The 566,381-nt window shown below is 46.3% G+C and overlaps 26 protein-coding genes, 5 long non-coding RNA genes and 3 pseudogenes across 53 annotated transcripts; 14 read left to right on the top strand and 20 right to left on the bottom strand.

The window, feature by feature from the left end:
* Window positions 1–1,737: 1,737 nt before the first annotated feature.
* NR2F6 (nuclear receptor subfamily 2 group F member 6) lies at window positions 1,738–30,107 on the top strand. Its single transcript, XM_083484053.1, has 4 exons — window positions 1,738–3,007; window positions 17,064–17,158; window positions 24,219–24,743; window positions 29,521–30,107. The coding sequence occupies exons 1-4, from the start codon at window positions 2,733–2,735 to the stop codon at window positions 29,793–29,795; spliced, it is 1,170 nt and encodes a 389-aa protein (XP_083340179.1). The 5' UTR covers window positions 1,738–2,732; the 3' UTR covers window positions 29,796–30,107.
* Window positions 30,108–31,433: 1,326 nt separating this feature from the next.
* Window positions 31,434–60,983, bottom strand: LOC310697349 (occludin-like). 5 transcript variants are annotated; one of them, XR_014521009.1, is made up of 10 exons: window positions 60,604–60,762; window positions 60,262–60,339; window positions 53,448–54,189; window positions 49,837–49,995; window positions 41,893–42,044; window positions 39,561–39,770; window positions 37,362–37,533; window positions 36,145–36,186; window positions 34,610–35,464; window positions 31,434–33,702 (listed from the first exon to the last, which is right to left on the bottom strand). XR_014521009.1 is itself a non-coding variant. In XM_083483935.1 (9 exons), exons 3-9 carry the CDS (start codon window positions 54,120–54,122, stop codon window positions 35,363–35,365), a joined length of 1,512 nt encoding a protein of 503 aa, XP_083340061.1. In that variant the 5' UTR covers window positions 54,123–54,189; window positions 56,259–56,319; window positions 60,262–60,421; the 3' UTR covers window positions 35,266–35,362. The 5 variants fall into 5 exon arrangements, 3 of the variants coding, with proteins under 3 accessions (XP_083340061.1, XP_083340060.1, XP_083340059.1); XR_014521010.1 differs by lacking the exon at window positions 60,604–60,762 and having other exon boundaries at window positions 34,459–35,464; window positions 60,262–60,421; XM_083483935.1 differs by lacking the exons at window positions 31,434–33,702; window positions 60,604–60,762 and adding an exon at window positions 56,259–56,319 and having other exon boundaries at window positions 35,266–35,464; window positions 60,262–60,421.
* A 2,597-nt stretch (window positions 60,984–63,580) lies between these two features.
* On the bottom strand, window positions 63,581–73,820 carry OCEL1 (occludin/ELL domain containing 1). 2 transcript variants are annotated; one of them, XM_083483896.1, is made up of 5 exons: window positions 72,583–73,820; window positions 70,962–71,200; window positions 67,836–68,007; window positions 67,297–67,364; window positions 63,581–64,281 (listed from the first exon to the last, which is right to left on the bottom strand). In XM_083483896.1, exons 1-5 carry the CDS (start codon window positions 73,696–73,698, stop codon window positions 64,227–64,229), a joined length of 1,650 nt encoding a protein of 549 aa, XP_083340022.1. In that variant the 5' UTR covers window positions 73,699–73,820; the 3' UTR covers window positions 63,581–64,226. The 2 variants fall into 2 exon arrangements, with proteins under 2 accessions (XP_083340022.1, XP_083340021.1); XM_083483895.1 differs by having other exon boundaries at window positions 63,586–64,281; window positions 67,314–67,364.
* Window positions 73,821–86,609: 12,789 nt separating this feature from the next.
* KCNN1 (potassium calcium-activated channel subfamily N member 1) lies at window positions 86,610–165,564 on the bottom strand. 3 transcript variants are annotated; one of them, XR_014521000.1, is made up of 10 exons: window positions 165,229–165,561; window positions 121,656–122,105; window positions 120,590–120,685; window positions 115,968–116,386; window positions 102,197–102,338; window positions 100,401–100,511; window positions 98,979–99,106; window positions 90,748–90,817; window positions 88,956–89,304; window positions 86,610–88,781 (listed from the first exon to the last, which is right to left on the bottom strand). XR_014521000.1 is itself a non-coding variant. In XM_083483921.1 (9 exons), exons 2-9 carry the CDS (start codon window positions 122,022–122,024, stop codon window positions 89,032–89,034), a joined length of 1,608 nt encoding a protein of 535 aa, XP_083340047.1. In that variant the 5' UTR covers window positions 122,025–122,105; window positions 165,229–165,564; the 3' UTR covers window positions 86,610–89,031. The 3 variants fall into 3 exon arrangements, 2 of the variants coding, with proteins under 2 accessions (XP_083340047.1, XP_083340048.1); XM_083483921.1 differs by having other exon boundaries at window positions 86,610–89,304; window positions 165,229–165,564; XM_083483922.1 differs by lacking the exon at window positions 165,229–165,561 and adding an exon at window positions 132,046–132,123 and having other exon boundaries at window positions 86,610–89,304.
* Window positions 165,565–176,886: 11,322 nt separating this feature from the next.
* On the bottom strand, window positions 176,887–195,810 carry CCDC124 (coiled-coil domain containing 124). The gene is made up of 5 exons (XM_083484208.1): window positions 195,703–195,810; window positions 193,481–193,657; window positions 183,220–183,403; window positions 182,237–182,351; window positions 176,887–178,881 (listed from the first exon to the last, which is right to left on the bottom strand). Exons 2-5 carry the CDS (start codon window positions 193,637–193,639, stop codon window positions 178,677–178,679), a joined length of 663 nt encoding a protein of 220 aa, XP_083340334.1. The 5' UTR covers window positions 193,640–193,657; window positions 195,703–195,810; the 3' UTR covers window positions 176,887–178,676.
* A 3,666-nt stretch (window positions 195,811–199,476) lies between these two features.
* LOC310697269 (vomeronasal type-2 receptor 26-like) lies at window positions 199,477–207,003 on the bottom strand. Its single transcript, XM_083483727.1, has 6 exons — window positions 206,625–207,003; window positions 204,872–205,163; window positions 203,772–204,575; window positions 202,845–203,072; window positions 201,395–201,521; window positions 199,477–201,122 (listed from the first exon to the last, which is right to left on the bottom strand). Exons 1-6 carry the CDS (start codon window positions 206,849–206,851, stop codon window positions 200,224–200,226), a joined length of 2,577 nt encoding a protein of 858 aa, XP_083339853.1. The 5' UTR covers window positions 206,852–207,003; the 3' UTR covers window positions 199,477–200,223.
* A 4,477-nt stretch (window positions 207,004–211,480) lies between these two features.
* On the bottom strand, window positions 211,481–217,038 carry LOC310697572 (vomeronasal type-2 receptor 26-like; the record flags this gene model as incomplete). The annotated part of the gene is made up of 6 exons (XM_083484301.1): window positions 211,481–212,379; window positions 212,652–212,778; window positions 213,870–214,097; window positions 214,807–215,616; window positions 215,913–216,204; window positions 216,815–217,038. The coding sequence occupies 6 exons, from the start codon at window positions 217,036–217,038 to the stop codon at window positions 211,481–211,483; spliced, it is 2,580 nt and encodes an 859-aa protein (XP_083340427.1).
* A 12,291-nt stretch (window positions 217,039–229,329) lies between these two features.
* On the bottom strand, window positions 229,330–394,026 carry LOC310697399 (uncharacterized protein). Of its 7 annotated transcripts, XM_083484020.1 has the most exons (15): window positions 393,765–394,026; window positions 365,683–366,026; window positions 290,234–290,438; window positions 289,460–289,552; window positions 289,234–289,308; window positions 288,779–288,877; window positions 288,164–288,238; window positions 287,707–287,805; window positions 287,092–287,166; window positions 232,539–232,634; window positions 232,313–232,387; window positions 231,856–231,951; window positions 231,241–231,315; window positions 230,747–230,878; window positions 229,330–229,624 (listed from the first exon to the last, which is right to left on the bottom strand). In XM_083484020.1, the coding sequence occupies exons 3-15, from the start codon at window positions 290,246–290,248 to the stop codon at window positions 229,397–229,399; spliced, it is 1,233 nt and encodes a 410-aa protein (XP_083340146.1). In that variant the 5' UTR covers window positions 290,249–290,438; window positions 365,683–366,026; window positions 393,765–394,026; the 3' UTR covers window positions 229,330–229,396. The 7 variants fall into 7 exon arrangements, with proteins under 7 accessions (XP_083340146.1, XP_083340147.1, XP_083340148.1 ...); XM_083484021.1 differs by lacking the exons at window positions 365,683–366,026; window positions 393,765–394,026 and having other exon boundaries at window positions 287,707–287,802; window positions 290,234–290,561; XM_083484022.1 differs by lacking the exons at window positions 365,683–366,026; window positions 393,765–394,026 and having other exon boundaries at window positions 288,779–288,874; window positions 290,234–290,561.
* LOC310697579 (vomeronasal type-2 receptor 26-like) lies at window positions 234,676–245,991 on the bottom strand. Its single transcript, XM_083484306.1, has 5 exons — window positions 244,880–245,991; window positions 243,281–243,508; window positions 242,084–242,210; window positions 240,277–241,478; window positions 234,676–234,990 (listed from the first exon to the last, which is right to left on the bottom strand). Exons 1-4 carry the CDS (start codon window positions 245,627–245,629, stop codon window positions 240,580–240,582), a joined length of 2,004 nt encoding a protein of 667 aa, XP_083340432.1. The 5' UTR covers window positions 245,630–245,991; the 3' UTR covers window positions 234,676–234,990; window positions 240,277–240,579.
* On the bottom strand, window positions 234,986–237,839 carry LOC310697449 (vomeronasal type-2 receptor 26-like; annotated as a pseudogene). The gene is made up of 2 exons (XR_014530138.1): window positions 235,581–237,839; window positions 234,986–235,300 (listed from the first exon to the last, which is right to left on the bottom strand). The product of XR_014530138.1 is annotated as a vomeronasal type-2 receptor 26-like (transcript).
* Window positions 243,587–280,981, top strand: LOC310697602. Its single transcript, XR_014521088.1, has 5 exons — window positions 243,587–243,601; window positions 244,390–244,450; window positions 258,151–258,331; window positions 275,105–275,226; window positions 280,401–280,981. It is a non-coding gene; the product is annotated as an uncharacterized lncRNA (long non-coding RNA).
* On the bottom strand, window positions 253,019–263,074 carry LOC310697576 (vomeronasal type-2 receptor 26-like; the record flags this gene model as incomplete). Of its 2 annotated transcripts, XM_083484303.1 has the most annotated exons (6): window positions 262,041–263,074; window positions 259,317–259,608; window positions 258,215–259,024; window positions 255,723–255,950; window positions 254,523–254,649; window positions 253,019–253,917 (listed from the first exon to the last, which is right to left on the bottom strand). In XM_083484303.1, the coding sequence occupies exons 1-6, from the start codon at window positions 262,292–262,294 to the stop codon at window positions 253,019–253,021; spliced, it is 2,610 nt and encodes an 869-aa protein (XP_083340429.1). In that variant the 5' UTR covers window positions 262,295–263,074. The 2 variants fall into 2 exon arrangements, 1 of the variants encoding a protein (XP_083340429.1); XR_014521050.1 differs by lacking the exons at window positions 253,019–253,917; window positions 254,523–254,649; window positions 255,723–255,950; window positions 258,215–259,024; window positions 259,317–259,608 and adding an exon at window positions 259,780–259,922 and having other exon boundaries at window positions 262,041–262,126.
* On the bottom strand, window positions 268,021–277,758 carry LOC310697570 (vomeronasal type-2 receptor 26-like). The gene is made up of 6 exons (XM_083484299.1): window positions 276,854–277,758; window positions 274,632–274,923; window positions 273,523–274,335; window positions 271,166–271,393; window positions 269,817–269,943; window positions 268,021–269,212 (listed from the first exon to the last, which is right to left on the bottom strand). The coding sequence occupies exons 1-6, from the start codon at window positions 277,654–277,656 to the stop codon at window positions 268,314–268,316; spliced, it is 3,162 nt and encodes a 1,053-aa protein (XP_083340425.1). The 5' UTR covers window positions 277,657–277,758; the 3' UTR covers window positions 268,021–268,313.
* On the top strand, window positions 269,845–273,421 carry LOC310697642. The gene is made up of 3 exons (XR_014521129.1): window positions 269,845–269,936; window positions 271,262–271,485; window positions 273,272–273,421. It is a non-coding gene; the product is annotated as an uncharacterized lncRNA (long non-coding RNA).
* On the top strand, window positions 288,478–290,084 carry LOC310697654. The gene is made up of 2 exons (XR_014521141.1): window positions 288,478–288,510; window positions 289,566–290,084. It is a non-coding gene; the product is annotated as an uncharacterized lncRNA (long non-coding RNA).
* LOC310697600 lies at window positions 291,318–303,916 on the top strand. Of its 3 annotated transcripts, none has more exons than XR_014521084.1 (3): window positions 291,318–291,638; window positions 299,774–299,954; window positions 301,368–303,916. It is a non-coding gene; the product is annotated as an uncharacterized lncRNA (long non-coding RNA). The 3 variants fall into 3 exon arrangements; XR_014521085.1 differs by lacking the exon at window positions 291,318–291,638 and adding an exon at window positions 294,721–295,409; XR_014521086.1 differs by lacking the exon at window positions 291,318–291,638 and having other exon boundaries at window positions 298,602–299,954; window positions 301,368–301,485; window positions 301,967–303,915.
* Window positions 312,721–320,190, bottom strand: LOC310697185 (vomeronasal type-2 receptor 26-like; the record flags this gene model as incomplete). The annotated part of the gene is made up of 5 exons (XM_083483507.1): window positions 312,721–314,534; window positions 315,140–315,266; window positions 316,335–316,562; window positions 318,822–319,631; window positions 319,924–320,190. The coding sequence occupies 5 exons, from the start codon at window positions 320,188–320,190 to the stop codon at window positions 313,636–313,638; spliced, it is 2,331 nt and encodes a 776-aa protein (XP_083339633.1). The 3' UTR covers window positions 312,721–313,635.
* On the bottom strand, window positions 328,071–333,616 carry LOC310697264 (vomeronasal type-2 receptor 26-like; the record flags this gene model as incomplete). Its single annotated transcript, XM_083483722.1, has 6 exons — window positions 328,071–328,969; window positions 329,242–329,368; window positions 330,452–330,679; window positions 331,381–332,190; window positions 332,491–332,782; window positions 333,393–333,616. The coding sequence occupies 6 exons, from the start codon at window positions 333,614–333,616 to the stop codon at window positions 328,071–328,073; spliced, it is 2,580 nt and encodes an 859-aa protein (XP_083339848.1).
* Window positions 340,685–352,800, bottom strand: LOC310697271 (vomeronasal type-2 receptor 26-like). Its single transcript, XM_083483729.1, has 6 exons — window positions 351,246–352,800; window positions 349,388–349,679; window positions 348,286–349,095; window positions 344,711–344,938; window positions 343,503–343,629; window positions 340,685–342,865 (listed from the first exon to the last, which is right to left on the bottom strand). The coding sequence occupies exons 1-6, from the start codon at window positions 351,470–351,472 to the stop codon at window positions 341,967–341,969; spliced, it is 2,583 nt and encodes an 860-aa protein (XP_083339855.1). The 5' UTR covers window positions 351,473–352,800; the 3' UTR covers window positions 340,685–341,966.
* On the bottom strand, window positions 357,993–392,287 carry LOC310697184 (uncharacterized protein; the record flags this gene model as incomplete). Its single annotated transcript, XM_083483506.1, has 11 exons — window positions 357,993–358,801; window positions 359,406–359,546; window positions 359,899–359,973; window positions 360,515–360,610; window positions 360,972–361,046; window positions 361,197–361,292; window positions 390,175–390,249; window positions 390,791–390,889; window positions 391,251–391,325; window positions 391,477–391,575; window positions 392,273–392,287. 11 exons carry the CDS (start codon window positions 392,285–392,287, stop codon window positions 358,574–358,576), a joined length of 1,074 nt encoding a protein of 357 aa, XP_083339632.1. The 3' UTR covers window positions 357,993–358,573.
* Window positions 366,650–383,576, bottom strand: LOC310697261 (vomeronasal type-2 receptor 26-like; annotated as a pseudogene). The gene is made up of 6 exons: window positions 383,242–383,576; window positions 375,367–375,658; window positions 372,519–373,328; window positions 370,138–370,365; window positions 368,154–368,280; window positions 366,650–367,548 (listed from the first exon to the last, which is right to left on the bottom strand). The product of its transcript is annotated as a vomeronasal type-2 receptor 26-like (transcript).
* Window positions 394,027–396,511: 2,485 nt separating the features above from the next.
* LOC310697574 (vomeronasal type-2 receptor 26-like) lies at window positions 396,512–403,854 on the bottom strand (annotated as a pseudogene). The gene is made up of 6 exons (XR_014530137.1): window positions 403,419–403,854; window positions 401,557–401,848; window positions 400,455–401,264; window positions 399,511–399,738; window positions 398,072–398,198; window positions 396,512–397,799 (listed from the first exon to the last, which is right to left on the bottom strand). The product of XR_014530137.1 is annotated as a vomeronasal type-2 receptor 26-like (transcript).
* A 17,512-nt stretch (window positions 403,855–421,366) lies between these two features.
* Window positions 421,367–430,328, top strand: LOC310697566 (vomeronasal type-2 receptor 26-like; the record flags this gene model as incomplete). Its single annotated transcript, XM_083484295.1, has 6 exons — window positions 421,367–422,231; window positions 425,138–425,429; window positions 425,725–426,534; window positions 427,440–427,667; window positions 429,032–429,158; window positions 429,430–430,328. Exons 1-6 carry the CDS (start codon window positions 422,005–422,007, stop codon window positions 430,326–430,328), a joined length of 2,583 nt encoding a protein of 860 aa, XP_083340421.1. The 5' UTR covers window positions 421,367–422,004.
* Window positions 430,329–431,034: 706 nt separating this feature from the next.
* Window positions 431,035–547,686, bottom strand: LOC310697183 (uncharacterized protein; the record flags this gene model as incomplete). The annotated part of the gene is made up of 5 exons (XM_083483505.1): window positions 546,607–547,686; window positions 538,471–538,908; window positions 491,209–491,457; window positions 431,599–431,678; window positions 431,035–431,177 (listed from the first exon to the last, which is right to left on the bottom strand). Exons 1-5 carry the CDS (start codon window positions 546,714–546,716, stop codon window positions 431,035–431,037), a joined length of 1,020 nt encoding a protein of 339 aa, XP_083339631.1. The 5' UTR covers window positions 546,717–547,686.
* LOC310697174 (vomeronasal type-2 receptor 26-like) lies at window positions 453,435–454,777 on the top strand (the record flags this gene model as incomplete). The annotated part of the gene is made up of 2 exons (XM_083483496.1): window positions 453,435–453,596; window positions 453,893–454,777. 2 exons carry the CDS (start codon window positions 453,435–453,437, stop codon window positions 454,775–454,777), a joined length of 1,047 nt encoding a protein of 348 aa, XP_083339622.1.
* LOC310697451 (vomeronasal type-2 receptor 26-like) lies at window positions 458,637–459,893 on the top strand. The gene has a single exon (XM_083484131.1). The coding sequence runs from the start codon at window positions 458,728–458,730 to the stop codon at window positions 459,655–459,657; it is 930 nt and encodes a 309-aa protein (XP_083340257.1). The 5' UTR covers window positions 458,637–458,727; the 3' UTR covers window positions 459,658–459,893.
* LOC310697571 (vomeronasal type-2 receptor 26-like) lies at window positions 468,105–476,875 on the top strand. Its single transcript, XM_083484300.1, has 6 exons — window positions 468,105–468,381; window positions 469,805–470,096; window positions 470,388–471,200; window positions 473,558–473,785; window positions 474,826–474,952; window positions 475,905–476,875. The coding sequence occupies exons 1-6, from the start codon at window positions 468,170–468,172 to the stop codon at window positions 476,801–476,803; spliced, it is 2,571 nt and encodes an 856-aa protein (XP_083340426.1). The 5' UTR covers window positions 468,105–468,169; the 3' UTR covers window positions 476,804–476,875.
* On the top strand, window positions 480,910–490,311 carry LOC310697573 (vomeronasal type-2 receptor 26-like). The gene is made up of 6 exons (XM_083484302.1): window positions 480,910–481,905; window positions 483,452–483,743; window positions 484,036–484,842; window positions 486,985–487,212; window positions 488,283–488,409; window positions 489,015–490,311. The coding sequence occupies exons 1-6, from the start codon at window positions 481,088–481,090 to the stop codon at window positions 489,911–489,913; spliced, it is 3,171 nt and encodes a 1,056-aa protein (XP_083340428.1). The 5' UTR covers window positions 480,910–481,087; the 3' UTR covers window positions 489,914–490,311.
* Window positions 492,327–545,905, top strand: LOC310697522 (uncharacterized protein). The gene is made up of 7 exons (XM_083484241.1): window positions 492,327–492,344; window positions 540,527–540,696; window positions 541,397–541,495; window positions 543,493–543,594; window positions 543,934–544,077; window positions 545,222–545,445; window positions 545,637–545,905. The coding sequence occupies exons 2-7, from the start codon at window positions 540,694–540,696 to the stop codon at window positions 545,641–545,643; spliced, it is 579 nt and encodes a 192-aa protein (XP_083340367.1). The 5' UTR covers window positions 492,327–492,344; window positions 540,527–540,693; the 3' UTR covers window positions 545,644–545,905.
* Window positions 493,435–532,337, bottom strand: LOC310697536 (uncharacterized protein). Of its 3 annotated transcripts, none has more exons than XM_083484257.1 (4): window positions 532,294–532,337; window positions 503,142–503,264; window positions 498,281–498,508; window positions 495,724–496,319 (listed from the first exon to the last, which is right to left on the bottom strand). In XM_083484257.1, exons 1-4 carry the CDS (start codon window positions 532,324–532,326, stop codon window positions 496,236–496,238), a joined length of 468 nt encoding a protein of 155 aa, XP_083340383.1. In that variant the 5' UTR covers window positions 532,327–532,337; the 3' UTR covers window positions 495,724–496,235. The 3 variants fall into 3 exon arrangements, 2 of the variants coding, with proteins under 2 accessions (XP_083340383.1, XP_083340382.1); XM_083484256.1 differs by lacking the exon at window positions 532,294–532,337 and adding an exon at window positions 504,675–504,753; XR_014521042.1 differs by lacking the exons at window positions 503,142–503,264; window positions 532,294–532,337 and adding an exon at window positions 501,090–501,322 and having other exon boundaries at window positions 493,435–496,319.
* LOC310697262 (vomeronasal type-2 receptor 26-like) lies at window positions 501,410–509,861 on the top strand (the record flags this gene model as incomplete). Its single annotated transcript, XM_083483720.1, has 6 exons — window positions 501,410–501,826; window positions 503,398–503,689; window positions 503,982–504,791; window positions 506,900–507,127; window positions 508,202–508,328; window positions 508,963–509,861. The coding sequence occupies exons 1-6, from the start codon at window positions 501,558–501,560 to the stop codon at window positions 509,859–509,861; spliced, it is 2,625 nt and encodes an 874-aa protein (XP_083339846.1). The 5' UTR covers window positions 501,410–501,557.
* On the top strand, window positions 513,634–522,371 carry LOC310697569 (vomeronasal type-2 receptor 26-like). The gene is made up of 6 exons (XM_083484298.1): window positions 513,634–514,470; window positions 515,839–516,130; window positions 516,423–517,235; window positions 519,414–519,641; window positions 520,681–520,807; window positions 521,398–522,371. Exons 1-6 carry the CDS (start codon window positions 514,259–514,261, stop codon window positions 522,294–522,296), a joined length of 2,571 nt encoding a protein of 856 aa, XP_083340424.1. The 5' UTR covers window positions 513,634–514,258; the 3' UTR covers window positions 522,297–522,371.
* LOC310697625 lies at window positions 516,599–519,417 on the bottom strand. Its single transcript, XR_014521111.1, has 3 exons — window positions 519,321–519,417; window positions 517,119–517,299; window positions 516,599–516,642 (listed from the first exon to the last, which is right to left on the bottom strand). It is a non-coding gene; the product is annotated as an uncharacterized lncRNA (long non-coding RNA).
* On the top strand, window positions 528,339–537,649 carry LOC310697259 (vomeronasal type-2 receptor 26-like; the record flags this gene model as incomplete). 2 transcript variants are annotated; one of them, XM_083483718.1, is made up of 6 exons in its annotated part: window positions 528,339–528,592; window positions 531,017–531,308; window positions 531,601–532,410; window positions 534,621–534,848; window positions 535,933–536,059; window positions 536,665–537,649. In XM_083483718.1, 6 exons carry the CDS (start codon window positions 528,339–528,341, stop codon window positions 537,561–537,563), a joined length of 2,610 nt encoding a protein of 869 aa, XP_083339844.1. In that variant the 3' UTR covers window positions 537,564–537,649. The 2 variants fall into 2 exon arrangements, 1 of the variants encoding a protein (XP_083339844.1); XR_014520984.1 differs by lacking the exons at window positions 531,017–531,308; window positions 531,601–532,410; window positions 534,621–534,848; window positions 535,933–536,059; window positions 536,665–537,649 and adding an exon at window positions 530,711–530,987 and having other exon boundaries at window positions 528,504–528,592.
* Window positions 547,687–566,381: the final 18,695 nt, after the last annotated feature.

The following is a 566,381-nucleotide window of genomic DNA, read 5'->3' as shown; positions in this document are numbered from 1 at the left end:
GCCGAGGGCCTTCTGGCGGTTCCCTCACTGCGAGAAGCAAAGCTACAGGGGACCAGGCAGAAGGCCTTCCTGTTAGTGGCTCCCGTCCTGTGGAACGCCCTCCGATCAGATGTCAAAGAGAAGAACAAGTACCAGACTTTTAGAAGACATCTGAAGGCAGCCCTGTTTAGGGAAGTTTTTAATATGTGATATTTTAATATATTTTTAATCTTTGTTGGAAGCAGCCCAGAGTGGCTGGGGAAACCCAGCCAGATTGGCGGGGTACAAATAATAAATTATTATTATTATTATTACCCTCCAATGCCCTCCTGACAGATGTCAATGAAATAAATAACTATCTGGCTTTTAGAAGACAGGGGATTTTTTAATGTTTGGTGTTTTGCTGTGCTCAACATGTTTAATTTGTTGGAAGCCGCCCTGAGAGGCTGGGGTACCCCAGTCAGGTGGGAAGAATATGCATATAAACATAATAACCATCCATGCTGGACTATGTTCTTAAGGCCACCTTCGGCAAATGAGACCCAAGGCAGGCCTCTCAAACAACGCTCTTAATCTCAGGGCTGTGGGTTTGAGCCCCACGTTGTGCAAAAAGAGGGTTGGACTAGATGACCCCCGAGGTCCCTTCCAACGCTATGATTCTTTGATTCTAGGTAGGCACAAAAAATGTGCATGCTTGTTCTACGCTAAAAAAACCATTAAACCTGTGTTTGAAAACATCTGTGGTTGCGGTCTCATTTGTTCTTGCAGGAGTTTTAGAGGCATACAGGGCTGTCTGTGGTCTGCCCATATTGCAGTGTGTGCCAGGTAATGTGTGAACAGGGGACAAGTCGTGGCCCAGAGCTGGAGCATCAACCGGATGTGTGCAAAAGGTCCTTGGTTCAGTCTCTGGCTTCCCCAGCAAAGACTTGCAGCCTGAAACATCAGAGGGCCTTGCTTTCTTGCTGAGGCTCAGCGGCACAGCCCCTGCTTTGTCTGGTGCTGGGTTCAAGTCTTCCCATCCCCAGGTGAGACTGGGGAGCTATTACCTATTAAACAAAACAAGAAACAAAAATATAGAGAGACGGCTTGCACTTTGGTTACACTTTCTTCCAGGAAATCACCAGCGACTATGGGATCATTATTTCCCGTTTCAGATGGGTGTGTGTCTGTGTCTCTGTGTCCAAAGGTCTTTTTACTAGATTCTCCAGTCTCAGCACTTTCTGCTGAATCACCCAAGCAAGGAAACAACCGGTTGACCCTTAAAAGCAACACAGAAGGGTGAGGGGGAGTCAAGAACAGAGCTAGGTTTTTTTGGCCCTCCATTTCAGGAGTGATTTTCCTTTGGGTGCGCAGGTTTAATTTTTTACAATTCTAGAATTGGCACACTTTTCAGACAATCCGCTTCAGCCTGACACCGCGCAGCCGGCCACAGCAGGCAGTCCTGACCTCCAGCAACATTTTTTAATGGGATCTTTAGATAAATGATAAATTGTATTAATGCAGCAGCGCAGTCACTCCAACTCTGTCGAAGGCAGCTCCCTGCCCATCCGTCCTGGCAGGGCTGTTGTTGTGAGGCTGGGAACCGGGAGAGCCAAAAGCCCCCGGCGCGCCCCGCCCGCTGGTTGGCGACACTGCCCTCTGCGCGCGCTCAGAGACCCTCTGGCGCGCCTCGGGGCTGGGCAGGAAGCGGCGGGCGAGAGGGAGGCGCCCTCGGCAGGCGGGCCGGCCGGCGGAAGGGGAGGGCCGGCGAGGGAGGAGCGAGCCAGCAGCCAGGCACGGAGCGAGCGAGCGAGCGAGCGCCGCCGCCGCGCCAGCCGCTCCAAGTCCTTCCTCGCCGGGGCCTGAACTTTGCGCGCCGCCGCGATGCGCTAAGGCATTTTTGCGCACGGCGGGCGCCCCCTTGGCAGCCTCCCCGGCCACAGATCGGCGCCCCCCGGCTCTTCGCAGGAGACCAGCCCCCCACCTGGAGCCCCCGAGAAGCCCCCGCACCGCTTCGCGACGCGCCCGCCCGCCATGGCCGCCGGGGAGCCCCGGAGCGCCCCCAACCCTCTCCGGAGCGCGCCAGGCAGGGCCCCCCAACCCTCTCCGCACGGGCGACCCTCCTGAAATCCCGCCCCGGAAAAAACTTGCCTGGCTTTTTTCTCCCCCCCCCCTTTTCCTCTTTCCTCCCCTCCCCTGGTTTGGGGGAGTTTCTTTCCAGGATCCCCTTTTTAACAAAACCTTTCCAAAACTTGGATACCCCCAACCCCTCGCCAACACTTTCCCCCCTCGATCTGCAAACCAACTTTGGGGAGGGTGTCTTTTTTCAGGGTCCCAGTTTTCCCTCTCCTAAGACTCCCCCCAAACGCCATCCCCTTCTTGCCCCCCCCCCCCGATTTTAAGGAATATTATTTACCAGCCCGAAGTGACCTGGATTTAACTTTTTTATCTTTTTACGCTTTCCACCTTGAGCCCCCTAACGTGGGCGCCAGGCTGGTGACCGCTGGCTCCCTCCTCCCACGAAATTACCCCCCCTGAAATTCCGCTGGGGGGGGGAGCCAAGGCTTAATAACAACAATAATCATAATACTGTTGGTGATCTATTAAGGAGACATTTTTGTGCCTGACTTCGCCGCCGCCGCTGCCGTCTGGAAGGAGAGAGCGCCCCCAACCCGCGGCTGGCGGCCGGAGCCGTGCTTGGCCCCCACCCCGACCCCTCCGGCCCCCCACCACGGACACCCCCGCCGCACCCCTCTCCCCCCCTCCGGGGCGCTATGGCCATGGTGACCGGGGAATGGGGCGACCCTAACGGAGGCGAGGCCAACGGCTTGGAGAAGGGCTACCCCCGGCACTCGGAGGACGACTCGGCCTCCCCCCAGGGGGGCACCAGCGACCAGGAGCCCCTCGACGACGACAAGCCGGGCATCCAGGTGGACTGCGTGGTGTGCGGGGACAAATCCAGCGGGAAGCACTACGGCGTCTTCACCTGCGAGGGCTGCAAGAGTTTCTTCAAGCGCAGCATCCGCAGGAACCTCAGCTACACTTGCAGGTGGGCCTGGAATTTTAATTTTAAAAAATTAAATCTTTGGGGGGCGGGGGGGGGAGGGGGTACACCTGGGCATCACCTCCAGGCATCTCTTTATTTAACATCACGTTTCTCTCTGGATCCCCCCTAAACCCCCCTTTCTGTCCGGCCTGGCCTTTCCAGAGAAGTCAAGAAGTAGGGGTGCTTTTCCACGCAATGAGACTGGGAGAAGGGGTGCTGCTGCACCCATGGGTGAGAGAGGGTGGTTGCCTGTTTGTGAGATGGGGCGGGGTGCTCTCTCCGTTAGAGGGGGTGCTGTGCCCATGGGTGAGAAGGGGTGCCCTTTCTGCTTGTGAAAAGGGGTGCTCTCTCCATGGGTGAGGAGGGGTGCTGTGCCTTCCCGTTTGTGAGAAGGGCATCCTCTGTCCATTTGCGGGGAGAGGGTGCTGTGTCTGTGAGAAGGGGCGCTGGCTGACCCCCTGTTCCGCCTCTGGGGAGTCGGGGCCTTCTCTACTCTCTGGCCTTCCAGCCTTGGAGTTGCCTCAAAATCCAGGCCGCCTTCGGGGTCTGTTCCTCTGCCTGCTCCTCCTCGGATTGGGGCTTCTTGCTTTGAGACGGAGTCAGGGACATCTTTCGATTCCCATTGTTGGTGTTGCTGGAGCTGGGTGCCAGGAAACGTGCCCCCCATCTCCTGTTCCCAGTGCAGGGCTAGGCACCCCCCTCACTGCCAACACCCCCCCCAAATTATTTCGGATTTCCTTTCCCAAATCCGCCTCTGTATCCTATTTCATTTCCTTCGCTTGTATCCACCCCTTCCTTCGAGGAGCTTGAGGCGGTGGGCACGATTCTCTCCCTCCCTATGCAATCCTCACAACCACCCTACAAGGTTGGGAGATGGGCGCATGGTGGAATTTGAACCTTGGTTTCCAAGGCCCTCGCCTAGCCCGACACTCAAGGCTCTGGTGAACCTGTGTAGTCAGTCTGGTGAAAATCGGCCTTCCGCCTTGAGAACGCAGCTTGGCTTGCTGACTCGAGATGTCTGGAGTTGTGAGTGTGACTTGCCGTCTGGTTTTGCGGTGCCCTGAGATGTTTTGCTGTTGCAGGCGAGCTGGCCGGGGGGTGCCCCGCTCAAGTGCCACCCCTGCCTCCTTGCCACCCCTAAATACATCATTGTTTTTGGTGGCTGTGGCCTTCGCCGGAGCATATAAACGCTTAAGCAGGTGTGTGGTTCGGAGCTGAGGCTCTGTCATACTTTGGGTGTCCCCTTTTGAGAGGAGAGGTGGCGAAAAGAACATTTTAACAATGCACGGCACTTGTATGTATGCAGGAGACCAAATACAGCTCCTTCTGATGTTATGTGTCCATCATATCATAGAATCGTACAGTTGGGACCCCGGGGTCATCTAGTCCAACCCCCTGTGGTCATTCCTGTGCTTGATGTTTCTGCAGGCGGGTTGGGTTTTATGCAGCGGTCTTGCATTTTAAGGGTCATAGAATTGCAGAATTTTAGAGTTGGAAGAGACCCTGAGGTTTATATAGTATTACGTCCTGTTTATTCTTATTTTTAAAAAATTGATTTTCCATGTGCTCTCACCCAGTGTTCGAAACTCAAATATATAAGCAAGGGGCCAAATGACTCCTTCAGCCAAGGTTGCCATTGCCAAAACACAATGCCAGGTTGCGCCTTTTGGGAAAGACGGCTCTAAAGTCTTTATTTTCCAAATGATGGACTGACTGTGATGGATTCTCAGTTCAACATCTGGCTAGTTCAGAGGACAACCTTGGGCCAGGTTAAGAACTTTGAGAACTTAAAAGAAGGAAAGTCACTTGATCCAGGGACAGTCCACACATCTATTGGCCTATTCCGACCTCTTTTTCTTAATGGTGACACAGACCATTCGTAATGTAAGGATATTATTCACAACTGTGGGGGAAGCAAAGACAAGCGACAACAATTCACTATAACGCTGTTCACTGCTGCTGCCCAGGCTGCACAGAAAAAGCCTTTTGGTTCCTGAAATTCATTCCGATTGTGCAGATAAAATATAACTGGTGGAATTTTACAGGATGGAGCCTTAGTGTGTGAAAACAGTCCAGATCCAAGGATCCCCGGATGGAGGAGCGGTCAGGTGCCATCCTGGCTCCCAGGCATCTTCACTTGGTTAAAAGTAGGCAAAAGTCAGGTGCAAATTGCGCCTGGCTAATTTCGAATACTGGCTGGGGTGTGTCGAATCCCTTGCTTTGCTTGAAGAGAGAGAGATCTTTGCGTGTGTGTGTAGAAATCAGAAACCTTTTTAAAATATATATTTTATTAGTTTTTTTAACGTATCATTTCAAACAATCATATAACCTAACTTCTTATCTTATACAATGTTTTAGACTTCTGTCAACACCTCTGATGATTTTCCGTTCTTTTATCACTTATCCTGCATTTCTTAATTTCTCTGTTACGCTTAATTATCTTAACTCATAATTTTCCTCATGGTCTTCCTTGCAATATTTCAAAAAGTCCCCCTTACAAAACTTCTAGCGTAATCTGTTCATTACAGTTGCGTTTCAAATAGTTCGTATATTTACTCCAGTCTTCTGAGAATCTCTGGTCCCGCAGGTTTCGAATCCTTCCTGTTAGTTTATCCAGTTCTGCATAGTCCATAGAAATCAGCAACTTTTTCCTGGCTTGAGTGTTGTCTCCTCAACAAAGGTGAGAGCCCCTTCTGTTGCCCCCCCCCCCCCACTTTTTGCTGGGGTGTCAGTGAAACCGGCTAGCTGCAGATTCCCTCAGTCCTCCTTAAGAGATTCAGCTTTGAAATGGGCCTGGGAATGAGAGCCGGCAGTGGGGATAGTGGTTAGAGCGTTGGACCAATACTTAACCCGGGAAACCAGGGTTCAAATCTTGCTGCCCAGCCTGTGAAACTCACTGGGTGACCTCGGGACAGTCGCTCCCAAGGACTCCCCTTCCTAGCAGAGGTTGGTTAGGGATTCTTTACCTGCCATTCCTGCGTTGCAGGGGGTTGGACTAGATGACCCTTAGGGGTCTCGTCCCACTCTCCAATCCTAGGATTCTGCAAGGATGCTAATGGTCTGTCTTGCAGGACTGCTGTTGCAAAGATTTCCAACAAACCCCTGTGTTTCAAAAGAGAACGTCAACAATGTTTAGGCAACACGATGACATACGTAATAGACAATCTTTATAGAATTCCTTCAGCATGGTGGGAAAATATAGAACCCATCTTATTTCAAATGAATATATGTGAATGAAAAGATCAATACTGTGGAGCCGTGCTGACGAAGATCTACGAAACAGCAGTCAATATCCGGAATCTCTGTTCCGTGTTGGACATTATATTTGCTGAATACACAAAGCTTCACAGCTTATCTTTCATCGTACAAAGTTTGGTACCTCGCTTCATTTAAAGATTTTCAGAGACTAAGATTTCATTTTGAACTTGTTATTGTTTGAAGGGTCTTCTATAAAGATTGTCTATTACGTATGCATATGGTCATCGTTGTTGCCTAAACGTCGACGTTGCAAAGATTTCAGCAGTCCTTGGAGTTTTGAGGAAGTCTTCGGAATCATAAACAGGATTTGCTCTTTTCTCAGCTCTGCTTTCCAGGAATCCTTGGAATGAGATTTATTGCAAGAGCTCTGGGACGGATCCTGAACTGGCGGCGGGTGCGTGTGTGTGTGTGTGAGGGTGCCTCGTCATCCCCTTTGTGACATCCGTGAGGTAGTCAAGCTGGGACTTGTGTGAATCTCCCATGTTGGGGCCTGTGGCGCTGTTGCGATAACCTTGGATTTTTGCTCCGTTCCAAACAAGCGCTCAAGTTACAAGCCCTCAAGGCTGTTGAGAGTTGGCCGCCTCCACCGCACTCAGTGCTCTGCCCTTCCCCGTGAGTGGGAAAAAGCAGACGATCCGTTGCCAAATCCTTGCCAAATTTGCTGCAGCCCTCAGGGAAGAGGGGTTGGGTGTGAAATATTGGCTGCCTCCTTTAACACCTGGCCAGTTTTCTCACCGGGAGTCGGGTTTTTAATCCTGCGGCTTGGGGCTTTGGCGTCTATGTATAAATCCTCCTTTGGGGGTTGGTGGCGTGAACTTGCTGTGATCCGGAGTCGTGCCTAGCAGGTGATTCGAATCCAGGACCAGAGATTGACAGGTGCTTTCCCTTAGATTGTGGCAGCCCATGTGCCCTCGCGATCTGAACCCTGGAGGTTCCTTCACTTCTAGGATTCTGTGATTCGGATCTAACATTTCTCTAGCAGTTGCAAATAGGCGGCAGCGTTAGAAACTCAGATATATAATAAAATAAGGGACATGGGTGGCGCTGTGGGTTAAACCACAGAGCCTAGGACTTGCCGATCAGAAGGTCGGCGGTTCGAATCCCCACGACGCGGTGAGCTCCCGTTGCTCGGTCCCAGCTCCTGCCAACCTAGCAGTTCGAAAGCACTTCAGAGTGCAAGTAGATAAATAGGTACCGTTCCGGCGGGAAGGTAAACGGCTTTTCCGTGCGCTGCTCTGCTTCGCCAGAAGCGGCTTAGTCCTGCTGGCCACATGACCCGGAAGCTGTACACCGGCTCCCTCGGCCAATAAAGCAAGATGAGCGCCGCAACCCCAGAGTCGGTCACGACTGGACCTAATGGTCAGGGGTCCCTTTACCTTTACCTTTAGGGGCCAAATGGCCCCTTAAACCAAGGTTGCCGGTGCCAAAACAGAAAGCCTAGTCACCCTAAAGTCTTTATTTTCCAAATGATGGATTGACTGTGATGGATTCTCAGTTAAAACGTCTGGCTAATTCAGAAGACAACCTTGAGCCAGGTTAAGAACCTTGAGAACTTAAAGAAGAAAAGTTCCTTGATCCAGTCCACAAATATTGGCTTATTCCAGCCTCTTTTTATCAACAGTGACATGGACCATTCCTAACGTAGGAATATTCTTCCCAACTCTGAGCAGGGCAGTGGGGGAACTGAAGACAAGCAACAACCAGTCACTAGAACGCTCTTCACTGCTCCTTCGCAGGCTGCACAGAAAAAGCGTTTTGGTTCCTGAAATTCATTCTGATTGTGTCAATCAAATATGGCAGGATGGGGGCTTAGTGTGTGAAAACGGTCCAGATCCCAGGATCCCCAGATGGGGGAGACGTCAGGCGTCATCCCGGCAGCCAGGGATTTTCACATAGCTGTCAAGCATCCCTTATTTGGCGGGACAGTCCCTTATCCCAGCGCCACGTCCCGCTGCTGTCCCTTATTGATGATGTCCCTTAAATAAGCTACTGAAGGTAATGGGGCCCTTTCTATGTCCAGCTGTCCTTTGTCAACAACAAATTTCGTTGTAAATAATTTCGTTGTCCCCGAGAGGGGGCAATGACAATAAAGATATTATTATTATTATTATTATTATTATTATTATTATTATTATTATTATTAAATTGTTGCTGTTTTTTTGTGTTGAATATATGCTATATGGTAATTTATGGACCTCATAGGTATCTAAAGCCATTTGCATGCAACAAAATATGTATTTTATCAAAGTAATTGCTGATCCCTTATTTTGGCTGCTGGTCCCTTATTTTCAAATCTGTAAGTTGACAGCTATGGATCTTCACTTGGTTGCAGGTGGCTGATAGCCAGGTGCAAAATGCGCCTGGCAAATTTTGAACACTGCTGCCATCTGGGTTTGAGTCATAAAGAGTCATAGAACTGTAGAGTTGGAAGGGACCCAACTCCCTGCAACGCAAGGTTCTTGCATTAACCCACAAAGCCCAAAGTAACTCTGGCCCAAAGTACCTTCAGGACCACCTTATTTCTTCCGGCCCACTTTTACTGGCATATGAGCCTTGTGCCCTGTGTAACTCACTGCCACTGGAGGCTGGGAAGGAATTGTAGCTGCCTTTTTTGTTTTTTTACATCTCCTAAAAGCTGCTTTAGTCAGATGGGCCTCCTCACTGTGGATTTTCTTTCTTACCAACCTGCATTTATTTATTTATGGGGGGGGGACTTACTTAACCAAATGTATACAGTCGTACCTTGGAATTCGAACAGCTGAGTTCTCGAACGTTTTCGTTCCCGCACATCACAAACCCGGAAGTGAGTTCTGCGGCTTCCGATTGGTTGCAGGAGCTTCCTGAAGCCAATGAGAAGCTCTGCTTTTGGTTTTCGAATGTTTTGGAAGTTGAACGGATTTCCGGAACGGATTCCGTAACAAAACCTCTTATTGATTTCGGGGGGGGAGGGGGGAACTATAAGCAAAAACAGTTAAAAGTTAGTATTTTTAAAAATCCAAAAGACAGTTGAAAAATGACCATATATATATAATTAATGTTGTTGTTGTTGAAATTTGTATACCACCCTATACCTGCAAGTCTCAGGGCAGTTCACAGGATGAAGTAACAATTTAAAAACATGAAAAGCATAGTCAAAACAAAAACAAATCAAAAAGAAACCCGATAACTCACGAAAAGGTTAAGATTAGCGACAAAAAGCAGTTTCAAACAGGTATTTTAAAAAACATTCAGGAGGTATTTAAAAATCGACAGTGTATTTACTTAAAGAACAAAATATCAACAAAAAGCAGTTAAAACCGATATTTTGTATTTGATCAGACGATAAGTACAATTGACCCTGTATTTATTTAGCAAAATTCTAAGCCCTTCGCTGATGTTTTTATTGATCTGATTGCGGTTTTATTTGCTGTGTTCTGCATATACCGCACCACAGCCAATCACCATCATCACCATCGTCTCATTTTTTGTTTTTTTAAGCGCCAGGACTTTCCATTGTGATGCCCGTAACCCAGGCTTAAGGTTGCAATTTGGTGATTAGCTTATACACCTGAGTTTCTAACACTGCCTGGGAGAATTCCCTCCAGGCCTGACCTTCTGCACTCAAAGCATATGTCCCAGCCCTGTGGTTCCCTGCCTTTCTTTCGGGCCAAACCACCACCTCACCTCCATAAACGTATCCCCGGTGTCCTCCGTTACAAAAAGCAGTTGTTCCGCTCAGAAAGATAACAGTGCGAAGAAATTGCCGAGCGGCAGCAATTAATTGCGCGCTTATTCCAAATCCAATTAAAACCCCTTCGTTCAATTAATGCAGCAAGACGCAGGGACTCGCACCCGGTCCCCGGCCGCGAGGCCCTTTGTGTGACATTAGGAGGACTTGCGACGGCCTCTCTCTGTGCCTCACGCTCTTTGTGGCCGGAGTAATTGAACCCGTAATTTATTTATTTCCCTTGTATAAAACGGGGTGTGTTTGTGTGTCTCCGTTGTCTCCACAAGGGAGCTTTTCATGCCTTTTTCTTTCGACAGTTGGACAGCGCCCAAAGCCGGCCAAATTTGCCTATTTAACACATGCTCCACTTTGGTGGCAAATTAACTGGCCCCCTAATGACATAATTAGCGGGACCATCGCCGCCCCATCAGAGCTCATTCACACGGATATTGGTATCCATCCGTACTCAGAAGCTGATTTCTCTAATTTGCAGATTTCTCTTACAGTGGTACCTCGGGTTACAGACGCTTCAGGTTACATACGCTTCAGGTTACAAACTCTGCTAACCCAGAAATAGTACCTTGGGTTAAGAACTTTGCTTCAGGATGAGAACAGAAATCATGCTCCGCGGTGCAGCGGCAGTGGGAGGCCCCATTAGCTAAAGTGGTGCTTCGGGTTAAGAACAGTTTCAGGTTAAGAACGGACCTCCGGAACGAATTAAGTACTTAACCCAAGGTACCACTGTATTTGCTGAATGTCGGGAGATTCAGGGCAGATTTTCCCTCTTTTAATTAAAAAAGCACACCCTCCTCTTCATTTGGCACGTGGTTAAACTGTGGAACTCTCTCCCACTGGAGGCAACCGAGATGGCTTTCTCATGAAAGAGGAGGAGGAAGGGAGGGTTATCGACTCGCCATGATGGCTACCCAGACCCTCAGCTCAATGGCTTCAAATGACAAGAAAGGAAAGCTTGATAGTGAAACGGACAACTTTGGAAGGTGGCGGATGCTCCTTACTTGCAGTTTTTAAAGAAGAGTTTGGGTGGCTGTGCTTGTCAGGGATTCTTGAGCATTGCTTGGGGGCGGGGTTGGACTAGATGAGCTTTGGGGGTCCCTTCCAGCTCCACGTTTCCGGGAAAGAAAAGGGGAAAGTGCAGAAGGAACTGTTGCTTACGGCGCATCTGTGTTGCCAAACTCGAAAATCCTCAGATTGTACGGATCTTTTGCCTTTTGCAGGTTTGATGAGCATGGCCCGATGTCTGCAAAGGGTCCATGGGGCTGGGGACTTTTATGCCTTCACCTTTGCTCTGTCCCTTCCATCGCATGGACTTTGGACCCGGCTGTTTACACCCCCCCCCCACTTTTTTCAGAGTTTATGCATATAAAATATATTTCTGTTTCTGGCATTTATAGGCATCGAGGGCTCTTGTTTTGCCCCCTCTGCAAACCCGGAGTTTGCAGAGGTTTTTTGCTTTTAAGCAAATAAGTAAAAAACACAGACATGTCTTGTGAGGGAAAAGGGAGGGCAAAAGACGATGGAGGTGTTGCTGCTGACCTTTAAAGCCCTAAATGGCCTCGGTCTTGTATACCTGAAGGAGCGTCTCCACCCCCATCGTTCAGCCCAGACACGGAGGTCCAGCTTTGAGGGCTTTCTGGCAGTTCCCTCCCTGCGAGAAGTGAGGTTACAGGGAACTAGGCAGAGGGCCTTCTCAGTGGTGGCGCCCGCCCTGTCGAACGTCCTCCCATCAGATGTCGAGGAAATAAACAACTATCTGACTTTTAGAAGACATCTGAAGGCAGCCCTGTTTAGGGAAGCTTTTGATGTTTGATTTTTTTATTGTGCTTTTAATTGTGTTGGGACTATCCTCCAGCAGGGCCCAGGGCCTTCTCAGTGATGGCTCCGACCTGGTGGAATGCTCTGTCCCATGAGGCCAGGGCCCTGCAGAATTTAACTTCCTTCCGCAGGACCTGTAAGACAGAGCTATTCCGCCTGGCTTTCAACTTGAACTTAGCCTGATCTTTTATTCCCCTTCCTTTCCTCCACCTCCCCTTTTTATGAAGACTGCCTGCTCTGGGATCCCACAGCTAATTCTCCCCTGGTCTTCTCGCTGGCCCAAATAGGACTAATTTAGCCAGCTAGCCCTGATGATCATCTAATGTTTATTGGATGGATTTTCTCCCTAAATGGATTTTTGAATTCTGAATTTACCGTTATTCACGTTTTATACTGCATTTTATGCTGTTTTTTGTTGTATCAATTAAGTGTTTTAAATTTGTTGTTAGCCACCCTGAGCCTGGTTTTCCAAACCGGGAAGGACGGGGTATAAATAAAAATTTATTATTACAGAATTATTATTATTGGCATTCAGAAAGTCCCACATTCACTTTCTGATGTCCCCAGGTACAGCTGGGGAAGACCCTGGCTGAAACCCTGGAGAGCATCTCCTGCCACTCAGTGCAGAATCACAGAGCTGGAAGACACTATAGAATAGTAGAGTTGGAAGGGGCCCCTGAGGGTCATCCAGACCAACCCCCTGCAATGCAGAAATCTCTGCTAAAGCATCCTTGGCAGATGGCCACCCAACCTCTGCTTAAAAATCTCCAAGGAAGGAGGATCTACAGCACCCCGAGGGAGACTGTTCCCCAGCTGAACAGCTCTCAGTGTCAGGAAGTTGTTGGCCACCCTCCTCTGCCCACGTTCATGTGTACCAGTTTTAAATGAGAGGCACAAATACAAGATGGGTGACACCTGGCTTGAGAGCAGTACATGTGAAAAGGATCTAGGAGTCTTGGTTGACCACAAACCTGACATGAGCCAACAGTGTGACGCGGCAGCTAAAAAAGCCAATGCAATTCTGGGCTGCATCAATAGGAGTATAGCATCTAGATCAAGGGAAGTAATAGTGCCACTGTATTCTGCTCTGGTCAGACCTCACCTGGAGTACTGTGTCCAGTTCTGGGCACCACAGTTCAAGAAGGACACTGACAAACTGGAACGTGTCCAGAGGAGGGCAACCAAAATGGTCAAAGGCCTGGAAACGATGCCTTATGAGGAACGGCTAAGGGAGCTGGGCATGTTTAGCCTGGAGAAGAGGAGGTTAAGGGGTGATATGATAGCCATGTTCAAATATATAAAAGGATGTCACATAGAGGAGGGAGAAAGGTTGTTTTCTGCTGCTCCAGAGAAGCGGACACGGAGCAATGGATCCAGACTACAAGAAAGAAGATTCCACCTAAACCTTAGGAAGAACTTCCTGACAGTAAGAGCTGTTTGACAGTGGAATTTGCTGCCAAGGAGTGTGGTGGAGTCTCCTCCTTTGGAGGTCTTTAAGCGGAGGCTTGACAACCATATGTCAGGAGTGCTCTGATGGTGTTTCCTGCTTGGCAGGGGGTTGGACTCGATGGCCCTTGTGGTCTCTTCCAAGTCTAGGATTCTATGATTCTATGATTCTATGAAATCATGAGGACTAGATCCCTGCTTCATTTCTAAATGAAAGGATCATAGCTTAAGGGCTCAGACCCCAATGGCATGTCCCCAATGCTGGGCCCAGGGTCCTGAAACCTTCCCTGCAAAGCCTTTGCTGTGCTCATTTTGCAGAATCACAGAATTGCACAGCTGGGTGGGAGCATCTTGCCCAACCGCTGTAATGTGTGGCTCCTCCACAAAAGGTCCAGAGAGCGGCAACATGATCACAGGGCCTTTTCTGCAGTGGCTCCCCATCTGTGGAATGCTCTCCCCAGGGAGGTTTGCCTGGCACCTTCATTATATATACCATGGGTAGGCAACCTAAGGCCCGGGGGCCGGATACGGCCCAATCGCCTTCTTAAATCCGGCCTGCGGACGGTCCGGGAATCAGTGTGTTTTTACATGAGTGAGATGTGTCCTTTTATTTAAAACGCATCTCTGGGTTATTTGTGGGGTGTAGGAATTCGTTCATTATTTTTTTCAAAATACAGTGGTACCTCTGATTGCGAACGGGATCCGTTCTGGAGCCCCATTCGCAACCTGAGAGGAACACAACCCGCACCTGCGCGTCTACACAGGTGCGGGTCGCGATTTGTCACTTCTGCACATGTGTGTGACGTCATTTTGCGTGTCTGTGCATGCGCAAGCGGCGAAACCTGGAAGTAACCCTTTCTGGTACTTCCAGGTCGCCGCGGGACGCAACCTGAAAAGACATAACTTGAACCGAACGTAACAAGAGGTATGACTGTATATTCCGGCCCACCACATGGTCTGAGGGACGGGGGACCGGCCCGCGGCTGAAAAAGGTTGCTGACCCCTGCCTTGTAGAGTCGCTGCCAGTCAGTGCAGGCAGTCTTGAGCTTCAATGGACCAGCGTTGTGATGCGGCATAAAACGTCTTTCCGGAGATACTGAGGCGAGGCAGTTCCACCTGCCTGCCTGCTTTATCCCTCCTGCCCTGGCAAACCTCTCCTCAGAGCCCCTTGTCCGGGGAGGAGGGAATTTTTGGGATTCCTGACTCCTTTGCCGGCTCATGCGCATTGACCTGAGGGGCCCCAAAGAGAGAAATGGTCTGTGTGCATTTGGAGAAGCCAGAGGGTTTCAGTTCTTTGCTAGTGCAGAAGGCAAGTGTCCAAATGGGATGGGAATTGGAAGAGGTTCATCACAACCTATGCGGAGTCCAGAATTCTCTTCTCCCCGTGGTTAGAAACTCGGATATATAAGCCAGTCGCCAAATGGCACCTTAAACCCAGGTTATAGTTGCCACAATACAGTGGTGCCCCGCAAGACGAATGCCTCGCAAGAAGGAAAACCCGCTAGACGAAAGAGTTTTCCATTTTTGAGCTGCTTCGCAAGACGATTTTCCCTATGGGCTTGCTTCGCAAGACGAAAACGTCTTGCAAGTGTTCCGATTTTTTCCGCTTCTCCCCCCCTTCTAAGCCGCTAAGCTGCTAATAGACTTTTAGCTGCTAATCCGCTAAGCCTTTAATAGCCGCTAAACCGCTAATAGCGCTAAGCCGCTAATAGGGTTGCTTCGCAAGACGAAAAAAACGCTAGACGAAGAGGCTCGCGGAACGGATTAATTTCGTCTTGCGAGGCACCACTGTAGATAGTGGGGGGATGACGACGATGATTTCTATACCACTTTATATTTTAAAGAAAGAAAAACCCTCAAAGTCGTTTACAACACATTAAAATATCCAATCAACATAGACACCGAGAGACAACAGGACTGCTCAAGGTGCCCCTGCTATAAAATTGGAGAAATCGAGAGATATATAGCCACACCGGCAGCATATCTCTTCTTTCTCGTATCCAAAAATGTAAGAAGGGCTTTTACACTTGCCAGAAGCTCGGCTCTGCCCTCGCCGGATCCTTTTAAAAAGTCCCCTATGCTCAGAGACTTTGCGCCTGTTCATTGGGGGAGATGGGAAGCCCAGAGCACTTGCTCTTTAGACGTCCCTTTCAGGAAGAGGCACGGAGTGAGACCACTGACCCCCTGCTGGTGAGGCTCGCTGACCTCCCGGAAAAGCAAAAATTGACCTTTTCCTGTTAGGCAAAGATCATAAGACGACCCGGATGGTCGCCAGATTCTGTGTACAGATCTGTAGGCGCAGACCATCCCCCGACCCAAAGTAGTTCGTTAAGAAAATCCCCAAACTCGGTTACATGGGTGATTCTGGGTCATCTCTCTGCGGTAGCTTATCTTAAAGTTTTAAGTGTCTATACGCTTATCGCATTTATAAATTTTAAATTTATTGTTGTACATTGTTTTAAATGTTTGCTTTCCTTCTGGGATTGTACCCCCAAGTGTGTTTTATAAGCTGGTCTCCGACCGTAATAAATTTTCTATCTATCTATATCCTGTCAAACAATCCAGAATAAAACAAATTCAAGCTTCCAGGGAAATATTTCTGATTCTTCTCTAAGTGACATTTTGGTTCCCATTTACTTACTTACTTACTTACTTACTTACTTACCTAAAAGGTAAGGTAAAGGGACCCCTGACCATTAGGTCCAGTCGTGGCCGATTCCGGGGTTGCGATGCTCATCATGCTTTATTGGCCAAGGGAACCAGCGTACAGCTTCTGGGTCATGTGGCCAGCATGATTAAGCTGCTTCTGGCGAACCAGAGCAGCGCATGGAAACGCCGTTTACCTTCCCACCGGAGCAGTACCTATTTATCTACTTGCACTTTGACGTGCTTTTGAACTGCTAGGTTGGCAGGAGCTGGGACTGAGCAATGGGAGCTCACCCCGTCGCAGGAATTTGAACCTTCGACCTTCTGATCAGCAAGCCCTAGGCTCTGTAGTTTAACCCACAGCGCCACCCGCGTCCCTTACTTACTTACCTACCTACCTGCTTAATATATAGAGCTTCCCCCTAGCAGACGTGCTCTAGGAAGGCAGGGTGGTGTAGTGGTGAGAATGGCAGATTAGGACCCGGGAGACCAGGATTCCAGAGTTCAAATCCCCGCTCAGTCATGGAGCTCACTGCGTGTCCTTGGAGTCAGTCCCAGCCTCTTAGCCTACCTCTCAGAATCGTTGTAGGCATTAAGTTGGAGGGGTGTGTGTGAACCGTGTAGTCCTTGGAGAAAAAGGTGGGAGACATATGCAATAAATCAGCTCTTGTGCTTATCTGCTTAAGAAAGCGGGAGGGGGCAGCCAGGTGGAGATGTCAGTTGCCAGCCTGGGCACCCAGAAATCCCCATGTGGTTGCGAAACGCGCCTGGCACCTGCCTAATTTCTAACACTGTTCCAAGGTAGGAATAGGAGAGATTCCCCAAGTCCGAAACCCCTGGAGAACCACTTCCACTCAGTTTATTTTTCCGTGGCTATTTGGCTAACATTGCTAATGTCATTTTACAGATTATAAATGCTGCATTGATGTGTCAATCATATAACACAACTTTTGCTTGAATTGTAGTGCTTAGCTTGTTTTTTGTGGCTGCCGCTTTGTGGACGGTTGCAAAATGCGCCTGGGGAATTTCTGGCACTGGGTGACTTACGAGAGGTTCATCTTTTTCTTTTCTTTTTTAACAATATGTGCATTTCCTCAAAGAGACGGGACGGCCGTGTGTGTAAATGGGAGGAAGGAAGCAGCTTATCTCACGATTTTTGTTTTAACCTAGGTCGAACCGCGACTGCCAGATCGACCAACACCACCGCAATCAATGCCAGTATTGCCGTCTGAAAAAGTGTTTCCGCGTCGGGATGAGGAAAGAAGGTACTCTCCAGTACTGGGGTGTGTGTATGTGTGTATGTGATATTTGGAGAGATACAAACTCCAAAGAGGACGACACATATGTCTGTTAACCGAGGTCCCTTGCAGGACCTCGAAAGCTGCTGAATTTATTTCGTGCTACATCACACAACTCATGTCATCAGGTATATCACTTATTTGGGGGTTTATTTTCATCCTCTTGTTTCTGCAGCCCATCTTTCCTCCCCTCCTCTCCATTCCCCCCCAATATCTTTATTGAAACGTAACATATATACCATAATAAACAAAATTCCCTATGATTCCCTCACATAAAACATAATACAGTGGTACCTCGGGTTAAGTACTTAATTCGTTCCAGAGGTCCGTACTTAACCTGAAACTGTTCTTAACTTGAAGCACCACTTTAGCTAATGGGGCCTCCTGCTGCCGCCGCCGCGCCGCCGGAGCACGGTTTCTGTTCTCATCCTGAAGCAAAGTTCTTAACCTGAAGCACTATTTCTGAGTTAGCGGAGTCTGTAACCTGAAGCGTATTTAACCCGAGGTACCACTGTACCTAGATTAAAACAGCTACTTAATTATACACTTAATTATAAAACCCACCACCCACCCGCTACTTCCCTCCACAGCAATCCGACTTCTTTATATTTCTTTCTACCTTTCCCCCTTGCATTCTTTAATAAATTATTTTTGTTACGTTCTGATTTTTCCTTCTTTCGTTACTGGTTTTGTTATTGCTTACATTTTTTTATTCTAGGCCTATTAGCGTGTCATTTTTAGAACAATATTTTGACATACAATCTTCGAAATACTTCCACGCCATTCTTGACTTTTGATTTGATTGATATCTTATAATTGAAGTTAATTTTGCCAATTCTATATACTCAATTTACAAATCCACTCTTCCTTTGTTGGTTTGTCCTGAGATTTCCATTTAGTGGCAATTGCTACCCTGGCAGCTGTTGTTGCATATAAAAAGATTTTTATTTTTTTCATATGTGGTATGCCTTTGCCCACCAATCCTAACAGATAAGCTTGGGATTTTTTATCCTCTCCTCTCCATTTTTATCCTTACATCGACCCTGTGAGGTAGGTTAGGCTGAGAGGCAGCTGCTGGTCCCCAAGGAGAAAACAAGAGAAAAGGAAAAGGAGGAAAAAACGAAAAAAGTTGTTGTTGTTTAGTTGTTTAGTCGTGTCCGACTCTTCGTGACCCCCTGGACCAGAGCACGCCAGGCACTCCTGTCTTCCACTGCCTCCCGCAGTTTGGTCAAACTCATGCTGGTAGCTTCGAGAACACTGTCCCACCATCTCGTCCTCCGTCCTCCCCTTCTCCTTGTGCCCTCCATCTTTCCCAACATCAGGGTCTTTTCCAGGGAGTCTTCTCTTCTCCTGAGGTGGCCAAAGTACTGGAGCCTCAGCTTCAGGATCTGTCCTTCCAGTGGGCACTCAGGGCTGATTTCCTTCAGAATGGAGAGGTTGGATCTTCTTGCAGTCCATGGGACTCTCAAGAGTCTCCTCCAGCACCAGAATTCAAAAGCATCCATTCTTCGGCGATCAGCCTTCTTGATGGTCCAGTAGAGTAAAAGGACTCCTGGCTCTCTGCAGCTACATGTGATGTTCATTCTTTAAGTTTCAACCATTCTGTCTTCTATAATGTATTTTTAAATTTTTGTTCCGCTGAGCGTCTGGCGCAGCTGGCACCCAGTACCCGCTGGATGGCAGAAGGGGACTCAACTGGCAGGACCCAACTTTGCAGATGGTCTGACCTTTGGTGAAATCTGCCAGCCACCCACAGACCCGACCTGAAAGAGAGTTGTGTCAGGGAATCAATGCTTAGGAGCTGCCGTACGCCAGCAATGCAAAGGGGTGAAAGGTCCGACACTGGCGGATAACCCTGGATCAAAGTGCCTGGTGCCAGCTGGAATGCAGCAGAATCAGGGTTCAAAATAAGCCAGGAGCCAAACACATTTTGCACCTGACCATCAGCCATTTAGGGACGCAGGTGGCGCTGTGGGTTAAACCACAGAGCCTAGGACTTGCCGATCGGAAGGTCGGCTGTTCGAATCCCCACGACGGGGTGAGCTCCCATTGCTCGGTCCCTGCTCCTGCCAACCTAGCACTTCGAAAGCACGTCAAAGTGCACGTAGATAAATAGGTACCACTCTGGCGGAAAGGTAAACGGTGTTTCCGTGCGCTGCTCTGGTTCCCCAGAAGCGGCATAGTCATCCTGGCCACATGACCCGGAAGCTGTACGCCGGCTCCCTCGGCCAGTAAAGCGAGATGAGCACCGCAACCCCAGAGTCAGCCACGACTGGACCTAATGTTCAGGGGTCCCTTTACCTTTCATCCACTTGCGACTGAGTGAAGATGCCTGGGAGCCAGGTTGCACAATCAAAATGAATTTCAGGAACCAAAACGTTTTTTTCTGTGCAGCAGGAGCAGGCGCACTGAACAGCGTCACAGTGAATTGTTGTTGCTTGTCTTCGCTTCCCCCACTGCCCTGCTCAGAGTTGTGAAGGATATTCCTACCTTATGAATGGTCAGTGTCACCATTAAGAAAAAGAAGTCAGAATAAGCATATATATATATATATATATATATGTTTTCGTAGATTTTCACGGGTACAGGAATGCAGGTTTTGGTGTCCTCGGGTGTCTTCCCGTGTAAAAGTTGGGGTGTCTAGGCGAAACGTCGCCTAGACACCCCAACTTTTACACGGGAAGACACCCGAGGACACCAAAACCTGCATATATATATATATATATATATATATATATATATATATATATATGGATTGTCCCTGGATCAAGTGACTTTCCTTTTTTAAGCTCTCAAAATTCTCAACCTGGCTCAAGATTGTCCTCTGAACAAGCCAGATGTTTAACTGAGAATCCATCACAGTCAGTCCATCATTTGGAAAATGAGACTTGTCCCAAAATGCCAACTAGAAATTCCGTTTTGGCGCCTGTAGCCTCAGTTTAAGAAGCCATTTGGCTTACATATCTGAGTTTCTTTTTTAAAAAACATGATACATTTTACTTTTTACTTTTTTTTTCAAAATAAATTTTTATTAATTTTTCAACACATCATTTTCAACAGTAATTAAACATACGTTAATTTCTTACACCATTTTTTTGACTTCCATCAATCACATCTGAAAATTTTCTAGTCTATTCACTTAATATACATTTCTTACTTCCACTATTAGATTTAAATCTCTTAACCAATATCTCTATTCTTTCTCTACTTTGCAATATTTCATATATTTCTCCTTACAAAACTTCTTGAATTCCTACTAGCGTAATTTGTTGATTACAGATGCTCTTCAAATAGTTCGTATATTTCTTTCAAACTTCTGTAAATCTCTGTTCCCGCAGGTTTCGAACCCTTCCTGTCATTTTGTCCAATTCTGCACAGTCCATTAATTTTGCCTGCCATTCTTCTTTCGTCGTAATTTCTTCTTGTTTCCATTTCTGGGCTAACAATACTCTTGCCGCTGTTGTTGCGTATAAAAACAATTTAACATCTTGCCTATTAATATCTTCACCACTTTTTATTTTATTTTTCAAATATATATTTCCACAAATTTCACATATATTGGCGACTGAAACCTTGGTTTTAGGAGCCATTTGGCGCTTAGCTCATCTATCTTGAGTTTCTAAAACTGCCTGCTTCCTAGAAAGCCACATCAGTCTGTTTAAGGTAAAGAGTAAAGGGACCCCTGACCATTAGGTCCAGTGGTGGCCGACTCTGGGGTTGCGGCGCTCATCTCTCTTTACTGGCCGAGGGAGCCGGCGTACAGCTTCCGGATCATGTGGCCAGCAGGACTAAGCCGCTTCTGGAGAACCAGAGCAGCGCACGGAAACGCCGTTTACCTTCCTGCCGGAGTGGTACCTATTTATCTACTTGCACGTTGACGTGCTTTCGAACTGCTAGGTTGGCAGGAGCAGGGACCGAGCAACGGGAGCTCACCCTGTCGTGGGGATTCGAACCGCCGACCTTCTGATCAGCAAGCCCAGAGCAAAGGGGAAGCTGAGGTCTAGCAGCGTGAGATGGCTGGGGAGGCAGGTTAACGTGGGACCTGGTGCGGAGTCAAAAGGCCCTGGCTTTGGCGGAGTGAGCTGCTTGCCTTCAAGGCTGCCGGAGGGCCCAGCGGGTCGCTGCCAAACCGGTAAAACAGGTGGTGTTTGTTTGGAGAGCGCAGGATTTTACAGGCGGGTGAGGAAAGGAGCCTGCAGGCTGGCAGGTCATATGACTCAGTAGCAGTAAAGGTCACAGCTGGAGAGCCAAATACCATCTTGAGAGAGAGCAAGCACCAAATTATTCCTTTGTTTGGATTTTTGGCCCCATTTCCACAGGTCATAGAATCATAGAATCCTAGAGTTGGAAGAGACCACAAGGGCCATCGAGTCCAACCCCCTGCCAAGCAGGAAGCACCATCAGAGCACTCCTGACATATGGTTGTCAAGCCTCTGCTTAAAGACCTCCAAAGTAGGAGACTCCACCACACTCCTGGGCAGCAAATTCCACTGTCAAACAGCTCTTACTGTCAGGAAGCTCTTCCTAATGTTGAGGTGGAATCTTCTTTCTTGTAGTTTGGATCCATTGCTCCGTGTCCGCTTCTCTGGAGCAGCAGAAAACAACCTTTCTCCCTCCTCTATGTGACATCCTTTTATATATTTGAACATGGCTATCATATCACCCCTTAACCTCCTCTTCTCCAGGCTAAACATGCCCAGCTCCCTTAGCCGTTCCTCTGGACACGTTCCAGTTTGTCAGTGTCCTTCTTGAACTGTGGTGCCCAGAACTGGACACAGTACTCCAGGTGAGGTCTGACCAGAGCAGAATACAGTGGCACTATTACTTCCCTTGATCTGGATGCTATACTCCTATTGATGCAGCCCAGAATTGCATTGGCTTTTTTAGCTGCCACGTCACACTGTTGGCTCAACAGTGATTGTGCCCCTCACTCACCACCCCCTCGGGTTTCTAAGGTCTCCAGGGGGCTCCTCCCTTCATTGGGAACGGGATAGAGTCATAGAATTGCAGCGTTGGAGGGGCCCCCCACAGGTCATCCAGTCCAACCCCCCTGCGATGCAGTTGTAGCTGCCTTTGCTGGATCAGACCCCAGAAAGTTCCCTGTGGCCCAGAGGATCATGCTGAGCCAAAGATTCTGGCATTTGCAGGGGGGTGGGCAGGAGGACCTCAGGGGATCCCTTCCAACTTCACAACACTGTGATTCTGTGGTTCCTGGGAAGGGTAGCTACTGCTGCAGAAGACCCTGAAACGAGAAGTAATCGACTAGAAAGTTAAATTGAATAACAAAAATCAAAAGGTTTAAGGAAAAAGTTAACCTGGAATTAAACAAAGACTTAACGAGATGCCGGCTACAAAACTCATTTCACTGAACTAAGCAGGAAATAAAGAAATTATAAACCTTAAATGATTTTAAATGATTTTAAACAAACTCAAGAGCAAGGCTGAAATGCTTCCCAGAGTTTTGTAGCCGGCATCTCGTTAAGTCTTTGTTTAATTCTAGGATAATATTTTCCTTAAACGTTTTGATTTTTGTTATTTAATTTAACTCTATGCTCGATTACTTGTCATTTCAGGGATTTTAACGGCATTTCATTTGTTTTGTGTAATTTCTTGGTTTTGTGACTGTCCTTTTTCCACTGACGGCTGCAGAAGACAGCTTGTCAACATCCTCTTTAATTTGTGGCACCCAGAATTGGACACAGTATTCTGGTGTGGCCTGACCAAGGCAGAAAAGATTGGGACTATTTCCCCCCTTAATCTGGACACTAGGCTTCTGCTGATGCAGCCTAGAATAGCATTCGCTTTTTTTGCTGCTTCATCACCCTGTTGGCTCATGTTCAGTTTGTGGCCCACCAAGACCACTAGATCAGCCTTTCTCAACCTGTGGGTCCCCAGATGTTGTTGGACTACAACTCCCATCACCCCTAGCTAGCAAGGCCAGAGCTCAGGGATGATGGGAGCTGTAGTACAACAACACCTGGGGACCCTCAGCTTGAGAACCGCTGCCCTAGATCCTTTTCACAGGTATTGCTAGTAAGCCAGGTGTCCCCCAATCCTATACAGTGGTACCTCGGGTTACATACGCTTCAGGTTACAGAGTGGTGGTGGGTTAGTGGAGTCTGTAACCTGAAGCTTATGTAACCTGAGGTACCACTGTAGTTGTTTATCTCTTTGACATCTGATGGGAGGGCGTTATACAGGAAGGGCGCCACTACCGAGAAGGCCCTCTGCTTGGTTCCCTGTAACTTGGCTTCTTGCATCGAGGGAACCGCCAGAAGGCCCTCGGAGCTGGACCTCAGTGTCTGGGTAGAACGATGGGGGTGGAGACGCTCCTTCAGGTATACTGGACCGAGGCCGTTTAGGGCTTTAAAGGTCAGCACCAACACTTTGAATTGTGCTCGGAAATGTACTGGGAGCCAATGTGGTCTCGGCGGTCGCCCCCAGTCACCAGTCTAGCTGCCACATTCTGGATTAATTGCAGTTTCCGGGTCACCTTCAAAGGTAGCCCCACGTAGAGCGCATTGCAGTAGTCCAAGCAGGAGATAACTAGAGCATGCACCACTCTGGTGAGACAGTCCGGGGGCAGGGAGGGTCTCATCCTGCGTACCAGATGGAGCTGGTAAACAGCCGCCCTGGACACAGAACTGATCTGCGCCTCCATGGACAGCTGTGAGTCCAGAATGACTCCCAGGCTGCGCACCTGGTCCTTCAGGGGCACAGTTACCCCATTCAGGACCAGGGAGTCCTCCACACCTGCCCGCCTCCTGTCCCCCAGAAACAGTACTTCTGTTTTGTCAGGATTCAACCTCAATCTGTTAGCTGCCATCCATCCTCCAACCACCTCCAGACACTCTCACAGGACCTTCACCACCTTCACTGGTTCTGATTTAAAAGAGAGGTAGATTAGCTGTAGTTTCCGGGTCACCTTCCAAGGTAGCCCCACGTAGAGCGCATTGCAGTAGGCGGGAGATAACCAGAGCATGCACCACTCTGGCTTTAACCAGCTCTCTCTGCTTGCTTCCCTCAGCCGTCCAGAGGGGCCGAATCCCTCCCACCCACTCCAGCGCCAGCCCCAACGCCCTGCCCAGCGGCGAGTACTACAACGGCCAGCCCGTCTCGGAGCTGATTTCGCAGCTCCTCCGCGCCGAGCCCTACCCCACCGCGCGCTTCAGCTCCCAGTACGCCCAGCAAGGCAGCGTGATGGGCATCGATAACATCTGCGAGTTGGCGGCGCGACTCCTCTTCAGCACGGTGGAGTGGGCGCGAAACATCCCCTTCTTCCCCGACCTGCCCGTCTCGGACCAGGTGGCGCTGCTGAGGCTCAGCTGGAGCGAGCTCTTCGTCCTCAACGCCGCTCAGTCTGCTCTGCCGCTGCACATGGCGCCGCTGCTGGCTGCCGCCGGATTCCACGCGGCTCCCATGTCGGCCGACCGCGTGGTCTCCTTCATGGACCAGATCCGCATCTTCCAGGACCAGGTGGAGAAGCTCAACCGGCTGCAGGTGGACCTGGCGGAGTACAGCTGCCTCAAAGCCATCGCCCTCTTCACCCCAGGTGAGCACACCGGCCGGAGCCATTCCCGGCTGTATTGAGGCGGCTCGAGCGAGTGAGCCAAGCCGCGTGTTTGGCTGTTGCAGAATTGCTCCCTGAATTTGGAGGTTTTTCTCTCTCTGGATGAAAATGCTTTGTTGAAGTAAATCAAAATGGCATAAAATCACAGAATTACTAAGAAGCAGAGCAGTAACAACAACAACAGTTTTATTGTATAGCATTATTATTATATAATAATTATCATCATCTAACTATTTTCACAATTGTGCAATTAGTTATAAGTATTAGGTAATTATAATATAATATAATATAATATAATATAATATAATAGTTGTTTAAGATATTATTTGATTATTTCTTTACAACATTTAAATGAACTTTTCAATTTTTGGAAATTCTTTTAAACCTCAAAACAAATCTCTCATATCCTTTGACTTCCATTCCGTGGAGTTCTTTCCTTTCCTCATTAAGCTGCTATATGACTTACATTTTACCCATTAGATACATTAATTCTAAAGGATTAACCTACCAATTCTCTCATCTGCTGCTATACTTCAAATCCTACATACGTTTTCATATAACCATGATATTTTTGGTTCTCAAACAGCTTAGTCCCTGAACAAATTGGCTCCCAAACGCCGCAAACCCGGAAGTGAGTGTTCTGGTTTGCGGCGTTTTACAGAAGCCGAACGTCCGATGTGGCGTCTTGCTTGTAGTGCAGCCAATCGGAAGCCACGCCTTGGTTTTCAAACGGTTTTGGGAGTCTAACGGATTCCTGGAACCGGTTAAGTTTGAAAACCAAGGTACCACTATATTCCACAAAATATTTCCAAAGACTCCTTATTTCCAAAAAGGACCAGAGGAGGTGGTCTAATTATAATTATAATTATAATTATTTATACCCCACCCATCTGGCTGTGTTGCCCCAGCCACTCTGGGCAGCTCCCAGCACATCTGGAAAAAACAACAACAACAAAATTTATTATTTATACCCTGCCCATCTGGCTGGGTTTCCCCAGCCACTCTGGGCGGCTTCCAACAGGATATTAAAATACAATAACCTATTAAACATTAAAAATGGGACGCGGGTGGCGCTGTGGGTTAAACCACAGAGCCTAGGGCTTGCCGATCAGAAGGATGGCGGTTCAAATCCCCGCGACGGGGTGAGCTCCCGTTGCTCAGTCCCTGCTCCTGCCAACCTAGCAGTTCAAAAGCATGTCAAAGCGCAAGTAGATAAATAGGTACTGTTCTGGCGGGAAGGTAAACGGCGTTTCCGTGCGCTGCTCTGGTTCGCCAGAAGCGGCTTAGTCATGCTGGCCACATGACTGGCTGTACGCCGTCTCCCTTGGCCAATAAAGTGAGATGAGCGAGATGAGCGCCACAACCCCAGAGTCGGCCATGACTGGACCTAATGGTCAGGGGTCCCTTTACCTTTACCTTTTATTAAACATTAAAAGCTTCCCTAAACAGGGCTGCCTTCAGATGTCTTATAAAAGTTTTGTCACTCTTTGATCTCCTTGATGGGAGAGCATTCCACAGGGGAGGTGCCACTGAAGGAGAAAATAAAACAATGAGACCACGAATGAACTATTAGTAATAAATTATTATTACTGTTATTGGATATAAATTATACGACTTTCTGTAGACCTCCGAAGGCAGCCCTGCATCACGAAGCTTTTAATGTGTGACCATAGAATCATAAGAGTTGGAAGGGACCCCGACGGTCATCTAGCCCAACCCGCCCGCAGTGCAGGAATCTTGCGCCCAACGTGGGTCTCGAACCCACAACCCTGAGAATAACAATCTCAGCGACCGGTGTTTTGAGGTGTTCTTGATTGGAAGGCACCCAGAGCGACTGGGGTCATGGTCAGTTTGCTCCCTGCAGCTCTGCTTTTGCAAAGCTTTTTGCTTCGCCGGCTCCCTGGCTTTGGCAAAATCCCGGTGCTTAGATGACTGTTGCGGAAGCTGCAAGGACGCTGAGGAGCAACGGGACCCTCTGCCGGCCACAGAGCTTGTGATTCATGCTTGCTCTTTGCCATTTCTTGTCTGTGAGTGGCGCGCATAGAGGCAGTGCCACCTTGTGGCAAGGCAGTGTGCAAGTCTGCATGCCCAGTGGCAGTCTATTTGGGTTCCTAAGGGTAATTGTGGTGTTGTTGTTGAGTCATTTAGTCGTGTCCGACTCTTCGTGACCCCCTGGACTAGAGCACGCCAGGCCCTCCTGTCTTCCACTGCCTCCCGCAGTTTGGTCAAACTCATGCTGGCAGCTTCGAGAACACTGTCCCACCATCTCGTCCTCTGTCGTCCCCTTCTCCTTGTGCCCTCCATCTTTCCCAACATCAGGGTCTTTTCCAGGGAATCTTCTAATGAGGTGGCCAAAGTCTTGGAGTCTCAGCTTCAGGATCTGTCCTTCCAGTGAGCACTCAGGGCTGATTTCCTTCAGAATGGAGAGGTTTGATCGTCTTGCAGTCCATGGGACTCTCAAGAGTCTCCTCCTGCACCAGAATTCAAAAGCATCCATTCTTCGGCAATCAGCCTTCTTTATGGTCCAGCTCTCACTTCCATACATCACTACTGGGGAAACCATAGCTTGAACTATATGGACCTTTGTTGGCAAGGTGATGTCTCTGCTTTTAAAGATGCTGTTCTGCTTTTTAAGATGCTGTGGGTAATTGCATACTGTGCAAAAAGGATTCCAGATTAAATGGGCTGCTCTCTTCAGCTTGATCCGGCAGCCAGCCTCTTCTGGTATCTTTGTGGAACCTCCACGTCCAGAGGCAGTTTATCTCGGTTCCTAGTTTCTCAGGGGTATTTAGCCACTGTGAGGACAGGATCATAGAATTGTTGTGTTGGAAGGGACCCGAGGGTCATCTATCTCAACCCCCGGCAACGTAGGGCTTGAACCCGCCACCATGAGAGAGTCTCTACTGTCGGCACTTATCAGTAGTAGAGACGTGTCTCTATCCCCCCCTCACACTTTGACTTAAAAAAAAATAATAATCATTTTTTCTATTCAAAGAACAACCACAAACAACACATACAACAAAAACCTTCCTGCACTAATAACACAATTTAACAATTCAGATTTGAATACTGATATACCTATGACTACACCTTTTTAACAATATTTCTCCACTTCTCAACCCCCTACTTCCCACCACTGTCCACCTTATCGCTTAAATATTCCTTCCAGATTTCTTCATATTTATCCATTCGTAATTTGCGTCGACATGCAGTTCGTTCGTATGTAGCTAGTCCGTATCATCAACCAATGTGCTCAATGGAATCTTTTTGTGGCTCTTCCAATTCATCAAAACAAGTTTTTTTGCTTCAAATATGGCACGGTACATCCATTATTATTTTTTGACCCCTTGTAATCTCCCACATTTCCGGAATATAATTTAGAATTAAATTCAGTTCGCCTACATAACAATCTCTTCTTATTACTCTTGCTATAAATGTCCTCACCTTGCACCAAATGACCTTATCATCCGGCAATTCATCATCATATGTACCAAGTTCGCACTTTTACTCCCACATTTCCAGCAGTCGTCTGCACTTGTTATTTTCCTCTGGTATAGTTTTTGCTGGAGATCAGTGGACTCTGAATATTATTTTCTGCAGAATAAGTCTCAGTCTTAAATCCACAGAGGCTATTTCTGTTGATATTATACTTGACTCCCATATATCGTTTGTTATCTGTGCCCCTAACTCTTCACTCCATTTTTGTCTATCATATTCTAAATCAGATTTCTTCCTGTTGGTCACACTTTGGCTTGATCCAGCAGCCAGGCCTGTTCTTGTGGAGCCTCCAGGTCTACAGGCAGTCTATCTGCGTTCCTCGGTTCTCAGGGTTATTTGGGGACAGGATAGGGCTCTCTCAAACACTAAGGAGGATGGATGGCGGCTAACAGATTGAGGTTGAATCCTGACAAGACAGAAGTACTGTTTTTGGGGGACAGGGGGCGGGCAGCTGTGGGGGACTCCCTGGTCCTGAAAGTGGTAACTGTGCCCCTGAAGGACCAGGTGCGCAGCCTGGGAGTCATTTTGGACTCACAGCTGTCCATGGAGCCGCAGGTCAATTCTGTGTCCAGGGCGGCTGTCTACCAACTCCATCTGGTACGCAGGATGAGACCCTACCTGCCCGCAGACTGTCAGGCCAGAGTGGTGCATGCTCTAGTTATCTCTTGCTTGGACTACTGCAACGCGCTCTACATGGGGCTACCTTTGAAGGTGACCTGGAAACTACAACTAATCCAGAATGCAGCAGCTAGACTGGTGACTGGGAGTGGCCGCCAAGACCACATAACACCGGTCTTGAAAGACCTACATTGGCTCCCAGTACGTTTCCGAGCACAATTCAAAGTGTTGGTGCTGACCTTTGAAGCCCAAAACGGCCTCAGCCCAGTATACCTGAAGGAGCGTCTCCACCTCCATCGTTCTGCCTGGACACAGAGGTCCAGCGCCGAGGGCCTTCTGGCGGTTCCCTCATTGTGAGAAGCAAAGCTACAGGGAACCAGGCAGAGGGTCTTCTTGGTAGTGGCGCCCGCCCTGTGGAATGCCCTCCCACCAGATATCAAAGAGATAAACAACTACCTGACATTCAGAAGACATCTCAAGGCAGCCCTGTTCAGGGAAGTTTTTAATGTGTGACATTTTAGTGTGTTTTTGGTCTCTGTGGAAGCCGCCCAGAGTGGCTGGGGAAACCCAGCCAGAGGGGCGGGGTACAAATAATAAATTATTATTATTATTATTATTATTATAACCGTCTCCTCTGTTTCAGACGCCTGCGGCCTCTCGGACCCGGCGCACGTGGAGAGCCTGCAGGAGAAGGCGCAGGTGGCGCTGACGGAGTACGTCCGCTCGCAGTACCCCTCGCAGCCCCAGCGCTTCGGCAGACTCTTGCTGCGCCTCCCTGCGCTGCGGGCCGTCCCCGCCTCCCTCATCTCGCAGCTCTTCTTCATGAGACTGGTGGGCAAGACCCCCATTGAGACCCTCATCAGGGACATGCTCCTCTCGGGAAGCACCTTCAACTGGCCCTACGGGACGGGGCAGTGAGGAGACGACGAGCGCATGGAGTTGCCGGGACCTGCCTTCCCGCCCCACATCTGCCCTGCCCGTTCCCGCGGCCGCCGCACCGACAGCCTGGATGTCAGCCGGCACCACCCGATTCCCCCGGATCGAGGCGGCGAACTCTGTGCAATTTTTTTTCCGTTTCGGGGGGTGGGGTGGGGGGCCACCCTCCCTGCTGTGACTGCCTCTACCCCCCACCACCCCAGTGCCAAGAGAGGGGCAGGGCGGGCGTCCGTTGGGAAGGTCTCCTTTTCCGTTCCATTGTGGGCGCGGGAAATGTAGCATCTTTGGTTCTGTTTTCCTGGTTTCGTTTTGTTTATCCACTCCGGCTTCGAGCAGACGGACAGTTCCCCCGGAGGCCTTGCTGGGGGGCTTATGCCCCCCAACTTCCTTGATACTTGGGCCTCAAGAGAGGGGGGAGCCTGACCTCTCTCCCAACCTCCCCTCTCACCCCCATTTCTCTCGATCTGCCTTCTGCCGCATGATGCCCCTCCCTAGATGGTGTGGGACACCCCACCCCCCAGCCAGTGTGGCCAAGGGGTCTGGGGTGACGGGGAGCCCCAAAGCAGCCGTGAACCGTGACCGAGGTGGATTGGGTCCCCAGTGCAGATTTGCAAGCCTTTTTGCTTGGAAGTAAGCCAGATTTCCGCTTACTTCAAAGCGGGGAGGTATTTTGAGAGAGAAAACTCTTTTTTGCAATGGGGTGAGGTGTGGGGGCGCGTTAGTTTGGGGTGCACCGAACGTGCAAACTTCCCAGACGTCTGGGTGCAACCCTGCGTGGAACAAAGGCAAATAGGAGAATTTCCTTTCCCGCAAGCAGAGAGCGCCCCTAGGCGCGTGCAGAAAGCCCCCAGGTCCAGCCCCTGGCATGTTCACCTTAATGACCTTTGGGGGGGCAGAAGACCCAGGCAGTTGCTCCCCCAGGTTACGTGGACTCAGTAAAATTTCCCGTGCTCCTATTTGGATCGGCCTGCAATTCAGACACCTGAGGACCAGAGTATTGATTCACTGCCAGTAACACCAGGCCTAGAATCTTGCATTACTGTCCGGGTACTGCCAGCCTTCCAGGGTGGGGGCACAGCTCAGTGATGGAGCACCCCCTCTGCACCCTGAATTTTACATTAGGGGCAAAGACCAAAACTCAGAAAGACCCAGGGGTCTCAAATGGGGTGTGTGCTGTGAGCCGCCTCTTCTCAGGGGCTCCCGGTCAGAGCGTAAAACACCAGGCTGGATAAACAAGCTGCTTGGACAACATTTGGACAACAAACCTGGAGGTTCTCGTCCACCACAAACACGAGACACATTTTGACATGCTCAGCACCGCTGCCCCCTTACTTGTGATGGAAACTGCCTGCCCCACTTCTTCCGTCCGCAGTGGGGGAAATCCGCCTCGGCTGGGGGGTGCTCCCTCCATGTTTGTTGAAGATGCTATGCAAAAATAGTTTTGAGCTGCATGCAATTTGAAATATACTGACGACTTTGAAAAAACAGCGATCTCCCTCTTTTCGCAACGGGATTCCGGCTTCCTTTGCTGGTCGGATCAGTTTCGACTGAGACACTAAAAAACGAAAACACCCCCCCCCCCGCTGCTATTTTTCTCATGGATCATTCTTTTTCCTCCAGCCTGCAGACCTGCTCTAAGGATCTCCGCTTGGCTTGTGTGTCCTCTCAGTGTCGCCCGTATGAATTGCCCTCAAACCCATTTTCCGGATGGGGAAAACTGAGGCCAGAGGACTATTTCCCCCCTGCATTCTACAAGTCCATGGGAGTGATGTGCCTCTAACTCAGGTCTCCCAGATCCAAAGTACCGGTTGTAATCTATGCAATCTATCCCCAAATTCTGCATCAAGGAAATTCAGATTCTGCGCTTGGAATAAAATTATGTTGTTTTTTTAAAAAAAAAATGGTGAAAATCAGATGTGCTTTTTTTAATCTCAGTTGTATGATGTGAGGTTCCTGAAGAACGTCCCGGGTCAGGAAGGACACAGGTGAGGTGTAAAGAAATTTGCTTTTTTTCATAGAATTGTAGGGTTGGCAGGGAACCAAAGGGCAATCTAGTCCAACCCCAGAATTGCAGCTGACCCGAGCAGAGCTAGGCCCGTCCAGGCTGGGTGTATTGAATCTGCCACCTGACCCACACTGGCCAATCCCGTGCCCCCGAGCATCAGAGGTAGACTGCGCTTCAAACTGGAGGCTCCATTGAACTACCATGGCTTAGAGCTGCTGCTATATAGCTCCTCTTAGTCTTCAAGCCCTGTTTGAAAGCAAAGTTCATAAGAGGAAGTTTTGCCAGGGGCTCCATGCAGAAATTGCCTGGTCCGAACTCCGAAGAGGGTGGGCAGAGAACCGCTGCCTGCCTGTGTTCAGTTGTGAGTCAGCCCTTAGCCCAGAACCATGAGGTCTATAAACTTAATGGTCTCTTTTGAGAAAAAGGCCAGAGCATGGGCTCTGGGTAGCAGAAAGTTTCCAGGTCCCCCCCTCCCCCAGTTCCTTTAATCCCAGGTTTATTCTCTGTCTGAAACGGGCAGTAAGTGGACCCAATTTAAAACTAAAAACTATGCACTTTGAGGTCTCTCTGATTTCCGTGGGAGTTTGGGTACCGCTCTTAATTAAAAGCCATAGAGAGAGAAATGTCCCCCCAAAGTTTCGATTCAGTGGGGCCATGTCCGGCATCTGTGGCTAGTGGTCCCGAGTTCAAGGTCTCTTGGACACAAATCCTACTCATTAATTCTTCTTCCCCCTCCCCGTTCGTGGAAGTCGGATTTGGGTGTCCGGATGGATGGAGAGGGTGACTTGTGCCAACCAAAATGTCGAAAAGAGGGGAAGGAACGGCTGGCGGGTTTGATTCTGTTGCAGACGCCTCCTTTTCTGATTTGATGCACAGCCAATGAAACAATAAATATTGTTTTTCTTAGGAAAAAAAAAAAGAAGGCACTGGTTGGCTTGTGTTTATTGGAGCGGAAAGGGGTGGGGAGAAGTGGTGTCATTGTTTTAAGACGATGCAGCACAGGTAAAGTCCTTCCTGCGGCACAAAGTTAAACTGTGGAAGGTCCTGCCACAGGAAGCAGGCTAGAAGGCTTTAAAAGAGGACTGGACAAATTCACAGAGGAGAAAGCTATTTGGAGACAGTGAATCTTCTGAACAACCAGCGCTCCCATGTACTAAGTTTAATCCAGAGAAAGCCGACATCTTTCGGGAATCCTCTGTCATCGCAGGGTGAGGGGTTGGTCTGGATGACCCCCAGGGGGCCCTTTCAGCTCTGCAATTTTATCTCAAATGGCTACAAAACACACCTGGATCTCCACAGCCAGCATTCCCCACTTTTATTAAAGGAACTATTAAAAACTCACACATACACACAACTGGTTACCCCCCTCCCCAGCCCCTCTGAAACCCCCAGCTGCCCCACACTCAAATCGATATACCCCCCAAACATGCATAAATGGGGTCGTATATTTACAATACTGAATGAGTCAGTAAATGGGCCGCTGGACGGTTTGTTTTGAACCTACATCAATGGGAGTGAATATTCGGGAGTCTGCCGCCTGATAGCTGGGGGGTGTCTCTCTGTTTTGGGATCGTACGCCCCCCCCCCCCATTCACACTTTGACTTCTCCGTATTTTTACTCTTGTGTGTGCCAATTAATTCCCCCGGGGTCTGAGAGTTTTTCTCGCCGTTCGCTGCCCTGCCTTGCCAAAACCTGATCTTCCCCTGCGGAGTTGAAACTTGGCTAAGCAAAGCCCCTCTCTGGATTTCCTGTGCATGTGAAATCGCGACGCCACTCGGCGTTTTCGGACATGCGTCAAGAACGTCCCGTTCCCCCCAAAAAGTTTTATCAGCAGGTATATTGGTGTGCGGAAGGGACGCGGGCAGAGTTGTCCACAACTGGACCTAATGGTCAGGGGTCCCTTTACCTTTTACACTGACTGGCAGAAGCAAGGGTCTTACTCCAGGCCTGCTGGGAAACGTTTTGCATGAAAAGCATGTGTTCCGACTTGGAGCCACAACCCTTTCCCATCGCCCACGTATTCAGAGTAGACCCACTGAAATCAATGGTCCTACGTCGGCCATGCCCATCCCTTTCACAAAGGAGGCAGAGCTGGACGCAACCCTGAACCTGTGCTCTTTAAAAAGCACTGTACAAAATTACTGCGCAGAACGCAGCCCAGGAGTGAAGATGGAGGCTCACCGATCTCCCATGCCTGGCTTATCAATTGATAAGAGCATGGGTTCATGGGTTCGAGCCCTATGTTGGGCATTGCTGCGGGTTGGACTAGATGACCCTAGGGGTCCCTTCCTGCTCAACATTAGCTGAATCTTGAATCAGCTCCCACCCACCCCAAACGATAGGATTTCATGCCATTGTGTGCGTTGCACTTCCCTGAGGGGCAAAGGAGTTAAACAGCAGCCAAGAATAATTCTTAAACTTTTCGCCAGTGTTTCTGCCGCGTTTTCATCTAATTTGTTCTCCCTTCCCAAGTGAAGCCGGTGTGCTGATAAACCCATCACCCGTCTTTCTTAGGAAATTCCCAAACATCTTGGCAGTTTCATCATTATCTCCGCACACCAATATAAAGGTAAAGGGACCCCTGACCATTAGATCCAGTCGCGGACAACTCTGGGGTTGCGGCGCTCATCTCGCTTTACTGGCCGAGGGAGCCGGCGTACAGCTTCCGGGTCATGTGGCCAGAATGACTAAGCCGCTTCTGGCGAACCAGAGCAGCACATGGAGATGCCGTTTACCTTCCCGCCGGAGTGGTACCTATTTATCTACTTGCATTTTGACGTGCTTTCGAACGGCTAGGTTGGCAGGAGAAGGGACCGAGCGATGGGAGCTCACTCTGTCGCAGGGATTCAAACCACCAACCTTCTGATCGGCAAGTCCCAGGCTCCGCGGTTTAACCCACAGGGCTGCCCACGTCCCTTGCCAGTCAGTGTAGGCTACACTAAACTAGATGGGATGTAGTAGCTTGGCTCATGATAAGGTAGCTCCCACAAGAAACTCGCTTGCTTTTATAGGAAGGGCTACCTCTTATGTTACAGAGCACCCACTTCGTATGCAGAGGGTCCGGGTTCAATTCCTGGCATACCCAGGCACCTGCCTAAACGCCTGGAGAGCTGCTGCCAGTCAGAATAGGCAATACTAAACTAGATGTACTCCCATGGCCTGACTTGGGGTGGGGGTGGGAAGGCAGTGCCCAATGTTCCTTGGGCTTAGCTGGGTACATCCCATGATTTTTTAAAAATCTCTTTGGCACCCAAAATAAGAAAGTGCTCTATCTAAATGAAGATTTGTAAGTTCTGTCTCTTCTATTTCCTGGCTTTTTTCTCCATGCATGTCCAGAGTTCCAGGGTCCCAAGAAAACAGAGTTGTTTTTTTAAAAAATGGTTTTGCAAAATTGGCACGGGAATGGATAAAAGAGGTCATCTTGACATATGTAGAGCTCGGAAGAAAGCATCCCTGCTTGTCTTGTTTCGGGGGTCAAATTCTGCAGAAAACGGGAGCATTGATCTGCCCCCCGCAGCTGCCTGCTTCGTCCCCCTGTCCAGGTTACGCCCGACTCTTGTCGTAGTCGCTGACCATCCGCTTGATGTGGAAGAGCTTGTTCCGCAGAGACTTGCTGTCCATTTTCTTGCTCTGGTAGTCGGGGGTCTGCGGCGTGAATTAGCGAGGAAAACGCGTTAGGAAACAAAACACAATTCGCAGTGTTCTCGCTCGGGGCGCAGATTAAAATATATTTCTCAACCCAGCTTTTCACAGAATGGTAGAGTTGGAAGAGACCTTCCTAGTGTCATAGTGTTGTAGAGTTGGAAGGGACCCCAAGGGTCATCTAGTCCAACCCCCTGAGATGCAGGAATCTCAGCTAAAGATAAAACCAAATTCCAGGAGGCCACCAACTTGGGTGGATTCAGTTTCACAGGAGTATTTGGCCACTGTGGGTGTTGGCCTATTGTGGGTGCTGAATCCAGCAGCCTTCTGACGTTCTAACGGAACCTCCAGGTCCCGGTGCAGTCTACCTGGATTCCTAGGTTCTTTGGGGTATTTGGCCACCGTGAGGACAAAAACAAAGGCTGTGTCTTTCCCCCACATCCCAGTGCTCCTTTAGTGCACAAGGGGCCTGTGGGTATTTAGGGGCCACACACATATCTGCATTTGGCCCTAAGAAGCGTAGATCAGGAGTGGTGAAGCCACTGTCCTCCTGGTATTGCTGGCCTCCACCTCCACCACTCTGCCATCGTCGCTGACCATTGGGCATGCTGGCCGCTCCAACATGCAGAGGCTACAGCTCTTTCCCCGACCCCTTTTGGGAGGCAGGAAAACGTGTCACTTACGCGCTTCAGGTCCTTCAGCCGGTTGTATTCTTCAGCCACCCCCTGCGGGAGAAAGATGTCAAAGTCAGGAGAGTCCTGTATGTGGAACCTCCCTGTTCATGAGCAGTCTATCTCAGGGCATCCCTCGTAATGCACTCTCGGTCCCTCTCTGTTTTCACCCTCCTAAGTTCAGCTCTCCACATTTCCACGTCAGTCTGCAATCATTATTATTCTAAAGCAGGCACAGGCAAACGCGGCCCTCCAGATGTTTTGGGACTACAATTCCCATCATCCCTGACCACTGGTCCTGTTAGCTAGGGATGATGGGAGTTGTAGTCCCAAAATATCGAGTTTGCCTATGCCTGTTCTAAAAGAAGCCCTGGTGGGAAGGTGTCGGGTTCCAGTATCCCTGGTAGAACACGAGACTTAATCTCAGAGTTGTGGGTTCAAGCCCCGCGTTGGGCATTAAGATTCCTGCATTGCAGGGGGTTAGACTGGATGACCCTTGGGGTCCCTTTTAGCTCTACGATTCCTCCCACTCCACACATTTCTGCAAAGCAATTGCACCCAACAGACCCTGTTTCGCAAGGCAACCTGCCCCTGTAGAATCCACCTTTGCCGTTTTCACGAATATACAAATTTATTCCTTGTCTGCATTTACCATATTTTTTGCTCTATAAGACTCCCTTTTTCCCTCCTAAAAAGTAAGGGGGAATGTCTGTGCGTCTTATGGAGCGAATGCAGGCTGCGCAGCTATCCCAGAAGCCAGAACAACAAGAGGGATTGCTGCTTTCACTGTGCAGCGATCCCTCTTGCTGTTCTGGCTTCTGAGATTGAGAATATTTTTTTTCTTGTTTTCCTCCTCCAAAAACGAGGTGCGTCTTGTGGTCTGGTGCGTCTTATGGAGCGAGAAATACGGTATATCCCTACCTTTTCTGTCTCCGCAGAACTGAGTGCTTGCCCATATTACCTTTCCTGACAGTAAGAGCTGTTCGGCAGTGGGATTTGCTGCCAAGGAGTGTGGTGGAGTCTCCTTCTTTGGAGGTCTTTAAGCAGAGGCTTGACAACCATATGTCAGGAGTGCTCTGATGGGGTTTCCTGCTTGGCAGGGGGTTGGACTCGATGGCCCTTGTGGTCTCTTCCAACTCTAGGATTCTATGATTCTATGATTCTTCCTTATTTCTACCCACAATCCTTTGCTCCGGGTGCTTGGGGGGACGGGTGACGGGACAACCTACCTGGTACTGCAGGCTATCTTCGGGCAGATGGTCCAGCTGTTTGCTCAGCTGGTTGATCTGGTCATTGATGGCGTCCATCTCAGCGCACAGCACCTTGTACCGCTTGAGGTCGGCGTCAAACTCTTGCTTGTAGTCCTGGCGGACGCCGTCCGACGTGATTGGCGGATACAGGCTATGGGGAACAGAAGAGAAACCCACATTTTGTGGTGGGGTTGGTGAGGAATGCCTTGCTTTGAAAACGTACACATGGCTCTATTGTGGTGTGGCGACCCTTTGGGAAGAGCAAAGTGTTTGCCAGCACAGAGGAAAACTTTAATTTAGTGCAGGGGTCAGCAAACGTTTTCAGCAGGGGGCCGGTCCACTGTCCCTCAGACCTTGTGAGGGGCCGGACTATATTCTGAAGGGGGGGGGGGGAAGGAACGAATTCCTATGCCCCGCAAATAACCCAGAGATGCATTTTAAATAAAAGCACACATTCTACTCATGTAAGAACACACTGATTCCGGGACCATCGGCGGGCCGGATTGAGAAGGCAATTGGGCCGGATCCAGCCCCCTTAGTTTGCCTACCCATGATTCAGTGCCTTCCTTCCCTTGATGGGGGCACACCATTACTAATTTTATTATTTGCCCCAGACACTCTGGGCAGCGTCCAACACATATAAAAACATCAAGAATCCAGCTTTATAAACTTCTCTAGAAGGCCTCAGGCTCAATCCCCAGTGGTAGGGCTGGCAGCTGCTTCCAGTTAGCATAGACAATATTGAGCTGGTTGGACCTGTACTCTAACAGCTTCCTATGATCATTTGAAGAGCAGAAAGTCCTCAGCACATCATGGCTAGTACCTGTAACATCACCAACCCAAACTTTTCTCACCCACCTTGATCTCCAGAGCAATTTTGTCACTGGTGGAAAAGGGGGCGAAGGTGTGCAATGAACAACCGTTCATATAACCGGTGAGGGTAATAATAATAATAATAATAATAATAATAATAATAATAATAATAATAATACCCCGCCCATCTGGCTGGGTTTCCCCAGCCACTCCGGGCGGCTTACAGCATAACCTAAAAACATAATAAAAACAGCAAACATAAAAAACCTCCTGATACAGGGCTGCCTTCAGAAGTCTTCTAAAGGTTGTGTGGTCACTCATCTCCTTGACATCTGACAGGAGGGCATTCCTCAGGGCGGGCGCCACCACCGAGAAGGCCCTCTGTCTGGTTCCCTGTAGCTTCACTTCTGCCAGTGTAGGAACCACCAGAAGGTGCTCAAAGACAGACCCGAGGTAGAGATGCTCCTTCAGGTATACAGGGCCGAAACTGTTTAGGGCAGGGGTTGGCAAACTACGGTCCGGGGGCCGGATGCGGCCCCCCAGGCTTGCAAATCCAGCCCGCGGGCCCTGCTGCCTGCTCAGTCAGTCCCCACGCCCTGCCGATGCCTCACCGTGCAGGGACTGACTTTCGTGACGCTGGCATGGCATCTGGGCGGGCAGTGATGCTGCTGCAGCTTTTGATTGGCTGCATGAAGTTCCTGCAGCCAATTTGAAGCTGCGACGTTTGGATTTGCACTCAGGGGAAGCGCCGGTGCGGTGCAGAGCGGAGGCGGTGCGTGGAGCATCCAAAGTGGAGGGGATGATCGTTGCAAAAAGATTTGTGTGGCGCTTGCACGGAGCTGGCGATTACGCAGAGACTTTGCCACAATATTGTTGTGACCACTGCATGGTGCACCCTTACCCAGGAGTTGTTGCGCTCTGGTGGGATGTGATGTCAACTTAACTTTTACGCAGAGGGCAGGCCCGTTGGAATGAACAGACCCGGGTTAGGCCTGGTCACTCATGTCAACGGGTCTACCCTTGAGTAAAAAAATAGGGGAGCAACTTTCGCGTAAATACGCATTTTAAAAAAGCTACAGTCCGGCCCCCAACAGTGTTTGAGGGACAGTGAACCGGCTCCCTGTGTAAAAAGTTTGAGGACCCCTGGATTAGGGCTTCAAAAGTCAGCACCAACACTTTGAATTGTGCCTGCAAATGTACTGGGCGGAAACATCACTTGCAGTCAACAATGACTTGGAACGGAAGTCTAGAGGCAGGTGAATTTTGGCGTCGTGCTGGGTGCTGCTGGAATTCGGAAGCCCCAAACCCACCCCTGGGTGCCACACCCTTTCAGAACCGCTGAAGCAAATAGATATTGCAGCTCACCTCTTCCAGTCGTCCTGGTCCCGCTCGTCTCCGGACTCCACGGCCGTGGTGTAGTCGGTCTCGTACTGCGATTCCTCGAGTTCGGGGTTCCTCCTCCGCCTCCGCCCTTTGCGGCCGGAGGGCTTGCTGGCGCTCTCCCGGGCGTTCCCTTCCAGCGTGCTGGAGCTGAAAGTCCAGGCGGGGTTGGCGGTCTGCGTGTAGGAAGGCGGGCTGGAGAGGAGACCCCGAAGTTACACATGAGAAAAGCTGGAGTCAGCTGGGAAACGGCAGCTGCCCTCTGGGGACTCATAGGGCAGGAGGAAGGGAGCTCGACAGCAGGGGGCGCCAGCGCTTATGACAGGCTTGTTAGCAATTTCACTCCTTCGAGGCTGTATTTTGTGATTAGTAGAAATCACACGGTCTTTCTGAGAGGAAGCGTGAGAACTGGATATTGTCCTATCTGTATGTATTATGTGATGTACTTTCACTTTTGCCTGTTCTCTCTTGGAGCTGGATGAGAGAGCACCATGATTCCGTTTCTGTGTAATACAGTGGTACCTCGGGTACAGACGCTTCAGGTTACAGACTCCGCTAACCCAGAAATAGTACCTTGGATTAAGAACTTTGCTTCAGGATGAGGACAGAAATCGCGCGGCAGCGGCGCAGTGGCAGCGGGAGGCCCCATTAGCTAAAGTGGTGCTTCAGGTTAAGAACAGTTTCAGGTTAAGAACGGACCTCCAGAACGAATTAAGTTCTTACCCCGAGGTACCACTGTATAGTGTAAATAAAGAGTAGTTTAGAAACGGTGACTGCCCTTTCGGGACTCATCCTTTGGGGACGTGGGTGGCGCTGTGAGTTAAACCACAGAACCTAGGGCTTGCCGATCAGGAAGTCGGCGGTTCGAATCCCTGCGACGGGGTGAGCTCCCGTTGCTCGGTCCCAGCTCCTGCCAACCTAGCAGTTCGAAAGCACGTCAAAGTGCAAGTAGATAAATAGGTACCGCTCCGGCGGGAAGGTAAATGGCGTTTCCGTGCGCTGCTCTGGTTCGCCAGAAGCGGCTTAGTCATGCTGGCCACATGACCCAGAAGCTGTATGCCGGCTCCCTCGGCCAGTAAAGCGAGATGAGCACCGCAACCCCAGAGTCGGCCACGACTGGACCTAATGCTCAGGGGTCCCTTTACCTTTAGGGCAGAAGGAAGGGAGCTCAACAGCAGAGGGCGCCAGAGCTTACGACAGGCTGAGCCAATTTAATTCTGCTCTCTTTCCCATCCCATACCCTCCAAGTGTCCCAGTTTTCCAGGCACAGTAGCGGAATTACAGAAGCTGTTCTTGTTTGTGATTTTATCTAGGAATGTCCCGGTTTTCCTTTCTCATCCCCTCCCCATCTCGGAAAGTGGGGGAGAAATCAGATTGTCCCCTCCTGTCCTTTTTGGAAACAGGAGTCTTTGGTGTGTGTTCAGGTGCAGAAACAGAGTCCTATTTATAATGATAATGAAATCCCTGTACCAAATGAAGTAAATGTTGAAGCTGGCATACGAAATCCTTACTATGATTTTGAAGGAACACTGTAACAAATCCACCGGACACATTTCATTGCAATGCTTCCGCAGCCAGCCAATTATTAGGAAACATGTGGAGTGTTGATCCCTTTATTGTAAATGGAGCCTCATGCTGCCTACTCGGAAGTAAGTCCCACTGTATTCAATAGAGCTTACTCCCAGGTAACTGGGTAAAGACTGTGCTGCAATCCAAAGTATTTTTACTCAGAACTAAGTCCCACTGAGTTCAAAAGGATTTACTCTCAGTTCATTCTCACAATTTCCTTTTGTTCTTGATATCGTAGAATCGTACAGCCAGAAGGGACCACGAGGGTCATCTATCCCAACCCCCTGCAATGCGGGATTATTTTGCCCAACGAGAGGCTCAAACCCTGAGATTAAGAGTCTCGTGCTCTACCCACTGAACCACCCAGCTAATAACAATAACAAATCCTACAAGCGTTTTTTAAGCGCAGAGTTAAAGGGCAAGCGGGACCTGAACCCAAGACCTGAACACACTTCCTTCCTGTGCCTGCGATTCAGAAGTGTCGCTGCTGCCAGATGAGGCAGCGGAGCCATCCTGGCTAGTGGCTCTCAATAGCCCCCTCCTCCCCCATGACTTTGTCCAATCCTCTTTTACAGCCATCAAGATCGGTGGCCGGTTGCTGCCTCCTGTGGCAGAGAGTTCCACAGTTTAACGATACATGTTCAACCCCCTTATTCCGCCGCAAATCTAGCATGATGCAAGAGGGAGAGAAACAACCTCTTTTTTTCTCAATTTCACCACTCAAAACAACTCCGTTTTCCTTGCTCACCTGCTCTGGCTTTCACCTGGGTAATAGCCATTTCCAGAGACCTTGTAGTTGTAGGGGCTGGCTGGGGCATGGGTGGGGCTCATTGGCTTTTCGGAGTAGTTCAGGGTTGCTGTCTCATCATGGGTGCTGGCGCCGTCGGTGACATTCTTCACCTGCGAAAGGAACGAAAGGCGTCGTTTTGGTGCCGGCTGAAACCTTTCCCCTGGATCGGGGCCCTTCTGGGACATGGTGTTGCCTCTCAGGTAAGAGTGGGCGAATAATTCCAAATTTTCACCTTCCCCTGCCACATCCTGGTTAGAGCGTTGGACGAAGGAGCTGGCAAACCATGGTTTGAATCCTTACTCTGCCATGAAGCCCCCCGGGTGACCTGGCGGTTGTTTGTGGGGATCAAATAAGGAAGGGGGAAGCCATGATATAAATGCAACAAATAAATAAAATAAAATTACCGCCACTGCTTCTGGTTTGTTTTTTAATAAAAAGTTGTCACCAGAATTTGGGTGCAGAGTTCTCTGTATCCAGACACTTGTTTGTTTTTCCTTTTTGCAAAGCAAGTTCCCTAATACAATGCATTTTTTTAAAAAAAATTGTTTAAAAATGCATTCTTTGACACACTTCCGCTCAGTGTATGCATTTCCGTACAGATTACTTGGCTGTGGAACCGCATGACAAAATCTGGAGAGGTGTAGATTTGCCTGTTCTCAACGACCCTGCAAGGTGGGTTAAAGGTGACAGGGACTAGTTTGCATGGTCCAACTCTGTCAGGGATTCTTTAGCTGCAGTGCCCGCAGTGCAGGGGGTGGGAATGGATGACCCTTGAGGGTCCCTTTTTTCTTCCTGCTTTTTAGCTGCTTCTTCCATGTGAAATAAAAAATTTAAGGTTATATATATACACTGTATTTTTCGCCCTATAGGACGCACTTTTTCCCCTCCAAAAATGAAGGGGAAATGTGTGTGCGTCCTATGGGGCGAATGCAGGCTTTCGCTGAATTCTGGAGAGCGAGAGGGGTTGGTGCACACCAACCCCTCTCGCTCTCCAGGCTTCAGGAAGCTATCCGCAAGCCGTGGGAGAGCTGCGCGACTTCGCGCAGCTCTCCCACGGCTTTTGGAGTGTTGCCTGCACCCGGAAGCCTGGGGGCGCGCTGAGCTCAGCGCCCCCAGGCTTCGGGCTTCGTGCAGCTCTCCCACGGCTTGTGGAGAGCTGCCTGTTCTGGGGGCTGGGGTCAGGGGAAGCTCGGGCTTCCCCCACCCCAGCCCCGTGCCTGGGGGGGGGATATTTCCCCCCCTTTATTTCCCCCCCCAAAAAAACTAGGTGCGTCCTATGGGCCGGTGCACCCTATGGGCAGAAAAATACAGTATATTAAATGTTCATAAATGTACCAACCAAGCGCATACATAGATGTGTGGACCACAGGTCTGGATCAGCACAGGAGGACCGCCCTGAAACCATTTTGACTCCCAAGCTGAGCAAATGTTTCTCTGCAAGGAGGGAGGAGGTGAAAAAACCTTCCTGGTTACAGGAATTGGGTAATCCCCATCTCAAAGGAATGGCCAGACTACCAGGAAAGGCAATCAGATAAGGCATTATCAGATAACCTGGCAGACAGGAAAAACAACAACACACTCAAATTTCTGTTGTAGACCGCCTTTTCTGTGATGTAGGGCGGGCAATTTAAAATGTCTATATAAGGGCGGGCACACCTGGGTTCTGGGTCCTCCTCCTTTCCTGCGTGTGAAGGGGGCACCCTGCTGCAACAGCTTTAATAAAGACAAAGTTTACAAGCTGCTTTGCTTCTCAATATTCTCTGGTTGGCCTCTGTTATTTTCTCCAACCGATGGAGAACCCACAAAGGACTCTATAAGGGCTCTTGTGTCCCCCATAAGGGAATACAGTGGACGTTCACAACCTGCAGCGTTCGTAACCCACATCTGCGCGTCTGCACACTCGTGGGTTGCGATTTGGTGCTTCTGCGCATGTGCAAAGTGCAATTTAGCGCTTCTGCGCATGTGCGACCGCCAAAAGCCGGAAGTAACCCGTCCCGGTACGTCCGGGTTTTGGCGGTCCGTAACCTGGAAAAAGGGACGCGGGTGGCGCTGTGGGTAAAACCTCAGCGCCTAGGACTTGCCGATCGCATGGTCGGCAGTTCGAATCCCCGCGGTGGGGTGAGCTCCCGTCGTTCAGTCCCAGCTCCTGCCCACCTAGCAGTTCGAAAGCACCCTTAAGTGCAAGTAGATAAATAGGGACCGCTTACTAGCGGGAAGGTAAACGGCGTTCCGTGTGCTGTCCTGGTGCCGGTTCGCCAGAGCAGCTTCGTCACGCTGGCCACATAACCCGGAAGTGTCTGCGGACAGCGCTGGCTCCCGGCCTCTAGAGTGAGATGAGCGCACAACCCTAGAGTCTGTCAAGACTGGCCCGTACGGGCAGGGGTACCTTTACCTTTACCTAACCTGAAAAAACGCAACCTGAAAAGGCTGTAGCCCGAGGTATGACTGTACTGTAAGGGCAGATTTTTGTTTATTACACATGCTCGGGTCTTTGCTGGAAAACCTGCAGGCTGGATCACACCCGTGGCATTTCCTCATGAGGAACGGCCTGGGCTGGGGGGAGGCATGGGAGCATTTCACGTCTAGTGCTGGACTTCCCTGACCAGGCAGAGATCTGCATCTGGGGGGCAGACTATTTGCTCAGCAATGACTTCAACTGGGGGCAGAGGGTGCAGCTGCTTCTCCCCCCCCCCACGCCTTTCCTCCTTTCCTTCCGGGCTTTTTTACAGAGCCACGACCACCTGGGGCTCCAGAGACTTCAAAGGATCTCCTGCCAGTCTAAGGAAGCCGTCTGTCAAAGCAAAATCATGTTGCAGAGAAGACCCAGCGGAACCGACAGACATTATTCAGGCCCCACCTGCCCTATTGCATTTATAGAAGCATTGTGCCACTTTAAACATGGCTCCCCCCTCCCCGCAAACAATCTTGGGAACTGTAGTTTCCTTAAAGGGTGCTAGAAGACTCCTCTCTTCTGCCTCCCAGAGCTACAGTTCCCAGAACGGTTCAACCACTGCTTTTTTTCTAAAAAAAAATGTTTAGGGGTTACTGTCATTTCGACTCAAGAGCACCACCATTTTATAGTTCAGATTGGGAAAATAATAATAATAATAATAATAATAATAATAATAATAATAATAATAATAATAATAATTTATTATTTGTACCCCGCCCATCTGGGAAGCTTTTAATGTTTAATAGGATATTGCATTTTAGTGTTTTTTTGGAAGCCGCCCAGCGTGGCTGGGGAAACCCAGCCAGATGGGCGGGGTATAAATAAATTATTATTATTATTATTATTATTATTATTATTATTATTATTATTATTATTATTTAAATACAGTGAATGGACAAAAGTACAAAGGTTCACAAAAAGTTTAGGGGTATGCGTAGCCCTGTGTCTCCCCCCCCCAAAAAAGCACTGGGTTCAACCATCAATCCCTCTCCTTAGGGAGCTCTGGGAATCGGGTGAAGAGGCCGGATAGCTCAGTCGGTCAGAGCGTGGTGCTGGTAATGCCAAGGCTGCAGGTTCGCTCCCCGTATGGGACAGCTGCATATTCCTGCCTTGCAGCGGGCTGGACTAGATGACCCTGAGGGTCCCCTTCCAGCTCCACAGTTCTGGGATACTATGAGAATTCAAGCCAGAGGTACATTTTCAAAGGCCGCAGGTCACCAGATCTTCCAGCAAAGAGCGTGAAAACGAACGATGTGTGGAGTTTGTTCTGCCTGTCTGGCCTTGAGTTCTGAAACATCTTTGACACATGCAACCCCTTTCCCTGTACGCTGCACCCTGCTGGCCTGTGGTGTGCAGACCGTGTCCCTGACTCCTTGCTTATCTCTGCCCCTGTTGTACAAGGAGTCACGGGATGTCCCGGTGTGTGCCTTATCTGTTCCGTGTCCCCGTGGGCATCCTTGAACCACAAGGGGGCCCCTTTGGCAGGGAGGAAAGGGTTAACTGGCTCCTTGCCTGCCGGACTCTGGGACTGAGCCCCTTCCCCAGAAAATGAGGCGGGACTCCCCCTGTCCCGCTCTCCTCCAGGAATGTTGCAAGCTCTGTCTAGCAGATCTGGAATGAAATATCTCAACAACAGTTGCTTTCGATTTCTTTCTTTTGACCCCCAAGTGCGCAGCAGAAGCTGTCAAAATCTGCAGTCATTTGAAAACTAGGAATAAAAATTTTAAAAATCAACATCAGGGAGTACCTTTCATGCCGTTAATGAGTCTATTTTGCAAAATTGCAAAGAATGCACCTTTTGCATTTTTTAAAAATCTAAACTAAAGCAGGTTTTCTTGGATTTGCTGAAAAATCTGTTCAGCACTTCCTTCTCAAATTCATCCTTTGCCCCCCCCCCCATGCACACTCAGTAAGGATAGCCCATTGAGGTCTTTACTCTCCGCAAGGTACTGAGTGACCGCTCTACAGTACAAGCAGTGCATGGCTGAGGCAAGTATTCTGATTATTTTTGCTGGGAAACTGCAGTCAAACATAGCTATACACAAGCACTAGTTAGTGCACGAAGGGGTTAAGACCACAGAGGTAGAGTCCTAGACTCAGCTTCCTCTCCAATGAGGGAGGAAGTGAAGCCTTCTCTTCCTGTTTCCCCTCTCTCACCGAACTGACCAAGGCAGACGTGCCTAAGCGAGCTCCAAGCTTTGAGCATCCGTTTGAAGCTCTCCTTCTGTATTTTCTCTCCAGGAATATTCTGCCTGTGTTCTCCTTGCTGCTGCTTAGATGAATGCGTGAATCTGACGTTTTGTAAGTAAAGTGCTTTAAACTTACTTAACCGTTGTGGTCTTTTCATTGCAAGAGAAAGAGGGGAGCTCTGTTTGCATATATCCAAACAAGATATGAAAAGGGCTTAGTATTCCCATGCTATACAGCTTTTGTGAGTTTAAACGCTGCTCCTGCTGGTGAGTAAATTAAGTAAATTATGAATCCAGGCACCCAACCAATCCTTTTGTCATTTCAGTGGCCATTTCAGCCTCCTGTGGGAGGGAGTTCCGCAGTCTAATTATGCACCGCAAGGTTTATTATTGAGCTGTGAACAGTGGGGACAAGGAGGCTTTCCCACCCCTCCATCATGAGGGCCACATTCCCTTGAGGAAATCTTTCTGGGGGCCACTCAGCAACTCACTGCCTGGAATTATTTCTGTTCTAAGAATTTTAAGGTCTTAGATATGTAATAAATGTTCATAAATGTACCAAGCAAACACGTACATAAATATATAAACCACATGTCTGAAATCCCACGGAAAAAAGTCCTGAACAAATTGACCTCAAATTGACTCTCTGCAAGGTCAAAGTGGGAAACCTCCCCATTGTCTCTTTCGTCACAAATCCTGTCTTAAGGGCACATTTAAGATATGAATAGGGTGTGAGCCTGTGACCTGGCCCAGGAAATAAGTATTCATCATTACAAAAGACTGGCCAGACTCCCCAGGCAATCCAATCAAGTAAGCATTAACAGGTAACCTGCCAGACAACGCACTCAGATTTCTGCTGTAGACCGCCCTTTCTGTGATGTAGGTATGATGTTTCTGGGGGTGGTCTTGAACTCCAGGGCAGGCAATTTAAAATGTCTATATAAGGGCAGACACACCTTGGTTCTGGGTTCCTCCTCCTTTCCGGAGGGGAGCACCCTGTTGCAACAGATCAATAAAGATCAGGCTTACTAGCTGCTTTGCTTCTCAATATTCTCTGGTTGGCCTCTGTTCTTTTCTCCGACCGATGGAGAACCTACAAAGGACTCTGTAAGGGCTCTTGTGTCCCCCATAAGGGAATAAGGGCAGATTTCCGTTTATTACATTTCCAAAGAAGATCCCTGGGGGAGAGCAAATCTGTGGCTCACTGCATGTGAAGCGGGGGCTGTACCATTCGCTATGGTACAGGCCTCTCTGCTTTGGTTTGGCTGATCTACACGCTCTGATCCTGACTCGGCACTCTTGGGGCTCAGAAGTTTGAGGTCCGTCTCGTCCAGCAATTTGCTGCAAGGTTCTCAGCAAGTGTAAGTGTGTGTGTGTGTGTGTGTGTGTGTCTTCCGCCTCCCCACCCCTTCTGAAATGGGGCAAAAGTTTCTCAGACTTGCTCTCCGCTTTGGGGAGAGGTGTTTGGCAGGCGTGAATTCTCAGAGCATGAAATTGTGCGTAAAATGGGCACCGGGAGCCTGGTTAATCATTGACGCAACCGAAACCAGAGGGTATCGCGAGCAAATAGCGCAGAGCGAGAGTCTCTTTCAGACACACAGATTTCCCTCCCTGTTGAACGCCGCAGGCCGAAATCCCACCAGGTGACGCCTTTGCAAAACAATTTAACAAGAGGTAGTGACAATTTAGGGACGCGGGTGGCGCTGTGGGTTAAACCACAGAGCCTAGGACTTGTGGATCAGAAGGTTGGCGGATTGAATCCCCTCGACGGGGTGAGCTCCCGTTGCTCGGTCCCTGCTCCTGCCAACCTAGCAGTTCGAAAGCACGTCAAAGTGCAAGTAGATAAATAGGTACCGCTCCGGCGGGAAGGTAAACGGCCTTTCCATGCGCTGCTCTGGTTCGCCAGAAGCGGCTTAGTCCTGCTGGCCACATGACCTGGAAGCTGTATATCAGCTCTGTCGGCCAATAAAGCGAGATGAGCGCCGCAACCCCAGAGTCGTCCACGACTGGACCTGATGGTCAGGGGTCCCTTTACCTTTACTAGTGACAATTTAACAAGACACCAGCGACTTGCATGGTTTTCTTAAAAGGATTGGTTTTCAAAGAGGGAGTCTTGGGGGTTAAACATGGGACCTTGTGCACGATCGACTGTGGAGCTGTAACCCTACGTTAAAACAACGTAAGTTTCTAGTCCTCATGGGAAATTTAATAGGATCAGTTGCCAATTCAGCCACTGGATTTATCTGGCTCAGCCTTGCTGATAAAAGCTGTCGAATGAGCTTTCCAGAGGTCACATGCCACTGCTGGGCGGGGAGAGAAGGGGAAATGGGCGGAGCAATGAAGCTGGGCTGGGGAGGGGTGTGGCCTGAGGAGAGGGGGTGTGGCCTGAGGAGAGGGGGTGTGGCTGGAGGGGGTTTCTGAGGGCCAGATGGAGAGGCCAGGAGGGCCACATTTTAAAGAGCAAAAGAGCCGCCCTCCTAAGAATGCTGCTGTGGCGGAATGGGTCAGTGCGTCTTGCTGCTGACCAGAAGGTTGGTGGTTTGAGCCCACCCAGGAACGGCTGTGGGTAGGATTCCTGCCTTGCAGAGGGTTGGACTAGATGACCCTTGTGGGTCCCTTCCAAATATTATTGTAACTTGCTCTATGTGAGGCTGCCCTTGAAGCTGACCCAGAAACTCCAGCGGGTGCAGAATGCTGCAGCGAGACTCCTTCTGGGGTCCTCGCTGCGGGATCACATTCACCCGGTGCTATACCAGCTGCACTGGCTCCCGGTGGAGTACAGGATCAGGTTTAAGGTCCTGGTTTTAACCTTCAAAGCCCTATAGGACCCTCGTACCTATGGGACCGCCTCTCCTGGTATGTCCCATGGAGGACCTTATGGTCTTCAAACAAAAACATCTTGGAGGTCCCGGGCCACAGGGAGGTTAGGCTGGCCTCAACCAGAGTCAGGGCTTTTTCGGCTGTGGCCCCGATCTGGTGGAACGCTCTGTCCCAAGAGACTAGGGCCCTGCGGGACTTGACATCTTTCTGCAGGGCCTGCAAGACGGAGCTGTGCCACCAGGCCTATGGCCAAGGCACAGTCTGACCCCCTCCTTTGGTAATCCTCACAGAACTCTGGCCCAATGGTTGCCATTAATTTGATTTTGAATTGATTTTAGAATGAATTGATTTTAGAATTCTGTATTACTTTTATTCGTAGCCGCTCTTAGCCCGTGGGGTCGTGGAAGAGCTCCTCCACCCCAAACACAGCCCCACACTCACCCATTCCTCCACGTTGGGTCCTTCCTGGAACACCAAGGGCTTGTCCCAGTAGACGTTGGGTTTCCCATACTGCCACATCTTCTGACGCGTCTTGTGGGCAAAGAAGCAGATGACACACAGGAGGAACACGAGGAGGAAGCCACAGACGATGGCGATTGCCTGGTGTGTGTTTTTTTGTGGGGTGGGGAAAAAAAGTGTGTATAGCATCAAACACCAAGGTTCTCAGGCCTGGGAGATATAACAGCACATTGGTCTCTGAGCATGTGCAGAGCGCATTTCGCTCCCCCACCCCATATTTGGGATGCACATAGATTTGGAGACGCGACTATTCTTTTGCTTGCTAAAATGTACACCCCACTTGATTGTGAAAAAACAAAGCAAATCTTAAAGCAGCACCCAAAAAAGTTGCAATTAAAACATTAATAATAATAATAATAATGACCTAAGACTTTCAGGAAGTTGAGATGACAATAAACTAAAAACAGATTAGAACTCACATCAACTTCTCTGAATATATGGGCAGGCTTTTCCAAGCAAGAATGTTTTCAGGCGCCAAAAAGAGCACAGCGAAGACTGAAATCTATCGGCAAGGAGTTTCAAAGTTTGGCTGCTGCTGTACTTAGTGGCCGAATGCTTACAATTGTGAAACAGGTGTTTTATATGGCACCAATTATAGGGTCGGTTCTGCAGAATGAAGTGGCCAAGGGGGCAAATATGGGGCAAGGTGACCTCGCAGGTAAACAAAACGAGGTCATGACTCATAGAAATGTGAGAAGCTCTGATTGGACCAGAGAGTCGCTGGTACCCACTGCGATTGGGAGGATGGAAGGTAAAGGAGCCCAACACTAGGTGGCGCCAATGAAAGGCGGAGCCAGAGCCTGTGAAGGGCGGGGCCAAATGACACTCATTTTCTCCCACTCACTCCCAAGTCCTCCCAGGCTGAAGAGGAGGGAGCTGATTGGCTGAGAGCAGATTCTTGGGACACAGCCCATTCGCCCTAATGGTTCAGCTCCATCTGGACTGTGCGAAACTACTGGGCGACTCACGAGTCCCCCATGGACATTCGCCCTGCACTGGGTGCGGATCACACCCAGGCGCTCTTATCTTATCTGCTGGGCAGTTTCTGGGTGTGCCCAGTTTAATGGACCGATTGTTTTGCTGCCCAGCCCTGAAACCGACCTCTCCGATTTGTCCTTTTGCTTTGAAACAAAATAGGTTCCTGGTGTTTGCTTTTCAACCAGCCTGCCGTTTTCCTGGGGCCAGCACCTCTGAGCAATACAGAAAAGCAACAGAGCAGAGGCAACTGGGGCAGAAGCTATCATAGAATCCTAGAGTTGGAAGAGACCCCAAGGGCCATCGAGTCCAACCCCCTGCCAAGCAGGAAACACCATCAGAGCACTCCTGACATATGGTTGTCAAGCCTCTGCTTAAAGACCTCCAAAGGAGGAGACGCCACCACACTCCTTGGCAGAAAATTCCACTGTCAAACAGCTCTTACTGTCAGGAAGTTCTTCCTAATGTTTAGGTGGAATCTTCTTTCTTGTAGTTTGGATCCATTGCTCCGTGTCCGCTTCTCTGGAGCAGCAGAAAACAACCTTTCTCCCTCCTCTATGTGACATCCTTTTATATATTGGAACATGGCTATCATATCACCCCTTAACCTCCTCTTCTCCAGGCTAAATATGCCCAGCTCCCTTAGCCGTTCCTCATAAGGCATCGTTTCCAGGCCTCTGACCATTTTGGTTGCCCTCCTCTGGACACGTTCCAGTTTGTCAGTGTCCTCCTTGAATTGTGGTGCCCAGAACTGGTCACAGTACTACTCCAGGTGAGGTCTGACCAGAGCAGAATACAGTGGCACTATTACTTCCCTTGAGCTAGATGCTATACTCCTATTGATGCAGCCCAGAATTGCATTGGCTTTTTTAGCTGCCGCGTCACACTGTTGGCTCATGTCAGGTTTGTGGTCAAACAAGGCCTCCCCACATACCCAACTCCCCGCCTCCCAATCTTTCTTCCCTGGGAATCTTCCTCCAGTCAGAAAAATGGGCTTCTGAAATCCTACAGGTGCCATCCAAACAGTCATGAGGTCTAGCAACTTGCCAAGACGAGCACCAAAAGACTGAGGAGAATTAATGGAGGAGGAACCAGCAGCCCCAAGGGATGCTGTTGGATTCCAACTCCCAGGAGCCCCAGCCAGCTGTCCCCAGGGGTCAGGCATGATGGAAGAAGTCCAGGCATATCTGGAGGGCATCAGGGTCGGGGAAGTTTGCTTAGAGCAGGGATGGAGGCTCTCTGGACTAACAACTCCCAGAAACCCCTGGGTCCAGCATGGCTGGTAATCCTGGCCGAGGTCATCCTCCAGGGGCCCCTCTCTGTTGCTCACGCCAGCTCATTCTGCTGGGAATTATAATTACTATTATTAGCTAATTTTATTGGTTGCTGCTTCTGCCGTGGTGACTCACAGAACGACTTACGAAACAACAACAACATACACACCTTAAAATCGGGGGTGGGCGGAGTACATCAAAACAGCCCACCCACTCTAAAGGGCCATGTAGATAGCTAAAAGCCCAAGGCCAGTGTGAAATGGAAGGATTTTGTTAGGTGTTTGAAGATATCTAGCATTGTGTCAGGGCTGTTTGGATGAGGGGTGGGAGGCACCAGCTAGGGAACCCCCAGGGGAAGGAGGCTAGGGGATTTGTGGTGGTACAACGACGAGTGGTCAGAGGCGGGTTAAACCACAAAGCCTAGGACTTGCCGATCAGAAGGTTGGCGGTTCGAATCTCTGCAGTGGGGTGAGCTCCCGTTGCTCGGTCCCAGCTCCTGCCCACCTAGCAGTTCGAAAGCACGAAGTGCAAGTAGATAAATAGGTACCACTCCAGCGGGAAGGTAAACGGTGTTTCCGTGCGCTGCTCTGGTTCGCCAGAAGCGGCTTAGTCCTGCTGGCCACATGACCCGGAAGCTGGACGCCGGCTCCCTCGGCCAATAAAGCGAGATGAGCGCCGCAATCCCAGAGTCGGCCATGACTGGACCTAATGGTCAGGGGTCCCTTTACCTTTACAGGGGTAGGAGGTGTCAGAAGCTGAAAGGGTAACAGGGTTTCGTGAGCAGGGAGAGTTGGTAGCAGAGAGAAGTCCAGAATCAGAGGCAGGTTGGAGAGGACAGAGGCCAAGTGTCAGAGATGAGACAAGCTGTCAAAGAAGCCAGGGGTCTCCCCCTCCTGCTGTAACCAGCTCCCTTCCCCTCCCCTCTCCCAGAACCATAAGAGGCATGAAAAGAGCAGAGGAGAGATAAGCAAGGTGAAGAAGTCTCAGATTGCTTCGGAAAGACCCAGGAGAGGAGGAGGAGAAGACTTAGACAGTGGTGGCAAGGCGGGGACCTTCAGTTCTTGCAGCTGACCTACTGGGAAGTGCTGCTGTGATCACTAGGCCTGCGCCATTTTGGTTTCTTTGAATGAAAGAGTTGACTTCACTGTTTTTTTAATTGCTGGCCTGACTCTGGCTGCTGATGGGATGGCGCCAGGCAAGCCACTCCGGGGAGTGTCCCGCAAGTGGGGAACCTCCACAGGAAAGGCCCTGTTTCCGCGTTGCCGCCCTCAGAACCTCCCTTACCTCCTGAGGGTCCACCATGCAGTAGTGGTAGAGGTATTGGTTGGCGTAGACCCCCGTGGTGTAGACCGAGTTGCACATGGCCAGCATGGGGTTGACGTAGTAGTTGCTGGACATCTGCGCCCGCGGGTTGACCCCCACGACGTAGACGATGGAGGCGATCAGCATGATGAATGCCATGATGGCGCACAACACCAGAACCACCAGGTAGAACCTCCGGGAGCGAGAGCCGCTGGACTTGGTGAGGCTGGTGATGGCGAGAGCCAGCAGGGCGATGAAGCAGAGGATCGACATGGCGAGCATGAAGCCGTTGGCCGAGCGTGGGTTGGCCATGCCTCCGTAGTACCCCATGCCCATCCCGCCGTAGGTGCTCCCGCCGTAGACTCCCATGCCTCCGCCATAGTAGCTGCCCATCGAGCCCCCGTAGCCATAGCCGTAGCCGTACTCCCAGGACAGGGTGGAGGCCACGCAGGCAAAGATGGCGACACAGAGGAGGACCCCCACGCCCTCCAGGATCCTCACGACCCCGGGGGGAGAGTTCCACTTGTAGAAGTGCTGTGGGACGTCCTCGATGTAGTAGGAGCCTGGCGGAGGGGAGTGGATGTCGTAGCCGTAGTCCTCGCCGGGGGGCCCGTAACCGGTGGGAGGGCTGTTGTAGGGCTTCTTGGTGCTATACATGCTTTGGGGGGGGGGCTGGCGGCCAGAGCGTCACACACCCCCTGGGAAGGACCTTCAAAGAGGAGACCTGGAGAAGAACACAAAGGGATATGTTGACCATCTCTGAGAGCTTTTCATTTGGGCAAGTGAAAGTGGTTACCAAGGCATACAGTTATACCTCGGGTTACAGATGCTTCAGGTTGCGTTTTTTCGGGTTACAGACAGCCGAAACCCAGGGACGGGTTACTTCCAGGTTTTGGCGGTTGCACATGCACAGAAGCGATAAATTGCGCTTTGCACAGGCACAGAGGCACCGAATTGCAACCCGCGCGTGCGCAAACATGCAGCTGTGGGTTGTGAATGTGCATCCCACACGAATCACATTCGCAGCCCGAGCGTCCACTGTATTTGAATACACAACATAATAATAATAATAATAATAATAATAATAATAATAATAATAATAATAATGGCAATCGATTACAAAAGTGTATTTGAATACACAGCCTAATATTAACAATAGATTTTTCCCCAGCAGGAACTCGCTGGAACTCAGGTGGGTGCCATTGCCATTATAAGAGAACAAGGGAGGCATTCATGGTGAGTTCCAACACCTCTAGAAAATAGTAGTAGTAGTAGTAGTAATAGTAGTAGTAGTAGTAATAATAATAATAGTAGTAGTAGTAATAGTAGTAGTAATAGTAGTAGTAGTAGTAATAATAATAATAATAGTAGTAGTAATAGTAGTAGTAGTAGTAGTAGTAATAGTAGTAGTAGTAGTAATAGTAGTAGTAGTAGTAATAATAGTAGTAGTAATAGTAGTAGTAATAGTAGTAGTAGTAGTAATAATAATAATAGTAGTAATAATAATAATAGTAGTAGTAGTAGTAATAGTAGTAGTAGTAGTAGTAGTAGTAATAATAATAATAATAATAATAATAATAATAATAGTAATAGTAGTAGTAGTAATAGTAGTAGTAGTAGTAGTAATAGTAGTAGTAGTAGTAATAGTATGCCACCCATCTGCCTGGGTTGCCTCAACCACTCTAGGAGGCTCCCATGAAATATATATATTTTAAAAGGTGGTGGATTGATTATTGATTATTTCTTCCCTGGTGCAGTGGGGTCAGCAAGGTGGGCGGTTTGAGCCCAGCCAAGTCAGGATTCCTGCACTGAAGCGGGTTGAGCGAAATGATCCTCTGGATCCCTCACAACTCTACAATCCTATGTTTCTATTAAGAAAAAAATCGTGAACCGATGTGGAAACGTGGGTAGCTTTCATGAGGGAGAAACGCCCTTATGGAAATTAATCCGCGTTTTAGCATATGGATCTAGATTCAGGTAGGTAGCCGTGTTGGTCTGACACTGTCGAAATAAAATAAAATAAAAAATTGTCCAGTAGCACCTTAGAGACCAACTACCGTATTTTTCACTCTATAACACGCACCCGACCATAACACGCATGTCGTTTTTAGAGGAGGAAAATCCGTAGGCATGCCACCCGTAGGCATTCCCTCCATAACATGCACAGACATTTCCCCTTACTTTTTAGGAGGAAAAAAGTGAGTGTTATGGTGCAAAAAATACGGTAAGTTTGTTCTGGGTATAAGCTTCTGTGTGCATGCATTGGAAGAATTGTGCATGCAAACGAAAGCTTATACCAGAACAAACTTAGTTGGTCTATAAGGTGCTACTGGACAATTTTTTATTTTAGCACATGCAATTTTGCTTGGGGAACACGTTTTCTTTTTGCAAAGCAGTTGCCTGCTACTCTAATTCATCTTTCAGTTTCACTGATATATTGTGTGTGTACATATATATACATACGATGGATTTTTGTACACCTCGCTTTGCTGCAAATTTGGAGAGGGGCAACTTCTCAACGACGGTGGAGTTGCTGTTCGTATATTGTTTCAAAAACAAGGCGAGTTGCTGGCCCTTTGAATGAGAACTGAATCGAGTCCCTCCTCCCACCCCCAAATTGCTGCTTGGAGATGCCAGCGATTGGACTCGGGAACTTTTTCTCCCCGAGACCCTTCAGACACTGGCCATTGCCTCCCCCCACCCCCACAACAGACTAAGACCTGGGAAACCAGGGTTCAAATCCTCCCACTTGGCTATAAAACTCACTGCAGCGCCTCTCACAGCCTAACCTACCTCACAGAGTTGTTGTGGAGATGAAACGAGGAGAGGGAGAAATCCACGTCCAGCCCAACTTCTTGGGGAGAGAGGAAAAGGGGGGAATACAAATGCCGCAAAGATTTGAACGGAAATCCCGACCACTGAGCCTGATGGTTGCAAGAAGGGGGTCGATTTCCCCCCTGCGGCAGCTCAGAGTTCCCCAGCCTCACAAAAGAGTTGTTTGCAGTCTCTCTTACCCCTGCCAGCCGTCCTGCCAGTGACCTCAGCCCCAGAGCGCCAGTTGGGCCGCCCCCTCGGGGTTCCTTTCCTTCCTCTCTCTCCGGCACCTGGATCTCAAGGCCGTTTCTTGCGAAGACAAAGCCGGACACCGGAGCCCGGCTCTCGCCTTTCGCCTGCTAAATAAATGATCCCCTTGCTCTTGTTTGCGTCCCCTGCTGTCGTCCGCCCAGCGCATGCCAGGACAGGAGCCGTCTCTGAATGGGACGAGGCTTCCTCCCTAGGGACTAGCGGCCGGCGACACCTCCCAGCATTCAGAAGTTCCTTCCTTCCTCTCTCTCTCTCTCTCTCTCTCTCTCTCTCTCTCTCTCTCGCTCTTCCAACCCTCCATCAGTGGAAGGAGGCACAACGTTGGCCTTCCACCGAATCCTCGAATTCGGGCCCCAGACAATTCGTCTTGCAGGGCCTGGTTTTCGTCAAGCGAGGCTGTGCAATTAAAGGCCATTCGCAAAATTGTAGCCATCAACCTCGGTCACCTTGAGCCAATGGCAACCTCTCCGCCTCACCTATCTTGCAGGGTTGTCGCAAAGGAAAATATAATAACGTACGAGGGAAGGGATCGTGTGCAACGCCTCCCACAGATAAACAGAACTGAAATAAAATTTTAGCGGTAAGCTGAGTCCTGGTCAAGGAAAAAAGGCGGGAAATAATAATAATAATAATAATAATGGCAGAAATTGTGAGAATGATCAGGAGCATACCAGAGAAAGAATGCAGAGATCCTGATGGTGAGGAGTGCGTGTGTCTCACTTTGCCTGCCCGAAATGTTAGAGGGTATGTGAATTTGTCTACTCCTCTTATAATGCCGCCCAGGCCATCACTGCCTCCACAGTTTAACATGCTCTGCATGCACTTTCTTTCACCTGCCTTGATTCTTCCAACATTGGATGCCCACCAGCTCTGGTCTTATGAGAGAGGGAGAAAAACTCTCCCCTATTTGCTTTCTCCAGGCCACACACAATTTTGCATACTTCTATCATGTCCCCCGGGGACGCGGGTGGCGCTGTGGGTTAAACCACAGGGCCTAGGGCTTGCCGATCAGAAGGTCGGTGGTTCGAATCCCCGCAACGGGGTGAGCTCCCGTTGCTCGGTCCCTGCTCCTGCCAACCTAGCAGTTCAAAAGCACGTCAAAGTGCAAGTAGATACATAGGTACCACTTCAGCGGGAAGGTAAACAGCATTTCCATGCGCTGCTCTGGTTCGCCAGAAGCGGCTTAGTCATGCTGGCCACTTGACCCGGAAGCTGTACGCCGGCTCTCTTGGCCAATAAAGCAAGATGAGCATCGCAACCCCAGAGTCGGCCACGACTGGACCTAATGGTCAGGGGTCCCTTTACCTTTACCACGTTCCCACTCACCTTTCGTCTAAAACATAAACACTGCCAACTTTCTTCACAGGGGAGTCTCTCCACTGCTGCCTAAGAACAAGCCTCACTGAATTAAATATGATTTATGAGTAGACATGGTTAGTGCTTAGGATAGCTCTGTCGCTTTCAGCTCTCCCAGTTCCAAAGGCCACATTTCTCTCCCAGCCTTGAGGCTTCTAATTTACTGGCGTTCAGAATTTTTTCAGTTTGAGAGAGAGAGAGAGAGAGCGCAGAACATTTCCTCCACGAATGCAAACTGGCGATAAGGAATGTTTCTTTTCAGACCTTGCAAGCTGGGTTCTCCCCGGCCGCCTGGCTGAGACCCGAGGTTCCAAAAGGCAACAATCATTACGCAGAGAAGGGAGCGATTTGCCAAACAATGGGTGCATTTTTGGGAGCTTGAGATACGCTCCCTGAGCTAGTTTGAAAGCTGCATTGCTTGCAGTTGCAAGGAATTTTCCTTGTGTATGTGCATGCATGAGGTTTTTTAATTTAATTGTTTTTAAAAGATGCCTCCCGTTCTGCTTTGCGGCCCTTGGATTTCTGAGCCGCATGAGAGCTTTGTGGTTCAGAGTCAAGTTTGGCAAAAGGAAACGAGAAAAGGATAATCAAACTCCCCAGTTTAAAAAGTCGCTCAGAGCGAAGAAGGGGCGAAATCGGATTTTGGGTGGCTGCAACTCAGAGCATGGCTGCTCTGTTTAGGGATTGTATAAAGCACTTTCCCTGATCACTTTCAAGCTGGAGTCTCTCCCACTGATCTAGGGTCCTTCGCCCTAAAGAAAAATCAAGATTCTAGGGCTCTTTGCCCTCCTACACTGACTGGCAGCAGCTTTCCAGCATTTCAGACTCAGATTGTGATATAAGTCATTGTGAAAACTCAACAGCATTTTTTTAAAGCACGAATTGTTCCCAATTCAGTGGTACCTCGGGTTAAGTACTTAATTCGTTCTGGAGGTCTGTTCTTGACCTGAAACTCTTCTTAACCTGAAGCACCACTTTAGCTAATGGGGCCTCCTGCTGCTGCCGCGCCGCCGGAGCACGATTTCTGTCCTCATCCTGAAGCAAAGTTCTTAACCCGAGGTATTATTTCTGGGTTAGTGGAGTCTGTAACCTGAAGCGTATGTAACCCAACGTACCACTGTATACACATTTTGGATGCAATTTCTGCCCCATAGACACATTTGTGCAAAGCAATTCCCTTAATGGAATGAATTCTAATGCTTAAAAAAAAAAAAGTTCTTTGGTGCATTTTGCCCTCATATACACATTTTTTATATGCATTACTCAGCTGGAGAAGGAAAACTCTGGTCCTCAACCTCTGCTGCAAAGGATTAAACCCCCACAAATCCAGAGTGGAGTCCCTAAAGTGTTTAGATGGCGCCTTGTACGCAACTCCTTCCAGCAACTCCTGCAGCCAAACTGGAGCCAAGCGTCTGGCTCGGCTTTCCTTTGGACCCCATCTTTTCACCTGGGGCAGCGCAGGACCTCCAGACACAGAGCCCAGACTTGCCCCCCAGGGACATCACTTGAGTGGTTTGAATTCACCCCCGGAGGCGCACTCCATTGTCTCTCAGATGCCACCAACAACTCAGCTGGAGAACTGCATTGCAAAATTCGGAGGTGTGAATTCTTTTGCAAGGCAATTAACCCATATTACCGTAATTGCCTTCGCACTCGGACAAAATATAACATTCTCTTCATTACTTTCAGTGGGTCACAGGAACATGGGCCTTGGGCCCACTGACCTTAGTATTCCCTGCACTGACTGGCAGCAGCTCTCGAGGGTTTCAGACAGAAACTCTCCTCCAGCCCTATCTGGGGATTTGAACTCAGGACCATGCGAAACAGGTGTTTACTTCCCTCGGATGCTCCCCAAATTGTAGCAAGATGAGAGGAGGAGGAAGCACATTGCTCTGACCACTAGGGATGGGCGAGGAATCTGAGTTTGCATTTAAAGAGGAACCTACTGAATTTTCGCTTTTTTAAAAAAAATGCTTGAACCGAATCATAGCTGCCCTTCAAAATTAAAAACCAAGTTTTGCAATGCCATTGTCTACGGGTGCTCTACCACTAAAAAATAAAGCAAGGTCCTAGACCTCATTGTTCTAAACAAAGGGCTGGTTTGAACAGGAACCTAGGAGGTTTCCTTCTACAGAGACAGACCCTCGGTCCATCTAACCCAGCCTTGTCCACACTGACTAAGCCACACCCTTATTCGAAAGTGTCTACTCTGAGTAGGGCTTAATGGCACGCACCCCTCTGTGCACCAGGACCTGCAACGTTTTTGCTGCAAAAAGCAAACCCTCCCTTTCTGGATCATTTCATCAAGGGTGAGGAGGGCAGGACCCACAACACAAGTTATTTCTCTCTTTCTTACCTTGATTTTCGTCCCTCCTGGATCCCTGGACGGCTGCTATTCCCTTGCCTCCGGGGAGCTCATGATTGCAAAGGTTACCTTAATCACCACAACTTCCTGTTACCTTTGGAGCAGTGAGTCATGTGACCCTCTCCCCCCCCCACCAGAAGGTGTTGGCTGCAGAGGTGCCCCCACCCTGCCCGCTCCCTGAAGCACACACCTTTCTATTTATTTTCTGCCCCTTCCTTCCCTCCACCGAAAAGGAACAGATTAATCATTGCCAGCTCTGTGCAGTTGTTAAATCTGTTCCCGTGTGTGTACAACAACACCCCCCCCTTCTCCCTCCCCAGAAACACTCCTTGCCTGCTTCCTCAAGCTCCGAGCCAACTTTTCAGACTCCAAGTCGTGCTTGGTACAAGACTGGACGCAGGAAGGCCTGCTGCCAAAGGGATTTAAATCTCCACGGCCTCTCCAGACTGTTTTCCAGGGCCCGGTGCCAATTCCAGACCTCGCTGGGTTCTGCTTCAACCGCTTAAGGTGACCCTGGCGACCCGATTCCACCTTTCTGTCTCTGCGAATCGGTCATGGCAAAAAATGTGAGCCGAAGGTCTGCCAAACCACTGCCCAGTTATCGTTATTCTTCTTCCTTTCCCCCCAGAAAGGTGTTATCGAATAATGTGACTGGATTCCAGGCTTCTTAGTTCCCTGAATGCTTGTTCCTTGCAAGCCTTCAGCACCATGACAGGCCGGTGGGGTCCCAGAAACCTGCGTCAACTGGAACAATTTGTACGCTTAACATTTAAGTGCCCAAAAATTGCAGCCTAGGATTCGGGAGACTCCCCAGGCGCAAGAAGCGCTCTCGGGATCGGATCGGATTTGTTTTCTTTCATGGCACATAGCTTGTTCGTTTTTTGCTTTTTGTTTTAAACGGTTTACCAAAAGGGATAAAACAAGGAAACTATCACAATAGTTTAAAATGAACAAGAATGATTTCATGGCGTTTGAAAAGTTTAAATGACCCTTTGCTTGGATCAGCGGGAAACGGGCACTTTTACTGTTGATACACACAACTGCATAAGTAAGAACTCGATAGTTTAGTTTAGCAGCAATGTAGAGCATGAGATCTTGGGGTCGTGGGTTCGAGCCCCACGGTGGATGAAAGATTCCTGCCTTGCGGGGGCTGGCTAAATGACCCTTAGACCACCCTTCCAACTCTACAATTCTATAATTCTATAACATCAGGCAAGTACCATCCCTATATTACTTTTGGCACCTGCTGAAGATGTTTTTTGTATAGACAAGCCTTCCCAGATATTTAGAAAGTTTGTCAGAGTTTTAATTTGTTATCTTGTTGTGATTATAATTAAGATTTTTTTTGGGGGGGTTGGTATTTTTTGGTAAGCCACTTTGAGGTTTCCCCAACCCCCAAGCAAGTGGTATATAATGCAGGAATACGTAAAACAATATGTTGTTTGTTGTTTAGTCGCTTAGTCGTGTCCAACTCTTCGTGACCCCCTGGACCAGAGCACGCCAGGCACTCCTGTCTTCCACTGCCTCCCGCAGTTGGGTCAAACTCATGCTGGTAGCTTCGAGAACCCTGTCCCACCATCTCGTCCTCTGTCGTCCCCTTCTCCTTGCGCCCTCCATCTTTCCCAACATCAGGGTCTTTTCCAGGGAGTCTTCTCTTCTCATGAGGTGGCCAAAGTCTTGGAGCCTCAGCTTCAACTAAACAACAAAAGGCAAGCCAAGGCCCAGGGGCCGGATGCGGCCCAATCACCTTCTCAATCTGGCCCACGGACGGTCCAGGAATTTTACATGAGTAGAATGTGTCCTTTTATTTAAAATGCATCTCTGGGTTATTTGTGGGGCAGAGGAATTCGTTCAGTTTCCCCAAAAAATATATTCTGCCCCCCCCACATGGTCTGGGGGATGGGGGACTGGCCCCCTGCTGAAAAAGTTTGCTGACCCCTGCATTAAAGCATAATGAAATATTAATAATAATAATAATAATAATAATAATAATAATAATACGTTCAGAGGTCTAAACTGCAGCGGATTTCCCCCTTCCAATAACGGCGGCTTCACAGCCAACATGGGAACAGGGCTCCACCGACTGAGGCCCCTTGCTCAGGAAGGCCTTTGCCAAGATCATTCCCACCCCGTAAGCTCTGTGACTTCAAGGCTGGAATGTACCTTCTCTGCGGGGCACCAGCTTTGAAGACGGAGAGAGAAATTTGGCAGGGGAGGCATTGACCCTGCCAGGGCTCTCTGCCAAGCAAGATGGCGGTCGTCTGTTTCCCAAAGGCTGAAAAGGTAGCTTTTGGCTTTCAGCTTTTAGCCCTCCCCACGATTCCTGAGGCAGCCTCTCACCTGAGCGTAACAAATGCCAGCCAAACTTTCCCTTCAAAATGAAGCCCCCACAAATAAAGATTCTAGCTATGAAAGCCATTTTCAGATATCTCAAGGGCTGCCACGTGGAAGAGGGAGCCAGCTTTTCTCCTGCCCCGGAGGGTAGGACTCGAACCCGTGGCTTCAATTTACAAGAATGGAGATTCCCACTAAACATCACGAAGAACCTTTTGACAGTAAGAGCTGTTTGACAAAGGACCCGACTCCCTCAGGAATGGACTCTCTTGTGGAGTCTCCAGTAGCAGTTTAGTCATGCTAGTCCCATGAACTGCAAGAAGATGAAACCTCTCCATTCTGAAGGAAATCAGCCCTGAGTGCTCACTGGAAGGACAGATCCTGAAGCTGAGGCTCCAAGACACTGGCCACCTCAAGAGATGAGTAGACTCCCTGGAAAAGACCCTGATGTTGGGAAAGATGGAGGGCACAAGGAGAAGGGGACGACAGAGGACGAGATGGTTTGGATAGTGTTCTTGAAGCTACCAGCATGAGTTTGACCAAACTGCGGGAGGCAGTGGAAGACAGAAGTGCCTGGCATGCTCTGGTCCAGGGGGCTACGAAGAGTCGGACACGACTAAACGACTAAACAACAACAACAAAGTCATATGACCCAGAAAGCTTTCTGTGGACAAACACCGGCTCCCTTTGCCTGAAAAGCGAGATGAGCACCTCACCCCATAGTCACCTTTGACTGGACTTAACCATTCAGGGGTCATGTACCTTTTGCCTTAACTTCCTTGAAGGTTTTTAAGCAGAGGTTGGATGGCATTATCTGTCATGGATGCTTTAGCAGAGATCCTTGCATTGGGGTTGGACTGGATGACCTTTGGGGTCCCTTCCAACTCTCCGATTCTATGATCCCCAGAAATAATAATAATAATAATAATAATAATAATAATAATAATAATAATAATAATAATAATAATTTTATTTATACCCCACCCTTCCCGGTTCAAAAACCTGGCTCAGGGCGGCTAACAACAAATTTAAAACACTTAATTGTAAAAGCAGCATAAAATACAGTATAAAAACATGAATAACAATAAAATTCAAAGTACAGAAATCAATTTAGGGGAAATCCATCTAATAAGCATTAGATAATCCCCAGGACTAGCCGGCTGAATTGGTCCTATTTGGGCAAGCGAGGAGTCCAGGGGAGAATTAGCTGTGGGGTCTCAGAGCGGGTGATCTTCATAAAAGGGGAGGGGGAGGGAAGAGAAGGGAAATAAAAGATCAGGCTGAATTCAAATTAAAGGCCAAATTAAATTGCCACCCTATTTGGAAAACCTCAGAGCAGGTGTTATTTTTCAGCAAAAACTTAGGAACGCTAACCAGTTCAGCCCGTGTTCCTCCTTGTGGAGTTTCGTGGGGTGTCCAGGGATTTTGCAAGAGACCAAGGAGAAGATCTGGACCACCCCTGTAAAAAAACCACAAAACCACACCCAAGGGATGCTGCCGTTTCCTTGCAGAAGAAACTGCAAGTCAGAGATGCCAGCTAGTAGCTTCACACACTCTTTAGAAGTACACAGAGCCCTGGCTGGTCTTCTGGTCGTAGGCTTGGATCTGGGCCTTGATGTGGGTCAGCTTCCTCTTGAGGTATTCGCAGCGCTCCTGCTTCTCCAGGAAAGCCGGGTCCTGAAATTTGCAGGGTGGGCAGAGAGATGGGGGAAACGGAAACACGTCAAATTCATTTGCAGTGTGAACCAAATACCCACCCAGTTTTCCAGGGACAGCGCCGGAGTTACGAAAGCGATCCCGGCTCCTGATTCGATTCCAGAGTGTCAGGTTTAAGGTGCTGGTTTTGACCTTCAAAGCCCTTTGTGGCTTAGGGCCCTCGTATTTACGGGACCGCTTCTCCTGGTCTGCCCCGCAGAGGACCTTAACGTCCATGAATAACCGTAGTTTAGAGGCCCCGGGCCCTAAGGAAGTCAGACTATCCTCCACCAGGGCCTTCTCAGTGATGGCTCCCACCTGGTGGAATGCTCTGTCCCAGGAGACCAGGGCCCTGCAGGATTTAACCTCCTTCCGTCGGGCCTGTAAGACAGAGCTATTCCACCTGGCCTTTAATTTAAATTCAGCCTGATCTTTTATTCCCCTTCCTTCCCTCCCCCTCCCCTTTTTATGAAGATTACCCGCTCTGGGATCCCACAGCTAATTCTCCCCTGGTCTCCTCGCTGGCCCAAGTACGACTAATTTAGCCAGCTAGCCCTGGTGATCATCTAATGTTTATTGGATGGATTTCCCCCCTAAATGGATTTTTGAATTTTGAATTTATTGTTATTCGCGTTTTATACTGTATTTTATGCTGTTTTTTGTAGCATCAATTGAGTGTTTTAAATTTGTTGTTAGTCGCCCTGAGTCCAGTTTTCTGAACTGGGAAGGGCAGAGTATAAATAAATAAAAAAATTATTATTATTTCTCCCACCAGTGCCAAGCTTGGGGAGGAGGATGAGAAAGCTGCGGCTGCGAGGGAGCACCCCCTTGTTTCTCTCTCCATGGCTGCTGCTGCCAGCCTCTTCCCTCGGACAGCTCGGACTCATGCTCCCCCCCCCAAATAATCCTGGGAACTATAGTAGGTCAGAGTCCTCTCACAGAGCTACAATTCCCAGCGTTACCTGGGAAAGTGGGATTGACTGTTAAACCACTATGGGAATCGTAGCTCTGGGAGGAGAAGTTGTCAGGAGCTTGTCCTACACTCGAGTAGGACCCTGGCAGAGACACATGCCCGACTGGCATGTTCCCTCCCTCCTGGTATTTCGTTCGGGAGCTTCAAAAGCTTTCTTCTGCCCGAACATCACAGCGACCGATGCCAACAGACACCGGCACACTTAAGAGATCCGCAGAGTTTGCGCATCATGCGTGACAGACCTCAGCAGCTTAGCATTTTGGCTAATCTACTTTATTTACACGGAGCACTGCCACATGGCTCCCTCTCTCTCTAGCATCAGACAGCAAAGAGAAAAAGAACAAAGGACAATCGTCCCACTTCATGGAACACAGTAACACAAACATCCTGTCTCCGTCACTTCCCACTCAGTGGAGTCAAAACATACACCGTTGTGTGAAAGACAACAACCCCATGACTGCAATCACGGAGCAGGAATTCTAACAGAAATGAGGGTCTCCTAGCAAATCTCAGCATCCTTAACAACTTGCAGTTCCCACCAGGGGTGCTGACAGGGAGGAATGTACACATGTATGGGCCCCGTTCCAGCAGGGACCCCAAACTGATAGCTCAGTCAGTAGAGCATGAGTCTCTCAAACTCAGTGTTGTGGGTTCAAGCCCCACATTGGGCAAAAGATTCCTGCATTCCAGGGGGTTGGACTGGATGACCCTTGTGGTCCCTTCCAATTCTATGGTTACAGTGGAGCCTCGCAAGACGAAAAGAATTCGTTCTGTGATTCTCTTCGTCTAGCGGTTTTTTCGTCTTGCGAAGCAAGCCCATTGACGGATTAGCGGATTAGCGCTATTAGCGGCTATTAGCGGCTTTTAGCAGCTTTTAGCGGCTTATCTGCTGATCGGATCAGCTGATAAGCGTCTTAGCAGCTTAGAAAAAGGGGGGGGGAGGAAAAAAAAACAGCAGGAACTCGCAAGACATTGTCGTCTTGCGAAGCAAGCCCATAGGAAATTCGTTTTGCGAAGCACCTCCAAAACGGAAAACTCTTTCGTCTAGCGAGTTTTCCGTCTTGCGAGGCATTCGTCTTGCGGGGCACCACTGTATTATCTTTCAATCAAATACCTGAAGGGCTGTCCCATGGAAGATGGAACAAGCTTGCTTTCTCTTGCCCTGGAGGGTAGGACCTGAACCGATGGGTTCAAGTTACAAGAAAGGAGATTCTGAAAAAGAATCTGGAAGAACTTTCTGGTGGTATGAGCTGTTCGACAATGGGATGGTTTCCTTCGGAAGGTGGCAGACTCCTTGGAGGTTTTTAAGCAGAGGTTGGATGGTCATCTGCTCTGGATGTTTTAGCTGAGATTCCTGCATAGCAGGGGGCTGGACTGGATGACCCTTCCAACTCTACAATTTTAAAGGTAAAGTAAAGGGACCCCTGACCATTAGGTCCAGTCGTGACCGACTCTGGAGTTGCGCCACTCTTCTCGTTTTATTGGCTGAGGGAGCCAGCGTACAGCTTCCGGGTCATGTGGCCAGCATGACTAAGCCGCTTCTGGCGAACCAGAGCAGCGCACAGAAATGCCGTTTACCTTCCCACCGGAGAGATACCTATTTATCTACTTGCACTTTGACATGCTTTCGAACTGCTAGGTTGGCAGGAGCAGGGACCGAACAACGGGAGCTCACCCTGTCACGGGGATTCGAACTGCCAACCTTCTGTTCGGCAAGTCCTAGGCTCTGTGGTTTAATCCACAGCGCCACCCGTGTCCCTTAACTCTACAATTTTATGACTATATTAATTAGACATTCCTAAAGAAAGTTATAAAACAAAAGGTGGAGAAAACACCAATGCTTTGGTATTTGGCAGGCAGCACCATTGGCATACGGTGTTCTGGGCTCAGGAAATCCTGTTGCCACAACTGGTTCTCAGGATACTTTGAGGGAAGCCTTTGCTGTTTAAAGTGGTGTGAGGCGGCTTTAAATAGGAGTTAGGGATCCATTTGCAGCCTTAGGGAAATCTTGAAACGACACTCACTTCTGACTTTTATTTACCTCCTTCTTGCTTTGGTAATCTCTCCAAACAGTGGAAACCCGGCTTTCCTCCTGCAGAGGAAAGAGAAGCATTTAAAACCCCTCACTGAAACAAGCCAGCAAAGGAATCTCTCAGAACCATTGCTCCAAGCTAAGGATGGACGGATCTCTCAGTTTTGGTTTTTCTTCCCCTCCACAAACTTAAATTCAGCTCTCCACATTTGCAACAACAAGCTGAATATATATATATATTTAAACTTCATGAAAGTTCGCCATCATTTAAGTGCGAAGTTTGCATGCAATTTCCCCTCCTATGCACATTCCCACCAATACAATGCATTTGCAGGATGTTATCTTCATTAATAAATTCATTCTCATGGACGCTTTGCTCCAGTAGATACACTTCTCATTATTTGCCTGGAGAACTGCATTGCAAAATTCAGAAAGGGGTTGTTGTTCGACGTATTTTGCAAACTTAATGCCTGGTTAAGGTTTGTTGTTTACATATATATTAAAAATGAATCACTGTGTATTAAGAACTACCTTCTTGCTCTGATAGTGGCGAGGAAGTTTGGAGAGCATCGCCTCCAGTTCCTTGAATTTCCCCAGCGCTGTGCGGACTTCATTGTACAGCTCCTTGTATTCTGCATACTGGTCATTGAAGACGGCCTTGTATTTTTCACGCTCATCCCTGCTTCCGATGGCTGGGTACTTCCTACGCCGTGCAGAAAAAAGTCAAGACGGAGAAAAGAAGTGGGGAGGAGAATCAAAGCCAGACTCAGAGTAGACCCACTGAAATGAATGAACGCAACTCACTTGGGCCTGTTAACTTCAACGTATTGTGTCCAACTCAGTCAGAGGAGACCCAGTGAAATGAATGAGCACAATTCTCTTTGGCCTGGTTAAAGAGGAACGTTTTTGCCAGGTGCCTAAAATACAGTGGTGCCTCGCAAGATGAAAAGAATCCGTTCTGTGATTCTCTTAGTCTAGCGGTTTTTTCGTCTTGCGAAGCAAGCCCATTGACAGATTAGAGGATTAGCGCTATTAGCGGCTTTTAGCGGCTTATCTGCTGATTGGATCAGCTGATAAGCGGCTTAGCGGCTTAGAAAAAAGGGGGGAAAGGGGAAAAAAACCAGCAGGAACTCGCAAGACATTGTCATCTTGCGAAGCAAGCCCATAGGAAATTCGTTTAGCGAAGCACCTCCAAAACGGAAAACTCTTTTGTCTAGCGAGTTTTTCGTCTTGCGAGGCATTTGTCTTGCGGGGCACCACTGTATATATAATGAAGGCACCAGGTAAACCTCCCTGGGGAGAGCATTCCACAAGCGGGGAGCCACTGCAGAAAAGGCCCTGTTATCATGTTGCCACCCTCTAGACCTCCGGCCTGGTAGAACGCTCTGCCTCATGAGACCAGGGCCCTGCAGGATCTGATTTCTTTCCGCAGGGCCTGTAAGACAGAGTTGTTCCGCCTGGCCTTTGGCTTGGAGCCAATTTGATTCCCTCCCCCTCTTTCTTTTTCCTTTCTCCTCCTGTGATGAGGCTGCATTTTAATATTCTAATGTTGTATTTTAATCTTGTTTTTAAGTTGTACTCATTCAACTTGTTTTTATTATTGGTTGTTAGCTGCCCTGAGCACGGCCTTGGCTGGGGAGGGCGGGGTATAAATAAAATTTTTTTATTATTATTATTATTATTATTGTCAGGGGTTCAGAGACAGAGGCACAGGTGAGGGAGGAGACGGAGAGCGACGGGGAAGAATCCCAGGACAGTGAGGAAGAGGATGACAATGACTTGAGATCTTCCATGAGTCTCTCAAGTGAATCGGAGGATTCTCAGGAGGGGGCGCCCCTAGTCAGGACAAGGGGGGTCACAGGGGGGACCTGCCAGGAGCAGGGAAGCAGCAGGGAAACCCCGAGCGGGAGTGGGAGATCGGGGCCGGCTTCCCAGCAGGAACGAAGGGAAGAGAGGGGAGTTCCCAGTGTGACACACGGAGCGGAGCAGGAAAGAGACAGGGGAAGGAGATCGGGGCAGGACGTCCTGCCGGAAGAGGCGGAGAGTAGTACAGGGAGTAGTGTAAGTGTCAAGAGGAAGGTCAGGGGTAGCGAACGCGCGCCAAGTTCAAATGTGGAGGCGCGCGGAAATGGAGAAAGCCCGGAGGAGGAGCCTGGCCCCAAAGCACGAAGGAGGGGGGAACAGGCATCTGAGGAATCCGCTTCAGGAGAGAGCAGGAGGGAAGGAACCCAGGGGGGCAGAAAGACCCTGCGGAAAAGGAAAGACAGGAAGAGGTGGTCTAGCACAAGCCTCTTAAGCTGGTGTAGAGGCGGGACCGACTCAGAGGGGACTTCAAATGTCTGACGTTAGAGACGCGGGGCTGCGCGCCTCGGTTGTGGAACCAATAATGAACTGCAATAAACATCCTTGTATATAAGAAGAGCTTGGCGTTGGTCTTTTGTGAGCTGAGACCTGAGGCAGCCTCTGACAGTTATTATTATTATTATTATTATTATTATTATTATTATTATTATTATTATTGCAGCTGTTCTCAACCTGTGGGTCCCCAGATGTTGTTGGACTACAACTCCCATCATCCCTGAGCTCTGGCCTTGCTAGCTAGGGGTGATGGGAGTTGTAGTTCAACAACATCTGGGGACCCACAGGTTGAGAAAGGCGGCTCTAGACCTTTTGTGGGACCCAAAAGAAGGGTGTTGGAGGATCTCAGGGTCCGGGTACGTTCATATGAAGAGAGGCGATCCTTGCGGGATTGCAGTCCTGAGCTGTTTAAGGCTTTATAGCTCAAAAGCAGCACTTTGATTTGGATCTGGAAGTTCATTGGCAGCCAGTGCAGTCAGACCAGGATCAAACTGTCTTGGCCAGGTGAGCATCCTGGCCACCAAATTTTGCACCAGCTGAATAATAATAATAATAATAATAATAATAATAATAATAATAATAATAATAATAATTTATACCCCGCCCATCTGGCGGAGTTTCCCCAGCCACTCTGGGCGGCTCCCAATCGAGTGTTAAAAACAATACAGCATTAAATATTAAAAACTTCCCTGAACAGGGCTGCCTTCAGATGTCTTTTAAAGATAGGATAGCTGCTTATTTCCTTCACATCTGAAGGGAGGGCATTCCACAGGGAGGGCGCCACTACCGAGAAGGCCCTCTGTCTGGTTCCCTGTAACCTCACTTCTCGCAATGAGGGAACCGCCAGAAGGCCCTCGGTGCTGGACCTCGGCGTCCGGGCAGAACGATGGGGGTGGAGACGCTCCTTCAGGTATACAGGACCAAGGCCATTTAGGGCTTTAAAGGTCAGCACGAACACTTTGAATTGTGCTCGGAAACGTACTGGGAGCCAATGTAGGTCTGTCAAGACCGGTGTTATGTGGTCCCGGCGGCCGCTCCCAGTCACCAGTCTAGCTGCCGCATTCTGGATTAATTGCAGTTTCCGGGTCACCTTCAAAGGTAGCTTCACGTAGAACGAATTGCAGTAGTCCAAGCTGAGGCTTCTGAACCGTCTTCAGAGACAGCCCTATGTATAAAGCATTGCAGTAATCTAACCTAGAGGTTCCCGGAACATAGACAACAGAAGTTAAGATATCCCTGTCTTAAATAGGGGTGCAGAAAAACCTCCTGAGCATTCCTGGACCATTGCTGCTTACTTACGACACATAATCCGGGACGATGTGAGGTTTTGGGTGGTGGCCTGTTGGAATGGCAAAGTTTAACACCTCTGGGTCCCCGCCCTTCTCTGAGAACTCAACGCGTCTTGCAACTTTCTCCTTGGGAGTAACTTCATCCTGGTCTATGACTTGCTGAGGCGCACCTCGTAAGAGGATGGGCTTTCGCTGAGACGAAGGGAAGGAGACAAGGCAAGAGGGAGGCTCGTAGTTCATTTGTCCAACCTTCAAGGGGGAAAGAGAGTGTTGTGGACATCATTATTGTTGAGGGACTCAACATGTCATGAGCGCAAGAAACTGCCTTTTATTAAATCCCGTGATTGGTCCAAGTATCCCAGCAGTCCCCAACCTGATGCCCTCCGGGTGTTGCAGGATTACAGCTCCCACCAGCCCTAGCCAATGAATGAGAAAAATAATCTAGAAGAGGCTGGGTACGCCCTTCCTTTTCTTTGATGGGGTTCCCACTTCATGCTAGCAGTTTGAACGGCAGCAAGGTGGTTTGCATTTCTAATTTTAAAACAAACAAACAAACAAACAAACAAACAAACAAACAAACAAGGCCCAAAGTTTGCATTCCAGCTTGCCGAAGATATTTTGTGAAAGCTCAGCAGGCTGTAAGTCAGACTCACAGTAGACCCATTGCAATCAATGGACTTAAGTCTACTTTTGAGTTTGACTTGGCCAAAGACAACACACTGGGTGGAATTCAACATCACACTATGGCAAAACATTTCACCTGCACGAGCGTTTCAGCTGGTCAGGGGCAACGATTCCTCTCTCCTTCTCCAGGGTGCTGTACTGGGGGGGGGGTTCTTGTTTGTCCCATTAGCCAATTTTCAGTGGGGGAAGCTTGGGGAGGAGGGGGGAAAGTCCCACTGTTCAAGTGTCCTTGCACAGAGATTCTGCTGATGGGGCTTGTTCAGTGAATCCTGCCCATTGTGTTTTGCAATACACACACACACACATAGCTGGAGCATAGATCCATAGAAATGTAGAGTTGGAAGGCAACCCAAAGGGCATCTAGTCCAACCCCTTGCAATTCAGGATCAACACAAACAGAGCAGCTAACTCCTAGGAGCTGAGGTCCCTTTGCCCCCCCCATAAAATATCTGAGGGGCAGGTCCTCCCAAATTTGATGGGCATTGCCATTCAAATGATGTGGGTGTGCCGTGTCATGCGACGCATTATGTGGGGTGGGACTTACCTGCCCCCCAATATTTTATTCAACACAGCTGCCTTTTTTTGACTCTCTCGTGGGTCATAACTCTTGACCATAGGTAGGCAAACTAAGGCCCGGGGGCCGGATCCGGCCCAATTGCCTTCCCAATCCGGCCCACAGATGGTCCAGGAATCAGCGTGTTTTTACATGAGTAGAATGTGTGCTTTTATTTAAAATGCATCTCTGGGTTATTTGTGGGGCATAGGAATTCATTCCTTTTTCTTCTTCTTCAAAATATAGTCCGGCCCCCCACAAGGTCTGAGGGACAGTGGACCGGCCCCCTGCTGAAAAAGTTTGCTGACCCTTGCTCTTGACTGTTCTGGAGGCCATGACTATAGGGGAGGTCATAAGGAGCCAACATTGCCTTCTCCCAATGGTGGGGTCTTACCAGAGCTCTTGAGTTCTTCTGGACAGCTTGATGTCTCCACATCCTGAGACAGATGAGGGAGCTGACCAGATAGAGCAGCATGGTGAGGAAGAGGAAGGCGATGGCGGCCACTTGCCCCCCTTCGACTCGGCACAAGGCAACAACGAGCGGATTGTTGGCAAATACGGAGTAGCAGAGTCCTCCACGGTTGACGTCGTTGAGGTAGGCGATTGCAGCAGCCATGTATAGGAGGGACATGATGAGGTTGAGGCCAAACTCTGCCAAAGGCCACCAGTGGGAATCAAGAAGGATTGTCCTGTAGTACATGGTGACCCCGAGGCCTAGCAAGATCACAGTCACCAACCACACCAGGCTGACCACCACCAGCACGAATGGGGTCATCGGGCCGTAGTAATTGTATCCATACCCTCCACCCAAGACGCCATTGTAGGGCAGAGAGTTGCCACCATAAAGCGCGGACCACTGGTAGTCCTTCTGGATGTAAGCGGCTGTGCAGGCAAAGACCATCCCTCCTAAGATTAGCTCCAGACCTGCCATCAGCCTCAGGAGGCCAGGCCACGACTTCATGTAGGAATATTTGTGGTCGTAGGTCTCCAACTTCTCCTTGTAGCTGGGTGGACCACTCGACAAGGCACCCTGGCTCTCAGCAGTCAGCGTCTTCCCAGGCTCCAAAGGGGTGGCGGGAGCTGAGAGGGGTTCCTTAAAATCGCCATCGTTCCCATTGTCAGTGGAGCTCCCCTCACCATCGAAGGTGGTTCTTTGAGGGTGCTCGGAAAACTGGGTGTGTTTGAAGTCTTCTGGAGCATAGGTCAAGAGAGAAGTCTCAGTCCAGGGCTGTCTCTGCCAGCGGTGGAAGAAGTTCTTCCAAGATGGAGGAATGAAGCGTCTAATGGGCTTCATGGAAGAGGACTCTTGGTCCTGAGGTGTGCCAGTGAAGGCTGGTTTGGCTGATGGAGATGAGCAGAAGCCATCTGAAGACCTAGAACCCAATGACTTCCCAGAATTCTCTGACCAGGTTCCCATTGGATGAAGCTGCCTGGAGGTGTTTAGACGTTCCTCCCCTCCATCCATCTCAGGAGGCCTCTTCTCTCTCACTGATGTCTCCTCAGAGCTCATGTCCACAAATGGCTGGCAGAGAAACTCTTATCTGCAGCCTCCTATGGGCACCTCTTGAGTGGATGATTGAGGGGCGTCCCCCATTCTCCTCTGTGCCGTTTTGCCAAGTCTGGTGGTTGAAACTGAAGGTGGAAGAGAATCAAGTGTCTTTTTTTAAAAACGGGGTCCTTTTTTTAAAAAATAGAGAAAATCGACAGCAGTTTAGTTTTTACAGTAATGAAATGTGGTGACAGGAGAGGTCTACAGCACTTTAGGAAGGGACTATACCACATCAATGAGACCTTTCATGCCCCTCCCACCTTAAGACTCTAACCCAACAGCGCAGAAACTAATCTGTACAAGAAGTGATGTCACCTTCAAGAAACATTTTGAACAGGTTATTTCCTTCAATGTAACTTAAGAGCTTAACATGGCGGGAACAACCGAAAATGGTTTGAGGTGGTACAGTCCCGCCCTGAAATGTTCCACACACACCCTTTTTTTCAACTTCCCTTGACCCTGGCTTTTGATGCATAGTTTTCGGACGAACCTCATTCCTGTAGTTCTGAGTTGTTTCAAACTGTCTTTTAACATTGTGTTTTGATTGTTATAACCCACCCTGGGACTTTGGGGTGAAGGGTGGATAAAATAATAATACAGTGGTACCTCTGGATACACACGTCTGCGCGTGCACGGGTCGCGATTCACCACTTCTGCGCATGACATCATTTTGACCATCTGCGCATGCGTGAGCGGCAAAACCTGGAAGTAACACGTTCTGTTACTTCCAGGTCGCCATGGAGCGCAACCCGAAAACACTCAACCTGAAGCAACTTCAACCTGAGGTATGACTGTAATAAATAATAATAATAATAATGGCTATTTTTCTAGAAAAAGAGGAGCTGGAACTCACCACGAACCCTTATAATGGCAATGGTGCCCACCAGAAAGGTGCTGGAACAGAATTCCAGTGAATTCTGGTTGGAAAAAAGCCAGAAGAAGAAGAAGTCTCTCCAGTGGTGAGACTGTTAGCCAACAAGGGTCCTTCTTGTCCATCTCAGGCACTCTCATCACCCGAATCCTGCCTCCACAAGCAGTCATCTGATGCCTGGAAAGATCACCTACTGAATCTCCCAAACCCTTGCATTATTTTCTGCCACCCCATCTTTTCATCTCCCTTGTGCTTGCTTCCCAACGAACCCCACACACCCAAGGCGTTGGCCCTTGCCCACAATCTGGATGGAAGTTCTCGATCGTCACACATCTCTCGCCCTCCCCAGAAATGCTTTTCACGGTACCTTCAACAGCCACGAAGTCCGCAGCGTAGGCTGCCTTCCAGAGAGGGGAATCTGGCTCGGCTGGGTTCAAAGCCTCTGTCGAAGGAAGCAGGTCATTTCCTCCTGCAGGTCACAGCGTGGTCTCCAAAAGACGTCGGGATCTTGGTCGGCCTCTGTTGGGAGGTTGGAAATGACCACGGGCAGGCGGGGGAATTGATCTGCGGTGTACAGAAGGCTCTAGGCTCCGAACCCAGCACGTTATCAGCCCCTGGCACAGTTAAATATTAACTGTGGAGCGGGCAGGAGGAGGGAAATGTCACACGCAGATCGCATTATTAGTAAGGCTAGATACCCAGTCAGCCGGCTGTCTTGCGACAGACGTGTAATAGCTCAAGCTACAGGGCCGCCTGGAATAATGGCTGCTGATATCTATCAGGCGGGATATACTGTATTTTTCTGTGTATAAGACTAGGTTTCTTCCCTAAAGAATAATGTTGAAAATTTTGTTGTTGTTTAGTCATGTCTGATTTTTCGTGACCCCATGGACCAGAGCACGCCAGGCCCTCCTGTCTTCCACTGCCTCCCGCAGTTGGGTCAAACTCATGCTGGTAGCTTCTAGAACACTGTTCAACCATCTCGTGCTTTGTCATCCCCTTCTCCTTGTGCCCTCCATCTTTCCCAGCATCAGGGTCTTTTCCAGGGAGTCTTCTCTTCTCATGAGGTGGCCAAAGTCTTGGAGCCTCAGCTTCAGGATCTGTCCTTCCAGTGAGCACTCAGGGCTGATTTCCTTCAGAATGGAGAGGTTTGATCTTCTTGCAGTCCATGGGACTCTCAAGAGTCTCCTCCAGCACCAGAATTCAAAAGCATCCATTCTTTGGCGATCAGCCTTCTTGATGGTCCAGCTCTCACTTCCATACATCACTACTGGGAAAATCATAGCTTTAACTATACGGACCTTTGTTGGCAACGTGATGTCTCTGCTTTTTAAGATGCTGTCCAGGTTTGTCATTGCTTTTCTCCCAAGAAGCAGACGTCTTTTAATTTCGTGACTGCTGTCACCATGTGCCGTGATCATGGAGCCCAAGAAAGTAAAATCTCTCACTGCCTCCATTTCTTCCCCTTCTGTTTGCCAGGAGGTGATGGGACCAGTGGCCATGATCTTCGTTTTTTTGATGTTGAGCTTCAGACCATATTTTGCGCTCTCCTCACACACAGGGCCTTCTTCCCCCATTTTCTTAAATATGAATCCCTAAAAATAGGGGGTGTCTTATACATGGGGGCGTCTTACAGACGGAAAAATATGGTACAAAGAATAAATAAGGGACTCTCCTAGATTTTCACATGGAAAATGCAGGAATCTTTTGCCCAACCTGGGGCTTGAACCCATAGCCCTGAGATTAAGAGTCTCACCCTCTACTGACTGAGCTGTCCCAGCTACAAGGTAGGAAGAGGCAAGCCAGGCAAGTGAAGGGCCTCCCTCACCTGCACCACTTTTCTCCCAGAATCAGAAGGGGACTGAAAAGGGCAGAGCAGAGGGAGTTGCCATGCAGGCACAGTTCCCAGTGTGCAGCCTGTGGGAGGGGGTACATAAATTGTGGAGGAAGAGTGGTCCCTGGTTGCTGCAACTGCTCCCCAGAATATGGACCTGGGAACAGCTGCCTAAACACTAGATTGGTGTGCTGTAGAAGCGACTGTATATATATATATATTTGGTAATAAATTCTTAGAATAATAGAATCCTAGAGTTGGAAGAGACCCCAAGGGCCATCGAGTCCAACCCCCTGCCAAGCAGGAAACACCATCAGAGCACTCCTGACATATGGTTGTCAAGCCTCTGCTTAAAGACCTCCAAAGTAGGAGACTCCACCACACTCCTTGGCAGCAAATTCCACTGTTGAACAGCTCTTACTGTCAGGAAGTTCTTCCTAATGTTTAGGTGGAATCTTCTTTCTTGTAGTTTGGATCCATTGCTCCGTGTACGCTTTTCTGGAGCAGCAGAAAACAACCTTTCTCCCTCCTCTATGTGACCTCCTTTTATATATTTGAACATGGCTATCATATCACCCCTTAACCTCCTCTTCTCCAGGCTAAACATGCCCAGCTCCCTTAGCCGTTCCTCATAAGGCATCGTTTCCAGGCCTTTGACCATTTTGGTTGCCCTCCTCTGGACACGTTCCAGTTTGTCAGTGTCCTTCTTGAACTGTGGTGCCCAGAACTGGACACAGTACTCCAGGTGAGGTCTGACCACAGCAGAATACAGTGGCACTATTACTTCCCTTGATCTAGATGCTATACTCCTATTGATGCAGCCCAGAATTGCATTGGCTTTTTTAGCTGCCGCGTCTTAACTATCTGCCGTGTGCATTCCATTGGCTGGGAAGTTCCCTTGAATTCTGACGATGGGAAGGCTTTTTTCAGAATACAGTGGACGCTCGGGTTGTGAACGTGATCCGTGCGGGATGCACATTCGCAACCCGCAGCGGCACGTCTGCGCACGCATGGGTTGCGATTCGGCGCTTCTGCACATGGGCAAAGTGCGATTTAGCGCTTCTGTGCATGTGTGACCGCTGAAACCCGGAAGTAACCCTTTCCGGTACTTCTGGGTTTCGGCAGGTGCGTAACCTGAAAAAACGCAACCTGAAGCAGCAGGTATGACGGCATTTAAAGAAATATAGTCTGGTGAATTCGCGAGCAAGTCCTGAACTATCAGCAACAGAAGGAATTAGAGATTATTGTGTGGTGGTTATGATATAAGAGACGGAAAACTGGGTGCAGCAAGGGAGAACAGGAGGGGAAGTCGAAAAAACAAAAGGAAAATTTATTATGTTTTGGAGTGTATGTGCGATTTTTTGTGTGAAATTTCATAAAATATAAATAACGAAATGAATTCTGATGATGCTTCTTGCTTGTGAAGATGCAGGATCCAGGCGTGTTGAGAGTAGAACCCAGTTCACTGTACAAAAGTGACATTCACCTGTGATGCCCCACCCACTTTTCCTCAGGCCCCACCCACCTCTGGAATGTGCCCCGCCCCCAGGCTTCCCATGTGACTCCCCTCTCACACTTCCCCCACTGGTCAGAGTTAAAGGACACATCCCGGCAAGGCGGGTGCAAGAGGCCAGGCAAAAAGGCTCTAAGGGCCACATTCTGACCCCCAACCCTTGCCTGAGGTCTAGAACAGTGTTTCCCAAATTGGGCGATACCACCCTGTGGTTGTGTGTGTGTGCTGGAACGATCCAGAGGGCCAGTAGTCTCCTCGGGTGCAATTTGTGGGTGTTGAATAGGAATAATGGGGCGGTGGAAGCATAAAGAAGAGAAGAGAATTTTGAAAAACCATTCGTACATTTTGCATCTGTTGGTGCAACGAAGAGTTGAAGCTGCAGTAATTGTTTTCCAAAATAAGCTGATAGCTGCACAGCAGGTGCATAATCCTTCTCTTTAGGGTTATTTTTAAGGTTATTCATAACGTTCATTTTAAAATGATCCTTTGCTATCCTAATTTTTGCGTGTAATGTGAATGTTATCAGGGTTGATTTTTAATTTCAAGCTTCTTTTTTTAAAAATAATTTTTATTGATTTTCCAATAAAAAACATCCAATTAATATATCCAATCATAATACAGTCATACCTCTGGTTGAATGTGCTTCAGGTTGAGCGCTTTCGGGTTGCTCTCCGCGGAGACCCAGAAGTAACGGAACATGTTACTTCTGGGTTTCGCCGCTCGCGCATGCGCAGACGCTAAAAATGACAAAACACGCATGCGCGGAAGCGCCAAAACGTGACCCGCACATGCGCAGGTGCGCTGTTGCGTCTTATGTTCCATTCAGGATGTGAACGGGGCTCCGGAACGGATCCCGTTTGCATCCCGAGGTACCACTGTACTCCAATTAAAATAAAAAACTAAAATAAAAAAGACCAAATTATAGTCCAAATTATAATTATTAATTTTTCAGGGCTCCCCGCAAAAAGCATATCTCCACATTTCAGTCCTGCCTCTCCTCATAATTTCAAGCTTCAAGGTCTTCCTTTACTATGTTTCAGGACGTAGGTAGAAATATAGATGCGTAAAAGAATGCAAATTTGTTGCCCCATCTTTCTGCTTTATCTCGTAAAGAAGGTAGATTTCGGCTGGGGGGGGGGCGCTGAGTAATATATTTTTTTCTGAAAAGGGGGCAGTTGGCCAAATAACTTTGGGAATCTCTCGTCTAGAGGAAAAGGCTGTTCTGATATGGTTAGACCACAAGATGGCGGAAAAGAGAAAGGCTGCTGACTTCTCAAGCCTTACCAACATACCAGCCTCAGTGAAGACCTGCAGACCTGGAGGATTAAATTCTACAGCATCCTTTCCCTGGTCTGCCCTCTCTGTGAGTTTGGAGGAATTCCCACTATTACCACAATAGGCCACAAGGGTGGGGAGAATGTCTGGAGAGACCTCTAAGGTCCCATTCATCAAAACGGCCACTACAGCGGTACCTCAGGTTACATACGCTTCAGCTTACAGACTCCGCTAACCCAGAAATAGTGCTTCAGGTTAAGAACTTTGCTTCAGGATGAGAACAGAAATCGTGCTTTGGCAGCGTGGCGGCAGCAGGAGGCCCCATTAGCTAAAGTGATGCTTCAGGTTAAGAACAGTTTCAGGTTAAGAACGGACCTCCGGAACGAATTAAGTACTTAACCTGAGGTACCACTGTAATTTGGCTTAACCATGTCTGGAAGTAGAGCAAAGTCATACACATTACCATCTGTGTAGCAGCCTGCATCAGGCTGGTGCCCTCCAGGTGTGGCTGGGTTTAAGAATGGCAGAGTCTGGAATAATAGATTCATAGAAGTTGGAAGGACCTCAAGGATCATCTGATCATAGTATTATAGAATTTTATAGAGTCGGAAGGGACCACGAGGGTCACAAAACTGAGAAGATCTATAATTGAGAAGATCCATTGGGGCTCACCAAATTTTGGGCTAGCATAGGGTGCTATAGGGACGTGGGTGGCGCTGTGGGTTAAAAAGGTTGGCGGTTCAAATCCCCGCAACGGGGGTGAGTTCCCGTTGCTCGGTCCCAGCTTGTGCCAACCTAGCAGTTCGAAAGCACGTCAAAGTGCAAGTAGAGAAATAGGTACCCCTCCGGTGGGAAGGTAAACGGCGTTTCCGTGCGCTGCTCTGGTTCACCAGAAGCGGCTTAGTCCTGCTGGCCACATGACCCGGAAGCTGTACGCTGGCTCCCTCGGCCAATAAAGCGAGATGAGCGCCGCAACCCCAGAGTCGGCCATGACTGGACGTAATGGTCAGGGGTCCCTTTACCTTTACCTAGGGTGCTATATTTTGAAAAATTGGCGAAGTCCACCCTTGCTCTGAGTTTTGTTGAAACTCACCTTAACTAAAAGCGAGACCGGGGAATGCTCTGTGAGCAAGCAAGAGAAATGAATGGAAAGTTTGCAGCCTAAATAAATGACCAACCCTTTTATCCATTTATCTTTCAAACGTTTTATTTAATTGTCTGCCTAATACAAAAGTCTCCATATCCCCACAGCTGAGCCCTTAAAAAGGCGCCCCCCAAAATTGCATACATGAAATATAAAAGACAGAAACAACCCCACCCCCAACACACACACACAATGACAATGACGATGAAAGTGCTTCATCACACATATTCTCTTGTTCTAATCATTACAATGGTCCTGGCTGGTGCTATCACTCCCATATTATGCTCAGGGGAAACAGAGGCTGAGAGAGTGCAGCTTGCCAGTGTGGCTCCTTTCCAGGTGGTGTAGATCATGGCTCGCATCAGGCGCCAGGGATGATGGGAATTGTAGTTCAACACCTCTGGAAGGGGTAGCAGATCAGACAGCCACCCCAAGCCCCATTGACCTGAATGTTCTCCCCACCAAATTCAGCAGGACACGCTTCTTAAGTCGGCGTGGCTAAGATTCAATTGTGAGGCTTTTCTGATCTCTGGCTCATCTACGGATGCTCCCTTGACATTTGCCTCAGATTTTGGAGTCCCAGATGATCTGGCCTCGTTTCCAAAGTGGAACAGGCCTGGAACGTCCCTCCTTTGCTATTTCCAGAGTTTCTGCGTGTGCTTTGCTTGCAACCACGTCTGGTTCTTTCTTGCCCGGTTCATCCCTCCCTTCTCCATGCACACTGACCGTGAAACACTACAATAAAGCAATCCTGATGCAATTGTGTGCTGCTCCTTTTTGGGGGGGAGGGGTGATTCTCCTCTTACTGACACGCAGGTGCAGTCTGAACACACTAGAAAACCGCTGCACCGAAAACTATCTCAGTGCAACGGCACTCGCGCCTCCTCTGCAATGTCTCAGTGGAAGGGGTGGAAATAAACTGGGGGTGAGCTTAAAGACGCACTGGTCCCAGTTCTGATTTGCTGCATTTCCAAATTGCGGAGGAGCTGAATGCATAACAGAGCAAACTCTCAAGAACAGCAAAGGGACAAAACAGGGGCCATTCAGGCAACTGATTCCTTTTTTTGCCACCCAGCTTTCAAAACAACTCTTTTGCAACACCGTTTGAAGGAAAGAATAAAAACGTGAAGGAAAATCTCCTTGATGTATCTAAGAATAGCCCTATGAACTAAACCACAGTGTTAAATGCTAAACTCTGTAAAAGTCTGGATGGGGTGTCATTTCATATGGTTTATTATTTTGTGGTTTTATGTTGTGGTTTTATGTTGTAACTGCACTGAGACCTGTAGGTATAGGGCAGTATACAAATTTAATAATAATAATAACAACAACAATAATAATCAGTGCTTTTTTTCTTAAAAAATGTTTAGGGGTACTCTCATTTTCCTACTCATATTGAAATACTGCCCCTCAAGGAGGCCAAACGCAGATTCACAAAATGTTTAGGGGTATGCCTACCCCTACGTACTCCCCCAGAAAAAAAGCACTGAGAAGGAGGAGGAGGAGGAGGAGGAGGAGGAGGAGGAGGAGGAGGAGGAGAAGAAGAAGAAGAAGAAGAAGAAGAAGAAGAAGAAGAAGAAGAAGAAGAAGAAGTTGTTGTTGTTGTTGTTGGTAGCCCTTAATACCAAAACAGCTTTCCACGGTCTCTCTTTCTCTCTCTCTCCATAGCTGTCAACTTTTCCCTTTTCTTGCGAGGAATCCTATTCGGAATAAGGGAATTTCCCTTTAACAAAGGGAAACGTTGACAGCTATGCTCTCTCACATGCAAGCAAGCAAGCAGGCAGGCAGGCAGGCAAGCATACAGGTCAAAACAGAGCTCTTCTTCTAAGGATCATATCCAAATTGTTCCCAGTTCTTTTTAGAGGACCCTGGCCAATTATGACTATTTTGGGGGGGGAACATCAGTTTATCCGCAGAGCTGGCGAACTCCGAGATTCCAAACAAGTGCAGGGATTGCCAATATGGCGTCTTCCCAAAATGGTTCGGCTACAACTCCCATCAGATGGCTTTAAAAGAGGATTAGACAGAGGAGGCAGATACATCACCCTGCCAACCAAGGTCCGTATAGTTAAAGCCATGGTTTTCCCAGTAGTGATGTAGGGAAGTGAGAGCTGGACCATAAAGAAGGCTGATCGCCAAAGAATGGGTGCTTTTGAATTCTGGTGCTGGAGGAGACTCTGGAGAGTCCCATGGACTGCAAGAAGATCAAACCTATCCATTCTGAAGGAAATCAGCCCTGAGTGCTCACTGGAAGGACAGATCGTGAAGCTGAGGCTCCAAGACTTTGGCCACCTCATGAGAAGAGAAGACTCCCTGGAAAAGACCCTGATGTTGGGAAAGATGGAGGGCACAAGGAGAAGGGGACGACGGAGGACGAGATGGTGGGACAGTGTTCTTGAAGCTACAAACATGAGTCTGACCAAACTGCGGGAGGCAGTGGAAGACAGGAGTACCTGGCGTGCTCTGGTCCAGGGGGTCACGAAGAGTCGGACACGACTAAACAACAACAGACAGAGGAGGGGGAGGAGAGGCCCAAAGAAGGTTCCTGGCTATGATGGCTGTGCTCTGCAATGCTTCTGAAGACCAGTCCCTCTGCACCTCACGAGAAGAGAGTTGCTCCTGTGCTCGGATCGTGCTTGAGGGTTTCCTACAGGCCTCTGACTGGCCACTCTGAGAAGAGAAGAGAAGAGGATGCTCGATGTATAACCTGCTGTTGAAATGGAATACTCAGGATGAAACGGTGAAATCTGCTGTGATTAAATGGGCGCAAGATGTTGGACATAACATAATGATGGCTGACTGGGAACAGTTATGGACCACAGGTATGAAGTTTACGGCATGTAATGCCTTAAGAGAGAATATTATGAAAATGATATACAGGTGGTACATGACCCCAGTCAAGCTTGCAAAAATCTACCATTTGCCCGATAATAAATGTTGGAAATGTAAGGAAACTGAAGGTACATTCTTTCACCTATGGTGGACGTGCCCAAGGATTAAGGCTTTCTGGGAGATGATTTATAATGAATTAAAAAAGGTATTTAAATATACCTTCTTGAAGAAACCAGAGGCCTTTCTTCTGGGCATAGTCGGCCAATCGGTGTTAAAGAAGGACAGAACTTTCTTTATGTATGCTACAACGGCAGCAATAATACTTATTGCAAAGTACTGGAAGACACAAGATCTACCCACTCTGGAAGAATGGCAGATGAAACTGATGGATTATATGGAATTGGCGGAAATGACTGGCAGAATCCGGGACCAGGGAGAAGAGTCGGTGGAAGAAGATTGGAAGAAATTTAAAGACTATTTACAGAAATATTGTAAAATTAATGAATGTTAGAATGATGCTGGATTGAAGTTAAGGGGTTTCTAGCTGTAATGGTATAAAAGAATATGAAAAAAATTGGATTCTTAACAGGTAAATTTAGGTTACAATATATCAAGATTAAAGATCAGGATAAAATAAGGAGGGAAAGGAATTGCTGAACTAATAAATTGAACTGGAATACAAAAAGGGGAGGTATGAGAAGGTCTGGGAAACAAGTAAATGAGAGATAAGTGATGAAAAGATTGAATTGTTTTTAACTATTTTTATTTTGTATTTTTTCTTTTCTCTTTTTCATTTTGTAACATTGTAAAAACCTTAATAAATATTTATTTAAAAAAAAAGAGAGAGAAGAGGATGCTTGACTAGTTTAAAGTGGTGGTTTCCTAGAAACCTGAGGCTTTTCTGTTAGGTACAATTGGACCACAGCTTCCGAAAGAATTGTTTAATTTGTTTATGTATGCCACCGCAGTGGCAAGAATAGTTCATGCACAAATTTGGAAAGAACAGGAGGCGCAACGGAAGAAGAATAGCTTATGAAGACGGGATATGCTGAGATGGTTAGACGAACTGTGAGAATTAAAGAACAGAACGAAGAAAACATTTATTGAAGAACGGCAATGTTTTGTGGAATATTTGAAAAAAACATCATGGTTGTGTTAAAGCGTATGCTTGATGGTTGGGTGGGAAGTCGACGGAGATGAGATATGTATTCTGACGGTTGTGTAAAAGAATTTGTAAAATTTGAAAAGTTAATTTAAAAAATGTGTTTTTTTAAATAGATGGGCCCTGATCCAAAAGGCTCTTCTCATGTTCTTACGGACTGCACTACTCTGGACAAAAGTTGTGCACCTTCAGCCTTGACGAAAAGCTGTGGTTCATTCAGGGCTTCTCAATGGTGTTCTTGTGCAATAGGCGCCTCGGAAACTGGCTTATTCAGAGATGCCTTTGTTGCATCCAGCTCAAGCACAGTCTGCACTGTCTGAGTGGCTACGGTTTCAGACAAGAGCGTCTCTCAGCCCTAGTGGCGTTCAAGCTCCTTGCACGGAGGGCAGCAGGTGGGCTTTGCTGTGCCTCTGCGGCAGTTGCTCCTAATGGATGTCATCTGCCTATTGCCGCATTCTCCCTCTCGTTTCATTATTAGCCTGGCGCAGGGCCTTCTTGGTAGTGGCGCCCTCCCTGTGGAACGCCCTCCCTTCAGATGCCAAGGAGATAAAAGAGCTACACAACTTTGAGAAGACGTCTGAAGGCATCTCTGTATCGGGAGGTTTCTAATGCTTGATGTTTTTAGATTGTGCTGCAAGCCGGCCAGAGTGGCGGGGGAAACCCAGCCAGATGGGCGGGGTATAATAATAATAATAATAATAATAATAATAATAATAATAATAATAACCATCACAGGTTATATTAATGGTTGTTCATTGCACACCTTTGCCCTCTTTTCCACCAGTGGCTAAATTGCTCTGGAGATCAATGGTGGGTGAGAGAAGGTGGGTTGGTGATGTTACAGGTACTAGCCATGATGTGCTGAGCTCTGCCCGCTCTTCAAATGAACACAGGAAGCTGTTAGAGCACAGGTCCAACTAGCTCAATATTGTCTCTCCCACCCCTACCACTGGGTATTGAGCCTGAGACCTTCTGCCATGCCAAGTGGGTGATTTGCCACTGAGCTACGAACCTTTCCCTGATGGGAGAAGCCTATAAGGCTGAATCGTTCTTTTCCAGCACTCGCACTGGGGCAGAAAATGGTCCATGTGGTTTAGGTTGGCAAAAGCTCTTTCCAAGGATACTTAAAAACATGGAAATCTCCAGTCTTCCTTTCCAAGTGGGTCACTGTGTCAGCCCATGACAAAGAATAACAGGGGCTGCTGCAACTATGATGTCTAGAATAAAAGGCGAGAGGGTGTGTGTATGGGAGCCCTGAACCTTGGTGTCACAAGGGGCACAACTGAAATTTGAGACCCCAAGTCTGCCACTACTCCCTGTTTGTAAGTAGTCTACCACTGATGCTGGAATGAGTTGAGGACAACAGGAAGGGAGGGCTGCTGCCTGCATTTCCCCTGAGGCCACTTTGGAAGACAGGATTCTAGAAGCCAAGCCTGATGAGGAACGGTTGAAGGAGCTTGGGTATGTTTACCCTGGAAAAGAGAGGCGATATGAGAGCCATCTTCAAATATCTTCAAGGCTGTCACATGGAAGAGGGAACAAGCTTGATTCTCCTGCTCTAGAGGGTAGGGCTCGAACCCATGGCTTCAAGAAACAAAGAAAAGAGATTCTGACTAAACATCTGGAAGAACTTTCTGACAGTAAGAGCTGTTTGACAGTGGACTGGACTCCCTTGTGGACTTTCCTTATTTGAAGGTTTTTAATCAGAGGTTGGATGGCCATCTGTCATGGATGCTTTGTCTGAGATCCCTGCATTGCAGGGGGTTGGTGTAGATGACCCTGCGGGGTCCCTTCCAACTCCACCATTCTGTGATTCTATGATTCCAGAGCAAATGGTCCTTTGGTTTGATTCTGCAGGACTCGACTTTCCAAAAAGGAAAGAGCAGGAAAAGTCTTGCAGTGGTTGCCAGCTGTGACAGCTGAGTGGAGCCTCTTCATCCAGAGAGGGTCTACCTTGAGATAAAAGGTTTATCACTTTTGTGAACCTCCCCAGATCCCACTGGTGGGACGTGAAAAGACTGATATGGGTGTGCCTTGCCCCACACCAGAAAGTCTTGTCGTATGTTCTCCAGGTAGCTCAGCAGCAGACTCTTAATCTCAGGGTTGTGGGTTTGAGACCCATGTTGGGCCGGTTTCCTGCGTTGCAGGGGGTTGGAATAGATGACCCTCGTGGTCCCTTCCAACTCTACATTTTCCCTATGATTCTATGTTCTTAAAGCTATCCTTAAAAACCAAACCCAATTTGAAATCAAGAGAACCTTTAATAGAAAAACAAAACAAAACAAAACTTCGATCATCCTCCGTGCTTTCCTAATTCTTATAAAATAGGTTGGGTTGCAATCCTCCCCCCCCCACCAAATTTCAGCCTCTCCCCACCCTCCGCGCAAAACACACACACACACTTACGATCGATCGATCGATTCAAGAGCTAGAAAGAAGCACAGTGTTTTAAGAGATCAAACTGGAAGTCTTCGAAACGAAAGCAGGAGGAATGTGTTTGTGTGCGTATGAGAGGAAACAGGGCGGTTAGATTACAAAAGAGGAGGAGAACCCATGTTTGGAAGACCCCAGAAACATTTTGTGCGTCCACAAAGGCAGAAGGACACCAGAGCCCCACACCCACCGCTTTCTGCCCAATTGGAGACAGGAGACATGACTTCCCCCAGTTCAGATGGGCTGATTTCCAATGTAACATCGCTTCAATTGCCCATGTGCAAAGCGCTGCTGTCACCCCCCCTTTAGACTACATTTGGAATTGCATCAGCAAAATCTCCCTTTGGTGTGTTGGTGCCACGGATTTTATAGGATCTTACAGGAGACAGTGAGCTTGCTTGTGGTGAGTAAGGAGAGGCCTGTAGTCTTATTATTTGATTTTACAGGTTTTTCAAACCCAGAAGCCATTCACTCTATTGTTGGGGGAAAGTGGAATGTTCTGTCTCTTTCCGACATTAGATTCCCCCCCCCCTTTTCAGTGTCTATCACCTTACTTTTTTTAAAAAAAAAGTAATAATAAAAGAACCCTTTAAAAGCTGTTAACAAACCTGCTATTGTGCGGATGTGGGGATCAGATTAGGAATTGTGTGCCACTATTGATGTTACAGGCACTAGCCAATAGGTGCCTGGTGGGACATCTCAGTGGCGTAGTGGCAGTTGCCAGTGCCCGGGTCACACTGAGCAGCCTGCCTGCCCACGCAGTGGGGAGCCTAGCCAGCTGACACAGCCCATGGCAGGCACAGAGGAGTGCTGGGCCAGGCCACACTGCCTGCATGGGGGTGCCTCGTTTGTGCCCCCTCAAAAATTGTGCGCCTGGGGCAAATGCACCCCTGGCACCCCCATGCTGCACCCGTGGGTTGGCTCCAACTATCTAGACCTCTTGAAGCGAATGGGCTTGCTCATTAATTTCAGTGAGTTTAATCTGAGCTGGATTAACATTAGATACAGCCCACAATATTTATTTCTTTATAACAGGGGGTGGAGAACCTCTGGTCCAGGGGATGGATGTGGCCCTCCAAGCCTCTCCATTTGGCCCCTGGAACTCTCCCCTCATTGACCCTCGTTCTGCACCTTGCTTGAGTGTTTTTGTCTGCCAAGGATGCATCCTTTAATTTTGATTATGCCCCTTGCATGTCTGGAATACAGGTGTAGTGTGCGTAGAAACCAGCAAATTGCATAAAAGTAAACTTTGCATCAATTGCTCCATCCACTCACCCCTCCCCCGGCCTCACCCAACAGTGGCATGTGGCCCCCGGAAGCCCTACCAGCAGCAAATGGGGCCCTCGGACGAGGTCTTTGCTCCTGCTTTAAAACAGGTCTTATTCTTTCTTCCAGGAAACAGAACGGGATTTGGAAGGAGAGCAAAAAAAAGCACACATGTGCCACTGGTCCCAGCTGCCTCAGACCCCCTTGCACTTATGTATGGCTCCAAAACATGTTAAATCCATATATAGTTTTATGAGAAATGGGCATTTGCCTGCATTTCTCTCCAGTTTGGGAAGAGAAAAGGCAAACGAGCGAGTGGAGTGGGAGACTGTCGCCTAAGAGGTCCCCATTTGGAATCACAGGACGATAGAACCGTACTGTTGGAAGGGAATCAAAGGCCCATCTAGTCTCACCCCTTGCCAGGCTGAATGTTGAGACCGTGGAACAAGATGGCTCCCGTGGAGGGCATGGCTAAGGACCAAACGGCTGACGTTGGAAGGGAGAGAAGTGATTCTTTTTTTTCAAAAAGGGATTGTTGTGAATTTGAGCAATTACTACATGGGATTCCCCTCACACCCAGTGCTATTTTTCAAGAGAAAGAGATGCCAGCACTCACCAGGAACGCCTCCCTTGTTCTCTTAGAATGGCAATGGCGTCCGCCTGAGAGGTGCCGGAACTGAGTTCCAGCGAATTCCGGCTGAGGAAGAAAAAGCCCTGCTCCCACCCTCTCCTCATACAAACAAACAAAAGAAACATCCCCAGCTTTGCATAATGTTACATTGGAACCGGGTTCGGAATCCGTTTTCTGTGCCCGACAAGTCTTCCGCGGCACGGGCCCATCTCAGCGGACTTGGGGAGGTCTGTGTACAGGGCTTTCCAGAAAAAAGCTCAGAGGGGAATCGGCCACACAATGGCCATATATGAGTCCATGGGTGCCCCCGGTGCGCGAGCCCACCCCCCCGAATCACCCGCTGTCCGAGGATGTGTGAGGGGCAGTTGAGGGAGACTTCCGCCGGCGGGTGGGAGTCCAGCAGGAGCGTTCGGAGCTGTTGGAGGTGCCGCAGGTGCGGGGCAAGGCCCGCTGCTGCTGGCGTATGGCTTGGCTGACGAGGCTGGGGAGCGCATGCAGAGTCAGGCCCAACATGTCGATCTTCCCCTCCAGGGCGCTGATGCGCTTCTCGAGGTCCTCGTTGCGCTCCTGCAGCTCTGACACCATGTCGTACATGACGTTCTGCGTCTGGCGAGAAGGGAGAGGAAAGGGGGAAAGGGTTGGTGGTCGCTGCACCGGAAGAGAGCAGGATGGCTCCAAAACCTCCTCCTTACCTGCTTGTTTATAGTAATAATTTATTATTATTTATACCCTACCCATCTGACTGGGTTGCTCTAGCCACTTATTTCTCTGACATCCTGGGAGACCAGGGGGGAGGGGAGCTGGTCTCAGCAGGAGGGGGAGACCGCCAGGACTCTTCGTCCACCTGAATCATCTCTGCCTCTTGGCTTCCCTCCTCTCCAGCCTCCGCTTCTTCTTCTGATTCTGGCCCTCTCTCTGCCACACTCTCCCCGCTCACTAAGCCCTGTTACCTCTCCTGCCCCCTGGCTATGAGCCTTCTTATCCTGAGGGTTTCCTAGGGTGTTCCAAAGCTGGTGCCTCTCATCCAGCCCGTCCCCTTCCTTCCTTCCTTCCTTCCTTCCTTCCTTCCTTCCTTCCTTCCTTCCTTCCTTCCTTCCTTCCTCTGTCCTTCCTCTGTCCACTTTGGGAACCACTGATCCAGCTCAATATTTCCACTGACAGGTAACAGCTCTCCAGGGTTTCAAGCAGGGGGACATTCCCAGACCCTTCCAATATCAGGGATTAAACCTGGGACCTTTTCCCTGTAGAACAGATGCTGCAACTTCCCCTTATAAATAAAGCAAGAGCCTAGTCTTCATGGTTCTGAATAAAGGGCTGGCTCCCTTTGATAAGATAGGGACATGGGTGGCGCTGTGGGTTAAACCACAGAGCCTAGGACTTGCTGAACAGAAGGTTGGCGGTTCAAATCCCCACAGTGGGCTGAGCTCCCGTTGCTCAGTCCCTGCTCCTGCCAACCTAGCAGTTCGAAAGCACGAAGTGCAAGTAGATAAATAGGTACCACTCCAGCAGGAAGGTAAATGGCGTTTCCGTGCTCTGCTCTGGTTTGCCAGAAGCGGCTTAATCCTGCTGGCCACATGACCCGGAAGCTGTACGCCAGCTCCCTCGTACAGTAAAGCGAGATGAGCGACACAACCCCAGAGTTGGCCACGACTGGACCTAATGGTCAGGGGTCCCTTTACCTTTTTACCTTTGATAAGAATTGCATTGAGCATGGGTCAGCAACCTAAGGCCCATGGGCCACAAGCAGCCCACGGGGGTCTTTTAACTGGCCCCCGAGTCGCCCCCAAATCTAGCCACCCACTTGGCGAGTCCCTGCGCGCTGCACTAAACTGGTGCAGCGTGACACAGGGACTCGCTTCTGCAGAGCTGGAAATCGCGTCTGTGCATGTGCAGATGCCAAAAATTGTGTCTGCGCAGAGGCAGATGCTGGAAATCACGGAGTAAACCTTGCCAACCGCTGGCATTGAGCCTCTACCCCAACCCAAGGTGATTACTTCAAGCAGAGACCCAAACATTGCTTGATGTTTCCGTCACCCAGGCGTGGTTCACCTTTGACAAATCCACGAGGGTGTTTGCCTGGTCGTTGAGCTTCCTCTGTTCCATTTTCACGCTCCTCAACCTGGAAAGCAAAAACGATAGCGGGAATTAAAGATGTGGGGAGGCAGGCAGGAGGTTGGGGTTGCACGAAGCAGCGGTCTGCAGGTGGAACAGACAGGAGATGAGAGAAAGAGATCCCACCATCACCGTAGACAGACATGCACACAATTCCAGATCCCGCCTTGCTGGATCCAAACACACGCACACCCAGGGCATGCAGGCAGCCAATGACACGAGGCCATTGGCTTGGGTGGAGACAGCTTAGAGAAGAGCCCTCTCTCAGCATGGAGTGACCCTCCACCTCTAGGTTTTGGGGGGACTGGAGAAGACCTTCCTGTCTCAGCTGAGCCTCGGAGGTCAGCAACTCAGCTTTTGAGAAACCCTGTTGGGTTTTCACCCCACTAGAAAATTTTGAGGCCCCTTACCACTTTTAGGGATTTGGTGCTGCTTTTAAATACAGTGGTGCCCCGCAAGATGAATGCCTCGCAAGATGGAAAACTCGCTAGACAAATAGGTTTTCCGTTTTGGAGGTGCTTCGCAAAACGAATTTCCTATGGGCTTGCTTTGCAAGACGAAAATGTCTTGCGAGTTCCTGCTGGTTTTTTCCCCTTTCCCCCCCCTTTTCCCAAGCCGCTAAGCCGCTTATCAGCTGATCCGCTAAGCCGCTTATCAGCTGATCCGCTAAGCCGCTAAGCCGCTTATCAGCTGATCTGCTAAGCCCGCTAAGCCGCTAAGCCGCTAATGGGCTTGCTTCGCAAGACGAAAAAACCGCAAGACGAAGAGACTCGCGGAACGGATTCTTTTCGTCTTGCGAGGCACCACTGTATTAGTCTGATTCACCCTGAGAGCTGTCTTCTTGGCTCGCATATTGGTTTTGGGGCACGGATCAGGTCATATTTGCATGAAAATGCAAACTGGATGGATGTCTCTTCTAAAGCATCTGGAAGGCATCAGGGCAGGGAAGGTGTGGCAACCAGATCTCCTCCCTGCTTGTCTCCCAGAACCAGTAGAGGCATGAAAAGGGTGGAGAAGAGGTTGGCTGATGACAGGAGCAGTCTCTGATTGCTTGGAGGGAAAGCCCTGGAGAGGAGGGGGTGGGGACTTTCAGTTTCAGCAACTGAATTTTATGGAGGAAGACCACTGGAAATGAGATGCTCTCCTCATCAGGCCTGGAACTCAGCCATGTCTGTGGAGATGGTGTTTTTGCTAATAAAGAGTTCACTCCACCTTTGAACCTTGTGATCACTGACCGGCACACTCCTGTGGCAGTCCGAAGGATGGATTCAATGGACCTTTCCCAGCCTGGCTTATCAGGAAATTGGGAAAGCAAGGGTGGGGCGGGAGAGAGAATCATCTCACATTCCCTGAGTTACTTGAAGATGCTCACGCTACTGCTTACAGCCCTTAAATGACTCGGGTCCCAAATATCTGAGACACTGAGGACTCTCATGTGTTAAGAACATAAGAAGAGACCAACCAGATGCCCATTATGGGAGACTCTCAACCAGGACTCGAACACAGAACCAACTCGCCCTTCCCTTGGGTTTCTAGCAACAGGCATTACTGTCTAGGCATCACATAGCCATTGTTGCTAGTGGAAAACACAGCACAGGTGGCCCTCTTGCCTGCGGAAGTCTTTTTTTTGGCAGGGTGGCAGTTTGGGGAGAAAGATTGCCTTCTCTGCGGCAGCCCCTGCACTGCGTATCTCCCTCCCCACAGAGATCTACAAGGCGCCTTCATTGCGCAGCTTTTGTCACACGCGGAAAATGTGCTGCATTATCCTGACACCCCAGTTGCGGTTTTGATTCCGTTTTTTTTAATGTTGAGTTTACATGGTTGTGGCCTGCGGAAGAGAGCGCTATAATAATACCAATAGCAATAGCTAGAGGTGAAGGACCCCTGGGGGGGCTAAGTCCATTCAAATTCGACTATGGGGTTTGATGCTTATCTTCGCTTTCAGGCCGAGGGAAGCGGTGTCTGGCCACAGACAGCTTTTCCAGGTCATGTGGCAAGCAGGGTTAAACCGCTTCCGGCGCAACGGGACACCGTGACAAGTGCCAGGGCGCATGGAAATGCCATTTACCTTCCGAATAATAATAATTCAGATGGGATCTGCCAGGCTGATGGGCAGAGCAATGGTGACATTGAGGGAGCAGTTTAATAATAATAACAATCATAATAATTTTATTATTTATACCCTGCCAAGCTGGCTGAGTTCCCCCAGCCGCTCTGGGCTGCTTACAGCACTTATGGAAACATAGTAAAACGTCAAACATTAAAAACTTCCCGATACAGGCAGGAGGGTCCATGTGGGTGCTGTGAGATGGAGACATAATGGCGCCCCCACTTATGGATGGGTCCAGAAAGCCCTCGCGTTGCTTGGACTCTAAATCAGAGCAACGTCGCGAGGCACAGGCAAGATGGAAACAGCTTGTGCTGAGAGATGGGAGGGAAGAAAAACACGGCATTTGCAAGTTGGCAGTGGACTGGCATGCTACGAACCCCCAAATTTCTGACTCTCACTCTCTCTCTCTCTTTTCTCTCTCTCTCTCTCTCGCTGTCCACATTTCGAAACGGAGAGAAATTTGGGTTAGCCGAGGGCTGGCCGGGGTGAAGCGCGGTTGGGATGTGCACCTCTGCGTGCGTAACTCGGGCATGCGTGTGTGTCTGAATGGGGTCGGCGTTTGTGGCCTCCCGGAGGGGTGGAGACAAAGACGGGCAAACCATGCAGTCAAACAAAAGTTCTGGCGGAACAGTAACTTACTTCTGGGCTCTGCAAGGGCGGGGCGGGGTGGAGGAGGGGGGAGGGAACAGAGACAAAACAACAGCACAGGTTTAAATAAACATGAGAGATAGGAAGGGGGGGTCACACCGCCAGACAGACACCACCTTCTCTGCTCCCCAGAACCCATAGATCCCCACCCCGGAGTGGTCAAATTGTGGGTCGAAGGTATGAGGATAGCCGAAAACCCAGCACACACTAACCGGCGGGGGGGGGGGGGCACTGCCAGCGACTCCCTCTTATGCGCAGGAACATAGGAATTTATCTTATACAGAGCCAGACTCGCTTCCCCACTCCATCTAGTTCAATACTGCCTGCACTGACTGGCAGCAGCGGCCCTCCAGAGATTTCCATCTCTTCCATGGCGATGCCATGTAGACCCTCCAAGTGTCCCTATTTTCTTTTTCTTTTTAAAAAATGCTTTTTATTAAGTTTTCATTTCAAATACACCAACAAAATACACAAATATTTCAAATCTTTTTACATCTGCCTTACTTTACGCTCCATAGATCAGTTGACTTCCCTTCCGCAGGTTTTCTTATTCCAATCACTAATCCACAGTTCCTTAATAATAACTAAACCATGACATAAGATTTATTTCAGTCCTGCTAACGTCTTCAAATTTCTACAGTTCTCACTTATATAGACCATAAATTTACTCCATTCTTTTTGGTACTTTGTTTCCTCCTGACTACGAATCCTATGGGTCAGTTTTGCTTATTCCGCATATTCGACCAACTTTGTCTGCCACTCCTTCACAGCTGGTATCTCCTGTGTTTTCCATTTTTGAGCTATCAAAACTCTGGCAGCTGTCGTAGCACACATATATAATCTTTGGCAGTGGCGTAGCGTGGGGGGTGCAGGGGGGGCCGGCCGCACCGGGCGCAACATCTGGGGGGGGGCGCGCTCACACTCGCAGCTCTCTGCCCCTACCTAGATTCACGGGTTAGGGGGCGCAAATTACTTGCCTTGCCCCGGGTGCCGACAACCCACGCTACGCCACTGATCTTTGGTCCATCCTCTTAATATCCTCTCCTATCAAACCTAACAATAGTTCTTCAGGCTTTTTTGGGAATGTATATTTAAGCATCCAAGTGTCCCTATTTTCCAGGGACAGTCCTGGGTTTACAGAAGCCGTCCCGGTTTCTGATCTGATCCTGGAATGTTCCACTTTTCCTTAGGACATCCTTGTTTTCATCGGGGAAACGTTGGAAGGCATGCGATCGAACTTGCATCCTACTGTATGGAAGACTGCTGAACTGGGGGACCAAGTAAGATTCTGGTCCTTTGTTCACAAGGGAAGTTGCCTTCCACTGAGCTAAACCACCAATCCGTCTAGGTCAGTATCACCAGCACTGGCTGGCCAAGCTGGGAAAAGCGTCGGACTCTTAAGAGCGCCACCGATTCCGGTTCTGTCAGTTTGGTTACACCTCTCTCTCTCTCTCCCTCAGCCACCCACCCTTGCCCCGACATTACTTGGTATGTACAGAAGTTCTCACCCTGGACCAGCAGGGGGATACTGTAGATAGTTATGCAAATAAGGGATCGAAAGTGATGTTCTGTGATTGGATAGTATTAGAAAGTTGTTACAGTAACATTGTATTGGGACTCTATATAAGCAGGCTGACTGAACCCTTCAGTTCAGTTCTGTCCTGGCCTGTGAATAAACAAGAGCTGTTTGAAGAATCGCTGTGTCGTCTGATATGTTCACCCACAACTTAACATTACTGATAACACACTGCATGTAAACGAAAGCCAGGAACCCACAATTTTGTTGCCTCAAGGTTATTTTGACGGCACAACTCTGCAAGTTCACACACTCTGGTTCGCTGGCAAACCATCTCATCGTAGATCGCCTTCGACGCAAGGGGAAGCGAGGGAACCTCGACGTGGAATTGTGCGTGCCACCACACCAACACATCTCCCTCTCCTCCCCATGTTGCATCGATGCACACAAGCAGATGGTTAACACGGATGTGGGAGGGGGATTTGAAAAACACAAATGGTTTGAAACACATGAAAGTCTGTGTGGCGAAGGCGGCAGCTGTCCTTGACCGAATATCCGGCAAAGGTGCTGTCTGGGTTGTGTTGTGTTAGGAAATCTAGATATGGGGCATGTTGTTTTTTATCAGACCCACTGACCATGATGCAGAGGGAGCTTGCAATTTCTTGCATGTATCTATATCCTTGTCTAATGTCACACAACCAGTGGCAATATTGCCTTACCCCAGATACAGCTACTTTCCCAAACCAAGTCTCCTATGTATATTTTGCTCTGAGAGCCTATGTTTGGTCAGAATTGAGTAGATACTTCCAAAGTTAACACTAAACACCAGGCCCTCCAAGTCCCCCTATTTTCCAGGGACAGTCCCAGATTTACAGAAGCCGCCCTGGTTTCTGATTTGATCCCGGAAGCCCCGCTTTCCCTTAAAGGTAAAGGTACCCCTGCCCGTACGGGCCAGTCGTGTCCGACTCTAGAGTTGTGTGCCCATCTCACTTAAGAGGCCGGGGGCCAGCGCTGTCCGGAGACACTTCCGGGTCACGTGGCCAGCGTGACGAAGCTGCTCTGGCGAGCCAGCAGCAGCGCAGCACACGGAAACGCCGTTTACCTTCTCGCTATAAAGCGGTACCTATTTATTTACTTGCACTTAGGGGTGCTTTCAAACTGCTAGGTGGGCAGGAGCTGGGACCGAAAGATGGGAGCTCACCCCGCTGCGGGGATTCGAACCGCTGACCATACGATCAGCAAGTCCTAGGCGCTGAGGTTTTACCCACAGCACCACCCGCGTCCCTTAGGATGTCCCTATTTTCACGGGAGAAATATTGGAGCGTATGAAATGCATTACTTCTGGTAAATGAGCCACCATATTCACTAGAGGGCTGTGAAAATTTGTGTCCTGGACTTTTTAGACTCGTCTTCCCATGTATCTGAAACCAAAGGGACACATTGCTTACCAGGTGTGATTTTTTTAAAAAAACTCTCCCACCCCACTATTAGTGGTTCGTGCAAACCGCTGTTCTGCTTTTTGTATGGTAGAGGTAGGAAGCCCTGGGGGTGCATTTGTGGAAGCAAGTGGGTGAGGTCCCCCCAAAAAAAAGTTTGGGAACCGTTGCTCTACATTGTTATATTTGGATGTGAAACACAGAGCAGTTAAATACAACATTCCTAGAGTGAACATAAAAGGGGATGTATGGACCAGCCAGTTAGAGCTTCCTGTTTCCTCCTGGGCTGGGACAGACTTCCTCTGCATGTGACCAGAGGTGGGCGTAACCTCACCGGTGCAGGTAACAAAACAGCGCAGGGGAGGCAGCCATCTCTCTCTCTGACTCCATTCCTTGAAGAAGCAACATCTTTTTAGCCTGAGATGCTGTCTTGGCATCTTGGCTTGCAGCCAAGAGAGGACAAAGGAAGTATCTCCTTATGGGATAGATTCCAAGTGTATATATTTTGTAACTTAAGTCTGCCTTCTGGGATCCATCTGTGAACAGAATGTGTGTGAGTAAACTCTTTTATACTTTTGTACAAGACTGTGTCGTGTCTGTTTTATGAGGGAATAAAGGGGAATTAGGAGGAAACTTATTTTAGAGGCTTATACAAGCCTGGCAAAGATGTTATCCGCTGTACAAATTTAAAAAGGGAAATGTTACTCTGCTAAATTATAGAACTTGTTAACATAAGTTGGGAAGGATATAATTAAACAATATATCCTCTCCTGCGGGAGGCAGTGGAAGACAGAAGTGCCTGGCGTGCTCTGGTCCATGGGGTCACAAAGAGTCGGACACGACTAAACGACTGAACAAATCAATCCTCTCCTGCCTCCCTCAACATTCCCACAGAATGAACCTAACCTTTCCCATGACAGTTATGGTTTCTTGAGTCTTCTCCAAGGGAGCGATGGCAATACCTAGATGTGGACAAGGCCAGTATGTGGCTCCAAATCAAAGTGGCGCAGACTGTGGGATGTAACATCACAGAAAGAAGTCAAATACAACAGTTCCTGTTTGCCCTGAGTGGACACACAGGGGGATGTTGCTCCAGCCAGGAGGACTTCCTGGAGCATCCTCCCCCTGCGTGTGACCAGGTAGATGGGCGTGACCCTAGGAGACCCCATAAAAGGGCTGGTCACGCAGCTATCTTCCTTCTCTTGCTTCTCTTGATGATGTTCTCTTGATGTCTATTTGTTTTCCGCTGGCTCTCAGCCAGCAGCACATATGGGATAAACTCTCTTCTGCAGCTAAAAGCTAAAGCCTGCCTTCAGGATCATACTGTGAACTGAATGTAAGTAAACTTCTTATCATTACTTTTGAAAGAAGACTGTTGTGGTCCTTATTGTTTTAAGAGGGAATAAAGGGGAATTTACCAGGATCAAACCCAATCTGGACAAGCCAGATAGGACTGCTTAAGTAAAGAGATCCAAACGAATCTACCAACTAGCTTCTTGCAATATACTGGGGGAAATGGACTCTGACTCACTAGCGTGGGTGATGAAGGATAATATTTAATCAATATATCCTCTCCAACTATCCACAACATTCCCACACAGACCTCCGATATGTGGGATGTGAAACACAAGAGCAGTCAAGTACAACGTTCCTAGAGTGAACATGTTTACACCTGGGGAGGGATGTTTGTCCAGCCAGCAGGTCAACTTCCTGTTTCCTTCTGGGCTGGGACAGACTTCCTCTGCATGGGACTAGAGGTGGGTGTGGCCTCACCTGTGCAGGTAATGACAAAAGCACAGGGCAGGGCAGCCATCTCTCTCTCTATGACTACATGCATCGAAGAAGCAACGTCTGCTTAGCCAAAGATGCTCTCTTGGCCAAGAGAGGAGAAAAGGACTGTCTCTTTATGGGATAGTTTCCAGGTGTATGTTACTTTTCTAAGCTAAGTCTGTCTTCTGGGATCCGCTTGTGAACAGAATGTGAGTAAATTCTTTTTATACTTTTATAGATGACTGTGCCGTGTCTTATCTTTTATGAGGGAATAAGGGGAAAATACCAGAACAGTTATTATAGAGGCTTTAGGGAGCCTGAGCGAACGCATCCACTGCGAGTTTAAAAAGGGGAATGTTACTCTGCTAAATTGTGAACTTGTTTACACAAGTTGGAAAGGCTATAATCGGACAATATATCCTCTCCTGCATCCCTGAACATTCCCACACGATACGGGTAGGTTTCGTATAACAACCTAATGCCACCCCCAGCTAGCGGCAGATTTTTGCAGCGATTGAACGGTGCATCGTATTTAGTGGGGCGGATTCTCCTCCTTTCAGGCAGGGACCCCCAAGTCAGGGAGAGACCTGGACAACAGAACAGGGGGATGGAGGGTGGGTGGGTGGGAGCAGGAAGCAGCAGGCACTGGGAGGGGGGGGGTTGAAGCAGGTAAACATGTTTGACTTACTGATGGATGGCTTGGAGGAACTTACGCTGGTGTTTCCGTACTTTGGCATGGTCAATCTTCCTCACCAGCTTGGTGTGCTTATAGATCAGCCACGTTTCCCTGAGTACGTTGGCGGCAGAATTCTTCACCTGGGGGGTTGGGGAGGGGAAGGGGAAAGGGGGAAAGAAAAGGAGATGGGCATCAGACAGGCAGGAGAAGTCTGAGGAGGTAAGCGGTGCTCTTCCAAAAAAAATAGGCCTCTCTGGAGTTTGTGACGGCACAGTCTCTTACCAATCCTACCTTGCTCCCATTGCGATCGCTCTCAATTATCACCAACCAATCCAAGTTTGACCCCATGGAGGATTGTTTGTGAAGATGCTATGTTGCACCCATGTCTTAAGAAAGCTAACTACACTGGTACCTTGGGTTAAGTACTTAATTCGTTCCGGAGGTCCGTTCTTAACCTGAAGCTGTTCTTAACCTGAAGCACCACTTTAGCTAATGGGGCCTCCTGCTGCTGCTGCGCCGCCGGAGCACGATTTCTGTTCTCATCCTGAAGCAAAGTTCTTAACCTGAAGCACTATTTCTGGGTTAGCAGAGTCTGTAACCTGAAGCGTATGTAACCTGAAGCGTATGTAACCCAAGGTACCACTGCATTCTGAGTTAATTAAGAACTCGGTCTTTTAGTGTGTCAGCATCTGACACTTCTGATATCCCAGTACCCTTATTGGCGTCTGCTAAAGAGATTTTTGCCATCCAGATATTTAGAAAGGTGGTGCGAGTTTTAATCTATTTTTAGTTTATTTTAAACTTTAAATCGTTGCTATTAATTTTGAGTATATGTGAACCCGGTATATGTGAACCCGGTCTTTGGGTGGGTGTTTGATTTTCGTTGTTGTGTATACTGTGTATATACGGACAATGACAATAAATTTATCTAATCTAATCTAAATCTAATCTAATCTAATTTTCCTTATCGGATCATTTTATTGTGATACACACACACACCTCTCACACTGCTTTGAGGGTTTTTTTTAAAAAAAATTAAGGGGTGCATGCCTATTATGAAATAAATAAATATTACTGTTTTCACAGAGTCAAGTCTTGATTCTCTGAACGGCCGCTGCAAGAAATTGCCTTTTATAAAATTGCGTTTTATAAAACGGCGGTAGACGAGGTTGTTTCTTGAATTATCCTCTAAGTAAAGATCTTCTCTGTAGAGGCCCATTGAAATTCATGGTCCTCGCGTTCTCATGCCCACTGAATTCAATGGGTCTACTCTGAGTATGACCAGCGTTGGAGATGACCCATGGAAAATGGATTGGCTCAAGTTATTCATCTCCATGACCCACAATGGGTTTACTCTTGAGCAGGACAAGGGTTGACTACCACCCACACTCTGTCTATGTTGAGGATCGGGGCCAAGGGTGTTGCACCTCTTACCCGCTTTGATAGCTGTGTATCCATCATGAAGTTGTGGACATGCTTTTCCGCTTTGGTCAGTTCAAGCTTCCGGGCGACAACAGCAACCACGAGAGCTGTGCAGCCCGCTCCCTGCAGGACAAGGAAGAGGGTGGGTTAGAATAGGGAAAGCCAAACCAGTTGGATGCCTGCCTGCTAAAGGAGAAGGGAGAAGTGAGATATTGCTAATATCTGTCCTTGTGAGCTGTGAATTGTGTTATATTACTGGTGGCTTGTACGAGTCCACTGTTTTATTTGTTTTGTTGTGTTGTGTTGTGCTTTATGATGGGCGTAAAGCCGAATAAACATTTTCATTTCATATCCAAGGACACTGCAGTGTGCGCCATATTTTCATTTAAGTTAGTAACATGCCACTCAATTACCAAAATCTCTAAGGGGTGGACTTATATATATTTAAAATATTTTTTTTATTAGTTTTTCAACATATCATTTCCAACAGTAATTAAACATACTTTCATATCTTATATCATATTTTTTTACTTCCATCAATCACATCTGAAAATTTTCCAGTCTATTCACTAAATACACATTTCTTACTTCCACAATTACATTTAATTCGTAACGAATATCTCTATTCTTCCTCTACTTTGCAATGCTTCATACATTTCTCCTTACAAAGCTTCTTGTAGTCCTACTAGCATAATTTGTTGATTACAGTTGCTCTTCAAATAATTCGTACATTTCTTCCAATCTTCTGTAAATCTTAAACAGTGGTACCTCGGGTTAAGTACTTAATTCGTTCCGGAGGTCCGTTCCTTACCTGAAACTGTTCTTAACCTGAAGCACCACTTTAGCTAATGGGGCCTCCTGCTACCGCCGCGCTGCCGGAGCACAATTTCTTTCTCATCCTGAAGCAAAGTTCTTATTCTGAAGCACTATTTCTGGGTTAGCGGAGTGTGTAACCTGAAGTGTATGTAACTTGAAGCGTATGTAACCCGAGGTACCACTGTATTTTAAGGTTGTTTAAATGAATAGTCTAAATTGTAAAACAGAAAAATTTTGAAAAAATTATATAAACAAAAACAAAACAATCCAATTTACAAGTATGCCCTGTGACGTTTTAGAACGGTACAGTGGTACCTTGGGTTAAGAACTTAATTCATTCCGGAGGTCCATTCTTAACCTGAAACTGTTCTTAACCTGAGGTACCACTTTAGCTAATGGGGCCTCCTGCTGCGGCCGTGCAATTTCTGTTCTCATCCTGAAGCAAAGTTCTTAACCCAAGGTACTATTTCTGGCTTAGCGGAGCCTGTAACCTGAAGCGCCTGTAACCTGAAGCGTCTGTAACCTGAAGCATCTGTAACCCGAGGTACCACTGTATATCTAATGACAGGTCAGTGTCAATCCAGCCTCAGTTTGCAAGTGCTTGAGGAAAAACCCTGGAGAGGACTTAGATGGTTGTGGGAAAGTGGGGACCTTCATTACTTGCAACTGTCTCATTGGGGCAAGACCTACTGGGAATAGTTCCTTGGGTCACCAAGCCTGCACTGTTTTGAATAAAGAGTTAACTTCACAGACACCATGTTGCTGTTGTTTTAAATCGCTGACCTACACCTGAAATTAAAGCAAGGCAGTCTCTGAAAGGCAATCTGAAAGGCATGGCATGAAAGGAAAGAGGTATAGGGAGGGAAGAGGAAAAAAGAAGACTTATAAGCTGAAAGGCAGAACACACAGGGGAGGAAGAGCAGGGAAATGGAAGAACCAAAGGGTAATCTGTGCATCAGCAGGAAAGATACAGGCGGCAAGTGGTACCTTACCATAATCCCAGTGAGCAGGCAGACTCCTTTCCCGCAGTAAGTGTGTGGGACCATGTCCCCATAGCCGATGGAGAGGAAGGTGATGGAGATCAACCACATGGCCCCCAGGAAATTGCTGGTCACGTCTTGCTTGTCATGGTATCTGGGCCGAAAGAGAGTAAAAGGAGAGGGGGGGAAAGTCTCCATCAAAACTTTCTTGGCTTTTTCCCTTCCGCCCTTCGCCTGCCCCACACATAACCGGAGTGGGTGAGGGTGGGGCTACAGTAGGACACCCCCCCCCCACGTGCCCAATCTCTGCCCACTGCAGGCTGCCACAGAGAATGGAAGAGTTTTGCACTCGACTGGGTGTATTTCAGTTGTAAACTGTCGCCTTAAATGTGGATCCAAAACGGATGAGAACTTGTTGATTTTGGTTTCTCATTTTAAATTCAGTTCTCCTCATCTGCCCAGCGATATATGTATATCCTCGTGAAAGCTGGGGAGCATTTCTGGTGCAAATTTCTCCCAATACACAATATTTCTGGTGCAAATTTCTCCCAATATACAAATGTTTGCATGGGGTTTAACTAACAGACGCATTTTCTTGCAAAGCAACGTTTTGCAATATGATAGGGCATCAGGTTATTTTCACCAGTGCATGCACCGCAAAGCACACACTGCCCTAATTTTTCCCCCCACACAATATTTCTCGGACAACTGCATTGCAAAATTCAGATAAGGGCAATTCCTGCCCTCCCCGTTTGAAGGATAGCTGTTATTTCACATTGCATATTTGCTCCAGGGCTGTGAATGCAGCGTTGATCTTAGCCAACAGTGGTTTGGAAATTCAGTTTTGCAAACCCGGGGAATCCCTTTCCTGCCCATATTTTGCATTGGTTCTAAATATGGCTTCTCATTCTATCCCTGTGGCAGCCTTGGAACATTAGCAACACCATTCAAAGTGTCCATTCCTGCATTCTCAAAGCTGTGGTTGCAAGATTGCTCTCTGGGTTTCCAAGCAGAGAACTCCATCGGATGAACACCCACTAACTTTTTTTTTTTTTTGCAGCTCAAAGACTGAAGGGTTTTGTTTGTTTCATAAAAAAAAACAAGTCAAGATTCCTCTTTGGGCGCAACACTGCTTTCCCCCCAATCAGTATGTTTGATTCTTTTACTTCCATTCTCTTTGAAGCTGGGTCCTATGCAAGTTTACTCCAAAGAAAGTCCTACTGTTCCTCCTCTTCCTCCTCCAAATACTGTTTCCCTAAGCCTTTTCAATCTGTGTCATCATACGCAAGGGAATACAGTGGTACCTCGGGTTAAGTACTTAATTCGTTCCAGAGGTTCGTTCTTAACCTGAAACTGTTCTTAACCTGAAGCACCACTTTAGCTAATGGGGCCTCCTGCTGCCGCTGCGCCGCTGGAACATGATTTCTGTTCTCATCCTGAAGCAAAGTTCTTAACCCAAGGTACTATCTCTGGGTTAGCGGAGTCTGTAACCTGAAGCGTATGTAACCTGAAGAGTATGTAACCCGAGGTACCACTGTATTCCATAAGAAGGGTCTCAGCTAGGAATAATAATAATAGTAATAATAATAATAATAATAATAATAATAATAATAATAATAATAATAATGCTGTATTGTTTTTAACACTCAATTGGAAGCTGCCCAAAGTGGCTGGGGAAACTCAGCCAGATGGGCGGGGTATAATTAATATATTATTATTATTATTATTATTATTATTATTATTATTATTATTATTATTATTACCTGTTGGATCAGGCCAGTGGACCAGCAGTATCCTGTTCTCACAGTGGCCAACCAGATTGCCCGATGAGAAGTCTGCAAGCAGGATCCTAGCACCAGATCTGTCTCCCTCCCTGCAGTCTCTGGCATTCAGAAGCACTGCTGCCTGCAGAGCATAGCGCTCCTGGCTAGTAGCCCTCGACAGCCCCCCCCCCATGAATCTGTTCAATCCTCTTTTAAAGCCATCCAAGTCTGATGGCCGTCACTGCCTCCTGTGGCAGAGAGTTCCACAGGTTAACTGCACTGCGTGAGCAAGTTCTCCATCGTTCCTGTCCTGGATGTCCACAGAGCCTAGGACTTGCTGATCAGAAGGTCAGCGGTTCGAATCCCCGCGACGGAGTGAGCTCCCGTTGCTCAGTCCCTGCTCCTGCCAACCTAGCAGTTGGAAAGCATGTCAAAGTGCAAGTAAATAGGTACCGCTCCGGCGGGAAGGTAAACGGCGTTTCCGTGCGCTGCTCTGGTTCGCCAGAAGCGGCTTAGTCCTGCTGGCCACATGACCCGGAAGCTGTACGCCGGCTCCCTTGGCCAGTAAAGCGAGATGAGTGCCGCAACCCCAGAGTCGGTCACGACTGGACCTAACGGTCAGGGGTCCCTTTACCTTTACCTTTAAGCCAATTCCACTCACATGCTGTAATCAATACAGTTGTGGCCTTTTTTAGCCCATTAACCTAATATACTGCGTCCTGGTGTCTTTCTTGTGGGTCCTCGACTCACAACAGTGGAATCAGAGTGATGGAAGGAACCACGAGGGTCAACAGCCGGCAATGCAGGAATCTTTTTGCCCAATGTGGGGTTCGAACTCATGACCTGATATAAAGAGTCTCATGCTTTACCAACTGAGCTATCCTTTGTCGATGGATGGCATGAACGCTTGTCACTTTGAAGAGGCTTTGACATGGCTGCAGCTAGGATTTTAGGAGCCCGGGAATGGAAAACCTAGAAAAATCTGCATTTGGCTGTGCGGTATATAAGAACATATGGGATTTAGCTACCGGGGGGTGGGGAGAGGGGGGAGGAATACATGAAAACTGTGTGTTTCTTTTGGAAGATCCAGAATGCTTTTAGGTCAAGCTGGAAGGCGTGAAAAGGAGGGCAAACAAGAAGATGATGGGTCTGGAAACCAAACCTTATGAGGAACGGTTGAAGGAGCCGGGGATGTTTAGCTGGAAAAGAGGAGACTGAGAGGAGATAGGAGGTAAAGGTAAAGGTAAAGGGTAAAGGGACCCCTGACCAATAGGTCCAGTTGTGACTGACTCTGGGGTTGGGGCGCTCATCTCACTTTATTGGCCGAGGGAGCCGACGTACAGCTTCCGGGTCGTGTGGCCAGCAGGACTAAGCCGCTTCTGGCGAACCAGAGCAGCGCACGGAAACGCCGTTTACCTTCCCACCGGAACGGTACCTATTTATCTACTTGCACTTTGAGATGCTTTTGAACTGCTAGGTTGGCAGGAGCAGGGACCGAGCAACGGGAGCTCACCTCGTCGCGGGGATTTGAACCGCCAACCTTTTGATCGGCAAGCCCTAGGTTCTGTGGTTTAACCCACAGCGCCACCCAGGTCCCTAGGGATAGGATACCCATCTTTAAATATCTGAAGGGCTGTCACATGGATGATGGAGCAAGCTTGTTTTCTCCTGCTCCAGAGGGTAGGACTCGAACCCGTGGCTTCAGGTTACAAGAAAGGAGATTCTGACTAAACAGCAGGAAGAACTTTCCAGCAGTTTAGGAGATTTTAAAGTAGAGGTTGGAAGGCCATCTGTCATGGATGCTTTGGCTGAGATTCCTGCATTGCAGGGGGTTGGACTGGATGACCCTCGGGGTTCCCTTCCGGCTTTACAATTTTAAGATTCTGTGATGTAACACTTCTGGGTTGTTAAGAAAGGCCGCTTTGTTTTGATTCAACCAGCGGCTGTTGAGTGCCAATCCCGAGCATACAGACCTACAAGCCAGAAAGGAAAAAACGGAAAAGCCCCCTGTGAATATTTGTAGGGTCCTGGGGGAACAGGGAAATGTCAACAACGCTTTGCAGAAGAAAGGAAGAAAGAAAGAAAGAAAGAAAAGGGCTTTGCAATTTAACGCCCGACTCCAACGCACACAGCAAATTAGCGCTAATGTGAGATGAGTGGAGTGATACCCGCAGAGGGATTCATTCTGCCGAGCTGAGCGTCACTCCTCTCCGGAGACTGGAGGAAAGCGAAGGAGCGTTTAAAGCTGCGCAGATTAGTTCTGAAGAAGCGCTATGGGGGGGGGGGATGGGGGGAAGTGTGACTTAATTGCTCGTGGTGCTAATTAGGATTGCTATTGATTCGCTGGAAGGTGTCAGCGCCATCAGGGCAGGAGCCCAGGGCGCCTCTCACCAGAGTGGGCAAGGAATGCCTTGCAATGTTGCAAAAATGGGGTTGGTATATTCAGAAGAAAGGGGAATAATGCATCTGTCCTGACCAGACAGAAGGACTGTTTTGGGGGACAGGGGACGGGCAGGTGTGGGGGACTCCCTGGTCTTGAGTGGGGTAATTGTGTCCCTGAAGGATCAGGTGTGCAGCCTAGGAGCCATTTTGGACTCACAGCTGTCCATGGAGGCACAGGTAAGTTCTGTGTCCAGGGCGGCTGTTTACCAGCTCCATCTGAGACCCTCCCTGCCTGCTCCCTGTCTCCCCAGAGTGGTCCATGTTCTGGTCTTAGCTGTCAACTTTCAGATTTGAAAATACGGGATCAGCAGCCTCAAAAATAAGGGATCAGCAGCCTCACCTGTCCCGGGGACAGTCTACGGGATATCTAACAATCTGGGATAGCAGCAGGAAGTGGCGCTGGAATAAGGGAATTTCCTGCAAAAAAGGGAAGGTTGACAGCTATGGTTCTGGTTATCTCCCTCTTGGACTACTGCCATGCGCTCTAAGTGGGGCTGCCTTTGAAGGTGACTCAGAAACAACAACTAATCCAGAATGCGGCAGCTAGACTGGTGGCCGCTGGGACAATATAACACTCGTCCTAAAGGATCTTCACTGGCTCCCAGGACGTTTCCGAGCACAATTCAAAGTGTTGGTGCTGACCTTGAAAGCCCTGAACAGCCTTGGCCCTGTAAATCTGAAGGAGCGTCTCCACCCCCATCATTCTGCCCGGACACTGAGGTCCAGCTCCAAGGGCCTTCTGGTGGTTTCCTCACTGTGAGAAGTGAAGCTACAGGGAACCAGGCAGAGGGCCTTCTCGGTGGTGGCGCCCACCCTGTGGAATGTCCTCCCATCAGATGTTGAGGAAATAAACAACTATCTGACTTTTAGAAGACATCAGAAGGCAGCCCTCTACTGGGAAGTTTAAAATGTTTGAACTGCCTTGGCCCCATATGACTGAAGGAGTGTCTCCTCCCCCATTTTTGATGGTTATCTTAGCTGGCTCTCAGTCTTGTCTTTTCCAGGCTAAACATACCCAGCTCCTTCAACTGTTCCTCATAAGGCTTCATTTCCGGACCCCTGATCATCTTGGTTGCCCTCCTCTGCACACCTTCCTGCTCGTACACACACTGATTTTTTTGAGGGAGGAAGCCATGAATGTTTAAATTGGTGCTTTAAAAGGATAGGACAAATGTGGCCTAAATTAGAAAGGTCTATTAAGTTCAATGAGTGTGACGAGTCTTTAATACAAGGGAGAATGGCTGGATCAAACCACCTTGCAATCCAATAGATAACTTCTGATATCCTTGGGGAGGGGGGACGACAAAACTGGGCTTGCATGCCAGACCTGCTTGTGCCAGCAATTACTATTTAGAGATAGACTGTTCCTGATCAAGGAGGTTCTATTAAGACACCATGGCTACCAGCAGTTGATTCCTCCTCTTCAATAGTCTACCAATTTCCACTAAAATAAAGCCCACAACTGTGCTCTCTGAGTTTTGCCTTGTTATATTGTACGGTTTTCCCGAAGAGATCAATTCAGCTTGGCAAAATTTTATCCGATCACTTGTGTCTGTAATCAATGCACGAATTGCAGTGCCCCCTTGCAAATACCTATCTGCCTTCTGCCCGCCCTGCTTCTATAGCTGACTAAAACAGTGGCCACCACCACATCTTGTGGCACTGAGTTCCGCAGGTGAACTGTGTGGCCTGAGTAAAGAAAGTTCACGGTTTTCAGCAAAACCCTTCAGTGCGAATCGCTGCAGGCAAAAAAGGAAGGGAGAAGGAAAGGAAAAGAGAGAGAATAACCTCCTCCCCGACCTTGGAAAAGAACCGGCATGGAGCGTGGTGGATTTCGGAAGATGCACTGGAAGTTAGCGAAGAAGAGGGTGATTTGGAGTGGCATGCAGGGGGTAAGACTGGGATAGAGGAATGCAGAAATTTGCCCCCCAGGAGGGGAAAAAACTAAAGGAACAGAAAGACCCAGACAAGCCTGACTACGCCAAGCAATGTTAAGAGGAGGAATTTAGGATTGCTGCTTTCTTTCTTTCTATTCACCCTGCAAAGCTCAAGCTAGTGGACCCCCCGACCTTCTCCATCCCCCATAGGTGTATCCAGCCCTCCTTGCCCAGGGAAGGGTAGCGGCGGTTGTGAACCGTTGAACATTTCGCTCGGAACATCGGAAAAGGATGCGAGGGGTGGCGGGGGAATCTGCAGAGTCGGAAGCGGGGGCCACCCCAGAGTCATCTAGTCCAACCCCACAACTGCAATGCAGGATGCGCATTGTGGGAAATCTGACTGCTTCCCAGGAAAGGACTTTCAGTGGCGCTATGTTGCTTTCGCTGGATCAGCTTTGCTAGCTTGCAAAGATTCGGTTTTATATTGTTCTCAGTTCTGTTATAGTTTAATTGCTTTATTCCCCCAAACTGCTATCTCTGATAGATCTTTAGTTTCCTGAATTTTCTCTGCCTTGGTTTTAATTTTGAGTCCCGGTCCCAGGGGAAAATGTGGGCCATAAATAACGATGGTGATGCTTTAGCTGCGATCCCTGCCTTGCAGGGGGTTGGACTAGATGACCCTTGGAGTCCCCCTTCCAATTCTATGATTCGATGATGATGATAAACAGGGGTGGCATGATGTAATTCCTGCATTGCAGGGGGTTGGACTAGATGACCTTTGGAGTCCCCTTCCAATTCTATGATTCGATGATGATGATGATAAACAGGGGTGGCAAGATTTAGCTGCCTGGCAGTTCTGTCGCTCCCCTCCAACCCCCCTCCCCCCCAAAAAATCTGTGATTCCTGAATGGCAGGGGTTGGACTAGATGACCCTAAGGGTCCCTGCAGTTCTATGATCCTGTGAAAAGTGGGCATCACTGGGCCAGGAAGGGATGGAAGTCTCCTCTGGCTCTCCTCTGGCAGTGGGAGTGCATGTGCGCTTGAATCACGCAGCCTTCTCGGTTCCCTTCACGGCTGAGTGTGGCCTGACTCACTGCTTCCTCACACAGAGAAAACCAGGCAGCCGTGAAAAAAATCCATGGCGCGCTGGCTGAGCTCCTGGTGCTCACGAAAGGGCTTCCGGGGTGCTTCTCCATCTTGGCATCTAAGGGGGGGGTTCTTCCTCAACCACCAGCCACCCGTCCTGCAGCGCCAAGAAGAGAATGAGGGTGCAGGAGACAGGGCCACCCCCCCTCCTCGCTCCCCTCTCAAGGTTGAATGCCTGCCTGGCAGCCGTGATAAATTTCCAGGAAATGACGCCGCCGCCTCGAGACAGTTTAAAGGCTGAGGATTTATGGGGGCACCAGCTTTTGTGGATGAAAGGCCACTTTGTCGGATGTGGGGTGGGTTTGGAGGAGGTGGGCAGGAAGGGGGAACTGGGTTTTAGCCCATGTTTGCCATGCTCAGAGTAGGCCCATTGACATTGAGGGACGTGGCTACTCTTTCCCTGCGGCAGTTTCCAGAATCTGGTATTCAGGAGCTCAGACACTGGACACAGAACATTGCCAACATGGCAAGGGTTCAGCAATAGCCATCTCCTGCTCTGTGGTATTTTTTCTAATCCTCTTTTCATAGACTCGTAGAGTTGGAAAGGATGGTGGAATCTCAGCAAAAGCATCCGTCACAGATGGCCACCCCACCTCTGCCTATAAACCGTCAAAGTCAACCACCTTCCAAGGGGAATCTTTCCACTGTTGTACAGCTCTTGCAGCCAGAAAGTTATCCCTGATGTTTAGTTGGAATGTCTTTTCTTGTAACACGAATCCGTTGTTTCGGTCCTACACTCCAGAGCAGGGGAAAACAAGCTTGTGGTGCAGTGTGGTGTAGTGGTTAAGAGCGGTAGTCACGTAATCTGGGTAACCGGGTTCGCGTCTCCGCTCCTCCACATGCAGCTGCTGGGTGACCTTGGGCCAGTCACACTTCTGTGAAGTCTCTCAGCCCCACTCACCTCATAGAGTGTTTGTTGTGGGGGAGGAAGGGAAAGGAGAATGTTAGCCGCTTTGAGACTCCTTAAAGGGAGTGAAAGGCGGGATATCAAATCCAAACTCTTCTTCTTCTTCTTCTTCCATGTGACAGCCCTGAAGATATTTGAAGGTGGCCATCATATCTCCTCTCAGTCTTCTCTTTATTGGGCTACATACATTGTGTATAATTCCCTCAAACATTCCTCATAAGGCTTGGTCTCCAGACCCTTGATCATCTTGGTTGCCCTCCTCTGCACACCAACATCCTTCTTAAATTGTTTCACCCAGAATTGCACACAGGATTCTAGGTTGTGGGATGTGAAACACAAGAGCAGTCAAGTATAATATTCCTAGAGTGAACATGTTTACACCTGGGGAGGAATGTTTGTCCAGCCAGCAGGTCAACTTCCTGTTTCCTTCTGGGCTGGGACAGACTTCCTCTGCATGGGACTAGAGGTGGGTGTGGCCTCACCTGTGCAGGTAACGACAAAAGCACAGGGCAGGGCAGCCATCTCTCTCTCTTTGACTACATGCATCGAAGAAGCAACTAAAGATGCTCTCTTGGCCAAGAGAGGACAAAGGGACTGTCTCCTTAGGAGATAGTTTCCAGGTGTATGTTACTTTTCTAAGCTAAGTCTGCCTTCTGGGATCCGACTGTGAACAGAATGTGAGTAAACTCTTTTTATACTTTTATAGAAGACTGTGTCGTGTCTTATCTTTTATGAGGGAATAAGGGAAAAATACCAGAACAGTTATTATAGAGGCTTTAGTGAGCCTGAGCAAACGCATCCGCTGCGAGTTTAAACAGGGGAATGTTACTCTGCTAAATTGTGAACTTGTTAACACAAGTTGGAAAGGCTATAATCAAACAATATAACCTCTCCTGCATCCCTGAACATTCCCACACAGGCGTGGTCTGACCAAGGCAGAATAGAGCAGTACTGTTTCTTCTCTTGATCTGGACGCTTGACTTCTCGTTATACAACCTAGAATAGCATTCACTTTTTTTGCTGCTGTATCACACTGTTCACTCATATTCAGCTTGTGGCCCGCTAAGACCCCAGTTCCTTTTCACAGGTACAGCCAGGAATCCCCCATCCTGTATTTGTGCATCTGGTTCTTCCAGATGGATAATACCTAAGAAATATATCAATTCTTGGTTTCTATACCCATCCCTACAGCCAGCCAGGCAAGAACACCCAAGGGAGGGAGCAAAGCAGTGGTGAGTGATTGGAGTGGTCTGAGGAGAGGAGGATGTGGCCTAGAGATTGTCCTGAGGGTCAGACAGAGAGGCATTTGTCCCCAGGGCTAAGGTTCACTGCCTTTGCAGTAAGGTTTCCTAAGCTGATGGACATCTATCATTATCTAGTATTATGAAAGGTTTCACCATGATGCAATTTTGAAGGGAGAGGATCTGGGACAGATTGCACACATCACAAATGAGGAAGATGGGGACGAAACACTTTAAGTAAATTGCATGTGTGTGCCATGCAAAATTTAGACGCGAAGGACGACAAGGGCAAGATCTTGCATGCATGCGTTGTTTCCTCTTGACAAACTTGACATGAGCCAACAGTGTGACGCGGCAGCTAAAAAAGCCAATGCAATTCTGGGCTGCATCAATAGGAGTATAGCATCTAGATCAAGGGAAGTAGTAGTGCCACTGTATTCTGCTCTGGTCAGACCTCACCTGGAGTACTGTGTCCAGTTCTGGGCACCACAGTTCAAGAAGGACACTGACAAACTGGAACGTGTCCAGAGGAGGGCAACCAAAATGGTCAAAGGCCTGGAAACGATGCCTTATGAGGAACGGCTAAGGGAGCTGGGCATGTTTAGCCTGGAGAAGAGGAGGTTAAGGGGTGATATGATAGCCATGTTCAAATATATAAAAGGATGTCACATAGAGGAGGGAGAAAGGTTGTTTTCTGCTGCTCCAGAGAAGCGGACACGGAGCAATGGATCCAAACTACAAGAACGAAGATTCCACCTAAACCTTAGGAAGAACTTCCTGACAGTAAGAGCTGTTTGACAGTGGAATTTGCTGCCAAGGAGTGTGGTGGAGTCTCCTACTTTGGAGGTCTTTAAGCAGAGGCTTGACAACCATATGTCAGGAGTGCTCTGATGGTGTTTCCTGCTTGGCAGGGGGTTGGACTCGATGGCCCTTGTGGTCTCTTCCAACTCTATGATTCTATGATTCTATGAAAGAAGGGCCAATCATCTAGGAATGCAAACATCTTAAGATGGGAGGGGTTGAATGGGGAGAATTTTGGAAGATATTAAGCTTTTGGGAGGAGTAAATTCTCTGGACGGGAAGGTTGAGGTGGTGAAGTGAAAATAGGAAGGAAGGAAGGAAGGAAGGAAGGAAGGAAGGAAGGAAGGAAGGAAGGAAGGATAGAAGGATAGACAGACATATGGATGAATGGATATATGGACAAAGCTTCCTTCCAAAAGCTAGATTAGCTTTGGGATTCTGTTCAAAGTTTGCAACCACCACCAGCACCCGGGGTTTCTTCTACCCCAGACACCCCCCCCCCCCACAGACGACACCCCAAACTGCCAATCCCGCAAGCTGCAGCTAATCTTAAATTCTGAGCAAGTCTTGGCCTCCGTGCAAAGGGTTGCGTCAACCCGGCTGCTAGCCAATCGGAACTCACAGTTTGTCCCTACGAGAAGCACAGCGGTTTGGAGAGGAGGAAAAACAACAACAACAACAACAGCACGTTATTGAGCAGTTTCCAGGCCGGAGGAAAAACAGGGCAAAAGGTCCAGAAAGCAAACGACACACACGAATGGCACAGAGACGAACGCGGTGGGGGGGAGCCTGCCGGAAAGTGTGGGGCACCCTCCTAGGCCCGACACAGCCGAGGGAAAAGCCCAGATCTGGCGCAAAGAGGGAGGGGTGAATTTTTCCCTCGATTTCTCCCAAGTCTTAAGCTCAGTTCTCCAGGCATTTGACGCCCGAGATTTGTGCTTTCAGGACCTCATTCCTGTGACCATAATCAGATTTAACTGTTTTTAATCAGATGTCAAACAGATAAACAATATATGACTTTTGGAAGACACCTGAAGACAGCCCTGCACAGGGAAGAGTTTAATGTTGTGTTTCCAATATTTTGTTGGAGCTGCCAAGAGTGGCTTGAGAAACCCAGGCAGATGGGTGGCATAATAATAATAATAATAATTAATAATAATATTTCTGAATTTTAAATGGCTAGAACCTGCCCTGGAACTTGCTGGTGAAGGGCAGGAAATAAATAAATACTATTAATATACTATTAGTAATAATAGTTTAGTTTTTATCTTGTTTTTAATGCCCTCATACCAATTTGCCAGTAAAGGGAACCCTGACCATTAGGTCCAGCCATGACAGAATCTGGGGTTGTGGCGCTCATCTCGCTTTACTGGCCAAGGGAGCCGGCCTACAGCTTCCAGGTCATGTGGCCAGCATGACTAAGCCGCTTCTGGCGATCCAGAGCAGCGCATGGAAACGCCGTTTACCTTTCCGCCGGAGTGGTACCTATTTATCTACTTGCATTTTGATGTGCTTTCAAACTGCTAGATTGGCAGGAGCAGGGACCGAGCAACAGGAGATCACCATGTCCCTGTCACGGGGATTCGAACCACCAACCTTCTGATCGGCAAGTCCTAGGCTCTGTGGTTTAACCCACAGCGCCACCTGCGTCCCTAATTTGCCAGTTCTCTAGTATAAGGAGAAATTTGCACTAGAATTTGCCAGTAAAGGTAAAGGTACCCCTGCCCGTATGGGCCAGTCGTGTCCGACTCTAGGGTTGTGCGCCCATCTCACTTAAGAGGCCGGGAGCCAGCACTGTCCAGAGACACTTCCGGGTCACGTGGCCAGCGTGATGAAGCTGCTCTGGCGAGCCAGAACCAGCGCAGCACACGGAAACGCCGTTTACCTTCCCGCTATAAAGCGGTACCTATTTATTTACTTGCACTTAGGGGTGCTTCCGAACTGCTAGGTGGGCAGGAGCTGGGACTGAAAGACGGGAGCTCACCCCGCCGCGGGGATTCGAACCGCCGACCATACGATCGGCAAGTCCTAGGCACTGAGGTTTTACCCACAGCGCCACCCACGTCCCTTCTAGAATTTGCCAGTACTCTAGTGCAAATTTGTCCTTATACACATTTCCTTAAATGCAATTTTTGCCTGATCCAGAAACCTTTTTGAGAAGACTTTCCTGCAATATTAACGCATCTTATTTATTATTTTCACTAACTTTTTCTTTTTCCCCTTTTGCATGCATTACTTGGCTGGAGAGCTTCACGGCAAAATTGCGATAAGTGCAAATTTTGAAGGCTGGTTCTGTGCTCATGTTTGCGTACTGTTTCTGAAAGGATGAATTAGATATAGGCTTGCATTAAAAGCCTAACAGCACCAAAATTCCTCCTCTGACCCGCTGTTACTGTATGCATTTGAAAATAGGCTGAATATATTGAAATGTGCCAAATTCACCTCGGCTTCCATCCGACAGTGTTGCCTGCTATTTTTGAGCAGCATCACAAATTTTAATCTATGGGACGAACTTTGTGGGGGGTTTGGGGGGCCTTTCCTGTAGTTGTATTGCTTTAAACTGTTTTTAATATTGCATTTTAATATTCCTGTTGTGTATGAATTGTTATAACCTGCCCTGGGACCTTAGGGAGAAGGCTGCTAATAAATTGATATATGATGAGATAATAAAAAATGTTAGATTTTACCAAAACAACAACTCTGAAGCTTTTTTTCTGGAAATTATAGGGACAGAATTTCACCCCCAAAAAGATGGTTGAGTTGTTTAGGTATGTAACTACAGCAGCTAGGATTCTTTATGCACAGAAATGGAAAGATGAAGAAGTTCCCACCGAAGAAAAATGGATAAGAAAAGTGACTGTGCTGAATCAGAAAAGCCAACAGCTAAAATAAGAGAACTTAATGACAATTGCCTTATGGAATTATAGAAGCATTTTCCAGGCTATTCAAAGAAATATTATAATTCAATGAATTCGCAAGCAAGATTTGAACTATGAGCAACAGAAATAATTAGCCATAATTGTATTATGGTTAGGATATAAAAGATGCAGTAATGAGATAGAATGAAAACCCCCTACAGAAAATGGAATGCAATGTTGATAAAACAAAAGGAAAAATAAATTTGCATTGGAACTTTATGTGAAATTTGTGGGCATTTAATATTATACATACACTACGTCTACTCCTACTACTAATGATAGCGGTATTATTATTATATTTTGCTTGTGGTAATGCAGGTCTTTGAGTGAATTAATGCAGCCACACTGCATCTTTGTACTTCCAGGCTATAATGCTTTGTGGTTTGCAATTTTTAGTCTTCGTTATTCCACACGGCCTTTTTTCTTTTTTGTTATGCTTGCACTTGGATTTTTGGGTTAACAAATCAGTAAAAAGCAAAAGGAAGGGGGGGGGAATGATGGGATATCTCCATCCTGGAGAAAGCGGAGAGACTCGAACTCAGCACCAAGCAAACCCAACGAGCTCAACGGGTGCAGGAACCTGGTTTTCCCCTCGGCTGCAACAGGGGGCACCAAAGACCCCCTCGGCAAGTGCCATCCTTTCCCCTGCTATGCCTTCCTCGGCAGGAGTAGAAGAACTGGGACTTACCTCTCACACACGCGGACTGTCCAGGCGGCGATAATCCAGGAGGAGATGCTGAAGACCAGAAGGACCGTCCCAGGGCAGATGGTCATGAGGGTCTTCATGACGAAGCGGGTGTTGAAGTTGATCTTGTTGAGGGCCCCGATGCTCCGCGAAGAGGCGTCGGTGAAGAGTTTGCTGTGGAGAAGCATGACCCGCCCAATCAGGTAGAGGCGTAGGAACATCGGGATGGAGAGGATGATGTCCACGTCGGTGTTGGCCTCCGAGGTGGCGTACGTGAACGCCAGGCGGGTCGTCCACGTGAAAAAGTACTGGCCCGGGATGGGATGGATGGCGCAGACCAGGAGCTCCAAGGTGATGAAGAAGATGCGCTCGTAGGTCATGGCGATGCGCCAGTCGTCCGCTCCGTTGTCCACCATGAACAGCTGCAAAAAGGGAGGGATGGCGTTCAGGCCAGGTTTGTGGGTACAGAAACTTCACACCTGCCATGGTCCAAAACAAAGAAGGTGGGCACTTACTTGGCAAGGGCCCTTCGCAGCCAAAGGAATGCGCATGGCACAAAGCCAATTCTAGATCTTACTTAATGGTGGCTCTTGAGTCTTTTATACATTTTATGTGTTTAATAGGTATTGATTTGCAACGCTTTGTGGATGATTGCTTCCCCCTCTTACGATTCTATTGTCTAACAAAGGAAAAGGGTAAAGGACCCCTGGACGGTTAAGTCCAGTCAAAGGCGATTATGGGGTTGCAGTGCTCAACTCGCTTTCAGGCCGAGGGAGCTGGCGTTGGTCCACAGATAGCTTTCCGGGTCATGAAGCCAACATGACTAAACTGCTTCTGGCGCAATGAGACACCGTGATGGAAACCAAAGTGCACAGAAACGCTATTTACCTTCCCACCACAGTGGTACCTATTTATCTACTTGCACTGGCGTGCTTTTGAACTGCTAGGTTGGCAGGAGCTGGGACAGAGCAACGGGAGCTCACCCCTTCACGGGGATTCGAACTGCTGACTTTATGATCAGCAAGGCCAAGGGGCTCAGTGGTTTAGACCACACCGTCACCTGCGTCTAAATTGTCTAAATTATGCCAATAAAGGCTGAATTAAGAAGAAGAAGAAGAAGAAGAAGAAGAAGAAGAAGAAGAAGAAGACCAACAACAACAACAGATGGTTGATAGATATTAAATAGATATCCCCCTCCGCCAAGAGTGACACTTACAATTTTGTGATTTGGATTGAGGGGCATTGGCATCCCTCAAACTTTTCCCAAATATTAATAACTGCAAGACACCATGCTCTTCTTTCTATGCAGTTGAGACGCTCACATTCATCACAATCTCATTGATTTGTTTGTTAAGGGCGCAATCCTTCCTCCACTCACCTGGGAGTGAAACCCATTGAATTCCGAGGGATGTACACCTGAGCAGGTGTGGAAAGGATGGAGCCATAAATCAGAGTGGGACTGGGAAGGAATGGATGATCAGCTCACTTAAAAAAACCCTTTAACAGGTCTGGTCGTGCAAATTTTGGACACGCAGAAGCATGAAACTCAAGGGATTTTAAGAACGCAAACAGAAACCGAGATGGAATAATGTTGTTTCGTGTGTGTGGTTTTCAAGGTCTGCCTGGCACCTCAGAACGTTGAGTTTCGTCGAGTGCAGAGTTGTGTTCTCTCCATCCATCAGTGAAGGGCAGAGCAAGGTCAAAGACCCTCTCAGCCTTTGACCCAGGATCTGTTCGTTCCAGGGTCCACCTGCATCCCCTTGAAAATGTCCTCCTCTTCCGCCTCACCTCTGCAGGGCTGAGGGTCAGTTCCTCCGTCCTCTGACGCAGCCCATAAAAACATTTTAATGGGAAAACTCTCCCCGCTGTTCAGCGGTGGGTGCTAGATGCCTGTGAGGTGTCACAAGCGGGCGCCTCGCCATTCAGCGACGGCATTGGCGCCAGCTGTGGCTGCTTGACTGAGTAATGGCTCCAGGCTGCAGCAGCCCCGAAGTCAGACCTGCCCCATCTGTTCCTCATTCAGAGGAAACAGCAACAGCACCCAAAGCAAAACCCTACCAAATTGCTCCCACCTATGGACAAGAAAATCTGTCTATGTTACACCTTCTTGGTTTCTCCCATTCCAGACCCTCCCAGCGTCCCTATTTTCCAAGGACAGTCCCAGATTTTCAGAAGCCATCCCGATTTTGGACTTGATACTGGAATGTTCCAGTTTTCCTTAAAGGTAAAGGGACCCCTGACCATTAGGTCTAGTCATGGCCGACTCTGGGGTTGCGGCGCTCATCTCGCTTTACTGGCTGAGGGAGCTGGCATACAGCTTCTGGGTCATGTGGCCAGTATGACTAAGCTGCTTCCGGTGAACCAGAGAAACGCATGCAAATGCCGTTTACCTTCCCGCCGGAGCGGTACCTATTTATCTACTTGCACTTTGTGCTTTCAAACTGCTGGGTTGGCAGGAGCAGGGACCGAGCAACGGGATCTCACCCCGTCACAGGGATTCGAACCGCTGACTTTCTGATCAGCAAGTCCTAGGCTCAGTGGTTTAACACAGAGCGCCACCCGCATCCCTTAGTTTTCCTTAAGACGTCCCTATTTTCATCAGAGAAATTTGGGAGGGTATACCGTTTTGCTCTCTCTGTTTTAGCATCATTGAAAACCACAGCCACCTTTCTCCTAATACAGTCACTTTGCTTAGTATATTGTTTCGTAGAACTACAGAGCTGGAGGGGTCCCCAGAGGGTCATCTAGCTCAACCCCCTGCGATGAAGGAAGATTGTTGTTGCTGCTGCAAATGACTTTCGCAGACAGCTTTCCTCCATCACGTTACTAGAGTTCTACAGCGTTATCCAAGGAGGAGCTGAATGCTGGACAGTTCAGGGTAGGCGAAAGAAAATGCTTCTTCACACAGACACAGGGCATAGTTAAACTGTGGAACTGCAGGAGACAGTGAGGGCTGCGAACCTGGATTATTTTAAAAGAGGATTAGACAAATTCACAGAGGGGAAGACTACCAATGGCAAGTAGCCATGATGTTTGCTGTGTTGCTGTCTCCATGACCTTGGGTGAAAGACCCAGAGGGTTGGACTAGATGACCGCTGTGGTCCCTTCCAATTCTGTGATTTAAGAACCCTGGGTGATACATATTCAGTGCTAACCCTACTCATGGTAGACCCGTTGAAATGTCTAACTCCAGTTTCGCTTCCCAAGAGAGGCATGCATACAAAACCCTAAATTTCTTCTCGGTAGTGGCGCCTTCCCTGTGGAACGCCCTCCCACCAGATGTCAAAGAGAACAACAACTACCAGGCTTTTAGAAGACATCTGAAGGCAGCCCTGTTCAGGGAAGCTTTTAATGTTTGATGTATTATAGTATTTTAATATTCTTTTGGAAGCCGCCCAGAGTGGCTGGGGAAGCCCAGCCAGATGGGCGGGGTATAAATAATAAATTATTATTACTATTATTAGTATAAATGTCTCAGGCCCCTTCCTGACAGATCAGCAGAGAGGGCCCTCTTGGAAATTCCTCTACCCTCAGAGGCTTGAGGGGTGGCAGCCCAGGAGAGGGCCTTCTTTGTGGCGGCCCCAAGGTGTGGGACTCCCCCCCCCCAGGTGTGTCTGGTATCTAAATTGCACAGCTTCCAGAGAATCTTGAAGACACACCTCTTTAACCCTGGCTTTCGACATTTGAGGCTCAATCAGCAGAGCATGGGACTCCTGATCTCAGGGTTGTGGGTTCGAGTCCCAGGTTGGGCAAAAGATTCCTGCCTTTCACAGGGTTGCCCTTGTGGTCCTTTCCAACTCTACAGTTTGTGATTCTATGTTTTTAGGACCCACCTTATTCCTGGGATTGCAAGTCGTTTCAAACCATTTTTAACATCGTTTTTCAATTTCTCTTGGACTACAGAGAGGAGGGCAGGTAATAAATAATAATAATAATAATAATAATAATAATAATAATAATAATAATAATAATAATTTTATACCCTGCCGTCCCCGGCCAGAGCCAGGCTCAGGGTGGCTAACACCAATAAAATCGGAGTAAAAGCATAACAGGGGAAAGAAAAAGAAAATAATAATAAAATACAGTTTAAAATGCAGCCTCATTTCAAAAGTAGCTGATAAATCAAGACCATAAGGGGAGGGAAAACATAAGGGTCAGACTGAGTCCAAACCAAAGGCCTGGTGGAACAGCTCTGTCTTGCAGGCCCTGCGGAAAGATGTCAAGTCCCGCAGGGCCCTGGTCTCTTGGGACAGAGCGTTCCACCAAGTCGGGGCCAGTACTGAAAAGGCCCTGGCCCTAGTTGAGACCAATCTAACCACTTTGCGACCTGGGACCTCCAAAATGTCGTCATTTGTGGTCCCGTGGATACGTGGGTCCTAGGCCGCATAGGGCTTCAAAGGTCAAAACCAGCAACTTAAACCTGACCCTGTACTCCACCGGGAGCCAGTGCAGTTGGTAAAGCGCTAGATGGATGTGATCCCATGGTGAGGACCCCATAAGGAGCCTCGCCGCGGCATTCTGCACCCGCTGGAGTTTCTGGGTCAACTTCAAGGGCAGCCCTGCGTTAACAATAATAAGATATGTTCAGCTTTCGTACAAAACCTGCTCGGCGGTTGGATTCTCACCTGGATCTCTCTCGCGTGGTACATGATGATGAGCCCCAGCAGGATCATCGTGGACAGGCTGATGAGGCATTTGAGGGCGAATGAATATGAAGACTCCTAGAGGGACGAACGGAGACGAGACATGGTGCGTTGTTAAACTGAGGAACTCACCGAGACAGGATGTGGGGATAGACACCAACTTGGATGGCTTTAGAAGAGGATTGGGGGGGGGGGTCTACAAGGGAGAAGGCTATCAACAGCAGCTGTGTCCCACCCCCTGCATTGGAATAATACCAGTTGCTGGGAATCACATGTGAAAAGAGTTGTGCTAATTTTGGGGCTTCCCACCTAGGCCAGGTGAGCCATTTTGAATTCTGATTCTGCCTTCTGTGGCATTAGCTCCCCCCTGCCCCAATTGGTGCCGTCTGCAAACTGGATGAGCAACCCCCCCATCAAATTTTAATTAAAACTTTTAATTGTGTATATTAATTCATATTAAATATACAGTGGTACTTCAGGTTAAGTACTTAATTCGTTCCAGAGGTCCGCACTTAACCTGAAACTGTTCTTAACCTGAAGCACCACTTTAGCTAATGGGGCCTCCTCCTGCTGCTGCTGCTGCGCCGCTGGAGCACGATTTCTGTTCTCATCCTGAAGCAAAGTTCTTAACCTGAAGCACTATTTCTCGGTTAGCGGAGTCTGTAACCTGAAGCGTATGTAACCTGAAGCGTATGTAACCTGAGGTACCACTGTACTGCAAACACTTTAATTCACGATGTGAAATTTTAATTCAGTGGCATGGACCACGGGTTCTGTGTCGGAAGTTCACCTGCAGACCACACAGTATGAAAAGTTGGACTAGAATTCCAGCTTGTCCATATCTACATTAAAGTGGGGTGCCCAGAACCCATGATGTGTCTCTTTCTCCTTTGACAACTGGTATGCCTATCATTAGGATCTACCTTGTTTCTTTAAGTCGTTTTGAATTGCTTTATTGTTGCAGCCTGCCCTGGGATGTTAGCGTTAAGGGCAGGTTGTAAGCTGTAACAATAATAATTAACAATAATAGGAATCTGGAGCCCCTTACCTTGGTGTAGACCCCCCACGACAGCTCCGTCTCCGTCACCATGACCACGATCCCAAACATCCCAAAGATCAGGGCGTAGTCACTCAGCCGCTTCCTCTTCTCGAACAGCGCCCTCCGGTGGCCCAGCCGGTAGCCGATGTTCTGGTTCTTCTTGTGGCTGCGTGGCCTCTCCTCGGCCTCGGGGTCGTCATCCAGGTGGGGGTCCGACCCCTTGCTGCGCTCAGACTTGGAGACCACCACCTCCAGGCCGGAGTCGTGGAAGGTCTGCAGGGGCTGGGTCTCGGCGTCTAGGTCGTGGAGGTTGTGGCGGGAGGAACTCAGGCTGCTGAGGGGCCGGATGACGCCGCCGTTGTATTTGCAGCTGTTCATGGCTATCTCGGCGAAAGGGCTGGGCTCGCTGACCGTGCTCCTGGACCCAGCATGGCTCAGAATTTGGGAATCAGCATTCACCTGGAGAGAGGAGGTCCCAGCAGTGAATCCCACCGTGCAAGTTGGAGTCAATTCTTTACTGGCAAAAACACAATCTGCACAGGGGTGTCAGGCCTAAGGAGCACAGCAACCCGTCTCTGGTAGGTCTTAGCCCCATGAAGCAGTTGATCAGAGTGAAGGTCCCTGTCTACCCACAGCTGCCTAAGCCTCCTCTTCTCCAGGGCTTTCCCCAAGCAATCCGGGACTATGCCTGCATGTAGCCAACCTCTCCTCTGCTCTTTTCTTGCCTCTCCTGGTTCTGGGAGACAATGGGTGAGGGGAGCTGGTTCATAGCTGTCAACTTACAGATTTGAAAATAAGGGACCAGCAGCCTCGAAAATAAGGGATCAGCAGCCAAAATAAGGGATTTTCCAAGCACAGGTATGTTCAACTTCTGAGCCCCTCCAAGCCAAAGGCAGAAAGCCCAGCCAGCAGCCAAACGAAGCCTCAAGCGGTGGTTCCCACAGCGCAGCAACCCGGCAAAGGGGATGCAGCAAGGAAAACCACTGTCACCTTTCCGCTGGGAAGCGCTGAGCAAAGGCGAGTCCCCAGGCAATGCGGCCGATTTGATCGGCACAAGGCATGCAAGCTCCACCCCCCAGTTGTTCTTAAGACTCCTTATTGGGTGAGCAATGCAGCCAAGCAACACAGTTGGAGCCTCCCTCCTCCCTGGCCGGCAGGGAGGGAGGGAGAGGAGCTGCTTCCTTTGAAACCCAGGAAATTTAAGGGACATCCATCAATAAGGGACAGCAGCGGGACACGGCTCTGGGATAAGGGACTTTCCCGCCAAATAAGGGACGGTTGACAGCTATGAGCTGGTTGCAGCAGGAGAAATCCATGACTCTTCCCCAGCCAGATCCATCTCTGCCTCTTGGCCTGCCTCCTCTCCTCCTTCAGGTTCTGCCTCTGATTCTGCACTGCTTTCTGCCACAGATTCTCCCTGCTCACTAAGCCCTGTTACCTCTCCAGCTTCTGACACCTGCTCCCCCCAGGCTTCTCCCTCTGGCCACTCACTGTTGTGCCACCACCACTCCCTGGGCTCTGAGCCTTCTTTCCTTGGTGTTCCCCCAGTTGGTTCCCCCTGCCATTCTTCTGCCTCCAACCAATTACTGGTTCCTATTAACCTTATGATACCTGGAGACCTGATCATATACAGGTGAAACTCGAAAAATTAGAATATCGTGGGAAAGTTCATTGATTTCAGTAATTCAACTTCAAAGGTGAAACTCATATATGAGATCGACTCATACATGCAAAGCGAGATGTGCTTCTACTTCTCAGAGGTCCAGTCTTGCTCGCTTTGCAATTCTTGTTTTGCTGATTTCCTTGAATGTTCTAATTTTCTGAGATTGTTAATTTGGGGTTTTCACCAGCTGTACGCCATGATCATCGCAATGATAACAAATCAAGGCTTGACATATCTCGCTTTGCATGTCACGAGTCTATCTCATATATTAGTTTCACCTTTTAAGTCGAATTATGGAAATCAAGGAACTTTCCCACGATATTCTAATTTTTCGAGTTTCTCCTGTATAGGAGAGTTTTCCCCAAGCAATTGGAGCCTGTGCCTGACTGCAGACCATAGCCATTGCTCCATCATGAATTTGCCCAATGCTCTTTTAAAGCCATCTAAGTCGGCGGCTGTCACTGCTTCCTTTCCCCCCAATTCCATTTTATTAAGTTTCAACATTTTTAACACAGTCAGTCAAAACACAGTTTTGCCTCTTCTCTTATTTTTGTCACCTTCCTGTTTTCCACAGAGTTCTCTCCTTCTGTTGCTTCTATCTATCAAATCAGACCCACAATATTATACTCTAATCACTTCGGCTGCTTGTAGCTAAAATCCTGCTTGCGAGTTCATCATACTACAAAATTTCTTTAAGTGGTCCAAAAAGCAGGCCCCCGTTCTTCCATAAAACACTCACCCTGGCCAGAACCCCTCTGACATGATTTTATATCTCCTCGCAGACACAGATAAGTATGTGACCTGGCATGTAGCACTCTTTGCAACTGCCGCTAGGAAAATGAGAGCACATTATATAGCCAAGGTAGCCACCAACTGTAAAGGAAATGAATTTATTTGACCCTATCTGCATCAAGCTGTATTCTATCTTTATCACCAAACTCCGAATATAATTGCACACTGTATCAATTAACATTATTTTTTAATATATCAGTGGCCATGTGATAATTTTAGCTTGTAAATTTTATTGTTTAATGTCTTAACTTGTATATTAAGGTACTTTTATAGCTCTGTTTAGAGTAGGTAATGTCTTGATAATATAAACCTTTTAAGTTTTTTGTATTAATCCAGTGTATTTTCTTTTAATTGTTGAATGATTCTGTGTGCAGTGCTGCAGCCTTTGGCTATGTGCAATAAAACTGACTGGCTGACTGGCTGACACTCATCATTAGATTCTCTTAATTTTGTTGTTGATTTTGCCAGTTCTGCAGGTTCCTGTGGCAGGGAGTTCCACATCTCAGCTCTGTGCTCCGTGAAGAAGGTCTTCTTTTTATCTGCCCCAAATTTTCCAATGCTCGCCCTCATTGAATGCCTTCGAGTTCTAGAGTTATGACAGAGGAAGCAAAGACAGTCCTCTAAAATATTCTGCCTTCCATGCGTGTTTTCCTCTATCCGGAGCGAGCGATGTAGCTGGTTCAGTCAACGCACTGGACCAATGGACTGAGTCAGCGTACTACCTTCTTGTGCTCGCTTTGGACAGGCACCCAATTTACCCATCCGCGGACGCCTTTACCCAACCCCTTCCCCCAGTCGTGAGCGTTTAGCGGCTCTGGGAGGGTCCCGTGTGCCAATCAGACATCGCACCCGCTCTGCCAGGCTACAATTGTACCTGCCGAGTCCTGCTTTTGTGATGGCCCTCCTCTCCCCTGAGATGGCGGCTTTGTTCCCCTGCCAAGAGGTTCCTTGCAGCCTCGGCGCAATGTTCCCGGTGTGGCTAATTACACCCTGCGGGGCTCAAAAGCTTTGGCACCAATATTTTCCCGTCCCGACGCCCTCCGAGATGTTCCCGGGAGTGGCAGGCTAATTGCAAGGCAAGGTGACTCAGTGGCTCCCAAGGAAGGGAAGAGAGGGAAGGACTAAGTGTGTGATCTGAGAGGTGGAGACGGCTTGTTTTGCTCCTGCTCTGGAGGGTAGGACTCGAACCATTGGCTTCAAGTTGCAAGAATGCAGATTCCAGCTAAACACTGGGAAGAACATTCTGACAGTACGAGTTGTTCAACCGTGGAACAGGACTCCCTTGAGAGGTTGTGGACTCCCCTTCCTTGGAGGTTTTTAAGCAGAGGTTGGGTGGCATTATAGCTTGAGTTGAGATTTCTGCATTGCAGGGGCCTTGATCCTTACCCTTCCAACTCTACAGTTCTATGACACCGGGAATTAGTAGCCTCAGGAGAAGAGACTGGGGCCTTGCGAGAAACGGCCAGCTCATTCCAGAGTTACGACTAGAGGTGGAAGGATCAGAATGGAAGAACACCATTATTACTTATTCCATATATATATAGATTTCTCCCCTGCCTGCTTTGCAAAGTGTTGCTGCTGTGTAGCGTTCTGGTCGCCTCGCCTCCAAAAGGAGATGGCAGCGTCGAAAAGGGTTCCGGAAAGGACGACCCAAATGATTGAGAGGATGGTGGAGTTTAGATGGTACATGATAGAGGGTTACAAAATCATACATCACATGGGGAAAGCAGATAGAGAGGTTCTCTCTCTCTCTCTCTCTCTCTCTCTCTCTCTCTCGTGTAACACTAGAACTCATGGTGGCTTCCAACATATATAAAAACATAATAAAACCTTTAAAAGTTTCCCTGTACAGGGCTGCCTTTGTATGTCTTCTAAAGGTTATATAGTTATCTCCTTGACATCTGGTGGGAGGGTGTTCCACAGGGCGGGCGCCACCACCGAGAAGGCCCTCTGCCTGGTTCCTTGTAACCTCACTCCTCACAGTGAGGGAACCACCAGAAGACCCTCGGAGCTGGAACTCAGTGCTGGAAGATGCGGGTGGAGACGCTCGTTCGGGTATACAGTGGTACCTCGGGTTAAGTACTTAATTCATTCTGGAGGTCTGTTCTTAACCTGAAACTATTCTTAGCCTGAGGTACCACTTTAGCTAATGGGGCCTCCTGCTGCCGCCGGGCCGCCGGAGCACAATTTCTGTTCTCATCCTAAAGCAAAGTTCTTAACCCGAGGTACTATTTCTGGATTAGCGGAGTCTGTAACCTGAAGCGTCTGTAATCTGAAGCGTATGTAACCCGAGGTACCACTGTACAGGGCAGAGGCTGTTTATAGGGCTTTAAAGGTCAGCACCAACACTTTGAATTGTGCTCAGAAACCTCCTGGGAGCCAAAGTAGGTCTTTCAGGGCCAGTGTTATATGGTCCCGGTGGCTGCTCCCAGTCACCAGTCTAGGTGCCGCATTCTGGATTAGCTGCAGTTTCTGAGTCACCTTCAAAGGTAGTCCCATGTAGAGAGCATGGCAGTAGTCCAAGCGGGAGATAACCAGAGCATGCACCACTCTGGTGAGACAGGGAGCAGGCAGGGAGAGTCACTACCGGCGTTCCAGATGGAGCAGGATCCTCGTAGAGCAAGATAATGGTAGGGACATTGCCTACCACGCTTGCAAGGTTCCTGTTTGAGCATCTGGTTGGCTACTATATGAACAGGTGGGCCACTGGCCTGATCCAGCAGTCTCTTCCTATGTCCTATATCCTCGCTCTACGTGGGGCTGCCCTTGAGACTGACCCAGAAACTCCAGCAGGTGCAGAATGCCGCGGTGAGACTCCTTATGGGGTCCTTGCTGCAGGATCACATTCACCCAGTGCTATACCAGCTGCACTGGCTCCTGGTGGAGTACAGGATCAGGTTTAAGGTGCTGGTTTTAACCTTCAAAGCCCTATGCAGCCTAGGACCCTTGTACCTACGGGGCCGCCTCTCCTGGTATGTCCCACAGAGGAACTTACGGTCTTCAAACAAAAACATCCTGAAGGTCCCAGGCCACAGAGGGGTCAGGCTGGCCTCAACCAGAGCCAGGGCTTTTTCGGCTGTGGCTCCAAGCTGGTGGAACGCTCTGTCACAAGAGACTAGGGCTCTGCGGGACTTGACATCTTTCCGCAGGGCCTGCAAGACAGAGCTGTTCCACCAGGCCTTTGGCCAGGGCACAGCCTGGCAATCTTCACAGAACTCTAGCCCAATGGTTGCCATCAATTTGATTTGAATTAATTTTATAATGAAATGGTTTTAGAATGTTGTATTATTTCATTGTTGTTAGCTGCCCTGAGCCTGGCTTTGGCTGGGGAAGGATATAAATAAAATTTATTATTATTATTATTATTATTATTATTATTATTAAGGTATGTGATCTGTCAGAAAACCCCCCACCACTTTTAACAATTTCTTTTAAATGGGGTGGGGTGGAATTGCTGAGTTATAAAGCCAATGAGCTTTCAAGGAAAACCCAGGTGATTGGCCCTCATCCCTGTGCGTATAAATGAATGTGCCGGGTACAGTATTTGGATAGGGCTCCGGGGCAGCTGTGCCACCCCCCCCCCTTGAGGCATCTTTCAGGGGCTGGTTTGGAAGTTGTTTCAAGGTGAGACAGGCCACTGTTCCATCTACTTCAGCATTGTCTACACTGACCGGCAGACATTGAATGTGGCTTATTCTGCACGCAAGGCAAATGCTTTTGCTGCTGAGTTATGGCCTTTCTTCAAAGAAAGACGCTAGTCCTCAATGTTTGGGGGGTGGGGCAGACCTATATTTTGGGGCCCCTGAAGCTCAAACTGTCATCAGGGCCCCTTCTCAACTGGCAATGAAATCTGGGCAACCACTGAAACCATCTTCTTCAAGGGGGGTTCTCCACAGCAGATCACCAGAGCTTTACAACATCTAAGCTACTAACGCCAAACTTTTGGGATATTGAAATATATACAGCAAAAAAAAATAAAAATCAATACATTTGACTCAAACCAACGCAGCTCTAATTGGGCCTATGAGCCCCCCCCCAAATTAAGTGATGTGGGGTCCTTTTACCTTGCGGGGGGCAAGCCCCATGTTGGGCGAAAGACTCCTGCAGTGCAAAGGGTTGAGCTAGATGGCCCTTGTAGTCCCTTCCCAACTCTACAGTTGGTCCCTTACCTTTCCCACCCCAACCTGGCCACAGTGATCCATGTGACGGTCACCTCCAGGCTTGACTACTGTAATTCGCTCTACGCGGGGCTGCCCTTGAAGCTGTCCCAGAAACTCCAGAATGCTGCAGCGAGGCTCCTCATGGGGTCCCTACCATGGGAGCATATTCACCCAGTGCTTTTCCAGCTGCACTGGCTCCCGGTGGAGTATTGGGTCAGGTTTAAGGTGCTGGTTTTGACCTTTAAAGCCCTGTGTGGCTTAGGGCCCTCGTATTTACGGGACTGCCTCTCCTGGTTTGCCCCGCAGAGGACCTTAAGGTCCATGAATAATCATAGTTTAGAGGTCCCAGGCCCTAAGGAAGTCAGATTATCCTCCACCAGGGCCAGGGCCTTTTCAGTGATGGCTCTGACGTGGTGGAATGCTCTGTCCCATGAGACCAGGGCCCTCCAGGATTTAACTTCCTTCCGCAGGGCCTGTAAGACAGAGCTGTTCTGCCTGGCTTTCAATTTAAACTTAGCCCAATCTTTTATTCCCCTTCCTTCCTCCCCGCCCCCCCTTTTATGAAGATTACCTGCTCTGAGACCCCACAGCTAATTGCCCCCTGGTCTCCTCGCTGGCCCAAATAGGACTAATTTAGCCAGCTAGACCTGGGGATTATCTAATGTTTATTGAATGGATTTCCCCCCTAAATTGTTTTTTGAATTCTGAATTTATTGTTATTCACGTTTTATACTGTATTTTATGCTGTTTTTTTGTTGCATCAATTAAGTGTTTTAAATTTGTTGTTAGCCGCCATGAGCCCTTTTTTTCCAGAAAACCGGAACTGGGAAGGGCGGGGTATAAAAAATTATTATTATTATTATTATTATTATTATTATTATTATTATTATTACTATGAACCTATGGCCTTGAGCTCCCCAGAAATACTGCAGAACTTTCATTCTTCCTAGACTTAATTCTTTCCATAATTTCTAGACTAATTCCTTCCTTAATTCTCAGTTTGTAGGTGCCAAGCTAAATCTGTCTGGTTCAGCGATGTTTCTGAAACCTTCCTATTTATCAATGGATGTTGTTGCTGTTAAAACAGAAGATCATAGAATCGTGGAGTTGGAAGGCATCCCTGAGGGTCATCTAGTTCAACCCCCTGCAATGCAGGAATTTCCCCCCCCCCCCCAAGGTGGGCTTGAACCCACAACCCTGAGAATAATAGTCTCATGCTCCGCCGACAGAGCTGTCTTAAATGTCAGGCAAAATTGAAATTAAAAGACATAAGACAAACCTGCTGGGTCAGGTCAATAGCCCATGTGGCCCAATATCCTGTTCTCACAGTGGCCAACAAGTTGGCGCCCCCCCCCCATGGGAAACCCAAAAAGCAGGACCTGAACCCAAGACCTGCTCTTTCTCCCCTCCTGTGGCTTCCAGCAACTGCTGTTCAGAAGCATTACTGCCTCTGGACTTTGGAGACAGAGCGTAGCCATTGTGGCTGACAGCTATCAAAAGCCTTCTCCTCTTCTACAAATTTGTCCAATCGTCTTTTAAAACCATCCAGGTTGGTGGCTGTCCTTGCCCCCTGCAGCAGTGAGTTCCATAGTTGAACTGTGTTATATCAACTGCTTATATCGAGTCCTTGCTCTCCTTTAAGGGGAAAACAATTTTCAAATGAATAAATAAATGGGGGGGGGGAGGCGGTGTCGGGAGAAGACTCCTTCTACAGGGCAGGTCTGTCGGGTCAAAGTGCAAATGCAGAGAGAGAGAGAGAGAGAGAGAGAGAGAGAGAGAGAGAGAGCACTCTAAAGGCAAATCGGTGATCTTGACGATGAAACCCAGAAGTAGTTTCTGGAAGAACCTACAAGGATATCAACTTGCATAAAAAATTTTGGGGGGGGTGTACAGGTAAGCCCCACCTTGCCTAACTGATCACAATACACAGCTCATGTAGCCAGGATTTATGTTAGGGGGCAGGACTTATTTGGAGGGGGGGCAGAACCTCAGTTAAGTATTTTTAATTATTTGCTTGATTTAGGGGGCAGCTGCCCCCTTCCCCCCCTTGGCTACGCCCATGGGAACACGCACATCATTTGAATGGAAATGGCCGTCCATTTGGAGGGCCGTGACCCCTCAAATATTTTACTGGAGGGGGCGTTGACCTTGGCCCCTAGGAGTTGGTTCCTACCAGAGACAGAGAGTCGCCTGTCTCCTTTCCTCACATAGATACTGGGGGGCTGCAATAGAAGACTCCCCTGCTCCCCACCTCCCAGGAAGAGAGAATGAACCTGCTCTGAAATGCTCTCCTCGGCCTCACCCCCTTCTTCCGTATCAATGAAATCATCTACGGATCCCTGGCAGGCAAAGTTCGGGTCTGAATGGGATGGATCACGTGCGCGCGCACAGAGTGCCTGGGGGTCGTTTTCCCCACCCCACAAATTGCGGGTTTCTCAAATCGGTGGGTCATTGGCCTGGTTCCTCCTGAGCGGCTTAAATAACAGGACCCCTGCCGCAACACTCCTTTCCAAGGAACGAAGCCTTGCTGTGGCAGACTTTTTAAAATAATACTAAAGCAACGACACCCTACTACAAATGCTGACAGGGTTTCTAGAGTGGAAAGGACTCTGCAGTTACTAAATAACTGGGAAGGAGGTGGATGGTGGTATAAACCCCAAATATGCCGCCGCCCCCCTCTCTCTCCGCACACGCAGAATTTGGACATCAGTGAGATTGCAGCGAAAGGAATCGCTGAGGTGAGATCCTCCTTTGCTCAGCCCCCTCCTCAAATTCTGCAGCAGTCTCCACACAGGTGCCAGAGACACCGAGATGGTGTTGTATGTTGTGTTGTGTGTGTGTGTTTTAAAAAACACAAATAGTATCCCCCCCCTTTAAAAACACAAATAGGCTGACCTCCCACAGATGAAGGGATAATTTTTTGTGTGTTTGGGGGTTGGATGGTGCCTTGATTTATTTTATTTCTCTCATGGCTATCGATCCACTTTTCTAGGATGCTACAAAACCGCACGAGGACGGAGGGAGTCCGTCCCCCATCCCCACCCCACAGATATGTGTAGGTGCACAGAAAATGGATAAAGGCAATTTAAAAAGGGGGAAAAAACGCATCAGAGGAAGCAATGAAACCGAACTCGCCAGCTGCAAAGGAATGATTCATTAATATATGGACAATGTATATATATATACGGACAATTGCAAATAATTGCTTAGGGGCCAGTGAGGTCGGGTCTTGAAGTTGGGATTCTGGCTGAATAGGGCACACCAACTGCAAAGGGAGAATTAAACAGGGTCTGTACCTGTGCATATATCGAAGGTGAGCGTCAGATGAGGCAGAGCGATTAAACAGAATAAATACGCATGGAGAGAGAGAGAGAGACAGAGCGAGACGGAGAGACAGAGAAAGATCATGCATATTAATTGCTTAGGAGCAAATGGGATTGGGTCTTGAAGTTGGGCACCAGGTTACAGAGAACACACAGGCTGCAAGGGGAAAATTGAACATCATAAACATGCATTCGAAAAGAGAGAGAGAGAGAATGTCTAGGGGCAAATGAGTCTTGGAGCTTGGCTACGGTCTTATGGGGGCCGGCAGGGGTGCTCAGCTACTTATAACGATGGGGACTTACTTACGGGGGGGCTGCCCATCCCTCCTCACAGCCTGCAGCCGTGACCCCTGGATGCGTGGCTAAGAACGTAGACACCCCCCCTCCCCAAATCTGCCACCTTCTTCGATACCACCAACACCAAAGGAGGGGTTTATTGTTCGGGGGAGGGCTGATTTTACCTTCTGCGAGCCGAGGGTTCCTGGCGGCTGCTTCCCGGAGCGGCTGTGGCCAAGGCTGCCTCCGGGAGCCAACTTTCCCTGCAGAGGCGAGCGCCCAGGCAGAGCCCGCTCCTCGCCCGTCGGCGGGCACCAGCGGCACCCGGGCGCGCTCCGGCGCTGCCCTGCGTTCCCCGGCGCTGCGGACGAGCACGGCTGGCGGGGGGGAGGCGGCGGCGGCGGCGGCAGGAGCCGGGGGGCTGCCCAGTGCCCGGGCCCCGATCCGGGCCAAGCGCCGCCCTCCTGGTGGGGGCAGGGGGAGTGCCAGCCGGAGGGCAGGCGGCCGGGGTCCCGGGCCCTCTGGAGCAAGGGGTAGAGCGAGAGGAAGACCAGCTGGCTGGGCGAGGGCCGCCCGGGGGCCAGGAGACGCGGGTCGGGGGCCGCGCCGGGCCGGAGGGCGCCCGGGGAGCTGTCCGGGTGCTGAAACGAGGGAGCAGCAGCCCGGACCGCAGAGCGGCCGCCGCCTCTGCCGCTAGCGCGCTGCTGCGGTGGCGGCGGCGGGTGGTGCTGAAGGACAGCTCCCGGCGCCTGCCAAGGCATCTCCCGGGCGCCGAGTCAAGCCCCTCTCGCCCGCCTGGCGCGCCACCGGCGGCTCCCCTCGCCCGGCTCTCCGGCGGAATCCGGGAAAGGGACCCTCTCCTCCCATTGGTGGGCTCCCTCCCCCAGCCCCTCCCCAGCCTTGGCCGCGCAGACCACCCGCCTCCCCTCCGCTGCGCCGCCCCTTCGACTCCTCGCCCTCCCTCCCTCCCCCTCCTCTTTCCGTCTCTCTCTTTCTAGGTAATCCGGGGTAATTACTCTTGGCGCAGGACGGCGGCTGTCTCCCCCACCCCTTCCGCTCAATCTGCCCTCGTCCCTTTCTGCACCGCCAATGGGGAGGTTTTAGGCCCCAAGGGGGCAGAGCGCCTTATCCCCCAGGGTCGTCAGGACTGGGGTTTCGCTCTGTTTTTAAAGGGAGGTTTCCCGACTCGCTGGTACAGGCAGTGGCGTAGCAGAAAGGTTCCAGGTTCAAGAATAGGAATCCTAGAATTGTAGACTTGGGAGGGACCTCGAGGGTCATCCAGACCAACCCTCTGCAGTGCAGGAATCTCAGCTCAAGCATCCAGGACAGATAAGGCCATCCAATCTCTTCTCAAAAACCTGCAAGGAAGGAGAGTCCGCTATCTTTCGAGAGAGTCCGTTCCACTGTGGGAAAGCTCTCCCTGTCAGAAAGTCCTGCCTGATGTTTAGTTAGATGTTTCTTGCAATGAGTTCCAGTCCTACCAACCCGAGCAGGAGAAAATAAGCTGGCTCCATCTTCCATGTGGCAGCCCTTGAGATATTTGAAGGTGGTTATCTCCTCTCAGTCTCCTCTTTTCCAGGCTAAACATACTCAGCTCCTTCAACCGTTCCTCATCAGGCTTGGTTTCCAGACCCTTGATCATATTGGTCGCCCTCCTCTGCGCACCTTCCAGCTTGTCAACATCCTTCTTAAATTGTGGTGCCCAGAACTGGACGCAGTATTTGAGGTGCTCGATTTGAGGCAATCTCAAAGCAATATTGTGTTCAAACTCAACCAAGGGGGAATTGGTGGTTCCGGCTGAGGCTGAATCCACACTACAAAGAAGAAGGTTCTCTTGGGCCTCATGAAATAATCATAAAAGAAGAAGGAGAAGAACTGAATGTACTATATTTCAAAAGCAGGTTACACTTGCTCCATGTATGGAAAATGAAAGAGTCTGGGTTCACAAACACACAAGCCTAGTTCTTTCTTCGTGGAACCTGTGGCTGGGGACTTGCTGTATTTTCCTGGATGTGACTGAGTACACCTCCACACCACACACACTCTATCTATCTATCTATCTATCTATCTATCTATCTATCCCTGCATTTAGAAATGCAGCGTGTCAAGGGAAAAAAGTTTCCAGTTGGCTTTTTCTGGCTGAGGAATATGTATTTAGATACAGGAGTGTTCAAATTCTCTACCCGCATGCAGACAGACCTAGCATGCCGGGGGAAAGAGGTCTTGCCTCCCTGACATGCTATCTTTCTACATTGCAAGGGTTATACGTATACAAGTATACAAGTATACAGACTCCCTGGCAGGTGTCAAGCAGGTGGGTTATAGTCCAGCTTTCCAAAGAATGTAGGAACGAAAAAAGAACTCTTGGTGAGGGATTTCGCTGTTGTTGTTTAGTCGTTTAGTCATATCCGACTCTTCGTGACCCCCTGGACCAGAGCACGCCAGGCACTCCTGTCTTTCACTGCCTCCTGCAGTTTGGTCAAACTCATGCTGGTAGCTTCGAGAACACTGTCCCACCATCTCGTCCTCTGTCATCCCCTTCTCCTTGCGCCCTCCATCTTTCCCAACATCAGGGTCTTTTCCAGGGAGTCTTCTCTTCTCATGAGGTGGCCAAAGTCTTGGAGCCTCAGCTTCAGGATTTGTCCTTCCAGTGAGCACTCAGGGCTGATTTCCTTCAGAATGGAGAGGTTGGATCTTCTTGCAGTCCATGGGACTCTCAAGAGTCTCCTCCAGCACCATAATTCAAAAGCATCCATTCTTTGGCGATCAGCCTTCTTTATGGTCCAGCTCTCACTTCCATACATCACTACTGGGAAAACCATACCTTTTACTATACGGACCTTTGTTGGCAAGGTGATGTCTCTGCTTTTTAAGATGCTGTCTAGGTTTGTCATCGCTTTTCTCCCAAGAAGCAGGCGTCTTTTAATTTCATGGCTGCTGTCACCATCTGCAGTGATCATGGAGCCCAAGAAAGTAAAATCTCTCACTGCCTCCATTTCTTCCCCTTCTATTTGCCAGGAGGTGATGGGACCAGTGGCCATGATCTTCGTTTTTTTGATGTTGACCTTCAGACCATATTTAGGAATTTCACTACTGCACACCAAAGCCAACATATCTTGGGGCGGGGGCATTAATGTGTGAAAACAAAGCAAAGAGAGTGTTGTGTCAGAAGAAGGGAACATATTCCTGCTTCTCTGGATAGATTTTTGTGGGGTTTGGTGGTGCTGATGGAAAACAAACGTGGCATTCTGTATCCGATGCTATCCATTAAACAGCAGAACATCAGAAGAGCTTGGCTGCAGGATCAGGCCCTTGGCCCGTCTAGTCCACAGTGACCAGCCAGATCCCTCTCCGGTGGGAAAACAGCCAGCAGCACCAGAAACAAACACAGGAAACGCTGCCACCGAGGAAGGGATCAGTTAATTAAACTAATGGGATACAGGACTGTTAATCCTAGGCTTGTTTTGAGTTTTCAGGAAGCAAACTCTCTGTGGGCTCTTCAACCTGCCGATTTGTTGAGAAATGTTTACCTCAAATACATTACATTCATAGGTGTAGCCAGGATTAATTTTACAGTGGGGGGGCAGGCATAATGTTGGGGGGGCAATACCAAGTTATCTGTGATGCAATTGGTCAGTTAGTTAAGTATTTCTAATAATAATAATAATAATAATAATAATAATAATAATAATAATTTATTTATACCCCACCCATCTGGCTGGGCTTCCCCAGCCACTCTGGGCGGCTTCCAACAAAATATTAAAATACAGTAATGCATCAAACATTAAAAGCTTTCCTAAACAGGGCTGCCTTCAGATGTCTTCTAAAAGTCTGGTAGTTGTTGTTCTCTTTGACATCTGGTGGGAGGGTGTTCCACAGGGTGGGTGCCACCACCAAGAAGGCCCTCTGCCTGGTTCCCTGTAACTTGGCTTCTCGCAGTGAGGGAACCACCAGAAGGCCCTCGGCGCTGGACCTCAGTGTCTGGGCAGAATGATGGGGGTGGAGACACTCCTTCAAATATACTGGGCCAAGGCTGTTTATTTATTTGCTTTGGGGGGGCACCTCCTCCCCCTGCCTCCCTGGCTATGCCTTCCATGGTTACATTGAGGGGTGGACCCCAAATACAAAAAATTCAGGTGGAATTTGAGGGGATATATTTTTCTGGCTCTGGAGTTCCTTTTGTGTACAGGGAGGCAGGGGGAAAGGATGTTGGAAATGGCTTAAGATTAGGGAGCCTGATGCACTGTCAGGAAGGTGACAACATGGAGAAAAAGGATGTCAGCGGCGGATAGCCACAAAGGCTACACTCTGACTCCACAATCAGAGGCAGGAAATGCACGAGGAAGAAGAAGAATGAACAGTCACAGCTGTGCTAAGCTGACACACATTTGGGGGACCCCAGCCTCAACTGAAACCTAGTGGACAATATGTTGTTGTTGTTTAGTCGTTTAGTGATGTCTGCCTCTTCGTGACCCCCTGGACCAGAGCACGCCAAGCACTCCTGTTTTCCACTGCCTCCTGCAGTTTGGTCAAACTCATGCTGGTAGCTTCGAGAACACTGTCCCACCATCTCGTCCTCTGTCGTCCCCTTCTCCTTGTGCCCTCCATCTTTCCCAGCATCAGGGTCTTTTCCAGGGAGTCTACTCTTCTCATGAGGTGGCCAAAGTCTTGGAGCCTCAGCTTCAGGATCTGTCCTTCCAGTGAGCACTCAGGGCTGATTTCCTTCAGAATGGATACGTTTGATCTTCTTGCAGTCCATGGGACTCTCAAGAGTCTCCTCCAGCACCAGAATTCAAAAGCATCAATGCTTTGGCGATCAGCCTTCTTTATGGTCCAGCTCTCACTTCCATACATCACTACTGGGAAAACCATAGCTTGAACTATACAGACCTTTGTTGGCAAGGAGATGTCTCTGCTTTTGTCTGTGGACAATATAGGAATCTATATTTACACACATATATATGGGGTTGTATGGGGTGTTAGGGGAGGTGCAGTACCACCGCTAGGGGACATGTTGTGCTCCTCCTGGGGTCGTTTCTCCACCTTGGGTCCCCCAACTGCACTCAGCTCCCACCTGTGGCTCCTGGAAGCTGCCAACAGGCAACAGTGGCCACGATCCTGGAAACGGTTTTGACTGGCCAGTTAAAGTAGGTGAGGGGCGCCGATAGGTCTGAACCCCTTGGTGAGTTAGGGGCTTCCCTGTGTGTGAAGACGGGCTCTGGTGGACAGAGAAGACGAGACCTAGAGTGGGCCCAGTGGTCAAGAAGGCGGTTTCTGCCCTTGCTGTAGAGGGAAGCGAGGGGCAGGTGGGGCTCATCCATTTGGGAAGGGAGCCCATCTAGGACAGGGGTCAGCAACCCAAGGCCCAGGGGCCGGATCCGGCCCAATCGCCTTCTCAATCCGGCCCATGGATCGTCCAGGAATCAGTCTGTTTTTACATGAGTAGAATGTGTGCTTTTATTTAAAATGCATCTCTGGGTTATTTGTGGGGCATAGGAATTTGTTCATTTCCCCCCTAAAAATATAGCCCGGCCCCCCACAAGGGCTGAGGGACAGTGGACCGGCCCCCTGCTGAAAAAGTTTGCTGGCCTCTGGTCTAGGAGAAGGAAAACTCTGATCCTAAACCTCCACTGCCTTGTGGGATCTCTGCAGGGAGGCAATGGCTCAGGAGTAGACCCTCCACAAATCTGGAGTTCCTAAGATGATTGGATGGTGCCTTGTACGCCTCCTTCTGGCAACTCCTGCAGCCAAGTTGGTGCCAAACGTCTTGCTCTGCTTTCCTTTGGGCCATATCAGCCAGGCCAAGAATATAAATAAAATAAATATTTTTTTTATTTATATCCTGCCCTTCCCGGTTCCAAAACCGGGCTCAGGGCGGCTAACAACAAATTTGAAACACTTAATTGTAAAAGCAGCACAAAATACAGTATAAAAACATGAATAACAATAAAATTCAAAGTTCAGAAATCAATTTAGGGGAAATCCATCTAATAAGCATAAGATAATCCCCAGGACTAGCTGGCTGAATTGGTCCTACTTGGGCCAGCGAGGAGCCCAGGGGAGAATTAGCTGTGGGGTCTCAGAGCGGGTGATCTTCATAAAAGGGGAGGGGGAGGGAAGAGAAGGGAAATAAAAGATCAGGCCCAATAAAAGAAGGGGGTCTTGTCATCTGGGCAACCCAAGACCTCCTTGCACACTACCCGGGCTTGCGCAGCCAGAGGCGCACTCCTCCATCTCTCAAGACAGACAGATGCCACCTAAATATTGCATGCTCATGACTGGCAGGCCAGCTGGAATGGCATTTGTGGACTGTGCAAATCTCCTTTCGGATCTGTCTAGCCACTGGTGTTCTGAAGACAACTCAGCCTTCTTGAGGATATGACAGAAGGCTGCTCATGACACGGTCTGCCCAATTCTGAATCTGGAAACTGAGGTTTGCCACCCTTAGGCCAGTGCTCTGCCAATATGTGTGGGTTTCTCATTCTTCTTCTTCTCCCATGCAAAAAGAAACAATGCACTTTGTAGGGCATGGAAAGTCTGTGGCCTAGAGATAAGAAACCTTAAAGTCCGTCCAGCAAGTGCAAAGTCAGAACGCTTTATTAGGATCGAAGCACCTGGAAATGCAGGGTGGATTTTTTGACAAGGAGAGGGGAAGTACCCGGAAAAATTGTGCACACAACAAAACACCCTTCTTTGTGGGCAATAAAACAAGGAAGGAAACCGCCCATTCTCCCTTGTGGGTTTGACAAGAATATCTGGCTGACCTCATGGGTCACACCAGGTTCCTGGACTAGAGGGATGTTGACAAGCTGGGAGGTGCGCAGAGGAGGGCAACCAAGCTGAACCAGGGTCTAGATCCCTTATGGAGTTCAGATCCCTTATGGAGATGACAAAGTCCACCTCACTAGGCCAAGCCTTGTGAAGAACGGTTGAAGGAGCTGGGTATGTTTAGCCTGGAAAAGAGGAGACAGAGAGGACATAGGAGAGCCACCTTCAAATATCTCAAGGGCTGCCACATGAAAGAGGGAGCAGGTTTGTTTCCTCCTGCTCTGGAGGGCAGGACTCGAACCCATGGCTTCAAGTTACAAGAAATGAGATTCCGACTAAACATCAGGAAGAACCTTCCAACAGTAAGAGCCATTTGACTGTGGAATGGTCAACCTTGGGAGGTTGTGGGCTCTCCTTCTTGGGAGGTTTTGAAGCAGAGGTTGGGTGGGATGCTTGAGCTGAGATCCCTGCATTGCAGGGGGTTGGACTAGATGACCCCTGGGGTCCCTTCCAACTTTACAATTCTATGATGTAACACTCTGCTACTGCTTCTGGGTTTCCTTTCGGGGCATCTGTGACAACAGGATGCTGGGCTGGATGAGTCCCCTATGGCCTGATCCTGTAGCCAAGCTCTGACAGTCTTGTAGGGAGCCTCCAGCTGCAGAGGCAGTCTACCTGGACTCCTGCATTGCTGTTGTTTGTTGCGCTTCAGTCCTGTGAGAACAGGACTCTGGAGCTAGCTGGGCTGCTGGGCTGATCCAGCCAAGCTTTCCTTATAAGCTCTTACTAAAAACAACCAAGCAAACGCAAAGACCGCTGGTTAACAACAACAAAAACATTCACAAGCAGCAGCAGTTTCAAAAGCTGTTTTTTTGTTTGTTTCAATAATGTGTTCGATTGCCAGCAGAATGCAAATAAAGAGGGAGCTGGACTCTCGAAGCAGTGAGTTCCACAGGCTGGGTGCCAAATAAGAGAAAGCCCTCTCTCGCTCATTGCCACCAACCGTACAGTTGACCAGAACTCAGGCCAACACCTAAGACCAACTTGGGGTGAGCTATCCCTGAAGGTCTCCACAAAACACGTACCTCTGGGGGTTTGCCCCAATATCCGAAGCCCATCCTTTGATATTCAGCAAGGTACGGTTTCGGTACCGGGGCAGCTGACATGAGACAGAATTGGGGAGCTGGCGCAGTGTGACAGATGGCAGGTTTCTGGGTTCTGCCTTTCCCCGAAAATAAATCAGCAAACTGGCAACAAACTGCCACTGCAGAGAGAAAAAGTTCAGATCCCTTATGGAGATGACAAAGTCCACCTCACTAGGCCAACATTCAGGTTTTCCGCCTGCAGTCGACACATTCCCCCAGGAAGCCAACAAGACCTTCGTATCTCTTCCCCCTTGCCATTCCTTCCCTAGGTGTTCTCAGATAGACTCCCATGGCAGCGGCAGAAAAACTCCAGAGTTCTTTAAACCTATGCACTGCATGTGTGAGGAAATCTTTTCCCTTCGCTCCCCTTCGCTGGCTGATCCCTGAGTGGCTTTCAGCGTTTCAGGAGAAACAGGAAAAGAAGAAGAAGGGGGGGAAAACCACTTTCTCCAACCACTGCTTCATTTAATACACCTCGGTCAAGTTCCTCCTAACTTGCCTTTTCCCTTTCTTTCTGCAAACAACAAATCCCTCATCTCCTCACAGGGAGTTTGTTTCCAACGCCTTTGAGCATTTTCGCCTGCCCTTTCCTGAACCGATTCTGTGGCTCTGCAATATCAGATCAGGACTGCAAGAACACAGCATTATGAGCGCAGTGAGACCACAGATTTATATAAATGCTTTGCAATATTGGCTGTTCGGTTGTTCGGCCGCTTTCCTAGCAAACCGTAACGTGGAACTGGCTTCTCCCGCACCCCCCATCTTTAAATTGGGAAATCTGCCCCCCATCCATTTTTATGATTTGCTAAACGCCCATAAAAAGCATTGATAATGTTACATCAGGTTGAAAGCAGCATAAGGTTGAACATTAGCACTAAAGGTAAGGTTCCAAAACCATTGCCAAAAAAGAAAAGAAAAAATCAAACCCATTTCCCCAGAAACCTGTTAGGTTTATTTATCTGCATTATTGTGTAATAGGTTTACTTAATCATTGTTCCTATAGACCGGATCCCATCCCCCACCCCCACCCCCAAAAAACCCATTAGCAAACAGTTATACTCTGCACACACCTCCCAATTGTTACTTGTCTGGGATAGCTCAGTTGGTAAAGCATGAGACTTAATCCCGGGGTCTTAATCTCAGGGTTGTGGGTCTGGGCCCCACGTTGGACAAAATATTCCTGAAATACGGGGGGTTGGACTAGGTGAGCCCTGAAGTCCCTTCCAACTCTGAGTCTAGCCAGGCTTTTGGCTAACCAAGTACCGTATTTTTCGCTCTATAGGACGCACTTTTCCCCCTCCAAAAATTAAGGGGAAATGTTTGTGCGTCCTATAGAGCGAATGCAGGCTCCTTGGCTTCAGCGAAAGCAACGCGAAGCCTCCAGAGCGCAGAGGGAGCGAGCGCTCCCTCCGCGCTCCGGAGGCTTTGCGTTGCTTTCGCTGAAGCCTGGAGAGCGAGAGGGGTCGGTGCGCACCGACCCCTCTCGTTCTCCAGGCTTCAGGGATAGCTGCCTGAAGCCTTCGGAGCGCAACACGAGTCTTGCTCTCCCGGCTTAAGCGAAAGGAACCTGAAGCCTGCGGAGTGCAGTGGGAACTTGCGCTGCACTCCGAAGGCTTCAGGGATAGCCGCTTGAAGCCTTCGGAGTGCAGCGCGAGTTCCCGCTGGGCTCCGCATGCTTCAGGTTCCTTTTGCTGAAGCCAGCAGAGCAAGACTCTCCTGGCTTCAGCAGAGAGGGAGAGCTGCACAGCGCCCCTTCAGAGAAACGAGAGGAGAAATGGAAGGGGCTCTGTCTCTCCTGCCAATTCGCTGAAGGGGCGCTGAGCAGAGAGGAGGAGAATTTTTTTTCTTGTTCTCCCCCTCTAAAACAAGGTGCGTCCTATAGAGCGAAAAATACGGTAAGTTAAACAACAGATCAACAAAGCCAGAGACAGACCCAAAAGAGGACTATATGGAACTTGCCGAACTGACTGGGAGACTCCGAGACCAGAGAGAAGAGACGGTGGAAGAAGATTGGAAGAAGTTTAAAGAATATTTGAAAAAATATGTTAATATTTAAATCTTAGAATAGCTTTGGAAGTGGATACAGGCTGTAGGGTTAGAAGTGGAAGATAGGGTATTTTAAAATAGTATTATTTATTAGTGATAAAATGTGAAGATTTTTATGGTAAAAGTAAAGGTAAAGGGACCCCTGACCATGGTAAAAATAAGTGTGATTTTAAAAAAATGGTTAAAAATTATGGTATATGAAACTGCTAAAGATGAGGTAAAATGAAAATCAGATGTGGGGACTTGGGGAAACTCGCCTAACGATGTTTAGAAAAAAATAAGGAAAAGTCAAGAATACATTTGTATTGTTTGTTTTTCTGTTTGTACTGTTTATTTGTGTTATAAAATGAATAACAATTTTTGAAAGGAAAAAAAAAGACAGACCCAAAAGAGAAAATAACAGAACACCACTAGTAATCACATACAGCTCCCAAGTTAAAACAGTTCAACACATCATCAGAGATCTATAACCTCTCCTAGACAACAACAGTTCTCTTGGGTGCCTACAGACAGCCACCCAATCTTAAACAACTCCTCACCCACAATAATACAGCAAGCAGACTTAACATAGACACTGGTACCAGAGCCTGCAATAAACCCAGATGCCAACTTTGCTGCCACATACACCCAGACAACACCATCACTGGACCCAGCAACATCAAACATACCATCTCAGGCCTATTTAATTGCTCATCTTCCAACATTGTGTATGCCATCATATGCCAGCAGTGCCCTTCAGCTCTCTATATTAGACAAACAGGCCAAACCCTACGCCAAAGGATAAATGGACATAAATCTGACATCAGGAATCACAAGACAGAGAAGCTTCAATCTCCCAGGATCTCAAAGCAGCTGTCTTATTACAAAAGAATTTCAGAAATAGACTCGAAAGAGAAGTTGCTGAATTACAACTTATTGCTAAACTGAAAACTATGGAGAGGCCTGGTCTCAACAGAGATATTGGATTCTTGTCTCATTACATATGCTAAAGCTATTTTTGGTCATCTGCATACTATCCCTTGCTTTTTCCTGTGGGACTAATGGATCACTGCCTTTCCGTGGTGAAGGGGCTTGAATAACTCAGAGAAGCTATGAGCCATGCCGTGCAGGGCCACCCAAGATGCACAGGTCATAGTGGAGAGTTTTGACCAAACGTGATCCACCTGGAGCAGGAACCAGCAAGCCACTCCAGTATCCCTGCCAAGAAAACTCCATGGGAATTCTGGTGCTGGAGGAGACTCTTGAGAGTCCCATGGACTGCAAGAAGATCAAACGTATCCATTCTCAAGGAAATCAGCCCTGAGTGCTCATTGGAAGGACAGATCCTGAAGCTGAGGCTCCAAGACTTTGGCCACCTCATGAGAAGAGAAGACTCCCTGGAAAAGACCTTGATGTTGGGAAAGATTGAGGGCACAAGGAGAAGGGGACGACAGAGGACGAGATGGTGGGACAGTGTTCTCGAAGCTACCAGCATGAGTTTGACCAAACTGCGGGAGGCAGTGGAAGACAGGAGTGCCTGGCGTGCTCTGGTCCAGGGGGTCACGAAGAGTCGGACATGACCAAACGACTAAACAACAACAACAACAGTCGTCAACAGGTTTACCACATCAATTGATTCAATTACCCATCTCCTACTACCCTTCTGAGAAAAACCCCACCCCACCCTCCCACTATATATAAGGGTCTGGTGACCTCTGTTTCAGAGCACCTGAAGAAGTGTGCATGCACACAAAAGCTTATACCCGGAACAAACTTAGTTGGTCTCTAATTTTTTCAAGTAATCTTTGCAGCAGTTATAAGGCTGGCTGTTATTTCTCAATCATTTTCCGGGATAACACCCTTCAGAAAAACGAGTAGGAAATAGTTTAGGGTTCCACAAGGGTATGTGATATCTTAGCACATCAGAAATAGTAGCCTAGAGAGATTTCCAAAATATTTGTACCTGCGAGCAGTTCCAGTGATTCTCAGCACCCTGAACGAACTACACGTCCCAAGATTCTTTGGAGGAAGCCATCACTAGGATACTTATTCAGATGCAGAGTGCAGATGAGGCCTCAGTTTTTCCCCTTGAAGAGCAGGAGTATGGGCACAAACCTATAATGGGTTGGCCCCTCCTGTCGATGGTTCTGGCACCCCCTGGCTTCTAAGAATGCCTTGGCCAGTAGCTCAGCTGGTTAGAGCGCGGTGCCGATAACGCCAAGGCTGCGGGTTTGATCCAGCTGCATATTCCTCCGTTCCAGCTCTATAACTCTATGGTTCTTGCCCTGAAAGGGCACAAGCCAACCTGGAGCAAAATTACATGATTCTAGGATTCTGCATCCACAAACCGAGAGAGCCAGGTGGTCATCTGTGCCCCCGCCCCACCTTGCTTTCTCGTTTCCTCTCTGCTGTGATGCTTAATTACTTTTCCTTAATTTATTGTTACGGCGGCACAGGCTTGAATATTTCATGGGGTCGCTTCCCTGCTCTCCCGGCTGCTGCACCGCTGGATAAATTACTCTTATTAGCCTGATTAATCTGCTGGTCCCTGGGGAACGAAAAGGGTTAAGGCCGCCAAAGGAACTCGGGTTCCTTTCTGTTCCACTCGGTTCGTAGGAACAAAGGAGAGCCTGCAAGTTCAGGCCAATGGTCTGTCTAGTCCAGCATCCTGTTCTCTCAGTGGCCAACTAGATGCCCATTAATGGAAACCCACGAGCAGGATTCGAACACAAGAGCAGCTCTCCCCTCCTGTGGTTTCCAGCAACTGGGATTCACTGACTGTGATGGCAGAACAGAGCCACCTGGGCTAGTAGCCATCGATAGCCCTCTCCTCCCCCACAAATAGGCCAATCCCCTTCCAACGCCATCAAGATCAGTGGCCGTCGCTGCCTCCTGTGGCAGTGAGTTCCACAGTTTAACAATGCACTGCATGAAGAAGGACTTCCTTTTACCTGGTGGCAGGCCTACATTTGGGGAGACCCCTTTGCAACAAGCAACAAGGTCTGGGTAACCACCGTTTTCTTCTTAATGGGGTTGTTCCATGACAGACTGCCACTTTATACAGTGGTACCTCGGGTTACATTCGCTTCAGGGTACATTCGCTTCAGGTTACAGACTCCACTAACCCAGAAATAGTACCTCGGGTTAAGAACTTTGCTTCAGGATGAGAACAGAAATCGTGCTCTGGCAGCGTGGCGGCAGCAGGAGGCCCCATTAGCTAAAGTGGTGCTTCAGGTTAAGAACAGTTTCAGGTTAAGAATAGACCTCCAGAACGAATTAAGTACTTAACCCAAGGTACCACTGTAATAATAATGATAATAATAATTTACATTATTTCAGATTTTGATTTAAATTGTTGCACTGGCTTATCTCCCATGTCAAAGTCAGTGGTGTTAATGAAAAAATTCTTACGCCTTATATTTTCCGAGTTATGGGGTGGGTGGGTGGATGAAAATCAGGGAGAACCAGGGATGCACTTTTTAAAGCAAAATTTTTAAGCAATGTGGACTAAGGTAGATTAGGAGCCCTGAAGCTTAAGTTCCGTTCTTTTCATAGCAGATCCGCCCCTGGTTTTACCTGTCCTGAATCTTCCAACATTCAGCGTCACTGCATGCCCATCAATTCTGGTCCTATGTGAGATGGATGGGAGGGAAACACTTTTCCTGTCTGCTTTCTCCTTGCCTTGGGAGTTGGAAGATGACCCAGCAGGCTGGGTGACTGGGGACTGGGAGTGGCCACCGGGACCATATAACACCGGTTCTGAGAGATCTGCATTGGCTCCCAGTACATTTCTGATCACAATTCAAAGTGTTGGTGCTGACCTTTAAAGTCCTAAATGGCCTCGGTCCAGTATACCTGAAGGAGCGTCTCTACCCCCATCGTTCTACCCGGACACAGAGGTCCAGCTCCGAGGGCCTTCTGGCGGTTCCCTCATTACGAGAAGTGAGGTTACAGGGAACCAGACAGAGGGCCTTCTTGGTGGTGGCACCCACCCTGTGGAACACCCTTCCTTCAGATGTGAAGGAAATAAGCAGCTATCCTATCTTTAAAAGACATCTGAAGGCAGCCCTGTTCAGGGAAGTTTTTAATATTTAACACTGTACTGTTTTTAACACTTGATTGGGAGCCCCCAGAGTGGCTGGGGTGGGCGGGGTATAAATATATTTAAAAAATATATTATTATTATTATTATTTCTCACGTTCTTACGGCCTTCTCACAACTCTCAGCAAACTATAAGTCCCAGGATTGTGGTGGGGTAGGGGAGCGATTCCTGCTTCAAGGAACGCCATAGCACTTGAAATGGAAGTTGTGGGTGCGGTCGAAGTTTAAGCCTCATAGAATTGCAGGTGTTGCTCAATTTGCTGGGCAAAAGATTCCTGCATGGCGGGGGGTCGGACTAGATGATCCTTGGGTGTATCTCCCAAACTCTATGATTCTATGGCTTTATATACCAAGAGCATGGAAAAGGGGTCAGCGAGGCCTTTCTGGTGGGGCTGCTTTGGCCCATGGCCCTCACACACTCCGGAAACCAGGTCACCCCAACCTCGGCCGGTTCCCTGTCTGCTCTGTTGTTGTTGTTTAGTCGCTTAGTCATGTCCACCTCTTCATGACCCCCTGGACCAGAGCACGCCAGGCCCTCCTGTCTTCCACTGCCTCCTGCAGTTTGGTCAGATTCATGTTTGTAGCTTTGAGAACACTGTCCCACCATCTCATCCTCTGTCGTCCCCTTCTCCTTGTGCCCTCCATCTTTCCCAACATCAGGGTCTTTTCCAGGGAGTCTTCTCTTCTCATGAGGTGGCCAAAGTATTGGAGTCTCAGCTTCAGGCTCTGTCCTTCCAGTGAGCACTCAGGGCTGATTTCCTTAAAAATGGATAGGTTTGATCTTCTTGCAGTCCATGGGACTCTCAAGAGTCTCCTCCAGCACCAGAATTCAAAAGCATCCATTCCTCGGCGATCAGCCTTCTTTATGGTCCAGCTCTCACTTCCATACATCACTACTGGGAAAACCATAGCCCTCTCTGCTCTGTGGCTAGGTAAATATTTCATTCATCAGCACTTAAGGAGTCGTTCCCCCTAATAGGTTATATTGATGCCAACACAAAAGGAGGTGCCTTAAATCTTTTGCTCTCTCTGGGAACGCCAATAAATGTTTCTGTCTCTCTGAGAGAATTTATGCCTGCTCCCTGGGCAATGGAAGGTGATTAAGGGGAGAGGGGACAGGTGTCCTGGAGACTCAGAGCCTGAATTTCATCGGAGGAAAACAGGGGCCTCCTTGCAACACCCACTCCTGAGGGTGTATGTAACCTGAAGTGTATGTAACCTGAGGTACCACTGTATAATAATGATAATAGTAACAACAACAGTTTTATTTATACCCTGCCCATCTGACTGGGTTTGCCCAGCTACTCTGGGTGGCTTCCAACATACATAAAAACACAATCAAACATGAAACAGGGCTGTCTTCAGATATCTTCTAAAGGTTGTCTAGTTACGTATCTCCTTGGCTCAGAGGTCAGATAACTCCAGACCCTCCCACATTTCTCCGAGGAAAACATGGACTTCCTAAGGAAAAGCAGGACGTTCCAGGATCAAATCAGAAACTGGGACGGCTTCTGAGAATCTGGGACTGTTCCTGGAAAATAGGGACACTTGCAGAGTTTGCCAGGGGTTGGCAGGTCAGGAACATCCCAGACGCTCAGATTACAGGACCCAAACAGGAGCATTTAAAATTCTGAATTTTTAAACGCTTGCAACCCTCCCTGAGACCTGCTCTCAAAGGGCATGTAAAAGATTTAACAATGGGGGGGGGGAGAGGATAAAATGCTAAAATACGTTTTTTAAAATGCAATTTGGAAATGCATGTAATATTGGGCATAAAATAAGGGTGGGTTGGGGAAGCAGTGGGGCAGGGAGTCAGCTGCTAAATTTGTATTAAATTTGAATTAATTTGCTGTCAGTGTGGTAAATTTTTTGAAAAAGCAATAAAAATATAATTGGCCAAAACAACAACAACCAAGAAGAACAAGAAACAAAACAGTTTAATAATAATTGGACTTTCCCCGACTGACACCACCTGCCCCCAGGAGGAAATACTTGTTTTTCAAGACACACACACACATCGCAATCTGCCGTGCGCTGCAACACTTTGGGACAGCCTTCCCTCCACAACCCTCCTTCCCAGGGTATGCATAGAAAGGTCAAATGTTCTTTAAATAGGAACTCAGAACAGGATGAGCTTTGCCAGAGTGTGGCTGACTAAGAAGGAATTAATTCCACATGGGGTCCTCGATTCTCCCTTCCGGGAATGGCCAGGCCAGAAAGAGAAAAGACACCACGCAAGACGCAATGGCAAGCCACAGTCTGCCTGGCCTGGCCTTGTGCTCAAAGGAGGTGGTAGAGTCCTGAACCAGGAGGCAGGACTCTACCACTTTTTTAATGTTTAATTTCTCATCTTGAAGCACTGCACTGTTTTGTCTTCACAACAGCCCTGTGATGTCGGCGGGCTCAAGGTCACACCTTGAGGGCAGAGTGGGGGGATTCGAACCCTGGTCACTCCCAGGTACTAGATTGACACACTAACCACTACACCACGACTGGACCTTAAGTCCAGAATAAGCGGCAGAAGCCGAAGCAGGAGAGGAGGGAAGCCAAGAGGCAGAGATGAGTCCAGCTGGTGAAGAGTCATGGATGTTTCCTCCGTCTGCTGTGACAAAACTCCCTTCCCAACCTGTCCGCCAGAACCAGGAGAGGCATGAAAAGGGCGGAGGAGAGGTTGGCTGCAGGCAGGCATAGTCTCTGATTGATTGGGAAAGGCCTGGGAAAGGTGGAGACAGGCAGTTGTCATGGATTGGCTGGATGCAGAAGAGCAGTGGGAGGCACCAGCTGGGGAACCCCCAAGGGAACCCCCAAAGGAAGAAGGCTCGGAGCCAGGGGGCTGGTGGTGGGACGACAATGAGTGGAAGAAGACTGGGAGTGTCGAAAGCTGAAGAGGCAACAGGGTTTAGGGAGCAAGGAGAGTCTGTGGTAGAGAGCGGTCCAGATTCAGAGGTGGGGAGTGTGGGATGTAAACACAGGAGCAGTCAATGACAACATTCCTAGAGTGTACATGTTAGAACATGGGGAGGGATGTCTGTCCAGCAAGCAGGTAAACTTCCTGGGGACGGACTTCCTCCGCATGTGACCAGAGGTGGGTGTGGCCTCACCTGTGCAGGTAATGACAAAAGCACAGGGCAGGCAGCCATCTCTCTCTCTCTGCCATTTTCTTTCGATGAGGAAGCATCAAAAGATGCTCTCTTGGCTCTCAGCCAAGAGAGGAGATAAGGTCTATCTTACAACAAGATAGATTCTAAAGTGTATGTAACCTTTTTAAGCCTTCCTGCCTTCTGGTATCATGTTGTGAACAGATCGTGAGTAAACTCTTTTATACTTTTATAAAGACTGTGTTGTGTCTAGTATTTTAAGAGGGAACAAAGGGGAAATTAGCAGAGTAATTATTATAGAGGTTCTAGCGAACCTGTGCACACGTTACCGTTGCGAACTTAAAGGGGAATGTCTATAAACTCTGCTGATATTTTGGGAACTTGTTAGCACAAGTTGGATAAGGATATAGTTAGTCAATATATCCTCTCCTGCACCCCAGAACATTCCCACAGGGAGGGCAAGAGACAGAGATGAGGTAGGCTGCTGAAGAAGCCAGGGGGTCTCCCCCTCCTGCTGTGACCAGCTCCCCTCCCTGATGGCCTCCCAGAACCAGAAGAGGTGTGAAGAGGTGTGAGGAGCAAAGGCAGATGTGAGGCAAAGTCTCAGATTGCTTAGGAAGGAGGAAAATTAAGGAGCTGTGGGAAAGTAGGGACCTCCAGTCCTCATTGGGGCAAGATCTACCACAGGGGTAGGCAACCTAAGGCCCAGGGGCCGGACCCAGCCCAATTGCCTTCTAAATCCGGCCCTCGGACAGTCCAGGAATCAGCGTGTTTTTACATGAGTAGAATGTGTCCTTTTATTTCAAATGCATCTCTGGGTTATTTGGGGGGCAAAGGAATTCGTTCATTCCCCCCCCCTTCAAAATATAGTCTGTGGACTATATGGAACTTGCCGAACTGACCAGGAGACTCCGAGACCAGAGAGAAGAGACGGTGGAAGAAGACTGGAAGAAGTTTAAGGAATATTTGAAAAAAATATGTTAATATTTAAATCTTACAATAGCTTTGGAAGTGGATATAGGCTGTAGGGTTAGAAGTAGAAGATAGGGTATTTTAAAGTAGTATTATTTGTAAGTGATAAAATGTGAAGTTGTTTTAAGTGTGATTTAAAAAAAAGAGATGGTTAGAAATTATGATATATGTAAACTGCTAAGGATGAAGTAAAATGAAAATCAGATAGGTGGGGCTTGGGGAAGCCCACCTAACAATGTTTAGAAAAATAAGAATATGTCAAGAATTTGTTCGTATTGTTTGTCTTTTCTGTTCATGTTTATTTATTTGTGTTATAAAATGAATAAAAATTTTTCATAAAAAACCATATAACACCGAGACCATATAACACCGGTCTTGAAAGACCTACATTTGCTCCCAGCACGTTTCCAAGCACAATTCAAAGTGTTGATGCTGACCTTTAAAGCCCTAAATGGCCTCGGTCCAGTATATCTGAAGGAACGTCTCCACCCCCATCGTTCTGCCCGGACACTGAGGTCCAGCTCCGAGGGCCTTCTGGCGGTTCCCTCACTGCGAGAAGCCAAGTTACAGGGAACCAGGCAGAGGGCCTTCTCGGTGGTGGCACCTGCCCTGTGGAACACCCTCCCACCAGATGTTAGAGAGAACAACTACCAGACTTTTAGAAGACATCTGAAGGCAGCCCTGTTTAGGGAAGCTTTTAATGTTTGATGTATTACGGTATTTTAATATTTTTTTGGAAGCCACCCAGAGTGGCTGGGGAAGCCCAGCCAGATGGGTGGGGTATAAATAATAAATTATTATTATTATTATTATTATTATTATTATTATTATTATTATTAACAAAATATAGTCCGGCCCACCACATGGTCTGAGGGATGGTGGACCGGCCCATAGCTGAAAAAGTTTGCTGACCCCTGATCTAAGGTAAAGGTAAAGGGACCCCTGACCATTAGGTCCAGTTGTGGCCGACTCTGGGGTTGCGGCGCTCATCTCGCTTTATTGGCCGAGGGAGCCGATATACAACTTCTGGGTCATGTGGCCAGCATGGTCATTCTGGTGAACGAGAGCAGCGCACAGAAACGCCATTTACCTTCCCGCCAGAGTGGTACCTATTTATCTACTTGCACTTTGACGTGCTTTCGAACTGCTAGGTTGGCAGGAGCAGGGACCGAGCAATGGGAGCTCACCCCATCACAGGGATTCGAACCGCCGACCTTCTGATCGGCCACCCCCCTGCCCCTGTAGCTATGGCTCTGCAAAAAGGCACATCTTCAGCTGGTGCCAGCAAATTATTATTATTATTATTATTATTATTATTATTATTATTATTATTAGGTTGCACCAGCCACTCTGGGCAGCTTCCAACAAATTAAAACACAGTAAGACATAATGAAAAACATTAACAGTTTTTATCTCTATAGTTCCTTATGATGGGAGGGTGTCCCACAGGGTAGGCGCCACTACCAAAAAGGCCCCCACAGCGAGGGAACTGGCAGAAGGCCCTGGGAGCTGGACCTCAGGGTCTGGGCTGAACAATGGGGGTGGAGACGCTCCTTCAGGTCTACTGGGCCGAGGCCATTTAGGGCAGGCTTCCTCAACCTCGGCCCTCCAGATATTTCTGGCCTACAACTCCCATGATCCCTAGCTAGCAGGACCAGTGGTGAGGGATGCTGGGAATTGTAGTCTCAAAACACCTTGAGGGCCAAGATTGAGGAAGCCTGATTTAGGGCTTTAAATGTCAACACCAACACTTTGAATTGTGCTTGGAAACGTACTGGGAGCCAATGCAGGTCTTTCAGGACTGGTGTTATATGGTCCCAGCGGGAGCTCATCCGAAGGTCGCGGGGATTTGAACCGCCGACCTTCGGATCGGCAAACCCTAGGCTCTGTGGTTTAACCCACAGCGCCACCCGCATCCCGACCCCTGATCTACCAGGAAGAATTGCTGTGCTCACTAGGCCTGGCCTCTGGAGCTGTTTTATTTCTTGGAATAAAGAGAGTTAACTGACACTGTGTGAGTTACTGTGGACGTGCTCTGACACTGAACCTGATTGTTTCGTGGAGCAGCATACCTTGAAATAGGCAGGGGGAGGGAATGGGACAGGTGACAGGCTGGTCATTTTTCGGCCTTCCTGTTGGAGCAGCTGATTGGCTGCGTCCCAAAACAGGATGCTGGGCTCAAGGGCTGGGGGAGCTGATCCCAGAGAGCTCTGCCAACGCCCTGGTAAAAATAGTTCGCCGAGGTTCCACCATCCAAAGTCACCTGCTTGACACCCTCAAGCTTCTCTCCTGTTGAGCCTGCCAGACGTATGACTCCAGGCTGTGTTTATAGAATCATAGAGATGGATGGGACCCCGCAGGGTCATCTAGTCCAGCCCCCTCAAATGCAGGAATCGAGGCCAAAGAATCCCTGGCAGATGGCCTTTTAAAAAAACAGAGGTTGGAAGGGACCCCAAGGGTCATCCATTAACTCCCACCAACACGGGAAAAACATGTCTTTATAATGAACCCAGAACTGTTGGGGTTAAGTTCACCGCATGTACTGTGCTAAAGGAAAATATAATGAAAATGATGTATAGGTGGTGTTTGACCCCTGTTAAACTAGCTAAGATTTGTCATAACTGTGATAACTTATGTTGGAAATGTAAAGAAAAAGAGGGAGCTTTTTATCACATGTGGTGGACCTGCCCCAAGGTGAAAGACTTCTGGGGAAAGATTTATAATGAATTGAAAAAAAATGTTGAAATATACATTTATAAAGAAGCCAGAAGACTTTCTTCTTGGAATAATTGGTCGGGAATTGTCCAAGAAAGATGCTAAATTATTTTTGTATGCCACAACTGCTGCTCGAATTTTACTAGCTAAAAAGTGGAAAACGCAAGAATTACCAACTGTGGAAGAATGGCAGATGAAGATGATGGATTTTTTTGGAGCTAGCCGACCAGAAGAGTCCACGACCAGAAGGAGGAGGAGTATCAGGAAGAATGGACTAAATTTAATGATTATTTAGTTAAAGTTGTTAAGTTAAATTAATTGGAAACAGCTTGCAGGTATTGGATTGGCTTAGGATTTTATATAAGTTAAGTGTTGAATTAATATGTTTAATTTCAAACTGAAAAGATATAAGGATGTTAAACGATTAAGTTAAGTTTATAAGAACTCTGATTTGGAAAACCGTTAAAAGGATACACATTGAAATTCAACCAAGGGGAAGCGAGGAAGTCGCTTAACAATGTTAATAAGTATAACTTTAATAAGGTTATGATTTATGTTTGTTTGTTTATAATTTTGTGAAAATTAATAAAATCTTTGGGGGGTGATATATATAATGAACCCAGAACTGTTGGGAGTTGTAGCGCAAAACCTCTAGCTGGCGCCCAGTTTGGAAGCCTCCTTTGGGGTGAATTTTTATTCCATGTCTTCATAAATGCATTCTTCTATACCGCAAAGAATCTTAGGGCTGGTTCACAAAATACGTTTTTAGCTGCATGAGTTATCATGATCATTCTTGAGTGTGTATTTATGAAGACAAACAATGTATAAAAGCAATCACTGTTACAGCCTTATTGTATAGCTGTTGGGGGGGCGGGGCGGAAATCACATTAGGTTAAATGCTGCTGATTGTATGATTGGTTATTTTTACACATTATTTGTCCCTATGAACAGGGTGGTGGTGACAGCCTAGAGCACTCACATGGAAAAAAAGAAATCTGGTGTGAACCAGCCCATTGTAATAAAGGTCTTCATAGATACATCAGCAATACTTGGTTTCCAGGCATTTTTGTTGTTGTTTGTTGTTGTTTAGTCATTCAGTCGTGTCTGACTCTTCGTGACCCCCTGGACCAGAGCACGCCAGGCACTCCTGTCTTCCACTGCCTCCCGCAGTTTGGTCAAACTCATGCTGGTCGCTTTGAGAACACTGTCCCACCATCTCGTCCTCTGTCGTCCCCTTCTCCTTGTGCCCTCCATCTTTCCCATCATCAGGGTCTTTTCCAGAGAGTCTTCTCTTCTCATGAGGTGGCCAAAGTCTTGGAGCCTCAGCTTCAGGATCTGTTCTTCCAGTGAGCACTCAGGGCTGATTTCCTTCAGAATGGATAATCGGTTTGATCTTCTTGCAGTCCATGGGACTCTCAAGAGTCTCCTCCGGCACCAGAATTCAAAAGCATCCATTCTTCGGCGATCAGCCTTCTTTATGGTCCAGCTCTCACTTCCATACATCACTACTGGGGAAACCATAGCTTTAACTATACGGACCTTTGTTGGCAAGGTGATGTCTCTGCTTTTTAAGATGCTGTCCAGGTTTTTCATTGCTTTTCTCCCAAGAAGCAGGCGTCTTTTAATTTCGTGGCTGCTCTCACCATCTGCAGTGATCATGGAGCCCAAGAAAGTAAAATCTCTCACTGCCTCCGTTTCTTCCCCTTCTATTTGTCAGGAGGTGATGGGACCAGTGGCCATGATCTTAGTTTTTTTGATCTTGAGCTTCAGACCATATTTTGCACTCTCCTCTTTCACCTTCATTAAAAGGTTCTTTAATTCCTCCTCACTTTCTGCCATCAAGGTTGTGTCAGCTGCATATCTGAGGTTGTTGATATATCTTCTGGCAATCTTAATTCTGGCTTGGGATTCATCCAGTCTAGTCTTTCGCATGATGAATTCTGCATGTAAGTTAAATAAGCAGACCAGTCCAGGCATACTTATGCTGAAGTTTGCACTTGTGACTGACCAAAGCCCTGGGTTGTGAATGTCCTTTAAAAACAAAACACGACTACAATGTTTCTAAGAAATTAATGTTTTCACAAGGAAATTTATTTTGCCCAACTCATATTTTAAACGAATACACTCTCAAGCCTCAATTTCTCTTTCTTATAACTAACTCTGTTGTTATGTGGGAGTCTGGCCTTCCTGTTCATTTTAACCAGATTTACATGCTGCCTGATTGCGACTAAAGCTTAAAGCAATTTGCAAGAAATGCTCAAAATTAGTAACAAAAAACCTGTAATTAAAACAATTAGAATCAGCTAAGGATAGCAAGACAGGTTGAGTTGGGGAGTTTGCGTTACAAGTTATCACGGATCGTGGCCAGCTACATTTTACGCAGAGTAAGCCCACTGAAATTAATGGATGTAAGCGAGTCAAGAATGTTAAAAAAACCCTCAACAGGTTAAGAGCAGACAGAGACTGAAGGAAATGAAACTGCACAAAAGTTGGAAAGAAGAATGAAAGATTTAAATTACTGTAACCTCAATTTCTGTTATTTGATATAATTTTGTTTTGTCTATTTACAGGAGTTCGTAAAGGGACAGCCGAAGGACGAGGAATTTGCTTTAAAAAAAAAAAGATTTAAATTTTAAGACTGTCAATAAACCTGTAAAGGAAGCAGCATGTAAAGGGATAAATCGGAATACATCCAAGAGAGTGAGAAACCAGTTTGGAACTAATTGTACTAAATTAATTTTAATTTGGTTTTGACGTGTTATAAATTTGAAAATGAATTAAAAAATTATTGGCGGGGGGAAAGGTGCCCAAGTTTGTTGCTTTCCTCTTCCCTCCCTGTCCATTTTCCTTGCGTGTTGCATCAGTTTTAGATTGTACGCCTGTGCGGGCAGGGACTGCCTTGTTCTAACTGATTGCATGTGAGCCGTTCTGGGAGTCTTTCTTGATGAAAGAAGCAGGGGGTAAAAATGCTCCAAATAAAGAATAATAGCCTTTGTGGGTTTAGCACAACCGCGTCTGGCACCACCAGATAAACCCACAAGCAAAGGTCACCTTTCTCGGGGGGGGGGGAGGCGGAGATTGCTGCCCGGCCCCCCCACCCCAATGCCAGGAGTGGGTCCCGGCTGGGAGTTCCCGTCCCCGTCAGCTTTCCAGAGCCTCTGCCAAATCCTGCGTGGCTCTGATCTAAACCATCTGCCAGCCATTCATTCCCAAAACAAAGGAGCGTGCTATTAATAAACCCCTCTGAGGAACATATTGTTGGGCACCAACCCTAGGAAAACACACCCAGCCGGCGTTAAGTTTTTCTTTTCTATTATTATTATTATTATTATGTTTTTAAAAACCCTGTATGCTTTCAATATAGCAGGGCAGCAAGTACAGGTGAAACTCGAAAAATAAGAATATCGTGGAAATGTTCCTTGATTTCCATAATTCGACTTGAAAGGTGAAACTTATATATGAGATCAACCCGTGACATGCAAAGCGAGATATGTCAAGCCTTGATTTGTTATCATTGCGATGATCATGGTGTACAGCTGACGAAAACCCCAAATTAACAATCTCAGAAAATTAGAACATTCAAGGAAATCAGCAAAACAAGGATTGCAAATCGAGCAAGATTGGACCTCTGAGAAGTAGACAGTGGCCTAGCGTGGGGGGTGCCAGGGGTGCCGGCCGCACCGGGCGCAACATTTGGGGGGACGCGTTTGGCCGGCCCTCCTGGAGGAAGCAGGAACCCCACTGTCCTCGGACCTCCTCCGAAGCCTGGCGGTGGGGCGGAGAGACCTTCTCCCCGCGCCAGCCTTCGGATGGCTGTCCTGAAGACTTGTGGTAGGAGCAGTGGCGTAGCGTGGGGGGTGCAGGGGGGCCTGCTGCACCTGGTGCAACATCTGGGGGGGGCGCGGAAGAGACTCGAGTGCTAAAATCCACGGGTTAGGGGGCGCAAATTACTTGCCTTGCCCCGGGTTAGGGGGCGCAAATTACTTGCCTTGCCCCGGGTGCTGAGAACCCACGCTACGCCACTGGAAGTAGAAGCACATCTCACTTTGCATGTCATGAGTCGATCTCATATATTAGTTTCACCTTTGAAGTTGAATTACTGAAATCAATGAACTTTCCCACAATATTCTAATTTTTCGAGTTTCACCTGTAGCTGTTTTTCAATTCAGCGCCAGGTTTGAATCTCCTTCTTCAAGCATTTGCTGGATTTGGGGTTTTTTGGGGTGTTTTTTTCTCAAGCTGGCCATGGAACGGAAGCTCCGATGCATGTACAAAGTGCTTTCTGTCTCCTATGACCATAGGCTGCTGCTCCATACTGAGTGACAACTGTTTTGGCCATCAGGATAGTTTACAGTTCATAGAAAGACAGAAGTCTAGAATTGGAAGAGACCCCAACAGTCATCTGGTTCAACTCCCTGCAATCCAGTCCCCCCCCCAATGTGGCGCTCGAACCCGTGTCCCCGAGATTACGAGTCGCATGCTCTTCCAAGTTCACGTCCCCAAAGGCCCTTGAATCCTTTCAAGCCAGCCTCCCAGGAACTCCCACCTTATAACTGAGTCAGACTAATGGGTCTATCGAGCCCAATAGTGCCAATTCTGACTAACAGCATCTCTCCAGGGTTGCAGCAGGCAAGGGGTATTCACAGTTTTACCTGGAGGGCATTGAACCTGAGGCCTTCTGCATGCAAGAGCTACAGCTCTTCCCTTAGAAAGCAACATTCTAGTCCTCATGGTTAAACAGGAAGCTGCCTCAGGGTGTGTCACTGTTGGTCTGCCCAGATCGGCACTGTTTACATCAACTGTGGTTGGAAGCCTAAGCTGGATAGCTCAGGCCATGGATCGTGAGGCTCTTAAACTCAAGGTTGTGGGTTCCAGCCCCACATTGTGTCAAAACATACCTGCATTGCAGGGGGTTGAACTAGATGGCCTCATGGTCCCTTTCGAGTCTACGATTCTCTGCAGGTTTTTAGGCAAGGGAGTCCTTTCTAGTCCCAGGCTGGAGATGATGCCCAACCGATGTGCATAGCAGGTGCTCCGTCACTGAGCTATTGACCTTCCCCTAAAAAGCTAGAGTAAGTTTCTAGTCCTCCTCGTTCCAAATACTGTATTTTTTGCTCTATAAGACTCCCTTTTTCCCTCCTAAAAAGTAAGGGGAAATGTGTGTGCGTCTTATGGAGCGAATGCAGGCTGCGCAGCTATCCCAGAAGCCAGAACAGCAAGAGGGATTGCTGCTTTCACTGTGCAGTGATCTTCTGGCTTCTGGGATTCAGAATATTTTTTTTCTTGTTTTCCTCCAAAAACTAGGTGCGTCTTGTGGTCTGGTGCGTCTTATAGAGAGAAAAATACGGTATATATGGGAATGCAGGAAATGGGCCTATGCCACAGCCAGACTTCCTGGCCCTCCTAGCTCAGGAGCATCCGCACTTTTAGACTCAGAGGCCACTCCCAGCACAAACTGGAGGCACTGGGAACCAAACCCTCGGCTTTCTGCATGCAAAGTGAGCGTGCTGAGCTGCAGCCCAGAAGCTTCCCTGCAAATTTGGACCTTGGCAACTTCACGTTTCGCTGCTAAAAGACCCCAGCCGTGTCCTGAGCGAAGAGACCACAAAAGCAGGTGGCCGCGAGCCCCCAGGGCTTTACCCTCCAAATCTGCTGTTTGCAAGAGGCGCGTTGCCACCCACAAGCCTTGAATTCCTACTCCCCCCACAGAAGAATCCTGCTCAACTCAGGACTATCACGTTTCTCTCGACTTGCTCAATTGCTGCATGCATTTGGGTATAGGGTTCCCGTGCCCTTTGGTGAGGCCGGACGACAAAGACGTTTCTCCAAAATAAATAAATGTGACCCGATTAGTATGTGTTTGTGTGAAATGGAAGGGGGGGCAGGGAGGTGGTGGAGGAAAGCCACAAAATTCCTCCTTGCCAAACCTGCAAGCGCTGGCACGCTTCGGAAATGCGGTGGTGGGAGTCTGGGTCCCCGCAGAGAGTAGAGGGCTGGCAGGTGACGCTCCCTCTCTCCTTAGATGGAGAGGGAGAGAGGGATTTGTTCTTGACTTGCCAATCATGATTTGATTAAGCAAGATAAGATAAAACTTTATTTGCATTAGTCAATGGCCATAGCAGCAGTAAAACATTACAGTATATGCAGAAAAGGAAATTTGGTATAAGAGCACAGTTTAAAGTCCTGAATCAGCCGTCTGTCCGTGGCCCTTATTCTGATTGCCCCTGCTATGAACCTAGCAACCTTTGCTGTTAACTGGAACGTGTCCAGAGGAGGGCAACCAAAATGGTCAAAGGCATGGAAACGATGCCTTATGAGGAACGGCTAAGGGAGCTGGGCATGTTTAGCCTGGAGAAGAGGAGGTTAAGGGGTGATATGATAGCCATGTTCAAATATATAAAACGATGTCACATAGAGGAGGGAGAAAGGTTGTTTTCTGCTGCTCCAGAGAAGCAGACATGGAGCAATGGATCCAAACTACAAGAAAGAAGATTCCACCTAAACATTAGGAAGAACTTCCTGACAGTAAGAGCTGTTTGACAGTGGAATTTGCTGCCAAGGAGTGTGGTGGAGTCTCCTCCTTTGGAGGTCTTTAAGCAGAGGCTTGACAACCATATGTCAGGAGTGCTCTGATGGTGTTTCCTGCTTGGCAGGGGGTTGGACTCGATGGCCCTTGTGGTCTCTTCCAACTCTATGATTCTATGAACTGCTCATTTTGACCTGACAGAAGAAAGGACATTGTGGCAGTGGCTAAGCGCCCTGGGATGGTTAGTACGAGTGGGGTGAGGATCTCGTTCCTCAGGTCTTTGTAGAGAGTACAGGACTGGAGGACGTGTGCCGCTGTTTCAGTGCTACCATCTCCACAGGGGCAAAGACGTTTCTCAGGTGGGATCTTTGGGAATCAACCCTCTGGAGAGTGAGAACGTGTGCCAAAATGCCATCTTTTGGCAGTGACATCACCAGGATCAGGGCCAGTGGCAGGGGGCAACAACCCCTCCAGAGAACACTGATTTGCCCAACGTTGTACCTCTGGCTCTCAAGCTTGCAGAAGGCCACAGAACTGCAGATGTCAAGATGGTTGCTAAAATTATCGGACTTAGCTGAGATGGCAAGGCTGGCATGTTTAATCAGAGTAATAATTTTATTATTTGTACCCCGCCCATCTGCCTGGTTTGCCTCAGCCACTCTGGGCCGCTTCCAACATATATAAAAACATCATAACATATCACACCTTTAAAAGCTTTGCTATGCCGTAAAATCACTGTCAAATGTTTACTAAAGATTGGGAACTCCTTATAGACTTCTTGCGTGGAAAGGAAAAGGAACTTACGGTGCCTGGGCTTGCGGACTGAAGAAAATATTGGTTTATAGAAAGTAGAATTGTTGGAGTGGATGGTTTGAATACTTTTCTATACATAGCAGACAGACAACGAATCAGAAGTTCATTATCTTTTTATTTTCTCTTTCTTCTTCTTTCCCCCTTCCCTGTTCCTCTTTTGGTTTGATCAGTGTTTTAAGTTGGATTTCTTTAAAAATGGATATTTGTTACAAGCCTTTGTATGTTTTCTTTCAAACTTTAGTAAAATTGATTGGTGGGAAAATGTAGATGGACTCCCAAGTCTAACTTCCATAGAATCATGGATTTGTAGAGTTGGAAGGGACCCCGAGGGTCATTTAGACCAACCCCCTGCAATGCAGAAATCTTTCACCCTGCGTGGGATTCGAACCAATGACCTTGAGAACAGGAAAGGTGGAAAGAAGAAACAGCTCCAGCAAAAGAGGATTGGCAATTAAAATTGATGGAATATGCAGGAATAGCGAAACTTACCAGAAGAATAAGAAATCAAGAAGAGAGACTTTTTTTACGACTGAGTGGAGAAAATATATTGACTATTTGAAGATATAACTGTAAACAACTTAAAAAGTTAGCAGGGTTGACATAAACTGGCGCAGCTAGAGATAAATAAAAAAGAATAATAATGAGATATTAGTATTTGGATATAAATTTGATATGCAGTGGAGGAAATATATAAAATATGTAATGGCAGAAAGGAGGGGGGGAAGCTGAAATAAATGTAGATTGTTTTCATATACATTTGCTTTTCTTTGTTAAAATGTACGTAAAATGAGAGAATGAGAAAGACAATTTTTAAAAAAGAGAGAATAAAAATCTCATGCTCTACCGAGCCAGCTATCCATTGTTTCCAAGAGTGTTGAGATGACCCTGGGTAGAAACTAAATGCTGGAGTATATAGCATCTCCCTAATTTTCACTCCCTACCCAATTTTCACCCCTACTCATACCCCGTGCTTGAACCCACAGCCCTGAGATTAAGGGTTTTGAGCTCTACCGACTGAGCTATGAGTATTATGCCCCTTGCCTGTAGCCCTAGAAATCCACAGCTACCTGCCAGGGTAAACAACAGATAGACCCACAATCTGACTCGGGATAGGGAAACGCTCCTGTTTAAACAAGCCCTGTTTAGGAATAATGAGGACTGGAACTTTATCTTCAGGGAGACATCACCTTGCCAACAAAGGTCTGTATAGTTAAAGCTATGGTTTTCCCAGTAGTGATGTATGGAAGTGAGAACTGGACCATAAAGAAGGCTGATCACCGAAGAATTGGTGCTTTTGAATTCAGGTGCTGGAGGAGACTCTTGAGAGTCCCATGGACTGCCAGAAGATCAAGCCTCTCCATTCTGAAGGAAATCAGCCCTGAGTGCTCACGGGAAGGACAGATCCTGAAGCTGAGGCTCCAAGACTTTGGCCACCTCATGAGAAGAGAAGACTCACTGGAAAAGACCCTGATGTTGGGAAAGATGGAGGGCAGAAGGAGAAGGGGACGACAGAGGATGAGATGGTGGGACAGTGTTCTCGAAGCTACCAGCATGAGTTTGACCAAACTGCGGGAGGCAGTGGAAGACAGGAGTGCCTGGCGTGCTCTGGTTCAGGGGGTCACGAAGAGGCACACACGACTAAGCGACTAAACAACAACAACAACTCAACAACAGAGCTGCTGCGATCTATGAACTGCCCTACAGATGAAGGGCAGCATACAAATTTAACAATCAATAATGATTCTCGTGTATAGCTGTCAACTTTTCCCTTTTCTTGCAAGGAATCCTATTCGGAATAAGGGAATTTCCCTTAAAAAAAGGGAAACGTTGACGTATGTTATGATGGTGTATGCAGAACACCCCAGCTTCCATCTCCTTAGGTAGGTCTGGCTGGGTGGGTTTGTCCATGTATCAAAAAATGGTCTGATTCAGCCTAAATCTATTCCTATTTTCCTATGTTTCACGGGGACTACAGAGAAACTTAGCCATCCCCGATGCATTCAGATACCAGTCCATCCCTTTAAATGGCGTATCACCAGAATACTTTAGCATTGCCGATGTATATATATATTGTCAAAATAGATGGTCTTATATATGATCTTGGCAGCTCACATAGTAATTGCAATTCAATGGAAGACAGCCCCAAATCTTACATTGACGGCTTGGGAATTTGCACTACTCTGAATTTTGCAACACCGTTCTCCAGCCAGGTAATGTGTTCAGAAAAGATCCTTTTGTCTACACAGAGAAATTCCCACTAAAAGGCTGGTGAATTTTCACGGGGACTTTTTAAATAATAATAGTGAGTTCCGAAGTGATGTGAAAATGAGGAGAAGCAAGACTGGGGGGGAAATGAGAAACTGAGAGAGAAACTGATATCAACGTTCTCTTTAAAAACAATCATTTTGGAGTGACCCCCCCCCCCTTAATCCTATCAGTTTAGGGGGCTGCAAAACTCACACTGATGTCTGACAGCTTTTGGGAGAGAGCGATAAAATGCTTTTGATGGTTCTGAAGACGTCATGGAAGACGATTTCCATTTGCCTTTGCAGGGTATGTATGTGACATGGAAATAATAATAATTTATAATGATTTCATTGTTTATACCCTGCCCAAATGTGACCACCCAAACTCCTGCCGCTAAGGGTGGCTGGTGCAACACCTATCTTGCACAACCCACTCTTGTGTTTTGGGGAAGTGTTTAGATAGAAATTTATAAGAAGCAAGAGCCGCTCACTCGACCTTGGGCTCTCTGCAGAGAGCTCTTTCTGCCTGTGTGAGTCAGGGTGGGGCTACCCAGGAGGCCGAAGAATGGTTGCCCGCGATGCCATGGGGCAGCCTTGCACCCCCAGGGTGCCAATGACATCAAGAAGCAGCCTTGCCTCTCCGCAGAGCAGTCTTCCAACTTAAATATCTGTTGTTGCTTCCTTTTTAAAAATAATAATCAGGTGCTGTATTGACTGAACAAGAGAGGGCTTGGATAATCTTACACATGGTGCCGTGAAAAAGAGACAGAGAACTCCTCAGATGTATTGGGGGACAAGTAATTATTAGATGAAGAAAATCAAGGCTTGGTACAGCGGTGACTGGATACCCCAACAGAGCTAAAATGGTCCAACTTCTGAATCTAAGCTCCTAACCCTTTAACCTTACAGAGCAAGAAGGAAGATCTTGCAATAGTTAAGGCATTTCTAATGCATGTGAACTTATCCTGGTAAGGCAAAGCGTGTCCAAGGACAGACGCATGCTAACAGAACGAGGCCTCGAAGGTCCACTGCAGAGTTGGAAGGGACCCTGAGGGTCATCTAGTCCAACCCGCTACAGTGCAGGAATTTGCAGCTGTCCCATGCAGGGATCGAACCTGCAACCTTGGCGTTGTGAGCACCACACTCTAACTGATTGAACTCTGTCCAGGGCAGAGCCAAAGCAGATCGACAGCTGCGTAAAATTCAGCTTGGGGAGGTGGGGGAGAGGCAGGCAGACCGCAGGCAGCAGGGCCAGCCCCCCACAACTGCCTTTAAAAGGGGGTGTGACCTGGCAGACGTTCCTGAACCAAAGGAGGCCTGGGGAGTGGCCCAATGGCAAAAGGCGCAGCCGTCCAGCCCCCTCCAGTTCTAACTCCCCCAGCAATTTTTCCTCCTTCGCACTACATCCTGACCTGTCTCTCCTCACCCTACTTCACAAGCCCCCAAAGCAGCTTCTCACATTCATATCAGCAATTTGGTGCAGAGACAGAGATGGCCTGGAGATCTGAGGTGCCTGTGTTTAATGAACATATGGGTTTTAGATAGGCAAGGAGAGGGGGGTTGGGGTGGGCTTTGGGCCAGAGGTGACAATATTTCCCCAGGTATTTGCCCAAGCCTTCCAGGGAACCACCTGCCTGAGTGGCAGGACACCTTCTCTGCATGCAGAAGGCCATAGGTTTGCTCTCCAGTGGCACCTCTCCTGCCAGGAAAGAGCTTTTCCCCCGTGAAACCTTGGAGAGCTGCTGCCGGTCAGTGCCAGCCACATGGAGCTAGGCCAATGCGTCTGACTTGGGCCAAGCCTGCATCTTACATTCATTGGGACCTTCCAATTCCAAGGCCACTGAGCCATGGGCCCTTCCTCCAAAACCAATATGGCAGGAAGACAGGAAGCTGCAAAAATCTTGGGTCTGTCTCAGTTATTGTCCTCACTGGCTGGCCGGGTTTCAGATGCGGGTTTTCTCCAGCGCTGCCACTGGGGACTGAACCTGAGGCCTTCTTCAAGCAAAGCAGGGGCTCTACCCACTGAGCCACAGCCCCATTTCCTCCTTAAACGTACCGTTATATTCAGATCGATGAGGACTAGCCCCTCTGATTTGTGATTTGGATACGCACACCACACCATATCTCCTGTGGCAGATTGCATGCACAAGCCCTGGGGGTCTTCAAACAGCAACCCCTCCTTAAATCAGCCTTGCATTCAAATTCATGAGGACTAGCGCCTTCCCCCCCTTGTGCAAGGGAAATGAACTGCAGCTCAGTGGCAGAGCACACGCGATGCACACAGAAGGCTCATAGAATCACAGAATGGTGGAGTTGGAAGGGAACCCCAAGGGTCCTCTAGTCCAGCCCCCTGCAGTGCAGGAATCTCGACTGAAGCCTCAGTGACAGATGGCCAGCCAACCTCTGCTTAGAAACCTCCAAGGAAGGAGAGCCCGCAGCATCCTGAGGGAGGGAGACCTTTGCGCCCCCAGGGTTCAAGGAGATGAGTAACTATATAACCCCAGATGTCAAGGAGACAAGAAGATATCTGAAGTCAGCGCTGTATAGGAAAGCTTCTTAAGGTTTAATGTTTATTATTATTAGTAGTAGAAGAAGTAGTAGTAGCAGTATTCAGCCCTGGAGATCTCCGAAAAGGGCGAGGTGTCCATCCCCTCCTTAAACCGCCTTATCTTGGGACCCCATGAGGACTACAACCTTAGGAAACGGACCCTCGAGCCACGACACTTTTGCGCGCAGGAGACCCAGTCCTGGACATCTTCAAGCAAAGACGCACACACACCACCACCTGAAACGCGCCGCCTGAGCTGGAGGAAGCCGCGGCAGACCTCCCCGGTTTGCTAAGCCGGAACTATTGGACTTTTCGGAGACGTCCAGGCGGCCACACCGAGGCTCCCCCATCCCTGCAGGGAGGGCGCAACTGCCACCGGGGGGGAGAGAGAGATAGAGGCGCGCACTTACCCGGAGGAGGAGAAGGAAAGGCTAGCTGCTCCATCTCTCTTCGTCCTTTTTGGAAGGAGAGACTAAGGCGCACCTGCCTCAGCGCCTGGTTCCTGGATAACTGCACCTCTCTCCTCCTCCCTCTGGGTCCAAAAAGAGCCCTTCTATAAATACACAGACTATATAGCTCCTGGGAGGGTGGATTGGGGTGGGGGGTGTCCGCCTGACACCGCCCTGGCTGGCGCTCCCTTTGCGCTCCCTTCGCCAGCGAAGGACAAAAGCTGCCAGCCCGCCTCTCTCTCTTAATTGGAGCAGCTCAGCTCCCTGGCAGAGGGGGATCCCTAGATGATGGAAGAGGAAGGGAATCCGCTCCTGGAAGACGGGGAGAGGCGCGGGGCGGGGGGAGAGAACCGGGCGGAGCTGCTGGTGCGGCTGCCCCCCCCCCAACACTCTCCAGTCACCTTCCCAAACAGAGGCACCCAAAGCTGGGTGGTTTTTACGTTTTGATTTCGGGGAAGGACACCGCGGGCGCCTTCGCTCGCCAACCCAAAAAACCCCCAAAGCGATAACAACTCTTTGCAATATGTTTGGGGTTTCTTTGTTTGCTGTCTGCCCCCAATATTTGAGGGGGGCAGACCCAGTGCCGCCCTGTGCAACGCCCCCCCCCCGTCGGATGTCAAAGTGATGAGTAACTATACAACCTTTAGAAGACATCTGAAAGCAGCCCTGTCTAGGGAATCCTTTTTAATGTGTAATGTTATTATGTTTTATGTTGGAAGCCGCCCAGAGTGGCTGGGGCAACAGATGAGGGGGGGGGTTACAAATAATAAAATTACTACTACTATCAAATAGGCAGAGTATTGGTTTATTAAAATTGTTGGTTGGTAAAAATCAAAAAATGTATTAGGAGTTGATTTGCGAGCCCCCACCCCGCCCCGAGATTTCTGTCCCCCCCCCCCTTCTCAACCCTGTCTTCTATATCTTAAACCTAAACAAAGCTGCTGTAATCTTTACTCCCTTTATGTTGCTCACAGTTCGAATCCTGCTTGCGGGTTCATGGTATAACAACACTTCTTTGAATTATCCGGAAAGGGTTTCCAGTCTCCCACAAAGCCTTGGTTCTCTTACGTTAGCTGTTAACAGTGCCAGTTCTGCAAAACCCACCACCTTGCTTATCCATTCTTCTTTAGCGGGCGTTTCTGCTTCTTTCCATATTTTTGTGCGTAGAGAATCCTAGCTGCAGATATAACATACATAAACAACCATCTTTTGGGGGACTTCATTTTTGGAAGAACATTCTCTTCCTATCAGTGTTGCATGAAACCCTGTGGAGGCCCCTGGGCAGGCGAAGTCTAGGGAGGGGGGCATCGTAAATTATCTCCAAATGCGTTTTTTATTCTACCAACCAAAAATTCTAATAAGTACATTTTATGACATATTATTGTTTTGATGCGTTTTCGCAGGGCCCCGAAAAGGCACGGGGCCAATAGGCCGGCGCCTACTCTGCCTATCTGATAACCTCGCCTTGTTTCTTATATTCTTAATTTTCTCCCTGCGGCCTGGCACGGTGGGTTGGTTCGAGCCGACGGCTGTGCCAGGACGAGCTCACACGGCCTATCACGTTACAGCCACTTCCAAGCGCCGTGTGACAAAGGACGGTTTCTCAAATTTAAGCCCTGGTGAATGGCTTTTTGGGGGACGCCCTTTGATGCCCCCCTCTCCCTGCCCTTGCAAGCCACTGACCGCTTTGGAGAGAAAAACAGGAGCCCCCCTCGCCACGGCGCGCCGTGCCAACGTGGCACCAGTCCTTTTCCGATGCCCCGCAGTGCCAAGGTCTCCAAAGGTCGGAAAACATATCACAGGGCGTTTGATGGCAAGGCGACGAGACGCGTTTGTGTATGTGTGTGTGTGTGCGTGTCTGTTGAAAGGAGGAACATCCGTTCTGCTCGGCGGGGATAAAATGTTCCAGATTCAAAAAAAGGGCAACCCTGTCAACAGACGGAAGTCCCTGGGAAGAAAAGAATGACATCGCCACCCTCTAGCTTCTGGGAAGTGCGAGGTGGGTGAGGGAGAGAGGAGGCAAATCGTAGGTGCTTGCAATATAACCAGGGGGTTTTTTGGGGGTGGGGTGGGGGGTGGAGAACAGGCAGTTGGGGAACGGTGCAAGGGGACCTGCACAAATTCCTGCCCATGTCCAAAAATCATAAACACAAGAATATCCTTCCATCCTTCTTTTTTGGTTGGGGAAACGGCATCACAAGATCCGGAGAAGCGTGAATTTCAAAGGACAGGTGCATGAATCATCGTCTTGCTTATTATTGGGGCAGAAACACGCCAAAACGCGAATGGCGCCGAAACAGGGGCGCCAACTTAAATAAAATATAGAGGAGGGCAGGTAAGCCCCATCCTGCACAATCGATCACATGTACATCATTGGAATGGTAATGCCCATCAACTTTGGGGGCGCCTGGCCCCCTCAGATATTTCATTGGGGGAGCTGAAAGGACCTCGGCCCCTGGTGAGTGCCTGGATCCTATGCAGCCGAAGACGCGTCCACAACCCTGTGATGGGAATAAGTGTCACTAGAGATAGGAAGGGCAAGGAAAGAAACCTAGGAAAAATTAGGGGGGAGAGGAGCAAAGATGCAAAACCACCCCTAAGGTATCTATCTTGCGCTTTGCACGCTTCTCGTTCGCTGGAAATGTTGGATTCCGCAGAAGAGGCTGTCTGGGGAGGTGTTGGCAGGTCTGCCTGCGTGAGGCATAGATCTACGAGCGCTCCCCCCCCCCTTTCTCCAAACCAAACCTTGCCTCTTTCCTTTCCTTCTGCGATTCGTCTTGGGTGTTGAGAACAAAGCCAACCTTCGGCACTGCGGTTCTGTCCCTTCACACGCGCGCGCGCACCCCCCCCCAATAATTGCCTCGCTTAGCACAGAAGCCATTGGGAAACCCCTGAAGTGGAACGGAAACAGCTGCCGGGGGTTGGGGGGGGGGGACGAATAGGAGGAGGAGAGAGAAAGGCAGATTTTTCAAGGCCAGCTTTCCCCCGAGCTGGTGACCTCCGGATATCTGGGGCTATAACTCCCACAGCTCTTGCGGGTGGGGTGGGGGGGCGCTCCAACCAACCAAAAACCAATTCGTGGAGGAAAGGACTATAGATCGCTACTAGCCATCCTAACTGTGCAATTCTGCTTCAGTTTGCTTTGACACATGAGATCATAGCATTGTGGAGTCGGGAGGGAACACAAGGATCATCAAGTCCAACCCCCCTGCAATGCGGGAAATCTTTTGCCCTACGAGGGACTCGAACCCGCGACCCTGAGATTAAGAGTCTCATGCTCCAGCCAACTGAGCTATCCCAGCTGTTGCTTTGAACCCAACTTGCTGGAAACCCCAGGGAAAGTGCTGGCCACCAACGTCAGTGGCTTTTGATGGTGTTGGTGGTGTTGTTGTTAAAATATTAAACTATATTTTCACATTTAGGTTTCCCCCATTTCCATTTTTGACCACCACTACTATGCCTAGGACTTGCCAATCAGAAGGTCGGCGGTTCGAATCCCGGCGATGGGGTGAGCTCCCATTGCTCAGTCCCTGCTCCTGCCAACCTAGCAGTTCGAAAGCACGTCAAAGTGCAAGTAGATAAATAGGTACGGCTCCGGCGGGAAGGTAAACGGCGTTTCCGTGCACTGCTCTGGTTCGCCAGAAGCGGCTTAGTCCTGCTGGCCACATGATCTGGAAGCTGTATGCCAGCTCCCTCGGCCAGTAAAGCGAGATGAGCGCCACAACCTCAGAGTCGGCCACGACTGGACCTAATGGTCAGGGGTCCCTTTACCTTTACTATGCATTATCAAAACATCCCCTACATATTTGAAATTAAAAGGGTGGGGGTTCTGGTCTTTAAAAACTGAACAGGCATTTTAAGACAACACATTGTGGGCAAAATACTCTGGACGACTGAAACTTTAAAAGGAACTATTTAAAATTCGATTGGACAAAGTCCAATTACCCCAAAGAGGGATGTGGACATAGGTGTAGCCAGGAATTATGGGGGGGGGGCACCTGTCATCAGATTGGGAATGAAATGTCTAACAACAGTTGTTTTCCATTGTTTTATTTTGATCCCAAGCGCTCAGAAAAATCTGTCCAGATATTCAGTCATTTGAAAACTAGGAAGCTAAATGGAAAATTAACATCAGGAAGTACCTTTCATGTGGTTAACGATTTGCAAAATCACAAAGAACACTCCTTTTTTTAATCTTACTCTTTTTTTTAAATGTAAACTAAAGTAAGTTTTTCTTGGATTTGCTGAAGACCTTTGTCAGCAGTTCCTTCTCAAATCCCCCCCCCCTTTTGCAGCTTTCCTGTGCAAACACAGTAAGCAGAGGCCATCGGTCATGGATGTTTTAGCTGAGATTGCTTCATTGCAGGGGGTTGGACTAGATGACCCTTGGGTTCCCTTCCAACTCTGCGGATCTTTGATTCTATGAGATGCCCCCCTGCCATCGTCGACCTTAGCCAGGTCTTTATGCAAGGTATTGAATGACTGCTCTACGGGTCAAGTTAGACCCACGGCTGCAGCAACTTAAATTCTGATGTTCTGCACAGAAGGGCTCGCACATGTCAACGAAGGATGAAATTATATGCTACATGCAGAAGCGTAAAAAAAGAAGCAGGCACTCATTTTTTCCCCCTAGGGAAATGCTAGCCAGAGAGGAAGACTGTGTATCTCAACGATCATTCCAGTTTCAAATATTCAGATTATATCTACTTTTAGTTCTTCGATTCCCCCTCCCCCTACGGCCCTAGGGATCCATCACACTTGAGCTCTAGGGGGTGCGGTCCTCTGCCTGCCACGACTTTTCTCCCCCCCCCCAAAAATAAGCCACCCTGTTCTAAAAAACCCAGAACCCCTTTTCCTGATAATTTTGCCCATCTGCTGAGCCTCCTGCCAAACATTTTTCCAGGGGTGTCCCCGGGAACGCCGGCGTGAACCCTCCCGTCCCCCCCAAGGCGGGAGAAAAAGAGAGGTGTAGAAAGATGGCCTCTCTCCTGCTCTCTTGTGCCTTCCTTCCTTCTTTTCCTTCTCCTGCCCACCCCTTCCTCAGTTTGGCTCTCCCTCTCGCCTGCGTCTCAGGGACGCCTGAGCTCAGCCCAGCCAGCGAACGCCCCCGCAGCAAACGGTTCGGGGGAAGCCCGGCTAAGCGGAGGATTCCTCGTAGGCAGAGAGCCTCGTGACTCGAATCCCTAACACGGATTCCCCCCCCCCTTCTCCCTCCCTCTCCCTTTGCTCTTTTCTCCCTCCCCTCTGTCTCTATCTCTCTCTCTCTCTTCCCACCCCTCTCTCCTCCCGGCCCACGCTTCATCTCCTGCGCCCCTCCTCGCTCCAGGGGCTCTGCAGAGAGATGCCCCGTCGCCATGGCAACCAGGCAGGCCTGGACCACGTCCCCCCGCCCTCCCCTCCTTGGATGGTTGCAAAAATAATACATATATATATCTAAAAAGGGGCCGCATCAGCAACAAACAGCAGCCCAGATGCAGCGAATCTATAATTCATTGGCGAAGCCTCCTGGCTTTTCCTCCCCTCGCTTTGGCGCAGAGGGAGGAGGGAATCCCCTGCTCCAAAAATAACCTGCATTAGCTCGGGGGAGGGGGGGAAACCCCTCCCTCTGCACACATATGCATTTATATATAGCCGCAGATGCACAGATAAAAAGGAGAGGGCACGTTTTTTGCATGCGAAGCCGTGCGTCTGGTAGCGCGCCGTGCGCCCACCCAGAGAAAGGCGCACCCAGGCTGGTGGTGGTGGTGGGGGGGTGTCAACAGGGTTTCCCCGCCCCCGCCAGCGCCTGGCCGCCCCCGCACAGCTCCCCGCACGGTTGACTGCATCAGGGGGAGGGAAGGGATGGAGGGAGGGAGCGCCGCAGGGCGTCTGGAGGAAGCGCAGGTGGAGAGGAGCTGCGCTATGAATAGCCCGGCGCACGTGCGGGGACTCCGTAATGGGGTCTCCCCCTAGCCAAAGGGCACGGAGGCGGCTCGGGAGGCAGGATCCAGCCGCGGAAGAGCCGCTGCGCTGGAGAAAGAAAAGGCAGGGGGAAGGAGGAGGCAGCCCAGGAAGATCTACTACTAAACAGATGAAGCGGCTGGAGTCCACGCAGCTTTAAAAAACGGGTCTAGTAGACGCAGTCTGAGTGTCAGGCAGGGACAGGGCGGGAGGCAAGGGGAGCTGCCCCCCCATCAAGTAAACAAGTAAAAATACAAAAAGTGGAAACAATCATAATATTTGAAATTGAAATGCTCGCTGAGATAACAGTCTCCCTCCCTAGCGAGTATTTGCATGTAGCAAATCATTTCATCCCTCATCAAAATGTGTGAGCCATTCTCTGCAGAACATCAGAATTTAGGATGCTACAGCAGAGAGTCTAACTAGCCATCTCTCTTGCTCTGTCAGGCACCACTTAATAAATAATAATAATTTTATTCTTTGTACCCACCCATCTGACTGGGTCTCCCCAGCCCCTCTGGGCAGCTTCCAACAGATATAAAAACATAATAAAACACCAACATTTTTGCAGCCAGGTGAGGTGAGCAAAATGAATATAGTAGGGGCAGGCATGCGTACAAATGCAGACGTTCATGGGGGGGGGGTTGCTCTGCAAAGAAAAGTGAAATTGAAATACCCTCAAACAATGTGTACGTTAAGGAGAAATTTGCGCTAAGAGGCTGGCGAATTTCCTTGGCGACTTACGGAAATAAAAACCGGAGGCAGATGTGAAGAGTAGAACTCAAGATGCAAAAATTAAGAAAAATAGATGGATCCGCCCCTCCCTGGTAGCCAAGCCCACCCTAAACAAAAGATACCCACCCATCCTTTTGTCCTTCTCAGCTCTCTTACAAGGATCCTAAATATAAATTCCTCTGCGGTCTTCCAACGCCAGATTTTGACTATGACGCCTCACATGGCGGCAAACGGTTTGCCGCGGGGCAGCGTGATATTCAAGGAAGGAAGGAGTGTATGCATGTGTTTATTCTGGGTGAGTCAGGACAGCGTTACTCATAATCTGGATTTTTAGCACTCTGCAGGATTTCAGATGCAATAATCTGACATCAGATGATTATTATCAAGTCGGCTCTAATTAACCCGTCCAACAGGGAAAATACAGATGGAAGCTAATGCTGATTTCAGCATGCATTTAAGCTTTAGGAGGTAAGGAGAGCCCAGTGGATCAGGCCCAAGGAGGTCCATCTCGCTGGGAATCCTGTTTTCGCAGCAGCCAACTAGAAGCCTGTGGGATATTTGCAATGCAGCCAAACCAACAACCCATGTTTGATTGCACAGCTCACAAAGTTTTCCTGCAAATTTGCTAGCGAAAACTTTGAGGGACATGCCCCATGTGACAGGGGTCGCCTTGATTCATCTCATCACCAAACCAGAAATGCGAGAACCGTCTCCATATGGGCCTGTGTTCCATTGCTCAGACACCACCCTAAGCTAGACTTAAGAGGGAATGGTCTCAATGGGGTGGTTGTGGGCTCACCCTTGGAGGCTTTTAAGCAGAGGTTGGATGGACACAAGATCTACCCACCTTGGAAGAATGGCAGATGAAGGTGATAGACTATATGGGATTGGCAGAAATGACCGGCAGAATCCGAGACCAGGGGAAAGAGACGGCGGAAGAAGATTGGAAGAAATTTAAGAACTATCTTAAGAAACATTGTAAAATTAATGAGTGTTAAAATGATGTGGCTTTAGAAAGTAAGTGGATTACAGCTGTAAAGATTAAGTCAAAAGAAAAGAAAGGTTAACAATTAGATAAAATTAAGGGTGAGGATTTGCTGAACTAAGTATTTGAAATTGGAATGCAGAAAGGGGAGGTATGAGGAGGTCGGTGAAGTAAGATTTAAGAAAGTAAGGATTTGAAATTATACTTGTTTTTTCTTGTTTGTGTTTGTTTGTATTGTTGTGTTTGACTACATAATTTGTGAAACTTTAATAAATATCTTTTTTAAAAAAAATTAAGCAGAGGTTGGATGGCTGTCTGTCATGGATGCTTCAGCTGAGATCCCTGCATTGCAGGGGGCTGGCTTAGAGCAGGGCTAGGCAACCTAAGGCCCGGGGGCCGGATGCGGCCCAATCGCCTTCTCAATTCGGACCACGTACGGTCCAGGAATCAGTGTACTTTGACATGAGTAGAATGTGTGCTTTTATTTAAAATGCATCTCTGGGTTATTTGTGGGGCATAGGAATCCGTTCATTATTTTTTCAAAATATAGTCCGGCCCCCCACATGGTCTGAGGGACGGTGGACTGGCCCATGGCTGAAAAAGGTTGCTGACCCCTGGACTAGAGGATCCTGGGGGGGGGGGGATGTTTCCCTTCCAACTCTACAATTCTACGATTCTGTCTTTGCAACCGAATTACTATTTTAAGGCTACCTGAACAAAGCTGCTGTGATTTGTTATTCTGCAACAGAATATGCTGTTTTCGCCTTTTACAAGACTCTTTGTGTGGTTATTATTTTAAAGGGGGGGGGGAGGGAAGGGGAGAAATACCAGGAAAATCTATAGTCTGCCTTAAAGCATCCCAGGTTACTTAAAGTAAAAGGCTAAAACCAGACTATCTAAGCTTCCCTTTTAAGCTGCAAAGGGATGCACTCTGCTGGACTCACAAACTCCCTCTCCCAATTCTATTTTTTAAGTTTCAATATTTTATTAAGTTCCAACAGTTTCGTCTCTTATTTCTGTCGACTTCCTACCCAAGACTGCGGGATGAAGTTCCATAGTTTCAAAACAGCCAGTATGCAAAAATTGCAGGGGGTCAGACTAGATGAATCTCGGGGTCCCTTTCCAACTCTACAGCCTATGAAAAGCATTGCTGCCTCGGCGGCTAGTAGCCTGGGATAGCCCTCTCTACAAATTTGTCTAATCCTCTTTTAAAGCTATCTTGGGTTTTGCATAATTCCAGAAACATTTTGTTTTTCTGTTTTAATGGAGGCAGAGCTCTGTAATCTTGGCAGGACTCGGGTCCTCAGAAGGTCTGAAGGTCTGGATGGAGCTATGCACTGGCTTTCAAACCCCCCTTTCTAATTTATTTATTTTTAACCAGGAAATTAAAAGGAGAACTGAACCAGTGTCCTTCGGGCGACCTTGGAGGGGTTGGCGCTTCTGCGGCACGGCGGACCGTTATCGCTCGTGCATCAGCCTCTGCTCTGGTTATCTCGGTCCCCGCAGAGGTGGGGAGAGATGCTAAGGCATGCCATATCTGCTGAGAGGAAGCAGGAACATCGGGGCAGGAAGGGAGAGATAACAGAAGACGCTCAGGCTGGATGATGGCCAGGAAAAGAAGATCGATGCCAGAGACAAATGGGAAAAACAATTGATGGCCACCTGCTGGGGGTTCTTTAGCTGTGATTCCTGCATTGCAGGGGGTTGGACTAGATGGCCATTGGGGGTCCCTTGCGACTCCTCAATTACATGATTCTATGTGCTCAATGCCGCCCCAGGCAGCCTATCCTGTTCAGTTCCCTTGGCTCCCTCCTCCTGGTGGGTTGTCTTCAGGGCTAGCCTTATTTTGTTGTTGTTGTTGGCATCTGCCAGTCTCGAGAGGCAACGGAGTGCACCTCTGGTAAAGGTAAAGGGACCCCTGACCGTTAGGTCCAGTCGTGGCCGACTCTGGGGTTGTGGTGCTCATCTCGCTTTATTGGCTGAGGGAGTCGGCGTACAGCTCATGTGGTCATGTGGCCAGCAGGACTAAGCCGCTTCTGGCGAACCAGAGCAGCGCACGGAAACGCCGTTTACCTTCCCGCCAGAGTGGTACCTATTTATCTACTTGCACTTCGTGCTTTCGAACTGCTAGGTTGGCAGGAGCAGGGACCGAGCAACGGGAGCTCATTCCGCCGCGGGGATACGAACCGCTGACCTTCTGATCGGCAAGTCCTAGGCTCTGTGGTTTAACCCACAGCACCACGCGCGTCCCTACACCTCTGGAGGTGAAGGCAAACTGCTGTGTTAGCAGCACCAACGTGACCTCTCCGGGGAGCAAGCCTGGGCAGCGTGCACGGAGGTCCTGGGCTGCCCGGACGACGAGACCTGCCTCTTGGGCTCACTGATGTGGTCCAAAGGAAAGCAGAGCAAGACGTTTGGCACCAGCTTGGCTGCAGCTGTTGCTGGAAGGAGGTGTATAAGGCACCATCCAACCGCTTTAGGGACTCTGCTCCATTTTTGCAGAGAGTCTACTCCTGAGCCTTTTCTTTTCTCAAAGATATCCCGGCCGCAAGACAGTGGAGGTTTAGGGTCAGAGTTTTCCTTTTCCTAGACTGGCTCCCTTCCCAGGAGGGCGCGCCCCACCTGCCCCCTCTACAAGAAGGGCAGAAACTGCCTTCTTGACCGCTGGAACCCACTCTTGATCTTGTCCACTCAGTCGGTGGGAGCCTGTCTTTGCATGCAGGGAAAGCAGCAGTTTTAACCCAGCCCTCCGCTGCTTTCGATGAAACCTAGGAATGGGTGAATATGGCTTTTTGAAGTGGTCTTGGCGCACCTGAGAGTTACGGGGCTTCCTCCAGATAGGGAGACCCAGCTCCCCCTAACTATTAGGAGCGTGATACATTTGGCTTCTAAAGGGTTAACTGTCCCCTTTCCAAGGCTTGCTGTTTTCCTGCTTTCTGTAAATGCTGCAATTACAGCTCCAGACCCCACCTAATTAGGAGGCCTGTTTCCCCCCAGGAAAGGCTCAGCAGAGCTAATGATAATTAGAAAGAGGCGTCTGGGGGATGTCTCTAGATGGGATCCTCTGGCTAAGCCTTTTGCTGCAGGGCTGAGAACCCCAGTTCATCCGTGGTGGGAGAGAGAGGCGTTGGTCAAGGTGGGCTTTTGTGTCCATTTACAGGCTGGAGAGCCTTTCAAAAGAACACAGAGTCATTTTGGACTCATCGCTGTCCATGGAGGCGCAGGTCAATTCTGCGCCCAGGGCTGCAGTCTACCAGCTGCATCTGAGACCCTACCAGCCTACATGCCCTGGCTATCTCCCACTTGGACTACTGCAATGAGTTCTCTGTGGGGCTGCCTTTGAAGGTGACTCAGAAACCACAGCTAATCCAGAATGCGGCAGCTAGGCGGGTGACTAGGAGTGGCTGCGGGGACCATATAATACTGGTCCCGAAAGACCGACGTTGGTTCCCAGTACATTTCTGAGCACAATTCAAGGTGTTGGTGCTGACCTTTAAAGCCCTAAACAGCCTTGGTCCAGTATATCTGAAGGAGCGTCTCCACCCCCATCGTTCAGCCCGGACACTGAGGTCCAGCTCCGAGGGCCTTCTGGTGGTTCCCTCCCTGCGAGAAGCCAAGTTACAGGGAACCAGGCAGAGGGCCTTCTCGGTGGTGGCTCCCACCCTGTGGAATGCCCTCCCACCAGATGTCAAAGAGAAGAAGAACTACCAGACTTTTAGAAGACATATTGAAGGCAGCCCTGTTTAGGGAAAGTGTTAATGTTTGATGCAGTTCCTTTGGCAGTTCCCTCACTGAGAGAAGTGAGGTTACAGGGAACCAGGCAGAGGGCCTTCTTGGTGGTGGTGCTCTCCCATCAGAATGTCAAGGAAATAAACAACTACATGACTTTTAAAAGACGTTAAAGAGATATCCAATTACACCACCTTTTGAAGAAGAAGCAGCAACAGAGGAAAATCAGATGATGGCACAGTTCAAACACTTTATTCCGTTTGGGAAGTTGGGTTTACAAATTTGGGGCAATATGTATATATATTTTTTTGTTTTTGTTTTTAATGCTGAAACTTTTCTCTGCAGAGAAGAGCGGCAACACTGGGGTATGTCCGGCGAATTGGGGTGGGGTGGGGCTCATAATTGTCCTTGGGGGCCAGATGGGATCACATCGAGCAAAAAGGGAAGGCCCTGGTGCTAAAAACTGGGGAGAGAGGAAGATGATACCCAGTTTGCGTACACACACACACATACAGAAAGATGGGTGTCCCCCGCTGCTCTGACACCCCCATCTGAAACTCAGCAAGCATTCCTGGATTTGGCAGAGGAAAGAGGGAAAAGGAACACGCTGTTTTTTGAGCGATCAGTTTGTGCCTTGGCAAGGCAAGAGCTCTGCCGCCACTGACCTGTGGCACAACAAGAACGAGGGAGGCTGTCCCCAATCATGCAAAGGCCTCCTCAACAACAGGAAGACGTCACCAAGTTGCACCTTGTTCCAAATTCCCCTGAGCAAGGAAAAACCTCATGCCAGAAGTGGAGCAGTGGTAAGGGGAGGCGAGATGAGGGGTGCATGCTCCCTGCAGATTTTAAAAGACCCCCCCAAAGAAACCCTCTGTTGTTAAGAGAGTCAAGAGAGGGGCGCCGATCGCACGGCAAGAATGCTCCCTCCTCCTCCTTACTCCCCCAGCCCCGAGTGCAATGCCAGCCCTCCTGACCCAAGAAGCTTATGGCTGCCAGATGAATCGGAGATGGAGGGACGTTTGCGGCCTTCCAGACACGACTGGACCCCCAGCAGCCAGCAGGGTCAATGGTCAGGGACAACAGTGGCAAAAGATGGAGGGCAGCAGTATCTGGAGGGATAGAGGCACTGAATAAACAAGCAGAGCAGGAACTAAGCGAGGGCGGCAAGTCCTGGCAAGGGGCAGCCTCGGCCTCCTCCTTACAGAGGGGGGCACCCTACGTTGGGCCGCGAGTAGAGGCTTGCAGGATTGGGGAGGGGGTGCGCGGCTGTTGCTGAACGGATCCTCTGCACCAAACCACCCTCCACAAACAGAGTAAAAGGCCAGTTTGGAAAACTGGAAGGCTAAGGAAGAACTCCTCTCCCTAAGGTGGCTAGCATGGCAAAGTGATCTGCCCCCGCTTTTTCTCGCTTCTGCAATGCTGGGGGTGGTATTTCTTTGTTGTTTCCCCTGCAAGGGCTTTCACGCCTGCCCCACTATCCAATCTTGGAAGACTTAATGACCTCTAAAGAAGAACTAGCTCCCGTCTTGAGATGCGACGTGGCAGAGCAAAGTGTTGCGCTTTGGGGGTTAGGAGGAGAAGGGGGTGGCACAGATTTTTGCTACGCCTGAGTCTCCCCCAGCCCCCCAATCCAAAGCACAAAGAGGCAGGTGAAGACAGCACCGTCCCAGAGAGAGGAAGAAGGTTAGGTACCCGGGGCAATCCCATCTGGCCCGGCAGGAAAGGTTTCGGAGCCAATTTGAGCCTGCTTGCGCAGGAGATCAGGAAACCCAAATTTAAGGGGCGTGTCTGGGGAGGGGGGAGGTTTTCGAGTCCAACGGGGGAGGTCAACGAAAGCAAGGGGGAATATTTAGTTGCACCTTAATTTTAATCCGTAGAGCGGAGCGTGGAGGGGACCACCGTGGCCTTGGCTGTTCTTGAAAGGCGGTTCAGTGTTGGGGGGCGGGAAAAGGAGGTGGTCTCTCTCTCTCTTTCTCCCTGCACCGCTTCCCACGCCCACACATGGGGGGCTTCACCAGTCTCATTTCTGGCTGTTGTAAGCCGTGTGCCGCTGGTTCATGGGGTTCTCGGGCGACTTCATCCACTCTTTCTTGAGGAGCTGCTTCAGCTGCGAGAGGCGCATGTTGGGATTCTCCTGCTTCAGCCGCGGCAGCTGGACCTCCTCAAAAGCCGTGAAGGCGGCCTTCATCCGGCGCTCGGGGTGGCGGTCCAGGTCGTCAGCAACGCTGGAGGTGGGGGGGAGAAATGAGAATCACAGATATGGCAGAACTGCAGAGCTGGAACCAAGGATTATCTAGTTACAAGCTTAGTGGATCAGGGGAATGCTGCATAGAATCATAGAGTTGGAAGAGACCCCAAGGGCCATCGAGTCCAACCCCCTGCCAAGCAGGAAACACCATCAGAGCACTCCTGACATATGGTTGTCAAGCCTCTGCTTAAAGACCTCCAAAGTAGGAGACTCCACCACACTCCTTGGCAGCAAATTCCACTGTCGAGCAGCTCTTACTGTCAGGAAGTTCTTCCTAATGTTTAGGTGGAATCTTCTTTCTTGTAGTTTGGATCCATTGCTCCGTGTCTGCTTCTCTGGAGCAGCAGAAAACAACCTTTCTCCCTCCTCTATGTGACATCCTTTTAGATATTTGAACATGGCTATCATATCACCCCTTAACCTCCTCTTCTCCAGGCTAAACATGCCCAGCTCCCTTAGCCGTTCCTCATAAGGCATCGTTTCCAGGCCTTTGACCATTTTGGTTGCCCTCCTCTGGACACGTTCCAGTTTGTCAGTGTCCTTCTTGAACTGTGGTGCCCAGAACTGGACACAGTACTCCAGGTGAGGTCTGACCAGAGCAGAATACAGTGGCACTATTACTTCCCTTGATCTAGATGCTATACTCCTATTGATGCAGCCCAGAATTGCATTGGCTTTTTTAGCTGCCGCGTCACACTAGTATACCGTATTTTCCGCTCTATAGGATGCACTTTTTCCCCTCCAAAAATTAAGGGGAAATGTGTACGCGTCCTATAGAGCGAATGCAAGCTGCGCGGCTAAGCCCAAAGCCAGAACAGGGAGACGGAGCGCTACAAAACCTATCCGGGAAGCCTCAAGCTTTTGGAGTGCAGCGGGAACTCGCACTGCGCTCCAAAGGCTTTGGGTCAGCGAAATGAACCCGAAGCCTTTGGAGCACAGCACAAGGTCCCGCTGCGCTCCAAAGGCTTTAGGGATCTTTGAGGCTGGTTGGGGGGGGGGAAAGCAGCGCTTCCCCCCACCGCCAGCCCCACAAGCTCAGGGGACAGAGGGAAGGCAGTGTGTCGCCTTTGCGCTGCTCCCCGACCTCTTTGAGGCTTTTCCCCGAGGAGGGAGAAAGGAATGACTGGCCATGTCAGCCCCTTCTCCCTCCTGGTTGAAAAGCCCACAGGAGCCGTGCGCTCCTTAAAGGGTGAGCGGCTCCTGTGGGCTTTTGCGGGAGATGGGGGAATTCCCCCACCTCCTGCAAAAGCAGGGAGAAGGTCTGGGAGAAGCGCACAGGCCTGTCCGCTGCTCCCAGAGCTGGGGCGGGGGGATCATATTTCCCCCCTTGATTTCCCCCTCTGAAAACTAGGTGTGCCCTATGGAGCGAAAAATATGGTAATTTGATTTCAACAAGACTTTTGACAAAGTCCCCTATGATATTCTTCGAGGAAGCTGGTGAGTTGAATGAAGGAACTGTTAGTGGGTTGATGGACCGAACCTAAAGGTAAAGGGACCCCTGACCATTAGGTCCAGTCGCAGACAACTCTGGGGTTGCAGCGCTCATCTCGCTTTACTGGCCGAAGGAGCCAGCATACAGCTTCCAGGTCATGTGGCCAGCAGGACTAAGCCGCTTCTGCCGAACCAGAGCAGCGCACAGAAACGCCGTTTACCTTCCCGCCAGAATGGTACCTATTGATCTACTTGCACTTTGACGTGCTTTCGAACTGCTAGGTTGGCAGTTCTCATTAATGAGAGTACTCATTAACGGTTCCCCATCATTCTGGGGAAAAGTGACCAGTTGGGTGCCGCGGGGATTTGTCCTGGGCCCGTTGTTGTTCAACGTCTTTATAAACAACCTGGATGAAAGAATTGAGGTGATGCTCATCCAATTTGCAGGTGGCACCAAACTGGGAGGGGGAGCTAATGCCGCAGAAAACAGAACCGGGATTTGAAATGACCTTAACAGTTCTATGATTCTATGATTTCAATACAGGAAAGGAGATTCCGAATAAAAATCAGGAAGAACTTTCTGACATTAAGAGCTGTTTGACTGTGGAATGGACTCCCTTGGGCGGTTGTGGACTCTCCTTCACTGAAGGGAAGGGATTTAAGCAGAGGTTGGGCGCTCATCTGTCAGGGATTCCTGCATTCGTAGAACAGTAGCATTGGAAGGGGTGCCATGGGTCATCTAGCAGTCCAACCCCCTGCAATTCAGGAATCTTAACTAAAGCATCCATGACAGCTGGTCATCTAAGCTGTGTTTAAAAACCTCCAAGGAAGGGGAATTCACAACAGCCCAGGGGAGTCAATTCCACAGTCAAACTCCTTTTACCCCCAGGAAGTTCTCCCCAATGATTTGCCAGAAACTTCTTTTTTGTCATTTGAATGCATCACTTCAGACCCTACTCTCCAGATCAGCAGGTAACAAACTTGCTCAGTCTTCCATAGGGCAGCCCTTTCGATATTAGAAGACGGCTGTCATATCACCTCTCAGCCTTCTCTTTCTCTGAATAAATTTAGCGACTTTTCCCCAGCTGGGTTCATCTCTGCCTCCCTCTTCTCCTGCTTCAGTTTCCAGCTCTCCTCCGCCCTTTTCGTGCCTCTTGTGCTTCTGGGAGACCAGCGGAGAGGGGAGCTTGTTGCAACAGGAGGGGGAGACTCCCTGGCATCTTCACCAGCCTGACCCATCTCTGCCTCCTGCCTCCCTCCTCTCCTGCTTCAGTTTCCACCTCTGATTCCGGACTTCCCTTGGGGGTTCCCCCAGCAGGTTCCTCCCACCACCTTTCTGCATCCAGTCAGTCCATGACAGCTGCCTAGGTCTCCTACCCTCATGGGTTTTCCCCAAGCAATCGGAGACTGCGCCTGTGCAAAACCAACCTCTCCTCCGCCCTTTTCATGCCTCTCCTGGTTTTGGGAGACTAGCAGGGAGGGGAGCTGGTTGCAACAGGAGGGGGAGACATCCATGACTCTTCACCAGCCGGACTCATCTCTGCCTCTTGGCCTCCCTCCTCTCCTGCTTCAGCTCCTGCCTCTGATTCTGGACTGCTCTCTGCCACAGACTCTCCCTGCTCACTAAGCCCTGTTGCCTCTTCAGCTTCCGCCATCTCCTCCTCCCAGTCTCGTCCCTCTTCTCCCCCTGACCACTCATGGTTGCCCCACCACCCCTCTCTGGACTCTGAGCCTTCCTCCCTTGGGGGGTTCGCTTCATGAAATCTGGCCCTTTGAAAAAAGTTTGGGCACCCCTGCTTTGGAGCATCTGACTGGCCCCTGTGAGGGCAGGATGCTGGACTAGACAGGCCTCGCTTTGTCCTCAGGACGCCTCCTAGGCTCTTAGCTCTCACGTGGATTACCTGAGCACCGCAATGGCATCCTCGATGGTCCGTGCCTCTACAGCGCCTTCCTCCAGGACCCTGCGGTTGATGTTCTCTTCCAAGGGCATCTCAAGGTGACTCTTCAGCTTCTCTCCTGGCAGAGAAGGGGGCAAATGGAACAACAGGTTAGCTGGAGGTCAACTTTTTTTAAAAAAAATGCAGCAGTACATTGCAGGGGACTGGACTGGACCATCCTCAGGGTCCATTCCAACTCCATCATTCTAACACACTGCATTCTGCGAGGCACTCTCTGCTCTGGATGTGGCTGTGGTCTAAACCAGTGTTCCCCAACCTTGGGCCTCCAGCTGTTTTTGGACTACAATTCCCATCATCCTTGACCACTGGTCTTGCTAGCGAGGGATGATGGGACTTGTAGTCCAAAAACAGCTGGAGGCCCAAGGTTGGGGGAACACTGGTCTAAACCACTGAGCCTCTTGGGCTTGCTCATCAGAAGGTTGGCAGTTTGAATCCCCATGACGGGGTGAGCTCCCGTTGCTCTGTCCCAGCTCCTGCCAACCTAGCAGTTCAAAAGCACACCAGTGAAAACAGATAAATAGGTACTGCTGTGGCGGGAAGGTAAACAGCATTTCTGTGTGCTTTGGCTTCCGTCAGTGTCCTCTTGCACCAGAAGCAGTTTAACCCTGCTGGCCACATGACCCGGAAAGCTGTCTGTGGACCAACGCCGGCTCCCTCGGCCTGAAAGCGAGATGAGCGCCACAACCCCATAGTCGCCTTTGACTGGACTTAACCGTCCAGTGGTCCTTTACCTTTTTTTACCTGGACTCCCAGCACCCGCTAGTTCAGGCATAAGCAAACTCCGGCCCTCTAGATGTTTGGGACTACAATTCCCATCATCCCTAGCTAACAGGACCAGTGGTCAGGGATGCTGGGAACTGTAGTCCCAAACATCTGGAGGGACGGAGTTTGCCTATGCCTGCGCTAGCCCATCATCTCCCACTCACCGGGTTCCCCGTTCTCCTTCTGCTGCTCTTTCCGGAGCACCTCGTCGATCTGCGCCCGGGTGACTTTGCCCGGGGGCAGCGGCTTGGGCGTCTTCCCCTTCAGCTTGGCATCTTCTTCTTCCAGGAGGCGCTGCAGCTCCTTCTTGCGCTCCACCTGCTCCAGGCGCCGTTTCTCGCGCTCTTCCTAAAGCAACCGGAGGGCGGGAGGGAGAGAGAGAAAACAGTCCAGTCCTCAGTCTAGAGCCAGTGTGGTGTAGTGGTTAAGAGCGGTGGACTCGTAATCTGGTGAACCGGGTTCGCTTCCCCACTCCTCCACCTGCAGCTGCTGGGTGACCTTGGGCCAGTCACACTTCTCTGAAGTCTCTAAGTCTCACTCACCTCACAGAGTGTTTGTTGTGGGGGAGGAAGGGAAAAGGAGATTGTTAGCCGCTTTGAGACTCCTTCGGGTAGTGATAAAGCGGAATATCAAATCCAAACTCTTCTTCTTCTTCATGATTCTGAATGAAGGATGGAGTTGAATAGGAGCACTGTGTTCTGCCTCATACGGAGTCAGAAACACTTGAGCTCAACATTGTCTACACTGGTTGGCAGCAATGGTTTCCGACTCAGGGGTCTTTCCCACCCCTAATCTGGTGATGCCTTTGGGGACTGAGACTGGGACAATTAGAATGCAAAGTCCAGTGTGAGAAACTCTGAAAAATAACTTAACCTTAAGCCTAGGTTACTGTCGTCGCCACAATGGAATGTCTAGGAGCCTTTTTTTTTGGCAACTGATTTTATTTTATTATTATTCATTTCATTTCTATACTACTTTCTATTTGAAAGAGAGAGAAAACCCTCAAAGCAGGTTTTCAACACATTAAAACTTCCAATAAAACAATCCAGAATAAAACAAATTCAGGAAAGTGTTTCAGATCCTTTGGCAGGTGACATTTTGCTTTCCCCGTATTTATTTACCTACTTAATTTATAGAGCTGCCCCATAGCAGAAGAGCTCTAGGAAGGCAGGGTGGTGTAGGGGTTAGAGTGTCAGACCTGGGGGATGAGGGTTCAAATCCCCACTCAGTCCTGGAGCTCACTGGGCGACCCTGGAGTCAGTTCCAGCCTCTTAGCCCACCTCACAGGGTCGTTGTCGGGATTAACGGAGGAATGGGGTGAACCATGTACTCCTTGGAGAAAAAGGTGAGAGATAAGAAAGCTGGAGGGGCCAGCCAGGTGGTGATGCCAGTTGCACGCCTGGCGCCCAGAGATCTCCATGTGGCTGTAACTGAACCAGCGCCAGTCGCAAAATGCGCCTGTGCCTGGGGAATTTTGAGCACTGCCACTGAGCTATGGCCCTCCCTCTGTGCATGGACTACAAGTCCCATAACTCCCAGCCAGCCTGGCTGCATGATACCAGGGAGGATGGTATCTGTAAGCCCAAAACATCTGAAGTTTGGGGGAAGTTGGCCTGCAATACAAGCCTTCCTAAATAATCAAAGACAGCAATCCATTCAACGATTCGTCAAGAAGCGCAGCTAAGCCCAAGATCAACGGCGCAGAAAGCCCAACATGCCCGTTAACACCTCCCAACTGGCCAAGGTGGTACAGAAAGCAATTTGCGCTTTGGATCTTTGGTCAATAGCAATCAACAAATCTAAAAGCCCAGGAGATGCGTTAAGACCAGGAGTCAATAAGACCAGAGTCTCTTTCGAAATGGAAAAGCCGCGGCCCCCGTACACATTGCCCAGATGAGCCATCAGATCATTTAACATTTGAAGATTCAGAAGCAGATGAAAGAAAGGTCTTCCCCTCTGTGGCGGAGAGTTGAACTGAGGAACTCTCCGCCACAGGAGGCAGTGATGGCCATGACTTTGAGAACAGCAGAAGCAGCCAGGAAGAGAGGAGTGGAGTTCAGGGATATATTAAAAAAAAAAAGCTGTGTGCCCTTGTTTTATATTATTATTATTAATATTATTATTTGTATTATTATGCTCTACACCTGCAGGTCTCTGGGAGGTTCACAATATAAAATCACATAGTTATAATATAATAATAACAAGAATTTATTATTTATACCCGAACCCAATTGGCTGGGTTTCCCCAGCCACTCTGGGCAGCTTCCAACCAAATATTAAAATACAGTAATGCATCAAACATTAAAAGCTTCCCCAAAGGGGGCTGCCTTCAGATGTCTTCTGAAAGTTTGGTAGTTCTTTTTCTCTTTGACATCTGGTGGGAGGGTGTTTCACAGGCAGGGCGCCACCACCGAGAAGGCCCTCTGCCTGGTTCCCTGCAACTTGGCTTCTCGCAGTGAGGGAACAGCCAGAAGGCCCTCGGAGCTGGACCTCAGTGTCCGGGTAGAACGATGGGGGTGGAGACGCTCCTTCAGATATACAAATAATCATATCTATATCTATCTATGTTATAATACAAACAATTTGAGCGCTTTACATGGTTTTTTTGTACTTTGCAGTATTTGTAGTTTTGTATGTTTCATTTTATGCACTGTGATTTGCCATTTTTTTTAATTGATCATAGTTTAGCAATTCTTTATTGTAACTGCTAGGTGCAAATTGTTTAAGCGTTATTTATTAATACGTATTTAATTTTACTGCTTACTATTATACTCTAATGGATGATGGAATGATGCATAACTTGATATACAGCAAGTTGTGTGGGTTTTTGAAGTTATGTTTTTATTAATATTTTTTTTATATTAGATCTATGGTCTGCCTGAAACCGTGGAAAGCTGCTGGCAGACAGTGTGGGCAATACTGGGCTAGACAGACGCCAATGGATCTGGCTCAAGGTGTGGCAGCTGGCCTTATAGGTTCGCATCCCATTAAAGATTTGAGAATGTCTCAAAACGGCATCGTGCTCAAACTTAATGGCGGAGGAGAAATTGGCTGTTCTGGCCGAGGCTGAATCCTCACCAGAAAGAGGAAGGTGCTCTTGCATAATAAATAATAATAATAATAATAATAATGTAATGGGTATGAGTTACTCGTGCGTAAACTGGTGCCTTTCTCGGTTAATTTGCCTTGTAAAACTTTCTGACTGCACAGATCCTTCTCATCGTGGCTGCCTCAGTCACTGGCAGAATCCGCCAGTGGGCGTTTCTTGAACCTCTTCCAACATAAAAGTTGTTTGACACCCAGTCTCCTCCTCCTCTCACTGCGCGGGAGTCTTCTGCGCAGGGAAGGCGTGGGTAGCGGAGGACCTGGGCTCTCCTCACTGATGTCCAGTGAAGAGTCCTGGAGCCCTCTCTCCAATTCCCCCGTCTGCCCCCCTTTATCCCTGGTGTTGCGCTGATTGGCTTCCCCCTCTACTGAGCTGTTTCTCCCCCTGCTGCTGGGTCCTTCGCCAGCATCATCTGGGAGCCTTCCCTTCACCTCTCGCTCCGATGTCAGTTCCCTGACAAATAATAATTTTTTTATTTATATCCCGCCCTCCCCAGCCGAAGCCGGGCTCAGAGCGGCTAACATCAAATGTATAACACATTAACAAAAAATCAGACAATCAATTAAAATACATCCTCAAATCAAATCAGGATCAGAATAAAATCCAATTGGATGGCAACCCGCAGATTAGGGTTGGGGACCTTAAATGCTCACCAGGCTCAACTGTTTGTGCTGAACTTATATGGGCCTGTGAGAAAAATTGGGAGGCCACTTTCATGCAAGTTCTTATGAAAGGGGAGAGGGAGTCAGGCTGCGCCCTGACCAAAGGCCTGGCAGAACAGCTCCGTCTTGCAGGCCCTGCAGAAAGATGTCAAGTCCCACAGGGCCCTAGTCTCTTGTGACAGAGCGTTCCACCAGATCGGGGCCACAGCCGAAAAAGCCCTGGCTCTAGGCTGAAATGACTGGCAGAATCCGAGATTTGGGAGAAGAAACAATGGAAGAGGACTGGAAAAAATTTAAGGACTACTTACAAAAACAATATAAGTTGTATGAATGTTAAGAACTTGCACGACTCAAAAAAAAACTTCAGCTCCAGCAAATAGATTTTGTGAAACAGAAAATTAAGCCATAAGTAAGAAAAGGTCGAAATTTAAAGCAATATTATGTTTAAATTTAAGGTATGAGTAACTGATAAAAACTACTTTAAATTTAGAAGTATAACATTTGAAAAGTACAAAATAAGGTATGAAACAAGGTAATAATTTGCTGATATTTTTATTATAAATAATGCAGGGTAAAGGAGATGTGAGGAAGTCCAGTTAGTTATATAAAAAAATGTTTTGAATGGCTGGGTTTTTTTTCTTTAATTTTTTCTTTTTCCTTTTTTATTTCTTCTTTTCTATATTGATTGTTGGTGTACTTGTTCTGGTTTTCTTGTTTGTTATTTCTTTGGTGAAGGGATTTTGTATGTACATTTCTTACTGTGTATTTAAAAATTTAATAAAATATTAAAAAAAAAAAAAAGCCCTGGCTTTAGTTGAGGCCAGCCTAACCTCTCTGTGGTCTGGGACCTTCAGGATGTTTTTGTTTGAAGACCGTAAGGTTCTCTGTGGGGCATACCAGGAGAGGCGGTCCCGTAGGCACGAGGGTCCTAGGCCGCATAGGGCTTTAAAGGTTAAAACCAGCACCTTAAACCTGACCCTGTACTCCACAGGGAGCCAGTGCAGCTGGTATAGCACCGGGTGAATGTTGTCCCGCAGCAAGGACCCCAGAAGGAGTCTCGCCGCAGCATTCTGCACCCGCTGGAGTTTCTGGGTCAGTCTCAAGGGCAGCCCCACGTAGAGCGAGTTACAATAATCCAGCCTGGAGGTGACTGTCGCGTGGATCACAGTGGCTAGGAAGCAGAGAGAGCGAGATCATGGAATTATAGAGCTCAAAGGGACCCCCCAAACCCATCTAGTCCAACCTCCTGCCACACAGAAGATGGAAGTGTTGGGGGCAGGGAGGGAGAGAGAGGATGGAAACAGACAGAGAACACTCTGCATCCCTGGAGCCAGCGGGTTCGTGTCACCATGGAAGCGTGATCAAATTAACCAGCTGGTCTGATCCAAAGGATGCGTCCCGCCCCAGGGGACAGGTCGATGTCACAGAGATGCAGGGCTGAAACCGGAACCTCGCCGAGACGGGAGCAACGCCGCCCTTGGTCTGGCGCAGTTTCAAGGCTCCCGAATTACGGAGGTGCCTTTAATTAAGCTCTCCGGTCCTCCCCCTTGGGACCTTCCGTGTGCAAAGCAAGCGTCCTTGCCACCCCTTTCTCCCCTCGCCACCCCACAAAAGGGAAACGAGACACTATAGGATTCATCCAAAGCGACAGAAGAGAGGGACAAAACTGCTCTGTGATTCCAAAAGCTCTCAAACCAGCTAGAGAGATCTATCCATTGCTGCCGCCTCCTGGGCAGAAGGGAGAAGTGCCCCTTCGCCGAATGGAGCGTGAAAGGTGTTGTCTGCCTGCTCTAGAAGACGCCAGCGTCTACCCAAGTAACACAGACCATTGGGTCACCTGGCTCACCTATTGGCTAGCACTGGTTGGCAGCAGCAGTTGCGGAGGGGGGGGGTCTTCCCCAGCCCTTCCAGGAGCCACTGCAGAATGAACCTGGGGGCACATGCAGGTTCTCTGCTCTTGAGCTCCGTCCCATCCCCAAAAGATAAAACAAGATTCTATCTAGTCCTCGTGGTTATAATAATAATAATAATTTATAATGGGGACCTGCCTAAGCTAGATGGCTTTCAGGCAAAATTTCTACGATCTCTGCTGCAGGTACCCAACTGTGTCCACAACTCCATACTTCTGTTAAAGGTAAAGGGACCCCTGACCATTAGGTCCAGTCGTGGACGACTCTGGGGTTGCGGCGCTCATCTCGCTTTACTGGCCGAGGGAGCCGGCGTACAGCTTCTGGGTCATGTGGCCAGCATGACTAAGCCGCTTCTGGCGAACCAGAGCAGCGCACGGAAACGCCGTTTACCTTCCCGCCAGAACAGTACCTATTTATCTACTTGCACTTTGATGTGCTTTCGAACTGCTAGGTTGGCAGGAGCAGGGACTGAACAAAAGGAGCTCACCCCGTCGCGGGGATTCAAACCACCGACCTTCTGATCGGCAAGTCCTAGGCTCTGTGGTTTAACCCACAGCGCCACCCGCGTCCCTTATACTTCTATTAGAAGCTGGTGAATACCCAATTTTAACTAAAGCATGGTTGGCTGCCCTAAAACATTGGCTCAGGATTTCAGTGTTTGATCTAGGGAAGGGTTTGTACCAACACCTGACCAATGAGGAGGCAGAAAACCATGGCTAGAAAAGCCACCTCTATTGGTCTGTCACCCCCCCCCAACTTTATTCCCTTGGTTATGAAGGCGCCCTAAAGACGTTAAAGCAAAGATTATGGGTTCATACACACAGTGACTTGCGATCTCAATTACACACAGTCTGTAGTCCGCTGGCAGTAGGAGTATAATATGGGCATGTCTTTAAATTAACACCCTACATTAAAAACCTGATAATACCAAATTATCGAAGGTTATTCTTCAAAGCCAGACTAAATGCATTTCCTTCTGCAGTGTTGGATGGCAGGTTGAGAGGAATTCCCTATCAGGACAGACTTTGCTTGTCAAGATATCGGTTCTATAAAACATATTTTGCTGCACTGTGCGAAATATGAGCAAGCCAGGGCTGAACTGATACTACCCTTGCTGGTACCGTTCCCAGGAAAATCAGAGGCTCGCTATGTCAGGTTCCTACTGGAAGACCGGACAAATGCTAGAACATAGGCAGTGGTGAAGTTTTTATCGGTGGTTGCAAGAACCAATGATCCCTATCTTTAAGTCTGAACAAAATGCTTGTTTAACCTGGAGGTAGGCTGTCTGAATTGTGCATTGCTTTGTAACGATTTGTTGGGTCTCTGGGCCGTAATAAAGATTGATTGATTGATTGAATAATTTATACCCAACCCATCAGTCTGCATTTCCCCAGGCACTCTGGGGAACAGATCACACTCCCAACAGATCACAATAAAACATCAAAAACTTCTCTATGCAGGGCTGCCTTCAAGTGACTTCTAAAAGTCAGATAGTTGTTTATTTCCTTGACATCTGAAGTGAAGGTGCTCCACAGGGCGGGCGCCACCACCGAGAAGGCCCGCTGCCTGGTTCCCTGTAACCTCACTTCTCGCAGGGAAGGAACCACCAGAAGGCCCTCGGCACTGGACCTCAGTGTTCGGGCAGAACGATGGGGGTGGAGACACTCCTTCAGGTATACAGGGCCGAGGCCGTTTAGGGCTTTAAAGGTCAGCACCAACACTTTGAATTGTGCTTGGAAATGTACTGGGAGTCAATGTAGGTCTTTCAGGACCGGTGTTCTATAGTCCCGGCAGCCACTCCCAGTCACCAGTCTAGCTGCTGCATTCTGGATTAGTTGTAGTTTCCGGGTCACCTTCAAAGGTATAAACAAAGGGCCTGGATTAAATTGGGATCGTAGCAAGTTGCTGGACACCAATGCAGGCTATCCGTGCATCTAGGCCTGTGTTGGTTACACTGGCTGGCAGCAGCTCTCCAGGGTGTTTTGCAGGGGCAACCCAGCCAGATGTTCAGGGTATAAGTATATTATTATTGTTATTATTATTATTATTATTATTATTATTATTAGTGGTGGTGGTGGTATTAAGGGACATGGGTGGCGCTGTAGGTTAAACCACAGAGCCTAGGACTTGCTGATCAGAAGGTCGGTGGTTCGAACTCCCGTTGCTCGGTCCCTGCTCCTGCCAACCTAGCAGTTCGAAAGCACGTCAAAGTGTAAGTAGATAAATAGGTACCGCTCTGGTGGTAAGGTAAATGGCGTTTCCGTGCGCTGCTCTGGTTCACCAGAAGTGGCTTAGTCATGCTGGCCACATGCCCCGGAAGCTGTATGCCGGCTCCCTCGGCCAGTAAAGTGAGATGAGCGCCGCAACCCAAGAGTCGGCCATGACTGGACCTAATGGTCAGGGGTCTCTTTACCTTTACCTTTTTAGTTGTGGTATTATTATACCTGGGGATTGCAGCAGGGACCTTTCACACACCCAAAGGAGGCACTCTACCTGTGAGCTACAGGCCTTGGCTGGGGTGTTAGGGGAGAGATAGTACTTATGGCAGGGGACATGTTCTGCTCCTCCTGGGGTTGTTTTCCCACCTGCATTCAGCATTCACCTGTGGCTCCTGGAAGCTGTCAGCAGGCGACAGCGGCCACAATCCCAGAATGGCTTCGACTGGCCGGCTGAACCAGGTAAGGGGAGCCGATGGATCTCAGACCCTCGGCGAGTTAGGGGCTTCCCCTGCATGCGAAGACAGGCTCTGGTGGACGGAATGGACGAGATCAAGAGTGGGCCCCGTGGTCAAGAAGGCGGTTTCTGCCCGTGCTGTAGAGGGACGTGAGGGGCCAATGGGGCTGGGATCCTATCTAGAAGGAAAACTATCACCCCAAATCTCTGCTGCGTTGTGGGATATATTTAGGAGGAGAAAAGGCTCAGGAGAAAACTCTACACAAATCCACAGTGGAGACACTAAGGCGGTTGGGTAGCGCCTTGTACGCCTCCTTCTGGCAACTCCTGCAGCCAAGCTGGTGCCAAATGTCTTGCTTTCCGTTCCTTTGGACCCCATCAGTGAGGCTGAGAGGGCGTCTTAATGTCTGGGCAGCCCAGGACACACCCACGGCCCAGGCTTTGTCGCCCCAGGAAGGCCATATCAGTGCTGCTAGCCCGGCAAAAACAACACAGGAGGCAGCAGTCACAGGCTTCAGGTGAAGAAAGGGTGACACACCCCAGATCGGATCCTGCCCTTCCAGATTCCAGAGAAGTGATTAAGCCCTGAAACGCTCAGAAGGAGGAAGTCAGCCCGGTCAGAAGAGTCACAAAACCACATTACTTGTCTCATGTTGCGCAATCCAGAGAGTGTTTGATCTCCTTAGGAATGCCAGAAGATGCCCACCGACTCCAAGGTTGCCCATGATGGAGTGGGGATTCGAACTCTGATCTCGAACTCTGGGGCAGCTTAAAAAATTTGTTGGTAAATAAATAAGGGGAAGGCAAAATGCCACTTAAAGGAGGATCTAAAAGATTCTTGAAGCTTGGATTTGTTTTAGTCTGGATTTGTTGTTTGAATGCGTTGTCAACTGCTTTGAGGCACCCCCCCCCCCCATTTAAAGTGGCGCATGCTCTGGTTATCTCGGACTACTGCAATGCGCTCTATGTGGGGCTACCTTTGAAGGTGGCCTGGGAACTGCAATTAATCCAGAATGTGGCAGCTAGACTGGTGACTGGGAGCAGCAGCCGAGACCACATAACACCGGTCTTGAAAGACCTACATTGGCTCTCAGTACATTTCCAAGCACAATTCAAAGTGTTGGTGTTGACCTTGAAAGCCCTAAATGGCCTCAAAGGCCCGGTATACCTGAAGGAGCATCTCCACCCCCATCGTTCAGCCCGGACACTGAGGTCCAGCTCCGAGGGCCTTCTGGTGGTTCCCTCAATGCGAGAAGCCAAGTTACAGGGAACCAGGCAGAGGGCCTTCTCGGTGGTGGCTCCCACCCTGTGGAACGCCCTCCCACCAGATGTCAAAGAGAAGAACTACCAGACTTTTAGAAGACATATTGAAGGCAGCCCTGTTTAGGGAAAGTTTTAATGTTTGATGCATTACTGTATTTTAATTTTTGTTGGAAGCTGCCCAGAGTGGCTGGGGAAGCCCAGCCAGAAGGGGAGGGTAGAAATAATAAATAATAATAATAATAATAATAATAATAATAATAATAATAATAATAATTATAGAAATGAAGCGAATAATAAAAAAAAGTTTTAAAAAAGTAAAAAAAGAAGAACTTGTGGGTTCTTATGACATATTTTGTGTTTTCATTTTGCGGTTTCCTGCTGCAGCCGCTCTGAGAACAGCAGGTATAGGGCGGCATACAAATTTAACAAACAATAACAAAACAATAAGGAACATTTTCATTCCTATGCCGCTTTGTATTTTAAAGAAAAACAATAACCCTGAAGCAGTTGACAACACTTGAAAACATCAAATCAAACCATTTGGAACGAAACGAATTCAAGCTTCCGGCCGAGAATATTTCAGAGCCTTCTCTCAGTGGCGTTTGGCTTTGCCCGTATTTATTTCCCGACTTAATTTATACAGCTAATTTAATAAAAAACGAATCAAAAAGGCGCCTAGACATTCTGCTGTGGCGACCGCAAGCTCGGTTTAAGGTGCATATACGCTCTGCTCCTCTTCCCTTTGCAACCTGGCAGAGAGTTTTTGGGGGACCCCCGTCCCCCCACTTCCGGCCAGCCCCTCCCCGCTCACCTTCCTCTGCTCCTTCCTCATGACGTGTTTGTCCTCGTCTTTCCAGAAGGCATCTTCCAGCTCTTTCTGCTTCTTGGCATCAGCGGCTGCCTTGGCTTCCGCCTTCCTCGCCCGGGCGGCTGCCGACTTGGTGTTCTCCCCTTGGAACTTTTTGGGCATCCCTCAGGGTCCTCTGGCCTGGCGGGGGGGGGAGGAGGGGGCAAAAGAGGGGTTTGCAAACGTGATTTTTGTTTTATTTGCAATTTTGCACTCAGAGTGACCGTAAAAGCAAAGCCACGGAGATGTTAGGTAAGGTAAAGGGACCCCTGACCATTAGGTCCAGTTGCGGCCGACTCTGGGGTTGCGGCGCTCATCTCGCTTTATTGGCCGAGGGAGCCGGCATACAGCTTCCGGGTCATGTGGCCAGCAGGACTAAGCCGCTTCTGGCGAACCAGAGCAGCGCACGGAAATGCCGTTTACCTTCCCGCCGGAGTGGTACCTATTTATCTACTTGCACTTTTGGCATGCTTTCGAACTGCTAGGTTGGCAGGAGCAGGGACCGAGCAACGGGAGCTCCCCCCGTCGCGGGGATTCTGCAATGCAGAAATCTCAGCTCATGCCTCCATGACAGGTGACCATCTAACCTCTGCTTAAAAACCTCTGAGGAAGGTGTAACTATAGTTACAGGCTGCATACACACCCCATATTTGAGGCACTTGATCCCACACACCCCGCCTCCCCTCCCTGAATCATTTGAAAACAGCTGGAGGTCTTTGGGAAGTGGAACCACTTAATGGTCTTCTCTGCTTGTGGCAGCCATTGTAACCATGAAATCAGAGGGTTGGGTCCCCCCAGGGTCATCCAGTCCAACCCCCCTGCAATTCAGGAATCTCAGCTCATGCCTCCATGACAGCTGGCCATCTAACCTCTGCTTAAAAACCTCCGGGGAAGGTGATGTGCTGTGTGGCTTTAAATGTTATTTTTACAGACACGCCATGGGCCACCAGTGATCTCCAGACCACAATTTTGGGACCTTTGATCTAAAGTACACGACTTTGCTCCAAGGATCCCTTGCATTTTAACCTGTATTTTAAATTGTTTTTTCCCCCTATTATGTTTTTACTGTAATTTTACTGGTGTTAGCCGCCCTGAGCCTGGCTCTGGCCGGGGAGGGCGGGGTATAAATAAAATTTATTATTATTACTATATATAAAATATATACCACACTTCATCCAAAGATCTCAGGGCAGTTCGCAGTATAAAATGCAAGATAAAACACAAGTAAATAGTTAAACTCAAACAATTTTATGGAGTGTCTGTACACAGCTACAGTTTGTGTGTAATAATGCTAAAAAATCTTGCAACACTGCTATATATACAGTTCAGGGGCGTGCAAACTACGATCCGAGAGGACGTGCATGCAAACATGGTAAAGCAACTTATTTCCAAAGACTAGACAACGGAAAGTGACCACCAGGCGATTGAAAATAAAACTTAAAAACTACCTAAAATACAATTAGGGGATTAAAAACAAAATTAAGGTGATGTAGGTAGACTGCTAGAATTAAATAAAAAATGTGGAAAATTTTCTTTAAGAAGGGAAATATTTTGTGGGTTATTTAAAAATATATATCATGGTCATGTTAAAACGTATGCAGGACTTGAAGCAAAGCAAAAGATGAGAAATAGTAGTTTAATAAGTTTGAATTAATGTATATAATGGGTAAAATGTAAGTAATACAGCAGCTTTATACAGTAAGGAAAGAACACCATGGAAAGGGTGGCTGGGAGAAGAGAGATTTGTTCTGAGTGTTGCCTAAAAGAATTTGCAAAATCTGATAATTTAGTAACAAAAAAAATATCAAAATTTAAGAGCTGTATGCAAAAGTATGCCAAACGCACAAGAGCACTTTCACAATTAATAACAATAATAATAATAATAATGTGATTTGAGGATACAGAAGTAGCAGCTGGCACGAAGTAAACAAAGGGCTTGATTTATTTATTTTTAAAGGGCACATTCAATGGGAGATTAATAAGAAAAGCTAATAAAATGCATTGCAAGGCTGGAGATATTTCTATTCTTCTCTCTCCTCCGTCTCCTTTCTCTCTTTCCACCCCATGGCTTTGGGGGGGTCTCCCCCTTCCCCTCCCCCCTGAAGGCCGCCCCTTGCCCCATAATAAGACGGGGAGGGGGGTCTCGCAATCCCCTGCCATCCTGCCCCACCCAGCCCTCCCCTTACCTGCCGCCTCCACCTCCGGCCGTCGCAGCCTTTGTCCGTCACGCCCCCGCCTCCCTTTTCGAAAGCCACCCCTCCATGGGGCGCGGAAAAGGAGGGGGATAGTCTCGCCGCCGCCGCCGCCATTTTTGTTGAGGGCGGTTTCCATGTTTGTTGAGGGCAAAGCCAGCATTTTCCCCCTCCCCTCCATTCCCCAATTTTTTGTTCCCCTGCCTTTTCTTCGCTTCCTCACGGCAGACCGGAGGGCCAGAGATGTGTGGGGAAGGAAAAGAAAGAAACGCCCCCCCTCCCCAGTTCTTCAGCGGCATTTTGCATTCATGTTGCCCAATACAAAGATGGCGTCGGCCACGACGCGGAAGTGCCCGGGAGCAAAAGGGAGCAGTGTGCCCACTACGAAGATGGCCGCCGGCTCCTCACGTGAAAGCGTGACGTGCTCCAAGATGGCGCCTGCGCTCACACTCTATTGGCTTTTCTTATCTCTATGGGTGAATCCAAGATGGCTGCGGGACCTCGCCCGATGCAAACATGGCGGCAACCGCCTTCACGCTGCCCTTTGCCATGATGGCCGACCCGTCGCCTTGGAAACGGCTGTCTTAGGGCCTAAGAAGCTTTGTGTACGTTTTTATGTTGTGTTCAATGTAATGTTTTTCTTTTGTGTTTTTGTCTGTGTGTTATAAGAGGAAACTAATAAACTTTTTTTGGGGGGGGGAAGCTTTGTGTAAGGGCAGCGCCCGCCACAAAGATGGCGGATTCGGCTTCAAAAGCCACATTGGTTTATTATGATTTCCAAAAGTCTCGTTTTTTGTTTGTTTTTTAATGGCAAACCCGAGACCACAGGAAAAAGAAAACAAAAAAGGCGACAGGGCGAAAGCAAGGAAGGTTTGGGGCTCAGGAATGGAAAGCAGCCCCCAGCATTGGCAATACTAACAGACTTGTTGCAGCTGGACCCAAATGGGTCTTACTTCTGAGTAGTCACGCACAGGGATTGCATTGCAAGGCTGCAACCTTCAATGCACTTTGGGTTGCAATTTTAGGACAGCTTATGAAGTTTAGCTAATTGGTCCCCCCTTAAAAAAAAAATAAAAAAATCCCCAACCCAATCATCTAAATTTATGAAGGGGTGGGAAAAGGTCTGAAAGACCAGTTTTAATTTCAGGTGCTTTTTCCTCCATCACATCCCTGCAAACTTCAGCACGTTTGCGAGAATAATAAAACAACGAACAAAGTTCAAATCTCAAATTATCCTGATTTGCAAACTGAAACCACATACACATCTCCATTCGCCACAATCCATAATAATAATAATAATAATAATAATAATAATAATAATAATGGTGATGGTGATTGTTGTTGTTGTTTTATTTGTACCCCTCCCATCTGATTGAGTTACTTTGGGCGGCTTCCAACATATATAAAAACATATATAAAAACATAATTAAAAAGCTTCCCTATCCATATTTACTGAAACCGGCAGTTACCCGGGTTAGTGGATCGTGCTCCATTACAGATCCACCAAATAAATAAGTGACGCAGTAGGTTTCTGCCTCCCACCAAATCCGCCTCCTCATTCTGGCTAATAATAACAGTTTTAATAATAATTTTCTTATTTCTATGCCGCTTGTCTGCCTGGGTTGGCCCAGCGGGATGTCCAGTCTTGCTCATGTATTTGAATTGCTGACCAGTTAGCAGCTTCCCACAATTCCTTGCCAGCAGCCATTTTCTGCCCTCCTGTGCCAGCCCAAGACATTTTGGCGCCTGAGGCACACCACAAAATATGTGCGGAAAGATCTACAGTGGTGCCTCGCAAGACGAAATTAATCCGTTCCGCGAGTCTCTTCGTCTTGCGGTTTTTTCGTCTTGCAAAGCATGGCTATTCGCGGCTTAGCGGCTTTAAGAAAAAGGAAACAAACTCGCAAGAACTCGCAAGACGTTTCGTCTTGCGAAGCAAGCCCATAGGGAAATTCGTCTTGCGGAACGACTCAAAAAACGGAAAACTCTTTCGTCTAGCGAGTTTTTCGTCTTGCGAGGCATTCGTCTTGCGGGGCACCACTGTACATCAGGAACAAGGCAGCAGGGGATAGAGATCTTCTGTTGCCCCTATGGATCCTGCCGCCCGAAGCAGTCGCCTTGCCTTGCCTCATGAGAGGGCCGGCACTGAGCCATGCAGTAGGAACAAAGCCTAAAGCTGCAATGTTTCATCCTTCTTCCTGGCTATTCCTTTTCAAGAGAGGAATTAGCCCAAGTGCCTAGAACGGTGTGCCGATAACACCAAGGTTGTGGGTTCGATCCCCATATGGGACAGATGCATTGCAAGGGGTTGGGCTGGATGACCCTCGAGGTCCCTTCCAATTCTATGACTGCCCTCCTATTGATGCACAATGGTGGGCTGGGTCTAAAAAAATTGGTTGTCAGGAGTTAAAAGGGGCCCAGCCACAACTACGAGGCTACCATTTAATTTTTATAAGAAATAAATAGAAAATTTCAAAAAACACCTAAGTGGGAAAAGGTACAATTAAAATTTGTGTGAAACGAATGTATTTTTTTAAAGTAATCACAATGTACATATATTGTACATCTGACCCCCTTCTTTCTATGGGACCCTGTATATAAGTGACCACCTTGGCTCTTATTACCTATGGGACCAGCATGGGTGGCCGGGCCTGGTGAACTTTTAATTCCTTACCCGTACGGTTATGATTCGTGGGTTCCCACTTAATTTTATTTTGATTTTAAATGTGATTTGAATTGTATTTTAAACTAACCATTTGATTTTGTGTTTTTAATGTATTATATATTTGCTATTAGCCGCCCTAAGCTCGGTCTCGGCCGCGGAGGGCGAGGTACAAATAAATTATTATTATTATTATTATTATTATTATTATTATTATTATATTAAATACAGGTGGTTATAAATTATTTTTTAAAATTAATATTAAATAAATGGTGTACATTTTTAAATAGTTTGCTAGTAAATGAATATTTTACACATTAACAGGTAGTTCAAAACCATATTCCATGCAGTCGACTGCATTAAGAGCAATTGTTTGAATTCACTAGATGACTGGGCAAATAGATCATATTTTCTAATGCTTAAGGGGGCCGACTGGCCATTGGGCAAGCTGACACCCTGGCCAGTCCGCCACTGGTGATGCAGCAATAAAACTGCTCACACGTTTGCAAAGCTAAGCAGGGTCTGGTGTGATTTCAAATTGGATGGGGGACCACATGCTGAGGTTCCTGCATTGCAGGGGGTTGGACTAGATGACCCTCAGGGTCCCTTCCATCTCTAGGATTCTATGACTCTGCCCTGTTATAACCGAGTCCCCCACCCGCCTTATGAAACTATGCCTGGTCCTCAGGCACCGCTTTGGGTAGGCCGCCATTGGAGTCCAGCCTCCATTTTGGATTTAGGAGCTCAGCTTCTCACAAGCCCTAGACCAGAACCTGAACTAAATCTAAATCCCTGAGCTCAGCAGACAAACGGAGAGCACGGCAAACATGTTTCTCCTCCCGCTGAGATTCACTCAACGTTTACAGGAATATAATTATTTACTTCTCCAGCTTTCGAAGCCACAGCAATTACAGTAATGTTCCCTAGAGGTGTCTTTCAATTTGCCATGCTAAAAACAAGGAAATGTATTGCAAGCTGTAACTCAGCTCAATTCCCTTGTTCTTATGCATCAGGGCAAAAGTCTCTTGACCCTTAAGATTGCACTATAGGGATGCTTTGGGACTAGAGATTTCTGCTCCTGTTTTTCTGTTTCACCTTGTGTTTTTGACTTGTGTTTTTGACTTGTTTTATATGTGTTGCACTTGAGAATAATCAGGGTAAACATTTTATGAGGCACCTACACATCCATCCATCTATCTATCTATCTATCTATCTATCTATCTATCATCATCATCATCATCTATCCTTGGGAGTAAGTCCCATTGAATTCAATAAGACAAATAATTCAGTAAGCTTCCAGCTAAATACCAAACCTTCAGCAGTCACAATCCTAAATCACATCAAATACAACGGCATGTCAGGCATTGCACTTTGGGGAATCTAAGATGGTGACTGCCTACAAACCTTGCCTCATAATTTTAAGCAACCACGTTAACTACCAGGGCAGGATAACATGCCTTACAAGTGTCCCTATTTTCCAGGGACCGTCCCAGATTTAAAGAAGCCATCCTGGTTTCTGATTTAATCCCAGAACGTCCCGGATTGTCCTCGTTTCCCCTTTCCTCCCCCTCCACGTCTCAGAGAACATGGTGGAGAAATCTGACCTCCTGCTCTTATCCTTTGCATTGTCTCCCTCCCTCCCTCCCTTATGTAGATGCAAAAACAGAGTCCTGGTTATTCTGAAAATAAAATACCGGCATAAAGACCAACACATTTGATCAGGTATCCCATGGGATACTGGCTGAAAATCAAGCCCAGAGGTTTTGTGGATGTTGCTGCTACTTTAAATTCATTTTCAGCCTTCATGCTGTATGCAAAATGGCTGGTAAAGACTTCTCTAAAGACCAGAAATCTTAAGATTTTGTTGTCAGGTGCTCCTTTGTGTTCAGATCAGGCCTCAGCACAATAATGTAGCACTTGGGAAGGAAGATGCAGCCCAGAAGCCCAGCACTGGAGGCCAACATTGAGAAGATCTGCACGGCCACCATGTACTTGCCCTTGGTGCTCAGGTAGGTGGGCACAAAAGACACCCAAACACTGCAGAAGACCAGCATGCTGAAGGTGATCAGCTTGGCTTCGTTGAAGGAACCAGGCAGCTTCCTAGCTAGGAAAGCCACCGTGAAGCAGGTGGCAGCCAAGAAGCCCATGTAGCCGAGGGCAACGTAAAACACGGCCACAGACCCTTCATTGCATTGCAGGACGATCTCTTCCACCTGGGAGCGCATGTCGGACTCTGGGAATGGGGGAGAAGAGCCCAGCCAGATGGTGCAGATGAGAACTTGCCCCCCAGAACAGGAGATGACAATGGAGTTGGCCAGACTCTTGCCCAGCCATCTCCTCACCCTGTTCCCGGGCTTAGTGGCCAGGAAGGCCAGCACCACCGTGATGGTCTTTGCCAAGACAGAAGAAACAGCAACTGAGAAGATGATGCTGAAGGCCGTTTGTCGGAGAAGGCAGGTCTCTTTCCTTGGGCGCCCGATGAAGAGGAAGGAGGACAGAAAGGAAAGCAGGAGGGAGACGAGGAGGATGTAGGAAAGGTCCCGGTTGTTGGCTTTGACTATTGGAGTTTCCTTGTATTTAATGAAGATTCCCAACACAATGCCTGCTGTTAAGGACAAGAAGAGGGCAACGGAAGCTAACACCTTTCCTAAATATTCTTCATAAGTCAGGAAAATGGTAATCTTGGAGACACATTGATCTCTGTCTTTGTTTGAATGGTGATCTTCTGGGCATTTGGTGCAATGTTTTGCATCTGGGGAAGGGAATAAGAGTGGCTGCAGCATCACTTACATCCCTAATGATCTGTGCTCTATTATGTTTTGAAGAAATCCTAGAGATTTCTTCCTTATGATCATTCCTTTCAACTCTCTTCCAGGATGTAATGAAGGTGATTAATCCTAAAGGAGTTGAGGAAGGAGCCACATTCCACAATGTCTGCAGAATTCTCACAAAAAGTGTGTGAGACTGAATTTCTGCCCTGTGTTTACTCTCTCCAGGAATTCCTTCCCCCTTGGAGTCACCCACCTTCCTGGGCGGAGAAGGTCCCTTCCGCACACTGAGCGCAAGCATAGCAGCAAATGGGTTTTCCTTCTAGAACCACCTTGGCATATCCAGGTCGACATCTTTCTGTACACCTGGAACGAGGCACGGTCTAACCAGAAAGACAAGAAGGTGCAACAAAGAGGAACTGTTAGGAATATTTGTGGGTATGTAATTCAGTCATAGGGACGCGGGTGGCGCTGTGGGTTAAACCACAGAGCCTAGGGCTTGCCGATCAGAAGGTCGGCGGTTCGAATCCCCGTGACGGGCTGAGCTGCCATTGCTCAGTCCCTGCTCCTGCCTACCTAGCAGTTCGAAAGCACGTCAAAGTGCAAGTAGATAAGTAGGTATCTCTCCAGCGGGAAGGTAAGCGTGGTTTCCATGCACTGCTCTGGTTCACCAGAAGCGGCTTAGTCATGCTGGCCACATGACCCAGAAGCTGTATGCCGTCTCCCTCGGCCAGTAAAGCGAGATGAGCACCGCAACCCCAGAGTCGGCCCCGACTGGACCTAATGGTTAGGGGTCCCGTTACCTTTACCTTAATTCACACATAGAGTGAATTCAAATGGATCTCTTGACTCAGCCTTTGACCCCTCATCAGGGTCCTTTCAACCCCCCACTGACCATTGGGGCAACCAGAATATCTTGTTCTTCATAATTAGTTCAGGACAACTGATGTTTGCACCACAGAACTCTCTTTCCTCTTCTCCATTTACCTGCTTCCCTGCTTAATAAATCTTCAAAGAAAATGGCAATGGAGTCTGAAATGTGATTTCCCCAAAGTTCAGGATTCGAATAATCTCTCAATCACTAATTAAGACAAATTTAATATGACTTTTCCAAGTATTGGTTTCCCTCACTCTGTTCTTGAGGCATGCAAGGCTTCATCTTGTTGCTGATGAATTTCCTAGTTATTTCTAGTTCATATGCCATTCTTTAAAATTAACCTTATATTACAATAGGGTTGTTGTTTTTTTTAACTTCTCATCCTTCACCAACAGCTTCTGTTGTGCACTTCTCAATTCCTGCACGTACAATAGTTTAACATTTGCAACATCTACAAGTGAACTGAGTACACAAATCCACAATAAATCAGTGATTATCATTTCTAAAATAAATTCCTTTCCATCCTTCTGCATGTATGAAAGCCCAATAGTTCACTTTTACTAGGGGCCTTCCCTTTTCTTCTTATCTACGTAGTATTTCTGTTGAAGATTCTGGTGTCTTCTCTGAGGACCTCTGGGCTCTATCCTTTCTTTGAGCACCCCAAATTCCCCTCCTATCTCAGCTGCTGTGGAAAGAAGAAGTGGTGGTTGCAGCTGTTATTGACGGTCAAGACACCATTGGGCAAACTGATATGGTCATTTTTCAGTGGTTGTTTAAGGAAAAACATGATAAGCGTCTCCTAGCCTTCTCCCTCTGTGATTCCCCCTACCTTGTTGAATTTCCTGGGCCACTCAATGGCTTCTGGGTTAATGGTGAACTTTATGCCAGCAGACGTCTCTCTTCTTATATTCCCAATTTTCACAAGGTCTCGAGACTTATTGGCAGACATCACCCAGTTCATAATATCGAAGTCTGCTGGCAGCTCCCAGTTCTCATCCAAGCACAGTCTGCCTCTGGAAGTATTCAGACACCGGATTTCTCTTAAGAAAGAGTGAACCTGGAATGACAGAAGAAAGCACCAGCACTGAGAACCCAGGAAGCCAAGATGGATATCTCAGTCCTACTCACTTCAGCCTCTTCTGATTTGGGTCCTGCGTGTATCTCATGTAGACTGGAATTCCTATTCAGCCATTTCTCTTACTACAGACCCTGCAAGTGCCCCAATTTTCCAGGGATGTCCCTCAATTAGAGACAGTTTTTCATGTGATCCCAGAATTGCCCACTTTGCCTTAGAATGTCGCTATTTTCATTGGAGAAATGTTGGCAGATGTGGAGTTATCCAACCCACAGGGCGTCCAATCCTATATCAGGAATTTTTAGTTTTTTAATATTTTAGTATGAATTTCTTTATGTTGGGAGCTGCCCAGAGTGCTGAGGCAACTGAAGAAGATGTGTGGGGTATAAACAGTGCTATTTTTCTAGAACTCACCATGAACACCTCCCTCTGAGAATGGCAATGGCACCCACCTGAGAGGTGCCAAAACTGAGTTCTGAGGAGTTCCTCCCTGAAAAAGCCCTGGGTATAAACTGTAAGATTATCATTATGGAATGGGCTGTCTCTATTTTCATCATAGAAATGTTGGGGGGTCTACTACTATTACTAATACTAATAGTAACTATGATATTTTACAGGTCTATCCCCAGTCAAGATCAGCATCTGTGTGGACTGCAGTTTGCAAAACGGGGAAGGAAATACCTGCCACGGCTGTAGCCTTTGGGGTCCCCATTGCTCTCTTTCCTCCACCATCAGCCTCCTCTGGGATCTAGATGAAAGCGAAGCATGCAAGGCCTGAGCCACAGCTTGAACATTGATGTAAGTGCCATAGCTGTCTAGAGACAGCATTCTCTCACGATCCTCTTGGGGTAATGGCGGCAGTTTCTCCTCCTCTCTGCATCTTATCCTGCCTTTCACGGACAACAGGTGCTTTGAATATGAACACTGAAATGCTTGATTCAAAAACTCTGGAAGAAGTCTGAACCGAGTTTTATATATGCTGTGCTCTATTCCAGTCTGAATTGCAAAGGACAGACAACCATGGAGGTGCTGGAATAGACTTGGAGGGAAGTAAAAGCCAATTCTGATTTCTAGCAAAGCTGTTGTGATCCAGACTTTTGCCCCTATTTTCTTCTCATAGATATTGTTTATTACCATGAGTATTATGATATCCAGTTCATTGGTTACATAGGTAACAAATACCCCAACTTGTCTCCATAGGGAAAAAGGTTCCCCAGGCCTGATAAATTGTTCTATATCATTTTCTGGTACAATTTTTGATAAAGCAATGCAGATCCCTTTGCTGTGCATCAGAGGTTTCACAGCGCTCAGAAATCTTTCTCCACTGTCATTGTCTGGAGTGCAGAGGCCAATCCACGTCCATCCAAAATGCAGGAGCAATTCAACAATCCCCTGGTACTGACTTTCCTCTTTGGGAGTCATCCGGTAGACAAAAGGGAACAGGGTTTTACCTTCGAGAACCTGGGCAGTGATGCCATGACTGATCTAGCAAGGAAAGCAAAAGTTCAGCAATTTCATTTAATTTCAGCATGACAGATATTTACTTATCTGAAATGACTGATATCTATTGAGATTTGTGCTGGCTGAGACTGATGGGAGTTTTAGTCGGAAACATCTGGAGGTGTCAAGTTGGTGAAGGCTCAGTTTTGAAAAAGGGATGTAGGATCCATAGCTCAGGATTTTCCCATTTTTAAAAATATCCCCACTTGACCCCTCCAAAGAGAAAATAGAATTTTATGCAGTTGAAATTCTCTTTCCCTCCATGCTCTCCCACTACTTACCTGAGGGATTTTGTAGATTTCTGACAAGGCTGAAATCACTCTAGAGATGACAGTGTTGCCTCTTTCAAGAACAGCCAACAGGTGATTCTGTTCTTCACAGTGATAATTGGGAATATTGCATCCACTGCCTGCAAGCAGCTCTAGCATTGCGTCCGAAGTCATCTTTGCATCTAAATAGTTCTCATAGAGGTTGTAGCCCAGAGTAATGTTGGGTAAGAGACTGAGATCCTGGTTGATCTCTTGGATGGTGAACAGGAAAGACAGTGTTTGATAGCTGGTCCTAGTTGCTTCCCTGCAATAAATGACTTCTTTAAAAAGAGTGAAACTGATATCCATACGAGTGGGGAGGGGGATATTATATCCACAAAGATTAGTATTCATTCATTCATTCTTTTGCATTAATATAAAACGTTTTCCTGTCTAGCATAGAACAAAAAATTTGAAATCTCTGCTTTGATGCAAACAGCACACAGAGCTGTTCAACAGTGGAACAGACTCCCTCCAAAGGTGACCATGTGTCATGGATGCTTCAGGTGAGATTCCTCCAGGTCCCTTCCATCTCTACAACTCCGTGATTCTATTCTACTGTGGTTCTATGAGTAAGCAATGAAGGTGCCCCTCAAAATGTGTGCTATACTGGGAAGTTGCTGCAAAGCCTGCTTTTGCTGCATTGGTCTTTGGCTTCTTCCAAGGGGCTAGACTATAGGTAGATAAGAGACAATTTTATTGAAGGAGGGGAAGCACCAAATACCTCAGTCCCCTTTTAGTTACAATTGAGATCTAGTGGCTTTCAGGTTTGAGTGCGTGGTAAAACCTATAATTTTGCACATGTTTTTCATCAGTGACTCCACCAATGAGGACACACCCTGATCTGTGTTATTCCATATAATCATTTTATTTGAAGCGTATCATTCCTGCTCTTCACCCATAGAAATACAAGCATTTTCAAGAGTTTCTTAAAACACTTCTAATTTTTTTTAAAAAAGTGACAGAAAGGGAAAAGTGCTGGGATTGGAGGAGGAAACCTTTAATGTAGCTCAGACAGATTTCCCCATGGTGGGCTGTAGGCCTCCTGTTCCATCGTGTTAATAGAACTGTGATAAGGTTGGGATAGGAAACAGGTACCTATGGATTCCAAGTGAAGAAACATCAAACATTTCACTGCTTAGAAATGAGGCCAGTTGTTTGTGTGTGAGAAAAAGGAATAATTCCTTTTCACTTTTTAGAGACCTGACTCCATGAAAAGGAAGTCTCCTGATTCATATTATTTATCATTTCAATTAAAGCACATCTTTCCTGCTCTTCAGCCCCCAAACGTCACCCAGAGGATCTTAAAATTCCATTTGTAAAACTGTAACATGGAATAATATTGAATGAAACCTTTGAGCCTTGGAAATTGCCTGAGTTTCATGGCATCCTGCAGGTGGGGAAATTCAGTGCATCCTTTTAACCCCTGACCAGATTCATTGGCATCCTTGCATTCTACTAAAAGCAACACAGAATCAAAGGTAGGAAAGTGTTTTCCTAAGGAATTTCCAGAGGACATGGAAATAGGAGATGGTTGTGTAGAATCTTTTACTAGGACCCCCCCCCCCCAGCTCCCATCACCCCCAACCAGCAAGCTCAATGGTTAAGGGCAGGGTAGTACAGCAACATCAGCCCTTGGCTCCCCAGCCCTGAGAAAAGGGCTCTTTCCTTGATAAATAGGAACCACTAGAAGGACTGGAGAACCATGAAACTGTGAAGTACATACACTTTAGTGCTGGCGAAGGGTGTCTGAGAAAAGTTGTATGGAGTTTCTTCATATAAACGTTTTGGAGAGATGATCCCACTGATGAGAAAGTGTCCAGGCCGGTAGTAATTGCGAGCATCCGTTTGATCCCTGACCAGATTCAAGGGGCATTTCGCCTTGTGGTTCCCGCAGACTCCAAAGGGCATCATGAGCAGCAAAAGCTGCAAGAGAAGGAGCAGGGATCTCATTCTGGCTCTGCCTCCTCCTCCTCCTCTTACCTGCCAAAGACACAAAGCAGAAGAACCCAAAGACTCTTGCAAGACCAGACTGCCTGGCCTTTCCCAATCTGGGTGGTTTTCAACTCTACCTTCGGAGCTAGGAAGCACAAGGCAGGCACACCCCTCTTACGCCAGTTCTGCAGCTTGTCTCAGTCTGTCTCCAACACAGGAAATATTATCTGCACCAACTTTTTCTTTCCCAGACACAGCGCAATTAATATTGTCATGCTACTTTCTGAGGCTGATGTAATCTCCAGAAATATCTCCTGAGCTTTCTGAAGATCAGATGACTATAATTTTGATTATTCCAAGTGGAATAAGTTTCACCACAATAACTTTCTGAAGTCTTGAATGGCTCAAGTAGCAAGTGCAGAGCTGGAGAAAAACATGTTGGACAGAAGTCAAGGGGTGTTTGGGAGTTGGAAGTTTGGCCTGAACTTTGTTCAAGACCACCAAAGAAGGAGCTGGATCCGACCATGGACGCTCCTTCTTTGGAGGTTTTTAAGCAGAGTTTGGATGGCCATCTGTTGGGATTCTTCAGCTGAGATTCGTGCATTGGAGAGGGTTGGACTAGTGGACCTTGGGGTCCCTTTCCAAGTCTCCCATTCTATGATTCATTGGAGGTTTTTAAGAAGAGGTGGGAGAGTCAGGGATGGACAGCAGCCAGATGAAGGAGTCCCAGCCTTGTATCCCAGGCATCCTAAGCCCTTTTAAAATGTGGGGGTTGGGGGGGGGCATTATTGGCTTTTTTAAAATTTTGATTATATATGTTGTGGTTTTATATTTTGAACCGCCTTGAGACCTCCAGGGGTAGGGCGATATATAGATTCAGTACATCAATAAATAAAGGAATAAATATGAATAAATAAAAATCAATCAATGGAGAATGCTGAGAAATGCCATCCTCAGGACTGTCAACGGGATACATGGTGGTGGGATCTTGTTTCTTGGAGGCTGCTAGAGACAGAGACTGGTGGAACCTGCGATGGGGAGGGATTTCTCAAGCCCACCCTCTGGCCGCTTTGGGTGGGTCTGGGCTGCTTGATTCCTGCCGCTCTCTTCTGGTTCTCCCCCTAAAGGGAAGTAGCGCCTTGGGGGCTTCGAAGCAACTACAAGTGAATTTCCACCCCATCTTTGAAAGGCTTCTCCAACAGAGGGAAGCTCTCTGGATTTGGTGGAGGGGAGAAATGTTGCTCTGAACTTTCGACTCTCCCTTCCCCTTCGACATGTTCTGCGGAAGGTGAGCTTCTGTTTCACATGGAGCCAACTTGCTCCTCGTCTTTGAGCAGAAACTTCTCTACTCAGAAACAAATTGTCTGTGCACAAGCCAGGCTAGCATTCTAGCAGCTTTATTATTCTTTATCAATTTATTTATTCTTATTTATTTATTCACTTATTTAATCTGATTCATAACATCCAGCAGCACTTGATTAGGCCAATAACCCCTAAAGCACTTTATTTTAAGATAAGCAGGACATTCAGAAAAAAGTTTACAAAGTTACTTCAGAACATTAAAAAAGTGAAAATAACAAAACGGACTGAAATTGTATCAGCTTCCTAAGAATCTGGGTGGATGCTATATTTATTAAATTTATTTAAAAAAAAATATTATTAAGTCTCCATAGATATTCCAAAACACTTAATTTTATAATGAATGATTTTAGAGTGTTGCTTGTGCTGTACTTTTGTACTGTTTTATTGTTGTTAGCTACCCTGAGCCCGGCTTCGTCTGGGGAGGGCGGGATATAAATAAAATTTATCTTTATTATTATTATTGTCTACCTACCAGAGTTTTTAAAAAAACAACTAAATACAGAATGCTTCTTGACTCCCCACCCCTCTTGATGTTTGTTTTATTACTCCTTTTTATCACCTGTTTTAAAAAACATGTTTATATTATCTAAGCCCCGAAGTCGTATATCAGTAATCCTCTGCTTATATTTCAAATCCTGCCTTTGACTTCATGTCTGGATGTTAGTGTGACAGATAATATAACAATGGTCTCCATTCTTCCTTGAACAATTCTTCCTTATGTCCTCTTAGTTTAGCAGGGAATTTCTCCCTTTCCGCATCTTCCACCAGCTTCATCAGCCATTCCTCCTTGGTGGGGAATTCTCCTTCTTTCCACTTCCGTGTGTATAAAGTCCTGGCTGTTGTGGTTGCATTCAGAAAACCTAACGAACCACCGGCCAGTTTCTCATCTCCCTTTCGTGTGTAATTGTTATGTACTGAGTTGAATAGGATCCAAAATGCAGCAGTCTGAATGGTCCTAGAACAATAGGATTCAGAATGCAGCACTATGATTGGTCTCCAGGAGCCACCCAATCCAGCTCCAGATGGAAGTGAATCCCCAACCTGATTGGCCCACAGGAGAATCCCGGAATTAGCCAATCACGTGCAGCCCATTGTGTAAATAATGTATATAAAGCAGATACTTTGGGGGGACTTTCATTCCTCCTCACCACTATGAGCTGAATAAAGAGCACGAAATCCATTTTCGACTCTGAGTATATTTCAGTAATGTTCTGGAGTAAGCGGCCACAGACCAGATCCAGGCGCTTTGGAAAGAAACTGATTTTCTGGATCCGTTTCAAGTGGGGTTTAGGCCATGGGACAAAGAAGCAGCCCAGCAGGCTGGGAAGTGCTGGGACTGCGCGGTCCTTTGGGCCGAGTCCTGTTCTCCAGGCCGGACTGCTGACTGCGGAGTCACTCTGGCATGGGACTGGGCAGCCATTTTCTCTCTGCCTTCTCTGTCAGGTTTCAGTCAGAGTCAGTCTGCCTCAGTTGTGAGCAGTGTGTAATCTCAGTCAAACTGTTGGGAACCATGTTGTTTAGGAAGAAGGTTATTTTAACTCAGTAAAGTCCATTAAAAACTCTGCATTAGCTGCGCGTCAGTTTAGGCCTGACGTCGTTTCCAGACGGTGTTAGTTGGGGAATGTTTTTCAGCTCCGGGAGCCTTGAATGTGGGGTTTACAGGGCTCAATCCTATCCACAGGGCACTGGCTCCCGGTGGAGTACAGGATAATAATAATAATAATAATAATAATAATAATAATAATAATAATAATAATTTATACCCCGCCCATCTGGCTGCGCTTCCCCAGCCACTCTGGGCAGCTTCCAAAAAAATATTAAAATACTGTAATACATCAAACATTAAAAGCTTCCCTAAACAGGGCTGCCTTCAGATGTCTTCTAAAAATCTGGTAGTTGAATAATAATAATATGTAGGATAAGGTTAGGATGCTGGCTTAACCTTTAAAGCCCTATAGGGCCTAGGTCCCTCGTATCTACGGGGCCGCCTCTCCTGGTATGTCCCATGGAGGACCTTATGGTCTTCAAACAAAAACATCTTGGAGGTCCCGGGCCACAGGGAGGTTAGGCTGGCCTCAACCAGAGCCAGGGCTTTTTCGGCTGTGGCTCCGATCTGGTGGAACGCTCTGTCCCAAGAGACCAGGGCCCTGCGGGACTTGACATCTTTCCGCAGGGCCTGCAAGATGGAGCTGCTCAGCCAGGCCACAGTCGGACCCCCTCCTTTGGTCATCCCCGCAGACCTGTAGCCCAATGGTTGCCATTAATTTGATTTTGAATTGATTTTAGAATGAATTGATTTTAGAATTCTGTGTTACTTTTATTGTTAGCCACTCTAAGCCCGGCTTCGGCTGGGGAGGGTAGGATATAAATAAAATTTTCTTTTTCTCCTTCTTCTTCTTCTTCTTCTTCTTCTTCTTCTTCTTCTTCTTCTCCCCCACATTGTTTAACATCTACATGAAACCACTGGGTGCGGTTATCCGGAGGTTTGGAGTATGTTATCAGAATTATGCTGACAACACTACGCTCTATTTCTCCTTCACATCTGCAGGGGAGGCAGTGGAAGTGCTGGACTTCCTTGGTCTTGCCTTGGTAATGGATTTCGAGTGGGGTTTAGGCCTGGTTTTGGCACAGAAACTGCTTTGGTCATCCAGTATGGTGACCTCTGTTGAGAGAGAGAAGCATGTCCCTGATAATTCTTCTCGACTTCTCACCGGCTTTCGGTACCATTGACCATGGTATCCTTCTGGAGTGACTCTCCAAGCGAGGGGTGGGTGGCAGCGCTTTGCGGTGGTTCCAGTCCTACTTGGATGGTCATTTCCAGACAGTGTTACTTGGGGAATGTTTTTCAGCTCCGGGAGCCTTGAATGTGGGGTTCCACAGGGCTGAATCCTATCCCCACATTGTTTAACATCTACATAAAACCGCTTTTCAGTCAAGGCTTGGCTAAGGTCAGCTGCTACTCTTTGGAACAGGGAGCAGAGCTTAAGCCATACAGAAATTAAACCAACAGACTACGGGAGATAACTTAAATTAATTTCTCAGTTTATTGATATACAAAACTTAGGAGAACGAAATGACATGAAGTGTACTTGTAAATGACACAGCATACAAAAGATTTCCACCCATCTTACTGTTCATGTCAATAGGACTACACAAAACCTGGGCTAAGAAGGAACATAATCTCTTTCAGACGTGGAGAAGGAAGAACATGGATGAGTAGCTGTGTTTCCTTTATGTACTTCTGGACATAGGGAACATGGACTATTTTAAGAATCATATGTCCCTTTAATTTCTGGTTGTCAGGTGCTCCTTTGTGTTCAGATCAGGCCTCAGCACAATAATGTAGCACTTGGGAAGGAAGATGCAGCCCAGAAGCCCAGCACTGGAGGCCAACATAGAGAAGATCTGCACGGCCACCATGTACTTGCCCTTGGTGCTCAGGTAGGTGGGAACAAAAGAGACCCAAACACTGCAGAAGACCAGCATGCTGAAGGTGATCAGCTTGGCTTCGTTGAAGGAGCCGGGCAACTTCCTGGCTAGGAAAGCCACCGTGAAGCAGGTGGCAGCCAAGAAGCCCAGGTAGCCGAGGGCAACGTAGAACATGGCCACAGACCCTTCGTTGCATTGCAGGAGGATCTCTTCCACCTGGGAGCGCATGTCAGACTCTGGGAATGGGGGAGAAGAGCCCAGCCAGATGGTGCAGATGAGAACTTGCCCCCCAGAAGAGGAGATGACAATGGAGTTGGCCAGACTCTTGCCCAGCCATCTCCTCACCCTGTTCCCGGGCTTTGTGGCCAGGAAGGCCAGCACCACCGTGATGGTCTTTGCCAAGACAGAAGAAACAGCAACTGAGAAGATGATGCTGAAGGCCGTTTGTCGGAGAAGGCAGGTCTCTTTCCTTGGGCGCCCGATGAAGAGGAAGGAGGACCAAAAGGAAAGCAGGAGGGAGACGAGCAGGATGTAGGAGAGGTCCCGGTTGTTGGCTTTGACTATGGGAGTTTCCTTGTATTTAATGAAGATTCCCAACACAATGCCTGCTGTTAAGGACAAGCAGAGGGCAACGGAAGCTAAAACCATTCCTAAATATTCTCCATAAGCCAGGAATATGATAATCTTGGGGACACATTGATCTCTGTCCTTGTTTGAATGGTGATCTTCTGGGCATTTGGTGCAATGTTCTGCATCTGGGGAAGAGAATAAGAGTGGCTGCAGCATCACTTACATCCCTAATGATCTGTGCTCTATTATGTTTTGAAGAAATCCTAGAGATTTCTTCCTTATGATCATTCCTTTCAACTCTCTTCCAGGATGTAATGAAGGTGATTAATCCTAAAGGAGTTGAGGAAGGAGCCACATTCCACAATGTCTGCAGAATTCTCACAAAAAGTGTGTGAGACTGAATTTCTGCCCTGTGTTTACTCTCTCCAGAAATACCTTCCCCCTTGGAGTCACCCACCTTCCTGGGCGGAGAAGGTCCCTTCCGCACACCGAGCGCAAGCATAGCAGCAAATGGGCTTTCCTTCTAGAACCACCTTGGCATATCCAGGTCGACATCTTTCTGTACACCTGGAACGAGGCACGGCCTAACCAGGAAGACAAGAAGGTTCAAGAAAGAGGAACAGTTAGGAATATTTGTGGGTATGTAATTCACTCATAGGGACGCGAGTGGCGCTTTGGGTTAAACCACAGAGCCTAGGACTTGCCGATCAGAAGGTCGGCGGTTCGAATCCCCATGACGGGCTGAACTGCCATTGCTCAGTCCCTGCTCCTGCCAACCTAGCAGTTCGAAAGCAAGTCAAAGTGCAAGTAGATACATAGGTACCGTTCCAGCGGGAAGGTAAACGGCATTTCCGTGCTTTGTTCTGGTTCGCCAGAAGCGGCTTAGTCCTGCTGCCCACATGACCCAGAAGCTGTACGCAGGTTCCTTCAGCCAATAAAGCGAGATGAGCACCGCAACCCCAGAGTCGGCCACGACTGGACCTAATGGTCAGGGGTCCCATTACCTTTACCTTAATTTACACAGAGAGTGAATTCAAACAGATCTCTGGACTGCAGCCTTTGACCCCTCATCAGGGTCCTTTCAACCCCCCACTGACCATTGGGGCGACCAGAATATCTTGTTCTTCATAATTAGTTCAGGACAACTGAGGTTTGCACCACAGAACTCTGTTTCCTCTCCTCCATTTACCTGCTTCCCTTCTTTAAAAAACTTCAAAGCAAATGACAATGGGTCTGACATGTGATTTCCCCAAATTTCAGGATTCTGATAATCTCTCAACCGCTAATTAAGACACATTTAATGTTACTTTTCCAAATAAATTGCTTTCCATCCTTCTGCATGTATGAAAACCCAATTGTTCACTTTTACTAGGTGTTTTCCCTTGTCTTCTACGTAGTCCATTCGGTTAAACATTCTGTCCAGAATTCTTAAATTCTCAGTCTGGTTCGGAAATAGATAGTGTCTTTTCTAAGGACCTCTGGGCTATAGCCTTTCTCTGAGCACCCCAAATTCCCCTCCTATCTCAGCTGCTGTGGAAAGAAGGAGAGGAGGTTGCAGCTGTTATTGGACGGTCAAGACATCATTGATCAACCTGATATAGTCATTTTGCAGCAGTTGTTCAAGGAAAAATATATTCAGGATCTCCTAGCCTCCCCTCTCTGTGATTCCCCTTACCTTGTTGAATTTCTTGGGCCACTCAATAGCTTCTGGGTTAATGGTGAACTTTATGCCAGCAGACGTCTCTCTCCTTATATTCCCAATTTTCACAAGGGCACGAGACTTATTGGGAGACATCACCCAGTTCATAATATTAAAGTCTCCTGGCAGCTCCCAGTTCTCATCCAAGCACAGCCTGCCCCTGGAAGTATTCAGACACCGGATTTCTCTTAAGAAAGGGTGAAGCTGGAATGACAGGGGAAAGCACCAGCACTGAGAAACCTTGAAGCCAAGATGGGTATCTCAGTCCTACTCACTTCAACCTCTTATGATTTGGGGCCTGCGTGTATCTCATGTAGACTGGAATTCCTATTCAGCCATTTCTCTTACTACAGACCCTGCAAGTGCCCCAATTTTCCAGGGATGTCCCTGAATTAGAGACAGTTTTTCATGTGATCCCGAAATTCCCCACTTTTACTTAGAATGTCTGTATATTCATTGGAGAAATGTTGGCGGATGTGGAGTTTTTCAGCCCACAAGCCGTCCAATCCTATATCAGGAATTTTTAAATGTTCAATATTTTAGTATGAATTTCATTATGTTGGGAGATGCCCAGAGTGCTGAGGCAACCGAAGAAGATGTATAAACAGTGCTATTTTTCTAGAAAAGAAGGTGCCGGAACTCACCATGAACACCTCCTTCTTACAATGGCAATGGCACCCACCTGAGAGGGGCCAAAACTGAGTTCCAGCGAGTTCCCACCTGAAAAAAAGCCCTGGCTATAAACAGAAAGATTATCATTATGGAACGGGATGTTTCTATTTTCATCAGAGAAATGTTGGGCGGTATGCTACTATTACTAATACTAATACTAACTATGATATTTTACAGGTCTATCCCCAGTCAAGATCAGCATCTGTGTGGACTGCAGGTTGCAAAAGGGGGAAGGAAATACCTGCCACGGCTGTAGCCTTTGGGGTCCCCATTGCTCTCCTTCCTCCACCATCAGCCTCCTCTGGGATCTCGATGAAAGCGAAGCATGCAAGGCCTGAGCCACAGCCTGAACATTGATGTAAGTGCCATAGCTGTCATCAGACAGGACTCTCTCACGCTCCCCTTGGAGCAATGGCTGCAGTTTCTCCTCCTCTCTGCATCTTATCCTGCCTTTCACGGACAACAGGTGCTTTGAATATGAACACTGAAATGCTTGATTCAAATAATCCTCAAGATTGGTCTGCAATTTATATTTGTCACCTTTGCTGCTCCTTATTCCAGTCTGAATTGCAAAGGACAGAGAACCATGGAGGTGCTGGAAGTAATTTGAAGGGAGGGAAAAGCCAATTCTGTTTTCTAGCAAAGCTGTTGTGATCCAGACTTTCGCCCCTATTTCCTTCTCATAGATATTGTTTATTACCATGAGTATTGAGATACCCAGTGCATTGGTTATATAGGAAACAAATACCCCAACTTGTCTCCATAGGAAAAAAGGTTCCCCAGGCCTGATAAACTGATTTATATCCTTTTCTGGTACGCGTTTAGATAAAGCAATGCAGATCCCTTTGCTGAGCATCAGAGGTTTCACAGCTCTCACAAATCTTTCTCCACCTTCATTGTCTGGAGTGCAGAGGCCAATCCACGTCCATCCAAAATACAGGAGCAATTCAACAATCCCCTGGTACTGACTTTCCTCTTTGGGACTCATCCGGTAGACAAAAGGGAACAGGGTTTTACCTTCGAGAATCTGGGCAGTGAAGCTATAACTGATCTAGCAAGGAAAGCAAAAGATCAGCAATTTATTTTACTTTCAGCATAACAAATATTTAATTATCTGAAATGTCTGATATCTATCTAAATCTCTACTGGCTGAGGCTGATGGGAGTTTTAGTCTGAAACATCTGGAGGTGACAAGTTGGTGAAGGCTCAGTTTTGAAAAAGGGATGTAGGATCCATAGCTCAGGATTTTCCCATTTTTAAAAATATCCCTGCTTGACCTATCCAAAGAGAAAGTAGCATTTTACGCAGTTGAAATTCTCTGTCCCTCCATGCTCTCCCACTACTTACCTGTGGGGTTTTGTAGATGCCTGACAAGGCTGAAATCACTCTTGAGATGACAGTATTGCCTCTTTCAAGAACAGCCAGCAGGTGATTCTGTTCTCCACAGTGATAATTGGGAATATTGCATCCACTGCCTGCAAGCAGCTCTAGCATGGCGTCCGAAGTCATCCTTGCATCGAAATGGTTCTCATAGATGTTGTAGCCCAGGGTGATGTTGGGGAAGAGACTGAGATCGTGGTTGACCTCTTCGATGGTGAAAAGGAAAGACAGCATGTACCAGTAGGACCTATTTGCCTCCCTGCAATAAATGAATCATTTAAAAACAGTGAAACGTATGTTCATATGAATGTGGCGGGGATACGAACCACCGACCTTCTGATCAGCAAGTCCTAGGCTGTGTGGTTTAACCCACAGCGCCACCCGCGTCCCTCAAGAGTTACTTAATGCACTTCTAATTTTTTTAAATCAGCCACTAAACGTCACGCAGAGGGTCTTAAAAATCCATTTGTAAAACTAAGATTCCTTAACGACAGTTGCTAAATTGTACAAATGAAATAATATTGAATAAAGCCTTTGAGCCTTGGCATCCTGCAGGTGAGGAAATTCATTGCATCCTTTTGATCCCTTACCAGATTCATTGGCATCCTTGCATTCTACTGAAAGCAACACAGAATCAAAGGTAGGAGAGTGTTTCGCTAAGGAAGACCCAGAGAACTTTGAAATAGGAGAGGTTTGTGTGGAATCTTTTACTGGACCCCCCCAGCGCCCATCACCCCCAGTCAGCAAGACCAATGGTCAGGTCTTGCAACATCAGCCCTTGGCTCCCCATCCGTGAGAAAGGAGCTATTTCCTTGATAAATAAGAACCACTAGAAGGACTGGAGAACCATGAAACTGTGAAGTACATACTTTTCAATCCTGGCGAAGGGTGTCTGAGAAAAGACGTATGGAGTTTCCTTAAAGTATTTTGGAGATATGATCCCACTGATGAGAAAGTGTCCAGGCCGGTAGTAATTGCGAGCATCCGTTTGATCCCTGACCAGATTCAAGGGGCATTTCGCCTTGTGGTTCCCGCAGACTCCAAAGGGCATCATGAGCAGCAGAAGCAGCAACAGACGGAGCAGGGATCTCATTCTGGCTCTGCCTCCTCCCACCAAGAAGACAACGCAGAAGAACCCAAAGACTTTTGCAAAATCAGACTGAGTGGGCTTTCCCAATCCGGGTGGTTTTCAACTCTACCTTCAGAGCTAGGAAGCGCAAGGCAGGCACACCCTCTTTTGCCAGCTCTGCATCTTGACTCAGTCTGTCTCCAACACAGGAAAAATTCTCTGCACCAACTTTTTCTTTCCCAGACACAGCGCAATTAATATTGTCATGTTGCTTTCCAAGGCTCATGCAATCTCCAGAAATATCTCCTGAGCTTTCAGAAGATGAGATGACTATAATTTTGATTATTCCAAGTGGAATAAGATTCATGACACTAACTTTCCGAAGTCTTGAATGGCTCTGGCAGCAGGTGCAGAGCTGGAGAAAAACATGATGGAGAAAAGTCAAAAGGTGTTTTGGGGAATTGGAAGTTTGGCCTGAACTTTGCTCCCAAGCACCAAAGAAGAGGCCTGCATCTGGATCCGACCATCGACTCTCCTTCCTTGGAGGTTTTTAAGCAGAGTTTGGATGGCTATCTGTTAGGGATGCTTTAGAGAGCCAGTGTGGTGTAGTGGTTAAGAGCGGTGGACTCGTAATCTGGGGAACCGGGTTCGCTTCCCCACTCCTCCACCTGCAGCTGCTGGGTGACCTTGGGCCAGTCACACTTCTCTGAAGTCTCTAAGTCTCACTCACCTCACAGAGTGTTTGTTGTGGGGAAGGAAGGAAAAGGAGATTGTGAGCCGCTTTGAGACTCCTTAGGGTAGTGATAAAGCGGGATATCAAATCCAAACTCTTCTCCTTCTTCTAGTTGGCCACTTTGGGTGGATTTGATTCCTGCCAACACCTTTTGGTTCTCCCCCTGAAGGGAAGTAGCATGTTGGTGGTTTTGAAGCCACTTCAAGTGAATTTCCACCACTTCTTTGAAAGGCTTCTCCAACAGAGGGAAGCTCTCTGGGGTTGGTGGAGGGGAGAAATGTTGCTCTGAGCCTTAGGCTCTCCCTTCCCCTTTGACATTTTCTGCAGAAGGAGAGCTTCTGTTTCACATGGCGCCAACTTGCTCCTCATCTTTGAGCAGAAACCTCTCTACTCATAAACAAATTGTGTGCGCAGAAGCCAGGCTAGCATTCTAGCAGCTTTGTTATTCTTTATCAAGTATTTATTAATATGTATTTATCTATTTATTTGACCTATTTCCTAAAATCCATGCACCACTTAATTAGGGAAATAAGTGTTGCTAATCTCCCTTTGCTGAGCAAGGTTTTGGAGCATGTGGCCGCACACCAGATGGTGGTGGTGGTTCCAGTCCTACTTGGATGGTCATTCCTAGACGGTGTTACTTGGAGAATGCTTTTCAGCGCTGGGAACCTTGAATGTGGGGTTCCGCAGGGCTCAATCCTATGTTCCACATTGTTGAACATCTACATGAAATCGCTGGGTGGGGTTATCTGGAGGTTTCAAGTATGTTGTCAGAATGATGCTGATGACACTCAGCTCTATTTCTCCTTCACATCTGCAGGGGAGGCAGTGGAAGTGCTGGACCAGTGTCTTGCCTCGGCAATGGACTGGATGAGAGCCAACCAACTGAAGCTCAATCCAGATAGGACTGGGGCACTGTTAGTGGGTGGTTCCCTAGACCAGATGGGTGGGAGGTCGCCTGCTCTTGATAGGGTTACGCTTCCTCTGAAGGAGCAGGCTCATAGCTTGGGGGTACTCCTGGACCCTTTGCTGTCACTTGAGGCTCAGGACGCTTCAGTGGCGGGGAGTGCCTTCCATCAGCTTTGGCTGGTGGCCCAGCTACGCCCCTATCTGGACAGGGATAGCCTAACAACTGTTGTCTATGCTCTGGTAATCCCAAGGTTAGATTACTGCAATGCGTTATACGTAGGGCTGCCTCTGAAGACAGTTCGGAAACTTCAGCTAGTGCAAAATACACTGATCCTAGTCCGACAGCACTGCTACCAATTCATTTCTGGGCCCCATTCAAAGTCCTGGTATTGACCTAGAAAGCCTTAAATGGCTCAGGACCGCAATACCTCAAGGACCGCCTCTTTCCATATGATCCTACCCGGACCCTGAGATCATCTTCTGAGGCCCTTCTTCGTGTGCCTCCTCCTCAAGAGGTCAGGAGGGTGGCAACACAAGAACGGGGCCTTCTCTGCAGTGGCTCCCCGTCTGTGGAATGCTCTCCCCAGGGAAGTTCACCTAGCGCCTTCATTATACACCTTTGGACATCAGGCAAAAACGTTCCTTTTTGGTTGATTTGATTGACATCCTTTGCCCTTTTAAAATGTGGTTCTTTTTGGGGGTGTTATTGGGTTGTTGTTTTTATTTTGATTATATATCTTCTGGTTTTGTATATTAATTTTGTTCTGTGACCCGCACTGAGACCTCCGTGTATGGGGCAGTATATAGATTCAACAAACAAACAAACAAACAAACAAGTCAGCTTTCTCAGGACCTTTATTTATTATATATATATATATATATATATGCAGGTTTTGGTGTCCTCGGGTGTCTTCCCGTGTAAAAGTTGGGGTGTCTAGGCGACGTTTCGACGAGGTCTCACTCGTCATCTTCAGGCTGGTGCTTTCGGCTTCTTGTTACTGGAACAGAGCGGGATCTCAGTGTTTGAGTTCCTATAAATACTGTAGAGGGGTGTGGTGTATTGCCTCAAAAGTTCTGGGCAGAGGGGAAGTTCCCAGGCTAGTGTTCTTTTCTTCTTTTGTTCCTTAATTACTTGAGGGATATCTTGAGTGATTTCTTGAGTGATATTCTGAGTACCACTTAGGTGGGTCATTAGGTGTGGATTAGTTGCTAAAGCCTTCGTGTCTTGACCTCTTGAATTTGTGAAGAGTTTTTCTGGGAAGATGGCTGTACTGCACTTAGTTGTGCTTTGGCTTGGCTTCGTGTATAGGGGCGAGCTGTGGTTTTGTGCCCTGTGCCAGCCAGATCTGTGTAGGGATTGCAGGGGGGTGCAGCATCCGGAGTTGCCACTATGGTTTGGTTACTGGATGGTGTCTGTAATTTATCTGTGGAGAGGGTCTGGGTTTGGGTCTGGTGTGGTTGATTGGTGGTGGCGTTCTGTGTGCCTCTGGATCTGGTGTCGGTTTTTGTGGGGAGGGCTAATTTCCAGATGTCTGGCAGGCGGGACGTGTCGTCACGCTTGTTCATGTTGTGAGGGTGTTTCTCTATCTCGATGGCTTCCATGATTATTCTCTTGTGGTGATGTTCCATGTTAAAGAGCAATTTGGAATCTGCAAAATTAATTTCGTGTCCTGTTTCTTTCATGTGTTGGAAAAGAGAGGAAGATTTTTCTTCTTTTTTGACGGCATTCTTGTGTTCTGCGATACGTGCATTTATTCGTCTGTTTGTTTGTCCAATGTACGTGGCTGGGCAGACTTTGCAGGGTATTTCATAGACCCCTTGGTTTTCCAACTGGATTTTATCTTTGGGGTTTCTGAGGATATTGGCTATTTTTTGGTTGGTGCAAAAGGCTGTTTTGATATTGTGTTTATGGAGGATTTTGCTAATTTTATCTGTAGTGCCCTTGATATAAGGAAGGAGGGCCATGCCATTGTTTTCTTCCGTGTCTTGGTTTTTGGGGGGTGTTTCTTTTTGGATTAGCTTCTTAACCCTGTTTTGCTGGTATCCATTGGCGATTAACACATTTGAGAGATTCTGTAACTCAGTTGTCAAGTGGTCTTTGTCAGCCAGGCGTTTGGTTCTGGAGATGAGGGTCTTGGCTACGGAGTTTATTTGTGCAGGGTGGTGGTGTGATTGAGCATGTAAGTAGCGGTTGGTGTGTGTTTTTTTCCGGTAGATAGTGTGTCCTAGGGAGCCATCAGGTTTTTTGTAGATTAGGACGTCAAGGAAGGGAAGCTGGTTGTTGGCTTCTATTTCCATAGTGAATTGTATTTTGGGGTGTAGGCTGTTGAGATGTGTGAGGAAGCTATCTAGTTTTTCTTTCCCGTGTGGCCAAATTACAAAGGTGTCGTCAACATATCTGAGCCAAAGTTTGGGTTTGTGTTCTGACTTGTCTAAAGCATTGGTTTCAAAGTGTTCCATGTACAGATTTGCGATGACCGGTGAGAGGGGTGATCCCATAGGTGCTCATTCTATCTGTTTGTATCTTTGTCCATTGTGGATGAAGTACGTGTTGGTTAGGCAGTGGTTGGTCAGGTCCAGGATGTATTCGGGGGGATTGTATTTGTTTTGAATGGCTGTCAAGGCTTCATTAATGGGCACTTGTGTGAAGAGAGATACAACATCGAAGCTCACAAGTAGGTCATCGGGATGTAGGTTTTGCTTCTTTATTGTTTCTATGAACTGGAAGGAGTTTGTAACGTGTGAAGAGATGGATTCTGCATAGGGCTGAAGTTGCTTAGCGAGAAATTTAGCGAGATTTTGTAGAGGTGAGCCTATGGAGCTGACTATTGGTCTGAGTGGTGTTCCTTCTTTGTGTATCTTGGGGAGGCCGTAGAGTTTGGGGCATCTGGATGATTTTTCTCTGGGGATGATTCTTAGCTGGATTTCTTCACTGATAGGAGAGGCTTTTATTTTGGATTTGGTGGTTTTTTCCAGATAGGTGGTGGGATCTGTTTTTATAGGTTGGTAGGTAGGGTCTTGGAGTAGATTTGATAGTTTTGCTTGGTAGTCCGATGTGTTCATCACAACAGTGGCATTACCTTTGTCTGCTGGGAGAATGATTATGTTGTTGTCTTTCCTCAGGTTGGTGAGTGCTTTCTGTTCTTCTTTGTGTAAATTGCTTCTGGGTGGTTTGCTGGAGCAGAGGATGTTGGTGACTTCAAGTCTGATTTTATTGGCTTCATCTGGGTTGATTTTGGTTAGGCTAGCTTCGACTCCGCATATGATGTTTTCCGTGGGGATGCGTCTCGGGGTAACTGCAAAGTTGAAACCTTTGGAGAGTACTTTGGTTTCAGTTGAGGTGAGGATCCTGTCTGATATGTTATGTACTGTTTGTTTCATGGGTTGTTGTGGAGGGTGGCTGGGCTTCTGGCGTCTCTCTAGTTTGTGGAGTTTGTTGGTGTGTGTGTCTGTCTTATGTGAGGTCTCAGTTTCAGCTCTCCAGACGGCTAGTTGTTTGCATTTGTCCCAGAGTGCAGGGTGGATTTTGTTACAGAGTTTGAGGTGAAGAGTGAGCAGATCTTTGTTGGTTTGGTTTAGTAGGTATCTTTTCTTATGTAGTTCGTTTCTGATTAGGGATAGTTCAGTTCGTTTCAGGATCCTTTCGGTAGCTGGGGTTTTAGAGTGGAATTTAAGTTGGAAGCATGTGGGAATTAAGTTGTTGTCTCGGCAGTTGCGTAGGAACAAGAGATCACATAAGATGGTGGCTCTTCGGATTTCTAGTTTCTCGTAGGTTCTTGTCAGCTGGAAGGTTTCCTCCCCGTAGAGGTGAGATATTTGTTTTCGTAGATTTTCACGGGTACAGGAATGCAGGTTTTGGTGTCCTCGGGTGTCTTCAATCCCTACACAGATCTGGCTGGCACAGGGCACAAAACCACAGCTCGCCCCTATACACGAAGCCAAGCCAAAGCACAACTAAGTGCAGTACAGCCATCTTCCCAGAAAAACTCTTCACAAATTCAAGAGGTCAAGACACGAAGGCTTTAGCAACTAATCCACACCTAATGACCCACCTAAGTGGTACTCAGAATATCACTCAAGAAATCACTCAAGATATCCCTCAAGTAATTAAGGAACAAAAGAAGAAAAGAACACTAGCCTGGGAACTTCCCCTCTGCCCAGAACTTTTGAGGCAATACACCACACCCCTCTACAGTATTTATAGGAACTCAAACACTGAGATCCCGCTCTGTTCCAGTAACAAGAAGCCGAAAGCACCAGCCTGAAGATGACGAGTGAGACCTCGTCGAAACGTCGCCTAGACACCCCAACTTTTACACGGGAAGACACCCGAGGACACCAAAACCTGCATTCCTGTACCCGTGAAAATCTACGAAAACATATATATATATATATATATATATATATATATATATATATATATGATATTTATTAAAGGTTTAGAAATTAAAAAAACAAACAAACAAGAAATTTAACAGGACATACATTACAATACATAAAAAGAAAAACACAGAAAAACAATACAACAGTACAACAAAAAGAAACAATAACACTAAAACACAGATCCACTATTCCCTATCTTTAACTTTCATTTACTTGTTTCATCGGCCTCCTCACACCTCCCTTCTTTGTATTCTAGTTCAATTAATTGTTTCAGCAAATTCTTTCCATCTTACTCAATTTTTGTTCTATAATTTACCTTAACCCAATCTGACCTTATATTTTATACTTTGGCCCATTAACAATCCATTTTTACTTAATTCTTTATAACATTTCTGCTAAAACCATGTAACTTCATTCCAGCATCCTTCTAACATTCATTAATTTTGCTATATTTTTGTAAATATATTTTAAATTTTTTCCAATCTTCTTCCACCGACTCTTCTCCCTGCTCTCGGATTCTGCCAGTCATTTCCGCCAGTTCCATGTAGTCCATCACCTTCATCTGCCATTCTTCCAGGGTGGGTAGATCTTGTGTCTTCCAGTGCTTTGCAATAAGTATTCTTGCTGCTGTTGTGGCGTACATAAAAAAAGTTCTATCCTTCTTTGGCACCATTTGGCCGACCATGCCCAGGAGAAAGGCCTTTGGTTTCTTCAGAAAGGTATATTTAAATACCTTTTTCATTTCATTATAGATCATCTCCCAGAATGCCTTAATCTTTGGGCATGTCCACCATAGGTGAAAGAATGTATCTTCAGTTTCATTACATTTCCAACATTTATTATCGGGCAAATGTTAAATTTTTGCAAGCTTGACTGGTGTTATGTACCACCTGTAAATCACTTTCATTAAATTCTCTTTTAAGGCATTACATGCCGTAAACTTCATACCAGTGGTCCATAACTGTTCCCAGTCAGCCATCATAATATTATGTCCAACATCTTGTGCCAATTTAATCATAGCAGATTTCACCGTTTCATCTTGAGTATTCCATTTCAACAGCAAGTTATACATTCTTGACAAATTCTTAACTTTAGGGTCTAACAATTCTGTTTCCAATTTTGATTTTTCTACCTGGAAGCCTAATTTTTTGTCCAAATTATATGCCTCCATTATTTGATAGTAATGGAGCCAATCTCGTACTCTGTTTTTTAATTTTTCAAAGCTCTGCAATTTTAACCTGTCACCCTCTTGTTCCAAAATTTCCCAATACTTCGGCCACACAGTCTATGCAGAGCTCCGCAATACAACGATCTTAATGGCAGCCCGTTCCCAGGTTCCGAGCAATGGAAATTTAGCTTCTCCCTCTCTTTTTGCAGGCAAATATTGTCCAATAACTCCCCCCCCTCTTCCCCTGCTTCCAAGGGGGGGTTCGCTATTTTTAGTGCTGGAGATTTAAACGTTTAAGGTAAACTTTCCAAGGCTTTAGCTTAAGCCTGTTTGCTTCCAATTATTACAGAGGAGGAAGGCGGACTTCCTGTTTTAAGCCTCCCCCCGTTCGTTGCCCAATTCAACTTTTAAAACTCCAATTCTTCACTTTACTCATGGGTAGTTACTTTTAAATCCAATTGTCCACAGGAAAAAGTCAGTGCTCTCTGGCAACGGCCGTGCGGCTTCACTCTGTGAAAGTAGCAATCAGTTTGAAGCACTGCGCCGCTCACCCCACTTCGCTCCGGAACCCCAAAATGGGTTTCCCCGCGAGTAGGGGAGGCGCTCTTGGTGCCCGCCGAATCCCACGTTCCCAGGCTTCCTCCGCCTGGGATTTTTAAGGGGTCCCACGCCTTCGCGGCGGCGGCAAGACCCGATTCTCACGAAGCGGGTTCCTCTCGGTCAGAGGAACTCCGCCATTGCCGATGGCGCTAACCCGGAAGTCCCTATTTATTAAATTTATATAGCACCTTTCATTGGAACACTACAGGTTGAATTGCTATAAGACTGAGAGTCTAGTAAGCTTTCCACTTGTATGGAGTGATGAAAGTTTAAGTAGGATGTTATCTTGGCTAATTAATATAAATGCTTTATCAGTGACTCATAAAGCATTTACCGTATTTTTTGCCCTATAGGGCGCACCGGCCCATAGGGTGCACTTATTTTTTTTGGGGGGGGGAGCCCCAAAGAGCAAAGAAGCCATGACAGCGAGCGGGATGGATCCCGCTAGCTGTCCTGGCTTCATTTTTAGCCTTGGGGCTGGGGGTCCAGGAGCGAAGGCGAGGTTGCGCAACCTCGCCATTGCTCTCAGAGCTTGCGGGGCTGGGGGCGGGGGAAGCCCGAGCTTCCCCCGACCCCAGCCCACAGAAGAGGCTGCTATCCACAAGCCTTCGGAGCCCGGCGGGAACTCCCTCTGGGCTCTCCAGGCTTGCAGATAGCTTCCTGAAGCCTGGAGAGCAAGAGGGGTCGGTGCGCACCGACCCCTCTCGCTGTCCAGGCTTCAGCGAAAGCCTGCATTCGCCCCATAGGACACACACACATTTCCCCTTCATTTTTGGAGGGGAAAAAGTGCATCCTATAGGGCGAAAAATACGGTTTATCAATGGAGAATGTAGGAGAGGTCCCAGTTGTTGGCTTTTAACTATGGGAGTTTTCTTGTATTTAATGAAGATTCCCAACACGATACCTGCTGTTAAGGACAAGACGAGGGCAATGGAAGTTAAAATGATTCCCAAATGTTCTTCACAACCCAAGAAGGTGGTAATCTTGGGGACACATTGGTCCCTGTCCTTGTTTGGGCATTTGGTGCAATGTTCTGCATCTGGAGATGAGTTTCTTCAGCATCTCTTACATCCAGAACCAGCTGTGTACAACTACATTCTGAAAATCTATGCTGCTGTGGGGGAGGTCATGAGATGATGATGTCAAACAGAGAAAGAGGGGCAAAAATAGTTTGTTCATTACGTTTTAAAGTTGTTTATGTGGTGTGCAGGTGTTCTCTCACTTTTGGTCACCAGAGCAACCTTGTGATTTAGGGCATAGCTGAGGGGCTCTACGCTGTCGTCTTTATTGCATAATTGCTGCTGAATGCTGAAGAGACGCCTCTTTACCTTGACCCCTGACACTTTGCTTCTTATCATTTTTATCGTTTTCTTTCATCGACATACCAACTTTCCTCCGTTGAGCTTCAGCTGATGACCATGCTTCTCCCTTTCTCTTTCCCTCTTCATAACAATATTGGGAGGCGTGCTCCGGATGCCCCTCTTTGCACCAGAGAAATGTTGGAGTTTATGCTGTTATCCGACCCCCGAGATGCCTGAAGGCAGCCCTGTATAGGGAAGTTTTCTACATGTCTAATGCTTTCTTCTGCTTCTGTCTATGTTGGAAGCCACCCAGAGTGGTGGGTGAGGTATAAATAATAAAGTTATTATTATGGAATAGGACGTCCCTATTTTCATCGGGGAAATGTTGGAGGGTATGTGTGGATGATTATTTACATCTCAGTCTTGGGGAAGGGTGTCTGTGTAAAGACATATAGAACTTGCTTGTGCAAATGTTTTGGAGATACAATCCCACTAATAAGAAGATCTCCAGACTGGTACTGATTGTAATTTTGTACATCAGATTCATCCCTGATCAGATTCAAGGGGCATTTTGCCTTCCGGTTCCCACAGAGCCCACAGGGCATCTTTAGCAGCCGAAATAGCCAGAGAAGCAGCAAAGGTTTCATTCTGGCTCCAGCTCCTCCTCCCCTGTGGCTCCTCTGATGCCAAGAGCCAGCCAAGCAGAATAATCGAAAGACTCATGCAAGACGAAAGCTGCAGTGGCTGTCCCAATCTGGGCAAGGTTCAGAGGTGTTAAGCACCATGTAGACATATCCCTGCTCCCCTCAGCCTTTCACCTGCACCAAATCTTGGAGAAATCGGTCGCTTTCTGGCACAGGAAATATTCTCTGCACCAATGTCCTTTTGCAGCCACTGTGCAATTAACAACATCACACTGTTGTTGCGCCTGGTGATCAGGCAATCTCCAGAAATATCTCTTGAGTTTCTGGAAGAGGAAATCACTATGATTTTGATAATTGGAAGTGGAAGAAGTCTCACCTTGATAACTTCCGGGAGCCTTGAGTGGCTCAAACAGCAAATGTGGAGTTAAATCCGGGGTGGTCCCTGGAAAACAGGGGTACTTGGAGGGTCTGTACATCACATTTGAGGTTTCACTTACCATTCACTCAGCTTGGAGAGGGAAGTGCACAATATTTCCTACGAAATATGACTGTGCGAAATCAGCCAGGATGACCCCAGATTAGCTTCAGAAAGATCAAAGGACTTGATCAGGTATCCCCTGGGATACAGACTGCAATAAAGAAATACATGCTGAACATGAAGCCCCAGGGGCTTGTGCCCATTGCTGCTGCTTTAAATCCATTTTCAGCATTTGAGATATAGCAAAATGAAGATCTATGGAGCTAGAATCCCAAGACAACTACGCGTGTTGCCTTGGCAAAAGAGGCCTGGCAAAACAGGACACCTATTTAGACTGCTAAAGCCAGGGAAATCCCCAGAGCTGAGGGACCAAATGTGTCGCTGTCATATCCCAAATGGCCCAAGAATGCTGCGTTCAGGACTAAGGTTATTTCTAAATAACGCCCAATGAATGATATGGAAGTTGGGTCTATTAAGATAGTAAAATAGCAGGAATACACAGATCTTTTTGCCCAGTAAGAATATAATCAATCAATCTTTACTGACATGCAGGGAGGACGGGAATATGTAAATTGACACATACAACTGGCAGGAGGTTTGCAGGAGGAGATGCTTTGAGATAAAACTTGACAGGCCTAGTAAGGTTAGAAAGTACCACTCAAGTCTTTTGCCCATGTAGTTTCATGGCTTTTCTCAGATCTTCTGCTACTTTCTCCAAACTCTCATGCCCACAGCTCTGATCTTGCCTAGAGGTTTCCCCCAGGCATCTGCTTGGCCTCTGGGCTTAATGGCACATGGGCCTGATCCAACAGGCTTGCTGGCCGTAGCCCTGTTCCGAGTCCCGTGACAACAGAGTGCAAAGCTCAGAGGAACGTTAGGCCAAGCAAACAGGAGACAAGTCTCCAAGAACTCTTGCATGAAACCGCCTACGAAGCCAAGCCCATTCCGAGGGTTGGGCAGACAGCATCCCGCGTAGTCAGACAAGCCAGAGGTCAGGGAATGCAAATGCTTGCAAAGCCAAGGATCCAGGCAGAGAGCAGGAAGGGCCAAGTTAGGCCTGGGAACCACAGGCATCCGATTGCTGAGGAGAGCTCTGTTTAAGAAGGCTGCAGCCAGTTGGTTCTCACCAGACCTTCTCCTCTGAGTCCATGAAAGCTGAGCAGCTGCAGGGGGAGTCACTCTGTCTCCTCCTCCTAGTCTTACCATTTAGCCCATTAACATTCCACAAAATGATTTTAAGATCCATGCAGATTCAATGGTTAGCGTCTTTATTTCAAACAAACAAACAAAATTTATATAATGCTTTGCATCTTCCCTTTATGCGTTCCCTCCCACTTATTTTTCCCCACCCCTTTTTATTTTCTGCCTTTCCTTTCAAAGTCTTCCCTTAATACCTCCCCCCTTCCCTTATATCCTTCCTTTATAGGCTTATCACCTAAGACAACAATTCAACAATATAATACAGAATTATACATAAAAAGGAAATAGAACAATGCAGGACCATTAGCAAGCTCTGGAGGGAGGAAACTCAGTTTCCTTCTTATTGTAATTTCTTTGACCCCCAGAAGGTCTCGCTGTCTCTTTTCTCAGTTCTTTCTTTAGCTGTCCCTTCTTGCTCGCTTGCTTTCCTCCTTTCCTCCCTCCTCCTTTGGGCGTGGGCAGCGTGAGCTAGCAGTTTTTCTACGCCATATTGCCCTTTCTTTTCAAGCCACCTTCCAGGATCGTTCCCCTCTCAGTCCTGTCTTCTCTTTCTCCTCCACCACCGCAGACGCTGTCGTTCTCTCGCACTTCTCCTTCGCCATCCACCCTTTGCCCGCTGTCTTCTCCATTCTGCTCCGCAATCTCAAAAGGTGTCGGGCTCTAGGACTGGGGCTGGCCGTGTGGGACGCCGGCGTAGGGCCACGAGAGTTTGGGTTTCTCGCCCCGCTTGCCTCCGCGCTCTGATCTTTTATTCCTCCTCTCCAGTTTGGACCACAAGGATTAAGACCTGTGCAAGGACAACAAAAAGGAAATGTCCCTTAGGACTCTGGCGCCTCCAGGTGCTACTTCCCCTGCCACCACTGGCGGAGGAAGGTGGGGTGTGTGGGGGGGTATCGCCCCGAGTGTCATCCCAGGGGGGTGGCAAAATCCCCCTGGGCGGATCAGTGCAAGCCTCCCAACTCCTCCTCATCTTGGTTCAGGGTGGACACAGCTGCGATGCTGCCGCATCCAGCGCCTGAGCCACGTGCAGAGTGGCCTCCTTTCCCCCTGCACCCCACTGCTGCCTCTTGTATTGGGTTGCTCTGGTGGCACTGGTGGTGCTGGCGGCAGCGCTCTTCTGAAGATCTTGCGAATCCGGGAGATGATGGAACCCAAGCAAGTGGGGGTCTTCGGAGGCCTCTCTTCCTCACAGTCCTGTGAGAAAAGTAAACAATTCACCTCCAGACTCTGGGAAAATGCCGCAATCATTAATCAATCAAACAAACAAACAATTGATTGATTAAATCCGTACGCCGTCCTTCATCTGAAGCTGTCAGGGCGGCTTACAGCATAAAAATACAAAATAAAAACACAACATATGTATTAAAAAGAAAACCGAACTCATAAGCCAACCTCCCAATCCACAAGCATGTTGAAAAGGCCATGCGTTGTCCAATTAGCCCAAGGCTGGTTCTAGAGCAGAACTTTCCATGTTGGTGACACACTTTGGAGACATGCCTCATTTCGCAACACAGGGATTCAGTTCAACTAGCCGTTTTCCAGCCCTGGGAGGAGCACACAGTTTGGGAAGCTCTGTTCTAGAGAAACGTCTTTGCTTGGCACCCAAAGATACATAATGAAGGTGCCAGATGAGCCTCCCTGGAGAGAGCATTCCACAAGTGGGGAGCCACCACAGAAAAGGCCCCTTCTTGTGTTGCTGCCCTCCAGACCGTTTGTGAAGGAGAAGGGCCTGTGTGGTGGCAGGCTGTCATAATCCCTCCTTTTCTTTTTTGGGGCAAGGCGTTATATGAAAGGGTTGTAGTCAGGAGGGAACACTCCTCTCCCAAGTTCTCATGTGGTCAGCCTTGGAGAGATCTGAACGAGACACAAAACCAAGAACAAGAGGGTGGGGGGAAGGTATCGGAGGCAGGAAACCCCCAGAGAGAACCGGCTTTGCGAAGTGCCAACATGGTTCTATTATCGCCAAACCCACTTTGCAATTAATAACTTCATTTGGCAGGAGGCACCTGGAAACGCATTCAAAAGAGATATCTTACAAAACAAACACCAAACCAAAAGCAACCCAGGAGAATTATCTCCACCCCCATCGTTCTGAGATCCAGCGCTGAGGGCCTTCTGGCGGTTCCCCACTGCGATAAGTGAAGTTACAGGGAACCAGGCAGAGGGCCTTCTCGGTAGTGGCACCCGCCCAGTGGAATGCCCTCCCGCCAGATGTCAAAGAAATAAACAACTATCTGACTTTTAGAAGACATGTGAAGACAGCCCTGTTCAGGGAAGCTTTTCATATGTCATGAATGAATGTATGTTTCGTCTGACCTCGATTACGCTTTCCTCCAGGTGTTCTCCAGGTGGGGGGCACGGCAAATCAAGGGCCTCCCCGTCCTCCTCTGGGGGGCTCTCTGGTACTTCCTGTGGTTCTTCCTTCTTGATAGCCACTTCAGAGGCTGCCTGCCAGCAGAGACAGGACCCCAGAGGTGGTGGCATTGGTGGTGGGGAGAGGGGGGAAAGAGAGCAGCCCAGAATGAGACAGGAACCCACATTGAGTCGCTAGCCAGGGAAGCCCTACAGCCCTCGTGCCATGGGGGGCTGGTCCATCAGGACAAGTAGGGCAGCAAGCATACCCTTAGCAGCCCCCTGCCTGCCTGCCTGCCTGCCTGCCCCCTTGCTCACGACCAGTCCAGAAGGTGGCCTGACCGGCCAGCCGGCTTCCTCCTCCTCCTCCTCCTCCTCCTCCTCCTCCTCCTCCTCCTCCCCAGCCTCAGGGTTCTCCAGCTCAGCAGGGCTTCCCTCCTGCTCTGTCTGCTACGTACCTCATTGAGGGAGTCCCAAAGGGAATCCAGGGAGGACAGGGAGGAAACACTAGAAAATGGTGACATACTTGGAACCTGCAAGGAAAAGATGCAAAAAACGAGCAATTAAAAAACGCAACCAAACGTTAAAACTCAAGGCACCCATAACTGAAACAACAGTCTCATCCTACGATTGATATGACCCCCCCCCCATCTGCCTATCACCGCTTAGGCCACGGCCACCTACCCAGTTGGGACTGAGGAGATCCAGCCGTCTTGCGGTCTCCTCCTCGCCTTTTCCTTCATCGTCCTTTTCATGGAAATTGTCATCCTCGCTGGCTGACTGCTGGCAGAGACAAGACCCCAGAGGTTGTGGTGGGGATTAAGGAGAAAGAGAGCAGCCCAAAATGAGACAGGCAGGAACCCAGAAGGCAGACTCTCCTGCCCACGTTGAGTCGCTAGCCAGGGAAGCCCTACAGCCCTGGCGCCATGGGGGCTGGTCCATCAGGACGAGTGGGGCAGCAAGCAGAGCACATTCACTCTCAAGGCACCCATAACTGAAACAACAGTCTCATCCTACGATTGATATGCCCCCCTCCCCTTCTGCCAATCACCACTTAGGCCACGGCCACCTACCCAGTCAGGGCTGAGGAGATCCAGCCGTCTTGCGGTCTCCTCCTTGCCTTTTCCTTCGTCCTCCTTGACATTGAGAATGTCCTCCTCGGTGGCTGACTGCTAGCAGAGACAGGACCCCAGAGTTGACGGTGGGGAGAGAGGAGAAAGAGAGCATCCCAAAATGAGAGAGGAACCCAGAAGGGAAACTCTCTTGCCTACATTGAGTCGCTAGCCAGGGAAGCCCTACAGCCCTGGCGCCATGGGGGGCTGGTCCATCAGGAGGAGTGGGGCAGCAAGCATGGTCTGCCCTTAGCAGCCCCCTGCCTGTTTGCCCCCTTGCTCTCAACCGTCCAGAAGGTGGCCTGGCCGGTCAGCCAGCCAGCATCCTCCTCTTCCTCCTCTTCCTCCTCCTCCCCAGCCTCAGGGTTGCCCATGTGCAGCTCAGCAGGGCTTCCCTCCTGCTCTGTCTGCTACGTACCTCATTGAGGGAGTCCCAAAGGGAATCCAGGGAGGACAGGGAGGAAACACTAGAAAATGGTGACATACTTGGAACCTGCAAGGAAAAGATGCAAAAAACGAGCAATTAAAAAACGCAGCCAAACGTTAAAACTCAAGGCACCCATAACTGAAACAACAGTCTCATCCTACGATTGATATGCCCCCCTCCCCTTCTGCCAATCACCACTTAGGCCACGGCCACCTACCCAGTCAGGGCTGAGGAGATCCAGCCGTCTTGCGGTCTCCTCCTTGCCTTTTCCTTCGTCCTCCTTGACATTGAGAATGTCCTCCTCGGTGGCTGACTGCTAGCAGAGACAGGACCCCAGAGTTGACAGTGGGGAGAGAGGAGAAAGAGAGCAGCCCAGAATGAGACAGGCAGGAACCCAGAAGGCAAACTCTCCTGCCCACGTTGAGTCGCTAGCCAGGGAAGCCCTACAGCCCTGGCGCCATGGGGGGCTGGCCCATCAGGACAAGTGGGGCAGCAAGCACAGCACATTCACTCTCAAGGCACCCATAATTAAAACAACAGAACAGCGGCATAGCCAGCCGCTCGGGTGCCCGGTTCAACACGGGGGTCCTGTGGGCGGGGGGCGCTGCCTTGAGCCTATCCTCTGCCTCCCCCCCCCCAGCTGTAGGGCGGCTGAGGGAGAGGCAGGGGGCAGACACAAGCCCCACGCTGCCGTTTCAGGCAGCACCCAGCCTGCAGGGGCCCAAGCCACCAAGTCACCCCCAGGAGAGATGCGTGGATCAGGCACTCTGCAGCCCCCCCCCCCCCGGTAAGTGCCAGCCCCCGCGGTGCGGCGCCCAGTGCCAGCCGCGTTTTTTGACTCAACTAAAAGGTTTGGTGAGCCCAATTTTTATTTTAAACACGGCTTTATGTCCTTTTGCCACCCCCCTCAGTGATGACACCTGGGGCGGACCCCAACCCCCCACCCTCCTTTCTCTGCAACTGCAACAGAAGAAAAGGACTCAAAACTCCCTTAGCAGTTTCCTGCTGGTCCCCTCACCATTTCCCCAGACATCAGTCTTCAGACTTTGCTTTTTCGGTGCCTAATAACAGTTTTTTCTGATTCACTTGCAGAGAAACCACCAAAAGGCTGTTGGACTCAACTGTAAAGTGAGGCTGGGATTCTGAGCCGATGTCACAGCCAGGTTCCGATCAGTCCATTTCCTCCAAGGGGGGGGGGAACCTGTTTCCCCTGAGGGTGACCGCTGAACACACCACCCAAGGGAAAAAGAAGGAGAAAAGCAGAGAAACCTTTTAATTCTTTAGCAAGAAAGAATGAGTGCCAGGAGTTTTCTTTTCCCTGCACTCCTCCATTGCCACACCTTTTCATTACTATTATTATGCTAGATTTAATGAACACTCATATCAGAGTGCTCTGTAAATTGGTGGCCATAGTCTTTATATACTAACCTTTTATGCTCTTCCACATCTGTTTAATGCTCCCAAACCCTTCTTTTAGCGTCTTTTAGACTTTTATATATACTTTGTGTTAAATACTTTTTCGCTTTCCGAAACGTTTTACAGACTGAAAATGATTGTACCCCACTCTACTGATGCTGGTCTACTACTGTAATAAAGATTTGATTGATTGATTGAAATGAAGTATCCTATAGAAATGCAATGACTGGACACTAATGTAATGTATTCCCCTCCCCCCAAATTCATACTTGTCAGAGCTGCTTCCAGGTCCCAGCTCACAGAGGATCACGCTAGCCAGATCAAGCTCCGTCTGAGTCTCCGCCTCCTGTACACCAACTTAATACCCTAGCCTTACTCCACCTCTTCCGTCTTTCCTTCCTCCTCTGGGTCCCTCTGCCCCCCGCGGTCTCTTCCTTTCTGGACTCTTCTGACGCTGACCCCCCGGACTCTTCTCCCTCCTTGCGGCGGGCTTTAGGACCTGGCTCCCTATCCGGGCTGCTTACTGTGCCGCCTTCCTGTGCATTTGAACTTGGCGCGCGCGCCCAGCCTTCAACCTTCCTCTTGACCGTTTCCTCGCTCCCCGATGGAGGTGTGGCCAATCCTGACTCATGCCCTCCTGCTTGCGGCGAGCCGCCTGATCCCGATACCTGGGACCCCTCCCCCCTACTGCGCTCTGGTGGGGAAGCTGGTCCCGATTTCCAACTGCTGCTCTCTGAGTCCCCTCTGGTCCCTTCTTCCTGGGGTGTCCCCCTAGGCGCCCCCCTTGCTCTGACCACTGGCGCCCCTTTCTGTGAATCTTCCAATTCACTGGAAAGACTCAGAGATCTCGGGCCGCTGTCATCGCTCATATTTCCTTCGGATTCCTCCCCCTCGCTCTCTGTTTCCTCCCTTTCCTGTGCCTCTGCTCCTGAACCCCTGTCAATTACTATTATTATGCTAGATTTAATGAACACTCATATCAGAGTGCTCTGTAAATTGGTGGCCATAGTCTTTATATACTAACCTTTTATGCTCTTCCACATCTGTTTAATGCTCCCAAACCCTTCTTTTAGCGTCTTTTAGACTTTTATATATACTTTGTGTTAAATACTTTTTCGCTTTCCGAAACGTTTTACAGACTGAAAATGATTGTACCCCACTCTACTGATGCTGGTCTACTACTGTAATAAAGATTTGATTGATTGATTGATTGATTGAAATGAAGTATCCTATAGAAATGCAATGACTGGACACTAATGTAATGTATTCCCCTCCCCCCAAATTCATACTTTATTACTTATTAATATTAGTAAGAATAATGAAATAAGTCAAGCCAGAGGCTGCTCCCAGCTTAAATTTATATAGCACCCTTCATTGGAATGCTACAAGTTGAATCGTAATAAGAATGAGAGTTTCCACCAATTTGAAGTGATGAAAGTTTAAGTAGGATGCAATCTTGACTAATTAATATAAATGCTTTGTCAGTGGCTGATCTGTCAATTATTTTTATTTGCCCTTTTGATCTTGGCTTTGCTCTATAATGGGGACCTGAATGGGAGGAACCTGAGTTGGAGGAGGAGGACCTGAATGGGAGGAACCTGAGTTGGAGGAGGAGGACCTGAATGGGAGGAACCTGAGTTGGAGGAGGAGGACCTGAATGGGAGGAACCTGTGTTGGAGGAGGAGGACCTGAATGGGAGGAACCTGAGTTGGAGGAGGAGAACCTGAATGGGAGGAACCTGAGTTGGAGGAGGAGGACCTGAATGGGAGGAACCTGAGTTGGAGGAGGAGGACCTGAATGGGAGGAACCTGAGTTGGACGAGGAGGACCTGAATGGGAGGAACCTGAGTTGGAGGAGGAGGCCTCTCCCTATTCCTTCCTGACTGAGCATAAGATGCCTCCTCTGAAAAGGTTTGGCAGGCAGGGAATACAACTTATCTGGCATCGTCTCATTGCTTTCCTCCAATGCTAAACTTGTTGCTTGCTCACTCGTAATCTGGTGATCCACTCAACATCAGTGCACAACATGTCACATCCAGGCCAGTGTAATAAAACCCATTGCACTCCAGTCAAGGCTTGGCTAAGGTCAGTTGCTACTTTTTGGAACAGAGAGCAGAGGTTACACAATACAGAAATTAAACCAACAGACTACGGAAGATGTCTTAAATGAATTTCTCAGTTTATTGATATACAAAGCTTAGGAGAACGAAATGACGTGAAGTGTACTTATGAATGATACAGCATACATGTAGAAAATGGAGAAAATTCAATAAATAGAAATGACATAACTAGAAACTATTGTTGAATATCAGAATTGATATGGTTAATAGGTAGTTAGGACAAAGGAAGCACACTCAAAGACCTAACTTGTGAGATAAATATAACTTCTCAAAGCAAAAAATGATTAAATGATAAAACTTTACAAACTAAGGGCAGTAGACCAGGACTCATTGTAGTCCTTGGTAAAGCAAGGTAGCAAAACATTTCCTCCCATCTTACGGTTCATGTCAACAGGACTACACAAAACCTGGGCTAAGAATGAACACAATCTCTTTCACAGATGAAGAATGAGCAACATGGATGAGCAAGTGTGTTTCCTTTAGGCACTTCTGGGCATCGGGAACATGGAATATTTTAAGAATCAACCGTTCCCTTAATTTCTGGTTGTCAGGTGCTCCTTTGTGTTCAGATCAGGCCTCAGCACAATAATGTAGCACTTGGGAAGGAAGATGCAGCCCAGAAGCCCAGCACTGGAGGCCAACATAGAGAAGATCTGCACGGCCACCATGTACTTGCCCTTGGTGCTCAGGTAGGTGGGCACAAAAGACACCCAAACACTGCAGAAGACCAGCATGCTGAAGGTGATCAGCTTGGCTTCGTTGAAGGAGCCAGGCAGCTTCCTGGCTAGGAAAGCCACCGTGAAGCAGGTGGCAGCCAAGAAGCCCAGGTAGCCGAGGGCAATGTAGAACATGGCCACAGACCCTTCGTTGCATTGCAGGATGATCTCTTCCACCTGGGAGTGCATGTCGGGCTCTGGGAATGGGGGAGAAGAGCCCAGCCAGATGGTGCAGATGAGAACTTGCCCCCCCGGAACAGGAGATGACAATGGAGTTGGCCAGACTCTTGCCCAGCCATCTCCTCACCCTGTTCCTGGGCTTTGTGGCCAGGAAGGCCAGCACCACCGTGATGGTCTTTGCCAAGACAGAAGAAACAGCAACTGAGAAGATGATGCTGAAGGCCGTTTGTCGGAGAAGGCAGGTCTCTTTCCTTGGGCGCCCGATGAAGAGGAAGGAGGACAGAAAGGAAAGCAGGAGGGAGACGAGTAGGATGTAGGAGAGGTCCCGGTTGTTGGCTTTGACTATGGGAGTTTCCTTGTATTTAATGAAGATTCCCAACACAATGCCTACTGTTAAGGACAAGAAGAGGGCAATGGAAGCTAAAACCATTCCCAAATGTTCTCCATAAGTCAGGAAAATGGTAATCTTGGGGACACATTGATCTCTGTCCTTGTTTGAATGGTGATCTTCTGAGCATTTGGTGCAATGTTCTGCATCTGGGGAAGAGAAAAAGAGTGGCTGCAGCATCACTTACATCCCTAATGATCTGTGCTCTGTTAAGTTTTGAAAAACTATGTGGTGGACATCAGGAAATAAGACTGTTAAAAGCAGTATGGAGAGGCAAAAAACCTGTTTGTTTCTAAAAAAAAAGTTTACTCTGCTATTATTTCAAGAAGGTAGAGGTAGTGAAGAAGGTTTTTCTCATTGTATTTCTCAACTGGATTGTTTGGATCGTGCCTTATCCTGAAGAAACTCCTCTTTGTCTGGACCTTTGAAAATGCAAACAGTTTTCTGTTGTTTCCATACAATGTTAAAAATTTGCTAGTTTTCATAATCTGTCCATTATTTCTGATAAATGTCAACATTATTTCCTTTTTGGTGTGACTTGGTATAAAAAATCAAAAAGGAATGTTTGTGGGAATTCCTCTCATAGCTGCCCACTTTGAACCCCAGAGATTTCTTCCTTATGGCCATTCCTAACAACTCACTGCCTGGTTGTAATAAAGGTGATTAATACTAAGGAAGTTGAGGAAGGATTCCCATTCCCCTATGTCTGCAGAATTCTCACAAAAAGTGTGTGAGACTGAATTTCTGCCCTGTGTTTACTCTCTCCAGGAATTTCTTCCCCCTTGGAATCACCCACCTTCCCGAGTGGAGAAGGTCCCTTCTGCACACTGAGCACAAGCATAGCAGCAAATGGGCTTTCCTTCTAGGACCACCTTGGCATATCCAGGTCGACATCTTTCTGTACACCTGGAACGAGGTACGGCCTAACCAGAAAGACAAGAAGGTGCAACAAAGAGGAACAGTTAGGAGTATTTGTGTGCGCAGAAGCCAGGCTAGCATTCTAGCAGCTTTGTTATTCTTTATCAAGTATTTATTAATATGTATTTATCTATTTATTTGTCCTATTTCCTAAAATCCATGCACCACTTGATTAGGGAAATAACTGTTGCTAATCTCCCTTTGCTGAGCATGTGGCCGCACACCAGATGGTGGTGGTGGTTCCAGTCCTACTTGGATGGTCATTCCCAGACGGTGTTACTTTTCAGCGCTGGGAACCTTGAATGTGGGGTTCCGCAGGGCTCAGTCCTGTCCCCCACATTGTTTAACATCTACATGAAATCGCTGGGTGGGGTTATCTGTAGGTTTGGAATACGTTGTCAGAATTATGCTGATGACACTCAGCTCTATTTCTCCTTCACATCTGCAGGTGAGGCAGTGGAAGTGCTGGACCAGTGTCTTGCCCCGGCAATGGACTGGATGAGAGCCAACCAACTGAAGCTCAATCCAGATAAGACTGGGGCACTGTTAGTGGGTGGTTCCCTAGACCAGATGGGTGGGAGATCGCCTGCTCTTGATGGGGTTACGCTTCCCCTGAAGGAGCAGGCTCATAGCTTGGGGGTACTCCTGGGCCCTTGACTGTCGCTCGAGGCTCAGGAGGCCTCAGTGGCCTGGAGTGCCTTCCATCAGCTTCGGCTGGTGGCCCAGCTATGCCCCTATATAGGTAAAGGTAAAGGGACCCCTGACCATTAGGTCCAGTCGTGACCGACTCTGGGGTTGCGGCACTCGTCTCGCTTTATTGGCCGAGGGAGCCGGCGTTTGTCCGCAGACAGCTTCCGGGTCATGTGGCCAGCATGACTAAGCCGCTTCTGGCGAACCAGAGCAGCGCACGGAAACGCCATCTACCTTCCCGCCGTAGCGGTACCTCTTTATCTACCTGCACTTTGTGCTTTCGAACTGCTAGGTTGGTAGGAGCAGGGACCGAGCAACGGGAGCTCACCCCGTCGCAGGGATTCGAACCGCCGACCTTCTGATTGGCAAGTCCTAAGGCTCTGTGGTTTAACCTAGGAAACAAAGAATACAAACGAATACAAACAAAACAAAAAATACAAACATTTCTACTGACTACACAAAGAAAGAAACAGGAAAAAAGAAAAGAAAAAGAAAAGAAAACAGAACAGAACATATTACACCTATCCTGGTCCGACTGCACTGCCTATCAATTCATTTCTGGCCCCGATTCAAAGTGCTGTTTTTGACCTATAAAGCCTTAAATGGCTCAGGACCACAATACCTCAAGGACCGCTTCTTTCCATACGAACCTACCTGGACCATAAAATCAGCTTCTTAGGCTCTATATCCTTTGCTGCCTCCCTGAGAGGTCCTGAGGGTGGGGACACAAAAATGGACCTTCTCTGCAGTGGCTCCCCGTCTGTGGAATGCTCTCCCCAGTGAAGTTCACCTGGCACCTTCATTATGCACAGTTAGGTGCCAAGCAAAAACGTTCCTTTTTAACCAGGCCTTTGGTTGATTTGAAGGACATCTTATGCCCTTTTAAAATGTGAGTTTTTTTGGGTGGGTGTGTTATTGGGTTGTTGTCTTAGACCTCCAGGTATACAGATATAGGGATATTGACCAATATATTTTAGGTCTTTAGACCTCCGGGTATATAGATTCAACAAACAAATAAACAGTCAGCTCTCTCAGGACCTTTATTTATTAAATTTATATAGCACCTTTTATTAGAATGCTGCAGGTTGAATTGCTGTAAGACTGAGAGTTTGGTAAGCTTTCCACTAGTTTTGAGTCATGAAAGCTGAAGCAGGATGCGATCTTGGCTAATTAATATAAATGCTTTATCAGTGGCTGTTCTGTGAATTATTTTTAGTTGCCCATCTGATCTTGGTTTTGCTCTATAAATGGGGGCCTGAATGGTTCAAACCTGAGTTGGAGGAGAAGGCCTCTTCCTTTTCCTTCCTGACTGAGCATAAGGTTTGGCAGGCAGGGAATACAACTATTTGGCATCGCCTCATTGCTTCCCTCCAATGCTGAACTCGTTGCTGGCTCACTCTTCATCTGGTGATCCCCTCAACATCAGTGCACAACGTGTCAGATCCAGGCCAAATCAATAGAATTCGTTTTACTCCAGTCAAGGCTATGCTAAAGGTCAGCGGCTACTCTTTGGAACAGGGAGCAGAACTTACACAATACAGAAATTAAATCAACAGACTATGGAAGATAACTTAAATTAATTTCTCAGTTTATTGATATACAAAACTTGGGAGACCGAAATGAGATGAAGTGCACTTGTAAATGACACAGCATACAAAAGATTTCTACCCATCTTACTGTTCATGTCAACAGGACTTCCTAAAATCTAGGCTAAGAATGAACACAATCTCTTTCAGAGATGGAGAATAAGCAACATAGATGAGTAGCTGTATTTCCTTTAGGCACTTCTGGACATCGGGAACATGGAATATTTTAAGAATCAGATGTCCCCTTAATTTCTGGTTGTCAGGTGCTCCTTTGTGTTCAGATCAGGCCTCAGCACAATAATGTAGCACTTGGGAAGGAAGATGCAGCCCAGAAGCCCAGCACTGGAGGCCAACATAGAGAAGATCTGCACGGCCACCATGTGCTTGCCCTTGGTGCTCAGGTAGGTGGGCACAAAAGACACCCAAACACTGCAGAAGACCAGCATGCTGAAGGTGATCAGCTTGGCTTCGTTGAAGGAGCCGGGCAGCTTCCTGGCTAGGAAAGCCACAGTGAAGCAGGTGGCAGCCAAGAAGCCCAGGTAGCCGAGGGCAACGTAGAACATGGCCACAGACCCTTCGTTGCATTGCAGGATGATCTCTTCCACCTGGGAGTGCATGTCGGGCTCTGGGAATGGGGGAGAAGAGCCCAGCCAGATGGTGCAGATGAGAACTTGCCCCCCAGAACAGGAGATGACAATGGAGTTGGCCAGACTCTTGCCCAGCCATCTCCTCACCCTGTTCCCGGGCTTTGTGGCAAGGAAGGCCAGCACCACCGTGATGGTCTTTGCCAAGACAGAAGAAACAGCAACTGAGAAGATGATGCTGAAGGTCGTTTGTCGGAGAAGGCAGGTCTCTTTCCTTGGGCGCCCGATGAAGAGGAAGGAGGACAAAAAGGAAAGCAGGAGGGAGGCGAGCAGGATGTAGGAGAGGTCCCGGTTGTTGGCTTTGACAATGGGAGTTTCCTTGTATTTAATGAAGATTCCTAACACAATGCCTGCTGTTAAGGACAAGAAGAGGGCAATGGAAGCTAACACCATTCCCAAATATTCTTCATAAGCCAGGAAGATGATAATCTTGGGGACACATTGATCTCTGTCCTTGTTTGAATGGTGATCTTCTGAGCATTTGGTGCAATGTTCTGCATCTGGGGAAGAGAAAAAGAGTGGCTGCAGCATCACTTACATCCCTAATGATCTGTGCTCTATTTACATTGTGATCTAGGATCAACTGAGAGGCAGTGACCACTCCACTTCTGTTAACTGCATTGTTTGGATCCTGCCTATTCCTCTTTGTCTGAACCTTTAAAATGCAGACATTGCTTCCATTCATTGTTCATAGCAGTGAGATCAGAACGGTCCATAGATTATATTGTAATAATTTTCACATGAAGTATTTATTTTTATTGTGCTTTTGCTGTTAGTAATTTGCTGCTTTTCATCGTCTATCCATTATTTTTGATAAGTGTCAACATTATTTCCTTTTTGTGTGGCTTGGTCTACAAAATCAAAAAGGATTGCTTTGCGGGCATTCCTCTCACAGCTGCCCAGTTTGCACCCCAGATATTTCTTCCTTATGGTCATTCCTATCAACTCACTTCCTGGATGTAATAAAGGTGATTAATACTAAGGAAGTCAAGGAAGGATTCCCATTCCCCTATGTCTGCAGAATTCTCACAAAAAGTGTGTGAGACTGAATTTCTGTCCTGTGTTTACTCTCTCCAGGAATTTCTTCCCCCTTGGAATCACCCACCTTCCCGAGTGGAGAAGGTCCCTTCTGCACACTGAGCACAAGCATAGCAGCAAATGGGCTTTTCTTCCAGAACCACCTTGGCATATCCAGGTCGACATCTTTCTGTACACCTGGAACGAGGTACGGCCTAACCAGAAAGACAAGAAGGTGCAACCAAGAGGAACAGTTAGGAGTATTTGTGTGTATGTAATTCACTCAACGCGATCTCTATAGCATGGTGGTGATCCCTGACAACTGGTCTTGCCAGCTCAGGATGATGGGAGCTGTAGTCCAAAGACAGCTGGGGACCCAAGTTTGGGAAACCCTGATCTACCCCAAGATTTGCAGTTGTGGCCCCCAATGAATCATTCAGGAAATCATCACAGCTCTACATCAATCACATAGAGGTTGGGGAGGGGTCTGTCTGGCAGGGAATCCTGAGAGATCCCAGTTGCCGTTTCCAGCAGCCAAGATCCCCAGTTGCCTGCCATCTCCCATTCCCTTAATGCGGTCAGTTCTCTTTAGCTGCAGAACATGATCTCTGGAATGCAGCCTTGACCCCTCATCAGGGTCCTTTCAACCCCCCGCTGACCATTGGGGTGACCAGAATATCTTGTGCTTTATATTTAGTTCAGTACAGCTGAGGTTTGAGCCACAGAACTCTGTTTCCTCTTCTCCATTTACCTGTTTCCCTTCTTAATAAAACTTCAAAGCAAATTACAATGGGTCTGACATGTGATTCCCCCAAATTTCAGGATTCAAATAATCTCTCACACGGTTCATTCTTGTCTTTGTGTGTGTCAGAGAGAGAGAAAGAAAGCGCTTTGCTGTTCAATGCCCAACTGAAAGGAGAGTTGGGGTTTTTTTGGGTTTTTTGCCAAATTGCTTTAATTGATTTTCCAAATTTTACCACATCAACCACAAATTAAGACAAATTTAATAGAAGTGAGATTACTCACAAATTAAAAAATATATACAATAAATCAGTAATTATCATTTGTAAAATAAATTAGTTTTCATCCTTCTGCATGTATGAAAGGTCCATATCCTTTATTTGAGCATCCCAAATTCCCCTACTATCTCAGCTGCTGTAGAAAGAAGGCGTGCTGGTTCCAGCTGTTACTGGACAGTCAACCTGACATGGTCATTTTGCAGTGGTTGTTCAAGGAAGAGCACAATCAGGATATCCTAGCCCCCTCCCCCAATTATTCCCCCTACCTTGTTGAATTTCTTGGGCCACTCAATGGCTTCTGGGTTAATGGTGAACTTTATGCCAGCAGACGTCTCTCTCCTTATATTCCCAATTTTCACAAGGGCACGAGACTTATTGGGAGCCATCACCCAGTTCATAATATCAAAGTCCGCTGGTAGCTCCCAGTTCTCATTCAAGCACAGCCTGCCTCTGGAAGTATTCAGACATCGGATGTCTCTTAAGAAAGGGTGAAGCTGGAATGACAGGGGAAAACATCAGCACTGAGAAACTGGGAAGCTACAACAGGCAATTAATCAAGCCAAAATGGGAAAAACACCTATGGCCAGGTGGGCTATCAGCAAAGTACTATAAGAAATTACAAGATTATTTGGCACAACCACTAAAAGATTTAAGATACTTACATTACGATGATTCTGAAAAAAGATACAGATCTATTATCAGTCAAAAATTATAGGCTGATTTCTCTGTTAAATAATGACTATAAGCTGTTTGCAGACCTATTGGCAAACAACATGAAAGTGCTATTAATGGATTTACCGGTAATTCATCAGGACCAGGCTGATTTTTTAGCAGGCCGCCAGATGAAGGATAATATAAGGAATATAATTGATATAATAGAATATCTGGAGGTTAGAAATGATAAGCAAGCAGTGTTGATTGTTATAGACGCAAAGAAGGCCTTTGACCATGTTTCATGGACTTCTACGAAGAAGACTATAGAGATGATGAAATTCAGAGAGTCATTACAGTGGTACCTCAGGTTAAGAACTTAATTCGTTCTGGAGGTCCGTTCTTAACCTGACACTGTTCTTAACCTGAGGTACTATTTTAGCTAATGTGGCCTTCCGCTGCCGCCGCGCGATTTCTGTTCTCATCCTGAAGCAAAGTTCTTAACCCGAGGTACTATTTCTGGGTTGCCAGAGTCTGTAACCTGAAGCGTCTGTAACCTGAAGTATCTGTAACCCGAGGTACCACTGTACTTAGAGGAATTGACTCAATTTATTGTGACTAACAGGCTATGATGATACTAAATAATGTAATAACAGAAAAATTCAAAATAATGAAAGGGACAAGAGAGGGATATCCCCAGTCACCATTATTATTTTAGTTTTAGAGACCCTGGTCAGAAGTAGAAGATCAGATGAAGAAATAAAAGGGATAACAGTAGGTTAAAGGTAAAGGTAAATGGACCCCTGACCATTAGGTCCAGTCGTGGCCGACTCTGGGGTTGTGGCACTCATCTCGCTTTGCTTTTTCTATTCTCATTTTGTATTTTTATTCTTCAAACCACCCTGTGATCTTCAGATGATAGTTGATATATAAACAGAATAATACTAATATTATCACTACAGACCCTCCAAAGGTCAAAATGGCACCCAGTTGAGAGGTGCTGGAGCTGAGTTCCAGCGGGTTCCCCCTGAAGAAAGCCCTGGGTATAAATAGCAAAAGAATCGTTATGGGATGGGACATCCCTATTTTCATTGGAGACATGTTGGAAGGTAAGCTACTATTAGTAATAGTAACTATGATAGTTTACAGGTTTATCCACAGTCAAGATCAGCATCTGTGTGGACTGCAGTTTGCAAAAAGGGGGAAGGAAATACCTGCCACGGCTGTAGCCTTTGGGGTCCCCATTGCTCTCCTTCCTCCACCATCAGCCTCCTCTGGGATCTCGATGAAAGCGAAGCATGCAAGGCCTGAGCCATAGCTTGAACATTGATGTAAGTGCTATAGCTATCTAGAGACAGGATTGTCTCACATACCCTTTGGGACACCATCTCCATTTCCTCCTCCTCTTTGCATCTTATCCTGCCTTTCACGGACAACAGATGCTTTGAATATGAACACTGATAAGCTTCATCCAAAAAATCTCCAAGAAGATTGGACTGCGATTTATATTTCTCACCTTTGCTGCTCCTTATTCCAGTCTGAATTTCAAAGGACAGAGAACCATGGAGGTGCTGGAATATATTTGGAGGGAAGTAAAAGCCAATTCTGATTTCTAGCAAAGCTGTTGTGATCCAGACTTTCGCCCCTATTTCCTTCTCATAAATATTGTTTATTGCCATGAGTATTATGATAACATGTGCATTGGTTATATAGGAAACAAATACCCCAACTTGTCTCCATAGGAAAAATGGTTCCCCAGGTGTTATAAATTCATCAAAATAACTTTCTGGTACTCTTTTTGATAAAGCAATGCAGATCCCTTTGCTGAGCATCAGAGGTTTCACAGCGCTCACAAATCTTTCTCCACCTTCATTGTCTGTAGTGAAGAGGCCAATCCACGTCCATCCAAAATGCAGGAGCAATTCAACAATCCCCTGGTACTGACTTTCCTCTTTGGGACTCATCCAGTAGACAAAAGGGAACAGGGTTTTACCTTCGGGAACCTGGGCAGTGAAGCCATGACTGATCTAGCAAGGAAAGCAAAAGATCAGCAATTTATTTTACTTTCAGCATAACAGATATTTAATTATCTGAAATGACTGACATCTAAATCTCTGCTGGCTGAGGCTGATGGGAGTTTTAGTCTGAAACATCTGGAGGTGACAAGTTGGTGAAGGCTCAGTTTTGAAAAAGGGATGTAGGATCCATAGCTCAGGATTTTCCCATTTTTTAAAATATCCCTACTTGACCCCTCCAAAGAGAAAATAGGATCTTATGCAGTTGAAATCCTCTGTCCCTCCATGCTCTCCCACTACTTACCTGTGGGATTTTGTAGATGCCTGACAAGACTGAAATCACTTTTGAGATAACAGTATTGCCTCTTTCAAGTACAGCCAGCAGGGGATTCTGTTCTCCACAGTGATAATTGGGAATATTGCATCCATTGCCTGCAAGCAGCTCTAGCATGGCGTCCGAAGTCATCCCTGCATCAAAATAGTTCTCATAGATGTTGTAGCCCAGAGTAATGTTGGGTTAGAGTCTGAGATCCTGGTTGATCTCTTGGATGGTGAGCAGAAAAGACAGCATGTACCAGGAGAACCTAGTTGACTCCCTGCAATAAATGAATCCTTTAAAAAGAGTGAAACTGATATTCATATTAATGGGAGGAAGGAAACATTATATGATCCACAAATATTAGTATTTTATTTATTTATTTATTTATTTATTTATTTATTTATTCATTCATTCATTCATTCATTCATCCACCCACCCACCCACCCACCCACCCATCCATCCTTTGTATTACTATCAAACCTTTTCCTGTCTAGCATAGAACAAAAATTTGGAGACCGCTGCTCCATGACAGGAGCTTTGATGCAAACAGCACACAGAGCTGTTCAACAGTGGAACAGACTTCCTCCGAAGGTGACCATGTGTCATGGATGCTTCAGGTGAGATTCCTCCAGGTCCCCTCCATCTCTACAACTCTATGGTTCTTTTCTACTGTGGTTCTATGAGTAGGAAATGAAGGCGGCCCTCAAAATTTGAGATTTACTGGGAAGCTGCTCCATAGGCTGCTTTTGCTGCAGTGGTCTTTGGCGCCTTCCAAGGGGCTAGACTCCAGGTAGATAAGAGACAATTTTATTGAAAGAGGGGAAGCACCAAATACCTCAGTCCCCTTTTAGTTACAAATGAGGCCTGTTGGCTTTCAGGTTTGAGTGTGTGGTAAAATTTATAATTTTGCCCATATTTTGGATCACTGACTCCACCAATGAGGACACCCCCTGGTCTGTATTATTTTACATAATCATTTTATTTGAAGCATATCATTCCTGTTCTTCACCCATAAAAATCCAACCATTTTCAGGAGTTTCTTAAGACGCTTCTATTTTTTTAAAAATAATGACAGAAAGGGGAAAGTGCTGGGATTGGAGGAGGAAACCTTTAATGTAGCTGAGACAGATTTCTCCATGATGGGCTGTAGGTCTCCCGTTGCATTGTGTAAAGAGAACTGTGATAAGGTTGTTCACAAATGATCCCAATAGAATAAACATAAAATAATCTTAGCAGCTTGGGAATTGCTTGAGTTTCATGCCACCCTCTGGCTTAGGAAGAAACCTCAAACACCTCAATACTTTGAAATGAGGCCAGTTGTGTGTGGTCAAAAAAGGATTAATTACTTTTCACATTTTAGAGATCTAAGTCCACTTACAAGGAACTCCCCTGACATATTATTTTATTTCTCCTTTCAATTAAATCACATCTTTCCTGCTCTTCAGCTACCAAAGGTCCCCAAGAGGCTCTTAAAATTCTATTTGCAAAACTGTAGCATTCCTTAATGACAGTTTATGAATTGTCCAAATGGAATAATATTGAATGAAACCTTTGATCCTTGGAAATTGCCTGAGTTTCATGGCATCCTGCAGGTGGGGAAATTCAGTGCATCCTTTTGAACCCTGACCAGATTCACTGGCATTCACTGCTGAGATTGGAGGAAGAAACCTTTAATGTAGCCCATAGTGGGCTGTAGGTCTCCTGTGGTCTTGTGTCAAGAGAACTGTATTAAGGTTGTTCACAAATGATCCAAATAGAATAAACATAAAATAATTTTGGCATCTTGGAAATTACCTATGGCTTCCAAGTGAAGAAATATCAAACATCTCACTATTTAGAAATTAGGCCAGTTGTGTATGTGAAAAAAGGAATAATTCCTTTTCGCATTTTAGAGACCTGACTCCACGAACAAAGTCTCCTGATTGATATTATTTCATTCATCATTTCAATTAAAGTACATCATTTCTGCTCTTCAGCCACCAAACGTCACCCAGAGGATCTTAAAATTCCATTTGTAAAACTGTAACATTCCTTAACGACAGTTTCTGAATTGTCAAAATGGAATAATATTGAATAAAACCTTTGAGCCTTGGATATTGCCTGAGTTTCATGGCATCCTGCAGGTGGGAAAATTCAGTGCATCCTTTTGAACCCTGACCAGATTCACTGGCATCCTTGCATTCTATTAAAAGCAACACAGACGCATAGGAACAGGATGGTTTTACTTAGGAAGACAGAGGGAAGAAGGAAATAAGAGAGGTTTTTTACTGGACCCCCCCCCAGCTCCCATCACCCCCAGCCAGCAAGACCAATGGTCAGGGCAGGGCAGTCCTGCAACATCAGCCCTTGGCTCCCCAGCCCTGAGATAGGGGCTCTTTCCTATTTCAACCATTACAAGGACTGGAGGACCGTGAAACCCATCCGCATTTGATTTTACATACACTTCATTCCTGGCGAAGGGTGTCTGAGTAAAGTTGTATGGAGTTGTCTCAATAAGGCGTATTGGAGAGATGATCCCACTGATGAGGAAGTGTCCCGGCCGGTAGTAATTGCGAGCATCCGTTTCATCCCTGACTAGATTCAAGGGGCATTTCGCCTTGTGGTTCCCACAGACTCCAAAGGGCATCATGAGCAGCAGAAGCAGGGATCTCATTCTGGCTCTGCCTCCTCCTCCTCCTCTTACCTGCCAAGGAGGCATAGCAGAAGAACCCAAAGACTCTTGCAAGGCCAGACTGCCTGGGCTTTCCCAATCTGGGTGGTTTTCAACTCTACCTTCGGAGCTAGGAAGCGCAAGGCAGGCACACCCCTCTTTCGCCAGCTCTGCATCTTGACTCAGTCTGTCTCCAACACAGGAAATATTCTCTGCACCAACTTTTTCTTTCCCAGTCACAGTTCAGTTAATATGGCCATGCTGTTGTTGCTTTCCGAGGCTCATGCAATTTCCAGAAATATCTCCTGAGCTTTCAGAAGATGAGATCACTATAATTTCGACTATTCTAAGTGGAATAAGTTTCAGCACAATAACTTTCTGGAGTCTTGAATGGCTCAAGCGGCAGGTGCAGAACTGGAGAGAAACATGTTGGACAGAAGTCAAGGGGTGTGCTTGGAAGTTGGAAGTTTGGCCTGAACTTTGCTCACAAGCACCAAAGAAGGAGCTGGATCCAACCATGGACTCTCCTTCCTTGGAGGTTTTGAAGCAGAGGTTGGATGGCCATCTGTTGGGATTCTTCAGCTGAGATTCCTGCATTGCAGGGGGCTGGACTAGAGGACCTTGGGGTCCCTTTCCAAGTCTCCCATTCTATGATTCATTGGAGGTTTTTAAGAAGAGGTGGGAGAGTCAGGGATGGACAACAGCCAGATGAAGGAGTCCCAGCCTTGTATCCCAGGCATCCTAAGCCCTTTTAAAATGTGGGGGTTTGGGGGGGCATTATTGGCTTGTTGTTTTTATTTTGATTATATATGTTGTGGTTTTATATTTTGAACCGCCTTGAGACCTCCAGGGGTAGGGCGATATATAGATTCAGTACATCAATAAATAAAGGAATAAATATGAATAAATAAAAATCAATCAAGGGAGAATGCTGAGAAATGCCATCCTCAGTACTGTCAACGGGATACATGGTGGTGGGATCTTGTTTCTTGGAGGCTGCTAGAGACAGAGACTGGTGGAGCCTGCGATGGGGAGGGATTTCTCAAGCCCACCCTCCGGCCGCTTTGGGTGGGTCTGGGCTGCTTGATTCCTGCCGCTCTCTTCTGGTTCTCCCCCTAAAGGGAAGTAGCGCCTTGGGGGCTTCGAAGCAACTACAAGTGAATTTCCACCCCATCTTTGAAAGGCTTCTCCAACAGAGGGAAGCTCTCTGGATTTGGTGGAGGGGAGAAATGTTGCTCTGAACTTTCGACTCTCCCTTCCCCTTCGACATGTTCTGCGGAAGGTGAGTTTCTGTTGCACATGGAGCCAACTTGCTCCTCGTCTTTGAGCAGAAACTTCTCTACTCATAAACAAATTGTCTGTGCACAAGCCAGGCTAGTATTCTAGCAGCTTTATTATTCTTTATCAATTTATTTATTCTTATTTATTTATCCACTTCTTTAATCTGATTCATAACATCCAGCAGCACTTGACTAGGCCAATAACCCCTAAAGCACTTTATTTTAAGATAAGCAGGACATTCAGAAAAAAGTTTACAAAGTTACTTCAGAACATTAAAAAAGTGAAAATAACAAAACGGACTGAAATTGTATCAGCTTCCTAAGAATCTGGGTGGATGCTATATTTATTAAATTTATTTTTTTAAAAAAAATATATTATTAAGTTTCCATAGATATTCCAAAACACTTAATTTTATAATGAATGATTTTAGAGTGTTGTTTGTGCTGTACTTTTGTACTGTTTATTGTTGTTAGCCACCCTGAGCCCGGCTTCGGCTGGGGAGGGCGGGATCTAAATAAAATTTATTATTATTATTATTATTATTATTATTATTATTATTATTATTATTATCTACCTACCAGAGTTTTTTAAAAAACAACTAAATACAGAATGCTTCTCGACTCCCCACCCCTCTTGATGTTTGTTTTATTACTCCTTTTTATCACCTGTTTTAAAAAACATGTTTATATTATCTAAGCCCCGAAGTCGTATATCAGTAATCCTCTGCTTATATTTCAAATCCTGCCTTTGACTTCATGTCTGGATGTTACTATGACAGATAATATAACAATGGTCTCCATTCTTCCTTGAACAATTCTTCCTTATGTCCTCTTAGTTTAGCAGGGAATTTCTCCCTTTCCGCATCTTCCACCAGCTTCATCAGCCATTCCTCCTTGGTGGGGAATTCTCCTTCTTTCCACTTCCGTCTGTATAAAGTCCTGGCTCTTGTGGTTGCATTCAGAAAACCTAACGAACCACCGGCCAGATTCTCATCTCCCTTTCCTGAGGAATGTTCTGGAGTAAGCGGCCGCAGACCAGATCCAGGCGCTTTGGAAAGAAACTGGTTTTCTGGCTCCGTTTCAAGTGGGGTTTCGGCCATGGGACAAAGAAGCAGCCCAGCAGGCTGGGAAGTGCTGGGACTGCGCCGTCCTTTGGGCCGAGTCCTGTTCTCCAGGCCGGACTGCTGACTGCGGAGTCACTCTGGCCTGGGACTGGGCCGCCATCTTGTCTCTGCCTTCTCTGTCAGGTTTCAGTCAGAGTCCGTCTGCCTCAGTTGTGAGCAGTGTGGAATCTCCGTCAAACTGTTGGGAACCATGTTGTTTAGGAAGAAGTTCATTTTAACTCAGTAAAGTCAATTAAAAACTCTGCATTAGTAGTTTACGCTGCGCGTCAGTTTAGGTCTGACGTCGTTTCCAGACGGTATTAGTTGGGGAACGCTTTTCAGCTCCGGGAGCCTTGAATGTGGGGTTTACAGGGCTCAATCCTATCCACAGGGCACTGGCTCCCGGTGGAGTACAGGATAATAATAGTAGTAGTAGTAATAATAATAATAATAATAATTTATACCCCGCCCATCTGGCTGGGCTTCCCCAGCCACTCTGGGCAGCTTCCAAAAAAATCTTAAAATACTGTAATACATCAAACATTAAAAGCTTCCCTAAACAGGGCTGCCTTCAGATGTCTTCTAAAAATCTGGTAGTTGAATAATAATAATATGTAGGATAAGGTTAAGATGCTGGTTTAACCTTTAAAGCCCTATAGGGCCCAGGTCCCTCGTATCTATGGGGCCGCCTCTCCTGGTATGTCCCATGGAGGACCTTATGGTCTTCAAACAAAAACATCTTGGAGGTCCCGGGCCACAGGGAGGTTAGGCTGGCCTCAACCAGAGCCAGGGCTTTTTCGGCTGTGGCCCCGATCTGGTGGAACGCTCTGTCCCAAGAGACCAGGGCCCTGCGGGACTTGACATCTTTCCGCAGGGCCTGCAAGACGGAGCTGTTCAGCCAGGGCACAGTCGGACCCCCTCCTTTGGTCATCCCCGCAGAACTGTAGCCCAATGGTTGCCATTAATTTGATTTTGAATTGATTTTAGAATGAATTGATTTTAGAATTCTGTGTTACTTTTATTGTTAGCCACTCTTAGCCCGGCTTCGGCTGGGGAGGGTGGGATATAAATAAAATTTTCTTTTTCTCCTTCTTCTTCTTCTTCTTCTTCTTCTTCTTCTTCTTCTTCTTCTCCCCCACATTGTTTAACATCTACATGAAACCACTGGGTGCGGTTATCCGGAGGTTTGGAGTATGTTATCAGAATTATGCTGACAACACTACGCTCTATTTCTCCTTCACATCTGCAGGGGAGGCAGTGGAAGTGCTGGACTTCCTTGGTCTTGCCTTGGTAATGGATTTCAAGTGGGGTTTAGGCCTGGTTTTGGCACAGAAACTGCTTTGGTCGTCCAGTATGGTGACCTCTGTTGAGAGAGAGAAACATATCCCTGTTAATTCTACTCAACGTCTCACCGGCTTTCGGTACCATTGACCATGGTATCCTTCTGGTGTGACTCTCCGAGTGAGGGGTGGGTGGCAGCGCTTTGCGGTGGTTCCAGTCCTACTTGGATGGTCATTTCCAGACAGTGTTACTTGGGGAATGTTTTTCAGCTCTGGGAGCCTTGAATGTGGGGTTCCACAGGGCTGAATCCTATCCCCACATTGTTTAACATCTACATAAAACCGCTTTTCAGTCACGGCTTGGCTAAGGTCAGCTGCTACTCTTTGGAACAGGGAGCAGAGCTTAAGCCATACAGAAATTAAACTAACAGACTTAGGGAGATAACTTAAATTAATTTCTCAGTTTATTGATATACAAAACTTAGGAGAACGAAATGACATGAAGTATACTTGTAAATGACACAGCATACAAAAGATTTCCACCCATCTTACTGTTCATGTCAACAGGACTACACAAAACCTGGGCTACGAATGAACACAATCTCTTTCAGACGTGGAGAAGGAAGAACATGGATGAGCAGGTGTGTTTCCTTTATGTACTTCTGGACATAGGGAACATGGACTATTTTAAGAATCATATGTCCCCTTAATTTCTAGTTGTCAGGTGCTCCTTTGTGTTCAGATCAGGCCTCAGCACAATAATGTAGCACTTGGGAAGGAAGATGCAGCCCAGAAGCCCAGCGCTGGAGGCCAACATAGAGAAGATCTGCACGGCCACCATGTACTTGCCCTTGGTGCTCAGGTAGGTGGGCACAAAAGACACCCAAACACTGCAGAAGACCAGCATGCTGAAGGTGATCAGCTTGGCTTCGTTGAAGGAGCCAGGCAGCTTCCTGGCTAGGAAAGCCACCGTGAAGCAGGTGGCAGCCAAGTAGCCCAGGTAGCCGAGGGCAACGTAAAACATGGCCACAGACCCTTCGTTGCATTGCAGGATGATCTCTTCCACCTGGGAGCGCATGTCAGACTCTGGGAATGGGGGAGAAGAGCCCAGCCAGATGGTGCAGATGAGAACTTGCCCCCCAGAACAGGAGATGACAATGGAGTTGGCCAGACTCTTGCCCAGCCATCTCCTCACCCTGTTCCCGGGCTTTGTGGCCAGGAAGGCCAGCACCACCGTGATGGTCTTTGCCAAGACAGAAGAAACAGCAACTGAGAAGATGATGCTGAAGGCCGTTTGTCGGAGAAGGCAGGTCTCTTTCCTTGGGCGCCCGATGAAGAGGAAGGAGGACAGAAAGGAAAGCAGGAGGGAGACGAGGAGGATGTAGGAGAGGTCCCGGTTGTTGGCTTTGACTATGGGAGTTTCCTTGTATTTAATGAAGATTCCCAACACAATGCCTGCTGTTAAGGACAAGAAGAGGGCAACGGAAGCTAAAACAATTCCCAAATATTCTTCATAAGTCAGGAAAATGGTAATCTTGGGGACACATTGATCTCTGTCCTTGTTTGAATGGTGATCTTCTGGGCATTTGGTGCAATGTTCTGCATCTGGGGAAGAGAAAAAGAATGGCTGTAGCATCACTTACATCCCTAATGATCTGTGCTCGATTAACATTGTGATCTAGGATCAACTGAGAGGCAGTGACCACTCCACTTCTGTTAACTGCATTGTTTGGATCCTGCCTATTCCTCTTTGCCTGAACCTTTAAAATGCAGACATTGCTTCCATGCAATGTTCATAGCAGTGAGATCAGAACGGTCCATAGATTATATTGTAATAATTTTGACATGAAGTATTTATTTTTATTGTGCTTTTGCTGATAGCAATTTGCTGCTTTTCATCGTCTATCCATTATTTTTGATAAGTGTCAACATTATTTCCTTTTTGTGTGGCTTGGTCTAAAAAATCAAAAAGGAATGCTTTGCGGACATTCCTCTCACAGCTGCCCAGTTTGCACCCCAGATATTTCTTCCTTATGGTCATTCCTATCAACTCACTTCCTGGATGTAATAAAGGTGATTAATACTAAGGAAGTCAAGGAAGGATTCCCATTCCCCTATGTCTGCAGAATTCTCACAAAAAGTGTGTGAGACTGAATTTCTGTCCTGTGTTTACTCTCTCCAGGAATTTCTTCCCCCTTGGAATCACCCACCTTCCCGAGTGGAGAAGGTCCCTTCTGCACACTGAGCACAAGCATAGCAGCAAATGGGCTTTTCTTCTAGAACCACCTTGGCATATCCAGGTCGACATCTTTCTGTACACCTGGAACGAGGCACGGCCTAACCAGAAAGACAAGAAGGTGCAACCAAGAGGAACAGTTAGGAGTATTTGTGTGTATGTAATTCACTCAACGCGATCTCTATAGCATGGTGGTGATCCCTGACAACTGGTCTTGCCAGCTCAGGATGATGGGAGCTGTAGTCCAAAGACAGCTGGGGACCCAAGTTTGGGGAACCCTGATCTACCCCAAGATTTGCAGTTGTGGCCCCCAATGAATCATTCAGGAAATCATCACAGCTCTACATCAATCACATAGAGGTTGGGGAGGGGTCTGTCTGGCAGGGAATCCTGAGAGATCCCAGTTGCCGTTTCCAGCAGCCAAGATCCCCAGTTGCCTGCCATCTCCCCATTCCTTTAATGCGGTCAGTTCTCTTTAGCTGCAGAACATGATCTCTGGAATGCAGCCTAGACCCCTCATCAGGGTCCTTTCAACCCCCCGCTGACCATTGGGGTGACCGGAATATCTTGTGCTTTATATTTCGTTCAGTACAGCTGAGGTTTGAGCCACAGAACTCTGTTTCCTCTTCTCCATTTACCTGTTTCCCTTCTTAAAAGAACTTCTAAGCAAATGACAATGGGTCTGACATGTGATTCCCCCAAATTTCAGGATTCGAATAATCTCTCACACGGTTCATTCTCGTCTTTGTGTGTGTCAGAGAGAGAGAGAGAGAGAAAGAGCTTTGCTGTTCAATGACCAACTGAAAGGAGAGTTGGGTTTTGGGTTTTTTTTGCCAAATTGCCTTAATTCATTTTCCAAATTTCACCACATCAACCACAAATTAAGACAAATTTAATACCAGTGAGCTTACTCACAAATTTTAAAAAATATACAATAAATCAGTAATTATCATTTGTAAAATAAATTACTTTTCATCCTTCTGCATGTATGAAAGGTCAGTATCCTTTATTTGAGCATCCCAAATTCCCCCTCCTATCTCAGCTGCTGTACAAAGAAGGCGTGCTGGTTCCAGCTGTTACTGGACCGTCACCCTGACATGGTCATTCTGCAGTGGTTGTCAAGGAACAGCACAATCAGGATCTCCTAGCCCCCTCCCCCAATTATCCCCCATACCTTATTGAATTTCTTGTTCCACTCAATGGCTTCTGGGTTAATGGTGAACTTTATGCCAGCAGATGCTCCTCTCCTTATATTCCCAATTTTCACAAGGGCACGAGACTTATTGGGATAGATCGCCCAGTTCATAATATCGAAGTCCGCTGGCAGCTCCCAGTTCTCACCCAAGCACAGTCTGCCCCTGGAAGTATTCAGACACCGGATTTCTCTCAAGAAAGGGTGAAGCTGGAATGGCAGGGGAAAGCGCCAGCATTAAGAAACCGGGAAGCTACAACAGGCAATTAATCAAGCCAAAATGGGGAAAACACCAGGGCCAGGGGGGCTATCAGCAAAGTACTATAAGAAATTACAAGATTATTTGGCACAACCACGAAAAGATTTAAGATACTTAGATTACGCTGATTCTGAAAAAAGATACAGATCTATTATCAGTCAAAAATGATAGGCTGATTTCTCTATTAAATAATGACTATAAACTGTTTGCAGACCTATTGGCAAACGACATGAAAGTGCTATTAATGGATTTAATTCATCAGGACCAGGCTGGTTTTTTGCCAGGCCGCCAGATGAAGGAGAATATAAGGAATATAATTGATATAATAGAATATCTGGAGGTTAGAAATGATAAGCAAGCAGTGTTGATTTTTATAGACGCAGAGAAGGCCTTTGACCATTTTTTCATGGACTTCTACGAAGAAGACTATAGAGATGATGAAATTCAGAGAGTCATGACAGTGGTACCTCAGGTTAAGAACTTAAATTGTTCTGGAGGTCCATTCTTAACTTGACACTGTTCTTAACCTGAGGTACCACTTTAGCTAATAGGGCTTTACGCTGCCGCTGCGCGATTTCTGTTCTCATCCTGAAGCAAAGTTCTTAACCCCAGGTACTATTTCTGGGTTGCCAGAGTCTGTAACCTGAAGCATCTGTAACCCGAGGTACCACTGTACTTAGAGGAATTGACTCAATTTATTCTGACTAACAGGCTATGATGATAGTAAACAACATAATAACAGAAAAATTCAAAATAATGAAAGGGACAAGACAGGGATATCCTCAGTCACCATTATTATTTTAGTTTTAGAGACCCTGGCCAGAAGTAGAAGATCAGATGAAGAAATAAAAGGGAAAACATAGGTTAAAGGTAAAGGTAAAGGGACCCCTGACCATTAGGTCCAGTCGCGGCCAACTCTGGGGTTGTGGCATTCATCTCGCTTTATTGGCCGAGGGAGCCGGCGTACAGCTTCCGGGTCATGTGGCCAGAAGGACTAAGCCGCTTCTGGCGAACCTGAGCAGCACATGGAAACGCCGTTTACGTTCCCACCGGAGTGGTACCTATTTATTTACTTGCACTTTGACGCGCTTTCGAACTGCTAGGTTGGCAGGAGCAGGGACCGAGCAATGGGAGCTGACTCCGTCACGGGGATTTGAACCGCCAACCTTCTGATCTGCAAGTCCTAGGCTGTGTGGTTTAACCCACAGCGCCACCCACGTCCCAACATTAGGTTACAAAGCATATAAACTCAAGGCATTTGCAGATGACCATGTGGTAACTGTAGAAGACCCCATGGCTAGCCAACCAAGGTCTTGAACAGATTCTCAAGTTTGGAGAAGTAGCAGGTTTTAAACTAAATAAAGGTAGAACGAAGGTATTGGTGTAAAATGTGACAGAGCAATATAAAAAAGACAAAAAACGGAACTGATGATTGAGAAGAAAGTTTAATATTTAGGAGTATGGATAACAGCTACGAACATAAATATTTTTAAGAATAACTATACAGGAGCTTGGAAAGAAATGAAAAAAAACTTAAATTTTATATATATATATATATATATATATATATATATATATATATATATATATATTTGCTTTCGTAGATTTTCACGGGTACAGGAATGCAGGTTTTGGTGTCTTCAAATAGAGATATCTGGAGGGTGGCAGCACGACAACAGGACTTTTCTGTGGTGGCTCCTCGCTTGGGGGATGTTCTCCCAGAGAGGCTCCCTAGACACCTTTGTGACAAATCTTTAGGTGCCAGGCGAGAAAGTTATTCTGTAACCAGGATTTGGGTGGATTAAACCATCTCTGGGCTTTTTAATGTGCTTTTGGTTTGCTTGTTTTCTTTCTTTCGTTTGCTTTTTCTATTCTCATTTTGTATTTTTATTCTGCAAACCACCCTGTGATCTTCAGAACAAAGTTGATATATAAACAAAATAATACTAATATTATCACTACAGTCCCTCCAAAAGTCCAAATGGCACCCAGTTGAGAGGTGCTGGAGCTGAGTTCCAGCGAGTTCCCCCTGAAGAAAGCCCTGGGTATAAATAGCAAAATGATCGTTATGGGATGGGACATCCCTATTTTCATCGGAGACATGTTGGAAGGTAAGCTACTATTAGTAATAGTAACTATGATATTTTACAGGTCTATCCCCAGTCAAGATCAGCATCTGTGTGGACTGCAGTTTGCAAAAGGGGGAAGGAAATACCTGCCACGGCTGTAGCCTTTGGGGTCCCCATTGCTCTCCTTCCTCCACCATCAGCCTCCTCTGGGATCTCGATGAAAGCGAAGCATGCAAGGCCTGAGCCACAGCTTGAACATTGATGTAAGTGCCATAGCTGTCATAAGACAGGACTATCTCATGCTCCCCTTGGAGCAATGGCTGCAGTTTCTCCTCCTCTCTGCATCTTATCCTGCCTTTCACGGACAGCAGATGCTTTGAATATGAACACTGAAATGCTTGATTGAAATAATCCCCAAAATTGGTCTGCAATCTATATTTGCCCCCTTTGCTGCTCCTTATTCCAGTCTCAATTGCAAAGAACAGAGAACCATGGAGGTGCTGGAATAGATTTGGAGGGATGTAAAAGCCAATTCTGTTTTCTAGCAAAGCTGTTGTGATCCAGACTTTCGCCCCTATTTCCTTCTTATAAATATTGTTTATTGCCATGAGTATTATGATAACATGTGCATTGGTTATATAGGAAACAAATACCCCAACTTGTCTCCATAGGAAAAATGGTTCCCCAGGCCTGATAAATTGATCCATATCACTTTCTGGTACTCTTTTTGATAAAGCAATGCAGATCCCTTTGCTGAGCATCAGAGGTTTCACAGCGCTCACAAATCTTTCTCCACTGTCATTGTCTGGAGTGAAGAGGCCAATCCACGTCCATCCAAAATACAGGAGCAATTCAACAATCCCCTGGTACTGACTTTCCTCTTTGGGACTCATCCGGTAGACAAAAGGGAACAGGGTTTTACCTTCGAGAAACTGGGCAGTGAAGCCATGACTGATCTAGCAAGGAAAGCAAAAGATCAGCAATTTACTTGACTTTCAGCATAACAGATATTTAATTATCTGAAATGACCGATATCTAAATCTCTGCTGGCTGAGGCTGATGGGAGTTTTAGTCTGAAACATCTGGAGGTGACAAGTTGGTGAAGGCTCAGTTTTGAAAAAGGGATGTAGGATCCATAGCTCAGGATTTTCCCATTTTTTAAAATATCCCCACTTGACCCCTCCAAAGAGAAAATAGAATCTTATGCAGTTGAAATCCACTGTGCTTCCATGTTCTCCCACTACTTACCTGTGGGATTTTGTAGATGCCTGACAAGGCTGAAATCACTTTTGAGATGACAGTACTGCCTCTTTCAAGAACAGCCAGCAGGTGATTCTGTTCTCCACAGTGATAATTGGGAATATTGCATCCACTGCCTGCAAGCAGCTCTAGCATGGCGTCTGAAGTCATCTTTGCATCTAAATAGTTCTCATAGATGTTGTAGCCCAGGGTGATGTTGGGTAAGAGACTGAGATCCTGGTTGATCTCTTGGATGGTGAAGAGGAAAGACAACATGTACCAGAAGAACCTAGTTAACTCCCTGCAATAAAATAATCCTTTAAAAAGAGTGAAACTGATATTCATATTAATGGGAGGAAGGAAACATTATATGATCCACAGATATTAGTATATTATTCATTCATTCATTCATTCATTCATTCATTCATTCATTTATCCACAAAAATTTGGAGACCGCTGCTCCATGACAGGAGCTATGATTCAAACAGCACACAGAGCTGTTTAACAGTGGAACAGACTCCCTCCGAAGGTGACCATGTGTCATGGATGCTTCAGGTGAGATTCCTCCAGGTCCCTTCCATCTCTACAACTCTGTGATTCTTTTCTACTGTGGTTCTATGAGTAGGAAATGAAGGCGGCCCTCAAAATTTGAGATATACGGGGAAGCTGCTCCATAGGCTGCTTTTGCTGCAGTGGTCTTTGGTGCCTTCCAAGGGGCAAGACTACAGGTAGATAAGAGACAATTTTATTGAAACAGGGGAAGCACCAAATACCTCAGTCCCCTTTTAGTTACAAATGAGGCCTGGTGGCTTTCAGGTTTGAGTGTGTGGTAAAATTTATAATTTTGCCCATATTTTGGATCACTGACTCCACCAATGAGGACACCCCCTGGTCTGTATTATTTTACATAATCATTTTATTTGCAGCATACCACTCCTGTTCTTCGCCCATAAAAATCCAGCCATTTTCAGGAGTTTCTTAAAACGCTTCCTACGTCGGCTCCTAATGCTCCCCCTGTGCGTAAGCAACGCAGCCATGCGACTAGAATTGAAGATCGCATCCTTAGAAACTTGCCTGTGGAAGCAAGTCTTCAATTATTGGTTATCATTGTGGCATAGATTACCAGACCATTACCTTGTCCAATGCTTATGGCGAGATGAATTCTCCAGCCTTTGGACTAGTAGAATTTATGCCAAACTCCTGAGCTATGGAATCTCTCCCTTAGATTCCCTAAAACTAGATCAAATCACTGCTCAAAGACTGATCCGCCAAAGACTGGATGACATCGATTTACAGCGAAATTATATGCTGGGGGGAGGTGTTTGTTCGCCCCAGAACATTGGTATCACTTTAACTTCCATCATACCTCTCCTCCCTTTCGACTGTTGCCCATAGACTGGCCTTCACCAAAGCGAGGTTTAACGTTTTTCCCTCCAATGTCCTGAGACATAGATTCTCAAAGGGCCAAGCCTCCGCCATGTGCGAATGTGATAAGGAGACGCCGGAGTCGCTTCAGCACATTATGTTCACTTGCCCCTTATTCAAGGTGCCACGGGCAAATTTGTTGGGATCAATCATACAGAAACTAGAGGGTACCCCACCAAAATTCCACCTTGCCCAAATCTTGCAGGATAAGGATACCCATACGACCCTGAAAGTGGCTAGGTTCCTGGTCGCTGTCCTTACCCAAAAGCGTTGCCAAGGAGCACCACAAGCTAATTAAGGCGTAGTATGCCATTCCATCTTATAGTATTTTAATGTTATAGTAGTGTTTTAGCGGCTGTTTTTTCCCACGTGCACAAGCTGTTATTTATGTCTTGTTTTTATCTGTATGGGCCTACGGCCGTTATAAATTATTATTATATTAAAACGCTTCTAATTTTTTTTAAAAAAATGACAGAAAGGGGAAAGTGCTGGGACTGGAGGAGAAAACCTTTAATGTAGCTGAGACAGATTTCTCCATGATGGGCTGTAGGTCTCCCATTGCATTGTGTAAAGAGAACTGTGACAAGGTTGTTCACAAATGATCCCAATAGAATAAACATAAAATAATCTTAGCAGTTTGGAAATTGCTTGAGTTTCATGCCACCCTCTGGCTTAGGAAGAAACGTCAAACACCTCAATACTTTGAAATGAGGCCAGTTGTGTGTGGTCAAAAAAGGAATGATTCCTTTTCACATTTTAGAGATCTAAGTCCACTTACAAGGAATTCCCCTGACATATTATTTTATTTATCCTTTCAATTAAATCACATCTTTCCTGCTCTTCAGCTACCAAAGGTCCCCAAGAGGCTCTTAAAATTCCATTTGCAAAATTGTAGCATTCCTTAATGACAGTTTATGAATTGTCCAAATGGAATAATATTGAATGAAACATTTTAGCCGTGGAAATTGCCTGAGTTTCATGGCATCCTGCAGGTGGGGAAATTCAGTGCATCCTTTTGAACCCTGACCAGATTCACTGGCATCCTTGCATTCTATTAAAAGCAACACAGACGCATAGGAACAGGATTGTTTTACTTAGAAAGACAGAGGGAAGAAGGATATAAGAGAGGTTTTTTACTGGACCCCCCCAGTTCCCATCACCCCCAGCCAGCAAGAGCAATGATCAGGGCAGGGCAGTCTTGCAACATCAGCCCTTGGCTCCCCAGCCCTGAAATAGGGGCTCTTTCCTATTGCAACCATTACAAGGACTGGAGGACCGTGAAACCCATCCGCATATGATTTTACATACACTTCATTCCTGGCGAAGGGTGTCTGAGTAAAGCTGTATGGAGTCGTCTCAAGAAGGCGTATTGGAGAGATGATCCCACTGATGAGGAAGTGTCCCGGCCGGTAGTAATTGCGAGCATCCGTTTCATCCCTGACTAGATTCAAGGGGCATTTCGCCTTGTGGTTCCCGCAGACTCCAAAGGGCATCATGAGCAGCAGAAGCAGGAATCTCATTCTGGCTCTGCCTCCTCCTCCTCTTACCTGCCAAGGAGGCATAGCAGAAGAACCCAAAGACTCTTGCAAGACCAAACTGCCTGGGCTTTCCCAATCTGGGTGGTTTTCAACTCTACCTTCGGAACTAGGAAGCACAAGGCAGGCACACCCCTCTTTCGCCAGCTCTGCATCTTGACTCAGTCTGTCTCCAACACAGGAAAAATTCTCTGCACCAACTTTTTCTTTCCCAGTTACAGTTCAGTTAATATTGCCATGCTGTTGTTGCTTCCCGAGGCTCATGCAATTTCCAGAAATATCTCCTGAGCTTTTAGAAGATGAGATCACTATAATTTCGACTATTCTAAGTGGAATAAGTTTCAGCACAATAACTTTCTGGAGTCTTGAATGGCTCAAGCGGCAGGTGCAGAACTGGAGAAAAACATGTTGGACAGAAGTCAAGGGGTGTGCTTGGAAGTTGGAAGTTTGGCCTGAACTTTGCTCACAAGCACCAAAGAAGGAGCTGGATCCAACCATGGACTCTCCTTCCTTGGAGGTTCTTAAGCAGAGTTTGGATGGCCATCTGTTGGGATTCTTTAGCTGAGATTCCTGCATTGCAGAGGGTTAGACTAGAGGACCTTGGGGTCCCTTTCCAAGTCTCCCATTCTATGATTCATTGGAGGCTTTTAAGAAGAGGTGGGAGAGTCAGGGATGGACAACAGCCAGATGAAGGAGTCCCAGCCTTGTATCCCAGGCATCCTAAGCCCTTTCAAAAGGTGGGAGTTGGGGGGGCATTATTGGCTTGTTGTTTTTATTTTGATTATATATGTTGTGGTTTTATATTTTGTTTTTTTATATAAATTTTTTTATTGGTTTTACAATTTTTTTAAGACAATACAAACATATAAAAAGACATGCAAACACGTATAGTTTCATAACCTTTTTTCCTAAAACCTTGTTTCTCAGACTCCCCCATACCTCCCCTTTCTGCATCCCGATGTCCAAAAATTTTAGCAACTTCTAATTGTTTCTCTCAAGCCTCTGTCCTCTCAATCTTTCCTTCAGTCTAATCTTATATCACTGTAACCCTTTCTTTCTCAAAACCTCGACATTCTAACATTCATCAAGTTTGTAATAGTCCTTAAGATAGATTTTAAACTTCTTCCATTCTTCTTCCGCCGTCTCTTTTCCCTGGTCACGGATTCTGCCAGTCATCTCGGCCAATGTCATGCAGTCCATCACTTTCATCTGCCATTCTTCCAGAGTGGGTAGATCTTGTGTCTTCCAATACTTTGCGATAAGTATTCTTGCTGCTGTGGTAGCATACATAAAGAAAGTTCTATCTTTCTTTGACACCAATTGGCTGACAATGCCCAAGAGAAAGGCCTCTGGTTTCTTAGGGAAAGTACATTAAAGTACCTTTTTCATTTCATTATATATCGTTTCCCAGAAAGCCTTAATCTTCGGGCACGTCCACCAAAGGTGGTAGAAAGTACCTTCAGTTTCTTTACATTTCCAACACTTATTATCAGGCAAATGATAGATTTTTGCTAGCTTGACTGGGGTCATGTACCACCTATAGATCATTTTCATAATGTTTTCCTTTAAGGCATTACATGCCGTAAATTTAATACCGGTGTTCCACAACCATTCCCAGTCAGCGAACATAATGTTATGACCAATGTCTTGTGCCCGCTTAATCATAGCTGATTTAACAGTTTCATCTTGTGTATTCCATTTCAGCAGCAAATTATACATTCTTGACAAATTCTTAGTATTGGGTTCTAACAGTTCAGTCTCTAATTTTGATTTTTCCACCTGGAAGCCAATTATCCTGTCCTGTTTGTAAACCTCCATTATTTGGTAATATTGAAGCCAGTCTTGTACTTTAGGTTTCAATTTCTCATGACTTTGTAATTTCAATTTATCTCCATCCTGTTCCAAAATTTCCCAATACTTTGGCCATCCGACCTCCATATTGAGTTTCTTCAGTGCCTTAGCCTCCAAGGGTGACAACCATCTAGGGGTTTTGTTTTCCAACAAGTCTTTATATCTTATCCAAACATTAAACAACGCTTTTCTGACAATGTGATTTTTAAAGGCCCTATGCACTTTGATTTTATCATACCATAGATATGCATGCCAACCAAATGTATTATTAAAACCTTCTAAATCCAAGATATCTGTGTTCTCGAGGAGCATCCACTCTTTCAGCCAGCAAAACGCTGCTGCTTCATAGTAAAGTTTTAAGTCCGGCAGGGCAAATCCCCCTCTTTCTTTAGCATCTGTAAGTACTTTAAATTTTATTCTGGGCTTTTTGCCCTGCCAAACAAATCTCGCAATGTCTTTCTGCCACCTCTGGCAGAAAGAGGTGTGGTTTTATATTTTGAACCGCCTTGAGACCTCAAGGGGTAGGGCGATATATAGATTCAGTACATCAATAAATAAAGGATGGGCAATAGCCAGATGAAGGAGTCCCAGCCTTGTATCCCAGGCATCCTAAGCCCTTTTAAAATGTGGGGTTGTTTTTATTTTGATTATATAAGTTGTGGTTTTATATTTTGAACCGCCTTGAGACCTCCAGGGGTAGGGCGATATATAGGTTCAGTACATCAATAAATAAAGGAATAAATATGAATAAATAAAAATCAATCAAGGGAGAATGCTGAGAAATGCCATCCTCAGTGCTGTCAACGGGACACATGGCGGTGGGATCTTGTTTCTTGGCGGCTGCTAGAGACAGAGACTGGTGGAGCCTGCGATGGGGAGGGATTTCTCAAGCCCACCCTCCGGCCGCTTTGGGTGGGTCTGGGCTGCTTGATTCCTGCCGCTCTCTTCTGGTTCTCCCCCTGAAGGGAAGTAGCGCCTTGGTGGCTTCGAAGCAACTTCAAGTGAATTTCCACCCCATCTTTGAAAGGCTTCTCCAACAGAGGGAAGCTCTCTGGATTTGGTGGAGGGGAGAAATGTTGCTCTGAACTTTCGACTCTCCCTTCCCCTTCGACATGTTCTGCGGAAGGGGAGCTTCTGTTGCACATGGAGCCAACTTGCTCCTCGTCTTTGAGCAGAAACTTCTCTACTCATAAACAAATTGTCTGTGCACAAGCCAGGCTACTATTCTAGCAGCTTTATTATTCTTTATCAATTTATTTATTCTTATTTATTTATCCACTTCTTTAATCTGATTCATAACATCCAGCAGCACTTGACTAGGCCAATAACCCCTAAAGCACTTTATTTTAAGATAAGCAGGACATTCAGAAAAAAGTTTACAAAGTTACTTCAGAACATTAAAAAAGTGAAAATAACAAAACGGACTGAAATTGTATCAGCTTCCTAAGAATCTGGGTGGATGCTATATTTATTAAATTTATTTTTTTTAAAAAAATATATTATTAAGTTTCCATAGATATTCCAAAACACTTAATTTTATAATGAATGATTTTAGAGTGTTGTTTGTGCTGTACTTTTGTACTGTTTATTGTTGTTAGCCACCCTGAGCCCGGCTTCGGCTGGGGAGGGCGGGATATAAATAAAATTTATTATTATTATTATTATTGCCTACCTACCAGAGTTTTTTAAAAAACAACTAAATACAGAATGCTTCTTGACTCCCCATCCCTCTTGATGTTTGTTTTATTACTCCTTTTTATCACCTGTTTTAAAAAACATGTTTATATTATCTAAGCCCCGAAGTCGTATATCAGTAATCCTCTGGTTATATTTCAAATCCTGCCTTTGACTTCATGTCTGGATGTTAGTATGACAGATAATATAACAGTGGTCTCCATTCTTCCTTGAACAATTCTTCCTTATGTCCTCTTAGTTTAGCAGGGAATTTCTCCCTTTCCGCATCTTCCACCAGCTTCATCAGCCATTCCTCCTTGGTGGGGAATTCTCCTTCTTTCCACTTCCGTGTCTATAAAGTCCTGGCTCTTGTGGTTGCATTCAGAAAACCTAACGAACCACCGGCCAGTTTCTCATCTCCCTTTCCTGAGGAATGTTCTGGAGCGAGCGGCCGCAGACCAGATCCAGGCGCTTTGGAAAGAAACTGATTTTCTGGATCCGTTTCCAGTGGGGTTTAGGCCATGGGACAAAGAAGCAGCCCAGCAGGCTGGGAAGTGCTGGGACTGCGCCGTCCTTTGGGCCGAGTCCTGTTCTCCAGGCCGGACTGCTGACTGCGGAGTCACTCTGGCATGGGACTGGGCAGCCATTCTGTCTCTGCCTTCTCTGTCAGGTTTCAGTCAGAGTCAGTCTGCCTCAGTTGTGAGCAGTGTGTCATCTCCGTCAAACTGTTTGGAACCATGTTGTTTAGGAAGAAGTTTATTTTAACTCAGTAAAGTCAATTAAAAACTCTGCATTAGTAGTTTACGCTGCGCGTCAGTTTAGGTCTGACGTCGTTTCCAGACGGTGTTAGTTGGGGAACGCTTTTCAGCTCCGGGAGCCTTGAATGTGGGGTTTACAGGGCTCGATCCTATCCACAGGGCACTGGCTCCCGGTGGAGTACAGGATAATAATAATAATAATAATAATAATAATAATAATAATAATAATAATTTATACCCCGCAAATCTGGCTGGGCTTCCCCAGCCACTCTGGGCAGCTTCCAAAAAAATATTAAAATACTGTAATACATCAAACATTAAAAGCTTCCCTAAACAGGGCTGCCTTCAGATGTCTTCTAAAAATCTGGTAGTTGAATAATAATAATATGTAGGATAAGGTTAGGATGCTGGCTTAACCTTTAAAGCCCTATAGGGCCTAGGTCCCTCGTATCTACGGGGCCCCCTCTCCTGGTATGTCCCATGGAGGACCTTATGGTCTTCAAACAAAAACATCTTGGAGGTCCCGGGCCACAGGGAGGTTAGGCTGGCCTCAACCAGAGCCAGGGCTTTTTCGGCTGTGGCCCCGATCTGGTGGAACGCTCTGTCCCAAGAGACCAGGGCCCTGCGGGACTTGACATCTTTCCGCAGGGCCTGCAAGACGGAGCTGTTCAGCCAGCGCACAGTCGGACCCCCTCCTTTGGTCATCCCCGCAGACCTGTAGCCCAATGGTTGCCATTAATTTGATTTTGAATTGATTTTAGAATGAATTGATTTTAGAATTCTGTGTTACTTTTATTGTTAGCCACTCTTAGCCCGGCTTCGGCTGGGGAGGGTGGGATATAAATAAAATTTTCTTTTTCTCCTTCTTCTTCTTCTTCTTCTTCTTCTTCTTCTTCTTCTTCTTCTCCCCCCCCCCACATTGTTTAACATCTACATGAAGCCACTGGGTGCGGTTATCCGGAGGTTTGGAGTATGTTATCAGAATTATGCTGACAACACTACGCTCTATTTCTCCTTCACATCTGCAGGGGAGGCAGTGGAAGTGCTGGACTTCCTTGGTCTTGCCTTGGTAATGGATTTCAAGTGGGGTTTAGGCCTGGTTTTGGCACAGAAACTGCTTTGGTCGTCCAGTATGGTGACCTCTGTTGAGAGAGAGAAACATGTCCCTGTTAATTCTTCTCGACTTCTCACCGGCTTTCGGTACCATTGACCATGGTATCCTTCTGGAGTGACTCTCCGAGCGAGGGGTGGGTGGCAGCGCTTTGCGGTGGTTCCAGTCCTACTTGGATGGTCATTTCCAGACAGTGTTACTTGGGGAATGTTTTTCAGCTCCGGGAGCCTTGAATGTGGGGTTCCACAGGGCTGAATCCTATCCCCACATTGTTTAACATCTACATAAAACCGCTTTTCAGTCAACGCTTGGCTAAGGTCAGCTGCTAATCTTTGGAACAGGGAGCAGAGCTTACACGATACAGAAATTAAACCAACAGACTACAGAAGATAACTTAAATTAATTTCTCAGTTTATTGATATACAAAACTTAGGAGAACGAAATGACATGAAGTGCACTTGTAAATGACACAACATACAAAAGATTCCCACCCATCTTACTGTTCATGTGAACAGGACTTCTTAAACCCGGGCTAAGAATGAACACATTCTCTTTCAGAGATGGAGAATAAACAGCATGGATGAGTAGCTGTGTTTCTTTTAGGCACTTCTGGACATCATGAACATGGGCTATTTTAAGAATCAGATGCCCCTTAATTCCTTGTTGTCAGGCGCTCCTTTGTGTTCAGATCAGGCCTCAGCACAATAACGTAACACTTGGGAAGGAAGATGCAGCCCAGAAGCCCAGCACTGGAGGCCAACATAGAGAAGATCTGCACGGCCACCATGTACTTGCCCTTGGTGCTCAGGTAGGTGGGCACAAAGGAGACCCAAACACTGCAGAAGACCAGCATGCTGAAGGTGATCAGCTTGGCTTCGTTGAAGGAGCCGGGTAACTTCCTGGCTAGGAAAGCCACCGTGAAGCAGGTGGCAGCCAAGAAGCCCATGTAGCCGAGGGCAACGTAAAACATGGCCACAGACCCTTCGTTGCATTGCAGGATGATCTCTTCCACCTGGGAGTGCATGTCAGGCTCTGGGAATGGGGGAGAAGAGCCCAGCCAGATGGTGCAGATGAGAACTTGCCCCCCAGAAGAGGAGATGACAATGGAGTTGGCCAGACTCTTGCCCAGCCATCTCCTCACCCTGTTCCCGGGCTTTGTGGCCAGGAAGGCCAGCACCACCGTGATGGTCTTTGCCAAGACAGAAGAAACAGCAACTGAGAAGATGATGCTGAAGGCCGTTTGTCGGAGAAGGCAGGTCTCTTTCCTTGGGCGCCCGATGAAGAGGAAGGAGGACAGAAAGGAAAGCAGGAGGGAGACGAGCAGGATGTAGGAGAGGTCCCGGTTGTTGGCTTTGACAATGGGAGTTTCCTTGTATTTAATGAAGATTCCCAACACAATGCCTGCTGTTAAGGACAAGAAGAGGGCAACGGAAGCTAAAACCATTCCCAAATATTCTCCATAAGCCAGGAAGATGATAATCTTGGGGACACATTGATCTCTGTCCTTGTTTGAATGGTGATCTTCTGAGCATTTGGTGCAATGTTCTGCATCTGGGGAAGAGAATAAGAGTGGCTGTAGCATCACTTACATCCCTAATAATCTGTGCTCTATTAACATTGTGATCTAGGATCAACTGAGAGGCAGTGACCACTCCACTTCTGTTAACTGCATGGTTTGGATCCTGCCTATTCCTCTTTGTCTGAACATTTAAAATGCAGACATTGCTTCCATTCATTGTTCATAGCAGTGAGATCAAAACGGTTCATAGATTATATTGTAATAATTTTCACATGAAGTATTTATTTTTATTGTGCTTTTGCTGTTAGTAATTTGCTGCTTTTCATCGTCTATCCATTATTTTTGATAAGTGTCAACATTATTTCCTTTTTGTGTGGCTTGGTCTACAAAATCAAAAAGGATTGCTTTGCGGGCATTCCTCTCACAGCTGCCCAGTTTGCACCCCAGATATTTCTTCCTTATGGTCATTCCTATCAACTCACTTCCTGGATGTAATAAAGGTGATTAATACTAAGGAAGTCAAGGAAGGATTCCCATTCCCCTATGTCTGCAGAATTCTCACAAAAAGTGTGTGAGACTGAATTTCTGTCCTGTGTTTACTCTCTCCAGGAATTTCTTCCCCTTGGAATCACCCACCTTCCCGAGTGGAGAAGGTCCCTTCTGCACACTGAGCACAAGCATAGCAGCAAATGGGCTTTCCTTCTAGGACCACCTTGGCATATCCAGGTCGACATCTTTCTGTACACCTGGAACGAGGTACGGCCTAACCAGAAAGACAAGAAGGTGCAACAAAGAGGAACAGTTAGTATTTGTGTGTATGTAATTCACTCAACGCGATCTCTATAGCATGGTGGTGATCCCTGACAACTGGTCTTGCCAGCTCAGGATGATGGGAGCTGTTGTCCAAAGACAGCTGGGGACCCAAGTTTGGGAAACCCTGATCTACCCCAAGATTTGCAGTTGTGGCCCCCAATGAATCATTCAGGAAATCATCACAGCTCTACATCAATCACATAGAGGTTGGGGAGGGGTCTGTCTGGCAGGGAATCCTGAGAGATCCCAGTTGCCGTTTCCAGCAGCCAAGATCCCCAGTTGCCTGCCATCTCCCCATTCCCTTAATGCGGTCAGTTCTCTTTAGCTGCAGAACATGATCTCTGGAATGCAGCCTTGACCCCTCATCAGGGTCCTTTCAACCCCCAGCTGACCATTGGGGTGACCAGAATATCTTGTGCTTTAAATTGAGTTCAGTACAGCTGAGGTTTGAGCCACAGAACTCTGTTTCCTCTTCTCCATTTACCTGTTTCCCTTCTTAAAAGAACTTCAAAGCAAATGACAATGGGTCTGACATGTGATTCCCCCAAATTTCAGAATTCGAATAATCTCTCACACGGTTCATTTTTGTTTTTGTGTGTGTCAGAGAGAGAGAGAGAAAGTGCTTTGCTGTTCAATGCCCAACTGAAAGGAGAGTTGGGTTTTGGGGTTGTTGTTTTTTGCCAAATTGCTTTAATTGATTTTCCAAATTTTACCACATCAACCACAAATTAAGACAAATTTAATACAAGTGAGCTTACTCACAAATTAAAAAATATACGATAAATCAGTAATTATCATTTGTAAAATAAATTACTTTTCATCCTTCTGCATGTATGAAAGGTCAATATCCTTTATTTGAGCACCCCAAATTCCCCTCCTATCTCAGCCAGTGGTGTAGCGTGGGTGCAGGGGGCGGCGGCCGCACCGGGTGCAACATCTGGGGGTTAGGGTTAGGGGGCGCAACTCCACGGGTTAGGGGGCGCAAATTACTTGCCTTGCCCCAGGTGCTGACAACCCACACTACGCCACTGATCTCAGCTGCTGTAGAAAGAAGGAGTGGTGGTTCCAGCTGTTACTGGACAGTCAGCCTGACATGGTCATTTTGCAGTGGTTGTTCAAGGAACAGCACAATCAGGATCTCCTAGCCCCCCTCCCCCAATTATTCCCCCTACCTTGTTGAATTTCTTGTTCCACTCAATGGCTTCTGGGTTAATGGTGAACTTTATGCCAGCAGACGTCTCTCTCCTTATATTCCCAATTTTCACAAGGTCACGAGACTTATTGGGATAGATCGCCCAGTTCATAATATTGAAGTCCGCTGGCACCTCCCAGTTCTCATCCAAGCACAGTCTGCCCCTGGAAGTATTCAGACACCGGATTTCTCTCAAGAAAGGGTGAAGCTGGAATGGCAGGGGAAAGCACCAGCATTAAGAAACTGGGAAGCTACAACAGGCAATTAATCAAGCCAAAATGGGAAAAACACCAGGGCCAGGTGGGCTATCAGCAAAGTACTATAAGAAATTAAAAGATTATTTGGCACAACCACTAAAAGATTTAAGATACTTACATTACGCTGATTCTGAAAAAAGATCTATTATCAGTCAAAAATTATAGGCTGATTTCTCTATTAAATAATGACTATAAACTGTTTGCAGACCTATTGGCAAACAACATGAAAGTGCTATTAATGGATTTAATTCATCAGGACCAGGCCGCCAAATGAAGGATAATATAGGGAATATAATTGATATAATAGAATATCTGGAGGTTAGGAATGATAAACAAGCAGTGTGGATTTTTATAGACGCAGAGAAGGCCTTTGACCATGTTTCATGGACTTCTACGGAGAAGACTATAGAAATGATGAATTTCAGAGAGTCATTACAGTGGTACCTCAGGTTAAGAACATAATTCGTTCTGGAGGTCCGTTCTTAACCTGACGCTGTTCTTAACCTGAGATACCACTTTAGCTAATGGGGCCTTCCGCTGCCACCGCACGATTACTGTTCTCATCCTGAAGCAAAGTTCTTAACCCCAGGTACTATTTCTGGGTTGCCAGAGTCTGTAACCTGAAGCATCTGTAACCCGAGTTACCACTGTACTTAGAGGAATTGACTCAATTTATTCTGACTAACAGGCTATGATGATAGTAAACAACATAATAACAGAAAAATTCAAAATTATTAAAGGGACAAGACAGGGATATCCTCAGTCACCATTATTATTTTAGTTTTAGAGACCCTGGTCAGAAGTAGAAGATCAGATGAAGAAATAAAAAGGATAACATAGGTTAAAGGTAAAGGTAAAGGGACCCCTGACCATTAGGTCCAGTTGCGGCCAACTCTGGGGTTGCGGCGCTCATCTCGCTTTATTGGCCGAGGGAGCCGGCGTACAGCTTCCGGGTCATGTGGCCAGCATGACTAAGCCACTTCTGGCGAACCAGAGCAGCACATGGAAATGCCGTTTACCTTCCCGCCGGAGCGGTACCTATTTATCTACTTGTACTTTGACGTGCTTTCGAACTGCTAGGTTGGCAGGAGCAGGGACCGAGCAATGGGAGTTCACCCCGTCGCGGGGATTTGAACCGCCGACCTTTGGTCGGCAAGTCCTAGGCTCTCTGGTTTAACCCACAGCGCCACCCGCGTCCCAACAGTAGGTTACAAAGCATATAAACGCAAGGCCTTTGCAGATGACTATGTGGTAACTGTAGAAGACCCCATGGCTAGCCAACCAAGGGTCTTGAACAGATTCTCAAGTTGGAGAAGTAGCAGGTTTTAAACTAAATAAAGGTAGAACGAAAGTATTGGTGGAAAATGTGACAGAACTGATGATTGAGAAGAAAGTTTAATATTTAGGAGTATGGATAACAGCTACAAACATAAATATTTTAAAGAATAACTATACAGGAGCTTGGAAAGAAATGAAAAAAAAAACTTAAATAAAAAATATATATAAAAAATAGAGATATCTGGAGGGTGTCAGCACGACAACAGGACTTTTCTGTGGTGGCTCCTCGCTTGGGGGATGTTCTCCCAGAGAGGCTCCCTGGACACCTTTGTGACAAATCTTTAGGTGCCAGGCGAGAAAGTTATTCTGTAACCAGGATTTGGGTGGATTAAACCATCTCTGGGCATTTTAATGTGCTTTTGGTTTGCTTGTTTTCTTTCTTTCGTTTGCTTTTTCTATTCTCATTTTGTATTTTTATTCTGCAAACCACCCTCTGATCTTCAGATGAAAGTTGATATATAAACAGAATAATACTAATATTATCACTACAGACCCTCCAAAGGTCAAAATGGCACCCAGTTGAGAGGTGCTGGAGCTGAGTTCCAGCGGGTTCCCCCTGAAGAAAGCCCTGGGTATAAATAGCAAAATGATCGTTATGGGATGGGACATCCCTATTTTCATCGGAGACATGTTGGAAGGTAAGCTACTATTACTAATACTAACTATGATATTTTACATGTCTATCCCCAGTCAAGATCAGCATCTGTGTGGACTGCAGTTTGCAAAAGGGGGAAGGAAATACCTGCCACGGCTGTAGCCTTTGGGGTCCCCATTGCTCTCCTTCCTCCACCATCAGCCTTCTCTGGGATCTCGCTGAAAGCGAAGCATGCAAGGCCTGAGCCACAGCCTGAACATTGATGTAAGTGCCATAGCTGTCATCAGACAGGACTATCTCATGCTCCCCTTGGGGCAATGGCTCCAGTTTCTCCTCCTCTCTGCATCTTATCCTGCCTTTCACGGACAACAGATGCTTTGAATATGAACACTGATAAGCTTCATCCAAAAAATCTCCAAGAGGATAGGACTGCGATTTATATTTCTCACCTTTGCTGCTCCTTATTCCAATCTGAATCTCAAAGGACAGAGAACCATGGAGGTGCTGGAATATATTTGGAGGGAAGGAAACGCCAATTCTGATTTCTAGCAAAGCTGTTGTGATCCAGACTTTCGCGCCTATTTCCTTCTCATAGATATTGTTTATTACCATGAGTATTATGATAACATGTGCATTGGTTATATAGGAAACAAATACCCCAACTTGTCTCCATAGGAAAAATGGTTCCCCAGGTGTTATAAATTCATCAAAAAAACTTTCTGGTACTCTTTTTGATAAAGCAATGCAGATCCCTTTGCTGAGCAGCAGAGGTTTCACAGCGCTCAGAAATCTTTCTCCACTGTCATTGTCTGGAGTGCAGAGGCCAATCCACGTCCATCCAAAATACAGGAGCAATTCAACAATCCCCTGGTACTGACTTTCCTCTTTGGGACTCATCCGGTAGACAAAAGGGAACAGGGTTTTACCTTCGAGAACCTGGGCAGTGAAGCCATGACTGATCTAGCAAGGAAAGCAAAAGACCAGCAATTTACTTTAATTTCAGCATAACAGATATTTAATTATCTGTAATGACTGATATCTAAATCTCTGCTGGCTGACGCTGATGGGAGTTTTAGTCTGAAACATCTGGAGGTGACAAGATGGTGAAGGCTCAGTTTTGAAAAAGGGATGTAGGATCCATAGCTCAGGATTTTCCCATTTTTAAAAATATCCCTACTTGACCCCTCCAAAGAGAAAATAGAATCTTATGGAGTTGAAATCCTCTGTGCTTCCATGCTCTCCCACTAGATAGTTACCTGTGGGATTTTGTAGATGCCTGACAAGGCTGAAATCACTTTTGAGATGACAGTATTGCCTCTTTCAAGAACAGCCAGCAGGTGATTCTGTTCTCCACAGTGATAATTGGGAATATTGCATCCACTGCCTGCAAGCAGCTCTAGCATGGCGTCCGAAGTCATCTTTGCATCTAAATAGTTCTCATAGATGTTGTAGCCCAGAGTAATGTTGGGTAAGAGACTGAGATCCTGGTTGATCTCTTGGATGGTGAGCAGAAAAGACAGCATGTACCAGCAGAACCTAGTTGACTCCCTGCAATAAATGAATCCTTTAAATAGAGTGAAACTGATATTCATATTAATGGGAGGAAGGAAACATTATACGATCCACTAATATTAGTATATTATTTATTCATTCATTCATTCATCCATCCACCCACCCACCCACCCACCCACCCATCCTTTGTATTACTATCAAACCTTTTCCTGTCTAGCATAGAACAAAATTTGGAGACCGTTGCTCCATGACAGGAGCTTTGATGCAAACAGCACACAGAGCTGTTCAACAGTGGAACAGACTCCCTCCGAAGGTGACCATGTGTCATGGATGCTTCAGGTGAGATTCCTCCAGGTCCCTTCCATCTCTACAACTCTATGATTCTTTTCCTGTTGGCTTTCAGATTTGAGTGTGTGGTAAAATTTATAATTTTGCTCATATTTTGGATCACTGACTCCACCAATGAGGACACCCCTTGGTCTGTATTATTTTACATAATCATTTTATTTGAAGCATATCATTCCTGTTCTTCACCAATAAAAATCCAACCATTTTCAGGAGTTTCTTAAGACGCTTCTAATTGTTTTTTAAAAAATGACAGAAAGGGGAAAGTGCTGGGATTGGAGGAGAAAACCTTTAATGTAGCTGAGACAGATTTCCCCATGATGGGCTGTAGGTCTCCCGTTGCATTGTGTAAAGAGAACTGTGATAAGGTTGTTCACAAATGATCCCAATAGAATAAACATAAAATAATCTTAGCAGTTTGGGAATTGCTTCAGTTTCATGCCACCCTCTGGCTTAGAAAGAAACCTCAAATACCTCAATACTTTGAAATGAGGCCAGTTGTGTGTGGTCAAAAAAGGATTAATTACTTTTCACATTTTAGAGATCTAAGTCCACTTACAAGGAACTCCCCTGACATATTATTTTATTTATCCTTTCAATTAAAGCACATCTTTCCTGCTCTTCAGCTACCAAAGGTCCCCAAGAGGCTCTTAAAATTCCATTTGCAAAACTGTAACATTCCTTAATGACAGTTTATGAATTGTCCAAATGGAATAATATTGAATGAAACCTTTGAGCCTTGGAAATTGCCTGAGTTTCATGACATCCTGCAGGTGGGGAAATTCAGTGCATCCTTTTGAACCCTGACCAGATTCACTGGCATTCACTGCTGAGATTGGAGGAAGAAACCTTTAATGTAGCCCATAGTGGGCTGTAGGTCTCCTGTGGTCTTGTGTCAAGAGAACTGTATTAAGGTTGTTCACAAATGATCCAAATAGAATAAACATAAAATAATTTTGGCATCTTGGAAATTACCTATGGCTTCCAAGTGAAGAAATATCAAACATCTCACTATTTAGAAATTAGGCCAGTTGTGTATGTGAAAAAAGGAATAATTCCTTTTCGCATTTTAGAGACCTGACTCCACGAACAAAGTCTCCTGATTGATATTATTTCATTCATCATTTCAATTAAAGTACATCATTTCTGCTCTTCAGCCACCAAACGTCACCCAGAGGATCTTAAAATTCCATGTGCAAAACTGTAGCATTCCTTAATGACAGTTTATGAATTGTCCAAATGGAATAATATTGACTAAAACCTTTGAGCCTTGGAAATTGCCTGAGTTTCATGGCATCCTGCAGGTGGGGGAATTCAGTGCATCCTTTTGTACCCTTACCAGATTTCTTGCATTCTTCTAAAAGCAACACAGAGGAATAGGCACAGGATTGTTTTACTTAGGAAGACAGAGGGAATAAGGAAATTGGAGAGGTTTGTGTGGAATCTTCTCCTGGACCCCCCAGCTCCCATCAGCCCAGGCCAGCAAGACCAATGGTCAGGGCAGGGCAGTCCTGCAACATCAGCCCTTGACTCCCCAGCCCTGAGATAGGGGCTCTTTCCTATTTCAACCATTACAAGGACTGGAGGACCATGAAACCCATCTGCATATGATTTTACATACACTTCATTCCGGGCGAAGGGTGTCTGAGTAAAGTTGTATGGAGTTGTCTCAATAAGGCGTATTGGAGAGATGATCCCGCTGATGAGAAAGTGTCCAGGCCGGTAGTAATTGCGAGCATCCGTTTCATCCCTGACCAGATTCAAGGGGCATTTCGCCTTGTGGTTCCCGCAGACTCCAAAGGGCATCATGAGCAGCAGAAGCAGGGATCTCATTCTGGCTCTGCCTCCTCCTCCTCTTACCTGCCAAGGAGGCATAGCAGAAGAACCCAAAGACTCCTGCAAGGCCAGACTGTCTGGGCTTTCCCAATCTGGGTGGTTTTCAGCTCTACCTTCGGAGCTAGGAAGCGCAAGGCAGGCACACCCCTCTTTCGCCAGCTCTGCATCTTGACTCAGTCTGTCTCCAACACAGGAAAAATTCTCTGCACCAACTTTATCTTTCCCAGTCACAGCGCAATTAATATTGCCATGCTGTTGTTGCTTTCTGAGGCTCATGCAATCTCCAGAAACATCTCCTGAGCTTTCAGAAGATGAGATCACTATAATTTTGACTATTCTAAGTGGAATAAGTTTCAGCACAATAACTTTCTGGAGTCTTGAATGGCTCAAGCGGCAGGTGCAGAACTGGAGAAAAACATGTTGGACAGAAGTCAAAGGGTGTGCTTGGAAGTTGGAAGTTTGGCCTGAACTTTGCTCACAAGCACCAAAGAAGGAGCTGGATCCAACCATGGACTCTCCTTCCTTGGAGGTTTTGAAGCAGAGTTTGGATGGCCACCTGTTGGGGTTCTTTAGCTGAGATTCCTGCATTGCAGAGGGTTGGACTAGATGACCTTGGGGTCCCTTTCCAAGCCTCCCATTCTATGATTCATTGGAGGCTTTTAAGAAGAGGTGGGAGAGTCAGGGATGGACAACAGCCAGATGAAGGAGTCCCAGCCTTGTATCCCAGGCATCCTAAGCCCTTTTAAAATGTGGGGGTTGAGGGGGCATTATTGGCTTCTTGTTTTTATTTTGATTATATATGTAGTGGTTTTATATTTTGAACCGCCTTGAGACCTCCAGGGGTAGGGTGATACAGTGGTGTCTCGCAAGTCGAAATTAATTCGTTCCACAATTTTTTTCGTCTAGCGAATTTTTCGTCTTGCGAAGCACGAAATCCCATAGGAATGCATTGAAATTCAATTAATGCGTTCCTATGGTCAAAAAAAGTCCAAACAAAGCCAAATTTGGTACAACAAGAGTTTATTAAGTGCTCTTTAAAGTCACACATACTGTAAAGAGCATTTCAAAAATTGAAGGAACAATAAATTAAGTTTCTAAACATGACAGAAAAACATTTAAAAATCAACAAAGTGTACAGTACACAGAAATTCAAACCCAGATTTTTTTTTAAAAAAAACAGCAGAGTGGCCCAATGGTCTCAGAAAATCATAAAAATTCAGGAAAAAACCACACAAGCTTCCTGATTCTTGCAAACCCCTCCCCAACACCAAGTCCTTGAATTCCAAACACCGCAACCCAAAATCCAAAAAACCCTCAAAAAGTTTTAAAAGTTTAACTTACCAAATGGCTGCAAAAGAAGTTTTGGAAAAGCTTCAAAAATCACCAAAGTCTTCAAAAACCTCAAAAAAGGCTACCACACCGCATGCTATGAGTTGCTCCTCAAAGTCAAGTCGCAACTGCACCTCTTCAAGCAATGCACCCTGGGTATTAACGGTTTTTCGTCTTGCGAAGCAAGCCCATAGGGAAATCGGTCTTGCGAAGCACCTCAAAAAACGAAAAACCCTTTCGTCTAGCGAATTTTTCGTCTTGCGAGGCATTCGTCTTGCGGGGCACCACTGTATTTAGATTCAGTACATCAATAAATAAAGGAATAAATATGAATAAATAAAAATCAATCAATGGAGAATGCTGAGAAATGCCATCCTCAGTACTGTCAACGGGATACAAAAATAAAAAAACTTATTTTTTCCCCGGCCGGTTTGGCTCCTTTAACACTCTTAGACACCTTTCATTCTACCTGGAAAGCTTCCCTGTTTGAAAAGATAAGAAGCTTGGGATTCTCCCCGCAGATCTTGATAGCGGCAGGATATGAGAGAGCCAGAAGTCAAGTGCTCCAACGCATTAGGGACATAGAGCTGCAATGTCATATGGGCAAAATGGATAAACATGCCACAATTAGAGACTTTGGGAGAGGGTTCTCACCCGCAAATTATCTGGCTGATCTACAAATATCTAAGTACAGACACTCCTTTACCCTGGCCAGATTTAACGTTCTGCCCTCTGCCCTGCTGCTAGGCAGATATGAGGGCAAACCATATGAGTCACGTGTTTGCCCATGTGGCTCATCGGAAGTGGAAACAAGTCTGCATGTATTGCTGCACTGTAGTTACTACGAGGATCTACGCCTGACCTTTATTGCCCCAGTTCTACAAAAGCTTAAAAATGTACCAGAACCCCAACGTATGAGAGCCTTGGTAGAAGATAAGGTTCCTGAAATTACGATCAATGTTGCTAAATTCTGTGTAGCCGCTATTAGGCGCAGGAAACAAGAGCTTTCCAATGTCAATATGCAGGCGAAGGCAAATACTTAATTTTATTTATGCTGTCTAATTTCAAATTGCTGTTATGGCCTAATCTGTATTGAAATTGTCCTTTGTTTTTTCCGGTGTTATGCTTCGCTGACTAGCTGTACGAGTTAACCTGGTCTGTGACCGTTTAATAAAATTTGAATTTGAATTTGAATTGCTGAACGGGATACATGGTGGTGGGATTTTGGTTCTTGGCGGCTGCTAGAGACAGAGACTGGTGGAGCCTGCGATGGGGAGCGATTTCTCAAGCCCACCCTCTGGCCGCTTTGGGTGGGTCTGGGCTGCTTGATTCCTGCCGCTCCCTTCTGGTTCTCCCCCTGAAGGGAAGTAGCGCCTTGGGGGCTTTGAAGCAACTTTAAGTGAATTTCCACCCCATCTTTGAAAGGCTTCTCCAACAGAGGGAAGCTCTCTGGATTTGGTTGAGGGGAGAAATGTTGCTCTGGACTTTTGACTCTCCCTTCCCCTTCGACATGTTCTGCGGAAGGAGAACTTCTGTTGCACATGGAGCCAACTTGCTCCTCGTCTTTGAGCAGAAACTTCTTTACTCATAAACAAATTGTGTGCGCAGAAGCCAGGCTAGCATTCTAGCAGCTTTGTTATTCTTTATCAAGTATTTATTAATATGTATTTATCTATTTATTTGACCTATTTCCTAAAATCCATGCACCATTTAATTAGGGAAATAACTGTTGCTAATCTCCCTTTGCTGAGCAAGGTTTTGGAGCATGTGGCCGCACACCAGATGGTGGTGGTGGTTCCCGTCCTACTTGGATGGTCATTCCCAGACGGTGTTACTTTTCAGCGCTGGGAACCTTGAATGTGGGGTTCCGCAGGGCTCAATCCTATGTTCCACATTGTTTAACATCTACATGAAATTGCTGGGTGGGGTTATCTGGAGGTTTCAAGTATGTTGTCAGAATTATGCTGATGACACTCAGCTCTATTTCTCCTTCACATCTGCAGGGGAGGCAGTGGAAGTGCTGGACCAGTGTCTTGTCTCGGCAATGGACTGGATGAGAGCCAACCAACTGAAGCTCAATCCAGATAAGACTGGGGCACTGTTGGTGGGTGGTTCCCTAGACCAGATGGGTGGGAGGTCACCTGCTCTTGATGGGGTTACGCTTCCTCTGAAGGAGCAGGCTCATAGCTTGGGGGTACACCTAGATCCTTTGCTGTCGCTCGAGGCTCAGGACGCTTCAGTGGCGGGGAGTGCCTTCCATCAGCTTTGGCTGGTGGCCCAGTTACACCCCTATCTGGACAGGGATAGCCTAACTACTGTTGTCCATGCTCTGATCATCTCAAGGCTAGATTACTGCAATGCGTTATACGTAGGGCTGCCTCTGAAGACAGTTCGGAAACTTCAGCTAGTGCACAATACACTGATCCTGGTCCGACTGCACTGGCTACCAATTCATTTCTGGGCCCCATTCAAAGTGCTGGCTTTGACCTAGAAAGCCTTAAATGGCTCAGGACCGCAGTACCTCAAGGACCGCCTCTTTCCATATGATCCTACCCGGACCCTGAGATCATCTTCTGAGGTCCTTCTTCAGGTGCCTCCTCCTCAAGAGGTCAGGAGGATGGCAACATAAGAACGGGGCCTTCTCTGCAGTGGCTCCCCGTCTGTGGAATGCTCTCCCCAGGGAAGTTCACCTAGCGTATTCATTATACGCCTTTGGACATCAGGCAAAAAACGTTCCTTTTTGGTTGATTTGATTGACATCCTTTGCACTTTTAAAATGTGGTTCTTTTGGGGGGTGTTATTGGGTTGTTTTTATTTTGATTATATATCTTCTGGTTTTGTATATTAATTTTGTTCTGTGACCCGCCCTGAGACCTCCGCGTATGGGGCAGTATATAGATTCAACAAACAAACAAACAGACAAACAAACAAGTCAGCTTTCTCAGGACCTTTATTTATTAAATTTATATAGCACCTTTCATTGGAACGCTACAGGTTGAATTGCTATAAGACTGAGAGTCTAGTAAGCTTTCAACTTGTATGGAGTGATGAAAGTTTAGGTAGGATGTAATCTTGGGTAATTAATGTAAATGCTTTATCAGTGACTCATAAAGCATTTATATCAATGGAGGATGTAGGAGAGGTCCCGGTTGTTGGCTTTAACTATGGGAGTTTCCTTGTATTTAATGAAGATTCCCAACATGATGCCTCCTATTAAGGACAAGAAGAGGGCAATGGAAGCTAAAATGATTCCCAAATGTTCTTCATAACCCCAGAAGGTGGTAATCTTGGGGACACATTGGTCCCTGTCCTTGTTTGGGCATTTGGTGCAATGTTCTGCATCTGGAGATGAGTTTCTTCAGCATCTCTTACATCCAGAACCAGCTGTGTACAACTACATTCTGAAAATCTATGCTGCTGTGGGGGAGGTCATGAGATGATAATGTCAAACAGGGAAAGAGGGGCAAAAATAGTTTGTTCATTACTTTTTAAAGTTGTTTATGTGGTGTGCAGGTGTTCTCTCACTTTTGGTCACCAGAGCAACCTTGTGATTTAGGGCATAGCTGAGGGGCTCTACGCTGTCATCTTTATTGTATAATTGCTGCTGAATGCTGAAGAGACGCCTCTTTACCTTGACCCCTGACACTTTGTTTCTTATCATTTTTATCGTTTATTTCTTTCATCGACATACCAACTTTCCTCCGTTGAGCTTCAGCTGATGACCATGCTTCTCCCTTTCTCTTTCCCTCTTCATAACAATATTGTGAGGCGTGCTCCGGATGCCCCTCTTTGCACCAGAGAAATGTTGGAGTTTATGCTGTTATCCGACCCCCAAGATGCCTGAAGGCAGCCCTGTATAGGGAAGTTTTCTTAATGTCTAATGCTTTCTTCTGCTTTTGTCTATGTTAGAAGCCACCCAGAGTGGTGGGTGAATAGATAAAGTTATTATAAATAATAAAGTTATTATTATGGAATAGGACGTCCCTATTTTCATCGGGGAAATGTTGGAGGGTATGTGTGGATGATTATTTACATCTCAGTCTTGGGGAAGGGTGTCTGTGTAAAGACACATAGAACTTGCTTGTGCAAATGTTTTGGAGATACAATCCCACTAATGAGAAGATCACCAGGCTGGTTGTAATTTTGTACATCAGATTCATCCCTGATCAGATTCAAGGGGCATTTTGCCTTCCGGTTCCCACAGAGCCCATGGGGCATCTTTAGCAGCTGAAATAGCCAGAGAAGCAGCAAAGGTTTCATTCTGGCTCCACCTCCTCCTCCCCTGTGGCTCCTCTGATGCCCTGAGCCAGCCAAGCAGAATAATTGAAAGACTCATGCAAGACGAAAGCTGCAGTGGCTTTCCCAATCTGGGCAATGTTCAGAGGTGTTAAGCACCATGTAGACGTATCCCTGCTCCCCTCAGCCTTTCACCTGCACCAAATCTTGGAGAAATCTGTCACTTTCTGGCACAGGAAATATTCTCTGCACCAATGTTCTTTTGCAGCCACTGTGCAATTAACAACATCACACTGTTGTTGCGCCTGGTGATTAGGCAATCTCCAGAAATATCTCTTGAGTTTCTGGAAGAGGAAATCACTATGATTTCGATAATTGGAAGTGGAAGAAGTCTCACCTTGATAACTTCCGGGAGCCTTGAGTGGCTCAAACAGCAAATGTGGAGTTAAATCCGGGGTGGTCCCTGGAAAACAGGGGTACTTGGAGGGTCTGTACATCACATTTGAGGTTTCACTTACCATTCACTCAGCTTGGAGAGGGAAGTGCACAATATTTCCTAGGAAATATGACTGTGCAAAATCAGCCAGGATGACCCCAGATTAGCTTCAGAAAGATCAAAGGACTTGATCAGGTATCCCCTGGGATACAGGCTGCGAGAAAGAAATACACGCTGAACATGAAGCCCCAGGGGCTTGTGCCCATTGCTGCTGCTTTAAATCCATTTTCAGCATTTGAGATATATGCAAAATGAAGATCTGTGGAGCTAGAATCCCAAGACAACTACGCATGTTGCCTTGGCAAAAGAGGCCTGGCAAAACAGGACACCTATTTAGACTGCTAAAGCCAGGGAAATCCCCAGAGCTGAGGGACCAAATGTGTCGCTGTCATATCCCAAATGGCCCAAGAATGCTGCGTTCAGGACTAAGGTTATTTCTAAATAACGCCCATTGAATGATATGGAAGTTGGGTCTATTAAGATAGTAAAATAGCAGGAATACACAGATCTTTTTGCCCAGTAAGAATATAATCAATCAATCTTTACTGGCATGCAGGGAGGACAGGAAAATGTAAATTGACACATACAACTGGCAGGAGGTTTGCAGGAGGAGATGCTTTGAGATAAACCTTGACAGGCCTAGTAAGGTTAGAAAGTACCCCGCAAGTCTTTTGCCCATGTAGTTTCATGGCTTTTCTCAGATCTTCTGCTACTTTCTCCAAACTCTCATGCCCACAGCTCTGATCTTGCCTAGAGGTTTCCCCCAGGCATCTGCTTGGCCTCTGGGCTTAATGGCACATGGGCCTGATCCAACAGGCTTGCTGGCCGTAGCCCTGTTCCGAATCCCGTGACAACAGAGTGCAAAGCTCAGAGGAACGTTAGGCCAAGCAAACAGGAGACAAGTCTCCAAAAACTCTTGCATGAAACCGCCTACGAAGCCAAGCCCGTTCCGAGGGTTGGGCAGACAGCATCCCGCGTAGTCAGACAAGCCAGAGGTCAGGGAATGCAAATGCTTGCAAAGCCAAGGGTCCAGGTGGAGAGCAGGAAGGGCCAAGTTAGGCCTGGGAACCACAGGCATCCGATTGCTGAGGAGAGCTCTGTTTAAGAAGGCTGCAGCCAGTTGGTTCTCACCAGACCTTCTCCTCTGAGTCCATGAAAGCTGAGCAGCTGCAGGGGGAGTCACTCTGTCTCCTCCTCCTAGTCTTACAATTTAGCCCGTTAACATTCCACAAAATGATTTTAAGATCCATGCAGATTCAATGGTCAGCTTCTTTATTTCAAACAAACAAAAAAAATTTATATAATGCTTTGCATCTTCCCTTTATGCGTTCCCTCCCACTTATTTTTCCCCACCCCTTTTTATTTTCTGCCTTTCCTTTCAAAGTCTTCCCTTAATACCTCCCCCCTTCCCTTATATCCTTCCTTTATAGGCTTATCACCTAAGACAACAATTCAACAATATAATACAGAATTATACATAAAAAGGAAATAGAACAATGCAGTACTATTAGCAAGCTGTGGGGGGAGGAAACTCAGTTTCCTTCTTATTGTAATTTCTTTGACCCCCAGAAGGTCTCGCTGTCTCTTTTCTCAGTTCTTTCTTTAGCTGTCCCTTCTTGCTCGCTTGCGTTCCTCCTTTCCTTCCTCCTCCTTTGGGCGTGGGCAGCGTGAGCTAGCAGTTTTTCTACGCCATATTGCCCTTTCTTTTCAAGCCACCTTCCAGGATCTTTCCCCTCTCAGTCCTGTCTTCTCTTTCTCCTCCACCACCGCAGACGCTGTCGTTCTCTCGCACTTCTCCTTCGCCGTCCACCCTTTGCCCGCTGTCTTCTCAAAAGGTGTCGGGCTCTAGAACTGGGGCTGGCCGTGTGGGACGCCGGCGTAGGGCCACGAGAGTTTGGGTTTCTCGCCCCGCTTGCCTCCGCGCTCTGATCTTTTATTCCTCCTCTCCAGTTTGGACCACAAGGATTAAGACCTGTGCAAGGACAACAAAAAGGAAATGTCCCTTAGGACTCTGGCGCCTCCAGGTGCTACTTCCCCTGCCACCAAGGTGGGGGGGGTATCGCCCCGAGTGTCATCCCAGGGGGGGGTGGCAAAATCCCCCTGGGCGGATCGGTGCAAGCCTCCCAACTCCTCCTCATCTGGGTTCAGGGTGGACACAGCTGCGATGCTGCCGCATCCAGCGCCTGAGCCGCGTGCAGAGTGGCCTCCTTTCCCCCTGCACCCCACTGCTGCCTCTTGTATTGGGTTGCTCTGGTGGCACTGGTGGTGCTGGCGGCAGCGCTCTTCTGAAGATCTTGCGAATCCGGGAGATGATGGAACCCAGGCAAGTGGGGGTCTTCGGGGGCCTCTCTTCCTCGCTGTCCTGTGAGAAAAGTAAACAATTCACCTCCAGATTCTGGGAAAATGCCGCAATCATTAATCAATCAATCAAACAAACAAACAAACAATTGATTGATTAAATCCGTACGCCGTCCTTCATCTGAAGCTGTCAGGGCGGCTTACAGCATAAAAATACAAAATAAAAACACAGCATATGCATTAAAAACAAAAACGAACTCATAAGCCAACCTCCCAATCCACAAGCATGTTGAAAAGGCCATGCGTTGTCCAATTAGCCCAAGGCTGGTTCTAGAGCAGAACTTTCCACGTTGGTGACACACTTTGGAGACATGCCTCATTTCGCAAGACAGGGATTCAGTTCAACTAGCCCTTTTCCAGCCCTGGGAGGAGCACACAGTTTGGGAAGCTCTGTTCTAGAGAAACGTCTTTGCTTGGCACCCAAAGATACATAATGAAGGTGCCAGATGAGCCTCCCTGGAGAGAGCATTCCGCAAGTGGGGAGCCACCACAGAAAAGGCCCCTTCTTGTGTTGCTGCCCTCCAGACCGTTTGTGAAGGAGAAGGGCCTGTGTGGTGGCAGGCTGTCATAATCCCTCCTTTTCTTTTTTGGGGCAAGGCGTTATATGAAAGGGTTGTAGTCAGGAGGGAACACTCCTCTCCCAAAGTTCTCATGTGGTCAGCCTTGGAGATATCTGAACAAGACACAAAGCCAAGAACAAGCGGGTGGGGGGAAGGTATAGGAGGCAGGAAAACCCCAGAGAGAACCGGCTTTGCAAAGTGCCAACATGGTTTTATTATCGCCAAACCCACTTTGCAATTAATAACTTCATTTGGCAGGAGGCACCTGGAAACGCATTCAAAAGAGATATCTTACAAAACAAACACCAAACCAAAAGCAACCCAGGAGAATTATCTCCACCCCCATCGTTCTGAGATCCAGCGCTGAGAGCCTTCTGGCGGTTCCCCACTGCGATAAGTGAAGTTACAGGGAACCAGGCAGAGGGCCTTCTCGGTAGTGGCACCCGCCCAGTGGAACGCCCTCCCGCCAGATGTCAAAGAAATAAACAACTATCTGACTTTTAGAAGACATGTGAAGACAGCCCTGTTCAGGGAAGCTTTTCATATGTCATGAATGAATGTATGTTTCGTCTGACCTCGATTACGCTTTCCTCCAGGTGTTCTCCAGGTGGGGGGCACGGCAAATAAAGGGCCTCCTTGTCCTCCCCGTCCTCCTCTGGGGGGCTCTCTGGTACTTCCTGTTGTTCTTCCTTCTTGATAGCCACTTCAGAGGCTGCCTGCCAGCAGAGACAGGACCCCAGAGGTGGTGGCATTGGTGGTGGGGAGAGGGGAGAAAGAGAGCAGCCCAGAATGAGACAGGAACCCACATTGAGTCGCTAGCCAGGGAAGCCCTACAGCCCTGGCGCCATGGGGGGCTGGTCCATCAGGACAAGTAGGGCAGCAAGCATACCCTTAGCAGCCCCCTGCCTGCCTGCCGGCCTGCCCCCTTGCTCACGACCAGTCCAGAAGGTGGCCTGACCGACCAGCCGGCTTCCTCCTCCTCCTCCCCAGCCTCAGGGTTCTCCAGCTCAGCAGGGCTTCCCTCCTGCTCTGTCTGCTACGTACCTCATTGAGGGAGTCCCAAAGGGAATCCAGGGAGGACAGGGAGGAAACACTCGAAAATGGTGACATACTTGGAACCTGCAAGGAAAAGATGCAAAAGAGGAGCAATTAAAAAACGCAACCAAACGTTAAAACTCAAGGCACCCATAACTGAAACAACAGTTCCATTCTGCGGTTGATATGCTTCCCTCGCCTTCTGCCAATCACCACTTAGGCCACGGCCACCTACCCAGTTGGGACTGAGGAGATCCAGCCGTCTTGCGGTCTCCTCCTCGCCTTTTCCTTCATCATCCTTTTCATGGAAATTGTCATCCTCGCTGGCTGACTGCTGGCAGAGACAAGACCCCAGAGTTGACGGTGGGGAGAAAGGAGAAAGAGAGCAGCCCAAAATGAGACAGGCAGGAACCCAGAAGGCAGACTCTCCTGCCCACATTGAGTCGCTAGCCAGGGAAGCCCTACAGCCCTGGCGCCATGGGGGCTGGCCCATCAGGACGAGTGGGGCAGCAAGCACAGCACATTCACTCTCAAGGCACCCATAACTGAAACAACAGTCTCATCCTACGATTGATATGCCCCCCTCCCCTTCTGCCAATCACCACTTAGGCCACGGCCACCTACCCAGTCAGGGCTGAGGAGATCCAGCCGTCTTGCGGTCTCCTCCTTGCCTTTTCCTTCGTCCTCCTTGACATTGAGAATGTCCTCCTCGGTGGCTGACTGCTAGCAGAGACAGGACCCCAGAGTTGACGGTGGGGAGAGAGGAGAAAGAGAGCAGCCCAAAATGAGAGAGGAACCCAGAAGGGAAACTCTCTTGCCTACATTGAGTCGCTAGCCAGGGAAGCCCTACAGCCCTGGCGCCATGGGGGGCTGGTCCATCAGGAGGAGTGGGGCAGCAAGCATGGTCTGCCCTTAGCAGCCCCCTGCCTGTTTGCCCCCTTGCTCTCAACCGTCCAGAAGGTGGCCTGGCCGGTCAGCCAGCCAGCATCTTCCTCTTCCTCCTCTTCCTCCTCCTCCCCAGCCTCAGGGTTGCCCATGTGCAGCTCAGCAGGGCTTCCCTCCTGCTCTGTCTGCTACGTACCTCATTGAGGGAGTCCCAAAGGGAATCCAGGGAGGACAGGGAGGAAACACTCGAAAATGGTGACATACTTGGAACCTGCAAGGAAAAGATGCAAGAAACGAGCAATTAAAAAACGCAACCAAACATTAAAACTCAAGGCACCCATAACTGAAACAACAGTCTCATCCCACGATTGATATGCCCCCCTCGCCTTCTGCCAATCACCACTTAGGCCACGGCCACCTACCCAGTCAGGGCTGAGGAGATCCAGCCGTCTTGCGGTCTCCTCCTCGCCTTTTCCTTCATCATCCTTTTCATGGAAATTGTCATCCTCGCTGGCTGACTGCTGGCAGAGACAAGACCCCAGAGTTGACGGTGGGGAGAAAGGAGAAAGAGAGCAGCCCAAAATGAGACAGGCAGGAACCCAGAAGGCAGACTCTCCTGCCCATGTTGAGTCGCTAGCCAGGGAAGCCCTACAGCCCTGGCGCCATGGGGGCTGGCCCATCAGGACGAGTGGGGCAGCAAGCACAGCACATTCACTCTCAAGGCACCCATAACTGAAACAACAGTCTCATCCTACGATTGATATGCCCCCCTCCCCTTCTGCCAATCACCACTTAGGCCACGGCCACCTACCCAGTCAGGGCTGAGGAGATCCAGCCGTCTTGCGGTCTCCTCCTTGCCTTTTCCTTCGTCCTCCTTGACATTGAGAATGTCCTCCTCAATGGCTGACTGCTAGCAGAGACAGGACCCCAGAGTTGACGGTGGGGAGAGAGGAGAAAGAGAGCAGCCCAGAATGAGACAGGCAGGAACCCAGAAGGCAAACTCTCCTGCCCACATTGAGTCGCTAGCCAGGGAAGCCCTACAGCCCTGGTGCCATGGGGGGCTGGTCCATCAGGAGGAGTGGGGCAGCAAGCATGGTCTGCCCTTAGCAGCCCCCTGCCTGTTTGCCCCCTTGCTCACAACTGTCCAGAAGGTGGCCTGGCCGGTCAGCCAGCCAGCATCCTCCTCTTCCTCCTCTTCCTCCTCCTCCCCAGCCTCAGGGTTCTCCAGCTCAGCAGGGCTTCCCTCCTGCTCTGTCTGCTACGTACCTCATTGAGGGAGTCCCAAAGGGAATCCAGGGAGGACAGGGAGGAAACACTAGAAAATGGTGACATACTTGGAACCTGCAAGGAAAAGATGCAAAAAACGAGCAATTAAAAAACGCAACCAAACGTTAAAACTCAAGGCACCCGTAACTGAAACAACAGTCTCATCCTACGATTGATATGCCCCCCTCCCCTTCTGCCAATCACCACTTAGGCCACGGCCACCTACCCAGTCAGGGCTGAGGAGATCCAGCCGTCTTGCGGTCTCATCCTTGCCTTTTCCTTCGTCCTCCTTGAGAATGTCCTCCTCAATGGCTGACTGCTAGCAGAGACAGGACCCCAGAGTTGACGGTGGGGAGAGAGGAGAAAGAGAGCAGCCCAAAATGAGAGAGGAACCCAGAAGGCAAACTCTCCTGCCCACGTTGAGTCGCTAGCCAGGGAAGCCCTACAGCCCTGGCGCCATGGGGGGCTGGTCCATCAGGACAAGTGGGGCAGCAAGCACAGCACATTCACTCTCAAGGCACCCATAATTCAAACAACAGAACAGCGGCATAGCCAGCTGCTCGGGTGCCCGGTTCAACGCGGGGGTCCTGTGGGCTTTCTGGAGCCTATCCTCTGCCTCCCCCCCCAGCTGTAGGGCGGCTGAGGGAGAGGCAGGGGGCAGACGCAAGCCCCACGCTTCTGTTTCAGGCAGCACCCAGCCTGCAGGGGCCCAAGCCACCAAGTCACCCCCAGGAGAGATGCGTGGATCAGGCACTCTGCAGCCCCCCCCGGTAAGTGCCAGCCCCCGCGGTGCGGCGCCCAGTGCCAGCCGCGTTTTTTGACTCAACTAAAAGGTTTGGTGAGCCCAATTTTTATTTTTATTTTAAACACGGCTTTATGTCCTTTTGCCACCCCCCTCAGTGATGACACCTGGGGCGGACCCCCACCCTCCTTTCTCTGCAACTGCAACAGAAGAAAAGGACTCAAAACTCCCTTAGCAGTTTCCTGCTGGTCCCCTCACCATTTCCCCAGACATCAGTCTTCAGACTTTGCTTTTTCGGTGCCTAATAACAGTTTTTTCTGATTCACTTGCAGAGAAACCACCAAAAGGCTGTTGGCCTCAACTGTCAAGTGAGGTTGGGATTCTGAGCCGATCTCACAGCCAGGATCCGATCAGTCCATTTCCTCCAAGGGGGGGGGGAACCTGTTTCCCCTGAGGGCGACTGCTGAACACACCACCCAAGGGAAAAAGAAGGAGAAAAGCAGAGAAATCTTTTAATTCTGTAGCAAGAAAGAATGAGTGCCAGGAGTTTTCTTTTCCCTGCACTCCTCCATTGCCACACCTTTTCATTACTGTCAGAGCTGCTTCCAGGTCCCAGCTCACAGAGGACCACGCTAGCCGGCAGTAATGTACAAAAGTCTTTATTGAGTTACAGTTTCCATTTCCAAGCCGCAGCGCGCAGCTCTACGTCTTAGAAGCTAGACCGGCGAAGCTCCGTCTGAGTCTCCGCCTCCTGTACACCAACTTAATACTCTAGCCTTACTCCACCTCTTCCGTCTTTCCTTCCTCCTCTGGGTCCCTCTGCCCCCCGCGGTCTCTTCCTTCCTGGACTCTTCTGACGCTGACCCCCCAGACTCTTCTCCCTCCTTGCGGCGGGCTTTAGGACCTGGCTCCCTATCCGGGATGCTTACTGTGCCGCCTTCCTGTGCATTTGAACTTGGCGCGCGCGCCCAGCCTTCAACCTTCCTCTTGACCGTTTCCTCGCTCCCCGATGGAGGTGTGGCCAATCCTGACTCATGCCCTCCCGCTTGCGGCGAGCCGCCTGATCCCGATACCTGGGACCCCTCCTCCCTACTGCGCTCTGGCGGGGAAGCTGGTCCCGATTTCCAACTGCTGCTCTCTGAGTCCCCTCTGGTCCCTTCTTCCTGGGGTGTCCCCCTAGGCGCCCCCCTTGCTCTGACCACTGGCGCCCCTTTCTGTGAATCTTCCGATTCACTGGAAAGACTCAGAGATCTCGGGCCGCTGTCATCACTCATATTTCCTTCGGATTCCTCCCCCTCGCTCTCTGTTTCCTCCCTTTCCTGTGCCTCTGCTCCTGAACCCCTGTCAATTACTATTATTATGCTAGATTTAATGAACACTCATATCAGAGTGCTCTGTAAATTGGTGGCCATAGTCTTTATATACTAACCTTTTATGCTCTTCCACATCTGTTTAATGCTCCCAAACCCTTCTTTTAGCGTCTTTTAGACTTTTATATATACTTTGTGTTAAATACTTTTTCGCTTTCCGAAACGTTTTACAGACTGAAAATGATTGTACCCCACTCTACTGATGCTGGTCTACTACTGTAATAAAGATTTGATTGATTGATTGATTGATTGAAATGAAGTATCCTATAGAAATGCAATGACTGGACACTAATGTAATGTATTCCCCTCCCCCCAAATTCATACTTTATTACTTATTAATATTAGTAAGAATAATGAAATAAGTCAAGCCAGAGGCTGCTCCCAGCTTAAATTTATATAGCACCCTTCATTGGAATGCTACAAGTTGAATCGTAATAAGAATGAGAGTTTCCACCAATTTGAAGTGATGAAAGTTTAAGTAGGATGCAATCTTGACTAATTAATATAAATGCTTTGTCAGTGGCTGATCTGTCAATTATTTTTACTTGCCCTTTTGATCTTGGCTTTGCTCTATAATGGGGACCTGAATGGGAGGAACCTGAGTTGGAGGAGGAGGACCTGAATGGGAGGAACCTGAGTTGGAGGAGGAGGACCTGAATGGGAGGAACCTGAGTTGGAGGAGGAGAACCTGAATGGGAGGAACCTGAGTTGGAGGAGGAGGACCTGAATGGGAGGAACCTGAGTTGCACAAGGAGAACCTGAATGGGAGGAACCTGAGTTGGAGGAGGAGGACCTGAATGGGAGGAACCTGAGTTGGAGGAGGAGGACCTGAATGGGAGGAACCTGAGTTGGAGGAGGAGGACCTGAATGGGAGGAACCTGAGTTGGAGGAGGAGGACCTGAATGGGAGGAACCTGAGTTGGAGGAGGAGGACCTGAATGGGAGGAACCTGAGTAGGAGGAGGAGGACCTGAATGGGAGGAACCTGAGTTGGAGGAGGAGGACCTGAATGGGAGGAACCTGAGTTGGAGGAGGAGGACCTGAATGGGAGGAACCTGAGTTGGAGGAGGAGGACCTGAATGGGAGGAACCTGAGTTGGAGGAGGAGGACCTGAATGGGAGGAACCTGAGTAGGAGGAGGAGGATCTGAATGGGAGGAACCTGAGTTGGAGGAGGAGGATCTGAATGGGAGGAACCTGAGTTGGAGGAGGAGGACCTGAATGGGAGGAACCTGAGTTGGAGGAGGAGGACCTGAATGGGAGGAACCTGAGTTGGAGGAGGAGGATCTGAATGGGAGGAACCTGAGTTGGAGGAGGAGGACCTGAATGGGAGGAACCTGAGTTGGAGGAGGAGGACCTGAATGGGAGGAACCTGAGTTGGAGGAGGAGGACCTGAATGGGAGGAACCTGAGTTGGAGGAGGAGGACCTGAATGGGAGGAACCTGAGTAGGAGGAGGAGGACCTGAATGGGAGGAACCTGAGTAGGAGGAGGAGGCCTCTCCGTATTCCTTCCTGACTGAGCATAAGATGCCTCCTCTGAAAAGGTTTGGCAGGCAGGGAATACAACAATTTGCCATCGTCTCATTGCTTCCCTCCAATGCTGAACTTGTTGCTTGCTCACTCGTAATCTGGTGATCCACTCAATATCAGTGCACAACATGTCAGATCCAGGCCAGTGTAATAAAACCCACTGGTCTCCAGTCAAGGCTTGGCTAAGGTCAGTTGCTACTTTTTGGAACAGAGAGCAGAGCTTACACAATACAGAAATTAAACCAACAGACTACGGAAGATGTCTTAAATGAATTTCTCAGTTTATTGATATACAAAGCTTAGGAGAACGAAATGACATGAAGTGTACTTATGAATGATACAGCATACATGTAGAAAATGGAGAAAATTCAATAAATAGAAATGACATAACTAGAAACTATTGTTGAATATCAGAATTGATATGGTTAATAGGTAGTTAGGACAAAGGAATCACACTCAAAGACCTAACTCCTCTCTCCCTCCAGCCTATCTTGTTGGGAGATAAATATAACTTCTCAAAGCAAAAAATGATTAAATGATAAAACTTTACAAACTAAGGGCAGTAGATCAGGACTCATTGTAGTCATTGGCAAAGCAAGGTAGCAAAACATTTCCTCCCATCTTCCTGTTCATGTGAAGAGGACTACACAAAACCAGTGCTACGAATGAACACAATCTCTTTCAGAGGTGGAGAATGAGCAACATGGATGAGTAGCTGTGTTTCCTTTAGGCACTTCTGGACATCAGGAACATGGACTATTTTAAGAATCAGATGCCCCCTTAATTTCTGGTTGTCAGGTGCTCCTTTGTGTTCAGATCAGGCCTCAGCACAATAATGTAGCACTTGGGAAGGAAGATGCAGCCCAGAAGCCCAGCACTGGAGGCCAACATAGAGAAGATCTGCACGGCCACCATGTACTTGCCCTTGGTGCTCAGGTAGGTGGGCACAAAAGACACCCAAACACTGCAGAAGACCAGCATGCTGAAGGTGATCAGCTTGGCTTCGTTGAAGGAGCCGGGCAGCTTCCTGGCTAGGAAAGCCACCGTGAAGCAGGTGGCAGCCAAGAAGCCCAGGTAGCCGAGGGCATAGTTCTGCGCCACAGAACTCTGTTTCCTCTTCTCCGTTTACCTGATTCCCTGCTTAATAAATCTTCAAAGAAGATGGCAATGGAGTCTGAAATGTGATTTCCCTAGTTATTTCTAGTTTACATGCCATTTCTTAACGTCGGGTTACAGAGATTCAGATGACCTTAAAGAGTGAGTTTATCAATCAGGTACCAATCAGAACAAAGTGAATGGTCAGTCTCAACTGCGAAAAGAAGAATGGTTGGTGTAAACCCGAAACGAAGTTAATAATTGCATTTCAATGGGTCTGCTTTAGGTTTCATTGCAATCAAGGTGCTGAGATAATAATAATAATAATAATAATAATAATAATAATAATAATAATAATAATAATAATAATGGTTTTCCCGGCCACTCTGGGCGGCTCCCAACAGAATATTAAAGGCACTATAAAAATCACAGGCACAACATGCATTTAAAGCATTTTTGGAGCTCTAAATTGCTGGTAAAACAACTGGCGGGTGGCCAGCGCCATTTTGGCCTCTGTTGTCCAGGGCGCAGGAGCCGCGGGACGTCGGGAAAAGGGGGAAGCCGTTCTCGGTGCCTCCAAGGGAAGGAGGAAAAGGACGAGGTCTCTTCGCGACTTCCTGGGTTATGGGGGTTGATGAGTATAATAATTGGTTGTTATTAGTTTATTAGCAGGCCAGGAGGAAGGTTGCGCAGGGCAGCCTGGGAAGGGCGAGGGAAAGGCTGTGAGGAAAAGCCTTCTATTGCTCTGCCCCTCCATCAAGTTTAAATGGAAGAATAAGAGAAAAATAAAATGATAAGAAACAGGATCTTTGTTTGTGAGAAGAAGGGGCAGCAAAGCATGCTGGGAAGAAGGACGTGACGGAAATGAAATGAAACCCAATAAAGGCTAATTTATCAATAAAGCTAATAAGTGAAACGTAACAGAAGACATCTTGGGGCTTATTTATTTAGTTATACATTGGAAAAACCAGTAAATTTCAATTATAGGAAACAGGACCCTTGTTTGTGAGAAGAAGGGGCAGCAAAGCATGCTGGGAAGAAGGACGTGAGGGAAATGAAACCTAATAAAGGGTAATTTATCCATAGAGCTAATAAGTGAAACTGAACAAAAGACACCTTGAGATTGATTTATTTGGTTATACACTGGAAAAACCAGTAAATTTCAAATTTATTGATGCTGGGAATCGACCATTGGCCTGACAGAGCTGGCAATGCATGCTGGGAAGTCTGCCCCCCCTCCCAGTGTGGACCAGGCTGGCAGAGGCTGGCGGGAGTCGCAGGGCCTTTTGAAGGTGGCCCCTTCCCCTCCAAGGGGATCTCAAAGCCTGGCTCCATGGCCCTCCTGCCTCTGCCTCCGCCAGGGACACCAGCGCCTGCAGCCCGTCCAGCTGCACTCTGCACGCCCTCAGAGGCCGGAGAGGCTGGCAGGGGCAGGGCCCCCAGGTGGGCCCAGGAGAGAGAGGGGCCCCTGGGGGATCTGCACTCTGCACACCCTCAGAGGCTTCGTAGTCTAAGCTCAGGTGGCTGCCTGAACCAGCATCTCTCTGGAGGGGTTTCTTCTCATTGGTCAACATCCTTCTTAAATTGTGGTGCCCGGAATCGGACACAGTATTCCAGGTGGGGTCTGACCAAGGCAGAATAGAGCTCAGTCTTGTAAGCCACTGGTATTAGTAGCAATAAAAGTAATAATAATCACAACAAGATTAGACTTAGTTAGCAAATATTTATGCTGCTTAACTGTGTGTGCATTGCAATCACTTATTCAATGTTGTGCGTAGTAAATTTAAGTGCATTCTTAATATTACGATCAATGTGCAATAATTTTAAAATGCATAATTTCTTTAAATATAAACACAGGAATAAATGAAGCTCTAAATTCATCGGATGATGACCTGTGCCACAAACTGGGAACCAGGCAGAGGGGCTTCTCGGTAGTGGCGCCTGCCCTGTGGAACGCCCTCCCCACCTCCTTTCACAATGACTCACCCAGATTAGCGTAGGCGGCCTGCCACTCCCGTGAGCGCCGGAGTTCCCTCTCCCCTCTCTTCCCGCCTGCCTCGCCCGCCCCTAACCCTATTCCTAACGCTGGTCAATGCAATAAAATTCATTGGATCCCAGTCACGGCTTGGCTAAGGTCAGTTGCTACTCTTTGGAACAGGGAGCAGAGCTTGCACAATACAGAAATTAAACCAACAGACTACGGAAGATGTCTTAAATGAATTTCTCAGTTTATTGATATACAAAGCTTAGGAGAACGAAATGATGTGAAGTGAGCTTATGAATGATAGCGCATAAATGCGGGAAATGGAGCATAGAAAATTGAATACATAGAACTGGCATAACCAAACAGTATTGAGGAATATTAGAATTGATATGGTTAATAGGTAGTCATGACAAAGCAAACAGACTCAAAAACCTAACTCTTCTCTCCCTCCAGCCTATCTTGTTGTGAGATAAATATAAGTTCCCAAAACACAAAATTTTAAAAAGATAATAGTATACAAACAAAGGGCAGTAGACCAGGACTTATTTTAATCATGGGCAAAGCAAGGTAGCAAAACATTTCCTCCCATCTTCCTGTTCGTGTGAACAGGACTACACAAAACCAGGGCTATGAATGAACACAATCTCTTTCAGAGGTGGAGAATAAGTAACATGGATGAGCAAGTGTGTTTCCTTTAGGCACTTCTGGACATCGGGAACATGGCCTATTTTAAGAATCAGATGTCCCCTTAATTCCTTGTTGTCAGGTGCTCCTTTGTGTTCAGATCAGGCCTCAGCACAATAATGTAGCACTTGGGAAGGAAGATGCAGCCCAGAAGCCCAGCACTGGAGGCCAACATAGAGAAGATCTGCACGGCCACCATGTACTTGCCCTTGGTGCTCAGGTAGGTGGGCACAAAAGACACCCAAACACTGCAGAAGACCAGCATGCTGAAGGTGATCAGCTTGGCTTCGTTGAAGGAGCCGGGCAACTTCCTGGCTAGGAAAGCCACCGTGAAGCAGGTGGCAGCCAAGAAGCCCAGGTAGCTGAGGGCAACGTAAAACATGGCCACAGACCCTTCGTTGCATTGCAGGAGGATCTCTTCCACCTGGGAGCGCATGTCAGACTCTGGGAATGGGGGAGAAGAGCCCAGCCAGATGGTGCAGATGAGAACTTGCCCCCCAGAAGAGGAGATGACAATGGAGTTGGCCAGACTCTTGCCCAGCCATCTCCTCACCCTGTTCCCGGGCTTTGTGGCCAGGAAGGCCAGCACCACCGTGATGGTCTTTGCCAAGACAGAAGAAACAGCAACTGAGAAGATGATGCTGAAGGCCGTTTGTCGGAGAAGGCAGGTCTCTTTCCTTGGGCGCCCGATGAAGAGGAAGGAGGACAGAAAGGAAAGCAGGAGGGAGACGAGCAGGATGTAGGAGAGGTCCCGGTTGTTGGCTTTGACTATGGGAGTTTCCTTGTATTTAATGAAGATTCCCAACACAATGCCTGCTGTTAAGGACAAGAAGAGGGCAACGGAAGCTAAAACCATTCCCAAATATTCTCCATAACTCAGGAAGGTGGTAATCTTGGGGACACATTGATCTCTGTCCTTGTTTGAATGGTGATCTTCTGAGCATTTGGTGCAATGTTCTGCATCTGGGGAAGAGAAAAAGAATGGCTGCAGCATCACTTACATCCCTAACGATCTGTGCTCTATTACGATTTGAAGAAATCCTAGAGATTTCTTCCTTATGATCATTCCTTTCAACTCTCTTCCGGGATGTAATGAAGGTGATTAATCCTAAAGAAATTGAGGAAGGAGCCACATTCCACAATGTCTGCAGAATTCTCACAAAAAGTGTGAGACTGGGTTTCTGCCCTGTGTTTACTCTCTCCAGAAATACCTTCTCCCTTGGAGTCACCCACCTTCCTGGGCGGAGAAGGTCCCTTCCACACACCGAGCGCAAGCGTAGCAGCAAACGGGCTTTCCTTCTAGAACCACCTTGGCATATCCAGGTCGACATCTTTCTGTACACCTGGAACAAGGCACGGCCTAACCAGAAAGACAAGAAGGTGCAACAAAGAGGAACAGTTAGGAATATTTGTGGGTATGTAATTCACTCATAGGGATGCGGGTGGCGCTGTGGGTTAAACCACAGAGCCTAGGGCTTGCCGATCAGAAGGTCGGCGGTTCGAATCTCCGCGACGGGGTGGACTCCTGTTGCTCGGTCCCTCCACCTGCCAACCTAGCAGTTCAAAAGCACATCAAAGTGTAAGTAGATAATTAGGTATCTCTCCAGCGGGATGGTAAACGGCATTTCAGTGCGCTGCTCTGGTTCACCAGAAGCGGCTTAGTCATGCTGGGCACATGGCCCAGAAGCTGTACACCATCTCCCTCGGCCAGTAAAGTGAGATGAGCACCGCAACCCCAGAGTTGGCCCTGACTGGACCTAATGGTTAGGGGTCCCGTTACCTTTACCTTAATTCACACATAGTGTGAATTCAAAAGGATATCTGGACTGCAGCCTTTGACCCCTCATCAGGGTCCTTTCATCCCCACACTGACCATTGGGGCGACCAGAATATCTTGTTCTTCATAATTAGTTCAGGACAACTGAGGTTTGCACCACAATAGTTCACTTTTATTAGGGGCCTTCCCTTTTCTTCTTATCTACTTAGTATTTCTGTTGAAGATTCTGTCCAGAATTTTAAAATTCTCAGTCTGGCTCGGAAATAGATGGTGTCTTCTCTGAGGACCTCTGGGCTCTATCCTTTCTTTGAGCACCCCAAATCCCCCTCCTATCTCAGCTGCTGTGGAAAGAAGAAGTGGTGGTTGCAGCTGTTATTGACGGTCAAGACACCATTGGGCAAACTGATATGGTCATTTTTCAGCGTTGTTTAAGGAAAAACATGATAAGGATCTCCTCGCCTTCTCCCTCTGTGATTCCCCCTACCTTGTTGAATTTCTTGTTCCACTCAATGGCTTCTGGGTTAATGGTGAACTTTATGCCAGCAGACGTCTCTCTCCTTATATTCCCAATTTTCTCAAGGCCAGGAGACTTATTGGCAGACATCACCCAGTTCACAATAGCGAAGTCCGCTGGTCGCTCCCAGTTCTCATCCAAGCACAGCCTGCCTCTGGAAGTATTCAGACACCGGATTTCTCTTAAGAAAGGGTGAAGCTGGAATGACAGGGGAAAGCACCACCACTGAGAAACCTGGAAGCCAAGATGGATATCTCAGTCCTACTCACTTCAACCTCTTCTGATTTGGGGCCTGCGTGTATCTCATGTAGACTGGAATTCCTATTCAGCCATTTCTCTTACTACAGACCCTGCAAGTGCCCCAATTTTCCAGGGATGTCCCTGAATCAGAGACAGTTTTTCATGTGATCCCAGAATTTCCCACTTTTCCTTAGAATGTCGCTATTTTCATTGGAGAAATGTTGGCGGATGTGGAGTTATCCAACCCACAGGCCGTCCAATCCTATATCAGGAATTTTTAGTTTTTTTATATTTTAGTATGAATTTCTTTATGTTGGGAGCTGCCCAGAGTGCTGAGGCAACCCAAGAAGATGTGTGGGGTATAAACAGTGCTATTTTTCTAGAAAGGAAGGTGCCAGAACTCACCAAGAACACCTCCCTCTGAGAATGGCAATGGCACCCACCTGAGAGGGGCCAAAACTGAGTTCCAGTGAGTTCCCCCCTGAAAAAGCCCTGGGTATAAACTGTAAGATTATCATTATGGAGTGGGCCGTCTCTATTTTCATCAGAGAAATGTTGGGTGGTATGCTACTATTACTAATACTAATAGTAACTATGATATTTTACAGGTCTATCCCCAGTCAAGATCAGCATCTGTGTGGACTGCAGGTTGCAAAAAGGGGAAGGAAATACCTGCCACGGCTGTAGCCTTTGGGGTCCCCATTGCTCTCCTTCCTCCACCATCAGCCTCCTCTGGGATCTCGAGGAAAGCGAAGCATGCAAGGCCTGAGCCACAGCTTGAACAGTGATGTAAGTGCTATAGCTGTCTCGAATCAGGACCCTCTCATGATCCCCTTGGAGCAATGGCTGCAGTTTCTCCTTCTCTCTGCATCTTATCCTGCCTTTCACGGATAACTGATGCTTTGAATATGAACACAGAAATGCTACATCCAAATAATCCAGAATATTGGTCTGCCATTTATATTTGCCACCTTTGCTGCTCCTTATTCCAGTCTGAATTGCAAAGGACAGAGAACCATGGAGGTGCTGGAATATATTTGGAGGGAGGGAAAAGCCAATTGTGATGTCCAGCAAAGCTGCTGTGATCCAGACTTTCGCCCCTATTTCCTTCTCATAAATATTGTTTATTGACATGAGTATTATGATACCCACTTCACTGGATATATAGGAAACAAATACCCCAATTTGTCTCCATAGGGAAAAAGGTTCCCCAGGCCTGATAAATTGATCCATATCACTTTCTGGTACTATTTTTGATAAAGCAATGCAGATCCCTTTGCTGAACATCAGAGGTTTCACAGCGCTCACAAATCTTTCTCCACCTTCATTGTCTGGAGTGAAGAGGCCAATCCACGTCCATCCAAAATGCAGGAGCAATTCAACAATCCCCTGATACTGACTTTCCTCTTTGGGACTCATCCGGTAGAGAAAAGGGAACAGGGTTTTACCTTCGAGAACCTGGGCAGTGAAGCCATAACTGATCTAGGAAGGAAAGCAAAAGATCAGCAATTTATTTTACTTTCAGCATAACAGATATTTAATTATCTGAAATGACTGACATCTAAATCTCTGCTGGCTGAGGCTGATGGGAGTTTTAGTCTGAAACATCTGGAGGTGACAAGTTGGTGAAGGCTCAGTTTTGAAAAAGGGATGTAGGATCCATAGCTCAGGATTTTCCCATTTTTAAAAATATCCCCACTTGACCTCTCCAGAAAGAAAGTAGAATCTTATGCAGTTGAAATCCTCTGTCCCTCCATGTTCTCCCACTACTTACCTGAGGGATTTTGTAGATGCCTGACAAGGCTGAAATCACTTTTGAGATGACAGTCTTGCCTCTTTCAAGAACAGCCAGCAGGTGATTGTGTTCTCCACAGTGATAATTGGGAATATTGCATCCACTGCCTGCAAGCAGCTCTAGCATGGCGTCCGAAGTTATTATTGCATCGAAATGGTTCTCATAGATGTTGTAGCCCAGTGTAATGTTGGGTAAGAGCCTGAGATCCTGGTTGATCTCTTGGATGGTGAACAGGAAAGACAACATGTACGAGGTGAACCTAGTTGACACTCTGCAATAAATGAATTATTTAAAAAGAGTGAAACATATTCATATTAATGGGAAGGAGGAAACATTATATGATCCACAAAGATTAGTATTTATTTATCTTATTGCTTTAATATCAAACCTTTTCCTGTCCAACATAGAACAAATATTTGGAAATTTCTGCTCCATGACCGGAGCTTTGATGCAAACAGCACACAGAGCTGTTCAGCAGTGGAACAGACTCCCTCGGAAGGTGACCATGTGTCATGGATGCTTCAGGTGAGATTCCTCTGGGTTCCTTCCATCTCTGCAATCTATGATTCTATTCTACTGTGTTCTATGAGTAAGAAATGAAGGCGCCCCTCAAAATGTGTGATATACTGGGAAGCTGTTCCACAGGTTGCTTTTGCTGCAGTGGTCTTTGGCGCCTTCCAAGGGGCTAGACTATAGGTAGATAAGAGACCATTTGACTGAACGAGGAGAAGCACCAAATACCTCAGTCCCCTTTTAGTTACAAATGAGGCCTGGTGGCTTTCAGGTTTGAGTGTGTGGTAAAATCTATAATTTTGCCCATGTTTGGATCAGTGACTCCACCAATGAGGACACACTTGAGGTCTGTATTAAAAAAGCCCAAAGATGGCGTCGTCGTTAGTGGTAGCGTCGACTTGAGCTCCGCACCAGTTGATGCTGTTTTTATTATTTTTATCAGTTTTTTATTAGCTTTTATCAGCCTCAGTATTTTATCTTTGTCATTTGGCAGCTATTATATTTACAAAGCTTGAGTCAAGGGCTTGAGTTAAAAGTCTTAGAGTCACTACTTATCAGCAGGAGTGGAGTTTAGACGCCCTATCGTGGGAAGACGCCGAGCTTCCTGATTTACAGCAGAAATTAGTAGCTGCTCTATCTCTGGGGAAATGCCTAGGAAAAAGAAACGACCGGCCTCATCTCCACAAGTGAGCCCACAGCAGAAGAGCAAGCAGAGTAAAATGGACAATTTTGTAAGAGCACAGAACTCAGAACCTACTACATCAAATAGAACTCATTCCCAGGTCGGTGGGGATGCTTTAATGGGTGGAGATCACCCAGGGGAGAATGCTGAGATGAGCGCTCATGAACTACCATCTGAGGGGGCACCGCTCTATGCAGAAATACTTGCGGACCACTCCCTGCTGACTGCAAGAACAGTGGAGGAAATTAACATCAAATTAGAAAAGGCAACGTCTCTCCTGACGGAGTTGGTGCTCCTGGCAGCCAAAATTAGCTCACTCAGTACTAAAGAGACCGACCACAGCGTTGCCCTCCCTCTAGACCATCGCGTACAGGGGTGTAACCGGTCTGGACTTGATAACCGAGAGACTACAAATACTAAAACCAACAAAAGCGAAAGTAGGGACCTGATCCTACAAAGTACTCAAGTAGCTCTCGATATATATCCTTTTAATGGTATGCTGCCTTACTGGAAATCAATCGACAGTGTGAAGAGAAACTTTAAGCTTTTACTAAATATCCATTGCAACACTCTGATCGCGATAAACTTGCTTTGCACGGACCCTCAGCACACTAGACTCATGCTGACATTTTCTGACTCAGCTACCCCTAAAATGCTACTGAAATATAGGGCCCTTTTACAGGACTATAATATTGATTTGAGGCGTGTTTTTAAAGACACAGAACGAAAACAACTACTGCCAAACTTGTCGTATAGCCGGACCGACCCCAAGCAATCAACGCCCTCTCTGCCGAAGGGCTTTCGCCATAGGGCCATGATTCATTCGGAAGGGCTGTCAAAGATGAATATGTGCGGTGAACCCAGCTGTAACACTCCCTTGGAGAGGAAAACGTCAGAGCAAAAAGGCCAAACCCACAAAGAACGACAGCCCAATCTAGATAATTCAAAGATAGGACACTCCATTACGCCTTTGGCAGATCCGGAATTTCACCACTCTTTACCCCAGCTGGAATCTGATCAGCCAATGCCAAGTGACACCCCTCCCAAGGGAAATGGGACACATAGAAAGCCAGAGACAGATTTAATTGTCTTTGACGAAGACCTCCCAATGGCCCCAGCAATTCAGATAAGACCGTCGATGCCAGGAAATCGGGAAAATGCTGCAACTCAACCCCAAGAACAACAACACCATGCATATCCTAAGAACGGTTGCATCATTACCGAACCAGTGAGAGAGCTGATAACAATTTCCCCACCACAATGAAGCCAAGCCAGTTATGAAACGTGCAGCCTTAACATTATCTCATGGAACATAGCGGGTTGGGCTAACAAACTAGGGGACGAGCCATTTCGTGAATATATAACGGGTTTTGACATAATAGTGCTGCAGGAAACTTGGGCAACTGACAACATAGTTCTCGACGGTTACGACGCCTATGAAATCAAGGCCTCTAAACCGCTCGGAAGGGGACGACCGAGGGGGGGCCTAGTAACTCTGGTTTCCACTCAGTTGGCGTCACAGGTTACTGAGTGCTCAGTTTTCGAGCAGCTGGCACTGGGGATCACTTTGCATCCGGAATCCAATAGTATCATTCTTGTTTCAGCTTATATCCCACCATATACAGTGCAAAAACAGATAGAGAGCACGTGGCGTAAATTCCATAGTTTCCTTTATTCCCTACAAATTAGGTACCCTGGATCGCCATTTTACCTAATGGGAGATATGAATGCCAGAATAGGCTCAAATGATGTTACAGTGGTATATGGTTACCAAAGCTCTGCCCACTCCAGCCCTGATGGCCAGCACTTATATTTCCTCAGCCCAGCCCCCTTGCTCCTCCTTTGGCTGCCTCTGTCCAATCAGCCTGGCTGAAATTCCTATTGGCTGTTTGCTAGAACCAATCATAAATGATACACCCACTTCCTATTACCTTTTATGGGAGACAAAGAGCTATATTTCCTTCTATCCATAAATGGCAGACAAGTAGCCATATATCTTACATTTGCCCCGACAAGGCACCTTAATTACCAGATCATCTTTGCCCTATTGCCCTATTGCCCTATTCACTCCAAAACAGATGGCTAAAACAGATGGCTCATGGTTTTAAATTTTATCTTAAACAGAGATCTTGGGTTCACCTTCTCACACACCATCAATGAAATAAGAATCTAACATAAGAATCTAACATTTCTTACTTTCTAAATCCTTTGCATAATTACATTTAAGCCAATATATTTCATACATTAACATATATAGCTTTTTAGAAGGAAAGGAACTTAGTAAAAACAGTTTCCAAAAGCAACCCCTTAAATTTACACCCCCCTTTCAAGCCAGCTGCTGTTCCTATTAACTCTTGCCCTTTAACCTTATGAAAATATGGCTCAAGTCTAATGGGAGGCACCTAGTATTTTCTGTTAAACAATAAATCTCACTATTTACCAACTCTTAATTGTGTTTTTGCAGCTTGATTGTATTCTGTAATTTGTATGGTCAGTATGACCTTTTGCTCCCAGCCTGTAATTTCCTTTTACAACTTTAAGGTACTGCTATAGATCAGAGGGGCCCTGTTTAGGAAGATAGACATCTGCCAAAGTACTTAGCCAGCTGGTTTCTGCCTGGCATGAAAGATACAAACATTTACAAATATATTTTTAAGCTCATTTTAAAATACAGGTCTTGATCAGATGCCTCAATAATGCACACAGTGACTTGCGATCTCGATCACACACAGTCTGTAGCCCGCTGGCAGTAGGAGTACAATATGGGTATGTCTTTAAGTTAACATCTTACATCAAAAACCTGACAGTACCAAACTACCGAAGGCTTTTTACCAAAGCCAGACTAAATGTCTTTCCCTCTGCGGTGTTGGATGGCAGGTTGAGAGGAGTTCCCTACCAGGACAGACTTTGCTTGTGTGCTCAAGACATCGATTCCATAAAGCATATTTTGTTGCATTGTGCAAAATATGAGCAGGCCAGGGCTGAACTGATACTACCCTTGCTGGTACCTTTCCCAGGAAAATCAGAGGATCACTATGTCAGGTTCCTACTGGAAGACCGGACAAATGCTAGAACGTTAGCAATGGCAAAGTTTTTATCGGAGGTTGCAAGAATGAATAAGCCCTATATTCTGAACGAAATGCTTCTTTAACCTGGAGGTAGGCTGTATGAATTGTGTATTGATTTGTAATGATTTGTTGGGTCTCTGGACCGTAATAAAGATTGATTGATCGGTCAAGGGTTTGAAAATGGTATAAGTGCAATTTACTCAGAACAAAAGGCTAAATTAATAGTCAACAATGTGGTGACTGAGGAATTTAAGATAGAGAAAGGGATACGACAAGGTTGCCCTATTTCCCCATTACTTTTTATTTCTGTCCTGGAGGTTTTGTTAAACATGATAAGAAGGGACCATTTGATTAAAGGCATAACGGTCGGAGCCAAACAATACAAATTGAAAACTTTCGCAGATGATCTAGTATTGACATTACAGGAGCCAGAATCTAGTGTTAAAAGAGTATTAGAACTGATCCAGGAGTTTGGTCATGTGGCAGGATTTAAGCTGAATAAGTCAAAAACCAAAGTTCTTGAGAAAAACTTAACAATGACTACTGAAAGAGAGAGGTTTCAGAATGAGACAGGTTTAACAGTGGTCCAGAAGGTGAAATATTTGGGGATTAATATGACAGCTAAAAATGGGAACTTATTTAAGGACAACTATGAAAAATGTTGGTCAGACGTTAAAAAGGATCAAGAAATATGGTCAAATTTGAAGCTTTCCTTGTTGGGCCGAATTGCTGTTATCAAGATGAATGTATTGCCAAGAATGTTGTTTTTGTTCCAATCGTTACAAATTTTGGACAAAATGGACTGTTTCAAGAAATGGCAGAGAGACATTTCTAAATTTGTCTGGCAGGGCAAGAAACCCAGAATAAAATTTAAAATATTAACCGATGCAAAAGAAAGAGGGGGTTTTGCCCTGCCAGACCTTAAACTCTATTATGAATCAGCAGCTTTCTGCTGGTTGAAGGACTGGCTGCTTCTTGAGAACACAGACATTTTGGATTTAGAAGGTTTCAATAATGTTTTTGGGTGGCATGCATACTTATGGTATGACAAGGTTAAAGCACATAAGGCATTTAAGAACCATATTGTCTGGAAAGCACTGTTTAATGTCTGGACACGATACAAAGACTTACTTGAAAACAAAACCCCAAGGTGGTTGTCACCAATGAAGGCAAAAGCTCAAAAAAAACTCAATATGGAGGCCAAGTGGCCAAAATATTGGGAGATTTTAGAGCAAGAAGGAGACAAATTGAAATTGCAGAGTTTTGAGAAATTAAAAGATAGAGTGCGAGATTGGCTTCATTATTTTCAAATAAGAGAGGTATACAATTTAGACAAAAAAATCGATTTCCAGGTGGAAAAATCAAAGTTGGAAACAGAATTGTTAGATCCCAATACTAAGATACTTTCAAGAATGTATAACTTGCTGTTAAAATGGAATACTCAGGATGAAACAGTCAAATCTGCTATGATTAAATGGGCACAGGACGTTGGTCATAACATTATGTTTCCTGACTGGGAACAGTTGTGGACCACAGGTATGAAATTTATGGCATGTAATGCCCTTAGAGAGAATATTATGAAAATGATTTATAGGTGGTACATGACACCAGTCAAGCTTGCAAAAATCTACCATTTGCCCGATAATAAATGTTGGAAGTGTAAAGAAACTGAGGGTACATTCTTTCACCTTTGGTGGACGTGCCCAAGGATTAAGGCTTTCTGGGAGATGATTTATAATGAAATGAAAAGGGTATTTAAATATACCTTCCTGAAGAAACCAGAGGCCTTTCTCCTGGGCATTGTCGGCCAATTGGTGTTAAAGAAGGATAGAATTTTCTTTATGTATGCAACAGCAGCAGCAAGATTACTCATCGCGAAATATTGGAAGACACAGGAGCTACCCACACTGGAAGAATGGCAGATGAAGGTCATGGACTACATGGAACTGGCAGAGATGACTGGCAGAATCCGTGACCAGGGAGAAGAGTCGGTGGAGGAAGATTGGAAGAAGTTTAAGGATTACCTGCAGAAGCACTATAAAATTAAGGAATGTTGAAATGACGTTTGATTGAAAATAAGTGGTACTGGTAAAGAGATGCTTAAGAAAATGTAAATAGGGATTGATAATTGGAAATGGTTATTTATAATAATAGGTTAATATATGGGGTAAGGATGAATGTTAGAGGGTAAGGATTTGCTGAATTTAATATTTGAACTGGAATACAAAATGGGAGGTGTGAGGAGGTCAAGAAACTAGTGAAGAAAATATAAGATTTGAAAATATTAATCTATTTATAGTTTTGATTTTTGGCTTTTTTCTCTGCTCTTATTCTTTATTCTTTCTTTTTTCTTCTTTATTCTATCAACTGTTTTTCTACTGTGTATCTTTTATTTGTATTGTTTTTGTAGTTTAAATGTTGGAATATGTTTTTATTGTTTGTGAAACATTAATAAATATCATTTTTAAAAAATGATTGATATTTTATATAATCATTTTATTTGAAGCATATCATTCCTGTTCTTCGCCCATAAAAATTGCCCCATTTTCAGGAGTTTCTTAAAACACTTCTAATTTTTTTTTAGTAAGCAGTGACAGAAAGGAAAAAGTGCTGAGATTGGAGGAGGAAACCTTTAATGTAGCCCATAGTGGGCTGTAGGTCTCCTGTTGGTCTTGTGTCAAGAGAACTGTGCTAAGGTTGTTCACAAATGATCCAAATAGAATAAAGATAATTTTGGCATCTTGGAAATTGCTTGAGTTTCATGCCTCCCTCTGGGATAGGAAACAGGTACCTATGGATTCCAAGTGAAGAAATATCAAACATCTCACTATTTAGAAATGAGGCCAGTTGCGTATGTGAAAAAAGAAATAATTCCTTTTCACATTTTAGAGACCTGACTCCGCGAACAAGGAAGTCTCCTGATTCATATTATTTTATTCATCATTTCAATTAAAGTACATCTTTCCTGCTCTTCAGCCAGCAAACGTCACCCAGAGGATCTTAAATTCCATTTGTAAAACTGTAACATTCCTTAACGACAGTTTCTGAATTGTCCAAATGGAAAAATATTGAATGAAACCTTTGAGCCTTGGAAATTGCCTGAGTTTCATGGCATCCTGCAGGTGGGAAAATTCAGTGCATCCTTTTGAACCCTGACCAGATTCACTAACATTCTTGCATTCTTCTAAAAGCAACACAGAATCAAAGGTAGGAAAGTGTTTTCCTAAGGAAGACACAGAGAACATGGAAATAGGAGAGGGTTGGGTGGAATCTTTTAGTAGACCCCCCCAGCTCCCATCACCCCCAGCCAGCAAGCCCAATGGTTAAGGGCAGGGTAGTACAGCAACATCAGCCCTTGGCTCCCCAGCCCTGAGAAAGGGGCTATTTCCTTGATAAATAGGAACCACTAGAAGGACTGGAGAACCATGAAACTGTGAAGTACATACACTTTAGTGCTGGCGAAGGGTGTCTGAGAAAAGACGTATGGAGTTGTATAAAAGCGTTTTGGTGAGATGATCCCACTGATGAGAAAGTGTCCAGGCCGGTAGTAATTGCGAGCATCCGTTTCATCCCTGACCAGATTCAAGGGGCATTTCGCCTTGTGGTTCCCGCAGACTCCAAAGGGCATCATGAGCAGCAGAAGCAGCAACAGAAGGAGCAGGGATCTCATTCTGGCTCTGCCTCCTCCTCCTCTTACCTGCCAAGGAGGCATAGCAGAAGAACCCAAAGACTCTTGCAAGGCCAGACTGCCTGGCCTTTCCCAATCTGGGTGGTTTTCAACTCTACCTTCGGAGCTAGGAAGCACAAGGCAGGCACACCCCTCTTACGCCAGTTCTACAGCTTGTCTCAGTCTGTCTCCAACACAGGAAATATTATCTGCACCAACTTTTTCTTTCCCAGACACAGCGCAATTAATATTGTCATGCTACTTTCTGAGGCTGATGTAATCTCCAGAAATATCTCCTGAGCTTTCTGAAGATCAGATGACTATAATTTTGATTATTCCAAGTGGAATAAGTTTCACCACAATAACTTTCTGAAGTCTTGAATGGCTCAAGTAGCAAGTGCAGAGCTGGAGAAAAACATGTTGGACAGAAGTCAAGGGGTGTTTGGGAGTTGGAAGTTTGGCCTGAACTTTGTTCAAGACCACCAAAGAAGGAGCTGGATCCGACCATGGACGCTCCTTCTTTGGAGGTTTTTAAGCAGAGTTTGGATGGCCATCTGTTGGGATTCTTCAGCTGAGATTCCTGCATTGGAGAGGGTTGGACTAGTGGACCTTGGGGTCCCTTTCCAAGTCTCCCATTCTATGATTCATTGGAGGTTTTTAAGAAGAGGTCGGACATTCAGGGATGGACAACAGCCAGATGAAGGAGTCCCAGCCTTGTATCCCAGGCATCCTAAGCCCTTTTAAAATGTGGGGGTTGGGGGGGCATTATTGGCTTTTTTAAAATTTTGATTATATATGTTGTGGTTTTATATTTTGAACCGCCTTGAGACCTCCAGGGGTAGAGCGATATATAGATTCAGTACATCAATACATAAAGGAATAAATATGAATAAATAAAAATCAATCAATGGAGAATGCTGAGAAATGCCATCCTCAGTACTGTCAACGGGATACATGGTGGTGGGATCTTGTTTCTTGGCGGCTGCTAGAGACAGAGACTGGTGGAGCCTGCGATGGGGAGGGATTTCTCAAGCCCACCCTCTGGCCGCTTTGGGTGGGTCTGGGCTGCTTGATTCCTGCCGCTCTCTTCTGGTTCTCCCCCTGAAGGGAAGTAGCGCCTTGGTGCCTTCGAAGCCACTTCAAGTGAATTTCCACCCCATCTTTGAAAGGCTTCTCCAACAGAGGGAAGCTCTCTGGATTTGGTGGAGGGGAGAAATGTTGCTCTGAACTTTTGACTCTCCCTTCCCCTTCGACATGTTCTGCGGAAGGAGAGCTTCTCTTGCACATGGAGCCAACTTGCTCCTCGTCTTTGAGCAGAAACTTCTCTACTCATAAACAAATTGTCTGTGCACAAGCCAGGCTAGTATTCTAGCAGCTTTGTTATTCTTTATCAATTTATTTATTCTTATTTATTTATTCACTTATTTAATCTGATTCATAAAATCCAGCAGCACTTGATTAGGCCAACAAGCCCTAAAGCACTTTATTTTAAGATAAGCAGGACATTCAGAAAAAAGTTTACAAAGTTACTTCAGAACATTAAAAAAGGGAAAATAACAAAATGGACTGAAATTGTATCAGCTTCCTAAGAATTTGGGTGGATGCTATATTTATTAAATTTATTTTTTTTAAAAAAAAATTATTAAGTCTCCATAGATATTCCAAAACACTTAATTTTATAATGAATGATTTTAGAGTGTTGTTTGTGCTGTACTTTTGTACTGTTTTATTGTTGTTAGCCGCCCTGAGCCCGGCTTCGGCTGGGGAGGGCGGGATCTAAATAAAATTTATTATTATTATTATTATTATTATTATTATTATTATTATTATTATTATTATCTACCTACCAGAGTTTTTTAAAAAACAACTAAATACAGAATGCTTCTCGACTCCCCACCCCTCTTGATGTTTGTTTTATTACTCCTTTTTATCACCTGTTTTAAAAAACATGTTTATATTATCTAAGCCCCGAAGTCGTATATCAGTAATCCTCTGCTTATATTTCAAATCCTGCCTTTGACTTCATGTCTGGATGTTAGTATGACAGATAATATAACAATGGTCTCCATTCTTCCTTGAACAATTCTTCCTTATGTCCTCTTAGTTTAGCAGGGAATTTCTCCCTTTCCGCATCTTCCACCAGCTTCATGAGCCATTCCTCGTTGGTGGGGAATTCTCCTTCTTTCCACTTCCGTGTGTATAAAGTCCTAGCTGTTGTGATTGCATTCAGAAAACCTAACTACCGTATTTTGCGCCCCATAGGACGCTCCGGCCCATAGGACGCACCTAGTTTTTTGGGGGGGAAATAAAAAAAAAAAATTCCCCCCCATGTGCGGGGCTGGAAGAACCAGGTCGGGGAACAGTGGGAAGGCACGCTCTGCCTCCCCGCTGTCCCCCGAGCTTGTGGGGCTGGCGATGGGGAGAAGTGCACCAGTCCCGGGACGGCAGGCAGCTCTGCGCCGCCATCCCGAGCGGGGCAGGACTTAGCGCCCCGCTCGGGATGGCGGCGCAGATCTGCCTCCCTGACATCTTGATCTCCCTGACATCTTGCGCAGAGCTTTCCCTTCATTTTTGGAGGGGAAAAAGTGCGTCCTATAGGGCGAAAAATACGGTAACTGCAGGCCAGTTTCTCATCTCCCTTTCCTGAGGAATGTTCTGGAGCGAGCGGCCGCAGACCAGATCCAGGCGCTTTGGAAAGAAACTGATTTTCTGGATCCGTTTCAAGTGGGGTTTCGGCCATGGGACAAAGAAGCAGCCCAGCAGGCTGGGAAGTGCTGGGACTGCGCCGTCCTTTGGGCCGAGTCCTGTTCTCCAGGCCGGACTGCTGACTGCGGAGTCACTCTGGCCTGGGACTGGGCAGCCATTTTCTCTCTGCCTTCTCTGTAAGGTTTCAGTCAGAGTCAGTCTGCCTCAGTTGTGAGCAGTGTGTCATCTCCGTCAAACTGTTGGGAACCATGTTGTTTAGGAAGAAGTTTATTTTAACTCAGTAAAGTCAATTAAAAACTCTGCATTAGTAGTTTACGCTGCGCGTCAGTTTAGGTCTGACGTCGTTTCCAGACGGTGTTAGTTGGGGAATGCTTTTCAGCTCCGGGAGCCTTGAATGTGGGGTTTACAGGGCTCGATCCTATCCACAGGGCACTGGCTCCCGGTGGAGTACAGGATAATAGTAGTAGTAGTAATAATAATAATAATTTATACCCCGCAAATCTGGCTGGGCTTCCCCAGCCACTCTGGGCAGCTTCCAAAAAAATATTAAAATACTGTAATATATCAAACATTAAAAGCTTCCCTAAACAGGGCTGCCTTCAGGTGTCTTCTAAAAATCTGGTAGTTGAATAATAATAATATGTAGGATAAGGTTAAGATGCTGGCTTAACCTTTAAAGCCCTATAGGGCCTAGGTCCCTCGTATCTACGGGGCCGCCTCTCCTGGTATGTCCCATGGAGGACCTTATGGTCTTCAAACAAAAACATCTTGGAGGTCCTGGGCCACAGGGAGGTTAGGCTGGCCTCAACCAGAGCCAGGGCTTTTTCGGCTGTGGCCCCGATCTGGTGGAACGCTCTGTCCCAAGAGACCAGGGCCCTGCGGGACTTGACATCTTTCCGCAGGGCCTGCAAGATGGAGCTGTTCAGCCAGGCCACAGTCGGACCCCCTCCTTTGGTCATCCCCGCAGACCTGTAGCCCAATGGTTGCCATTAATTTGATTTTGAATTGATTTTAGAATGAATTGATTTTAGAATTCTGTGTTACTTTTATTGTTAGCCACTCTTAGCCCGGCTTCGGCTGGGGAGGGTGGGATATAAATAAAATTTTCTTTTTCTCCTTCTCCTTCTTCTTCTTCTTCTTCTTCTTCTTCTTCTTCTTCTTCTTCTTCTTCTTCTTCTTCTCCCCCCCCCCCACATTGTTTAACATCTACATGAAGCCACTGGGTGCGGTTATCCGGAGGTTTGGAGTATGTTATCAGAATTATGCTGACAACACTCCGCTCTATTTCTCCTTCACATCTGCAGGGGAGGCAGTGGAAGTGCTGGACTTCCTTGGTCTTGTCTTGGTAATGGATTTCAAGTGGGGTTTAGGCCTGGTTTTGGCACAGAAACTGCTTTGGTCGTCCAGTATGGTGACCTCTGTTGAGAGAGAGAAGCATGTCCCTGTTAATTCTTCTCGACTTCTCACCGGCTTTCGGTACCATTGACCATGGTATCCTTCTGGAGTGACTCTCCGAGCGAGGGGTGGGTGGCAGCGCTTTGCGGTGGTTCCAGTCCTACTTGGATGGTCATTTCCAGACAGTGTTACTTGGGGAATGTTTTTCAGCTCCGGGAGCCTTGAATGTGGGGTTCCACAGGGCTGAATCCTATCCCCACATTGTTTAACATCTACATAAAACCGCTTTTCAGTCAAGGCTTGGCTAAGGTCAGCTGCTAATCTTTGGAACAGGGAGCAGAGCTTACACGATACAGAAATTAAACCAACAGACTACAGAAGATAACTTAAATTAATTTCTCAGTTTATTGATATACAAAACTTAGGAGAACGAAATGACATGAAGTGCACTTGTAAATGACACAACATACAAAAGATTCCCACCCATCTTACTGTTCATGTGAACAGGACTTCTTAAACCCGGGCTAAGAATGAACACATTCTCTTTCAGAGATGGAGAATAAACAGCATGGATGAGTAGCTGTGTTTCTTTTAGGCACTTCTGGACATCATGAACATGGGCTATTTTAAGAATCAGATGCCCCTTAATTCCTTGTTGTCAGGCGCTCCTTTGTGTTCAGATCAGGCCTCAGCACAATAACGTAACACTTGGGAAGGAAGATGCAGCCCAGAAGCCCAGCACTGGAGGCCAACATAGAGAAGATCTGCACGGCCACCATGTACTTGCCCTTGGTGCTCAGGTAGGTGGGCACAAAAGACACCCAAACACTGCAGAAGACCAGCATGCTGAAGGTGATCAGCTTGGCTTCATTGAAGGAGCCAGGCAGCTTCCTGGCTAGGAAAGCCACCGTGAAGCAGGTGGCAGCCAAGTAGCCCAGGTAGCCGAGGGCAACGTAAAACATGGCCACAGACCCTTCGTTGCATTGCAGGAGGATCTCTTCCACCTGGGAGTGCATGTCAGGCTCTGGGAATGGGGGAGAAGAGCCCAGCCAGATGGTGCAGATGAGAACTTGCCCCCCAGAACAGGAGATGACAATGGAGTTGGCCAGACTCTTGCCCAGCCATCTCCTCACCCTGTTCCCGGGCTTTGTGGCCAGGAAGGCCAGCACCACCGTGATGGTCTTTGCCAAGACAGAAGAAACAGCAACTGAGAAGATGATGCTGAAGGCCGTTTGTCGGAGAAGGCAGGTCTCTTTCCTTGGGCGCCCGATGAAGAGGAAGGAGGACAGAAAGGAAAGCAGGAGGGAGACGAGCAGGATGTAGGAGAGGTCCCGGTTGTTGGCTTTGACTATGGGCGTTTCCTTGTATTTAATGAAGATTCCCAACACAATGCCTGCTGTTAAGGACAAGAAGAGGGCAACGGAAGCTAAAACAATTCCCAAATATTCTCCATAAGTCAGGAAAATGGTAATCTTGGGGACACATTGATCTCTGTCCTTGTTTGAATGGTGATCTTCTGGGCATTTGGTGCAATGTTCTGCATCTGGGGAAGAGAATAAGAGTGGCTGTAGCATCACTTACATCCCTAATGATCTGTGCTCTATTAACATGGTGATCTAGGATCAACTGAGAGGCAGTGACCACTCCACTTCTGTTAACTGCATGGTTTGGATCCTGCCTATTCCTCTTTGTCTGAACCTTTAAAATGCAGACATTGCTTCCATTCATTGTTCATAGCAGTGAGATCAAAACGGTCCATAGATTATATTGTAATAATTTTCACATGAAGTATTTATTTTTATTGTGCTTTTGCTGTTAGTAATTTGCTGCTTTTCATCATCTATCCATTATTTTTGATAAGTGTCAACATTATTTCCTTTTTGTGTGGCTTGGTCTACAAAATCAAAAAGGATTGCTTTGTGGACATTCCTCTCACAGCTGCCCAGTTTGCACCCCAGATATTTCTTCCTTATGGTCATTCCTATCAACTCACTTCCTGGATGTAATAAAGGTGATTAATACTAAGGAAGTTGAGGAAGGATTCCCATTCCCCTATGTCTGCAGAATTCTCACAAAAAGTGTGTGAGACTGAATTTCTGCCCTGTGTTTACTCTCTCCAGGAATTTCTTCCCCCTTGGAATCACCCACCTTCCCGAGTGGAGAAGGTCCCTTCTGCACACTGAGCACAAGCATAGCAGCAAATGGGCTTTCCTTCGAGAACCACCTTGGCATATCCAGGTCGACATCTTTCTGTACACCTGGAACGAGGTACGGCCTAACCAGAAAGACAAGAAGGTGCCACAAAGAGGAACAGTTAGGAGTATTTGTGTGTATGTAATTCACTCAACGCGATCTCTATAGCATGGTGGTGATCCCTGACAACTGGTCTTGCCAGCTCAGGATGATGGGAGCTGTAGTCCAAAGACAGCTGGGGACCCAAGTTTGGGAAACCCTGATCTACCCCAAGATTTGCAGTTGTGGCCCCCAATGAATCATTCAGGAAATCATCACAGCTCTACATCAATCACATAGAGGTTGGGGAGGGGTCTGTCTGGCAGGGAATCCTGAGAGATCCCAGTTGCCGTTTCCAGCAGCCAAGATCCCCAGTTGCCTGCCATCTCCCCATTCCCTTAATGCGGTCAGTTCTCTTTAGCTGCAGAACATGATCTCTGGAATGCAGCCTTGACCCCTCATCAGGGTCCATTCAACCCCCAGCTGACCATTGGGGTGACCAGAATATCTTGTGCTTTAAATTGAGTTCAGTACAGCTGAGGTTTGAGCCACAGAACTCTGTTTCCTCTTCTCCATTTACCTGTTTCCCTTCTTAAAAGAACTTCTAAGCAAATGACAATGGGTCTGACATGTGATTCCCCCAAATTTCAGGATTCGAATTATCTCTCACACGGTTCATTCTCGTCTTTGTGTGTGTCAGAGAGAGAGAGAGAAAGCGCTTTGCTGTTCAATGCCCAACTGAAAGGAGAGTTGGGTTTTGGGTTTTTTTTGCCAAATTGCCTTAATTCATTTTCCAAATTTCACCACATCAACCACAAATTGAGACAAATTTAATACAAGTAAGCTTACTCACAAACTTAAAAAAATATACAATAAATCTGTAATTATCATATATAAAATAAAATACTTTTCATCCTTCTGCATGTATGAAAGGTCAATATCCTTTATTTGAGCATCCCAAATTCCCCTCCTATCTCAGCTGCTGTAGAAAGAAGGTGTGCTGGTTCCAGCTGTTCCTGGACAGTCACCCAGACATGGTCATTCTGCAGTGGTTGTCAAGGAACAGCACAATCAGGATCTCCTAGCCCCCTCCCCCAATTATCCCCCCTACCTTATCGAATTTCTTGTTCCACTCAATGGCTTCTGGGTTAATGGTGAACTTTATGCCAGCAGATGCTCCTCTCCTTATATTCCCAATTTTCACAAGGGCACGAGACTTATTGGGATAGATCGCCCAGTTCATAATATCGAAGTCCGCTGGCAGCTCCCAGTTCTCATCCAAGCACAGTCTGCCCCTGGAAGTATTCAGACACCGGATTTCTCTCAAGAAAGGGTGAAGCTGGAATGGCAGGGGAAAGCGCCAGCATTAAGAAACTGGGAAGCTACAACAGGCAATTAATCAAGCCAAAATGGGGAAAAAACCAGGGCCAGGGGGGCTATCAGCAAAGTACTATAAGAAATTACAAGATTATTTGGCACAACCACTAAAAGATTTAAGATACTTAGATTACGCTGATTCTGAAAAAAGATACAGATCTACTATCAGTCAAAAATGATAGGCTGATTTCTCTATTAAATAATGACTATAAACTGTTTGCAGACCTATTGGCAAACGACATGAAAGTGCTATTAATGGATTTAATTCATCAGGACCAGGCTGGTTTTTTGCCAGGCCGCCAGATGAAGGAGAATATAAGGAATATAATTGATAGAATATCTGGAGGTTAGAAATGATAAGCAAGCAGTGCTAATTTTTATAGATGCAGAGAAGGCCTTTGACCATTTTTTCATGGACTTCTACGAAGAAGACTATAGAGATGATGAAATTCAGAGAGTCATTACAGTGGTACCTCAGGTTAAGAACTTAAATTGTTCTGGAGGTCCATTCTTAACCTGATACTGTTCTTAACCTGAGGTACCACTTTAGCTAGTGGGGCCTTACGCTGCCGCTGCGCGATTTCTGTTCTCATCCTGAAGCAAAGTTCTTAACCCGAGGTACTATTTCTGGGTTGCCGGAGTCTGTAACCTGAAGCGTCTGTAACCCGAGGTACCACTGTACTTAGAGGAATTGACTCAATTTATTCTGACTAACAGGCTATGATGATAGTAAACAACGTAATAACAGAAAAATTCAAAATAATGAAAGGGACAAGACAGGGATATCCTCAGTCACCATTATTATTTTAGTTTTAGAGACCCTGGCCAGAAGTAGAAGATCAAATGAAGAAATAAAAGGGAAAAGATAGGTTAAAGGTAAAGGTAAAGGGACCCCTGACCATTAGGTCCAGTCGCGGCCAACTCTGGGGTTGTGGCATTCATCTCGCTTTATTGGCCGAGGGAGCCGGCGTACAGCTTCCGGGTCATGTGGCCAGCAGGACTAAGCCGCTTCTGGCGAACCTGAGCAGCACATGGAAACGCCGTTTACGTTCCCACCGGAGTGGTACCTATTTATTTACTTGCACTTTGACGCGCTTTCGAATTGCTAGGTTGGCAGGAGCAGGGACCGAGCAATGGGAGCTGACTCCGTCACGGGGATTTGAACCGCCAACCTTCTGATCTGCAAGTCCTAGGCTGTGTGGTTTAACCCACAGCGCCACCCACGTCCCAACATTAGGTTACAAAGCATATAAACTCAAGGCATTTGCAGATGACCATGTGGTAACTGTAGAAGACCCCATGGCTAGCCAACCAAGGTCTTGAACAGATTCTCAAGTTTGGAGAAGTAGCAGGTTTTAAACTAAATAAAGGTAGAACGAAGGTATTGGTGTAAAATGTGACAGAGCAATATAAAAAAGACAAAAAACGGAACTGATGATTGAGAAGAAAGTTTAATGGATAACAGCTACGAACATAACGAAGGTATTGGTGTAAAATGTGACAGAGCAATATAAAAAAGACAAAAAACGGAACTGATGATTGAGAAGAAAGTATGGATAACAGCTACGAACATAAATATTTTTAAGAATAACTATACAGGAGCTTGGAAAGAAATGAAAAAAAACTTAAATTATATATATATATATATAAATAGAGATATCTGGAGGGTGGCAGCACGACAACAGGACTTTTCTGTGGTGGCTCCTCGCTTGGGGGATGTTCTCCCAGAGAGGCTCCCTGGACACCTTTGTGACAAATCTTTAGGTGCCAGGCGAGAAAGTTATTCTGTAACCAGGATTTGGGTGGATTAAACCATCTCTGGGCTTTTTAATGTGCTTTTGGTTTGCTTGTTTTCTTTCTTTCGTTTGCTTTTTCTATTCTCATTTTGTATTTTTATTCTGCAAACCACCCTCTGATCTTCAGATGAAAGTTGATATATAAACAGAATAATACTAATATTATCACTACAGTCCCTCCAAAAGTCCAAATGGCACCCAGTTGAGAGGTGCTGGAGCTGAGTTCCAGCGAGTTCCCCCTGAAGAAAGCCCTGGGTATAAATAGCAAAAGGATCGTTATGGGATGGGACATCCCTATTTTTATCGGAGACATGTTGGAAGGTAAGCTACTATTACTAATACTAACTATGATATTTTACATGTCTATCCCCAGTCAAGATCAGCATCTGTGTGGACTGCAGTTTGCAAAAGGGGGAAGGAAATACCTGCCACGGCTGTAGCCTTTGGGGTCCCCATTGCTCTCCTTCCTCCACCATCAGCCTCCTCTGGGATCTCGATGAAAGCGAAGCATGCAAGGCCTGAGCCACAGCCTGAACATTGATGTAAGTGCCATAGCTGTCATAAGACAGGACTATCTCATGCCCCTCTTGGGGCAATGGCTGCAGTTTCTCCTCCTCTCTGCATCTTATCCTGCCTTTCACGGACAACAGATGCTTTGAATATGAACACTGAAATGCTTGATTGAAATAATCCTCAAAATTGGTCTGCAATCTATATTTGCCCCCTTTGCTGCTCCTTATTCCAGTCTCAATTGCAAAGAACAGAGAACCATGGAGGTGCTGGAATAGATTTGGAGGGATGTAAAAGCCAATTCTGTTTTCTAGCAAAGCTGTTGTGATCCAGACTTTCGCCCCTATTTCCTTCTTATAAATATTGTTTATTGCCATGAGTATTATGATAACATGTGCATTGGTTATATAGGAAACAAATACCCCAACTTGTCTCCATAGGAAAAATGGTTCCCCAGGCCTGATAAATTGATCCATATCACTTTCTGGTACTCTTTTTGATAAAGCAATGCAGATCCCTTTGCTGAGCATCAGAGGTTTCACAGCGCTCACAAATCTTTCTCCACTGTCATTGTCTGGAGTGAAGAGGCCAATCCACGTCCATCCAAAATACAGGAGCAATTCAACAATCCCCTGGTACTGACTTTCCTCTTTGGGACTCATCTGGTAGACAAAAGGGAACAGGGTTTTACCTTCGAGAAACTGGGCAGTGAAGCCATGACTGATCTAGCAAGGAAAGCAAAAGATCAGCAATTTATTTTACTTTCAGCATAACAGATATTTAATTATCTGAAATGACTGACATCTAAATCTCTGCTGGCTGAGGCTGATGGGAGTTTTAGTCTGAAACATCTGGAGGTGACAAGTTGGTGAAGGCTCAGTTTTGAAAAAGGGATGTAGGATCCATAGCTCAGGATTTTCCCATTTTTTAAAATATCCCCACTTGACCCCTCCAAAGAGAAAATAGAATCTTATGCAGTTGAAATCCTCTGTCCCTCCATGCTCTCCCACTACTTACCTGTGGGATTTTGTAGATGCCTGACAAGGCTGAAATCACTTTTGAGATGACAGTCTTGCCTCTTTCAAGAACAGCCAGCAGGGGATTCTGTTCTCCACAGTGATAATTGGGAATATTGCATCCACTGCCTGCAAGCAGCTCTAGCATGGCGTCTGAAGTCATCTTTGCATCTAAATAGTTTTCATAGATGTTGTAGCCCACGGTGAGGTTGGGTAAGAGACTGAGATCCTGGTTGATCTCTTGGATGGTGAAGAGGAAAGACAACATGTACCAGAAGAACCTAGTTAACTCCCTGCAATAAAATAATCCTTTAAAAAGAGTGAAACTGATATTCATATTAATGGGAGGAAGGAAACATTATATGATCCACAGATATTAGTATATTATTCATTCATTCATTCATTCATTCATTCATTCATTTATCCACAAAAATTTGGAGACCGCTGCTCCATGACAGGAGCTATGATGCAAACAGCACACAGAGCTGTTTAACAGTGGAACAGACTCCCTCCGAAGGTGACCATGTGTCATGGATGCTTCAGGTGAGATTCCTCCAGGTCCCTTCCATCTCTACAACTCTGTGATTCTTTTCTATTGTGGTTCTATGAGTAGGAAATGAAGGCGCCCCTCAAAATTTGAGATATACTGGGAAGCTGCTCCATAGGCTGCTTTTGCTGCAGTGGTCTTTGGTGCTTTCCAAGGGGCAAGACTACAGGTAGATAAGAGACAATTTTATTGAAACAGGGGAAGCACCAAATACCTCAGTCCCCTTTTAGTTACAAATGAGGCCTGGTGGCTTTCAGGTTTGAGTGTGTGGTAAAATTTATAATTTTGCCCATATTTTGGATCACTGATTCCACCAATGAGGACACCCCCTGGTCTGTATTATTTTACATAATCATTTTATTTGCAGCATACCACTCCTGTTCTTCGCCCATAAAAATCCAGCCATTTTCAGGAGTTTCTTAAAACGCTTCCTACGTTGGCTCCTAATGCTCCCCCTGTGTGTAAGCAACGCAACCATGCGACTAGAATTGAAGATCGCATCCTTAGAAACTTGCCTGTGGAAGCAAGTCTTCAATTATTGGTTATCATTGTGGCATAGATTACCAGACCATTACCTTGTCCAATGCTTATGGCGAGATGAATTCTCCAGCCTTTGGACTAGTAGAATTTATGCCAAACTCCTGAGCTATGGAATCTCTCCCTTAGATTCCCTAAAACTAGATCAAATCACTGCTCAAAGACTGATCCGCCAAAGACTGGATGACATCGATTTACAGCGAAATTATATGCTGGGGGGAGGTGTTTGTTCGCCCCAGAACATTGGTATCACTTTAACTTACTGCGTTCCATCATACCTCTCCTCCCTTTCGACTGTTGCCCATAGACTGGCCTTCACCAAAGCGAGGTTCAACGTTTTCCCCTCCAATGTCCTGAGACATAGATTCTCAAAGGGCCAAGCCTCCGCCATGTGCGAATATGATAAAGAGACGCCGGAGTCGCTTCAGCACATTATGTTCACTTGCCCCTTATTCAAGGTGCCACGGGCAAATTTGTTGGGATCAATCATACAGAAACTAGAGGGTACCCCACCAAAATTCCACCTTGCCCAAATCTTGCAGGATAAGGATACCCATACGACCCTGAAAGTGGCTAGGTTCCTGGTCGCTGTCCTTACCCAAAAGCGTTGCCAAGGAGCACCACAAGCTAATTAAGGCGTAGTATGCCATTCCATCTTATAGTATTTTAATGTTATAGTAGTGTTTTAGCGGCTGTTTTTTCCCACGTGCACAAGCTGTTATTTATGTCTTGTTTTTATCTGTATGGGCCTACGGGGAAAGTGCTGGGACTGGAGGAGAAAACCTTTAATGTAGCTGAGACAGATTTCTCCATGATGGGCTGTAGGTCTCCCATTGCATTGTGTAAAGAGAACTGTGACAAGGTTGTTCACAAATGATCCCAATAGAATAAACATAAAATAATCTTAGCAGTTTGGAAATTGCTTGAGTTTCATGCCACCCTCTGGCTTAGGAAGAAACGTCAAACACCTCAATACTTTGAAATGAGGCCAGTTGTGTGTGGTCAAAAAAGGATTAATTACTTTTCACATTTTTGAGATCTAAGTCCACTTACAAGGAATTCCCCTGACATATTATTTTATTTATCCTTTCAATTAAATCACATCTTTCCTGCTCTTCAGCTACCAAAGGTCCCCAAGAGGCTCTTAAAATTCCATTTGCAAAATTGTAGCATTCCTTAATGACAGTTTATGAATTGTCCAAATGGAATAATATTGAATGAAACATTTTAGCCGTGGAAATTGCCTGAGTTTCATGGCATCCTGCAGGTGGGGAAATTCAGTGCATCCTTTTGAACCCTGACCAGATTCACTGGCATCCTTGCATTCTATTAAAAGCAACACAGACGCATAGGAACAGGATTGTTTTACTTAGAAAGACAGAGGGAAGAAGGATATAAGAGAGGTTTTTTACTGGACCCCCCCAGCCAGCAAGACCAATGGTCAGGGCAGGGCAGTCTTGCAACATCAGCCCTTGCCTCCCCAGCCCTGAAATAGGGGCTCTTTCCTATTTCAACCATTACAAGGACTGGAGGACCGTGAAACCCATCCGCATATGATTTTACATACACTTCATTCCTGGCGAAGGGTGTCTGAGTAAAGCTGTATGGAGTCGTCTCAAGAAGGTGTATTGGAGAGATGATCCCACTGATGAGGAAGTGTCCAGGCCGGTAGTAATTGCGAGCATCCGTTTCATCCCTGACTAGATTCAAGGGGCATTTCGCCTTGTGGTTCCCGCAGACTCCAAAGGGCATCATGAGCAGCAGAAGCAGGAATCTCATTCTGGCTCTGCCTCCTCCTCCTCTTACCTGCCAAGGAGGCATAGCAGAAGAACCCAAAGACTCTTGCAAGACCAAACTGCCTGGGCTTTCCCAATCTGGGTGGTTTTCAACTCTACCTTCGGAACTAGGAAGCACAAGGCAGGCACACCCCTCTTTCGCCAGCTCTGCATCTTGACTCAGTCTGTCTCCAACACAGGAAAAATTCTCTGCACCAACTTTTTCTTTCCCAGTTACAGTTCAGTTAATATTGCCATGCTGTTGTTGCTTCCCGAGGCTCATGCAATTTCCAGAAATATCTCCTGAGCTTTTAGAAGATGAGATCACTATAATTTCGACTATTCTAAGTGGAATAAGTTTCAGCACAATAACTTTCTGGAGTCTTGAATGGCTCAAGCGGCAGGTGCAGAACTGGAGAAAAACATGTTGGACAGAAGTCAAGGGGTGTGCTTGGAAGTTGGAAGTTTGGCCTGAACTTTGCTCACAAGCACCAAAGAAGGAGCTGGATCCAACCATGGACTCTCCTTCCTTGGAGGTTCTTAAGCAGAGTTTGGATGGCCATCTGTTGGGATTCTTTAGCTGAGATTCCTGCATTGCAGAGGGTTAGACTAGAGGACCTTGGTGTCCCTTTCCAAGTCTCCCATTCTATGATTCATTGGAGGTTTTTAAGAAGAGGTGGGAGAGTCAGGGATGGACAACAGCCAGATGAAGGAGTCCCAGCCTTGTATCCCAGGCATCCTAAGCCCTTTCAAAATGTGGGGGTTGGGGGGCATTATTGGCTTGTTGTTTTTATTTTGATTATATATGTTGTGGTTTTATATTTATATATATTTTATATATTGTTTTTTTATATAAAATTTTTTATTGGTTTTACAATTTTTTTAAGACAATACAAACATATAAAAAGACATACAAACACGTATAGTTTCATAACCTTTTTTCCTAAAACCTTGTTTCTCAGACTCCCCCATACCTCCCCTTTCTGCATCCCGATGTCCAAAAATTTTAGCAACTTCTAATTGTTTCTCTCAAGCCTCTGTCCTCTCAATCTTTCCTTCAGTCTAATCTTATATCACTGTAACCCTTTCTTTCTCAAAACCTCGACATTCTAACATTCATCAAGTTTGTAATAGTCCTTAAGATAGATTTTAAACTTCTTCCATTCTTCTTCCGCCGTCTCTTTCCCCTGGTCACGGATTCTGCCAGTCATCTCGGCCAATGTCATGCAGTCCATCACTTTCATCTGCCATTCTTCCAGAGTGGGTAGTAGTATCTTATCCAAACATTAAACAACGCTTTTTCTGACAATGTGATTTTTAAAGGCCCTATGCACTTTGATTTTATCATACCATAGATATGCATGCCAACCAAATGTATTATTAAAACCTTCTAAATCCAAGATATCTGTGTTCTCGAGGAGCATCCACTCTTTCAGCCAGCAAAATGCTGCTGCTTCATAGTAAAGTTTTAAGTCCGGCAGGGCAAATCCCCCTCTTTCTTTAGCATCTGTAAGTACTTTAAATTTTATTCTGGGCTTTTTGCCCTGCCAAACAAATCTCGCAATGTCTTTCTGCCACCTCTGGCAGAAAGAGGTGTGGTTTTATATTTTGAACCGCCTTGAGACCTCAAGGGGTAGGGCGATATATAGATTCAGTACATCAATAAATAAAGGATGGGCAATAGCCAGATGAAGGAGTCCCAGCCTTGTATCCCAGGCATCCTAAGCCCTTTTAAAATGTGGGGTTGTTTTTATTTTGATTATATATGTTGTGGTTTTATATTTTGAACCGCCTTGATACCTCCAGGGGTAGGGCGATATATAGGTTCAGTACATCAATAAATAAAGGAATAAATATGAATAAATAAAAATCAATCAATGGAGAATGCTGAGAAATGCCATCCTCAGTACTGTCAACGGGATACCTGGTGGTGGGATCTTGTTTCTTGGCGGCTGCTAGAGACTGAGACTGGTGGAGCCTGCGATGGGGAGGGATTTCTCAAGCCCACCCTCTGGCCGCTTTGGGTGGGTCTGGGCTGCTTGATTCCTGCCGCTCTCTTCTGGTTCTCCCCCTGAAGGGAAGTAGCGCCTTGGTGGCTTCGAAGCAACTTCAAGTGAATTTCCACCCCATCTTTGAAAGGCTTCTCCAACAGAGGGAAGCTCTCTGGATTTGGTGGAGGGGAGAAATGTTGCTCTGAACTTTCGACTCTCCCTTCCCCTTCGACATGTTCTGCGGAAGGTGAGCTTCTGTTGCACATGGAGCCAACTTGCTCCTCGTCTTTGAGCAGAAACTTCTCTACTCATAAACAAATTGTCTGTGCACAAGCCAGGCTAGTATTCTAGCAGCTTTATTATTCTTTATCAATTTATTTATTCTTATTTATTTATCCACTTCTTTAATCTGATTCATAACATCCAGCAGCACTTGACTAGGCCAATAACCCCTAAAGCACTTTATTTTAAGATAAGCAGGACATTCAGAAAAAAGTTTACAAAGTTACTTCAGAACATTAAAAAAGTGAAAATAACAAAACGGACTGAAATTGTATCAGCTTCCTAAGAATCTGGGTGGATGCTATATTTATTAAATTTATTTTTTTAAAAAAAATATATTATTAAGTTTCCATAGATATTCCAAAACACTTAATTTTATAATGAATGATTTTAGAGTGTTGTTTGTGCTGTACTTTTGTACTGTTTATTGTTGTTAGCCACCCTGAGCCCGGCTTCGGCTGGGGAGGGCGGGATATAAATAAAATTTATTATTATTATTATTATTGCCTACCTACCAGAGTTTTTTAAAAAACAACTAAATACATTATGCTTCTTGACTCCCCACCCCTCTTGATGTTTGTTTTATTACTCCTTTTTATCACCTGTTTTAAAAAACATGTTTATATTATCTAAGCCCCGAAGTCGTATATCAGTAATCCTCTGCTTATATTTCAAATCCTGCCTTTGACTTCATGTCTGGATGTTAGTGTGACAGATAATATAACAATGGTCTCCATTCTTCCTTGAACAATTCTTCCTTATGTCCTCTTAGTTTAGCAGGGAATTTCTCCCTTTCCGCATCTTCCACCAGCTTCATCAGCCATTCCTCCTTGGTGGGGAATTCTCCTTCTTTCCACTTCCGTGTCTATAAAGTCCTGGCTCTTGTGGTTGCATTCAGAAAACCTAACGAACCACCGGCCAGTTTCTCATCTCCCTTTCCTGAGGAATGTTCTGGAGCGAGCGGCCGCAGACCAGATCCAGGCGCTTTGGAAAGAAACTGGTTTTCTGGATCCGTTTCCAGTGGGGTTTAGGCCATGGGACAAAGAAGCAGACAAGCAGGCTGGGAAGTGCTGGGACTGCGCCGTCCTTTGGGCCGAGTCCTGTTCTCCAGGCCGGACTGCTGACTGCGGAGTCACTCTGGCCTGGGACTGGGCCGCCATCTTGTCTCTGCCTTCTCTGTCAGGTTTCAGTCAGAGTCAGTCTGCCTCAGTTGTGAGCAGTGTGGAATCTCCGTCAAACTCTTTGGAACCATGTTGTTTAGGAAGAAGTTTATTTTAACTCAGTAAAGTCAATTAAAAACTCTGCATTAGTAGTTTACGCTGCGCGTCAGTTTAGGTCTGACGTCGTTTCCAGACGGTGTTAGTTGGGGAACGCTTTTCAGCTCCGGGAGCCTTGAATGTGGGGTTTACAGGGCTCGATCCTTTCCACAGGGCACTGGCTCCCGGTGGAGTACAGGATAATAATAGTAGTAGTAGTAGTAATAATAATAATTTATACCCCGCAAATCTGGCTGGGCTTCCCCAGCCACTCTGGGCAGCTTCCAAAAAAATATTAAAATACTGTAATACATCAAACATTAAAAGCTTCCCTAAACAGGGCTGCCTTCAGATGTCTTCTAAAAATCTGGTAGTTGAATAATAATAATATGTAGGATAAGGTTAGGATGCTGGCTTAACCTTTAAAGCCCTATAGGGCCTAGGTCCCTCGTATCTACGGGGCCGCCTCTCCTGGTATGTCCCATGGAGGACCTTATGGTCTTTAAACAAAAACATCTTGGAGGTCCCGGGCCACAGGGAGGTTAGGCTGGCCTCAACCAGAGCCAGGGCTTTTTCGGCTGTGGCCCCGATCTGGTGGAACGCTCTGTCCCAAGAAACTAGGGCCCTGCGGGACTTGACATCTTTCCGCAGGGCCTGCAAGACGGAGCTGTTCAGCCAGGGCACAGTCGGACCCCCTCCTTTGGTCATCCCCGCAGAACTGTAGCCCAATGGTTGCCATTAATTTGATTTTGAATTGATTTTAGAATGAATTGATTTTAGAATGCTGTGTTACTTTTATTGTTAGCCGCTCTTAGCCCGGCTTCGGCTGGGGAGGGCGGGATATAAATAAAATCATCTTCTTCTTCTTCTTCTTCTTCTTCTTCTTCTTCTTCTTCTTCTTCTTCTCCCCCACATTGTTTAACATCTACATGAAACCACTGGGTGCGATTATCCGGAGGTTTGGAGTATGTTATCAGAATTATGCCGACAACACTCCGCTCTATTTCTCCTTCACATCTGCAGGGGAGGCAGTGGAAGTGCTGGACTTCCTTGGTCTTGTCTTGGTAATGGATTTCAAGTGGGGTTTAGGCCTGGTTTTGGCACAGAAACTGCTTTGGTCGTCCAGTATGGTGACCTCTGTTGAGAGAGAGAAACATGTCCCTGATAATTCTTCTCGACTTCTCACAGGCTTTCAGTACCATTGACCATGGTATCCTTCTGGAGTGACTCTCCGAGTGAGGGGTGGGTGGCAGCGCTTTGCGGTGGTTCCAGTCCTTCTTGGATGGTCATTTCCAGACAGTGTTACTTGGGGAATGTTTTTCAGCTCCGGGAGCCTTGAATGTGGGGTTCCACAGGGCTGAATCCTATCCCCACATTGTTTAACATCTACATAAAACCGCTTTTCAGTCAAGGCTTGGCTAAGGTCAGCTGCTACTCTTTGGAACAGGGAGCAGAGCTTAAGCCATACAGAAATTAAACCAACAGACTACGGGAGATAACTTAAATTAATTTCTCAGTTTATTGATATACAAAACTTAGGAGAACGAAATGACATGAAGTGTACTTGTAAATGACACAGCATACAAAAGATTTCCACCCATCTTACTGTTCATGTCAACAGGACTACACAAAACCTGGGCTAAGAAGGAACATAATCTCTTTCAGACGTGGAGAAGGAAGAACATGGATGAGTAGCTGTGTTTCCTTTATGTACTTCTGGACATAGGGAACATGGACTATTTTAAGAATCATATGTCCCTTTAATTTCTGGTTGTCAGGTGCTCCTTTGTGTTCAGATCAGGCCTCAGCACAATAATGTAGCACTTGGGAAGGAAGATGCAGCCCAGAAGCCCAGCACTGGAGGCCAACATAGAGAAGATCTGCACGGCCACCATGTACTTGCCCTTGGTGCTCAGGTAGGTGGGAACAAAAGAGACCCAAACACTGCAGAAGACCAGCATGCTGAAGGTGATCAGCTTGGCTTCATTGAAGGAGCCGGGCAACTTCCTGGCTAGGAAAGCCACCGTGAAGCAGGTGGCAGCCAAGAAGCCCAGGTAGCCGAGGGCAACGTAGAACATGGCCACAGACCCTTCGTTGCATTGCAGGAGGATCTCTTCCACCTGGGAGCGCATGTCAGACTCTGGGAATGGGGGAGAAGAGCCCAGCCAGATGGTGCAGATGAGAACTTGCCCCCCAGAAGAGGAGATGACAATGGAGTTGGCCAGACTCTTGCCCAGCCATCTCCTCACCCTGTTCCCGGGCTTTGTGGCCAGGAAGGCCAGCACCACCGTGATGGTCTTTGCCAAGACAGAAGAAACAGCAACTGAGAAGATGATGCTGAAGGCCGTTTGTCGGAGAAGGCAGGTCTCTTTCCTTGGGCGCCCGATGAAGAGGAAGGAGGACCAAAAGGAAAGCAGGAGGGAGACGAGCAGGATGTAGGAGAGGTCCCGGTTGTTGGCTTTGACTATGGGAGTTTCCTTGTATTTAATGAAGATTCCCAACACAATGCCTGCTGTTAAGGTCAAGAAGAGGGAAATGGAAGCTAAAACCATTCCTAAATATTCTCCGTAAGCCAGGAATATGATAATCTTGGGGACACATTGATCTCTGTCCTTGTTTGAATGGTGATCTTCTGGGCATTTGGTGCAATGTTCTGCATCTGGGGAAGAGAATAAAAGTGGCTGCAGCATCACTTACATCCCTAATGATCTGTGCTCTATTATGTTTTGAAGAAATCCTAGAGATTTCTTCCTTATGATCATTCCTTTCAACTCTCTTCCAGGATGTAATGAAGGTGATTAATCCTAAAGGAGTTGAGGAAGGATCCACATTCCACAATGTCTGCAGAATTCTCACAAAAAGTGTGTGAGACTGAATTTCTGCCCTGTGTTTACTCTCTCCAGGAATTCCTTCCCCCTTGGAGTCACCCACCTTCCTGGGCGGAGAAGGTCCCTTCCGCACACCGAACACAAGCATAGCAGCAAATGGGCTTTCCTTCTAGAACCACCTTGGCATATCCAGGTCGACATCTTTCTGTACACCTGGAACGAGGCACGGCCTAACCAGGAAGACAAGAAGGTTCAAGAAAGAGGAACAGTTAGGAATATTTGTGGGTATGTAATTCACTCATAGGGACGCGAGTGGCACTTTGGGTTAAACCACAGAGCCTAGGATCAGAAGGTCGGCGGTTCGAATCCCCATGACGGGCTGAACTGCCATTGCTCAGTCGCTGCTCCTGCCAATCTAGCAGTTCGAAAGCAAGTCAAAGTGCAAGTAGATACATAGGTACCGTTCCAGCGGGAAGGTAAACGGCATTTCCGTGCTTTGTTCTGGTTCGCCAGAAGCGGCTTAGTCCTGCTGCCCACATGACCCAGAAGCTGTACGCAGGTTCCTTCAGCCAATAAAGCGAGATGAGCACCGCAACCCCAGAGTCGGCCACGACTGGACCTAATGGTCAGGGGTCCCATTACCTTTACCTTAATTTACACATAGAGTGAATTCAAACAGATCTCTGGACTGCAGCCTTTGACCCCTCATCAGGGTCCTTTCAACCCCCCACTGACCATTGGGGCGACCAGAATATCTTGTTCTTCATAATTAGTTCAGGACAACTGAGGTTTGCACCACAGAACTCTGTTTCCTCTCCTCCATTTACCTGCTTCCCTTCTTTAAAAAACTTCAAAGCAAATGACAATGGGTCTGACATGTGATTTCCCCAAATTTCAGGATTCTGATAATCTCTCAACCGCTAATTAAGACACATTTAATGTTACTTTTCCAAATAAATTGCTTTCCATCCTTCTGCATGTATGAAAACCCAATTGTTCACTTTTATTAGGTGTTTTCCCTTGTCTTCTACGTAGTCCATTCGTTTAAACATTCTGTCCAGAATTCTTAAATTCTCAGTCTGGTTCGGAAATAGATAGTGTCTTTTCTAAGGACCTCTGGGCTATAGCCTTTCTCTGAGCACCCCAAATTCCCCTCCTATCTCAGCTGCTGTGGAAAGAAGGAGAGGAGGTTGCAGCTGTTATTGGACGGTCAAGACATCATTGATCAACCTGATATAGTCATTTTGCAGCAGTTGTTCAAGGAAGAATATATTCAGGATCTCCTAGCCTCCCCTCTCTGTGATTCCCCTTACCTTGTTGAATTTCTTGGGCCACTCAATAGCTTCTGGGTTAATGGTGAACTTTATGCCAGCAGACGTCTCTCTCCTTATATTCCCAATTTTCACAAGGGCACGAGACTTATTGGGAGACATCACCCAGTTCATAATATTAAAGTCTCCTGGCAGCTCCCAGTTCTCATCCAAGCACAGCCTGCCCCTGGAAGTATTCAGACACCGGATTTCTCTTAAGAAAGGGTGAAGCTGGAATGACAGGGGAAAGCACCAGCACTGAGAAACCTTGAAGCCAAGATGGATATCTCAGTCCTACTCACTTCAACCTCTTATGATTTGGGGCCTGCGTGTATCTCATGTAGACTGGAATTCCTATTCAGCCATTTCTCTTACTACAGACCCTGCAAGTGCCCCAATTTTCCAGGGATGTCCCTGAATTAGAGACAGTTTTTCATGTGATCCCGAAATTCCCCACTTTTACTTAGAATGTCCGTATATTCATTGGAGAAATGTTGGCGGATGTGGAGTTTTTCAGCCCACAAGCCGTCCAATCCTATATCAGGAATTTTTAAATGTTCAATATTTTAATATGAATTTCTTTATGTTGGGAGGTGCCCAGAGTGCTGAGGCAACCGAAGAAGATGTATAAACAGTGCTATTTTTCTAGAAAAGAAGGTGCCGGAATTCACCATGAACACCTCCTTCTTACAATGGCAATGGCACCCACCTGAGAGGTGCCAGAATTGAGTTCCTGCGGGTTCCCCCTGAAGAAAGCCCTGGGTATAAATAGCAAAATCATCGTTATGGGATGGGACATCCCTATTTTCATCGGAGACATGTTGGAAGGTAAGCTACTATTACTAATACTAACTATGATATTTTACAGGTCTATCCCCAGTCAAGATCAGCATCTGTGTGGACTGCAGGTTGCAAAAGGGGGAAGGAAATACCTGCCACGGCTGTAGCCTTTGGGGTCCCCATTGCTCTCCTTCCTCCACCATCAGCCTCCTCTGGGATCTCGATGAAAGCGAAGCATGCAAGGCCTGAGCCACAGCTTGAACATGGATGTAAGTGCCATAGCTGTCATAAGACAGGACTCTCTCACGCTCCCCTTGGAGCAATGGCTGCAGTTTCTCCTCCTCTCTGCATCTTATCCTGCCTTTCACGGACAACAGGTGCTTTGAATATGAACACTGAAATGCTTGATTCAAATAATCCCCAAGATTGGTCTGCAATTTATATTTGTCACCTTTGCTGCTCCTTATTCCAGTCTGAATTGCAAAGGACAGAGAACCATGGAGGTGCTGGAAGTAATTTGAAGGGAGGGAAAAGCCAATTCTGTTTTCTAGCAAAGCTGTTGTGATCCAGACTTTCGCCCCTATTTCCTTCTCATAGATATTGTTTATTACCATGAGTATTGAGATACCCAGTGCATTGGTTATATAGGAAACAAATACCCCAACTTGTCTCCATAGGAAAAAAGGTTCCCCAGGCCTGATAAACTGATTTATATCCTTTTCTGGTACGCGTTTAGATAAAGCAATGCAGATCCCTTTGCTGAGCATCAGAGGTTTCACAGCTCTCACAAATCTTTCTCCACCTTCATTGTCTGGAGTGCAGAGGCCAATCCACGTCCATCCAAAATACAGGAGCAATTCAACAATCCCCTGGTACTGACTTTCCTCTTTGGCACTCATCCGGTAGACAAAAGGGAACAGGGTTTTACCTTCGAGAATCTGGGCAGTGAAGCCATAACTGATCTAGCAAGGAAAGCAAAAGATCAGCAATTTATTTTACTTTCAGCATAACAAATATTTAATTATCTGAAATGACTGATATCTATCTAAATCACTGCTGGCTGAGGCTGATGGGAGTTTTAGTCTGAAACATCTGGAGGTGACAAGTTGGTGAAGGCTCAGTTTTGAAAAAGGGATGTTGGATCCATAGCTCAGGATTTTCCCATTTTTTAAAATATCCCTGCTTGACCTATCCAAAGAGAAAGTAGCATTTTACGCAGTTGAAATTCTCTGTCCCTCCATGCTTTCCCACTAGTTAGTTACCTGTGGGATTTTGTAGATGCATGACAAGGCTGAAATCACTCTTGAGATGACAGTATTGCCTCTTTCAAGAACAGCCAGCAGGGGATTCTGTTCTCCACAGTGATAATTGGGAATATTGCATCCACTGCCTGCAAGCAGCTCTAGCATGGCATCCGAAGTCATCCTTGCATCGAAATGGTTCTCATAGATGTTGTAGCCCAGGGTGATGTTGGGGAAGAGACTGAGATCCTGGTTGATCTCTTCGATGGTGAAAAGGAAAGACAGCATGTACCAGTAGGACCTATTTGCCTCCCTGCAATAAATGAATCATTTAAAAACAGTGAAACGTATGTTCATATGAATGTGGCGGGGATACGAACCACCGACCTTCTGATCAGCAAGTCCTAGGCTGTGTGGTTTAACCCACAGCGCCACCCGCGTCCCTCAAGAGTTACTTAATGCACTTCTAATTTTTTTAAATCAGCCACTAAACGTCACGCAGAGGGTCTTAAAAATCCATTTGTAAAACTAAGATTCCTTAACGACAGTTGCTAAATTGTACAAATGAAATAATATTGAATAAAGCCTTTGAGCCTTGGCATCCTGCAGGTGAGGAAATTCATTGCATCCTTTTGATCCCTTACCAGATTCATTGGCATCCTTGCATTCTACTGAAAGCAACACAGAATCAAAGGTAGGAGAGTGTTTCACTAAGGAAGACCCAGAGAACATTGAAATAGGAGAGGTTTGTGTGGAATCTTTTACTGGACCCCCCCAGCGCCCATCACCCCCAGTCAGCAAGACCAATGGTCAGGTCCTGCAACATCAGCCCTTGGCTCCCCATCCGTGAGAAAGGAGCTATTTCCTTGATAAATAAGAACCACTAGAAGGACTGGAGAACCATGAAACTGTGAAGTACATACTTTTCAATCCTGGCGAAGGGTGTCTGAGAAAAGACGTATGGAGTTTCCTTAAAGTATTTTGGAGATATGATCCCACTGATGAGAAAGTGTCCAGGCCGGTAGTAATTGCGAGCATCCGTTTGATCCCTGACCAGATTCAAGGGGCATTTCGCCTTGTGGTTCCCGCAGACTCCAAAGGGCATCATGAGCAGCAGAAGCAGCAACAGACGGAGCAGGGATCTCATTCTGGCTCTGTCTCCTCCCACCAAGAAGACAACGCAGAAGAACCCAAAGACTTTTGCAAAATCAGACTGAGTGGGCTTTCCCAATCTGGGTGGTTTTCAACTCTACCTTCGGAGCTAGGAAGCACAAGGCAGGCACACCCTCTTTTGCCAGCTCTGCATCTTGACTCAGTCTGTCTCCAACACAGGAAAAATTCTCTGCACCAACTTTTTCTTTCCCAGTCACAGTTCAATTAATATTGTCATGTTGCTTTCCAAGGCTCATGCAATCTCCAGAAATATCTCCTGAGCTTTCAGAAGATGAGATGACTATAATTTTGATTATTCCAAGTGGAATAAGATTCATGACACTAACTTTCCGAAGTCTTGAATGGCTCTGGCAGCAGGTGCAGAGCTGGAGAAAAACATGATGGAGAAAAGTCAAAAGGTGTTTTGGGGAATTGGAAGTTTGGCCTGAACTTTGCTCCCAAGGACCAAAGAAGAGCCCTGCATCTGGATCCGACCATCGACTCTCCTTCCTTGGAGGTTTTTAAGCAGAGTTTGGATGGCTAGCTGTTAGGGATGCTTTAGAGAGCCAGTGTGGTGTAGTGGTTAAGAGCGGTGGACTCGTAACTTGGTGAACCGGGTTCGCTTCCCTGCTCCTCCACCTGCAGCTGCTGGGTGACCTTGGGCCAGTCACACTTCTCTGAAGTCTCTAAGTCTCACTCACCTCACAGAGTGTTTGTTGTGGGGAAGGAAGGAAAAGGAGATTGTGAGCCGCTTTGAGACTCCTTAGGGTAGTGATAAAGCGGGATATGAAATCCAAACTCTTCTCCTTCTTCTAGTTGGCCACTTTGGGTGGATTTGATTCCTGCCAACACCTTTTGGTTCTCCCCCTGAAGGGAAGTAGCATGTTGGTGGTTTTGAAGCCACTTCAAGTGAATTTCCACCCCATCTTTGAAAGGCTTCTCCAACAGAGGGAAGCTCTCTGGGGTTGGTGGAGGGGAGAAAGGTTGCTCTGAGCCTTAGGCTCTCCCTTCCCCTTTGACATGTTCTGCGGAAGGAGAGCTTCTGTTGCACATGGAACCAACTTGCTCCCCGTCTTTGAGCAGAAACTTCTCTACTCATAAACAAATTGTGTGCGCAGAAGCCAGGCTAGCATTCTAGCAGCTTTGTTATTCTTTATCAAGTATTTATTAATATGTATTTATCTATTTATTTGACCTATTTCCTAAAATCCATGCACCACTTGATTAGGGAAATAACTGTTGCTAATCTCCCTTTTCTGAGCAAGGTTTTGGAGCATGTGGCCGCACACCAGATGGTGGTGGTGGTTCCAGTCCTACTTGGATGGTCATTCCCAGACGGTGTTACTTGGGGAATGCTTTTCAGCGCTGGGAACCTTGAATGTGGGGTTCCGCAGGGCTCAATCCTATGTTCCACATTGTTGAACATCTACATGAAATTGCTGGGTGGGGTTATCTGGAGGTTTCAAGTATGTTGTCAGAATGATGCTGATGACCCTCAGCTCTATTTCTCCTTCACATCTGCAGGGGAGGCAGTGGAAGTGCTGGACCAGTGTCTTGTCTCGGCAATGGACTGGATGATAGCCAACCAACTGAAGCTCAATCCAGATAAGACTGGGGCACTGTTAGTGGGTGGTTCCCTAGACCAGATGGGTGGGAGGTCGCCTGCTCTTGATGGGGTTACGCTTCCTCTGAAGGAGCAGGCTCATAGCTTGGGGGTACTCCTGGACCCTTTGCTGTCACTCGAGGCTCAGGACGCCTCAGTGGCGGGGAGTGCCTTCCATCAGCTTTGGCTGGTGGCCCAGCTACGCCCCTATCTGGACAGGGATAGCCTAACTACTGTTGTCAATGCTCTGGTAATCCCAAGGTTAGATTACTGCAATGTGTTATACGTAGGGCTGCCTCTGAAGACAGTTCGGAAACTTCAGCTAGTGCACAATACACTGATCCTGGTCCGACTGCACTGCTACCAATTCATTTCTGGGCCCCATTCAAAGTGCTGGTTTTGACCTAGAAAGCCTTAAATGGCTCAGGACCGCAATACCTCAAGGACCGCCTCTTTCCATATGATCCTACCCGGACCCTGAGATCATCTTCTGAGGCCCTTCTTCAGGTGCCTCCTCCTCAAGAGGTCAGGAGGGTGACAACACAAGAACGGGGCCTTCTCTGCAGTGGCTCCCCGTCTGTGGAATGCTCTCCCCAGGGAAGTTCACCTAGCGCCTTCATTATACGCCTTTGGACATTAGGCAAAAACGTTCCTTTTTGGTTGATTTGATTGACATCCTTTGCCCTTTTAAAATGTGCTTCTTTTTGGGGGTGTTATTGGGTTGTTGTTTTTATTTTGATTATATATCTTCTGTTTTTATATATTAATTTTGTTCTGTGACCCGCCCTGAGACCTCCACGTATGGGGCAGTATATAGATTCAACAAACAAACAAACAAACAAACAAACAAACAAACAAATAAGTCAGCTTTCTCAGGACCTTTATTTATTAAATTTATATAGCACCTTTCATTGGAACGCTACAGGTTGAATTGCTATAAGACTGAGAGTCTAGTAAACTTTCCACTTGTATGGAGTGATGAAAGTTTAAGTAGGATGTAATCTTGGGTAATTAATGTAAATGCTTTATCAGTGACTCATAAAGCATTTACCGTATTTTCCGCCCTATAGAGCGCACCGGCTCATAGGGCGCACTTATTTTTTTGGGGGGGGGAGCCCCAAAGAGCCGCAAAGAAGCCATGACAGCGAGCGGGATGGATCCCGCTAGCTGTCCTGGCTTCATTTTTAGCCTTGGGGCTGGGGGTCCGGAAGCGAAGGCGAGGTTGCGCAACCTCACCATTGTTCTCAGAGCTTGCGGGGCTGGGGGGCGGGGGAAGCCCGAGCTTCCGCCGACCCCAGCCCCCAGAACAAGCTGCTATCCACAAGCCTTGGGAGCCTGGCGGGAACTCCTGCTGGGCTCTCCAGGCTTGCGCATATCTGCCCCAAGCCCGGGGTGAGCCCCGCTGCGCTCCCCGGGTTTCGGGCTGCAGGGTGCTGTCTGCAAGCCATGGGAGCCCGGCGGAAACTCCCGCCGGGCTCCTGAGGCTTGCGGATAGCTTCCTGAAGCCTGGAGAGCGAGAGGGGTCGGTGTGCACCGACCCCGCTCGCTCTCCAGGATTCAGCAAAAGCCTGCATTCGCCCCATAGGACGCACACACATTTCCCCCATCAATTTTGGAGGGAAAAAAGTGTGTCCTATAGGGCGAAAAATACGGTATATCAATGGAGAATGTAGGAGAGGTCCCGGTTGTTGGCTTTAACTATGGGAGTTTCCTTGTATTTAATGAAGATTCCCAACATGATGCCTCCTATTAAGGACAAGAAGAGGGCAATGGAAGCTAAAACCATTCCCAAATGTTCTTCATAACCCCAGAAGGTGGTAATCTTGGGGACACATTGGTCCCTGTCCTTGTTTGGGCATTTGGTGCAATGTTCTGCATCTGGAGATGAGTTTCTTCAGCATCTCTTACATCCAGAACCAGCTGTGTACAACTACATTCTGAAAATCTATGCTGCTGTGGGGGAGGTCATGAGATGATAATGTCAAACAGGGAAAGAGGGGCAAAAATAGTTTGATCATTACTTTTTAAAGTTGTTTATGTGGTGTGCAGGTTTTCTCTCACTTTTGGTCACCAGAGCAACCTTGTGATTTAGGGCATAGCTGAGGGGCTCTACGCTGTCGTCTTTATTGCATAATTGCTGCTGAATGCAGAAGAGACGCCTCTTTACCTTGACCCCTGACACTTTGTTTCTTATCATTTTATCGTTTATTTCTTTCATCGACATACCAACTTTCCTCCGTTGAGCTTCAGCTGATGACCATGCTTCTCCCTTTCTCTTTCCCTCTTCATAACAATATTGTGAGGCGTGCTCCGGATGCCCCTCTTTGCACCAGAGAAATGTTGGAGTTTATGCTGTTATCCGACCCCCGAGATGCCTGAAGGCAGCCCTGTATAGGGAGGTTTTCTTCATGTCTAATGCTTTCTTCTGCTTTTATCTATGTTGGAAGCCACCCAGAGTGGCTGGGGCAACCCAGTCAGATATTATGGAATAGGACGTCCCTATTTTCATCGGGGAAATGTTGGAGGGTATGTGTGGATGATTATTTACATCTCAGTCTTGGGGAAGGGTGTCTGTGTAAAGACATATAGAACTTGCTTGTGTAAATGTTTTGGAGATACGATCCCACTAATGAGAAGATCGCCAGGCTGGTTGTAATTTTGTACATCAGATTCATCCCTGATCAGATTCAAGGGGCATTTTGCCTTCCGGTTCCCACAGAGCCCATGGGGCATCTTTAGCAGCCGAAATAGCCAGAGAAGCAGCAAAGGTTTCATTCTGGCTCCACCTCCTCCTCCCCTGTGGCTCCTCTGATGCCCTGAGCCAGCCAAGCAGAATAATTGAAAGATTCATGCAAGACGAAAGCTGCAGTGGCTTTCCCAATCTGGGCAAGGTTCAGAGGTGTTAAGCACCATGTGGACATATCCCTGCTCCCCTCAGCCTTTCACCTGCACCAAATCTTGGAGAAATCTGTCGCTTTCTGGCACAGGAAATATTCTCTGCACCAACGTTCTTTTGCAGCCACTGTGCAATTAACAACATCACACTGTTGTTGCACCTGGTGATTAGGCAATCTCCAGAAATATCTCTTGAGTTTCTGGAAGAGGAAATCACTATGATTTCGATAATTGGAAGTGGAAGAAGTCTCACCTTGATAACTTCCAGGAGCCTTGAGTGGCTCAAACAGCAAATGTGGAGTTAAATCCCGGACAGTCCCTGGAAAACGGGGGTACTTGGAGGGTCTGTACATCACATTTGAGGTTTCACTGACCATTCACTCAGTTTGGAGAGGGAAGTGCACAATATTTCCTAGGAAATATGACTGTGCAAAATCAGCCAGGATGACCCCAGATTAGCTTCAGAAAGATCAAAGGACTTGATCAGGTATCCCCTGGGATACAGACTGCAATAAAGAAATACACGCGGAACATGAAGCCCCAGGGGCTTGTGCCCATTGCTGCTGCTTTAAATCCATTTTCAGCATTTGAGATATATGCAAAATGAAGATCTGTGGAGCTAGAATCCCAAGACAACTACGCGTGTTGCCTTGGCAAAAGAGGCCTGGCAAAACAGGACACCTATTTAGACTGCTAAAGCCAGGGAAATCCCCAGAGCTGAGGGAGCAAATGTGTCGCTGTCATATCCCAAATGGCCCAAGAATGCTGCGTTCAGGACTCAGGTAATTTCTAAATAATGCCCAATGAATGATATGGAAGTTGGGTCTATTAAGATAGTAAAATAGCAGTAATACACAGATCTTTTTGCCCAGTAAGAATATAATCAATCAATCTTTACTGGCATGCAGGGAGGACAGGAAAATGTAAATTGACACATACAATTGGCAGGAGGTTTGCAGGAGGAGATGCTTTGAGATAAAACTTGACAGGCCTAGTAAGGTTAGAAAGTACCCCGCAAGTCTTTTGCCCATGTAGTTTCATGGCTTTTCTCGGATATTCTGCTACTTTCTCCAAACTCTCATGCCCACAGCTCTGATCTTGCCTAGAGGTTTCCCCCAGGCATCTGCTGGGCCTCTGGGCTTCATGGCACATGGGCCGGATCCAACAGGCTTGCTGGCCGTAGCCCTGTTCCGAGTCCCGTGACAACAGAGTGCAAAGCTCGGTGGAAGGTTAGGCCAAGCAAACAGGAGACAAGTCTCCAAGAACTCTTGCATGAATCCGCCTACGAAGCCAAGCCCGTTCCGACGGTTGGGCAGACAGCATCCCACGTAGTCAGACAAGCCAGAGGTCAGGGAATGCAAATGACTCTGTCTTCTCCTAGTTTTACAATTTAGCCCGTTAACATTCCACGAAATAATTTTAAGATCCATGCAGATTCAGTGGTCAGCTTCTTTATTTCAAACAATAATCAAAAATTATATACCGTATTTTTCGCTCAATAAGATGCATCGGAGCATAAGACGCACCTAGTTTTTGGAGGAGGAAAACAAGAAAAAATATATTCTGAATCTCAGAAGCCAGAACAACAAGAGGGATCGCTGTGCAGCGAAAGCAGCAATCCCTCTTGCTGTTCTGGCTTCTGGGATAGCTGCGCAGCCGGCATTCGCTCCATAAGACGCACACACATTTCCCCTTACTTTTTAGGAGGGAAAAAGTGAGTCTTATAGAGCAAAAAATACGGTAATGCTTTGTATCTTCCCTTTACGCATTCCCTCCCACTTATTTCTTCCCACCCCATTTTATATTCTGCCTTTCCTTTCAAAGTCTTCCCTTAACACCTCCCCCCTCCCTTATATCCTTCCTTTGTAGGCATATCACCTAAGAAAACAGTTCAACAATATAATACAGAATTATACATAAAAAGGAAATAGAACAATGCAGTACTATTAGCAAGCTGTGGGGGGAGGAAACTCAGTTTCCTTCTCATTGTAATTTCTTTGAGCCCCAGAAGGTCTCGCTGTCTCTTTTCTCAGTTCTTTCTTTAGCTGTCCCTTCTTGTCCCTTCGGCGCTCTTCTGAAGATCTTGCAAAAGGAAGAGCTCATATTACACTCTGAGATAATTCCGGTGCATTGCCCTGTGAATTGACTGTCCCTCTGTTTCCCACGGAACAGTCCTAACATTCCATCATGTGATGTTTTCAAGCTAACAGCTTGCGGCTGCATTGCTTCTATATCGTAACATTCATAAAGTGCTTGACCAATCAACAAGCACCCTTCCTGACAGCGCCCTCTTTCCTTTGGCAATCCGAAGCGCGGGATCAGGAGAGGCTGCCAAACATCGCCCTCTAGCGACGACTGCGCTGGTACTGCAGCTGCCAAAGCAGGGAAGGGCGAAGAAGCCATTGAGACGAAGGGCCTGCATTTGAGTTTTCCTCCATTGAGTAGGAATCTTGAGAAATGCATAAGAAATCATTCCAGGGACGGGTTCTGATCCTGCCAAGGTTGCTTATTCAGGGAAAAGGTGGCCATCCGAGGAGGGGCTTGGGCCCGGGAGAAAGGTGGGCCCGGTAGAGAGAGGGGCCCCTGGGGGGATTGGCACTCTGCACGCCCTCAGAGGCTTCGTAGTCTAAGCTCAGGGGGCTCTCTGAGCCAGCAGCTCTCTGGGGGGTGAGGGGTTTCTTCCCATTTGTCAACATCCTTCTTAAATAGTGGTGCCCGGAATTGGACACAGTATTCCAGGTGGGGTCTGACTAAGGCAGAATAGAGCTGAGTCTTGTAAGCCACTGGTATTAGTAGCAATAAAAGTAATAATAATCACAACAAGATTAGACTTCGTTAACAAATATTTATGCTGCTTAACTGTGTGTGCATTGCAATCACTTATTCATTGTTGTGCGTAATAATTTTAAGTGCATTCTTAATATTACGATCAATGTGCAATACTTTTAAAATGCATAATTTCTTTAAATATAAACACAGAAATAAATGAAGCTCTAAATTCATCAGATGATGACCTGTGCCACAAACTGGGAACCAGGCAGAGGGGCTTCTCGGTAGTGGCGCCTGCCCTGTGGAACGCCCTCCCCACCTCCTTTCACAATGACTCACCCAGATTGGCGTAGGCGGCCTGCCACTTCCGTGAGCGCCGGAGTTCCCTCTCCCCTCTAACCCTATCCCAAACCCTATCCCTATCCCTAACCCTGGTCAATGCAATAAAATTCATTGGATCCCAGTCACGGCTTGGCTAAGGTCAGTTGCTACTCTTTGGAACAGGGAGCAGAGCTTGCACAATACAGAAATTAAACCAACAGACTACGGAAGATGTCTTAAATGAATTTCTCAGTTTATTGATATACAAAGCTTAGGAGAACGAAATGATGTGAAGTGAGCTTATGAATGATAGTGCATAAATGCAGGAAATGGAGCATAGAAAACTGAATACATAGAACTGGCATAACCAAACAGTATTGAGAAATATTAGAATTGATATGGTTAATAGGTAGTCATGACAAAGGAAACAGACTCAAAAACCTAACTCCTCTCTCCCTCCAGCCTATCTTGTTGTGAGATAAATATAAGTTCCCAAAACACAAAATTATTAGAAGATAATAGTATACAAACTAAGGGCAGTAGACCAGGACTCATTGTAGTCATGGGCAAAGCAAGGTAGCAAAACATTTCTTCCCATCTTCCTGTTTATGTGAACTGGACTACACAAAACCAGGGCTACGAATGAACACAATCTCTTTCAGAGGTGGAGAAGGAGGAACATGGATGAGCAGGTGTGTTTCCTTTATGCACTTCTGGACACAGGAAACATGGACTATTTTAAGAATCAGGTGTTCCCTTAATTTCTGGTTGTCAGGTGCTCCTTTGTGTTCAGATCAGGCCTCAGCACAATAATGTAACACTTGGGAAGGAAGATGCAGCCCAGAAGCCCAGCACTGGAGGCCAACATAGAGAAGATCTGCACGGCCACCATGTACTTGCCCTTGGTGCTCAGGTAGGTGGGCACAAAAGACACCCAAACACTGCAGAAGACCAGCATGCTGAAGGTGATCAGCTTGGCTTCGTTGAAGGAGCCAGGCAGCTTCCTGGCTAGGAAAGCCACCGTGAAGCAGGTGGCAGCCAGGAAGCCCATGTAGCCGAGGGCAACGTAGAACATGGCCACAGACCCTTCGTTGCATTGCAGGATGATCTCTTCCACCTGGGAGCGCATGTCGGGCTCTGGGAATGGGGGAGAAGAGCCCAGCCAGATGGTGCAGATGAGAACTTGCCCCCCAGAAGAGGAGATGACAATGGAGTTGGCCAGACTCTTGCCCAGCCATCTCCTCACCCTGTTCCCGGGCTTTGTGGCCAGGAAGGCCAGCACCACCGTGATGGTCTTTGCCAAGACAGAAGAAACAGCAACTGAGAAGATGATGCTGAAGGCCGTTTGTCGGAGAAGGCAGGTCTCTTTCCTTGGGCGCCCGATGAAGAGGAAGGAGGGCAGAAAGGAAAGCAGGAGGGAGACGAGCAGGATGTAGGAGAGGTCCCGGTTGTTGGCTTTGACTATGGGAGTTTCCTTGTATTTAATGAAGATTCCTAACACAATGCCTGCTATTAAGGACAAGAAGAGGGAAATGGAAGCTAAAACCATTCCCAAATATTCTCCATAAGTCAGGAAGGTGGTAATCTTGGGGACACATTGATCTCTGTCCTTGTTTGAATGGTGATCTTCTGGGCATTTGGTGCAATGTTCTGCATCTGGGGAAGAGAAAAAGAATAGCTGTAGCATCAGTTACATCCCTAATCATCTGTGCTCTATTAACATGGTGATCTAGGATCAACTGAGAGGCAGTGACCACTCCACTTCTGTTAACTGCATGGTTTGGATCCTGCCTATTCCTCTTTGTCTGAACCTTTAAAATGCAGACATTGCTTCCATGCAATGTTCATAGCAGTGAGATCAAAACGGTCCATAGATTATATTGTAATTCAATATAATTCAGCATAGATTATATTGTAATAATTTTCACATGAAGTATTTATTTTTATTGTGCTTTTGCTGTTAGTAATTTGCTGCTTTTCATCATCTATCCATTATTTTTGATAAGTGTCAACATTATTTCCTTTTTGTGTGGCTTGGTCTACAAAATCAAAAAGGAATGCTTTGCGGACATTCCTCTCACAGCTGCCCAGTTTGCACCCCAGATATTTCTTCCTTATGGTCATTCCTATCAACTCACTTCCTGGATGTAATAAAGGTGATTAATACTATGGAAGTTGAGGAAGGATTCCCATTCCCCTATGTCTGCAGAATTCTCACAAAAAGTGTGTGAGACTGAATTTCTGCCCTGTGTTTACTCTCTCCAGGAATTTCTTCCCCCTTGGAATCACCCACCTTCCCGAGTGGAGAAGGTTCCTTCTGCACACTGAGCACAAGCATAGCAGCAAATGGGCTTTCCTTCGAGAACCACCTTGGCGTATCCAGGTCGACATCTTTCTGTACACCTGGAACGAGGTACGGCCTAACCAGAAAGACAAGAAGGTGCAACCAAGAGGAACAGTTAGGAGTATTTGTGTGTATGTAATTCACTCAACGCGATCTCTATAGCATGGTGGTGATCCCTGACAACTGGTCTCGCCAGCTCAGGATGATGGGAGCTGTAGTCCAAAGACAGCTGGGGACCCAAGTTTGGGAAACCCTGATCTACCCCAAGATTTGCAGTTGTGGCCCCCAATGAATCATTCAGGAAATCATCACAGCTCTACATCAATCACATAGAGGTTGGGGAGGGGTCTGTCTGGCAGGGAATCCTGAGAGATCCCAGTTGCCGTTTCCAGCAGCCAAGATCCCCAGTTGCCTGCCATCTCCCCATTCCCTTAATGCGGTCAGTTCTCTTTAGCTGCAGAACATGATCTCTGGAATGCAGCCTTGACCCCTCATCAGGGTCCTTTCAACCCCCCGCTGACCATTGGGGTGACCAGAATATCTTGTGCTTTATATTTAGTTCAGTACAGCTGAGGTTTGAGCCACAGAACTCTGTTTCCTCTTCTCCATTTACCTGTTTCCCTTCTTAAAAGAACTTCTAAGCAAATGACAATGGGTCTGACATGTGATTCCCCCAAATTTCAGGATTCGAATAATCTCTCACACGGTTCATTCTCGTGTTTGTGTGTGTCAGAGAGAGAGAGAGAAAGAGAGAGAGAAAGTGCTTTGCTGTTCAATGCCCAACTGAAAGGAGAGTTGGGTTTTGGGTTTTTTTTGCCAAATTGCCTTAATTCATTTTCCAAATTTCACCACATCAACCACAAATTGAGACAAATTTAATACAAGTAAGCTTACTCACAAACTTTAAAAAATATACAATAAATCTGTAATTATCATATATAAAATAAATTACTTTTCATCCTTCTGCATGTATGAAAGGTCAATATCCTTTATTTGAGCATCCCAAATTCCCCTCGTATCCCAGCTGCTGTAGAAAGAAGGCGTGCTGGTTCCAGCTGTTACTGGACAGTCACCCTGACATGGTCATTCTGCAGTGGTTGTTCAAGGAAGATCACAATCAGGATCTCCTAGCCCCCTCCCCCAATTATCCCCCCTACCTTATTAAATTTCCTGTTCCACTCAATGGCTTCTGGGTTAATGGTGAACTTTATGCCAGCAGATGCTCCTCTCCTTATATTTCCAATTTTCACAAGGGCACGAGACTTATTGGGATAGATCGCCCAGTTCATAATATTGAAGTCTGCTGGCAGCTCCCAGTTCTCATCCAAGCACAGTCTGCCCCTGGAAGTATTCAGACACCGGATTTCTCTCAAGAAAGGGTGAAGCTGGAATGGCAGGGGAAAGCGCCAGCATTAAGAAACTGGGAAGCTACAACTGGCAATTAATCAAGCCAAAATGGGGAAAACACCAGGGCCAGGGGGGCTATCAGCAAAGTACTATAAGAAATTACAAGATTATTTGGCACAACCACTAAAAGTTTTAAGATACTTAGATTACGCTGATTCTGAAAAAAGATACTATCAGTCAAAAATGATAGGCTGATTTCTCTATTAAATAATGACTATAAACTGTTTGCAGACCTATTGGCAAACGACATGAAAGTGGTATTAATGGATTTAATTCATCAGGACCAGGCTGGTTTTTTGCCAGGCCGCCAGATGAAGGAAAATATAAGGAATATAATTGATATAATAGAATATCTGGAGGTTAGAAATGATAAGCAAGCAGTGTTGATTTTTATAGACGCAGAGAAGGCCTTTGACCATTTTTTCATGGACTTCTACGAAGAGTACTATAGAGATGATGAAATTCAGAGAGTCATGACAGTTCTGGAGGTCCATTCTTAACCTGACACTGTTCTTAACCTGATGTATCACTTTAGCTAGTGGGGCCTTACGCTGCCGCTGCACGATTTCTGTTCTCATCCTGAAGCAAAGTTCTTAACCCCAGGTACTATTTCTGGGTTGCCAGAGTCTGTAACCTGAAGCGTCTGTAACCCGAGGTACCACTGTACTTAGAGGAATTGACTCAATTTATTCTGACTAACAGGCTATGATGATAGTAAACAACATAATAACAGAAAAATTCAAAATTATTAAAGGGACAAGACAAGGATATCCTCAGTCACCATAATTATTTTCGTTTTAGAGACCCTGGCCAGAAGTAGAAGATCAGATGAAGAAATAAAAGGGAAAACAGTAGGTTAAAGGTAAAGGTAAAGGGACCCCTGACCATTAGGTCCAGTCGCGGCCAACTCTGGGGTTGCGGCGCTCATCTCGCTTTATTGGCCGAGGGAGCCGCCGTACAGCTTCCGGGTCATAGAATAGAATAGAATAGAATAGAATAGATTCTTTATTGTCATTACACAAGTGCAACATTGCACAAAGTGCAACGAAATTGGATGCCATCCCTTAAAACAACAAAAGCAAAACAACAACAACAACCAAACAAACCACATTCCAGCCACACCCACACCACACCCATCAAACTCCCAGGTCACACTATCGAGTTACAGCATTCAAAAAGGCCACAGCTCTTGGATAGAAACTGTTTTTCAGTCTATTTGTCTTTGACTTGATGTTTCTATATCTCCTGCCAGAAGGCAGTAGTGCAAACAGACAGTGTCCCGGGTGAGATGAATCCTGCAGGATGTTATTTGCTTTCCTAAGACAACGGGAACCGTACAGTTCTTCCAAAGATGGGAGAGGATGACCAATAATCCTTTGGGCTGTGGTTATGACCTTCTGGAGCACCTTCCTCTCCCTAGCTGTACAACTGGAGAACCAAGCACAAATACAGTATGTAAGAATGCTCTCTATGGAGCCTCGGTAGAAGGACACCAGCAGTCTCTCACTCAGATTGTTCTTCTTTAAAAGTCTGAGGAAATAAATTCTCTGCTGGGCCTTCTTCACCAGAGCAGTGGTATGTGCGCTCCAAGTCATGCCCTGATCGATAGCTACTCCCAAAAACCTGAATTCCGCCACCCTCTCCACCCGTTCCCCGTTGATATACAAGGGCTGAATGTCCGCCTTTTTTCCCCTGTAATCCACCACCAATTCCTTGGTCTTAGCCGTATTAAGAGCCAGATTGTTCTCTCCACACCAAACACAGAGCCGCTCCACCTCGTCCCGATAGGCGGACTCATCCCCTCCTGAAATGAGCCCTACCACCGTAGTGTCATCAGCAAACTTGATGATTTTGTTGCTGGAATAGATGGCTGTACAGTCATACGTATAGAGAGTGTAGAGCAGGGGACTCAACACACAACCCTGTGGTGAGCCGGTGTTAAGGCTAAGGGCTGTGGACATGTGTGACCCTACTCTAACCCTCTGGGAACGTTCTGACAAAAAATCCAAAACCCAGAGACAGGTGGAGTTGGTGAGTCCAATCGCCTCTAGCTTGGACACCAGTCTATGGGGGAGGATAGTGTTAAAAGCAGAGCTAAAATCCACAAACAGCAGCCTCACATGACTCCCCGGCTGCTCCAGATGGGACAGAGCAGCATGGAGAGTGGTATTGATGGCGTCTTCTGTGGATCTATTTGTCATCATGTGGCCAGGATGACTAAGCTGCTTCTGGCGAACCAGAGCAGCACATGGAAACGCCATTTACCTTCCCGCCGGAGCGGTACCTTTTTATCTACTTGCACGTTGACGTGCTTTCGAATTGCTAGGTTGGCAGGAGCAGGGACCGAGCAATGGGAGCTGACTCCGTCACGGGGATTTGAACCACCGACCTTCTGATCTGCAAGTCCTAGGCTGTGTGGTTTAACCCACAGCGCCACCCACGTCCCAACAGTAGGTTACAAAGCATATAAACTCAAGGCCTTTGCAGATGACTATGTGGTAAGTGTAGAAGACCCCATGGCTAGCCAACCAAGGTCTTGAACAGATTCTCAAGTTTGGAGAAGTAGCAGGTTTTAAACTAAATAAAGGTAGAACGAAAGTATTGGTGGAAAATGTGACAGAACTGATGATTGAGAAGAAAGTTTAGTATTTAGGAGTATGGATAACAGCTACAAACATAAATATTTTTAAGAATAACTATACAGGAGCTTGGAAAGAAATGAAAAAAACAACAAATAAAATATATATATAAAAAATAGAGATATCTGGAGGGTGGCAGCACGACAACAAGACTTTTCTGTGGTGGCTCCTTGCTTGGGGGATGTTCTCCCAGAGAGGCTCCCTGGACACCTTTGTGACAAATCTTTAAGTGCCAGGCGAGAAAGTTATTCTGTAACCAGGATTTGGGTGGATTAAACCATCTCTGGGCATTTTAATGTGCTTTTGGTTTGCTTGTTTTCTTTCTTTCGTTTGCTTTTTCTATTCTCATTTTGTATTTTTATTCTGCAAACCACCCTGTGATCTTCAGATGAAAGTTGATATATAAACAGAATAATACTAATATTATTACTACAGACCCTCCAAAGGTCAAAATGGCACCCAGTTGAGAGGTGCTGGAGCTGAGTTCCAGCTGGTTCCCCCTGAAGAAAGCCCTGGGTATAAATAGCAAAATGATCGTTATGGGATGGGACATCCCTATTTTCATCGGAGACATGTTGGAAGGTAAGCTACTATTAGTAATAGTAACTCTGATATTTTACAGGTTTATCCCCAGTCAAGATCAGCATCTGTGTGGACTGCAGTTTGCAAAAGGGGGAAGGAAATACCTGCCACGGCTGAAGCCTTTGGGGTCCCCATTGCTCTCCTTCCTCCACCATCAGCCTCCTCCGGGATCTCGAGGAAAGCGAAGCATGCAAGGCCTGAGCCACAGCCTGAACATTGATGTAAGTGCCATAGCTGTCATCAGACAGGACTATCTCATGCTCCCCTTGGGGCAATGGCTGCAGTTTCTCCTCCTCTCTGCATCTTATCCTGCCTTTCACGGACAACTGATGCTTTGAATATGAACACTGAAATGCTTGATTGAAATAATCCACAAGATTGGCCTGCAATTTATATTTGCCACCTTTGCTGCTCCTTATTCCAGTCTCAATTGCAAAGAACAGAGAACCATGGAGGTGCTGGAATAAGATTGGAGGGATGTAAAAGCCAGTTCTGATTTCTAGCAAAGCTGTTGTGATCCAGACTTTCGCGCCTATTTCCTTCTCATAGACATGGTTTATTGCCATGAGTATTATGATAACATGTGCATTGGTTATATAGGAAACAAATACCCCAACTTGTCTCCATAGGAAAAATGGTTCCCCAGGTGTTATAAATTCATCAAAATAACTTTCTGGTACTCTTTTTGATAAAGCAATGCAGATCCCTTTGCTGAGCATCAGAGGTTTCACAGCGCTCACAAATCTTTCTCCACTGTCATTGTCTAGAGTGAAGAGGCCAATCCACGTCCATCCAAAATACAGGAGCAATTCAACAATCCCCTGGTACTGACTTTCCTCTTTGGGACTCATCCGGTAGACAAAAGGGAAGAGGGTTTTACCTTCGAGAAACTGGGCAGTGAAGCCATAACTGATCTAGCAAGGAAAGCAAAAGATCAGCAATTTATTTTACTTTCAGCATAACAGATATTTAATTATCTGAAATGACTGACATCTAAATCTCTGCTGGCTGAGGCTGATGGGAGTTTTAGTCTGAAACATCTGGAGGTGACAAGTTGGTGAAGGCTCAGTTTTGAAAAAGGGATGTTGCATCCATAGCTCAGGATTTTCCCATTTTGAAAAATATCCCCACTTGACCTCTCCAGAAAGAAAGTAGAATTTTATGCAGTTGAAATTCTCTGTGCTTCCATGCTCTCCCACTACTTACCTGTGGGATTTTGTAGATGCCTGACAAGGCTGAAATCACTTTTGAGATGACAGTCTTGCCTCTTTCAAGAACAGCCAGCAGGGGATTCTGTTCTCCACAGTGATAATTGGGAATATTGCATCCACTGCCTGCAAGCAGCTCTAGCATGGCGTCTGAAGTCATCTTTGCATCTATATAGTTCTCATAGATGTTGTATCCCAGGGTGATGTTGGGTAAGAGACTGAGATCCTGGTTGATCTCTTGGATGATGGACAGGAAAGACAACATGTACCAGACGAACCTAGTTAACTCCCTGCAATAAATGAATCCTTTAAAAAGAGCGAAACTGATATTCATATTAATGGGAGGAAGGAAACATTATATGACCCACAACGCTTAGATTTATCCATCCATCCATCCATCCATCCATCCATCCATCCATCCATCCATCCATCCTTTTGCATTAATATCAACCCTTTTCCTGTCTAGCATTGAACAAAATTTTGGAGACCTCTGCTCCATGACTGGAGCTTTGATGCAAACAGCACACAGAGCTGTTCAACAGTGGAACAGACTCCCTCCGAAGGTGACCATGTGTCATGGATGCTTCAGGTGTGATACCTCCGAGTCCCTTCCATCTCTACAACTCTATGATTTTATTCTACTGTGGTTCTATGAGTAGGAAATGAAGGCGGCCCTCAACATTTGAGATATACTGGGAAGCTGCTCCAGAGGTTGCTTTTGCTGCAGTGGTCTTTGGCGCCTTCCAAGGGGCTAGACTACAGGTAGATAAGAGACAATTTTATTGAAGGAGGGGAAGCACCAAATACCTCAGTCCCCTTTGACTTGGAAATGAGGCCTGTTGGCTTTCAGGTTTGAGTGTGTAGCAAAATTTATAATTTTGCTCATATTTTTCATCGCTGACTCCAATGAGGACACCCCCTGGTCTGTATTATTTTACATAATCATTTTATTTAAAGCATATCATTCCTGTTCTTCACCCATAAGAATCCAACCATTTTCAGGAGTTTCTTAAAACACTTCTAATTAAAAAAAAAAATGACAGAAAGGGGAAAGTGCTGGGATTGGAGGAGGAAACCTTTAATGTAGCTGAGACAGATTTCTCCATGATGGGCTGCAGGTCTCCCGTTGCATTGTGTAAAGAGAACTGTGACAAGGTTGTTCACAAATGATGCCAATAGAATAAACATAAAATAATCATAGCAGCTTGGAAATTGCTTGAGTTTCATGCCACCCTCTGGCTTTGGAAGAAACCTCAAACACCTCAATACTTTGAAATGAGGCCAGTTGTGTGTGGTCAAAAAAGGAATGATTCCTTTTCATATTTTAGAGATCTAAGTCCACTTACAAGGAACTCCCCTGACATATTATTTTATTTATCCTTTCAATTAAAGCACATCTTTCCTGCTCTTCAGCAGGAAAAATTCCATGTGCAAAACCGTAGCATTCCTTAATGACAGTTTATGAATTGTCCAAATGGAATAATATTGAATAAAACCTTTGAGCCTTGGAAATTCACTGAGTTTCATGGCATCCTGCAGGTGGGGAAATTCAGTGCATCCTTTTGAACCCTGACCAGATTCACTGGTATCCTTGCATTCTACTAAAAGCAACACAGACACATAGGAACAGGATTCTTTTACTTAGGAAGACAGAGGGAAGAAGGAAATAAGAGAGGTTTTTTTACTGGACCCCCCCATCTCCCATCACCCCCAGCCAGCAAGACCAATGATCAGGGCAGGGCAGTCCTGCAACATCAGCCCTTGCCTCCCCAGCCCTGAGATAGGGGCTCTTTCCTATTACAACCATTACAAGGACTGGAGGACCGTGAAACCCATCCGCATATGATTTTACATACACTTCACTCCTGATGAAGGGTGTCTGAGTAAAGATGTATGGCATTGTCTTATAATGGTGTTTTGGAGAGATGATCCCACTGATGAGAAAGTGTCCCGGCCGGTAGTAATTGCGAGCATCCGTTTGATCCCTGACCAGATTCAAGGGGCATTTCGCCTTGTGGTTCCCGCAGACTCCAAAGGGCATCATGAGCAGCAGAAGCAGCAACAGAAGGAGCAGGGATCTCATTCTGGCTCTGCCTCCTCCTCCTCTTACCTGCCAAGGAGGCAAAGCAGAAGAACCCAAAGACTCTTGCAAGGCCAGACTGCCTGGGCTTTCCCAATCTGGGTGGTTTTCAACTCTACCTTTGGAGCTAGGAAGCACAAGGCAGGCACACCCCTCTTTCGCCAGCTCTGCATCTTCACTCAGTCTGTCTCCAACACAGGAAATATTCTCTGCACCAACTTTTTCTTTCCCAGTCACAGTTCAGTTAATATTGCCATGCTGTTGTTGCTTTCCGAGGCTCATGCAATTTCCAGAAACATCTCCTGAGCTTTTAGAAGATGAGATCACTATAATTTCGACTATTCTAAGTGGAATAAGTTTCATCACAATAACTTTCTGGAGTCTTGAATGGCTCAAGCGGCAGGTGCAGAGCTGGAGAAAAACATGTTGGACAGAAGTCAAGGGGTGTGCTTGGAAGTTGGAAGTTTGGCCTGAACTTTGCTCACAAGCACCAAAGAAGGAGCTGGATCCAACCATGGACTCTCCTTCCTTGGAGGTTTTGAAGCAGAGGTTGGATGGACATCTGTTGGGATTCTTCAGCTGAGATTCCTGCATTGCAGGGGGCTGGACTAGAGGACCTTAGGGTCCCTTTCCAAGTCTCCCATTCTATGATTCATTGGAGGTTTTAAGAAGAGGTGGGAGAGTCAGGGATGGACAGCAGCCAGATGAAGGAGTCCCAGCCTTGTATCCCAGGCATCCTAAGCCCTTTTAAAATGTGGGGTTGTTTTTATTTTGATTATATATGTTGTGGTTTTATATTTTGAACCGCCTTGAGACCTCCAGGGATAGGGCGATATATAGATTCAGTACATCAATAAATAAAGGAATAAATATGAATAAATAAAAATCAATCAATGGAGAATGCTGAGAAATGCCATCCTCAGTACTGTCAACTGGATACATGGTGGTGGGATCTTGTTTCTTGGAGGCTGCTAGAGACAGAGACTGGTGGAGCCTGCGATGGGGAGGGATTTCTCAAGCCCACCCTCCAGCTGCTTTGGGTGGGTCTGGGCTGCTGGATTCCTGCCGCTCTCTTCTGGTTCTCCCCCTGAAGGGAAGTAGCGCCTTGGTGGCTTCGAAGCAACTTCAAGTGAATTTCCACCCCATCTTTGAAAGGCTTCTCCAACAGAGGGAAGCTCTCTGGATTTGGTGGAGGGGAGAAATGTTGCTCTGAACTTTTGACTCTCCCTTCCCCTTCGACATGTTCTGCGGAAGGTGAGCTTCTGTTGCACATGGAGCCAACTTGCTCCTCGTCTTTGAGCAGAAACTTCTCTACTCATAAACAAATTGTCTGTGCACAAGCCAGACAAGGCTAGTATTCTAGCAGCTTTATTATTCTTTATCAATTTATTTATTCTTCTTTATTTATTTACTTATTTAATCTGATTCATAAAATCCAGCAGCACTTGATTAGGCCAATAACCCCTAAAGCACTTTATTTTAAGATAAACAGGACATTCAGGAAAAAGTTTACAAAGTTACTTCAGAACATTAAAAAAGTGAAAATAACAAAACGGACTGAAATTGTATCAGCTTCCGAAGAATCTGGGTGGATGCTATATTTATTAAATTTTTTTTTTTTTTAAATTATTAAGTCTCCATAGATATTCCAAAACACTTAATTTTATAAGGAATGATTTTAGAGTGTTGTTTGTGCTGTACTTTTGTACTGTTTTATTGTTGTTAGCCACCCTGAGCCCGGCTTCGGCTGGGGAGGGCGGAATATAAATAAAATTTATTATTATTATTATTGTCTACCTACCAGAGTTTTTTTTAAAAAAACAACTAAATACAGAATGACTCCCCACCCCTCTTGATGTTTGTTTTATTACTCCTTTTTATCACCTGTTTTAAAAAACATGTTTATATTATCTAAGCCCCGAAGTCGTTTATCAGTAATCCTCTGCTTATATTTCAAATCCTGCCTTTGACTTCATGTCTGGATGTTAGTGTGACAGATAATATAACAGTGGTCTCCATTCCTCCTTGAACAATTCTTCCTTATGTCCTCTTGGTTTAGCAGGGAATTTCTCCCTTTCCGCATCTTCCACCAGCTTCATCAGCCATTCCTCCTTGGTGGGGAATTCTCCTTCTTTCCACTTCCGTGTCTATAAAGTCCTGGCTCTTGTGGTTGCATTCAGAAAACCTAACGAACCACCGGCCAGTTTCTCATCTCCCTTTCCTGAGCAATGTTCTGGAGCGAGCGGCCGCAGACAGGGGCGCCGACTTATAAAAAATATTGGGGGGGCCCATACCAGGGTCCTGCCGCTGGTTCGCTCGGGTAGCCGGGAGAACGCAGTTCGAGGAGGCGGTGTTGGGGAGAGACCCTCGCTCAGGGCGCCACTAGACTTGGCGGCCGGCGGCCTATCTGGGGGGTTTTGGAGCGTATTTCAGCGGAGCGATTGGGGAGGAGGGGGCTTGTTGCCGGATTCTTCAGCTGGGCCGGAGATCCGCTGCTGGGGGGTCCCTGGGCCGAGTTGTGAGCACGGCCTGCTGAAGGGAGATCCAGCCGATTGCGCGACGGGGACGGCCGGGGCTCTCCGGCTAGGGCGCGCGGCTGGCTGGCTGGCGAGGGAGCAGGTGGGGAGGAGGCGGGGGTCCTCACTCTCTTAGGAAACGCACCCGCGCGCCCGATTGCCACGAAGTCCGAAGGGTGCGTGTGTGGAATTAAAAAGCAAAAACGAGATACGGGCAGGGCAGGCAAAGAGTTTTCTGCAAGAGGATGGAGGGCAGGTTGAAGAGAAAATCACTCAGGATGAGACAGTCAAATCAGCCATGATAAAATGGGCTCAGGATATTGGGTATAACATCATGTTTGAGGACTGGGAAAGGTTATGGACCACCGGAATGAAATTCACGGCATGTAATGCCTTGAAGGAAAATATTATGAAAATGATTTATAGGTGGTACATGACCCCAGTCAAGCTTGCAAAAATATATCACCTGTCTGATAATAAATGTTGGAAATGTAAGGAGGCTGAAGGGACATTCTTTCACCTCTGGTGGACTTGTCCAAAAGTGAAGTCCTTCTGGGAAATGATCTATAATGAGTTAAAAAAGGTATTTAAGTATACCTTTCCCAAGAAACCAGAGGCCTTCCTCTTGGGCATTGTTGGCCAGAAAGTGTTAAAGAAGGATAGAACTTTCTTTATGTATGCAACTACAGCAGCAAGAATACTTATCGCAAAATATTGGAAGACACAAGATTTGCCCACACTGGAAGAGTGGCAGACGCAATTGATGGACTACATGGAACTGGCTGAAATGACTGGCAGAATCCGAGATTTGGGAGAAGAAACAACGGAAGAGGACTGGAAAAAATTTAAGGACTATTTACAAAAACAATATAAGTTGTATGAATGTTAAAAATTTACACGATTCGGAAACTATAGCTTCAGCAATTAGATTTGGGAAACAGGAAATTATATTTTAAGTAAGAAAAGGTCAAAATCTAAGGTAATACTATGTTTAATTTAAGATATAAGTAACTGATGAAAAGTATGTTAAATTTAGAGGTATAGTATTTGAAAAGTACAAAATAAGGTACGAAACAATGTAATAATTTGCTGATATCTTTATTATAAAGAATGCAGGGTAAGGGAGATGCGAGGAAGTCCAGTTAGTTATATAAAAAATGTGTTGAATGGTTGGTTTTCTTTTCTTCTTTTTCTTTTTTTTCTTTTTCTTGTTCTTTTACTTTTTTCTTCAGTGTATGTTTCTAACTTTGTATTTGAAAACTTAATAAAATATTTATAAAAAAAGAAGAAGAGAAAATCCTTTCGCTTTTCTGGGGCGCAGGGAAGTCTCAGAGCCGGAGGTTGGGGAAGGGACCCCCTTTGCTCTGCCCTCTTCTCCCGTCTTAGATTCGCATGGGGGTCCCCGCCCGAGCTTGCCTGGCCACCGGGCCACACAAGGGCCGCGCTCTACGCGGCGCACCTTGCTAGCCGTGCAGCTGTCCTCCGCGGCTGCGGAGCGGCCCTGCGCCGGTGCCCAGCCCCTCTGGGCGCCCACTGCGCTGCCAATGACAAGCGGGCGACGTCGCGGGCGGGGAAGGCGTCGCTTTCTTTCCCGATCCTTCATCCTCCCAGTCTTCCAGCCCTTTTTTGGGTTGGAAGCTCGTCTCGTTCGCCCTTCTCCTTTCTTCACCCTGCGCGCAATTTTCCTCCCTCGTCTCCCTCCCCATTTCTCCTTCCTTCCTTCCTTCCTTCCTTCCTGACTGAGGGGCTTGGGCTCGGGCTCGGGCTCGGGCTCGGGCTTCGGGTAGGGCTCGGGCTCGGGCTCGGGCAGCCACAGCGTCGGCGGTGTTGGCGATCGGCGGCGCGGGGGGATGGCCCTCCCGGGGGAGCCGGCGCTGCTCAGTGGGGTTGCCAAGGAGACAGGCCGGCCGCCCCCCTCCCCCGGCCCGGCGCCCCCCGCCGCGCCGGTGCCCGTTATCGAGCTGGTGCGCGCCGGGCGCCCTATAAAAGCCGCGGACGCGCCCACCGCCGCCCGAGATTATTGGGGGGGCTGAGCCCCCCCAAACGAATTTTTGAGGGGGCTCGGGCCCCCTCAGGCCCCATGGAGTCGGCGCCTATGGCCGCAGACCAGATCCAGGCGCTTTGGAAAGAAACTGATTTTCTGGCTCCGTTTCCAGTGGGGTTTAGGCCATGGGACAAAGAAGCAGCCAAGCCGGCTGGGAAGTGCTGGGACTGCGCCGTCCTTTGGGCCGAGTCCTGTTCTCCAGGGCGGACTGCTGACTGCGGAGTCACTCTGGCATGGGACTGGGCAGCCATTTTGTCCCTGCGTTCTCTGTAAGGTTTCAGTCAGAGTCAGTCTGCCTCAGTTGTGAGCAGTGTGGAATCTCCGTCAAACTCTTTGGAACCATGTTGTTTAGGAAGAAGTTTATTTTAACTCAGTAAAGTCAATTAAAAACTCTGCATTAGTAGTTTACGCTGCGCGTCAGTTTAGGTCTGACGTCGTTTCCAGACGGTGTTAGTTGGGGAATGCTTTTCAGCTCCGGGAGCCTTGAATGTGGGGTTTACAGGGCTCCATCCTTTCCACAGGGCACTGGCTCCCGGTGGAGTACAGGATAATAATAGTAGTAATAACAATAATAATAATTTATACCCCGCCCATCTGGCTGGGCTTCCCCAGCCACTCTGGGCGGCTTCCAAAAAAATATTAAAATACTGTAATACATCAAACATTAAAAGCTTCCCTAAACAGGGCTGCCTTCAGATGTCTTCTAAAAATCTGGTAGTTGAATAATAATAATATGTAGGATAAGGTTAAGATGCTGGCTTAACCTTTAAAGCCCTATATGGCCTAGGTCCCTCGTATCTACGGGGCCGCCTCTCCTGGTATGTCCCATGGAGGACCTTATGGTCTTCAAACAAAAACATCTTGGAGGTCCCGGACCACAGGGAGGTCAGGCTGGCCTCAACCAGAGCCAGGGCTTTTTCGGCTGTGGCCCCGATCTGGTGGAACGCTCTGTCCCAAGAGACCAGGGCCCTGCGGGACTTGACATCTTTCCGCAGGGCCTGCAAGACGGAGCTGTTCAGCCAGGGCACAGTCGGACCCCCTCCTTTGGTCATCCCCACAGAACTGTAGCCCAATGGGTGCCATTAATTTGATTTTGAATTGATTTTAGAATGAATTGATTTTAGAATTCTGTGTTACTTTTATTGTTAGCCACTCTTAGCCCGGCTTCGGCTGGGGAGGGTGGGATATAAATAAAATTTTCTTTTTCTCCTTCTTCTTCTTCTTCTTCTTCTTCTTCTTCTTCTCCCCCACATTGTTTAACATCTACATGAAACCACTGGGTGCGGTTATCCGGAGGTTTGGAGTATGTTATCAGAATTATGCTGACAACACTACGCTCTATTTCTCCTTCACATCTGCAGGGGAGGCAGTGGAAGTGCTGGACTTCCTTGGTCTTGTCTTGGTAATGGATTTCAAGTGGGATTTAGGCCTGGTTTTGGCACAGAAACTGCTTTGGTCGTCCAGTATGGTGACCTCTGTTGAGAGAGAGAAACATGTCCCTGATAATTCTTCTCGACTTCTCACCGGCTTTCGGTACCATTGACCATGGTATCCTTCTGGAGTGACTCTCCGAGCGAGGGGTGGGTGGCAGCGCTTTGCGGTGGTTCCAGTCCTACTTGGATGGTCATTTCCAGACAGTGTTACTTGGGGAATGTTTTTCAGCTCCGAGAGCCCTGAATGTGGGGTTCCACAGGGCTGAATCCTATCCCCACATTGTTTAACATCTACATAAAACCGCTTTTCAGTCAAGGCTTGGCTAAGGTCAGCTGCTACTCTTTGGAACAGGGAGCAGAGCTTAAGCGATACAGAAATTAAACTAACACACTTAGGGAGATAACTTAAATTAATTTCTCAGTTTATTGATATACAAAATTTAGGAGAACGAAATGACATGAAGTGCACTTGTAAATGACTCAGCATACAAAAGATTCCCACCCCAAATTGTCTGTGCACAAGCCAGAAGGTCTCGCTGTCTCTTTTCTCAGTTCTTTCTTTAGCTGTCCCTTCTTGCTCGCTTGCGTTCCTCCTTTCCTTCCTCCTCCTTTGGGCGTGGGCAGCGTGAGCTAGCAGTTTTTCTACGCCATATTGCCCTTTCTTTTCAAGCCACCTTCCAGGATCGTTCCCCTCTCAGTCCTGTCTTCTCTTTCTCCTCCACCACCGCAGACGCTGTCGTTCTCTCGCACTTCTCCTTCGCCGTCCACCCTTTGCCCGCTGTCTTCTCAAAAGGTGTCGGGCTCTAGGACTGGGGCTGGCCGTGTGGGACGCCGGCGTAGGGCCACGAGAGTTTGGGTTTCTCGCCCCGCTTGCCTCCGCGCTCTGATCTTTTCTTCCTCCTCTCCAGTTTGGACCACAAGGATTAAGACCTGTGCAAGGACAACAAAAAGGAAATGTCCCTTAGGACTCTGGCGCCTCCAGGTGCTACTTCCCCTGCCACCACTGGCGGAGGAAGGTGGGGTGCGGGGGGGGGGGTATTGCCCCAAGTGTCATCCCAGGGGGGTGGCAAAATCTCCCCGGGCAGATCGGTGCAAGCCTCCCAACTCCTCCTCATCTTGGTTCAGGGTGGACACAGCTGCGATGCTGCCGCATCCAGCGCCTGAGCCGCGTGCAGAGTGGCCTCCTTTCCCCCTGCACCCCACTGCTGCCTCTTGTATTGGGTTGCTCTGGTGGCACTGGTGGTGCTGGCGGCAGCGCTCTTCTGAAGATCTTGCGAATCCGGGAGATGATGGAACCCAAGCAAGTGGGGGTCTTCGGGGGCCTCTCTTCCTCGCAGTCCTGTGAGAAAAGTAAACAATTCACCTCCAGATTCTGGGAAAATGCCGCAATCATTAATCAATCAATCAAACAAACAAACAATTGATTGATTAAATCTGTATGCCGTCCTTCATCTGAAGCTGTCAGGGCGGCTTACAGCATAAAAATACAAAATAAAAACACAACATATGTATTAAAAACAAAAACGAACTCATAAGCCAACCTCCCAATCCACAAGCATGTTGAAAAGGCCACGCGTTGTCCAATTAGCCCAAGGCTGGTTCTAGAGCAGAACTTTCCATGTTGGTGACACACTTTGGAGGCATTCAAAAGAGATATCTTACAAAACAAACACCAAACCAAAAGCAACCCAGGAGAATTATCTCCACCCCCCATCGTTCTGAGATCCAGCGCTGAGAGCCTTCTGGCGGTTCCCCACTGCGATAAGTGAAGTTACAGGGAACCAGGCAGAGGGCCTTCTCGGTAGTGGCACCCGCCCAGTGGAACGCCCTCCCGCCAGATGTCAAAGAAATAAACAACTATCTGACTTTTAGAAGACATGTGAAGACAGCCCTGTTCAGGGGAGCTTTTCATATGTCATGAATGAATGTATGTTTCGTCTGACCTCGATTATGCTTTCCTCCAGGTGTTCTCCAGGTGTGGGGCACGGCAAATAAAGGGCCTCCTTGTCCTCCCCGTCCTCCTCTGGGGGGCTCTCTGGTACTTCCTGTGGCTCTTCCTCCTTGATAGCCACTTCAGAGGCTGCCTGCCAGCAGAGACAGGACCCCAGAGGTGGTGGCAGTGGTGGTGGGGAGAGGGGAGAAAGAGAGCAGCCCAGAATGAGACAGGAACCCACATTGAGTCGCTAGCCAGGGAAGCCCTACAGCCCTGGCGCCATGGGGGGCTGGTCCATCAGGACAAGTGGGGCAGCAAGCATACCCTTAGCAGCCCCCTGCCTGCCTGCTGCCTGCCTGCCCCCTTGCTCACGACCAGTCCAGAAGGTGGCCTGACCGGCCGGCCGGCTTCCTCCTCCTCCTCCTCCTCCTCCTCCTCCTCCTCCCCAGCCTCAGGGTTCTCCAGCTCAGCAGGGCTTCCCTCCTGCTCTGTCTGCTACGTACCTCATTGAGGGAGTCCCAAAGGGAATCCAGGGAGGACAGGGAGGAAACACTCGAAAATGGTGACATACTTGGAACCTGCAAGGAAAAGATGCAAAAAACGAGCAATTAAAAAACGCAACCAAACGTTAAAACTCAAGGCACCCATAACTGAAACAACAGTTCCATCCTGCGGTTGATATGCTTCCCTCGCCTTCTGCCAATCACCACTTAGGCCACGGCCACCTACCCAGTTGGGACTGAGGAGATCCAGCCGTCTTGCGGTCTCCTCCTCGCCTTTTCCTTCATCATCCTTTTCATGGAAATTGTCATCCTCGCTGGCTGACTGCTGGCAGAGACAAGACCCCAGAGGTGTTGGCGGGGATTAAGGAGAAAGAGAGCAGCCCAAAATGAGACAGGCAGGAACCCAGAAGGCAGACTCTCCTGCCCACATTGAGTCGCTAGCCAGGGAAGCCCTACAGCCCTGGCGCCATGGGGGGCTGGTCCATCAGGACGAGTGGGGCAGCAAGCACAGCACATTCACTCTCAAGGCACCCATAACTGAAACAACAGTCTCATCCTACGATTGATATGCCCCCCTCCCCTTCTGCCAATCACCACTTAGGCCACGGCCACCTACCCAGTCAGGGCTGAGGAGATCCAGCCGTCTTGCGGTCTCCTCCTTGCCTTTTCCTTCGTCCTCCTTGACATTGAGAATGTCCTCCTCAGTGGCTGACTGCTAGCAGAGACAGGACCCCAGAGTTGACGGTGGGGAGAGAGGAGAAAGAGAGCATCCCAAAATGAGAGAGGAACCCAGAAGGGAAACTCTCTTGCCTACATTGAGTCGCTAGCCAGGGAAGCCCTACAGCCCTGGCGCCATGGGGGGCTGGTCCATCAGGAGGAGTGGGGCAGCAAGCATGGTCTGCCCTTAGCAGCCCCCTGCCTGTTTGCCCCCTTGCTCTCAACCGTCCAGAAGGTGGCCTGGCCGGTCAGCCAGCCAGCATCCTCCTCTTCCTCCTCTTCCTCCTCCTCCCCAGCCTCACGGTTGCCCATGTGCAGCTCAGCAGGGCTTCCCTCCTGCTCTGTCTGCTACGTACCTCATTGAGGGAGTCCCAAAGGGAATCCAGGGAGGACAGGGAGGAAACACTAGAAAATGGTGACATACTTGGAACCTGCAAGGAAAAGATGCAAAAAACGAGCAATTAAAAAACGCAGCCAAACGTTAAAACTCAAGGCACCCATAACTGAAACAACAGTCTCATCCTACGATTGATATGCCCCCTCCCCTTCTGCCAATCACCACTTAGGCCACGGCCACCTACCCAGTCAGGGCTGAGGAGATCCAGCCGTCTTGCGGTCTCATCCTTGCCTTTTCCTTCGTCCTCCTTGACATTGAGAATGTCCTCCTCGGTGGCTGACTGCTAGCAGAGACAGGACCCCAGAGTTGACGGTGGGGAGAGAGGAGAAAGAGAGCATCCCAAAATGAGAGAGGAACCCAGAAGGCAAACTCTCCTGCCCACATTGAGTCGCTAGCCAGGGAAGCTCTATAGCCCTGGCGCCATGGGGGGCCGGTCTATCAGGACAAGTGGGGCAGCAAGCACAGCACATTCACTCTCAAGGCACCCATAACTGAAACAACAGAACAGCGGCATAGCCAGCCGCTCGGGTGCCCGGTTCAACGCGGGGGTCCTGCGGGCGGGGGGCGCTGCCTGGAGCCTATCCTCTGCCTCCCCCCCCCCCCAGCTGTAGGGCGGCTGAGGGAGAGGCAGGGGGCAGACCCAAGCCCCACGCTTCTGTTTCAGGCAGCACCCAGCCTGCAGGGGCCCAAGCCACCAAGTCACCCCCAGGAGAGATGCGTGGATCAGGCACTCTGCAGCCCCCCCCCCCCGGTAAGTGCCAGCCCCCGCGGTGCGGCGCCCAGTGCCAGCCGCGTTTTTTGACTCAACTAAAAGGTTTGGTGAGCCCAATTTTTATTTTAAACACGGCTTTATGTCCTTTTGCCACCCCCCTCAGTGATGACACCTGGGGCGGACCCCACCCCCCACCCCCACCCTCCTTTCTCTGCAACTGCAACAGAAGAAAAGGACTCAAAACTCCCTTAGCAGTTTCCTGCTGGTCCCCTCACCATTTCCCCAGACATCAGTCTTCAGACTTTGCCTTTTCGGTGCCTAATAACAGTTTTTTCTGATTCACTTGCAGAGAAACCACCAAAAGGCTGTTGGCCTCAACTGTAAAGTGAGGCTGGGATTCTGAGCCGATGTCACAGCCAGGTTCCGATCAGTCCATTTCCTCCAAGGGGGGGGGGACACCTGTTTCCCCTGAGGGTGACCGCTGAACACACCACCCAAGGGAAAAAGAAGGAGAAAAGCAGAGAAATCTTTTAATTCTGTAGCAAGAACGAATGAGTGCCAGGAGTTTTCTTTTCCCTGCACTCCTCCATTGCCACACCTTTTCATTACTATTATTATGCTAGATTTAATGAACACGCATATCAGAGTAGCCATAGTCTTTGTCGTAGTACATTACCGTATTGCCCTGATTATAAGCCTCACTTTCCCCCCAAATTCCGACCGCGAAAGGTTAAAGTGCGGCTTAAATTCACGACCTTACGAAAGCTGGCTTTTACAATATCGCTGCCGGAACAGACATACGGTAAAATGGAACAGGAGAGAGTGCCTGCGGAATTTGAAGGGAGCGGCTTATATTTAGTTATATTATATTATATTATATTATATTATATTATATTATATTATATTATATTATATTATATTATATTATATTATATTATATTATATTATATTATATTATATTATATTATATTTGTCAGGGGTTCAGGAGCAGAGGCGAGGGCAAGGGAGGAAACAGAGAGCGAGGGGGAGGAGTCCGAAGAAAAGATGAGTGATGACGACGACCCGAGATCTCCGAGTCTTTCCAGTGAATCAGAAGATTCACAGAAAGGAGCGCCAGTGGCCAGAGCAAGGGGGGAGCTTAGGGGGACACCCCAGGAAGAAGGGTCCAGAGGGGACTCAGAGAGCAGCAGTTGGAAATCGGGACCAGCTTCCCCGCCAGAGCGCAGTAGGGGGGAGGGGTCCCAGGTATCGGGATCAGGCGGCTCGCCGCAAGCGGGAGGGTATGAGTCAGGATTGGCCACACCTCCATCGGGGAGCGAGGAAACGGTCAAGAGGAAGGTTGAAGGCTGGGCGCGCGCGCCAAGTTCAAATGCACAGGAAGGCGGCACAGTAAGCAGCCCGGATAGGGAGCCAGGTCCTAAAGCCCGCCGCAAGGAGGGAGAAGAGTCCGGGGGGTCAGCGTCAGAAGAGTCCAGAAAGGAAGAGACCATGGGGAGCAGAGGGACCCAGAGGAGGAAGGAAAGACGGAAGAGGTGGAGTAAGGCTAGAGTATTAAGTTGGTGTACAGGAGGCGGAGACTCAGACGGAGCTTCGCCGGTCTAGCTTCTAAGACGTAGAGCTGCACGCAGCAGCTTGGAAATGGAAATTGTAACTCAATAAAGACTTTTATAAAGTGAACACTGGCTAGCGTGATCCTCTGTGAGCTAGGATCTGGGAGCAGCTCTGACAATATTATATTATATTATATTATATTATATTATATTATATTATATTATATTATATTATATTATATTATATTATATTATATTATATTATATTATATTATATTATATTATATTATATTATATTATATTATATTATATTATATTATATTATATTATATTATATTATAATATATTAGGTATCATTGCAATCAAGGTGATGAGATAATAATAATAATAATAATAATAATAATAATAATAATAATAATACAGTGGTGCCCCGCAAGACGAAATTAATTCGTTCCGCAATTTTTGTTGTTTAGCGAATTTTTCGTCTTGCGAAGCACGAAATCCCATAGGAATGCATTGAAAATCAATTAATGCGTTCCTATGGTCAAAAAAAGTCCAAACAAAGCCAAATTTGGTACAACAACAGTTTATTAACTGCTCTTTAAAGTCACACATACTGTAAAGAGCAGTTCAAAAATTTAAGGGAAAATAAATTAACTTTATAAACAAAACATGTCTTTGTTTTTAGTCAAAGAAAAAAAAGTCGCGAGATGTTTTCGTCTTGCGAAGCAAGCCCATAGGGGAAATTCGTCTTGCGAGGCAAATCGCGAACGGAAAAACCTTTCGTCTAGCGAGTTTTTTGTCTTGCGAGGCATTCTTCTTGCGGGGCACCACTGTAATGGTTTTCCCGGCCACTCTGGGTGGCTCCCAACAGAATATTAAAAGCACTATTAAAATCACAGCCACAACATGCATTTAAAGCATTTTTGGAGCTCTAAATTGCAGGTCAAACAACTGGCGGGTGGCCAGCGCCATTTTGGCCTCTGTTGTCCAGGGCGCAGGAGCCGCTGGAGGTCGGGAAAAGGGGGAAGCCGTTCTCGGTGCCTCCAAGGGAATGAGGAAAAGGACGAGGTCTCTTCGCGACTTCCTGGGTTATGGGGGTTGATGAGTATAAGAATTGGAAAAATTATTATTTTTCCAATATTTTTCCAATATGCAACGGTGGCGGCGAGGATTCTGTTAGCGCAAAACTGGAAAACCTCTAATATACCCACGGTTAGAGAATGGCGGATGAAACTATTTGAGTATATTGAATTAGCGAGACTGACACAGAGGATTAGGCATCAAAAAAACGTAAGGCTAAAAAATGATTGGGATAAATTTTTAAATTATATTGAAGATTATTTGGGAATTAAAAAAATAACAGTGGACGGAATGTAAAACCTGTAATGTATAGAGTCATTATAATACAACTGCAGAATGGTTATAAGTTTATTCAACCTAAACCGAGATGGAAGGAAGCCAATGTGTAATGTCTGTACGTTTGTCTTTTTCTATATATATATATATATATATATATATATATATATATATATATATATATTCTTTTTCTTTCTTTATCTCTCTTTTACTTATTTACTCTTATCTTTTAAATGTTTGTATGTTCTGGTTGATGTAGTGATTTTAGATTTTATTGCATTAGCCGTGTGGCCATAGCATGATATCCATTGAAATAACAACATAAAATGGGGGTGGGGAGGTAAAGGTAGATATTGTCCTGGGCGAATACTTAAAGAAAAAAAAAAGGGATAACAATAGCGACAGGGGGTTTAAAACATCGAGCGACAGATAGTACAGAAACAAAAAGACAAAAAACAAACAAACTGCTGAGGCTGGAGGAGGACCGTTAATGTAATTCGTAAGAGCTAATAAAGAATTAAAAATAAAATAAAATATGAGTATAATAATTGATGATTATCAGTTTATTAGCAGGCCAGGAGGAAGGTTGCGCAGGGCAGCCTGGGAAGGGCGAGGGAAAGGCTGTGAGGAAAAGCCTTCTCTCTTTCTCCATCGCTCTGCCCCTCCATCAAGTTTAAATGGAAGAATAAGAGAAAAATAAAACGATAAGAAACAGGATCCTTGTTTGTGAGAAGAAGGGGCAGCAAAGCATGCTGGGAAGAAGGACCTGAGGGAAATGAAATGAAACCCAATAAAGGATAATTTATCAATAAAGCTAATATGTGAAACGTAACAGAAGACATCTTGGGGCTTATTTATTTAATTATACAATGGAAAAAGGGTAAATTTCAATTATAGGAAACAGGATCCTTGTTTGGAGAAGAGGGGCAGCAAAGCTTGCTGGGAAGAAGGATGTGAGGGAATGAAACCTAATAAAGGATAATTTACCAATAAAGCTAATAAGTGAAACCTAACAAAAGACACCTTCAGATTTATTTATTCAGTTATACATTGGAAAATGGGTAAATTTCAATTAAAGGAAGCTGGATCCATGTTTGTGAGAAGAAGGGGCAGCAAAGCATGCTGGGAAGAAGGACGTGAGGGAAATGAAATGAAACCTAACAAAGGATAATTTATCCATAAAGCTAATAAGTGAAGCCGAACATAAGACTCCTTGAAATTGAATTATGTGGTTATACACTGGAAAAACGAGTAAATTTCAAATTTATTCATGCTGGGATTCGACCATTGGCCCAACGGAGCTGGCAGTGCATGCTGGGAAGTCTGCCCCCCCCCAGTGTGAACCGTGCCGGTGGAGGCTGGCGGGAGTCGCAGGGCCTTTTGAAGGTGGCCCCTTCCCCTCCGAGGGCCACATGACCCTCCTCGTCCGCCAGGGACACCAGCGCCTAAATTCATCAGATGATGACCTGTGCCACAAACCGGGAACCAGGCAGAGGGGCTTCTCGGTAGTGGCGCCTGCCCTGTGGAACGCCCTCCCCACCTCCTTTCACAATGACTCACCCAGATTGGCGTAGGCGGCCTGCCACTCCCGTGAGCGCCGGAGTTCCCTCTCCCCTCTAACCCTATCCCTAACCCTGGCCAATGCAATAAAATTCATTGGATCCCAGTCACGGCTTGGCTAAGGTCAGCTGCTACTCTTTGGAAGAGGGAGCAGAGCTTGCACAATACAGAAATTAAACCAACAGACTACGGAAGATGTCTTAAATGAATTTCTCAGTTTATTGATATACAGAGCTTAGGAGAACGAAATGATGTGAAGTGCACTTGTAAATGACACAGCATACAAAAGATTCCCACCCATCTTACTGCTCATGTCAACAGGACTACACAAAACCCAGGCTAAGAATGAAAACAATCTCAGAGATGGAGAATGAGCAACATGGAGGAGTAGCTGTGTTTCCTTTAGGCACTTCTGGACATCAGGAACATGGACTATTTTAAGAATCGGATGCCCCCTTAATTTCTGGTTGTCAGGTGCTCCTTTGTGTTCAGATCAGGCCTCAGCACAATAATGTAGCACTTGGGAAGGAAGATGCAGCCCAGAAGCCCAGCACTGGAGGCCAACATAGAGAAGATCTGCACGGCCACCATGTACTTGCCCTTGGTGCTCAGGTAGGTGGGCACAAAAGACACCCAAACACTGCAGAAGACCAGCATGCTGAAGGTGATCAGCTTGGCTTCGTTGAAGGAGCCGGGCAGCTTCCTGGCTAGGAAAGCCACCGTGAAGCAGGTGGCAGACAAGAAGCCCAGGTAGCCAAGGGCAACGTAAAACATGGCCACAGACCCTTCGTTGCATTGCAGGATGATCTCTTCCACCTGGGAGTGTATGTCAGACTCTGGGAATGGGGGAGAAGAGCCCAGCCAGATGGTGCAGATGAGAACTTGCCCCCCAGAACAGGAGATGACAATGGAGTTGGCCAGACTCTTGCCCAGCCATCTCCTCACCCTGTTCCCGGGCTTTGTGGCCAGGAAGGCCAGCACCACCGTGATGGTCTTTGCCAAGACAGAAGAAACAGCAACTGAGAAGATGATGCTGAAGGTCGTTTGTCGGAGAAGGCAGGTCTCTTTCCTTGGGCGCCCGATGAAGAGGAAGGAGGACAGAAAGGAAAGCAGGAGGGAGACGAGCAGGATGTAGGAGAGGTCCCGGTTGTTGGCTTTGACAATGGGAGTTTCCTTGTATTTAATGAAGATTCCCAACACAATGCCTGCTGTTAAGGACAAGAAGAGGGCAACGGAAGCTAAAACAATTCCCAAATATTCTCCATAAGTCAGGAAGGTGATAATCTTGGGGACACATTGATCTCTGTCCTTGTTTGAATGGTGATCTTCTGGGCATTTGGTGCAATGTTCTGCATCTGGGGAAGAGAAAAAGAATGGCTGTAGCATCACTTACATCCCTAATGATCTGTGCTCTATTAACATTGTGATCTAGGATCAACTGAGAGGCAGTGACCACTCCACTTCTGTTAACTGCATTGTTTGGATCCTGCCTATTCCTCTTTGCCTGAACCTTTAAAATGCAGACATTGCTTCCATGCAATGTTCATAGCAGTGAGATCAAAACGGTTCATAGATTATATTGTAATAATTTTCACATGAAGTATTTATTTTTATTGTGCTTTTGCTGTTAGTAATTTGCTGCTTTTCATCGTCTATCCATTATTTTTGATAAGTGTCAACATTATTTCCTTTTTGTGTGGCTTGGTCTACAAAATCAAAAAGGATTGCTTTGCGGGCATTCCTCTCACAGCTGCCCAGTTTGCACCCCAGATATTTCTTCCTTATGGTCATTCCTATCAACTCACTTCCTGGATGTAATAAAGGTGATTAATACTAAGGAAGTCAAGGAAGGATTCCCATTCCACAATGTCTGCAGAATTCTCACAAAAAGTGTGTGAGACTGAATTTCTGCCCTGTGTTTACTCTCTCCAGGAATTTCTTCCCCCTTGGACTCACCCACCTTCCCGAGTGGAGAAGCTCCCTTCTGCACACTGAGCACAAGCATAGCAGCAAATGGGCTTTCCTTCTAGGACCACCTTGGCATATCCAGGTCGACATCTTTCTGTACACCTGGAACGGGGTACAGTCTAACCAGAAAGACAAGAAGGTGCAACAAAGAGGAACAGTTAGGAGTATTTGTGTGTATGTAATTCACTCAACGCGATCTCTATAGCATGGTGGTGATCCCTGACAACTGGTCTTGCCAGCTCAGGATGATGGGAGCTGTAGTCCAAAGACAGCTGGGGACCCAAGTTTGGGGAACCCTGATCTACCCCAAGATTTGCAGTTGTGACCCCCAATGAATCATTCAGGAAATCATCACAGCTCTACATCAATCACATAGAGGTTGGGGAGGGGTCTGTCTGGCAGGGAATCCTGAGAGATCCCAGTTGCCGTTTCCAGCAGCCAAGATCCCCAGTTGCCTGCCATCTCCCCATTCCCTTAATGCGGTCAGTTCTCTTTAGCTGCAGAACATGATCTCTGGAATGCAGCCTTGACCCCTCATCAGGGTCCTTTCAACCCCCCGCTGACCATTGGGGTGACCAGAATATCTTGTGCTTTAAATTGAGTTCAGTACAGCTGAGGTTTGAGCCACAGAACTCTGTTTCCTCTTCTCCATTTACCTGTTTCCCTTCTTAAAAGAACTTGTGGTTCGAGGACCCGACCCCCGTGAAGTGAAATGAAGACACAGGGACACGTGATATAAGGTTAATGGGCTAGAAAAGGCCACAACTTTATTGATTACAGCAATGAAAAGGTATTGGCTTAGGCATTGGATCGCAAAACAAGTGGGTTTATTCACCAGGGGTTCATCACCTGTTGATGCTAATCCAACTATAGGCTCACCCCTGATGTCACCGAGGGTCGTGCCATGGCCTCCCGCCAAGCAGGCTTCGGACGGAATACACGACCGCCAGATTCCTTTACCGGAATACCCCTATAAATTGAAGGCATAGGCGATGGCCATACCTAGCACTTCGACACACCACAACACATTATTCCAATGCCTAACCTACCCACCAATACCACCAGAAAGTTGTGACGATTGCTACGAGGTAGGCGAAAAAACCAAAAAGCCTAATGCCAAATGGAAAAACTCCTACCAGGCCCCCCGGGCAACCGGGGTGACCAACCTAAGGTCCATAGCAAGGCCAATGACCTAAGCCCTAACTCAAAGGGAGTGGAGGGTGGGTGACTCGCTCAGGACGACAAAGAGAAATGAGGCCGGGGAGAGGCTGGCACTGCAGCATAAAGGCTGCTGGACACACCCCCCCATGGCACCTGGTTGGACGGCCTGGGGGGGGGGCGTGAGCGCCAGCCAGGTGAGCTGGAGGCAGAGGGCAACGCCCCCTGCTAGGAGCGGTGTTCGGGCTCCCGCCCACAACCACTCCCCTCTCTTTCAGGGAGGAGAGTCTTTCTAAGCAAATGACAATGGGTCTGACATGTGATTCCCCCAAATTTCAGGATTCGAATAATCTCTCACACGGTTCATTCTCGTCTTTGTGTGTGTCAGAGAGAGAGAGAGAGAGAGAGAGAGAGAGAGAAAGTGCTTTGCTGTTCAATGCCCAACTGAAAGGAGAGTTGGGTTTTGGGTTTTTTTTGCCAAATTGCCTTAATTCATTTTCCAAATTTCACCACATCAACCACAAATTAAGACAAATTTAATACCAGTGAGCTTACTCACAAATTAAAAAAAATATACAATAAATCAGTAATTATCATTTGTAAAATAAATTACTTTTCATCCTCCTGCATGTATGAAAGGTCAATATCCTTTATTTGAGCATCCCAAATTCCCCTCCTATCTCAGCTGCTGTAGAAAGAAGGCGTGCTGGTTCCAGCTGTTACTGGACAGTCAACCTGACATGGTCATTCTGCAGTGGTTGTTCAAGGAACAGCAGAATCAGGATCTCCTAGCCCCCTCCCCCAATTATCCCCCCTACCTTATTGAATTTCCTGTTCCACTCAATGGCTTCTGGGTTAATGGTGAACTTTATGCCAGCAGATGCTCCTCTCCTTATATTCCCAATTTTCACAAGGGCACGAGACTTATTGGGAGACATCGCCCAGTTCATAATATCGAAGTCCGCTGGCAGCTCCCAGTTCTCATCCAAGCACAGTCTGCCCCTGGAAGTATTCAGACACCGGATTTCTCTCAAGAAAGGGTGAAGCTGGAATGGCAGGGGAAAGCGCCAGCATTAAGAAACTGGGAAGCTACAACAGGCAATTAATCAAGCCAAAATGGGGAAAACACCAGGGCCAGGTGGGCTATCAGCAAAGTACTATAAGAAATTACAAGATTATTTGGCACAACCACTAAAAGATTTAAGATACTTAGATTACGCTGATTCTGAAAAAAGATACAGATCTGTTATCAGTCAAAAATGATAGGCTGATTTCTCTATTAAATAATGACTATAAACTGTTTGCAGATCTATTGGCAAATGACATGAAAGTGCTATTAATGGATTTAATTCATCAGGACCAGGCTGGTTTTTTGCCAGGCCGCCAGATAAAGGAGAATATAAGGAATATAATTGATATAATAGAATATCTGGAGGTTAGAAATGATAAGCAAGCAGTGTTGATTTTTATAGACGCAGAGAAGGCCTTTGACCATTTTTTCATGGACTTCTACGAAGAAGACTATAGAGATGATGAAATTCAGAGAGTCATGACAGTGGTACCTCAGGTTAAGAACTTAAATTGTTCTGGAGGTCCATTCTTAACCTGACACTGTTCTTAACCTGAGGTACCACTTTAGCTAGTGGGGCCTTACGCTGCCGCTGCGCGATTTCTGTTCTCATCCTGAAGCAAAGTTCTTAACCCCAGGTACTATTTCTGGGTTGCCAGAGTCTGTAACCTGAAGCGTCTGTAACCCGAGGTACCACTGTACTTAGAGGAATTGACTCAATTTATTCTGACTAACAGGCTATGATGATAGTAAACAACGTAATAACAGAAAAATTCAAAATAATGAAAGGGACAAGACAAGGATATCCTCAGTCACCATAATTATTTTAGTTTTAGAGACCCTGGCCAGAAGTAGAAGATCAGATGAAGAAATAAAAGGGATAACATAGGTTAAAGGTAAAGGTAAAGGGACCCCTGACCATTAGGTCCAGTCGCGACCAACTCTGGGGTTGCGGCGCTCATCTCGCTTTATTGGCCGCTGGAGCCGGCATGCAGCTTCTGGGTCATGTGGCCAGCCTGACTAAGCCGCTTCTGGCGAACCAGAGCAGCACATGGAAACGCCATTTACCTTCCCGCCGGAGCGGTACCTTTTTATCTACTTGCACTTTGACGTGCTTTCGAACTGCTAGGTTGGCAGGAGCAGGGACCGAGCAATGGGAGCTGACTCCGTCCCTGGGATTTGAACCGCCAACCTTCTGATCTGCAAGTCCCAGGCTCTCTGGTTTAACCCACAGCGCCACCCATCTCCCAACATTAGGTTACAAAGCATATAAACTCAAGGCATTTGCAGATGACCATGTGGTAATTGTAGAAGACCCCATGGCTAGCCAACCAAGGTCTTGAACAGATTCTCAAGTTGGAGAAGTAGCAGGTTTTAAACTAAATAAAGGTAGAACGAAAGTATTGGTGGAAAATGTGACAGAACTGATGATTGAGAAGAAAGTTTAATATTTAGGAGTATGGATAACAGCTACAAACATAAATATTTTGAAGAATAACTATACAGGAGCTTGGAAAGAAATGAAAAAAAACTTAAATAAAATATATATATAAAAATTAGAGATTTCTGGAGGGTGGCAGCACGACAACAGGACTTTTCTGTGGTGGCTCCTCGCTTGGGGGATGTTCTCCCAGAGAGGCTCCCTGGACACCTTTGTGACAAATCTTTAGGTGCCAGGCGAGAAAGTTATTCTGTAACCAGGATTTGGGTGGATAAAATCATCTCAGGGCATTTTAATGTGCTTTTGGTTTGCTTGTTTTCTTTCTTTCGTTTGCTTTTTCTATTCTCATTTTGTATTTTTATTCTGCAAACCACCCTCTGATCTTCAGATGAAAGTTGATATAAAAACAGAATAATACTAATATTATTACTACAGACCCTCCAAAGGTCCAAATGGCATCCAGTTGAGAGTGAGTGCTGGAGCTGAGTTCCTGCGGGTTCCCCCTGAAGAAAGCCCTGGGTATAAATAGTAAAATGATCGTTATGGGATGGGACATCCCTATTTTCATCGGAGACATGTTGGAAGGTAAGCTACTATTACTAATAGTAACTATGATATTTTACAGGTTTATCCCCAGTCAAGATCAGCATCTGTGTGGACTGCAGTTTGCAAAAGGGGGAAGGAAATACCTGCCACGGCTGTAGCCTTTGGGGTCCCCATTGCTCTCCTTCCTCCACCATCAGCCTCCTCTGGGATCTCGATGAAAGCGAAGCATGCAAGGCCTGAGCCACAGCTTGAACATGGATGTAAGTGCCATAGCTGTCATAAGACAGGACTATGTCATGATCCCCTTGGGGCAATGGCTGCAGTTTCTCCTCCTCTCTGCATCTTACCCTGCCTTTCACGGACAACAGATGCTTTGAATATGAACACTGAAATGCTTGATAGAACTAATCCGTAATATTGATCTGCAATCTATATTTGTCACCTTTGCTGCTCCTTATTCCAGTCTGAATTTCAAAGAACAGAGAACCATGGAGGTGCTGGAATAGATATGGAGGGATTAAAAAGCCAATTCTGTTTTCTACCAAAGCTGCTGTGATCCAGACTTTTGCCCCTATTTCCTTCTCATAGATATAGTGTACTGACATGAATAACATGATATCCAGTGCAGTGGTTATATAGGAAAGAAATACCCCAACTTGTCTCCATAGGAAAAAAGGTTCCCCGGGCCTGATAAATTGATTTATATCATTTTCTGGTACTCTTTTTGATAAAGCAATGCAGATCCCTTTGCTGAGCATCAGAGGTTTCACAGCGCTCACAAATCTTTCTCCACTGTCATTGTCTGGAGTGCAGAGGCCAATCCACGTCCATCCAAAATACAGGAGCAATTCAACAATCCCCTGGTACTGACTTTCCTCTTTGGGACTCATCCGGTAGACAAAAGGGAACAGGGTTTTACCTTCGAGAAACTGGACAGTAAAACCATGACAGATCTAGCAAGGAAAGCAAAAGACCAGCAATTTACTTTAATTTCAGCATAACAGATATTTACCGTATTTTTCGCTCTATAACACGCACCAGACCATAACACGCACTTGGTTTTTAGAGGAGGAAAACAAGAAAAAAAAATATTCTAAATGAAACAGTGGGTGTATGATTTTTGTGGTTCATGCTGTGGCCACAGACATGTGATCTGACAGTGAGTTTGGAGTAGCCCAATGCAAAAATCCTAAGGATCCATGTGGATCCATGCTTTGTAACCACGTTTTTGCACCACTGCGACCCTAGGCAACAGTGGGTGCGTGATTTTTTTGGTGCAGGCTGTAGCCATGGACATGCTATGTTATCTGATGGTGAATTTGGGGTGACCCAGTGCAAAGATCCTTTGGATCCATGCTTTGTAACCACGTTTTTGCACCATTGCAGCCCCAGGCAACAGTGGGTGCGTGATTTTTTTGGTACAGACTGTAGCCATGGACATGTAATGTGATCTGATGGTGAATTTGGGGTGACCCAATGCAAAAATCCTGAGGATCCATGTGGATCCATGCTTTGTCACCACGTTTTAAATGGGGAGGGAAGGAAAGCAAAAGTCCCCCCCCCCCAAGCCAGACAGGATATACGAAGTATGATTTCTTTTTTATTTACGGTATTTCTTTTTTGGCCACCTCTGTCACTGCAACCTTTGCTCTGTGCTTGCACACTTTTGGGCAATAGGGCATGTAACACCCTTTTTTTCATCTGCCAAGATGTAGAAAATCAATTTTAATGTCCCTATATAAAATGCCTAGTGAAGCAGAAGGGTATTACATCAGCCACTGTATTAAGGCTAAACGTTTGAAGAACAGCTCTCTATGGGGGGGGGGGGAGACTAAATTCCATTTTCAATCAATTGTTATTGTGGCAGCAATTATCAGTGTATAGCGCACAATGAGGAAAAGAACTTTAAAATATATATATAAAAAACATTCTCACGTTATACTTCTTCAAAGAAGAGTATTAGGCTTTTAATGAAGGGGAGAGGAGAGATGCTGTAATCCTCCTGGCTCAGGAGATTCTGATTTACCAGCCGCGTGTAGAAAGTATAGATTAAGATATTTGATATACAGCATATAAATCCAGAGATTTCCATGTCTCACTCTGCAATCCAGCCTGCTGTTACTTACGAGCAGGGAAGCAGGATTTCTCTTCCAAACAAGCATACTGTCTCCCTCCAGCAGTACATTGCTTGGAGAAGCTGTAATTTGGAGGGGGGCTGGGGGCAGGGCTCTCTGCTTTTGGAAAAGAAATGAGAAACCTACCATTGTAAAGCAAAAGTCGTCCGTCCCCCCCCCCCCACCCAAGCCAGCCCTCTCTCTCTCTCTCCCCCACCTGCATGCTTTTGCTTTTCGGCTGCTTGCGAGTCCCTAGAGCACGGAGAGGAGGAAGTGGTGGGCTGGAGCCTGCACGCAGTGTGACTAGGGAAGATTAGAAGGAAGGACGCGATCCTTTCCTTAACCCTCTGCTTGCCAGGAGGGCAGGGGATTCCCTGCTCTTTGTTGAGTTTGAGCAAACGCAGCAACAGAAGCGGGATGGCAGTAAGACCCTGAGGCAGAATGCAGGAAAGCTTCTGCCTTCCCTCTTCCCTCCGCCCGCCCGCCCGATCTTATTTTTGCTTGATTTTTGCCTATTTTGCCCCTGCGCTCCGGCGAGTCAGCTCCAGGGACCACACATTCGCTCAATAACACGCACAGACATTTCACCTTACTTTTTAGGAGAAAAAATCTGCGTGTTATAGAGCGAAATTTACGGTAATTATCTGTAATGACTGATATCTAAATCTCTGCTGGCTGAGGCTGATGGGAGTTTTAGTCTGAAACAACTGGAGGTGACAAGTTGGTGAAGGCTCAGTTTTGAAAAAGGGATGTAGGATCCATAGCTCAGGATTTTCCCATTTTTAAAAATATCCCTACTTGACCCCTCCAAAGAGAAAATAGAATCTTATGGAGTTGAAATTATTTGTCCCTCCATGCTCTCCCACTAGTTAGTTACCTGTGGGATTTTGTAGATGCCTGACAAGGCTGAAATCACTTTTGAGATGACGGTATTGCTTCTTTCAAGAACAGCCAGCAGGTGATTCTGTTCTCCACAGTGATAATTGGGAATATTGCATCCACTGCCTGCAAGCAGCTCTAGCATGGCGTCCGAAGTCATCCCTGCATCGCAATAGTTCTCATAGAGGTTGTAGCCCAGGGTGATGTTGGGTAAGATCCTGAGATCCTGGTTGATCTCTTGGATGGTGAACAGGAAAGACAACATGTACCAGTCGAACCTACCTGACGCCCTGCAATAAATGAATCCTTTAAAGAGTGAAACTGATATTCATATTAATGGGAGGAAGGAAACATTATATTATCCACAACGCTTAGATTTATTTATTTATCCATCCATCCATCCATCCATCCATCCATCCTTTTGCATTAATATCAACCCTTTTCCTGTCTAGCATTGAACAAAATTTTGGAGACCTCTGCTCCATGACAGGAGCTTTGATGCAAACAGCACACAGAGCTGTTCAACAGTGGAACAGACTCCCTCCGAAGGTGACCATGTGTCATGGATGCTTCAGGTGCGATACCTCCGGGTCCCTTCCATCTCTACAACTCTATGATTCTATTCTACTATGGTTCTATGAGTAAGCAATGAAGGTGCCCCTCAAAATGTGTGCTATACTGGGAAGCTGCTCCATAGGTTGCTTTTGCTGCAGTGGTCTTTGGCGCCTTCCAAGGTGCTAGACTACAGGTAGATAACAGACAATTTTATTGAAGGAGGGGAAGCATCAAATACCTCAGTCCCCTTTGACTTGGAAATGAGGCCTGTTGGACTTCCGGTCGGTGCCAGCGCTTAATGGCGGTCCTAGCTCCGAGCTCCGGAGAAGGACTGCTTCGCAAGTTCGGGTCTTACCCGCTACGGCAAGCGGGGGACCCCTAAAATCCCAGGCGCTGAAGCCTGAGAGCAAGGAGACTCGGTGGGCACCTTTGCGCCCCCCGGTACCGTGAAAGAGCCTTTTTAAAGGCTACGGATCGACATCGGGAGAGAGCGCGGTGCTGAGAGTCGTTACCCAGCCTGCGAAGTGAAGCCGCGTCGCCATAAGCGGAGAGCGCCGATTCCTTCCTGAAAAGAAAATTTGGACTGAATTCCCGTGAGTAAGAGCTGAAAAATAATCGGGACCCTTTAAATTTTAAAAATTGGACTAAAAACGGGGGAAATCTAAACAAAGGAAGTCTGCCTCCCCCCGACTGCATGAAAGCGAAAGCAACGGAGCTCTAAACTTGCATCCGTTTAAACCCGCTCTTTAATCAGCTAAACCGGACATTTGGACCTTTGATCTCCCCTCTAGCTAGCAGGGCAGAGGGGAGGTGAATTGGATTAATAACTGCATGAAATATTGGAAGTAAAAAAACCTCTGCCGTCTCACCTATCTGAAAGTACGAAACGGTCTGCCTTTTTAGCACACTGAACTGACTTTTCCCTGTGAAGCGATACTCTGATACAAAGTTTCCACAGTGCCTGGTTACTGTGTAATACAAGAAGAAACAGTATAAATTGGATAACTGTGGCAGTTTAAAGTAACAAGTTTTCAGCAATACTGACTTTGACTGTGTAAATTTCTTGTTTTATATCTTGGACAATCCCCCTTGTTTTTGTATTTGGAATTTTGCTCTATGGCCATTTTGATTTGCTCCCTCTAGAGGATAAAGTAAAGTCCAGCATAGCCTGATAGTGGAATTTTCCAAGGGAGAATAAATCCCGTGGGAATTGACCTTGACATGAGTGGCTCACAAGAAGAGATAGTCACAAGAGCCAAGACCAAGCAACATCAACAACAACAGCTGCAGCAGCAACAGGTAAAGAAAAGAGGTTCAATTTCAGGCGCAACAGCCGGATCAGTAGGAACAACAGGACAAGATAAAGGAGCAGCCGTCTCTATGGAAGCTGTGACAGATGCTCTGCTCAAGATAAACCAAACTTTGGAGTCTTTGACAAAACAGACTACAGAGAACACACTAAAATTAACAGAAATTTCAGCAAGATTAAACCAGAATACAGAATCTATAAATAAATTGGTTGAGGAAAATGCCACTACACGCCAAATTGCGGAAGACGCCAAGGCCACGGCGGGAGAGACACAGGAGAAATTAGAGCCGATCGCCAAGAAGGTCTATGAGCATGATGCAACTTTGGCCTTGTGGGAGTTGCAGAGGAAAGAGAGGAACTTAAAATTAAGACTGATTTCGGAGAATGAAAGAGACAACCTTGTGGAATATCTGATACGGGAGTTTGCGGATTGCTGGGACCTTGAGGAAGACGAATTCAAAATCACGACTGCCTTTAGATTGGGTAAAAAGCAAGACAGAAAGACCCCGAGAGACTGTTTGATTACACTCAGATCTAAGGAAGAAAGAGATAAAATACTAAGACTACACTTTGAAAAGGCCTTGCAAATTGGAAATTCAGCTGCACAGATCTTCAAAGACATCCCAAAATACATTTTGGACTTAAGAAATTTCTACAAGGACTTAGCTCTTTTGTTAAAGAAAAATTCTATCCGCTTCAGGTGGGAATTCCCACAAGGACTGTCATTCGACTACAAGTTAAGGAAGGTGAAAATAAAGACAATTCAAGATAAAGACAAATTTTTGGCAAGATATCAGGAGGACCTACAGAAGGGGACTGTGGATGTACTTGCAGAACAGAGGAGAGCATTGGATATCCTGAATCTCTCGATTGGACAAAATCCACTACCATCAGAAGAGGAGCAACAACTTGGAGCTGTTGGAGGTGCCCTAGGAAAATAGCAAGATGGCGTTGCAATTCCTTAGTTGGAATTGTAATGGGCTCAATGGGCCTTTGAAGAGAAGACAAGTATTTCACATATTGAATAGAGAACATTTGGATTTGATATGCCTACAAGAAACTCACATAACCAGAGCCCATAGGAGACTACTTATAAATAAAAGGTTAGGACAAGAATTTATCTCATCAGACAAAGTTAAGAAGAGAGGAGTTGTAATATATGTCAAGGAAAAATGGGCTCCAAAAATGATATTCAAGGACGAACAAGGGAGATATCTGGCAGTGGAGATACAAATACAAGGAGAAAAATTTCTAGTGGTTGGAATTTATGCACCAAATGAAGGCAAATCTGACTTCTTTAAGAGACTCCATGAAACCCTCACTGACTATTTGGATTACAATATGATCATCATGGGAGACATGAATGGCGTGGTCTCCACCAACATGGACAAGGCACAAAGACTAACAGTTAGCAAAGAAGGGAGACTCCCTAAGACTTTTTTCGAAATGACAGAAAATATGGACTTGATAGATATATGGAGAACAAGGAACCCTCTGGAGAGAGAGGGAACTTTCTTCTCCCAAGCAATGATGACCTGGACCAGAATCGATCAAATCTGGGTTACTAGTGGAATGGCTCCAAAGATTAAGAAAGTGGAAATCTGCTCAAAAACTTGCTCCGACCATAACGCCGTGAAGATGGAGATGAAACTCACAATAACTGGTCAATTTAGATGGAAAATGAATGACACCCTCTTTCGAGACAAGGAGATTCTCACGAAGGCCCAAAAGACCCTAAAAGATTATTTTGAAATAAATTTGAGGACCGACGTGGAGAAAAGAGTGATCTGGGATGCAAGTAAAGCGGTTATGAGGGGATTTTTGATTCAACAAAATTCAATAAAGAGGAAAAAACAAAATGAGAAAAAAGAGAAGATTTTGGAAATGATAAAGGAAGGAGAGAGAAAATTAAGAACAAAACCAAAATCTCAGGACATTCTAAGAGAAATCAAACTATATCAAACACAATATATGGAATTGATGAACCAAGAGATTGAATGGAAGATAAAGCAAATGAAGCAAAAAACCTTTGAATCAGCAAATAAATGTGGTAAACTTCTGGCATGGCAACTGAAGAAAAGGCAGAAACTAAATACAGTTACAAGCCTAGAGGTGGATGGAAAGAATATATCTAAACCTAATGAAATTAGAAACTGCTTTTTAAGTTATTTCAAAAAACTTTACACTCAAGGCCCGCAAAATGAAGAAGATATAGATAAATTCCTTGGAAAATATGGATTACAAAAAATCTCTCATCAAAGCAAGATGGATTTGAACCAGAGAATCTCAGAACAAGAGATAGAGGCTGCCATTCAGAATATGCAGTTGGGCAAATCTCCGGGACCAGATGGACTGACTTCTAGATACTACAAATCGCTGAAGGAATGGTTGACTCAACCATTAAGAGAAGTGTGTAATGAGATTCTTGAGGGAAAAAGGGCGCCTGAATCGTGGAAAGAGGCATATATTTCACTCATACCAAAGTCAGAGACTGAAAAGACCCAACTTAAGAACTACCGCCCAATATCACTCCTTAATGTGGATTACAAAATTTTTGCAGACATTTTGGCAAAAAGATTTAAAAGAGTTTTGATGGAGAAGATTCATAAGGACCAAGCAGGCTTTCTCCCTAAAAGACACCTGGCAGACAATGTAAGGAATGTAATAGACATTCTGGAAAAGCTAGAGGTGAATATAAACACTAAAGCAGTATTGATTTTTGTGGATGCGGAGAAAGCCTTTGACAATATTTCTTGGAGTTTTATGAGGAAGAATCTTCATGGGATGGGGGTAGGCCAGGGTTTTGAGAATGGTATGGCTGCAATATATTTTGAACAAAAAGCTAAGCTGATTGTAAACAATGTTGTAACTGAGGAACTTAAGATAGAAAAAGGAACACGACAGGGGTGCCCGATTTCCCCATTACTTTTCATTTCAGTTCTGGAGGTGTTGCTGAACATGATAAGAAATGACCAGCAGGTCAAAGGTGTGCAGGTCGGAGCTAAACATTATAAGTTAAGAGCGTTTGCAGATGACTTAGTATTGACTTTGCAAGAGCCAAACACTAGTACGAAAAGGGTTTTAGAAATAATACAACAGTTTGGCCAGGTAGCTGGATTTAAGTTGAACAAGCAAAAAACTAAAGTTTTAGGGAAAAACTTAACAGATATGGAAAAGGAGAAATTTCAAGAGGAAACAGGTTTGACTGTGGTAAAGAAGGTGAAATACCTAGGGGTTTACTTAACATCTAAGAATGCGAATTTGTATAAGGATAACTATGAAAAATGTTGGTCAGAAATTAAAAAAGATCTAGAAATATGGTCAAATTTGAAATTGTCAATGCTAGGCCGAATTGCAGTGATCAAAATGAATGTATTGCCTAGAATGTTATTTTTGTTTCAGACCTTGCAGATTCTCGACAAGATGGAATGTTTTAAGAGGTGGCACAAAGATATTTCGAAATTTGTCTGGCAGGGCAAAAAGCCCCGAATTAAATTTAAGATATTGACAGATGCTAAAGAAAGAGGGGGTTTTGCCCTGCCGGACCTAAAATTGTACTATGAGGCTGCAGCTTTTTGCTGGCTGAAAGAATGGATGCTCCTCGAGAACACGGACATTTTGGATCTGGAAGGTTTCAATAATGCCTTTGGTTGGCATGCATATCTTTGGTATGACAAAGTCAATAGTGCTTTCAAAAATCACATTGTTAGGAAAGCATTGATTAATGTTTGGATAAGATACAAAGATCTATTGGAAAATAAAACCCCTAGATGGGTGTCACCAGTGGAGGCTAAAGCAGTGAAGAAACTCAATATGGAGGTCGGATGGCCGAAGTATTGGGAAATCTTAGAACAGGATGGAGATAAGTTCAAACTACAACGTCAGGAGAAATTGAAGCATAAAGTAGAAAATTGGTTCCAATATCGTCAAATAATGGAATTTTTTAAACAGGACAGGAAAATTGGCTTCCAGGTGGAAAAATCAAAATTAGAAACTGAACTGTTAGAACCCAATACTAAGAACTTATCTAGAATGTACAACTTGCTGTTGAAATGGAACACACAGGAAGAAACAGTTAAATCGGCTATGATTAAGTGGGCTCAGGATGTTGGACATAACATTATGTCAGCTGACTGGGAGTGGTTATGGAACACCGGTATTAAATTTACGGCATGCAATGCCTTAAAGGAAAACATTATGAAAATGGTATACAGGTGGTACATGACCCCAGTCAAGCTGGCAAAAATCTATCATTTGCCTGATAATAAATGTTGGAAGTGTAAAGAGATTGAAGGTACCTTTTATCACCTTTGGTGGACATGCCCGAAGATTAAGGCCTTCTGGGAAATGATCTATAATGAAATGAAAAAGGTACTTAAATGTACCTTCCCTAAAAAGCCAGAGGCCTTCCTCTTGGGCATTGTCGGCCAATTGGTGACAAAGAAGGATAGAACTTTCTTTATGTATGCTACAACAGCAGCAAGAATACTTATCGCAAAGTACTGGAAGACACAAGATTTACCCACTCTGGAAGAATGGCAGATGAAAGTGATGGACTATATGACATTGGCCGAGATGACAGGCAGAATCCGTGATCAACGAAAAGAGACGGTGGAAGAAGACTGGAGAAAATTTAAAAGTTACCTTAAGGACCACTATAAACTTAATGAATGTTAAAAATGTTGTGGTTTTCAGAAACAAAGGGGTACAGGGATATAAGGTTAGAATATAAAAAAGGACTAAGATGACAGAGATTTGAAAGCAATAATTGGGAGTTGCTAGTTGAAGTATGGACATTGGGATGCAGAGAGGGGGGGTATGGGGAAGTCCAAGAAAAGAGGTTTATATGAAAATATGTTTGAAACTATGCGTGTTTGTTTGTTTCTTTTAGTGTTTGTTTGTCTTTCTAAAATTTTGTAAAACCAATAAAAATTTTATAAAAAAAAAAAAAGGAAATGAGGCCTGTTGGCTTTCAGGTTTGAGTGTGTAGCAAAATTTATAATTTTGCTCATATTTTTCATCGCTGACTCCACCAATGAGGACACCCCCTGGTCTGTATTATTTTACATAATCATTTTATTTGAAGCATATCATTCCTGTTCTTCACCCATAAGAATCCAACCATTTTCAGGAGTTTCTTAAAACACTTCTAATTAAAAAAAAAAAAAATGACAGAAAGGGGAAAGTGCTGGGATTGGAGGAGGAAACCTTTAATGTAGCTGAGACAGATTTCCCCATGATGGGCTGTAGGTCTCCCGTTGCATTGTGTAAAGAGAACTGTGATAAGGTTGTTCACAAATGACCCAAATAGAATAAACATAAAATAATCATAGCAGCTTGGAAATTGCGTGAGTTTCATGCCACCCTCTGGCTTTGGAAGAAACCTCAAACACCTCAATACTTTGAAATGAGGCCAGTTGTGTGTGGTCAAAAAAGGAATGATTCCTTTTCATATTTTAGAGATCTCAGTCCACTTACAAGGAACTCCCCTGACATATTATTTTATTTATCCTTTCAATTAAAGCACATCTTTCCTGCTCTTCAGCTACCAAAGGTCACCCAGAGGTGCTCAAAATTCCATGTGCAAAACTGTAGCATTCCTTAATGACAGTTTATGAATTGTCCAAATGGAATAATATTGAATAAAACCTTTGAGCCTTGGAAATTCACTGAGTTTCATGGCATCCTGCAGGTGGGGAAATTCAGTGTATCCTTTTGAACCCCTACCAGATTTCTTGCATTCTTCTAAAAGCAACACAGAGGAATAGGTACAGGATTGTTTTACTTAGGAAGACAGAGGGAATAAGGAAATTGGAGAGGTTTGTGTGGAATCTTCTCCTGGACCCCCCAGCTCCCATCAGCCCAGGCCAGCAAGACCAATGGGCAGGGCAGGGCAGTCCTGCAGCATCAGCCCTTGGCTCCCCAGCCCTGAGATAGGGGCTCTTTCCTATTTCAACCATTACAAGGACTGGAGGGCCGTGAAACCCATCCGCATATGATTTTACATACACTTCCTTCCTGGCGAAGGGGGTCTGAGTAAAGCTGTATGGAGTTGTCTCAAGAAGGCGTATTGGAGAGATGATCCCACTGATGAGAAAGTGTCCAGGCCGGTAGTAATTGCGAGCATCCGTTTCATCCCTGACCAGATTCAAGGGGCATTTCGCCTTGTGGTTCCCGCAGACTACAAAGGGCATCATGAGCAGCAAAAGCTGCAACAGAAGGAGCAGGGATCTCATTCTGGCTCTGCCTCCTCCTCCTCTTACCTGCCAAGGAGGCATAGCAGAAGAACCCAAAGACTCTTGCAAGGCCAGACTGCCTGGGCTTTCCCAATCTGGGTGGTTTTCAACTCTACCTTTGGAGCTAGGAAGCACAAGGCAGGCACACCCTCTTTCGACAGCTCTGCATCTTGACTCAGTCTGTCTCCAACACAGGAAAAATTCTCTGCACCAACTTTTTCTTTCCCAGACACAGCGCAATTAATATTGTCATGCTACTTTCTGAGGCTGATGTAATCTCCAGAAACATCTCCTGAGCTTTCAGAAGATGAGATCACTATAATTTTGACTATTCTAAGTGGAATAAGTTTCAGCACAATAACTTTCTGGAGTCTTGAATGGCTCAAGCGGCAGGTGCAGAGCTGGAGAAAAACATGTTGGACAGAAGTCAAGGGGTGTGCTTGGAAGTTGGAAGTTTGGCCTGAACTTTGCTCACAAGCACCAAAGAAGGAGCTGGATCCAACCATGGACTCTCCTTCCTTGGAGGTTTTGAAGCAGAGTTTGGATGGCCATCTGTTGGGATTCTTCAGCTGAGATTCCTGCATTGCAGGGGGCTGGACTAGAGGACCTTGGGGTCCCTTTCCAAGTCTCCCATTCTATGATTCATTGGAGGTTTTTAAGAAGAGGTGGAAGAGTCAGGGATGGACAGCAGCCAGATGAAGGAGTCCCAGCCTTGTATCCCAGGCATCCTAAGCCCTTTTAAAATGTGGGGGTTTGGGGGGGCATTATTGGCTTGTTGTTTTTATTTTGATTATATATGTTGTGGTTTTATATTTTGAACCACCTTGAGACCTCCAGGGGTAGGGCGATACAGTGGTGCCTCGCAAGTCGAAATTAATTCGTTCCACGATTTTTTTCGTCTAGCGAATTTTTCGTCTTGCGAAGCACGAAATCCCATAGGAATGCATTGAAATTCAATTAATGCGTTCCTATGGTCAAAAAAAGTCCAAACAAAGCCAAATTTGGTACAACAAGAGTTTATTAAGTGCTCTTTAAAGTCACACATACTGTAAAGAGCATTTCAAGAATTGAAGGAACAATAAATTTAGTTTCTAAAATGACAGAAAAACATTTAAAATCAACAAAGTGTACAGTACACAGAAATTCAAACCCAGAATTTTTTTTTAAAAAAACAGCAGAGTGGCCCAATGGTCTCAGAAAATCATAAAAATGCAGGAAAAAACCACACAAGCTTCCAGATTCTTGCAAACCCCTCCCCAACTGTTCCCCCAGCCACCCACCACACAGAAATTCAAATCCAGATTTTTTTTTTTAAAAAAATAGCAGAGTGGCCCAATGGTCACAGAAAATCATAAAAATGGGAAAAAACACACAAGCTTCCAGATTCTTGCTAACCTCTCCCCAACACCAAGTCCTTGAATTCCAAACACCCCAACCCAAAATCCAAAACCCCCCCCAAAAAAGTTTTAAAAGTTTAACTTCCCAAATGGCTGCAAAATAAGTTTTGGAAAAGCTTCAAAAATCACCAAAGTCTTCAAAAACCTCAAAAAAGGCTACCACACCGCGTGCTATGAGTTGCTCCTCGAAGTCAAGTCGCAACTGCACCTCTTCAAGCAATGCACCCTGGGTATTAACGGTTTTAAGAAAAAGGAAACAAACTTGCAAGACGTTTTCGTCTTGCGAAGCAAGCCCATAGGGAAATTGGTCTTGCGAAGCACCTCAAAAAACGCAAAACCCTTTCGTCTAGCGAGTTTTTCGTCTTGCGAGGCATTCGTCTTGCGGGGCACCACTGTATTTAGATTCAGTACATCAATAAATAAAGGAACAAATAGGAATAAATAAAAATCAATCAATGGAGAATGCTGAGAAATGCCATCCTCAGGACTGTCAACGGGATACATGGTGGTGGGATCTTGTTTCTTGGAGGCTGCTAGAGACAGAGACTGGTGGAGCCTGCGATGGGGAGGGATTTCTCAAGCCCACCCTCTGGCCGCTTTGGGTGGGTCTGGGCTGCTTGATTCCTGCCGCTCTCTTCTGGTTCTCCCCCTGAAGGGAAGTAGCGCCTTGGTGGCTTCGAAGCAACTTTAAGTGAATTTCCACCCCATCTTTGAAAGGCTTCTCCAACAGAGGGAAGCTCTCTGGGGTTGGTGGAGGGAAGAAAGGTTGCTCTGAGCCTTAGGCTCTCCCTTCCCCTTTGACATGTTCTGCGGAAGGAGAGCTTCTGTTGCACATGGAACCAACTTGCTCCCCGTCTTTGAGCAGAAACTTCTCTAATCATAAACAAATTGTGTGCACAGAAGCCAGGCTAGCATTCTAGCAGCTTTGTTATTCTTTATCAAGTATTTATTAATATGTATGTATCTATTTATTTAATCTATTTCCTAAAATCTATGCACCATTTAATTAGGGAAATAACTGTTGCTAATCTCCCTTTGCTGAGCAAGGTTTTGGAGCATGTGGCCGCACACCAGATGGTGGTGGTGGTTCCAGTCCTAGACAGTGTTCTTGGGGAATGCTTTTCAGCGCTGGGGACCTTGAATGTGGGGTTCCGCAGGGCTCAATCCTATGTTCCACATTGTTGAACATCTACATGAAATCACTGGGTGGGGTTATCTGGAGGTTTCAAGTATGTTGTCAGAATTATGCTGATGACACTCAGCTCTATTTCTCCTTCACATCTGCAGGGGAGGCAGTGGAAGTGCTGGACCAGTGTCTTGCCTCGGCAATGGACTGGATGAGAGCCAACCAACTGAAGCTCAATCCAGATAAGACTGGGGCACTGTTAGTGGGTGGTTCCCTAGACCAGATGGGTGGGAGGTCGCCTGCTCTTGATGGGGTTACGCTTCCTCTGAAGGAGCAGGCTCATAGCTTTGGGGTACCCCTGGATCCTTTGCTGTCGGTCAAGGCTCGGGACTCCTCAGTGGTGGGGAGTGACTTCCATCAGCTTTGGTTGGTGGCCCAGCTACGCCCCTATCTGGACAGGGATAGCCTAACTACTGTTGTCCATGCTCTGGTAATCCCAAGGTTAGATTACTGCAATGCGTTATACGTAGGGCTGCCTCTGAAGACAGTTCGGAAACTTCAGCTAGTGCACAATACACTGATCCTGGTCCGACTGCACTGGCTACCAATTCATTTCTGGGCCCCATTCAAAGTGCTGGCTTTGACCTAGAAAGCCTTAAATGGCTCAGGATCGCAATACCTCAAGGACCGCCTCTTTCCATATGATCCTACCCGGACCCTGAGATCATCTTCTGAGGCCCTTCTTCGGGTGCCTCCTCCTCAAGAGGTCAGGAGGATGGCAACACAAGAACGGGGCCTTCTCTGCAGTGGCTCCCCGTCTGTGGAATGCTCTCCCCAGGGAAGTTCACCTAGCGCCTTCATTATACGCCTTTGGACATCAGGCAAAAACGTTCCTTTTGGGTTGATTTGATTGACATCCTTTGCCCTTTTAAAATGTGCTTCTTTTTGGGGTGTTATTGGGTTGTTGTTTTTATTTTGATTATATATCTTCTGGTTTTGTATATTAATTTTGTTCTGTGACCCGCCCTGAGACCTCCACGTATAGGGCAGTATATAGATTCAACAAACAAACAAACAAACAAACAGACAAACAAACAAGTCAGCTTTCTCAGGACCTTTATTTATTAAATTTATATAGCACCTTTCATTGGAACGCTGCAGGTTGAATTGCTATAAGACTGAGAGTCTAGTAAGCTTTCCACTTGTATGGAGTGATGAAAGTTTAAGTAGGATGTAATCCTGGCTAATTAATATAAATGCTTTATCAGTGACTCATAAAGCATTTACTGTATTTTTTGCCCTATAGGGCGCACCGGCTCATAGGGCGCACTTTTTTGGGGCGGGAGCCCCAAAGAGCCCCAAAGAGCAAAGAAGCCATGACAGCAAGCGGGACCTTCTCCTCTGAGTCCATGAAAGCTGAGCAGCTGCAGGGGGACTCACTCTGTCTCCTCCTCCTAGTCTTACAATTTAGCCCGTTAACATTCCACAAAATGATTTTAAGATCCATGCAGATTCAATGGTTAGCTTCTTTATTTCAAACAAACAAAAAAAATTTATATAATGCTTTGCATCTTCCCTTTATGCGTTCCCTCCCACTTATTTTTCCCCACCCCTTTTTATTTTCTGCCTTTCCTTTCAAATTCTTCCCTTAATACCTCCCCCCTTCCCTTATATCCTTCCTTTATAGGCTTATCACCTAAGACAACAATTCAACAATATAATACAGAATTATACATAAAAAGGAAATAGAACAATGCAGGACCATTAGCAAGCTCTGGAGGGAGGAAACTCAGTTTCCTTCTTATTGTAATTTCTTTGAGCCCCAGAAGGTCTCGCTGTCTCTTTTCTCAGTTCTTTCTTTAGCTGTCCCTTCTTGCTCGCTTGCTTTCCTCCTTTCCTTCCTCCTCCTTTGGGCGTGGGCAGCGTGAGCTAGCAGTTTTTCTACGCCATATTGCCCTTTCTTTTCAAGCCACCTTCCAGGATCGTTCCCCTCTCAGTCCTGTCTTCTCTTTCTCCTCCACCACCGCAGACGCTGTCGTTCTCTCGCACTTCTCCTTTGCCATCCACCCTTCGCCCGCTGTCTTCTCGCCCCGCTTGCCTCCGCGCTCTGATCTTTTATTCCTCCTCTCCAGTTTGGACCACAAGGATTAAGACCTGTGCAAGGACAACAAAAAGGAAATGTCCCTTAGGGACTCGGGCGCCTCCAGCTGCTACTTCCCCTGCCACCACTGGCGGAGGAAGGTGGGGTCCGGGGGGGGGGGGTATTGCCCCGAGTGTCATCCCAGGGGGGTGGCAAAATCTCCCCGGGCAGATCGGTGCGAGCCTCCCAACTCCTCCTCATCTTGGTTCAGGGTGGACACAGCTGCGATGCTGCCGCATCCAGCGCCTGAGCCGCGCGCAGAGTGGCCTCCTTTCCCCCTGCACCCCACTGCTGCCTCTTGTATTGGGTTGCTCTGGTGGCACTGGTGGTGCTGGCGGCAGCGCTCTTCTGAAGATCTTGCGAATCCGGGAGATGATGGAACCCAAGCAAGTGGGGGTCTTCGGGGGCCTCTCTTCCTCGCAGTCCTGTGAGAAAAGTAAACAATTCACCTCCAGATTCTGGGAAAATGCCGCAATCATTAATCAATCAATCAAACAAACAAACAATTGATTGATTAAATCCATACGCCGTCCTTCATCTGAAGCTGTCAGGGCGGCTTACAGCATAAAAATACAAAATAAAAACACAACATATGTATTAAAAACAAAAACGAACTCGTAAGCCAACCTCCCAATCCACAAGCATGTTGAAAAGGCCATGCGTTGTCCAATTAGCCCAAGGCTGGTTCTAGAGCAGAACTTTCCACGTTGGTGACACACTTTGGAGACATGCCTCATTTCGCAAGACAGGGATTCAGTTCAACTAGCCCTTTTCCAGCCCTGGGAGGAGCACACAGTTTGGAAAGCTCTGTTCTAGAGAAACGTCTTTGCTTGGCACCCAAAGATACATAATGAAGGTGCCAGATGAGCCTCCCTGGGAAGAGCATTCCACAAGTGGGGAGCCACCACAGAAAAGGCCCCTTCTTGTGTTGCTGCCCTCCAGACCGTTTGTGAAGGAGAAGGGCCTGTGTGGTGGCAGGCTGTCATAATCCCTCCTTTTCTTTTTTGGGGCAAGGCGTTATATGAAAGGGTTGTAGTCAGGAGGGAACACTCCTCTCCCAAGTTCTCATGTGGTCAGCCTTGGAGAGATCTGAACGAGACACAAAACCAAGAACAAGAGGGTGGGGGGAAGGTATAGGAGGCAGGAAAACCCCAGAGAGAACCGGCTTTGCAAAGTGCCAACATGGTTTTATTATCGCCAAACCCACTTTGCAATTAATAACTTCATTTGGCAGGAGGCACCTGGAAACGCATTCAAAAGAGATATCTTACAAAACAAACACCAAACCAAAAGCAACCCAGGAGAATTATCTCCACCCCCATCGTTCTGAGATCCAGCGCTGAGGGCCTTCTGGCGGTTCCCCACTGCGATAAGTGAAGTTACAGGGAACCAGCCAGAGGGCCTTCTCGGTAGTGGCACCCGCCCAGTGGAAGGCCCTCCCACCAGATGTCAAAGAAATAAACAACTATCTGACTTTTAGAAGACATGTGAAGGCAGCCCTGTTCAGGGAAGCTTTTCATATGTCATGAATGAATGTATGTTTCGTCTGACCTCGATTACGCTTTCCTCCAGGTGTTCTCCAGGTGGGGGGCACGGCAAATAAAGGGCCTCCTTGTCCTCCCCGTCCTCCTCTGGGGGGCTCTCTGGTACTTCCTGTGGCTCTTCCTCCTTGATAGCCACTTCAGAGGCTGCCTGCCAGCAGAGACAGGACCCCAGAGGTGGTGGCATTGGTGGTGGGGAGAGGGGAGAAAGAGAGCAGCCCAGAATGAGACAGGAACCCACATTGAGTCGCTAGCCAGGGAAGCCCTACAGCCCTGGCACCATGGGGGGCTGGTCCATCAGGACAAGTGGGGCAGCAAGCAGACCCTTAGCAGCCCCCTGCCTGCTGCCTGCCTGCCCCCTTGCTCACAACCAGTCCAGAAGGTGGCCTGACCGGCCGGCCGGCTTCCTCCTCCTCCTCCTCCTCCTCCTCCTCCTCCTCCTCCCCAGCCTCAGGGTTCTCCAGCTCAGTAGGGCTTCCCTCCTGCTCTGTCTGCTACATACCTCATTGAGGGAGTCCCAAAGGGAATCCAGGGAGGACAGGGAGGAAACACTGGAAAATGGTGACATATTTGGAACCTGCAAGGAAAAGATGCAAAAAACGAGCAATTAAAAAACGCAACCAAACGTTAAAACTCAAGGCACCCATAACTGAAACAACAGTTCCATCCTGCGGTTGATATGCTTCCCTCGCCTTCTGCCAATCACCACTTAGGCCACGGCCACCTACCCAGTTGGGACTGAGGAGATCCAGCCGTCTTGCGGGCTCCTCCTCGCCTTTTCCTTCATCGTCCTTTTCATGGAAAATGTCATCCTCGCTGGCTGACTGCTGGCAGAGACAAGACCCCAGAGGTGGGGGGGGGGGATTAAGGAGAAAGAGAGCAGCCCAAAATGAGACAGACAGGAACCCAGAAGGCAGACTCTCCTGCCCACATTGAGTCGCTAGCCAGGGAAGCCCTACAGCCCTGACGCCATGGGGGCTGGTCCATCAGGACGAGTGGGGCAGCAAGCACAGCACATTCACTCTCAAGGCACCCATAACTGAAACAACAGTCTCATCCTACGATTGATATGCCCCCCTCCCCTTCTGCCAATCACCACTTAGGCCACGGCCACCTACCCAGTCAGGGCTGAGGAGATCCAGCCGTCTTGCGGTCTCCTCCTCGCCTTTTCCTTCGTCCTCCTTGTCATTGAGAATGTCCTCCTCGGTGGCTGACTGCTAGCAGAGACAGGACCCCAGAGTTGACGGTGGGGAGAGAGGAGAAAGAGAGCAGCCCAAAATGAGAGAGGAACCCAGAAGGGAAACTCTCTTGCCTACATTGAGTCGCTAGCCAGGGAAGCCCTACAGCCCTGGCGCCATGGGGGGCTGGTCCATCAGGAGGAGTGGGGCAGCAAGCATGGTCTGCCCTTAGCAGCCCCCTGCCTGTTTGCCCCCTTGCTCTCAACCATCCAGAAGGTGGCCTGACCGGTCAGCCAGCCAGCATCCCCCTCTTCCTCCTCTTCCTCCTCCTCCTCCTCCTCCCCAGCCTCAGGGTTCTCCAGCTCAGCAGGGCTTCCCTCCTGCTCTGTCTGCTACGTACCTCATTGAGGGAGTCCCAAAGGGAATCCAGGGAGGACAGGGAGGAAACACTCGAAAATGGTGACAAACTTGGAACCTGCAAGGAAAAGATGCAAAAAACGAGCAATTAAAAAACGCACCCAAACATTAAAACTCAAGGCACCCATAACTGAAACAACAGTCTCATCCTACGATTGATATGCCCCCCTCCCCTTCTGCCAATCACCACTTAGGCCACGGCCACCTACCCAGTCAGGGCTGAGGAGATCCAGCCGTCTTGCGGTCTCCTCCTTGCCTTTTCCTTCATCATCCTTTTCATGGAAAATGTCACACTCGATGGCTGACTGCTGGCAGAGACAAGACCCCAGAGGTGGTGGTGGGGAGAGGGGAGAAAGAGAGCAGCCCAAAATGAGACAGGCAGGAACCCAGAAGGCAGACTCTCCTGCCCATGTTGAGTCGCTAGCCAGGGAAGCCCTACAGCCCTGGTGCCATGGGGGGCTGGTCCATCAGGACGAGTGGGGCAGCAAGCACAGCACATTCACTCTCAAGGCACCCATAATTCAAACAACAGAACAGCGGCCTAGCCAGCTGCTCGGGTGCCCGGTTCAACGCGGGGGTCCTGTGGGCTTTCTGGAGCCTATCCTCTGCCGCCTCCCCCCCAGCTGTAGGGCGGCTGAGGGAGAGGCAGGGGGCAGACACAAGCCCCACGCTGCCGTTTCAGGCAGCACCCAGCCTGCAGGGGCCCAAGCCACCAAGTCACCCCCAGGAGAGATGCGTGGATCAGGCACTCTGCAGCCCCCCCCCCCGGTAAGTGCCAGCCCCCGCGGTGCGGCGCCCAGTGCCAGCCGCGTTTTTTGACTCAACTAAAAGGTTTGGTGAGCCCAATTTTTATTTTAAACACGGCTTTATGTCCTTTTGCCACCCCCCTCAGTGATGACACCTGGGGCGGACCCCAACCCCCCACCCCCACCCTCCTTTCTCTGCAACTGCAACAGAAGAAAAGGACTCAAAACTCCCTTAGCAGTTTCCTGCTGGTCCCCTCACCATTTCCCCAGACATCAGTCTTCAGACTTTGCCTTTTCGGTGCCTAATAACAGTTTTTTCTGATTCACTTGCAGAGAAACCACCAAAAGGCTGTTGGCCTCAACTGCAAAGTGAGGCTGGGATTCTGAGCCGATGTCACAGCCAGGTTCCGATCAGTCCATTTCCTCCAAGGGGGGGGGACACCTGTTTCCCCTGAGGGTGACCGCTGAACACACCACCCAAGGGAAAAAGAAGGAGAAAAGCAGAGAAATCTTTTAATTCTGTAGCAAGAAAGAATGAGTGCCAGGAGTTCTCTTTTCCCTGCACTCCTCCATTGCAACACCTTTTCTTCTTCATCATCTTCATTATTAAACTAGATTTAATGAACACTCATATTAGAGTGCTCTGTAAATTGATAGGATAGTTTTTGTCGTAGTACATTACCGTATTGGCCTGAATATAAGCCTCACTTTCCTCCCAAATTCTGACCGTGAAAGGTTAAAGTGCGGCTTAAATTCACGACCTTACGAAAGCTGGCTTTTACAATATCGCGGCCGGAACAGACTTGCGGTAAAATGGAACAGGAGAGAGTGCCTGCGGAATTTGAAGGGAGCGGCTTATATTTGGTTATATTATATTATATTATAATATATTAGGTATCATTGCAGTCAAGGTGATGAGATAATAATAATAATAATAATAATAATAATAATAATAATAATAATAATAATAATAATATTGCTTTCCCTGGCCACTCTGGGCAGCTCCCAACAGAATATTAAAAGCGCTATTAAAATCACAGCCTCAACATGCATTTAAAGCATTTTTGGAGCTCTAAATTGCAGGTCAAACAACTGGCGGGTGGCCAGCGCCATTTTGGCCTCTGTTGTCCAGGGCGCAGGAGCCGCGGGACGTCGGGAAAAGGGGGAAGCCGTTCTCGGTGCCTCCAAGGGAAGGAGGAAAAGGACGAGGTCTCTTCGCGACTTCCTGGGTTATGGGGGCTTATTAGTATAAAAATTGATGATTATTAGTTTATTAGCAGGCCAGGAGGAAGGTTGCGCAGGGCAGCCTGGGAAGGGCGAGGGAAAGGCTGTGAGGAAAAGCCTTCTCTCTTTCTCCATCGCTCTGCCCCTCCATCAAGTTTAAATGGAAGAATAAGAGAAAAATAAAATGATAAGAAACAGGATCCTTGTTTGTGAGAAGAAGGGGCAGCAAAGCATGCTGGGAAGAAGGACGTGAGGGAAATGAAATGAAACCTAATAGAGGTTAATTTATCCATAAAGCTAATAAGCGAAGCCGAACATAAGACTCCTTGAGATTGAATTATTTGCTTATACACTGGAAAAACGAGTAAATTTCAAATTTATTCATGCTGGGATTCGACCATTGGCCCAACGGAGCTGGCAGTGCATGCTGGGAAGTCTGCCCCCCCCCCCAGTGTGAACCGTGCCGGTGGAGGCTGGCGGGAGTCGCAGGGCCTTTTGAAGGTGGCCCCTTCCCCTCCGAGGGCCACATGACCCTCCTCGTCCGCCAGGGACACCAGCGCCTGCAGCCCGTCCAGCTGGCCAGAGTCAACCAAGGGCCAGAGAGGCTGGCAGGGGCAGGGCCCCCAGGAGGGAGAGGGGCCCCTGGGGGGATTTGCACTCTGCACGCCCTCAGAGGCCGGAGAGGCTGGCAGGGGCAGGGCCCCCAGGTGAGCCCAGGAGAGAGGGGGCCCCTGGGGGGATTTGCACTCTGCACGCCCTCAGAGGCCGGAGGGGCTGGCAGGGGCAGGGCCCCCAGGTGGGCCCAGGAGAGAGAGGGGCCCCTGGGGGGATTTGCACTCTGCATATCCTCAGAGGCCGGAGAGGCTGGCAGGGGCAGGGCCCCCAGGAGGGAGAGGGGCCCCTGGGGGATTTGCACTCTGCACGCCCTCAGAGGCCGGAGGGGCTGGCAGGGGGAGGGCCCCCAGGTGGGCCCAGGAGAGAGAGGGGCCCCTGGGGGGATCTGCACTCTGCACGCCCTCAGAGGCTTCGTAGTCTAAGCTCAGGGGGCTCTCTGAGCCGGCATCTCTCGGGGGGGTGAGGGGTTTCTTCCCATTTGTCAACATCCTTCTTAAATTGTGGTGCCCGGAATTGGACACAGTATTCCAGGTGGGGTCTGACCAAGGCAGAATAGAGCTCAGTCTTGTAAGCCACTGGTATTAGTAGCAATAAAAGTAATAATAATCACAACAAGAATAGACTTCGTTAACAAATATTTATGCTGCTTAACTGTGTGTGCATTGCAATCACTTATTCAATGTTGTGCGTAGTAATTTTAAGTGCATTCTTAATATTACGATCAATGTGCAATACTTTTAAAATGCATAATTTCTTTAAATATAAACACAGGAATAAATGAAGCTCTAAATTCATCAGATGATGACCTGTGCCACAAACTGGGAACCAGGCAGAGGGGCTTCTCGGTGGTGGCGCCTGCCCTGTGGAACGCCCTCCCCACCTCCTTTCACAATGACTCGCCCAGATTGGCGTAGGCGGCCTGCCACTCCCGTGAGCGCCGGAGTTCCCTCTCCCCTCTAAGCCTATCCCTAACCCTATCCCTATTCCTAACCCTGGCCAGTGCAATAAAATTCATTGGATCCCAGTCAAGGCTTGGCTAAGGTAAATTGTTGCTCTTTGGAAGAGGGAGCAGAGCTTACACAATACAGAAATTAAACCAACAGACTACGGAAGATGTCTCAAATGAATTTCTCAGTTTATTGATATACAAAGCTTAGGAGAACGAAATGACATGAAGTGTACTTATGAATGATACAGCATACATGTAGAAAATGGAGAAAATTCAATAAATAGAAATGACATAACTAGAAACTATTGTTGAATATCAGAATTGATATGGTTAATAGGTAGTTAGGACAAAGGAATCACACTCAAAGACCTAACTCCTCTCTCCCTCCAGCCTATCTTGTTGGGAGATAAATATAACTTCTCAAAGCAAAAAATGATTAAATGATAAAACTTTACAAACTAAGGGCAGTAGATCAGGACTCATTGTAGTCATTGGCAAAGCAAGGTAGCAAAACATTTCCTCCCATCTTCCTGTTCAATGAAGCAGAAGTAGATGTCTTTCTGGAACTCTCTAGCTTTCTCCATAATCCAGCGCATGTTTGCAATTTGGTCTCTGGTTCCTCTGCCCCTTCGAAATCCAGCTTGCACTTCTGGGAGTTCTCGATCCACATACTGCTGTCTTACTGTCTTATACACAGGGGCATGTTCTACATGGTAAAATACAGTAATATGTAATGTAATGTAATGTAATGTAATGTAATATAAAAGGGACCCCTGACCCTTAGGTCCAGTCATAGCCGACTCTGGGGTTGCGGCGCTCATCTTGCTTTACTGGCCGAGGGAGCCGGCGTACAGCTTCTGGGTCATGTGGCCAGCATGCTCATTCTGGCAAACCAGAGCAGTACACGGAAATGCCGTTTACCTTCCCGCCGGAGTGGTACCTATTTATCTACTTGCACTTTGACTTGCTTTCGAACTGCTAGGTTGGTAGGAGCTGGGACCAAACAACAGGAGCTCACCCCGTCGCGGGGATTCAAACTGCCGATCTTCTGATCGGCAAGCCCTAGGTTCTGTGGTTTGACCCACAGCACCACCCGTGTCCCAATGTAATAATAATATAATATAATATAATATAATATAATATAATATAATATAATATAATATAATATAATATAATATAATATAATATAATATAATATAATATAATATAATATAATATAATATAATATAATATAATATAATATAATATATAATATAATATAATATAATATAATATAATATAATATAATATAATATAATATAATATAATATACCTCGCCCCAGCTCTCCCCGCTTTCCACTGCTGCCTTTTGTGACCCATTGCTTTCCCCAGCTCTACTCTCCCCACCTCCTTTCACAATGACTTGTCCAGATTGGCGCCGGACTTCCCTCTCCACTCTCTTCCCTCTTGCCCGCCCCTAACCCTGGCCAGTGCAATAAAATTCATTGGATCCCAGTCAAGGCTTGGCTAAGGTCAGCTGCTATTCTTTGGAACAGGGAGCAGAGCTTACACAATACAGAAATTAAACCAACAGACTACGGAAGATGTCTTTAATGAATTTCTCAGTTTATTGATATACAAAGCATAGGAGAACGAAATGGTGTGAAGTGAGCTTATGAATGATAGCGCATAAATGCGGGGAATGGAGCATAGAAATTTGAACTGGCATAACCAAACAGTATTGGGGAATATTAGAATTGATATGGTTAATAGGCAGTCATGACAAAGCAAACAGACTCAGAAACCTAACTCTTCTCTCCCTCCAGCCTATCTTGTTGTGAGATAAATATAAGTTCCCCAAACACAAAATTATTAAAAGATCATAGTTTACAAACTAAGGGCAGTAGACCAGGACTCACTGTAGTCCTTGGCAAAGCAAGGTAGCAAAACATTTCCTCCCATCTTACTGTTCATGTGAACAGGACTTCCTAAAACCCAGGCTAAGAATGAACACATTCTCTTTCAGAGATGGAGAATAAACAGCATGGATGAGTAGCTGTGTTTCCTTTAGGCACTTCTGGACATCATGAACATGGACTATTTTAAGAATCAGATGCCCCTTAATTCCTTGTTGTCAGGTGCTCCTTTGTGTTCAGATCAGGCCTCAGCACAATAATGTAGCACTTGGGAAGGAAGATGCAGCCCAGAAGCCCAGCGCTGGAGGCCAACATAGAGAAGATCTGCACGGCCACCATGTACTTGCCCTTGGTGCTCAGGTAGGTGGGCACAAAAGACACCCAAACACTGCAGAAGACCAGCATGCTGAAGGTGATCAGCTTGGCTTCGTTGAAGGAGCCGGGCAGCTTCCTGGCTAGGAAAGCCACCGTGAAGCAGGTGGCAGCCAAGAAGCCCAGGTAGCTGAGGGCAACGTAGAACATGGCCACAGACCCTTCGTTGCATTGCAGGATGATCTCTTCCACCTGGGCGTGCATGTCGGACTCTGGGAATGGGGGAGAAGAGCCCAGCCAGATGGTGCAGATGAGAACTTGCCCCCCAGAAGAGGAGATGACAATGGAGTTGGCCAGACTCTTGCCCAGCCATCTCCTCACCCTGTTCCCGGGCTTTGTGGCCAGGAAGGCCAGCACCACCGTGATGGTCTTTGCCAAGACAGAAGAAACAGCAACTGAGAAGATGATGCTGAAGGCCGTTTGTCGGAGAAGGCAGGTCTCTTTCCTTGGGCGCCCGATGAAGAGGAAAGAGGACAGAAAGGAAAGCAGGAGGGAGACGAGGAGGATGTAGGAGAGGTCCCGGTTGTTGGCTTTGACTATGGGAGTTTCCTTGTATTTAATGAAGATTGCCATCACAATGCCTGCTGTTAAGGACAAGAAGAGGGCAATGGAAGCTAAAACCATTCCCAAATATTCTCCATAAGTCAGGAAGGTGGTAATCTTGGGGACACATTGATCTCTGTCCTTGTTTGAATGGTGATCTTCTGGGCATTTGGTGCAATGTTCTGCATCTGGGGAAGAGAAAAAGAGTGGCTGCAGCATCACTTACATCCCTAATGATCTGTGCTCTATTACGTTTTGAAGAAATCCTAGAGATTTCTTCCTTGTGATCATTCCTTTCAACTCTCTTCCAGGATGTAATGAAGGTGATTAATCCTAAAGGAGTTGAGGAAGGAGCCACATTCCACAATGTCTGCAGAATTCTCACAAAAAGTGTGTGAGACTGAATTTCTGCCCTGTGTTTACTCTCTCCAGGAATTCCTTCCCCCTTGGAGTCACCCACCTTCCTGGGCGGAGAAGGTCCCTTCCGCACACCGAGCACAAGCGTAGCAGCAAATGGGTTTTCCTTCTAGAACCACCTTGGCATATCCAGGTCGACATCTTTCTGTACACCTGGAACGAGGCACGGCCTAACCAGAAAGACAAGAAGGTGCAAGAAAGAGGAACAGTTAGGAATATTTGTGGGTATGTAATTCAGTCATAGGGATGCGGGTGGCGCTGTGGGTTAAACCACAGAGCCTAGGACTCTCCAATCAGAAGGTCGGCGGTTCAAATCCCCGTGACGGGCTGAGCTGCCATTGCTCAGTCCCTGCTCCTGCCTACCTAGCAGTTCGAAAGCAAGTCAAAGTGCAAGTAGATACATAGGTACCATTCCAGCTGGAAGGTAAACGGCATTTCCGTGCGCTGTTCTGGTTCGCCAGAAGCGGCTTAGTCCTGCTGCCCACATGACCCAGAAGCTGTACGCAGGTTCCCTCAGCCAATAAAGCGAGATGAGCACCGCAACCCCAGAGTAGGCCACGACTGGACCTAATGGTCAGGGGTCCCGTTACCTTTACCTTAATTCACACATAGAGTGAATTCAAATGGATCTCTGGAATGCAGCCTTTGACCCCTCATCAGGGTCCTTTCAACCCCCCACTGGCCATTGTGGTGACCATAATATCTTGTTCTTCATAATTCGTTCAGGACAACTGAGGTTTGCGCCACAGAACTCTCTTTCCTCTTCTCCATTTACCTGCTTCCCTGCTTAATAAATCTTCAAAGAAAATGGCAATGGAGTCTGAAATGTGATTTCCCCAAAGTTTAGGATAATCTCTCAATCACAAATTAAGACAAATTTAATATGACTTTTCCAAGTATTGGTTTCCCTCACTCTGTTCTTGAGGCATGCAAGGTTTCCTCTTATCGCTGATGAATTTCTTAAGTTATTTCTAGTACATATGCCATTCCTTAACATTAACCTTATATTTACATTAGGGTTTGTTTTTTTTAACTTCTCATCCTTCAACAACAGTTGTGCACTTCTCAATTCCTGCAGATACAATAGTTTAACATTTGCAACATCTAGAAGTGAACTGACTACACAAATCCACAATAAATCAGTAATTATCATTTCTAAAATAAATTCCTTTCCATCCTTCTGCATGTATGAAAGCCCAATAGTTCACTTTTACTAGGGGCTTTCCCTTTTCTTCTTATCTACGTAGTATTTCTGTTGAAGATTCTGGTGTCTTCTCTGAGGACCTCTGGGCTCTCTCCTTTCTCTGAGCACCCCAAATTCCCCTCCTATCTCAGCTGCTGTGGAAAGAAGGAGTGGTGGTTGCAGCTGTTATTGATGGTCAAGACACCATTGGTCAACCTTATATGGTCATTTTTCAGTGGTGGTTTAAGGAAAAACATAAGAAGAATCTCCTAGCCTTCTCCCTCTATGATTCCCCCTACCTTGTTGAATTCCTTGGGCCACTCAATGGCTTCTGGGTTAATGGTGAACTTTATGCCAGCAGATGTCTCTCTCCTTATATTCCCAATTTTCCCAAGTTCACCAGATGTATTGGGAGACATCACCCAGTTCACAATATCGAATTCCGCTGGCAGCTTCCAGTTCTCATCCAAGCCCAGCCTGCCCCTGGAAGTATTCAGACACCGGATTTCTCTTAAGAAAGGGTGAAGCTGGATTGACAAGGGAAAGCACCAGCATTAAGAAACCTTGAAGCCAAGATGGATATCTCAGTCCTACTCACTTCAGCCTCTTATGATTTGGGGCCTGCGTGTATCTCATGTAGACTGGAATGCCTATTCAGCTATTTGTATTACTACAGACCCTGCAAGTGCCCCAATTTTCCAGGGATGTCCCTGAATTAGAGACAGTTTTTCATGTGATCCCAGAATTTCCCACTTTTCCTTAGAATGTCCCTATTTTCATTGGATAAATGTTGGCAGATGTGGAGTTATCCAACCTACAAGGTGTCCAAGCCTATATTGGGAATTCTTAATTTTTTTTAATTTGAATATGAATTTGTTTATGTTGGGAGCTGCCCAGAGTGTTGAGGCAACCCAAAAAGATGTGTGGGGTATAAACAGTGCTATATTTCTAGAAAAGAAGGTGCCGGAACTCACCATGAACACCTCCCTCTGAGAATGGCAATGGCACCCACCTGAGAGGGGCCAAAACTGAGTTCCAACGAGTTGCTCCCTCAAAAAAAGCCCTGGCTCTAAAAAGTAAAATTATTGTTATGGAATGGGATGGTTCTATTTTCATCAGAGAAATGTTGGGTGGTATGTTACTATTACTAATACTAATAGTAACTATGATACTTTACAGATCTATCCCCAGTCAAGATCAGCATCTGTGTGGACTGCAGGTTGCAAAAAGGGGAAGGAAATACCTGCCACGGCTGTAGCCTTTGGGGTCCCCATTGCTCTCCTTCCTCCACCATCAGCCTCCTCTGGGATCTCGATGAAAGCGAAGCATGCAAGGCCTGAGCCACAGCCTGAACATTGATGTAAGTGCCATAGCTGTCATAAGACAGGACTCTCTCATGATCCCCTTGGAGCAATGGCTGCAGTTTCTCCTCCTCTCTGCATCTTATCCTGCCTTTCACGGCCAAGAGATGCTTTGAATATGAACACTGAAATGCTTGATTGAAATAATCCCCAAGATTGGTCTGCAATTTATATTTGTCACCTTTGCTGCTCCTTATTCCAGTCTGAATTGCAAAGAACAGAGAACCATGGAGGTGCTGGAATATATTTGGAGGGAAGTAAAAGCCAATTCTGATTTCTAGCGAAGCTGTTGTGATCCAAACTTTCGCCCCTATTTCCTTCACATATAGTTTGTGTATTACCATGAGTGGTACGATATCCAGTGCATTGATTATATAGGAAACAAATACCCCAACTTGTCTCCATAGGGAAAAAGGTTCCCCAGGCATGATAAATTGATTTAGATCTTTTTCTGGTACTCTTTTTGATAAAGCAATGCAGATCCCTTTGCTGAGCATCAGAGGTATCACAGCGCTCTCAAATCTTTCTCCACTGTCATTGTCTGGAGTGAAGAGGCCAATCCACGTCCATCCAAAATGCAGGAGCAATTCAACAATCCCCTGGTACTGACTTTCCTCTTTGGGAGTCATCCGGTAGACAAAAGGGAACCAGGTTTTACCTTCGAGAACCTGGGCAGTGAAGCTATAACTGATCTAGGAAGGAAAGCAAAAGATCAGCAATTTATTTTACTTTCAGCATAACAGATATTTAATTATCTGAAATGACTGATATCTAAATCTCTGCTGGCTGAGGCTGATGGGAGTTTTAGTCTGAAACATCTGGAGGTGACAAGTTGGTGAAGGCTCAGTTTTGAAAAAGGAATGTAGGATCCATAGCTCAGGATTTTCCCATTTTTAAAAATATCCCCACTTGACCTCTCCAGAAAGAAAGTAGAATTTTACGCAGTTGAAATTCTCTTTCCCTCCATGCTCTCCCACTACTTACCTGTGGGGTTTTGTAGATGCCTGACAAGGCTGAAATCACTCTTGAGATGACAGTATTGCCTCTTTCAAGAACAGCCAGCAGGTGATTCTGTTCTCCACAGTGATAATTGGGAATATTGCATCCACTGCCTGCAAGCAGCTCTAGCATGGCGTCCGAAGTCATCCTTGCATCGAAATAGTTCTCATAGATGTTGTAGCCCAGGGTGATGTTGGGTAAGAGCCTGAGATCCTGGTTGATCTCTTGGATGGTGAGCAGAAAAGACAACATGTGCCAGTAGAACCTAGTTGCCTCCCTGCAATAAATGAAGCCTTTAAAAAGAGTGAAACTGCTATTCATATGATTGGGAGGGAGGGAATATTATATGAGTCACAAATATTAGTATATATTTATCCTTTTACATTAATATCAAACCTTTTCCTGTCTAGCATAGAACAAAATTTTGGAGACCTCTGCTCCATGACCGGAGCTTTGATGCAAACAGCACACAGAGCTGTTCAGCAGTGGAACAGACTCCCTCCGAAGGTGACCATGTGTCATGGATGCTTCAGATGAGATTCATCTGGGTTCCTTCCATCTCTACAACTCTATGATTCTTTTCTACTGTGATTCTACGAGTAAAAAATAAAGACGCCCTTCAAAATGTGTGATATACTGGGAAGTTGCTGCAAAGCCTTGATTTTCCTGCATTGGTCTTTGACTTCTTCCAAGGGGCTAGACTATAGGTAGATAAGAGACAATTTGATTGAAGGAGGAGAAGCACCAAATACCTCAGTCCCCTTTTAGTTACAAATGAGGCCTGATGGCTTTCAGGTTTGAGTGTGTGGTAAAATTATAATTTTGCCCATGTTTGGATCAGTGACTTCACCAGTGAGGACACCCCCTGGTTATTTTATATAACCATTTTATTTGAAGCATATCGTTCCTGCTTTCACCCATAAAAATACACCCATTTTCAAGAGTTTCTTAAAACGCTTCTATTTTTTTTTTTAAAAAAAGCAGTAACAGAAAGGAAAAAGTGCTGAGATTGGAGGAGGAAACCTTTAATGTAGCCCATGGTGGGCTGTAGGTCTCCTGTGGTATTGTGTCAAGAGAACTGTGCTAAGGCTGTTCACAAATGATCCAAATAGAATAAACATAAAATAATTTTGGCATCTTGGAAATTGCTTGAGTTTCATGCCTCCCTCTGGGATAGGAAACAGGTACCTAGGATTCCAAGTGAAGAAATATCAAACATCTCACTACTTAGAAATGAGACCAGTTGTGTATGTGAAAAAAGGAATAATTTGTTTTCACATTATAGAGACCTGACTCCGTGAACAAGGAAGTATGCTGATTCATTTTTTTTTTTCATCATTTCAATTAAAGCACATCTTTCCTGCTCTTCAGCCACCAAAGGTCACCTAGAGGATCTTAAAATTCCATTTGTAAAACTGTAACATTCCTTAACGACAGTTTCTAAATTGTCGAAATGGAATAATATTGAATGAAACCTTTGAGCCTTGGAAATTGCCTGAGTTTCATGGCATCCTGCAGGTGGGGAAATTCAGTGCATCCTTTTGACCCCTGACCAGATTCATTGGCATCCTTGCATTCTACTAAAAGCAACACAGAATCAAAGGTAGGAAAGTGTTTTCCTAAGGAAGACCCAGAGCACATGGAAATAGGAGATGGTTGTGTAGAATCTTTTACTAGGACCCCCCCCCCCAGCTCCCATCACCCCCAACCAGCAAGCCCAATGGTTAAGGGCAGGGTAGAACAGCAACATCAGCCCTTGGCTCCCCAGCCCTGAGAAAGGGGCTATTTCCTTGATAAATAGGAACCACTAGAAGGACTGGAGGACCATGAAACTGTGAAGTACATACACTTTAGTGCTGGTGAAGGGTGTCTGAGAAAAGTTGTATGGAGTTTCTTCATATAAACGTTTTGGAGAGATGATCCCACTGATGAGAAAGTGTCCAGGCCGGTAGTAATTGCGAGCATCCGTTTGATCCCTGACCAGATTCAAGGGGCATTTCGCCTTGTGGTTCCCGCAGACTCCAAAGGGCATCATGAGCAGCAAAAGCTACAACAGAAGAAGCAGGGATCTCATTCTGGCTCTGCCTCCTCCTCCTCTTACCTGCCAAGGAGGCAAAGCAGAAGAACCCAAAGACTCTTGCAAGGCCAGACTGGGTGGGCTTTCCCAATCTGGGTGGTTTTCAACTCTACCTTTGGAGCTAGGAAGCGCAAGGCAGGCACACCCCTCTTTCGCCAGCTCTGCATCTTGACTCAGTCTGTCTCCAACACAGGAAATTTTCTCTGCACCAACTTTTTCTTTCCCTGACACAGCGCAGTTAATATTGTCATGCTACTTTCTGAGGCTGATGTAATCTCCAGAAACATCTCCTGAGCTTTTAGAAGATGAGATGACTATAATTTTGATTATTCCAAGTGGAATAAGTTTCAGCACAATAACTCTCTGGAGTCTTGAATGGCTCAAGTAGCAGGTGCAGAGCTGGAGAAAAACATGTTGGACAGAAGTCAAGGGGTGTGTTTGGGAGAGTAGGAAGTTTGGCCTGAACTTTACTCACAAAGACCAAAGAAGGAGCTGGATCTGACCATGGCAGGTATTTCCTTCCCCTTTTTGAAAACTGCAATCCACGCAGATGCTGATTTCGACTGTGGAGAGACCTGTAAAATATCATTGTTAGTCTTAGTAATAGTAGCCTACTCCCCAACATTTCTCCAATGAAAATAGGAACATCCCTTTCCATAATAATCATTTTACTATTTATACCGCGGGCTTTTTTTCCTGGGGGAACTCTGTCCAATGCAGGAATCTCAACTAAAGCATCCATTAGAGATGGCCATCCAACCTCTGCTTAAAAACCTCCAAGGAAGGAGAGTCCATGGTGGGATCCCGCTGCAGGACTATTACAACATGATTTAAGAAAGCTCTATGTACTTTAACCTTCTCATACCACCAACATGCATGCCAACCATATCTATTGTCATGACCTTCTAAAACATCAGGGTTTTTAAAAAATAACATCCCTTCCCTTAGCCAGCATAAACAGGTTGCCTCATAATATAGTCTTAAATCTGGTAGGGAGAATCTGCTTTTGTCTTTAGAATCTATCAGCAAATTATATTTTATTCTTGGCTTCTTCCCCTGCCAGATAAATTTTGTAATATCTTTCTGCCATTCTTTGAAGTGTCCTGGATTGCTGATCAAGGGTATTGTTTGAAATAGCATTCTTGCCAATACATTCATTTTAGTTAATGATACCCTTCCCAATTGCACTAAATTCATTCTTCCACACACTTCTAAGTTTTTCTTTATTTCTCTCCTAGCTCTTCTATAGTTATCCTTAAAAATATTTATATTCTTAGCTGTTTTTACTTTTATTTAGTTTAAAGCCTGCTACTTCTCCAAACTTTAGAATCTGTTCCAAGACCCTGCTAGCCACAGGGTCTTCTACAGTTACCACAAGGTTATACCAGATGGGCGGTGTATAAATGCCTTAAGGTTATATGCTTTGTAATCTACTGTTTTTCCTTTTATTTCTTCATCTGATCTTATACTTCTGGCCAGGGTCTCTAAAACTAAAATCAACAATAATGGTGACAGGGGACATCCCTGTCTTGTCCCTTTCATTATTTTGCATTTTTCTGTTATTACATTATTTACTATCAGAATAAATTGCGTTAATTCCTCTGTGGAATTAATGTGGTTTGCCAATATGTCTGCAAACAGTTTATAGCCATTATTTAATAGAGAGATGGGCCTAAATTTTTTGACTGATAATAGATACGTATTTTGTTTCAGAATCCCTATAATGTAAGCATCTTTCCAAGCATCTGGCACTTTCCCTATATTTAATATTTCGTTCATTACATCTTTTAGTGGTTGTGCCAGATAATCTTGTAGTTTCTTTAGTACTTTGCTGATAGCCCATCTGGCCCTGGAGTTTTTCCCATTTTGAATAATTGCCTGTTGTAGCTCCATCATGGTGCTAGATGCATTTAATGAATTGAGTTTCTCTTTTACAAATTTTGGGAGGTAGAATTAAATATTCTTCAATATTATTTTTGTTCTCTTTACTGACTTGATACAGTTCTTAATAATACCTTACATATTGCTTTCTTATATCTTTTGGGTTATTTTTCCTTCTATATTTAGTTTTTTTATTAAGTTCATGGCCTGCTTCTTCTTTAGCTGCCATGCCAGCAGTTTGCCTGGCTGGTTGGCAAATTCAAAAAAATTCTGCCATAACATTTTAATCTTCCATTCAGTTTCTTGATTTAACAGCATCAAATATTTTCATTTTCAATCAGCTCTTCCAGCAGGTCTGGGATTTTTTTGTTCTCTCATCTTCTTTTAGAAAGCATTTTCTTGAATGAAAAAGCCCACATTACTGCCTTACTTGAGCCCCAGACAACCTTCAGATCCATTCCTTGATTTAAGTTGAACTCAAAATAATCTTTCAAAGCTTTTTCAGCTTTAAGTAAAATTGTTTGGTTAGCAAGAAGTCCATCGTTTCATCTCCACCTGAATGATGTGTTTTTTCATCTTTTAATTCAAGTAGTAATTGGTTATGATCCGAAAGTGTCCTTGGTCATATCTCTACTTTTTGTTGTTGTTCTTAATGATAATTCATTGGATATCCATAATGAGTCACTTCGTCCAACAGATGGCTTTGGTTCTGAAAAAAAGGTGAATTCTCTATCTGCCACCCTCCAGATCTTTCATAGAGGTGCCACTCAAAAAAGGGCCTCAGGTGAGGATTGCAGGGTCTGTGAAGGCCTTCTCTGCAATGACCCCTGTGTTGTGGGATAAACTTCACTAGAGCTAAAGGGGACTCCTGCGGAAATTGTGCTCTCTCTGCTAGTTTCAGTGTGATTGTTCGCAAGCACATTCATGAACACTGACTTTTAGGACATTTTGAGTATCTATGGCTTTTGTGGATTTTAAGAATGTATTAACTTGTCTTTTGTATTAAACTTAATCTGTAAAGCTCCTTGTTATTTTATATGTACTCTAAATAAATGCTTCAATGTATTACAAAAAAGCCTGAATAGGAATTCTAGTCTACATGAGATACACGCAGGCCCCAAATCACAAGAGGACAAAGTGAGTAGGACATCTTAGCTTCATGGTTTCTTAATGCTGGTGCTTTTCCCTGTCATTCCAGCTTCACCCTTTCTTATGAGAAATCCGGTGTCTGAATACTTCCAGGGGCAGGCTGTGCTTGGATGAGAACTGGGAGCTGCCAACGGACTTCGATATTGGAAACTGGGTGATGTCTCCCAATAAGTCTCGTGTCCTTGTGAAAATTGGGAATATAAGGAGAGGGGCATCTGCTGGCATAAAGTTCACCATTAACCCAGAAGCCATTGAGTGGCCCAAGAAATTCAACAAGGTAGGGGAAATCACAGAGGGAGAAGGCGAGGAGATCCTTATTATGTTTTTCCTTAAACCACCGCTGAAAAATGACCATATCAGGTTGACCAATGGTGTCTTGACCATCAATAACAGCTGCAACCACCACTCCTTCTTTCCACAGCAGCTGAGATAGGAGGGGGATTTGGGGTGCTCAAAGAAAGCATAGAGCCCAGAGGTGCTCAGAGAAGACACCATCTATTTCTGAGCCATACTGAGAATTTAAGAATTCTGGACAGAATCTTTAACTGAATGGACTACGTAGATAAGAAGAAAAGGGAAAACACCTAGTAAAAGTGAACTATTGGGTTTTCATACATGTAGAAGGATGGAAAGTAATTTATTTTAGAAATTTACACCACAAAGAACTCATAACCAGCCTACTTTCAGCACCCAGAAACACCATAACCAGACACTGGAGAGACCTGTCAGGAGTAAGCATGGACCAATGGTACCAAATAAATCAGCGGTAAGAAGAAACCTTGCATGCCTCTTAACGGTTACGATTACGATATCTTTATTGTCATTGTCCCTTGCGGAACAATGAAATTGAAAAACTACATAAAACTATATAAAACTACCACAAAACTACATAAAACTACATAAAAACTCCATAAAACTATTACAAAACTACATAAAACATTCAAAACCCCCTAAAAACTCTAAAACCCCATTTTAAAATACACTATACTACAGAGACCCCTTATGCTGCGTTTAGAGCCAGAATTGCATTAGCATAGAAACTGTTTCCCAGACGGCTAGTCCTGGCCTTTGTAACCCTATACCTTCTTCCAGAAGGGAGAAGCTGAAAGAGATCATTTCCGGGGTGCGTACTGTCATGTGCTATCTCTGCCGCGTACTGTCATGTGCTATCTCTGCCGCTTCCCATCTAAGGTGGGAAGAGTGCACCCAATTATTCTCTCCGCAGTCTTTACAACCCTGGATAGCATTGTTTTTCCCCTGGCTGTGCAGCTCCCAAACCACACGCACAGACCATAAGTTAGTACGCTCTCCACAGTGCAATGGTAAAATGCCATCAACAGTTCCTTTGAGAGATTGTTTTTCCGGAGAATTCTCAGAAAATATAACATCTGCTGTGCTCTCTTCACCAGGTCTTTGCTGTTCTCTCCCCAGGTTAGGTCGTCTCTCAACTCCATTCCCAGAAATCGAAACACCGAAACCTGTTCCACGCACTTCCCCTCAATAATAAGTGGCTGAATATTCAATTTACGTTTCCTAAAGTCCACAATGATCTCTTTTGTTTTCTTTAAGTTAAGGAGTAAGTTGTTTTTCCTGCACCACTCCCCCAACTGCTCAACATCCTTCCTATAGGCCGCCTCCCCCTCTCCAGCAGTAATTAAACCAACCACCGTTGTATCATCTGCAAACTTAATGATCTTATTACTGGGGTATTTGGGGGCACAGTCAGCTGTATAGAGCGTATATAAAAGCGGGCTCAACACGTACCCCTGCGGCGTCCCCGTATTCGTGATGAGATCTGCAGAGACGTGGGAACCCAACCTGACCCTTTGGGAACGGTTTGATAGAAAGTCTAATATCCACCTGCACAAACATGGTGGAAGTCCCAGGTCTAATAATTTGGGCACCAATCTATGTGGAAGAATAGTATTAAATGCAGAACTAAAGGCTACAAATAACAGTCTCGCATAGTTCCCTTGCTTCTCCAAATGAGTCAGGACAGCATGTAAAGCCATTGCCACAGCTGTGGATCTCTTTGCCTTGTACGCAAACTGGTAAGGGTCAAGTCCCACTGGCAGACAAGATAAGATGCGGTCCCTCACCAGTTTTTCGAAACATTTCATTATAATGGGTGTCAGCGCCACAGGGCGAAAATCATTCAGACTGTCTATCTTTGATGTTTTTGGCAGGGGTATAATGGTAGCGGATTTCAGACAGGGTGGAACAGTGGCTTGGGCCAGAGACTGGTTAAAAATCTTCGTAAAGGTTCCTGACAGTTGGTCCGAACAATCTCTTAGCACCCTGCCAGCCACCCCATCTGGGCCCATAGCCTTCCTTGTGTTTACCTCCTTTAATATTTGCCTCACTTCTCCCTCTTCCACCCTGGCAGCATTTCCTGTAGGTAGTGATGCCAATAGCTCTGGCATCCGTGTTGGAGTCACTGTTGGTGTCACCTCAAATCGGGCAAAGAAGGTATTCAGCTCTCCCACCAAGGAAGCCGTACTCTCTACCACTGATGAATTCCTTGATTTATAACCAGTCAGATGTTGGACTCCCTGCCACATTTGTCTAGTATCATGATTTCTCAGACGGTCCTCAATTTTTCCTCTGTACTCCGCTTTTGCTTTCCTGATACCCCTCTTCAAGTTCGCGCTTTCTATGCCATACAATACCCGGTCCTCCCAGTTCTAAAAGCAGAATTTCTGGCCTTCAATAATCTCCTAACCTCTCCTGTCATCCCTCATAACAGAGGGAAGGGAACCAATTCGTATTAAATTGGTCTTCATTTGTGGTTGAGAGATTATTCGAATTCTGAAATTTGGGAAAATCACATTTCAGATTCCATTGCCTGGATCTGACACCTTGTGCACTGATGTTGAGTGGATCACCAGATGAAGAGCGAGCAAGCAACAATTTCAGCATTGGAGGGGGAGAAATGAGACCATGCCAAATAGTTGTATTCCCTGCCTGCCAAACCTTTTAAGAGGAGGCATCTTATGCTCAGTCAGGAAGGAAGAGCGAGAGGCCTCCTCCTCCAACTCAGGTTCCTCCCATTCAGGTCCTCCTCCGCCAACTCAGGTTCCTCCCATTCAGGTCCTCCTCCGCCAACTCAGGTTCCTCCCATTCAGGTCCTCCTCCGCCAACTCAGGTTCCTCCCATTCAGGTCCTCCTCCTCCTACTCAGGTTCCTCCCATTCAGGTCCTCCTCCTCCGACTCAGGTTCCTCCCATTGAGGCCCCCATTTATAGAGCAAAACCAAGATCAGATGGGAAGTGAAAATAATTGACAGAACAGCCACTGATGAAGCATTTATATTCATTAGCTAAGATTGCATCCTACTTAGACTTTCATCTCTCCAGACTAGCAGAAAGTTTACTAAACACTTATTCTTATAGCAGTTCAACCTGTAGCAATCCAATGAAGGCTTCTATATAAATTTAATAATTAAAGGTCCCGAGAAAGCTGACTGGGTTATTTATGTATGGAACCACAGCAGCTAGAACTTTATATGCACAGAAGTGGAGAGAGGGAGGACTGGCTTATGAAACTGGGGGAATATGCTGAAATGGTGAAATTAGCTGCTAAACTAAGAGGACATGAGGATGAATCTTTTCAGGAAGAATGGAGACCATTGATATCTTATTTGTTAAACTATCACCCATACATGAAGTCAAAGGCAGGATTTGAAATAGAAGCAGCGGATTACTGAAATACGACATTGGGGCTTTGATAATAAAAACATGTTTTTTAAAACATCTGATAAAAAGAAGTAACAAAAACAAACATAGAGAAGGGAGGGTGGAGAGTCAAGAAGAAATTATGTGGGGGGTTTTGTTTGTTTTTTTAAACTGTATACGAAGACAAGTGATTGGAATATCTGTGGAGACTTAATAATTTTTAAACTTTTTTTAATGTAATAAAGAAAGCATCCACCCAGATTCTTAGGAAGATGAGGTAATTTGATTCTGTTTTATTATTTTAACTTTTGGAATGTTCTAAAGTAAGACTGTAAACTTTGTTATGATCATCCTGACTTATCTTGACGTAAAGCGCTCTAGGGGTGATTGGCCAAAATAGTGCATGGAATTTATGAAAGATTAAATAATTAAGTAAGAAAGTAAATAAATATTAATAAATAAATATATAAAGAATAACAAAGCTGCTAGAATGCTAGCCTGGCTTCTGTACAGACAATTTGTTTATGAGTAGAGAAGTTTCTGCTCAAAGACGGGGAGCAAGTTGGTTCCATGTGCAACAGAAGCTCCCCTTCCGCAGAACATGTCAAAGGGGAAGGGAGAGTCTAAGGCTCAGAGCAACATTTCTCCCCTCCACCAACCCCAGAGAGCTTCCCTCTGTTATGTACAGAGGGAAGTATGTTTTATGTACATAAAACTACATAAAAACTCCATAAAACTATTACAAAACTACATAAAACATTCAAAACCCCCTAAAAACTCTAAAACCCCATTTTAAAATACACTATACTACAGAGACCCCTTATGCTGCGTTTAGAGCCAGAATTGCATTAGCATAGAAACTGTTTCCCAGACGGCTAGTCCTGGCCTTTGTAACCCTATACCTTCTTCCAGAAGGGAGAAGCTGAAAGAGATCATTTCCGGGGTGCGTACTGTCATGTGCTATCTCTGCCGCGTACTGTCATGTGCTATCTCTGCCGCTTCCCATCTAAGGTGGGAAGAGTGCACCCAATTATTCTCTCCGCAGTCTTTACAACCCTGGATAGCATTGTTTTTCCCCTGGCTGTGCAGCTCCCAAACCACACGCACAGACCATAAGTTAGTACGCTCTCCACAGTGCAATGGTAAAATGCCATCAACAGTTCCTTTGAGAGATTGTTTTTCCGGAGAATTCTCAGAAAATATAACATCTGCTGTGCTCTCTTCACCAGGTCTTTGCTGTTCTCTCCCCAGGTTAGGTCGTCTCTCAACTCCATTCCCAGAAATCGAAACACCGAAACCTGTTCCACGCACTTCCCCTCAATAATAAGTGGCTGAATATTCAATTTACGTTTCCTAAAGTCCACAATGATCTCTTTTGTTTTCTTTAAGTTAAGGAGTAAGTTGTTTTTCCTGCACCACTCCCCCAACTGCTCAACATCCTTCCTATAGGCCGCCTCCCCCTCTCCAGCAGTAATTAAACCAACCACCGTTGTATCATCTGCAAACTTAATGATCTTATTACTGGGGTATTTGGGGGCACAGTCAGCTGTATAGAGCGTATATAAAAGCGGGCTCAACACGTACCCCTGCGGCGTCCCCGTATTCGTGATGAGATCTGCAGAGACGTGGGAACCCAACCTGACCCTTTGGGAACGGTTTGATAGAAAGTCTAATATCCACCTGCACAAACATGGTGGAAGTCCCAGGTCTAATAATTTGGGCACCAATCTATGTGGAAGAATAGTATTAAATGCAGAACTAAAGGCTACAAATAACAGTCTCGCATAGTTCCCTTGCTTCTCCAAATGAGTCAGGACAGCATGTAAAGCCATTGCCACAGCTGTGGATCTCTTTGCCTTGTACGCAAACTGGTAAGGGTCAAGTCCCACTGGCAGACAAGATAAGATGCGGTCCCTCACCAGTTTTTCGAAACATTTCATTATAATGGGTGTCAGCGCCACAGGGCGAAAATCATTCAGACTGTCTATCTTTGATGTTTTTGGCAGGGGTATAATGGTAGCGGATTTCAGACAGGGTGGAACAGTGGCTTGGGCCAGAGACTGGTTAAAAATCTTCGTAAAGGTTCCTGACAGTTGGTCCGAACAATCTCTTAGCACCCTGCCAGCCACCCCATCTGGGCCCATAGCCTTCCTTGTGTTTACCTCCTTTAATATTTGCCTCACTTCTCCCTCTTCCACCCTGGCAGCATTTCCTGTAGGTAGTGATGCCAATAGCTCTGGCATCCGTGTTGGAGTCACTGTTGGTGTCACCTCAAATCGGGCAAAGAAGGTATTCAGCTCTCCCACCAAGGAAGCCGTACTCTCTACCACTGATGAATTCCTTGATTTATAACCAGTCAGATGTTGGACTCCCTGCCACATTTGTCTAGTATCATGATTTCTCAGACGGTCCTCAATTTTTCCTCTGTACTCCGCTTTTGCTTTCCTGATACCCCTCTTCAAGTTCGCGCTTTCTATGCCATACAATACCCGGTCCTCCCAGTTCTAAAAGCAGAATTTCTGGCCTTCAATAATCTCCTAACCTCTCCTGTCATCCCTCATAACAGAGGGAAGGGAACCAATTCGTATTAAATTGGTCTTCATTTGTGGTTGAGAGATTATTCGAATTCTGAAATTTGGGAAAATCACATTTCAGATTCCATTGCCTGGATCTGACACCTTGTGCACTGATGTTGAGTGGATCACCAGATGAAGAGCGAGCAAGCAACAATTTCAGCATTGGAGGGGGAGAAATGAGACCATGCCAAATAGTTGTATTCCCTGCCTGCCAAACCTTTTAAGAGGAGGCATCTTATGCTCAGTCAGGAAGGAAGAGCGAGAGGCCTCCTCCTCCAACTCAGGTTCCTCCCATTCAGGTCCTCCTCCGCCAACTCAGGTTCCTCCCATTCAGGTCCTCCTCCGCCAACTCAGGTTCCTCCCATTCAGGTCCTCCTCCGCCAACTCAGGTTCCTCCCATTCAGGTCCTCCTCCTCCTACTCAGGTTCCTCCCATTCAGGTCCTCCTCCTCCGACTCAGGTTCCTCCCATTGAGGCCCCCATTTATAGAGCAAAACCAAGATCAGATGGGAAGTGAAAATAATTGACAGAACAGCCACTGATGAAGCATTTATATTCATTAGCTAAGATTGCATCCTACTTAGACTTTCATCTCTCCAGACTAGCAGAAAGTTTACTAAACACTTATTCTTATAGCAGTTCAACCTGTAGCAATCCAATGAAGGCTTCTATATAAATTTAATAATTAAAGGTCCCGAGAAAGCTGACTGGGTTATTTATGTATGGAACCACAGCAGCTAGAACTTTATATGCACAGAAGTGGAGAGAGGGAGGACTGGCTTATGAAACTGGGGGAATATGCTGAAATGGTGAAATTAGCTGCTAAACTAAGAGGACATGAGGATGAATCTTTTCAGGAAGAATGGAGACCATTGATATCTTATTTGTTAAACTATCACCCATACATGAAGTCAAAGGCAGGATTTGAAATAGAAGCAGCGGATTACTGAAATACGACATTGGGGCTTTGATAATAAAAACATGTTTTTTAAAACATCTGATAAAAAGAAGTAACAAAAACAAACATAGAGAAGGGAGGGTGGAGAGTCAAGAAGAAATTATGTGGGGGGTTTTGTTTGTTTTTTTAAACTGTATACGAAGACAAGTGATTGGAATATCTGTGGAGACTTAATAATTTTTAAACTTTTTTTAATGTAATAAAGAAAGCATCCACCCAGATTCTTAGGAAGATGAGGTAATTTGATTCTGTTTTATTATTTTAACTTTTGGAATGTTCTAAAGTAAGACTGTAAACTTTGTTATGATCATCCTGACTTATCTTGACGTAAAGCGCTCTAGGGGTGATTGGCCAAAATAGTGCATGGAATTTATGAAAGATTAAATAATTAAGTAAGAAAGTAAATAAATATTAATAAATAAATATATAAAGAATAACAAAGCTGCTAGAATGCTAGCCTGGCTTCTGTACAGACAATTTGTTTATGAGTAGAGAAGTTTCTGCTCAAAGACGGGGAGCAAGTTGGTTCCATGTGCAACAGAAGCTCCCCTTCCGCAGAACATGTCAAAGGGGAAGGGAGAGTCTAAGGCTCAGAGCAACATTTCTCCCCTCCACCAACCCCAGAGAGCTTCCCTCTGTTGGAGAAGCCTTTCAAAGATGGGGTGGAAATTCACTTGAAGTGGCTTCAAAACCACCAACATGTTAGGGTGTGAAACCTAAGACGCTGGCAAGTTAGCAATGTCATGTAACTTTAAGTAGTCAAGCTCGTTAAGTTGTTAAGTTGCTCAGTATATAAAGAGTGTTTGTTTTTTCTGTGTGTGGGGCGTGAAGCAAAAATGTCCGAAAGCTCCGGAGGTGTTTCTGTTATCTTTCTGCAATAAACCTGTCTTTGGAAAGACAGGCTTCCCTGTGTCGTTATTTCTTTGCTGCTGAGACTCTGAAGCTTGTGCTGCAACAAGAATCTCTGCACTGGACTTAATTAATGCTCTGCAAAGAGAGCTGTTGCTGGTGGCGCAGCGGAAGCGTTTACTTGACCAGTACACAAACTCTCTTACAACATGCTACTTCCCTTCAGGGGGAGAACCAGAAGGGAGCGGCAGGAATCAAATCCACCCGAGGTGGCCAACTAGAAGAAGAAGAAGAGTTTGGATTTGATATCCCACTTTATCACTACCCTAAGGAGTCTCAAAAGTGGCTCACAATCTCCTTTTCCTTCCTCCCCCACAACAAACACTCTGTGAGGTGAGTGAGACTTAGAGACTTCAGAGAAGTGTGACTGGCCCAAGGTCTCCCAGCAGCTGCAAGTGGAGGAGCGGGGAAGCAAACCCGGTTCCCCAGATTACGAGTCCACCGCTCTTAACCACTACACCACACTGGCTCTCTAAAGCATCCCTAACAGCTAACCATCCAAACTTAAAAACCTCCAAGGAAGGAGAGTCGATGGTCGGATGCAGATGCAGGGCTCTTCGTTGGTCCTTGGGAGCAAAGTTCAGGCCAAACTTCCAATTCCCAAAAACACCTTTTGACTTTTCATCATCATGTTTTTCTCCAGCTCTGCACCTGCTGCCAGAGCCATTCAAGACTCCAGAAAGTTAGTGTGATGAAACTTATTCCACTTGGAATAATCAAAATTATAGTCATCTCATCTTCTAAATGCTCAGGAGATATTTCTGGAGGTTACATCACCCTCAGAAAGTAGCATGAATATATTAATTGTGCTGTGACTGGAAAAGAAAAAGTTAGTGCAGAGATTATTTCCTGTGTTGGAAACAGACTGAGTCAAGATGCAGAGCTGGCGAAAGAGGGGTGTGCCTGCCTTGTGCTTCCTAGCTCCGAAGGTAGAGTTGAAAACCACCCAGATTGGGAAAGCCCAGGCAGTCTGGCCTTGCAAGAGTCTTTGGGTTCTTCTGCTTTGCCTCCTTGGCAGGTAAGAGGAGGAGGAGGCAGAGCCAGAATGAGATCCCTGCTCCTTCTGTTGCTGCTTCTGCTGCTCATGATGCCCTTTGGAGTCTGCGGGAACCACAAGGCGAAATGCCCCTTGAATCTGGTCAGGGATCAAACGGATGCTCGCAATTACTACCGGCCTGGACACTTTCTCATCAGTGGGATCATATCTCCAAAACGCTTTTATAAGGAAACTCCATATGTCTTTTCTCAGACACCCTTCGCTAGGATTGAAAAGTATGTACTTCACAGTTTCATGGTTCTCCAGTCCTTTTAGTGGTTCCTATTTATCAAGGAAATAGCCCCTTTCTCACGGCTGGGGAGCCAAGGGCTGTTGTTGCAGGATTACCCTGCCCTTAACCATTGGGCTTGCTGGTTGTGGGTGATGGGAGCTGGGGGGGTCTAGTAAAAGACTCCACCCAACCCTCTCCTATTTCCATGTTCTCTGGGTCTTCCTTAGTGAAACACTCTCCTACCTTTGATTCTGTGTTGCAGCGGAAGCGTTTACTGGACCAGTACACAAACTCTCTTAGGTTATGGACCCCTTCTACGTTTCTACAGTTGTATTGTGTGCAGAGAAAGTGAAAGCAGCTTTCGGATGAGAGAAGACCGGCTTGGTCGTAAATCCAGCTCTTAAAGGAGGCTGGAGGCGTCTGAAAAGTGAGTAAAACAAATCCCAAGGGGAAAGAGAAGAAAGGGCACACAGAGGGAGTAGCAGCAGACCCCAAGAATGGCAGCGGAAAATTTCCAGGTTCCCTTTACAAAGTTGAACTCTGCTAATTACGTGCAGTGGTCTAAGAGGGCTCAAGTCTGGTTGGAAGCCAAAGAAGTGTGGGCTGACTATGTCCAGAGGCGAAAGCCGTTTGTGGCTGTTGCAGCAGATGCCACAGCAGAGCAACAGGCTGCTGCACATGCTCAGAACAGGGAACATGATAAAATGGACACTAAAGCTAGATGCATGTTGATGGTATCGATAGACGATTCCCAATTACCTCATGTGGAAAATTTAAGGACTGCATTTGAAATTTGGGAAGCTCTTAGGCGAATTCACCATAGAGCCACGCCCGGAGAGAAGGTGAACATTATACGTGCTTTGTATGAATTGAAACTGAAGCCAGGGGATAGTGTGGTTGAACACACGTCACAGATGACTGAGTATTTCAACCGACTGTCATCTTTAGGTGTGAATTTTCCTGAAAATATTAAAGTTTATACTCTGCTTAGCAGCCTGCATGCAGGGTTTGAAAACTTAGTACTAACTTTACAAGTTTTGCCAGAGGACCAGCTGAATATGAATTATGTGACTGGTAGATTGTGTGAGCAAGAATATCAACATCATCGAAAACGCATTGATAATTCAAATACCCCAAGGGTTGGATGTTCAGATAATTCCCAGCGTGGGGAAACTAGCAGGCAGAGCTGTAAGGAAGCCTCACAAGTGTCTGCTATGGCCAGCAAGTCATGTTTTCGATGTGGCAGCAGGTTTCATTTGATAGCAAAGTGTCCAGAAAAGCAACAGGAATTTCAACAGTCCAAGGCCAGTTTCCGGAGTTACAGGGGAAGACGACATGAGAACTACAAGAATCAACGATCCAGAGGGGGAGCAGGTGCTGATAAGGGACTATCTGCAATGGCAGCACAACAGAGTCCTAAAAGGAGCCAACAAACCTTGAAGTGGATAATTGACAGTGGAGCAAGTCACAGTTTAGTTCCAGCGACATCTAGTGGCCGCTTGATGAACTGCAAGACATTGCCAGTTGCAAAAACCGTGACTATAGCAGACAATAGTAAACGAGAAATGAACCTTAAAGGCACAATTTATGTTAACTGTTTGCAAACTAACCTTCCTGTTTTTGTTCTTCCAGGAATGAAGAATGGACTTTTGAGTGTGTCATGCCTGGTAAAAAGTGGTTTTAAGGTTGAGTTTGAAAAAGATGTGTGCACCATTTCGAAACAGGGAAAGGAGCTAGTTAAAATTCCCTGTGAGGATGGGCTTTTTGTTTTGGATGAAGAGCAGTTAGCAGCAGGTAGATGTTCAACAGGTGAAGCACAAGCTAAGTGTGTAAATAAGGCTCCTCATACAGGTTGTGCACATCTACTACACAGAAGGTTGGCTCATATATGCTTTAAGTATGTAAGCAAGATGCCAGATTTAGCTGAGGGGTGTAACATTAAACCCTGTCCAAATTTTCTGGATTGTTGTGCTTGTAAACATGCTAAGGTTAAGACGTGTAACTATCCTAGATCTGATAGAGTAAGCAAGAAACCCTTTGAACTTGTGCACACAGACGTGTGTGGCCCTATGCCAGTCAAATCGCTTGGAGGTGCGAGATTTATGCAAATTTTGGTGGATGACTTTTCAAGGGCTAGTTGGGGTTTCTTTCTGAAAGAAAAATCACAAGCAGCTTCCATCCTGATGGATTGGATTGAAGAAGTCGAATGTAAATTTGACACCAGGGTACTTAAAATACAATCAGATCGTGGTGGGGAATTTGTGAACCACACGCTGGAGACATGGTTAAAAAGGAAAGGTATAGTTCATAGACTTACCAATCCCTATTCACCACAGGAGAATGCAGTTGCCGAAAGAAAATTTCGAACATTACAGGAAGCCATTGCTGCTTTGCTGTTTGATTCTGGTCTTCCACTGCGTTTTTGGGCTGAGGCTGCACTGTATGCGAATTATACTTTTAATAGAGTGTACAATAGCACAGTAGGCAACACTCCTTACTTCATGCTATTTGGAAAAAAACCAAAAATTGATCATCTAAGAGTTTTTGGATGTCGTGCTTATGTGCTGGTGCCTAGGGCACAACGTAGGAAAGGCGATCCTAGGTCTAAAGAAATGTTTTTCTGTGGTTATCAAGCAAACACAAAAGGTTGGAGATTTGTGAATGTAGAAGGCAATCAAACGAAAATCACAATCAGCAGAAGTGCGGAATTTTGTGAACAGGATGGTTGGAATAAAATTCATGGGAATCCTGACATACTATTTGATGTGGTGAACAGTAACAATGAAACTCAGGCCCCAGGGCAGGTATTAGTTCCAGAACAGACTGAGGAATTTGAGTCTGAGGACAAGGGTGAGAAATCGCCTAGTTCACCCAAGTCTGTAAAGTCAGAATCTTCCAGCTCTAAAAGTTCACCTGTACAGCAAGAGAGACGTGTAAAGTCAGAATCAGAAAGTTCTTCAACTACTAGTGACAAACAGGTGACGACTAGTGATTCTGGGTCAGAGGGGGAAACTGAAGGAACATCGCAGGAACTGTTAAGGCGTTCTAAGCGTACCAACAAAGGTATACCTCCTGAAAGGTACCAAGCTATTAGTGTTTGGGCTGGTTTGGCAAATTGCGAACCTGAAAGTTTTGAGGAGGTTGAACAATTACCCCAGGAGGAGGCCAGTAGGTGGCGTGAGGCCATGCAAAAGGAGTTGAATTCTATGAAAGAACTGGGTGTGTTTTCCATCACCAAACTGCCAGAAGGTACCAAGGCAGTAAGTTGTAGGTGGGTGTACAGGATAAAGACAACAGCGATGGGGAAACCAGAGTACAAAGCAAGGCTTGTAGCTCGAGGTTTTACGCAAAGAAAGGGGTTACATTACTCCGAAGTCTATGCACCCACTTCAAGGAGTGAAACCCTACGGGCACTATTAGCGGTTGCTGCTCAGAAAGGGTTCAAAGTGAATCAATTTGATGTCTCTACAGCTTATCTTCATTCAGACTTGGCTGAAGAGCTCTATATGGAGCTACCGCCAGGATTGAAAGTTGGTAAATCAAATCAAGTATGGAAACTACATAAATCTATTTATGGACTCAAGCAATCTGCTCATAATTGGAATGAGTGTTTGAATGACGTTTTGGTAGGCATTGGTTTTAGCAGGAGCAAGGCTGACAATTGCTTATATTTCAGAAGTTCAGGAGATGCTCAAGAATCTTTGCTTGTTTATGTAGATGACCTGATTTATACTTCAAAGACACAAGAACAAGTAAAAAAACTAGCCAAAGAGTTAAATAAGCACTTCAAAGTTAAGAATCTTGGTGATGTGAAGGTCTATCTTGGTGTTCAGATAGATAGGACCAAAAATGGCAGTTTTCTACTGAATCAAAAAGGCAAGATATTACAAATGTTGAAAAAGTTTAACATGACGGAGTGTGCAGGCGTTAGAACACCAATGGAAATGGGTTTTGTAAAAGACAATGAGTTCAAGGATAGTGCTGAATTCAAGCGTGCTGAAATCTTTCAGTCAGCACTGGGAAGCCTACTTCATCTTTCGCAATGGAGTAGACCAGATATTGCTTACGCTGTTAACTTACTCAGCAGAGAAGCTTCGAAACCTAGTGTAAATGCATGGAAAGGAATTCAAAGAGTGTTAAGATATTTACAATACACCAAAGATTTTTGCCTTGAATTATCTTCGGAAGGACAAGCACAGATTACTTGTTGGGCAGATAGTGATTGGGCAAATTTAAAGGATAGAAAATCAGTGTCTGGCTGTGTAATAAAATTTGGTAACTCTCTGATTGGGTGGAGATCCAAGAAACAGAACCTAATTGCTTTGTCTTCAACAGAAGCTGAGTTCTGTGCCTTATCTGAGTTATGTAGAGATCTAGAATTTTACAAATGCTTGGCACAAGAGATGTATGAAAAGGCCATCACTCCAATCACTGTATGGGGTGATAATCAACCGTGTCTTAAGTTAGCACAAAATGGGCAGTTTAAAGGTCGTACAAAACATTTGGATATCCGCTTTCAAAATGTTTGTCAAACGGTAAAAGCAGGAATTGTTAAATTAAATTACTGTCCCAGTCATGAAAATCAAGCTGATGGTTTTACAAAACCGCTTGGGTTTCAGCGGCATGAAAACTTTTGTGAAGAAATGGGTCTGAAGTAATTTTATTTTTTGTATTGCCAGCGAGAGGGGGTGTTAGGGTGTGAAACCTAAGACGCTGGCAAGTTAGCAATGTCATGTAACTTTAAGTAGTCAAGCTCGTTAAGTTGTTAAGTTGCTCAGTATATAAAGAGTGTTTGTTTTTTCTGTGTGTGGGGCGTGAAGCAAAAATGTCCGAAAGCTCCGGAGGTGTTTCTGTTATCTTTCTGCAATAAACCTGTCTTTGGAAAGACAGGCTTCCCTGTGTCGTTATTTCTTTGCTGCTGAGACTCTGAAGCTTGTGCTGCAACAAGAATCTCTGCACTGGACTTAATTAATGCTCTGCAAAGAGAGCTGTTGCTGGTGGCGCAGCGGAAGCGTTTACTTGACCAGTACACAAACTCTCTTACAACATGCTACTTCCCTTCAGGGGGAGAACCAGAAGGGAGCGGCAGGAATCAAATCCACCCGAGGTGGCCAACTAGAAGAAGAAGAAGAGTTTGGATTTGATATCCCGCTTTATCACTACCCTAAGGAGTCTCAAAAGTGGCTCACAATCTCCTTTTCCTTCCTCCCCCACAACAAACACTCTGTGAGGTGAGTGAGACTTAGAGACTTCAGAGAAGTGTGACTGGCCCAAGGTCTCCCAGCAGCTGCAAGTGGAGGAGCGGGGAAGCAAACCCGGTTCCCCAGATTACGAGTCCACCGCTCTTAACCACTACACCACACTGGCTCTCTAAAGCATCCCTAACAGCTAACCATCCAAACTTAAAAACCTCCAAGGAAGGAGAGTCGATGGTCGGATGCAGATGCAGGGCTCTTCGTTGGTCCTTGGGAGCAAAGTTCAGGCCAAACTTCCAATTCCCAAAAACACCTTTTGACTTTTCATCATCATGTTTTTCTCCAGCTCTGCACCTGCTGCCAGAGCCATTCAAGACTCCAGAAAGTTAGTGTGATGAAACTTATTCCACTTGGAATAATCAAAATTATAGTCATCTCATCTTCTAAATGCTCAGGAGATATTTCTGGAGGTTACATCACCCTCAGAAAGTAGCATGAATATATTAATTGTGCTGTGACTGGAAAAGAAAAAGTTAGTGCAGAGATTATTTCCTGTGTTGGAAACAGACTGAGTCAAGATGCAGAGCTGGCGAAAGAGGGGTGTGCCTGCCTTGTGCTTCCTAGCTCCGAAGGTAGAGTTGAAAACCACCCAGATTGGGAAAGCCCAGGCAGTCTGGCCTTGCAAGAGTCTTTGGGTTCTTCTGCTTTGCCTCCTTGGCAGGTAAGAGGAGGAGGAGGCAGAGCCAGAATGAGATCCCTGCTCCTTCTGTTGCTGCTTCTGCTGCTCATGATGCCCTTTGGAGTCTGCGGGAACCACAAGGCGAAATGCCCCTTGAATCTGGTCAGGGATCAAACGGATGCTCGCAATTACTACCGGCCTGGACACTTTCTCATCAGTGGGATCATATCTCCAAAACGCTTTTATAAGGAAACTCCATATGTCTTTTCTCAGACACCCTTCGCTAGGATTGAAAAGTATGTACTTCACAGTTTCATGGTTCTCCAGTCCTTTTAGTGGTTCCTATTTATCAAGGAAATAGCCCCTTTCTCACGGCTGGGGAGCCAAGGGCTGTTGTTGCAGGATTACCCTGCCCTTAACCATTGGGCTTGCTGGTTGTGGGTGATGGGAGCTGGGGGGGTCTAGTAAAAGATTCCACCCAACCCTCTCCTATTTCCATGTTCTCTGGGTCTTCCTTAGTGAAACACTCTCCTACCTTTGATTCTGTGTTGCTTTCAGTAGAATGCAAGGATGCCAATGAATCTGGTCAGGGGTCAAAAGGATGCACTGAATTTCCCCACCTGCAGGATGCCATGAAACTCAGGCAATTTCCAAGGCTCAAAGGTTTCATTCAATATTATTCCATGTTACAGTTTTACAAATGGAATTTTAAGATCCTCTGGGTGACGTTTGGGGGCTGAAGAGCAGGAAAGATGTGCTTTAATTGAAATGATAAATAATATGAATCAGGAGACTTCCTTTTCATGGAGTCAGGTCTCTAAAATGTGAAAAGGAATTATTCCTTTTTCTCACACACAAACAACTGGCCTCATTTCTAAGTAGTGAGATGTTTGATGTTTCTTCACTTGGAATCCATAGGTACCTGTTTCCTATCCCAACCTTATCACAGTTCTATTAACACGATGGAACAGGAGGCCTACAGCCCACCATGGGGAAATCTGTCTGAGCTACATTAAAGGTTTCCTCCCCCAATCCCAGCACTTTTCCCTTTCTGTCACTGTTTTTTTTAAAAAAAATTAGAAGCGTTTTAAGAAACTCTTGAAAATGCTTGTATTTCTATGGGTGAAGAGCAGGAATGATATGCTTCAAATAAAATGATTATATGGAATAACACAGATCAGGGTGTGTCCTCATTGGTAGAGTCACTGATGAAAAACATGTGCAAAATTATAGGTTTTACCACACACTCAAACCTGAAAGCCACTAGACCTCAATTGTAACTAAAAGGGGACTGAGGTAATACTTGGGGATAAACATGACAGCTAAAAATGGGAACTTGTTTAAAGACAATTATGAAAAATGTTGGACGGAGGTTAAAAAGGATTTAGAAATATGGTCAAATCTGAAGCTTTCCTTTTTGGGCTGAATTGCGGTTATAAGGATGAATGTACTGCCAAGAATGTTATTTTTGTTCCAATCATTACAAATTTTAGACAAGATGGATTGTTTCAAGAAGTGGCAGAGAGACATCTCTAGATTTGTCTGGCAGGGCAAAAAGCCCAGAATAAAATTTAAAATATTAACTGATGTAAAAGAAAGAGGGGGGTTTGCCCTGCCAGACCTTAAACTCTACTATGAATCAGCAGCTTTCTGCTGGTTGAAAGATTGGCTACTTCTTGAGAACACTGACATTCTGGATCTAGAAGGTTTTAATAATGTTTTTGGGTGGCACGCATACTTGTGGTACGGCAAGGTTAAAGCTCATAAAGCATTTAAAAACCATATTGTCAGGAGAGCACTGTTTAATGTTTGGGCAAGGTATAAGGAATTACTTGAAAATAAAACCCCAAGGTGGTTGTCACCAATAGAGGCGAAGGCTCAGAAAAGGCCCAATATGGAGGCCAAATGGCCAAAACATTGGGAGATTTTGGAGCAAGAAGGAGACAAATTGAAATTGCAGAGTTTTGAGAAACTAAAAGATAGAGTGCGAGATTGGTTTCATTATTACCAAATAAGAGAAGTATACAATCTGGACAAAAAAATTGGCTTCCATGTGGAAAAATCAAAGTTGGAAACAGAACTGTTAGAACACAAAACTAAGATTTTGTCAAAGATGTATAACTTGCTGTTGAAATGGAATACTCAGGATGAAACGGTTAAATCTGCTATGATTAAATGGGCACAGGATGTTGGTCATAACATTATGCTTGCTGACTGGGAACAGTTGTGGACCACAGGTATGAAATTTACGGCATGTAATGCCCTAAGAGAGAATATTATGAAAATGATTTACAGGTCTAGCCCCTTGGAAGAAGCCAAAGCCCAATGCAGGAAAAGCAGGCTTTGCAGCAACTTCCCAGTATAGCACACATTTTGAGGGGTGCCTTCATTTCTTACTCATAGAACCACAGTAGAATAGAATCATGGAGTTGTAGAGATGGAAGGAACCCGGAGGAATCTCACCTGAAGCATCCATGACACATGGTCACCTTCGGAGGGAGTCTGTTCCACTGTTGAACAGCTCTGTGTGCTGTTTGCATCAAAGCTCCGGTCATGGAGCAGAGATTTCCAAATTTTTGTTCTATACTAGACAGGAAAAGGTTTGATATTAATGTAAAATGATAAATAAATATTAATCTTTGTGGATCATATAATGTTTCCTCCCTCCCATTAATATGAATATCAGTTTCACTCTTTTTAAATAATTCATTTATTGCAGGAGGGCAATTAGGTTGTACTGGTACATGTTGTCTTTCCTGTTCACCATCCAAGAGATCAACCAGGATCTCAGGCTCTTAGACCATGACACATGGTCACCTTCGGAGGGAGTCTGTTCCACTGTTGAACAGCTCTGTGTGCTGTTTGCATCAAAGCTCCGGTCATGGAGCAGAGATCTGCAAATTTGTATTCTATAGGTAAAGGTAAAGGGACCCCTGACCATTAGGTCCAGTCGTGGCCGACTCTGGGGTTGCGGCGTTCATCTCACTTTATTGGCCGAAGGAGCCGGCGTACAGCTTCCGGGTCATGTGGCCAGCATGTGTTTATTCTATTTATTTTTATTCTATACTAGACTGTAAATGGTTTGATATTAATGCAATAGGATTAATCAATAAATACTAATCTTTTTGGATCATATAATGGCCCCCCCCCCGCATCATATGAATATCAGTTTCACTCTTTTAAAAGGATTCATTTGTTGCAGGGAGTCAGCTAGGCTCTATTCGTACATGTTGTCTTTCCTGTTCACCATCCAAGAGATCAACCAGGATCTCAGGCTCTTACCCAACATCACCCTGGGCTACAACCTCTATGAGAACTATTTAGATGCAAAGATGACTTCGGACACCATGCTAGAGCTGCTTGCAGGCAGTGGATGCAATATTCCCAGTTATCACTGTGGAGAACAGAATCACCTGTTGGCTGTTCTTGAAAGAAGCAACACTTTCATCTCAAGAGTGATTTCAGCCTTGTCAGGCATCTACAAAATCCCACAGGTAAGTAGTGGGAGAGCATGGAGGGACAGAGAATTTCAACTGCGTAAAATTCTATTTTCTCTTTGGAGGGGTCAAGTGGGGATATTTTTTAAAAGGGGAAATCCTGAGCTATGGATCGAACATCCCTTTTTCAAAACTGAGCCTTCACCAACTTGACACCTCCACATGTTTCAGACTAAAACTCCCATCAGCCTCAGCCAGCAGAGATTTAGATAGATATCAGACATTTCATATGTTTAAATACCCGTTATGATGAAAGTAAAATAAATTGCTGATCTTTTGCTTCCCTTGCTAGATCAGTTATGGCTTCACTGCCCAGTTTCTCGAAGGTAAAACCCTGTTCCCTTTTGTCTACCGGATGAGTCCCAAAGAGGAAAGTCAGTACCAGGGGATTGTTGAATTGCTCCTGTATTTTGGATGGACGTGGATTGGCCTCTTCACTCCAGACAATGACAGTGGAGAAAGATTTGTGAGCGCTGTGAAACCTCTGATGCTCAGCAAAGGGATCTGCATTGCTTTATCAAAAAGAGTACCAGAAAATGATCTAAATCAATTTATCAGGCCTGGGGAACCTTTTTTCCTATGGAGACAAGTTGGGGTATTTTTTTACTATGTAACCAATGCAATGGGCATCACTCTACTCCTGGCAATAAACATAGTCTATGAGAAGGAAATAGGGGCAAAAGTCTGGATCACAACAGCTTTGCTAGAAGTCGGAACTGGCTATTACATCCCTACAAATGACTTCCAGTACCTCCATGGTTCTCTGTCCTTTGCAATTCAGACCGGAATAAGGAGCAGCAAAGGTGACAACTATAAATCACCGTCCAATCTTGTGGATTTTTTGGATGAAGCGTTTCACTGTTCATATTCAAAGCATTCGTTGTCTGTGAAAGGCAGGATAAGATGCAAAGAGGAGGAGAAACTGGAGCCATTATCCCAATGGGGGCCTGAGAGAGTCCTGTCTTATGACAGCTATGGCACTTACATCAATGTTCACGCTGTGGCTCAGGCCTTGCATGCTTCACTTTCATCTAGATCCCAGAGGAGGCTGATGGTGGAGGAAGGAGAGCAATGGGGACCCCAAAGGCTACAGCCATGGCAGGTATTTCCTTCCCCCTTTTTGCAAACTGCAGTCCACACAGATGCTGATCTTGACTGTGGATAAACCTGCAAAATATCATAGTTACTATTAGTATTAGCAATAGTAGCATACCGCCCAACATTGGTATTCAACTCTGTTGAAAATAGAGACGGCCCATTCCATAACGATAATGTTACTGCTTATAAAGGAAAAGAGACCCCTGACCATTAGGTCCAGTCGTTGCCGACTCTGGGGTTGTGGCGCTCATCTCGCTTTATTAGCCGAGGGAGTTGGTGTACAGCTTCAAACCGCCAACCTTCTGATCAGCAAGTCCTAGGTTCTGTGGTTTAACCCACAGCACCACCTGCGTCCTTTACTGCTTATACCCAGGGCTTTTTTTCAGAGGGGAACTCGCTGGAACTCAGTTTTGACACCTTTCAGGTGGGTGCCACTGCCATTCTCAGAGGGAGGTGTTCATGGTGAGTTCCGGCACCTTCCTTTCTAGAAAAATAGCACTGTTTATACCCCACACATCTTCTTCAGTTGCCTCAGCACTCTGGGCAGCTCCCAACATAAAGAAATTCATACTAAAATATTAAACATTTAAAAATTCCCGATATAGGATTGGACAGCTTGTGGGTTGGATAATTCCACATCCACCAATATTTCTCAAATGAAAATAGGGACATTCTAAGGAAAAGTGGGAAATTCCAGGATCAAATGAAAAACTGTCTCTAATTCAGGGATGTCCCTGGAAAACTGGGACACTTGCAGGCTCTGTAGTAAGAGAAATGGCTGAATAGGAATTCCAGTCTACATGAGATACACGCAGGACCCAAATCAGAAGAGGTCGAAGTGAGTAGGACTGAGATATCCATCTTGGCTTCCAGGTTTCTCAGCGCTGGTGCTTTCCCCTGTCATTCCAGCTTCACCCTTTCTTGAGAGAAATCCGGTGTCTGAATACTTCCAGGGGCAGACTGTGCTTGGATGAGAACTGGGAGCTACCAGCGGACTTTGATATTATGAACTGGGTGATGTCTCCCAATAAGTCTCATGTCCTTGTGAAAATTGGGAATATAAGGAGAGAGACGTCTGCTGGCATAAAGTTCACCATTAACCCAGAAGCTATTGAGTGGCCCAAGAAATTCAACAAGGTAAGGGGAATCACAGAGAGGGGAGGCTAGGAGATCCTGAATATATTTTTCCTTGAACAACTGCTGCAAAATGACTATATCAGGTTGATCAATGATGTCTTGACCGTCCAATAACAGCTGCAACCGCCACTCCTTCTTTCCACAGCAGCTGAGATAGGAGGGGGATTTGGGGTGCTCAAAGAAAGGATAGAGCCCAGAGGTCCTTAGAAAAGACACTATCTATTTCTGAACCAGACTGAGAATTTAAGAATTCTGGACAGAATGTTTAACCGAATGGACTACGTAGAAGAAAAGGGAAAACACCTAGTAAAAGTGAACAATTGGGTTTTCATACATGCAGAAGGATGGAAAGCAATTTATTTTTGAAATGATAATTACTGATTTATTGTGGATTTTTAAAATTTGTGGAGTAAGCTCACTTGTAGATGTTGCAAATGTTAAACTATTGTACGTGCAGGAACTAAGAAGTGCACAGTTGTTGGTGAAGGATGAGAAGTTTTTTTAAAAAAACCCTATTGTAATATAAGGTTAATGTTAAGGAATGGCATATGAACTAGAAATAACTAGGGAAATAGATAAGCAACAAGAGGAAACCTTGCATGCCTCAAGAACAGAGTGAGGGAAACCACTATTTGGAAAAGTAATATTAAATGTGTCTTAATTAGCGGTTGAGAGATTATCAGAATCCTGAAATTTGGGGAATTAACATTTCAGACTCCATTGCCATTTTCTTTGAAGATTTATTAAGCAGGGAAGCAGGTAAATGGAGGAGAGGAAACAGAGTTGTGTGGCGCAAACCTCAGTTGTACTGAACTAATTATGAAGAACAAGATATTCTGGTCGCCCCAATGGTCAGTGGGGGGTTGAAAGGACCCTGATGAGGCGTCAAAGGCTGCAGACCAGAGATCTGTTTGAATTCACTCTATGTGTAAATTAAGGTAAAGGTAACGGGACCCCTGACCATTAGGTCCAGTCGTGTCCGACTCTGGGGTTGCGGTGCTCATCTCGCTTTATTGGCTGAGGGAACCTGCGTACAGCTTCTGGGTCATGTGGGCAGCAGGACTAAGCCGCTTCTAGCGAACCAGAACAGCGCACCGAAATGCTGTTTACCTTCCCGCTGGAACGGTACCTATGTATCTACTTGCACTTTGACTTGCTTTCGAACTGCTAGGTTGGCAGGAGCAGGGACTGAGCAATGGCAGTTCAGCCCGTCACGGGGATTCGAACCACCGACCTTCTGATCGGCAAGTCCTAGGCTCTGTGGTTTAACCCACAGCGCCACCCGCGTCCCTATGACTGAATTACATACCCACAAATATTCCTAACTGTTCCTCTTTCTTGCACCTTCTTGTCTTTCTGGTTAGGCCGTGCCTCGTTCCAGGTGTACAGAAATATGTCGACCTGGATATGCCAAGGTGGTTCTAGAAGGAAAACCCATTTGCTGCTATGCTTGTGCTCAGTGTGCAGAAGGGACCTTCTCCGCCCAGGAAGGTGGGTGACTCCAAGGGGGAAGGTATTCCTGGAGAGAGTAAACACAGGGCAGTAATCCAGTCTCACACACTATTTGTGAGAATTCTGCAGACATTGTGGAATGTGGCTCCTTCCTCAACTTCTTTAGGATTAATCCCCTTCATTACATCCTGGAAGAGAGTTGAAAGGAATGATCATAAGGAAGAAATCTCTAGGATTTCTTCAAATCGTAATCAAGTTCAGATCATTAGGGATGTAAGTGATGCTGCAGCCACTGTTTTCTCTTCCCCAGATGCAGAACATTGCACCAAATGCCCAGAAGATCACCATTCAAACAAGGACAGAGATCAATGTGTCCCCAAGATTATCATCTTCCTGGCTTATGGAGAATATTTAGGAATGATTTTAGCTTCCATTGCCCTCTTCTTGTCCTTAACAGCAGGCATTGTGTTGGGAATCTTCATTAAATACAAGGAAACTCCCATAGTCAAAGCCAACAACCGGGACCTCTCCTACATCCTCCTCGTCTCCCTCCTGCTTTCCTTTCTGTCCTCCTTCCTCTTCATCGGGCGCCCAAGGAAAGAGACCTGCCTTCTCCGACAAACTGCCTTCAGCATCATCTTCTCAGTTGCTGTTTCTTCTGTCTTGGCAAAGACCATCACGGTGGTGCTGGCCTTCCTGGCCACAAAGCCCGGGAACAGGGTGAGGAGATGGCTGGGCAAGAGTCTGGCCAACTCCATTGTCATCTCCTGTTCTGGGGGGCAAGTTCTCATCTGCACCATCTGGCTGGGCTCTTCTCCCCCATTCCCAGAGCCCGATATGCGCTCCCAGGTGGAAGAGATCATCCTGCAATGCAACGAAGGGTCTGTGACCATGTTCTACGTTGCCCTCGGCTACATGGGCTTCTTGGCTGCCACCTGCTTCACGGTGGCTTTCCTAGCCAGGAAGCTGCCCGGCTCCTTCAATGAAGCCAAGCTGATCACCTTCAGCATGCTGGTCTTCTGCAGTGTTTGGGTGTCTTTTGTGCCCACCTACCTGAGCACCAAGGGCAAGTACATGGTGGCCGTGCAGATCTTCTCTATGTTGGCCTCCAGTGCTGGGCTTCTGGGCTGCATCTTCCTTCCCAAGTGCTACATTATTGTGCTGAGGCCTGATCTGAACACAAAGGAGCACCTGACAACAAGGAATTAAGGGGCATCTGATTCTTAAAATAGTCCATCTTCCCTATGTCCAGAAGTGCATAAAGGAAACACACCTGCTCATCCATGTTGCTTATTCTCCACCTCTGAAAGAGATTGTGTTCATTCGTAGCCCTGGTTTTGTGTAGTCCTGTTCACACGAACAGGAAGATGGGAGGAAATGTTTTGCTACCTTGCTTTGCCCATGATTAAAATAAGTCCTGGTCTACTGCCCTTAGTTTGTATACTATTATCTTTTTAAAATTTTGTGTTTTGGGAACTTATATTTATCTCACAACAAGATAGGCTGGAGGGAGAGAAGAGTTAGGTTTTTGAGTCTGTTTCCTTTGTCATGACTACCTATTAACCAGATCAATTCTAATATTCCACAATACTGTTTGGTTATGCCAGTTCTATGTATTCAATTTTCTATGCTCCTTTTCCCGCATTTATGCGCTATCATTCATAAGCTCACTTCACATCATTTCGTTCTCCTAAGCTTTGTATATCAATAAACTGAGAAATTCATTTAAGACATCTTCCGTAGTCTGTTGGTTTAATTTCTGTATTGTGTAAGCTCTGCTCCCTGTTCCAAAGAGTAGCAACTGACCTTAGCCAAGCCTTGACTGGGATCCAATGAATTTTATTGCACTGGCCAGGGTTAGGGATAGGCTTAGAGGGGAGAGGGAACTCCGGCGCTCACGGGAGAGGCAGGCCGCCTACGCCAATCTGGGTGAGTCATTGTGAAAGGAGGTGGGGAGGGCGTTCCACAGGGCAGGCGCCACTACTGAGAAGCCCCTCTGCCTGGTTCCCAGTTTGTGGCACAGGTCATCATCCGATGAATTTAGAGCTTCATTTATTCCTGTGTTTATATTTAAAGAAATTATGCATTTTAAAAGTATTGCACATTGATCGTAATATTAAGAATGCACTTAAAATTACTACACACAACATTGAATAAGTGATTGCAATGCACACACAGTTAAGCAGCATAAATATTTGTTAACGAAGTCTAATCTTGTTGTGATTATTATTACTTTTATTGCTACTAATACCAGTGGCTTACAAGACTCAGCTCTATTCTGCATTGGTCAGACCCCACCTGGAATACTGTGTCCAATTCCGGGCACCACTATTTAAGAAGGATGTTGACCAATGGGAAGAAACCCCTCAGCCCCCAGAGAGATGCCGGCTCAGAGAGCCCCCTGAGCTTAGACTACGAAGCCTCTGAGGGCGTGCAGAGTGCAAATCCCCCCAGGGGCCCCTCTCTCTCCTGGGCTCACCTGGGGGCCCTGCCCCTGCCAGCCTCTCCGGCCTCTGAGGGCGTGCAGAGTGCAAATCCCCCCAGGGGCCCCTCTCCCTCCTGGGGGCCCTGCCCCTGCCAGCCTCTCTGGCCCTTGGTTGACTCTGGCCAGCTGGACGGGCTGCAGGCGCTGGTGTCCCTGGCGGACGAGGAGGGTCATGTGGCCCTCGGAGGGGAAGGGGCCACCTTCAAAAGGCCCTGCGACTCCCGCCAGCCTCCACCGGCACGGTTCACACTGGGGGGGGGCAGACTTCCCAGCATGCACTGCCAGCTCCGTGGGGCCAATGGTCGAATCCCAGCATGAATAAATTTGAAATTTACTCGTTTTTCCAGTGTATAACCAAATAATTCAATTTCAAGGAGTCTTATGTTCGGCTTCGCTTATTAGCTTTATGGATAAATTAACCTCTATTAGGTTTCATTTCATTTCCCTCACGTTCTTCTTCCCAGCATGCTTTGCTGCCCCTTCTTCTCACAAACAAGGATCCTGTGTCCTATAATTGAAATTTACTCATTTTCCAATGTATAACTAAATAAATTAATCCCAAATTGTCTTTGATTAGGTTTCACTTATTAGCGTTATTGGTAAATTATCCTTTATTAGGTTTCTTTCCCTCAGGTCCTTCTTCCCAGCATGCTTTGCTACCCCTTCTTCTCACAAACATGGATCCAGCTTCCTTTAATTGAAATTTACCCATTTTCCAATATATAACTGAATAAATAAATCTGAAGGTGTCTTTTGTTAGGTTTCACATATTAGCTTTATTGATAAATTATCCTTTATTGGGTTTCATTTCATTTCCCTCAGGTCCTTCCTCCCAGCATGCTTTGCTGCCCCTTCTTCTCACAAACAAAGATCCTGTTTCTTATCATTTTATTTTTCTCTTATTCTTCCATTTAAACTTGATGGAGGGGCAGAGCGATGGAGAAAGAGAGAAGGCTTCTCCTCCCAGCCTTTCCCTCGCCCTTCCCAGGCTGCCCTGCGCAACCTTCCTCCTGGCCTGCTAATAAACTAATAACAACCAATTATTATACTCAGAAACCCCCATAACCCAGGAAGTCGCGAAGAGACCTCGTCCTTTTCCTCCTTCCCTTGGAGGCACCGAGAACGGCTTCCCCCTTTTCCCGACGTCCCGCGGCTCCTGCGCCCTGGACAACAGAGGCCAAAATGGCGCTGGCCACCCGCCAGTTGTTTTACCTGCAATTTAGAGCTCCAAAAATGCTTTCAATGCATGTTGAGGCTGTGATCTTTATAGTGCTTTTAATATTCTGTTGGGAGCTGCCTATTATTATTATTATTATTATTATTATTATTATTATTATTATCTCATCGCCTTGATTGCAATGAAACCTAATGCTTCTTTTCCCAATAACCCTGACATGTTAAACTGGGATCTTTCATGAGGAAGGGTGGCATATAAATCAAATAAAGGAGAAGAAATTTGGAGTACTGAGCAAATTTAGTTATAAAAATATTTATTTAGTACATTACCGTATTGGCCCGAATATAAGCCGCACCTTTAAAATTCAAGGGGGAGGAAAGAAGACAATACCGGAATAAAAGCCGCTCCCTTAAAATTCCGCAGGCACTCTCTCCTGTTCCATTTTACCGCAAGTCTGTTCCGGCAGCGATATTGTAAAAGCCAGCTTTCGTAAGGCCGTGAATTTAAGCCGCACTTTAACCTTTCGCGGTCGGAATTTGGGGGAAAGTGAGACTTATATTCAGGCCAATACGGTAATGTACTAGGACAAAAATCTATGGCTACAGAGCACTCTGATATGCGTGTTCATTAAATCTAGTATAATGATGATGATGATGATGATGTTGCAATGGAGGAGTGCAGGGAAAAGAAAACTCCTGGCACTCATTCTTTCTTGCTACAAAATTATAAGATTTATCCGCTTTTCTCCTTCTTTTTCTCTTGGGTGGTGTGTTCAGCGGTCACCCTCAGGGGAAACAGGTGTCCCCCCCCTTGGAGGAAATGGACTGATCGGAACCTGGCTGTGACATCGGCTCAGAATCCCAACCTCACTTTGCAGTTGAGGCCAACAGCCTTTGGGTGGTTTCTCTGCAACTGAATCAGAAAAAACCTGTTATCAGACACCGAAAAAGCAAAGTCTGAAGACTGATGTCTGGGGAAATGGTGAGGGGACCAGCAGGAAACTGCTAAGGGAGTTTTGAGTCCTTTTATTCTGTTGCAGTTGCAGAGAAAGGAGGGTGGGGGTGGGGTCCGCCCCAGGTGTCATCACTGAGGGGGGGGTGGGAAAAGAACATAAAGCCGTGTTTAAAATAAAAATAAAAATTGGGCTCACCAAACCTTTTAGTTGAGTCAAAAAACGCGGCTGGCACTGGGCGCCGCACCGCGGGGGCTGGCACTTACCGGGGGGGGGGGGGCTGCAGAGTGCCTGATCCACGCATCTCTCCTGGGGGTGACTTGGTGGCTTGGGCCCCTGCAGGCTGGGCGCTGCCTGAAACAGAAGCGTGGGGCTTGCGTCTGCCCCCTGCCTCTCCCTCAGCCGCCCTACAGCTGGGGGGGAGGCGGCAGAGAGGCTCCAGGCAGCGCCCCCCCACCCGCAGGACCCCCGCGTTGAACCGGGCACCCGAGCGGCTGGCTATGCCGCTGTTGTGTTGTTTCAATTATGGGTGCCTTGAGAGTGAATGTGCTGTGCTTGCTGCCCCACTCGTCCTGATGGACCAGCCCCCCATGGCGCCAGGGCTGTAGGGCTTCCCTGGCTAGCGACTCAATGTGGGCAGGAGAGTTTCCCTTCTGGGTTCCTCTCTCATTTTGGGCTGCTCTCTTTCTCCTTTCTCCCCACCATCAACTCTGGGGTCCTGTCTCTGCTAGCAGTCAGCCATTGAGGAGGACATTCTCAAGGAGGACGAAGGAAAAGGCAAGGAGGAGACCGCAAGACGGCTGGATCTCCTCAGCCCTGACTGGGTAGGTGGCCGTGGCCTAAGTGGTGATTGGCAGAAGGGGAGGGGGGCATATCAATCGTAGGATGAGACTGTTGTTTCAGTTATGGGTGCCTTGAGTTTTAATGTTTGGTTGCGTTTTTTAATTGCTCGTTTTTTGCATCTTTTCCTTGCAGGTTCCAAGTATGTCACCATTTTCGAGTGTTTCCTCCCTGTCCTCCCTGGATTCCCTTTGGGACTCCCTCAATGAGGTACGTAGCAGACAGAGCAGGAGGGAAGCCCTGCTGAGCTGCACATGGGCAACCCTGAGGCTGGGGAGGAGGAGGAAGAGGAGGATGCTGGCTGGCTGACCGGCCAGGCCACCTTCTGGACGGTTGAGAGCAAGGGGGCAAACAGGCAGGGGGCTGCTAAGGGCAGACCATGCTTGCTGCCCCACTCCTCCTGATGGACCAGCCCCCCATGGCGCCAGGGCTGTAGGGCTTCCCTGGCTAGCGACTCAATGTAGGCAAGAGAGTTTCCCTTCTGGGTTCCTCTCTCATTTTGGGATGCTCTCTTTCTCCTCTCTCCCCACCATCAACTCTGGGGTCCTGTCTCTGCTAGCAGCCAGCCATTGAGGAGGACATTCTCAATGACAAGGAGGATGAAGGAAAAGGCGAGGAGGAGACCGCAAGACGGCTGGATCTCCTCAGCCCTGACTGGGTAGGTGGCCGTGGCCTAAGTGGTGATTGGCAGAAGGCGAGGGAAGCATATCAACCGCAGAATGGAACTGTTGTTTCAGTTATGGGTGCCTTGAGTTTTAATGTTTGCTTTGGTTTTTTAATTGCTCGTCTTTTGCATCTTTTCCTTGCAGGTTCCGAAACTTTCCCCAACCAGCTCCCCCAGCAGCCTTTCCCCCCTGTCCTCTGTGTCCTCCCTGTCTTCCCTCGATTCCTTCTGGGATTCCGTCAATGAGGTACGTAGCAGACAGAGCAGGAGGGAAGCCCTGCTGAGCTGCACAAGGGCAACCCTGAGGCTGAGGAGGAGGAGGAGGAGGAAGCTGGCCGGCCAGGCCACCTTCTAGACGGTGGTGAGCAAGGGGGCAAACAGGCAGGGGGCTGCTAAGGGCAGACCATGCTTGCTGCCCCACTCCTCCTGATGGACCAGCCCCCCATGGCGCCAGGGCTGTAGGGCTTCCCTGGCTAGCGACTCAATGTAGGCAAGAGAGTTTCCCTTCTGGGTTCCTCTCTCATTTTGGGATGCTCTCTTTCTCCTTTCTCCCCACCATCAACTCTGGGGTCCTGTCTCTGCTAGCAGTCAGCCATTGAGGAGGACATTCTCAATGACAAGGAGGACGAAGGAAAAGGCGAGGAGGAGACCGCAAGACGGCTGGATCTCCTCAGCCCTGACTGGGTAGGTGGCCGTGGCCTAAGTGGTGATTGGCAGAAGGGGAGGGGGGCAAAGATGTTGGCTTTTTGCAGTATGGTAGCGCTGCAGAGAGCTTGCTGGGGAGACCATGCATTAAAAAGGGACTCAAAAATAACTTGAAGAAGGTTTTAATAAGAAAAACAAAAACTCCATTTACACTAAATACATCAACAAACCAGACCCAACCACCAACCCATCCCCCAGGGTAATGGGAGAGCTAGGTGCTGCTCCTTATATACTCTACCCAAATGCTGACACGCCTTAATCAAATACAACTCAGCAGCACCTGCTATGTTTCACAGCTGTAAAGCTGGGTCTCGTTATCTTGCTCTGGCCCTTGCTCCGGCCCCTTAAAGACATACACATGGAGTGGAACAATGATGAACCTTTACATGTAAAGAAACCATTCAACATTTCCCCTGCGGTTCATCATTGTGGAACAAAAACATAAAGCATACTTTGTACATGTTTTTCATGTGTAACCTTTGGAAGTGCTTTAGTAAAAATGTCCGCAATTTGATTGTCACCTGGAACATATTTGAATACAACCATTTCATCAGCAATTAGTTTCTTTACAAATTCTAAACGTAATCTTAAGACTCTAGTGCGCTGCGTATTGGTCTCTGAACACAGGATAGCAAGTCCACTCTGGGAATCAAGGTAAACTTTTACTGGTAGTGTTACTTGCATCTGTAGGTCTGCAGATACTTGCAGATACCATTCTACATCACGAGTGGCCTGAACGCATGCACATAATTCACTCTCTGTTGTAGAGAGACAAATAATGGTTTGTGTCTGGGACTTCCATTCAAATTGACAACCGTTATAACAAAACACCATACCAGACACACCCCTGCAATTATTTTGTTCCACTGCATGAGATGCATCGCAGAAAATTTCAAAACCTTTATCAATACTGGGTGTAAACTGCAACCTATAATGTTTGGTATGTTTAAGGTACATTACACTCTCTTAAGAGCAGAGAAACATTGTGTAGTGGGCTTTTCCACAAATTTTGCCAGAAAGTGAAAAGCATAAGTTATATCTGGTCTTGAGATTCTTTGAATGAAATTTAGCTTGCCTATAGCAGAACGATACAAAGTTTTGTTAGGAAATGGCTTATCTTCACCTGTAAAGGTGAAACCACACAGCATAGGTGTTTCCTTCCCATTTGCATTTTCTAAACGTAGCATTTCAACTAGATCATCAATTTTTGCAGTTTGATGAACCAGAAAAGATCCATTTTTGCCTTTCTCAATTTGCATGGATAAGTAATTTTTAGCTATGCCTAATTCCACCACATCAAATTTCTTCTGTAACTGTGAAACTACCTGTTCATATTCCTGTTTAGTTTTTGTAGAAATTAACACGTCATCTACATACACACATATTTTTGTTACAGAGTTTGCCCTTTCCTTTATAAACACACAATTGTCTGCCTTTCCTTGTGAAAAACCAATATCTAGCAATTCTTTTGCTAAAGTTTGGTGCCAATTCCTTCCACTTTGGTGCAGACCATAAAGGGATTTATTTAATTTGCATACCAAACCTTCAGCAGCGTCTATGCCTTCAGGGACACGCATAAAAATTTGTTCTTTTAAATCTGCAAACAAATATGCAGTTTTTATGTCTAGGTGATAAACAGAATGTCCACGTTGTGATGCATCTTTTAACAAAAGCTTAACTGTTTCATATTTTACACTTGGTGAATAGCACAAATCATAATCTTCGCCTGGAATTTGTTGAAAACCCTTAGCAACTAGTCTTGCCTTGTACCTTACAACTACACTTTTGTCATTCATTTTAACTCTATAAACCCATTTTGAATCAATAAGTCTCATATCTGGGGTTTGTGGTACAAGAGACCAAGTGTTATGCTCTTTTAAAGAAGCTATCTCAGAGTTCATAGCTTTATACCAATTTGCAGCTTGGTGCTTAGGTAAATTCTGAACATCATTGTAGCTTTTTGGCTCAAAAACCGCCTTATTGGCATACACAGTATTAAAATGTTCATCTGCAAAACGTTGTGGCTTCTGCCTCTTTCTATCTGAACGTCTCAGTCCGTAAGGAGAGTCAGACTCCTCAGACTTAATGGGACTAAGTGAACTACTAGTTTCAGGTTGTAAACCATCATTGTCAGACTGAAGAGGTGCCTGTAGGCTAAGCTCACGGTCAGAAAACTCAAGAGAATCTAGCCTCCCCTCGGGTGCCTGTGACTTTAAATCCTCAAACAAATTATCAGATCCAACAGGCTTTTTGTCTTTTTCCATTAATTCAGAAGCACCATTTCCTCCTGCTTCTGCTTCTTCTACCTCTTCTTCCTCAGTATCATTTATACCATTAGTATCTTGGAAAACAGCAACTCCATTCCAATTTACAGTTTGTATCATGCTTCTGGTAATATGAAATTTGCCAGTTGCTGGTATGTAAATTCTGTACGCCCCCTGCTGGTAGCCCATTAATTTTCCCTGGACACTACGCTCACCCAATTTCTGCTTAGCAGGATAATGCATAATTACATCTGAACCCCAAATACGTAGGTATTTCAGATTAGGGCGTTTTTTAAACAGCTTCTCATAGGGGGTGACATCTAAACCAGAATGATAACTGCGATTTCTAACATAACAAAAGGCATGGAGCGCTTCAGCCCAAAAGTCTTTGGGCAGATTAGCATCGTGCAGATAAGTTTTAACCCCTGCCTGCAAGTCACACTGCACAACTTCAACAAGCCCATTTTGCCAGGGACTTCGGGGGCAAGATAACTCATGACTAGTCCCCTGCGCTTCCAGGAATTTCTCAAAATCCTCAGAAACAAATTCCCCGCCCCGGTCAGAAAACAGGTTTTTAATAGGTTTGTTAAAGTGCGTTTTTACCCAGTTGCAAAAAAAACCTTGTACTTCTCAAATGCTTGGGACTTCTCAGCTATTGCATAAGTCCAACAATATCTACTATACTGGTCTATGAGAGTAAGCCAGTACTTAGAACCTCCTAATGATGGTGGGAGTGGCCCAACTAAATCACAATGTACACGCTCAAATGGCTCAGTTACTTTCCTATCTGAGCACCTACCCTTGCGTGCAACCTTAATCTTATTCTTGCAACAAGATAGACACTGCATAAAGAATTTACATGGTTTTAAGTTGAGGCCATTGACAATATCCTGTGTCTTAATTACATCAGCAAAATTCAGGTGTCCCAGAATTCTGTGCGCCATGTGGCCACACCCAGAATGTGGTCTTACATTCCTCAACCCCTGGCTTGACTGTGCTGCTCTGCAATTTATAGGCGATTGGGAGTAGGTTCGAAAATACAGTCTATATAAACCATCAGATTCCCGGGCATACAATAGACGTTTGTTCCCCTCGAAAAACTCACACATTGACTTTAAGAAACGCACAGTTATGCCTTGACGAGCAAAACACCTTACTGATAATAAATTGTCCATTGAGGGGCAGTAAATGCAGTTCGCTATTGTAATGTTTAAAGAGTCAAGTTTAACAGTACCCCTGCCAAGCGACTGCAGGACTTGTGAATTGGCTAAATGTACATTACCAATTTCCTCTTCGAAAGAAATAAACAAGCTTCGATCATTGCAGATATGCTGAGATGCTCCTGAGTCGATAACAAAAGACTTCCACTTGGCATCTTTAATTCTTTTACGATCTTTAGTCTGAGCGTGAAAAGCTCGCGGCTCGTTTCTGTCTTTACTATACGATGCTGGCTGCTGGGCTGACGACCGTGATTGACGAACAGAAACAGGCTTGGGAGTACTTTGCTTTCTTTTGGATCTGCAGTCCCTTGCAAAATGTCCTTGCTTATTGCAGAACCAACAACGCTTTGCAGCTTTAAATGCAGTTGTATCACCACAGGTTTGCATATGGCGTTCCTCATTCTTTCTGGAAACAGGAGTGCTTATGGCACAAGCCTCCCTTCTATCCAACTCACCCATTAATCTTGCCGTTACCCCTTCCACAGTTAATTGTGCTGGTGGTACGGCAGATATCTGGCTAGCTATACCATCAAAGTCCTCATTAAGGGAACACAGGATGATAAAAACATACTGAATATCAGGTATCTCCATGTCCCTTCGAATTAATTCGCCGCGTATTGCCTCCAGACGTCTCAAGTGTGCTGCCAAATCACCACCAGGCTGCAACTTCGTCTGGTACAACTGCTTGAAAAACGTCAATGCAGACGCTGACTCTTTTCTAACATGCACTGCTGCAAGACTGTCCCACATTTCTTTGGCAGTTTTCTTATTTCTTATATAGACTACTTGCTGGTCGCTGACTGCCAAATTAATTATCGCCCTGGCTTTTGCATCTCCTTTCGACCAAGCATTAGTTACAGGGTCAGGAGGGTCATCAGTTACATAGGTCCATACTTCTCTAGAGGTCAAAAGCGCCTCCACCCAAAAAGACCATAAACTATAGTTCTCATCTGTTAGCTGTGGGAAGACCAGAGCCTTCTCAGCTTCAGGAACCCGGTCAACCATTCTGGATATCTTCCAGACCCACAAAAACTACACTAACAGGAGAAGGAGTTTTCAAACCTTTCTCAGAGTCCAAAAATATGCAGTCATCCACTCAGCAGCTGGGCCCATAACCAAAGATGTTGGCTTTTTGCAGTATGGTAGCGCTGCAGAGAGCTTGCTGGGGAGACCATGCATTAAAAAGGGACTCAAAAATAACTTGAAGAAGGTTTTAATAAGAAAAACAAAAACTCCATTTACACTAAATACATCAACAAACCAGACCCAACCACCAACCCATCCCCTAGGGTAATGGGAGAGCTAGGTGCTGCTCCTTATATACTCTACCCAAATGCTGACATGCCTTAATCAAATACAACTCAGCAGCACCTGCTATGTTTCACAGCTGTAAAGCTGGGTCTCGTTATCTTGCTCTGGCCCTTGCTCCGGCCCCTTAAAGACATACACATGGAGTGGAACAATGATGAACCTTTACATGTAAAGAAACCATTCAACAATATCAACCGCAGAATGGAACTGTTGTTTCAGTTATGGGTGCCTTGAGTTTTAACGTTTGGTTGCGTTTTTTAATTGCTCGTTTTTTGCATCTTTTCCTTGCAGGTTCCAAGTATGTCACCATTTTCTAGTGTTTCCTCCCTGGATTCCCTTTGGGACTCCCTCAATGAGGTACGTAGCAGACAGAGCAGGAGGGAAGCCCTGCTGAGCTGGAGAACCCTGAGGCTGGGGAGGAGAGGAGGAGGAAGCCAGCTGGCCGGTCAGGCCACCTTCTGGACTGGTCGTGAGCAAGGGGGCAGGCAGGCAGGCAGGCAGGGGGCTGCTAAGGGTATGCTTGCTGCCCTACTTGTCCTGATGGACCAGCCCCCCATGGCGCGAGGGCTGTAGGGCTTCCCTGGCTAGCGACTCAATGTGGGTTCCTGTCTCATTCTGGGCTGCTCTCTTTCTCCCCTCTCCCCACCACCAATGCCACCACCTCTGGGGTCCTGTCTCTGCCGGCAGCCAGCCTCTGAAGTGGCTATCAAGGAGGAAGAGCCACAAGAACAACCAGGCAGCCCCCCAGAGGAGGACGGGGAGGCCCTTTCTTTGCCGTGCCCCCCACCCGGAGAACACCTGGAGGCAAGCGTAATCGAGGTCAGACGAAACATACATTCATTCATGACATATGAAAAGCTTCCCTGAACAGGGCTGTCTTCACATGTCTTCTAAAAGTCAGATAGTTGTTTATTTCTTTGACATCTGGCGGGAGGGCCTTCCACTGGGCGGGTGCCACTACCGAGAAGGCCCTCTGCCTGGTTCCCTGTAACTTCACTTATCGCAGTGGGGAACCGCCAGAAGGCCCTCAGCGCTGGATCTCAGTGTCCGGGCAGAACGATGGGGGTGGAGATAATTCTCCTGGGTTGCTTTTGGTTTGGTGTTTGTTTTGTAAGATATCTCTTTTGAATGCGTTTCCAGGTGCCTCCTGCCAAAGGAAGTTATTAATTGCAAAGTGGGTTTGGCGATAATAAAACCATGTTGGCACTTTGCAAAGCCGGTTCTCTCTGGGGTTTTCCTGCCTCCTATACCTTCCCCCCACCCTCTTGTTCTTGGTTTTGTGTCTCGTTCAGATCTCTCCAAGGCTGACCACATGAGAACTTGGGAGAGGAGTGTTCCCTCCTGACTACAACCCTTTCGTATAACGCCTTGCCCCCCCCAAAAAGGAGGGATTATGACAGCCTGCCACCACACAGGCCCTTCTTCGTGTGGCTCCTTCACAAACGGTCTGGAGAGCAGCAACACAAGAAGGGGCCTTTTCTGTGGTGGCTCCCCACTTGCGGAATGCTCTCTCCAGGGAGGCTCATCTGGCACCTTCATTATGTATCTTTGGGTGCCAAGCAAAGACGTTTCTCTAGAACAGAGCTTCCCAAACTGTGTGCTCCTCCCAGGGCTGGAAAAGGGCTAGTTGAACTGAATCCCTGTCTTGCGAAATGAGGCATGTCTCCAAAGTGTGTCACCAACGTGGAAAGTTCTGCTCCAGAACCAGCCTTTGGCTAATGGAACAACGCATGGCCTTTTCAACATGCTTGTGGCTTGGGAGGTTGGCTTATGAGTTCGTTTTTGTTTTTAATACATAAGTTGTGTTTTTATTTTGTATTTTTATGCTGTAAGCCGGCCTGACAGCTTCAGATGAAGGACGGCATACAGATTCAATAGTTTGATTGATTGATTAATGATTGCGGCATTTCCCCAGAATCTGGAGGTGAATTGTTTACTTTTCTCACAGGACAGCGAGGAAGAGAGGCCCCCGAAGACCCCCACTTGCTTGGGTTCCATCATCTCCCGGATTCGCAAGATCTTCAGAAGAGCGCCACCTCCAGCACCACCAGTGCCACCAGAGCAACCCAATACAAGAGGCAGCAGTGGGGTGCAGGGGGAAAGGAGGCCACTCTGCACGCGGCTCAGGCGCTGGATGCGGCAGCATCGCAGCTGTGTCCACCCTGAACCAAGATGAGGAGGAGTTGGGAGGCTTGCACCGATCTGCCCGGGGGGATTTTGCCACCCCCCTGGGATGACACTCGGGGCAATACCCCCCCCCCGCACCCACCTTCCTCCGCCAGTGGTGGCAGGGGAAGTAGCACCTGGAGGCGCCAGAGTCCTAAGGGACATTTCCTTTTTGTTGTCCTTGCACAGGTCTTAATCCTTGTGGTCCAAACTGGAGAGGAGGAATAAAAGATCTGAGCGCGGAGGGAAGCGGGGCGAGAAACCCAAACTCTCGTGGCCCTACACCAGCGTCCCACACGGCCAGCCCCAGTCCTAGAGCCCGACACCTTTTGAGAAGACAGCGGGCAAAGGGTGGACGGCGTAGGAGAAGTGCGAGAGAACGACAGCGTCTGCGGTGTTGGAGGAGAAAGAGAAGACAGGACTGAGAGGGGAACGATCCTGGAAGGTGGCTTGAAAAGAAAGGGCAATATGGCGTAGAAAAACTGCTAGCTCAAGCTGCCCACGCCCAAAGGGGGAGGAAGGAAAGGAGGAAAGCAAGCGAGCAAGAAGGGACAGCTAAAGAAAGAACTGAGAAAAGAGACAGCGAGACCATCTGTGGGTCAAAGAAATTACAATAAGAAGGAAACTGAGTTTCCTCCCTCCAGAGCTTGCTAATGGTCCTCCATTGTTCTATTTCCTTTTTATGTATAATTCTGTATTATATTGTTGAATTGTTGTCTTAGGTGATAAGCCTATAAAGGAAGGATATAAGGGAAGGTGGGAGGTATTAAGGGAAGACTTTGAAAGGAAAGGCAGAAAATAAAAAGGGGTGGGGGAAAATAAGTGGGAGGGAACGCATAAAGGGAAGATGCAAAGCATTATATAATTTTTGTTTGTTTGTTTGAAATAAAGAAGCTAACCATTGAATCTGCATGGATCTTAAAATCATTTTGTGGAATGTTAATGGGCTAAATTGTAAGACTAGGAGGAGGAGACAGAGTCATTTGCATTCCCTGACCTCTGGCTTGTCTGACTACGCGGGATGCTGTCTGCCCAACCCTCGGAATTGGGTTGGCTTCGTAGGCGGTTTCATGCAAGAGTTCTTGGAGACTTGTCTCCTGTTTGCTTGGCCTAACGTTCCTCTGAGCTTTGCACTCTGTTGTCACGGGACTCGGAACAGGGCTACGGCCAGCAAGCCTGTTGGATCCGGCCCATGTGCCATGAAGCCCAGAGGCCAAGCAGATGCCTGGGGGAAACCTCTAGGCAAGATCAGAGCTGTGGGCATGAGAGTTTGGAGAAAGCAGCAGAAGATCTGAGAAAAGCCATGAAACTACATGGGCAAAAGACTTGAGTGGTACTTTCTAACCTTACTAGGCCTGTCAAGTTTTATCTCAAAGCATCTCCTCCTGCAAACCTCCTGCCAGTTGTATGTGTCAATTTACATTTTCCTGTCCTCCCTGCATGCCAGTAAAGATTGATTGATTATATTCTTACTGGGCAAAAAGATCTGTGTATTCCTGCTATTTAATACATATGTTGTGTTTTTAATACATATGTTGTGTTTTTATTTTGTATTTTTATGCTGTAAGCCGCCCTGACAGCTTCAGATGAAGGACGGCGTACGGATTTAATCAATCAATTGTTTGTTTGATTGATTGATTGATTAATGATTGCGGCATTTTCCCAGAATCTGGAGGTGAATTGTTTACTTTTCTCACAGGACAGCGAGGAAGAGAGGACCCCCACTTGCCTGGCTTCCATCATCTCCCGGATTCGCAAGATCTTCAGAAGAGCGCTGCCGCCAGCACCACCAGTGCCACCAGAGCAACCCAATACAAGAGGCAGCAGTGGGGTGCAGGGGGAAAGGAGGCCACTCTGCACGTGGCTCAGGCGCTGGATGCGGCAGCATCGCAGCTGTGTCCACCCCGAACCAAGGTGAGGAGGAGTTGGGAGGCTCACACCGATCCGCCCGGGGAGATTTGGCCACCCCCCTGGGATGACACTCGGGGCAATACCCCCCCCCTGCACCCCACCTTCCTCCGCCAGTGGTGGCAGGGGAAGTAGCACCTGGAGGAGCCCGAGTCCCTAAGGGACATTTCCTTTTTGTTGTCCTTCCACAGGTCTTAATCCTTGTGGTCCAAACTGGAGAGGAGGAATAAAAGATCAGAGCGCGGAGGCAAGCCGGGCGAGAAACCCAAACTCTCGTGGCCCTACACCAGCGTCCCACACGGCCAGCCCCAGTCCTAGAGCCCGACACCTTTTGAGAAGACAGCGGGCAAAGGGTGGACGGCGTAGGAGAAGTGCGAGAGAACGACAGCGTCTGCGGTGGTGGAGGAGAAGGAGAAGGCAGGACTGAGAGGGGAACGATCCTGGAAGGTGGCTTGAAAAGAAGGGGCAATATGGCGTAGAAAAACTGCTAGCTCACGCTGCCCACACCCAAAGGGGGAGGAAGGAAAGGAGGAAAGCAAGCGAGCAAGAAGGGACAGCTAAAGAAAGAACTGAGAAAAGAGACAGCGAGACCTTCTGGGGGTCAAAGAAATTACAATAAGAAGGAAACTGAGTTTTCTCCCTCCAGAGCTTGCTAATGGTCCTGCATTGTTCTATTTCCTTTTTATGTATAATTCTGTATTATATTGTTGAATTGTTGTCTTAGGTGATGAGCCTATAAAGGAAGGATATAAGGGAGGGGGGAGGTGTTAAGGGAAGACTTTGAAAGGAAAGGCAGAATATAAAAAGGGGTGGGAAGAAATAAGTGGGAGGGAACGCGTAAAGGGAAGATGCAAAGCATTATATAATTTTTGTTTGTTTGTTTGAAATAAAGAAGCTAACCATTGAATCTGCATGGATCTTAAAATCATTTTGTGATTTTATGCAGAAAATGCAGAAATGCAGAAAATGGATTTAAAGCAGCAGCAATGGGCACAAGCCCCTTGGGCTTCATGTTCAGCATGTATTTCTTTATTGCAGTCTGTATCCCAGGGGATACCTGGTCAAGTCTGATGGTGTTTCCTGCTTGGCAGGGGGTTGGACTCGCTGGCCCTTGTGGTCTCTTCCAACTCTATGATTCTATGATTCTATGATTCTAAGTCCTTTGATCTTTCTGAAGCTAATCTGGGGTCATCCTGGCTGATTTTGCAGTCATATTTCTTAGGAAATATTGTGCACTTCACTCTCCAAGCTGAGTGAATGGTCAGTGAAACCTCAAATGTGATGTACAGACCCTCCAAGTACCCCTGTTTTCCAGGGACCGTCCGGGATTTAACTCCACATTTGCTGTTTGAGGCACTCAAGGCTCCCGGAAGTTATCAAGGTGAGACTTCTTCCACTTCCAATTATCGAAATCATAGTGATTTCCTCTTCCAGGAGCTCAAGAGATATTTCTGGAGATTGCCTAATCACCAGGCGCAACAACAGTGTGATGTTGTTAATTGCACAGTGGCTGCAAAAGAACATTGGTGCAGAGAATATTTCCTGTGCCAGAAAGCGACAGATTTCTCCAAGATTTGGTGCAGGTGAAAGGCTGAGGGGAGCAGGGATATGTCTACATGGTGCTTAACACCTCTGAACATTGCGCAGATTGAGAAAGCCACTGCAGGTTTCGTCTTGCATGAGTCTTTCGATTATTCTGCTTGGCTGGCTCGGGGCATCAGAGGAGCCACAGGGAAGGAGGAGGTGGAGCCAGAATGAAACCTTTGCTGCTTCTCTGGCTATTTCAGCTGCTAAAGATGCCCCATGGGCTCTGTGGGAACCAGAAGACAAAATGCCCCTTGAATCTGATCAGGGATGAATCTGATCTACAAAATTACTACCAGTACCAGTCTGGAGATCTTCTTATCAGTGGGATCGTATCTCCAAAACATTTGCACAAGCAAGTTCTATATGTCTTTACACAGACACCCTTCCCCAAGACTGAGATGTAAATAATCATCCACACATACCCTCCAACATTTCCCCGAGGAAAATAGGGATGTCCTATTCCATAATAATAACTTTATTATTTATACCTCACCCACCACTCTGGGTGGCTTCCAACATAGACAGAAGCAGAAGAAAGCATTAGACATGAAGAAAACTTCCCTATACAGGGCTGCCTTCAGGCATCTCGGGGGTCGGATAACAGCATAAACTCCAACATTTCTCTGGTGCAAAGAGGGGCATCCGGAGCAGGCCTCCCAAGATTGTTATGAAGAGGGAAAGAGAAAGGGAGAAGCATGGTCATCAGCTGAAGCTGAACGGAGGAAAGTTGGTATGTCAATGAAAGAAATAAACGATAAAAATGATAAGAAACAAAGTGTCAGGGGTCAAGGTAAAGAGGCGTCTCTTCAGCATTCAGCAGCAATTATGCAATAAAGACGACAGCGTAGAGCCCCTCAGCTATGCCCTAAATCACAAGGTTGCTCTGGTGACCAAAAGTGAGAGAACACCTGCACACCACATAAACAACTTTAAAAAGTAATGATCAAACTATTTTTGCCCCTCTTTCCCTGTTTGACATTATCATCTCATGACCTCCCCCACAGCAGCATAGATTTTCAGAATGTAGTTGTACACAGCTGGTTCTGGATGTAAGAGATGCTGAAGAAACTCATCTCCAGATGCAGAAAATTGCACCAAATACCCAAACAAGGACAGGGACCAATGTGTCCCCAAGATTACCACCTTCTGGGGTTGTGAAGAACATTTGGGAATCATTTAAACTTCCATTGCCCTCGTCTTGTCCTTAACAGCAGGTATCGTGTTGGGAATCTTCATTAAATTCATGGAAACTCCCATAGTCAAAGCCAACAACCGGGACCTCTCCTACATTCTCCATTGATATAAATGCTTTATGAGTCACTGATAAAGCATTTACTGTACATTAATTAGCCAAGGTTGCATCCTACCTAAACTTTCATCACTCCATACAAGTGGAAAGCTTACTAGACTCTCAGTCTTATAGCAATTCAACCTGTAGCGTTCCAATGAAAGGTGCTATGTAATTTAATAAATAAAGGTCCGGAGAAAGCTGACTTGTTTGTTTGTTTGTTTGTTTGTTGAATCTATATACTGCCCTATACGCGGAGGTCTCAGGGCGGGTCACAGAACAAAATTAATATACAAAACCAGAAGATATATAATCAAAATAAAAACAACAACCCAATAACACCCCCCAAAAGAAGCACATTTTAAAAGGGCAAAGGATGTCAATCAAATCAACCAAAAAGGTACGTTTTTGCCTAATGTCCAAAGGCGTATAATGAAGGCGCTAGGTGAACTTCCCTGGGGAGAGCATTCCACAGATGGGGAGCCACTGCAGAGAAGGCCCCGTTCTTGTGTTGCCACCCTCCTGACCTCTTGAGGAGGAGGCACCCGAAGAAGGACCTCAGAAGATGATCTCAGGGTCCGGGTAGGATCATATGGAAAGAGGCGGTCCTTGAGGTATTGCGGTCCTGAGCCATTTAAGGCTTTCTAGGTCAAAGCCAGGACTTTGAATGGGGCCCAGAAATGAATTGGTAGCAGTGCAGTCGGACCAGGATCAGCGTATTGTGCACTAGCTGAAGTTTCCGAACTGTCTTCAGAGGCAGCCCTACGTATAAAGCATTGCAGTAATCTAACCTTGGGATTACCAGAGCATGGACAACAGTAGTTAGGCTATCCCTGTCCAGATAGGGGCATAGCTGGGCCACCAGCCAAAGCTAATGGAAGGCACTCCCCGCCACTGAAGCGTCCTGAGCCTCGAGCGACAGCAAAGGGTCCAGGAGTACCCCCAAGCTATGAGCCTGCTCCTTCAGAGGAAGCGTAACCCCATCAAGAGCAGGCGACCTCCCACCCATCTGGTCTGGGGAACCACCCACTAACAGTGCCCCAGTCTTATCTGGATTGAGCTTCAGTTGGTTGGCTCTCATCCAGTCCATTGCCGAGGCAAGACACTGGTCCAGCACTTCCACTGCCTCCCCTGCAGATGTGAAGGAGAAATAGAGCTGAGTGTCATCAGCATAATTCTGACAACATACTTGAAACCTCCAGATACCCCACCCAGCGATTTCATGTAGATGTTAAACAATGTGGGGGACAGGATTGAGCCCTGCGGAACCCCACATTCAAGGTTCCCAGCGCTGAAAAGTAACACCGTCTGGGAATGACCATCCAAGTAGGACTGGAACCACCACCACCATCTGGTGTGCGGCCACATGCTCCAAAACCTTGCTCAGCAAAGGGAGATTAGCAACAGTTATTTCCCTAATCAAGTGGTGCATAGATTTTAGGAAATAGGTCAAATAAATAGATAAATACATATTAATAAATACTTGATAAAGAATAATAAAGCTGCTAGAATACTAGCCTGGCTTCTGCACAGACAATTTGTTTATGAGTAGAGAGGTTTCTGCTCAAAGACGAGGAGCAAGTTGGTTCCATGTGCAACAGAAACTCACCTTCCGCAGAACATGTCGAAGGGGAAGGGAGAGTCGAAAGTTCAGAGCAACATTTCTCCCCTCCACCAAATCCAGAGAGCTTCCCTCTGTTGGAGAAGCCTTTCAAAGATGGGGTGGAAATTCACTTAAAGCTGCTTCAAAGCCCCCAAGGCGCTACTTCCCTTCAGGGGGAGAACCAGAAGAGAGCGGCAGGAATCAAGCAGCCCAGACCCACCCAAAGCGGCCAGAGGGTGGGCTTGAGAAATCCCTCCCCATCGCAGGCTCCACCAGTCTCTGTCTCTAGCAGCCGCCAAGAAACAAGATCCCACCACCATGTATCCCGTTGACAGTACTGAGGATGGCATTTCTCAGCATTCTCCATTGATGGATTTTTATTTATTCATATTTATTCCTTTATTTATTGATGTACTGAATCTAAATACAGTGGTGCCCCGCAAGACGAATGCCTCGCAAGACGAAAAACTCGCTAGACGAAAGGGTTTTGCGTTTTTTGAGGTGCTTTGCAAGACCAATTTCCCTATGGGCTTGCTTCGCAAGACGAAAACGTCTTGCAAGTTTGTTTCCTTTTTCGTAAAACCGTTAATACCCAGGGTGCATTGCTTGAAGAGGTGCAGTTGCGACTTGACTTCGAGGAGCAACTCATAGCACGCGGTGTGGTAGCCTTTTTGAGGTTTTTGAAGACTTTGGTGATTTTTGAAGCTTTTCCAAAAATTCTTTTGCAGCCATTTGGTAAGTTAAACTTTTAAAACTTTTTTGGGGGTTTTTTGGATTTTGGGTTGGGGTGTTTGGAATTCAAGGACTTGGTGTTGGGGAGGGGTTAGCAAGAATCTGGAAGTTTGTGTGTTTTTTCCCCATTTTTATGATTTTCTGTGACCATTGGGCCACCCTGCTGTTTTTTTTTAAAAAAAAAATCTGGATTTGAATTTCTGTGTGGCGGGTGGCTGGGGGAACAGTTGGGGACGGGTTTGCAAGAATCTGGAAGCTTGTGTGGTTTTTTCCTGCATTTTTATGATTTTCTGTGACCATTGGGCCACTCTGCTGGTTTTTTTAAAAAAAAAATCTGGGTTTGAATTTCTGTGTACTGTACACTTTGTTGATTTTTAAATGTTTTTCTGTCATGTTTAGAAACTTAATTTATTGTTCCTTCAGTTTTTGAAATGCTCTTTACAGTATGTGTGACTTTAAAGAGCACTTAATAAACACTTGTTGTACCAAATTTGGCTTTGTTTGGACTTTTTTTGACCATAGGAACGCATTAATTGAATTTCAATGCATTCCTATGGGATTTCGTGCTTCGCAAGACGAAAAATTCGCTAGACAAAAAAAACCGTGGAACGAATTAATTTCGACTTGCGAGGCACCACTGTATCACGCTACCCCTGGAGGTTTCAAGGCGGTTCAAAATATAAAACCACAACATATATAATCAAAATAAAAACAACAAGCCAATAATGCCCCCCCAAACCCCCACATTTTAAAAGGGCTTAGGATGCCTGGGATACAAGGCTGGGACTCCTTCATCTGGCTGTTGTCCATCCCTGACTCTCCCACCTCTTCTTAAAAACCTCCAATGAATCATAGAATGGGAGACTTGGAAAGGGACCCCAAGGTCCTCTAGTCCAGCCCCCTGCAATGCAGGAATCTCAGCTGAAGAATCCCAACAGATGGCCATCCAACCTCTGCTTCAAAACCTCCAAGGAAGGAGCATCCATGGTCGGATCCAGCTCCTTCTTTGGTGCTTGTGAGCAAAGTTCAGGCCAAACTTCCAACTTCCAAGCACTCCCCTTGAATTCTGTCCAACATGTTTTTCTCCAGTTCTGCACCTGCCGCTTGAGCCATTCAAACTCCAGAAAGTTATTGTGCTGAAACTTATTCCACTTAGAATAGTCGAAATTATAGTCATCTCATCTTCTAAAAGCTCAGGAGATATTTCTGGAAATTGCATGAGCCTCGGGAAGCAACAACAGCATGGGAATATTAACTGAACTGTGACTGGGAAAGATAAAGTTGGTGCAGAGAATTTTTCCAGTGTTGGAGACAGACTGAGTCAAGATGCAGAGCTGGCGAAAGAGGGGTGTGCCTGCCTTGCGCTTCCTAGCTCCGAAGGTAGAGTTGAAAACCACCCAGATTGGGAAAGCCCAGGCAGTCTGGCCTTGCAAGAGTCTTTGGGTTCTTCTGCTTTGTCTTCTTGGCAGGTAAGAGGAGGAGGAGGCAGAGCCAGAATGAGATCCCTGCTCCTTCTGTTGCTGCTTCTGCTGCTCATGATGCCCTTTGGAGTCTGCGGGAACCACAAGGTAAAATGCCCCTTGAATCTCGTCAGGGATGAAACAGATGCTCGCAATTACTACCGGACTGGACACTTTCTCATCAGTGGGATCATCTCTCCAAAACGCCTTCTTGAGAGAACTCCATACAGCTTTACTCAGACACCCTTCATCAGAAATGGACTGTATGTAAAATCATATGCGGATGGGTTTCACGGTCCTCCAGTCCTTGTAATGGTTGTAATAGGAAAGAGCCCCTATCTCAGGGCTGGGGAGCCAAGGGCTGATGTTGCAGGACTACCCTGCCCTGATCATTGGTCTTGCTGGCTGGGGCTGATGGGAGCTGGGGGGTCCAGGAGAAGATTCCACACAAACCTCTCCAATTTCCTTATTCCCTCTGTCTTCCTAAGTAAAACAATCCTGTACCTATTCCTCTGAATCTGGTCAGGAGTCAAAAGGATACACTGAATTTCCCCACCTGCAGGATGCCATGAAACTCAGTGAATTTCCAAGGCTCAAAGGTTTCATTCAATATTATTCCATTTGTACAATTCATAAACTGTCATTAAGGAATGCTACAGTTTTGCACATGGAATTTTGAGCACCTCTGGGTGACCTTTGGTAGCTGAAGAGCAGCAAAGATGTGCTTTAATTGAAAGGATAAATAAAATAATATGTCAGGGGAGTTCCTTGTAAGTGGACTTAGATCTCTAAAATATGAAAAGGAATCATTCCTTTTTTGACCACACACAACTGGCCTCATTTCAAAGTATTGAGGTGTTTGAGGTTTCTTCCTAAGCCAGAGGGTGGCATGAAACTCAAGCAATTTCCAAGCTGCTATGATTATTTTATGTTTCTTCTATTGGCATCATTTGTGAACAACCTTATCACAGTTCTCTTTACACAATGCAACGGGAGACCTACAGCCCATCATGGGGAAATCTGTCTCAGCTACATTAAAGGTTTCCTCCTCCAATCCCAGCACTTTCCCCTTTCTGTCATTTTTTTTAAAAAAATCCGAAGCGTTTTAAGAAACTCCTGAAAATGGTTGGATTTTTATGGGTGAAGAACAGGAATGATATGCTTCAAATAAAATAATTATGTAAAATAATACAGACCAGGGGGTGTCCTCATCGGTGGAGTCAGCGATGAAAAATATGAGCAAAATTATAAATTTTGCCACACACTCAAACCTTAAAGCCAACAGGCCTCATTTCCAAGTCAAAGGCGACTGAGCTATTTGGTGCTTCCCCTCCTTCAATAAAATTGTCTGTTATCTACCTGTTGAAAAGCGCCACAGACCACTGCAGCAAAAGCAACCTCTGGAGCAGCTTCCCAGTATATCTCAAATGTTGAGGGGCACCTTCATTGCTTACTCATAGAACCATATTAGAATAGAATCATAGAGTTGTAGAGATGGAAGGGACCCGGAGGTATCACACCTGAAGCATCCATGACACATGGTCACCTTCGGAGGGAGTCTGTTCCACTGTTGAACAGCTCTGTGTGCTGTTTGCATCAAAGCTCCTGTCATGGAGCAGAGGTCTCCAAAATTTTGTTCAATACTAGACAGGAAAAGGGTTGATATTAATGCAAAAGGATGGATGGATGGATAAATAAATAAATAAATAAATAAATAAATAAATAAATAAATAAATCTAAGCGTTGTGAATCATATAATGTTTCCTTTCTCCCATTAATATGAATATCAGTTTCACTTTTTTTAAAGGATTCATTTATTGCAGGGAGTCACCTAGGTTCTTCTGGTACATGTTGCCTTTCCTGTTCACCATCCAAGAGATCAACCAGGATCTCAGTCTCTTACCCAACATCACCCTGGGCTACAACCTCTATGAGAACTATTTCGATGCAGGGATGACTTCGGACGCCATGCTAGAGCTGCTTGCAGGCAGTGGATGCAATATTCCCAATTATCACTGTGGAGAACAGAATCACCTGCTGGCTGTTCTTGAAAGAAGCAATACTGTCATCTCAAAAGTGATTTCAGCCTTGTCAGGCATCTACAAAATCCCACAGGTAACTATCTAGTGGGAGAGCATGGAGGGACAAAGAATTTCAACTCCATAAGATTCTATTTTCTCTTTGGAGTGGTCAAGTAGGGATATTTTTAAAAATGGGGAAATCCTGAGCTATGGATCCTACATCCCTTTTTCAAAACTGAGCCTTCACCAACTTGACACCTCCAGATGTTTCAGACTAAAACTCCCATCAGCGTCAGCCAGCAGAGATTTAGATATCGGTCATTTCAGATAATTAAATATCTGTTATGCTGAAATTAAAGTAAATTGCTGGTCTTTTGCTTTCCTTGCTAGATCTGTCATGGTTTTACTGTCCAGTTTCTCGAAGGTAAAACCCTGTTCCCTTTTGTCTATCGGATGAGTCCCAAAGAGGAAAGTCAGTACCAGGGGATTGTTGAATTGCTCCTGTATTTTGGATGGACGTGGATTGGCCTCTTCACTCCAGACAATGACAGTGGAGAAAGATTTCTGAGCGCTGTGAAACCTCTGATGCTCAGCAAAGGGATCTGCATTGCTTTATCAAAAAAAGTACCAGAAAATGATATAAATCAATTTATCAGGCCTGGGGAACCTTTTTTCCTATGGAGACAAGTTGGGGTATTTCTTTCCTATATAACCACTGCACTGGATATCACGTTACTCATGGTAGTACACGATATCTGTGAGAAGGAAATAGGGGCGAAAGTCTGGATCACAACAGCTTTGCTAGAAATCAGAATTGGTTTTTCCATCCTTCCAAATCTATTCCAGCACCTCCATGGTTCTCTGTTCTTTGCAACTGAGACTGGAATAAGGAGCAGCAAATACAGATTTCAGACCAATTTTTTGGATTATTTCGATCAAGCATTTCAGTGTTCATATTCAAAGCATCTGTTGTCCGTGAAAGGCAGGATAAGATGCAGAGAGGAGGAGAAACTGCAGCCATTGCTCCAAGTGGATCATGAGATAATCCTGTCTGATGACAGCTATGGCAATTACATCAATGTTCAAGCTGTGGCTCAGGCCTTGCATGCTTCGCTTTCATCTAGATCCCAGAGGAGGCTGATGGTGGAGGAAGGAGAGCAATGGGGACACGCAAGGCTACAGCCGTGGCAGGTATTTCCTTCCCCCTTTTGCAACCTGCAGTCCACACAGATGCTGATCTTGACTGGGGATAGACCTGTAAAATATCATAGTTAGTATTATTAATAGTAGCTTACCTTCCAACATGTCTCCGATGAAAATAGGGATGTCCCATCCCATAACGATCATTTTGCTATTTATACCCAGGGCTTTCTTCAGGGGGAACTCGCTGGAACTCAGCTCCAGCACTCACTCTCAACTGGGTGCCATTTGGACCTTTGGAGGGACTGTAGTAATAATATTAGTATTATTCTGTTTATATTACAACTTTCATCTGAAGACCACAGGGTGGTTTGCAGAATAAAAATACAAAATGAGAATAGAAAAAGCAAACGAAAGAAAGAAAACAAGCAAACCAAAAGCACATTAAAATGCCCAGAGATGGTTTAATCCACCCAAATCCTGGTTACAGAATAACTTTCTCGCCTGGCACCTAAAGATTTGTCACAAAGGTGTCTAGGGAGCCTCTCTGGGAGAACATCCCCCAAGCGAGGAGCCACCACAGAAAAGTCCTGTTGTCGTGCTGCCACCCTCCAGATATCTCTATTTTTTATATATTATTTATTTAAGTTTTTTTCATTTCTTTCCAATTCCTGTATAGTTATTCTTAAAAATATTTATGTTTGTAGCTGTTATCCATACTCCTAAATATTAAACTTTCTTCTCAATCATCAGTTCTGTCACATTTTCCACCAATACTTTCGTTCTACCTTTATTTAGTTTAAAACCTACTACTTCTCCAACTTGAGAATCTGTTCAAGACCTTGGTTGGCTAGCCATGGGGTCTTCTACAGTTACCACATAGTCATCTGCAAAGGCCTTGAGTTTATATGCTTTGTAACCTATTGTTGAGACTCGTGTGGCGCTGTGGGTTAAACGACAGAGCCTAGGACTTGCCGACCAAAGGTTGGCGGTTCAAATCCCCACGACGGGGTGAGCTCCCGTTGCTCGGTCCCTGCTCCTGCCCACCTAGCAGTTCGAAAGCATGTCAAAGTGCAAGTAGATAAATAGGTACCGCTCCGGCGGGAAGGTAAACGGCGTTTCCATGTGCTGCTCTGGTTCGCCAGAAGTGGCTTAGTCATGCTGGCCACATGACCCGGAAGCTGTACGCCGGCTCCCTCGGCCAATAAAGCGAGATGAGCTTTATAGGGTCTCTAAAACTAAAATAATAATGGTGACTGAGGATATCCCTGTCTTGTCCCTTTCATTATTTTGAATTTTTCTGTTATTACGTTGTTTACTATCATCATAGCCTGTTAGTCAGAATAAATTGAGTCAATTCCTCTAAGTACAGTAGTACCTCGGGTTACAGACGCTTCAGGTTACAGACTCTGGCAACCCAGAAATAGTACCTCGGGTTAAGAACTTTGCTTCAGGATGAGAACAGAAATCGCGCAGCGGCAGCGTAAGGCCCCATTAGCTAAAGTGGTACCTCAGGTTAAGAACAGTGTCAGGTTAAGAATGGACCTCCAGAACAATTTAAGTTCTTAACCTGAGGTACCACTGTCATGACTCTCTGAATTTCATCATCTCTATAGTCTTCTTCGTAGAAGTCCATGAAAAAATGGTCAAAGGCCTTCTCTGCGTCTATAAAAATCAACACTGCTTGCTTATCATTTCTAACCTCCAGATATTCTATTATATCAATTATATTCCTTATATTCTCCTTCATCTGGCGGCCTGGCAAAAAACCAGCCTGGTCCTGATGAATTAAATCCATTAATAGCACTTTCATGTCATTTGCCAATAGATCTGCAAACAGTTTATAGTCATTATTTAATAGAGAAATCAGCCTATCATTTTTTAACTGATAATAGATCCTTATCTTTTTTCAGAATCAGCGTAATCTAAGTATCTTAAATCTTTTAGTGGTTGTGCCAAATAATCTTGTAATTTCTTATAGTACTTTGCTGATAGCCCCCCTGGCCCTGGTGTTTTCCCCATTTTGGCTTGATTAATTGCCTGTTGTAGCTTCCCAGTTTCTTAATGCTGGCGCTTTCCCCTGCCATTCCAGCTTCACCCTTTCTTGAGAGAAATCCGGTGTCTGAATACTTCCAGGGGCAGACTGTGCTTGGATGAGAACTGGGAGCTGCCAACGGACTTCAATATTATGAACTGGGCGATGTCTCCCAATAAGTCTCGTGTCCTTGTGAAAATTGGAAATATAAGGAGAGGAGCATCTGCTGGCATAAAGTTCACCATTAACCCAGAAGCCATTCAGTGGAACAAGAAATTCAATAAGGTAGGGGGGATAATTGGGGGAGGGGGCTAGGAGATCCTGATTGTGCTGTTCCTTGACAACCACTGCAAAATGACCATGTCAGGTTGACTGTCCAGGAACAGCTGGAACCAGCACGCCTTCTTTCTACAGCAGCTGAGATAGGAGGGGGAATTTGGGATGCTCAAATAAAGGATATTGACCTTTCATACACACAGAAGGATGAAAAGTAATCTATTTTACAAATGATAATTACTGATTTATTTTAAATTTTTTTAAATTTGTGAGTAAGCTCACTGGTATTAAATTTGTCTTAATTTGTGGTTGATGTGGTGAAATTTGGAACATGAATTAAGGCAATTTGGCAAAAAAAAACCCCATAACCCCAACTCTCCTTTCAGTTGGGCATTGAACAGCAAAGCACTTTCTCTCTCTCTCTCTGACACACACAAAAACAAACACGAGAATGAACCGTGTGAGAGATTATACGAATCCTGAAATTTGGGGGAATCACATGTCAGACCCATTGTCATTTGCTTAGAAGTTCTTTTAAGAAGGGAAACAGGTAAATGGAGAAGAGGAAACAGAGTTCTGTGGCTCAAACCTCAGCTGTACTGAACTCAATTTAAAGCACAAGATATTCTGGTCACCCCAATGGTCAGCGGGGGGTTGAAAGGACCCTGATGAGGGGTCAAGGCTGCATTCCAGAGATCATGTTCTGCAGCTAAAGAGAACTGACCGCATTAAGGGAATGGGGAGATGGCAGGCAACTGGGGATCTTGGCTGCTGGAAACGGCAACTGGGATCTCTCAGGATTCCCTGCCAGACAGACCTCTCCCCAACCTCTATGTGATTGATGTAGAGCTGTGATGATTTCCTGAATGATTCATTGGGGGCCACAACTGCAAATCTTGGGGTAGATCAGGGTTTCCCAAACTTGGGTCCCCAGCTGTCTTTGGACTACAGCTCCCATCATCCTGAGCTGGCAAGACCAGTTGTCAGGGATCACCACCATGCTATAGAGATCGCGTTGAGTGAATTACATACACACAAATACTCCTAACTGTTCCTCTTTGTTGCACCTTCTTGTCTTTCTGGTTAGGCCGTACCTCGTTCCAGGTGTACAGAAAGATGTCGACCTGGATATGCCAAGGTGGTTCTCGAAGGAAAGCCCATTTGCTGCTATGCTTGTGCTCAGTGTGCGGATGGGACCTTCTCCACTCGGGAAGGTGGGTGATTCCAAGGAGGAAGAAATTCCTGGAGAGAGTAAACACAGGACAGAAATTCAGTCTCACACACTTATGTGAGAATTCTGCAGACATAGGGGAATGGGAATCCTTCCTCGACTTCCTTAGTATTAATCACCTTTATTACATCCAGGAAGTGAGTTGATAGGAAGAAATATCTGGGGTGCAAACTGGGCAGCTGTGAGAGGAATGCCCGCAAAGCATTCCTTTTTGATTTTTTAGACCAAGCCACACAAAAAGGAAATAATGTTGACACTTATCAAAAATAATGGATAGACGATGAAAAGCAGCAAATTACTAACAGCAAAAGCACAATAAAAATAAATACTTCATGTGAAAATTATTACAATATAATATATGGACCGTTTTGATCTCACTGCTATGAACATTGAACGGAAGCAATGTCTGCATTTTAAAGGTTCAGACAAAGAGGAATAGGCAGGATCCAAACAATGCAGTTAACAGAAGCGGAGTGGTCACTGCCTCTCAGTTGATCCTAGATCACAATGTTAATAGAGCACAGATCATTAGGGATGTAAGTGATGCTACAGCCATTCTTTTTCTCTTCCCCAGATGCAGAACATTGCACCAAATGCTCAGAAGATCACCATTCAAACAAGGACAGAGATCAATGTGTCCCCAAGATTATCACCTTCCTGACTTATGGAGAATATTTGGGAATGGTTTTAGCTTCTCTTGTCCTATTCTTGTCCTTAACAGCAGGCATTGTGTTGGGAATCTTCATTAAATACAAGGAAACTCCCATAGTCAAAGCCAACAACCGGGACCTCTCCTACATCCTCCTCGTCTCCCTCCTGCTTTCCTTTCTGTCCTCCTTCCTCTTCATCGGGCGCCCAAGGAAAGAGACCTGCCTTCTCCGACAAACGGCCTTCAGCATCATCTTCTCAGTTGCTGTTTCTTCTGTCTTGGCAAAGACCATCACGGTGGTGCTGGCCTTCCTGGCCACAAAGCCCGGGAACAGGGTGAGGAGATGGCTGGGCAAGAGTCTGGCCAACTCCATTGTCATCTCCTCTTCTGGGGGGCAAGTTCTCATCTGCACCATCTGGCTGGGCTCTTCTCCCCCATTCCCAGAGCCCGACATGCGCTCCCAGGTGGAAGAGATCCTCCTGCAATGCAACGAAGGGTCTGTGGCCATGTTCTACGTTGCCCTCAGCTACCTGGGCTTCTTGGCTGCCACCTGCTTCACGGTGGCTTTCCTAGCCAGGAAGCTGCCTGGCTCCTTCAACGAAGCCAAGCTGATCACCTTCAGCATGCTGGTCTTCTGCAGTGTTTGGGTCTCTTTTGTGCCGACCTACCTGAGCACCAAGGGCAAGTACATGGTGGCCGTGCAGATCTTCTCTATGTTGGCCTCCAGTGCTGGGCTTCTGGGCTGCATCTTCCTTCCCAAGTGCTACATTATTGTGCTGAGGCCTGATCTGAACACAAAGGAGCACCTGACAACCAGAAATTAAGGGAACACCTGATTCTTAAAATAGTCCATGTTCCCGATGTGCAGAAGTGCATAAAGGAAACACACCTGCTCATCCATGTTCTTCCTTCTCCACGTCTGAAAGAGATTGTGTTCCTTCTTAGCCCAGGTTTTGTGTAGTCCTGTTGACATGAACAGTAAGATGGGTGGAAATCTTTTGTATGCTGAGTCATTTACAAGTACACTTCATCTCATTTCGTTCTCCTAAATTTTGTATATCAATAAACTGAGAAATTAATTTAAGTTATCTCCCTAAGTCTGTTAGTTTAATTTCTGTATCGCTTAAGCTCTGCTCCCTGTTCCAAAGAGTAGCAGCTGACCTTAGCCAAGCCTTGACTGAAAAGCGGTTTTATGTAAATGTTAAACAATGTGGGGATAGGATTCAGCCCTGTGGAACCCCACATTCAAGGCTCTCGGAGCTGAAAAACATTCCCCAAGCAACACTGTCTGGAAATGACCATCCAAGTAGGACTGGAACCACCGCAAAGCGCTGCCACCCACCCCTCACTCGGAGAGTCACTCCAGAAGGATACCATGGTCAATGGTACTGAAAGCCAGTGAGAAGTCGAGAAGAATTATCAGGGACATGTTTCTCTCTCTCAACAGAGGTCACCATACTGGACGACCAAAGCAGTTTCTGTGCCAAAACCAGGCCAAAACCCCACTTGAAATCCATTACCAAGACAAGACCAAGGAAGTCCAGCACTTCCACTGCCTCCCCTGCAGATGTGAAGGAGAAATAGAGCGGAGTGTTGTCAGCATAATTCTGATAACATACTCCAAACCTCCGGATAACCCCACCCAGTGGTTTCATGTAGATGTTAAACAATGTGGGGAAGAAGAAGAAGAAGAGGAAGAAGAAGAAGAAGAAGAAGAAGAAGAAGAAGAAGAAGAAGAAGAAGAAGAAGAAGAAGAAGGAGAAAAAGAAAATTTTATTTATATCCCACCCTCCCCAGCCGAAGCAGTGGCTAACAATAAAAGTAACACAGAATTCTAAAATCAATTCATTCTAAAATCAATTCAAAATCAAATTAATGGCAACCATTGGGCTACAGTTCTGCGGGGATGACCAAAGGAGGGGGTCCGACTGTGCCCTGGCTGAACAGCTCCGTCTTGCAGGCCCTGCGGAAAGATGTCAAGTCCCGCAGGGCCCTGGTCTCTTGGGACAGAGCGTTCCACCAGATCGGGGCCACAGCCGAAAAAGCCCTGGCTCTGGTTGAGGCCAGCCTAACCTCCCTGTGGCCCGGGACCTCCAAGATGTTTTTGTTTGAAGACCATAAGGTCCTCCATGGGACATACCAGGAGAGGCGGCCCCATAGTTACGAGGGACCTAGGCCCTATAGGGCTTTAAAGGTTAAGCCAGCATCCTAACCTTATCCTACATATTATTATTATTCTACTACCAGATTTTTAGAAGACATCTGAAGGCAGCCCTGTTTAGGGAAGCTTTCAATGTTTGATGTATTACAGTATTTTAATATTTTTTTGGAAGCTGCCCAGAGTGGCTGGGGAAGCCCAGCCAGATGGGCGGGGTATAAATTATTATTATTGTTATTACTACTATTATTATCCTGTACTCCACCGGGAGCCAGTGCCCTGTGGATAGGATCGAGCCCTGTAAACCCCACATTCAAGGCTCCCGGAGCTGAAAAGCATTCCCCAACTAACACCGTCTGGAAACGACGTCAGACCTAAACTGACGTGCAGCGTAAACTACTAATGCAGAGTTTTTAATTGACTTTACTGAGTTAAAATAAACTTCTTCCTAAACAACATGGTTCCAAAGAGTTTGACGGAGATTCCACACTGCTCACAACTGAGGCAGACTGACTCTGACTGGAACCTGACAGAGAAGGCAGAGAGAAAATGGCTGCCCAGTCCCATGCCAGAGTGACTCCGCAGTCAGCAGTCCGGCCTGGAGAAGAGGACTCGGCCCAAAGGACGGCGCAGTCCCAGCACTTCCCAGCCTGCTGGGCTGCTTCTTTGTCCCATGGCCGAAACCCCACTGGAAACGGAGCCAGAAAACCAGTTTCTTTCCCAAGCGCCTGGATCTGGTCTGCGGCCGCTCGCTCCAGAACATTCCTCAGGAAAGGGAGATGAGAAACTGGCCGGTGGTTAGTTAGGTTTTCTGAATGCAACCACAAGAGCCAGGACTTTATACACACGGAAGTGGAAAGAAGGAGAATTCCCCACCAACGAGGAATGGCTGATGAAGCTGGTGGTAAAGCCTTATTTCGCCAGGGAATCGTTTTGCCCGCGTCCCCAGGACCAAAGAAAGAGTAAAGTAACACCAGGAAAGTTTCTTCTTTGGAGAAAAGGGTTTAATCTGTGCACAGAGACAGCCAGCAGAATATCGTTTCTGAAATCTGACTGCAAAGTAATACACATCAGCAAACTTTCTTATACCTGAAAGCATTCACCCACCTCTCAAGACCTCCCCCAAAACTTCCCCAATCAGCTGGCAAGTTTTCACTTATTCCCTTTTAGGGCATATCTATATTGCTGGCTAAGCAGTCCCTCGTCTTACCCCTGTACGTGTGCCTTTTCTGCTTGCTTAGCAGTCCCTCCCCTCTCCTTCGTACACGTGTCCTTTTTGCTAGCTAAGCAGCGCCTTGTACGTGTCTATTCTTATCTTGCATTACTGAAGCAGGAAGCGCAAGGCAGGAAATGGCCCCATAGCCTGTCTGGTCACTAGCTTGACCACAAATGCAGAAGTAAGTTTAATGCAGAAACTTACTATGTGTAGTTAATATGAAGATTAATCCTTCACTCCCTACTCTTCTTATGAACAACCTAATACTTAGGTTCGTTCTGGTGTATGGGTCTATAATCTCTCATTAAAGCAATCACGCGGGGTCCCATCATGCTAGACATCATTCTCTGTAACATGTTTTGCATGCACTGCACCAAGCAGGGGATACAGAAGCAGAAAAGCAATAGAAGCATTATTGGGCCTACCAGCATAGTCAATATCCTTCCCATCCATCCACCTGGGAAGATGCCATTACAGCCAGGGTATATGAACTTACTTTGCACAGAGGTGACATCTGCGGTGTCACAAGTGCAATGGCAGTGGGAAACACCAATTGCTCTTTTACTAATAGGGTTCTTTTCCTGCGTCACACAGACCCACTCATTCACCCTATGGACACGGAGGAGTGATGAATGAGTCCACTGAGGCCAGAAGTGAGAATCTGGGAGGGTGGAAAGATTGTGGATGGTGGAACGGTTAAGTGGCAGTGGGAGGAGCAGCAGTCCACTCGAGGCATCTGTTGGGGGCAGGGTACATACTAGACATTTAGACTTATTGACAGAATGGGCTACGCTCATGCCAGCAAAAGAAAATGCACATCCATATGACAAGGGCGGTTGAGATAACTCCCACCCACCAACCCCAAGAATGCCAGGGCTCCTCCCACCAATATTCAGGGGTCATTTCTGATATTCCTTTACTGCTGAGGGGCCCGCTGATATTCGTATTCAATTATTTGCCGGGCCTCAGGGGTGCCTCTCCACCTTACTTCGGAAGCTCCTACCACGTGGAGCAGCCTGACACACGGGGTGACTATATCAAGGGGTTCTGGTACCAATATCAAAAGTCCTGGTGGTGCCTCTACGTTGGGGGCGCTGCCTGCGGGCGCCCCTCCCATCCAATTATTCAGCCGTGCATAGAGATATCAGCCTCTGGAGTGATATCAGCAAGGCGGTCGTCACTGGAGGGGATCTTCAGGATGCTGAGACACAGTCCAATCTGAAGCAGCTATCTCCACTCGAATGTGGTGGACCCAAGGGGTGATGCCAGCGACCTTCACAGCTGTGGGTGTGGAGAGCAGATGGGCCCTTCCAGCACGGTTGCAGTGGTGCCTGGGACTAGTCTTATCCACACCTCGTCACCTGGCTCAAACTGGTCACGCAAGGAGTTCGGGCCTGGGTTGAGAGAGAAAATCTCGAGAGAGAGACTGTACATAATTGTTCAATTCCACATCTTGAGCAGGGATAGGTGAAAGCATGCACACATAAGGAACCGGTCTCCCAAACATCACTTCAAAGGGTGACAAGTGAATACGTTTCGATGGGAGACTACGGACTCTAAGCAAAGCCAAGGGCAACATGGACACCCAATTAGACCCTGTTTCTTGGGTCAATTTGGACAACTGGTTTTTCAAAGTCCTGTTCATCCTTTCCACTTTTCCAGAACTTTGGGGCCTATATGCGGTACCCACCATCTTCCTTCTTCACTGGCAACAGTGGGGTGTTCCACTGTGATTGGCATTGTTTCAAGATTTCATGTTGAAGCCATCGCTCCAGGTGCACCCACACTCCTTCAGCTGCCCGTCGTGGGATGGGGTATTTTATCCTCCGCCCATAGTCCAGGGTCAACATCATGAAGCAGGCTAACAGGGAGGATTCCCTCCTCTTCTTTTACCATCATCAAGCGCCAATGGTCTCTCAGGGGCATTTCTAAAGAAAACTCTCCTGCTGGTCCAGTTGTCATCATTGCTTCCCCCATTGGTTGGAAGGAAATCAGGGCTTGTAATTTTGTTAACAAGTCTTGGCCCAATAAAGGAATGGGACACTCTGGTATATACAAAAATTTGTGCTGGACTACTTGGCCGCCTAGGCAGCAGGTAACAGACTGCAAAAACGGGGCCTTTTGTGATTTACCTGTGGCCCCAATTATATTAACCACTTGGTTTGTGGGTTTTGTTACAGGCACAGGTAAGACTGAGTGGGCGGCTCCCGTGTCCACCTTCTCCTACCGGTAATAAGGTAGCTGGGTTAAGGGCTGTGGTAACCTGAAACTTCAGGCGTGAATGTAATAACAGCATCTGGCACTTCCTCATTTTCGCTTGTGATAGGAAATAGGTGCCTTTCGTGTCAAGTAAGGCTGGGACTGCATGTGGAGTCACACAGGTGGTGTCCTGTCCAAACGTGAATTTATCTGCCTTTGTGAGTAGGGTGGCCACTGCCACAATCGCTCTCATACAGGGGGGGGCAACCCCTGTTCTGTTGGGGTTAGCTTCTCTGACAAGTATGCGACGGGTTGCTGCCAATTTTCCAGTTTCTGGCATAAGACTCCCTTGGCTACCCCCTGGTCTTCATCTATGAACAGGGTAAAAGGCTTCTCAGGGTTTGGGATGCCAAGCACTGGGGCTTGTTGTAATGCCACTTTGAGATCCTGAAAAGCCTGCTGCTGTTCCCTGCCCCATATAAAAGGATCCTTCTCTATTCCCCTAGTTGACTCATGCAGGGGCCGAGCAATGCTTCTGTAGTTAGTAGTGAGTCCAGGAGATGTTGTACATCATCATAAGTGGGATTATAGGTTTTAAAAATCCCTTCAAACAATTTTATAATTTTTGCTGGATTCTCCTCAAAAGAGGGGTTCTGATTACGCCAATTACAAACATCTGCACTTGTGAACAGAACGTGCTGTACCGTGTAAGTGTGTTCCGCAGAGGCCCCATTTGGCCCTGGTGGGCCAGGCGGATCGTGAACTCGGCGAAGGGGCATTGTCCTTTTCTCCCTTTCCTCTCGTCCCTTCTTGTGGAGGGCCGCCCAGTCCCATGCCTTGGTCCATTGTTTCTGCCACTTCTGCCACTGCCTCTCACTGCACTTTGCCGCTTCAAAAAGGAGAGGGGACACATCTACTTCTTCCTCAAATGGCTTTACAAACTCCTTTAGTCTCTCTTTCTGTTTTTCTGTCCACATTTTCTTTCCTTGATTCATATCATCTAGTGTCTTCCTAAAGTCCTCGTCATCTTCCTCTTCTTCCGTCTCACTATCCTCCTTCACAGGTCCTCCTCCCCCTACACCAGCGCCTCCCTGTGCTTCTTGATTTTGGCCTGGGGGGATTGTTGGAGGGGCTGTCGGTGGAGTGTAAGGTGGTGGCTTAATCACTTCCCCCTCCTCATCTTCTGGGTCTTCTAACACCAGAGGCTTCACTGTACAAATCCTGTTCTGTGTGTTGCTGTCACGGCAGGACTTTAGCCATGGTAGATTCTTTTCTACATTGGTCTTCCATGTAGAGATATAGGGGATCTGGTCTGGGTGGACATTTAATATATAGCCGTTTTCCAGTTATTTAAAAAGCATTCCAGAGGAATACATTGGCTTGCTCCAGACCCCATTTTTCAGATACTCCGCTCCTAACCGGGTTTCAAAATTCTCTCACACTCCACATGCTACAGATTGTCAGAAAATGCACAACCCTACAATCGCTCGGCCAAGGGGACACTAAGCCCTGGCCCTCATTCAAAAATTCATTCACCGGAGTATCTGACACACAACTTGCCAACAAAACACTCAATTCCCTCTGTCCCATTCCCTTTCCCGAACCTTACTGGCGGCACTTTACTGCATGGCCAGTTCCTTTCCTGGCGGCACCCTACTGCCACGACCAGGTGAGGCTGATCAGGCCTCTGGCCCTTTCCCTTGGGCCCCTAGCCCTTTCCTTCGGGCTTACCTTTTTTTCTCCACTGCGGATTCCCTCTTTCGGCCTCTTTTCTCCCTCGACCAGGTGTCTCCACTCCAGGACGGTGTGGCAATCTCCCCCTACAAGCTGGCAGGGTGTGCACTGGAAATGCGAACGCTGATCTGAGCTGTTCACCTGAGGTCGAGCCCGGCCCTCCTCGGTCCTCTGGGGTGGGGCGATTCCCGGCCAACGCACCAAAAATATGAAGCCTTATTTCACCAGGGAATCGTGTGCCCGCTTCCCAGGACCGAGAAGAGAACAAAAAGTTCCAGGAAAGATTTCTTCTTTGGAGAAAAGAGTTTATCGCAATCTGTGCACAGAGACAACCAGCAGAATAACTTCTGAAATTTGGCTGCAAAGTAATACACATCAGCAAACTTTCTTATACTTGAGAGCATTCACCCACCTCCCAAACTTCCCCCAAACTTCCCCAATCAGCTGGCAAGTTTTCACTTATTCCCTTTTAGGGCATATCTATATTGCTGGCTAAGCACTGCTGACTAAGCACTCCCCTCCTCTTACCCCTGTACGTGTGTCTTTCTGCTGGCTAAGCACTCCCTCCCCTCTCCTTCGTACACGTGTCTTTTTGCTAGCTAAGCAGCCCCTTGTATGTGTCTTTTCTTATCTTGCATTACTGAAGCAGGAAGCGCAAGGCAGGAAGTGGCCCCTCAGCCTGTCTGGTAGCTGGCTTGACCACAATTTGCAGAAGTAAGTTTAGTGCAGAAACTCACTATGTACAGATAATATTAAGATTAACCCTTCACATGTGCAACAGAAGCTCACCTTCCGTAGAACATGTCGAAGGGGAAGGGAGAGTCAAAAGTTCAGAGCAACATTTCTCCCCTCAACCAAATCCAGAGAGCTTCCCTCTGTTGGAGAAGCCTTTCAAAGATGGGGTGGAAATTCACTTAAAGTTGCTTCGAAGCCACCAAGGCGCTACTTCCCTTCAGGGGGAGAACCAGAAGAGAGCGGTAGGAATCAAGCAGACCAGACCCACCCAAAGCGGCCAGAGGGTGGGCTTGAGAAATCCCTCCCCATCGCAGGCTCCACCAGTCTCAGTCTCTAGCAGCCTCCAAGAAACAAGATCCCACCACCATGTATCCCGTTGACAGTACTGAGGATGGCATTTCTCAGCATTCTCCATTGATTGATTTTTATTTCTTCATATTTATTCCTTTATTTATTGATGTACTGAACCTATATATCGCCCTACCCCTGGAGGTATCAAGGCGGTTCAAAATATAAAACTACAACATATACAATCAATATAAAAACAACCCCACATTTAAAAAGGGCTTAGGATGCCTGGGATACAAGGCTGGGACTCCTTCATCTGGCTGTTGTCCATCCCTGACTCTCCCACCTCTTCTTAAAACCTCCAATGAATCATAGAATGGGAGACTTGGAAAGGGACCCCAGGGTCATCTAGTCCAGCCCCCTGCAATGCAGGAATCTCAGCTGAAGAATCCCAACAGATGGCCATCCAACCTCTGCTTAAAAACCTCCAAGGAAGGAGAGTCCATGGTCGGATCCAGCTCCTTCTTTGGTGCTTGTGAGCAAAGTTCAGGCCAAACTTCCAACTTCCAAGCACACCCCTTGACTTCTGTCCAACATGTTTTTCTCCAGCTCTGCACCTGCCGCTTGAGCCATTCAAGACTCCAGAAAGTTATTGTGATGAAACTTATTCCACTTGGAATAGTCGAAATTATAGTGATCTCATCTTCTAAAAGCTCAGGAGATGTTTCTGGAAATTGCATGAGCCTCGGAAAGCAACAACAGCATGGCAATATTAATTGAAAAAGTTGGTGCAGAGAATTTTTCCTGTGTTGGAGACAGACTGAGTCAAGATGCAGAGCTGGCGAAAGAGGGGTGTGCCTGCCTTGTGCTTCCTAGCTCCAAAGGTAGAGCTGAAAACCGCCCAGATTGGGAAAGCCCAGGCAGTCTGGCCTTGCAAGAGTCTTTGGGTTCTTCTGCTATGCCTCCTTGGTAGGTAAGAGGAGGAGGAGGAGGAGGCAGAACCAGAATGAGATCCCTGCTTCTGCTGCTCATGATGCCCTTTGGAGTCTGCGGGAACCACAAGGTGAAATGCCCCTTGAATCTAGTCAGGGATGAAACAGATGCTCGCAATTACTACCGGACTGGACACTTTCTCATCAGTGGGATCATCTCTCCAATACGCCTTATTGAGACAACTCCACACAACTTTACTCAGACACCCTTCGCCAGGAATGAAGTGTATGTAAAATCATATGCGGATGGGTTTCACGGTCCTCCAGTCCTTGTAATGGTTGAAATAGGAAAGAGCCCCTATCTCAGGGCTGGGGAGCCAAGGGCTGATGTTGCAGGACTGCCCTGCCCTGACCATTGGTCTTGCTGGCTGGGGGTGATGGGAGCTGGGGGGGTCCAGTAAAAAACCTCTCTTATTTCCTTCTTCCCTCTGTCTTCCTAAGTAAAACAATCCTGTTCCTATGCGTCTGTGTTGCTTTTAGTAGAATGCAAGGATGCCAGTGAATCTGGTCAGGGTTCAAAAGGATGCACTGAATTTCCCCACCTGCAGGATGCCATTAAACTCAGGCAATTTCCAAGGCTCAAAGGTTTCATTCAATATTATTCCATTTGGACAATTCATAAACTGTCCTTAAGGAATGTTACAGTTTTGCAAATGGAATTTTAAGAGCCTCTTGGGGACCTTTGGTAGCTGAAGAGCAGGAAAGATGTGATTTAATTGAAAGGATAAATAAAATAATATGTCAGGGGAATTCCTTGTAAGTGGACTTAGATCTCTAAAATGTGAAAAGTAATTAATCCTTTTTTGACCACACACAACTGGCCTCATTTCAAAGTATTGAGGTGTTTGAGGTTTCTTCCTAAGCCAGAGGGTGGCATGAAACTCAAGCAATTTCCAAACTGCTAAGATTATTTTATGTTTATTCTATTGGGATCATTTGAGAACAACCTTATCACAGTTCTCTTTACACAATGCAATGGGAGACCTATAGCCCATCATGGAGAAATCTGTCTCAGCTACATTAAAGGTGTCCTCCTCCAATCCCAGCACTAAATAATACAGACCAGGGGGTGTCCTCAGTGGTGGAGTCAGTGATCCAAAATATGGGCAAAATTATAAATTTTACCACACACTCAAACCTGAAAGCCACCAGGCCTCATTTGTAACTAAAAGGGGACTGAGGTATTTGGTGCTTCCCATCTTTCAATAAAATTGTCTCTTATCTACCTGTAGTCTAGCCCCTTGGAAGGCGCCAAAGACCACTGCAGCAAAAGCAACCTCTGGAGCAGCTTCCCAGTATATCTCAAATTTTGAGGGCCGCTTTCATTTCCTACTCATAGAACCACAGTAGAAAAGAATCACAGAGTTGTAGAGATGGAAGGGACCCGGAGGTATCACACCTGAAGCATCCATGACACATGGTCACCTTCGGAGGGAGTCTGTTCCACTGTTAAACAGCTCTGTGTGCTGTTTGAATCATAGCTCCTGTCATGGAGCAGCGGTCTCCAAATTTTTGTGGATAAATGAATGAATGAATGAATGAATGAATGAATAAAAAATATACTAATATCTGTGGATCATATAATGTTTCCTTCCTCCCATTAATATGAATATCAGTTTTGCTCTTTTTAAAGGATTCATTTATTGCAGGGAGTCAACTAGGTTCTTCTGGTACATGTTGTCTTTCCTGTTCACCATCCAAGAGATCAACCAGGATCTCAGGCTCTTACCCAACATCACCCTGGGCTACAACATCTATGAGAACTATTTAGATGCAAAGATGACTTCAGACGCCATGCTAGAGCTGCTTGCAGGCAGTGGATGCAATATTCCCAATTATCACTGTGGAGAACAGAATCCCCTGCTGGCTGTTCTTGAAAGAGGCAATACTGTCATCTCAAAAGTGATTTCAGCCTTGTCAGGCATCTACAAAACCCCACAGGTAAGTAGTGGGAGAGCATGGAGGGACAGAGGATTTCAACTGCATAAGATCCTATTTTCTCTTTGGACGGGTCAAGTAGGGATATTTTTAAAAATGGGAAAATCCTGAGCTATGGTCCAACATCCCTTTTTCAAAACTGAGCCTTCACCAACTTGTCACCTCCAGATGTTTCAGACTAAAACTCCCATCAGCCTCAGCCAGCAGAGATTTAGATGTCAGTCATTTCAGATAATTAAATATCTGTTATGCTGAAAGTAAAATAAATTGCTGATCTTTTGCTTTCCTTGCTAGATCAGTTATGGCTTCACTGCCCAGTTTCTCGAAGGTAAAACCCTCTTCCCTTTTGTCTACCGGATGACTCCCAAAGAGGAAAGTCAGTACCAGGGGATTGTTGAATTGCTCCTGCATTTTGGATGGACGTGGATTGGCCTCTTCACTCCAGACAATGACAGTGGAGAAAGATTTGTGAGCGCTGTGAAACCTCTGATGCTCAGCAAAGGGATCTGCATTGCTTTATCAAAAAGAGTACCAGAAAGTTATTTTGATGAATTTATAACACCTGGGGAACCATTTTTCCTATGGAGACATGTTGGTGTATTTGTTTCCTATATAACCAATGCACATGTTATCATAATACTCATGGCAATAAACAATATTTATGAGAAGGAAATAGGCGCAAAAGTCTGGATCACAACAGCTTTGCTAGAAATCAGAATTGGCTTCTACTTCCCTCCAAATATATTCCAGCACCTACATGGTTCTCTGTCCTTTGAAATTCAGACTGGAATAAGGAGCAGCAAAGGTGAGAAATATAAATCGCAGTCCAATCTTCTTGGAGATTTTTTGGATGAAGCTTATCAGTGTTCATATTCAAAGCATCTGTTGTCTGTGAAAGGCCGGAGAAGATGCAAAGAGGAGGAGGAAATGGAGATGGTGTCCCAAAGGGTATGTGAGACAATCCTGTCTCTAGACAGCTATGGCACTTACATCCATGTTCAGGCTGTGGCTCAGGCCTTGCATGCTTCGCTTTCCTCTAGATCCCAGAGGAGGCTGATGGTGGAGGAAGGAGAGCAATGGGGACTCCAAAGGCTACAGCCGTGGCAGGTATTTCCTTCCCCTTTTGCAAACTGCAGTCCACACAGATGCTGATCTTGACTGTGGATAAACCTGTAAACTATCATAGTTATTATTAGTATTAGTAATAGTAGCTTACCTTCCAAAATGTCTCCGATGAAAATAGGGATGTCCCATCCCACAACGATCATTTTGCTATTTATACCCAGGGCTTTCTTCAGGGGGAACTCGCTGGAACTCAGCTCCAGCACTCACTCTCAACTGGGTGCCATTTGGACCTTTGGAGGGACTGTAGTAATAATATTAGTATTATTCTGTTTATATTACAACTTTCATCTGAAGACCACAGGGTGGTTTGCAGAATAAAAATACAAAATGAGAATAGAAAAAGCAAACGAAAGAAAGAAAACAAGCAAACCAAAAGCACATTAAAATGCCCAGAGATGGTTTAATCCACCCAAATCCTGGTTACAGAATAACTTTCTCGCCTGGCACCTAAAGATTTGTCACAAAGGTGTCTAGGGAGCCTCTCTGGGAGAACATCCCCCAAGCGAGGAGCCACCACAGAAAAGTCCTGTTGTCGTGCTGCCATCTGATCTCTATTTTTTATATATATTTTTTTATTTTTCTTCATTTCCCTACAAGCTCCTGTGTAGTAATTCTTAAAAATATTTATGTTTGTAGCTGTTATCCATACTCCTAAATATTAAACTTTCTTCTCAATCATCAGTTCTGTCACATTTTCCACCAATACTTTCGTTCTACCTTTATTTAGTTTAAAACCTGCTACTTCTCCAACTTGAGAATCTGTTCAAGACCCTTGGTTTACTAGCCATGGGGACTTCTACAGTTACCACATAGTCATCTCCAAAGGCCTTGAGTTTATATGCTTTGTAACCTAATGTTGGGACGCGGGTTAAACCAGAGAGCCTAGGACTTGCAGATCAGAAGGTTGGGGGTTCGAATCCCCGTGACGGGGTGAGCTCCCGTTGCTCGGTCCCTGCTCCTGCCAACCTAGCAATTCGAAAGCACGTCAAAGTGCAAGTAGATAAATAGGTACTGCTCTGGCGGGAAGGTAAACGGCGTTTCCATGTGCTGCTCTGGTTCGCAAGAAGTGGCTTAGTCATGCTGGCCACATGACCCGGAAGCTGGACGCCGGCTCCCTCGGCCAATAAAGCAAGATGAGCTTTATAGGGTCTCTAAAACTAAAATAATAATGGTGACTGAGGATATCCCTGTCTTGTCCCTTTCATTATTTTGAATTTTTCTGTTATTACGTTATTTACTATCATCATAGCCTGTTAGTCAGAATAAATTGAGTCAATTCCTCTAAGTACAGTGGTACCTCGGGTTACAGATACTTCAGGTTACAGACGCTTCAGGTTACAGACTCTGGCAACCCAGAAATAGTACCTTGGGTTAAGAACTTTGCTTCAGGGTGAGAACAGAAATCACGCGGTGGCAGCGGAAGGCCACATTAGCTAAAATAGTACCTCAGGTTAAGAACAGTGTCAGGTTAAGAACGGACCTCCAGAACGAATTAAGTTCTTTACCTGAGGTACCACTGTCATGACTCTCTGAATTTCATCATCTCTATAGTCTTCTTCATAGAAGTCCATGAAACATGGTCAAAGGCCTTCTTTGTGTCTATAACAATCAACACTGCTTGTTTATCATTTCTAACCTCCAGATATTCTATTATATCAATTATATTCCTTATATTCTCCTTCATCTGGCGGCCTGGTAAAAAACCAGCCTGGTCCTGATGAATTAAATAGATAGATAGATAGATAGATAGATTCTTTATTGTCATTACACTAGTGCAACATTGCACAAGTGCAACGAAATTGGATGCCATCCCTTAAAAACAACAAAAACAAAACAACAGCAACAACCAAACAAACCACCTTCCAACCACACCCACACCCATCAAACTCCCAGGTCTCACTATCGAGTTACAGCATTCAAAAAGGCCACAGCTCTTGGATAGAAACTGTTTATCTGTCTATTTGTCCTTGACTTAATGTTTCTATACCTCCTGCCAGAAGGCAGTAGTGCAAACAGACTGTATCCCGGGTGAGATGGGATATCCATTGATAGCACTTTCATGTTGTTTGCCAATAGGTCTGCAAACAGCTTATAGTCATTATTTAACAGAGAAATCAGCCTATAATTTTTGACTGATAATAGATCTGTATCTTTTTTCAGAATCAGCGTATTGTAAGTATCTTAAATATTTCAGTGGTTGTGCCAAACAATCTTGCAATTTCTTATAGTACTTTGCTGATAGCCCACCTGGCCCTGGTGTTTTCCCCATTTTGGCTTGATTAATTGCCTGTTGTAGCTTCCCAGTTTCTCAGTGCTGGTGTTTTCCCCTGTCATTCCAGCTTCACCCTTTCTTAAAAGAAATCCGATGTCTGAATACTTCCAGGGGCAGGCTGTGCTTGAATGAGAACTGGGAGCTACCAGCGGACTTTGATATTATGAACTGGGTGATGTCTCCCAATAAGTCTCGTGACCTTGTGAAAATTGGAAATATAAGGAGAGAGACGTCTGCTGGCATAAAGTTCACCATTAACCCAGAAGCCATTGAGTGGAACAAGAAATTCAACAAAGTAGGGGGAATAATTGGGGAAGGGGGGATAGGAGATGCTAATTGTGCTGTTCCTTGAACAACCACTGCAGAATGACCATGTCAGGTTGACTGTCCAGTAACAGCTAGAACCAGCACGCCTTATTTCTACAGCAGCTGAGATAGGAGGGGAATTTGGGATGCTCAAATAAAGGATATTTACCTTTCATACATGCAGAAGGATGAAAAGTAATTTATTTTACAAATGATAATTACTGATTTATTGTATATATTTTTAAATTTGTGAGTAAGCTCACTTGTATTAAATTTGTCTTAATTTGTGGTTGATGTAGTGAAACTTGGAAAATCAATTAAAGCAATTTGGCAACCTCCCCCAAAAAAACCCAACTCTACTTTCAGTTGGGTATTGAACAGCAAAGCGCTTTCTCTCTCTCTCTCTCTCTCTCTCTCTCTCTGAATCCTGAAATTTGGGGGAATCACATGTCAGACGCATTGCCATTTGCTCTGAAGTTTTTTTAAGAAGGGAAACAGGTAAATGGAGAAGAGGAAACAGAGTTCTGTGCCTCAAACCTCAGCTGTACTGAACTAAATATAAAGCACAAGATATTCCGGTCACCCCAATGGTCAGCGGGGGGTTGAAAGGACCCTGATGAGGGGTCAAGGCTGTATTCCAGAGATCATGTTCTGCAGCTAAAGAGAACTGACCGCATTAAGGGAATGGGGAGATGGCAGGCAACTGGGGATCTTGGCTGCTGGAAACGGCAACTGGGAGCTCTCAGGATTCCCTGCCAGACAGACCCATCTCCAACCTGTATGTGATTGATGTAGAGCTGTGATGATTTCCTGAATGATTCATTGGGGGCCACAACTGCAAATCTTGGGGTAGATCAGGGTTCCCCAAACTTGGGTCCCCAGCTGTCTTTGGACTCCCATCATCCTGAGCTGGCAAGACCGGTTGTCAGGGATCACCACCATGCTATAGAGATCGCGTTGAGTGAATTTCATACACACAAATACTCCTAACTGTTCCTCTTTCTTGCACCTTCTTGTCTTTCTGGTTAGACTGTACCTCGTTCCAGGTGTACAGAAAGATGTCAACCTGGATATGCCAAGGTGGTTCTCGAAGGAAAGCCCGTTTGCTGCTATGCTTGTGCTCAGTGTGCAGAAGGGACCTTCTCCGCTCGGGAAGGTGGGTGATTCCAAGGGGGAAGAAATTCCTGGAGAGAGTAAACACAGGGCAGAAATTCAGTCTCACACACTTTTTGTGAGAATTCTGCAGACATTGTGGAATGTGGCTCCTTCCTCGACTTCCTTAGTATTACAGTGGTGCCTCGCAAGACGAAAAGAATCCGTTCTGCGATTCTCTTCGTCTAGCGGTTTTTTCGTCTTGCGAAGCAAGCCCATTGACAGCCTAGTGGATTAGCGCTACAGTGGTCTAGCGGCTTTCCGTGATCAGCTGTTAAGCGGGTTTTTCAGCGGAACAGCTGATAGGCGGCTTAGGAAAAGGGGGGGAGCGGAAAAAACCCGCGGGGACGCGCAAGATTTTTTCGTCTTGCGAAGCAACCCCATAGGGAAATTCGTTTTGCGAAGCGCCTCCAAAACGGAAAACCCTTTCGTCTAGCGCGTTTTCCGTCTTGCGAGGCGTTCGTCTTGCGGGGCACCACTGTACTCACCTTTATTACATCCAGGAAGTGAGTTGAAATGAATGACCATAAGGAAGAAATATCTGGGGTGCAAACTGGGCAGCTGTGAGAGGAATGCCCGCAAAGCATTCCTTTTTGATTTTTTAGACCAAGCCACACAAAAAGGAAATAATGTTGACACTTATCAAAAATAATGGATAGACGATGAAAAGCAGCAAATTACTAACAGCAAAAGTACAATAAAAATAAATACTTCATGTGAAAATTATTACAATATAATCTATGGACCGTTCTGATCTCACTGCTATGAACATTGCATGGAAGCAATGTCTGCATTTTAAAGGTTCAGACAAAGAGGAACAGGCAGGATCCAAACAATGCAGTTAACAGAAGTGGAGTGGTCACTGCCTCTCAGTTGATCCTAGATCACAATGTTAATAGAGCACAGATCGTTAGGGATGTAAGTGATGCTACAGCCATTCTTTTTCTCTTCCCCAGATGCAGAACATTGCACCAAATGCTCAGAAGATCACCATTCAAACAAGGACAGAGATCAATGTGTCCCCAAGATTATCATCTTCCTGGCTTATGAAGAATATTTGGGAATGGTTTTAGCTTCCGTTGCCCTCTTCTTGTCCTTAACAGCAAGCATTGTGATGGGAATCTTCATTAAATACAAGGAAACTCCCATAGTCAAAGCCAACAACCGGGACCTCTCCTACATCCTGCTCGTCTCCCTCCTGCTTTCCTTTCTGTCCTCCTTCCTCTTCATCGGGCGCCCAAGGAAAGAGACCTGCCTTCTCCGACAAACGGCCTTCAGCATCATCTTCTCAGTTGCTGTTTCTTCTGTCTTGGCAAAGACCATCACGGTGGTGCTGGCCTTCCTGGCCACAAAGCCCGGGAACAGGGTGAGGAGATGGCTGGGCAAGAGTCTGGCCAACTCCATTGTCATCTCCTCTTCTGGGGGGCAAGTTCTCATCTGCACCATCTGGCTGGGCTCTTCTCCCCCATTCCCAGAGTCCGACATGCGCTCCCAGGTGGAAGAGATCATCCTGCAATGCAACGAAGGGTCTGTGGCCATGTTCTACGTTGCCCTCGGCTACATGGGCTTCCTGGCTGCCACCTGCTTCACGGTGGCTTTCTTAGCCAGGAAGCTGCCCGGCTCCTTCAACGAAGCCAAGCTGATCACCTTCAGCATGCTGGTCTTCTGCAGTGTTTGGGTCTCCTTTGTGCCCACCTACCTGAGCACCAAGGGCAAGTACATGGTGGCCGTGCAGATCTTCTCTATGTTGGCCTCCAGCGCTGGGCTTCTGGGCTGCATCTTCCTTCCCAAGTGCTACATTATTGTGCTGAGGCCTGATCTGAACACAAAGGAGCACCTGACAACCAGGAATTAAGGGGACATATGATTCTTAAAATATTCCATGTTCCCTATGTCCAGAAGTACATAAAGGAAACACACCTGCTCATCCATGTGTTCATTATTAGCCCAGGTTTTGTGTAGTCCTGTTGACATGAACAGTAAGATGGGTGGAAATCTTTTGTATGCTGTGTCATTTACAAGTACACTTCATGTCATTTCGTTCTCCTAAGTTTTGTATATCAATAAACTGAGAAATTAATTTAAGTTATCTCCCGTAGTCTGTTGGTTTAATTTCTGTATCGCTTAAGCTCTGCTCCCTGTTCCAAAGAGTAGCAGCTGACCTTAGCCAAGCCTTGAGTGAAAAGCGGTTTTATGTAGATGTTAAACAATGTGGGGATAGGATTCAGCCCTGTAGAACCCCACATTCAAGGCTCCCAGAGCTGAAAAACATTCCCCAAGTAACACTGTCTGGAAATGACCATCCAAGTAGGACTGGAACCACCGCAAAGCGCTGCCACCCACCCCTCACTCGGAGAGTCACTCCAGAAGGATACCATGGTCAATGGTACCGAAAGCCGGTGAGAAGTCGAGAAGAATTATCAGGGACATGTTTCTCTCTCTCAACAGAGGTCACCATACTGGACGACCAAAGCAGTTTCTGTGCCAAAACCAGGCCTAAACCCCACTTGAAATCCATTACCAAGACAAGACCAAGGAAGTCCAGCACTTCCACTGCCTCCCCTGCAGATGTGAAGGAGAAATAGAGCGGAGTGTTGTCAACATAATTCTGATAACATACTCCAAACCTCCGGATAATCGCACCCAGTGGTTTCATGTAGATGTTAAACAATGGGGGGGGGGGGAGAAGAAGAAGAAGAAGAAGAAGAAGAAGAAGAAGAAGAAGAAGAAGAAGAAGAAGAAGATTTTATTTATATCCCGCCCTCCCCAGCCGAAGCCGGGCTAAGAGCGGCTAACAATAAAAGTAACACAGAATTCTAAAATCAATTCATTCTAAAATCAATTCAAAATCAAATTAATGGCACCCATTGGGCTACAGTTCTGTGGGGATGACCAAAGGAGGGGGTCCGACTGTGCCCTGGCTGAACAGCTCCGTCTTGCAGGCCCTGCGGAAAGATGTCAAGTCCCGCAGGGCCCTGGTCTCTTGGGACAGAGCGTTCCACCAGATCAGGGCCACAGCCGAAAAAGCCCTGGCTCTGGTTGAGGCCAGCCTAACCTCCCTGTGGCCCGGGACCTCCAAGATGTTTTTGTTTGAAGACCATAAGGTCCTCCATGGGACATACCAGGAGAGGCGGCCCCGTAGATACGAGGGTACTAGGCCGTATAGGACTTTAAAGGTTAAACCAGCACCTTAAACTTTATCCTACATATGATTATTCAACTACCAGACTTTTAGAAGACATCTGAAGGCAGCCCTGTTTAGGGAAGCTTTCAATGTTTGATGTATTACTGAAGGAAGGTGAGGACAGGTGACCTCACCTAGGCCCGAAGTCACCCCCCCCCCAAGCAGGCTCAAAGCTTCTCAAAGCTTTTCAAAATCATTTTCTCAGCAGCTAAGCATCAGAAACATTCCGCTTGCTGTAACTAAAAAGATTGCAAGAAGGTAGAGAACAGAGCCCATTGTCTTCTCAGGCCTTTCTCAGAACCACATTGCAACTTGCTTTCTCTCCGGGAACCATGCCAAAGCGCAAGAATGAAACAGCGGGAACACTCTGAAAACCCCCTCACCCCCTTTCCTGCCAAGAGTCCGCAATAGTCCCAAGACAGCTTCCTGTACATGCTCAAGATGGGGCAGGACTCCTGAGGGAGGAGAAAGGGGGAGGGAACTGGAAAGGGGTATATATGCTTGTGCACATGATTGTGAACTCGTGCATGCTTTTTGTGACTTATCCCACTTGCTCCTTCTCCCAGTTCATGGATGGTAGAAATAAAAGCCTTTTCTCCGAACTATTCCTTGAGTGTCTGCTGACTCCCACTTCCCTTTCCCAGGCGCAATATTTTTCCCACCCAAGGGCAAAGCCTCATAAGGCTACATTACAGTGTTTTAATATTTTTTTGGAAGCCGCCCAGATGGGCGGGGTATAAATTATTATTATTATTACTACTACTACTATTATTATCCTGTACTCCACCGGGAGCCAGTGCCCTGTGGAAAGGATCGAGCCCTGTAAACCCCACATTCAAGGCTCCCGGAGCTGAAAAGCGTTCCCCAACTAACACCGTCTGGAAACGACGTCAGACCTAAACTGACGCGCAGCGTAAACTACTAAGGCAGAGTTTTTAATTGACTTTACTGAGTTAAAATAAACTTCTTCCTAAACAACATGGTTCCAAACAGTTTGACGGAGATGACACACTGCTCACAACTGAGGCAGACTGACTCTGACTGGAACCTGACAGAGAAGGCAGAGACAGAATGGCGGCCCAGTCCCATGCCAGAGTGACTCCGCAGTCAGCAGTCCGGCCTGGAGAAGAGGACTCGGCCCAAAGGACGGCGCAGTCCCAGCACTTCCCAGCCTGCTGGGCTGCTTCTTTGTCCCATGGCCGAAACCCCACTGGAAACGGAGCCAGAAAACCAGTTTCTTTCCCAAGCGCCTGGATCTGGTCTGCGGCCGCTCGCTCCAGAACATTCCTCAGGAAAGGGAGATGAGAATCTGGCCGGTGGTTCGTGAGGTTTTCTGAATGCAACCACAAGAGCCAGGACTTTATAGACACGGAAGTGGAAAGAAGGAGAATTCCCCACCAAGGAGGAATGGCTGATGAAGCTGGTGGAAGATGCTGAAAGGGAGAAATTCCCTGCTAAACCAAGAGGGCATAAGGAAGAATTGTTCAAGGAAGAATGGAGACCATTGTTATATTATCTGTCATACGAACATCCAGACATGAAGTCAAAGGCAGGATTTGAAATATAAGCAGAGGATCACTGATATACGACTTCGGGGCTTAGATAATATAAACATGTTTTTTAAAACAGGTGATAAAAAGGAGTAATGAAACAAACATCAAGAGGGGTGGGGAGTCAAGATGCATTCTGTATTTAGTTGTTTATTTAAAAAAAACCTCTGGTAGGTAGACAATAATAATAATAATAATATATTTTATTTATATCCCGCCCTCCCCAGCCGAAGCCGGGCTCAGGGCGGCTAACAACAATAAAACAGTACAAAAGTACAGCACAAACAACACTCTAAAATCATTCATTATAAAATTAAGTGTTTTGGAATATCTATGGAGACTTAATAATTTTTTTTTTAAAAAAAAATAAATTTAATAAATATAGCATCCACCCAGATTCTTAGGAAGCTGATACAATTTCAGTCCGTTTTGTTATTTTCACTTTTTTAATGTTCTGAAGTAACTTTGTAAACTTTTTTCTGAATGTCCTGCTTATCTTAAAATAAAGTGCTTTAGGGGTTATTGGCCTAAACAAGTGCTGCTGGATTTTATGAATCAGATTAAATAAGTAAATAAATAAAGAAGAATAAATAAATTGATAAAGAATAATAAAGCTGCTAGAATACTAGCCTGGCTTGTGCACAGACAATTTGTTTGTGAGTAGAGAAGTTTCTGCTCAAAGACGAGGAGCAAGTTGGCTCCATGTGCAACAGAAGATCACCTTCCGCAGAACATGTCGAAGGGGAAGGGAGAGTCAAAAGTTCAGAGCAACATTTCTCCCCTCCACCAAATCCAGAGAGCTTCCCTCTGTTGGAGAAGCCTTTCAAAGATCGGGAGGAAATTCACTTAAAGTTGCTTCGAAGCCACCAAGGCGCTACTTCCCTTCAGGGGGAGAACCAGAAGAGAGCGGCAGGAATCAAGCAGCCCAGACCCACCCAAAGCGGCCAGAGGGTGGGCTTGAGAAATCCCTCCCCATCGCAGGCTCCACCAGTCTCTGTCTCTAGCAGCCGCCAAGAAACAAGATCCCACCACCATGTATCCCGTTGACAGTACTGAGGATGTCATTTCTCAGCATTCTCCATTGATTGATTTTTATTTATTCATATTTATTCCTTTATTTATTGATGTACTGAACCTATATATCGCCCTATCCCTGGAGGTCTCAAGGTGGTTCAAAATATAAAACCACAACATCTATAATCAAAATAAAAACAACAACCCAATAATGCCCCCCCAACCCCCACATTTTAAAAGGGCTTAGGATGCCTGGGATACAAGGCTGGGACTCCTTCATCTGGCTGTTGTCCATCCCTGACTCTCCCACGTCTTCTTAAAAACCTCCAGTGAATCATAGAATGGGAGACTTGGAAAGGGACCCCAAGGTCCTCTAGTCCAGCCCTCTGCAATGCAGGAATCTCAGCTGAAGAATCCCAACAGATGGCCATCCAAACTCTGCTTAAAAACCTCCAAGGAAGGAGAGTCCATGGTTGGATCCAGCTCCTTCTTTGGTGCTTGTGAGCAAAGTTCAGGCCAAACTTCCAACTTCCAAGCACACCCCTTGACTTCTGTCCAACATGTTTTTCTCCAGTTCTGCACCTGCCGCTTGAGCCTGTCAAGACTCCAGAAAGTTATTGTGCTGAAACTTATTCCACTTAGAATAGTCGAAATTATAGTGATCTCATCTTCTAAAAGCTCAGGAGATGTTTTTGGAAATTGCATGAGCCTCGGAAAGCAACAACAGCATGGCAATATTAATTGCGCTGTGACTGGGAAAGAAAAAGTTGGTGCAGAGAATATTTCCTGTGTTGGAGACAGACTGAGTCAAGATGCAGAGCTGGCGAAAGAGGGGTGTGCCTGCCTTGCGCTTCCTAGCTCCGAAGGTAGAGTTGAAAACCACCCAGATTGGGAAAGCCCACCGAGTCTGGCCTTGCAGGAGTCTTTGGGTTCTTCTGCTATGCCTCCTTGGCAGGTAAGAGGAGGAGGAGGCAGAGCCAGAATGAGATCCCTGCTCCTTCTGTTGCTGCTTCTGCTGCTCATGATGCCCTTTGGAGTCTGCGGGAACCACAAGGCGAAATGCCCCTTGAATCTGGTCAGGGATGAAACGGATGCTCGCAATTACTACCGGCCTGGACACTTTCTCATCAGTGGGATCATATCTCCAAAACACCATCTTAAGACAATGCCATACATCTTTACTCAGACACCCTTCATCAGGAGTGAAGTGTATGTAAAATCATATGCGGATGGGTTTCACGGTCCTCCAGTCCTTGTAATGATTGAAATAGGAAAGAGCCCCTATCTCAGGGCTGGGGAGCCAAGGGCTGATGTTGCAGGACTGCCCTGCCCTGATCATTGGTCTTGCTGGCTGGGGGTGATGGGAGCTGGGGGGGTCCAGTAAAAAACCTCTCTTATTTCCTTCTTCCCTCTGTCTTCCTAAGTAAAACAATCCTGTTCCTATGTGTCTGTGTTGCTTTTAGTAGAATGCAAGGATGCCAGTGAATCTGGTCTGGGTTCAAAAGGATGCACTGAATTTCCCCACCTGCAGGATGCCATGAAACTCAGTGAATTTCCAAGGCACAAAGGTTTCATTCAATATTATTCCATTTGGACAATTCATAAACTGTCATTAAGGAATGCTACAATTTTGCAAATGGAATTTTAAGAGCCTCTTGGGGACCTTTGGTAGCTGAAGAGCAGGAAAGATGTGATTTAATTGAAAGGATAAATAAAATAGTATGTCAGGGGAATTCCTTGTAAGTGGACTTAGATCTCTAAAATGTGAAAAGTAATTAATCCTTTTTTGACCACACACAACTGGCCTCATTTCAAAGTATTGAGGTGTTTGACGTTTCTTCCTAAGCCAGAGGGTGGCATGAAACTCAAGCAATTTCCAAGCTGCTATGATTATTTTATGTTTATTCTGTTGGGATCATTTGTGAACAACCTTGTCACAGTTCTCTTTACACAATGCAAGGGGAGACCTACAGCCCATCATGGAGAAATCTGTCTCAGCTACATTAAAGGTTTTCTCCTCCAATCCCAGCACTTTCCCCTTTCTGTCATTTTTTTTTAAAAAATTAGAAGCGTTTTAAGAAACTCCTGAAAATGGCTGGATTTTTATGGGCGAAGAACAGGAGTGATATGCTGCAAATAAAATGATTATGTAAAATAATACAGACCAGAGGGTGTCCTCATTGGTGGAGTCGGTGATCCAAAATATGGGCAAAATTATAAATTTTACCACACACTCAAACCTGAAAGCCACCAGGCCTCATTTGTAACTAAAAGGGGACTGAGGTATTTGGTGCTTCCCCTCTTTCAATAAAATTGTCTCTTATCTACCTGTAGTCTAGCACCTTGGAAGGCGCCAAAGACCACTGCAGCAAAAGCAACCTCTGGAGCAGCTTCCCAGTATATCTCAAATGTTGAGGGGCGCCTTCATTTCTTACTCATAGAACCACAGTAGAAAAGAATCACAGAGTTGTAGAGATGGAAGGAACCCAGAGGAATCTCACCTGAAGCATCCATGACACATGGTCACCTTCGGAGGGAGTCTGTTCCACTGTTAAACAGCTCTGTGTGCTGTTTGAATTATAGCTCCTGTCATGGAGCAGCAGTCTCCAAATTTTTGTGGATAAATGAATGAATGAATGAATGAATGAATGAATGAATAAAAAATATACTAATATCTGTGGATCATATAATGTTTCCTTCCTCCCATTAATATGAATATCAGTTTCACTCTTTTTAAAGGATTCATTTATTGCAGGGAGTTAACTAGGTTCTTCTGGTACATGTTGTCTTTCCTGTCCACCATCCAAGAGATCAACCAGGATCTCAGTCTCTTACCCAACATCACCCTGGGCTACAACATCTATGAGAACTATTTAGATGCAAAGATGACTTCAGACGCCATGCTAGAGCTGCTTGCAGGCAGTGGATGCAATATTCCCAATTATCACTGTGGAGAACAGAATCACCTGCTGGCTGTTCTTGAAAGAGGCAGTACTGTCATCTCAAAAGTGATTTCAGCCTTGTCAGGCATCTACAAAATCCCACAGGTAAGTAGTGGGAGAGCATGGAAGCACAGAGAATTTCAACTGCATAAAATTCTACTTTCTTTCTGGAGAGGTCAAGTGGGGATATTTTTCAAAATGGAAAAATGCTGAGCTATGGATTCTACATCCCCTTTTCAAATCTGAGCCTTCACCAACTTGACACCTCCAGATGTTTCAGACTAAAACTCCCATCAGCCTCCGCTAGCAGAGATTTAGATATCAGTCATTTCATATGATTGAATACCTGTTATGCTGAAAGTAGAATAAATTGCTGATCTTTTGCTTTCCTTGCTAGATCAGTTATGGCTTCACTACCCAGTTTCTCGAAGGTAAAACCCTGTTCCCTTTTGTCTACCGGATGACTCCCAAAGAGGAAAGTCAGTACCAGGGGATTGTTGAATTGCTCCTGTATTTTGGATGGACGTGGATTGGCCTCTTCACTCCAGACAATGACAGTGGAGAAAGATTTGTGAGCGCTGTGAAACCTCTGATGCTCAGCAAAGGGATCTGCATTGCTTTATCAAAAAGAGTACCAGAAAGTTATTTTGATGAATTTATAACACCTGGGGAACCATTTTTCCTATGGAGACAAGTTGGGGTATTTGTTTCCTATATAACCAATGCACATGTTATCATAATACTCATGGCAATAAACCATGTCTATGAGAAGGAAATAGGCGCGAAAGTCTGGATCACAACAGCTTTGCTAGAAATCAGAATTGGCTTTTACATCCCATATCTATTCCAGCACCTCCATGGTTCTCTGTTCTTTGCAATTGAGACTGGAATAAGGAGCAGCAAAGGTGGCAAATATAAATTGCAGGCCAATCTTGTGGATTATTTCAATCAAGCATTCCAGTGTTCATATTCAAAGCATCTGTTGTCCGTGAAAGGCAGGATAAGATGCAGAGAGGAGGAGAAACTGCAGCCATTGCCCCAAGGGGAGCATGAGATAGTCCTGTCTGATGACAGCTATGGCACTTACATCAATGTTCAAGCTGTGGCTCAGGCCTTGCATGCTTCACTTTCCTCGAGATCCCAGAGGAGGCTGATGGTGGAGGAAGGAGAGCAATGGGGACACGCAAGGCTACAGCCGTGGCAGGTATTTCCTTCCCCCTATTGCAAACTGCAGTCCACACTGATGCTGATCTTGACTGGGGATAAACCTGTAAAATATCATAGTTACTATTACTAATAGTAGCTTACCTTCCAACATGTCTCCGATGAAAATAGGGATGTCCCATCCCATAACGATCCTTTTGCTATTTATACACAGGGCTTTCTTCAGGGGGAACTCGCTGGAACTCAGCTCCAGCAGCTCTCAACTGGGTGCCATTTGGACCTTTGGAGGGTCTGTAGTGATAATATTAGTATTATTCTGTTTATATATCAACTTTCATCTGAAGATCACAGGGTGGTTTGCAGAATAAAAATACAAAATGAGAATAGAAAAAGCAAACGAAAGAAAGAAAACAAGCAAACCAAAAGCACATTAAAAAGCCCAGAGATGGTTTAATCCACCCAAATCCTGGTTGCAGAATAACTTTCTCGCCTGGCACCTAAAGATTTGTCACAAAGGTGTCCAGGCAGCCTCTCTGGGAGAACATCCCCCAAGCGAGGAGCCACCACAGAAAAGTCTTGTTGTCATGCTGCCACCCTCCAGATATCTCTATTTTTTTAATATATATTTTATTTGTTGTTTTTTTCATTTCTTTCCAAGCTCCTGTATAGTTATTCTTAAAAATATTTATGTTTGTAGCTGTTATCCATACTCCTAAATATTAAACTTTCTTCTCAATCATCAGTTCTGTCACATTTTCCACCAATACTTTCGTTCTACCTTTATTTAGTTTAAAACCTGCTACTTCTCCAACTTGAGAATCTGTTCAAGACCTTGGTTGGCTAGCCATGGGGTCTTCTACAGTTACCACATGGTCATCTGCAAAGGCCTTGAGTTTATATGCTTTGTAACCTACTGTTGGGACGCGGGTGGCGCTGTGGGTTAAACGACAGAGCCTAGGACTCAGAAGGTCTGCGGTTCAAATCTCCGCGATGGGGTGAGCTCCCGTTGCTCAGTTCCTGCTCCTGCCAACCTAGCAGTTCGAAAGCACGTCCAAGTACAAGTAGATAAATAGGTACCGCTCTGGCGGGAAGGTAAACGGCGTTTCCATGTGCTGCTCTGGTTCGCCAGAAGCGGCTTAGTCATGCTGGCCACATGACCCGGAAGCTGTACGCCGGCTCCCTCGGCCAATAAAGCGAGATGAGCGCCGCAACCCCAGAGTTGGCCGCGACTGGACCTAATGGTCAGGGGTCCCTTTACCTTTACCTTTAACCTATGTTTTCCGTTTTATTTCTTCATCTGATCTTCTACTTCTGGCCAGGGTCTCTAAAACTAAAATAATAATGGTGACTGAGGATATCCCTGTCTTGTCCCTTTCATTATTTTGAATTTTTCTGTTATTACGTTGTTTACTATCATCATAGCCTGTTAGTCAAAATAAATTGAGTCAATTCCTCTAAGTACAGTGGTACCTCGGGTTACAGACGCTTCAGGTTACAGACTCTGGCAACCCAGATATAGTACCTGGGGTTAAGAACTTTGCTTCAGGATGAGAACAGAAATCGCGCAGCGGCAGCGTAAGGCCCCATTAGCTAAAGTGGTACCTCAGGTTAAGAACAGTGTCAGGTTAAGAATGGACCTCCAGAACAATTTAAGTTCTTAACCTGAGGTACCACTGTAATGACTCTCTGAATTTCATCATCTCTATAGTCTTCTTCGTAGAAGTCCATGAAAAAATGGTCAAAGGCCTTCTCTGCGTCTATAAAAATCAACACTGCTTGCTTATCATTTCTAACCTCCAGATATTCTATTATATCAATTATATTCCTTATATTCTCCTTCATCTGGCGGCCTGGCGAAAAACCAGCCTGGTCCTGATGAATTAAATCCATTAATAGCACTTTCATGTCGTTTGCCAATAGATCTGCAACAGTTTATAGTCATTATTTAATAGAGAAATCAGCCTATCATTTTTGACTGATAATAGATCTGTATCTTTTTTCAGAATCAGCGTAATCTAAGTATCTTAAAACTTTTAGTGGTTGTGCCAAATAATCTTGTAATTTCTTATAGTACTTTGCTGATAGCCCCCCTGGCCCTGGTGTTTTCCCCATTTTGGCTTGATTAATTGCCTGTTGTAGCTTCCCAGTTTCTTAATGCTGGTGCTTTCCCCTGCCATTCCAGCTTCACCCTTTCTTGAGAGAAATCCAGTGTCTGAATACTTCCAGGGGCAGACTGTGCTTGGGTGAGAACTGGGAGCTGCCAGCGGACTTCAATATTATGAACTGGGCGATGTCTCCCAATAAGTCTCGTGCCCTTGTGAAAATTGGAAATATAAGGAGAGGAGCATCTGCTGGCATAAAGTTCACCATTAACCCAGAAGCCATTCAGTGGAACAAGAAATTCAATAAGGTAGGGGGGATAATTGGGGGAGGGGGCTAGGAGATCCTGATTGTGCTCTTCCTTGAACAACCACTGCAGAATGACCATGTCAGGTTGACTGTCCAGTAACAGCTGGAACCAGCACACCTTCTTTCTACAGCAGCTGAGATAGGAGGGGGAATTTGGGATGCTCAAATAAAGGATATTGACCTTTCATACATGCAGAAGGATGAAAAGTAATTTATTTTATATATGATAATTACAGATTTATTGTATATTTTTTTAAGTTTGTGAGTAAGCTTACTTGTATTAAATTTGTCTCAATTTGTGGTTGATGTGGTGAAATTTGGAAAATGAATTAAGGCAATTTGGCAAAAAAACCCCAAAACCCAACTCTCCTTTCAGTTGGGCATTGAACAGCAAAGCGCTTTCTCTCTCTCTCTCTGACACACACAAACACGAGAATGAACCGTGTGAGAGATTATTCGAATCCTGAAATTTGGGGGAATCACATGTCAGACCCATTGTCATTTGCTTTGAAGTTCTTTTAAGAAGGGAAACAGGTAAATGGAGAAGAGGAAACAGAGTTCTGTGGCTCAAACCTCAGCTGTACTGAACTCAATTTAAAGCACAAGATATTCTGGTCACCCCAATGGTCAGCGGGGGGTTGAAAGGACCCTGATGAGGGGTCAAGGCTGCATTCCAGAGATCATGTTCTGCAGCTAAAGAGAACTGACCGCATTAAGGGAATGGGGAGATGGCAGGAAACTGGGGGTCTTGGCTGCTGGAAACGGCAACTGGGATCTCTCAGGATTCCCTGCCAGACAGACCCATCTCCAACCTGTATGTGATTGATATAGAGCTGTGATGATTTCCTGGATGATTCATTGGGGGCCACAACTGCAAATCTTTGGGTAGATCAGGGTTCCCCAAACTTGGGTCCCCAGCTGTCTTTGGACTACAGCTCCCATCATCCTGAGCTGGCAAGACCAGTTGTCAGGGATCACCACCATGCTATAGAGATCGCGTTGAGTGAATTACATACACACAAATACTCCTAACTGTTCCTCTTTGTTGCACCTTCTTGTCTTTCTGGTTAGGCCGTACCTCGTTCCAGGTGTACAGAAAGATGTCGACCTGGATATGCCAAGGTGGTTCTCGAAGGAAAGCCCATTTGCTGCTATGCTTGTGCTCAGTGTGCAGAAGGGACCTTCTCCACTCGGGAAGGTGGGTGATTCCAAGGGGGAAGAAATTCCTGGAGAGAGTAAACACAGGGCAGAAATTCAGTCTCACACACTTTTTGTGAGAATTCTGCAGACATAGGGGAATGGGAATCCTTCCTTGACTTCCTTAGTATTAATCACCTTTATTACATCCAGGAAGTGAGTTGATAGGAATGACCATAAGGAAGAAATATCTGGGGTGCAAACTGGGCAGCTGTGAGAGGAATGCCCGCAAAGCATTCCTTTTTGATTTTTTAGACCAAGCCACACAAAAAGGAAATAATGTTGACACTTATCAAAAATAATAGATAGACGATGAAAAGCAGCAAATTACTAACAGCAAAAGCACAATAAAAATAAATACTTCATGTGAAAATTATTACAATATAATCTATGGACCGTTTTGATCTCACTGCTATGAACAATGAATGGAAGCAATGTCTGCATTTTAAAGGTTCAGACAAAGAGGAATAGGCAGGATCCAAACAATGCAGTTAACAGAAGTGGAGTGGTCACTGCCTCTCAGTTGATCCTAGATCACCATGTTAATCGAGCACAGATCATTAGGGATGTAAGTGATGCTGCAGCCATTCTTTTTCTCTTCCCCAGATGCAGAACATTGCACCAAATGCTCAGAAGATCACCATTCAAAAAAGGACAGAGATCAATGTGTCCCCAAGATTACCACCTTCCTGACTTATGGAGAATATTTGGGAATTGTTTTAGCTTCCATTGCCCTCTTATTGTCCTTAATAGCAGGCATTGTGTTGGGAATCTTCATTAAATACAAGGAAACTCCCATAGTCAAAGCCAACAACCGGGACCTCTCCTACATCCTGCTCGTCTCCCTCCTGCTTTCCTTTCTGTCCTCCTTCCTCTTCATCGGGCGCCCAAGGAAAGAGACCTGCCTTCTCCGACAAACGGCCTTCAGCATCATCTTCTCAGTTGCTGTTTCTTCTGTCTTGGCAAAGACCATCACGGTGGTGCTGGCCTTCCTGGCCACAAAGCCCGGGAACAGGGCGAGGAGATGGCTGGGCAAGAGTCTGGCCAACTCCATTGTCATCTCCTCTTCTGGGGGGCAAGTTCTCATCTGCACCATCTGGCTGGGCTCTTCTCCCCCATTCCCAGAGCCCGACATGCACTCCCAGGTGGAAGAGATCATCCTGCAATGCAACGAAGGGTCTGTGGCCATGTTTTACGTTGCCCTCGGCTACCTGGGCTTCTTGGCTGCCACCTGCTTCACGGTGGCTTTCCTAGCCAGGAAGCTGCCCGGCTCCTTCAACGAAGCCAAGCTGATCACCTTCAGCATGCTGGTCTTCTGCAGTGTTTGGGTGTCTTTTGTGCCCACCTACCTGAGCACCAAGGGCAAGTACATGGTGGCCGTGCAGATCTTCTCTATGTTGGCCTCCAGTGCTGGGCTTCTGGGCTGCATCTTCCTTCCCAAGTGCTACATTATTGTGCTGAGGCCTGATCTGAACACAAAGGAGCACCTGACAACCAGAAATTAAGGGGGCATCCGATTCTTAAAATAGTCCATGTTCATGATGTCCAGAAGTGCATAAAGGAAACACAGCTACTCGTCTATGTTGCTCCTTCTCAACCACTGAAAGAGATTGTGTTCATTCTTAGCCCTGGTTTTGTGTAGTCCTGTTGACATGAACAGTAAGATGGGAGGAAATGTTCTGCTACCTTGCTTTGCCAATGACTACAATGAGTCCTGGTCTACTGCCCTTAGTTTGTAAACTATTATCTTCTAATAATTTTGTGTTTGGGGAACTTATATTTATCTCACAACAAGATAGGCTGGAGGGAGAGAGGAGTTAGGTTTTTGAGTCTGTTTGCTTTGTCATGACTACCTATTAACCATATCAATTCTAATATTCCCCAATACTGTTTGGTTATGCCAGTTCTATGTATTCAATTTTCTATGCTCCTTTTCCCGCATTTATGCGCTATCATTCATAAGCTCACTTCACATCATTTCGTTCTCCTAAGCTTTGTATATCAATAAACTGAGAAATTCATTTAAGACATCTTCCGTAGTCTGTTGGTTTAATTTCTGTATTGTGTAAGCTCTGCTCCCTGTTCCAAAGAGTAGCAGCTGACCTTAGCCAAGCCGTGACTGGGATCCAATGAATTTTATTGCATTGACCAGGGTTAGGGATAGGGCTTGGTGCGGGCGAGGCAGGCGGGAAGAGAGGGCAGAGGGAACTCCGGCGCTCACGGGAGTGGCAGGCCGCCTACGCCAATCTGGGCGAGTCATTGTGAAAGGAGGTGGGGAGGGCGTTCCACAGGGCAGGCGCCACCACCGAGAAGCCCCTCTGCCTGGTTCCCAGTTTGTGGCACAGGTCATCATCCGATGAATTTAGAGCTTCATTTATTCCTGTGTTTATATTTAAAGAATTTATGCATTTTAAAAGTATTGCACATTGATCGTAATATTAAGAATGCACTTAAATTTACTACGCACAACAATGAATAAGTGATTGCAATGCACACACAGTTAAACAGCATAAATATTTGTTAACGAAGTCTAATCTTGTTGTGATTATTATTACTTTTATTGCTACTAATACCAGTGGCTTACAAGACTCAGCTCTATTCTGCCTTGGTCAGTCCCCACCTGGAATACTGTGTCCAGTTCTGGGCACCACTATTTAAGAAGGATGTTGACCAATGGGAAGAAACCCCTCATCCCCCAGAGAGATGCCGGCTCAGAGAGCCCCCTGAGCTTAGACTACGAAGCCTCTGAGGGCGTGCAGAGTGCAAATCCCCCAGGGGCCCCTCTCTCTCCCGGGCCCACCTGGGGGCCCTGCCCCTGCCAGCCTCTCCGGCCTCTGAGGGCGTGCAGAGTGCAAATCCCCCCAGGGCCCCTCTCTCTCCCGGGCTCACCTGGGGGCCCTGCCCCTGCCAGCCTCTCCGGCCTCTGAGGGCGTGCAGAGTGCAAATCCCCCCAGGGGCCCCTCTCCCTCCTGGGGGCCCTGCCCCTGCCAGCCTCTCCGGCCTCTGAGGGCGTGCAGAGTGCAAATCCCCCCAGGGGCCCCTCTCCCTCCTGGGGGCCCTGCCCCTGCCAGCCTCTCTGGCCCTTGGTTGACTCTGGCCAGCTGGACGGGCTGCAGGCGCTGGTGTCCCTGGCGGACGAGGAGGGTCATGTGGCCCTCGGAGGGGAAGGGGCCACCTTCAAAAGGCCCTGCGACTCCCGCCAGCCTCCACCGGCACGGTTCACACGGGGGGGGCAGACTTCCCAGCATGCATTGCCAGCTCCGTTGGGCCAATGGTCGAATCCCAGCATGAATAAATTTGAAATTTACTCGTTTTTCCAGTGTATAACCAAATAATTCAATTTCAAGGAGTCTTATGTTCGGCTTCGCTTATTAGCTTTATGGATAAATTAACCTCTATTAGGTTTCATTTCATTTCCCTCACGTTCTTCTTCCCAGCATGCTTTGCTGCCCCTTCTTCTCACAAACAAGGATCCTGTGTCCTATAATTGAAATTTACTCATTTTCCAATGTATAACTAAATAAATTAATCCCAAATTGTCTTTGGTTAGGTTTCACTTATTAGCTTTATTGGTAAATTACCCTTTATTAGGTTTCATTCCCTCACATCCTTCTTCCCAGCATGCTTTGCTGCCCTTCTTCTCACAAACATGGATCCAGCTTCCTTTAATTGAAATTTACCCATTTTCCAACGTATAACTGAATAAATAAATCTGAAGGTGTCTTTTATTAGGTTTCACTTATTAGCTTTATTGGTAAATTACCCTTTATTAGGTTTCATTCCCTCACATCCTTCTTCCCAGCATGCTTTGCTGCCCTTCTTCTCACAAACATGGATCCAGCTTCCTTTAATTGAAATTTACCCATTTTCCAACGTATAACTGAATAAATAAATCTGAAGGTGTCTTTTATTAGGTTTCACTTATTAGCTTTATTGGTAAATTACCCTTTATTAGGTTTCATTTCCCTCACATCCTTCTTCCCAGCATGCTTTGCTGCCCCCCTTCTCCAAACAAGGATCCTGTTTCCTATAATTGAAATTCACCCATTTTCCAATGTATAACTGAATAAATACATGTGACAGTGTCTTTTGTTAGGTTTCACTTATTAGCTTTATTATAAATTATCCTTTATTAGGTTTCATTTCCGTCACGTCCTTCTTCCCAGCATGCTTTGCTGCCCTTTCTTCTCACAAACAAGGATCCTGTTTCTTATCATTTTATTTTTCTCTTATTCTTCCATTTAAACTTCATGGAGGGGCAGAGCAATGGAAAAACAGAGAAGGCTTTTCCTCACAGCCTTTCCCTCGCCCTTCCCAGGCTGCCCTGCGCAACCTTCCTCCTGGCCTGCTAATAAACTAATAATCATCAATTTTTATACTCATATTTTATTTTATTTTTAATTCTTTATTAGCTCTTACAAATTACATTAACGGTCCTCCTCCAGCCTCAGCAGTTTGTTTGTTTTTTGTCTTTTTGTTTCTGTACTATCTGTCGCTCAATGTTTTAAATCCCCTGTTTCACTTATTTTGATTATTCCAAGTGGAATAAGTTTCATCACACTAACTTTCCGAAGTCTTGAATGGCTCTGGCAGCAGGTGCAGAGCTGGAGAAAAACATGATGATGAAAAGTCAAAAGGTGTTTTGGGGAATTGGAAGTTTGGCCTGAACTTTGCTCCCAAGGACCAAAGAAGAGCCCTGCATCTGGATCCGACCATCGACTCTCCTTCCTTGGAGGTTTTTAAGCAGAGTTTGGATGGCTAGCTGTTAGGGATGCTTTAGAGAGCCAGTGTGGTGTAGTGGTTAAGAGCGGTGGACTCGTAATCTGGGGAACCGGGTTCGCTTCCCCGCTCCTCCACCTGCAGCTGCTGGGTGACCTTGGGCCAGTCACACTTCTCTGAAGTCTCTAAGTCTCACTCACGTCACAGAGTGTTTGTTGTGGGGAAGGAAGGAAAAGGAGATTGTGAGCCGCTTTGAGACTCCTTAGGGTAGTGATAAAGCGGGATATCAAATCCAAACTCTTCTTCTTCTTCTTCTAGTTGGCCACTTTGGGTGGATTTGATTCCTGCCAATCCCTTCTGGTTCTCCCCCTGAAGGGAAGTAGCGCCTTGGTGGCTTCAGAGCCACTTCAAGTGAATTTCCACCACTTCTTTGAAAGGCTTCTCCAACAGAGGGAAGCTCTCTGGGGTTGGTGGAGGGGAGAAAGGTTGCTCTGAGCCTTAGACTCTCCCTTCCCCTTTGACATGTTCTGCGGAAGGAGAGCTTCTGTTGCACATGGAACCAACTTGCTCCCCGTCTTTGAGCAGAAACTTCTCTACTCATAAACAAATTGTGTGCGCAGAAGCCAGGCTAGCATTCTAGCAGCTTTGTTATTCTTTATCAATTTATTTATTAATATTTATTTACTTTCTTACTTAATTATTTAATCTTTCATAAATTCCATGCACTATTTTGGCCAATCACCCCTAGAGCGCTTTACATCAAGATAAGTCAGGATGATCATAACAAAGTTTACAGTCTTACTTTAGAACATTCCAAAAGTTAAAATAATAAAACAGAATCAATTTACCTCAACTTCCTAAGAATCTGGGTGGATGCTTTCTTTATTACATTAAAAAAAGTTTAAAAATTATTAAGTCTCCACAGATATTCCAATCACTTGTCTTCGTATACAGTTTAAAAAAACAAACAAAACCCCCCACATAATTTCTTCTTGACTCTCCACCCTCCCTTCTCTATGTTTGTTTTTGTTACTTCTTTTTATCAGATGTTTTAAAAAGCATGTTTTTATTATCAAAGCCCCAATGTCGTATTTCAGTAATCCGCTGCTTCTATTTCAAATCCTGCCTTTGACTTCATGTATGGATGATAGTTTAACAAATAAGATATCAATGGTCTCCATTCTTCCTGAAAAGATTCATCCTCATGTCCTCTTAGTTTAGCAGGTAATTTCACCATTTCAGCATATTCCCCCAGTTTCATAAGCCAATCCTCCCTCTCTCCACTTCTGTGCACATAAAGTTCTAGCTGCTGTGGTTGCATACATACATAAACTAGTCAGCTTTCTCGGGACCTTTAATTATTAAATTTATATAGGAGCCTTCATTGGATTGCTACAGGTTGAATTGCTATAAGAATAAGTGTTTAGTAAACTTTCTACTAGTCTGGAGAGATGAAAGTCTAAGTAGGATGCAATCTTAGCTAATGAATCTAAGTGCTTTACCAGTGGCTGTTCTGTCAATTATTTTCACTTCCCATCTGATCTTGGTTTTGCTCTATAAATGGGGACCTGAATGGGAGGAACCAGAGTTGGAGGAGGAGGCCTCTCGCTCTTCCTTCCTGACTGAGCATAAGATGCCTCCTCTTAAAAGGTTTGGCAGGCAGGGAATACAACTATTTGGCATGGTCTCATTTCTCCCCCTCCAATGCTGAAATTGTTGCTTGCTCGCTCTTCATCTGGTGATCCACTCAACATCAGTGCACAAGGTGTCAGATCCAGGCAATGGAATCTGAAATGTGATTTCCCCAAATTTCAGAATTCGAATAATCTCTCAACCACAAATGAAGACCAATTTAATACGAATTGGTTCCCTTCCCTCTGTTATGAGGGATGACAGGAGAGGTTAGGAGATTATTGAAGGCCAGAAATTCTGCTTTTAGAACTGGGGGGACCGGGTATTGTATGGCATAGAAAGAGCGAACTTGAAGAGGGGTATCAGGAAAGCAAAAGCGGAGTACAGAGGAAAAATTGAGGACCGTCTGAGAAATCATGATACTAGACAAATGTGGCAGGGAGTCCAACATCTGACTGGTTATAAATCAAGGAATTCATCAGTGGTAGAGAGTACTGCTTCCTTGGTGGGAGAGCTGAATACCTTCTTTGCCCGATTTGAGGTGACACCAACAGTGACTCCAACACGGATGCCAGAGCTATTGGCATCACTACCTACAGGAAATGCTGCCAGGGTGGAAGAGGGAGAAGTGAGGCAAATATTAAAGGAGGTAAACACAAGGAAGGCTATGGGCCCAGATGGGGTGGCTGGCAGGGTGCTAAGAGATTGTTCGGACCAACTGGCAGGAATCTTTACGGAGATTTTTAACCAGTCTCTGGCCCAAGCCACTGTTCCACCCTGTCTGAAATCCGCTACCATTATACCCCTGCCAAAAACATCAAAGATAGACAGTCTGAATGATTTTCGCCCTGTGGCGCTGACACCCATTATAATGAAATGTTTCGAAAAACTGGTGAGGGACCGCATCTTATCTTGTCTGCCAGTGGGACTTGACCCTTACCAGTTTGCGTACAAGGCAAAGAGATCCACAGCTGTGGCAATGGCTTTACATGCTGTCCTGACTCATTTGGAGAAGCAAGGGAACTATGCGAGACTGTTATTTGTAGACTTTAGTTCTGCATTTAATACTATTCTTCCGCATAGATTGGTGCCCAAATTATTAGACCTGGGACTTCCACCATGTTTGTGCAGGTGGATATTAGACTTTCTATCAAACCGTTCCCAATGGGTCAGGTTGGGTTCCCACGTCTCTGCAGATCTCATCACGAATACGGGGACGCCGCAGGGGTGCGTGTTGAGCCCGCTTTTATATACGCTCTATACAGCTGACTGTGCCCCCAAATACCCCAGTAATAAGATCATTAAGTTTGCAGATGATACAACGGTGGTTGGTTTAATTACTGCTGGAGAGGGGGAGGCGGCCTATAGGAAGGAAGTCGAGCAGTTGGGGGAGTGGTGCAGGAAAAACAACTTACTCCTTAACTTAAAGAAAACAAAAGAGATCATTGTGGACTTTAGGAAACGTAAATTGAATATTCAGCCACTTATTATTGAGGGAAAGTGCGTGGAACAGGTTTCGGTGTTTCGATTTCTGGGAATGGAGTTGAGAGACGACCTAACCTGGGGAGAGAACAGCAAAGACCTGGTGAAGAGAGCACAGCAGATGTTATATTTTCTGAGAATTCTCCGGAAAAACAATCTCTCAAAGGACCTGTTGATGGCATTTTACCATTGCACTGTGGAGAGCGTACTAACTTATGGTCTGTGCGTGTGGTTTGGGAGCTGCACAGCCAGGGGAAAAACAATGCTATCCAGGGTTGTAAAGACTGCGGAGAGAATAATTGGGTGCACTCTTCCCACCTTAGATGGGAAGCGGCAGAGATAGCACATGACAGTACGCGGCAGAGATAGCACATGACAGTACGCACCCCGGAAATGATCTCTTTCAGCTTCTCCCTTCTGGAAGAAGGTATAGGGTTACAAAGGCCAGGACTAGCCGTCTGGGAAACAGTTTCTATGCTAATGCAATTCTGGCTCTAAACGCAGCATAAGGGGTCTCTGTAGTATAGTGTATTTTAAAATGGGGTTTTAGAGTTTTTAGGGGGTTTTGAATGTTTTATGTAGTTTTGTAATAGTTTTATGGAGTTTTTATGTAGTTTTATGTAGTTTTGTGGTAGTTTTATATAGTTTTATGTAGTTTTTCAATTTCATTGTTCCGCAAGGGACAATGACAATAAAGATATCGTAATCGTAACCGTTAAGAGGCATGCAAGGTTTCTTCTTACCGCTGATTTATTTTCCTAGTTATTTCTAATTCACATGCCGTTCCTTTCCGTTAACCTTATATTACAATAGGGTTGTTGTTGTTGTTGTTGTTGTTGTTGTTGTTGTTGTTGTTTTTTAAAAAAGCTTATCATCCTTAACAATCAGCTGTCAACTTGTCAATTCCTGCACATACATTATTTTACCATTTGCAACATCTACAAGTGAGCTTACTCCACAAATTTTAAAAAATCCACAATAAATCAGTAATTATCATTTCTTTTTCTTTTTTTTTCTTTTTTTGCATCTTACTGGTTTTTTTGTGTTTTTTAAAAAAATATTTTATTAAGGATTTTCTTGTTTTACAGAAGTAAGTGTAATGCCTTGTATTTTTTCCCCCATGTAACATTTTTACAAATCCGTTTCATTTGTTGAGGCATTAGGGGGAGAAGAAAAAAAAGAAAAAAGAAAGGGGGGTGGGGAGAGGCAAGATGGATGGGGTGGGGTCGGGTGGCGGTGTTTCTATTATGTTTAATGTATGTAGAGTTTGGTGTCAGCCTTGCTTGTGTTGTTCATTTGTGTTCCTTTGGTGGTGAGAGAGGTTGGGGTTGGCCTAGGGTGTGATTGGCTGTGGTGGTCTTTGTTTTTGTGTGTGAGTGGGGTGGGTGGGTGTTTTGGATCAGGTTAGCCATACTGATTTGTATGCTGTTGGTGGATTATTGTCATTGTCCTGTTGGGCTGTGTATGTGATAAAGGGGAGCCATACCGGGGTGAAGGCGTCTTCTTCTGTTTGTCCCCGTGTCAGTTTTAGTTTATTAGTTAATTTTTCTAGTAGGGCTGTTTCCCATACTATTTGGTACCATTGGTCCATGCTTACTCCTGACAGGTCTCTCCAGTGTCTGGTTATGGTGTTTCTGGCTGCTGAAAGTAGGCTGGTTATGAGTTCTTTGTGGTGTAAATTTCTAAAATAAATTACTTTCCATCCTTCTGCATGAATGAAAGCCCAATAGTTCATTTTTACTAGGCGTTTCCCCTTTTCTTCTTAATTGCATAGTCCATTCAATCAAAGATTTTAAAAATCTCAGTCTGGCTCGGAAATAGATGGTGTCTTCTCTGAGCACCTCTGGGCTCTATGCTTTCTTTGAGCACCCCAAATCCCCCTCCTATCTCAGCTGCTGTGGAAAGAAGGAGTGGTGGTTGCAGCTGTTATTGATGGTCAAGACACCATTGGTCAACCTGATATGGTCATTTTTCAGCAGTTGTTTAAGGAAAAACATAATAAGGATCTCCTCGCCTTCTCCCTCTGTGATTTCCCCTACCTTGTTGAATTTCTTGGGCCACTCAATGGCTTCTGGGTTAATGGTGAACTTTATGCCAGCAGATGCCCCTCTCCTTATATCCCCAATTTTCACAAGGACATGAGACTTATTGGGAGACATCACCCAGTTCCCAATATCGAAGTCCGCTGGTAGCTCCCAGTTCTCATCCAAGCACAGCCTGCCCCTGGAAGTATTCAGACACCGGATTTCTCTTAAGAAAGGGTGAAGCTGGAATGGCAGGGAAAAGCACCAGCATTAAGAAACCGGGAAGCTAAGATGTCCTACTCACTTCGACCTCTTATGATTTGGGGCCTGCGTGTATCTCATGTAGACTAGAATTCCTATTCAGGCTTTTTTTGTAATACATTAAAGCATTTATTTAGAGTGCATATAAAATAACAAGGAGCTTTACAGATTAAGTTTAATACAAAAGACAAGTTAATACATTCTTAAAATCCACAAAAGCCATAGATACTCAAAATGTCCTAAAAGTCAGTGTTCATGAATGTGCTTGCGAACAATCACACTGAAACTAGCAGAGAGAGCACAATTTCTGCAGGAGTCCCCTTTAGCTCTAGTGAAGTTTATCCCACAACACAGGGGTCATTGCAGAGAAGGCCTTCACAGACCCTGCAATCCTCACCTGAGGCCCTTTTTTGAGTGGCACCTCTATGAAAGATCTGGAGGGTGGCGGATAGAGAATTCACCTTTTTTTCAGAACCAAAGCCATCTGTTGGACGAAGTGACTCAATATGGATATCCAATGAATTATCATTAAGAAGAACAACAAAAAGTAGAGATATGACCAAGGACACTTTCGGATCATAACCAATTACTACTTGAATTAAAAGATGAAAAAACACATCATTCAGGTGGAGATGAAACGATGGACTTCTTGCTAACCAAACAATTTTACTTAAAGCTGAAAAAGCTTTGAAAGATTATTTTGAGTTCAACTTAAATCAAGGAATGGATCTGAAGGTTGTCTGGGACTCAAGTAAGGCAGTAATGTGGGCTTTTTCATTCAAGAAAATGCTTTCTAAAAGAAGATAAGAGAACAAAATAATCCCAGACCTGCTGGAAGAGCTGATTGAAAATGAAAATATTTGATGCTGTTAAATCAAGAAACTGAATGGAAGATTAAAACGTTATGGCAGAATTTTTTTGAATTTGCCAACCAGCCAGGCAAGCTGCTGGCATGGCAGCTAAAGAAGAAGCAGGCCATGAACTTAATAAAAAAACTAAATATAGAAGGAAAAATAACCCAAAAGATATAAGAAAGCAATATGTAAGGTATTATTAAGAACTGTATCAAGTCAGTAAAGAGAACATAAATAATAGTGAAGAATATTTAAAGCAGAATAACCTCCCAAAAATTGTAAAAGAGAAACTCAATTCATTAAATGCATCTAGCACCATGATGGAGCTACAACAGGCAATTATTCAAAATGGGAAAAACTCCAGGGCCAGATGGGCTATCAGAAACTAAAGAAACTAAAGAAACTACAAGATTATCTGGCACAACCACTAAAAGATGTAATGAACGAAATATTAAATATAGGGAAAGTGCCAGATGCTTGGAAAGATGCTTACATTATAGGGATTCTGAAACAAAACACGTATCTATTATCAGTCAAAAAATTTAGGCCCATCTCTCTATTAAATAATGGCTATAAACTGTTTGCAGACATATTGGCAAACCACATTAATTCCACAGAGGAATTAACGCAATTTATTCTGATAGTAAATAATGTAATAACAGAAAAATGCAAAATAATGAAAGGGACAAGACAGGGATGTCCCCTGTCACCATTATTGTTGATTTTAGTTTTAGAGACCCTGGCCAGAAGTATAAGATCAGATGAAGAAATAAAAGGAAAAACAGTAGGTTACAAAGCATATAACCTTAAAGCATTTATACACCGCCCATCTGGTATAACCTTGTGGTAACTGTAGAAGACCCTGTGGCTAGCAGGGTCTTGGAACAGATTCTAAAGTTTGGAGAAGTAGCAGGCTTTAAACTAAATAAAAGTAAAAACAGCTAAGAATATAAATATTTTTAAGGATAACTATAGAAGAGCTAGGAGAGAAATAAAGAAAAACTTAGAAGTGTGTGGAAGAATGAATTTAGCGCAATTGGGAAGGGTATCATTAACTAAAATGAATGTATTGTCAAGAATGCTATTTCAAACAATACCCTTGATCAGCAATCCAGGACACTTCAAAGAATGGCAGAAAGATATTACAAAATTTATCTGGCAGGGGAAGAAGCCAAGAATAAAATATAATTTGTTGATAGATTCTAAAGACAAAAGCAGATTCTCCCTACCAGATTTAAGACTATATTATGAGGCATCCTGTTTATGCTGGCTAAGGGAAGGGATGTTATTTTAAAAAAAAACCCTGATGTTTTAGAAGGTCATGACAATAGATATGGTTGGCATGCATGTTGGTGGTATGAGAAGGTTTAAAGTACATAGAGCTTTCTTAAATCATGTTGTAAGAGTCCTGCAGCTGGATCCCACCATGGACTCTCCTTCCTTGGAGGTTTTTAAGCAGAGGTTGGATGGCCAACTCTAATGGATGCTTTAGTTGAGATTCCTGTATTGGAGAGAGTTACCCCTGGAAAAAAAGCCCACTGTATAAATAGTAAAATACCATTATGGAAAGGGATGTCCCTATTTTCATCGGAGAAATGTTGGGGAGTATGCTACTCTTACTAAGACTAACAATGATATTTTACAGGTCTCTCCACAGTCGAAATCAGCATCTGCGTGGATTGCAGTTTTCAAAAAGGGGAAGGAAATACCTGCCATGGTCAGATCCAGCTCCTTCTTTGGTCTTTGTGAGTAAAGTTCAGGCCAAACTTCCAACTCTCCCAAACACACCCCTTGACTTCTGTCCAACATGTTTTTCTCCAGCTCTGCACCTGCTACTTGAGTCATTCAAGACTTCAGAAAGTTATTGTGGTGAAACTTATTCCACTTGGAATAATCAAAATTATAGTCATCTCATCTTCTGAAAGCTCAGGAGATATTTCTGGAGATTACATCACCCTCAGAAAGTAGCATGACAATATTAATTGTGCTCTGTCTGGGAAAGAAAAAGTGCAGATAATATTTCCTGTGATGCAGACAGACTGAGTCAAGCTGCAGAGCTGGCAAAAGAGGGGTGTGCCTGCCTTGTGCTTCCTAGCTCTGAAGGTAGAGTTGAAAACCACCCAGATTGGGAAAGCCCAGGCAGTCTGGCCTTGCAAGAGTCTTTGGGTTCTTCTGCTATGCCTCCTTGGCAGGTAAGAGGAGGAGGAGGCAGAGCCAGAATGAGATCCCTGCTCCTTCTGTTGTTGCTTCTGCTGCTCATGATGCCCTTTGGAGTCTGCGGGAACCACAAAGGGAAATGCCCCTTGAATCTGGTCAGGGATCAAACGGATGCTCGCAATTACTACTGGCCTGGACACTTTCTCATCAGTGGGATCATCTCGCCAAAACGTTTATATGAAGAAACTCCATACATCTTTTCTCAGACACCCTTCGCTAGGATTGAAAAGTATGTACTTCACAGTTTCATGGTTCTCCAGTCCTTCTAGTGGTTCCTATTTATCAAGGAAATAGCTCCTTTCTCAGGGCTGGGGAGCCAAGGGCTGATGTTGCTGTACTACCCCGCCCTTAACCATTGGGCTTGCTGGTTGGGGGTGATGGGAGCTGGGGGGGGGTCTAGTATAAGATTCCACCCAACCCTCTCCTATTTCCATGGTCTCTGGGTCTTCCTTAGGAAAACACTTTCCTACCTTTGATTCTGTGTTGCTTTTAGAAGAATGCAAGAATGTTAGTGAATCTGGTCAGGGTTCAAAAGGATGCACTGAATTTTCCCACCTGCAGGATGCCATGAAACTCAGGCAATTTCCAAGGCTCAAAGGTTTCATTCAATATTATTCCATTTGGACAATTCAGAAACTGTCGTTAAGGAATGTTACAGTTTTACAAATGGAATTTAAGATCCTCTAGGTGACTTTTGGTGGCTGAAGAGCAGGAAAGATGTACTTTAATTGGAATGATGAATAAAATAATATGAATCAGGAGACTTCCTTGTTCGTGGAGTCAGGTCTCTAAAATATGAAGAGGAATTATTCCTTTTTTCACATACACAACTGGCCTCATTTCTAAGTAGTGAGATGTTTGAGATTTCTTCACGTGGAATCCATAGGTACCTGTTTCCTATCCCAGAGGGAGGCATGAAACTCTAGCAATTTCCAAGCTGCCAAAATTATTTTATGTTTATTCTATTTGGATCATTTGTGAACAACCTTAGCACAGTTCTCTTGACACAATACCACAGGAGACCTACAGCCCACTATGGGCTACATTAAAGGTTTCCTCCTCCAATCTCAGCACTTTTTCCTTTCTGTCACTGCTTTTTTTTTAAAAAAAATAAAAATAGAAGCGTTTTAAGAAACTCTTGAAAATGGGTGGATTTTTATGGGTGAAAGCAGGAACGATATGCTTCAAATAAAATGGTTATATAAAATAACCAGGGGGTGTCCTCACTGGTGGAGTCAGTGATCCAAACATGGGCAAAATTATAATTTCCCACACACTCAAACCTGAAAGCCATCAGGCCTCATTTGTATCTGAAAGGGGACTGAGGTATTTGGTGCTTCCCCTCCTTCAATAAAATTGTCTCTTATCTACCTATAGTCTAGCCCCTTGGAAGAAGTCAAAGACCAATGCAGGAAAAGCAGCCTTTGCAGCAACTTCCCAGTATAGCACACATTTTGAGGGGCACCTTCATTTCTTACTCATAGAACCACAGTAGAAAAGAATCATAGAGTTGTAGAGATGGAAGGAACCCAGAGGAGACCCACCTGAAGCATCCATGACACATGGTCACCTTCGGAGGGAGTCTGTTCCACTGCTGAACAGCTCTGTGTGCTGTTTGCATCAAAGCTCCGGTCATGGAGCAGAGGACTCCAAATATTTGTTCTATGCTAGACAGGAAAAGGTTTGATATTAATGTAAAATGATAAATAAATACTAATCTTTGTGAATCATATAATATTCCCTCCCTTCCAATCATATGAATATCAGTTTCACTCTTTTTAAAGGATTCATTTATTGCAGGGAGGCAACTAGGTTCTCCCGGTACATGTTGTCTTTCCTGTTCACCATCCAAGAGATCAACCAGGATCTCAGTCTCTTGCCCAACATCACCCTGGGCTACAACATCTATGAGAACTATTTCGATGCAAGGATGACTTCGGACGCCATGCTAGAGCTGCTTGCAGGCAGTGGATGCAATATTCCCAATTATCACTGTGGAGAACAGAATCCCCTGCTGGCTGTTCTTGAAAGAGGCAGTACTGTCATCTCAAAAGTGATTTCAGCCTTGTCAGGCATCTACAAAATCCCACAGGTAAGTAGTGGGAGAGCATGGAGGGACAGAGGATTTCAACTGCATAAGATCCTATTTTCTCTTTGGAGGGGTCAAGTGGGGATATTTTTAAAAATGGGGAAATCCTGAGCTATGGATCCTACATCCCTTTTTCAAAACTGAGCCTTCACCAACTTGTCACCTCCAGATGTTTCAGACTAAAACTCCCATCAGCCTCAGCCAGCAGAGATTTAGATATTAGTCATTTCAGATAGTTAAATATCTGTTATGCTGAAAGTAAAATAAATTGCTGATCTTTTGCTTCCCTTGCTAGATCAGTTATGGCTTCACTGCCCAGTTTCTCGAAGGTAAAACCCTGTTCCCTTTTGTCTACCGGATGACTCCCAAAGAGGAAAGTCAGTACCAGGGGATTGTTGAATTACTCCTGTATTTTGGATGGACGTGGATTGGCCTCTGCACTCCAGACAGTGACAGTGGAGAAAGATTTGTGAGCGCTGTGAAACCTCTGATGCTCAGCAAAGGGATCTGCATTGCTTTATCAAAAAGAGTACCAGAAAGTTATTTTGATGAATTTATAACACCTGGGGAACCATTTTTCCTATGGAGACAAGTTGGGGTATTTGTTTCCTATATAACCAATGCACATGTTATCATAATACTCATGGCAATAAACCATGTCTATGAGAAGGAAATAGGCGCGAAAGTCTGGATCACAACAGCTTTGCTAGAAATCAGAATTGGCTTTGACATCCCTCCAAATATATTCCAGCATCTCCATGGTTCTCTGTTCTTTGCAATTGAGACTGGAATAAGGAGCAGCAAAGGTGGCAAAAATAAATTGCAGACCAATTTTGGGGATTATTTCAATCCAGCATTTCAGTGTTCATATTCAAAGCATCTGTTGTCCGTGAAAGGCAGGATAAGATGCAGAGAGGAGGAGAAACTGCAGCCATTGCCCCAAGGGGAGCATGAGATAGTCCTGTCTCATGACAGCTATGGCACTTACATCAATGTTCAGGCTGTGGCTCAGGCCTTGCATGCTTCGCTTTCATCAAGATCCAAGAGGAGGCTGATGGTGGAGGAAGGAGAGCAATGGGGACCCCAAAGGCTACAGCCGTGGCAGGTATTTCCTTCCCCCTTTTGCAAACTACAGTCCACACAGATGCTGATCTTGACTGGGGATAAACCTGTAAAATATCATAGTTACTATTAGTAATAGTAGCTTACCTTCCAACATGTCCCATCCCATAACGATCCTTTTGCTATTTATACCCAGGGCTTTCTTCAGGGGGAACCAGCTGGAACTCAGCTCCAGCACCTCTCAACTGGGTGCCATTTGGACCTTTGGAGGGTCTGTAGTGATAATATTAGTATTATTCTGTTTATATATCAACTTTCATCTGAAGATCAGAGGGTGGTTTGCAGAATAAAAATACAAAATGAGAATAGAAAAAGCAAACGAAAGAAAGAAAACAAGCAAACCAAAAGCACATTAAAATGCCCAGAGATGGTTTTATCCACCCAAATCCTGGTTACAGAATAACTTTCTCGCCTGGCACCTAAAGATTTGTCACAAAGGTGTCCAGGGAGCCTCTCTGGGAGAACATCCCCCAAGCAAGGAGCCACCACAGAAAAGTCCTGTTGTCGTGCTGCCACCCTCCAGATATCTCTATTTTTATATATTTTTTATTTAAGTTTTTTTTCATTTCTTTCCAAGCTCCTGTATAGTTATTCTTAAAAATATTTATGTTTGTAGCTGTTATCCATACTCCTAAATATTAAACTTTCTTCTCAATCATCAGTTCTGTCACATTTTCCACCAATACTTTCGTTCTACCTTTATTTAGTTTAAAACCTGCTACTTCTCCAACTTGAGAATCTGTTCAAGACCTTGGTTGGCTAGCCATGGGGTCTTCTACAGTTACCACATGGTCATCTGCAAATGCCTTGAGTTTATATGCTTTGTAACCTACTGTTGGGACGCGGGTGGCGCTGTGGGTTAAACGACAGAGCCTAAGACTTGCCGACCAAAGGTCGGCGGTTCAAATCCCTGCGACGGGGTGAGCTCCCGTTGCTCGGTCCCTGCTCCTGCCAACCTAGCAGTTCGAAAGGACGTCAAAGTGCAAGTAGATAATTAGGTACCGCTCCGGTGGGAAGGTAAACGGCGTTTCCATGTGCTGTTCTGGTTCGCCAGAAGTGGCTTAGTCCTGCTGGCCACATGACCCGGAAGCTGTACGCCGGCTCCCTCGGCCAATAAAGCGAGATGAGCGCCCCAACCCCAGAGTTGGCCGCGACTGGACCTAATGGTCAGGGGTCCCTTTACCTTTACCTTTAACCTATGTTTTCCCTTTTATTTCTTCATCTGATCTTCTACTTCTGGCCAGGGTCCCTAAAACTAAAATAATAATGGTGCCTGAGGATATCCCTGTCTTGTCCCTTTCATTATTTTGAATTTTTCTGTTATTACGTTGTTTACCATCATCATAGTCTGTTAGTCAGAATAAATTGTGTCAATTCCTCTAAGTACAGTGGTACCTCGGGTTACAGACGCTTCAGTTTACAGACTCTGGCAACCCAGAAATAGTACCTGGGGTTAAGAACTTTGCTTCAGGATGAGAACAGAAATCGCGCAGCGGCAGCCTAAGGCCCCATTAGCTAAAGTGGTACCTCAGGTTAAGAACAGTGTCAGGTTAAGAATGGACCTCCAGAACAATTTAAGTTCTTAACCTGAGGTACCACTGTAATGACTCTCTGAATTTCATCATCTCTATAGTCTTCTTCGTAGAAGTCCATGAAAAAATGGTCAAAGGCCTTCTCTGCATCTATAAAAATCAACACTGCTTGTTTATCATTGCTAACCTCCAGATATTCTATTATATCAATTATATTCCTTATATTATCCTTCATCTGGTGGCCTGGCAGAAAACCAGCCTAGTCCTGATGGACTTTCATGTCGTTTGCCAATAGGTCTGCAAACAGTTCATAGTCATTATTTAATAGAGAAATCAGCCTATCATTTTTGACTGATAACAGATCTGTATCTTTTTTTCAGAATCAGCGTAATCTAAGTATCTTAAACATTTTAGTGGTTGTGCCAAATAATCTTGTAATTTCTTATAGTACTTTGCTGATAGCCCCCCTGGCCCTGGTGTTTTTCCCATTTTGGCTTGATTAATTGCCTGTTGTAGCTTCCCAGTTTCTTAATGCTGGTGCTTTCCCCTGCCATTCCAGCTTCACCCTTTCTTGAGAGAAATCCGGTGTCTGAATACTTCCAGGGGCAGACTGTGCTTGGATGAGAACTGGGAGCTGCCAGCGGACTTCAATATTATGAACTGGGCGATCTATCCCAATAAGTCTCGTGCCCTTGTGAAAATTGGGAATATAAGGAGAGGAGCATCTGCTGGCATAAAGTTCACCATTAACCCAGAAGCCATTGAGTGGAACAAGAAATTCAAGAAGGTAGGGGGGATAATTGGGGGAGGGGGGCTAGGAGATCCTGATTATGCTCTTCCTTGAACAACCACTGCAGAATGAGCATGTCTGGGTGACTGTCCAGGAACAGCTGGAACCAGCACGCCTTCTTTCTACAGCAGCTGAGATAGGAGGGGAATTTGGGATGCTCAAATAAAGGATATTGACCTTTCATACATGCAGAAGGATGAAAAGTAATTTATTTTACAAATGATAATTACTGATTTATTGTATATTTTTTTAAATTTGTGAGTAAGCTCACTTGTATTAAATTTGTCTCAATTTGCGGTTGATGTGGTGAAATTTGGAAAATCAATTAAGGCAATTGGGCAAAAAAAAACCCCCATAACCCCAACTCTCCTTTCAGTTGGGCATTGAACAGCAAAGCGCTTTCTCTCTCTCTCTCTGACACACACAAAGACGAGAATGAACCGTGTGAGAGATTATTCGAATCCTGAAATTTGGGGGAATCACATGTCAGACCCATTGTCATTTGCTTAGAAGTTCTTTTAAGAAGGGAAACAGGTAAATGGAGAAGAGGAAACAGAGTTCTGTGGCTCAAACCTCAGCTGTACTGAACTCAATTTAAAGCACAAGATATTCTGGTCACCCCAATGGTCAGCGGGGGGTTGAAAGGACCCTGATGAGGGGTCAAGGCTGCATTCCAGAGATCATGTTCTGCAGCTAAAGAGAACTGACCGCATTAAGGGAATGGGGAGATGGCAGGCAACTGGGGATCTTGGCTGCTGGAAACGGCAACTGGGATCTCTCAGGATTCCCTGCCAGACAGACCCCTCCCCAACCTCTATGTGATTGATGTAGAGCTGTGATGATTTCCTGGATGATTCATTGGGGGCCACAACTGCAAATCTTGGGGTAGATCAGGGTTCCCCAAACTTGGGTCCCCAGCTGTCTTTGGACTACAGCTCCCATCATCCTGAGCTGGCAAGACCAGTTGTCAGGGATCACCACCATGCTATAGAGATCGCGTTGAGTGAATTACATACACACAAATACTCCTAACTGTTCCTCTTTGTTGCACCTTCTTGTCTTTCTGGTTAGGCCGTACCTCGTTCCAGGTGTACAGAAAGATGTCGACCTGGATATGCCAAGGTGGTCCTAGAAGAAAAGCCCGTTTGCTGCTATGCTTGTGCTCAGTGTGCAGAAGGGACCTTCTCCACTCGGGAAGGTGGGTGATTCCAAGGGGGAAGAAATTCCTGGAGAGAGTAAACACAGGACAGAAATTCAGTCTCACACACTTTTTGTGAGAATTCTGCAGACATAGGGGAATGGGAATCCTTCCTTGACTTCCTTAGTATTAATCATCTTTATTACATCCAGGAAGTGAGTTGATAGGAATGACCATAAGGAAGAAATATCTGGGGTGCAAACTGGGCAGCTGTGAGAGGAATGCCCGCAAAGCATTCCTTTTTGATTTTTTAGACCAAGCCACACAAAAAGGAAATAATGTTGACACTTCTCAAAAATTATGGATAGACGATGAAAAGCAGCAAATTACTAACAGCAAAAGCACAATAAAAATAAATACTTCATGTGAAAATTACAATATAATCTATGCTGAATTATATTGATTTTCCATATAATCTATAAACCGTTTTGATCTCACTGCTATGAACATTGCATGGAAGCAATGTCTGCATTTTAAAGGTTCAGACAAAGAGGAATAGGCAGGATCCAAACAATGCAGTTAACAGAAGTGGAGTGGTCACTGCCTCTCAGTTGATCCTAGATCACCATGTAAATAGAGCACAGATCATTAGGGATGTAAGTGATGCTGCAGCCACTCTTTTTCTCTTCCCCAGATGCAGAACATTGCACCAAATGCCCAGAAGATCACCATTCAAACAAGGACAGAGATCAATGTGTCCCCAAGATTACCACCTTCCTGACTTATGGAGAATATTTGGGAATGGTTTTAGCTTCCGTTGCCCTCTTCTTGTCCTTAACAGCAGGCATTGTGTTGGGAATCTTCATTAAATACAAGGAAACTCCCATAGTCAAAGCCAACAACCGGGACCTCTCCTACATCCTGCTCGTCTCCCTCCTGCTTTCCTTTCTGTCCTCCTTCCTCTTCATCGGGCGCCCAAGGAAAGAGATCTGCCTTCTCCGACAAACGGCCTTCAGCATCATCTTCTCAGTTGCTGTTTCTTCTGTCTTGGCAAAGACCATCACGGTGGTGCTGGCCTTCCTGGCCACAAAGCCCGGGAACAGGGTGAGGAGATGGCTGGGCAAGAGTCTGGCCAACTCCATTGTCATCTCCTCTTCTGGGGGGCAAGTTCTCATCTGCACCATCTGGCTGGGCTCTTCTCCCCCATTCCCAGAGCCTGACATGCTCTCCCAGGTGGAAGAGATCATCCTGCAATGCAACGAAGGGTCTGTGGCCATGTTCTACGTTGCCCTCGGCTACCTGGGCTTCCTGGCTGCCACCTGCTTCACGGTGGCTTTCCTAGCCAGGAAGCTGCCCGGCTCCTTCAACGAAGCCAAGCTGATCACCTTCAGCATGCTGGTCTTCTGCAGTGTTTGGGTGTCTTTTGTGCCCACCTACCTGAGCACCAAGGGCAAGTACATGGTGGCCGTGCAGATCTTCTCTATGTTGGCCTCCAGTGCTGGGCTTCTGGGCTGCATCTTCCTTCCCAAGTGCTACATTATTGTGCTGAGGCCTGATCTGAACACAAAGGAGCACCTGACAACAAGGAATTAAGGGGACATCTAATTCTTAAAATATTCTATGTTCCCTATGTCCAGAAGTACATAAAGGAAACACAGCTACTCATCCATGCTGTTTATTCTCCATCTCTGAAAGAGATTGTGTTCATTATTAGCCTAGGTTTTAGGAAGTCCTGTTGATATGAACAGTAAGATGGGTGGAAATCTTTTGTATGCTGTGTCATTTACAAGTGCACTTCATGTCATTTTGTTCTCCTAAGTTTTGTATATCAATAAACTGAGAAATTAATTTAAGTTATCTCCCGTAGTCTGTTGGCTTAATTTCTGTATCGTGTAAGCTCTGCTCCCTGTTCCAAAGAGTAGTAGCTGACCTTAGCCAAGCCTTGAGTGAAAAGCGGTTTTATGTAGATGTTAAACAATGTGGGGACAGGATTCAGCCCTGTGGAACCCCACATTCAAAGCTCCCAGAGCTGAAAAACATTCCCCAAGTAACACTGTCTGGAAATGACCATCCAAGTAGGACTGGAACCACCGCAAAGCGCTGCCACCCACCTCTCGCTCGGAGAGTCACTCCAGAAGGATACCATGGTCAATGGTACTGAAAGCCGGTGAGAAGTCGAGAAGAATTATCAGGGACATGTTTCTCTCTCTCAACAGAGGTCACCATACTGGACGACCAAAGCAGTTTCTGTGCCAAAACCAGGCCAAAATCCCACTTGAAATCCATTACCAAGACAAGACCAAGGAAGTCCAGCACTTCCACTGCCTCCCCTGCAGATGTGAAGGAGAAATAGAGCGGAGTGTTGTCAGCATAATTCTGATAACATACTCCAAACCTCCGGATAACCGCACCCAGTGGTTTCATGTAGATGTTAAACAATGGGGGGGGGGGGGAGAAGAAGAAGAAGAAGAAGAAGAAGAAGAAGAAGAAGAAGAAGAAGAAGAAGATGATTTTATTTATATCCCGCCCTCCCCAGCCGAAGCCGGGCTAAGAGCGGCTAACAATAAAAGTAACACAGAATTCTAAAATCAATTCATTCTAAAATCAATTCAAAATCAAATTAATGGCAACCATTGGGCTACAGTTCTGCGGGGATGACCAAAGGAGGGGGTCCGACTGTGGCCTGGCTGAACAGCTCCGTCTCGCAGGCCCTGCGGAAAGATGTCAAGTCCCGCAGGGCCCTGGTCTCTTGGGACAGAGCGTTCCACCAGATCGGGGCCACAGCCGAAAAGGCCCTGGCTCTGGTTGAGGCCAGCCTAACCTCCCTGTGGCCCGGGACCTCCAAGATGTTTTTGTTTGAAGACCATAAGGTCCTCCATGGGACATACCAGGAGAGGCGGCCCCGTAGGTACGAGGGTCCTAGGCCGTATAGGGCTTTAAAGGTCAAAACCAGCATCCTAACCTTATCCTACATATTATTATTATTCAACTACCAGATTTTTAGAAGACATCTGAAGGCAGCCCTGTTTAGGGAAGCTTTTAATGTTTGATGTATTACAGTATTTTAATATTTTTTTGGAAGCTGCCCAGAGTGGCTGGGGAAGCCCAGCCAGATGGGCGGGGTATAAATTATTATTATTATTACTACTACTACTATTATTATCCTGTACTCCACCGGGAGCCAGTGCCCTGTGGATAGGATCGAGCCCTGTAAACCCCACATTCAAGGCTCCCGGAGCTGAAAAGCGTTCCCCAACTAACACCGTCTGGAAACGACGTCAGACCTAAACTGACGCGCAGCGTAAACTACTAATGCAGAGTTTTTAATTGACTTTGCTGGGTTAAAATAAACTTCTTCCTAAACAACGTGGTTCCAAAGAGTTTGACGGAGATTCCACACTGCTCACAACTGAGGCAGACTGACTCTGACTGAAACCTGACAGAGAAGGCAGAGACAGAATGGCTGCCCAGTCCCAGGCCAGAGTGACTCCGCAGTCAGCAGTCCGGCCTGGAGAAGAGGACTCGGCCCAAAGGACGGCGCAGTCCCAGCACTTCCCAGCCTGCTTGGCTGCTTCTTTGTCCCATGGCCGAAACCCCACTGGAAACGGAGCCAGAAAATCAGTTTCTTTCCAAAGCGCCTGGATCTGGTCTGCGGCCGCTCGCTCCAGAACATTCCTCAGGAAAGGGAGATGAGAAACTGGCCGGTGGTTCGTTAGGTTTTCTGAATGCAACCACAACAGCCAGGACTTTATAGACACGGAAGTGGAAAGAAGGAGAATTCCCCACCAAGGAGGAATGGCTGATGAAGCTGGTGGAAGATGCGGAAAGGGAGAAATTCCCTGCTAAACTAAGAGGACATAAGGAAGAATTGTTCAAGGAAGAATGGAGACCATTGTTATATTATCTGTCACACTAACATCCAGACATGAAGTCAAAGGCAGGATTTGAAATATAAGCAGAGGATTACTGATATACGACTTCGGGGCTTAGATAACTTAAACATGTTTTTTAAAAAAGGTGATAAAAAGGAGTAATAAAACAAACATCAAGAGGGATGGGGAGTCAAGAAGCATTATGTATTTAGTTGTTTTTTTAAAAAACTCTGGTAGGTAGACAACAACAACAACAACAACAACAACAATAATAATAATAATAATAATAATAAATTTTATTTATATCCCGCCCTCCCCAGCCGAAGCTGGGCTCAGGGCGGCTAACAACAATAAACAGTACAAAAGTACAGCACAAACAACACTCTAAAATCATTCATTATAAAATTAAGTGTTTTGGAATATCTATGGAGACTTAATAAAAAAAATAAATTTAATAAATATAGCATCCACCCAGATTCTTAGGAAGCTGATACAATTTCAGTCCGTTTTGTTATTTTCACTTTTTTAATGTTCTGAAGTAACTTTGTAAACTTTTTTCTGAATGTTCTGCTTATCTTAAAATAAAGTGCTTTAGGGGTTATTGGCCTAATCAAGTGCTGCTGGATTTTATGAATCAGATTAAATAAGTAAATAAATAAATAGATAAAGAATAATAAAGCTGCTAGAATAGTAGCCTGGCTTGTGCACAGACAATTTGTTTATGAGTAGTTTCTGCTCAAAGACGAGGAGCAAGTTGGCTCCATGTGCAACAGAAGCTCCCCTTCCGCAGAACATGTCGAAGGGGAAGGGAGAGTCGAAAGTTCAGAGCAACATTTCTCCCCTCCACCAAATCCAGAGAGCTTCCCTCTGTTGGAGAAGCCTTTCAAAGATGGGGTGGAAATTCACTTGAAAGTTGCTTCGAAGCCACCAAGGCGCTACTTCCCTTCCGGGGGAGAACCAGAAGAGAGCGGCAGGAATCAAGCAGCCCAGACCCACCCAAAGCGGCCAGAGGGTGGGCTTGAGAAATCCCTCCCCATCGCAGGCTCCACCAGTCTCTGTCTCTAGCAGCCGCCAAGAAACAAGATCCCACCACCATGTATCCCGTTGACAGTACTGAGGATGGCATTTCTCAGCATTCTCCATTGATGGATTTTTATTTATTCATATTTGTTCCTTTATTTATTGATGTACTGAACCTATATATCGCCCTATCCCTGGAGGTCTCAAGGTGGTTCAAAATATAAAACCACAACATCTATAATCAAAATAAAAACAACAACCCAATAATGCCCCCCCAACCCCCACATTTTAAAAGGGCTTAGGATGCCTGGGATACAAGGCTGGGACTCCTTCATCTGGCTGTTGTCCATCCCTGACTCTCCCACCTCTTCTTAAAACCTCCAATGTTAGCCGCTTTGAGACTCCTGAACGGAGTGAAAGGCGGGATATCAAATCCAAACTCTTCTTCTTCTTCTTCTTCCAATGAATCATAGAATGGGAGACTTGGAAAGGGACCCCAAGGTCATCTAGTCCAACCCTCTGCAATGCAGGAATCTCAGCTAAAGAATCCCAACAGGTGGCCATCCAAACTCTGCTTAAGAACCTCCAAGGAAGGAGAGTCCATGGTTGGATCCAGCTCCTTCTTTGGTCCTTGTGAGCAAAGTTCAGACCAAACTTCCAACTTCCAAGCACACCCCTTGACTTCTGTCCAACATGTTTTTCTCCAGTTCTGCACCTGCCGCTTGAGCCAGTCAAGACTCCAGAAAGTTATTGTGCTGAAACTTATTCCACTTAGAATAGTCAAAATTATAGTGATCTCATCTTCTAAAAGCTCAGGAGATGTTTCTGGAAATTGCATGAGCCTCGGAAATCAACAACAGCATGGCAATATTAATTGAAAAAGTTGGTGCAGAGAATTTTACCTGTGTTGGAGACAGACTGAGTCAAGATGCAGAGCTGGCGAAAGAGGGGTGTGCCTGCCTGGTGCTTCCTAGCTCCAAAGGTAGAGTTGAAAACCACCCAGATTGGGAAAGCCCAGGCAGTCTTGCCTTGCAAGAGTCTTTGGGTTCTTCTGCTATGCCTCCTTGGTAGGTAAGAGGAGGAGGAGGCAGAGCCAGAATGAGATCCCTGCTTCTGCTGCTCATGATGCCCTTTGGAGTCTGCGGGAACCACAAGGTGAAATGCCCCTTGAATCTAGTCAGGGATGAAACGGATGCTCGCAATTACTACCGGCCTGGACACTTTCTCATCAGTGGGATCATCTCTCCAATACGCCTTATTGAGACAACTCCATACAACTTTACTCAGACACCCTTGGCCAGGAATGAAGTGTATGTAAGATCATATGCGGATGGGTTTCACGGTCCTCAAGTCCTTGTAATGGTTGAAATAGGAAAGAGCCCCTATCTCAGGGCTGGGGAGCCAAGGGCTGATGTTGCAGGACTGCCCTGCCCTGACCATTGGTCTTGCTGGCTGGGGGTGATGGGAGCTGGGGGGGTCCAGTAAAAAACCTCTCTTATTTCCTTCTTCCCTCTGTCTTTCTAAGTAAAACAATCCTGTTCCTATGTTTCTGTGTTGCTTTTAGTAGAATGCAAGGATACCAGTGAATCTGGTCAGGGTTCAAAAGGATGCACTGAATTTCCCCACCTGCAGGATGCCATGAAACTCAGTGAATTTCCAAGGCTAAAATGTTTCATTCAATATTATTCCATTTGGACAATTCTTAAACTGTCATTAAGGAATGTTACAGTTTTGCAAATGGAATTTTAAGAGTCTCTTGGGGACCTTTGGTAGCTGAAGAGCAGGAAAGATGTGATTTAATTTAATCCTTTTTTGTCCACACACAACTGGCCTCATTTCAAAGTATTGAGGTGCTTGACGTTTCTTCCAAAGCCAGAGGGTGGCATGAAACTCAAGCAATTTCCAAGCTGCTATGATTATTTTATGTTTATTCTATTGGGATCATTTGTGAACAACCTTGTCACAGTTCTCTTTACACAATGCAACGGGAGACCTACAGCCCATCATGGAGAAATCTGTCTCAGCTACATTAAAGGTTTCCTCCTCCAATCCCAGCACTAAAATAATACAGACCAGGGGTGTCCTCATTGGTGGAGTCAGTGATCCAAAATATGGGCAAAATTATAAATTTTACCACACACTCAAACCTGAAAGCCACCAGGCCTCATTTGTAACTAAAAGGGGACTGAGGTATTTGGTGCTTCCCCTGTTTCAATAAAATTGTCTCTTATCTACCTGGAGTCTAGCCCCTTGGAAGGCGCCAAAGACCACTGCAGCTAAAACAGCCTATGGAGCAGATTCCCTGTATATCTCAAATTTTGAGGGCCGCCTTCATTTCCTACTCATAGAACCACAGTAGAAAAGAATCACAGAGTTGTAGAGATGGAAGGGACCTGGAGGAATCTCACCTGAAGCATCCATGACACATGGTCACCTTCGGAGGGAGTCTGTTCCACTGTTGAACAGCTCTGTGTGCTGTTTGCATCATAGCTCCTGTCATGGAGCAGCGGTCTCCAAATTTTTGTGGATAAATGAATGAATGAATGAATAAATAAATAAATAAATAAATAAATAAATAAATAAATAATATACTAAGATTTGTGGATCATATAATGTTTCCTTCCTCCCATTAATATGAATATCAGTTTCACTCTTTTTAAAGGATTCATTTATTGCAGGGAGTCAACTAGGTTCTTCTGGTACATGCTGTCTTTTCTGTTCACCATCCAAGAGATCAACCAGGATCTCAGTCTCTTGCCCAACATCACCCTGGGCTACAACATCTATGAAAACTATTTAGATGCAAAGATGACTTCAGACGCCATGCTAGAGCTGCTTGCAGGCAGTGGATGCAATGTTCCCAATTATCACTGTGGAGAACAGAATCACCTGCTGGCTGTACTTGAAAGAGGCAATACTGTCATCTCAAAAGTGATTTCAGCCTTGTCAGGCATCTACAAAATCCCACAGGTAAGTAGTGGGAGAGCATGGAGGGACAGAGGATTTCAACTGCATAAGATCCTATTTTCTCTTTGGAGGGGTTAAGTAGGGATATTTTTAAAAATGGGAAAATCCTGAGCTATGGACCCTACATCCCTTTTTCAAAACTGAGCCTTCACCAACTCGTCACCTCCAGATGTTTCAGACTAAAACTCCCATCAGCCTCTGCCAGCAGAGATTTAGATGTCAGTCATTTCAGATAATTAAATATCTGTTATGCTGAAAGTAAAATAAATTGCTGATCTTTTGGTTTCCTTCCTAGATCAGTCATGGCTTCACTGCCCAGGTTCTCGAAGGTAAAACCCTGTTCCCTTTTGTCTACCGGATGAGTCCCAAAGAGGAAAGTCAGTACCAGGGGATTGTTGAATTGCTCCTGCATTTTGGATGGACGTGGATTGGCCTCTGCACTCCAGACAATGACAGTGGAGAAAGATTTGTGAGCGCTGTGAAACCTCTGATGCTCAGCAAAGGGATCTGCATTGCTTTATCAAAAAGAGTACCAGAAAGTTATTTTGATGAATTTATAACACCTGGGGAACCATTTTTCCTATGGAGACAAGTTGGGGTATTTGTTTCCTATATAACCAATGCACATGTTATCATAATACTCATGGCAATAAACAATATTTATGAGAAGGAAATAGGGGCGAAAGTCTGGATCACAACAGCTTTGCTAGAAATCAGAATTGGCTTTTACATCCCTCCATATCTATTCCAGCACCTCCATGGTTCTCTGTCCTTTGAAATTCAGACTGGAATAAGGAGCAGCAAAGGTGAGAAATATAAATCGCAGTCCAATCTTCTTGGAGATTTTTTGGATGAAGCTTATCAGTGTTCATATTCAAAGCATCTGTTGTCTGTGAAAGGCCGGAGAAGATGCAAAGAGGAGGAGGAAATGGAGATGGTGTCCCAAAGGGTATGTGAGACAATCCTGTCTCTAGATAGCTATAGCACTTACATCAATGTTCAAGCTGTGGCTCAGGCCTTGCATGCTTCGCTTTCCTCGAGATCCCAGAGGAGGCTGATGGTGGAGGAAGGAGAGCAATGGGGACCCCAAAGGCTACAGCCGTGGCAGGTATTTCCTTCCCCGTTTTGCAAACTGCAGTCCACACAGATGCTGATCTTGACTGGGGATAAACCTGTAAACTATCATAGTTACTATTACTAATAGTAGCTTACCTTCCAACATGTCTCCGATGAAAATAGGGATGTCCCATCCCACAACGATCATTTTACTATTTATACCCAGGGCTTTCTTCAGGGGGAACCCGCTGGAACTCAGCTCCAGCACCTCTCAACTGGGTGCCATTTGGACTTTTGGAGGGTCTGTAGTGATAATATTAGTATTATTCTGTTTATATATCAACTTTCATCTGAAGATCAGGGGGTGGTTTGCAGAATAAAAATACAAAATGAGAATAGAAAAAGCAAACGAAAGAAACCAAACAAACAAACCAAAACACATTAAAATGCCCAGAGATGGTTTAATACACCCAAATCCTGGTTACAGAATAACTTTCTCGCCTGGCACCTAAAGATTTGTCACAAAGGTGTCTAGGGAGCCTCTCTGGGAGAACATCCCCCAAGCGAGGAGCCACCACAGAAAAGTCCTGTTGTCGTGCTGCCATCTGAACTCTATTTTATATATATATATATTTTATTTTTCTTCATTTCCCTCCAAGCTCCTGTGTAGTAATTCTTAAAAATATTTATGTTCGTAGCTGTTATCCATACTCCTAAATATGAAACTTTCTTCTCAATCATCAGTTCCGTTTTTTGTCTTTTTTATATTGCTCTGTCACATTTTACACCAATACTTTCGTTCTACCTTTATTTAGTTTAAAACCTGCTACTTCTCCAAACTTGAGAATCTGTTCAAGACCCTTGGTTGGCTAGCCATGGGGTCTTCTACAGTTACCACATAGTCATCTGCAAAGGCCTTGAGTTTATATGCTTTGTAACCTAATGTTGGGACGCGGGTTAAGCCAGAGAGCCTAGGACTTGCAGATCAGAAGGTTGGCGGTTCGAATCCCCGTGACGGGGTGAGCTCCCGTTGCTCGGTCCCTGCTCCTGCCAACCTAGCAATTTGAAAGCACGTCAAAGTGCAAGTAGATAAAAAGGTACCGCTCCGGCGGGAAGGTAAACGGTGTTTCCATGTGCTGCTCTGGTTCGCCAGAAGCGGCTTAGTCATGCTGGCCACATGACCCGGAAGCTGTACGCCGGCTCCCTCGGCCAGTAAAGCGAGATGAGTGCCACAACCCCAGAGGTGGCCGCGACAGGACCTAATTTTCAGGGGTCCCTTTACCTTTACCTTTAACCTACTGTTATCCCTTTTATTTCTTCATCTGATCTTCTACTTCTGACCAGGGTCTCTAAAACTAAAATAATAATGGTGACTGGGGATATCCCTCTCTTGTCCCTTTCATTATTTTGAATTTTTCTGTTATTACATTATTTAGTATCATCATAGCCTGTTAGTCAGAATAAATTGAGTCAATTCCTCTAAGTACAGTGGTACCTCGGGTTACAGATACTTAAGGTTACAGACGCTTCAGGTTACAGAATCTGGCAACCCAGAAATAGTACCTCGGGTTAAAAACTTTGCTTCAAGATGAGAACAGAAATCGCGCGGCGGCAGAGGAAGGCCACATTAGCTAAAATAGTACCTCAGGTTAAGAACAGTATCAGGTTAAGAACGGACCTCCAGAACGAATTAAGTTCTTTACCTGAGGTACCACTGTAATGACTCTCTGAAATTCATCATCTCTATAGTCTTCTTTGTAGAAGTCCATGAAACATGGTCAAAGGGCTTCTTTGCATCTATAACAATCAACACTGCTTGCTTATCATTTCTAACCTCCAGATATTCTATTATATCAATTATATTCCTTATATTATCCTTCATCTGGCGGCCTGGTAAAAAATCAGCCTGGTCCTGATGAATTACCGGTAAATCCATTAATAGCACTTTCATGTTGTTTGCCAATAGGTCTGCAAACAGCTTATAGTCATTATTTAACAGAGAAATCAGCCTATAATTTTTGACTGATAATACATCTGTATCTTTTTTCAGAATCAGTGTAATGTAAGTATCTTAAATCTTTTAGTGGTTGTGCCAAATAATCTTGTAATTTCTTATAGTACTTTGCTGATAGCCCACCTGGCCATAGGTGTTTTTCCCATTTTGGCTTGATTAATTGCCTGTTGTAGCTTCCCAGTTTCTCAGTGCTGGTGTTTTCCCCTGTCATTCCAGCTTCACCCTTTCTTAAGAGAAATCCGATGTCTGAATACTTCCAGAGGCAGGCTGTGCTTGAATGAGAACTGGGAGCTACCAGCGGACTTTGATATTATGAACTGGGTGATGTCTCCCAATAAGTCTCGTGCCCTTGTGAAAATTGGGAATATAAGGAGAGAGACGTTTGCTGGCATAAAGTTCACCATTAACCCAGAAGCCATTGAGTGGAACAAGAAATTCAACAAGGTAGGGGAGATAATTGGGGAGGGGGCTAGGAGATCCTGACTGTGCTGTTCCTTGAACAACCACTGCAGAATGACCATGTCAGGGTGACTGTCCAGTAACAGCTGGAACCAGCATGCCTTCTTTCTACAGCAGCTGAGATAGGAGGGGAATTTGGGATGCTCAAATAAAGGATATTTACCTTTCACACACGCAGAAGGATGAAAAGTAATTTATTTTACAAAAGATAATTACAGATTTATTGTATATATTTTTAAATTTGTGAGTAAGCTCACTTGTATTAAATTTGTCTTAATTTGTGGTTGATGTAGTGAAATTTGGAAAATCAATTAAAGCAATTTGGCAACCCCCCCCCAAAAAAACCCCCAACTCTACTTTCAGTTGGGTATTGAAAAGCAAAGTGCTCTCTCTCTCTCTCTCTCTCTCTCTGAATCCTGAAATTTGGAGGAATCACATGTCAGACTCATTGCCATTTGCTCTGAAGTTTTTTTAAGAAGGGAAACAGGTAAATGGAGAAGAGGAAACAGAGTTCTGTGGCTCAAACCTCAGCTGTACTGAACTAAATATAAAGCACAAGATATTCCGGTCACCCCAATGGTCAGCGGGGGGTTGAAAGGACCCTGATGAGGGGTCAAGGCTGCATTCCAGAGATCATGTTCTGCAGCTAAAGAGAACTGACCGCATTAAGGGAATGGGGAGATGGCAGGCAACTGGGGATCTTGGCTGCTGGAAACGGCAACTGGGATCTCTCAGGATTCCCTGCCAGACAGACCCCTCCCCAACCTCTATGTGATTGATGTAGAGCTGTGATGATTTCCTGAATGATTCATTGGGAGCCACAACTGCAAATCTTGGGGTAGATCAGGGTTCCCCAAACTTGGGTCCCCAGCTGTCTTTGGACTACAGCTCCCATCATCCTGAGCTGGCAAGACCAGTTGTCAGGGATCACCACCATGCTATAGAGATCGCGTTGAGTGAATTACATACACACAAATACTCCTAAATGTTCCTCTTTGTTGCACCTTCTTGTCTTTCTGGTTAGACTGTACCCCGTTCCAGGTGTACAGAAAGATGTCGACCTGGATATGCCAAGGTGGTCCTAGAAGGAAAGCCCATTTGCTGCTACGCTTGTGCTCAGTGTGCAGAAGGGACCTTCTCCAGTCGGGAAGGTGGGTGATTCCAAGGGGGAAGAAATTCCTGGAGAGAGTAAACACAGGACAGAAATTCAGTCTCACACACTGCAGACATAGGGGAATGGGAATCCTTCCTCAACTTCCTTAGTATTAATCACCTTTATTACATCCAGGAAGTGAGTTGATAGGAATGGCCATAAGGAAGAAATATCTGGGGTGCAAACTGGGCAGCTGTGAGAGGAAAGCCCGCAAAGCAATCCTTTTTTATTTTGTAGACCAAGCAACACAAAAAGGAAATAATGTTGACACTTATCAAAAATAATGGATAGACGATGAAAAGCAGCAAATTACTAACAGCAAAAGCACAATAAAAATAAATACTTCATGTGAAAATTATTACAATATAATCTATGGACCGCTTTGATCTCACTGCTATGAACATTGCATGGAAGCAATGTCTGCATTTTAAAGGTTCAGACAAAGAGGAATAGGCAGGATCCAAACCATGCAGTTAACAGAAGTGGAGTGGTCACTGCCTCTCAGTTTATCCTAGATCACAATGCTAATAGAGCACAGATCATTAGGGATGTAAGTGATGCTACAGCTATTCTTTTTCTCTTCCCCAGATGCAGAACATTGCACCAAATGCTCAGAAGATCACCATTCAAACAAGGACAGAGATCAATGTGTCCCCAAGATTATCATCTTCCTGGCTTATGAAGAATATTTGGGAATGGTGTTAGCTTCTCTTGTCCTATTCTTGTCCTTAATAGCAGGCATTGTGTTGGGAATCTTCATTAAATACAAGGAAACTCCCATTGTCAAAGCCAACAACCGGGACCTCTCCTACATCCTGCTCGTCTCCCTCCTGCTTTCCTTTCTGTCCTCCTTCCTCTTCATCGGGCGCCCAAGGAAAGAGACCTGCCTTCTCCGACAAACGGCCTTCAGCATCATCTTCTCAGTTGCTGTTTCTTCTGTCTTGGCAAAGACCATCACGGTGGTGCTGGCCTTCCTGGCCACAAAGCCCGGGAACAGGGTGAGGAGATGGCTGGGCAAGAGTCTGGCCAAGTCCATTGTCATCTCCTCTTCTGGGGGGCAAGCTCTCATCTGCACCATCTGGCTGGGCTCTTCTCCCCCATTCCCAGAGCCCGACATGCGCTCCCAGGTGGAAGAGATCATCCTGCAATGCAACGAAGGGTCTGTGGCCATGTTCTACGTTGCCCTCGGCTACCTGGGCTTCTTGGCTGCCACCTGCTTCACGGTGGCTTTCCTAGCCAGGAAGCTGCCTGGCTCCTTCAACGAAGCCAAGCTGATCACCTTCAGCATGCTGGTCTTCTGCAGTGTTTGGGTGTCTTTTGTGCCCACCTACCTGAGCACCAAGGGCAAGTACATGGTGGCCGTGCAGATCTTCTCTATGTTGGCCTCCAGTGCTGGGCTTCTGGCCTGCATCTTCCTTCCCAAGTGTTACGTTATTCTGCTGAGGCCTGATCTGAACACAAAGGAGCACCTGACAACCAGAAATTAAGGGGACATCTGATTCTTAAAATAGTCCATGTTCATGATGTCCAGAAGTGCCTAAAGGAAACACAGCTACTCATCCAAGCTGTCTATTCTCCATCTCTGAAAGAGAATGTGTTCATGTGTTCATTCTTAGCCTAGGTTTTAGGAAGTCCTGTTGACATGAACAGTAAGATGGGTGGAAATCTTTTGTATGCTGTGTCATTTACAAGTGCACTTCATGTCATTTTGTTCTCCTAAGTTTTGTAAATCAATAAACTGAGAAATTAATTTAAGTTATCTCCCATAGTCTGTTGGTTTAATTTCTGTATCGTGTAAGCTCTGCTCCCTGTTCCAAAGAGTAGCAGCTGACCTTAGCAAAGCCTTGACTGAAAAGCGGTTTTATGTAGATGTTAAACAATGTGGGGACAGGATTCAGCCCTGTGGAACCCCACATTCAAGGCTCCCGGAGCTGAAAAACATTCCCCAAGTAACACTGTCTGGAAATGACCATCCAAGTAGGACTGGAACCACCGCAAACGCTGCCACCCACATCTCGCTCGGAGAGTCACTCCAGAAGGATACCATGGTCAATGGTACTGAAAGCCGGTGAGAAGTCGAGAAGAATTAACAGGGACATGTTTCTCTCTCTCAACAGAGGTCACCATACTGGACGACCAAAGCAGTTTCTGTGCCAAAACCAGGCCAAAACCCCACTTGAAATCCATTACCAAGCAAGACCAAGGAAGTCCAGCACTTCCACTGCCTCCCCTGCAGATGTGAAGGAGAAATAGAGCGGAGTGTTGTCAGCATAATTCTGATAACATACTCCAAACCTCCGGATAACCGCACCCAGTGGTTTCATGTAGATGTTAAACAATGTGGGGGAGGAGGAGGAGGAGGAGGAGGAGGAGGAGGAGGAGGAGAAGAAGAAGAAGAAGAAGAAGAAGAAGAAGAAGAAGAAGAAGAAGAAAAATTTATTTATATCCCGCCCTCCCCAGCCGAAGCAGGGGTAAGAGTGGCCAACAATAAAAGTAACACAGAATTCTAAAATCAATTCATTCTAAAATCAATTTAAAATCAAATTAATGGCAACCATTGGGCTACAGTTCTGTGGGGATTACCAAAGGAGGGGGTCAGACTGTGCCCTGGCTGAACAGCTCCGTCTTGCAGGCCCTGCGGAAAGATGTCAAGTCCCGCAGGGCCCTAGTCTCTTGGGACAGAGCGTTCCACCAGATCGGGGCCACAGCCGAAAAGGCCCTGGCTCTGGTTGAGGCCAGCCTAACCTCCCTGTGGCCCGGGACCTCCAAGATGTTTTTGTTTGAAGACCATAAGGTCCTCCATGGGACATACCAGGAGAGGCGGCCCCGTAGATACGAGGGACCTAGGCCCTGTAGGGCTTTAAAGGTTAAGCCAGCATCTTAAACTTATCCTACATATTATTATTATTCAACTACCAGATTTTTAGAAGACATCTGAAGGCAGCCCTGTTTAGGGAAGCTTTTAATGTTTGATGTATTACAGTATTTTAATATTTTTTTGGAAGCTGCCCAGAGTGGCTGGGGAAGCCCAGCCAGATGGGCGGGGTATAAATTATTATTATTATTACTACTACTACTATTATTATCCTGTACTCCACCGGGAGCCAGTGCCCTGTGGATAGGATCGAGCCCTGTAAACCCCACATTCAAGGCTCCCGGAGCTGAAAAGCGTTCCCCAACTAACACCGTCTGGAAACGACGTCAGACCTAAACTGACGCGCAGCGTAAACTACTAATGCAGAGTTTTTAATTGACTTTGCTGGGTTAAAATAAACTTCTTCCTAAACAACGTGGTTCCAAAGAGTTTGACGGAGATTCCACACTGCTCACAACTGAGGCAGACTGACTCTGACTGAAACCTGACAGAGAAGGCAGAGACAGAATGGCTGCCCAGTCCCAGGCCAGAGTGACTCCGCAGTCAGCAGTCCGGCCTGGAGAACAGGACTCGGCCCAAAGGACGGCGCAGTCCCAGCACTTCCCAGCCTGCTGGGCTGCTTCTTTGTCCCATGGCCTAAACCCCACTTGGAACGGATCCAGAAAATCAGTTTCTTTCCAAAGCGCCTGGATCTGGTCTGCAGCCGCTCGCTCCAGAACATTCCTCAGGAAAGGGAGATGAGAATCTGGCCGGTGGTTCGTTAGGTTTTCTGAATGCAACCACAACAGCCAGGACTTTATACAGACGGAAGTGGAAAGAAGGAGAATTCCCCACCAAGGAGGAATGGCTGATGAAGCTGGTGGAAGATGCGGAAAGGGAGAAATTCCCTGCTAAACTAAGAGGACATAAGGAAGAATTGTTCAAGGAAGAATGGAGACCACTATTATATTATCTGTCATACGAACATCCAGACATGAAGTCAAAGGCAGGATTTGAAATATAACCAGAGGATTACTGATATACGACTTCGGGGCTTAAATAACTTAAACATGTTTTTTAAAACAGGTGATAAAAAGGAGTAATAAAACAAACATCAAGAGGGATGGGGAGTCAAGAAGCATTCTGTATTTAGTTGTTTTTTAAAAAACTCTGGTAGGTAGGCAATAATAATAATAATAATAAATTTTATTTATATCCCGCCCTCCCCAGCCGAAGCCGGGCTCAGGGTGGCTAACAACAATAAACAGTACAAAAGTACAGCACAAACAACACTCTAAAATCATTCATTATAAAATTAAGTGTTTTGGAATATCTATGGAAACTTAATAATATATTTTTTTTAAAAAAAATAAATTTAATAAATATAGCATCCACCCAGATTCTTAGGAAGCTGATACAATTTCAGTCCGTTCTGTTATTTTCACTTTTTTAATGTTCTGAAGTAACTTTGTAAACTTTTTTCTGAATGTCCTGCTTATCTTAAAATAAAGTGCTTTAGGGGTTATTGGCCTAGTCAAGTGCTGCTGGATGTTATGAATCAGATTAAAGAAGTGGATAAATAAATAAAAATAAATAAATTGATAAAGAATAATAAAGCTGCTAGAATAGTAGCCTGGCTTGTGCACAGACAATTTGTTTATGAGTAGAGAAGTTTCTGCTCAAAGACGAGGAGCAAGTTGGCTCCATGTGCAACAGAAACTCACCTTCCGCAGAACATGTCGAAGGGGAAGGGAGAGTCGAAAGTTCAGAGCAACATTTCTCCCCTCCACCAAATCCAGAGAGCTTCCCTCTGTTGGAGAAGCCTTTCAAAGATGGGGTGGAAATTCACTTGAAGTTGCTTCGAAGCCACCAAGGCGCTACTTCCCTTCAGGGGGAGAACCAGAAGAGAGCGGCAGGAATCAAGCAGCCCAGACCCACCCAAAGCGGCCAGAGGGTGGGCTTGAGAAATCCCTCCCCATCGCAGGCTCCACCAGTCTCTGTCTCTAGCAGCCTCCAAGAAACAAGATCCCACCACCATGTATCCCGTTGACAGTCCTGAGGGTGGCATTTCTCAGCATTCTCCATTGATTGATTTTTATTTATTCATATTTATTCCTTTATTTATTGATGTACTGAACCTATATATCGCCCTACCCCTGGAGGTCTCAAGGCGGTTCAAAATATAAAACCACAACATATATAATCAAAATAAAAACAACCCCACATTTTAAAAGGGCTTAGGATGCCTGGGATACAAGGCTGGGACTCCTTCATCTGGCTATTGCCCATCCTTTATTTATTGATGTACTGAATCTATATATCGCCCTACCCCTTGAGGTCTCAAGGCGGTTCAAAATATAAAACCACACCTCTTTCTGCCAGAGGTGGCAGAAAGACATTGCAAGATTTGTTTGGCAGGGCAAAAAGCCCAGAATAAAATTTAAAGTACTTACAGATGCTAAAGAAAGAGGGGGATTTGCCCTGCCGGACTTAAAACTTTACTATGAAGCAGCAGCATTTTGCTGGCTGAAAGAGTGGATGCTCCTCGAGAACACAGATATCTTGGATTTAGAAGGTTTTAATAATACATTTGGTTGGCATGCATATCTATGGTATGATAAAATCAAAGTGCATAGGGCCTTTAAAAATCACATTGTCAGAAAAGCGTTGTTTAATGTTTGGATAAGATATAAAGACTTGTTGGAAAACAAAACCCCTAGATGGTTGTCACCCTTGGAGGCTAAGGCACTGAAGAAACTCAATATGGAGGTCGGATGGCCAAAGTATTGGGAAATTTTGGAACAGGATGGAGATAAATTGAAATTACAAAGTCATGAGAAATTGAAACCTAAAGTACAAGACTGGCTTCAATATTACCAAATAATGGAGGTTTACAAACAGGACAGGATAATTGGCTTCCAGGTGGAAAAATCAAAATTAGAGACTGAACTGTTAGAACCCAATACTAAGAATTTGTCAAGAATGTATAATTTGCTGCTGAAATGGAATACACAAGATGAAACAGTTAAATCAGCTATGATTAAGCGGGCACAAGACATTGGTCATAACATTATGTTCGCTGACTGGGAATGGTTGTGGAACACCGGTATTAAATTTACGGCATGTAATGCCTTAAAGGAAAACATTATGAAAATGATCTATAGGTGGTACATGACCCCAGTCAAGCTAGCAAAAATCTATCATTTGCCTGATAATAAGTGTTGGAAATGTAAAGAAACTGAAGGTACTTTCTACCACCTTTGGTGGACGTGCCCGAAGATTAAGGCTTTCTGGGAAACGATATATAATGAAATGAAAAAGGTACTTTAATGTACTTTCCCTAAGAAACCAGAGGCCTTTCTCTTGGGCATTGTCAGCCAATTGGTGTCAAAGAAAGATAGAACTTTCTTTATGTATGCTACCACAGCAGCAAGAATACTTATCGCAAAGTATTGGAAGACACAAGATCTACCCACTCTGGAAGAATGGCAGATGAAAGTGATGGACTGCATGACATTGGCCGAGATGACTGGCAGAATCCGTGACCAGGGAAAAGAGACGGCGGAAGAAGAATGGAAGAAGTTTAAAATCTATCTTAAGGACTATTACAAACTTGATGAATGTTAGAATGTCGAGGTTTTGAGAAAGAAAGGGTTACAGTGATATAAGATTAGACTGAAGGAAAGATTGAGAGGACAGAGGCTTGAGAGAAACAATTAGAAGTTGCTAAAATTTTTGGACATCGGGATGCAGAAAGGGGAGGTATGGGGGAGTCTGAGAAACAAGGTTTTAGGAAAAAAGGTTATGAAACTATACGTGTTTGTATGTCTTTTTATATGTTTGTATTGTCTTAAAAAAATTGTAAAACCAATAAAAAATTTTATATAAAAAAACAAAATATAAAACCACAACATATATAATCAAAATAAAAACAACAAGCCAATAATGCCCCCCCCAACCCCCACATTTTGAAAGGGCTTAGGATGCCTGGGATACAAGGCTGGGACTCCTTCATCTGGCTGTTGTCCATCCCTGACTCTCCCACCTCTTCTTAAAAACCTCCAATGAATCATAGAATGGGAGACTTGGAAAGGGACCCCAAGGTCCTCTAGTCTAACCCTCTGCAATGCAGGAATCTCAGCTAAAGAATCCCAACAGATGGCCATCCAAACTCTGCTTAAGAACCTCCAAGGAAGGAGAGTCCATGGTTGGATCCAGCTCCTACTTTGGTGCTTGTGAGCAAAGTTCAGACCAAACTTCCAACTTCCAAGCACACCCCTTGACTTCTGTCCAACATGTTTTTCTCCAGTTCTGCACCTGCCGCTTGAGCCATTCAAGACTCCAGAAAGTTATTGTGCTGAAACTTATTCCACTTAGAATAGTCGAAATTATAGTGATCTCATCTTCTAAAAGCTCAGGAGATATTTCTGGAAATTGCATGAGCCTCGGGAAGCAACAACAGCATGGCAATATTAACTGAACTGTAACTGGGAAAGAAAAAGTTGGTGCAGAGAATTTTTCCTGTGTTGGAGACAGACTGAGTCAAGATGCAGAGCTGGCGAAAGAGGGGTGTGCCTGCCTTGTGCTTCCTAGTTCCGAAGGTAGAGTTGAAAACCACCCAGATTGGGAAAGCCCAGGCAGTCTGGCCTTGCAAGAGTCTTTGGGTTCTTCTGCTATGCCTCCTTGGCAGGTAAGAGGAGGAGGAGGCAGAGCCAGAATGAGATTCCTGCTTCTGCTGCTCATGATGCCCTTTGGAGTCTGCGGGAACCACAAGGCGAAATGCCCCTTGAATCTAGTCAGGGATGAAACGGATGCTCGCAATTACTACCGGCCGGGACACTTCCTCATCAGTGGGATCATCTCTCCAATACGCCTTCTTGAGACGACTCCATACAGCTTTACTCAGACACCCTTCGCCAGGAATGAAGTGTATGTAAAATCATATGCGGATGGGTTTCACGGTCCTCCAGTCCTTGTAATGGTTGCAATAGGAAAGAGCCCCTATTTCAGGGCTGGGGAGCCAAGGGCTGATGTTGCAGGACTGCCCTGCCCTGATCATTGCTCTTGCTGGCTGGGGGTGATGGGAACTGGGGGGGTCCAGTAAAAAACCTCTCTTATATCCTTCTTCCCTCTGTCTTTCTAAGTAAAACAATCCTGTTCCTATGCGTCTGTGTTGCTTTTAATAGAATGCAAGGATGCCAGTGAATCTGGTCAGGGTTCAAAAGGATGCACTGAATTTCCCCACCTGCAGGATGCCATGAAACTCAGGCAATTTCCACGGCTAAAATGTTTCATTCAATATTATTCCATTTGGACAATTCATAAACTGTCATTAAGGAATGCTACAATTTTGCAAATGGAATTTTAAGAGCCTCTTGGGGACCTTTGGTAGCTGAAGAGCAGGAAAGATGTGATTTAATTGAAAGGATAAATAAAATAATATGTCAGGGGAATTCCTTGTAAGTGGACTTAGATCTCTAAAATGTGAAAAGGAATCATTCCTTTTTTGACCACACACAACTGGCCTCATTTCAAAGTATTGAGGTGTTTGACGTTTCTTCCTAAGCCAGAGGGTGGCATGAAACTCAAGCAATTTCCAAACTGCTAAGATTATTTTATGTTTATTCTATTGGGATCATTTGTGAACAACCTTGTCACAGTTCTCTTTACACAATGCAATGGGAGACCTACAGCCCATCATGGAGAAATCTGTCTCAGCTACATTAAAGGTTTTCTCCTCCAGTCCCAGCACTTTCCCCTTTCTGTCATTTTTTTAAAAAAAATTAGAAGCGTTTTAATATAATAATAATTTATAACGGCCGTAGGCCCATACAGATAAAAACAAGACATAAATAACAGCTTGTGCACGTGGGAAAAAACAGCCGCTAAAACACTACTATAACATTAAAATACTATAAGATGGAATGGCATACTACGCCTTAATTAGCTTGTGGTGCTCCTTGGCAACGCTTTTGGGTAAGGACAGCGACCAGGAACCTAGCCACTTTCAGGGTCGTATGGGTATCCTTATCCTGCAAGATTTGGGCAAGGTGGAATTTTGGTGGGGTACCCTCTAGTTTCTGTATGATTGATCCCAACAAATTTGCCCGTGGCACCTTGAATAAGGGGCAAGTGAACATAATGTGCTGAAGCGACTCCGGCGTCTCCTTATCACATTCGCACATGGCGGAGGCTTGGCCCTTTGAGAATCTATGTCTCAGGACATTGGAGGGAAAAACGTTAAACCTCGCTTTGGTGAAGGCCAGCCTATGGGCAACAGTCGAAAGGGAGGAGAGGTATGATGGAAGTTAAAGTGATACCAATGTTCTGGGGCGAACAAACACCTCCCCCCAGCATATAATTTCGCTGTAAATCGATGTCATCCAGTCTTTGGCGGATCAGTCTTTGAGCAGTGATTTGATCTAGTTTTAGGGAATCTAAGGGAGAGATTCCATAGCTCAGGAGTTTGGCATAAATTCTACTAGTCCAAAGGCTGGAGAATTCATCTCGCCATAAGCATTGGACAAGGTAATGGTCTGGTAATCTATGCCACAATGATAACCAATAATTGAAGACTTGCTTCCACAGGCAAGTTTCTAAGGATGCGATCTTCAATTCTAATCGCATGGCTGCGTTGCTTACGCACAGGGGGAGCATTAGGAGCCGACGTAGGAAGCGTTTTAAGAAACTCCTGAAAATGGCTGGATTTTTATGGGCGAAGAACAGGAGTGGTATGCTGCAAATAAAATGATTATGTAAAATAATACAGACCAGGGGGTGTCCTCATTGGTGGAGTCAGTGATCCAAAATATGGGCAAAATTATAAATTTTACCACACACTCAAACCTGAAAGCCACCAGGCCTCATTTGTAACTAAAAGGGGACTGAGGTATTTGGTGCTTCCCCTGTTTCAATAAAATTGTCTCTTATCTACCTGTAGTCTTGCCCCTTGGAAGGCACCAAAGACCACTGCAGCAAAAGCAGCCTATGGAGCAGCTTCCCCGTATATCTCAAATTTTGAGGGCCGCCTTCATTTCCTACTCATAGAACCACAGTAGAAAAGAATCACAGAGTTGTAGAGATGGAAGGGACCTGGAGGAATCTCACCTGAAGCATCCATGACACATGGTCACCTTCGGAGGGAGTCTGTTCCACTGTTAAACAGCTCTGTGTGCTGTTTGAATCATAGCTCCTGTCATGGAGCAGCGGTCTCCAAATTTTTGTGGATAAATGAATGAATGAATGAATGAATGAATGAATAATATACTAATATCTGTGGATCATATAATGTTTCCTTCCTCCCATTAATATGAATATCAGTTTCACTCTTTTTAAAGGATTATTTTATTGCAGGGAGTTAACTAGGTTCTTCTGGTACATGTTGTCTTTCCTCTTCACCATCCAAGAGATCAACCAGGATCTCAGTCTCTTACCCAACATCACCCTGGGCTACAACATCTATGAGAACTATTTAGATGCAAAGATGACTTCAGACGCCATGCTAGAGCTGCTTGCAGGCAGTGGATGCAATATTCCCAATTATCACTGTGGAGAACAGAATCACCTGCTGGCTGTTCTTGAAAGAGGCAGTACTGTCATCTCAAAAGTGATTTCAGCCTTGTCAGGCATCTACAAAATCCCACAGGTAAGTAGTGGGAGAACATGGAAGCACAGTGGATTTCAACTGCATAAGATTCTATTTTCTCTTTGGAGGGGTCAAGTGGGGATATTTTAAAAAATGGGAAACTCCTGAGCTATGGATCATACATCCCTTTTTCAAAACTGAGCCTTCACCAACTTGTCACCTCCAGATGTTTCAGACTAAAACTCCCATCAGCCTCAGCCAGCAGAGATTTAGATATCGGTCATTTCAGATAATTAAATATCTGTTATGCTGAAAGTCAAGTAAATTGCTGATCTTTTGCTTTCCTTGCTAGATCAGTCATGGCTTCACTGCCCAGTTTCTCGAAGGTAAAACCCTGTTCCCTTTTGTCTACCGGATGAGTCCCAAAGAGGAAAGTCAGTACCAGGGGATTGTTGAATTGCTCCTGTATTTTGGATGGACGTGGATTGGCCTCTTCACTCCAGACAATGACAGTGGAGAAAGATTTGTGAGCGCTGTGAAACCTCTGATGCTCAGCAAAGGGATCTGCATTGCTTTATCAAAAAGAGTACCAGAAAGTGATATGGATCAATTTATCAGGCCTGGGGAACCATTTTTCCTATGGAGACAAGTTGGGGTATTTGTTTCCTATATAACCAATGCACATGTTATCATAATACTCATGGCAATAAACAATATTTATAAGAAGGAAATAGGGGCGAAAGTCTGGATCACAACAGCTTTGCTAGAAAACAGAATTGGCTTTTACATCCCTCCAAATCTATTCCAGCACCTCCATGGTTCTCTGTTCTTTGCAATTGAGACTGGAATAAGGAGCAGCAAAGGGGGCAAATATAGATTGCAGACCAATTTTGGGGATTATTTCAATCAAGCATTTCAGTGTTCATATTCAAAGCATCTGCTGTCCGTGAAAGGCAGGATAAGATGCAGAGAGGAGGAGAAACTGCAGCCATTGCTCCAAGGGGAGCATGAGATAGTCCTGTCTTATGACAGCTATGGCACTTACATCCATGTTCAAGCTGTGGCTCAGGCCTTGCATGCTTCGCTTTCCTCGAGATCCCAGAGAAGGCTGATGGTGGAGGAAGGAGAGCAATGGGGACCCCAAAGGCTTCAGCCGTGGCAGGTATTTCCTTCCCCCTTTTGCAACCTGCAGTCCACACAGATGCTGATCTTGACTGGGGATAGACATGTAAAATATCATAGTTAGTATTAGTAATAGTAGCTTACCTTCCAACATGTCTCCGATAAAAATAGGGATGTCCCATCCCATAACGATCATTTTGCTATTTATACCCAGGGCTTTCTTCAGGGGGAACTCGCTGGAACTCAGCTCCAGCACCTCTCAACTGGGTGCCATTTGGACTTTTGGAGGGACAGTAGTGATAATATTAGTATTATTTTGTTTATATATCAACTTTGTTCTGAAGATCACAGGGTGGTTTGCAGAATAAAAATACAAAATGAGAATAGAAAAAGCAAACGAAAGAAAGAAAACAAGCAAACCAAAAGCACATTAAAAAGCCCAGAGATGGTTTAATCCACCCAAATCCTGGTTACAGAATAACTTTCTCGCCTGGCACCTAAAGATTTGTCACAAAGGTGTCTAGGGAGCCTCTCTGGGAGAACATCCCCCAAGCGAGGAGCCACCACAGAAAAGTCCTGTTGTCGTGCTGCCACCCTCCAGATATCTCTATTTATATATATATATATATATATATATATATATATATATATATATATATAAAATTTAAGTTTTTTTTCATTTCTTACCAAGCTCCTGTATAGTTATTCTTAAAAATATTTATGTTCGTAGCTGTTATCCATACTCCTAAATATTAAACTTTCTTCTCAATCATCAGTTCCGTTTTTTGTCTTTTTTATATTGCTCTGTCACATTTTACACCAATACCTTCGTTCTACCTTTATTTAGTTTAAAACCTGCTACTTCTCCAAACTTGAGAATCTGTTCAAGACCTTGGTTGGCTAGCCATGGGGTCTTCTACAGTTACCACATGGTCATCTGCAAATGCCTTGAGTTTATATGCTTTGTAACCTAATGTTGGGACGTGGGTGGCGCTGTGGGTTAAACCACACAGCCTAGGACTTGCAGATCAGAAGGTTGGCGGTTCAAATCCCCGTGACGGAGTCAGCTCCCATTGCTCGGTCCCTGCTCCTGCCAACCTAGCAATTCGAAAGCGCGTCAAAGTGCAAGTAAATAAATAGGTACCACTCCGGTGGGAACGTAAACGGCGTTTCCATGTGCTGCTCAGGTTCGCCAGAAGCGGCTTAGTCCTGCTGGCCACATGACCCGGAAGCTGTACGCCGGCTCCCTCGGCCAATAAAGCGAGATGAATGCCACAACCCCAGAGTTGGCCGCGACTGGACCTAATGGTCAGGGGTCCCTTTACCTTTACCTTTAACCTATGTTTTCCCTTTTATTTCTTCATCTGATCTTCTACTTCTGGCCAGGGTCTCTAAAACTAAAATAATAATGGTGACTGAGGATATCCCTGTCTTGTCCCTTTCATTATTTTGAATTTTTCTGTTATTATGTTGTTTACTATCATCATAGCCTGTTAGTCAGAATAAATTGAGTCAATTCCTCTAAGTACAGTGGTACCTCGGGTTACAGATGCTTCAGGTTACAGACTCTGGCAACCCAGAAATAGTACCTGGGGTTAAGAACTTTGCTTCAGGATGAGAACAGAAATCGCGCAGCGGCAGCGTAAAGCCCTATTAGCTAAAGTGGTACCTCAGGTTAAGAACAGTGTCAAGTTAAGAATGGACCTCCAGAACAATTTAAGTTCTTAACCTGAGGTACCACTGTCATGACTCTCTGAATTTCATCATCTCTATAGTCTTCTTCGTAGAAGTCCATGAAAAAATGGTCAAAGGCCTTCTCTGCGTCTATAAAAATCAACACTGCTTGCTTATCATTTCTAACCTCCAGATATTCTATTATATCAATTATATTCCTTATATTCTCCTTCATCTGGCGGCCTGGCAAAAAACCAGCCTGGTCCTGATGAATTAAATCCATTAATAGCACTTTCATGTCGTTTGCCAATAGGTCTGCAAACAGTTTATAGTCATTATTTAATAGAGAAATCAGCCTATCATTTTTGACTGATAATAGATCTGTATCTTTTTTCAGAATCAGCGTAATCTAAGTATCTTAAATCTTTTCGTGGTTGTGCCAAATAATCTTGTAATTTCTTATAGTACTTTGCTGATAGCCCCCCTGGCCCTGGTGTTTTCCCCATTTTGGCTTGATTAATTGCCTGTTGTAGCTTCCCGGTTTCTTAATGCTGGCGCTTTCCCCTGCCATTCCAGCTTCACCCTTTCTTGAGAGAAATCCGGTGTCTGAATACTTCCAGGGGCAGACTGTGCTTGGATGAGAACTGGGAGCTGCCAACGGACTTCAATATTATGAACTGGGTGATGTCTCCCAATAAGTCTCGTGCCCTTGTGAAAATTGGGAATATAAGGAGAGGAGCATCTGCTGGCATAAAGTTCACCATTAACCCAGAAGCCATTGAGTGGAACAAGAAATTCAATAAGGTAGGGGGGATAATTGGGGGAGGGGGCTAGGAGATCCTGATTGAGCTCTTCCTTAAACAACCACTGCAGAATGACCATGTCAGGTTGACTGTCCAGTAACAGCTGGAAGCAGCACGCCTTCTTTCTAAATCAGCTGAGATAGGAGGGGAATTTGGGATGCTCAAATAAAGGATATTGACCTTTCATACATGCAGGAGGATGAAAAGTAATTTATTTTACAAATGATAATTACTGATTTATTGTATATTTTTTTAAATTTGTGAGTAAGCTCACTGGTATTAAATTTGTCTTAATTTGTGGTTGATGTGGTGAAATTTGGAAAATGAATTAAGGCAATTTGGCAAAAAAAACCCCAAAACCCAACTCTCCTTTCAGTTGGGCATTGAACAGCAAAGCTCTTTCTCTCTCTCTCTCTCTCTCTCTGACACACACAAAGACGAGAATGAACCGTGTGAGAGATTATTCGAATCCTGAAATTTGGGGGAATCACATGTCAGACCCATTGTCATCTGCTTAGAAGTTCTTTTAAGAAGGGAAACAGGTAAATGGAGAAGAGGAAACAGAGTTCTGTGGCTCAAACCTCAGCTGTACTGAACTCAATATAAAGCACAAGATATTCTGGTCACCCCAATGGTCAGCGGGGGGTTGAAAGGACCCTGATGAGGGGTCAAGGCTGCATTCCAGAGATCATGTTCTGCAACTAAAGAGAACTGACCGCATGAAGGGAATGGGGAGATGGCAGGCAACTGGGGATCTTGGCTGCTGGAAACGGCAACTGGGATCTCTCAGGATTCCCTGCCAGACAGACCCCTCCCCAACCTCTATGTGATTGATGTAGAGCTGTTCCTGAATCATTTCCTGAATGATTCATTGGGGGCCACAACTGCAAATCTTGGGGTAGATCAGGGTTCCCCAAACTTGGGTCCCCAGCTGTCTTTGGACTACAGCTCCCATCATCCTGACCTGGCAAGACCAGTTGTCAGGGATCACCACCATGCTATAGAGATCGCGTTGAGTGAATTACATACCCACAAATACTCCTAACTGTTCCTTCTTTGTTGCACCTTCTTGTCTTTCTGGTTAGGCCGTACCTCGTTCCAGGTGTACAGAAAGATGTCGACCTGGATATGCCAAGGTGGTCCTAGAAGGAAAGCCCATTTGCTGCTATGCTTGTGCTCAGTGTGCAGAAGGGACCTTCTCCACTCGGGAAGGTGGGTGATTCCAAGGGGGAAGAAATTCCTGGAGAGAGTAAACACAGGACAGAAATTCAGTCTCACACACTTTTTGTGAGAATTCTGCAGACATTGGGGAATGGGAATCCTTCCTCAACTTCCTTAGTATTAATCATCTTTATTACATCCAGGAAGTGAGTTGATAGGAATGGCCATAAGGAAGAAATATCTGGGGTGCAAACTGGGCAGCTGTGAGAGGAAAGCCCGCAAAGCATTCCTTTTTTATTTTGTAGACCAAGCAACACAAAAAGGAAATAATGTTGACACTTATCAAAAATAATGGATAGACGATGAAAAGCAGCAGATTACTAACAGCAAAAGCACAATAAAAATAAATACTTCATGTGAAAATTATTACAATATAATCTATGGACCGTTTTGATCTCACTGCTATGAACATTGAATGGAAGCAATGTCTGCATTTTAAAGGTTCAGGCAAAGAGGAATAGGCAGGATCCAAACCATGCAGTTAACAGAAGTGGAGTGGTCACTGCCTCTCAGTTGATCCTAGATCACCATGTTAATAGAGCACAGATCATTAGGGATGTAAGTGATGCTGCAGCCACTCTTTTTCTCTTCCCCAGATGCAGAACATTGCACCAAATGCTCAGAAGATCACCATTCAAACAAGGACAGAGATCAATGTGTCCCCAAGATTACCACCTTCCTGACTTACGGAGAATATTTGGGAATGGTTTTAGCTTCCGTTGCCCTCTTCTTGTCCTTAACAGCAGGCATTGTGTTGGGAATCTTCATTAAATACAAGGAAACTCCCATAGTCAAAGCCAACAACCGGGACCTCTCCTACATCCTGCTCGTCTCCCTCCTGCTTTCCTTTTGGTCCTCCTTCCTCTTCATCGGGCGCCCAAGGAAAGAGACCTGCCTTCTCCGACAAACGGCCTTCAGCATCATCTTCTCAGTTGCTGTTTCTTCTGTCTTGGCAAAGACCATCACGGTGGTGCTGGCCTTCCTGGCCACAAAGCCCGGGAACAGGGTGAGGAGATGGCTGGGCAGGAGTCTGGCCAACTCCATTGTCATCTCCTCTTCTGGGGGGCAAGTTCTCATCTGCACCATCTGGCTGGGCTCTTCTCCCCCATTCCCAGAGCCTGACATGCACTCCCAGGTGGAAGAGATCATCCTGCATTGCAACGAAGGGTCTGTGGCCATGTTTTACGTTGCCCTCAGCTACCTGGGTTTCTTGGCTGCCACCTGCTTCACGGTGGCTTTCCTAGCCAGGAAGTTGCCCGGCTCCTTCAACGAAGCCAAGCTGATCACCTTCAGCATGCTGGTCTTCTGCAGTGTTTGGGTGTCATTTGTGCCCACCTACCTGAGCACCAAGGGCAAGTACATGGTGGCCGTGCAGATCTTCTCTATGTTGGCCTCCAGTGCTGGGCTTCTGGGCTGCATCTTCCTTCCCAAGTGCTACATGATTGTGCTGAGGCCTGATCTGAACACAAAGGAGCACCTGACAACCAGGAATTAAGGGAACACCTGATTCTTAAAATAGTCCATGTTCCCGATGTCCAGAAGTGCATAAAGGAAACACACCTGCTCATCCATGTTGCTTATTCTCCACCACTTCACATCATTTCGTTCTCCTAAGCTTTGTATATCAATAAACTGAGAAATTCATTTAAAGACATCTTCCGTAGTCTGTTGGTTTAATTTCTGTATTGTGTAAGCTCTGCTCCCTGTTCCAAAGAGCAACAATTTACCTTAGCGAAGCCTTGACAGGGATCCGATGAATTTTATTGCACTGGCCAGGGTTAGGGATAGGGTTAGAGGGGAGAGGGAACTCCGGCGCTCACGGGAGTGGCAGGCCGCCTACGCCAATCTGGGTGAGTCATTGTGAAAGGAGGTGGGGAGGGCGTTCCACAGGGCAGGCGCCACCACCGAGAAGCCCCTCTGCCTGGTTCCCAGTTTGTGGCAGAGGTCATCATCCGATGAATTTAGAGCTTCATTTATTCCTGTGTTTATATTGAAAGAAATTATGCATTTTAAAAGTATTGCACATTGATCGTAATATTAAGAATGCACTTAAAATGACTACGCACAACAATGAATAAGTGATTGCAATGCACACACAATTAAGCAGCATAAATATTTGTTAACGAAGTCTAATCTTGTTGTGATTATTATTACTTTTATTGCTACTAATACCAGTGGCTTACAAGACTCAGCTCTATTCTGCCTTAGTCAGTCCCCACCTGGAATACTGTGTCCAATTCCGGGCACCACAATTTAAGAAGGATGTTGACCAATGGGAAGAAACCCCTCAGCCCCCCCCAGAGAGATGCCGGCTCAGAGAGCCCCCTGAGCTTAGACTACGAAGCCTCTGAGGGTGTGCAGAGTGCAAATCCCCCAGGGGCCCCTCTCTCTCCCGGGCCCACCTGGGGGCCCTGCCCCTGCCAGCCTCCCCGGCCTCTGAGGGCGTGCAGAGTGCAAATCCCCCAGGGGCCCCTCTCTCTCCCGGGCCCACCTGGGGCCCCTGCCCCTGCCAGCCCCTCCGGCCTCTGAGGGCGTGCAGAGTGCCAATCCCCCCAGGGGCCCCTCTCTCTCCCGGGCTCACCTGGGGACCCTGCCCCTGCCAGCCCCTCCGGCCTCTGAGGGCGTGCAGAGTGCCAATCCCCCCAGGGGCCCCTCTCTCTCCCGGGCCCACCTGGGGGCCCTGCCCCTGCCAGCCTCCCCGGCCTCTGAGGGCGTGCAGAGTGCCAATCCCCCAGGGGCCCCTCTCTCTCCCGGGCCCACCTGGGGGTCCTGCCCCTGCCAGCCTCTCCGGCCTCTGAGGGCGTGCAGAGTGCAGATCCCCCCCGGGGCCCCTCTCCCTCCTGGGGGCCCTGCCCCTGCCAGCCTCTCTGGCCCTTGGTTGACTCTGGCCAGCTGGACGGGCTGCAGGCGCTGGTGTCCCCAGCGGACGAGGAGGGTCATGTGGCCCTCGGAGGGGAAGGGGCCACCTTCAAAAGGCCCTGCGACTCCCGCCAGCCTCCACCGGCACGGTTCACACGGGGGGGGGGGCAGACTTCCCAGCATGCACTGCCAGCTCCGTGGGGCCAATGGTCGAATCCCAGCATGAATAAATTTGAAATTTACTCGTTTTTCCAGTGTATAGCCAAATAATTCAATCTCAAGGAGTCTTATGTTCAGCTTCGCTTATTAGCTTTATGGATAAATTAACCTCTATTAGGTTTCATTTCGTTTCCCTCACGTCCTTCTTCCCAGCATGCTTTGCTGCCCCTTCTTCTCACAAACAAGGATCCTGTTTCCTATCATTTTATTTTTCTCTTATTCTTCCATTTAAACTTGATGGAGGGGCAGAGCGATGGAGAAAGAGAGAAGGCTTCTCCTCCCAGCCTTTCCCTCGCCCTTCCCAGGCTGCCCTGCGCAACCTTCCTCCTGGCCTGCTAATAAACTAATAACAACCAATTATTATACTCAGAAACCCCCATAACCCAGGAAGTCGCGAAGAGACCTCGTCCTTTTCCTCCTTCCCTTGGAGGCACCGAGAACGGCTTCCCCCTTTTCCCGACGTCCCGCGGCTCCTGCGCCCTGGACAACAGAGGCCAAAATGGCGCTGGCCACCCGCCAGTTGTTTTACCTGCAATTTAGAGCTCCAAAAATTCCTCAATGCATGTTGTGGCTGTGATTTTTATAGTGCTTTTAATATTCTGTTGGGAGCCGCCCAGAGTGGCCAGGGAAAGCAATATTATTATTATTATTATTATTATTATTATTATTATTATTATTATTATTATTATTATCTCATCGCCTTGATTGCAATGAAACCTAAAGCAGACCCATTGAAATGCAATTATTAACTTGGTTTTTGGTTTACACCAACCATTCTTCTTTTCCCAATAACCCTGAGATGTTAAACTGGGATCTTTCATGAGGAAGGGTGGCATATAAATCAAATAAAGGAGAAGAAATTTGGAGTATTGAGTAAATTTAGTTATAAAAATATTTATTTAGTACATTACCGTATTGGCCCGAATATAAGCCGCACCTTTAAAATTCAAGGGGGAGGAAAGAAGACAATACCGGAATAAAAGCCGCTCCCTTAAAATTCCGCAGGCACTCTCTCCTGTTCCATTTTACCGTATGTCTGTTCCGGCAGCGATATTGTAAAAGCCAGCTTTTGTAAGGCCGTGAATTTAAGCCGCACTTTAACCTTTCACGGTCGGAAATTGGGGGGAAAGTGAGGCTTATAATCAGGCCAATACGGTAATGTACTACGACAAAAATCTATGGCTACAGAGCACTCTGATATGAGTGTTCATTAAATCTAGTATAATGATGATGATGATGATGATGATGATGATGATGATGATGATGTTGCAATGGAGGAGTGCAGGGAAAAGAAAACTCCTGGCACGCATTCTTTCTTGCTACAGAATTATAAGATTTCTCTGCTTTTCTCCTTCTTTTTCTCTTGGGAGGTGTGTTCAGCGGTCACCCTCAGGGGAAACAGGCCCCCCCCTTGGAGGAAATGGACTGATCGGAACCTGGCTGTGACATCGGCTCAGAATCCCAACCTCACTTTGCAGTTGAGGCCAAGCCCTGCCTTTGGGTGCCTCATCTGCGACTGCAAAGTGAGAAGATTGACGTCTGGGGAAATGGTGAGGGGACCAGCAGGAAACTGCTAAGGGAGTTTTGAGTCCTTTTATTCTGTTGCAGTTGCAGAGAATTGAGGGTGGGGGGTTGGGAGCCGCCCCAGGTGTCACCACTGAGGGGGGTGGCAAACGGACAAAAAGCCGAGTTTAAAATAAAAATAAAAAATGGCCTCACCAAACCTTTTAGTTGAGTCAAAAAACACGGCTGGCACTGGGCGCCACACCATGGGGGCTGGCACTTACCGGGGGGGGGCTGCAGAGTGCCTGATCCACGCATCTCTCCTGGGAGTGACGTGGTGGCTTGGGCCCCTGCAGGCTGGGTGCTGCCTGAAACGGCAGCGTGGGGCTTGCGTCTGCCCCCTGCCTCTCCCTCAGCCACCCTACAGCTGGGGGGGAGGCGGCAGAGAGGCTCCAGGCAGCGCCCCCCGCCCGCAGGACCCCCGCATTGAACCGGGCACCCGAGCGGCTGGCTATGCCGCTGTTCTGTTGTTTCAATTATGGGTGCCTTGAGAGTGAATGTGCTGTGCTTGCTGCCCCACGTGTCCTGATGGACCAGCCCCCCATGGCGCCAGGGCTGTAGGGCTTCCCTGGCTAGCGACTCAACGTGGGCAGGAGAGTTTGCCTTCTGGGTTCCTGCCTGTCTCATTTTGGACTGCTCTCTTTCTCCTTAATCCCGCCACCACCTCTGGGGTCCTGTCTCTGCCAGCAGTCAGCCAGCGAGGATGACATTTTCCATGAAAAGGACGATGAAGGAAAAGGCGAGGAGGAGACCGCAAGACGGCTGGATCTCCTCAGTCCTGACTGGGTAGGTGGCCGTGGCCTAAGCGGTGATCAACCACAGAATGAAACTGTTGTTTCGGTGACTTCCGGGTTAGCGCGATTGACTAATGGCGGATTCCCTCCGAGCTCCGGAGGGAATCGGCTCTACTGAGGACGGGTCCTGCCGCGGCGGCGATGCGGGGACCCTCAGAAACCACAGGCGCTGAAGCCTGTAGACTTGGTGACTCGGCGGGCACCATTTGCGCCCCCCCGACCCACAAAGAAGCCTTTTTAAAGGCTTCGGAGAGGGTGCGGAGAGTGGCGTGGTGCTGTGAGTAGACCGCTACTTCAGTGGAGTGAAGCCGCGAGCCATGGCCGGAGAGCGCTGACTTTTTTCCTTGAACATTTGGACTGAAAAAGAAATAACCCGTGAGTAGTTCGGAATTTGGATCTAAAAATCTTCTTTCCCTTGAATTCGGCACGATCGGGGGTGTATTAAAAGGAAGTCTGCACCCCCCTCTCTGTAGTCATTTAAAGCAAGAATCGGATAACTAAGGTGGAGAGGCTGTCTTTCTCTTTGTGAGATAAAAGTTATTAATTTCACGATTGGCAAGTTTTTGTGCTGGAGGATAAGAACCGAATTTTAGAAGATATAACCCCCCCCCCCGGAGCCGGGAGCGATCTGCGAGTGAGCTTGGTGAGGAGACATAAGGAGTTTGACAGGTGTCAAACGAGCTGTTTAAGCTAGAAAAATCTGCTACTTATTATTTTTGTGGACTAGATGGGCTACATTTGATCTAAAGGTGTTGGAAACAATGAAGAAATAAGTAAGAGTAATTGACTGTTGGAGAAGGATTATTAAGTAACCAGAATCCCTCTAGGGGGGATTCTGAGACATTACAATGGCTGCAGATGGAAAATTACAGGCAGAGCTGGAAAAAATGTTCTCTCTTGCTGGAAAACTTCAAGAACAAAGCACAGATATGGCTACAAAGCTGGTGGCCTTGAATTTTAAAGTAAGCAACTCTGTTGACTGTGTTATGGACTTGACAAAGGAAAATTCTGCAGCTGAACCAGAAGAGATATCTTTGGAGCCAGAGGAGAGGGAAGGAGGAGTGGAAATACTTCAGGAGGTCAACCATAAGCCTACAGATGGGGAATACAAGAAAAACAAGATATGGATAATGAGAATTTGGATGAAAATCAAGAATGAAGAAGGCCCCTTTATGGGGAGCTCGAAAGAACTATGGATTATAAATTTGTGTAAGATGAAAGAGGGAGCCTATGGGACATTTGGACTATTTGCACTTAAAAGAAGCAAGAAATATGATTGGGGCTCCGCTTTTGCTTTTGGATTTGGAGGGCTGGTTGGAAGAAACATTGACCTTACTGGGATAGAGCTTCTTCGAAATTTGAGGGCCAACATAAAGGATTACCAACAAAACCGACAGAGAGGGACTGATAGAGATTTGAAGGCCTCGGACGTGAGAAATCCAGGCTAGGAACTGATATTGTGGACATCTTTTTGGGAGATTGAAACCGGGAAAGGGGGGGGGTGAGAGTTATTTGAATCTAAAAGCAGGATAATTTTATGATTTTTATGTTTAGTTATTATGTTTAGTAATTAACACGAAAATCGGGAAATTGGTGGAAGGGAACTTAGGTCGACCTTTGGAAAGAATGTAATGATTATAATTGATATATATAAGTTAAATTTGGTTAATTAAGAAGAATTAAGTTAAAATATGATTTAATATTTTAAAGATAAGAGACTAGAACTTGCTGAACTAATTACTGGAATTAGGATGCATGAAGGGGAGGTGCGGGGAAGTCGGAGAAAGTGGTTATGAAAGTAAGAATTGGAAATTATACATGTTTGTCTTTGTCTTTTTGTGTTTGTTATGTCTATATAAAATGTGAAAACTCAATAAAAATTTATTTTTTTAAAAAAGAAAGAAACTGTTGTTTCAGTTACGGGTGCCTTGAGTTTTAATGTTTGCTTTGGTTTTTTAATTGCTCGTCTTTTGCATCTTTTCCTTGCAGGTTCCGAAACTTTCCCCAACCAGCTCCCCCAGCAGCTTTTCCCCCCTGTCCTCTGTGTCCTCCCTGTCTTCCCTCGATTCCTTCTGGGATTCCGTCAGTGAGGTACGTAGCAGACAGAGCAGGAGGGAAGCCCTGCTGAGCTGCACAAGGGCAACCCTGAGGCTGAGGAGGAGGAGGAGGAAGCTGGCCGGCCAGGCCACCTTCTAGACGGTGGTGAGCAAGGGGGCAAACAGGCAGGGGGCTGCTAAGGGCAGACCATGCTTGCTGCCCCACTCCTACTGATGGACCAGCCCCCCATGGCGCCAGGGCTGTAGGGCTTCCCTGGCTAGCGACTCAATGTAGGCAAGAGAGTTTCCCTTCTGGGTTCCTGCCTGTCTCATTTTGGGCTGCTCTCTTTCTCCCCTCTCCCCACCACCACCTCTGGGGTCCTGCCTCTGCCAGCAGTCAGCCTCTGAAGTGGCTATCAAGGAGGAAGAGCCACAAGAACAACCAGGGAGCCCCCCAGAGGAGGACGGGGAGGACAAGGAGGCCCTTGATTTGCTGTGCCCCCCACCGGGAGAACACCTGGAGGAAAGCGTAATTGAGGTCAGACAAAACATACACTCATTCATGACATATGAAAAGCTTCCCTGAACAGGGCTGCCTTCAGATGTCTTCTAAAAGTCAGATAGTTGTTCATTTCTTTGACATCTGGCGGGAGGGCCTTCCACTGGGAGGGGGCCACTACCGAGAAGGCCCTCTGCCTGGTTCCCTGTAACTTCGCTTAGTGCAGTGGGGGAACTGCCAGAAGGCCCTGGCGCTGGATCTCAGTGTCCGGGCAGAACGATGGGGGTGGAGATAATTCTCCTGGGTTCCTTTTGGTTGGGTATTTGTTTTGTAAGATATCTCTTTAGAATGAGTTTCCAGGTGACTCCTGCCAAATGAAGTTATTAATTGCAAAGTGGGTTTGGCGATAATAAAACCATGTTGGCACTTCGCAAAGCCAGTTCTCTCTGGGGGTTTCCTGCCTCCTATACCTTCCCCCCCACCTGCTTGTTCTTGGTTTTGTGTCTCGTTCAGATCTCTCCAAGGCTGACCACATGAGAACTTGGGAGAGGAGTGTTCCCTCCTGACTACAACCCTTTCGTATAACGCCTCGCCCCCAAAAAGAAAAGGAGGGGTTATGACAGCCTGCCACCACACAGGCCCTTCTTCGTGTGGCTCCTTCACAAACGGTCTGGAGGGCAGCAACACAAGAAGGGGCCTTTTCTGTGGTGGCTCCCCACTTGTGGAATGCTCTCTCCAGGGAGGCTCATCTGGCACCTTCATTATGTATCTTTAGGTGCCAAGCAAAGACGTTTCTCTAGAACAGAGCTTCCCAAACTGTGTGCTCCTCCCAGGGCTGGAAAGGGGCCAGTTGAACTGAATCCCTGTCTTGCGAAATGAGGCATGTCTCCAAAGTGTGTCACCAACATGGAAAGTTCTGCTCTAGAACCAGCCTTTGGCTAATGGAACAACCTGTGGCCTTTTCAACATGCTTGTGGATTGGGAGCTTGGCTTATGAGTTCGTTTTTGTTTTTAATACATATGCTGTGTTTTTATTTTGTATTTTTATGCTGTAAGCCGCCCTGAGAGCTTCAGATGAAGGATGGCATACGGGTTTAATCAATCGTTTGATTGTTTGTTTGATTGATTAATGATTGTGGCATTTTCCCAGAATCTGGAGGTGAATTGTTTACTTTTCTCACAGGACTGCGAGGAAAAAAGGCCCCCGAAGACCCCCACTTGCCTGGCTTCCATCATCTCCTGGGTCCACAAGGTCTTCAGAAGAGCGCCGCCGCCAGCACCACCAGTGCCACCGGGGCAACCCAGTACAAGCACCAGCAGCGGGACGCAGGCAGAAAGGAGGCCACTCTGCGCGCGGCTCAGGCGCTGGATGCGGCAGCATCGCAGCTGTGTCCACCCTGAACCAAGGTGAGGAGGAGTTGGGAGGCTCGCACCGATTCACCCGGGGAGATTTTGTCACACACACCCCAGGGATGACACTTGGGGCGATACCTCCCCCCCCCCCGCACCCACCTTCCTCTGTCAGTGGTGGCAGGGGAAGTAGCACCTGGAGGCGCCAGAGTCCTAAGGGACATTTCCTTTTTGTTGTCCTTCCACAGGTCTTAATCCTTGTGGTCCAAACTGGAGTGGAGGAAGAAAATATCAGAACGCGGAGGCAAGCGGGGCGAGAAACCCAAACTCTCGTGGCCCTACGCCGGCGTCCCACACGGCCAGCCCCAGTCCTAGAGCCCGACACCTTTTGAGAAGACAGCGGGCAAAGGGTGGACGGCGAAGGAGAAGTGCGAGAGAACGACAGTGCCTGCGGTGTTGGAGGAGATAGAGAAGGCAGGACTGATAGGGGAAAGATCCTGGAAGGTGGCTTGAAAAGAAGGGGCAATAGGGCGTAGAATCTCAGCTAAAGCATCCCAACAGATGGACATCCAAACTCTGCTTCAAAACCTCCAAGGAAGGAGAGTCCATAGAATCATAGAATCATAGAGTTGGAAGAGACCACAAGGGCCATCGAGTCCAACCCCCTGCCAAGCAGGAAACACCATCAGAGCACTCCTGACATATGGTTGTCAAGCCTCTGCTTAAAGACCTCCAAAGGAGGAGACTCCACCACACTCCTTGGCAGCAAATTCCACTGTCGAACAGCTCTTACTGTCAGGAAGTTCTTCCTAATGTTTAGGTGGAATCTTCTTTCCCACGATAAATACATCAAACATCAAAAACTTCCCTGAACAGGGCTACCGTCAGATGTCTTCTAAAAGTCAGATAGTTGTTTCTTTCCTTGACATCTGCTGGGAGGGCGTTCCACAGGGCGGGCGCCACCACTGAAAAGGCCCTCTGCCTGGTTCCCTCTTTGTGGCACAGGTCATCATCCGATGAATTGGGAGCTTCATTTATTCCTGTGTTTATATTTAAAGAAAATATGCATTTTAAAAGTACTGCACCTTGATTGTAATATTAAGAATGCACTTAAAATTACTATGCACAACAGGGGCCCTGCCCCTGCCAGCCCCTCCGGCCTCTGAGGGCGTGCAGAGTGCAAATCCCCCCAGGGGCCCCTCTCCCTCCCGGGCCCACCTGGGGGCCCTGCCCCTGCCAGCCCCTCCGGCCTCTGAGGGCGTGCAGAGTGCAGCTGGACGGGCTGCAGGCTCTGGTGTCCCTGGCGGAGGAAGAGGCAGGAGGGCCATGGGGCCGGGCCTTTCTCTGCCCTCGGAGGGGAAGGGGCCACCCTGACAAGGCCCTGCGACTCCCGCCAGCCTCCGCCCTGGTCCAGGCTGCTGAGCGGCGGCAGTTGCAGTCTAGTTCCCAGCATGCACTGCCAGCTCCCTCCGGCCAACGGTCGATTCCCAGCATGCCCTGCTGTGGGATTTTGAATTAATTTGAAATTTAACCGTTTCTTCCAGTGTATAACCAAATAAATAAATCCCAAGGTGTATTTTGTTCGGTTTCACTTATTAGCTTTAGGGATAATTTCACCTCTATTAGGCTTCATTTCATTTCCCTCATGTCCTTCTTCCCAGCATGCTTTGCTGCCCCTTCTTCTCACAAACAAGGGTCCTGTCCTAGAATTGAGATTGACTCGTTTTCCAATGTATAACTAAATAAATTAATCCCAAATTGTCTTTGGTTCGGTTTCACTTATTAGCTTTCTTGATAAATTACCCATTATTGGGTTTCATTTCCCTCAGGTCCTTCTTCCCAGCATGCTTTGCTGCCCCTTCTTCTCACAAACAAGGGTCCTGTGTCCTATAGTTGAAATTTACCCTTTTTCCAATGTATAACTAAATAAATTAATCCCAAATTGTCTTTGGTTAGGTTTCACTTATTAGCTTTATGGATAATTTCACCTCTATTAGGTTTCATTTCATTTCCCTCACGTCCTTCTTCCCAGCATGCTTTGCTGCCCCTTCTTCTCACAAACAAGGGTCCTGTGTCCTATAATTTGAATTTTATCCGCTTTTCCAGTGTACAGTGGCACCTCGTGTTACCTACGCTTCAGGTTACAGACTCCGCTAGCCCAGAAATAGTGTTAGGAACTTTACCTCAGGATGAGAGCAGAAATGCCAGCGGGAGGCCCCATTAGAGAGTGGGATTCTGCTGGAGAGGGAAGATGGAAGGAGGCTTGGAAAGGGAGCGGAGTCGGTTGAGAGCGGGGGGTTCTAGTGTAGCACCCTGCTTGTGGTTAACGCTTAGCTGGAATGAAATATTCAACGCAGCAATAGAGAATTTAAAATAATTATTTATTTGTCAGACAAATAAATGAGAGGCACAGTGGTAAATGGTTACCAAGCTCTGGCCTGCCCTCCTGCCATTATGGCCAGCACTTATATTCCCTTAATCCAGCCCCCTTTGCTCCTCCTTGGGCTGCCTCTGTCCAATCAGCCTGGTTGGATTTCCTATTGGCTGATTGCTATATCCAATCCTAAAAGATACACCCACATCCTCCTGTCCTTATAAGGAACACAAACAGCTATATATTAATGACAAATAAGTAGTAATATATCTTACATGTGTCTCAACAAGGAATCTTAATTACCAGCTCACCTCTTGCCCTTCCTGCCCTATTGCCTTCTAAAACAAATGGTTAATCTTAAATTTTTATCTTAAACATATGTCAAGGATCTTGAGTTTCACATCAACATTGAAAGATATCCTTCATTTGAAGGTTTCTAAACAAATGTCTGGCAGCTAATATATCAGGACAGCATTTGATGGCGTCTTCTTGTCTGGCAAGAGGCTGGACTGGTGGCTGACTTAATTTCAAGATAAATACAACTCTTCTAGCATTTGTTAAATCCTTTGCATAATTACATTTAAACCAACATATTTAATACACAACACAGATAGCCTCTTAAAAGGAATAAGGCCTTTTTAAAGTAGAGAGAGAAAGAAAGAAAAAAGAACTCAGTTTAGAACAGTTTCAGAAGCAGCCTCTTCAGTTTACATCTCCCCCTTTCACCCTCCTTTCCAGCCTCAAAATAAAATAGGAAGAAGCTTCTTTTTCCCCAGCCAAGCCAGTTGCCTTTTCTCTCAGTTTAAGGAAGAAACAGCTTTAAAAAGACTTCCCAGCTAGATGCTTTAAAAAGACTTCCCAGCTAGATGCTTTTTCTCCCATTTACCTCTGGCCTTAGAAAATACAGCTCAAGGTTTTAAGAGAGGCCCATGGTATCATTTTACTGGGAGGCACATTGGCATTTTACTATTTACTCATTCCTAATCATGTTTATCTCTGCCTTTGTTATCTTCTATAACATGTAGGGTCAATGTCATTACTCAGTCTGTAATTTCAGCTTTTACGACTTTGAGAATTGTTTTCTGCTATCAATCAAGTGGGGGCCCCTTGTCTTAGGAGAATGGCCAAGGTTTTCTCTGCCTGGCATTGAAACATTTGAAAATCTTTTAGGCTCTCTCTAATATACAAGTCCTGATCAAACATTAATAAAATGCAGGCTTATGCCTGATGCCTCATTCCCCCCTTTCAAGCTCAAGGACCTTCATCCCAAGTGTCCTTGATAGCTTGACCTTCATCATATTCCTGAGGTAAAGCTCTGTATAGGGCCATGATATGAGGTAGAGTTTCATTTGAAACCATCTTGCTAATTGTACTTCTAAAACATGAAATGATACATGGCATCATACATAAAACCATCACTACTGTCAAGAAAAACAAGCAAGACAATAATATCCCTTTGACATGTGCTATACTCTCCATCTTTGTGGCCAACACACGGATTACCTCACCATTATCAGAAATGTTAAAGCAACAGGCATTCCCTGTCAAGTTCAAGACTCCACACAGGCCTCCCTGCCTGGCAAGTACATAATCCATTCCCATTTTCAGCTGCAAAATGGGGCTCTACTTTCATCCAACTGTTGTGCAATAAGTCTCAAACTCTGGGCCGTTGCATTGGTTACAAGTTCCACTACTGCTTGCAATCGAATTATTCTGTTTAGATTATAAATAGGATCCCGTGCCCCTTGTATGAGCTCACCAGGATTCCAGGAGGCAGGATTATAATAGGCTATAATACGCCCTGGCGGCCAATCATCAGTACCGCTCCGACTTTGGGTACTTCCTCCTGCTATATGAGAAATATCAGCGTTTCTTCGTGTACGCTTGGCCAAATTTAGTGGGCATAATTCACATTGGTGGTAATACCCATCCCAGGAAACAAGTCCCACTCCATTTGGAAGGGAGTTTCTTGTATGCCCATTCTCCACATATCCACCACAACCATCGGGTCTGAGGTTTTTGGTATGTGGAGTGCATAAGGCGAAATATCACAAGAGGTAGAGAGTTCACAGTGCAGTATGTTAGATTGCCTTTCTCTGTCACAGTTATGTTCCATACCACTTTCCATGCATGAATAAAAGGAGGTGCACAGGGCAAGGTATTCCGAGTTCGATAGGTAGTATCGTGTGCCCAGGTATTCTTAATATTATCCCAAGTATAGTGACAATGAGAAGAGCCTATCATGGTAGAATCAGCTGCATCTGATGATTTATGTACACAGAATTCCCCTTGTACAGGTATAACTCGTAATGGTTTAGTTGAGTTCCATCCGGGAAAATTCTGTACTTCTGTCTGGTTTGGTATTTCGCTTACCATACCAATGGCATCTAATGGTATCGGTAATAAGGGCATACCTCCCTCTGAATCATCTGGCCCAAGAGAGCAAACAAGGCAATTGGTCCTATTTGCAACATTGGCTACCATTTCAGCTAAACCTACCCACATATTGTGGTCATGGTGGAATCCATATTTAGTCAATTTGGCCAGATTCAAGGACCCTTCCCCTTCCCAAGGGATCAGGATTAATAATAGAATCATGTTGATGTCTAGCATATGCATTCCTTCCACAAAAGATTACCTTATAGTGATAGCAAATAAATATTAGTCCCAATATAATTCCCCCAGTGACAGAAATGGGGAACCACCAAGACCAAAACATATATCCCGAGGATCCCCAATGAGTAATATCTCTGATAATTGTTCCACAAGGGGGTGGGCAATCAATTAATTGTATAAGAGAATCTTTCCTTTCACAATCGCTGGTTCAGATGCTCCTCAAGCTTCAGGCGTGCGCAGGTCAGCCAGCTTCCAGGTTGTGGCTGCAGCAGGCCGGTCGTCAAATGTTGCCCGTGACCTAGCCCGTTCCCGGTAGGGCTAGATACAGGGGTTTTTGGAGAGAGTCAGTTTAAGAGGATTAGAGGGGTCACCTTTGCACGTCCAACTGCCTTCGGACTTCTTCAAACGGGAGTGATGAATCCAGGGGGTCACCTCAGCTACCTTCACCGCTGTTAGAGTAGAGAGCAAGACGGTGTAAGGTCCACGCCACTCAGGTGCAAGTGGATCACGTTTCCACTCTTTCACCCATATGCTATGCCAGCCTGGAGCTGATGAATCGGCAGGCAATGCTGCACGGCGTGCGCTCGAGGGCCCACCTGTTAAGATAAAAAACAAAACAAAACAAACAAACACGGGAGAGAGACAAAAACACGGGAGAGAAATTGCACTTGTCCCTGTGTCACATGTTCTCCTATTTGTTTGAGGTCAGTTGGAATATCCTGAACAAAGGAGGGCGGCCTCCCATACAGGAGCTCAAAAGGTGACAACTTAAGTCTTTTGTGGGTGTGCACCGAACACGAAACAGTGTTATGGGTAACACGTCTACCCTCCTGAGACTTTAGACATATTAGTGGGCTTCTGGCATGCCCTGCAGATACCTTGCACAAGCGTCTGGCGATAGGTGGTAAGCCTGGCCAGGTGAATTGCATTGTTTGGATCCCAATTAGGATCTTCCAAGGGAAAGTTTTCCTGGAGATGACGGTCAATATTATAAATATTTCCCACTCTGGCCTGCTCACGCAAATATATCTGTGCCTTTTCAATTTTGTCTCTCCTTTCCTCAGTGGTGAAGAGAGTATTCAGGAGCTGGCGACAACCTGTCCAAGTAGGACTGTTAGTATTTACTATTGAAGTCACCAAGTCCATCATAGCCTGAGGTTTTTCTGTGAAAGATAGGGTGTTTTCCAATTCATCAGATCCGTAGTTGTGAATGGAATGTACTGGACAGGCTCCTCAAGTGCATCAAATACTCTTCTGAGAGGGGCTACTACGTGATCTTTCTCTTCGCTTTGCTCTAGGGGCCTCAAATCATAGGGGATGGTATTTGTCCCAAGGCGTTCTTTTAGCAGCTTTATACGCCTGGCTGTATTGCTTGCTGACCGATTAAGGTCTCCCTGTAACTTCTGTAATAATTCTCTAGGACTTGGATGTACAGGGGTTTGGGGTAGGCAATCAGTTGTTCCACTAAAGGAGACTGTAGATGGAGTTCTACTGGGACTCACAGGTGGAATAACCACTTCTGCTTGGGCTTCATTATAGGACTCCAATGCCTCCTGAAGATATTTATCATAATCTATCAAGGAATCAAGTTCTGTGACTCCACCCCCATTATTCATTCCACTTTCTTGCCTTGGGGTTACAACTGGTGGAGGGTTTGAATTAGGCTCCCTTCAGTTTCTTTGGCGATGTTAGACCAAGGTTTGCTTACTAAATTTATATCAAAGGTTCCTTGAGATGGCCATTCAGTATTTTGCTTCGGCCACTCTAGTTCACATAACGTTCTCAAGCGTTCTGGCGTCATTTTGACTCCATATGCCCCTGAGAAGGCTTTCTTAAAATTATTTAACATACATTCAAAAGGTGTATTTCCCCCCTTTGAACCCCCAACTCCCATTGTATGGCCCTGTGAAGTATCCACTCAGTCACTCACACACACACCTTACTGGGAAACGAAGTAGTACTCACTCCACACTTAGGTCAGCTACACATTGTACTTTCTCACACATGCAATGCGCTGGATACTTCACCACACACTACCTCCCAACTTTCCCTTTTCCCCCACCAGACCACCATCTGATATACCCAGCCACCTAGCGTACTCAGTTCCCCTTTACTGAGACGCAGAAGTTTGATCAGGACTTCTCTTCCTCCCAATTAATTGGAGGGCCAAACCCCTTAGTGCACTTACCCTTAGCTGGTTCCCTGTTTATTTCTCTGGTCCCCCCCGGTCCGTCGCCGTCAGTGGGCAGGGTATCAGACAGACGAGACTGCTGCGTTCCCCTGGAAAAATTTTTCCAGTGCGCGCTGGGTAGGCACAGTTGTCCTCTCTCTTGTACCCTGCTCAGTAGAGCGAAGGGGCTGCGTTCCAGCAGACCACTTATCCGAGTCACAGGGCACCATAAAATGTAGCACCCTGCTTGTGGTTAACGCTTAGCTGGAATGAAATATTCAACGCAGCAATAGAGAATTTAAAATAATTATTTATTTGTCAGACAAATAAATGAGAGGCACAGTGGTAAATGGTTACCAAGCTCTGGCCTGCCCTCCTGCCATTATGGCCAGCACTTATATTCCCTTAATCCAGCCCCCTTTGCTCCTCCTTGGGCTGCCTCTGTCCAATCAGCCTGGTTGGATTTCCTATTGGCTGATTGCTATATCCAATCCTAAAAGATACACCCACATCCTCCTGTCCTTATAAGGAACACAAACAGCTATATATTAATGACAAATAAGTAGTAATATATCTTACATGTGTCTCAACAAGGAATCTTAATTACCAGCTCACCTCTTGCCCTTCCTGCCCTATTGCCTTCTAAAACAAATGGTTAATCTTAAATTTTTATCTTAAACATATGTCAAGGATCTTGAGTTTCACATCAACATTGAAAGATATCCTTCATTTGAAGGTTTCTAAACAAATGTCTGGCAGCTAATATATCAGGACAGCATTTGATGGCGTCTTCTTGTCTGGCAAGAGGCTGGACTGGTGGCTGACTTAATTTCAAGATAAATACAACTCTTCTAGCATTTGTTAAATCCTTTGCATAATTACATTTAAACCAACATATTTAATACACAACACAGATAGCCTCTTAAAAGGAATAAGGCCTTTTTAAAGTAGAGAGAGAAAGAAAGAAAAAAGAACTCAGTTTAGAACAGTTTCAGAAGCAGCCTCTTCAGTTTACATCTCCCCCTTTCACCCTCCTTTCCAGCCTCAAAATAAAATAGGAAGAAGCTTCTTTTTCCCCAGCCAAGCCAGTTGCCTTTTCTCTCAGTTTAAGGAAGAAACAGCTTTAAAAAGACTTCCCAGCTAGATGCTTTAAAAAGACTTCCCAGCTAGATGCTTTTTCTCCCATTTACCTCTGGCCTTAGAAAATACAGCTCAAGGTTTTAAGAGAGGCCCATGGTATCATTTTACTGGGAGGCACATTGGCATTTTACTATTTACTCATTCCTAATCATGTTTATCTCTGCCTTTGTTATCTTCTATAACATGTAGGGTCAATGTCATTACTCAGTCTGTAATTTCAGCTTTTACGACTTTGAGAATTGTTTTCTGCTATCAATCAAGTGGGGGCCCCTTGTCTTAGGAGAATGGCCAAGGTTTTCTCTGCCTGGCATTGAAACATTTGAAAATCTTTTAGGCTCTCTCTAATATACAAGTCCTGATCAAACATTAATAAAATGCAGGCTTATGCCTGATGCCTCACTAGAAGGGGGCATGAGGGGGCGGCTGGAGCTGAGCTGGACTGAGAAGGAGCAGCCCAGCCGCCATCGCTGTGAGAAGGGGGCGGTTCAGGGAGGAAAGAAGGGGGCGGCAGGAGGATTCCCTGGATTCAGGCCAGACATGGAGCCAGGGCTCGCCTTGTACAGAAATGGTGCCTCAGGTTGAGAACTTTGCTTCAGGATGAGGACAGAAATCGTGCTCTGGAGGCAGCGGGAGGCCCCATTAGCTAAAGTGGCACCTCAGGTGAAGAACAGTTTCAGGTTAAGAACGGACCTCCAGAACAAATTAAGCTCTTAACCCGAGGTACCACTGTAGAACCAAATAAATAAATCCCAAGGTGTCTGTTGTTCGGTTTCACATATTAGCTTTCTTGATAAATTATCCTTTATTAGGTTTCATTTCCCTCACATCCTTCTTCCCAGCATGCTTTGCTGCCCCTTCTACTCCAAACAAGGATCCTGTTTCCTATAATTGAAATTTACCCTTTTTCCAATGTATAACTGAATAAATACATGTGAAAGTGTCTTTCATTAGGTTTCACATATTAGCTTTATTGATAAATTATCCTTTATTCGGTTTCATTTCATTTCCCTCACATCCTTCTTCCCAGCATGCTTTGCTGCCCCTTCTTCTCACAAACAAGGATCCTGTTTCTTATCATTTTATTTTTCTCTTATTCTTCCATTTAAACTTGATGGAGGGGCAGAGCGATGGAGAAAGAGAGAAGGCTTTTCCTCACAGCCTTTCCCTCGCCCTTCCCAGGCTGCCCTGCGCAACCTTCCTCCTGGCCTGCTAATAAACTAATAACAACCAATTATTATATTCATCAACCCCCATAACCCAGGAAGTCGCGAAGAGACCTCGTCCTTTTCCTCCTTCCCTTGGAGGCACCGAGAACGGCTTCCCCCTTTTCCCGACGTCCCGCGGCTCCTGCGCCCTGGACAACAGAGGCCAAAATGGCGCTGGCCACCCGCCAGTTGTTTTACCTGCAATTTAGAGCTCCAAAAATGCTTTCAATGCATGTTGTGGCTGTGATTTTTATAGTGCTTTTAATATTCTGTTGGGAGCCGCCCAGAGTGGCCAGGGAAAGCATTATTATTATTATTATTATTATTATTATTATTATTGAATCATAGAATCATAGAGTTGGAAGAGACCACAAGGGCCATCGAGTCCAACCCCCTGCCAAGCAGGAAACACCATCAGAGCACTCCTGACATATGGTTGTCAAGCCTCTGCTTCAAGACCTCCAAAGGAGGAGACTCCACCACACTCCTTGGCAGCAAATTCCACTGTCAAACAGCTCTTACTGTCAGGAAGTTCTTCCTAATGTTTAGGTGGAATCTTCTTTCTTGTAGTTTGGATCCATTGCTCCGTGTCCGCTTCTCTGGAGCAGCAGAAAACAACCTTTCTCCCTCCTCTATGTGACCTCCTTTTATATATTTGAACATGGCTATCATATCACCCCTTAACCTCCTCTTCTCCAGGCTAAACATGCCCAGCTCCCTTAGCCGTTCCTCATAAGGCATCGTTTCCAGGCCTTTGACCATTTTGGTTGCCCTCCTCTGGACACGTTCCAGTTTGTCAGTGTCCTTCTTGAACTGTGGTGCCCAGAACTGGACACAGTACTCCAGGTGAGGTCTGACCAGAGCAGAATACAGTGGCACTATTACTTCCCTTGATCTAGATGCTATACTCCTATTGATGCAGCCAAGAATTGCATTGGCTTTTTTAGCTGCCGCGTCGCACTATTGGCTCATGTCAAGTTTGTGGTCAACCAAGACTCCTAGATCCTTTTCACATGTACTGCTCTCAAGCCAGGTGTCCCCCATCTTGTATTTGTGCCTCTCATTTTTTTTGCCCAAGTGCAATACTTTACATTTCTCCCTGTTAAAGTTCATCTTGTTTGTTTTGGCCCAGTTCTCTAATCTGTCAAGGTCGTTTTGAAGTGTGATCCTGTCCTCTGGGGTGTTAGCCACCCCTCCCAGTTTGGTGTCATCTGCAAATTTGATCAGGATGCCCTTGAGTCCATCATCCAAGTCGTTGATAAAGATGTTGAATAAGACCAGGCCCAAGACAGAACCCTGTGGCACCCCACTAGTCACTCTTCTCCAGGATGAAGAGGAACCATTGATGAGCACCCTTTGGGTTCGGTCAGTCAGCCAGTTACAAATCCACTGAGTGGTAGCATAGTCAAGACCGCATTTTACCAGCTTCTTTACAAGAATATCATGGGACACCTTGTCAAATGCCTTGCTGAAATCAAGGTAGGCTACATCCACTGTGTTCCCTTCATCTACCAGGCTTGTAATTCTGTCAAAAAACGAGATCAGGTTAGTCTGACATGACTTATTTTTCAGAAATCCATGCTGACTATTGGTGATCACAGCATTCCTTTCTAGGTGCTCACAGACTGTTTGCTTAATGATCTGCTCCAGAATCTTCCCTGCTATTGATGTCAGACTGACTGGGCGGTAATTATTTGGGTCCTCTCTTTTCCCCTTTTTGAAAATAGGGACAACAGGTAATTTCACCATTTCAGCATATTCCCCCGGTTTTATAAGCCAATCCTCCCTCTCTCCACTTCTGTGCATATAAAGTTCTAGCTGCTGTGGTTGCATACATAAATAACCCAGTCAGCTTTCTCGGGACCTTTAATTATTAAATTTATATTTTTTAAAAAATGATATTTATTCAAAATTATTATTATTATAAATTATTAAATTTATATAGGATCCTTCATTGGATTGCTACAGGTAGAATTGCTATAAGAATAAGTGTTTAGGAAGCTTTCCACTAGTTCGGAGAGATGAAAGTCTAAGTAGGATGCAATCTTAGCTAATGAATCTAAATGCTTTACCAGTGGCTGTTCTGTCAATTATTTTCACTTCCCATCTGATCTTGGTTTTGCTCCATAAATGGGGGCCTCCATGGGAGGAACCAGAGTTGGAGGAGGAGGCCTCTCGCTCTTCCTTCCTGACTGAGCATAAGATGCCTGTGATGGGATGATTAGCTGCTTGTGCGTAAAATCGTGCTCCCTCAGAGTTTGTGCCACTCCACAAACCTCTGTGTGTGACAGAGCTCCTCAAACATGTCTGCCCTAGTCACTCATAGATTCCGACAGTGGTTGCTTTCGGAATCGTCTCCAGCATAAGAGCTCCTTAACGGAAACCCGCCTTCTGGACTCACGGCGTGACAGTTTCCGGCGAGGTGTGGGTCTCCCTATGGGAGCCTCAGATACCTCCCCACTGTTCTCGCTGGAAGCGTCTCTGAGCCCTCCCTCCTGCTCGCATTCCCTCAGAGATCCACTCCTCCCCCTGCTGGTTCCTGCTTCAGCTGTTGAGTCTCTTCCTTCCTCCCTGAGCCCCGCCACCACCTGTCCCTCCGATGGCAGTTCCCTGACATCCACCTCCCCTCCAGGGCCCCCCTCACCCCCTCCCATTTCCTCTCCTCTGGGAGGTGAAGAGGTAAAACCCCGAAAAGAATCTTCTTCATCTTCAGACGTCTCGAACAATTCCCTCCATCGATCGCCGTCCTGGCTCGCTGAATCCTCCTCCTCCTCGGAATCTGTGAACCCCTCCAATTCCTCTTCTTCGTCGGTGGTGGCAAAGTATTCCCTCCGGAACCTCGCTACAGGCTGAGGTTTACGTGGGAACCTCTGATGAAAAGTTTCTATTAAAACTTCGTCATTGACATCCTCTGCCCTAACCCAGGTGTTTTCCGACTCCGGTTCCCCTTCCCACATTACCAAATACTCTACTTGATCTCCCTTCCACCTGGAATCGAGGATCTCCGCTACATTGTAACTTTGTTCCCTTTCCTCCATTGCTGGTCCCCGAGTGACCCTCCCTTCTCTGTCCCCTTTATACAGTGACAGCAATGACCTGTGGAAAACTGGGTGCAGCTTCATGTGGTTCGGTAACCGGAGTCTGAAAGCCACTGGATTGACCTGTTGTGTGATTTCAAATGGACCCAGTCTTTTGGGTCTTAACTTCTTACAACCCCCTTTGAAGGGTAACCCTTGGGTTGACAGCCACACTTGGTCCCCCACCCTAATGGTTTCACCTTCTCTCCTGTGTTTGTCTGCCTGCCTCTTATATTCCTCCTTGGCCCTTTCTAAGTTAAGTTGGAGCTGGTGATGGATAGCTTCCATTTCTTCTACGAACTGTTCGGCAGCTGGAACGCTCCATCTCTCCCCCTCCCCCCCTGGGAAAGCCCTGGGATGGCACCCGTAATTTGCCAAAAAGGGGCTCATCCCCGTGGACACGTTCTCCGCATTGTGGTAGGCAAATTCCGCCAATGCCAACTTCTCCACCCAATCATTCTCTCTGTCATTGACGTAACACCTCAAATATTGTTGGAGGATGCCACTGGCTCTTTCCGCCTGCCCATTGGTTTCAGGATGCCGGGCAGTCGAGAAATTTACCTCTACATGCAGTAAGCTCATGAGCTTCCTCCAGAACCTGGAAGTAAATTGTTTTCCCCGGTCTGAAACCACCCTCAAGGGGGCGCCATGCAACCTGAACACATTTTCTACAAACAATTTAGCGGTTTCTTCTGCCGTGACTGCATGCGAGCAGGCTATAAAGTGTGCCATTTTGGTTAACAGGTCTACCACAACCATGATGGCTGTTTTCCCCCTGGACCTTGGCAGATCAGTCATGAAATCTATAGCCACTGCTTCCCATGGTCTTTCTGGTGTGGGTAGCGGTTCTAATAACCCTGCCGGCGCCCGCCTTTCCCCTTTGGCTCGCTGGCATTGGTCACAACTCCTCACATACTCCCGCACGTCTTCCCTGACCTTAGGCCACCAAAATTCCCTGGTCACCAGCCACATGGTTCTGTGTTGCCCAAAATGCCCCGCTGTGGGGCTATCGTGCAGCTGCTTGAGTACCTTCCCCCTCAACTCTCCTTCAGGTATATATAACGCTCCCTTGTAGTACAACGCCCCGTTTCTCTCCTCAAAACCTCCGGGTTTATCTCCCTCCCTCCTGAGTCCCCTGAGTTTGTCCTGTGCGTATTCATCGTTCTCCGTTCCCTCTACCAGTTCTCTTTGCCCCACCAATGCCGCCCCACACACCCAGCGGTCCTCTGGAATGACATGTCTCTCTTCGGGTGCTCCCTCCCCCTCCAAATATTCAGGTTTACGTGAGAGAGCGTCCGCCCTAACGTTCTCTGGGCCTGGCACATAACAAATCTCAAAGTTAAATCTGGAGAACTCCTGGGCCCATCTCAACTGCCGTTGGTTGAGCACTCGTGCCGTTCTCCAATACTCTAGGTTCTTGTGGTCAGTGCACACTTGCACCTTATGTTGTGCGCCAATTAGCAGGTGCCTCCATCTCCGAAAAGCCTCATGGATAGCAAGAAGTTCTCGATCGTACACCGTGTAGTTCCTCTCGGATTTGTTCAGTTTTCGCGAAAAAAACGCACACGGTCTCCACTCTGACTCCTCCCCCCCTGGCTGCAGGAGAAGCACCGCCCCAATGGCTCTGTCTGATGCGTCTGTTTCGACTCTCATCTTTTTTTGTAAATCCACATGCAGAAGTTGTTCTTCAGAGGCGAAGGCCCTTTTTAGCTCCTCAAAAGCTCGCTCCGCCTCCTCAGTCCAAACAAATTTCTTCTTACTGCTGAGACAGTCCGTTATGGGCGCCGTCAGGTGGGCAAAGTTTCGGATGAACTTATGGTAAAAGTTCCCAAACCCTAGGAACCTCTGCACATCCTTCTTTGTTTTGGGAGTTTTCCATTCCAGCACTGCCTGGACCTTGCGGGATCCATAGCTAATCCCTTGTCTGACAGGCGGTACCCCAGGAACTCCACCTCCTTGGTATGAAACTGACACTTCTCCAGTTTCACCCACAGCCGGTTGTCTAGCAGCCTGCGCAACACTTCTCTGACGTCTCTCACATGCTGCTCCTCATTCTCAGAATACACCAACACGTCATCCAGGAAGGCCACACAATTCTTGTAAAGCAAAGGCCCTAGTACGTGGTTCATCAGCGATTGAAAGCACGCTGAGCCTGCTTGTAATCCAAATGGCATAACGAGATATTCAAATGCCCCCAAAGGGGTGAACATGGTGGTTTTCCATTCATCCCCTTTCCTTATACGTATCAGATTGTACGCCCCCCTTAGGTCCAGCTTGGTAAAAATCTTTCCCTTCCGCACCCTGTTCAAAATGTCATCTATTCTAGGCATGGGAAAGGCCAATGGTTCTGACACTGCGTTTAAGGCCCTGAAATCACACACCAGTCTCGGCTTGTCCGTGTTTTTTTTATCCACAAAAAACACGGGACTACCTCCCACTGCCCTTGACTCTCTGATGAAACCCCTCTTCAGGTTCTTGTCAATGAATTCTCGTAACTCCTGCATTTCTCTGTCTGACATGGCATACAACTTGCCTGCGGGGAGCTGCGCCCCAGGCAGTAAATTGATTTGACAACCAAAGGGTCTATGCGGGGGTAGTTGGTCAGCTTCCCTTTCGCTGAACACATCGCTGAGATCTGCGTATTGTCGTGGTACCTTCACCTTCTCCGTTACTTCCGTCCCTGCTAGGGTAGCTTGGGCTCCTGCTGAACCCTTTCCCTCCCTGCAGTGTTCTAAGCAATGTGCAGAACCAAAGGAAACCACTCTCTGATGCCAGCCCACCAGTGGATCATGTAACGCCAGCCAGCTCATCCCCAAAATAATGGGAGCCCCTCCCAAGGTGGCCACATTAAACGCTATCAGTTCCGTGTGCCTTGCCACCTTCATTGTCATTGGGACGGTCTGCAAGATGACTTCCCCTCCCAACAGCTCCCTGCCATCGATCGTGGTCACCTGTAGGGGGTTGCTTAAAGGGATCGTCTGTATCTGGTGTTCAGCTGCAAACTCCTTGCTCATGAAATTGCAGGAGCTGCCTGAGTCCAACAGCGCCTTAATCTTCAGAGGGTATCCGTTTTGCAACTCTAGTGACACCTCTATCACTAGGGCAGGTTTGGGAGATTCTGGCGTGGGCACTTTCACTACTCTTTGGCCTGGCTGCTGTGCCCCGACGGTGGCAGCCAGGCGTTGGCTTTTACTTGCTCCGATATCTCTTCCACTCCTCCCTCAACAGCTCCCACCATTCCTTGCCATTCCTTCCTCTGGGGGCAGACTCTGGCAAAGTGACCTGGCTGTTGGCAGAGATAGCATTTCCGGGCGCCTTTTCCCTCCTTCCTACCCCCTTCGCTGGGCTTTGAAACTGCGCGCGCGCGCGCTGTTCCGATTTCCATCGGCTCTGCCGGCGGGAAAGCTGGCTCAGGAATGTCTGGAATGCGGAACTCCTTCCAACGTTCCCCTTTACCTTCCCGCCTCTCCAAGGCTCTTGCCTCCTGGCGCGCTCCTATGGTCAGCGCAGATTTGGTCAGCTGATCCATAGACACCGCCCTGGGGCTCCGGGACAGTTCGTCTTTCACAGCCGAAGAAAGACCTTCTTCAAATAGCATCTGAATGGGTGCCGCCGATAAGTCCCACCCCAATCTGTGAACCAGCATGGTAAACTCAGTCCAGTACTCACGGACAGATCGGCTTCCCTGCTTGCAAGCCATTAGCTGTCTGCGCACCACTCCCTCCTCAATATCGCTGGAAAACATGATATCCATTGCACGAAAGAACTTCATAGTGTCCTTTAGGACGTCATTGTGCGTTGCCATCAGGGGTCTCACCCAGTCCCTCGCCCCCCTCTCAAGATGCCCAATCACGAAAGCAACTCGCGATTCCTCATCAGGGAACTCATCAAACTGCACATTAAGGGCATATTGCATCTCTGTCCTAAAGGCATGGTAGTCCTTGGGGTCCCCCCCAAACTTCTGCACCAATCCTGGTACCTTTCTGGTGAACTGGGTGGCTCTCCCCTTCTTGTCTGCATCCTGAGCCCTTCTCTCCTCAAGCCTCGCCGTCTGCAGCGCAAGTTGGATTTCCAACGCTCGGTATCTTTCTTCCAAGCTTGGACCAGCTCCAACCCCTGCTCCTTCGGTTCCGGCTGGGTCGCTCATGATGCCTGCTCCTGCACAAACAGCTTACAAAGACTGTCGGAATGCTGTGATGGGATGATTAGCTGCTTGTGCGTAAAATCGTGCTTCCTCAGAGTTTGTGCCACTCCACAAACCTCTGTGTGTGACAGAGCTCCTCAAACATGTCTGCCCTAGTCACTCGTAGATTCCGACAGTGGTTGCTTTCGGAATCGTCTCCAGCATAAGAGCTCCTTAACGGAAACCCGCCTTCTGGACTCACGGCGTGACAGTTTCCGGCGAGGCGTGGGTCTCCCTATGGGAGCCTCAGATACCTCCCCACTGTTCTCGCTGGAAGCGTCTCTGAGCCCTCCCTCCTGCTCGCATTCCCTCAGAGATCCACTCCTCCCCCTGCTGGTTCCTGCTTCAGCTGTTGAGTCTCTTCCTTCCTCCCTGAGCCCCGCCACCACCTGTTCCTCCGATGGCAGTTCCCTGACAATGCCTCCTCTTAAAAGGTTTGGCAGGCAGAGAATCCAACTATTTGGCATGGTCTCATTTCTCCCCCTCCAATGCTGAAATTGTTGCTTGCTCACTCTTCATCTGGTGATCCACTCAACATCAGTGCACAAGGTGTCAGATCCAGGCAATGGAATCTGAAATGTGATTTCCCCAAATTTCAGAATTCGAATAATCTCTCAACCACAAATTAAGACCAATTTAATACGAATTGGTTCCCTTCCCTCTGTTATGAGGGATGACAGGAGAGGTTAGGAGATTAATGAAGGCCAGAAATTCTGCTTTTAGAACTGGGAGGACCGGGTATTGTATGGCATAGAAAGAGCGAACTTGAAGAGGGGTATCAGGAAAGCAAAAGCGGAGTACAGAGGAAAAATTGAGGACCACCTGTGAAATCGTGATCCTAGACAAATGTGGCAGGGAGTCCAACATCTGACTGGTTATAAATCAAGGAATTCATCAGTGGTAGAGAGTACGGCTTCCTTGGTGGGAGAGCTGAATACCTTCTTTGCCCGATTTGAGGTGACACCAACAGTGACTCCAACAGGGATGCCAGAGCTATTGGCATCACTACCTACAGGAAATGCTGCCAGGCTGGAAGAGGGAGAAGTGAGGCAAATATTAAAGGAGGTAAACACGAGGAAGGCTATGGGCCCCGATGGGGTGGCTGGCAGGGCGCTAAGAGATTGTTCGGACCAACTGTCAGGAACCTTTACAAAGATTTTTAACCAGTCTCTGGCCCAAGCCACTGTTCCACCCTGTCTGAAATCCGCTACCATTATACCCCTGCCAAAAACATCAAAGATAGACAGTCTGAATGATTTTCGCCCTGTGGCGCTGACACCCATTATAATGAAATGTTTCGAAAAACTGGTGAGGAAGCGCATCTTATCTTGTCTGCCAGTGGGACTTGACCCTTACCAGTTTGCGTAAGAGATCCACAGAGGATGCTGTGGCAATGGCTTTACATGCTGTCCTGACTCATTTGGAGAAGCAAGGGAACTACGCAAGACTGTTATTTGTAGACTTTAGTTCTGCATTTAATACTATTCTTCCGCATAGATTGGTGCCCAAATTATTAGACCTGGGACTTCCACCATGTTTGTGCAGGTGGATATTAGACTTTCTATCAAACCGTTCCCAAAGGGTCAGGTTGGGTTCCCACGTCTCTGCAGATCTCATCACGAATACGGGGACGCCGCAGGGGTGCGTGTTGAGCCCGCTTTTATATACGCTCTATACAGCTGACTGTGCCCCCAAATACCCCAGTAATAAGATCATTAAGTTCGCAGATGATACAACGGTGGTTGGTTTAATTACTGCTGGAGAGGGGGAGGCGGCCTATAGGAAGGATGTCGAGCAGTTGGGGGAGTGGTGCAGGAAAAACAACTTACTCCTTAACTTAAAGAAAACAAAAGAGATCATTGTGGACTTTAGGAAACGTAAATTGAATATTCAGCCACTTATTATTGAGGGGAAGTGCGTGGAACAGGTTTCGGTGTTTCGATTTCTGGGAATGGAGTTGAGAGACGACCTAACCTGGGGAGAGAACAGCAAAGACCTGGTGAAGAGAGCACAGCAGATGTTATATTTTCTGAGAATTCTCCGGAAAAACAATCTCTCAAAGGACCTGTTGATGGCATTTTACCATTGCACTGTGGAGAGCGTACTAACTTATGGTCTGTGCGTGTGGTTTGGGAGCTGCACAGCCAGGGAAAAAACAATGCTATCCAGGGTTGTAAAGACTGCAGAGAGAATTATTGGGTGCACTCTTCCCACCTTAGATGGGAAGCGGCAGAGATAGCACATGACAGTACGCGGCAGAGATAGCACATGACAGTACGCACCCCGGAAATGATCTCTTTCAGCTTCTCCCGTCTGGAAGAAGGTATAGGGTTACAAAGTCCAGGACTAGCCGCCTGAGAAACAGTTTCTACGCTAATGCAATTCTGGCTCTAAACGCAGCATAAGGGGTCTCTGTAGTATAGTGTATTTTAAAATGGGGTTTTAGAGTTTTTAGGGGTTTTTGAATGTTTTATGTAGTTTTGTAATAGTTTTATGCAGTTTTTATGTAGTTTTATGTAGTTTTGTGGTAGTTTTATATAGTTTTATGTAGTTTTTCAATTTCACTGTTCCGCAAGGGACAATGACAATAAAGATATCGTAATCGTAATCGTTAAGAGGCATGCAAGGTTTCTTCTTACCGCTGATTTATTTTCCTAGTTATTTCTAATTCACATGCCGTTCCTTTCCGTTAACCTTATATTACAATAGGGTTGTTGTTGTTGTTGTTGTTGTTGTTTTTTAAAAAAGCTTATCATCCTTAACAATCAGCTGTCAACTTGTCAATTCCTGCACATACATTATTTTACCATTTGCAACATCTACAAGTGAGCTTACTCCACAAATTTTAAAAAATCCACAATAAATCAGTAATTATCATTTCTTTTTCTTTTTTTTTCTTTTTTGCATCTTACTGGTTTTTTTGTGTTTTTTTAAAAAATATTTTATTAAGGATTTTCTTGTTTTACAGAAGTAAGTGTAATGCCTTGTATTTTTTTCCCCATGTAACATTTTTACTAATCCGTTTCATTTGTTGAGGCATTAGGGGGAGAAGAAAGGAAAAAAAAAAAAAGAAAGGGGGGGTGGAGAGAGGGAACATGGATAGGGGTGGGGTCGGGTGGCGGTGTTTCTATTATGTTTAATGTATGTAGAGTTCGGTGTCAGCGTTGCTTGTGTTGTTCACTTGTGTTCCTTTGGTGGTGAGAGAGGTTGGGGTTGGCCTAGGGTGTGGTTGTTCATTTGTGGTTGGCTGTGGTGATCTTTGTTTTCGTGTGTGAGTGCGGTGGGTGGGTGTTTTGGATCAGGTTAGCCATACTGATTTGTATGCTGTTGGTGGATTATTGTCATTGTCCTGTTGGGCTGTGTAGGTGATAAAGGGGAGCCATACCGGGGTGAAGGCGTCTTCTTCTGTTTGTCCCCGTGTCAGTTTCAGTTTATTAGTTAATTTTTCTAGTAGGGCTGTTTCCCATACTATTTGGTACCATTGGTCCATGCTTACTCCTGACAGGTCTCTCCAGTGTCTGGTTATGGTGTTTCTGGCTGCTGAAAGTAGGCTGGTTATGAGTTCTTTGTGGTGTAAATTTCTAAAATAAATTACTTTCCATCCTTCTGCATGAATGAAAGCCCAATAGTTCATTTTTACTAGGCGTTTCCCCTTTTCTTCTTAATTGCATAGTCCATTCAATCAAAGATTTTAAAAATCTCAGTCTGGCTCGGAAATAGATGGTGTCTTCTCTGAGCACTTCTGGGCTCTATGCTTTCTTTGAGCACCCAAAATCCCCCTCCTATCTCAGCTGCTGTGGAAAGAAGGAGTGGTGGTTGCAGCTGTTATTGATGGTCAAGACACCATTGGTCAACCTGATATGGTCATTTTTCAGCGGTTGTTTAAGGAAAAACATAATAAGGATCTCCTCGCCTTCTCCCTCTGTGATTTCCCCTACCTTGTTGAATTCCTTGGGCCACGCAATGGCTTCTGGGTTAATGGTGAACTTTATGCCAGCAGATGCCCCTCTCCTTATATCCCCAATTTTCACAAGGACATGAGACTTATTGGCAGACATCACCCAGTTCCCAATATCGAAGTCCGCTGGTAGCTCCCAGTTCTCATCCAAGCACAGCCTGCCCCTGGAAGTATTCAGACACCGGATTTCTCTTAAGAAAGGGTGAAGCTGGAATGGCAGGGGAAAGCACCAGCATTAAGAAACCATGAAGCTAAGATGTCCTACTCATT

This window comes from Podarcis liolepis, assembly GCF_965112155.1.
Source record: "Podarcis liolepis genome assembly, chromosome: 18".
In the NCBI taxonomy this organism is placed as follows: Eukaryota; Metazoa; Chordata; class Lepidosauria; order Squamata; family Lacertidae; genus Podarcis; species Podarcis liolepis.
The sequence above is the reverse complement of the archived record's forward strand: the minus strand, read 5'-3'. Positions and strand labels throughout refer to the sequence as shown.

Bases quoted from the DNA above. Each gene is read 5' to 3' on its own strand.
- NR2F6 (XM_083484053.1), top strand. From the start codon at position 2,733: ATGGCCATGGTGACCGGGGAATGGGGCGACCCTAACGGAGGCGAGGCC. The intron at 3,008-17,063 runs GTGGGCCTGGAA...GTTTTAACCTAG, and splicing joins AACCTCAGCTACACTTGCAG to GTCGAACCGCGACTGCCAGA. The intron at 17,159-24,218 runs GTACTCTCCAGT...TGCTTCCCTCAG, and splicing joins CGTCGGGATGAGGAAAGAAG to CCGTCCAGAGGGGCCGAATC.
- LOC310697349 (XM_083483934.1), bottom strand. From the start codon at position 54,122: ATGTATAGCACCAAGAAGCCCTACAACAGCCCTCCCACCGGTTACGGG. The intron at 49,996-53,447 runs GTAAGGGAGGTT...AACACACACCAG, and splicing joins GCATGGTGGACCCTCAGGAG to GCAATCGCCATCGTCTGTGG. The intron at 36,187-37,361 runs GTAGGTTGTCCC...TTTCTCCCGCAG, and splicing joins AAGATAGCCTGCAGTACCAG to GGGGTGGCTGAAGAATACAA.
- OCEL1 (XM_083483895.1), bottom strand. From the start codon at position 73,698: ATGAGCTCTGAGGAGACATCAGTGAGAGAGAAGAGGCCTCCTGAGATG. The intron at 71,201-72,582 runs GTAAGACCCCAC...TCCCCCTTGAAG, and splicing joins AGAAGAACTCAAGAGCTCTG to GTTGGACAAATGAACTACGA. The intron at 64,282-67,313 runs GTAAATAAAAGT...TGCAAATTTCAG, and splicing joins ATTACCAAAGCAAGAAGGAG to GACCCGGCTTTCCTGGAGAA.
- KCNN1 (XM_083483921.1), bottom strand. From the start codon at position 122,024: ATGAACAGCTGCAAATACAACGGCGGCGTCATCCGGCCCCTCAGCAGC. The intron at 116,387-120,589 runs GTGAGAATCCAA...CCCTTTTTGCAG, and splicing joins ACCACGCGAGAGAGATCCAG to CTGTTCATGGTGGACAACGG. The intron at 102,339-115,967 runs GTAAGTCCCAGT...CTTTCGGCCCAG, and splicing joins ACAGTCCGCGTGTGTGAGAG to ATACCATGACAAGCAAGACG.
- CCDC124 (XM_083484208.1), bottom strand. From the start codon at position 193,639: ATGCCCAAAAAGTTCCAAGGGGAGAACACCAAGTCGGCAGCCGCCCGG. The intron at 182,352-183,219 runs GTGAGTGGGAGA...CTTCTCTGCCAG, and splicing joins GAAGGAGAACGGGGAACCCG to GAGAGAAGCTGAAGAGTCAC. The intron at 178,882-182,236 runs GTAATCCACGTG...CCCCACCTCCAG, and splicing joins GATGCCATTGCGGTGCTCAG to CGTTGCTGACGACCTGGACC.
- LOC310697269 (XM_083483727.1), bottom strand. From the start codon at position 206,851: ATGAGATCCCTGCTCCTTCTCTTGCAGCTTTTGCTGCTCATGATGCCC. The intron at 205,164-206,624 runs GTATGTACTTCA...CATTTATTGCAG, and splicing joins CCCTTCGCCAGCACTAAAGT to GGAAGCAACTAGGACCAGCT. The intron at 203,073-203,771 runs GTATTTCCTTCC...CTGTCATTCCAG, and splicing joins AAAGGCTACAGCCGTGGCAG to GTTCACTCTTTCTTAAGAGA.
- LOC310697579 (XM_083484306.1), bottom strand. From the start codon at position 245,629: ATGAGTCCCAAAGAGGAAAGTCAGTACCAGGGGATTGTTGAATTGCTC. The intron at 242,211-243,280 runs GTAGGGGGAATA...CTTTCTGGTTAG, and splicing joins GGCCCAAGAAATTCAACAAG to GCCGTACCTCGTTCCAGGTG. The intron at 241,479-242,083 runs GTGGGTGATTCC...TCTCTTCCCCAG, and splicing joins GACCTTCTCCACTCGGGAAG to ATGCAGAACATTGCACCAAA.
- LOC310697570 (XM_083484299.1), bottom strand. From the start codon at position 277,656: ATGCAGGAATCTCAGCTAAAGAACCCCAACAGGTGGCCATCCAAACTC. The intron at 271,394-273,522 runs GTATTTCCTTCC...CTGCCATTCCAG, and splicing joins AAAGGCTACAGCCGTGGCAG to CTTCACCCTTTCTTGAGAGA. The intron at 269,944-271,165 runs GTAGGGGGAATA...CTTTCTGGTTAG, and splicing joins GGAACAAGAAATTCAACAAG to GCCGTACCTCGTTCCAGGTG.
- LOC310697399 (XM_083484020.1), bottom strand. The intron at 289,309-289,459 runs GTAGGTGGCCGT...TTTTCCTTGCAG, and splicing joins ATCTCCTCAGCCCTGACTGG to GTTCCAAGTATGTCACCATT. The intron at 231,316-231,855 runs GTAGGTGGCCGT...TTTTCCTTGCAG, and splicing joins ATCTCCTCAGCCCTGACTGG to GTTCCAAGTATGTCACCATT.
- LOC310697271 (XM_083483729.1), bottom strand. From the start codon at position 351,472: ATGAGATCCCTGCTCCTTCTGTTGCTGCTTCTGCTGCTCATGATGCCC. The intron at 349,680-351,245 runs GTATGTAAAATC...CATTTATTGCAG, and splicing joins CCCTTCATCAGGAGTGAAGT to GGAGTTAACTAGGTTCGTCT. The intron at 343,630-344,710 runs GTAGGGGGGATA...CTTTCTGGTTAG, and splicing joins GGAACAGGAAATTTAATAAG to GCCGTACCTCGTTCCAGGTG.
- LOC310697451 (XM_083484131.1), top strand. From the start codon at position 458,728: ATGCTACAGCCATTCTTTTTCTCTTCCCCAGATGCAGAACATTGCACC.
- LOC310697571 (XM_083484300.1), top strand. From the start codon at position 468,170: ATGAGATCCCTGCTTCTGCTGCTCATGATGCCCTTTGGAGTCTGCGGG. The intron at 468,382-469,804 runs GTATGTAAAATC...CATTTATTGCAG, and splicing joins CCCTTCGCCAGGAATGAAGT to GGAGTCAACTAGGTTCTTCT. The intron at 470,097-470,387 runs GTAAGTAGTGGG...TTTCCTTGCTAG, and splicing joins GCATCTACAAAACCCCACAG to ATCAGTTATGGCTTCACTGC.
- LOC310697573 (XM_083484302.1), top strand. From the start codon at position 481,088: ATGCAGGAATCTCAGCTGAAGAATCCCAACAGATGGCCATCCAAACTC. The intron at 487,213-488,282 runs GTAGGGGGGATA...CTTTCTGGTTAG, and splicing joins GGAACAAGAAATTCAATAAG to GCCGTACCTCGTTCCAGGTG. The intron at 488,410-489,014 runs GTGGGTGATTCC...TCTCTTCCCCAG, and splicing joins GACCTTCTCCACTCGGGAAG to ATGCAGAACATTGCACCAAA.
- LOC310697569 (XM_083484298.1), top strand. From the start codon at position 514,259: ATGAGATCCCTGCTTCTGCTGCTCATGATGCCCTTTGGAGTCTGCGGG. The intron at 514,471-515,838 runs GTATGTAAGATC...CATTTATTGCAG, and splicing joins CCCTTGGCCAGGAATGAAGT to GGAGTCAACTAGGTTCTTCT. The intron at 517,236-519,413 runs GTATTTCCTTCC...CTGTCATTCCAG, and splicing joins AAAGGCTACAGCCGTGGCAG to CTTCACCCTTTCTTAAGAGA.
- LOC310697536 (XM_083484257.1), bottom strand. From the start codon at position 532,326: ATGCAAGGCCTGAGCCACAGCTTGAACATGGAT. The intron at 503,265-532,293 runs GTAAGTGCCATA...TTTCCTGTCTAG, and splicing joins GCCACAGCTTGAACATGGAT to CATAGAACAAATATTTGGAG. The intron at 498,509-503,141 runs GTGGGTCTCCTC...CTGCCATTCCAG, and splicing joins ATGTGTCATGGATGCTTCAG to CTTCACCCTTTCTTAAGAGA.
- LOC310697522 (XM_083484241.1), top strand. The intron at 543,595-543,933 runs GTACGTAGCAGA...TGCCTCTGCCAG, and splicing joins TCTGGGATTCCGTCAGTGAG to CAGTCAGCCTCTGAAGTGGC. The intron at 544,078-545,221 runs GTCAGACAAAAC...CTTTTCTCACAG, and splicing joins TGGAGGAAAGCGTAATTGAG to GACTGCGAGGAAAAAAGGCC.